Source organism: Homo sapiens, chromosome 3 (assembly GCF_000001405.40).
Source record: "Homo sapiens chromosome 3, GRCh38.p14 Primary Assembly".
Taxonomy (NCBI): Eukaryota; Metazoa; Chordata; class Mammalia; order Primates; family Hominidae; genus Homo; species Homo sapiens.
This window is the reverse complement of record NC_000003.12, coordinates 116877881-117454596: the sequence shown is the minus strand read 5'-3', so window position 1 is coordinate 117454596 and position 576716 is coordinate 116877881. Positions and strand designations below refer to the sequence as shown.

Sequence of the window (576716 nt, the reverse complement as noted above, 5' to 3'; positions counted from 1 at the left end):
TTAAAACCAAACTTACAGATTGGCACCATGCCCAGTGTTTTTGGCAGTGGCTTGATCCAACCCCAGTTGGGGCGTGAGAGATAGATGTTACCCAGAGCATAGAAAGCAGAGAAGGTGCATAGGATCACATCAGGAAGCACTGCCCACATCCTGAAACCACCATAAGGCACCAGAAGGAGAAAGCCACCTGGTGTTTAATGGTGCATAGTGACACTTCACATAGGCCTGTAACTGGGATTTGGGCAGCTTCACTTTTCAACCTTCTATGCCTGTTTGTCAAATATCATTTGAAGAAAACTTCAGTTATATGCACTCTCTTTATTTCTAAGCAAGAGACTGCTTTGAATCCCTGCTTCGTTTTTAACTCTCACAGACTTTAATATATACCTGTATGGAAAAGGAAGGAATTTCCTTTCTGGACAGCCAACGTCTAGTTTTCTTTCTGGGATCTATCTGGGCTCTTCAATACTAAGGGGTCCAAAGGGATCTCTAAGCAAAAGCAATTCTAGGAAGAGAAACCTCTAAAGTCTCAGGAAATTCCAAACTTCCAAGTTTTAAGGTCTTCCTCATGCAACACATATACAATATAGTTGTAGGCCCTAAAAGTTTTGAAAGCTTCTGCATTTCTTACCAAGCTTCATCACTTTTCTTATAAAAAGTTAGATCCCCAAAAAGGTGAGATGAAATATTGTTGTACTTCTCAGACCTTTTCAGTCTATATTATTCAATTTAAAAATATATGGCAACCTCCACTTTATGTGAGAAAATCACATCTGACTAGCTTAGTTAAACAGAGTGTGAAACTTATAATTTTGGGATCAATATTTTAATTCCATTGTGTATTAATTCCTATTGTTGTTTTCCCCTTCGTTTTATCTTGGCCAAATGCCTCAAAATACACTTGAATTGATCACAGATTACCAAGAGACATAATGTTCTTGAATTAATGCGTTTGTAATACATAGCACACCCAGACGAAAATAACCCTTCTTATAACAGCATTTGGAGAGGATGTTCCTTGCCTGATTTTTCTTAGTTTGAATACCAGAATTTTGACTCTAATAGAAAAGGATTAAGTTATGCTAGTTATTTTTATATGGAAAATGCTAAGACAGATTCTCATCTTGGGACTACCTGGAAATGTCTAAATAATTTGCGAAGAATGACTGTTAGAAGAATTTGAAACCCATTTTACTCAGAATTGTATATACCACATCAGAGAAAGAAAAGCCTGACACTGTCTCATTTTCTCTCTCTCAAAAACAAATTAATAATTGGCCACTCTTTGAGACATGAGAGTTTTCTCATGCTTCATCTGGAGACTCATCTTTGTGTTAGCATTCAAAGTGAAGATTCCAGGCCTTCCATTTCTGTACTGTGATGCTGTGTTTTCTCTCAAGGCTCCATAACAAAGTTTAAACCTTTTATTGTTCACTTTTTCAAAATGTATTCTTTAGTACTGAACTATATACGCTCATTCATTTAGAAAAGCTATATAAAGCTTCAGCTCAGTCCTCTAATCTGTGGAGGCTGAGGCTTTTATTTTTGTTTTCAGTGATAAGAGCATTCTGTATTCAGGTTCTGATATTAGGAAAAACAATTTTTCAAGCCTTTAGGTGGAAAGACTCTTCCTGCTTAGGTCTGAACTGAAAACAAATCCCCCATTTTTTTTTCAGTGCCTTGTCTCTTCCTAGTTAACACCATTAAACATTGTACTGGTGACAGTAGCTCAGGATGCTCCCATTGAATCATTTTATATTGCATATAGAATAAATTAAACACATCTATACTATACTAAAGACAACCTACAGCATTGGATCACCTTTCACTAGTAGCATTCTCCAGAAGAAGAAAAAAGAATTATTACTAGGGCAAAATGCTCCAATTAAAACCACCTACAATCCTACCACCTAATGATAACTACTGTTAATAATATTTGGCTGCATCTTCCAGTCTTTTTAAATAAACAAATATATATATATATATATACACACACACACACACACACACATAGACACACACGCACACATATATATGTTGTCTTAGAAAAATTGAATCCTTTCTGCATATATTTTTGCTGCCTGCTGTTGAAAGGAAAAAATATATCAAGAACGATTTCTTAGCTCATCAAATACTCTTCTACACCTTTCATCTCTTTTTAACTTTCGTGTGCTTTGACCTCTCTTCAACAAATAAATAAAAATTAAAATTGAGGGACAAAACTGAAGTCTACATACCTTGAAAACTTTCTACATTGATTAAATAATCAGATTACCAGTGGCAGGACATTTCTTCCCTCAGTCCCAGAAGACCATTCCAAACTGAATCTCTAATTAGGTCAACTAACTTTTGAATAAAAAGGGACACCACTGCACCAAAGGGCAAGATGCTGGAAACAGTAGAGGAAGGGTTAAATAGAATAGATTAATAGTTTTAATTAGCCTTTATTATATTTGTCCAATTTTTGTTGCAGAGAATGAAATCTACTCTAGATCATTTAAGCGAGAAAGGCTCTATCAAAGAAAAATACAGGCTTATGAATCACATGGGTAGGTTGAAAAAATAGATTTTAGACTGAATTTTCAGTTTAATAGTATGTGTTTTGGACATACCATTAAACTATCACACCAAGGGAGGCAGTCCCTCTTCTATGATGAGTAGGCCACCGGCTCTAGAAGCTCTAATATTCAGAAAATTTCCATTGCTGCTGACTGGTTCAAAACCGTGTTACATCTGAACAAGATGGTCCCAAATAGAAGAAGCTTCAGAGGAATGATTCCTCACCCTGCTTCTCAATACCCGTGAAGCTAGTGATTGGACACTGGACCCTCTGCTGACAGTGCTGTCAAACAACCAAATGCCTCCACATCTCTCCTCATTTCCACTTTCCAAATCTAACCAAAGTGCTCTGACTAGCAAACTCTAAATTACGTCTGAAAATCTAGCAACAAGGAGGTCTTGCAAATATAGTTTTTAGTGTTGTAACTTTGGCATTATATGAAGGTGTGTGCTAGAAAGAACATTGAATGAATGTAGAATATCAATCCATGCTATCCACAACAAAAATCTAAAATACTTTGGGAAGATTTATCCACTTATCTCCCTTAAAATGCTTTCCAACTTGCTGGATGGTAAGATAAAATTTTAGACAGTTTTGTAAAAGACAAATGTTTTTGTTCAACTGGAGATTAATCTAAACCCAATCTCTGGTTAAGACCTGAGGAATCAGGTACTCACAATTAGGCAATTTTGGAAAACAGTGACTTTTAAAATGTAAGGTATTAGTATTGCCTCAAAAAATGCTTGTAGAGTTAGAAGGAACAAGATCTCAACCTTACCAGGCATTTGGCAGATGACAAATACTTTATGAGTAAACCAATTCCTCTGGTAATTGGTTTTCCTAGTAAAAGTACTTATATTAAAATACTTTTAAGCCAAGCGTGATGGCTCACACTTGTAATCCCAGCACTTTGGAAGGCCGAGGTGGGCATATCACCTGAGGTCAGGAGTTCGAGACCAGCCTGGCCAATGTGGCAAAACCCCGTCTCTACTAAAAATACAAAAATTAGCCTGGTGTGGTGGTGAGCACATGTAATCCCAGCTACTTGGGAGGCTGAGGCAGGAGAACTGCCTGTACCCAGGAGGCGGAGGTTGCAGTGAGCTGAGATTGTGCCATTGCCCTCCAGTCTAGATGACAGAGCGAGACAAGATGCCTCTTGTCTTATTTTTATTTTTAATGATTCTGGTATTTTTTCTTCTGTAAGAAAACAAAAATGATCTTATTTCTCTACTAACTATATAAAGTTTAAATATTCCCAAAAAAAAAACACAGCAGTTTTAAAGACATTTGCCCAAGACTTCTAGGCCTCATAAAGCCTATAGCTATTTAGTACATTATTTTTACAAGAAAATGATTCCAGCGACCTGTTATTGATAACCCACATATTGTTTGAGTTGTTTTTCTGCTATCAAGTAATACTATATTGCAATGCCCTATCTACACACTCTTATGCAGTCTCCTTGAAAAGTTACAGGAATGCAAGCTAAGAGTATATATATATACGTATATATATATATATATATACGTATATATATGTGTGTGTGTATATATATATATACACACACATATATATACATATATATATATACGTATATATATATATATACGTATATATATATACATATATATATACGTGTATATATATATATATATATATATATATATATACGTATATATATATATATATATATATATATATATACCTTTTGGCAATAAGACAAAATAAAGCTGACTCCCTGTGCAGCCTGATGAGGAAACCCCTTGGATTGGTCAATCACATACTAACCAGATTTCATTCACTTCAGGTAGAAGTGAAACTAACATGTCCTGCTTTGCAAGCGGTCTAAAAATTGTGTAATAATCAAGATTAGGAAAATTTTTCTAAATCTTCCCTGAAGTGAATGAAGAACCCCTACGTTTACATTTTAGAGTTTGTTCAACCAGTAATCAAACCATTTCACCCTTTCTCATCACTAAGAGAAAACTGAGATAAAGATCTTGGTTCTTAGCTATCTGGTCACCTGAGAACCACTATTGTGAACATTTGTTTGAGAATACCCTAGTTAGATGCCACTGAAGAAATTAATGTGATTGATAATGACCATAGGGGACTACTAATTTTAAAGGTGTGGCTGAAGGTGGTTCAAGATAAAAGAAGAAAAGGGGAAATAAAAGGATGTATTTCTACTTCTTAGTCTATTGGCATCTGGTAGAAAAGAGCTTCTTGAATTCTTTCCTGCTTCCCACTAACCACTTCCCCACTCCTTTCACATACACAAACACACACTTCATCTTTCACGTCTCCTTCCATGCTCATAGGTATCTTTGTCTTTCCACATGACATTAGATGAAATATCAGCCACGTCATTTTGTAAAGTGAAGTGTAATAAATAGCTAATGTATTTTTTCACTTGAGCAGTACTTCAGAAATAAGGGGAGGTTTTTAAAATGGTAAATAGATAATCATTTAAAGATATGGGATAATGAAAAAAAGTTCATTGTTTGGTTGAAATTTCCTTATACATTTTAAATTGGAAGTTTAATTGAAATTTAACAGATGATTAGTTCATAATATAGGTTAATTATTAGTAGTAATGAGATTTGCCCATAACAAACTGAATATTGTATCTTTATAAGATTTATTTCCTATACTCTCTATTTAAAAATTAATTCAAAATTAGAATATTTCTAGTTTGTTTCTTTCTTGAAAATTAACTCTTCCAGACTAACCTAGAAATAAATTACTTCCAAAAATGGCCTAGAATTATACATGCCTCTGAAATAAAAATTGAGTATTCTATTTTGTCCTCAGGGCTATAAGCAAGGCCAGATTATTTTTCATTGTTTTTCTTTGATCAACTAGAAGTTTCAGGTACTAATTTACCTCTTTGCAAAGCATACTGGATAAAGAAACTGTTTGTTTAAGAAGGCCAATAAAAAATTCTTCCTTTTTGATTTCATTAAATGGTGAGCTGAAGAATTATAGTATATGGGAACTCTTCAGTGATATGTTGTCGACTTTGAATATTTATTTGATAATTATCTTTTCTCCTAGACTCATGATGTTACATTATTTTTTTTTCTTATAGTCTGTCTCTCTTTCTCTCTCTCTTTTAAATTATCTTTCTAATTGCTACTTCTTCGGTACATTTTAACTTCCTGTCTCCAAGATCTATTTCTGGGATACCTGATCTCTTTTGTTAGTTATAACTTTTAGCAATATCAGAGAAGGCTTCACTTGTTATATTGCATGTGGTCCTTATAATTCTGACATTCTGTGGTCTTCTCCCTTCAAGTCACTGTGGTTTTTTGTTGTTGTTGTTGTTTTGTTTGTTTTGTTTTGAGACGGAGTCTCGCTCTGTCAACAGGCTGGAGTGCAAGGGCATGATCTTGGCTCACTGCAACCTCAGACTCCCTGGTTCCAGTGATTCTCCTGCCTCAGCCTCCCACGTAGCTGGGATTACAGGCACGCAACACCACGCCCAGCTAATTTTTGTCTTTTTAGTAGAGACGGGGTTTCATCATGTTGGCCAGGGTGGTCTCGATCTCCTGACTTTGTGATCTGTCCACCTCAGCCCCCAAAGTGCTGGGATTACAGGTGTAAGCCACTGCGCCCAGCCAAGTCAATGTTTTTAATCCTAAACTCTAACTGAAGTTCAATCAGTATTTCTTTATTCATTTATTCAACAAATATTTACTTGGAAAGTATTGTCAGGCACTGTGGGAGGCATTTAGAATATGACTGAAAACTAAACATGTACACTTTCTGTTTTTGTATAATTCAGCTGGAATAAAGAAAGAGCCCTCTGTCTGCTCCTCCAAATAGTTTTGTGTGTAGCTCTGCTAGCTAGTTGTCTTTCTGAGGGAAAAAATAGTTCTACACAGAAAAGAACTTAGGGAGACCTGCTGAGGGAAGAAAAAGAGTGGTACTGGAAGAGGAAATACGAGTAAAGAAAGAAGACATTAAAGAATGAGAAAGACAAATGGGCAGGGACTAAAGTTTGAACAGATTTGAGCAAATGCTGTGATGTGTGGAGCTTTGAGGAGAGAGATGTGGGAATGGAATAATTTCAGGAAATCTCTGCTGTATGTATTTCGAAGTTTAATCCCTTCTTTGATACTCCCTCAATAAAATTTTCAGTAGAGAACTACAGCACTAGTCAAGGGTCTGGAAATAGATATGTGGATTGGTGTTTAAATTGGATGTGTCCTAAGTAATGTGGTTTTTGGGACTGGGGGGTTCACTAAGCCCTATTTTGTGAAGGTTATTTCTGTAATAAAATTATATCTCGTGCTACACATGTGTATCTCTCGTACCCGGGTTAAACTCATGTTTATTTTATGTAGTTGACCCTTGGGAGTCATAAACTAAGACTTGACCCCTTAGTCAGAGAAGAGAGGCAGGTTAAATATCACTGCAGGGAATGTATATTTCCCAGGTCAATCATCTGCAGATGAAAACAAACCTTAAGCCAGAGAAGTTGCTTGCTGCATCGCTTAAGTCTCTCTTTTTTTTCCCCCTGGGTCTGGAATTTGAGTAGGCTCTCAGAGGCTGTGCAAAATTGTATGTATATATGGGGAGATTCATCAGATTCTCAGTGCTACCCAAAAGAGGTTAAAGTCATTGATCTAATTACACATTATATACTTTGTGCTAATTTCCCTTTTGTTGCTCTGAGTCTTTAGCCTTTCGGAAACAGCCTGGCGTCAACTCCGAATGGAAAATTAAAGGAAGGCATGTGCATTCAGGTTCATGGTAAAGTGTTAAAGTGGGGATGCCCCTGGCAAGGGTTCTACCCTCAAGCCAGTGCAATAGTGACAATATTCATTTATGACAAGTGTTCAAGGAAAAGATGACCAACAGGGGCAGTGTCAAGGCTGAGAGATTGACCACTTCCCCCTCCTTTCAACATGCCTTGGAGACTGACCAGACTCACTGACACACTGGCACATTGCTTACCTTGAAGAATTTAGTTTTTGTCTGATCAGGAAACCTGCAGTTTTCCTTATATTGCTTGCTAGATATTTTCCTACTTAAATCCCTCACCACAAACTCAACATGTTCAGAAGTAAGTTAACAGGCAACCCATCATCTTCCCAAATAAAATAGCATTACCTCCCCCAGAGTTTTCTTTGTCTATAAAATGTCCAAGCCATTTGGGATTATAACAGCTTTTACTTGTTCTTTTCACCTCAATATTTCCTACATCCTTGGTTATTTATTTAAATGGTTACCTTCTTCTGGTCTTCAACACTGTCACCCTTAAGCACCCAAAAAAAGGATTCCTCATGTAAATAGCAGCTCAGATTTATCTAGTACACAGAAATAACTTGAAAATCTTTTTCTTCTTTTACTTCCAAAATGTTTATTTTTAATATGGAACAATTATATTTGTTTGACACTATTTTAATTTTCCCAAATAAACATATTTAAAAACAAAATGCAACTAGAATATTTATCAAAAGACTGCTGAAAAGTTTAGGAATTAGCACTTGTTCTAGGACAGGAGTTTGGAAACTGAACCACTGGCCTATGCCGTTTAATATACATGAAGGTTAAGTATTTTAACCCTGGAGTCAGACTACTATGGGTGTCACCAACTAACTCTGCAACCTTAGTGAAGTTGCTTCACTTTGCTAACCCTAATCTGTCTTAATCTGCAATAGCATAATTTCATACTATATATGAATAGCATTTGCCTTGGAGATTCAAAGTATAGGTAAATGAGTTAATAAACATAAATAGCTCAGCATAGGATTTAGCATACAGTGAGCTACCAATAAATGAAAGATATAATAAGTACAGTTACTATTTTTGAATTTATATTATGCTTTTTGTTTCAACTTTTCACTAATGGTAAGTTCCTTTCTTAAATATATGTGCTGATTCATTAAACTAAGCCAATCATTCGGATATCTAGTTTATCTTATGGGAAATCATTAATACGCTAATTTTTATATTGAAACTGGTTGCTACTTTTTAAATATTTATGGTGAGAAAAACTCTTTCAGAAAAGTTATGGCTTCACAGGATTTTATTACTCTTAATGTGAGAATTTTGACTATGTGACTAGTTTCAGAAAAATGGACTTCAATTTAGCCTCTCTGTGACTAAAAATGAATGGAGATACTACTGTCTGATCCAGGTCTAAAAAAGTCACTTAAAAGAATCCCCTTTGGGCAATACTGCAGATGGGCTTTCTGCACCACTGAATTCCACATTTCCTCATAATTAAAAGGGTAGGTAAAGCCCTCCTCACTTACATCTTAAACCCAAGGATGTTTACCTATGTACATCCAAAAAATGCTGGCCTTTTTCCAACAGAGAGAAATAGTGATTTATTAATATTATTCCTTAGTGTGATAAAAGATTATGAAAACAAAGACTTTATAGCTGAAAACCCTTGGTTTTCAGGGCAGATGTTGGAACAGAGTTAGTGAATAGTAATGTTTAACTCTTTTAGTGAAGCTAACACAGCTGAGTGAAGAGTGTTAAAACCAAATGTGTATGAAATTATACACTTACTCATTACAACTTGTTGAATATAATAGACTTATTTGGTTAAGAATTATCCTTGCTACATCTTGCATGAATCTTTATTTGATAGGGAGGATAAAGGAAATAGTGCTCCCTGATGCATAACTAATTCTCAGAGAGATAAAGAAAATGTAGAAGAGATCATGATGCTCACGTTACCTCATATCACACATCTAGGCACAAAGGAGCTCAAGTATGAATGAAAAGTGTCATGGGGTAGTGAATAGAGATTGTCATATGAAGATTCACACCTGGTTCTAGCTCTTCCTAGCTGTGCAGCCTTGTATTCAACTAACTCTTACATGTTTGAGCTTTAATTTCTTCATCTGTAAAAATAGATTAAGGATGGTTCTTTTAAAGTTTCTAGCATAAGGTGTTTCATTAAAGTAGAGCTAAAATGTGTAGAACATATCCTAAGTATGATGAAATGAGAACTAAATTTTTCCTACATACAGAGAGGAAATAAAGAGATAAGTGATTTATCAGTAATTATTTATCATTTACTATTGATATGGACAGGAGGCAGGGAAATACTAGGTAGAAATGGGCGGGGTCCCTGACAAGGGTTCCACCCTCAAGCCTGGACCTGAAGCCCTAAATGAGAAGTTCACATCCCTGTTTTCACACCTGAATGTCACCTTTTGGTCTGCCATGCCTCCTATCCTGTGCCCATAAAAACCCCAGGCTTCACTGGCAAAGGAGCAGAGCGATGCAGCAGAGGAGAGAGGAGAAGAAGCAACTGAACATCAAGAGAAGAGGCAGCTGGACATAGGAGATTATGGTCAGAGAGGTGTTCAGCCAGGGACAGACAAACTCACGCAGAAGACTATGTTTCCACTCTATTCCCTTTCCAGCTTCCCATCCCACTGAGAGCTACTTCCACCACTCAGTGCAACCTTTGCATTCACCATCCTTCCAGTCTGTATGGCCTCATTCCTCTTGAGCACCAGACAAGGATCTGGGTGTAGGTGCAAGAGGCTGTCACACTGACTGTCCACTGAGCTGTTTAACACTTAGCCTTCCAAGGATGGCAAATGCTGAAAGAGCACTTATTGTAACACATGCCCTCTGGGGCTCCAGTGGTCACATGCAACCGCTAGTTGCTGCCACGGGCCAGTTTCTTCCTGTTGGTGCCCAAAGGCACTTGCCCCACCTGCTGCACCTGCTCACCTGCGTGCTCCCCCTCCCACATGGGCTTTGAGCACAGCTGCCATGTAAACAAGCCATCCCTGTCACAAGTCCTGGGAGGGGGTCAAGGGAACTTTTCCATCTCACTATGTGCCAGGCTGTTTGCTAGGCGTTAGTGGTAAGCATGGACACTGAACTCATGGGACTTTCAACTGCTGATGCAACTAGATCACTAGATGTGGTTTTCTTAATATGCTTTATTAAGTTGATCAATGTGTATATGAATCTATGTAATTGTTTTTTAGGGCACTTGTTAAGTTAATGATTTAATTTGCAATTTCCTAACATAACCTTTTCTCCTTTTCCAAAAGTTTAAGTCAGAAATGCAATTTTCACACAGACCTGGGACAAAGCATGAGTCTAGTGAAACCACGTATAAAGAAAGCCTAGTGAAACTAAAAACACATTAGCTCGTGTCGTGTTTTGTATGCATAATAGTCATATCATGTATATGTTTTATATATAATTTCTACTTATTTGTTTTTTCCTGGAAATAAGGCAATATTTAAACCATTTCATGAACATGATTATCTTTTTGCAAATAAATATTTTCATTTAGAGTGTTAAAACATCTCGAACCATACTATATTCTATAATGGTTCCTCATGGGCACCAACTTAAGTACCTGATGCTATTCTTCCTTCAGTTGAAATAGGTGATATTTTGGATGTGGAAATAGTGGCATCATAAATTAGAATGTGCTAGATCATGGGCATTGTTAATGGTAATAGCTAGCATTTATTAAACACATATCATGTGTTAAGAACTGTGATAAGTGATTTAGGTGGAGTGATTTATTTATCTCTCTCTGTAACTCTATAAGGCAGGCAACATTATAAACCTTTTATATAAATAAACTGAGGCTTAAAGAAGTGTAGCGACTTGGTACAATCCCACAGCTCATAATTGGTATATATGAAATTACACCAATTTAGAGCCTGCCCTCTTAACCATCACTCTAAAATGCTTCCCATGAAACTGAGGTATCTGTTGGAAACCAAGTTATCTTTCATACCAGGTGTTCTTTAAACTTCACTGTGTTTACTTCTACTTTTCTCATAACCTCTGTAATCATCCACTTATTGAGTTGCAGCTCACGGTATGTGTGTGGGAGGTTGCAGATAACATACCAGCGGTTTGTGCTCTTACTCACGCTTGCCAGCTGTTCTGGCACAATATTTATTTGCCCCGTAAATCCTAGACTGTTCCTTTTTATATATATGAAAAATCTGTCAATTGACAGTTCGCCTTATTTTTCTACTGAAAACACTGGAACATGAGATATCCTTGACTTCAGGTTCACAGTCTCCAAATAAATGGAATCCTGGGCAGAAAGCCTGATAGCATAGAAGTATGACACAACAGTATTTGCGTCTACTCACAAAAATTCCACCGAATCTAAGTCAAGGAGCCACCCTTCCCCCAGAATTTTGTCAATTACGCTCTACTTTCATAAACACAGGAAGGGGTTAATGAAGGTTAAATTATTCTAATTTAGTTGCAAATATGCCAGCATCACATTTGAGCTATGTGACAGGTGTCAGGCATACATGCTTCCTTCCAAAAAGCCCACATGATGGTCTCCCAGTCACTGGCATTATCTTTGCATTATCTAATACCATATGGCAGAAATGCCATTCACTTAATAAAAGGAACTGGTCCTTCTTGTCTTTCTTTTCCTGTTGCTTCTCCTCTACTCGGATAAACAATGTTATATAATTGTTTTGAGATTATTGGTAGTAATGCACTAATCAACCATTACATCATTCCCTCACCCCAAATTTCAATCTTTAAAACACATTGCTTTGAGTTTCTAGCAAAAATATTTCGATACATCCACTTCCCCCTTGGAAATCGTTCCATCTTTTCCTTGATTTGTGGAATATTTATTGTTCCCTTGTTAGTTCATTAACTTTTCTTTTCCATTAAGCGGTCTGTCTGTTTTGACAGTACCTTCTGGCAGCTAAAATGCTAAATGCAAAGTAATTTAGGGTTAAGGGGAGGACATTCTGTAGTCATTAAAAAAATAGATCTCTCTCTTTAGGATGGAATTTGAAAGATATTATCATATTGTTACTTAATTTCTAAGAAAGTGTTCAGCTATACCAGAGCTAATTCTCTAGAGAGATTATTCTTAAAGTAGAGAGGGAAAAAATAAGTGCCATGGAGTGATAAGGCATTGGTCACTCCTTTTCCGGTAACGGACATAACTAATGTTTCTGATATTTACTCTGCCCCTAGGCTAGCTCTCAAATTCCCTCGCATGTGCAAAACATTTTTGTAGTCCTGCCTCAGCCTCCAGGTATTTTTGATATGTTCATATAATAGGAAAACTGTAGAGAGTCAATATGACAGACTGCAGTATACCTGTATCCTGTTTCCATGTCGGCTAGGTCTTGCATTCTACATTTTAAGGAGTCATGGTGTTTAGGGGAAAAGGCTTTTAATTATGTCCTGTTTTCAATAGCTATTGGGCAAGCATGAAAACCTTTGAAGTTAGCTATTGCCTTACAATACATACATCAGCAAATAGAAGCCAAAAATATACACTATTTTCTTCTATTTTTATAACTGTTCATGTACTGATGCCCAGGGGCTTCATCATTTCTGGCCATTTTCTCCTAAGTTGCAAATTGCAGACTCAATTGAGTGGCATATTTAAGTTTAATGGATATTTACAGTAATCTCTATCCTTAGTGTGCTATGGAAACTTGTTCCCTCCTGGAGATACAATTATTATACCCAGGTGTTTGGTTTTTGCATTTTAGGATTTCTAAGTATTTGAGGGAAAAAAATGCCTAATATATTTATATTTTTATAATTATGTGAATAGATACAAGTAAAGCTGCTTGAATCTGGATGTGTATTATACATCTATACATATATATTATATATATATATATATATATCAGTAAAATCAAATGTAATACTAAGAACATTTCTTAACAACTTTTAAAAATAATGTTTTCCAAAATACTCAGCTGATAGAAAATCCATCAGTAAGTCTCAGTTCCCCTGTGTCACATATGAAAGGTATCATGGTACCCTCAAGAGCTTACCACATACTCATTCCATACCAGGGCTTAAAGATCATTTTGTTTTATTCTTTCTTAATGGGGAGGACCCTAAAATATGGTAGTGAAAGCAAGAGGGCTAAGAGTCCTAAAGCACACTGCAGTGCTGGATAACATCTGAGTTAGTGACTTTAGCTATATCTCATTTTAATAGAAACAATTGCCCAGTAGAAAGGGTTCAAAGCAGAACAAACATGAGAGAATGCACTCAGAACAGTGGCATATAGGGAGTATCTGAAGGCATCAAGAAAGGTTTAACTAAAAAGAGAAGGTTTAAAAAAGGAGCATGGACATACAACGGCTGCCTGCATCTAATTAAAGGGCTGCCCTGTAAGACATCTTATTTGGTTCCGAACCAGAGTACAGAAGTGGGACAGTAAGGTGGCAGTCATAAGGAGGAACATCCCGCCTCAGTACACAGAAGTTTCTGATAAAATGATCTTCTTTTAATGCTAACAGTTGCGTTGTATAAGAGAGGTGTTCCTCTTCCCGTTCCTCTGGAAAAAAAAAAATTATGATATTCTGTAGAGAAGAAACTTACATTGAGTTACACTAGATAATAGCTGTATTAATTTGGTAGGACTGCCATAACAAAATACCACTCAGACTAGGTGGCTTAAGCCATTGAATTTTTTTTTTCTCACAGTTCTGGATACTGAAAGTCCAAAATAAAGGTGTTGGCAGGTTTGGTTTCCTCTGAAGCCTCTCCAGCTTGCAGATGGCCATTGGTTCCTCACATGGTTCTCCCACTGTGCATGCATTACTCATATCCTCATATCTCTCTCTGTATTCTCTTATTATAAGGACACCAGTCAGATTGAATTAGGACCCACCCTAACAGCCTCATTTTAATTTAATCACCTCTTTGACAGCCCTATATCTAAAGACAGTCACATTCTGAGGAACTAGGGGTTTAGGCTTCAACATATGAATTTGAGTGGGTGAGTGAGGGGGAGCACATTTCAGCTCTAAACAATATCTAAGTTCATTTCTGACTTCCAAGAGTTCTTCTTAAGGAGAGAAGGGAAAATTCAGACCATACTGAAGACTGCTCTCTGGAAAAGGAAAAAAATCTCAACCGAAACAAATGATTGGGCAATTCTGTCAGCATACTTCCCCAAATTAATTCCTACCACCAGAGGGGTCCCTTGTCATCTGTCTGCAAATGCAGGTTTAGCCATAAACTGTGCTCTTTGGCTCCTGGATGAATGTGGAGAGGATTAAATTCATTATAATATTAAATAGATCAGGTGGAATTAGCTCTCAGCAGAGAGCAGCTGCTGGCTCCAGCAGTGTTGTGACAAGCTCCGCCAATTATGCAATGCAAATATAATCATCTGACTTCCACCATTTCCAGGCCTTGACAAGCCCTGCAAATCTGTTGGGCAATTTCTTCCGATCTGGTTCCATACATGTTAGCTTGACAGTGGCTATCTCAGAGGCCGGTGCACATCTTTGACAATCATTCAAGACTAAAGCTAAAATAAGATAAATCTGGACCTAAAGTCATCAAGGGAGAAAAATCCAGGCACACTTATTCATTTTACCCTTATTAATGCAGCTGATATTGAGTTAACTACTAGTGCTGCTGCCTGATTTTCGCTCACAGCAGTGGATTGAAGGTGGTGTACAGGTACTATAGCACCCACTCTATTATTAAGGAAGTTTAACTTTGCTGAGTTTGTGCATGTATGATTCATAACAATATATTGGCTTGAAAGACTATGATGTATTTTTACATGGCAGAAAGTACTAAGAAGTTGCCTTTGGTTTTGTTGGATTAGACAGATCAAGGTTGTGTTGAAATTATTTAATAGCTAGAATGAAGTCAGTTGAGCAGATCAAAGTGTACCCTCACACAGAGTTTTAAAACAAATTTAGGCAATATCCATACAGATGTTAATGAGCAGCTGATGGGAAGTCCTTAATTTGGAGGAATAAGTGTAGCTGCTCAACCTGCTTACAAATTTGATCATTGAAGGATATTAAGTACAAGACAGAAAGAAGACTGTTCACTGAGATTACTCACAAATGCAGTGAAAAGTGCTTGTTATCCCAATTATTTGTCAATGGAGACTTAGGCCTAAGAGGTTATGTACTCTGGTAGCAATACAGAAGGCATCAGTTTCCACTAATCATAAAATCAGACCAAAGTAATGCCACCTGCAACTGCTATTCTTATGTAAAAATGAATTTGGTTATTTTTTTTCTGTGCCTGTATGTGCTTTTTCTGGAGTTAGATTGCTTCCAGGAAGGTTATATGCTACTTCGATGTTGATATCTCAGGAGAAAATTAGAAGAATAAAAATAAAGACAGTTTGTGAAAAGTTTGTGAAAAGAAGAACACCACCTCCCTTTACAACTGTCTTCTCTGATTCAAAGTTTGTAAGCAGTGTCAAAAGTGGAGGGCTGCATTTTCTACATACCCTCATATTGGAAGGAATCCTTGACACTGCAACCACCTGACAAGCATTCTGATGAACATTAACATGCTACCCTGTACTAATATCTTAACAAGAGGAGTGTATTAGTTCATATTCACATCCTCCCAAGTAAAATATGACCATCTTGTCCATGGGCTTTTGAGGACACTGTTTTATCTTTCCCTGTACCTCACTATACACACATATACTCACAACATGGTTGTCTTAAGCAGGGAACAATGGTAACAGGCAATTCCAGGAGTGAATAACTCACAAGCTAGTTATCTGGGCATAGGATCCTTAGGGCTACCCTGTGGAGGTGAATATTTATTTCTGTTTATTTCTGCTCTCATGCCCTCTATACTGATACATGTTTGGTCATGAACAGTGCAGGTTGCATTCTAAAGCTTCTTTCATAAGCATATTTTTTTCTGAAATTTGAAAAAATTATTTTACACAAAAACTGTTCTCTTTCTGGCCAGATAAGAGCTGTTTTTAACCTTAATAATGCAAAATTCAAAGTTTATCCCTGTCTTTTTTTTCTGGACCAGTTATTTAGCCCCACTTTGTTTTGGCCCCACTATCTCCAAAATTTGTAATTGCATCACAATTTTATATTAGTACTTACAAGAAAATTCCTTCTTATTCATTCTTTCATTTATGCTAGGAAATATGTATTGAGCATCTCTTATACGCCAGGTACTGAAGGAGAAACTAGAGATAGAGATGAACGTGACTTGATTCAGTTTCGAGGGGAGATCCATGCAAACCAAAGCTTAGGGTAGTGTGTGACACATATTTTGATATAGTGATTTTCATGTTCTGGGAATCCACAGGAGGACACGTATCTCAGCATGGGGAGGAGTGTGGGTCTTTTTGTACACCAGTGTGTCTTATTGCTTAGAGAAAGGTCTGCAGGCATATTCTCTTTTCTTGGAGTAATATCCAAAAAGTTAACGTGTTTTCATTTCCTTTGTAGTGGTCACCACCTGCGACTACTAGTTGAGGATTTTGTACTCACTCCTACTAACTATTCCTATTCACTACACCTGGCTTCAGACTGGGACACCTCTCCTCGCCATTCATTCTTTCTGGCCCTTGGAAGGATTTTACTATTAAATCTATCAGGAAACAGACACAATCCTGAAAGTGATAATTGAACTGTCTCACAAAACGAGTGAAAGTTGTGAAAGGTGAATGGAGGTAAAGGGGGTCCAGGAAGCTGATTTTCTTAAGTCGAGAAAGAGAAGATGGACATAGAGGTGCAGATGCAAGATAGCATAGAATTTCCTCTGAACTGTGTGACCGTAACGTGCAGAGAGTGCACCCCTTCCGCGAGAAGGTTGCCTTTGTGAGATTTTCAGTTGACTGACACATTCTTAAATATATGTGTCTTGTCCTTGACGATGATCTGTTCATCCGCTGGAAGTAAATTTCGAACTTGTCGCTTTCTCCTCTCAGCTATTGATTACAGTAAATCAAGCAAGCAAAAAAATACTTCCTTCTATATGATCCCTCCCCTTCCCCTGCTGCTTTTTCTTTCAATCTTAGTATTAGCTTTAAACTCTCAATCTCTCTTAAAACATTCAGGGGAAGATAATCAGGAACCAGAAGCCAGTGGCATAGTTTTACTAGTGTATGCAAAAGACAAATTTGACCTGCATTTCAATGAAAGACCTAAGCTTTATGTGTTATTGGGGACTTCATCAAGGGAATTTGAATAAGGAAGGGACAAAGAAATGAATGAAGAGATGGATATGTCAAAAAAACCAAGAGGCTAGAATTAGCTTGTCCACATGATAGAATCCAGATTGGTGTTTATGGCCCTGTCCCTTTCTTATCTTTTACCCTGGCCTTGTTATTACAATGCCCATAAAGGACTGGTCTTAGAGTGAAGCTCAAAGCAGGAATGATGTGATAGCAAAGGGGCAGGAATCTTATTCCATTATTCAACTAGTATTTGTTTGGGGCCTACTCTGGGGAAGCAGAGGTAGAAAAAAAGTTATCCACCTTTAAATGACTTTATTATATTTTCATCTTTAGTGAAATAAAAGCCATTGCAAACTAAGTCTCCAAGGCAACAGTATATCCAAGGAACAGAAAAGTAGAGGCATTGGAGTAAATCAGATGCATATTTAAACCTTATTTATATCTTTGGAAGATTACTTCACATCTGAGTTTCAGACTTTGACGATTCAATGGTGATAGTAATACCTGCTTCATAAGTTCAGTGTGAGGATTAGCTACTTCCTGATAGAAACAAGCATTAAGAAATGGTACAAATTATATTAGGTGACATAATAATGTGACATCATAGGGCACTATGACATGACAGGACAGAGCCTCTTGTGGTGTGATGCCAATATGTATGTACACACATATGTATAGCTTCTGCCCTTGGCAGAATCTCAGTTTCACTCTACAGTTTCCTCCCCCTGAATATACTGTTTTGCAATCCAGGTAGCATCTTCATTCTTACTTCACAGACATAAGACCATTCAGGGGCAGTGCTGGGTTAAATGAATAAATATGAACACACTGTGATTATATATGTGTAGGCATGTCACAACATCAAACCTCAAGAGACTTTGTCCCATTATGATAGAAAGAAACCGCTATGGATGCTTTGTCATGAGAATGTACAGTTTCATGACTGTTTCACCGAAGTATTTCCTCTTTAATTGGGTTTATCATGAGGAACCCCTAGATACTACATGGTTGGTCAGATTGGGCACATTTTACTATTTTCTTAATGGCGAATCCCTATCGGAATTGAATAAATCAGTAATATAAAACAAAAAAAAATGCACCTTGCAAAAATCATAAAATGGCCTCTTGAGGCAGAGAAAAGAAACAAAATTCAGAGCTATGAATTTCCAGGGAGAATATGACAGTGAAAACCAGAGCTGCAATTTTATTGGTTTTTTTTTTCCCCCTTTTCCTTGACCCTGGAGAATACACAAATAAAATCAATTAATGGGCCTTGAAGAAGAATCACTTTAAACTGTTCAATTAAACCCCGCAATGCAGAGAACAGAAGGGAGAAAAAAAAAACAAAACAATAAATACGTCTTAAAAAATGGACTTGTCAGAGGCGCCAGGGTCCCGACATGCACCATTACTGACGGATCGAATAGCACTTCCATTAACACCATAATCTTATAGACTCCACAGCCTGTAAAAAAGGGATTTACTTTAATCAGGTTTGGTTAGGACTGAATTTGAAAAGCTCTACAAGTGGAATAAAACATGACCTCTCCCTCTTTGATTTTTCTCCAGCATTGGTTCCCAAGTATGTAATTTGCTGTCCACTGATGGGTCATTTTTAATGACTGTGATCTGCTGGTACATTTCTCTCCTTTGGTGATAGTAATCATTAATACAAACCTTCAGTATTTCTTCCTATTTTTCTTCATCTAATCATTTCATTTAACAGTCATCATTACCTTCAAGATAGTTGTCCCAGATCTTCTTTTAGGCAAGTACTTAATCTAGGCTTTTCCAAAGTTTCCAAAGAATTTTCATAAGTTTTACTTAAGTAAGAATGCAAGGCTGTAGTGCACACACTATGATTGCATCTGTGAATAGCCACTGCATTGCAGCCTGGGCAACATAGCCAGATCCCCATTTCTTAAAAAAAAAAAAAGTAAAACAGCATGTCCCATGCTTTGGGTACATGCTGGGTTAAACAAAGCCAGACAGCTTTCTTTTGTCAGTGCTTTTACTATGCTAATATACTTCCCATTACTCTGCAGAGGGGTTAGGGTATGTAGTGTTGACAACACTTATGTGTCTGTGGGACATTTTTAGAGCTTCTTATGAGACTTATGTTCCAGAGAAAGCACTGAGAATCACTGACTTAGGCAGCTTTTATTTATCTCACTCAGTAAATTCCCTGCAATAATTTGATTGCTGCCTTGTTGGTAATAAGCACTCACCCAGAGGGTGGCTGGAGTGACTATGGCAGGCCAGATGAGATGAATGGCCATTAAGTAGGCTGGGAAGTCTATAAATCTAAAAGGTGTCAGAATAATCTCTTCTCACTGCTTTTTGCTTCATACTTTGGCCTCCCAATTTATCAAAAGACACCAGCTCAATATCAAGTTGAATTTCTCCTGCCTTCCTTCACAGATCAGGGGGTCTAAGAAGACATGTAATGTAGTGTCAAGAAACAGTTGCTGTTGTCCTGTTATTTACACTGAGTGTGTATGTTTTTCAATATTAAGATGAACTGTGTTTTGTTCAGTATAGATTTTTAATTTGTAAGAATAATAAAGGCCATTGAGCCATAACTGTTTTATTGGGCCACATAATGCTATATGACTTAAATGATCATAGCTGAGTACTGGTTACATGAGAGTCAGGCTGATATTGAATCTCTCTTTCTTAATGTAAACCCTAACCCTTTGTATAATCTGTGCTTTATATGTTCACACCTTACCATTTATTTTTTTCAGGATTTGACTAAGATTTTTTTCAGACTAAACTAAATTAACTTTCTTTGCTATTTTGATGTTTTTCTCTTATCAACTAGGAACAGTCACAAGAACAAGAGAAGGGGAGGCTTATGAAACAGAGGCAGTTGTGGTTCAACTGTGTCTAAGAAAATTCTGCTATAGGAGGAGGAAAGTAGAAAATTCTGGATTATCTGCATGGTAGCCTAATTAGGATTATCTGCATCCAAGGTGCAAAAGAACAAAGGGTATCTTAGAGGAGAAGTAACTAAAACTAGATTTGATGAAGGAAAAAAAGAAAAAAAAGAAAAGAAAGACCAAGCAAGAAATATACTGGCAGAAACATGGATAGGGAGGAACGAGGAATAAAGAAATTACAAAGAGCATGAGAAAAGGGGTTGATTGGTTATGGAATACCAGGGAAAGCAGCACAGAGAAGATGAGCAAATATGATAATACTAGCATAATAAAGACCCCCAAATTAAAGGATCTCATGGAGGATTTGGTCCTAGAATTGCAAGATTAATTCTAGAAGCATTTTTAAAAGCCCCAAAAAGCATAAAATTCACTTCAAAAGAGTTCCAATTTTAAAAGCTCCCTAGAGGCATTGTAATAGAAAAGGGCTTTTAAATGCTATTTCTATTTTTTTTCCCCTGTTTTCCTTAGGGGCTGTCTCAGAGGGATGATTTATTGTCTATTATATTTAAAGTGACAGGGCCAATTTTTGAAGGCCTGCTGCGGTGGTGCTAGCACAAAGTACATGGGATTGCAGAATGTGCCCTGTACACAGCCAGTCAGTACCTGGCTTCTGTTTGGCTTTCAGCAGCATGACTAACAGCAATGAAGTGAGGGGCATGTGAGCCTCTACTATTATGAGTAGAATAATCCTGTTTTTCACCTGTAAGTGAGACTAATTATTAGATTACATTTTTTTTTCATCAAGGAAAATGAACACAGCTTCTTCCAAAAGAAGATCCAAAGGCATATTTCCTTCAAGCCAGTATGAAAAGTCCCACTTTTATTTATTCAATGAATACTTATATGCCTGTGCAATGTGTCCCAAGCACTAGTCTAACTGCTTTGCATAGAAGTAAGTAATAGTAGGGGAGAGAGAGACAGAGAAAGAGAGTATTAAAACAAACAAACAAACAAAAAACCCGTCTCTAGACCTATAAAATTCCAAGGAATTTAGATCTAAAGACTTGAATTAGAGTCCAGATTGTGTATATGGAAGCTCTGAGTGACCTTGAGTGAGTCATTCAACCCCTTTGAATAAGGAAAGCATTAATATATGATCTGCTTACCTTGCAGAGTGCTGCAATAATCAATTCAACAGAAGACACGGTGTGCCAACACTTTGAAAGTTTTATAATTAATATGGTTAACCATGATTGTCAAGTTCGCTCCCAATTATTACTTCCATAATTTTTAGTGCTTTGTGGAATTGAGGACATTTTGGACAATATACATTATATCAGAGCTCAGAATCATACTTCATGGTATAATAAAGTGAAATAGTACATTCCTTTAGAATAGACATGTTTTCTAATAAAACTACCTTATTAGAATAATATAAAAAGTCTTATATTTTCCCTTTTCATATTAGATTCTTTCACAAATTATTTTTGTTTTTACTTTTTCTGATTAATGTGATATTCATTGTAGAAAACAAGAAAACACATGAAAATCAAAAGAAAATACAAAGACCATTGGTGATCCTATTACCAATATTTAAGCAATATAACACTTTGTTGTATTTTCTTCTAGTCTTGGAAATAATATCTGAACAGTAATAATTTTTCAACATAATTTTGAGAAGAATCTACTCTTTGTTGGCCTTTTTTCCTACCTAATATCATTCTTTTGAGTAAAATAATTCACTTAAATATACAACAAGTTGAAATTACATGTATTTCATTAGTTCATGATTTCCTTAGCTTGGGATTTTTTCATAAAATATTTTTACAAGTGTAGTACTGTAATGAATACATTCATACATACATTTTTATCCTTATTCATGATTATTTTCTTAGAAATCATAGATTTCTAGAAGCAAATTTTTTTGAATTATGTTGACATTTTTATGGCTATTTGTAAAGATTTACCAAGCCTTTCATGGACATTTTCACTATCATTAGGAACTATTCCAAGATGCTTTCTCTCCACACCTGCATCAGCAGTGAGAAATATCCTTTGGTTATGGTTTTTGAATGTATTATCTAATGTAATTTTAATGCAGATTTAATATAAAAATATAAAACATGTTTTAATTATTTTTTGATGCAGGCTAAATTGTAGTCACATTATACTTTATAAAAGTAATCAGTTCTCTGGGTTCCATTATGAAATATTTGAGTCTGCTTATTAACATGTTTATACAATATAATATTTATAATGGAAAAAATGATTTTACAAAAAAGGATGAAATAAATATGAATGAGAAATTTACTCTGAGTTTCCTGGCATCTAAAATAGAAGTTTATTTATATTTTCATTAATGAGTAGAAGAACACATACTAATTATTTAAGAAAGATAGTGTTCGTGATAGTACATGCTGAAATGAATTTACTTTATGGAATTTTAAAGAGCGGGTACTTTTAAAGATGATGCCTTTAACAGCGTTATAGCAAATAAAAAAATGCTTTATTTAAGAGCTTCTTATATTTGCCCTCAGTAAACTCTCAGAGAAGATCATTAAAATATAGACTGGTAGATTTGAGAAGGATTAAGTTATGTTTGTCTAAAACTAATAATGTTCCAATGACTGACTTATTTTGATATAAAGAAGGAACTTAGAATACCTGTATGTATGCTAAAGACTTTATGTCCTTGTTTTACAGATAACGATAGTGAGGTTTAGAGAGGTTAATCCATTTTCTCAAGGTCATGCAGCTAGACAACATTGGAACTAGAACTTGAATCTAAGGCCACATTCTCAGCTATAGGCACTTCTACTTCCAAATTCCTAGAAGTAGAATTGCTGAATAAAATGGTATCATTAGCATTTCATTAAAAGCAGTAAAGAAAACAAAAGGAAGAGAAATCTGCCAAAGACATTTTTTTTTTCTAAATCAGGCTGCTGACATTTAGGATTTTTCTGAAGGTCAAAGAAAAAAAAAAGAGTTTAGATGTATTATCTAAAGATGTGAGAATTTTTTCCCATGGAATTTATTCAAATATGTCATCTTTTCTCATATCTCCCATTTGCCGTTGATTGTGCTTCAGTCTGGACAGACCAAGGAGACAAAAAAGGGTAGACATCTTGGTTCTGAATCAAGAAAACATTTCTGTTAGAATTCCCACGTTATGAACGATGTGTAAAATACTCTGCCATTTTTGCCACATTAACTAGGAAGTTAATAAATTGATGCTAAATGTTCAAAATATTTGTTGTTATTGACATTGTTTGTTTAAATATTTTGACTTTCATAGTTTATTTTCATCTCATCAGATCACCTAGGTTGAATGTTGTTATTTTTAAAATACACTTATCCATTTTTAGATAACCTGTAATTTATACATACAATCAACTTTCATTTATTCAGGAGCTATTTACACAATTCAATAATTAGATGGGCTGCCTTATTACTTTTCATCTTTTGGCCATTCATTGATACCACTTCCTTAGGGTACAAGAAAGGAAAAAGGCATGGGAGATGCTTACCCCAGGTTGTTATATTTCAGCTTTTGCAAAAGTTATGTAATAGATAAAAATCAGTGGTTTAAAATTTTCTGTGCTATATATTCCGTCATCAGTAATGGCAAGACAACAGGATGAAAATCAATTTTTCACATATAGCTATTCCAGAAGGCTAATACCAAGTAAATAAATAAAATAATGAAATTTAAAAAGCTGACCTCTATTGTCTATTAACTAATTTACCTATTTTTATTAAGAGGGATGTTGAAAGCACATCCACCTTCACTTGAATATCTCTAGTCCTGTTTTTCTGAAAATTTTTAAAGAGCTGGTAAAATAACGAGTACTCGTATAGTGTTTACTGTGTTTTAAGAACTATTACAAAATCTTTATATATATTAAACTCATTTAAATTGTAAAAACTTTATATGATAGATATATTGTTATGTTCATGTCTCAGATGCAGAAACTGTGGCATGTCCAAGGTTATACATCTAGCAAGTGGCAGAGCCAGGATTTGAATGAAAACAGCTAACCTAGAGCTTGTGCTCTTAAACATCACTCCCTACAATTCTGTCACGTGCGGTCTTTTCATAGTAGTCAATATGTATGCCTTCTTTCATAGATTATTCATTCTCTAAAAACTCTACCATTTGTTAGTGTTAGATTTTATTCCTTCTACTGTATGCTTAAGAATTTACAGAATTTACATTTGTCTTAGTCTGTTTGGGGTGCTGTAACAAAATACCTTAGATTGATTTAAAAAAAAAGAATTTTATTTTATCATAGTTGTGGAGGCTAGGAAGGCCAAGGTCAAGGTTCTGGCAGATGTGTGTGTGGTAAGGGCGTGTTTCTCATGGACAGCACCTTCTGTGAGTCCTCACAGGTAGCAGGGGTCAACAAGGAACATATTTGCTCTCTAGAGCTCTTTCTAAGGGCACTAGTTCCACCCTGAGGCCTAATCACCTCCCAAAGGTCCCACCTCTCAATACCATCACTTCACTAAGTTCCAACATAGGAATTTTGGAGGGACACGTATATTCAGATATTTAAGTCTATTAATGTTCTATTTTCCCATCATGACAGTTAACTAAGAAATACATATTTCTCAAGACTTAACATGCTTTTTCTATATGTAAAATAAATAGCTGTAGAATTCTTCTATGGTAATAGAATCAAGGAGTTTTAGAACTACAAGTATCTCAGAAGTCATGCAGTCTAGATGCTTACTTGACATGTGAATCTCTTTTACCGGGAGAGTCTTTCCCTGGTTTCTTTTGAGCCCCATCTCCCATCAGAGAACTCACTATTTATTAGGAAAGTCATTTTACTTATTTAAAAAAATCTCTTCATTTGTGTCAAAATCTATCTCTCTAAAGTATTTTGCTTGTGGATCCACTCAGAATAAATCTAAATCTTTTCCCCATTAAAAAGCCTTTAAAATAGACTGATTATTTTGCCATTGTTTCCCTCAAACATGCTCTCTCTTGATCCATTTCCTTCAATTTTTCTTTGACTGACAGTGCCCAAGTCTTCTTCACCATCACACGTCCTCTTCACTTGACCTAAAATTTGTTATATCTTTAATGTTGTGGCATTGATCTGTATTTGATCTTTACAATGACAACTGTGGAATAGAGCAGATCTAGTTCATTTTGTACCCTGCTTTTATTATGCCTTAGCTTTTCTCCTTAAATTTGGGGAAGTAAGTTGATAATCTCTCTATTTAAGTATATTTTACCCATGTCAGTCATCAATAAATATGTTGAATGAGATAAAGCATTGAATGGAGGCTTTGCTAGGCTATTAGTTTTTCCTTCAGAGTGATATAAATCCACATGTTTACATGCTTAGATGGTTATTCTATTAAGATCATACTTAACTAGTTTGCAATCCAGCCAAAGTTTTTCCATTTATTTTTAACAACTGCCACATTTGTTCTATTTTCATTAAATTTGAACAACAAAACTGTGACTACATCCAAGAAATCATAGGTGCTTTTTTGACATAATGTTACTTTTAAAGGAGCCTGTTGCCTTCTATGATGATTGTTGAGCATTGATATGGATCTTTATAAAAAAATAGCGTACAATCGTTTTTATTAGCTATTCTTTTAAACAGTCACATGAAGTACTTTAGCATTTAACTCATAAAAGACTTTAGGCTGCCATTGCTCCAGTCAAAACATTCTCTTCAGCTGTTAGATCAAGTTTCAGTTTTATTTAGGAGCGTACAAGTGCCCCCACTTCCTCCATCAGCCTCCTTAAAAATGGGGAAGTAGGCTGGGCATGGTGGCTCAGGCCTGTCATCCCAGCACTTTGGGAGGCTGAGCCTTAGTGGATCATGAGGTCAAGAGATCAAGACCATCCTGGCCAACATGGTGAAACCTTGTCTTTACTAAAAATGAGAAAATTAGCTGGGCATGGTGGTGTGAGCCTGTAGTGCCAGCTACTCAGGAGGCTGAGGCAGGAGAATCACTTGCACTCAGAAGGCAGAGGTTGCAGTGAGCCGAGATTGCACCACTGCACTCCAGCCTAGCAACAGAGTGAGATTCTTTCTCAAAGAAAAAAAAAAAATGGGGAAGTGACAATGAAGAAAAGAAGCATCTTGCTGCAAAGTAACCAACAAGCCATTAACTGAGGTAGGACTAGAACTCATAGTTCCTCAATGTTTTTATTACTGCATAGTAATGTGTGAGCACTACTGCTTCTGCATTGTTTTTGTCTAACTTAAGTGTTCTGCTATCCCATTTCTTGATTTCAGAGGATTCCTTCAAATGTATAAATTGAACTCTCCAAGTTAGACATGACTTTATTTTCTGTTCTCAAGTTTATGATACTTTGTTGAAAGTAGTTCATTAGTTGGACAGTCTAGAAGAATAAGATTTGAATGGGTTGACGGGGGCTTAACTTTGCATGAGCCTTAGATCCCTCCAAAACTCTCCAGAGCTTACTCGCTGCTCACAGGAAACTGACTTTGATGTCCTCCTTACTTGATTAGTGCTCTGAGTGCTGAGGTTCGACTCTTCCCTGACCCTCCTGGCAGTACCAGACACCACCCTTGCTCTGCTTGGCTCTGTTTAAGCCAGGCTCAGTGGGCTGCTTTGCATGTTCTAAATGCCTTGTGATGCTTCTTCCTCTAATCAGGCTGAGTGTCACTGCTTCCCCCAATCACCCTCGACACTTAATTGACCAATGGAGCTAGACATATGGAAGATCGAATCACAAACCCAAATCAGCAGTTGTCAGAAGAGATTAATTCAAACAGGAGGCAGCAAAACACTTGTTTTTTTCCCTTTCTCACTTTGCTCTCATTTTCAGCAGTCTGATGAGAAAAATGATTATTAATGTCCCCAGCTGTGCCCTCAGGCAAATGCCAGGAACTTCAGTGAACTGCTATCTACTTCCCCGGCTTCCTTAAGTCTTTCTTCCACAGATACCTTCTGGCCCTTTGATTAACCAGGTGGCACTGGGGTGAGTCTGGCACATTATGACTATGAGTCAAGTCCAATCTGTAGAATCCTGTTGGGAAAGTCTCCCCTGTGAGCCATGCTGAGAGCACTTTCCTTCCCTGGCTCCTACTTAGAGCCAGAAGTGGAAATGATGAGTGGGTACAGTCTGACTGTCTAATCTCTCCTGGGTATAGTTCTCAACATGTCTGTTGATCTGCAGACATGTATTCAATGTATTTATTTTTTATGTTTCAGCCCTTTTTAGGCTCTGTGCAAAATAGAGAAGCGTAATCATTGCTCCTGAACATTGTGGAAGAATAAAAACTAATATTTATTGAATATCTAATATGTGCAAGATATTGGCTTAAGCATTACAAACTTGGAGCTTTATGTCAATTACTTAGTTGTTCACTCCTTAAGGACTTAACTGTTTTCAAGTGACAGCACAACTCAACCTGGCTTAAAGAAAAGGAATCTATTGGCTCACATTTCAGAGAAAGCAGTAAATTCCAGATCATCAGAGCTCAGGACCACGCCATCTCTGGCTCACCACTTACAGTGCCATCATGGTTGCAAAATTCCACAGTTACTATCTAGCCTTTTAGAAACCCCAGTGGTAAAGGAAGGAAGGGCTTCTCTTTCTCAGTCATTTCCTAAAGAGTCCCAGGCCTAACTCTTATTTGCCTAAAACTGTGGCCATGGTGTCTAGAAAATGCAGATGAATTGTCTTAAGGCATAGTCCTCCTTAGGAATTAGAAATGGATCACTGGAGTTCAAAACCAGCTCACACCTTTAATTTGTAATCTTGGGCAAGTGACTCAGTTTCTCTGGATCTCTGTTTTATCACCTGTAAAGGGAGGGAGGGAGCTAGTAATACCTCTACTGAGGGTTAAGTGGGTTAAGTCAAGAAAACTTCTAGCAAGAATATCTGAAACTTAATCAATTGTTACTGTTTATATTTCAGGAAGAGTGACATCCAATTAGGAGGTATTTTGCATTAAAAATTGGACTAAATGACCTCAGTATAGCAGCTAACTTCAACAATTGTGTGATTTCTTTGCAGGTTTTTGTGATAGGAAGTTTTAGATTTGGGGGAATGACCTAAATTGTCAACTTAAGCCTGAAAGTATGCTACCATTTATTTCCAAAAGGCAATTTACTGCATCAGGAATTCCTGTTTCATCACTGATAACTGTAGTAGTGCTCTCACTGTAAGAGCACACCACCCTCAATGTAAGAGGTGCTTGCCCTGGTGGCTTGGTCAGCAAAATGAAGATTAAACCTGACTGCAAAAAAAAATTCCCAGCTACTGCCATAGTTTCGTCATATAGGAGGGTGACAACTTTGAAAGGCAATTGTGGGAGGGATGTCCTTCTGGGATTGGGCAGTCACCATCCAATCAGCACAACTTTATCAGTTTTGCATCTAGTGTAAGCTGGACGAAAAAAAAAAGGCATCAAAAGATACAATAACATAACGGCAAAGCAAACTGTGAGGAAAGAGTACTTGTTGAGGCAAACACATCAAGTTGGTAGGAAGGAAATAAAAGGGCATTGGTAATAGAAGAATCTCAAAAAAAGGTGTGATGTTAATGGCGGATGAGGTTGGTTTGATGAATGAGTTGTTTCCCTCAGAGTCTCTCCTTCTTTATATTTGAAAGGTTTTTTGTGTGTCAGCCAAGAAAGAGCCTCTTATGCTGGACATGGCAGGAGAGGCTCTGTGTCTCTGCAGCAACCATGAATGATTGTGATTTTGTTGCCCAGTGCCTGGAATGTAATTGCTATGTGGACAGTGGCTAAGGTATATCATGAAAGAAGTGGGACATGGAGGCTATATGGAATATTTCTCTTTCTCCAGATTTGATCTATACCACTTATACCTCTCACCACCAGCCGATTTGCAGTAGTAATGGAAGTGACAGTGTTAAATGAGAAGAATGTTATTAGTTACCACTGAAAATAATTATGTCATCACTTTTATTCACCACAGCCTTGTAAACCTTGCCTTCAAATCTTAAAATTTACTGGTGAGAGGTCCTCGCAGTGCAGACTTTTTTTTTCCAGAGAGATAAGGTCTCACTATATTGCCCACGTTCGTCTCAAACTCCTGTGCTCAAGCAATCCTCCTGCCTCAGCCTCCCAAAGTGCTGAGATTACAGGTGTGAGCCACCGTACCTGGCCCAGTGCAGACTTTACTCCTCCATCCCCACTGGCACTAGAATATGGGAAAAAGTAACAGACTTATATTTACTACTTATTAGGGAGAAGATCCTGAAAGCAGGTTAATGGGCATCTTCTACCATCTTGATTCTCCCTCTCTTTTTCTGCCTTCATATTAGTCTAGATGCTGTCCATAAACATCCCCCCAATCATATCTGTGTTTCATAACATCATGTTTCAACTAAAGAAACCTTAGTCTATAGCAGTGTTTCTCAAAATGTGGTCCAGTGACCATCTGCATTTGAAATATCCAGTTTCTTATTGAAAATGCAAATTCCTTGGCCATTGGAGTCAGAATCACTGAAAGACCAGGGGTTTAAATTTTTTTCAAGCTCCTTGTGTGACATTTATAAACAAAATATTACTGCATATATAAGAACCATTGAGAATCATTAGTCCCGAGCAGCACTGCCCAAAAGAAATATGATAGGAGAAAGACAGTTAATTTTAAATCTTCTAGTAGACAAATTAAAACAAACAAGAAATAGATAAAATTTATTTCCATAATATAGTTTATTTAACCCAATATTATCATTTCAACATGTAATTCATATAAAATTGTTAATAAGTTGTTTTAAATTCTTTTTTACATGCTAAATCTTAGAAATCTAGTGTGTACTTTATACTTACAGCACATATCAATTTGGAGCAGATACATTTCAAATGTTCAATAGACACATTCGGTTAGTGGCTACCATATTCGGTTAGTGGCTACCATATTCGGTTAGTGGCTACCATATTGGACAGTGCAGTCTAGTGATATGGGGGACTATTTCTTTTTAACATAAACTACTAATATTGTCATAGTTTTGCCATGCCACGTGGCCTTTATCATAGAACATATAATGCTTCTGATATGTAAACAGTCCGAAATGAATGACTGAAGAATTTCTACATTCTGTTAGTCATATATCTACAAAATTCAAGCTCATACCTTTTGATTTACATAACAAATGAGATCATTATTTTTAGGTTTTTCTCTCTAGGGGATATTTCACCTTTTTTGTCATTAAAAGAATGATTTATTCTGTAAAATATGGAACAAGAACACATTTTTTAGTGGTTACAGTAAAGCCATAAGAAATGGGCTTGATGTGGCAATAATAATAATGATAATAATAATAATGTTTATCAAGCACTTGGTTGTGCTAGTTATTATGTAAAACACTTTATATAACATATATAATTTATTTATTGTGGTTTTACCAAATCTAAGTAATTATCCTAATTTAACAAACTAAAAAAATGGAAACTCAGAGGTGTTAAATAACTTGCCAAAGGTCATACAGTTTTTGAGATTCTTTCTATCATGCACTATACTAACATTGTGCACTTTCCATGTAATTAGAATTCTCAGAATTTTAAAAGTATTTTTAGTAAGTTGTTTTGTCTTGCATTTTGTTTTGTGTTTTTTGTTTTGTTAGGTCTTCCACTAGGCAGCTTTCTCAACCAGAAAATGCTTTGACCAAAGCAATTTCATAGATACCTACAGAGGTAAACTGTGAAGTGTTTCCATGGCTTTGTGAATTTCTAATTTGTGTCTGAGAGTTGTTGGCAAAGAAAAAGTAGCAGCACTTCTCATCTTCTTCCTTCTTGTCCCCTTATCTCTTAGACCATTGATTCTTCTGATTGACTTTCTCAGTCTCCAGCACTCACCCTCTTGCATAGCAAACTGTGAAGCTTGAGCAGTGTGAAAGATATTATGCTTTTTATCTCTACTGCCTATAAGTGCCATGTAAATGGAGATAAATGAAATCCTCACAAAAGCACAGACCCCGGTATGAGAGTCAGCTGTATCCTATGGGGAAGATGGGGCAGTGAGCACACGTGATGGGAAGGACTGAGAAAGGAGGTGGCGGAGTGGGAAACAGCTGTCTCGTAGAACCGCACAGGTGTATGGGGTACTCATTAAGTTCCCATAGGCTCTGTCATTAAGGCTGTGGCAGATGTTCTTGAATGTGACTGGCATAGTCACAGGGGAGGCTGTAAACTCAACTTATTGTTCAGACCACTGGTGTGGCACCGCTGGGCAGAAGGTTGGCAAGTTGCATCTCCTTGCCAGAATAACAGCTGCTCTTGTCTCCTTAGTTTGTGGAGTCTTTGTCGATTTCCTCTTTGGCAGCCTGGTCATATCTCACAGGCTCAGTTCTGCTCCTTTATAATTGGGTTTGAGTTATTCAAAAAAAGAAAATCCCATGTAAATAGAGGCAACATAAACAAAACCTTTCCTACTTAGGGGCTACAATATAATCCTGGGCCGATAGTCCTGTGAGAGCTTCTCCAACATAAACCCAACCCCAGGATGTGTTTAAAATTTTTCAGCTGAGGGATATTTGCATGGTTAGTAGCATAAGGCCCAGAACAGTCTTGGAAATTGCATTTGAGACTCTGGAATTTTCACAAATATACTACATAGTGGAGGGTATATCAAAAGCCATTAGTTTTTCCAGAAAGTGGCAAAACAGCTATCTGCTGCCAGACCTGCAATGGAAGTATATATATGATATTTTTCTTTCTTTAAAAAAATTCTGTATCACAAATTCCTAGGCCCATACTCTAAAAATATAGATTGTTGCATTTCTGTTCATAAATAGAGATAGTGGAGAGATAGTGGTTACTGGGATAGGTGAGTATGCTTTAGCACACTGATAAGTTGACTTGAATCACGAGCTAGGTATCACTGGACTAAAAATCACTGATTCCTTTGTGTACTGTTTTGTGTGTATCAATTCAGGACTTAGTCTTCAGGTAGTGGCAAAACCCTCAAGTATTAGACAAGACAGGGCAAATCTTAATGATTGATATGTTTTGTTTAAGTGTAACCCTTCTGTAACTCTAAATATCTCTAAGATAATCTATTCCTTTTTATTTTGGGGGGAATTTGAAACTACTTGGCATTTGGTAAAATCTTGGTAGTGAATTACTGATATTTGAAAGAAGATAGATCAAGGTCTACAGCAGATGGCTTTTTAGCTATTTGCCAACAGATTTTACCTTTAGCATACTGTTAGTGAATTTACCAGTTCTGGGTCTAGCTCTCAGCCTCAATGGTCCAAATGTCACTTATCAGTGTCTAGAGTTATTGGATTTAGGAGGCTGACTAATGATAATAAAACTCACAAAAGACTGAACTATGAGCCAAAATGCCAAGATGCAAATTTAGAGTGATATAAGTATCCCAATGCTGATATCTGCCTAACTGGTGCATCCCTCCTTATAGGCCAATCTTCAGGGGTCGAAGAATTACTTAGCATCCTTGAACCTAAAATAGAGATAATTAGTTGTATGAGTTGCATATATATTAACATGTCTAATGTATCTATCTCTGGGGTGATAATAATAAACATTTATTGAGAGTGCTATTTCAAATGGTTAGTACATATTAACTCAATTATTTATACAATAAACCTAATGATGGATGCTATTATAATCACTTACAGAAGATGAAATTGAGTCACAGAGATGAAAATAAGTTCTCCAAGGTTAAGGAATTAGTAATCTGGCAGTAGATCCTAGCTTTTAAACACTTTGCTATAATGTATACATAGCTATCACAGAAATTGGGCAAGTTCCTGGTACAGAGACTATCTTCTCTCAGCCAGTGTTCAATACTCTACCAAATTCTGGCCCTTTGGTTTCCCTTTTCTACAGTCCAAGCTAATCTTTTTCACTTTGTTCAGTTTTTCACTAGACAGGATACACAATAATTGCCTGGAGTCCAGTTCATTACATTTCAATCAAACTGCTGCATTGCTTTCCTTAGTTCATCTTGATGAAAGTTATATAGAATTCTCAAACCTTTTTGTTCTCACCTTTATAAATATCATAACCTGGCTTTTTTCTAGAGGTGGCTGTTGGACACACATTATCTCTGCATCCACCTACTTTGATTCTCAGAGGTCAACATCATTTCCTAGTCCTCAGTGAATTCTACACAATTATCCTTAGGTGCCTCCCGCGCCTGTAAAATCCATAATTCTTGGAATTCCCTCAAATTCTTCTCCTGAACCTATTAAATAACAGCCTGTCCCATGAATACTCAAACCCCAGAGTTGACTGCAACTCAGGCAAAATTTCCCACCTCACAGGGAATTTACAGGGGTGTCTCTAGCCTGGAGTTCCAGGATGTAAAAGACATCAAATTTGCCGTTTAGTGATTTGTTTGCATGCAAGAAAGAGGTACTGAAATACTGATTGGAGTTTTCCATGACGTTCTGTTGCTCACTGGGAATATCATGGAAAGACCCCATTCCTTAGTTCAATTTGATTATCTATACTTTAGTGTAGCTGTTCCCTTAAATGCCCTGGATTTAATTGCTAAAGCATACAGTTTATCCTTGTGCATTCACCTCTATTCTGTGCATATCACAAATTGCTTATTATATCCGGAGTGGGTTTTTCTCGTAAGTCAATAAAACTGCCATATAATCAAGAGTTTCTTGGAATATGGAGAAAATTGGATGCAACCAAATTATTATTAAAAGGTCAGTTGTTTTGCTGTGTTTGACAAATTTTAGATCATTATTCTTTTTAGTTTTGTTGCATTTTTTTTCTTTTATCTTATCTTTTTTTTTTTTTTTTTTTTGAGACTGGTCCTCACTCTGTCACCCTTGTTGTAGTGCAGTGGCAGGATGACAACTCACTGCAGCCTGAAACTCCTGGGCTCAGGCAATCCTCCCACCTCAGCCTTCCAAGTTAGCTGGGACTTACAGGCACATGCCACCATGCCCAGCTTATTTTTTTTTTCTTTTTTTGTAGAGATTGGGCTTTGCCATGTTGCCTACACTGGTCTCAAACTCCTTAGCTCAAGCAATCTGACCACCTCAGCCTCCCAAAATGCTGGGACTACAGGCATGAGCCATCATGCCCAGCCTATTGCATATTATTTTTAAGATTAAATGAACTTATTAGAAGAGTCCCATCATACAAATACTACATGACCAACTTCACAAAAACATTCCCTGTCTTAATTTCTTGTGTCAATCCAAATGGATAAACAGCCCCATTTTCAAGGAACTAGCAGAATTTTCTTTTCAATGTCTAAAATTGTATATACAAGCAGTGGCTGAAATTTGGAGCAGGACTTCTTGAAGGCCACTAATAAGAGTCAGTGCAGTCAGCAGTCTCTCTGGAGAATCAGAAGAAACCTATTTGTCATTGAGAGATGTAAAAACTAAAACCCAAAGCTGGCAATACGTTTGTCTCTAGTCTCAAAATAGTTCTATTTTAAATATATGAATCCTGTAATTTCTGCTTTTCATGGATCCCAGATCACTTTTTAGTATGTGGGATGCATTATAAATTATGATAATATGAGGTATCAAAAATTGTCACATTTACTTAGCAAATAGCCAATACATTGATTCCTCTAGATCTGTATAGTACACTGTGGTAAGGACTAATCACATATGGCTATTTAAGTTTACATTTACATACAATTAAAACCTGAAAATTTAGTTCCTCAGGTTACACTAGCCACATTTCAAGTGCTCAATAGCCACATGTGACTAATTGCTACAGAACTGGAATCAGTGCAGGTTTAGATATTTCTTCTACTCCATGACCCAGTGCTGGAACCTTCTCCATTAAAGCTCTTGCAAATCCTTTTTCAGGCACTGCTTTGACACAGGCAGATAAGAAACACTAGGCCATAAGACAGCACATTCCTCAGTTCAATGCCTTTAAATAAAAAAGAAAAAGTTTTTCCTTCAAATTAAAAAGTATATATATTTAACTGTCTTTAAGTTGCACCCATTAGTTCCAACTAAACAGAAAAGAATCCAATACAGTGTACTGAATCAAATTATTGAGCTGTTATTGAAACACCATATTAATATTTCTTTTACCCATGTGTATACCTGTTTTTCAGTTATTGCAGAGGCAAAGGAGAAAATCAAGCACAATATTAGTCCTTTTGACCTTGCATACAACTATTACAAAATGCAACAAATACTCTTTATTGAAGTCATGGTTCATGCTGGATTTTGTAATCTGCAAAGTGCCATTTTACCACTGACAACTCTCACTCAGTCTTTGAAGGATGCATTTCATGAACACCTAGGCCTGATTTTCTCATCTCTCCAAATAAGCAAATGGACTATGAAATAGTTATATGCCTACACAGTGCTGGATCCACAACACGGTGTTTCCCAAACAAGGTTATTATCTAGAGTCTGGATTTGAACCCAGTCTAGGTTGGACACATTCTTGACCACTATGTTAATACAGCCCTGTCGACCTTGAAAGATGAAAGCTATTTTGACAGGTGATGAGTGAGAGCCAGGGCAACCCTGATGATGTAGAATTCATCAACAGTTTGTCAACCACATACTTTTTAAGTAAACTAAAATATAACATTTTGTTTGAATGTTATGTAGGATAGGATAGAAAATATCAGAGTGCATTGCAAATAGTAAAATATTTTTGTTTTATTTATGTATATAAGTAATAAGCCATGTTTCCATCTCATTACCTATAAATCAGTGTTTATTGCTGAGGGTTGCAGTCAAGAAAGTTTGGAAACTCTTGTAGAATCATCCCTCTTTGGGGTATTGCTCAGAAGATATGACTTATTCTAGGCACATTTGGTGAAGACTTTGCTAAAAATCTCTTAGAAATCCAATCTGAATTCATGTGCTTATCTCCCAGGTTATTCTTGGCTCTGAATAGATTAGACATATTGTAAAAGTTAAAGCATTAGGTGATTTTTTTTTTTTCCTAGATAACAGACGGTCACATTCTATTACATTGTAATTTGGTCAGTATTTGGAAAGATGTTCAAATGAGTAGTAGTAATAAAACTTCAGTCTCATCTTGTTCATATTTATTTAGCACTTACAAGATATACTGTTTTGTGTCAGGCCTGTGTGTGTGAAAGAACCATGCAGTTCAGGATAGGTAAAGATGCCATTAGTCTGACAGCACTTCAGATTGGTCTTATACTGCGGTTAACATTTTGACAGACCCAAACTCTGTCTATGGATAGAGGCTGAAAACAGGAATATATCTTTTGTTTCACTTTTAAAAATTGTCTATGGCATAATACCTATGTTTGCATGAGTTTTGAAAATACTTTAAATCATTTAGTCTATATCTTAAAGATGGCATCACTAGTCTTTATTACAGAAGAGAAAATGGAAACTCTGAGATGTTGAGTGACCTGTTCAAGATCACATTTAGTAAGCTGACCCAGGATATAAACCTTTTATTTTCAGATCCAGTCCATGCCCACACCCCAAGGCCTTCCCCATAAACATGAGTGGTGTAGCCTTTTCCAAAATATTCATGGTTGTGTAGAAGCAGGATTCAGACATTTAGTCACTTCCAGTATGTTTTTAGAGAAAGGAGAACAAATAAGTTAATAGCTATTCTTGAAAGTGACTTGCTTATATCAACTATCTTATAAGTCCACTACAATTTTTACCAGTGATTTCACTGACTTAAAAATTTGCCAAGAATCATAGCATTTTATTCTTGTTACATTGACATTTTTTCTATATTACGTAAAAGCATTACTACAAAGAGAGGCACAGCCTACTGAATTTCTCTTAGACCTGCCATCTGATATGTTGTAGGCCTTGGGCATATGAGCTCCTAGTAATTTGCATGGTAATTAAACTCATTTAGACAATACATTGCTTAATAGGGGATGGGACAGCTTCTCACCTGACACTTCATTAAACTACCTGTGCTAAGGCCTTTCTAGATGACAGGGCCAAGTCCACATCACAATATTAAATATGTTGTACATTTGTTAAATAAAAAATTTAAAAAGTTAGCCAACTAGATAATACTGATGTTGGATTCAGAAATAAATGTTCACTTCCAAATATGCCCTGTTCCCCTCTGTATTAAATGGTGCTTCACTGATTTTTTTTGCTTGTACCTCAATCTTCATTTTCCAAATCAACACACAGATTGTGGAAGCCAGTTATTGCCACATACTTTCAATATGAGCAAAAAGGTAAACTTGACAGTCTTCTCCTTGGTGCGCTCACAATTTATAGCAGTGAAGAGAGGGCACAGACTTGTGAAAAGCTGCAGCCAGTAGAAAAAACAATGTTGTCAGTGAATAACAGAAGTTGAATTGATTTGCTAGGGGATTGCCAAAGAAGAACAATTTGGTCCGTGCAAAAGTAATTGCGTTTTTTTATTCCATTAAAAGTAATGACAAAAACTGCAATGACTTTTGCACCAACCTAATAACTCTAATAAATTTATGAGAGAAAGGTTTTTGGAAGTATATTTTCTTTTGTTTTATTTTATTTGTGTTAAATGTTATTCAACCTGAGCTAGGTACCAACATTATTCCAAGGTTATTATCTAGAGTCTGTATTTGAACCCAGTCTAGGTTGGACACGTTCTTGACCGCTATGTTAATACGGCTCTGTCGACCTTGAAAGATGAAAGTTATTTTGACAGGTGATGAGTGAGAACCAGGGCAACTCTGATGATGTAGAAACATGAGTAAAGTCACAGAAATATGTGTGTGTGTGCTGGTTTGAGCTGCCCTATTCCTGGCCACTGGTGTGTAGGGCTTGTGATAGAATGCCAAGAGAATGAGGTACTAAATGAAGACTTGGAAGGAGACAAATGTTCCTCAGTGAGGATGCAAATGAGGAGGGACCCAGGACAAAGCCCTGGGGACTGCTGACATTTACCAGGCAGGTGGCATTTGGTGAAGGTTACAGATATACAAATGTCTCTTCTTTATCTTTCATAGAAAGGTAATGGAAAATAATTAAAATAAAGACAATGAAACAAATATTAATACTAACTGTGAAGGAAGATCATTCCCGTCAGATATTTATTGGAGCACTCCCCTTGCCATAGTGTTCTGCTATTACTCTGTATAAGGCATTTACAATGGGTTGGTACAGGAAGAAGGTTAAAAATCCTGTGGTGGATTCCAATAGCACATATTCTATTCATCCTCCGCCAACTTGCACTTCCAAGATTTTAATGCATATTCTGCCCTGCATATACATGCACAGAGTCACCAGCACAGTGATATGTAGAAATGGCAATAAATGAATTAAACAAGTAAATAGTACTCCTAAGAGTAATACTATATGCATTCGTTTCAAAAGGGAAGAAAAATCAAAATTAAACATAGGAAATTTTTTGGCCAAGCATGTTGGCTCACGTCTGTAATCCCAGCACTTTTGGGAGGCCAAGGCGGGTGGATCACAAGGTCAGGAGATTGAGACCATCCTGGCCAACAGGGTGAAACCCTGTCTCTACTAAAAATACAGAAATTAGCTGGGTGTGGTGGCGCATACCTGTATTTCCAGCTACTTGGGAGGCTGAGGCAGGAGAATCACTTGAACCAGGGAGTTGGAGCTTGCAGTGAGCCGAGATCGTGCCATTGCATTCCAGCCTGGCAACAGGGTGAGACTGTCAAAAAGAAAGAGAAAGGGAAGGGAAGGGAAGAAGAAGGGGGAGGAAGGGAGGAAGGGAAGAAGGAAGGAAGGAAGGAAACAGTTTTCTGGTTGTGTGTGTATGTGAGTGTGTGTGTGTTTTATTTTGTTTTAAGTGCACAACTTCAGAGTCTTTAATATACTGATGGTTACTGTGACCCACAAGAGAGAGGGTTGCTTAGGTGGCACTTCCCAAATTTAGTGGCCATGGAATCTTTTTCGATGAAATACATTGTAGGATTTCTGTGGAGCACACTCTGGAAAATGCTGCTTTCCCAAGTTGTTCACTAATGCTTGTGTCCTGTGCTTTGGGTCTATATTTGTCTTATGATAGCAAAAGAGACAGGCACCCATAATGAAATTAAGTACTTGAAAGTAGCATTTCCTAAATTGTTTCTCAGTTGTATGTTATATTCTTTCTTTCTTCAAAATTTCTGCAGCACTTTGTACCAGTCATCCAACTTTCATCTGATATTTTCTCCTGTCCTAATAAATCTCCTCGATCATAAATATTGCATCTTCAGCTTTTGAGCAAAATTATTTTTAAATGAATGAGTGAATGAGAGTGTAAGAACATACTAGATATATAAAGGCACTAAAATTGCCTTATGTACAAAGAAACAAAATAACTGTGAGAACCCTACTTTATTGCTAATTGTATGTAAATATGCAGCAGGAGGGGCCCATACATCGAGAGTCAAAGACGGGAAGCCCAGGATTGCTGTCTGTAAATTCACTTCATTTGTTCATCCATTACGATGACATAATAAGAGTTGAATTAGAGATCTGTGACATTTGTCTGAGCATGGATGGATGAGATATGGGGCACCCTCACCAAGGGGTGAGGTCAGGGTGCAGTTCAGGCAGGAGAAACTTCAATTTACTGATAGAATTTGAGAGACACTGAAAGCTGCCTCTAGAGATTGATTGAATGATGAAGAAAACCCAGTGCCTCTTTCTCGGATAAGATACTAACTTAGTAAGAACAATTGATTTGGTAGTAGTGTCAGCAGTGGCAGGTACAAATTTAAGCATAGGTCCTACTCAAGAGCAAACAACTCCTGGGGGGGGTGAGGCAAATAGAAACTTATCATTAAAGGAGAAAGTGGCAGTCTATCAGAGGCATACGTATTAAGAAGTCTAGGCTGGGCGCGGTGGCTCACGCCTATAATCCCAGCACTTTGGGAGGCCGAGGCAGGCGGATCACGAGGTCAGGAGATCGAGACCATCCTGGCTAACAAGGTGAAACCCCGTCTCTACTAAAAATACAAAAATTAGCGGGGCGTGGTGGCAGGCACCTGTAGTCCCAGCTACTAGGGAGGCTGAGGCAGGAGAATGGCGTGAACCCGGGAGGCAGAGCTTGCAGTGAGCCGAGATTGCACCACTGTACTCCAGTCTCGGCAACAGAGCGAGACTCCATCTCAAAAAAAAAAAAAAAAAAAAGAAAGAAGTCTAACATTTTTTTAATGCTTTAAATTGATGTTCTACTTTTTAGAAGCATTTCAAAATATATGCTCAGTTATATGCATGCTGCTTTATTTATCAAGTTTATATGATTTAGGGGGAAGATTTGTGCTATGGAGTCTCTGAAGCTACAAAGAGGAAGTTTAGCTGTTACGTTGTGATATTTAATTAGTCAACGGTGGCTTGTGGAATCTTGACCTCAAGACCCTGTTGCCTTAATCAGGCTCTCAGAATTGGTTTGGCAGGGAACAGGAACAGGTCAGAGGCATCTCTACTAGAAATCTAATGAAATAACAACCATATAGATGCCACCTAAGTGTTGTGTGTGTTACCTTCTGTACAAATTCAGAATGAACAAAAGTGACAGAAACCTCCCACTAGAATAATGTTTTTCGCCCCTTCTATGTATTTGAGACAAAATGGGACAAATAAGTCATCAAATAGAAGGTTTCTAGGCTAGTACAAACTGGAGATGTGGGTGAATAACAGCAAAATCCTACCGATCAGTCAATCTGAACGTCAGTCAGGGTAAATCAGCTCATACAGGCATTCCAGTTTGTGCCATCCGGGCAAACTTCTACCATACTTCTTCTGAATACTGAGGAATCTAGTTCTATGCAGAAATTGCCTCTGAAAGTCATCTAACCTGGACTAAGTTGTACTTCCCTAGATCCGTTCTCATAGAAATTCCTCAGTGCAAGATAATCAACCAAGAGAGAGCTATGTATCTCCCCTTCTTCTATCATTTCTAATTCCCTTCAATCACCAAGACTCTTTCTTTCTCATTTTCTCTCCAAACCTATTTTGGGATATTTTGTTTGCAATCTCATCTCCCTTTTCTGCCCAGAGTCATTATCCAAGAGTTGTTTTTCTTCTTCTGTGTCACTGTATTCCTAATGTAGGAGGTAATACATTTAGTTGATTTTCATTAAATGATTTAGATAACTTTCCTTAATAAAAGCACCAGGTAAAGAATTAATATATCTTCATTTTACAACTTCATTAGGCCAGCCTCAATCCAGCAGTGAGGACTCTAATTTGTAAAGAAGGTAACACACGCAACACTTAACGTAGTGTCTTTACATGGATTGCAATTCCTTAGATTTTTGGTAGAGATGCTCCTAACTTGTTCTTGTCCCCTGGGTTGGTGATTTGCTAATGAGAATATACAAACTGTAACTCTAACTTTTATATTTCTTTAATTAGCCTTTGGGAAATGAATGTGTTTTCTAAGTAAAGCAAGAAGTATGAGACAAGCGATTGTTGTAGAGAATGTTGCCTAGCAGAGTTTGGGAAGATGACAGTAGGCCCTAAGTATAGAATAATCTGATAATTTTCTTTTATCCAAATAAAATTACCCCCTATATTGAAGAAGAATATGAAGGAGCATGAGGAGGAGGAGAGGAGAAGGGAGAGAAGAGGGAAAGAGAGAAGGAAGAGGAAAAGAGGATGAAGAAGGAGAAGAAGGAGAAGGAGAAGAGGAAGAAGGAGAAGGGAAAGGAGAAAAAGGGGAGGGGGAAGAAAATATAAAGAAAAAGAAGAGGAAAACAAGCTGAGAGAGAAAGAGAGAGAGAGAGAGAGGATTGGAAGTTAATATTTACTGGTGCTTCCCTGAACCTTGCATATTATACGAAATTTCCAAGGATTCTTTGTCTAGGCTCTTCTAGGATTCTTAGCCTATGGCCATCCCAAGCTCCATCCAGCATCAGCATCCTCACTGTTACTCTCTTTTCATTACATAGAAGTCCCAGGGCAATTTCTGTCTCCCAACATTCAAGGACATCAGACAGAAAAGAACATATAAAAAGGAAAATTAGAGCAACCTAGCAAATGCTGATACAGGAATTGGTGTGCTGGGGGAGGGGAGGGTTGCAGCGAGACAGATCTTTGTCCTGGGCCTCACAGCACTCACCCCACTCCTTAGTAGAACCTCCCTCAGTCCACGAGGAATCAGTCTCCCCCCGCCCACATGGCAGTGGCAATGTTCTGCTCTAATTTTGATACCTTAAACAAGACTGCAAGGGAAAAAGGGAAGGAAGCTAAAACTGTTTTGAGCACCTACTACATAACAGATGTTTCCTAACACATTACCATTTAATTCTCACTGCCCTGTGCCATAAGCGTTATTATCTTCTTATCACATTTGTAGAAAATAAGCCTCAGAGAATTTCTGTTACTTTTTCAAGTTTTCATATAAGCAAGGCACAGAGGCTAGACCCAGGACATTATGTCTCTAAAGTGCCTGCTCTTTATAAGATGTCAAATCTGTGACCTGGTTATGCTTCAACTGTAGGGTTTTATTCATTCTAATTAGAGCTGCTAGAAGTTAGACTTTGCTTCTGTTTTTTTTTCCTCTGCAGAAGCACATAAAGACTTATGCTTCTATAAGGCCAGCAGGGGAAAAAAAAATTTCACTGTTGTGGATTTTCTTTCCAGACTAAATCCTAAAGAATTTTACTTTCAATATTTTAAAAAAAATAAGTAATATATACATGTTAAAGAAATATTAGGAAATGCATTTGAATAAAAAGAGAACTCCCCTTCCCAAAAATAATGGCTCTGATTCCACGAGCCATAGACAGCTAGTGTGAAAATTATGGTGTGTATTTTTTCATGTTTAGTACATATTCATAAACTAAATTGCCATATACAGAATTTTGCAAATGGGTTTTTTCATTTAATATTATGTAATTAACATAACAATTGTATGTGAATAGATATACATCTACAGCACTGTCTTTTAATAGCTCCAGAGTATGCTGTTGTAAAGATGTCTGTAAAATGTATTTAATCATCCCAGACTTTACAGGGACCTGAAAAAAATGTATTTAACCAGGCATGCACCTGTAATGCCAGCTACTGGGGAGACTCAGGTGGGAGGATCACTTGAGCTCAAGAGTTCAAGGCTGCAGTGAGCTATGATCATGCTATTGCACTTCAGTGAGACTCCATCTCTTAGAACAAAACAAAACTTATTTACTCAAATTCTATTGTTTGACATTTAGGTTCACTTTCTGCCCCCACTACATTATAAACAACAGTACAAAGAACATTCTCACAACTAATTCTTTGTGAACATTCTTAATTGCTTCTTTATTATAATTTTTTAGAAATAGAAATTACTTCACCCAAATGTTACACCTATTTTTGAAACTTTTGATAAGTATTACCACATCTGCCTCAGGAAACTTGTACCAATTTACAGTTCTGGCAAAACCTTTATCAACATAAGGAAAATCATTTGCTTTTATCATTAAGATTTAATGAGAAAAATAGTCAACTTATTCCAATTTGTATATTTTACTTTTAATTTGCTTTAGCAGTACATATTTTTCTTATAAAGTCTGTTCATATGACTGCTTTTCCCAATTTGTTATTTATATTTTACTATTATGAAAGCTTACATATTTATGTTTTAAATGTTTTATTCTTTTCCATTTTTCCTAATCTTGTTTTCTAATCTTATTTTTCGACCTTGGTGTCATTCTGAGGAAAGTCTTTCTCATCTCAGAATTATGCAAATGTATAACTGTGTATTCTAACTAATGATCCCTGAAAAGACATCCTGGCCCAGCCAGGTTGTAGACCTGAGGATCCAAATTTTTGTCTCTATTTCTTCTCCTATGCTCCTCAGGACTATTTTGGAAAGGCTGATGAGCTGGAAGGACATTGGTGATGCCATCTAATCATTTATGAATACACAGAGCACGGAGTAGGATACAAACTTGTATCCCTCTGTGGACATTTAGCTTAACAGCTTCATGGGAACAGTGGAAAAGAGAAGGAACTATTGTTTTTACCTAAGGTAACTGCACAAAGAATGAACTCCCTTTCAGCTCCTAGAGCTTCAATCCCTGGGCTTTGTTTCTCATAGACCCTGGAGAGCAGCTTGTATATACCACAGAAGAATGCCTCCCAAAGCCCTGCTGAGGCTTGCCTTCAGTGGTATCCTTCCAGTCCCACAGCAGGACCTTTGCAATTACAAACAGCCTTGAGAATTTCCTCTGAGGGTGGCTGCTCCACCATAACCCAGAGGAGGGCTTGAACTCTTTGTAGATGTATGTCAGACTAATTCAGTGAAAGGGCAAGTTTGCGTTCATCCTTGATTCCAGATGACAATGAATCACTCTCATGGGTGCACTATGTTGAAAGAAAATTTCCTTAAAAATATCCCAGTGTTCCATTTTCACATTTTTGAGACCCATTCAAACTGTATATTTTTCTTCCACAGGAACTTTTTGTTGCTTTGGATTACTGCATTCATCAGCAAATATTGAACTCCTTAATGTTGACATGGTGTTCTTCCTTTAGAAGAAAACCCTGGTCACCTATTTAAGGAGAGTTTCCTAATTAGGCTAGCTTACCATGTTTGAACTGTCAGTATCTCATGATACCAGAGAGTATGCACTACATTGGGCAACTCTTTTGTATTTTCCAGGGATTTATAGAATACGTTAAATATCTGGGTTATTTTTCAAGATAATGGGGTGATTTCCAAGTCACCAAAACTGCAAGAAGAAGATAAATTTTGTAATCAAATAGAGATTAATCTCAACAAATTTCCAGGATAAACTTCAATTTCCCCATTTGTAAAATGGATCTATCATATGGTCATTATGAGGATTAAATGATGTAAGCATCTGGGATCACAGAGCCTCAAATGTACTAGAAGGTGTACAATGAATCTAATTGTTCATTTTTGTTCATTCCTAGCAGTTGTCCTTTCTATGAACAAAGTGTCCATGGAAAGTGGGAGACCACATTTTTCCCCAAGGCAGCTCCAGTGCACCCTTTACCCACATCCCCAGGATTTAACCCTTTCTTTACCACCCAAACCTCCTAAGCTCCCAATGCCCCCGAAGAAAGAAGAAGAAGAGGAAGAGGAAGAGGAAGAGGAAGAAGAGGAAGAGGAGGAAGAAGAAGAAGAAGAAGAAGAAGAAGAAGAAGAAGAAGAAGAAGAAGAAGAAGAAGAAGAAGAAGAAAGAAGGAAGAAGGAAGAAGGAAGAAGGGTCCAACTTCTTCCAGCCCTCCAGCCATTTTTCTTGCCAATTCAACACAAAAACAGAGCATGACAAAGGGTGGGGTGGCAAAGAGAGAGAGCAAGTTGCAATATCTCAAAAATATGCAACATACATTTTTCCCCAATGAGTAGATTGAGACTATTCCTGCTATTTAAATGCAAATGGGGTCAACACTTCCTTTCTCATAGTCTTTTTCTTCTTAAACTCTTATTCTTGAATTTGACCTTGGAACCTCTGAAACCCATTTCAAGAATTCAAAGTTTTATAAAGTGTGATTTCCTTGAAAGCAAGGGAATTGTCTTGTTATCTTATATTCCTAGTTACCAGCACAAGGCCAAGCATATGGGTCCTGAGTGTGGAATATAAATGTGAGTTGTTCCACTTATTTAAACAGAATGAACTCTTTATATGTGAACTAGAACATAACAGCGTGGTAGTTTTCATAGAAACAACAACAAACATTTAAAAGCAGCTTTTTCATCTTCATAGGGCCCATGTGTATTAAGTCCTAACATTTTTTTCTGTAAAGTAAACATGGTATGTGAGTACAAGGAATGAGTTTTAGAGTCATACCAAATAATAAGCCGTAGACAGGAGCATATGTGAACCAATGAAGAAGGAGCCCAATGTGTAGGCAAACCCTAGGCTCCAGAACCCTAAATTTTTTCTCTGGACCTTAACACCTGTCACTACTGTATAAACAGAGTCTGATAGCCTAACTAAAGATAAGTATATAATTTATTATAACTGAATAACTCTCAATCATTGGTGCAAGGGATATAATAGAGTTAAAAATTAAAAAGAAGTATAAGACATAACTCCTAACCTCTTTACTTTAAAAAGGCATAAATGAGAGATTTTTGTGCTTAATTTATAAAAGCCATCTGGCCCTTTAGTTAAAGATCATGCTTCTGACCTGGTGGAACAGCTGATGATTCCCTCCTTATTCATCTTTCAGCGGCCTATGTTTAGCAATTGGCAGAAAGCCTTACGTAGAATCAGGTGAAAGCTACACAAAGAAACCTGGTCTAGTTCATTAACAAGACAGCCCCATTGAGAAAGGTAGATCCTCAGACATTTAGGTTATAGGATTAAATTGCATCTTTCCTTCCTCTTTATTCCAGAAACTTTATGACTATTGGGAGCCATGAAAGAGCATTTTCTGATGTTTATTACGTAGTCATAACCATATGTTTCTCATTAGGAAATCAGCATTTTATTTCCATTCATTGTATACCATTTGTTCTGTGATTTATCAGCCCTTTCCTTCCCTCGTCTTAGTCCTTGTATCTGTGGTCTGTGGATGAAAGTGGGCTTAAGGAGAGGAGGATAAAGGAAGGAGGATTTGTATGGGTACAACCCTGCTAGTCGGCTTGGTCTCACTGGGAATGTCTGTCAATAACTTTGTCTTGAAAGAACGAATGTGTCTCAATATCTTCACCTTAAAAATGAAAATTATCCTAGAAAATCTTGAACAAAGTGTTTGATTTTACCTCTAAATGAAAGCCAGGGAGAGCTCAGGGCCAGATTTTGCAAAAGTTGTTTGACCAGGCAGAAAGATAAAGGGAACAATGGCTTTCTTGAGCTAGGGTTCTCATCAACACATTTAACCAGTGTGTGCCCAGCACTGCCATCTATACCTCAAGTTTGGTACTGTAAAGTCTAGGCAGGTAAATATAATCATTATATCCTTATTGTGTATGCAAATCACTGTGCAAAGAATCAGTTATTATGTAGTGATTCAATATATAGAATTCAATCATAGACATGTTTATTATGTGTACATTATATATAAGATACTGTTCTTGGTTTTCAGATTGAATAATTGAAAAAGGTATAATCTCTGCTCTGAAGAATCTAAAAATGAAAGGGTCAGATGGACATTCATAGAGATATCTATAAGAAGCCAAGTATGTTAATTGAGAATAAAAATATACATGAAATGAAATAGTTATATAAAAGGGAATGGACAAATTCAGATCTCACCAATGCCTTTGTCAAGCTTACATTCCAAAGGGGGAGAAAGACAGACACATAAAAATACAGATAACATAAATATTATGACATTTTTAAAAAAACTTAAATTGACCTTGATAAGCCCAAACGTTTGTATGGATGAGTGCAATATGCGTGTTGGTGTGTTTGTGTGCGTGCATGTGTGTGTTAGGTTAAGAATATCTCAACATTAATCTGCATGGGCGGAAAAGTAAAGGCAAAATACGAAAAGCTGATACTTATACCCAAGGTAGCTGAATGTAAAGATAAGACTATTGTGTTCCCCTTGAAACAGGAAGAAGAAACTGTTTCTCATTTTATTTTCCTTCTCCAACTAAGAGATTATCATGACATATGAATAGCTGTAAGCCAATGTGATTTTAGGATACCAAACCTGGTTGTCTACTCTGTTCCTTCACAAGTACTGCATGACTGTCTAACAGTTTCTAGAGGAAAGGGGTGTCTTCTGGGAACACTATTCTCCCCAGTATTTACTAGATCATAGGGTTAGCATAGTGCTAATAAGAGAAAATATTTTGAGTACCTTAAAATTTTGTATAGATAACAGGAAACATCATCATAAAAATAATTATTAACAAACTTCTCATGGTAACTGTTGAACAGATATATAATCATCCAAGTTTAATAGATAAGAAAACTGAGAATAATGTGAGTTTGCATGTGTTGCCTTGGGTTACATAAAAGGTTAATATATAGGCCAGGAGCAGTGGCTCACGCCTGTAATCCCAGCACTTTGGGAGGCTGAAGTGGGCAGATCACCTGAGGTCAGGAGTTCGAGATCAGCTTGGCCAACATGGTGAAACCCCGTCCCTCCTAAAAATACAAAAATTAGCCAGACATGGTGGTAGGTGCCTGTAATCCCAGTTACTTGGGAGGCTGAGGCAGGAGAATCATTTGAACACAGGAGGTGGAGGTGCAGTGAGCCAAGATCGTGCCACTGCACTCCAGCCTAGGCAACAAGAATGAGACTCTCTCTCAAAAAACAAAACAAAAAGTTTCTTTCCCCTGATCCTGTGCCATATCCCCATCATTCTTGAATTAACTCCAAAATTCCTTCCTCTTACCTGAATACTTACTATTCTTTTCACTGATTCTCCCTATGTAATCCTGTTGACAATATTTGACCCTTTTCTTGTCTATGGCAGTAGACATTATTATCAGTAAAAGTTCTAGGGAAAGTTAATGGTTGTGTACTAAAATACATTTATTTTTCATAAATGAACTAAAAGTAATTACACTGAAACATTCTCTAACAGTATTAAGTTTACTAGTAAAGTGTGTTCAGTAAAACTGCCAGAGCCTTAGCACTCCGTGAATTTGAGAAACAAACAAGCAATACTGCTTGAGTGCCATTAACAATATTTGTGTTAGGAATAAGATCTTGGTCACTTTTGGACAAGGAGAATTTATCAGTATTCAGGCAGCATTTTACCTCATTGCTGGGAACCTTCTGAGATGGGACCTTGAGATGTGAATACCTGAAACTCTTGCTCTTCTTACACTAAGAAATGAAGCCCTGGGCCACAGGATCTCATTGTCCTTCAGATGCAGATGTATTTTAATTCATCATATCTCCATAACCTGACGTTGGCTCCAGCTCTGAAATGCAAATCTCATTCCCCATGCCCCTGCTGCCTCCTCAGAGGTGACTTAAAAGAATACATAGACAATACCTCTGACAATCCTTCCTTTCAGGAGATCTGAAAGGTGAAGGACTTTGTAATATATGCTTTCAATTCTGTTGCCATAGTCCACTCTGACTTTCACAAAACACATATAGGTCAGAGTACATTAAATTTGATTAAAACTGTGGATTTTGTTTATACTAGGAGAGCATTTTGAGCTCACTTAATGGATGCCTTCACAATCCTGATACCAATCAGTGAAAAGTGCAGAGTGTGCTGCAAAAATCAATATACCATTCGCTTTGGACATTTCAAAAGAAAGACAGAGTTTCTGAAGTTAGAAATATGTTTGTCCCCAAATAATTCATTTTAGCTCTACTTCCAGAGCTCTCTTCCTTTTTTTTGTGGTGTACCTGTGTGCCTGTGTGTGTGAGACTGTGTTGATTAATGCAGACATTAGCAAAATGAAATCCCCAGATAGGGCACCCAGTTTAGATCAGAGCAGGTGCTAAAAATGTCAAGTGAATGAGCACACACTATTTATCTTCTCCTATGACACTGGTCATGCCATTTAGCAGCAAAGGAAAACACTAGTTGCCAGCATTATTTTCAACAGTTATTGCATTATTTCTTGCCAGGAAAGTATGCGTTTTCAGTAACTGCCTCTTCGAGTCCATATGCATAAAAATATTTCAGTTGTAAATGGCCTGATCACTGAAGTGTGGAAGGAGATCTGATTCAGTATTGAGTACATAAATAAACAAAACTTTTAGGTAAGAAACAGTAAGCTCAAAACAATTAAGTAATATAAGAAATAACCCTTTCAGTGCAGGATAACTACATTTTTATATTTGGTAGCTCACTGCCATCCTGTTTATAAGCTTAAGTTTTAGTTAGTTTGTTAACTTATACTATTGAAAAACTATGAAACACGATCACTTCTCCCTTTGAAAAGATTTTATCTTTCAGTTTATTGCAACATCTCCTCTTAAAAATTAAGTTTTAAATTTTTTTTTGGCAAATGCAGGCCAGAAATCAAGTAAATATTAATAACTTCATTATTTAAAAGTTACTTCACAGGAAAATATTAAGCCATTGTTTTGAACTGTCCAGATCACTGTATGAATCATAATTATTTCACAATTAACCTTATGTATTATATCACCCTGTTCCTTAGATAAGTAATAGTATCATTTGGGTAAGAATGCAGTACCATTCTGTAATATTTAAGAATGTACACACATACATATTTGTATTGAGAATATTTTAGTGTATTTTTTTCTTAAAATGTCTTTTTTGTGGTAAGAATGTTTGCAGAGACACTTTCAGAATGGGAGCAATTATTGCAATGACTGTATCAGCAGTTAATTTGAACAGTAGGACAGTTATATGTCTTCAAACTGTTTCTTCTAGTCATTTAATGTGTACTATTCAGAGCAAAAATCGGTAATTTGGGCAAAAATTAGACTATTGTGCAAAAGAGAATTTTCAGGCCCCATTATTCTGTTGGACTATTTGGTTAGATTTCACCATATAGCATTTGTCAAATCTTCTTTTATTTTGCTTGTGTTAATAAACCCAAGCAAAGTAAAAGAAGATTTGACAAATGCTCTATGGTGCCTCCTAGTAGAAATAGGTGTAGATTTAAAAAACATTCAGACCCTGATCTTTTGGTTGATTAGACAGGATAAATATTTTCTGTCTTAAAATAGGCTTGCAGTGGAAATCCTGCTATGACATGAATCCCTCCTTACAGAAATTCCATTCAGCAAACATTTCCTCTGCCTGATTGTGTACAGAGCCTTATTGCGTGCTGTGCATGAGACATACTACAAAGAAATCCAGGACATGAGGACTCTTGTTAAATTTCTGAGAGCTTGATGGTCAGCAAATATTTCAATTTCTATATTCTAGGTGAGGAAATATACTTTAACTTGTCAAAAATTTTATGTATTTGGCAGATGAAATTGTGAGGGAGTGTGCCATGAGATCCAATGGAGTTATTAACGATACTGTTTAGAGCTACAGGGCCCTTGAGAAGAATTCCCAGTGAAAACCTAATGCCCCCCAAAAATGTTATCTTGTTTTCCTTAGGGTCCGTGAATGGGTTCACATTTAATTAATTTTACTTAATTTTAAAATAAATAAATAATAAATATAGTTTCCAGGATGATTTTTCTTATTTTTGGAGCTTTTACTATTCCCGGATAAAAACTTACCTAAACATTTTTGGGAACAGAGGAGGGCGTCAGCTAACTGCACCTCTTTATATACATACTCTGTGGTGGTGTTCAACCTTGCCGTTAGCAGCAAGATAAATTAGGGAATTTGGCTTTTTTCCTCACCTAAAGGTTAACATGTACCATGTCATATGCTGCTTTGGAGGTCTCACTCAAAGAACCATTTATTGATGAGCATTCACATAGCAGATTACTATACTAGGTTCTATAAGAATTAAATACATATGTTAATAGATTAATAAAAATGTGGGGAGGAATGGGAAGATAAAAAATGAGAAGGAATAAGCCCTTTTTTTCTGATAATACTTTATATCTAGTAGTAAATATGTATGATACATATAATTAGATAGTTACAACACTAAATTTTTAATTTACCATAGATAGCAATGGGTAAGACAGTGAGCTTTGGCACCAGATAGGCTTGAGTTTAAATTACAGTCTGTCCTTGATTAATAGCCTATATGGGCAAATTCATTAACCTCGCCAACTCTCTGTGTCTTTACCTGTAAAGTGGGATAATAAAAGTACCCGTTATAGGTTTGTTGCGAATATTAAATAGAGGAATGCTCATAAAGCAAGTTGCCTGGAAAACACCAACCACTCAGCAGTCATAGGTATTATCAGCAGTAGTACCAAAGGAAAAGAAATATTTCAAGTGTTTATGAAAGTTAAGAGTTTTCTCTTTTCTCTGATAAAAACCTAGTAACCTCTAATTACTTATGGGATTCAGAGCAGGTAATAGTGAATGAAGAGGTGTACATCACATTGATAACCCAGGCATCATTCATTGGTGCATTCACTTAAGTAGATGTTAGTTGTACATCTACTATGTGGCATGTCAGGTCATTGCTAGCACTAGGATGAAAAAGTGAACGTGAGAAACATGATCTCCTCAACTTAGGTAATTTACAGTGTAGTCATGAGATCGACTCATTTTAAATCAGCAAATAAATAAAACAACTAGAAACAGTGGCAAGTACTATAAAGGACAGGCTGAGTGCTGAGGTAGAGAATAATGTCATTTAGGCAGGAGAGTCAAAGAAGGCTTCCCTGAAGAGGTGACTTCAAGGTGAGATCCAGAGCATGAGAGGAGCCAGCCACACACAGAGGAGAGGCCCCAGAGCATGTGCAGAGGCCTTGAGGGGAAATGCATGTAGTTTATTTCATCATTGTTATCAGTGGACATTATCATCAAAAACTATCCTGCTGCAAATAAGGAGTTGTAATTTCGATAAGTTCATGCTTGTCTCGTTTAACTTTTATCACCAAACTAACTGGTATTTCAAGAAGTTATAAACCCAGTGGTTTCAATATTTTTGAAAGCAGATGTCATTTGTATACTTTAAAAAATCAAACTATAACAGCAACAAAACTTTTTGGCTTCTCATTTTGAGAGTTAATGAGAAAGGCAAAAGATTTATATGATCTAAAGAGAAATCAGAATATTGAGAGTTAAAGTAATAAAGCCAAATATGTTGGCCACACATAGTCATTACTCCTTGTAAAGGGAGAAGCCGGACCTAAAAATAATAATACTATAAGTAGATACTAGGTTAGGAAACTTGAAATCGACATTATCAGACCCACAGTAATATATTCTATTTTATATCATACTGTATCTGGGTCATCATACAATACCCAGAATAAATTTTTTGTCTTTGGAGAGCCACATTTAGGTCGGCCACTTTCCACTGGGATGCTAGATTGCTCCTGGGAACAAGCACACCACAGCAGGATGAAGACCAGAGTGGGTTTGGAAATAAAAGGAGAGAAAGGAATTGGATTCAGAGATAATACCCTCATCCTAACTTAAAATATGAAATGTCCAATAACTCCACAAAAATCTCCTAAAACCTAATAGCACTTCTAATAGCTCTTCTGAAATACCCATCCTCCCCTCAGGACCTAGCAATCTTGCTAGAGTTATGTGAAATATGTTTTCAAAAAGCATTGTCTAGACCAGCTCTTTTTCTACCTTTTCATTTCTGCACCACACCTTGTAAAATTGTTTCAGCTTTATAGCCCTGTCCTTGTAAATACATTCAACTCTCAATTACCCTCACCAATGAAGGGGAGCATTAGTGCAGATAATTGAAACTGGTAAATAATCTGCTCTATTGGGCTAGAGCCAGCTCCTCCTACCCAGGCTGAGTATTTTTTTGTGTGTAGGAAGAGGAGGAAAGGCCTCTGTTCTGAGAAAGAGCCTCAGCTGAAAAAGAGTTTTGTCTTCCACCTTTCTAGCTAGATTGAAGTCAGGTCTATACTGCCTAAAGACTTCTAAAGCATACTCAGAATCACTGCATGTCATACTACCCCAAAGACCTTTATGTAGATTGGAACGTTGGCGTATCAGAGTCAAGAATGAGCTGTATAAGAGCCAATGATGATTTTGCAAGTAAATATCAACTGGACATGCCAACTGCTATATAATTCTTAACAAAGCTGCGACTTAGTTCAGCAAGGAAATAGAAGCACAGTCTAGCATGCCTCCTAATTTTTACTTTGTTTTATTACTTTTCTATCACAGGATATCACAGGCAGCTATTGGTATTTAGGGCATTTTTCTCCTTGTGGAATGTCAACAGGGGCTATCTAAGTTTTAATATACTCTTTAAAAAATAATTAATATCACCAAAGTTCTCAAGACACAACAGCTTCTTTGTGAGAGGTTCTGAGTGGTGATGAGTCATAGAAGCAAAGATTGCTGATATGAAGTGATCAATTGGAGAATCATGAGTCAATCAAGTGGTTCTTCCAGGATCATAAACCCCGAGAGCAAAGCTCAGTCCATTGTAAAGATTATCACAGCCCTGAAACTGAGCTCATCCAGACATCACGATCGATCAGAATCTGTTACGTTCTCCCCAGCTGCTCTTTATCTGCTGCTGGACGATCCTTCTCTTTTTCCCATCGTCAACCAACTTCATTTCAGTTTTACACACCTTTCCCGTTTATTCTTTCTTGCTCCTCTTTTGGATGTTATCTTTTTGTTACCTTCCCTGATTCTCATTTGCTATTCTCCTCTTTCTTTTGTAAAATTCATTTCCTTACTAATTTACTCCCCAAATCTTAGGTTTAATACTTTCCTTAGCTTTCTACCCCAATATCTTCACTTTCTTTACTCCCCTCTGCCCTGACCTCCTGCATTCTGATTAGATGCCATATGTATAACAAGGTAGACAGATGCTTTGCTGTTAAGCTAAAGGGCTTTTTAATTTACCAGAACAGAAACCACGAGCTTTCTTTTTGTTTGGGGACATCAGCAGTTCATGGCAAAGGGCTTAGGAATACAAATGAGGGTTTTTCTCTTCAAGCAGCATGGAGTCTCAGCATGCCTCTCGTCCTCTCTCCTTATTTTACTTGATCTGCAAAGTAAAAATCTGCACATTTGATGGATTCGTAAATACCACTAATGACACTTAGATCTCCGGACACACAGTGCTTTAAGCAGTAGGGGCAGCCAGCCACGCAGCCTATGTCTGTGACTGTCAATGCATTTTACCTATTATCTCTCTACATATTCTTTTTTAAATCTGTGACCATCAACAGTGTTTATTTTGATGGGTTTCTCAACTTTGCCTAAACTGAAAGTGTTTTGTTTTTCTCTGGCACTCTGTGTGTAATCAGAGATGGCTTGGGTACACAGAGAAGGCCCACAGACAGCCTATCAGACCACAGAGCCAGAACATGCCTGTGGTCTGACAATCACCCTGTAGGGTTCTCCCAGTGCTAACTCTGATCCAAGAGAAAGGAAGATGAGGAGAACAGCCAGCAATTTTAGGACAAGGCCACACAGACAAAAACTGCTGTGACTCCAGAGTGTGTCTGGAGAGGAGGCTTGCAATGAAAGGCAGCTTTTCTCTCTCTTTGGGGTAGAGTGCTTCACCTGCCACAGTGATGGTGCCCCACTGCTGACTGTCCAGCAGGTAATAGCATGGGGTTCAGAAGAAGGCTGCTATGGAAGCAGAGGTATCTGTCTATGCCACACCTAGAGCCCTTCACAAGGAGTGTGTATCCCCCAGTCACCAGGAGCTACAGCAAAACAAGTGCTCAACAAATAATCCACAGCCATGAATTTTAAAATATCTTATGACATTGTTCTTGACTGTAGTTTTGCTCCTGTAGACATTTGTAACATGACTTTGTGACTTTGCACTTAGCATTGGTAATGTGTTGTCTTTTTTTTTTTTTTTTTTTTTTTTGTTACTGTATGGATTTCCCAAAAAGCCCTCGAAGGGAAATAGAGCAAGTAGTAGTTTCCATATTTTACAGATGTGGAAACTGAGGAATAGGTGAGGCAGCATCCTTTCCACACAGAGGCACTCAAAGAAATGATTACAATTGAACAGCCAGTCACATTCCTTTTTTTTTTTCCTTACAGGGGGAAAAAAGAGTTGATCTTTTCCACATGAATGAGATTGGACACTCTCTCAAGCCAAGTGCTGTGGGACTCAGACAGAAAGGGCCACCTGTTATGGAGGTGACTTAGGTCAGGAGATAATTCTCAGCTGTTCAAACAAATAAACTTCAACACCACAGGTCACTTCCTTTACCTGCTCTTTGTGTCCGCAGCACCCTGCCGTGCCGCCAAGCCATTTACCCCTTTTAATTGAGCAGACGTGGCTTTTTTTCTGCCTGTGCTTTTTTCTGGCTTGTTACTGCCATGGCTAACAATTAACACTATGATAAAAATGAATGCTTGCTACATATGCCAAATGATATTACCAACAAGGGGGCTTGTGTGAGAACTCGCAGGTGCTGTGTAAATCCAATTTGTGGGACTCAGACTGCCCAGAATTACACAAAGATAGCAGGGACCGCTGCCCTCATGGAACTTGGCAAAGCACACTGCACAAAGGAATAGATAGCTATTGTGTCTCTCACAAAGAACGCTCTCTGGTCAGTCAGAAGGCCCAGAAAATCAGTCCTTCAGTTTTCTAAGACAAGCAGAATATATGATGTGGAAATCTCCAGCTGTGTGGCCAGGGAAGTCCAGAAACTGGACCTGCCTAGGGGGCAGAGTAAGATGCATTCTCCCCGGGAGCCGGCAGTGTCCCTATGGAGCAGAACCACCGAGTCACAAAATTCTCAATTCTCAGCTCGCTAAGCTATTCTGGTCGCTTTGAGTTAGCTATCTCCTTACTGTTCCTCTCCAAGAAAGCTTCTTCCACCCCCACACACTTCAGAACTTCTGTTCACTTTCAAGTTTCTTTCTTTTTTTTTTTTTTTTGTTCTTTTGTTAAGATCATTTCTCTTCAAGTCTTTCAAAGCTTCTTTGAGGGTTCTCAGAAACACAAAGCACTCCTTTTGGATTGTATTCCTGGTTATTTCAAGGAAGTGGCTGAGAATAAGATACGTGTGTGCCTGTGTGCACACAGCCCCCTGCATCCAGAGCATGCGGACCCTGGCCTGTGAGTGTGCAGGGGCATCCCTGATTGATCCAGGGCAGATAACCTGTGGAGTCTAAGGCAAGATAGGTTTTCATTCTTGCACTGCACTTGTTTGTCTCTGTAATTGTGTAAAAGTTGTACCGCCAATCTTCCTCCCTGTGAGGTCAAGATAATATATTGCTCTCCTCACTTCATTTTTTTTTTTCACAGGTGAAAGGACTATGGACTATAAATTCTGGCAACTATATTGCCTGATCTTTAAATATCCTATGCATAAGCACATAGCGCTTAAACACACTTCCTTGGATCCTCAACACACCCATTCTACGCTTCAATTCTACACTTAAGTGGGTGTGTCGGGGATCCAAGGAAGTGTGTTTAAGCACTCTGTGCTTATGCATGGAATATTTCTGGAACTCCAGCCCCACCACTTACAAGCCATGTACCCTGTTTCCTCCTATAAAATGGATAATGTGATACTATCCACTGCATAGGATTATCAGGAGAGTTAATGAGCAGATCTAGAAATAGCTCTCAGAACAGTGTCTGGCATCTTAGTATAGCCCCATACATGTGAACAATGATGTTATTCCTCTTCGGACAACTTAGATCCAGCCTCACAAGTCTTTTTCATTCTTTCAATACAGCAAGGTTTTCTCTATCTCAGGACACCAAGGTCTTTTCACTTGCTGTGCCCTCTATTCCGACGGTTCTTTGATTGCTCACTGCCCCCATCCCAACACCATCTCATGTTCAGTTTTATCTCATCCTTCAAATCTTACCCAGAGGAGGGCCTTTCCTGACCATTGAGTCTAAGCTACATCGGCTTTCCTGCTATCCTCTGCCTCAGTATCTTGTTCATTGTTTATAGTACCTGCCAAAGTTTAAAATGATTGTTTATTTCTTTAAATGCGTATGGTCTTTCCCAGTTGATTGTGATAGCTTTGTGGGCAGTGACCATGTCTGTCTTATTAACTATTGGATTTCCTTCACCAGTTCATTAACCCAGAGTATATTAATTTAGGGTTTACTTAATGCCAGACACTTTCCTAGGCACCATTAGATATAAGAATGAAACAAACAAACAAACAATCCCTGCCTTCATGGAGGTTACAGTTTAGTTGGAAACATAAAAAATAAACAAATAAGAAAAATATATAGTATGGTACATATTGGTAAGTGCTAAGGGGAACAAGAAAGCAAGAAAAGGGGACAGGGAACATAGGGGGAGGGGCTGCAATTTTAGATAGGGACTCCAGGAGAGGTCTTACTGTGCCTAGGGGAAGGAGGGGAGAAACCGGTGGAGAGAAGGGCAGCCACAGAGGCTCTGAGGTGGGAGCTTACCTGGTGGCTTTGAAAAATAAGGAGGAAATCTTTGAGGTATAGTAGAGCAAGTGAGAGGAGACTAAATGAGGATGGGTTCAAGAGATGCTGGAGGATCATGTGTGGCAATGTATGAGGACCTATGCTTTTACTCTGCATGAACTGAGGAGCCTTGGAGAAGAGGATTGAATGAATGACTTAGTTTGTAACAGGATCATTCTGACTGCTGAGTTGAGAATAGACTGAAGAAGGGCTAGAACAGAAGCTGAGAGACTAATTAGGAGACTGTTTCAATAATCTAGAGGTAAGATAATAGAAACTCAATAAGTACTTGCAAGTAAATAAATACTCTTAGAAGACTACGAGTCTCTATGGGTTAGTTTGGGTATTGGCACACTGAGGTTCTGAAACCAGGGCTTCTTATACACCCTTGTGTTTCTTTGTATTCCACTAATAATATATGACCTATCCCCATCACCCTCAAAGCTGCAAAAGAGAAAATGTTGGCGATGATGGATAAAGCCAGAGAGAGTTATGATGTAAGACATTCAGCCAGTGTTGCTCTAAAGCAGTGCCTGCTTTTGATCTGTGAAACAGGCATTTCTTTCTCCTTCATCACTTAGAAGCAAAATGAGCATCATTTTCAATACAGAGAAAAAATAGGGAGACAAAAAGAACTGGAAAAAAAGGAACAAGAAACTTCCGTCAGCATGTAGAGTGTCAGCAAGAGCCATTGGACATCAGGGTTCTGATTCAGGTGAACTGGTCTTTTTACTTTCTTATTCTTTAACCCAAGGGGAAATCTCTTACAGTTTTTACTGCTTATGCATGGCTTTTCTAGCTTCATAAGAATTTGCTAAATATTTAACTACTAGCATTTGACTCTAGTCAATAACAACAAATTCAAGAATAACTAGGTCTTTGAGACTTCTAGACCATAAATTCATTTTAAAATAATTATTGGCAAGTGGAGAAGATCCAAAACTCCATTTAGATAAGAATATTTATTTTATCTGATGCGATTTTTAAAAAGTTCTTTAGGGTTTTATAAAATTAAGTGGTAAATACACAAAGTCATCTTAAAAGGAAAAAAATAATGCAAAGATAACTATGTACTATTTTTTAATTTATGCAACATCTCTGTGACTACATTAATAAAACCTACCATATTCATTGAATACAGACTTTCTCACCTCCAGTTTTTCTCTAGAGTTAAGAGAAGAAAAGCATCCATAGGAAGTGTGTTGGCAGGTATGGAAAAAGGAGGGAGTGCAAAATAGCTCCCTGAATTGATTGCCAAAGATGAGTTGAATCTAATCTTTGCTCCTGTGTTCTGTAGCACAGAAATTTTATTTTGGATTAGAGTAAAGCTTTCTGGGCTGAAAATCATATTTTAAGGTAAAGAATGAGATCTAAAAATGTTGTTCCTGCCAGTATTGGGAGAAAAAAATTTTAAAGGCAAATTTGAGCCTTTAAGCCCTGAATATCAGAAAAATTTCTTCTATTAAATATACCTTTATATTTACAGGTAGTGCATTGGAAAGGTCATGGTTCAATGGTATATTAGAACACAAGAATAGACAACCTTACTCCAATAATCTCACAGTTTTTATTAATTCAGTCTTCCTCAAAAGACTTGGGAACATTTCCTAAATCTTTCTTGTTCCCATTTATTTTCCATCAGCATTGGTACCCATTTACTAGAAGACGGTGATAGGTTGTAAGACTGTTCTCTGTGGAAATGACTGAGCACTACTCCAATGTTGATGATGTTTCTGCCAAGCCCCCATATGTCTTAAGTTTCCCGAATGGACATATAAAACATAATATATAGTTCTGTTGTTTCTTTCAAAAGCCTGAACTTGCAAAATATTTCTGGTGGTAAGCATCTCACAGGTCAGTACTCAGTCCCATTCTGACTACTGTAGGATATTTAAAGATCTGAAATAGCAGATAAGTGTAGGGAAAGCAATGCTTAAGAGGAGAAAGCTTAGTATAAAAGCAGACGATGAAATAGACATGAGGACATCTAGAATGAGCAGCAAGTAAGAAAGAAGATAGGAAAGTAATAGAGATTTTTAAAAATTTGCTTTTCCATCACTCAACATTTTCTGAAAGTGTTAGCTTACTGGGTCAGTTGCTGAGCTCCTTTGCCAAAAACCAAACAGAAAAAATACAAATAAACTATAAAAGAAAGATGAAAAATGTATTTCAAAGAAAAGAAAGTCAGGGATAAAACGAAGTAGCAGTTTGTAAGGTAACAAAACTGCAAGACACAGGCAATCTGAGGGAGAGAGAGAGAGATGCATATAGCGAGAAAAACTGAAAATCAAGGAAAGAGGAAGAGGGACCTCTAAAAAGAAGCAACAGATAGAAAAATACAAGAAGGACAGAGACACTTAAGACAGCTGGGAAGAGCTTGAGAAAAGTCACACATGCCCTGTGGGCTTCCAGCTACACAAGAGCTGCAGTGGACTGTCAGGGCAGATAAACAGTGGAGAGTGGAATGGAATACAATTTACAACTTGCTTGTCATCTGGGAAGGGAGCTGAGATGAATCGCACACCCCTCTTAGGTTGTCAGGATTTACAGGGGGACACACCTTGGCCTCATTAGCAAGCAGCAAATGGAGAAGGGTATCACCATTTTCAGGCTTCCCTAGGAGGTCTGAGCTTCTGTGCTGCATTGGCTACATTCAGCCATTAGAGCCTTTATTTTCTTCCCAGTGGATGTGTGAGCTAGGTTCTGGTTAACCATGGCAAAGAAGCAATGGTCTTTGGAAAGTGGGGAATTTCCAAGCCAAAATAGTTGGTTTTTAGTTACAAGGAAAGCATAAACACGTTATCTGACTGTACGTGGACTTTCAAACAAGAGGTAACTCTATGTACAGCAAATTTTAATCCCTCATCTATTAAAAAAAAGAATGCAGTGAGGGCTCATGACATTATCTGCCACATCTCCAGGAGAAACTAGCACATTTAAATGAGTTTTGGATAAGGAAAAGATGCACAGATGTGTGGAATCAACAACAGAGGGTGACATTCAACAGAACTAAATTGTTTCCATTTTACCTCAGATGTTCAGTGCCTTTCTAGTTTCCACACATTGTGAACAAAACCATAATTCTCATGTTGGGAGAGAACCATGAATTTCCCAGATAGGAGGACTGAGTGTATGAGTAGGTATGCCTCACTCGGCCTAGACTATGCTTAAGAGGAATGTGATTTAGCATCAATCATTTTAAACTTGGTCACATTTTTGGCAGTGTGCCTGGTGCCAGAGCTGTAGCTCAGACCACTGATATTTGATGGGATATTCATATCCTGTTTAAAAGCCTGTGAAATACAGCCCTTTGTCCTGAAAAGGAATAATGGACTGGAAATAGATGTTAATTGTTCCTCAAAGGTAATGCTTTTGATTTTCTCAAAATCAGAGTAACAGAATGGCCATCCAACTATGAGAAAATGTGATAACACAGTTCTTTTCCAGTGTTGGTCGGTTCTGTGCTTTGTGTGGAGAAGAAGTAGAGTGGGAAGGGCAGCTGGTTGGCTTGCGACAGAGATTGGGGGAACCTAGAGGTTTGTGTCTTATTCAATATTTTATTTACGTAATTACCTGTAGATTTAAAAATCCACGTGTTCCATAAATTACAGCAAAATGCAAGAAACTATGTCCAATGAGGCTTCCCTCTGCTTCTCCAGGAAACATCCCAAATGCCTGCTACTATTGGTTTATCAGTTACGAGATCCTTCCCACGGAGCAATGGGAGTGATGGGACAGCAAGCATTGGCATTATTATGGAATGCTGCCATTCCACTGGCTGTTTATCATGTTCTATATTATCTCAGTGCTATCTCCACTCATTGATAGCACCATGTATTGGAATCAGAAAAATCAAATTAGTCCTTCTTTCCTTCTAAAGGCGATGATACTTCACTAGAGCTTTTCTGCTTAACAAAATGTGCAACTGCACATGCACACAGACACACACATATGCACACTAAAGATATATGCCAGTGTGTAAAGGGGATTTGGGTAGAATGTATAAATGTTCTCTTTAGGCATTGCTGCTATAAGATGAGAGAGAGAGAGAGAGAGAGCAACAGAGAGAGAAAGAAGGAGAGACAGACAGAGACAGAGAGAAATGAGATCCTTATTTGGTTATGTTCAGACTGGAAACTATGGGTTTCCCACAAGATAGTGTCTGTATCTACACGGCATCAGATATCTTCCAAAACTAGAAAAAAATCTGAAAATGGTTCAGTCATATAACGCATAGTATAGACAACTCTAGATACATACTCATTTGGATATCTGATGGGTTTTCAACTCTCATCAATAGGTGTGTCATTCTTGGGATGCGTGTGTGTGTGTGTGTGCGTGTGTGTGTGTGTGTGCACGCACCCATGTGTGTAGCACAACTAAATTATCCCTTTTTGGGGCTGTTAAGATTTTTTTTTTTTTTTACATCAAATGGATATCCTGGGATCATCTCATTTTCAGGCCTATGTAAATAAGCTGGATAGAATTGGAATGATAACACCAGAATGACTGTCCCCTTCCTTTGAATCTTGCTTATCTTGTGGTGTGAGACAACTTTGCCACTGCACTTCTTTTCATTAAAAGTGGAAACTGTCTCATTTCCTTTATCAGTGGTGTAATATCAACATCCAAGCTCTCTAATTTAAATGACACACAAGCCAGCACAGCTTCCCTTATATCTTCTCACTTTTTGCACAAATTCCATGAACTCTACTGCAGAAATGGGACACAATCTCTTCTGAGGCAAGCTTGAGTTTTCTCTTTTCCTTTGACTTTGAAACTTTCAAGCTTTATATTTTTTTTGCTTTCCTAAGAATTTACAAGTTCATGAAGATACAGGAATGGGAAGGATAAATGTGGAAAGCAAAAAAATGAAAACAAAACACATATAGACAGGAAATAAAGAAGAGATTTTTTTATTGTGACAACAGGAAGAGACAACTGGAAAAAGCTGCAGCTGCAGCCAGAAGAACAAGTCAACATAACTATTATAAAAATAGAGAGCTTTGGGAGGCTGAGGCGGATGGATCGCCTGAGGTCAGGAGTTTGAGACCAGCCTGGCCAACAAAATGGAACCCTGTCTCTATTAAAAATACAAAAATTAGCTGGGTGCGACGGTATGTGCCTGTAGTCCTAGCTACTTAGGGGGCTGAGGCAGGAGAATCACTTGAACTCAGGAGGCAGAGGTTGCAGTAAGCTGAGATCGTGCCACTTCACTCAGCCTGGGTGACAGAGCAACACTCTTATCTTAAAAAAAAAAAAAAGAAAGAAAGAGAGAGGAATGGATTACAGAAGAGGACAAAGAAGATAGGGAGACAACAACAACAAAAATACAAAGCAAATGGAGGTAGTAAATGAGCCTGGGAGGGAAACTTATTTAGGGTACAATATGTTAGTGGAAGAAATAAAAGATGCTCAAAGCCTTGTCCCTAAATATGGTTATGTGAAATTTTCAAAGATGGATTAAATAAAACAGTTTATTGTCAGGGAACAATTAAAAGTCAATAGTAAGAAACAATAGGAAATAAACTAGAGTAATCTGGAGGAAGCTGAAAAGATATAAAAATAGCTACAAAAAGAGAGCAACCATATAACATAAATCAACCTTCCTCTGTTCACACCCCAACTCCATTCCACCTCTTGATCTCTTTCTGTGCATGGAATACATATTTTGACTTCTCATTTTGTATATTTACATATACCTTTTTGTAGAAAAGAAAGAACTATCAATGTTTAGAAACATCCATTTACCTTAGGGAAACACCAATTTCAGCTCCTATTTAAAATATCACAAGTATGAGCTTTCCTGACAGTTATTTAACCTATGATGACAGGTTACAAACTTCAAATAAGAAACAATGACTACAGGTTTATTTATTCTACAAACCATATACTCTTCATATATAAATAAGTATTTATGGAAACTCATTCCTTTGCTATTGTTTACCTGTCACTCAAACATGTCTTTTTGTAATCAACTTTAATGTCAACAAGCCACAGCTTCATTAATTTGATGCCTTTTGATTTGGTGGAGGAAAAGCTGGAAATGGAAGAAGTTGTTCTGTATTATATCAAATCTGGAAACCCTATCCTTGTTATCCTGAGAGGTATTTGGCTCTATCAGCACCACCCCCTGGCTTTCCTGGGTCTTTGTAGCACACATCCTGGCTTCTGGTCAGCATCAGAGGGGCCCTCAGAGATACCTAGTGATATAGTTTGTATATTTGTCCCTGCTCAAATCTCATGTTGAATTGTAATCCCTAGTGCTGGAGGTGGGGCCTGGTGGGAGGTGTTTGGGTCATGAGGGTATATCCTCATAGCTCAGTGCTATCTTCATGATAGGGAATTCTCACGAGACCTGGTCATTTAAAAGTGTGTAGCATCCTGCTACTTTCTCTCTCTGTCTCTCTCTCTCTCTCTGTCTCCCTCTCTTTCTCTCTACTGCTTTTTCCATGTGAGGTGCCTGATCCCACTTAGCCTTCCACCATGATTGTAAGCCTCCTGAGGCTGCCCCCAGAAGCAGATACCAGTGCTGTGCTTCCTGCAGAACCATGAGCCAGTTGAACCTCATTTCTTATAAATTACCTAGGCTCCGGAATTTCTTTATAGCAATGCAATAATAGCCTAGCACAACTAGCATCCTTGCTGGTCTGAGGACTTTAGTTTCAGTTCACTACCCAGACAGAGGGGTTGATCACAGAGAGAAAATGCATGCCCAGCCCTGGGGTTATGAACTGTTCTGTTTTTGTTTTTTCTGAGATACAGTCTCCACCTGTCACCCAGACTGGAGTGCAGTGGTGTGTTCTCGACTCACTGTAACCTCTGCCACCGAGGTTCAAGTGATTCTCATGCCTCAGCCTCCTGAGTAGCTGGGATTACAGGCATGTACCATCATGCCTGGCTGATTTTTGTAGTTTTAGTAGAGATGGGGTTTCACCATGCTGGCCAGGCTGGTGAACTGTTTTAAAAAATGGTGCCTTCCATTGGTCCTTCAAGCCATATTAGTAATTGGGCTCTCTGGAGCTACCCCAATCTTTCTCTTTTTCTTTGAGTTATGACATAAATAAAAAGCTAGTGTCTTACAGCTAAGCTGGGAAGAAGTGGACATTCCACCTGTGGATCATTTGCATTTAAACCACTATTGAATTATAATACACTACTACAACTGTTGTATTCTCCATGAGGCATGTTTTTGTGCCTGAAATAACTCACTAAAAATACACCGTAATTTGTTTCTACTCAATAATATATAAAGAGTTATGTGTAGTATTTTATCTACTCATGTATTAGCCACATCCATGTCACCAAAATTTTGCTTTCCCTTAGAAAACTGTGTATGAGTGTGTGTTTGTATGTAAGTGATAAAGGTTTGCTTATACACATAATCCTGGAAGAAATTGTGGAAAATTCTGGCTCCTTCAGATAACCGTAAATTTTTCTAAAAGAAGCTGAGGTTCTTTATCTGGAAATGGCACAGATAATATTTCTCTTGGTATTATATCTCAGAAGAGGGCCTGGCACTATTCATGAAATGGCAGTTCTTGACATTATGATACCTGCACTTGCCCTGTAGAAGAGCCTTTTTTCCCTGAACAGAGCAAGTATTCCCAGATTCATGGACAGACCTAGTGCTTTGACCTTTTTCAGACAGCCCATGTTGGCCCTCACTCCACTCCCCATGCCTGCTTAAGCAGTGCCCTCCCATCCCAAATTGTCACCTTGTCTATGATGGTAAAATATGAGCACAGGAGCCCAGCAATAAGGTACTTGGACTCCCACCTCTCAACACATTGAAAGCTGGCATACATCAAAGAAACACAACCACCTAGGTCAAGCAAGTCAGTTGCTTCAAAAGAAAAGAAAGAAGAAGACAATGAGCAGTATTTAAAAAATTCCTATGCTTTTTCTGAGGGATATTGAAATGAGGGTCTATTACCAAACTAAACTTTTGAAGGATATTATGAAATGGAGGAATGAGAACTAACAACCAGTAGTGAGAGGTAAAAGCTTTTGATCAGCCAAGGAAAAAGTGAAAAAGAAGCTTCCAAGGATAGTCAAGAAAGGAGAATCTAAATGACAGATGGCCACAAGGCTGCAGCAGGCTTGGTTCAGGATACACACTGACTTTAATGGAAATACACATGCAGTTCTTAATAGAAATGCATCCAAAATTTTTCTATAACTATTTGCAAATATATATTTCTGTTCAGAAACTATACAAATAACGAAGTTGGTTTGGGGGGAATGTGAGTATGCTGTGTTTTGTAATAACTCAACCCTGTCACACACACCTCCCAAAGTCACCCAGTGCTTAACTTCAGGGTTGTCTTAAATGGCTCATATGAGACTTGAGTACTAGTCTTTAGTCACTATACTTATTGTGTGACCTTGTAGGAACCTCAGTTTGTCTCAGCTTTATTATTGATAAAAATGTGGTTGGTGGCAATGCTGCTCATCAAACAGAGATAACTTGAGAACTAAATGCATAATAAAGTGGGTTTAATTCTAAGATGTGAGGTAGTAAGGCAAAATATATAAAGCCTTTAAAGATAGGTACCATATAAACTTCACATAGGATTGGAAGCTTGTCTATTCTCCTGCCTCTTGTAATATATTCTTTATACTCTCCTATGTTATAGAAGTCTATAAAATGTTTGGAGGATATACAATTTGTATGAAAAGGGCGGCAGAAAAGAAAGATGATTCATTCTAAACATATATAACCCACAAGCCTCCCTCTCATCCCATTAAGTTGCAAGGGAGAAAATCATCCTTACCTGATATACAGCATTGGACTTAAAAGTCAATGGGAATGGTTCACAGGGATCAGCAGCCAACGTATGCTTCATAATTTGTGTATTAATTTGAAAAATATTTTCAAATGGTTCATGGTGAGCAGTCTCAAGTTGATTGCAGTATCATTGGGAAAAATAAAAGACTGAATTGTGTCTCTTGTGAAGGTTAAATTGAAGAGATGCTTGCCTTGGATCTGCCTTTCATAAAACGTTAAGGGGTGAGCCTTAAAAAGCAGATAAAGTAAAAGAAGCAGTGAGCGATCTTACCTCCTTCCCAAGGTCACATTTCACCAAAATGACTCTCCTTTTCAGGTTTCAATATAGAGTGCTTCTGGTGCATAATGGCCTCAGTGTGGTCTGAACTTGGAACTTTTTCTAATTAAATTTTGAAGTGTTTAGTGTGTTTTCATTTTGATTTTCTAATTTGATAGGTCTCATTTGTGTCATTACTATGGATTTCTTAAACTCTTGCTTCGGTTATTAATTTTTCAGTTGTCCAAGGCCAAGTCGTTATGCTTTGATGTACACATAACAGGGAAGAGAAGTGGAGAAATTATCCAGAGAATTTAAGTCCAAAAAGCATGATCATCTGAAAAAGCACTTGAAATAAAGTGGGTGGTTTTCCTAAATTACACGGGTGATGCATTGACTCTCCACTTCTCTGGAGACAGTCACACCCTTCTACATTGGGGAATTGCCTCTCATTGTAATGATTTAGAGAAAATCTAGGCAGGGCATTTACAATATTAAGAATGCAATTCATTATTTCATTCTGAAAAAGCCCTCTCATGTCATGAAATCAGTCATCTCTATTGAGCTTTTCCATGTAAAATACAAACGAAAACATCATTAGCCCAGTTTTTCCATTCAGCACCTTAGAATACTATAGCAGGAGATGGTAGGCAAGTTTGCCTGCTGACATAAACTCTCAGAGGGCTTCCTTCGTAATTCATGACAAATAGATTCCTAGCTCTATAGGCCAGAAAACTGGGCTGACTATTGCTTATGAAAATCTATCTGATATGGTAAGTGGGCTTTGTTTAGTTTAGTTTTTTTTCTTACAGTAGACATTTTAAAAAATGTTAATTGACACAATAATGGTACATATTTATGGGATACAGTAGGATATTTTGATACATGAATGCAATGTGTATTGATCAAACTGAGATAATCAGCATATCCTTCACCTCGAATATTTAGCATGTCTTTGTTTTGTGGACATTCAGAATCTCCTCTTCTAGCTATTTGAAAATATACAATAAATTATTGTTAACTACAGTCACCTTACTGTGGTATAGAACACTAGAAATTATTGCTCCAATTGAATTGTAATTTTGTATCTGTTAACCAGCCTCTCCCTATTCTCCTCTTTCCTCTACCCATCTCAGCCTCTAGTAACCACTATTGTACTCTCCACTTCTAGGAGATCAACTTTTTTAGCTTCAATATATGAGTGAGAACATGTGGTATTTATCTTTCCATGCCTGGCCTATTTCAGGTAACATAATGTCCTCCAGTTACAACAATGTTGTTTTGTAACAAATGACAGGATTTCACCCCCCCCCTTTTTTTTTTTTTGAGATGGAGTCTCGCTCTGTCGCCAGGCTGGAGTGCAGTGGCGTGGTCTTAGCTCACTGCAACCCCTGCCTCCTGGGTTCAAGCGATTCTCCTGCCTCAGCCCCCCAAGTAGCTGGGACTACAGGCGTGTGCCACCATGCCCAGCTAATTTTTTGTATTTTTAGTAGAGACTGGGTTCCACCAGGATGGCCAGGATGGTCTTGATCTCTCGACCTCGTGATCTGCCCACCTCAGCCTCCCAAAGTGCTGGGATTGCAGGCGTGAGCCACCGTGCCACGCCAATTTCACTCTTTTTATTGGCAGAATAGTATTCCATTGTGTAAATGTGCATTTTCTTTATCCATTCATCTGCTGGTGGATACTTGGCTTGATTCCATATCTTGGCTATTGTGAATAATGTTGCAGTAAACATGGGAATGTAGATATCTCTTTGACATATTTATTTTATTTTCTTTAAATATTTACCCCATAGTGGAATTGTGAGATCATATGATAATTCTATTTTCAGTTTTTTGAGGGATCTCCAGACTGTTTTCCACAATGGCTGTATTAATTTACATTTTCACAAACAGTTTATGAGTTACCTTTTCTCTGCATCCTCACCGGCATTTCTTATTTTTGTCTTTTTGACAATAGACATTCTAACTGGAGTAAGATCACATCTCATTGTGGTTTTGATATCTCCCTGGTGATTAGTGATACTGAGCATTTTACACATACTTATTGGCCATTTGTGTGTCTTCCTTAGAGAACTATCTATCTAGATCATTTGTCTATTTTAAAAATCAAATTATTTATTTATTTTGCTGTTGAATTCCTTGTATATTCTAGATATTAAGCTTTGTTAAATAAATAATTTATATTTTTGCCCATTCTGTAGGTTGTCTCTTCATTCCATTGATTTTTTTTTTCCTTTGCTGTGCAGAATCTTTTTAGTTTGACTTAATCCCTTTTGTCTAGTTTTGTTTTATTTGCCTGTGCTTTTAAAATCTTATTCATAATATTTTCCCATACCAATATCCCTAAGTGCTTCCCCTAAGTTTTCTTCTAGTGCTTTCATAGATTTGGGTTTTACATGTAAGTCTTTAATCCATTTTGAGTTGGTTTTTGTATAACGTGAAAGATGGGTATTTAACCTTCTGCACGCAGATATTCAGTGTGTCCAGTGCCATTTATTGAAGAGACCTTTCCCCTATGTATGTTCTTAGGATTTTTGTCAAAAATCAGTTGGCTGTAAATATGTGGATTTACTTCTGGGTTCCCTATTCTGTTCCATTGTTGTATCTGCCTGTTTTTATGGCAATACCATGCTTTTTTGGTTACCATATCTTTGCAATATATTTTGAAGTCAGATAGATTGATGCCTTCAGCTTTGTTCTTTTTGTTCAGGATTATGTTGGCTATCTGGGGTCTTTTGTGGTTGCATATGAATGCTAAGATTGTTTTTTCTATTTCTGTGTTGAATGCCATTGGTATTTTTATAGAGATTGCACTAAATCTGTAGATCACTTTGGGTGGTATGGCCATTGTAACAATATTTATTCTTCCAATCCATGAGCATGGGTTATCTTCCTGTGTGTGTGTTCTCTTCAGTTTCTTTCATCAGTGTTTTATAGCTTTCAATGTAGAAATCTTTCAACTCCATGGTTACATTTATTTTTAGGGTTTTTTAAAATTTATAACTATTATAAATAAGATTGTTTTCTTGATTTCTTTCTTAGTTCATTCATTAGAATTTTGACATACTGATTTCCTTTCCTGGTACAAAGATGTGCTACTGTTGTTGTATGTTGATTTTGTATCTCACAACTTTACTGAATTTATCAGTTCTAAGAATTTTTTGGTGGAGTGTCTATGTTTTTCTATAAATAAGTTTATGTAATCTGCAAACAGAGACAAACTGACTTTCTCTTTTCCAATTTAGATGCCCTTTATTTCTTTCTCTGGCCTAATTGTTCTTCCTAGGACTTCCAGTACTATGTTGAGTAAGAGTAGTGAGAATGAGTATCCATGTTTTCTTCCAGTTCTTAGAGGAAAAGCTTTTAATTTTTCCTCATTCATTATGAGATTAGCCATGGATTTGTCAAATATAGCCTGTATTTTGTTGAGGTGTATTTCTTCTTTATCTGATTTTTTGGGAGTTTTTACAATGAAAAGATGTTGAATTTTATCACATGCTATTTTCTGCATCTACTGAGATGATCATATGGTTTTGTTCTTCATTCTGTTGATATAGTAGCATACATTTATTGATTTACATATGTTGAAACTTACTTGCATCCCTAGGATAAATTCTGCTTAATCATAGTATATAATCTTTTTGATGTGCTGTTGGTTTTGGTTTGTTAGTGAAATGGGAAAATTTCCCTTGTCCCCCTCACAGGGGATGTGGTGAGGGTGTGGCTCACTTCTTCAGTGCCCCACTGCTCTATCCTCTAGGGAAGCATACAGGCAGGCAGGCTGTGGGACTCCAACTCCATGGCAGTGTCTGGGGGTGAATGTTTACAGCTGAAGCCCCAGTGGGTGTGTGTTACAGGGTGCTCTTTTAGTTTAGCTGTCCATAGGTGACTTGTGGTCAGCTCAATTAGACAAGGACAGAGGGCTTTCTGTATCCTGGGATTCTTGCCTTGGTGTACCAGAAGAATTGGATCATACATGGGCTTGGAGAAGGAGTGCAAAGTTGTATTGACCGGAAGTAGCTCTCAGCAGATGAGGGAGCCAGAAGGGAGATGGTTCTCCCAGGAATTGGGCCTCTTGGTGGCCCGACTCTTCTCTGACTGCCCTGGCCAAACACTCAGTTGTTCTGCCAGTTGGTGACCTGCTGGAGTGCCAGTGCCTGTTGGTGTGTTCCTCTCGAAATCCAGCGGCCCATGTGTCCTCTGCTGATGTTCTCCTCTCGATGTCCAGCCACCTGTGTGTCGGCCTGCTAGGGTCTTGGGGTTTTTATAGGCACAGGATGGGGTTGTGGCAGGCCAGGGTTGTCTTGGGAAATGCAACATTTAGGCAGGAAAACATGAATGCCTGTCCTCACCTGGTACATGGGCACAGGCCCAGGAGTGGAGCCCCAGCCAGGGACCATGCCCTCCTCTATCCAGCACTTCCCTTCTCCTCTTCCATATCATTAGTACATTGCTGAGGATTTTTGCATCTGTGTTTATCAGTGATATTGGCTAGTAGTTTTCTTTATTTATTGTTGTGTCCTTTTCTGGTTTGTTGTCAGAGTAATGCAGACCTTGTAGAATGAGTTTGGAAAATTCCATCCCCTTTAATTTTTTTAGAATTGTTGGAAAAGAATTCATGTTTGTTCTTCTTTAAAAGTTTGGTGGAATTTAGCATGATATGGTAAGCCTTAAAAACATTTGGTTTAATTTTCCTTGCCAGCTCAAAAAGGATGACTGAATGAATACCTTAGTGGCATAGTTGTAAAAATCTGAAGAATAAAACTTTTACCTCATGTGTCTCTGGGTCAGTATATTCTTGGTTCCAGTTGGGGACCCTAGGATCACTGCTGTCTATAGATTTCTTGATGAGAACAAAATGTCTCATTTTTTTCTCAACTCACATATTGATTTTGGAGAGAGGGCCACCCCATTCTGCCCTGCCCTCATAAGACCTGTGTTGTGGAATACATGTTCTTTAAGTTGTTGGGAGGAGGGATGATAATGAGTTGTTAGGGGTCTCAGATAGTGAGGCTTCTACAAGAGTAGCTTTTCCGAGTGAGCTGTGCCCCTCAAGGTGACATGAGTAGCCAGAGAAGAGGACTTTTTGGAAATAGCATCTCAAAGTAGCCAGAGCCTAGGAGTTAGAACTGAGGACTGACAGCTGATGTAGGATTGTGTTATTTGGCAGCACTTGGTAATCACTGAAGGACCTCAGTGTACATAGTGAAACTCTAATTTTATGATTACTGTGATTTTATATATTGATTTAATATTGTTCAGGCTATGGAAGGATGAAAATGTTATTTAGGTATTATAAATAAGGATCCTGTAATATGAAACTTTAAACATATTATTCAGGTTTGTCCAGAAAGTTAGAATAACATTCCATATAAAAACATTTTGTGGTACTGATTTAAATAGCAAAGTCCTACTGCCCATACTATATGAACTTGTGCTACTTTTTTCTGAAAGAGGTCAAATTTCCTTATATAATATACATAGTACATAATGTTAATATTTAAAAGTTCTACATTACTACTAATCCCCCTACCCTCCATGCAGCTAGCATAGGTCAAAAGACAATTAAGATTAGTCGATGGTAAGTTGGCAGAACCTGTAAGGCTCTCTCCTGAGTACTGGAAAGTTAATTGGATAACACCACTGCATTTATCAGAGGCTTACAGCACAAAATACACAGCACATTTGCAAACAGGGAGCTTTTCTATTTCTTTCTTTCTTTTTTTTTTGTATTCTCGCTTTAGAAACAAATTTGATCGAAAAAGGTTGGATGTGTTTGGGCGTTATTAAGTCCCTATAATTGCCCTCAGGCAATACCCTGGACACCGGATACAAAGATGATGAAGACACAAGCTCTACCTCTTATCAACAGAAACAAAATAAAAAACATTACATTCTTGAATGGTAAGACTGAATCGAGAAGCATTCAAGGTACAGTAGGAGTCCATGGTGAGGGTAACATCCAAATCTAAAACGAGATGTGGGAGAAGTAGAGTGGGGGGTAAGGGAAGACTTCACAACAGATGAGAATCTTCTCAAGAATGTTTACCTACTATGAAGGATGGAGTCACACATGGGAGGTCAGGAAGTGGAGAAGGGAATGTAGGGTATTCATTCAAGTAGCTTCTCCACGAAAGAGAGGGAGAGAGAAAACAGGAAGGTGGAAGTGAGGGTGGATTCTTTTTCAAGAGAAGAGATTCTCAAGTATATTTATATTCCGAGAGGATGAAGCCAATAGAGAGGGTAAGTTTGAAGCTAGAGGAGAGGGAGAAAAGAGGTGGTGCAAACAGATCTGAGAAGTGCTGGAGTGGGGAGGATTCTGAATGAGGCTTAGCTTTTGACATGCCTGACAATCTCACCTCCCAAGGCCAAATTAGTTGCAGCCCTGTTCACATATACCTGCCATCCCTCTGTAATTTTTCACCACTGTTGTAAATGTATCCCAGAAATTTGAGTCTGCAAAAAGGTGCCTTGTTTGTCACTTGCTCTACAACTGTGTCTAAATAATGCCACCATCTCTGCCAGAATAAAGAAAGTAATTACTGTTGGCTGTGGACTTAGATTTATTGATCTTCTCCGATAATATTCATGGATGCACCATGGGCTGCAGCTTCCATATTGGGTGCTTAGAGAGAGGCTAAGGGAAGAAAAATGGACTCCCTCATGAGACCCATTCCAGAAATCACAGGCAATTATTACAGATACAGATAGAACAAAAAGGAAGTTTAACATGAGAAAACAGACATACACGTTTTAAGGAAGGATAATGTCACAGTGTTCAGAATGTTATGCCCTGGCTGTGAAATGTATTCAAAGAAAAATATCTGAATTTATTTAAACTCAGAGTGCATAGCTTATCTTATGAAATGCCAGTTTGCTGGATGAGGAGAGTAGATATAATTTCCTTTAAAACAGCATGCACCATATGAGAGCTAGATTACAAACTGTGAGTCTAAAGCTGTCATTTTTTTGGTTTGTAAGGTTAACCTTATATGGATAAGGCACTGCATTAACCCCTGAAGGTACAGGAACATACAAGTGTCAAGTTTTCAGTCAGGTGTTGGTTTCTCAAATTGAATTACAGAGAATTATGAAACATTGCTTTCCTATAAAATGCTGATAGGCATTTGATCAGAAAAGGTATTTTATGGCCCAGCACAGCATACCCTATGGAATTTATTTGACTAAATGATGTAATTTGCTGCAGAATTTTTCAAAGCCTTTACTATGACATTGGTCATGGTGAATCATAAATAGGAGGATTTCCTTCTTAATATACCTATACATTGATTAAACGTGGACTTTTCTTTTGCACAGAACTCCAAGCAACATCTTTATAATACTTTCCTGGACTATAGACAGTCATGCCAGTGTAATCCTTACCACCATATTGGCTGCTTCACCATGCATGGGGCATGGTTTCCATGGGAATACATCTCTGTGTTTATCACAGACATTCAAAGCACACAAAATTTTATATTAGGTCAAGCCATATAAAATTGCTCACAGTTGGCTATTTTTGTCTCACAAATATAACAACGTATGGTTGAACTAACAACTCACAAAATGGCCATTGTTCTTGCAACTAAAGATAATTAGTATAATAAAATGAAGTAGACCACTGTCTAGTAAATTTTCTAAAATAAAGCTCTAATTTAAATAGTTCAAAGCGTTGTTAAGAAACATTTTCTCCATGACCGACTTTTAAGCTGCATAGTCACAAATTTTTACTTGGCACATGAGGACATGGTATTTTTTGTAGCCTTTTTGATCAAGGGCCACAGGAAGTTTGCAGATGAATGAAGCCTATTGAGGTTGAAAGCAAATATAGCCATACAGAATAACAAACGAGTGGGAATCTCAGGTTATAAGACAGTTGGTCTGTCAATATCTGTTCATCCCTTCCTTGCACTGAAGCCCTGAAGAGGTTGTGACCCTGTAGAGAGTCTTGTTCTAATTCAACTCCTCCCACTCCCACAATAAACTCACTTAAAAATAGGGAAATCTGGCTTGCAAGTAGAGTAAAGTAAACTATTTTAAAAAGCAAATATTCATGACCTGAAAAATGTTATTATTTTCATATTACTGAACTTCAAGCTTTCACGTTTAACAAGAAATTAAATTTTAAAAGGAATTGGTAAATTCTACCTACCATATCAGCTAAGTGCCACTCAAAATATTAAAGTTTGTCTCTGGTAGTTTTTTCTTTTTTCTTCCAAACTGTATATATCCATTAAAACTCAGGAACTGTCCTACCAGAACAAACCAATGGCCCACTCAGTCTAGAATCCTTCCTCTAACAGCAGTTAATAGTGAATGCTTCAAAGGAAGATGGAAACATTTGATAATGTTCTCTATGCAGTGGAAAAATCTCTTCCTCCTGCAGAATGAATACTTAGAGATAGCAATGAAATGTGGAATGAATCTGATTTTAAGCAGGTAGTCCCATCTTTAGTCAATACTGTACATTATTTTGAAATGTATTTTTATTCAAGTCAATACACGATCAATGGTGCAAACCTGATCCTAATAGGAGCCAAGCTATTAAACAAAAGCGAAACGATATGAACTTACTAATTCTTTTTGGAAGATTTTCATTCTACGTCAGGACTTTTGGTGGTGGATACTCTGTCTTACTCACCTTTGCAACTTCATCCACTATCACAGTTTTATGGAGCCAAGATGTACTTGCAGAATTGCATCAAATATGATTTACTCTTAAATGCAGAGATATATTAACTGATTCAGCTCTTCGTGTCATATATGTATGTGTAGATATATGTAGCTATGTATAAAGTCCATATATGTATATAAAATTTGGACTTTATATATACATATAAATATATGTGCACATTCCATTCACACCCATAATGTTTTAGTGGTTTCAATATCAGCCTCCAGTTTAAACATAAAGCTATTTATGCTTTCTATAACTTTATTATGAGTGGTGGGTTTTATGAGTGGAGGAAAGAAAGACAAGAAAAAGAGAAAAAATTGTTTCTACTCATATGCATAAAGTTTGGGGCATGATAGAGCTCTTTGGTTTCCATCATGAAATGTGTTCACGTTATTATATATCCCTGGGACCAAACAATTCAATTAATCCAAAACTTATGCGTTGAATCTGACATACCCAATGGTCCTCTTTGAGAAATAAATGTTGAAAATGTCAATTCCATAATGTGGTAAAACCTGATTTCTCTCTATTTGAGGCATCACAAACCATTTATTGATTTTTTAAAAGAAACAGAAATAAGAAGAAACATGTACCAATTGAATAGGAAGTCAGACAATCCAATTACAGTTATGAAACTGAAGCATTGACTCTGACAGGCCTACTGATGGCAAACGACTGCTGGAAAATGCAAGAGAATAGCTGCCCACCCAGAGATGCACATACCTGAGGACATGCCTCATGGGGTAATGAAGTAGCTGAAACTAGTAGTCACGGGAGGTCAAAGGCCAACATTTTATTACCTGTTTAGTACAGTCGTATTGAACTGTATTATATATTTGAACATTTACCAGTGGTCAGTGGCCTCTGAGGGAATTTGCTTTCAATTATGCTCTACTGTACAATGATCTGACCATCAGAAATCTGCACATAAAATAAAATTATTATTTATTGTGCTTGATAAAAACTGAACTCTTTTAGCTCAACAACACAGTCTTTACTCTGTGGCTTAAACTTTATCCATCATCATCCAATATGTATTGATTGTCCATTTGATTCATAACATTATATAACAGTGCTTCGACAAAAGCTTCTTGAAATGAATCACAGAAAGATTTGATCCTTAGACTCTGAGAAGGGTAGGAGCTTTGTTAAGCAGATAACCTAAAAGTGATGATATTGAGAGAAAAGAAACATTTCTGAAATATATAGGTGATAAATTTAATAGTCTTCCCTTTTGTTTACCACCTGCAAGGTAAGAGGGAGAGTTGAGTACTAGCGATGGACCCTGAAAGTGATGGTAGAGAGATGAGGACTCTCTGAATGATGCCCTTTCTGGATGGTGGGAGAACACTTATGAATTACTGGCATCATCTGAAGACACCCTTAGACAAAGTGATATTTGCATTCTTAATGCAGCATATCCCCTCCTGATATGTGCTAGTAGCTAGTGTAGGACCAAAAGAGGAACCTCTCTTAGGTGGCTTACCCTTTAGGTTGGTTGGGCTCCATTTGCACAGTAAGAAGTCAAGCTTGCCTTCTATCTGTCGTCTGTCCAGAGTGGTAGAAAGCTTGTAAAGATATTTGATAACAATAAACAGAAGTTCAGTTTATAACACATCTGAGTTCAGGTCTCTGTTTTCCCATTAATACAGAGAGGCTGCTGCCACCATGAGATACAGATAGGGAAGAAGACCAGTTGAGAGTTCAGCAAGGTCCTTAAAATCCAGAGGCTCAATGTCGCTACATAAAATTAACTGGAATCCCCTGCTGTTCTTGGGATGTGACAACAATTGACTGTTTTCTCACTGTCTATCTGTAGTGTCCAAGGAGCTGTGAAGCATCAACTTTTTGACTCCAGTTCCCAATGTTGCCTTGTAGACATCTTAGATACTGCAGGAAACTAGAAACTAAAAACCATTCTTTTTAAATCTTATAACCTAGGTTTAGAAATACTTTAATTATTCTACTATAACTTTTTTTTTTTTTTTTTTTTTTTTGAGACAGAGTCTAGTTCTGTCACCCAGGCCAGAGTGCAGTGGCACGATCTCGGCTCACTGCAACCTCTGCCTCCCGGGTTCATGTGATTCTCCTGCCTCGGCCTCCCAAGTAGCTGGGATTACAGGCGTGCACTACCATGCCCAGCTAAGTTTTGTATTTTTTAGTAGAGACAAGGTTTCACCATGTTGGCCAGGCTGGTCTCAAACTCCTGACCTCAAGTGATCTGCCTGCCTCAGCCTCTCAGTGTGCTGGGATTACAGGTGTTAGCCATCATGCCTGGCCTATAACTTTTTTCTTGACCCTTTGGTGGCCCACATTAGCTACCTAGAAGGATACTGCCTTTTGTTATACACCAATCATTAACTGTTAGCTCCATCCATGAAAGTTCAATGACAGAAGTTTAGGACAGATTTGTCCCTAGAATATGAAGACTAAGGCTGTGATCATCACCAGCAATCATGTCCACTGTAAATAATTCAATAAAAAGAAGACTCAGGAAATAAAACAATACAGCTCCAATTTAGCTTTTACTCAAAATACAAGAGAATTGTAGAGATTTTTAAAAATACCATGGAGGATTTTAAAGGACTCTTGTAACTGCCTAAGTGTTTGTGTCTTCTTTAGCCTAAAAATTGGGAAACAGGAAGAAGGTACTAAGGAGAGAGCTCATTTAACTCCTCATTCTGGAAGAATCAGTTTTCATAACAACTGCCCTTATTTGTTTATTCATGTTCTTATGTTATATTTTCTTGTCACACTTACAACCTCTTTTGCCACAATAATAAGTAACACAGAAAAGGCAGCCAGATCTTGTTGGTAAGTCACAGCATCTTTTGCTTTGCAAGCAAATGCACTATTCTTTTAAAAGGTTTTTAAAAAATATACAAATAACAATTGGCCTGGTAATATTTTACTATCAATGGAGATACTGATTCCTTCAATTACGTAAAATACATACTTTAATTGCTTACTCAAAAATGGTAAAAGTAAATAATACTCCCTAAAGTTAAAGATGCATCAGGAAGAACAGCTCAGTTTATGATTTTTATGACTCAGTGACATATGGGAGCATTTATTATTTTAGTGGGTGTTGACCCCACACGGTTTTATCAGTCTGTCTTTCTCATATTAGCAAAGGTGAGAGAAAAGAAACTAGCATGGTGTTGGAAGATTTGCAAAGTCTGAATTCTCTCTCAAAATATGTCATATTATCACCATTTTACATGAGAAAATTAACTTGCAGAAAGAGTAAGCTACAGCGAAGCCTCATTAAAGGGAACAATCAGATTTTGAGTCTAGTTTTTGGTTCCAAAGCCTGATTCTTCTAGTCCACCTTGCTGAAAACCATATAATTTCCCTGCTATTGTAACTAACACCCTCCTAGATATATTGTGTTTTACCACTGGCTTAATTAAGTCATTAAAGTTTGTGGTATTTTTACTTGTGAGTATTTGGAAACTATAATTTCTAAGGTGAAAGTTGGTATACAAATATCTTTGTCATTAGCTTGTTTTTCCTGCCTCCAAGTTAGAGAAGCTGTGAATCAACAAACAGATATCAAAGTTACTCATGTAAAATGACCTCATTTAATAGTGTTGCAGCATAGGTGAAAAAGCTAAGATGGAAGCCGTAAGCACAAAGTGAAAAAATATTCAGACATAAAGTAGATTTCTGTTCAGATCGTAACTGTTTTGAAGACCATCTTAACTTTATTTTTTATTTCATCGCAAACTTCTAAAGGAAATGCAATGTCCAAGTTGAATCCTGAAGCACATGACACAATTGAGCACACAAACATGCATACTTTCTTTCTTTCTTTCTTTCTTTTTTTTTTGAGACAGAGTCTCACTCTGTTGCCCAGGCTGGAGTGCAGTGGCACGATCTCAGCTCACTGCAACCTCCGCCTCCCAGATTCAAGTGATTCTCCTGCTTCAGCCTCCCAAGTAGCTGGGATTACAGGCATGTACCACCACGCCTGGCTAATTATTCCATTTTTAGTAGAGATGGGGTTTCACCATGTTGGCCAGGCAGGTCTCAAACTCCTGGTCTCAAGTGATCTGCCTGCCTCGGCCCCCCAAAGTGCTGTGATTATAGGCGTGAGCCACCATGCCCGGCCAACATGCATACTTCTTAATCCATCTTGCTTGACATATCACAAAGGAGGACACAGAGCACAAAGAGGTGGAAAACTCCACCCAAAATCATAGGCTACACATGCATTCATGATGCATTTGTTTATTTTTAAGCCATTCATTTAATTGGCAGTCAGTCATCTAGTATATCAGTCATCTAGTATGTTAGTTGGGACTGGAGAAACAGAATGAAATAATTTGTTTTTGGTCCTAAAAGAGAATACACCCTAATGGGGAGGCAGGCATACAAACGGAGTATGACTTCAAGTGTACAAACTGCAATGAGTGCAAATCATGCATGTGTTCCATCATGGTATAACCCCTGTACATAGAAGATGCTCAGTATCTATGCATTGACTAATATGTATACAAATACGTGGTTTTATCTGTACAATATCCCTTTCTTCTTTTCACTGATTTGTATATGTCTGCAGAAGTATCTAAAAACCTGAAAACTATTGTTGAGTACAGTGGCATGGTGACAATCAGGCCCTGGGTCACAATGGCCAGAGTTCTAGAAACAAGCCTCATTTCATATTGTTTGTTTTTAACCCAGACTCTGGACCCATCGATTCTTTATGGAAAATTTCAAAACTGGAGAATTTAGTATTACAACACCTCTCTCTCTTCCTTATCTGGCTGATGATACTTTGTAACTCTCAGCTGAATATCGTGCAATGTTCTGACACCTTTCTCTGCTCAATGCTTAATTTTGCTGCATTTGTTATGAAATTTTCACTTCCTGCCAAAAATGCAAAAAGTTACTTGCATTTATGGAGAAAAGAAAATGTAAATTTTCTTGGAATGATAATTTTCTTTTTCATATATTGATTACTGAAAGATTTATTTTTAGGATACAGGTAATAATCCTTATCATTTTGTGAAAACAATCCTTACAAATAAGATAAAATAATAACTGATGCCTACATGACTAAATCAGTACTGATATGGATTGGCTAACTGATGGAAGCTTTCAGAGAGAAGTCAGAAACTAACTAAACTGACATAACAACAACAGCAACCGCAACTTCTCACCTCTAGGACTATTATCATTTATATCCACCGAAGTATATAATGGAATGTAAAGCATTCAGATGAAGCTATACTATTCAGTAACATGTATCTAAATTTCATCTCCAGTATTATTAAAAACAAAAGGATGTATAAAAAAATAGAATGCATACTGAAGAGCATGATTTAAAATAGGAGTAAACAGCCATGAAAAAGAATGAAATGATGCATTTCCTAGCAACATGGATGGAATTAGAGGTTTTTAGCGTAAGAGAAATAACTCAGAAACAGTCAAATACCACATGTTCTCACTTATAAATGGGAGCTAAATACTATGTACACATAGATACAGAGAGTGGGATAATAGACATTGGATACTCAGAAGGTAGAGGGTGGTGAGGAATGAGAGATTACTTAATGGGTACTATATATTATTTGCGCAATGAATACACTAAAAGCTCAGATTTCACCGCTATACAATATCTCCACGTAAAAAAACTGCGCTTGTATCCCCAACTCTATAAAAATAAAAAATAAAATAAAAACCAAACAAAATAGGAGTAGAGAAAAGAGATCATAAAGAATAGTAAAAACTAGAATAGTGTCCCTGAGGAAAAGAAGACTAGAAAATGCCTCCTCCACTTTATAAAAGGATTGCTATGAAAAATGTGCAGATCAATTGTCCTGTGTATCTTCTAGAAACAAAAGGCTTTTAAGCCTGTAGCCTCATTGACATAAAAAGTAATTATAATGACAACCAGGCTACCAAGAGAGATATTTGCATCGTCAACTTAAAAATGTCAACATACGATGCAAGCTGCATTCAGCTCAAGACTCCATATTAAAGGAAAAGATACTTTTCTTTATCCTAAATACTTGAGGTTTCCAGTTCTGGAGAAATTTTTTTTTCTCTCTGTAGTGAAGCTCTTAGAGAAGTAGGCAAGAACTACCACCTTGGAGTTGTGACCACAACTCAGAAACACCAGCAATCTACCAGGATTTGGGAAAACTGTGGCAACCAGTTTAAACATCACTAGTGTGACTCACCTACTACTTTCAGTTGTCATTATCAGTATCTACCTAAACATCTTGATATTCCTTTCAGTTCTAAATATCTGAAATGTCATGATGAAGTCTATTCATCCTTATTCAAAATCAAAAACTATTATGCTTTTTAAAGATATTATTTTCATTTATGGTATTTAAAGAAATAAAAGCATGAGAGACAATAGGGATATATGTTGATAAATAAAAAAATTACAACATAAATATTTGAAATAGGACTCAGAAAATAAAATTTTAAAGTTCAGAATTGCCTACAAAAAATCAACTTTTGGCTGGGAGCAGTGGCTCACACCTGTAATCCCAGCACTTTGGGAGACTAAGGCTGGAGGATCACTTGATGCCAGAAGTTCGAGACCAGCCTGGCCAACATGGAGGAACCCACATCTCTACTGAAAATACAAAAAAATTTGCCAGGCATGGTGGTGCATGCCTGTAATCCCAGCTACCAGGGAGGCTGAGGCATGAGAATTCCTCGAGCCCGGGAGGCAGAGATTGCAGTGAGCCGAAATCACGCCACTGCACTCTAGCCTGGGTGACAGAACGAGACTCTGTCTCAAAAAAAAAAGAAAAAAAGAAAAAAAGAAAAGAAAAGAAAAAGAGAATCAACTCTTTAGAAGATATATTCTGAAAGATCTACCATGAAAATACTTGGTGCTTTCTATATAGATGACATCAGAAAAATGGTAACAGGTATACAATAGCTGTGTTGAGAACTAATAATTGCACAGGTAGATTAAATTTTGTTACAAAAATAACAACTGTTCCTTCAACATTCCTAAACTCTGAGAACTAGTCCAGGAATAGGTTGGTCTGTAGGAGGAGACCAGACTGGAAAGGGTTTAAGAAATCAAAGAGCTAAAAAATTGATACTTCATAGTCTCTTGGGAGTCAATGAAGCCTATTATTTGAATCTCATCAACAAGCTAAATCTAAATGTGCATTTTCTAGGGAAGCTGTAAGTAAGATTACTCAGGGATCGTGGAATGACATATTCTTACCTCCAGAGTTTGAGAATGGAAATTATTCTCTCTAGTTGGAGTGCAGTTTTCATGGTTAGAACCTGCAGAGTGAAAAGGAGAGATTGATTAAATATGTTGCTTCCCATCCCAGCCATCCACAAGTTATCATTTTTAGCCACTGTGATTATTTTGCATTCAGCACAAAGATGGCAATCTGGCAGGTTTGTGAGCCTTGAGACTCCAACAGATTGGGGCCGAATTCTTGCTTGTGTGTCAAGGCAACAGAGCATGCTCCTGCCAGTCAATATGCCTTTTCTTGCCTTGTGGAAACTATTTCTACTCCATGCCAGTGTCAATTGCATTTCCCAGATATGGCTGCAAAATACTGTAACAAAGGTTGCTATTTAATTTGAAGTTGTTTTGGCAGGTGAGCTCTGCTATTGCAAATTGTGATTTGGAATCTGTGATTTACAGAGTAAAAACCCCTTATTGAAATATAAATGCTATTTAACTGTTAAGAAAAATAAAAAGCTATGCAGTCAGTCATTTAATCAATCTGATGGCAATATTTCTTGAAAACCTTGTATACACTGAAACCATAACTTGTGCTTTGAGGAAGTACAGAAGAAAAATGTTGATGCATCCCCCAAGGAATTTTTCCATGTGGGAAGGTGTAATTTATCCAACTAATTAAGGAGATCTTCAGCATTAACCAAGTTTTATGAGAAGAAAAACAGTGAATATAAAATACCTGAATAGGCCAGGCACAGTGACTCATGCCTGTAATCTCAGCACTTTGGGAGGCTGAGGTGGGCGATCCCTTGAGGCCAGGAGTTCAAGACCAGCCTGGCCAACATGGCGAAACACCGTCTCTACTAAAAATACAAAAATTAGCTGGACTTGGTTGCGCATCCTAGCTACTCGGGAGGCTGAGACATGAGAATCGCTTTAACCCGAAAGGGAGAGATTGCAGTGAGCTGACATCATGCCACTGCCCTCCAGCCTGGGCAACAGAACAAGACTCTGTCTCAAAATAATAATAATACCAGAAGATGGTTTATCCTTGAATAAAAATATAAACTGGTGGGTTAAAGCCAAGGACATTGTGTAGTGACAAGAGTTTTACTACTAGGTTTCTATATCATGTGCCATACTTACGGGTTTCGCAAATATTATGAAAGAATGAATATAAATAGATACATCTTTATCTTACAATTGAATAAAGCTGTATGTATTCTGAGCAGTTATTTTCTGTAAGCGCCTAAAATTTTCTTTGGTGCGGTAAACATGTGACTACCAGATGCCTGGCTGAATATACCATTTGGCATAACAAGGCAGAAGAGAGGTGTGAAGATATACAGCATGATCCCCTTACCTTATTGAAGCAAAAGTGAAGATGTGGCAGCTTCCCACTAAGCTCCATATCCCTCCAGATAGTTGACTGCCACAGTGTTGAGGAGAACACAGGCATCAGTAGATAACAGAGCACAGCATATAGGTTGCTTCTGTGTGCATCATTTTCTTATGACAAAAGTTAGAGTGCTGGCTCTAGAAAGCAATCCATACTTGGCATGAATATCTCTGTTATACAGTTTTTGTGCTGGGGAGGCATGAAGACAAGGGAAAAGAAGAAGGAAAGAGAAAATGGCTGTGTTTTGTCTCCCCTAAGAGGTTTCACTAATAATCTTGACTTCTTGGAGTGAATCTAATCAGTGTGGTAGATGTTTCTCATCCTTGTTCACCATTCTTATTTATTTCCCAAAAGCACTTCTCTAACTTTTGTCCACTTATATTTTTGCTTCCCTGCTTTCCAATACAATTCTTTCTTCTTCATTCTTATTCAATTATTTCTCTTGTTGAAAACTTGAGTGATGAATCTTCTGAGTCTGTTTTCTGAAGTCAGGATTTAAAATGCATGTTTACTGGGGGCAAGTTATCTCAAATGTCAACTGATACCAACAGATGGGGATTCTTGGCTGAGAGGAAGTAAATATCTGGGTTCCTCAGGCATATCAATCTTTTTTGGCCCTGTTTGAAAATGTCAGGGCTTTAGAGAATGTTCAACATGTAATGTGATTAGCAAATACGATGAAAAGTGGACCTGATTTAGGAATTCTTCCCTGAAGTTGAGACCATGAGGGGACCATATGTGCTTGAGTGGTGTCAAGATTCTAGCACGTCCGCAATGTTTCCTCTGCAATGCTTATGTGATAAGTGAGGTATTTAATAATAATGTCTTACATTATTTACATTTCCTTACAAATGCTTTACATTTCCCTTTAGAAAGTGCCATCAGATCCATGGTCTGCTGCTGATTTTGATTCTTATCACATCCTGTATAATAAGTAAGATAACTATTATCCTTGTATTGTAAATAAGGGGAATCAGTCTCAGAGAATTAAAGTGACTTAATGGGTTATATTCAGAATCATATTCAATTGTTGTTCCCCGAGCATCTTTGAAGTACTGGGCAATTGCTATATGCTAGTCTGTTTATTATCTTCCAGTTATTGTTCATAACAACCCAGTGGAATTGGTGGTATTACCTGTATTGAACAGATAAGTTTGAAGGCATGTAAGCCACTGTTGAGAATCATGTAGTTCTTAAGGAATAAAGCTGAGATGTAAGCCTGGGTTTTGTGAATCCAAGTCCAGTACACTTTACCTATGATGTTAAACATAACACTTTAAGCTGCTACTGTGGTATAATATTTGGACCACATAAGCAATTACTCAAATTCTGTTCTATTCATACTGATTACCTTTTAGATCCATGTTCTAAAATTCTGTTTTCATCATGCCAGCCAAGCAGTGGGAGGCACAAACATAGGTATAATAATTGTGTTAACAGCAATAATAAAAAAGCTACCATTTATTGCACATCTACCAAGTACACTGTGCTAAATTCTTTGTATAGGTTAGTAAAGAGTCTGAGTTCATTTTTATGTTCAACTGCTGACAACTTTCAAGCCCCACCACTTCCCTTTACCCTTCTGCCCCATATCTGGGCAAGCTAATAAGAAATTCCAGGGGCTCCCTCCTTTGGTACCTGCAGGGGGTTCAAACGATGCAAGCCCTGGTCTATGCTGGACAATCTGTTCCTCAGCCTCACTCCCTAACCAACATAACACCCCAAGCCAGGGGCCCTCCCCTGATCTCTAGCCATTTTTTTGGACCTACTTGGTAGCCTATGCTACTCCTTCCAAGGGCCTCCTTATGTGAATAATAAACCTTTTCGTACTCCATTGGGGTATGTGTAGCATCATCAGTCTCAACATTTGGACCAAATTTTGGGTATGAGGTCCATCCTACTTCTGTGGAGCCCTCAACACATACATTACCTCTCAGCACTCATCCTGAAATCATGCAGTTATTGTTATCTACATTTTACACATGAGGAGCCTGGAACATAAAGAACTAACTCTGCAGTGTGTGTGTGTGTGTGTGTGTGTGTGTGCACGTGTGTGTGTGTGTGTGCGTGTGTGTACAGGGTGATAGAAGCTGACTAGATGTCTACAAGAAGAAACTGAGAAGAATTATGTTTTTATAAGCTTAAGAAAATACTTAGCTTTCCCTGAGAAACAGTGACTTGAAATACCAGGTGACTCATGGTTGAGTTAGATAATGTTTCGTAAAATTTTGTAAGGTCCTTGGTAGGTGCTCCCAAAATATGTATACTAAAAATTGATATTTCACAAGTTTCTGCCTGTTCATAATGAAATTGTGTCCTTCAGTTACATAATAGCCCACCCTCAAAACAGTTTTTAGGTATGTTCCCTGAAGAAATAAATTGGAAAATAAAATACTAGCTGAATTTTCACTCCCTGCTGATTTGGAGGAAGCTTAATTAAAATGTGTTACTTCTAGAATCTCTCATCAGAGTTTCAGTGAAAGTCTTTCCTCTTCTCATCTTTCCTGCCCTTTCCCCAACCTGAGGATCTAATCAGAGCACCGTACTAAGCTGCTGCTTTCATTAGTATCTCTGCTGCCATTGCCTGGCAGAAGCATGCATCAATGCTGAGTGTTCCAGGCCTAAAATGTGAGGATTTCCAATCATTTTCAAGATTAGGGAACCCTCAAAGTGTTTTGACCCTACCAGGTGAGAGGCATTTGCCATATAGACCATAGAGGTCATAATTAGTAAGAGATATTTCCAAAAACTCAAGACAGAGTTCATGAAATGCTGCCTTCTTTTAAATTTTTTCCATAGAAAATGATTCCACTGGTGTCTTTTTAAAAGATTGCATATCAGGAAACATTTTTCTAATGTATAACTCATTCTATTTTATACTATTTGCCATTTGTTACTGTTAAAACCTAGCTTTATTTCCTAGACAACAGTTTCATTTCAAAGTATTAAATTCCTTTAGTGATGCACATTTCTTTATAATTGTTTTCTTACACAAATATCATTTGCTACAGTCATAGATTTTTTTTCTTTCCTTTAACTATGATGACTATCTCTAGTTTTTATCTCTGTATGCACACTTTTATTCTACAAACAGTCTTTCACCCCATCTTCTCTTTCTGGGTACTCTTAACATGTCTAGTGCATGTCTCTCTTGGTCATCTGCCCTTGCACATGAAAGATGCTCTTTACAAGAGATTGTAATGACTTGAATAAGATCAATAAACAAGCCAGAGTTGTATATAGTGGATGTTTGATTATAGCTGATAAGGAGAGATGGAAGACAGACAGGAAAAGCTTACTTCCTTGAGTTTGGTTTGAGAAATCTGACAAAAATACATTTAGTTTCACAGAAAGTGAAAATAGAGATGTCCATTAAAAACCACACTATTACATTGAGTAGTGACAAAGTAAATCATTGTACTATACATGTAGTTTTCCACCTGTGGTATAGACTGCATTACTCAAGATCTCCATGCACTCACTGTAGGAGAACAAGCATCAAAACCTGACCATACATGTAGTAAAGTAGAGGATGTTATGTAAGAAAGTACTGCAGAAGAGGCAAAAGACAGCATAGCCTTTCAACAATCAGGAAAGCATGTAAGAACCTAGTCTTGGGAATGCCTGGAGACCTTAGAAAATAAGTATTGATTCCCTGCTAGTGACTTGAGAAAGTTCTTTTAGAAGACCATGGAACATTGGGTTTGGGAATAGTGTTAGGCCTTTCTATCAAAGTATTTTATGTTCTTTTTAATCAAATGAAGGTCAAGTAACTTCCATTAATCTACTTCCAGCCATTTCTGTGGGGTGGGGGGCGGTTTAGGTAGTAGACATTTAAAGTTGAAATTGGGATATTTAGATTTATATTGTATCTCTTTATTTAGTCTTTGTATAAACCATAGGCAAGTCACTTAATTCCTCTGAACCACAATTTTTTTTCATCTTTAAAATGGGCATAGTGTACGTTACCTATTTCATAGGATCAATATAAGAATTGAGATAATGTTTGAGACTTGCTGTGAGCCTTTGAGATGGTGAAATCTATTAAAAAGTTAATTGTTATTATTGTTCCTTAATATAGACTATTAGAGATTGAATCAACTGCCTATTATTTGGAGAGTCAATTTTGATTGGATACAAATTTTTGTCTCTTTATTTGACTTGGTGGTAGTGAGGATATTGCTGGAAGTGATGGTGTTTTAAAGTATTATTTTTAGGCTGGGCGCGGTGGCTCACACCTGTAATCCCAGCACTTTGGGAGGCCGAGGTAGGCAGATCACCTGAGGTCAGAAGTTTGAGACCAGCCTGACCAACATGGAGAAACTCTGTCTCTACTAAAAACGATACAAAATTAGCAGGGCATGGTGGCACATGCCTGTAATCCCAGCTACTCGGGAGGCTGAGGCAGGAGAATTGCTTGAACCCGGGAGGCGGAGGCTGCGGTGAGCCAAAATCGCGCCATTGCACTCCACCCTGGGCAACAAGAGTGAAACTCTGTTTCAAAAAAACAAACTAACTAACTAACTAAATAAAGTATTATTTTGATAAAATGTAACTAAGCAACTAAACTTTTCCTTTCTCCCTTCATTTTTCTAGCTATGTTAAAATGGGGCCTGAAATGGATAATAGGTACAAATGCCATGGCCTAAGGAAAGGGCGTATAAATCCTAGGCAGCATGCTTTAACCTGAAGCAGAGTGCACCTTCTTTATAAAGCCGTGGCAGGATTAATTAAAGCAAAATTTAATGAGCTAAAAAAGACTTTGTACCCTGTGGACATAAATACTAAACATCTAGCCCCAAACTATTAGTATTTAAAATGCCCTGAAGATCTTAAAATTATTAGCAAATATTGGTGAGGTTCTAAACTTACTATAGCAGCACCTCACTTAAAAAATGAAGATTGGTGGGACTGAGGTGGAGGAAAGAGATACTTATATTGGCTCTCATCTCACAGTCAAAATGAAAACACTCAAACGAATATTATTTTTGACACTTAAGAGTCAAAGTACAATGGGTTCAAATCAGCTTTTCTTTGAGAGGACCAAGCATTCAAACCAAAAAAATAAATTAATAATGCAATTCATTAATTAAACTTACAGAAGTGGTTTGATATATATAATTCATGGGGTGTAGCGTAGGGAAGAACCAAAATCATATTTCATTAGTGTCAGATAAATGTGTACTTTTTCCAGGAAAAGTTTGAAACATGAAACTGCTAAACCTCAATCCTTTATCTACTTTAGCCTTACGATTTTAGGTGTTCAGGGTATTATTATCACCTTAAGGATGAAGCAGCAATGCCTAGACATGTGTCAAGGAGATACAGCTACCAAGTTTTTTTTTTCTTTATTTCTTCTAAAGAAAAACAAAACAAAACAAAACAGGAAACGTGCAGAATGCACAGGTTTGTTACATAGGTATACGTGTGCCATGGTGGTTTGCTGCACCTATTGACTCATCCTCTAAGTTCCCTCCCTTCACCCTCCAACCTCCATTAGGCCCTAGTATGTGTTGTTCCTGCTCTGTGTCCATGTGTTCTCAATGTCCAACTCTCACTTATGAGTGAGAACATGTGGTGTTTGGTTTTCTGTTCCTGTATTAGTTTGCTGAGGATGATGGCTTCCATCTTCATCCATGTCCCTGAAAAAGACACGATCTAATTCTTTTTTATGGCTGCATAGTATTCCTTCGTGTATATGTACCACATTTTCTTTATCCAGCCTATCATTGATGGGCATTTGGGTTGGTTCCATATCTTAGCTATTGTAAGTAGTGCTTCAATAAACATAAGTGTGCATGTGTCTTTATAGTAGAATGATTTATAACCCTTTGGGTATATACCCAGTAATGAGATTGCTGGGTTAAATGGTATTTCTGGTTCTAGATCCTTGAGGAATTGTCATACTGTCTTCCACAATGGTTGAACTAATTTACATTCCCACCAACAGTGTAAAAGTGTTCCTATTTCTCCACAGCCTTGCCAACATCTGTTGTTTCCTGACTTTTTAATAATCACCATTCTGACTGGTGTGAGAAGGTATCTCACTGTGGTTTTGATTTGCATTTCTCTGATGATCAGTGACATTGAGCTTTTCTTCATATGTTTGTTGGCTGCGTAAATGTCTTCTTTTGAAAAGTGTCTTCTTTTGAAAAGTGTCTGTTCTATCCTTTGTTCACTTTTTGATGTGGTTGTTTTTTTTTTTTCTTGTAAATATGTTTAAGTTTTTTTGTAAATTCTGGATAGTAGACCTTTGTCAGATGGGTAGATTGCAAAAATTTTCTCCCATTCTGTAAGTTGTCTGTTCACTCTGATGCTAGTTTCCTTTGCTGTGCAGAAGCTCTTTAGCTTAATTAGATCCCATTTGTCAATTTTGGCTTTTGTTGCAATTGCTTTTGGTGTTTTGGTCATAAAGTCTTTGCCTTTGCCTATGTCCTGAATGGTATTGCCTAGGTTTTCTTCTAGGGTTTTTATGGCTTTGGGTTTTACAATTAAGTCTTTAATCCATCTTGAGTTAATTTTTGTATAAGGTGTAAGGAAGTGTTCCAGTTTCAGTTTTCTGCATACGGCTAGCCAGTTTTCTTGGTACCATTTACTGAATAGGAGATCCTTTCCCCATTGCTTGTTTTTGTCAGGTTTGTTGAAGATCAGATGGATGTAAATGTGTGGTGTTATTTCTGAGGTCTCTGTTCTGCTCTATTGGTCTATATGTCTGTTTTGGTACCAGTACCATGCTGTTTTGGTTACTGTAGCCTTGTAGTATAGTTTGAGGTCAGGTAACATGATGCCTCCAGCTTTGTTCTTTTTGCTTAGGATTGTCTTGGCTACATGGGGTCTTCTTTGATTCCATATGCAATTTAAAGTAGTTTTTTTTTCTAATTCTGTGAAGAATGTCAATGGTAGTTTGATGGGAATAGCATTGAATCTATAAATTACTTTGGGCAGTATGGCCATTTTCATGATATTGATTCTTGCTATCCATGAGGATGGAATGTTTTTCCATTTGTTTGTGTCCTCTATTATTTCCTTGAGCAGTGTTTCATAGTCCTTCTTGAAGAGGTCCTTCACATTGCTCGCTAGCTGTATTCCTAGGTATTTTATTCTCTTTGTAGCAATTGTGAATGGGAGTTCAATCATGATTTGGCTCTCTGTTGTTGGTGTAAATGCATGCTCGTGATTTTTTGCATATTGATTTTGTATCCTGAGACTTTGCTGAAGCTGCTTATCAATTCAAGAAGTTTCTGGGATGAGATGATGGGGTTATCTAAATATAAAATCATATCATCTGCAAACAGAGACAACTTGACTTCCTCTCTTTCTATTTGAATACCCATTATTTCTTTCTCTTGTCTGATTGCCCTGGCCAGAACTTCCAATACTATGTTGAATAGGAATGATGAGAGAGGGCATCCTTGTCTCGTACTGGTTTTCAGAGGGAATGCTTCCAGCTTTTGACCATTCAAAATGATATTGGCTGTGGGTTTGTAATAAATAGCTCTTGTTATTTTGAGATATGTTCCATCAATACCTAGTTTATTGAGAGTTTTTAAATGTGAAGGGATGTTGAATTTATTCAAAGGCCTTTTCTGCATCTATTGATATAATGACGTGGTTTTTGTCTTTGACTCTGTTTATGTGATGGATTATGCTTATTGATTTGCATATGTTGAACCAAACTTGCATCCCAGGGATGAAGCTGACTTGATCGTGATGGGTAACTTTGTTGAGGTGCTGCTGGATTCGCTTTGCCAGTATTTTATTCAGGATTTTTGCATCGATGTTCATCAGGGATATTGGCCTAAAGTTTTCTCTCTCTTTTTTTTTTTTATTTGAGTTAGGGAGGAGTCCTTCCTTTTCAATTGTTTGGAATAGTTTCAGAAGGAATGGTACCAGCTCCTCATTGTATTTCTGGTAGAATTCAGCTGTGAATTTGTCTGGTCCTGGGCTTTTTTTGGTTGGTAGGCTATTAATTACTGCCTCAATTTCAGAGCTTATTATTGGTCTATTCAAGGATTCGACTTCTTCCTGGTTTAGTCTTGGTAGGGTGTATGCATCCAGGAATTTATCCATTTCTTCTAGATTTTACCGTTTATATGTGTAGAGCTGTTTATAGTATTCTCTAATGGTAGTTTGTATTTCTGTGGGGTCATTGGTGACATCCCCTTTATCATTTTTTATTGTGTCTATCTGATTCTTTTCATCATCTTCTTTATTCATCTAGCTAGCGATCTATTTTGTTATTTTTTTCAAAAAGCCAGCTTCTGGATTCATTGATTTTTTGGAGGGTTTTTCGTATCTCTATCTCCTTCATTTCTTCTCTGATCTTAGTTATTTCTTGTCTTCTGCTGTCTTTTGGATTAGTTTGTTCTTGCCTCTCTTGCTCTTTTAATTGTGATATTAGGATGTTGATTTGAGATCTTTCAAGCTTTCTGATGTGGGCATTTAGTGCTACAAATTTCCCTCTAAACACTGCTTTAGCTATGTCCCAGAAATTCTGGCACATTGTCTCTTTGTTCTCATTTGTTTCAAAGAACTTCTTGATTTCTGTTTTAACTTCATTATTTACCCAGGAGTCATTCAGGAATAGGTTGTTCAATTTCCATGAAATTGTGTGGTTTTGAGTGAGCTTCTTTATCCTGAGTTCTAATTTGATTGCAGTGTGGTCTGAGAGACTGTTTGTTATGATTTCAGTTCTTTTGCATTTGCTGGGGAGTGTTTTACTTCCAATTATGTGGTTGATTTTAGAATAAGTGCCATGTGGGACGGAGAATAATGTATATTCTGTTGATCTGGGGTAGAGAGTTCTGTAGATGTCTACTAAGTCCACTTGATCCAGAGCTGAGTTCAAGACCTGAATATTGTTGTTAATTTTCTGTCTCGTTGATATGTCTAATACTAACAACGAAGTGTTAAAGTCTCCCACTATTATTGTGTAGGAGACTAAGTCTCTTTGTAGGTCTCTGAGAACTTGTTTTATGAATCTCGGTGCTCCTGTATCAGGTGCATATATATTTAGAATAGTTAGCTCTTCTTGTTGAATTGTTCCCTTTACCATTATGTAATACCCTTCTTTGTCTTTTTTGATACTTGTTGGTTTAAAGTCTGTTTTGTCTGAGACTGGATTGCAGCCCCTGCCTTTTTGGCTTTCCATTCTCTTGGTAAATTTTCCTCCATTTCTTTATTTTGAGCCTGTGTGTGTCTTTGCACGTAAGATGGGTCTCCTGAATACAGCACACTGATAGGTCTTGACTCCTTATCCAATTTGCCAGTCTGTGTCTTTTAACAGGGGTGTTTGGTGCATTTACATTTAAGGTTAGTATTGTTATGTGTAAATCTGATCCTGTCATCATGATGCTATTTGGTTATTTTGCACAGTAGTTGATGCACTTTCTTCATAGTGTCATTGGTCTTTATATTTTGGTGTGTTTTTGCAGTGGCTAGTACTGGTTTTTCCTTTTTATATTTAGTTCTTCTTTGAGGAGCTCTTGCAGGGCAGGCCTAGTGGTAATAAAATCCCTCAGCATTTGCTTGTCTGGAAAGAATTTTATTTCTCCTTTACTTATGAAGCTTAGTTTGGCTGGATATGAAATTCTGGGTCAAAGATTCTTTTCTTTAAGAATGTTGAATATTGGCCCCCAGTCTCTTCTGGCTTATAGAGTTCCTGCTGAGAGGTCTGCTGTTAGTCTGATGGGCTTCCCTTTTCAGGTGACCTGGCCTTTCTCACTGGCTGCCCTTAATAGTTTTTCTTTCATTTTGACCTTGCAGAATCTGATTATTATGTGTTTAGGAGTTGATCTTCTTGTGGCGTATCTTAATAGTGTTCTCTGCATTTCTTGAATTTGCATGTTGGCCTGTCTTACTAGGTTGGGGAAGTTCTCCTGGATAATATCCTGAAGTGTGTTTTCCAGCTTGTTTCCATTCTCCCCATCTCCTTCTGGTACTCCAATTAATCATAGGTTCGGTCTTTTTATGAAGTCCCATATTTCATGGAGGCTTTGTTCATTCCTTTTCATTATTTTTTTTTTCTCTATGCTTTTCTGCATATCTTATTTCAGTAAGGTGGTCTTCAAACTCTAATATCCTTTCTTCTGCTTACTCGATTTGGCTGTTGATACTTGTGTATACTTCACAAAGTTCTTGTGCTGTATTTTTCAGCTCCATTAGGTCACGTGTGTTCCTCTCTGAATTGGTCATTCTAGTTAGTAATTCCTCTAAACTTTTATCAAGGTTCTTATCTTCTTTGCATTGGGTTAGAACATGCTCCTTTAGCTCAGCAGAGTTTTTTATTACCCATCTTCTGAAGCCTACTTCTGTCAATTCATCCATCTGATCCTCCATCCAGTTCTGCACCCTTGATGAAGAGATGTTGCTATCACTTGGAGAAGAAGAGGCACTCTGGCCTTTTGGGTTTTCAGCATTTTTTTGTTGTTGATTCTTTCTCATCTTTGTGAGTTTGTCTAGTTTCGGTCTTTGAGGCTGCTGACCCTTGGATGGGTTTTTTGTGGAGGCCTTTTTGTTCTTGTTGTTGTTGTTGTTGATGCTGTTACTGTCAATTTCTGCTTGTTCGTTTTTCTTTCAATAGTACGGTCCCTCTTCTGTGGGGCTGCTGCAGTTTGCTGTGGATTCGCTTCAGGCCCTATCCATCTGATTCGCGCCCTGGAGATGTCATTCAAGGAGGATGGAAAGCAGCAAAGTATGGGTGCCTGCTCCTTCTTCTGGGACCTCTGATCTTGTAGGGCAGCAGCCTGATGTCAGTAGGATTGCTTCTGCATGGGGTGTCTGACAACCTCTGTTGGACGGTCTCACCCAGTTGGGTGGCCCGGGGAGAAGGACCCATTTAATGAAGCACTTTGTCTCTTTGCTGGGGAGAACTTCACTCATCTGGGCTGCCCAGATTCCTCAGAACTACCAGGAGGACAGGCTAAGTCTGCTGGTCCACAAATTCTGTGGCCACCCCTCCCACTAGGGGCTCAGCCCTGGCAGATCCAAATTCTGTCCATGAGCCCCTGGCTGGAGTTATTGGAGATCCTACAGGGAAGCCCTGCCCACTGAAGAAGGATGGGTCGGGGTTGGGCCTGAAGAGGCACTCTGGCCACAGACTGCCGCAGCCAGTGTGTTGGGCTGTGGAGACAACTCTTGAGACCAAGCCATCCAGCCCCTCTGGCTCCAGCAGGGGAAAAGCGCAACCTGGAGCTATAGAAATGGGTGCCGCTCTTCCCCCACCCAGGGAGCTTAACGTGGGTGGTGTTAGGTAGTTGTGAGTCCCAGTGCTGGATGCTGCCCCTCCCCCAAGGAGCTCAAACAGCTTAGACACAGGGCAGTGTCAGGCAGCCCATGCTGGTCACCCCTCCCTGCGGGGAAGTTGGATAGGCTTAAGCAGACTCCAGCTGAGAGGCTGTAAGAATCTGCATTCAGGGTTCGGGATTCTAGGACCCGGTGGCGTGGGTTTGCAAGTGGGATCTTCCGATCCATGGGTTGCCCAGTTCCAAGGAAAAAGCACAGTTTCCCTGGTAGTGTGCTCACTCACCGCCTCCCTTGGCTGGGGGGAGGCAGCTCCCCTTGCCTGCTCTCAGGTGGGCTGCGGCACAACACCGCTCTTCCTTCTCTTCGTGGGTCACATCAACCTTCTAGACAATTTTGATGAGAGAACCTGGATACCTTGGTTGCCTGTGAGGATTCACAGGCTTTTTATGTTTTTTTCCCATTGGCGCCTCTGAATGCAGCTGCTTCTAGTCAGCCATCTTTGCCCCGCCCCCCACAGCTACCAAGTTTCATAATCAAGTGTTGGAATTCAAATTTTCTGATTCTGAGTAATGCCATCCATCTTTACATTGACAGATTTTTAAATAATAGGGAGATAAGTGGTTTTCTTAACTAATTTCAATAATAGCCTTCTCAGAATAATAGAGACGTATCTTCCTGGGAGGTTCAGTTTGCTTACCCTAGGGGACAATGAAACATTTGCTTGGTAACCTGCATCTGTGGCCTGACCAGAAATGAATGCAGCTCTCTTAGACTGTATGACATGCCCTCTGACTAGCAAGCTGGTAACTGCTGAATGCCAAGCTCTGCTTTCAAAATGCCCATGTCACAATTGCCAGTGGATGACCTGATATCATGACCAATGCTGTTTTGGTAAAGTAGAGACACTTTCCTAGATTTGTGATCTTTACACAATCTCTATCTCTGAAGATACCTTAGAGAAATCATTTTAGTACTATTATCTGTAGTTAAATCATGTTGTGCATGCAGTAAGTGTTTTAAATGAAAGTAATTTAAAACAACTCTGTGTGTTTAACTCTGGAATTACACTTTTTACTGTACCTCAATAGATTTCAGACAAATGTGTGTAATATGTTCACATTTATGTTGTTTTTTTCTTATTAAAATACATTGGATTTATGCTTCTAATATCATGTTTTGAGAAACTAAGTGGATCATACTGAAGTTGAACTTATTTCTCTATCAGTGCAAAAAAAGGAGCTATTACCAAACCTCTATTAAAAAGGTATGTGAAAATAAACAGTAAAAATAAAAATACATATAAAATGTTATTTTACAAAAATGAATGAATGCTTGACTTTAATTAATTAATCGTTCGGGCAAGAAGACTTTGCCCGGTTTAATACTTGAATTCAGTAATAGACTCCCAAGTTAAACTTTAGAAGTCCCAAGTTTTCATTTTCTCCAATGCTGTTTCATTCTTCAGAATAGTTTGTGATAAATGGTGAATAAGACCCAAAGCCCAATTTGGGGTGAAAATGAAGGCTTCGTATGTCTTCAAGTGGCTGTTAACACAGGGTAAAGGAAAAGACAGACAACTACTAATACTTTCAGCTTAAAAGTACCTGAGTCTTTCTCCCTCATAAGGGAAATACATTTTGTGGGGAAGTTTTTTCATAATTTAAACATTCTGAGCAAGTTTTCTTTTTATATGTCAAGAAGCATTACAGAACTTGAAGCCAATAGAAATAGATGCAGCACCTGATGGAGTAGTGTGATAGTATAGCAAAAGGACAAGATCGGAGGCTTGAATGAACTGAGATCAAATCCTGGCTGTACTGTTTTCTAACTGAATAATCATGAGCACATTACTTAACCTCTCAGAGGCTTAATTTCTTTATCTATACATGGGGTCAATAACGTTCTTGTGTTGAGTTATTGTTACAGCTAACTAGTACTTGACTTAAATATTCAGTACACAATATTATTATTTGTAAGTCTAAGATTAGGTCTTCCTTATAAAATTATAATCTTACAAATCACTCCAAAAATTAGCAAGAGAAGGAAACCTACATCCATCACTCCCTCTTTTGGAATACGAATGGCTTACTGAATAACTACATGCAAAACCTCTCTTAAGTAAGTACTGATGTTTAGAATAAATTGTCCAAATCAAAGTGATGAATGCTGTGGCATAACAGTTATTTTCTTCTTTCTTATGAAAATAGCAACACCTAGGTTTAATTATTTTTGAAACTGCTGTCCTAAAAGCTATTAATTCACCTGCCAGGGTGAGTCATAATCAAGAATTAGTTTAGCCTTACTGCAGGCATTTGTGGCACATTGAGACAAGTGAGCACAATGGGAGGTGTCAAACACAAAACCCTGAAACTTTGAGCCCTGTCTCCAAACTGTGTGAGGAAAACATAGTCCCATAATCTGCCTTATCCATTTGAAAAGGGCCTGAACAAACCCTTTCTAATAGAGATCAGACCTAAGCCTCCTGAAAAGGAGTAGAGGCCTCTTCCTATTGTCCCCTCCCTCTGTCCTTTCTCCCTTCCTCCGGAGCACAAGTACCTCAGTGAAACATCCTGCCACTTGGAATTCAGAGTAAAAGCGGCTTCACAAATAGGGCAATAAACATAAATGATACCTGTGGGTAATAGGTTTGAAATTGCTGTTTTCCTAGGTAACTGGATATAATTACAAGTACTCTGGATTCCAGGGGACTACGGTGTAATTATCACTCTAATTTCCAGAATAAAAAGAAAGGATTACAACAGTGTTGCCACAACTCAATAACGTGAGAAAAGGGATCTTGCTAGAAAGATAACAGTATTTGAGCATATTTTTCTTGTGCTCATTTCACATTGGGAGCATATGTTGGCCAAAAGCACACAAATCTATGTGATTAAATTGGTATAAGTTACAATACATCACCACTATAGTAAGGCTACTGCAGGGTTTCTTAGTAAGTTACAAAAAAAAAAAAAAAAAAGGGGAGCAGGGAGGGAGAAGTAACGAGTGATATCACCGCATTCTAACTGTGGGCAGGTTATCATATATTTTGGAAGTAATTAAAGACGATCGAGTGATACTTCCCAGCCTGATGAGTGATTCTGCCACAGCCTCACAGCAGGGAGGCCCCTGTGTGTTACTGCACATTTCCATAGTATTTACTGGGGTAATGAGTGTTATTGCTGTGGTGTAACAGCAGGGTGCACTGCTCCCTGTGTTTCTTGAGAGTGCTGCCATAATTAGAAGGCAAAATGTGATTGCTGTTTTTCTAGACACCAGTCATGATCTATTCCTATATTGTTCTGTAGTAATTACCAAATGACATAGTGCTATTTCCCAGGGTATTTACTTTGGACAAACAAGGAAGATTTTTTTATATTAAATTAATTAATTTTTTTGCCATTGAGGCTTAATGACATTGTTTCTAATTTGGTTATAGAATGTATAATTGCAAAATTGTTATTGACTTGTAATCACTGGCTCATCTACCATCTTTGCCGTTGTTTGTCTTGGGCCTCGGCAGCAGGGTTGCCGTTGCATTGGCAGTGTTTTTGAAGCTTCACAGTGCAGGCAAGAGGGAAGAGATGGCAAAAAGAATAACACAGGCCTGTCACATATGCTCAGCCTTTAAAATTTACTTGAACAGTTATATTTGAATACTCTGCATCTATGTGACCCTTTTTCATTTCTAAAATTAGTGCCATTATATCAATCAAGAGGACATGTAGTCAGTAGAATGAAGCCTCAGATCAGCCAATAGTTACATTTTACCTCACATGATATAAGTATGAAGATCTGTCTTGGTTTCAAACATTTTTATTTACTCTCTACATCAATGACCAAAATGTCCCATAGATTCTGCAATTTTTACTTTGGATTCCATCAGTGTCTGTCTTGTTGATTTTAATTTGGGAGAATGTAATCTATGTATGCACAGGAGAAGCACTTTGGATGGTAGAGGCAAAGGTGGTATCTGGAGCCTGTGGCTCTGTGTAGCTCTACCCTTATAAAGGGTTCACTTGATGTTGAGAGCACTGGTAAAGGATATGTGTGCTGGAGCCCTACTGCCTGAGTTCAAGTCCCAGATGTACCACTTATGAGCAAGTGATCCATGGGAAAATGTTTTAATTCCTCTAATACTTGATTTCCTCATTCATAAAAAGTGGAAAGTAATAGTACTGGCTCATAGATCTGTCATAGATTTCATGAGATAATGTATATTAAATGCCTATGAAAACGCTTGTACCAAGAAAGTTTGTATTAAATGTTAGATATGATTATTATTCATCCTGTTGAGCCTCAATAGGAATGTGCTATCATTTTCTCCTTGAAGGCTCTTGTAGTTCCCTAAATCTTCGATATTTTGTGTTTGAGGCTAGGTCAAAAAAAGCATAAAATACCTATGTGAATATGTATGTCTCATTCCATAATCCTGACCTGAAATATCTTGTTTCCTCAATTCTCTACTTATATACAAGGTAGGCAATAGATTTGAATTCTAGCTATGGTAGAAACAATAAAGGAAAGAACCTCGGATTAATTAAATAGGAAGAAAAATCTATGCACGAGTACACTGGGATTTTGAGCACTCCATGTGGAATTAAACTCAACAATGGCAGCCAGATGAGAGAAAGGCCTTATGAGGTAAAACCAGTGAGGTAGGTGAAACACTCTTCCTCTAAGAATTTGTATGAGGAGTGTTAAGAGTTCACTCACTTTTAGGACTTTTCTGAAGAAGGAGTTCTATATCTATCCATTTTTACCTGTATGCTCTTTAGTTCCCTGGTAGATTTCTTTACTTGAAACTGCTTTATACTATCAAAGATACTGGCTAAAAGAATTCTTCTCATTGCTACACATCACGGAGAGACCAAAAGTGAATCTCTCAAAACAGAGAGACTAGAACTCTAGTCAGTTCTTGGGAATAAACTGCAGTAGGTATTGTAGGACGTAAGAATAGGAGAGTGAGCCTTCTGTATTAATGGTTCTGTGCAAGGATAGACCTTAGGCCTTGCACAGATGGAAAGGTCCCACTTGTGTAGAACTGGGATGCTTGAAGAGTGACTGAATTCCCAGCAATTAGTGCTAAAACTCCTTAAATAGAGAAGCCAATGCTGACAGCAAACGGCACCAGAATGTTAAGAGAGCTGGCAACGGCATAAACTGGGTAGATCAGAAAGTTAGTAGAAACCAGATATTATTCTCTCAAGCCTCATATCTATGGTTTTCACCAACCCATAATGTATAGTATCTACAGTTCTGTGTATATAATAACAAGAATATTAATTGTTCAGTAAACTAGATATATTTGTAAGCCCAGGGAGTAGATTCTTAGAGTATGAGTTAACCCTTTTATTCCACTTATAAGACTCTGGGTAGAATGGTAAATCAAATAGACTAAGATGATAATTGTGGATAAGAATTCTTACATGCAGAGATGTCAGGCTTGGTGGGAGGTATTCTGCAGAATTGTTCCTCCACATGGCTTATTTCTTGTACAGGTAGGCCACACAGCACATGTGGTCCTGCAAATCTATTCCCTGGTAATGCTGTGTCCTCCATCATTTCACCATGGCATATCCGTCCATCTTTGTGAGCACAATTTTTTATTAATCAGCGAAACGTTTGGGCCTTTGAAATTGAAATGGATTTCAGTCTTCTTTATATATTAATTATTGATTAATGGAGCCCAGGAGACAAGGAAGAAGCCTGGCATGATTAAAGACAGATAGTTTTTAATTTTATGTCTCTTGCAGTGACAGAGAAATTTAGTTTAATAGGAGTAATTTTTCAAAGGAGATGCAATCATGAAGGAGGATGTATAGAAAATTGGCAAAGCATATTAAAAAAGAAAGAACTTGTGGACATAGGATATTTCCATAGATAACCTAAAAATTTCCTAGAAGGCATTACCAAGATGGACGGATAGAGGTTTCATGGAAATTTTATCTATACTTTTGCTGATATAAACTATAACCCTAGAACCAGACCCATATCACATTATTTAAAAAATGCTTACATATCCAGCTAAGACAATTTTGTATCTTTTACATTATTTCAGAGTCTCCCAAATTATAGAAAGTCTCAAACAGCCTTAATTATATAATGTCCCACACATCATATAAAAATATCATGACATATAATAATAAAAAAAAACTTACCAAAAGGATTGCTGAGTTCCAGCCTAGTTCTATCATTTACTAGCTTGCCTTAAGGGAGTTGCATAACCTTCCGTAGTCTCAGTTTCTCCATATGGAAAATAAAGATACTATTTCTTCTACAGGTAGATTTTGAGAATTAAATTTAACAAATAACCTGAAAGTTTCTGAGGCTCTTCTTAGTTCAAAAATTGTAAAATTTTCTGATAAAAATGAAATAAGTTTTTATAAAAACAGGTGAGGTCAGCATGGGCCCATCAGTTACCAATTATTCCATGCCAACATATTTCTTTTTGGTTTTCCAAATATATGATGAATCTAGTTGACTGTCACAAATATATTCTAGCCCTACCATGTTCCGAACTCTGTTCTGGAATCTGAAGATTAAAGAACAACAAGAAGATAGAGCCACCGTCTCTACCTCTAAGGATTCCACAGATCTTAATCCAAGGTAGAGAATCTGTATTTTATGGGCTGCCATGACACTTATGGAATGCCATTCCTTTCCTCAAGTTTAACACAAACAGTCCTTTATTGTTGTGTTTTGAAGTCAACCAGGAAGGGAAAAACATTAAGATGGAGAACACAGGAAGACTGAAGTAGAAAGAGGAGGAAGAGCATTGGCTTTGGCTTAAAAGTGTGAGAACAGCCCTGGGCTGAGGCTCCACTTTAAGTATGCAGACTTCAAATGTGGCTACCTGGTTGATAGAAAAAAAAAAAAGTCCCTATACAACCAACCCTCCCTTGACTAGAGTAGTGATTCTCTCTTAAGTGGCTTTCCATATTAATCTAACTAAAGGCATTTCATTATATCCTTATCTTGCTCAAAAGCCTTCGATGGCTCTCACTGGCACCACACTAAATTTACCTTTTTTCCTCCTCCCAATCTCTTTCCTTCTTCAATTCATTTATGTTTGGATGTGTCTCATATCTCCTCACTAATATTGCCAGCTTTCTTAGAGTATAAAGCCTGTGTTACATGAGGATTGCCCTGTCCCTTGCATAGAATAAGGAATCAATAAATATTTTTAGATAGATTGTGAGCCCGTAATTTAGCACTTGGTCTTACAGCTTTATATTTCCATCTAATTTTCTTGGGCATAACTATTTTCATACTAGACAACAATTTTTTTAAAATAATAATGTTGTCCTAAACTTTTTATCCACCTAAGGGTAATATCAGCTTTAGATTTTGAAGAGGTGTTTTCTAATCGATCAATAATAAGGTGTGTTTTCTTGGCAATAAAGCCAATTTTCTTAGTGAAGTTCACAGAAAATATTATATGACATTCTTTTCAACTTTACACCTTTCCTTTCTACTGGCAATTTAACATATATTTGTAGAAGCACATACACACCAACCCAGCCAGGAATTGTTAGGGCTTTATCTGTTGTGTAGAAGGCATTACAGCCCTGGTTTTGCTGCTCTGGGCACTAGAATCTTTACTGCTATTGACAAAGTTCCACCCAGCCTAAGTATCTGCCCATAACAGCACCTGAAAGTATACTTTTTTTTTTTTTTTTTTTTTTTGCTGAGACAGAGTTTTGTTCTTGTTGCCGAGGCTGGAGTGCAATGGCGCGATCTTGGCTCACTGCAACCTCTGCCTCCCGGGTTCAAGCAATTCTCCTGCCTCAGCCTTCCTGAGTAGGCATGCACCACGATGCTTGGCTAATTTCATATTTTTAGTAGAGACAGGGTTTCTCCATGTTGCTCAGGCTGGTCTCGAACTCCTGACCTCTGGTGATCCGCCTGCCTCAGCCTCCCAAAGTGCTAGGATTACAGGCATGAGCCACTGCACCCAACTGAAAATATACTTTATTGGAGGACTTCGTGACAACACCAAATATAGTAGTTGTGAAAGACTCAACCTATACATGTAATGAGAAGTGCACACAGTTTATCACATAGATAGCTTATATATACAGCTAGTTATACACAGTGCTTAAAACTCGTAAACAGAAATGAGCAAGAGATTAATTGCCCCTCTGGTCCATTCTTGGTTCCTTCTATTATTTAGGTTTTGCATATCCTTAGTATGGAACACCTTCTTCTTGACCCCTTCCATGTGTGCTAGAATTGGTCAGGTCTTTGTATTGAGTTCTTATTACTATTTTCAGAAAATTCTAATTCTTTATCACTGTTTTGCCAAGGAGGCTTTGCTTCCTTCCAGTGAGCTTTGCATAATGTTGGCTGCCAGCCTTATTAGGCTGTACTGTGCCCCGGTTCACCCTTTTTTCTAATCCGAGGATTCTGGATTCTAGCCAACAGCATCTAGGCTCTGCTTTCTTTTCTTTCTTTCTTTTTTTTTTTTCTTAAGTTAGGTTGGGGTTAGTTAGAGTATGAGCGGAAAATGAATTATACCACTAGACAGATAGATACAAATGGACTGCTTCTGTCATTCAACTAAACAACCTCTGCTGCAAATGTCTGTGTGTGTTGAGGATGGGGACAGAATATGGAGAGATACCATTTAATTGTGACTTCTGGTATTGGGCACAAATATATGTATTGAAAATTAGCTCTCTGTGAATTGCCAGCGTAAGTTAGTTTCTAAGGACTCTCAGACTTTGAAAGTAGACAAAGCGTTTCTCATTACACTGAATTCTATCCCTGAAGCTGAAGAAAGAAGCATAGGCCCAAGAGAAACTCAAACTTAGAACAAGGAATGTAGGACACTTGGCTCATTGTTAGTTACAGGTTCCACTTAAAAATACAGATGAAAGATAACCTAGGTCCAAATGGCACATTGTAAGCTGAGCCACAGTAAAAATTGTGAACGGTATCACTGACTTGCACATTAAACTATACATAATGCAATGTGTATATGGAGCCCAGTGAAAGATTAGATCTGACTCAGTAATTTCAAACAGTTGGCCTCTTTCATTCTTTAATTATCCTCACCAATTTCAAGAATTAACTTTAACTTTTAATTACGTAAGCTTCCTCTTTTTGGATTTGTGTTACATTTGTAGGCTTATCTAAATGTTAGATCATAGGGATTTGTTTTGTTTTGCTCTGTTTTGTTTTTCTCTTTTTGCTGAATAAGGATATTTGTTCCCAGTTATGATTGTCACAATGACCCTGCCCAAAAAATAATAATATTAGAGGCCATGAAGGTCTCCAACCAGGCTATTGTGGGACCCCTGATGCCAGAGCTAGATTGCCTGGCCAAAAATCATATCTCAACATAATTGGCTGTAGTGACTAAAAGAGAGTGAGAAAGAAAGAAAGAGTCAGCAGGTCTGATAGGAAGGCTTCAGGCATTCATATCTAAATGGTCTCCAAATGTGCCATTTTGCTCATAATGACACAGGATTAGAAGTGAAATATAATTGAGGATTTAGCAAATGTTCAAATAAAAGGTCTTGCCACCCTGTCCTCTCAGTACCTCTTTTCTACCACATATAGATATAAGTGAAATGGAGTTTAAAGGATTAAGAGTGCAAATTTAGCAGAAGTTTGGATGTCTTTTTTCATTTTTTTTTTACCCTTCTCTGCTCATAAGATAATAAACCTTTTGAATAGACTCCCTTGCAATGCTGGCTAAACCACTCTTCTTTTTTCCATTACTTAATGTTTTTAGTCACAGCTTGACCAAATATCTTGACAAAGAGACAGATTTCTGGGAATTACATGAATTTATTCAGAGTGCATCAGTGGTCTTTTGAGGACAGGCAATGCTATCTGAGTGTGACACATTTGACACATGGGGACATGTGATCATTTGCAAAGGAGCTTCAAGGCCTCTGACACGTAAGCACTTGCTTTCTTTTCTCCCTTCTCTTCACTAGCCAAACACTACCACCTGCCTCTTCTCCTAGCCAAATACTCCTTTTGCTCTTCCTACAATTTCCCTTATCTTTATTTCATTTACTTCTTCTTTTCTCTCCACCAGTCATTTCCTCTAGGATTACACTTCCAGGTCTTCCAACTCCAAGTGGTATCTTTCCCTCACTCATCCCTGTGCATTCCCTCTTATTTCTGTATACACAACTCTCATAACAACTCTATCAAATTTATATATTGATTTTTAATATGCTTCTGTCTTTGATTGGTTGTGTTCCTTGGCCTTTATTCACTGGCATTTGTCACCAATAATTAGCATAATGTATAGCATGTAGTAGGCCCTCACCAAATACTTGTTTAATCAGAAAACTCAGATAACTTCAAACTCTACTGGAGCTGTTGTCTTACTTACTTCTCATGCACCCACACTTCCATTAGTGATAGTTCTCCAACTGCCCTGAGCTTAGAGGATAGAACAGGTACCAGTTGGAGGTGCCTACCAGTGTGTATTGAAGACAAGGGTATATCATTTGAATTTTTCTAATACATTGATTATACCTGTATCTTGGTAAGTTGTAAGACACTCTCCTGTATATTTCCTTTTCTTTATGGGCATGCAATCTTGTTCTTTTCTTATAAATCATAGCTACTAAGTTTAATTCATTTGCGCATAAGTGAAAAAACACTGACAAATATTTTCTAAGGTGAACATTTTGATACATTATATTGGTGTCTGCTATTACTACCATAAGAGTTTCTGCACTGAGTGTGACAGTACGTGTGAGGCTGTTTGCATATATATTCAGGCTTGCCCAGGGTATCTTGGATCTTGCCACTTTGGAAACCTAGAACAATTCCAGGATTTGGGGAAGAAGCCCAAAATGGAATATTTGGTATAAACATGATTATCCCTTGCAAATCAATCAGCCATGTGACTTTAGGCAAGTTGTTTAACTTTCCTAAAACTTTCCTTTTTCTTCAAGGGAGGCTAATGGTACTGACTCTACAAAGTTCTAGAAATAATTATGAGGCAAGGCAATGACAAGTTATGAGCCCATTTATAAAGCCGTATGATCAGCCATAGGGTCAATATGAGGAATTCCATGCTGGTGTACAAAAATGGCCTCCTTGTGAAGCACTCTTATCTCATGTTCTGGGGAAGGGAGGAAAGACAGAAACTAAATATTTAGTGGATGCCTATTTTTTCTCTGAAACTAAGTGACAATGAGGCAAATCAATGAGTGTGTGAATGAGGCACTTTTTCTGGGACATTAGGAAATTTCTTGCTGAACTTTCAAGCAATTCTACATAAAGATAGTCTACTTATTAACATGCAGCCTGAAGTTCTAGGTTTTTGTTTTAATTCTTTACTGTGCTAAATATTAGTGCATCCCACCCTAGTACTAATAGTTGCTTAAGTGCTAAATGATGGTAGCTGTGCCCGAGCACTCTATTAAATTTTAAAACTGTTTCTTGATATAAATTTTTTGAAATGTGGCCAGGCACCGTGGCTCACATCTGTAATCCCAGCACTTTGGGAGGCCAAGGAGGGAGGATCACTTGAGCCTAGGAGTTCAAGAGCAGCCTGGGCAACATAATGAGACCCAGCCTCTACAAAAAAATGTTTTAAAGCAGCTGGCATGGTAACACACACCTGTAGTTCCAGCTACTCAAGGGGCTGAGGTGGGAGAATCACTTGAGCCCAGGAGGTTGAGGCTGCAGTGAGCTGTAATCACGCCACTGCACTCCAGCCTGGGTAACAAAGTGAGACCTTGTCAAAAAAAAAGAGGAACTTTTTGAATTTCTTTTTACTTTACGAATGTGTTGGGAAATGCACAGTCAGGTCCTTTAAATGAGAGTGTTGCAATGAGTGCCACTTAGTTACTGATTGGATAGAAGTGGAGCAAATCCAGATGTCGCTATATTCCAAAGTAAGATACTCTAGGCTTGGAACATGAGAGAAAGAAAATGAAATTGACCCCTCCTCTGACCCACTTTCCTTTTGTAACTACTGCTACTTCCTGTTCTCTCACAATAATAGCAAAAGTGTACATATTTTATTCCATGGTGTGGAGGACCTCATGTTTTTCATGTGGATGACTTTTAAAGCTTATTTTCCATTCTATGATACCACAGATTTGTATTCCTCTTCTTTGCATCTCCAACATTGATAACCCTAACTATCTCATTTTGGGTAGAGTTTAGTTTCATTTAGATTGCACCCACAATTACATAGATGGAATTAACAACCTGGAGTTATTTTAAAAAGTTGAAAGATGCAAGGGCATGTGGAGAGGAAACAAAATGAAGGACAATTATTTTTAATCTTATAAAGTTTTGTCACAAATATTTTCCCAAAGAGAACAACATGAACCAACCAAACAGTCCTTAAGTAGAACATAAATTTCCTGGCATTTGCTTCAGCATTTTCAGTTAATAAATGTTCCATGCCTGAAGGTAATATTTTGATAAAAATTTGTTCTTTTATTTCTGTGTATGTATATGTACACACACACACTTGTTATATGTAAGGTGGTATGCTAAACAGCTTGGAAATTAGAAAGATGAATGACATAATCCCTTTCCTCACAGTTACAATTTAGTAGCTTCTCACACCGTTTGCATAAAATGGTTGTTAGAGCCATAGAGTACATAATGTCCTAGTGAAAGAGTAATATGGAAAGAGCAGAAGGTGGAGGTCAGAGCCACAGGGGTCACTCCATGTTTAAAATACAAAATAGAGGGAAAGCCAGTGAGAGAGATAAATGCAAAATGGCTGAAATGATGGAAAGACGATCACTGTAGTGACTGAAATCTGATTAAGAAGAGAGGTTCCAGCAGGATATGGGCATAACAAAGTTTCTGAGGGGCCAAAGAGAATCAAGACTGAGCAAAGTCCATTGCATTCATCTAGTTGGAAGATGCTGTTGTCTTTGAGAAACATGGTTTTTAGAGATCATGAGAATGTAGCTGAGTTGCAGAGGTTGAAGACAGTGTTTGGTGGAGAAATAAATATGATAAGTAGATTATTTGAAAAAGTTTGGTTTTAAGGGGAAAAAATATAGAAGAAGCAGGAATCATCTGATAGAGTAAAGACAAATTCGTACTTTGCTGTGTACATTGGCATAGGTGGGCAGCATAGTTGTAGCACAGATGTAGTTTGGGAGCAGAGTGTTCTGTGTGTGTGAAAGGGAAAAAGAGGGAGGGAGAGAGAGAGGAAAGGAACAGGGAAACTCAAAAGGATGATGGAATGGTTGATGGAGCCAGAGCCTAGAAGTGAAGGGATACAGAGTGAAGATAGAGGTATTTACGTATATTTTAATATTAGCTTTGGAATTACGTAGGGATTCTTAAGAAAAGATCATGACAGGACAGCCACATTTGGTAAAATGTCAGGGCAGCCAGTGCATGGTCCTCCTGGGGCTCCTCAGTTGACGGGTTTAAATCATTTCCTGATCCCCCTGCCCTGGTTTGAGGAATGCATACAGTACGTGAAATGCCTGTGGTATGAGTTGCAATGGGCAATCAACCTGGGTAAATCCAAGATTAATGATTAGTTCTAAAGATCCAGTTGAAGTTCTAGAGTGGGAATTTTCCGTCAAGCAGCTCAGCACAGCTTTATGCCTGTTCCTCTAATAACGATAGGTAACAAATAGCTGTGTGTACACAGCTAGGAGGATAACCAAATCTAGAGTTCTTGAGTCTCATTTAATAAATAAGTATTATGAGTACCAACTGCATATTTCAGGCACTGCATTTGACTCTGTTAAATACTGATTCCTTATGACAGCCACATCAGATAACATTAATCTGTCTGATCAATAAACAGCTTGACTTAGAGAGGTAAAATAGCTTGCCACAGGTTACCCAATTAGTAGGTAACAGCGACAGAATAACAGTGCAGTTAAAATCTTAGACTGGAGACTAATTGCATAAGTTTGAATTTCAGTTCTGCTATGTAAATTTGGGTGAGTACCTTAATTTACCTGAGTCTCGGTCTTTATATCTGTAGAATGGAGCTAATGATATTACTTAATTTGCTTTATGTGAGATTAAATGTACTAATATATGTAAATCACTTACAACAGCATTTGACATATTTGACATACTTAATATATTTGCTACTAATACTATTAGCAACAGCATTCTGATTTTCCAAGTTGAAATTCAGTGTTTTCTTTTTTACTTTGCCATAATTTACAATGTTGTGCTCTGTAAACCATAAATTTCCTGAGGTGTTGTCAGGTTAAAAAAAAATCACTATGGCCCCCAAAAACTTGGAAAATAGAAATGAGACCAGCTTCATCTATATTCTTTACTGCAAATAACTTAGAATTGTAATAGGCTAATATGTACTGGGACTTCCAATTTGGGAATATGACAAAAATAATACTATTTAGCTAAAACATATACAGAACTTATTTTTCCTCTGAAAACACCTATTAATATTTTGATCATTATTTTTCCTGTAGAATACACTTGCAAAAACTGTTACTCTGCACTTTGGCTACACAGCAAACAATATTGAAAAGACCAATCCATGCTTGGCACAAGAATGTGTTCATAGGAAAGCAAAGCTGGAGAAGAACCGATGAGTTTCTGAGGATTGTCGGGGTTTGATAGAGTCTGGCTCAGAAGTAGGGCAGAGAGTGGATTCAAGAGATGGCAAAGAGTAAGAGAGGGAGATGAGAAGGTGAGAAAAGAGATAAAACTATAATATTAAGACCTTGGAGGTAGATCTATTCTTCATAACAAAACCCACTGTGTGTGGGATTGTGTCTTTCAGTTATTTTTAAAGGAAAAAAAAGTCACTGATGTTTAAAAGGCCAAGAAAGTATGAAATCAGAGTTCCAAATAGTTCATCATGTGGCTACTAATGCATTATGTACACCTCATATTTTATACTTTTGCAATAAATAGAATTAGAAGAGAGAAAGGAGAGAGAGAGAAAGAAGTGGGGAGGGTTGACTTACACAAACGTAAGAAGACACAAAAGCAAAACCACTATTTGAATCCTGCTAATTATTGTAATCAAGATATAATAAAACATATTTCTCATTTTTGCAGCACTTCCTTTTCTTTAAGCAGTTGTTTTCTTTGTTTTTGATTCTAGAGTAATTTTTAGATTGAGGAAATGTATTTGAAAGCACTTCACATCAAGAATCAAAAGAATTTGCTTTTTTTTGCATGGTACTGTATGATGTGAAATGAAGATGTTGGTAGTTATGTGAAGAGTTTGGGAATGTATATATTCAAAACAAATCTTCTCAATTCTCTGAGATAATTTTAGCAAATAAGGTAGTGCATAGCTCTGAAAGGTGTTAGTTTATTTTTACGGTCAATCTACTGTAAACAAAAACAATGTGAGGAGCCAGTGACAAATAGGACAACTTTATTTATGTCTTTATTTTCAACAACTACATCTACCCTAGAAATCTTTAGCAATGCCTGAGATATCCAGCCTTCCATTCTTTTGGCAGATGTGCCTATTTTCCTATTAAATAATTTGTTGTCAACATACTCAGTCAGAAAGCAAACAAGCATGGACCGAATCTCTAAAAGCTACAGAATTTAGAAATGACAGATATTTATTGAAGTGTACCAAAAATGAAAGACTTTCCTTCCGTCCTTCCAATAATCCCTTCCTTTTTCCTGATTATCCACTCATCTTATACCAGCTCTGGACCAAGAACTGTGCTGTATACCAAAGATCCAAAAATGAATAAGACTTAGCTCCTCCTCTTAGGAACTCAAAATCTAATAGGGATTATGTCTGATTTAATTCTCTCTACATTTACTGAATGCTGTCTATGCATCAGGCAATTTTCTAGGAGTCTGAGATGCTAGATACTAGTATTTATTATAAAATGCTATAAAGGTTAAAATTAAGGCATCAAAAGTTAAGGAAAAATAGAGAATAAATGCCTAAATTAACTTTGGAAAATCAATAAACTTTACTTTTGAGTTTCAAAAAGGGTATAAGCAAAACACATAGACATCAAAGCGCAAGGTATATTTTGGGAACTGCAAATAGTTCTGTGAACCTGGAAGAAAGGAAAGAATGTGGCAGGAAGTGACAGGAGATGAGGCTGAAGCCCTGGGAGTGGCCAGAGTGGGGCAGCTGATGTGGATTGGGATCTGGCTAGAGCAAAGTATCTTTAGAGAAGGATAAGAATGAAATTCACAATGAGTGAAAGGGATGTAGAAAGGCCGAATGGAGAAGGAAGACTATAGAGAACTACTTGAAAAAAACCTGCCGGGCGCAGTGGCTCACACCTGTAATCCCAGCACTTTGGGAGGCCAAGGTGGGTGGATCACCTGAGGTCAGGAGTTTGAGACCAGCCTGGCCAACATGGTGAAAACACGTCTCTACTAAAAACACAAAAAATAGCTGGGCGCGGTGATGGGCACCTATAATCCCAGCTACTTGGGAGGCTAAAGCGCAGGAGAATCGCTTGAACCTAGGAGGCAGAGGTTGTAGTGAGGTGAGATCGCGCTATTGCATTCCAGCCTAGGCAACAAGAGTGAAAACTCCATCACAAAAACAAAACAAAGGAAAAGAAAAAAATCCTGGCTGTGGAAAAGTGATGGTTACATAGTTGTGTAAATTAAGCTGTGTGGAATAGACGACCCAGATCAGACACAAGAGAGAAGGATGTATTTGAGAGTCATAGACCAAGACAGATCAGGCCTTGAAATCCACAGAGTAGAGATTTGACTTCATGAAGTGGATGACAAGGAACTGTTGGTGGTGTGAGAAGAGTATGGTGGCTCTGAAGTGGGGTACTCTGTGTGTTAGTTAGATTCTTCCCCTGCCCGACGTACACTGGATGAGAGAACAAAGTGTCAGTCAGCAGCCTAACTGGTGCCTGAGAAAGTTGGAGAGAAAACATAATTTGAGCTATCTGCCTAATTAATTCCCCAGGGCAAGCCCAAATAAACCCCTAGGACTGATACTAATCTTTAAATAACATTAACATTGGCTTGTGTCAATTAATTAGGGAATTAATGAGCAATTAAAGTGCCCACTCTTAAACAATTGGTGATTTGTGATGATTACTATGTTGCACGCTATGATGTACCAAAATCGTGAATTTTGAGCACTAAAATATAAAATATTCAAGATAGCAGTAGCCACTGAGAGAAATTTTCTGCCATAAAATTATCATCTGGAAAAAAGTATTTATCCACTTCTCCAATAATTATTACCAAATGTCTTAACACAAGCTTGAAAATAAACCTTCTCCTACTGGCTTAAAATGCATAACTATTTATTTACCCTGAAAGTATAGAAATAAATTTTGATATTATGTGTTTTTCAAAGTTAGGGAAGGACAGAATGATCCTTATCTCTCTCCCCACCAACAAATACATGTACCAATTACTGTATGTCGCTCAAGACTAAATAACATTCAAATAACCGTAGTTTTTAAGAATCAGGCATACACAGACATGTAAGTAAATAACTAATTTAACTGTATGAACTAAAAATGAAATCGCTACTCATGGCCCTGATGGCTCTGAGTTAGACTTTCACTTATGATCTAGGAATTTCACAGCAGGTGAAGCCCTTGCTAACCAACAGAAAAACTGCATGATGTTGTTACTAAAACAATGCGCTTTCAGTATTTTAGACTGAAAAGAAATGTCATGTGTTTACAGTCTCATAGAGAGATAATTACGTGAATAGATCTGCCGTACCGCACCTCCCAGTCACTAACCTGGAGTGATGTACCTGTAATTGCAAAAGGACTGTTTAATAAGACTGCAGAAATCTCTGTTGTCAGTTCCTATAAGATGGCAGGGGTACTTGGAGGTTTGCCCTACTGATTGACTATAACAAATGTCAGGTGACGACTTCGACGTTAAAAAAAAAAAGAATATTTGTTAAAATGTTATGTAGTGAATTTTAAAAATCATGCCAAAATACTTTTGAAAACATTCCTAAAAACGAATATAGAAAATACTCAGGATTAAAAGAAAAGCACTGTGTCGACGTGTACTCAGTTACTAGATTAGGCATCCAAAGTCCTAGGTATTCTCCTAGCCCTGCCCACATTCATTTACGCAATGCATTTTGCTATGTCCTGGGCTTTGATTATAAATTAGTAATACATATGTTTTCTGGGATTAAAAAATATGTTTGGGGATTTAGTCCTTATTTTAATACTCACTCAACTGTAGTTCAGAAAAAGAGGGTCTTTATGGGGGTAGGGGTTAGCCACTTGCACCAGTTACTATGTTAATATGAAGTGATGTGAAAGGTAAGCATATGTATATCCCCGGAACACCTAGAAATTTAGGTCAGTTTGAAGAAACAAGAAAAAAGTAGCCTGTAACTTTTCTGTATGCATTTCTGATTCTTCTCTTACTTCTTTGCCCAGTAGAAGAGGGAATTTAGGAAGAGATAAGTCCCTCTAGGTGGAGGGAATGAAAGAGAACATGGAAATTTAATATAAACATAAAATATAAAAATGTATGAGGTTGCCTCAGTCTCCCTGCAAAAGATAGGACAAAGCTGGTAACAACTGTCTAGGTGGCTAGGAAATTCCACATATGCTTCTAGCAGCAAAACTTCCATAAACTGACCTCACATCATATGATCTCTTTAGAGGTGAAACTCAATTCTTTGTTCCTTTTTCTCCCTTCATCCACTTTGGGGAAACAGGGAACCCTGTCAGCGGACTTAAAGGTTTATACTTGTCTAGCCTATTACAATGGTAAGAGAGTACAGAGACTTGATTAACAAACAAAACAAAAAGTCCTGGAATGACCACTCCAAGCTTGTAGGGAGATTATTTCTTTCCCTGTCATCTGCATATTGCCTGGGTTTTTAAAACAATTTGATGATCTTTATGGCTGATGCCCAGTACACCAATATTTTTAAAATGTATGTAATGTGAAGTCACTTTTCAATTTCTCAGGGACTAAGAGGTAACATTAAAATCATGTAATTTCCTTATGAATTGTGCTAATATGAAGGGCTCTGTTACACACCTTATATAACATAAACACTCGATTCCTGTGTATTTTATCCTTTCGTGCGATAAAGGTAATAACAACTTAAAGAAGTTTATTTTCCCCCTTTCTCCTTTACTGACTTACTCCTATGTAGGTGGTCTGTGCTCACTTTTTGTCATCTTAGAATCCATTTAAAAATGTCTTCACTATTATCCTTTCTTATTTATTGTTTTAATATCTTCTCCTTTTTTTCCTCTTTTTTCTTCTAGGTAAGTCTTGCTGCTTTCTAAATCTCATCAGAATGTCTTTTAACAAAATGGTAAAATGGTAAGTCAATTCATTCTGTAATATGGCTTTATTTTCCTAGTGCAAAGAAAGTCTTTTTTTTTTTTAAGCTGGATTTCATATCGGCCAATTTCTTGGCCTTTATCCATTATCACTAAAAAATATTGGTCATGAGCCATGAGTGAGGTGGAAATTTTGTTTGATACATTGATGGATTTTTTCCTACTTTGGGTTTTCAGAGTGTTGTTCTTAAGACACCCCAAAGAATTGAGAGTCTGCTGGTGGGTGTATTAGAGAGAAGCTGTTCAGCTTCTCATAGATGTTGAGCTTTGGCCGGTCACAGATTACAGATGGCATATGACTGGTTTGGGGAGTTAAAGGAGCTTTCATTTTTGAACATCACATTTTAGAACCTTGCAGGTAAATATGATTCCAGCGATGTTAGATACTAAAACCTTTTCTTAAGGTATTCCATGCCAAAGCTGCCAAAGGAAATGTGAAAAGTCATAGTGAAAATAAGCAGCAAAAGTTCACAAAACCTGCCTGTTTTGTTTAGTGCTTCAGAAGGAGGGATATTGGGATTGCAGTCTTCATCTGCTGGAATTAGCTGCATGGTCCATTAAAGGAAGGATAAATTTAGCTTTGTATATTGCAGTCCTTCATATTCAGAAATGACGCAAGTTGCAAAGAATTTTGATTCATCTTCCTTAAGATGAGAGTGTGTATAACAAGCTGAAATTATGACTTCTTAGTGTTGTCAGCTATTTTATTTTATGTCCTTGGTTCCACTGCTGTGTTGTACATAATTATACTCATACTAGAATCATATTCTGTGTTGTTTCAGGAGACCATTTCAAAAGATTTTCTCATGAGGTTGAACCTTCATTTGATGGCATCAAAACAAAATAACAAGCACATAAAGGATATTTGGTTGAGGCCATGAGAAACAGAATAAGAGAGATTTCAATGCACAAACTTTTAGCTAGAATTCTTTTTTAAAAAGAGTTTTTAAAATCTTAGCATTTAGATGCTAGGCCATGGTATCCATATTACATGTAATTATGTCATCAAGTCACATATATTTTGTTATAACAGCTTCCAGTAATGCAATTAAATAAAAATCACCAGATGATGTATATATTTCTCTACATGAAACTTTGAGTAGGAAAATCAAAAATTCACTGGAATGTTTGTTCTGTTTTTTAGCTCTCTTGAATTCTTATAAAATTGTCTGCTTACATCCATGATAAGATAATCTCTTCCTCAGATATATATATATTTTTTCAGTACTATTTAGGCCTCTTTCTGGTTCAAGTAACAGAAAATTCGATGCAAACTGGTTCAAGCAAAAGGGGGATGTGTGGGGTCATGTAACTAAAAAGTCTAGGGATAGGCCTGGCTTCAGGCACAACTTTAGGCAAATGCTCAAATAACTCATCAGGACCTGGTTACTTTGTCTCAACCTCTCAAATGTGTGGCTTCTGAGTTGGTCTCTTAGTTTCTATAAACTCATTCTCAAATGCCCTGGAAAAAGCAAAATGAGAATCACTCTGGTGGTAGTTCCAGCTAAAGATCCATTGCATCTCACTGGCTGTGTTTCTGTCACGTACTTGTCTCTAGGGAGAATGCAATGAACTAATAAACTTAGGTCTAAGATAGATGCTTTACTTCTAGTATCAGGGGGTAAGTGGAGCCCACCCAAATTCAGGGATAAAAATGAAAAGGGGTAGAATCCTCAAACGTCTGGTACTTGAACTAGGGTGATAGATGCTGATAAGCCAAGAAATAAATTGATAAAAATCTACCTCATCTTGTTAATTATAATATATATATATAATATATATAGTGTGTGTGTGTGTGTGTGTATACACACGTATTTATGTGTATGTTGAAAGTGATTCTCTTTCCCTTCCTTGGAATGGTTTAATGAACTTGGCTCATTCTGTCCCATAACTAACCACCATGGCCAAGAGTCTTTTATGTCAACCCTTCCAGGAGACGTTGAGATGGGGCTATGGCAGCTGCTACTATTTCTTCTGTTAGATCCAAATTACCTGAGCTAACAAACTTATTACTAGAAATGGTACATAAAAGTATCATATTATCATCATTTTTATGCCTCTCTTCTGCCCCTGTCTATATTTTGTATGTTCATTAAGTATAACTGAAGAACAGTACTGAGACTGTGTTTTATTTCTGATGTCATTTTTGTTTTAAAGATGAAATGATTAAATGTAAGAAAACCGTGCATGAAGATAGAGCATCTAAAGGTGGTTTATTTCACATGTGAAAGCCAATTTCAAAGAATAACTTTCTTGTGAAAACACAGCAATTATTAAACCATGAATTGTTCACTTTAACATGTTTAAATAATTATCACTTTCCTTTCCTTCCCTACTTCTATTAACAGTTTGTATCCAGGAAATTGAATGGAAATTGTTGTGTTGATGGAAATTGTTTTTTCAAGGTAAAAAAGAAATGTGTTATTTTAATTTTTTTTTAATTTATGGAGATTAGAAAATGTGCTTAGTGCCCCCTGGAGTGGTGTAGCAAAAAATCTCAAAGCCAATAAACAGGATCCCCAGGTTTTAATTCAAAAGCGTTCAAGGTTGCCACTGCGAAAAACAAAGTTTGTTGTTTCTTTTAAAATGTAAACCTCCACTGCTTAGAGAATTAAGCTGTTTTGTCTTTTGTTGCCATTGCTTTTGGTGTTTTAGACATGAAGTCCTTGCCCATGCCTATGTCCTGAGTGGTAATGCCTAGGTTTTCTTCTAGGGTTTTTATGGTTTTAGGTCTAACGTTTAAGTCTTTAATCCATTTTGAATTGGTTTTTGTGTAATGTGTAAGGAAGGGATCCAGTTTCAGCTTTCTACATATGGCTAGCCAGTTTTCCCAGCACCATTTATTAAATAGGGAATCCTTTCCCCATTGCTTGTTTTTCTCAGGTTTGTCAAAGATCAGATAGTTGTAGATATGCGGCGTTATTTCTGAGGGCTCTGTTCTGTTCCATTGATCTATATCTCTGTTTTGGTAGCAGTACCATGCTGTTTTGGTTACTGTAGCCTTGTAGTATAGTTTGAAGTCAGGTAGTATGATGCCTCCAGCTTTGTTCTTTTGGCTTAGGATTGACTTGGCGATGCGGGCTCTTTTTTGGTTCCATATGAACTTTAAAGTAGTTTTTTTCCAATTCTGTGAAGAAAGGCATTGGTAGCTTGATGGGGATGACATTGAATCTATAAATTACCTTGGGCAGTATGGCCATTTTCACGATATTGATTCTTCCTACCCATGAGCATGGAATGTTCTTCGATTTGTTTGTATCCTCTTTTATTTCCTTGAGCAGTGGTTTGTAGTTCTCCTTGAAGAGGTCCTTCACGTCCCTTGTAAGTTGGATTCCTAGGTATTTTATTCTCCTTGAAGCAATTGTGAATGGGAGTTCACTCATGATTTGGCTCTCTGTTTGTCTGTTGTTGGTGTATAAGAATGCTTGTGATTTTTGTACATTGATTTTGTATCCTGAGACTTTGCTGAAGTTGCTTACCAGCTTAAGGAGATTTTGGGCTGAGACAATGGGGTTTTCTAGATATACAATCATGTTGTCTGCAAACAGGGACAATTTGACTTCCTCTTTTCGAATTGAATAAAGCAATGGCAACAAAAGACAAAATTGACAAATGGGATCTAATTAAACTAAAGAGCTTCTGCACAGCAAAAGAAACTACCATCAGAGTGAACAGGCAACCTACAAAATGGGAGAAAATTTTTGCAACGTACTCATCTGGCAAAGGGCTAATATCCAGAATCTACAATGAACTCAAACAAATTTACAAGAAAAAAACAAACAACCCCATCAAAAAGTGGGCGAAGGACATGAACAGACACTTCTCAAAAGAAGATATTTATGCAGCCAAAAAACACATGAAAAATGCTCATCATCACCGGCCATCACAGAAATGCATATCAAAACCACAATGAGATATCATCTCACACCAGTTAGAATGGCAATCATTAAAAAGTCAGGAAACAACAGGTGCCGGAGAGGATGTGGAGAAATAGGAACACTTTTACACTGTTGGTGGGACTGTAAACTAGTTCAACCATTGTGGAAGTCAGTGTGGCGATTCCTCAGGGATCTGGAACTAGAAATACCATTTGACCCAGCCATCCCATTACTGGGTATATACCCAAAGGACTATAAATCATGCTGCTATAAAGACACATGCACACGTATGTTTATTGCGGCATTATTCACAATAGCAAAGACTTGGAACCAACCCAAATGTCCAACAATGATAGACTGGATTAAGAAAATGTGGCACATATACACCATGGAATACTATGCAGCCGTAAAAAATGATGAGTTCATGTCCTTTGTAGGGACATGGATGAAATTGGAAATCATCATTCTCAGTAAACTATCGCAAGAACAAAAAACCAGACACTGCATATTCTCACTCATAGGTGGGAATTGAACAATGAGAACACATGGACACAGGAAGGGGAACATCACACTCTGGGGACTGTTGTGGGGTGGGGGGAGGAGGGAGGGATAGCATTGGGAGATATACCTAATGCTAGATGACGAGTTAGTGGGTGCAGAGCACCAGCATGGCACATGTATACATATGTAACTAACCTGCACAATGTGCACATGTACCCTAAAACTTAAACTATAATAATAATAATAAAAAAAAGAAAATGAAAGAAAAAAAAAGAGAATTAAGCTGTAACAGATTCCTGAAGATGTTATGTAGGCCTTGTTAGATAGCAGTCATTTCTAGATTCTCACAGATGAGTTGGGTGAAATCAGATATTTTTATACCATATTTGAATGTCATTCTCTTCGAAAAAGCCAAGCTGCGCACACTTCACTGAAAGCCCTAAATAGTCAAGAACCATTTACTTCCTTAGATCTAGATAAGTTCATTTTTGTTTAATCTTTGTTAATATTTGTTAGTATTTTTTAATTATACCAAGAATAATAATGTAAACATTAGGCTAGCAACGTTAAAACTGATTTACTGCATTAATATTTTTCTCCTTTTAAGGTGATCTATAATGTATTTTTTAAAAGAAAAAACCTTATAAGACAAAAAATACATGTCTTATGTTTCTCATTAGGTATATAATTCTTAAAATATATCAGCAATAAAGATTTTGCTTGAAAACTATTCATCTTTTCATTCCCCAATGTACTTAAAGCTGTGCACATAATAGGTACTCTGGATTCTTGATTGGTAAATAAATAAAGAATGAATAAATGAATGGCTTTTTTGAAAGATGTATTTTCGTAAATCTAGTGATATAAGAAAATTTGAAAATATAAATAAAAACATGTTTTGTGTTATGTTTCTTCTAATCATCAAAAATGATAACACATTTAAATTACGAGAATCAGCAACAACTCTTTTTGAAAAAAGATAATAAAAAATATAGGGAGAATATAATAACATAAAACTGCTATAAAACAGCTGATAAAATTAAAAGCAGCTAGGAAAAATCAGAAGACTAAATCCTATTAGACGCATGTTTTCTCTCTTTAAAGCTTATATTGGTCACAAGCCCATACCCTTCTCTAGTTTCAAGGGATCATTTTTCCTGCATTCAGTTTCAAGATCCATTTATAGAAATTGGTAGGAGTGCAAAGTATTTCTAATATGCTCTAGAAAGTAACAAAACTTCCTGAGAGACAGACTTGAATTGGACATGTATCTCTTCAAGTATCCCTTTCAAAGCCACTGGCACATAAGCATGTAGTAAAATTAGATGTTTAAAAATCCTAGCTTAAATTCCAGTTATAGCTTCAACGTACAAGGAGCTTGGAAATGGTCACTTCCATTATTTTAACAACAAAACAAAGCTGGACAAAATGAAAATCAATGACTTTTCTTGGACGGATTAGAAAACTGAGTTTGCAGGATAAATTTCCACTCCAACAATTGGAAAGACAGGAGAATCCAGAGAGATATAATTGAGATCTGTTTACGTGGAGCAGAAGCCACTGCAGCCATTAACTGATAGGAACAATTAAATGGGAATTTTGACAAATTTCTAGAGGTTGAATGTGCATTACTACCACAGTGAGAAAGTCCTAGGGGCTGTAGTCTTAGGAAGACACTCTGTCTTTCACAGAATTTACCCCAGCAAACCGCCAGATTCTCACAATAAAGAGTTAAGAAAGACCCCCTTTGTGGCTCTGGTAGGGGGAGGAAAAGAGTAATCCTTGAGAAATGACCCCGAAGCCTTCTCCATAAAAATGGCTTCCTCTAGAGTAGGAAGACTACCAGAGTTTTATCCCAAAGGTGTGAGGGGAAATTATTCCTCTCACTACAGTCCTCTCCATATGTAAGGCGGAGTGGAGAAGAAGCTATACAGGAAGAAACACTTGTGTAAGTCATAGGGCAGAAATACGGCCTTCTAAAAGACTGAGACTATGGGATGTGCCCCATTCCCCACCTCACCACCACACCAAGAGGCTATGGCATTCTAATAATGAGTTATAGTAATTACGCCAGAAGAGCTATGAGACACAAACTTTCTGAGGAGGAATATTAATTTTAGTAAGCCCAAAATCAAAAGGGAAAACAAAAACAAGGTCATCAGAGGAATTTGAAACCTCTGGATCCTACAGCTATAGAAAACATTAAAAAAATCTCAACTCCTAGCCAGATTAACATCAATACTCACACTAGAGACCTGTTTACATCAATCTCTATTGTGCAATGTGTCTGGCTTTCAACAAACAAATTACAAGGTATGCAAAGATCAAGAAAAAAAACACAGCCTAACAAGACAAAGCAAGTTTCAGAACCAGAGTTATATATGACATATGTGTTGAAATAATTGTGCAGAGAGTTTTAAATAATTGTGATTAATATGTTAAGGTAGCTAATGGAGAAAGCAGGCAAAATCCAAGAACATATAGGTAATGTAATCAGAGAGACTGCAATTCTGAAAAAGAATCAAAAGGAAATACTAGAAATAAAAAACACTGGGAGAGAAATGAAGAATATTTTTGATGAACACATTAGTAGACTTGTGTGACTGAGGAAAGATTTAGAGAGCTTGAGGATTTCCAAAGAGAAATGTAAAGAAAAGGATGGGAAAATAAAATAAAACAAAACAACACAACAGAACATCCAAGACTATGGGACAGTATAAAAAATACATGCAATTGGACAACTGGAGGGATAAGAAAGCATGAATGAAGCAGAAGAAATATTTAAAGTAATAATGACTAAGAGCTTTCAAAAATTTATCATAGACACCAAACCACAGATCCAGAAGCCCAGAGAACCCCAGGCAGAATAAATTTCTAAAATCAACCCTGAGGCCTAGCATATTTAAACTTCATAAAATCAAAGAAAAGAGAAAATATTGAAATAATACAGAGAAAGATAAAACAACATATACAAATTATAAGGAACAAGCATAAGAATTACAGTACATTTCTAATCAGACACCATGCAAATAAGATCACAGAGGGAAATATCTAAAATATTGAAAGAAAAGAACATCAACCTAGAATTCTATATCCAGTGAAAATATTCATTAAAAGTGAAAGAAAGTACATACTTTTCCTTGTTTTTTTTTTTGGTTTTTTTGTTTTTTTTTTTTTCTTTTGAGACAGAGTCTCCTTCTTTTGCCCACACTGGAATGCAGTGGCACAGTCATGGCTCACTGAAGCCTTGACCTCCCAGATCTCAAGCAATCTTCACATGCCACCATGCCCAGCTAACCTTTTAAAAAAAATATTTTGTAGAGATGGGGTCTCCCTATGTTACCCAGGCTGGTCTTGAACTCCTGGCTCAAGCAATCCTCCAACCTTGGCTTCAGTTGCTGGAATTACAGGTATAAGCCACCATGCCTGGCCTATTTTTTCAAACAAACAAAAACAGAAAATTCATTGCCAGTTCTTTACAAGAAATGCTAAAAGATTTTCTTCAGGCAGAACAAAAAGGATGTAGGTTAGAAACTTGGATAGACATAAAGAAAAGAAGAACATTAGAGAAGGAATAAATGAAGACAAAATGAAATTATTTATTTTTTCTTATTTTAATTGATCTAAAAGGTAACTTTAAAGTAATAATACTAATAATATGTTGGGTGATTATAGCATATGGATTATAGCGTATGGATTATAGCATATGGATAACTGCTTAAAGTAATAATACTAATAATGTATTGGGTGATTATAGCATATGGATAAGTGAAATGTATGATAGCAGTGTCACAAAAGATGAGAAGGAGGAACTGGAGCTATAAGCAGAATAATGTTGTTTGAAGGTAAAATTAAAGTAGTTAGAAATGTATGTTGTAAACTCTAGGGAAACCACTAAAAATCTTTTTTTTTTTTAAGTATAACTGAAATTAAAACCAGAGGTATCACGAGGGAAAAATTATCTGGCAATAAATGAAAACAATTACAAGAATAGTTCATATTAATCCAAATGCATCAATAATTGGCTGGCCATGGTGCCTCATGCCTGTAATCTCAACGCTTTGGGAGGCCAAGGTGGGAGGATCGCTTATGCCCAGGATTTCAAGCACAGCCTGGGCAACAAAGTGGGACCCTGTCTCTACAAAATAATAATCATAATAATAATGAAATAATAATAAAAATGAAAAAAAAACAGCTGAGTGTGGTGGCACATGTCTCTTGTCCCAGCTACGTGGGAGGCTAAGGCAGAAGGATTGCTTGAGCCCAGGTCAAGATTACAGTGAGCCATGTTTGCACCATGGCACTCTAGGTTAGTAACAGAGCGAGACCCTGTCCCTCCCCACCAAAAACAACAACGACAGCAACAAAAACAAAACAAAACAGAAAACAAATATATCAATAATTACTTGAAATGTCAATGGTCTGTATAAACCAATTAAAAGACAGATATTTTCAGAGTAGACAAACAAATAAGACCCAACTGTATGTTGTCTACAAAATCCCACTTTAAAAATAAAGTTTCTAATAGGTTAAAAATAAAGGGATAGATAAAGCAACCATGCTAGCATTCATTGAAAGGAAACTGGAGTAGCCATATTAATTTCAGACAAACCAGACTTTGGAAGGAGACAAATTACTAGTAATAAAGGAGTATATCATTAATAATAATGGCAAACGGGTCAATTCTCCAAGAAGAAATATCAAGCCTAAATATGTATGCAGGCAGAAACAACACATAAAAATACACAAGACCAAAACTGATAGAACTGAAAGGAAAAACACACAAATCCACGAATAGAGTTGAAGATTTCAACATTCCCTGACAGTAATTAATAGATCAAGCAGGAAGAAAGTGAGAAAGAATATAGTTGACCTAAACAACACTAAAAATCAACTTGATCTCATTAATATTTGTTGACTAGTTCATTCAACAATAGAATAATCACACTCCTCTAGTTCACATGGAACATTCACCAACATAAATCACATTTTGGGTGATAAAATACACCTTAACAAATGCAAAATAATAGAAATCAAATAAAGTATGTTCTTGGATCATAATGGAATTGAACTAAAATTAATTGAAAATCCCCATACATTTGGAAATTAAACAACAAACTTTGAAATAACACATAATCTAAAGAGGTGATCTCAAGAGAAATTTTAAAAACAATTGAATTCAATTTATATGAAAATATAAATTATGAAAGTTTGTGATATTCACTAAGAAGGATATTTATAGAATTAAATGACTGTATTAAAAAACAAGAAAGATCTAAAATCAATACTTTAAGTTTCCACTTTAGAAAACTGGGGAAAAATTTGTAATTTAAACCTAAAGCAAGCAGAATAAAAGATATCAATATGTCTAGAACATCAATATGTATTAGAACAGAAATCAATAAAATCAGAAACAGGAAAACAGTAAGAAAATCAGTGAAATCTAAAGCTGTTTCTTTTAAAAGCTTAATAAATTTGATAAGCCTCTAACCATGCTAACCAAAAAGATATATATTTATGTGTATATATGTGTGTTTTTATGTGTATATTACATATATATTATATATATAACATATATAATATATATAACATATACATAACATATATGTTATGTACATATATGTACATATATGTATAACATATACATAATATATATAACATATTATACATATATAATATATGTATATATAACATATATACATATATAATATATACATATATATGTATATATTATATATATGTTATATATAACATATATATGTATATATTATATATAACACATATATGTATATATTATATATATATATGTTATATATATAATATATATATATAAAAATACAAATTACTGATACCAGGAATAAAAAAGAAGTCATCATTGCTGATCCTATGGGCATTAGAAAAGGCAATAAACAAATACTATGAGCAACTCTATGCCCCCAAATTTGGCAATTTAGATGAAATGGGCCAAGTCTTTGAAAGCTATGAACTACTAAAACTCACACAAGGAGAAAAAATGACTTGAAGTGTCCTTTATCTATTAAATGAATTGAATTAATAATTAATAACTTTCCAATAATGAAGTCATCATGACCAGATGGTTTCACTGGTGAATTTTCCCAAATATTTAAGGGAGAAATTATACCAATTCTCCACAATCTCTTTCTAGTAAATAGAAAAGGGGGAACACTTCCTAGCTCATTCTATGAGATCAGCATTATTCTAATACTAAAACCATATACGGACATTACAAGTAAGAAAAACTACAGGCCAATATATATCATGAATATAGATGCAAAATCCTCAACAAAATATTAGCAAATTGAATCCAACAATGTATAAAGGAATTATACACCAGAAATGTATTAGTTTCTTAAGACTGCCTTTAAAAATTATTAAATACTGAGTGGCTTAAAACAATAAAAATTTATTCTCCCACAGTTTCCGAGAATAGAAGCCATGATGTCACGAGGGACATGTTCCCTCTGAAACCTCTAGGAAAGAAATTTTCCTTGCCTTTCTTTAGATTTTGGTGTTTGTCAACAATCATTGGCATTCCTTGGCTTGCAGCTGCCTTACTCTAGAACAGAGCCAGAATGCTGCCTGTGCTGTGACATAGCCTTCTTCCTTTTGTGTGTGTTTTCAAATATTTCTCTCCTTAGAAGGAGAGTCACTGGATTTCAGGGTCACCCTAATTCAGTATGATCTTATCTTAACTTGATTACATTTGCAAAGTTCCTATTTCCAAATAAGTACACATTCTGAGATCCTAAGTGAACATGAATTTTGTGGGGACACTATTCAACCAAGTATAATTACCAAGTGAGGTTTATTTCAGATATGCCAATACTAGTTCAACATTGAAAAATCAATATAATTCACTGCAGATGAAAAAGGAACGTTCATATCATTATGTCAATAGACACAGAAAAAACACTTAAAAAATTCAATATTCTTTTATGACAAAAACTCTCAGTGAAGTAGGAATAAAGGGGAACTTTCTCAATTTGAAAAAGAACACTTACATAAAACCTACAACTAACATCATACTTAGTGGTGAAAAGCTGAACCTTTTTCTTCAAAATGCATCATAGATTTGAATGTAAAGTAATAAAAATATAAAACATTATTATAAACATAGGCTAAAATATATATCACCTTGTGTATTTAAATACATCAATAGAATGATCCATGAAAGAATTGTTATTTTTATATTAAATGGTTATATATTAAAATAAAACATGCTTTAAATAATACACTGTTAAAAAATTTAAAATGGAAGTCACAGACTGGGAGAAAGCATTTGTGAAACACATTCCTGTTGAAGGAATTGTATTCAAAATATACAAATAACACTCAATGATAAGAAAACAACTCAATTTAAAAATGAAAAAAATACACCATAAAACAGATGCCTCACCAAATGAAATATGCAGGGGGAAAATAATGTGAAACGATGCTCAACATAATTTGTCAAGAGAGAGTTGCAAATTAAAATGACAATGAGATACCAAATATTTAATTAAATATTTAATTTAATAGGTACATATTATACCTTTTAAAATGGCTAAAAGACAAAAATTTGTCAATATTAAATATTGTTGAGGACATGGAACAACAGGAACTCTCATTCACTGCTGATAGAAATTCGCAATGATACAACCACTTTGGAAGACAAGTTTCTTAAAAAACTAAACAGAGTCATACCACATGGGCCTGATCACTCTCCTAGGTACTACCCAACTGATTAAAAAATTTATGACCATATGAAACCTGCATGTGAGTATTTATAGTAGCTTTATTCATAGTTTCCAAAAACTGAAAGCAACCAGAATATTCTTTAAAGGAGAATGGATAAAAACTGTGGTATATCCAGACCTACAACATTATTCAGTGATTAAAATAAATGAGCTGTCAAGTCTCTCTCTCTCTCTCTCTCACACACACACACACACACACACACACACAGACAGAGAGAGAGAGAGAGAGAGAGAGACAGAGAAATGAATAAATCTTACATGAAAATTGTTAAGTGAAAGAAGCTATCTGAAAGGGCTATATACTATATGATTTCAACTATATGACATTCTGGAAATGGCAAAACTATAGGAAACAAATTAGTGGATACCAGAAGCTGGAGTAGTAGGGCAGAGGAGGGTTGAATAGATGAAGTGCAGGGAATTTTTTAGGGTAAAAACTATTCTATGCAATACTGTAATCATGGACAGAAGACATTAAGCATTTATCAAAACCTACAGTGTTTTACAACACAAAAAGTGAAGCTTCTTTTTTAAGGTTTTTTAAAAAATGTCCTTTAGAAGGTTGGAAAATTCCAGGATGGAATACAGAATGTGAAAAGATATTCTAAGTATATTATAAATGTATGAAACAAACTCATTGAAAGGGTGAGAAAATAAGGAGGAGGGGGTTATAATGACCTTTGTGGTAATGGATCAGAATTGAAGACAGCAGTATGAACTCACGTTTAGCTCAATATAGAAGAGGATGGACTACATAAAAGTGAGCATGTATATTTCAACTGGACATGTACATGGCAAAAAAAAAAACCTAAGAAAAAGAACCTGAACTATTCTGCACATAACCTATCATTATGCAAAACAAGTAAACAATCAATAAAAATAAGAACAAAATCTGGTGGATATCAGCACCATCTTTCATACAAATTCTCTTGAGCAAGAAATCCAACTGAAGGGAATTTGTAAATGAGCCAGATTAACATTCATACAAGAATAAGCTTTAAAATGATACTATCATTCTATAAAGATGAAGAAATGTTTAAACTTTATAAAATTTATTAATATTAATAAACTGCACATAGAAATGTTTATCAAATTTCAGAGGTAATTTTTTTCCACATAGTTGAGAAGGGAATATGTAGGTTCCCAAACCCATGGAATTAATTATTGAAAATTTTGATGGAGGCTAAAAATTCATGCTTGACAGATTCCTAACATTAAATGATGGATCTACTTTTAAAGTTCTATTGTGGAGAAAAACGGCACTCTTCTAGAAAATACGTCTTACCAAGGCTGGAAAGGCTGTGTCTTGTCTGGTCTGCAATTTCTGTTTTCTTAACGGTTTATTACGAGTGAGGCTACAGAAGATAAGAACAAAGAGGCTCATCAATTAGGCTTTCTATAAATATCTGCAATAATATAAATCCCAGAACACCATCCCATGATGTCTAGGATTGACTTCTCCAGATGGTTAAGGAAAGATAGAAATAGAAGAGGACTGAGTGGAATTGAGAAAGTGCTGCAGACATTTTCAAGGGAAGAGATTGTTTTGAGAGATATAAGGACTTGCTATGTAACAGTTTCTTGTACTTCCACAAAATGAAAGTAAGTAGAAATCATGGAATGTGAAGTTAGTATTAGCGATGCCCAATAAAGGCATATGCTTTTGTTTAGTTTCCCAGCAGTATGAAAGGATGTTTTCTTATTCATCAAGACTATCTTACGTAACCTTTAGGCATTAATTGGCCTAATTCACAAGGTCGCTAACCATCTAAACTCAATAATGGAGTAGCCCACATAGGGGCTTATAATGTATGATGTTTGCCTCATTAGTGTGACATTTTCTCACTTGCAACATGTGCAAAACTTTTCACCTCTTTATCATACTTTCAGCTAATGATCAGCACTTTAATGAATTCCTTAAAAGTGGAGGTAGAGTGGTGTCAGTATCTTTAAAGATGCACCTATGAAATTCCAAGTAAAAGTAGAAAACATTTTCATTTTATTAAATTCTCAAGCCAGTAATGAATATTAAAGATTGTTTTACAGTATAGTTTCTCACAAAATGGGGAATTAAATCTACACAACAAAACCTATTAAAATACAACTCAAAAAATTAAATTCATCTAGAAGAGCTTGGGTAAATATACAATTTATCTAGGCTCACTTAGTCATTGTGATTGAATAATGTCTTTACCCTGCGCTTCCTAGCAGCAGCACAATAAAAGCAAATGTGGCTGGGGGGCCCTGGTGGCTCACACCTGTAAGCCCAGCATTTTGAGAGGCTGAGGCGGGCAGATCACCTGAGGTGAGGAGTTCAAAACAGCCTGGCCAACATGGCGAAACCTCGTCTCCATTAAAAATAAAAAAATTAGCCAGGCATGGTGGTGGGTGCCTGTAAGCCCAGCTACTCGCGAGGCTGAGGCAGGAGAATCTCTTGAACCCAAGAGGCGGAGGTTGCAGTGAGACGAGACTGCACCACTGAACTCCAGCATGGGCAACAAAGTAAGACTCTGTCTCAAAAAGAAAGAAAAAAAAAAAAGAGAAAAAGCAAATGCAATGGATCAGGAAGTTTATATTATTTCAATTCTTCCGAAGAAGCAAAATTGTATGTACTCTACTTGGAAGGAAATTTTTATGTTGGTTATTTAAAAATATGGAAATTATTGCTTTTACCAATAATTTTGTAAGATGTGGGAGATTACCATCATATGCATTGACTCTAGATTAAGCCAGATCTATAGAAATAACTCACAGGTGTTATTCTGCATGGATGCAAGCTAATGAGGTATGGGCATATTGTTTTCTGATGCTCTAATTTGATGCAAATTTGTAGAAGATGGTGGATAATATGCCCCTTAGATTATCTTTATCACACCAGTTCTTAACAGTAGCAGTATGAAAAGATGTCATACAAGAAGAGCAGTCAGGTCAAGATTTATCTCTGTTTAAGAGTGTTGCTTTCCTGTAATGCTGATTGTTTTTGGTTGGTTAAGGAGTTGTTTAGAAAGGCAAAGATGTTTAGAGTCCTCTTTCCAAAATACAGTTTAAATTCCCTCATTGTATTCAGTGTGTTTTTTTTAAATCCTTGTAACATATTTATTTCAAACAGACAATGAATATATTTTTTTAAATGCCTGGTTTTTCTTTTGAAAAGGAAAAAATTGATGACAAAAAGATTTGTCAGTTCTTGCAAGGGTCATTTTCAGGGAAATGGGAGTTATGGTAAGGGTCATTTGACTGGCGGTTCATTAACTTTCAAATTTTTCCATGCTTCTGATGATTAGTATTAACACGGAACAGTAAGCAGCACCTCTGACCTCAATTATTTTTACCTATGGCTCTCTTCTTTTCTGTATTATTTTTCAGGAGCTGATTTCTGTATAAGTTTGAAGAAGATAATTTCCTAATCCAAATGTGGGGTATATGTTTTTCAGTACAAGGGGGTTGTCATGGGACTGTGATAGTGAAGAGCAGGAAGAGATTTTGGATGTGGTTCTTCTCCTGTCATATTCTACTCCCTCCCAGCCTCTCTCACTTTTTATAGCCACGGTGGCTCTTTGTTAAAATAATTATTTTTTCTCTGTGTGAGATTCTGTGATTAGATGAAAGGTCATGGTTATAATATGAATCCTGGATAATAAATACAGTGCAAAATGGATTGGAATGCATTGAGCAAAGAGACTTTCCAATTAGAAAACATTTTGCCAGGACTGCACCAAACAAACGACCATATAGACTCTGATTTCTCTTCACTTATAATTAGCTGCCAGTGAAAGTTAATTACTTTCAGGATCAAAGGAAACAAAACTAGAAATAAAATGAAAGAATTCCTTTTAGATTTAAAGTTTAAATAAATGTTTGCCTTAGGAACAGACCATATGCTGAATTCATCCCAGGGGGAAATGAACTTAAGGTTCTTCAATACATATAGACAAACATTAAAGTTCACCGCAGGTGGGCAAAGAAATAAGGCAGACTTTATTTCCTTTGGGAGTATAAACTGGGAGAGTTTGTAAGGGAGCAGCAAAGCCTCTTTACATATCCTTGTTTTTGTTTTATCAGTAGAACTGAGAAAGTGTGTGCCTTTTGGAAGATTTATTCTTGAAATGCTTTTTCCTAAGATACCAATACAAACTCTGATTTGATTTCTGATTTCTCTGAAAAACACGTCTGCCTTATTAAGAAGGCTAATTGATTATGAGGATATGAGTAGATCTATTCATGTACTTACCTTCTCATAACCAGTATTAATTGGATCACGATAAATATCTTTATTGTTTCACTCTCCTAACTTTAGTGCACTGGGTTATGTTTTTCCACAGAAATAAATTTTACAGATGATATATGGGAACAAAAATGGGATTTCTGTAAGCATCATTTTTCCGTTTGTTTCTAAAAATAGGTTATGAACTTTTGTAAATTGCATTTTGGAATAGAATGATCAGGTTCTGTGATGTTTATGAAAAAGTCAAGAGGGCATAGTCCCAAGATAATTCAGCACCATGGATAGTAACATGTAGATAGCTTTGGGCAGTACTCCTGGGCTCTGGATCTGATGTTAGCTTGAGGTGTTCATCCTAAGGTCTGGGCTCAACAATAATGTGAATGTAACAAGTCTTCAAATATTCACTTACTCATCATTTCCACCAACCCCAAAGCTGTCAGGAACTCACCAGTCTTCATCCCCAGTCCTTCATTTATACTCCATCTTCCTGGAATACTCATCACACCATTTAACTGCTGTTGATTGAGTGCTTGCCAAGTGCCTAGCACTGAGCTCAATGTTTCACACTTATCTAAAAAAATTATAATAGTAAAGGTAGGAACAGTTATTATCCCCATTTTGCCAAATAGGAAGCCTGGCTACGAGGTTAAGTGACTTGTGGGCCCTATGGCTAGTATGAGACTGTATCCAAACTTAAGCCATGTTTATCAGAATCCAAAACTTTTGCTCATAATCACTATGCTAACATTCTTCTCCTATAACATTTTTTATTATGTTGAAAAACTCATAAAATTACTATCTTAACCACTTTTCAGTGTAGAATACTGTAATATTAACTATATGCACATTGTTGTGCAACAGATCTCTAGAAACTTTTTACCTTGCAAACTGAAGCCCTGTAGACATTAAAAATAACTACTCATTGCTACCTTTCCCCTACCCACTAGTGCCCACATTCTATTTTCTGTCACTGTGAGTTTGACTACTTTAGATACCTGATATAAGGGTAATTATGTAGTTATTTTTGTGACTGGCTTAATTCACCTAATATAATGTCCCCAAGTTTCATCCATGTTGTAGCAGAAAACATGATTTCCTTCTTTCTTAGGGCAGAATAATATTACATTGTATGTATATATCACATTTTCTTTATCTGTTCATACATTGATGGACAATTAGGTTGCTTCCATCTCTTGGCTGTTATGAGTAATGCTGCAGTAAACATGAAGGTGCAAATATCTCTTCAAGATTCTACTTTCAGGTTTTTTTGATATATACCAAAAAGTGGAATTGCTAGGTCATATGGTATTTCTAGCTTTAATATCTTCAGGAACCTACATACTGTTTTCCATAACAGCTGCACCATTTTACATACTTACCAACAGTTACAGTTGTTCTTTATTTAATTTGGATATTAACCCCTTATGAGGTATATAGTTCACAAATAATTTCTCCCAATCTGTAGGTTGCCTTTTCTGTCTGTTGATTATATCCTCTGCTACATAGAAGTATTTTTTTAAAAATTCTCATTATGGATATTTAAGGTATATGGCATGATGTTATGGGATACATATGAATAGTAAAAAGGTTACCATAATGAAGCAAATTAACATATCCATCATCTCACATAGTTATCCATTTCTTTTTGTCTGTTTTTGTGGCGAGAATATCTAAAATCTACTAATTTAGTGTGAATCTCATATACAGTACAATTTTATTACCTATATTTTCATGTTGTACATTAGATCTTAGAATTATTCATCCTACATATCTGCTACCTTGTATTCTCTGGATTACCTCTCCTCATTTTGCACCTTCCCACCCTGTCCCTGGTAGCCAAAATTTTGTTATTTATCTTTGTATATTTATTTATTTTTTTAGATTCCACATGTAAGTGAGATCATGAAATATTTTTCTTTCTGTGCTGCACAGGAAGTTTTAAGTTTGATATTTTAAAATTTGTCTAGTTTTGCTTTTGTTGCCTGTGCTGTTGGTGTCATATCCAAAAAATCATTGCCTTATCCAACGTTATAAAACTTTCCTTTATGTTTTCTTTTAGAAGTTTTGTGGTTTCAGGTCTTATGTTTGGATTTTTCTTATGAATATCTAGTTTCCTTGTACCATTTATTGAAGACACTACCGTTTTCCTGTTGTGTCTTTCTGATGCCTTTATAGAATATCAATTGACTTTAAATGTGTGGATTTATTTATTGGTTCTCTATTCTGTATCAGTCTGTATGTCTGTCTTTATGCAAGTACCATACTGTTTTGATTACTGAAGCTTTGTAATATATTTTGATATCAGCAAGTGTGAGAACTCCATCTTTCTTCTTTCGTAGTCTTTTTTTTATATATCAGCAAGTGTGAGACTTCCAGCTTTATTCTTTCTTAGGATATTTTTATTTTTAGCTACTTGAATTCATTTGAGATTCCATATAAATTTTAGGGTGTATTCTTCTATTTTAGCAAAACAAAAATGCCATTGAGATTTTGATAGAAATTTCATTGAATCTGTAGATTACCTTGAGTAGTATGGACATTTTAGCAATATTAAGTCTTCCAATCCATGATCACAAAATGTCTTTTCATTCATTTGTGTATTATTTAATTGGTTTTAGAATTTTGTAGTTTTCAGGGTACAAATCTTTGGCCTCTGCTATAGATTGGATGTCCTCTCCAAACCTCATGTTGAAACTTAATCCCCCGTGTGGCAGTATCAAGACGTAGGCCTTTAAGAGGTGATAGAATCATGAGGACTCTGCCTTATGAATAGAACAATATATCCATGGAATGAATTAATGAGTTAATGAATTAATAGTTTATCATGTTTGGTAGAGTTATCCAGGGAAGCCATCTGGGCCTGAACATTTTCTCATTGGGAGATTTTGATTACTGATTCAACCTCCTTACTTAATATAGGTTGGTTCAGGTTTTCCACTTTGTTTCTAGGAATTTATCCATTATTTACAGGTTATCCACATTGTTGGCATATATTCACAGTACTCTTTTCTCTTTTTTACTTATTTGGCACCAGTTGTGATTTTTTTTGTAATTTCTGATTTTTGTTACATCTTCTCTCTATATTTTTAAAGTTAGTTTAAGCCAGGTGCAGTGGCTCATGCCTGTAATTCCAACATTTTGGGAGGCTGAGGCAGGTGGATCACTTGAGGTCAGGAGTTTGAGACCAGCCTGGCCAACATCGTAAAACCCTGTCTCTACTAAAAACACAAAAATTAGCTGGAAGTGGTGGCGTGCACCTGTAGTCCCAGCTACTTGAGAGGTTGAGGCAGGAGAATTGCCAGAACCCGGGAGGCAGAAGTTGCAGTGAGCCAAGATGGTGCTACTGCACTCCGGCTTGGGTGACAGAACAAGACTCTATCTCAAAAATAAAATAAAATTAGTTTCATTAAAAGTTTGTCAATTTTGTTGATTTAAGAACACTAACTTTTAATTTCATTGATGTTTTCTATTCTTCTGTTCTCTATTTTGTTGCTTTCTGCTCTCATATTTATTATTTCCTTCCTTTTGCTAACTTTTGGTTTAGTCTGTCCTTCTTTACCTACTTTCTAGAGGTGTAAATTTACATTGTTGATTTGAGATCCTTCTGCCTATTTAAGGTAGGTGTTTACTGCTCTAAATGTCTCTCTTAGTACTACTTTTGCTGCATCCCAGGAGTGTTAGTATGTTATGTTTTTGTTTTCATTAGTCTCAAGATATTTTCTAATTTTCTTCATGACTTTGTCTTTCATCCATTAACTGTTCAAGAGCATATTGTCTAGTTTCTACATATTTATGGATTTTCCAGTTTTGCTTTTGCTATTCATTTTTTAAAAAATTTTAATTTCTATTTTTTTGTGCATACATAGTAGATACATATATATCTACTATATGTGTGTATATATATACATATACATATGTATATATATACATATATATTTTATATATATATATATATATATGGAGGATGAGATATCCATCCCTGCAAGCCTGTATCCTTTCAGTTACAAACAGTTCAGTTACAGTTACACTCTAAGTTATTTAAAAATGTACAGTAAAGTTATTATTGATTACAGTCACCCTGTTGTGCTATCAAAGAGTAAGTCTTATTCATTCTTTCTACTTTTTGTACCCATTAACCATTCCCACTCCACCCACCACAGCTCCCCACTATGCTTCCCAGACTCTGATAACCATCCTTCTATTCTCTATGTCTATGAATTCAATTGTTTTGATTTTTAGATCCCACAAATAAATGAGAACATGTGATGTCTGTCTTTCTGTGCCTGGCTCATTTCATTTAATGTAATGATCTCCAATTCCATCCATGTTGTTGCAAATGACTGGATCTCATTCTTTTTATGGCTGAATGGTACTCTATTGTGTTTGTATTCCATTGTGATTATAAAATATAGTTGGAATGATTTTAATCTAACTTAATCCTACATTTCTTAAGACACGTTTTTGTCCTAATGTGATCTATCCTGATAGTGTTCTGTGTGCTCTTAAGGAAAATGTGTATTCTACTGTTGTTGGCTGGAGTGCTCTGTATGTGTTTGTTGGATCCAATTGGTCTACAGTGCTGCTCAATTCCTTTCCTTTCTTTTATGTTTCTTCTTACTGGTTGTTTTATCTATTATTGAAAGTGAAGTATTGAAATCTCTTACTATTACCATGTTACTCTCTATTTTTCCCTTCAATTTTGTGAATGTTTGGTCAATATATATGGGTGTCTGATGTTGATGTTGGTGTATATATATTTATGATTGTTATATCTTCTTGGTTAATTGGTCTTTTTGTCATTATGTAATGCCCTTCTCTGCATCTGTGACAGTTTCCGACTTAACATCTACTTTATCTCCTATCCAATGAGAGATGTTTGCCATTTTCTTTTTCAGGAGCTCATAATCTTTTGCTTCCTCTGGTGTCTGTCTGCGGTTCTTCAGGTTTCCCTAGATTAGCTGTACATGAACTCTTCATTTTAGAGTAAGGACATGAACAGTTACAGCAAAACTACTTCTCATCTACCCACTCCCTAATTTATTATCATTCTATGATTGTTTTTTGCCCATACATCCAGTTATCACTGATATACAGGAAGAGGTCACTCTTCCATATCAAAGGTTTTCAGCAGCACTCAGGCATCCAAAGTATGGCATTTCCATCAGCACCCTGAGTCAGAGAAGACAGAAATTACTCCCTCACTCAGCTCCCCATAAAACCAAAACACTGAATGCATGTTCTACTATTCTGTTTCCACCTGGAGGGGCTGAAAATTGGGTACTTTTTCTCAATCATGCCAAACTGTGCCAGTTTGGAGGAGGGGCAATCATAGGTAGAATAAAATGACTTTTTCTTATACATCTTAATGTAGCTGTTCTTGGCCTTGTGCTCATTTGGGTACTGAGACTTCTTAACTGGCTTCTAGAGTCTTCATGGAGGCATTTTGGTTTATATATTGCTGTTAAGTCCGTGGAAGAACGAAGGTTGGGGCTTCCTATTTCTGCCATCTTTCTGCTATCCTTCTTCCCTTCACTAACATTTTTTGATATCCCAGCAGGACAGTCTCATTTTAAAACACAAAATTAGTCTGACCTAAAAGTGGTCAGTCCTTTGAGCTCATGAATATAGTAAACAGGTTGCTGAGGGTTTGCTCTAAACATGGGCAATTATAGGCAAAGATAGATAGATGGGCTTGGGGTTTTTCAGTGATGAGGAGAAGACTTAGTTAATCATTAAAAGATCTTGATAAAAGTAAGCAACAAATGTGCTTAAGTCATTCAATTCTAGCAAGAAAAACCAAGGACAATTTAGTAAGGAATTAGTTGTCGACAAATATTTAGGCCTGTGAAAACACAATGCTTTTGAAGTCTTCTAGATACTTTCTACATGGCTTATAAGAGCTACATGTTTTTAACATATTTTTTATTAAATAGAGTCTATAAGGATGCATCCTACTTTGTCCTCAGTTATTTATGAATAGACAATTGTTGTGTATGTATTAGAAAAAGACCAAATATTTAGTTTATATGCAGCAGCAGTGGCAGAAGCCATGAGGGTTCCGGCCATTGCCACTGCTAAAATTAAGGAGATAAACTAAGAAGATATAGAAATAATAATAGGAAAATTGGGACCATAGGAAGAGCTCATAGTAGTTGTCGGTATTTAAATTCTACACTCTGCATGACATTCCAGCTGTCTTCCCTTTATGTCCCTTCAACTCCTTGGGTCTACCTTGACTCAGACAATATTTAGGTCCTGGCTTAAAAATAAACTTTGACTCCTCTTGCCCTTACTATTCTGTAATCCAAGGTTCTGCTAGGTTTGAGAAATTGTTTTCAATAGGCTTAACAGTTTTAACTGAGGATAGATTAATGCTCCTTTGGTTACCTAGTCACCTTTACATTCTGCTCACCCTTAAATGGCCTTTATTGTGTTTTAATCAGGAGTTATCAGGGGAATATTTTAAACCAAAGTTAGAATTTTATGTACAATTAAGAGAAAGGAGGAGGACATGAAGAATAGAGACTGATGAGAATAAATAACGAAAAAATAGTAAAAAACAGTAAAATTTAATTTAATGACATTGAAATTAAAGCACCTGGATGTTTATTATTCCAGTGGTTGTTTTACACCCAGTCATGTGATCCAAATACTAGGTTAATGATAGTCTTACTAATCAGACTACTAAAAAATACCATATGGAGCAATGACCTTTATAATTATGCTAATATCAAATCTTTCTTTATATCAGAAAATATCTGAGGACTGCAAGAAAGAGTCCCTTTTCCTAGATTGGCTGTACATTAACCCTTCATTTTAGATTAAGTATATGCACAGTAATAGATTGCTTCTCATCCACCCTAACCCCTAATTTATTATCATTCCATGATATTCCTTCTTGCCCATACATCCAGTTATCACTGACAAGCAGGAAGAGGCCACTCTTACCACCATTTCAAAGGTTAACAATTGATCAGGACACAGATACCAACATTCTTGAAGCAGGACCCCAGCGAACTGAATAAAAGATAAATGCTTAGAGTCCGGTACTCTGGGGATGTTTGGGTTCTAAACCCTGCTGTTCTACTTATCATTAGCTATGTGCCTTTAGATAAATTATCTAAGATTTTTCTGTCTTTAAAAATCTATAGTATAGATTTATCTTCAATGTCTTCATAATTAAATTTAGTTTAGTAAAATAACAAAAATAGATTTTTTAAAATGCCACTTTAAATTCATTTATTCAGAGACAAAACCTATTAATTACCAGCTTTTTTTTTTCTCTTAGGATCATATTGTGAGCATCTTTCTTTGGCTCCATATATATAACCACCATTATAATTGAATGTATTATATGTCAGTATTCCTCTTTATTTGCATAAAATATTTAAATAATTTTCATTTATTTCACATTTAGCCTATTTACTGCATTTTGTTATTACAAACACAGTTTCAGTGAATGCCTTCATAATGCTTCTTTGAAAATTTTTCTCCATAAAATAAACTCCCAGATTTCAAAGTGCTATGCCAAAAATAGTCAAATTTTTAGACATCTGCCACACAAGGCATATCATTAAAAGAAAAACTGGGTTAAAATGAAACACAACAGCATTTCACAAAAGAGGAAATGCTATGGAAAATAAATATATTAAATATTAATGATTGAAGAAATGCAATTGAAGACCATGATAATATATGCCACTTTAAACCTATTCAAATGGCAAACATTTGAGAGTTTGATAACATCACGTACTGGATATGATCTATTAGATCTTTTAGATATTGTCATTGGGCATTTGAACTAGTGTAACCACTTCAAAAAAGAAGTCAGCTTTATATTGTAAAATTGAACATTTACATACCTGATGACTCAATAACCCAACCTCCAAGTAACTAAGAGAATTCATGCATATGTACATACAGATATGTGTGTGTGTGTGTGTGTGTGTGTGTGTATATGAGTGTTCATCATAATTAAAAATCTAGAAACATCCAAGTTTCCTATTATATTGAGAGCTGAAGAATAAACTATAGTATATAGCTAGCAGTCAATATGAATGAACTATAGTCACATGCAACAATAGTTTGCACATTTTTCAAATGTTATCTGAATTAGAAAAACAGGCTATTAATGATGAACTGAGAGTTCATATGGGACAAGAGCTGCTGGTGGTTTGTGCACATTATTATCCCAAGAACTATAGGAAGTGAAGATATTCTTCTCATTTTACAGATAGTGAAATTCTGAGAGGTTAGCTAAATGGTCCAAGGTCTTATTGATGAAAAAAGCCAAACTCTAAAGAATGTGAAGAGATTTATTCTGAGCCAAATGTGAGGACTATGACCCATGACAGAACCTCAAGAGGCCCTGAGAACATGTGCTCAGGCGTATCAGGTGGTTGGGTTACAGCTTGGTTTTGTATGTTTTAGGAAGACATAGATATCAATCAATACATGTAAGGCATACATTGGTTTGGTCCAGAAAGGTGGGGCGAGTTGTAGCAAGGGGTTTACAAGTCATAGGGGGATTTAAAGATTTTCTGATTGGCAATTGATTGAAAGAGTTAAGTTATTATTTAAAGACCTGGAATCAGTGGAAAGGAGTGTCTGGATTAAGATAAGAGGTTGTAGAGACCAAAGTTCCTATTATGTAGATGAAGTCTCATAGGTAGCCACCCTTAGAGGCAATAGATGGGACAGAAAGGGTATCTGGTTTAAGATAAGGGGTTGTAGAGACCAAGGTTCCTATCATGTAGATGACATCTTGTAGGTGGCCACCCTTAGAGAAAACAGATGGCAAATGTTTCCTGTTCAGACCTTTAAACCATGCTAGACCCTAAGCTAATCTCTTCAGGATTAGAAAAAGACCTGGAAAGAGATGGGGATTGTCTACACAGTGTAAATTTTCCCCACAAGAGATGGCTTTGCAGGTCAAATAAATATTTTTTGCAGTAAAATCTTTTTATTTCTTTCAGGGCCTACTCTGTCATGTAATGTTATACTAGAGTCAGGTTAGAATTTGGTATCTTATTGCTACAAAGAGTCTGTTTTGTCAGTCTTATGATCTCAGTTTTAATGTTAATGGTAGTCAGTTGTGCCTAAATTCCAAAGGGAGGAAAGTATAATAAGGCATGTCCAACCTCCTCTTCCCATCATGGCCTGAACTAGTTTTTCAGGTTTCTTTGGAATCCCTTGACTGACAGTAGGGGCCTATCCAGTCAGTTGGGGGGCTTAGAATTTTGTTTTTGCTTTACAGTCTAATGGCTAATGTACTTGCACCAGGAGTTGGTCTGACTCCAGAATCTACTTGTTTTGTCACTGGCCCATTCTGCCTCAATATCTCCACAGTCACTTCCCACTTTTGTATGAGAATGATAGAAATTGCTGAATGTAAAATCTTTTTCAAAGGGTTGTCATATCTTAAAAGCCCTGAAAGCTAATGACAGAGTATTCCATAAATAAAGCAACTTAAGGTAGATAGGAAAGATGGTGAGTGGCAGAGAGCGGTTTGAGTTAGCACTATTATTTTCCAGTGGGTCATTGTGTATTTTTGAGAATTCGATAGAATGACATTACAGAGAAATAAGAAAGTATCTGAAAGCAAGCCTACAATAAGAATAAAGTGACTTCTATGACAAATGAGAGCATCTGAAAAATGATTTGCAGACACACAAGGTCTTTGGAAATAGCTGCCTGGTAAAATAGTTCAAAAGTGAGACCCTGTCTTGAAAAAAAAAAAAAAAAAACAGTTTAAAAGACACAATGACCCTCTGAGCCAAAGCCTTATGGTAATATTTTCCAAGGTGGGATTAGGACCCAAAAATGACTCATGGATCTGAAGAGTTAGTGGTGTCTGCAAAACAAAGTTGTGGGTTTTATTGTATGAGAGGAAGAACCATGTAGAATCAGGAAGGGTTGTGAGAATCTTGAGGGATAAGTGAGAAGTGCCAGAAAAAAATTATTCCTCTAGAACATAAATTAAATGCTTATTGGGAGAATATGCAGACTTGGACCAAAAGAGCAAAACCAAGCAACTTCAAAATAATATATTTTAAAGAATATCAAATTCAAGGTCACCTTTTAGACATGCTCAAAATGACACATACACACACAGGCACATAATACTTACATGCCAACCTGACACTAGTGAGTTAGAGTCACTCAGAGGGAAAAGTTGTAAAGCCTAATTTGCAACAAATTGTATTAAGAGCAAAGGATTATTGAATGATTTTAGAAAATGTGCATGGCTTCACTATTGTAGTTTTGTTCACTCTTCTGTATGTAGAATATTTTAGATGCAGAGAGAGTTAAGAACTCCTTACCTGCCACAGTAAAACATACTAAATGACTGTGAGGAAACAATATACAAAGTCCATAACATTAGCATCCACATAGCTCCTTTAGTGAGAAAGGAATTAGAGACATCCTATTTTTCTTATAGCTAAACTGTCCTGTAATTTTTTCCTAGACAACTATGTTAAAATGTCAGTCTATGATGCCTCTTTCAAGACTTGTTGATTGTACTCAAAAAGCCAAAACTCAATAGGCTGATACAGAGCAGGTAACCTAGTTTCACGAATTTAGGGCTTTGGGGTCTGTTGACCTCAAATCAAATTCTGCTTTGGGCTTTTAAATGATATGTAACCTTAAGCAAGTTTCATCTTTCAAACTCTCAGTTTCCACATCTTTAAAAAACAGTAATGGTCTCTATTTTCCTATCTTTTGTGGGGAGAAGAATTATCTAGGTAATATACATAAAGCAGTATGTCTGGCCTGCAATAAATATTCAAAAAGACAGTGGTTATTTTAGTGAAAGAACACTGGGCTGGGGAGCAGCAACACAGAGGCCAAAAAGAACTCTATCACTAACCATTCTTTTGACCTTGGGTAAATCACTGTCTTTCAGGGCCTTCATTTTTCCATCTATAAGGAGATTTATATTCAGTTTCCTTCTAGACCTCAAACTTTGTGGTCTACATGCTTACCACTGCCCCAACAGAAAATAACACTTTTTTTTACCACTAACAGTGGAAGTATCTGCTAGCTATCAGAAAATGTTATCACTCATTTTTGTTGTCACAATTTCAAATAAAAAATAAATATTATTTAAGTGCCTGTAGTGTTGTTCTGAAGCTTTGCAGACTTTTTACAAAATGAACATCTTTCACCAGCATGTCTGCAGGGTGGAGGAATAGTGGCAAGGATGGCCATTCACACTTGACTGAGGCCACACTGAAATCCAGAGTATCACAGCACCCTTCCATGCAATCCTTACATTCATCCTGAGGGCAATGAGGACATTTGCTGTTTACATTGTAGGGTATAGATTCTGGGACATATTGGGTACCTATTATGTGTTTTTTTTTTTTTTTAATAAGTGGGAGTAACTCACAGGGTAGAAAAGAGGGGATTTTCTCTTGATCACAGTAGAGACGAATCTTTATTTTTCTGCCCTTTGTCAAGGTAAATAGGACACAAACTCTGCCAGGATTTCACCTTCACATCACTGACTACACGAGAATATCCCTCCATGTATGGATGGGTGGCAGAGGGAGGCACTTCTTCCCTCAGTTCTAACCCATTCCAGTCTCCGATCCTGGATACATCCACCTGTTTTAATTCTCCCTGACCTTTCATCTCAGAAAGACCCTAAGGATACAGAAGATCATTGTAGTCAATACTGGATCTCAGGAGAGATTTTTTGTGTTAACTAGAAGTCTAATGGTAGCAGAGTAAAATAATGGAGGGAAAGTATATGACCTCTGTGATGCTGAGCCTGGGACAAACTCTATAGCTTCTGGGTTCATAAAAAAAAGTCTGCAATAGAGGGCTGACTGAATAATTGATCAACAAAATATCAATAGAAATTTCATTCTTAGGCAAATATAATAATAATAGAGATGACTGTAAGTTTCTAAAGAGTGGTATAAAAGCGGAAGTGTGGTGTTTCTATCTGTCTTCATTCAATTAGATATTGAGTAGCCATAGACTTGTAGAACACATGGATGATACAAAAAGAAGGGGATCTATAGGGTGTTTAATACACACACACACACAAAATAACTTAAGCACACACAAAATCCCATACAAATTTGTGTTTTACCAAAATGATGAAGAGTTGAGAAGATAAAAATGAAAAACAGCTGGAGTAGTAGATGAGTTAAGCAGGCTAAGACTTCCTTGTTGACCTGAACTTAAATTGTGTTCTGAGTGGAAGAGAGGCCTGATGTCACAGAAAGGAGAAAAATAAATCCCACAAAGGTTACAGATAAGCAGATGCAGAAACAGAGAGGTAGAAATAAACAAATCCTATTAAAAAATGAGTCAGAATTAATAATTTTAAATAGTCTAAAGAAATCATGTTGTAGTATAATGGAAGATGTGCTTGGTGAATATTATGCATGTTCTTGAAGAGAGTTTCAAAGTATATGTAGAGGATTCTCAAGTTAATATGCAACAGGAAATATCTGTTCTTATCTATCTGATGTCTTGTTAAACCCTCAACCGAGGAACTTTGTTCCACAAGTTACATGTAGGAGGGGACTATAAGATTGTCACTGTGATCTAAGCTGAGTCCCAGAGAAAAAGTAAAAACTCAAAAATGTCTGCAACAGGTGCTGATTTGGGAAGCTACTCATAGATGGTTATGTTGACTCCTTCCTGTCAGATCAATTGGGAATTTAAAGATTTATAATAATTTGAGTTTTTTATAGAAATTTTAGGCAACCTTTATTTTATTACCACACTAAGATCAATTTAGCTAAGAGGTGAACCCAATAACCCCAAAGCCATTATGTGTAGTAGGACAGGTTATGTCATCATCCAGAATAATGTTCATTAATCTGGCTCAGATCCAAACATCTCAGATAAGAATGTAGTCCAGGGCTTTACTGTGTCAGCTTTTTAAAGAATTCTTTTAAAATCTCCCTTTAGTCATGATATTCATAATACTCTTCCAATTCCCACCTTTATTTCTATAGTGGTCTCAATAAAATAAATAATATAAAATTACATTTCTCATGACTTATTATTGCATTTTATTATACCAAATTTTGTTTGTTCTATATTTGGTTCATAAGTATCAAAATTAAATTATCCTGGCCGGGCGCGGTGGCTCACGCCTGTAATCCCAGCACTTTGGGAGGCCGAGGCGGGTGGATCATGAGGTCAGGAGATCGAGACCATCCTGGCTAACAAGGTGAAACCCCGTCTCTACTAAAAATACAAAAAATTAGCCGGGCGCGGTGGCGGGCGCCTGTAGTCCCAGCTACTCGGGAGGCTGAGGCAGGAGAATGGCGTGAACCCGGGAAGCGGAGCTTGCAGTGAGCCGAGATTGCGCCACTGCAGTCCGCAGTCCGGCCTGGGCGACAGAGCGAGACTCCGTCTCAAAAAAAAAAAAAAAAAAAAAAAATTAAATTATCCTGAACTTGGTCTACTATGACTTTAATAAATTGATATCACTTACAATTCTCTCATCTGTTGGCTAGCAAAAAGATCATGAAATGTAAAGCCTAACCTTAAAATAAAGTTCTTCCCAGCCCAAATTTGATTAGTAAATCAAATTTATGAATTAATCATTGCACATTGCTTGGGGATTACTGTGTGCACATGGAACTGTGTGAACAGCTGTAATCCCAGCACTTTGGGAGGCCAAGACAGGCAGATCACTTGAGGTCAGGAGTTTGAGACCAGCCTAGCCAACATGATGAAACCCCATCTCTACTAAAAATACAAAAATTAGCTAGGCTTGGTGGTGAGCACCTGTAATCCCAGCTACTCGGGGGAGACTGACAATAGCTTGAACTTGGGTAGTGGAGTTTGCAGTGAGCGGAGATCATGCCACTGCACTCCAGCATGGGCTACAGAGCAAGACTGCATCTCAAAATAAATAAATAAATAAATAATAAAATAAAGGTCTTCTTATATCACCACAAAGATTTTTGTTTGTTGAATTTCTTCAATCATCTTTTTTTTTAATTGAACATATTTCACAAAGGGAAGGATTATCTCCAAGTATCCACAAAGAATCAAACTTCTTATAGCACTTTTTTGCTTGTTCCTTTTTGATGACTTCTACTCTTAAAAATTATTTTTTTGAGCTACAGTCACCGGGCTGCTTCTCTCAGAAAAAGAATGTCCATTTAACCCAATACATATCAGGGTGTACTTTGCCATTTCCAAAATAGAAATCGTTTTCTTTGTGTTGGGCCTTATACTATGTATTTTAACTTTTGACTTATTATCTTAGTCATGTCAGAATGAAAAATGGATCTCTCTAGGGACTTCCATTATGTCAGATTGAAAAATCATCTCTCTTGACTGCTTTGGGCAACTGCATGTTCGAAGCCCTTTTGCCTCATTTCTCATTGTGCTCTGTAAGGCTATGCTGCCTTCCTGCTTTCAGGCCCATTTCCACTGCTGATGACAAATCTCACACTCAGGGGTCAGACCAGTTCCATGTGCACACAGTAATCCCCAAGGAATTGGCAATGATTTATTCATAAATTTGATTTATTAAAAATATTCCCATTACCTAAAGCTATCTACTGCCTGAAATGTGGGTTTATATACATGTGTAGCTGTGAAGTAGAATTATTTTACAGACATACACACATCCAAACACACATACAACAGTGGATTGAGTCAAAGGTCATGTAGAGGAAGCAAGATTTTCTTTTAAATGTATTCGCAATTTGCTCTAAGAAAACTTTCTATTGCATAAGCTTTCTGATCTATGCAGTAGTTAATCTTGGGCTTAGGAGACTGTGGAATTGTTCTTTGGAGGACTATAGTGCTCTTCCTAGGAGATCTGGGACAAATTCAGTCTCTAGGGCCTAATTCAGACCCTCTTTAAACCATGGGAGAGAATATTTACGACTTCACTCTCTTATCCAAATGATCTCACTTCCTCTCTCTCTCCATCACCTTCTCAATATTCTTAATCTCTTAACATTTTTGACCACTTATGGTAGATACGAGAGGCAGAAAGACAGGAAGATGTGTGGGAAGCTTTCTCATCTGCCTTCCTCATCCCTCCCATTCATATCATCCAAGACAACATGAATACAGCTGTGCTTCAGCTGGCCTGGCCTATGGTTATACGTTTTTATATCTTTCCCCATTCTCTCAGACCTTCTCTTTGATACCTTCCCAATCACTCTGGGCAGAAGGGATTTCTACTTTCCTAGCTCTATGATAGTACTTCCTTTGCACCTCTCATGTGGCACTGGAACATTCTATTTCATAGTATAGTGATTTTTCTGCAGATCCTACTTATTTTTCTATACTGTCGACCCCATGAGAGGTTGTACAACTTCCAAGACTGAACAGCACCTAACTTAGAGCTTTGTATCCATCGCTGTTTGTTTTCACAATGGCCGCTACTGAATGAGTACATCAGGGGAGGCCAGGAAAGCAGTGATAAATTAATGAGACTGTTGAACAAGAAAATTTAACTACTACGTCTGATGTGATGGAATGCTCATCAAAGTGTAATGATTCATTCTTGAATTTGAAATAAAGGAAGCGTATATGTTTAAAGGGGATTTTAGCTGATAAAAAGTCACTGAGGCATTAAACATTGTTATAGTGACCCTTATTACTGAAAATTGGCATTTCTGTTTAAATGGCACTCTATAAAATTAGATTTTTTAATAACACATTAGGCGAATACACTATTCTGGAGGTTAAATTTAAAATTCTTTAGAATGAAGAATAAATAGTGCAATAAAGCAGAATATTCCAAACAAAAAATGTAAGTATTGATTTGACATTAACTTTAATAACAACAAACAAAAACTGAGAGTTGTGAGCAAGAAAATAATTTTAAAATTCTGTTTTCTTCCTGGGTTGCTTCCATAGAGTTAGATTTTGTTGTTGATTAATCCTTGAAGTTCATCTAATCTGGACACTTTAATTTATGTATGGAAACAATATCTGAGGCTTAGAAATGCTAAGTGGCTGAGATACCAAGACATGAGAGGCAGGAAGACAGGAAGATGTGTGGGAGGAAGGTGTCATATGGCTTAAATCTTTATTCAAGCCACATGACCAAAACCACAGATAATACAAACCACAACTATTTTTTTTACCTACACTTTTGACTAAATAAATTTATATTATATAAATGTATGACTATTACATGGGTAAGAACAAATAAGCAACAAGCAAAACAAAATAAAATCCCATTTTTAAGTACCCTTTTATTAGGACACATAATTTCTTAACTATTGAGATATGGATTGAGAGCTCATGTGCACCAGGATCACCTGTCCATGTACAGTAAAGCCACTTATAGGACACAGGGAGTGGGAGTAAAGGAACATTGGGTGAGGTGGTGATAATTTCACTGGTCCTATCATAGTTAATTAGTTTGCTAGGACACAGAAGTTGTTTGTCCCCGAAGCTCATGTTACTAGTAGGAGAATAATTTTTTAATGGTATCTTTATAGTTTGTATTCATTTATCTATTTAAAACAATTTTTGTGTGGCATTGGATAAAGAAGGCAAAATTCCTGCTCTTATTAACCTTACATTCATGGTAGAGAAGGTACAGGAAATAAGATGCATTAAACAAATCCTTATGTATGTCAGGATGGGTAAGTATAATATCATATAAAGAACAGCAGGTTAAGGGTGTGCCACATGAGAGAAGGTGATCAGGGAAGGCCTATCTGATAAGATAAAAGCCATAATACTGTTCACAGACATATCCTTCTTCATAGTACATGAGAGGAGACATTGTTTCTCTTTGGAAAGGAAGGTTCACCTAAAGTAGAAAATTGGGAAGTGAAAATCATTAGTGATTTGAGCCAATGACCTCACAGAGTAGACAGGGCTCCAGGGCTCATGAATTTACCCCATCACCTACCTGCCTCAGGGCATCATGCGGTTGGTGACAGTTTTGGAATGAGAGAGAAGCACATGAAAGTAAGAAGGCTTATTTCTAGAGTGATATCAAAGTAACCTGTCCAGTCACTCCCTAGCCAACATTATGCCCTCTCAGTCACAAAGAATCCTGTCTATCAAATGAAAGCAGATTCCAGAATAGTCCATTGTCCAGAATGTAAACCTTTAAAAATATGAACTTAGAGACACATTTGATATTAAACTTGAAACAAAAAAACCTGCATAATCAGTGGTCTCAATATGTTTGTGCCATCATCAGTGGAATGAAAACAAAAAGCCACACTTATTATTTCTTCTTCCTTTTCTCTTCAACCATATAATAATTTATCTATCATGGCACAGAAAATGTTCTTATATATATTTTTTAATTTAATAAAACCCAGTAACAGGCTTTTATACATATTCATAGAACTTGATTAATAATTGATGAGAAGGCCTGGGGCAGGTGGTTGAGAATAAAAAACATTTAGCACGGAGCAGAGTGGAAGAAGGAGCTCTCACTCTAGCCTCAGTCCTGATGGGAATAGAAGCAGAGAGGAAAAGGAGGAGAAGGTGGGGGCAGACACAGTGCTGAATGTCATCAGTGCAGTGTAATTTCCTTGATTTACATATTTAATTGCTTCATGTCTTTAGCAGTTGTGTTCTAAGATTCTGGCACACTTTCTGGGAAATTCATCTGAGAGTTGAAAAGGCTGTGTTGTGTCAGAGGGGAAAATGAAACATGGACCTATTTGTCCTCAGGAGCTGAAGAGGGGTTATTGCCACTAGTTCTTGAGTTAAGGGACTCTATCAACTGATTTCTTCCCAAGACCTAGTTTTCCCAGAAAAGATATTGTTGGGGTAGTAAAATATATACCTGTATCTGGGAAACAGGGAGTTTCATAATTAACTAAAAATACATTTACCCTAATGCCTTACTAAATAAAAATTCCTTGTATTTATATGGCCATTGATGGTTTACAAAACACTTTCACTTAATCCTCATAGCAAGTCTCTGATGTAGGCATTATCATCTCCCTTTTTCACATGAGGGAACTTAAATATAGAGAGGTTAAGTGACTTGTCCAAATCCCCTGTAAAATACAAACCATGCTTTAAATGCAGTCCGTCTGGATTCTAATCGAGGGTTGTTTCTACCAGGCAGGCATATGGCTCACAGTGTCAGGATGCAGTCCACACTGAACACCTTCACATACGTTTTGACACATCTACAGATCTTGGCTTAAATTCCCAGTGATATCACATCATAATATGATGATGCTCAAAGTATTGTACTATGTTATTGAGCCAGGTAAAATAAAAAACTTGAACATGCCATGTAAATATTTAGCATTAGCAACAGTAGGTAAATTACAATCCCAAATAAAAACCTATGAACTCCTATCAATTAAGCAAATAATATAGAAAAGGTGAAGACCTTAATTTCTTGACACCTCAAAAAAATTAAATAAAAAACAATCCTGAATTTCACAATGTTATTTAGTAATCCTCTTTCATTTTTAGTAACGTATTTGAGTAACTTAGCATGGTCATATTGAAAATAAAACAGAAAGTCAGGAGATACAAATTGGCCATCTTACAAATATCTGTGAATAGGCAGTGGCAAAAAAAAAAACTGGAGTGATCAGACCGTTTGTTTTCATTATTATGATCCTCTCAGTCCCAACCAACACACTGTACTCTGTGTTTTTCTAAGTACAGAAGCTGATATTTGAAGCTTAGTTCATGTGGAGTGTGCAAGTAGGCAAGGCCAATGTTAATTCATCATCATGATTTTTCCTATGCAGAAAATAATTGTTTATTTAAGATCTGGGTAGTGAAAATCAAAGTAATATTTAAAAAACAATGGCAATTCTGGCCACTCAGCCTCATTTTCTGTTGTGAAGACAATGATAAGTAATAAAGGAGCAGTTGATGCATATTTTAACAGAAATGAATCATTGCATAAATGTTAACTACTTACTTATTAAAACTTAACTACTGTCTATAGTTCTTAATGACAAGTACAGAAACAAATGATTATTTTTCTCCCCTTGACATGCTCAAAGAAGCAAAGAAATTTCTCCCAAATTTCTCAGTTGTTGCTACTCTTCATGATTATTTCAAGCAACATTTCATGAGGCTTTTATTTGGCTGTGTTCTATTGGGTAATTAATGGAGTATTTTTTATTTGAAGGGTATAAATCAATGTCAGAGTAGCAAAGTCCTGATTTTTCAAAATTTCTTCCCTGTACAGTAACTTCTTCAAACTTATAGTTTCAGATTATCTTGATACCCAGGTTTGAATGGCTCCTCTTAGTGACAGAATAACTTTGTCCCATTTGAAATGTCTCTTAAACATATTTGCTTCTGGGTACAACTACTTGTTGAGTAATCACATCGTTACTGACTTCCCATTTTTTTCCTAATGATTGTAGAAGGCTCATATTTGTTATTTTGTGTAGGATTAGCTCTTCAACTAATAATGGTTCTTCCTCTTGTTTAGGATCTTTGGAGTCTTGAGATTATTTTTTTTCATTTCTTACACATTATGGATTGCATAATGTAAATGAAGGCTTTGGGTAAAAAATTGAGAATTTTAGCAATGAGAACATTCTAACAGCAAACAAATATTCCCTTGTTGACAGCCTATTTCAACAAGATTTGACTGATCCCAGGGACCTGGTTTAGGATTATGTTTTGAAGTGACACTCTAAGGCTTTGCAAAGCATTTCCTCAATATTCTGCTGCTGAATGGCTTATATTTTGATAACAGCAGATCTTCCATGGCAGCCCTTCCTTCTCAATGATTGCTTACTCAGCTCTTCCAGTCATAGCACAATACGCCACAGTCAGTGACTAATATCTTCAGTTGGAATATAAGCCTTTATGAATGTCTCTTAACTTTATAGGACACTCTTAATGTAAGCCAGGAAATTGCATTTTAAGAAAAATTCCTTTGTGCCCAAATGTAATCTGAGAAAATCTTTTCTCTCATTTTGGCTTTACCTCCCCTTTCCTTGGAAACCAGTTCTTTGCAGGTAATCTGTAGCTTCTTAGAATTTTGTTCTTCCCCACTCTATCTGGGAAGCTTTATGCTCCCTGCTACAGATATTCCACAGGCAAATCAGAGAATCACAAAACTTCTTTAGAGTAGTGATTGCTAAACACAATTCTGCATTAGAATTACATCACATGCCCTTTAAAAGGGAGATTTCTTATTACTTCCCACTGAATTTCAGAATCAGTGTACCTAAGGATGGGATCCAAGAATCTGTAACTTTGTATAGCCTGTCAGGTGATTTTGATGTATAAATAAATTTCAGAACCACTACCTAAAATGGCTATTTTTGTACCTTTACACATAATAACTTAGGTTCTGTTGCATACTTGGTATTCTCTGATTTAATTTACAAACTATCTTCTGTTCTTTTCAGTGATTTATTTATCTGCAAATATTTAATTTTTTATATTTAAACAATGAATATACAGGATTTTTGGCTAACAAATGCAATCATTGGACCCACCTATGCCTTCAGACCTATTAAGAATATTTATAATCCCTGGAGAGGAATATAAATTTTTATAATTTAGTGAAGGAGTATAAAATACCAGAACCAATATTTATTCAGCAGTAAAATAAAATGGCTAGTGAAAAACTCTAAGGTTGGGAATCCTCAGTTCTTAGAGGAACTGACTGTCTCTGTTACAGTTGCGGGAAATGAGTTAGAAGAGACAATGAAAGGGTCGATAGATTGGTCTGAAAAACAAATGCAGTGCTCTTTCTGGGAGACTATCCAAAACGAACACAGGAAATTTCAGTTAAACATTGGAGGGTAGGGCACATATTTGCAGATGAACAACACACTTTTATTCTTCACTTACTCGGCAACCATGCCTTCATTCTCTGGTGCTGCGACACAAAGTGAGTTTCCATATGTACTATAGAGACTGCTAACGTACAAGATAAAAGGAATAGAGAATATGTGGCATCATAATTATCCTACATAAAGAGGTACAGCCTTCTACAACCGTCATGCTAATCAAAGTTTCTAAAGAGAGGGAAATTATATATCTCCAAACAGAGTTGAAACTAATGTAGGAAGTAGCCATATTGATTCTACACAGAGAGCAAAACAGGGGCACATATTTGAAGGTGAGACACATGAAGTGGGGCCAAATAATGTACAAACATAACTGAACTTGCCAGCTTGAGTATAGGAAAAGCTTCAAGCATGTATTCTAAATGATCAGTTAGCATTATAATCTATGTCCCTAGAAATAAACGCAGATATATGTAGTAATTAAGACTTATGCCTGATTTGTCTCTTGGTCTAACCAGTTGAACAAACAGTATCCGCATCCTGTCTGCCAGTTGAACAAAGGGTATCCACATCCTGTCTGTCATCTACGCAACAGTGCCCAAAATCCCATGTGGCATTCAAGGCGATAGGGTTCATAACAGGTACTTTCTTCAGATGGCTGTCTGGGGAACACTGAGATTGGGGTTAGTCAAGTACAGGAAGTAAAACTGGAATGCAGTTGAAGATCATCCAGGACTACGGAGTCGAGAGGTTACCTAGAATCAGTGGACTAATATGAATTGTCTTTTACTAGTAATACTTTGCCTTTGGCTTTGCTTTGGTTTACTCTAGGCTGTTGCTGTCCTCTTGCACCCATACTTTTGGTGCGGGTCTACGGTTTTCATCCAGTATTCTATGCCCCCACCATCATACCATTTCCAGATTTGCCTTCTTTAGGAAAAGTCCCTTTATATAGTGAAATCGTCTTTTTTCAGCATTTCCACCTATGTAAGATGATGGAATATGATGGTCCTTAGCGTATAAATGTAAACCAGATATGTCTCTTTCATACATTTATTTACTAATCTAGTAGAGGTGATATCTATTCTATACATACTTTCTTGTCGCATTTCTGTTTTTATTCATTTAACAAATATGTAATGATTGCCTTTTCTGGGCTATTGCACTTATGAGCAAGAGGGCATATGCGTTAACTAGTTCAGTACTATAACACACCTATTTTAGAAAGAAACACCTAAGGACAGGATTGCTAGTTTTAATGCAAACAAATGAGCTATCAATGGAAATATATCAAACATGGGTTCAAAAGATCTTCCTATGGGAGTAGTAGCAGGCAAAAGGTAGAATTGCTTAACTCCTCCCAAAAGGTGGATGCCTACTCTACTTTAGCAAAGTTCCCAACAGTGAGATAATGAGCCAAACACAATAGAACTTATATAACATTGACTTTTACATATTCTCATTAGTACACTGTTCTACATGCGCTAACTATACCAGTCCAAACTATGAAACCCAGAGTGCAGCATCCTTTGGAACCCCAATCATTGTAGTGATTAATAATATTGGCTCCAGAGCCCATCTCTCTAGGTCTGAATTTTGTCTTCAGTACTATCTATACATGTGACTGTCAGCGAATTATTGTCTCAACCTGCCTCAGTTTCCTCACAGGTAAAATTGGGATAAGAGCAGTACATACCAACATAATTAGGATTCTGTGAGGATTAAATCCATTAAAACAGGTAAAACATTTTGAAGACTGCATGTTGAATAGTGTTATCTTTCTTATGATTATTCACGGTCTGAACTAGGCTGTATGCTTTTTTGTGAACAAGCATGTTTTACTTCTTTATGTTCCTCACATGTGGCAGCTGCTCAGAAGATGTCTGTGAACTTAGCACGTCTCGCTTCATAGATTCATAAGACATTGGTTATGCCTCCTTCTTTGGATATCTGACATATTTTTGAAACTTTTAAATTCTAATACTATTTAGGGCCCCCTTTTTTCTGCTCTACGTTCTATGTAAGGAGACCTATCAGAAACTCCGGGAGAACAAAGTGATAGTTCACTTTGTGTGAACAAACATTGTGTGTTTCATGCACACCCATTCTCCCATTCTTCAGTAATTAAGACAATAAATTATACTTGTTTGAGACAGGCTTGAAAGAGTTCTCTGAATAATCATGTATTTCTTATATTGTGTCAAATTAAATGTAAGAAAATGTGCCCAAACCAAAGTGTGACATAAAAAGAGTTGTGACCTTTTATAAAATGGGATAATGAAGTGAGATTAACATTGGAGGAGGGTGCTATTTGGACTGCCCTAGAGGCTGCAGTTCTTTATCTGGAAAGTACCAATGGTATGGCAGCCTCAGCAGCTGCAGAAACTTTCCTAACAAATTGCCTCCTCTGCAGAGGCAAAACGTAAGAAATAAATGAGTTTCCTGAAAGTTGGAGATTCTACTTAGATAAACACCCATATATTTCAGGGTTATAAATATTTTTAATATGGATTAGATTTAGGAGTATTTGACTTGACAATACCATTTTATGTTTAAGAAGTTACTTGCTATTCTATTATCATCAGAGACATTATGTGTTGTGCATTAGATGTTCATGTTGTTAGAGTGGCATATTATGAATCATAGAGGATGTTTCTCTCCCCATTCTAGGAATGTAGAAAGAGAAACATTTACACTTATATTCATACTGGTGGGGAGGGGGTTGTGTGTTTGTGTTTATGTGTATGTTTTATCACAAAAGAGTAGTTTGTTGTATCTATCTGGGGTAATAAAATTCCTGTCTTTCTTCCTTAACAAGAAAGGTTCCTTGGAGGATGTGAAGTTGGATAGGCACTTTGATGAAAAAGAATAAAAGCATAATAGGTTTAATATGTAATGGGAAGTGGCTTCAAAGAAAAAAAAAGGACAGAGTAGATTATGAACTCTCTAGAAAAAAATAAAATGACATATATAAGGTTAAGATAGCAGGAAATTAGAGGGGGGAGATAAGTATTTTTTTAATAACTGTCAGTGCAGCAGTGTCAACTAAAATCTACCCTTAATGGATTTTCAAGTGTGACATACATGAGCTATGGTAACAATATAGAGCAGTATGTGGTAACTGAAATAAAAATAAAAATCTACAATGGGCATTATAGTTGTTGTAGATGAGAGGTATAATGTTGAATAAATTCAAGGCAACAGATTAAGAATAGAATTTAAAGCTGGTGATGATATCACAAATTAAATGTTTTAATCTCAGAGCAGGAGAGTCAAGGTCATGTACTGAAACTTCCTCCTATTTTTGAAATATTATTTGTTCTTATAACATGACCAGGCATGAGGAAGAGGATAAAGTGGCAAGAATGTCTTTCATGTTCCATGTATGCATTACATGACAGAAGAGGTCAAGGTGGGTGGAGCAGAGGAGTGTTAGGAATTTGAAGAGGATTTAGTTATCTGTGTTCTACAAGCCAAAGCTAAATATAGGGGCTACAGACATAAGGAGTAATGGATTTGAGAAACATATAAGGGAGACTTGCAGTCCAGACTATGGAACCTCTTCAGACAGGGGGCGGGGAAAAAGAGAAGAGGAAAACGTTCTGATACTGAAGATGAAGCAAATGTTCCCCAAATCAGGAGAAAACCAAAAGGAAGATACTCATAAACCTATGTTAACACCAGGATGATAGTAGGTTCTGAGACCTTCAGGGTTAGTTAGAACAACTGAATATTGACTTCTGCAGTTGTGCACTCTGACACATCTCCAGTCTCCTTGAACTCTATTTTGTTGCAATTTATCTTTTCATATGTGCTCAAAAACTTGTTTCCCTTAGCTTCCACGTAAGTTAGGAAGTGTGGAATCTTAAGGTATCTATCAAATATTTAGATCTGGAAAAGTCACTGTTAATTATTCTAAAATTTAAGACAGTGGCAGCCACTTACAAATATTCTTGTAAATTGGTAGCTTAAAAATGAAAAGATAAAAATGTTGATATTTAATAGGGCAATTAAGTCATTCTAACTATACATAAATAGCAGCATAATTTATGTCATTGATTGGAAGCCAACACACAGCAACACTAAAAAGATAAAACATGACTGTCAATATCTGTAGATGACTGCTCAGTGAGATAACACTCCAAAGAAAGGAAGGAAGAGAAATTGTTAGAAAGGAAATTATGGTGAAAGATTTGAAAGCAATATGTCAGATTTATGACATACCAAGTCTAATAGTCTGGTATCACTGCAATGTATAAATGTGGTTTATGATACATGACAGTTATCCTTTACCTAAAAATAGTAGATTTTTACCAACTTCCACAGCCTACTCTTCTAAGCAATGTATTTAAGATCTATCATCTATATATTAATTTGAGATATTTCTATACCTACTTTTGTTTTTATCTCTTGATGACGTTTTTAGGATAAAAAGAGGCAACGTGGATTGTTAGAAAAATCACTAGACCAAGAATTAGAAGTTTGGTTCCAGTTGCAGCATTTTTTTTGTCACCACCCATCACTCTTATCTGTAAATAAGATATTGAACTAGTAATATCTGAATGTTCTGTTACATCTAAAAGGCTACAATTGCACATATTTCACTCATTGAGAAAAAGAGAACTTTTAAAAAATGTTAGCCCAAAGTGGTAACTTTTATGATCTCTATGTCTAAGATTTAGTAACTATTTCTGCATTTTTCCTAGTTGTCTTCCTTTTTTATAAATTTCACTTGTGTCTCTTCCTAAGTACACAGAGACTTAGTTTTATAAATGGTCTCCCATATAGGTTCATAAGAGCCATGATATCAGGGCTGAATGCCTGCAATAGATCGCTTCTGGTGTTTGCCAGAGTTGATTCATCAGGGGGTGACTTCCTACCTAACTCTTCAATCCATTCTCTGTAAAGGCCTTTGCAGAGAGATGATAACTGGCGGTTGGCATGCAAGGCTCACTATCTTTCCAGGGTTTTGTACATTTATGTTATCTCATTTCCTATCTTTCATTTCCCTTGTCTGTTTTGTGTTTTGGTGATCAAAGTTATGTATAGCCCTATAGGTGTAACAACTACAATGGTTTGAACAGCAAAAAATACAAATAATTATTTTATTGGATCTTGTTACTTCAGTTAAAAACACATTGGGCTGATCACTGTAGAGAATAATCTACAACATTTATTATCCCTTTTCCTGAGTTATAACATGGCTTTAGTCTATCAGAAGGAGCTTGAATTACTTTTCTCTAAGTGTATTAATTACTGTACACCCACCTGAATTAAAACACTTTTGACACTTACTACAGTGTGAAATCTTCTATAGTTCCTCTCCACCTGCTTGTAATTTCCCTATCCAAAGTTCATGCTGCTATCACCTGTGAATAAAGTACGAAGGTAGGGGTGTGTGTGTGTATGTGTGTGTGTTTGGAGACCTGCAGAAATATTTTCAATGAAGTTACTGTTACAAAGTCAGATTGTAGATTGGAGAAAGAGAATTTATCTCTCTCTAGCAATTACTGAAGTTGTGTTGCTGTTTCAGTTTTCCATGGTCTTATTAATAATTAGCTGCTACCACTGCCAAGGTTTCTTTCTGTCAATTACCATTCTACAGAGAAATAGATTAAGCCCACCAACTACTTTTCTATTAAGTGACAGTAAACAGTAGACATTGTTGTCTGTGAAATGATCCTTATTAGAATATCAGCTTTCATTATTTTAATCCCTTGAGAAGAGTAATGATACTGTGGGTCCACCATCACTAGTTATAGCTATAACATTAGTGGCTATTTGTAAAATAATGTGTTCTACTTCAAAATTCTCTTTAGACATGACCTCCTTGACCATTGCATATGAAGGAATGCACTGGATAATAGGAACCACTCATCTGAATTTATAGCAATTAATTCATTTCCATTTTCATCATTGTTGCATTTTTATTGGTGACAGTTAATTTGGAAATTATGTAATTATATAGTCTTGAATTATATAATAAACTACTCTAATAATATAGTGCAGTCATTCAATCAGAACTCTCCAGAAAACCTGAAATTCATTTCTCATAGATTTCTTTCCAGCACAATTTTTGTTCTTAATCTTCCTGCTTTATTCTTATTACATCATAAGTCTTGAAGGACATGCTGAAAGTCTGTAGATGGGGGAAATCATCAGAGCATGGATTCACAGAAATTGTGTAAATTTTGGTTTGGTTTTCCATTGTTACATTTTTGTGCTGCCTGAATTTCTCTTTTAATTTGCAGTTTAAGCTACCAGAATATCTTATTGTTAGCACTCAACTTATATCTGTAAGTTTTATCTGGTTTTTATATTAAACAAAAGACAAACTAATTTTTTTTCTGAAATTGGCAGAAACTTATATTTTTCAAAAAGTTTTGTGACATTTGAAGTATTCTAAAAAAAATGTCAGAGTTTGCTAGGTTCTAGTTATATCAAGAAATTCTGGTCTATTTTAATACAGCCTGACCCCAGGTAGAGAATATTTTACAAATGAACTAAGGTAACACGTAGCATACCCAGACAGAAGTAAGCCTTGTTAAAATAGAATTCTGTTAAGGCAGCTTCTTCTCTGTTGTTCTCTATTCAAGACACTTAAATCTTGACTGTAACAGGACAGTATCTTCCCATCCTAGAAATCTGTGTGCTGTGCTCTCTGTGTGTGTGTGTCTGTGTGTGTGTGTGTGTGTGTGTGTGTGTGATGTGTAAGTATAACTGGAAGGATATAGTAACTTAAGGCTTTATAAAAGCAACAAAATATTTTGTTTAAAATGGCTGAATTCACACTCTCTTTAAAAAATGTTGCACATTTTATAATATATATTTATATACATTGAACTACTATTAAAGCTGTAACCTGCTACTTACTTTTAAATAAAGAACCAGCAAGAACACTTACTTGCAACTAAGAGTAGAGTTTTGGTCTGTGTTTTTCTGAGCTATTGAATCTTTCTCAGTTTTTAAAATATATTTCTCCAAATGCTTCCAGTTGGTCTGCGTATATTAGTCAGCGTGTGTAAGTGTTTATATACACACACTTGTTCTTTATTTATAATGAGCAAACGGTAATTTGCTCGTAGTTATTTTCTTAAGCAACAATTAAATTTAGCTACTTATTACATTTTATCATCCATGAAACTCACTGATGGACCCTTTTATCTGCCTCTCCACTCTGCCAGTTATTGTTCCTCAATAGGAAACAGATTCTCTCAACCTTGTTTTTTGAGTTTCCAACCCAAGTTTTTATAATGGTTTCCCTTTCTGTTTTTGAAAGTCATTATATATTGAAAGAAGAGCCAAAAATAAAATTAATAAAAAGACAAAATGACATCTGACCCAAAACCTTGGTAATTGACCCATTTCCTGGCCAAGTTGAACAAAACATAATTAGGATAGTCTTGCCACATCTGGTTCTTAATTCAGAGCCTCATCTGCGGGCTTATGAACCTATAGGGGAGGGTAGAGACCAACCGAGCTCTAATTGTGCTTTGTTAATGTAATCATTTAAATGATTCTTTTTCTAACGTATTATTTTCAATAGCCATTATATCTTTTTATGTTATGGTATAAATTGTTCTATTTTACCTCTCTGCCTTTGGAAGGGATGTTAAAATTTCAACAAGGGACATAAAAACTTACTGGTTTAAAAAAATCCTGAATATGTCCTGAATGGTATTGCCTAGGTTTTCTTCTAAGGTTTTTATGGTTTTAGGTCTAACGTTTAAGTCTTTAATCCATCTTGAATTAATTTTTGTGTAAGGTGTAAGGAAGGGATCCAGTTTCAGCTTTCTACATATGGCTAGCCAGTTTTCCCAGCACCATTTATTAAATAGGAAATCCTTTCCCCATTTCTTGTTTTTGTCAGGTTTGTCAAAGATCAGATAGTTGTAGATATGCGGCATTATTTCTGAGGGCTCTGTTCTGTTCCATTGGTCTATATCTCTTCAGGACATAGGCATGGGCAAGGACTTCATGTCTAAAACACCAAAAGCAATGGCAACAAAAGCCAAAATTGACAAATGGGATCTAATTAAACTAAAGAGCTTCTGCACAGCAAAAGATACTACCATCAGAGTGAACAGGCAACCTACAGAATGGGAGAAAATTTTTGCAATCTACTCATCTGACAAAGGGCTAATATCCAGAATCTACAATGAACTCAAACAAATTTGCAAGAAAAAACAAACAACCCCATCAACAAGTGGGCAAAGGATATGAACAGACACTTCTCAAAAGAAGACATATATGCAGACAAAAGACACATGAAAAAATGCTCATCATCACTGGCCAACAGAGAAATGCAAATCAAAACCACAATGAGATACCATCTCACACCAGTGAGAATGGCAATCATTAAAAAGTCAGGAAACAACAGGTGCTGGAGATGATGTGGAGAAATAGGAACACTTTTACACTGTTGGTGGGACTGTAAACTAGTTCAGCCACTGTGGAAGTCAGTGTGGTGATTCCTCAGGGATCTAGAACTAGAAATACCATTTGACCCAGCCATCCCATTACTGGATACATACCCAAAGGACTATAAAACATGTTGCTATAAAGACACATGCACACATATGTTTATTGCGGCACTATTCACAATAGCAGAGACTTGGAACCAACCCAAATGTCCAACAATGATAGACTGGATTAAGAAAATGTGGCACATATACACCATGGACTACTATGCAGCCATAAAAAATGATGAGTTCATGTCCTTTGTAGGGACATGGATGAAGCTGGAAACCATCATTCTCAGCAAACTATCACAAGGACAAAAAACCAAACACCGCATGTTCTCACTCATAGGTGGGAATTGAACAATGAGAACTCATGGACACAGGAAGGGGAACATCACACACTGGGGCCTGTTGTGGGGTGCGGGGAGTGGGGAGGAATAGCATTAGAGATATACCTAATGTTAAATGACGAGTTAATGGGTGCAGCACACCAACATGGCACATGTATACATTTGTAACAAACCTGCACATTGTGCACCTGTACCCTAAAACTTAAAGTATGATAAAAAAAAAATCCTGAATAATGTGTTACATTGTCTACCAAGCTTGAAGTTAGGCATTTGACAGAGCTAGCACATGTCTAGTGGATAGATATTCCGTTGAACCGGAAATCATGCTGAAGACCTTCAGGAAGTCACCTTAGTGACACTAAACACCAGTTCTTCCCTATAACTCTTTTAAAAAGTTGGGTGAAGGAGTAGAAAAGAGATCAATTTCGTCCACTGAGGTAGAGCCCCTTTACTGCTTGAGTTGGCTTTTCTTTTATTTATTTAGAATCAGAAGCATGCCCTAGAAAGTCAACTATGAATAAATAAAAGGGAAAAATTGCCTTATTTCTTCTTAATATCTTTTTTCACATTCTTTCTCCATCCTTTCCTCTTTTTTGTTTCTTCTCGTGCCTTTCTTGTACCTTTCTTCCTGTCCATTTTTCCCTTGCTGTGTCTTTTATTCCCTCCCTCATTTTTCTCCCTCCCTTCCTAAACTTTTAGTGAATTCTTCTTTTATACATTATAGAAAACTTGGAGATGTTACAAATAGTAGAAATACTTACAGACAGAAATTAACAAACTAATCAGATATTTCCTGCGACACTCTACTTTAAAACAACAATAAATGTATTCTGCCTTATCCCTGGATATTCATTATGGGATTTTCTCAGACCAGGCAACTGAAAGGATGATTTCTAAGGAAATATAGTACTCTTGCCTCACTTTAGTGGGCAGTAGCCCATGAGGCACCTGTTATGCTGTTATTATTGACATCATTGCTGCCTTTGTAACAGTATTAATTATAGGGTTTTGGGAAGGAAGATAGACATCTCTAAACAAGATGCTGAAAACTGAAAAGCAAATTTGGCTGGCAGTAGCTCTCCATTCTGTCTGCATACTGGAAACATTTAGGGAGCTTTTTAAAATACAGATGATTGAACCCCAACCCCGAACAATCAAAACAGAATAGATAGTAGGGTCTAGTATTGTATTTTTAGGCAATTCCCATCCAGGAAATTCCAATGTTCAGCCGTGGTTGCAAATCACTTGTATGGAGGAATTTGTAAGAAAGAAAAGGTAAACTCCATTAATTCCACAATTTTGAATTAATCCAAGATTAGAGCACCTTGTATCTCATTCAAGGTGGATTTTGTGTAGATGTAATGCAAGTGAAATAAAGGAGTGCATTGGTTCCCCCCTGTGGCCCCTAACATTCCTTCTAGAGACCCTTTGAATCTGTGTCTGAGGCTTTAGCTCAGAAACCATAGCTACCAGTGCAGCCAATGTTTAGGCACCTTCTTTCTCTCGTCGTTTTTGGGTGTTTCTTCCTTCCAGATGTTACTCTCCTCACACTGATGGGGCCTCAGACAGCGGCTTGTGGTAATGAACATAAATAGATTTAGGCTGGCCAAAGGGAGTCTGCAGAGATGATGGCTATAGCTCTTCAGAGTCTTGCAGAATAAATTGGGGCTTTAAAAGAAAAGAATAAGAGGAGAAACTAAAAAAAAAAATCTGTATCTGGAAGTCAGATTTAACTGGGGGTCTTGTATTCTTACTTGGTAAATCTGACAACCTTAGTCAAGGCACACACACACAAAAATAACAGGGTTTACAAATGTCCAGAATGTGAGGATAATAAAAAATAAGAACTCAAAGATTAAATATATGTGACCCCTATTAGACGAGTCTGGAAATTAGAGAACTTGACTTCCTTCTTTGAAAACCCAGCACCTATGTTTCCTTAAGAAAAAGAAGAGTGGAGCTTCTATTTTATGTTATTTCAGGCTTATGCTTAATGAGAGAAATTTGAGTTTCTATGCCTTTCCTGTGGCAATAGAAATTCACAAAAAAAGGGTTTCCCAGGAAGGCCACAGAGTTACCAGCTTATAGCCCAAGAGATCTCTGCAAAGACAGATGCTTTTGGTTCAAACAACAGTTGTAATCCCCAGACAGTGTTCTGTGCCAGGTCTGTGCTAACTTGTAAAGAAGCCTCCACACGTATAAAAACAGTCTTTTTCCACAACACAGCAGATTCCCTACCATAAGGTAACACAAATCTACTTCATTGCTGTAAGATCAGAGAAGTTTATAATAATTGAAAACCAGTATTGTATTTTATTTCATGGGGAAAATATGGGCTAGAATTGTGCTTCTTTAATCTACCTTCCCTGTGAGTAAGATTAGGCAATTCCCAAAGTCTTGTTTATAAATTAGTTAACTAACTGGTTTAATCTGTTTTCTAATAACCCCTAGTGGTTTCCAGTCAAATATGGCTCTTGGATGAAATCTATAATGTCAATTAACATATTTAAACAGAAGTCTATACCACTGCAGTTACTAAAAGAATTGTGGTAGGGCCAGGAATCGTTCTGAGCACATTCAAGGAAACAATTCCCTGTCCCCTTGGTAGGATTCTGCCATACTATTTTCCCCTTTAAATTAATCCTTTGGTCAAAAGCCAGAGATATACTCTGAGAATTTTATATTATTTTAGTATTCTATCCTGTAGAATGGCCATGGGACTGAAGACTAGGAAAATACAGTATATTAAAGGAATAGGCATTTGCATTCTCTCTCAGTGTCTCAATCAATAAATATTTGATACATATATTTGTTAAATGGTATTGATTGATTTCAGCAAGCATACAGGGCAGATGATTAGAAACATGCCCATTAGATACAGGCAGTCTTAGGTCAATAATTCTTGATTCCAAGATGTGGTTAGAGCCTTGGCTGGGTAATCCTAGGCAAGTCCTCATCTGTGAAATGGGGATGACATTTCAGCTTAATGATGGAGAATCGTTAGAAATGATGAATGATGATTCTATATGGAAGTTTGTGAATTGCTTGCTAAGTGTAATATACTGTTATCACCTCAGCGATTTAAAAAAAGTAAGGAAAACAAGGAAATAATGACACCCATACACACTAGCTCTTAGAAAGGTGAAGGGGAATGTGATGTTTCATGGTTTTAGTCCAGGTCTATAATCAAATTCTTGATACAGCCAAATTATATATTTGATCTTAAACTGCTAGCTATGATTTATCAAAATTTATTGGTTCTTATAGTTTAACACTTTAAAAAGCTAATATTTGATGCTCAATCTATAAATGTTAGCAAACACAGAAAAGTATGTAGAAATTAAAAATCTTAATTTGATCATCCTGACATAATATTAATACTTTCCTATGTTTTTATTTAGTCTTTTTATCCTGTGCACCTATGCAAGCATAAATATATATTTATATTTAGTTAATAATTCTATCATATCGTTTAATCTTTATGTGTTTTGTGTTTTTTATGGGTATGAGTTCATTTTTATAGAATTTTTATTTTTGGTTTTATTCCACATTATGAGGAAAATTTTATTTCTAAGATTAGACATTTAATAATATATTTTTCTATATTTTTTTATTGTTCAAATATTTTATTCTGATGAATCCCACAGCAATAGAGAGACCTGATAGCTTTTTTACAGCTGATAAAACTACTTTACAAACTTATTTCAAAATTTCTTCATGTTTGCATAGCGCAATGTACAAAATGTGGCAAGTATTTACCCAAATGTCCTTATTGATGGGAGGTACATTGATAAGGTATAACATAACTTTATGCTGACATATTGAGTGATACTTTCACCACCTCAGCTGTGACAGAGTTTGAAATAAACAGAATTTTCTAATATTCTAGAAGAGTGTGACAGATATGTCTTTAATCTCAGGGGAGTCAATATTGGAACTATATAAAATGGTATGAGCTTCTGCTATGTCTCTAGATTCCTAGGCCAGAAGAGATCACCAAAAGACAGGGGTATAGTTTCAGTTTGCTGTGTTCTATGGAATGATTCATTGAAATAACTCCCTCAAAGGAGTCACTTGAAATAGAGGGGGAAAAAAAAGATGATGTTGGAAGAAGACATGTCCTTGATTTGATGGCCAATGGAAAAAAAATCTCTATCTCTGCATTTATATTTATGTCATCTAATTTAAAACACTATGTGAATTTAAAGAAGTATCATTAGATAGAATAGTTTAATTCTTTTCAGCTTTTTACAATATAGACAGATAACATGAGATACATGAGAATATAGTGAATAATAGGGAAGGAGTTTGTAATTCAAAAGGAATGTACATTTTGAACTAAAAAAATGGGCCTGTCAAGCCATTCATATGGTGACTGCCAATCCTAAAATACAGAAACAAAATATAAACCCACACATATATCCCAAACTTTAAATGATGTATTTATTTTAAAACTACCTACCATATAAGCCAAAAGACAAATTTTTAAACTAATACCTGTGCTCTATTGTAACTGACATTTCGGCTATTCTATCTGACAACATTCTCTAAATTTTTGGTCATTGAAAATAAACCAATATAGAATCTGATCCCTGAGGCAGAAAGTAAAAAGAATGAGTAAATCAGGCTATAAAAAAACTAGATTTAAACTCAAGTTGATTTTAGCTTAACAGAAGACACACACACACACACACACACACACACACACACACACACGCATAGGTTCTTTATTTGAAAGTTTTATTAAAAGATTGACATTTGTAGTACCTAGAGTGAAAAATAAAATTTTACCAACCAGAGAGATAAAATTAAAAAGCAAAAGCAAAAGTAAGATTCATCATCCAACAATAACCAATATGCACTATGTACTAAGACAATGATAATGTACTTTAAGATAGACCATTTAAGGAAGTTCTTCTTGAGAAAGTAACTTTTACTGAGACTTAAAAGATGAGAAGGTAACTAAACTGAGACTTAAAGGATGAAAAGAATCAAAGTACTTCTCCCATTGCCTACAGTACCCTGTTTATTTTCTTTATAGCATTTAACTACAAATTGTGAGTATTATAATTGTTTGTCTGTAAAGTTTTTCTTTCTTCCTCATAAAATGTGAGGTCAGGGAGAGCAGGGGCCACCAACTTGAGTATGTGGGGATGATATTGGTGCGGGTGAGTCAGTGAATGTAAGATAGAAGAGTAAAAATCATGCAGGAGCTACTCCAGGTGTCTAGGTGAGATCATAGTTTTTCAGAATGTGTAGGCAGCATTCAGAATTAAAAGATGTAGACAGATTCAATATAATGTATTAGAGCTAAAACCAAAAGCAATTGCTGATAAATAGGATGTGGTAGGTGAGAAAAAGGGAAGTAAACAGGGTATCTCCAAGTTTTCTAGCTTAAGTAATTCAGTGTGTGGATGCCTTCTTCTCAGGCAGTAAGATTTGAGTAGGAGACAAGTTTGGGAATGAAATCAAGAGTTCCATTTTAGACATTTTAATTGAATATATCTATGAGTCAATCAAGTGACAGTAACAAACGTGGTTAAATATGTTTGTCTTGAGTACCACGTTTAGGGAGACTGGACCTGGCAGTTTATTTCCACAGTTATTTATTAAGCAAAAAACAAATATTCTCAAATAATGTCTCAGAAAACAATTATTCATTTACAACTCAAGAAGCTTTTAAAATTAGAGCAATAAATGAATATTAGAGAATTAACAAAAAATAGAAGATAAAATAGATAAAACTGGTATTTTATGATCCTGGGAACTGGTTTTAGAGGGGGTCTTTGCAGGTGAACGAAATAAATAGATATCTTGTGAACTCAGGGACCACGTTTACAGATGAAATGTTTAAAGCAAGAGAGTTCCTCCACTTCTAGGTATCCATGTAGGGTTGGAGAAAAAGAAACAGTACAAGAAGATATTTTACCATAGGGATCTGCAAGATGGAAGAGGCCTGTCCTTATCTAAATGTAAAACCTGTCATTTTTCCCACTCCTGACCTTCTCTCCTATTCCGATTCTTTAGCCAAATGAAACATATTCTTCTGGGTTACCTCACACATTATAGGGCAGGAGGTACTGAGGTCAAATAAATGGAGGGACACAGGGTAGGAGCAAATTGGTGACTGTTCTGCCCCTCCATTTATGACTCCCCAATCAGAAAGCCCTCTGTGTTTATGAATATGTGGAGTTAGTGGACGCGTGATGCTCTATGAGTTTGGGATATTGTTGTTAGGTAGCTGGTGACTCCTGACCTTATTCTGTTCCTTTGAACCAGAGGAAGAAAGTTAATCAAATGACTAGGTAACAAATTTTGACTGGACAAAGCTCGTGCTCTTTTATGTAGGGCATAATTAACCTATGAAAATCACTGTTGCTGGACAATATTAAGCAGGTAATTTAGGAAGACTCTAAAAGGGGATTGAACATTTATATGAATATAATTAACCAAGGCAGTTTTAGAACCTAGAATAACAGCCTATACATCCCTAAGTCTTGATTTAGGCAATAAGCTGCTTAACTCTCAGAGAAGAGCCAATCTGTACTGCCCACACCCACTATAGAAAATGAGCATCTTATACATTGAGCCTTATATCCTAAGCAGCCTTTGCTAAGAATGACTGGAGTTAGGAATCTCTGACTATAAGAATATTCTTCTTAACCAATAAACGGATATTACCATTTATTCATTAATTGCCCCTCTCAACATTTTGAAGTTGATATCTCATAAACACATCTATTAGCCTTTTCCAGGAAGATGATAAAAAGACTATCTGAATTTGGAGATTATAAAATTCTAGATAAATATTATTGTAATGTTTATCATGTTCCTAGTTCTGGCCACTAAGTAGAATCCACAGAATCCTAACTAAAACAATATTTTTTTCTGGAAAGGTAGGTTATAGGGGAGCTCTGAAAGAATCTAAAACTGTTACATAGGAATATAAAAAGCACAGACATTGATTTGAAAAAAAGATTTAAGGGCTATCAATTTATGAGAAACACATTTCTTAGAAGATATTTTGCTGTGTGGGGACAGGACACATAGTTGCACTTATTCTGCCTGACCATATTTAAGTTGAGCCATTAAAGATGCTATTGCCTCATCCAGCTGTTTTAGGACAATTAGCCATGTGACAGCCAGATGGGAGAATAAGATGGCAACAGCCATTTCAGCACAGGCATATGTCTCTTCTTTGTTGAAAAAAAAGGGGCAAAAACAAGGCCAAGTGAACAATGCTAGTAGAATACATTAAGTTATCTTCCTTCAGTGTTGTTCATTGGTTTGGCTGCAATCTAAATCATCTTCCATCAGAGACAAGAGAGTGACAAGTCTTGACTGTTTTAATATTGTTTAAAGATTGATTAATTGAGCATCCTAGGTAATTTGAATTTAAATTAGTAAAAGTAATGATCCTTAATTTTTAAAGTTCTTGATGAATCACAAACTCTCATTAGCTTTAAAAGATTAGGGCTGAAGGTGAAAGTCTTTTGAAAACTGCTAAATAAATATTATTTTGCAGTGTTACTTCACCAGAGCTGAAATAGAAGTTATTATTCAAACGTTTATTTTGCTTTAAAATATCATACAAGCAAACATGTATTTTTAATTTTGCTTTCATCGTTTAAAACAAAAGTTCAAATCCAGGACACCCTGAAGAACAAGGGTGCAGTGGGTTCCTTTCTCATTGCCATTTCCCTGACTGGCAAATTCCCAAATTGGCCCTACGTGATGACTCCTTGTCCTGTCCATTTTAGGATTTTCATCCAGCCTAATAAAGAAAAAGCCTTTTATAAGTCTCTGCTCTAGCCATATGAGTACTTTGTAATGGATGTGGAAAGGCAGCAGCCCATCTCAGTAGACATCGACAAGGCAGTAAATAAATTTTCCACTCTGGGCCTCTGCCAAAAGCAGTCATCATTCTGCAGTCCCTGCTCTCCTGGCCAAGGAAAGTCACACAGAGCATTTGTCTCAGTCTCTAGATTATTATACAGGGAGGGCAAAGAAAGTAGAATAAAGAGAGGAGGGCGTACGTAACCTTGAGCCTGGAAATTCACCCCTGAAGGGTGTGGAAGGAGGGTAGGGAAAGTTAGAAAAGATTCTCTAACTTCAATATCTGTTTGTCAGACTGCACTGCAGAATTTTCAAAATGGTATTCCACAATCCCTTTGGATTGGTTGTATTTTTCAGCCTTTTCAATACTATGCATTTTATGATTTGTCTCTCATCTATTTCAGTTTTTACTCTGTTTTTTCAATCTTAGTAATGCTTCCATTTCTTATAAACTATTTCTCAAGCTTTCTCTGAAGGTTTGATCTGCCCTACCAGCCCAGACCTTTAATTTTTTTCTTAATTAATTTTTCCCCTATGTTTTTCCCTGAGGATGTAAAGAATTCACTCTTGCTTTCTGAGAATAGGAAGAGTAGACTCGTAAAACATGTGGTCTCAGTGTGTGAAGTGAATGGCATTTTTATCCTCTAGTCAAATCAGCTTCAGTGATTTTGCAATGTATAATATGGCTGTAGCACTTCTAATGCATGGAGACATTAATATCACCGATGGACCCATCAGGCACAGAAAAGTCAAAATCCTCTGCCCTGGATGTTGCCTTGTATGCCTTGGGTGAAGGGCTTCTCTTGCCTCAGCTGAAACCAAGTTTTATAGAATATGGATATGGATCATCAAATGAGATTTTTACAGTACAGTAAAGTGTGAATCTAATTGCAGCCAGAGCCAAAAAAAAAACAAACAAACAACAACAACAAAAAAAACAAACTGTAGCACAGAGGTGGTTTCAGGCAAGAAATAAAAGAGCCAACCTGGGTATGTTCATAAAGTGCTAGCCAGCCACGAGACCATTAGGATCAGGGAGCCCCAGGGTATCATAGTTGTACAGAAATGCTCAGGTGATACCCAAGGGCATTTAATTACATTATTCTAATTTGTATTATTAATGACAATATTAAAGCACAGGCAGACAGTTTGGTGGAAAATTTAGAAGAATCAAAGATGGCATAAATATTCATTTTCCCTCATCTCATCATTTTGCAAAAATACATACAGCCAGCCATTCACTTAATCACAGGCCCATACCCCAGTCTTCATCAACCACAGATAGGGCAACATGCCCTTAGGAACAGGACTCAGCAGATATTTGCATCTTGGCAATGCCACTCTCTTCCCTGCGGAGTAGTTATTCTGCCAGGTTGAGAATATTGCCCCTGATGTTTGGTGTCTCTTAAAATCAAGCCTAAACATGTAGGCTGAGTGAAGGAGCCAGGGAGAGAGGTATACCTGTTTTTGGCACTTCTTCCTCCATGCTCAAGGAGAATCTCAATACATACTAGAATAAATAAATGAATGATAAATTAAGCAAATGTATAAATGAACTGTAAAGTCATTTGCTGGAGGAACTTTTCGGAAAAAACAATTTGCTTAACTCTCACATGAATAAATGCAGGCCAGGGCCAGGCTACCATTCAAAAAGCTGAGTTCAGGTTTTCTGCATTTCCTTTCCAGTCAGATAAATGAATTGGGCCGGTGGTCCTTGAGAGGTCCAGAGAGACACCAGGTTAAAATAATTTTATTTCTGTGGTGTAACCTGGCCAATATTTTTGAATGTGGTGAATAAGACATTTGACATTAAAACAAGTATTCTATATATTTCAGTAAAAAATGGTATTTCGATATAAAATTGCAGCTGGGAAGGGAAAAAGAGAGGAAGATAAGCCTGCAGCAGGAAGAGAGGAATCCTCGTCTCACTGTTAGTGTCAGGTTTTCGTAAGGAGACTGCTTCATAATGACACAACTGGAAAGCAACCAGATGCCAACCCTAAATCTCAGCTTTATTTCAGGGAAGAGAACTTATATTTTCTTTTTCTTTTCTTTTCTTTTTTTTTTTGAGACAGAATCACTCTGTCACCCAGGCTGCGGTGCAGTGGCACAATCTCAGCTCACTGCAACCTCTGCCTCCTGGGTTCAAGCAATTCTCCTGCCTCAGCCTCCCAAGTAGCTGGGACTACAGGCACCCGCCACCATGCCTGGCTAATTTTGTTGTATTTTTAGTAGAGACAAGGTTTCATTACGTTGGCCAGGCTGGTCTTGAACTCCTGACTTCATGATCCACTCGCCTCAGCCTCCCAAAGTGCTGGGATTACAGGTGTGAGCCACCACGCCTGGCCAAGTCCTTGTATTTTTCAAAAAACCTTAACACTACAGATATTAAGAAAATTACATTCACTGTGGTAAATTAGCTCATCCTTGGTTTGTGTCTGAAAAAAGTCTTTGAAGTGATAAAAAGAGGTAGAAAGGAAAACTATCAGAGAGTTAAGACAAGAGTGAGAAAGAAAGAGTAAAGTTGAAAAGGAAAATAGGGAAAGAAATAAGAGCAAATTAGAGAAACATCAAATTATTATTATCTAAAAGAGAAAGGCTGAAAAGTGTGGAAAGAATAATGTGAAGGAGATGGAGGCCATTTTTGTTATAGAAATTCAGAGAAGTGGAGATGAACGTGAAGATGAATGAGCAGAGAAATGTGTTTAGGCAGTTAAAAGGGAAAATAATAATAACAAAATAATAACTTAGTGCATACTCTGGGCCAGGTCTCAATGTAAGCACCTTATATATAGCTATTTATTTAATACTCAAAACAAGACCATTATAATAGTAATGGATCCTATTATCATCCAGATTTCAGAGGTAAGGAAACCAAAACAAACAAAAAAACAAACAAAACAAGTTAACCAATTTGCTAGGATCACAAGTTGGAGGAAAACTTGGGGTTAAAACCCAGAGGGTCTGTTTTCAGAACTGTGGAATATTGTAGTATTCCACCTCCCACGATATAAGCAAGAAGGGGAACAGAGACAAGTACAGAACAAGGGAACTACAAGGACTTTATGTTTGGTTTTGATAGAAAAAATATGTTCTTAGGCTTGAAATGAATGCCATCAGCCCTCAGCAGCCTTGCAGCAGAAAGCAGAGGCTTAGTCTGTTGGCAGCAGTGAGGGAAATGGATAAATAATTGATTAGGCACAGCGTGCTCTGTGTGTGCAGATCTATAGAGAGGAGAGGGGTCCAAGAGGCAGAGCCAGATGGCGAGCTGTAATGTGCCCATATTAATAGATGTCTTCATTAGATGACATATTTGCAGGAGTCCAGGACGAGTGCCTTTCAGCCTTTGCCAGACACAGACAAGGTCTAGAGATGAAGGTGACATTACGTGGAAGACAATGGAAGTGGCAGGTCAGGTGCAAAGGAAATAGAGACATAGAGGTTTCCTTGTTGCAGTAAGAGAAATAGCTTATATTACAAAGGCAGTCACTACTCTGTGAGTCCATCTCCAAATATATGAAATAACAAGGCTCTCCTATCCACCTCCACCTCCATTCTGTATTTCTGATACAAATCTCTACTACTCACTGTATTTCTGTTCTCAAGTGCATCACTGCTTTCCATTTTCTCTACCAATTACAGCTTCTCCCCTCTCTGTCCTCCCATGACTTTCCATTAAAGGCCCTTATCAAACTTCTTCCTGGACATTGACTGCCTGGCCACATCCTCCTTCACTTTCTTTGATAATATTATTGTACTTAGTAGCAATTGCTAGTAGACTGGTCTTATATTAATGGATAGCTGATGGTCAGCTCAAAATTGTTAAGCAAATGTTGAGTCTGAAACTTTTATAGTATATGTGAAATAATATTGGTGACATTAAGCTTAAATACCCTTGAAAGGTTTTCTGAACAGATGTTAAATATTTCAAGGACTTTGGCTCTCTGGACTCTTTATATATGCAGAGACACATACACATATTGCCCCCCCCCCAGAGATTAAAAACTTTGTCATAATTGGAATTCAACATAGGCCAAAACAGAGAAAAAGTTTGCAGAATAGTTTTTGATTTGTATGACTATTATCAGTGACAATAATGCATGTAATTACTGCTCCAGATTTCCCCCACACCCCAGGAAAAAATATGCCACCATGTGGAACACAGTATCAAACTTCTAGAATATTGATAATAGCACATAATTTATTGAGCACCCAAAAACTACAGAGTATAATGTTGGTACTGTAGGTCATGGAATTTAGAAAATTATGTCAAGTAGCTTAAGCTGCAGAAGAAAATGGGATGCGTCATTAAAACTAAATGAAAGACTCTTTAGATTGGCAGCCTAATTCTAAGTCTGTACTATTAAAGAGAGTTATTTGCATCATAGGGCTAGGATAAAAATACTTTCACTCTTGGCTAAACCTTGGTTAGTTTCCAGCACGCTTTCCAGCTTACACAGACTTCTTTATGTCCATATTGCCAGCATAATTGGAGCCAGACATTCAGAGTCAATGTGGAAGTGAGCAGGATCTGCACCTAGCTTCTGCCAAGGGAGCATCATCAAGATTGGGTTTGCCCTCTGCCCAGGATAGCACTTTCCTGGGCATTGTCCTAACGTCAGGTCTCAGTGTACCCGTGGATTAGAGGTTAGAGGCAATCAGCAACAGATGTGTACCTAATGTTATTCATCCAAAGTTTAAGATGGACATGAGATTTTTACCTGATGTCCTCTAATTATACAGATCATAGTTTTGTAAAAGCTTTCATCTTGTTGATAATAGGACTCAAAATTCCCTAGCAAGTTTGACCTAAATAGAAGCCACTGGAAGGAGATTGGTGTCTATATTTTGTACCTTTTTCAGCCTAAGTTTTCAGTGAACCTCAAGGTACTATTTTCATTTTATTTGCAGAGTGGTTTAGAAAATAGATGTAGATAACTTTTGTAGCCACCTACAATGGCTTAAATTAGGGATGACTTTTGACTCTACTTAACATTTTCATTTCTGAATAATTGCTTTAGAACATGTCATATATTTTTCCCCTGAATTGTAGCTGTTGATTCACCTAAACTGTTACACACAACTTGTGGCAGTTGCTATCAGGCTTGTAATTCCTCTCTGCCCCTTGAGACTGTTCATTTGTACATTTGGATTAAGATATATTCTGGCCTCAAAAATTAACAAGAAGAAAAAGAACTGTAAAAAGACCTGGAGAACTTGGTTGGCAAATACCAGGCTTCATTTTTGCCACAAATATTTTGTACCTATTACAAAACCTCTTGCCCAAATCCTGCCCTACATTTCCTCCATCTGCTAGATAGATTTTTGGTGGTCTTGAGAGAAAGAAAACAGAGCAGTGGGGAGTGCTGGTTTCCGAGTCAAGAGTGCTTGGACAAAAATTCCAGCTCTGCAACTTTCTAGCTCTGGGAATTAACAAATCCATGTGAACCCATTTCCTCATCTGTAAACTAGAGTTAATGATATCACCTCCTCTAAGAGTCATGGTAAGGATTAAATGAAATAATATATATGAAGCACTTAACTTGCCTGGTGCACAGAGTTAATTAAATGAATATTAGTTGTTATTAATATTGCCATTTTCCCCAGGTGTTTGCTTTCTGTTGTATGAACTCCTATCCTCCAATATTCAAACAAAAGATGTTTCTTAAATACCTGCATGTGACAAGACCATGACAAGCTCTGGACTTGATTCCTTGGCTGAATATATTCTTCATTCGCAATAGTTTAAAAAATAAATGCCAATATTTTTTATGTATTTTGATAAAATTTGCTGCAAAATTCCTTTCCTTTCATTCCTGAAAGATTTCAGAAAGACCTTAACAAATGCTTACACAACTTACTTAGAAGTTTATTTTGAGATCTTCTTCTCCAAGGTCATCATTTGGTATTTTACAAAAGAACAAGATGTTTAGATCATATGCTGTTTCTTCTCTCTTGTTTGTTAAAAAAGAGTCAAACAGCCAGCTAATCACTGAATGCTAATGCACCTTTAACTCACAGCAATGAACATATCTCTATAATTAAGTTAACTGAATAAGAAATGATTTCTACAAACATGTTAACTGGCTAAAATTTTCAGGTAAAAGCCAATTCTCCAAGAAATTGTTGAACTATGAAATTGTTCTCAGGTAAATATTTTGGTGGTGTATAAAAATTCATCTCTGGTAAATATTTTATTAATATGTTATAGTTTGTGGATGACAATTCTATATACAAATATTTACCTGTCAAAATGCCTGACAGGTAAATATTAATATGCCTGAATGGCTGTCAGTTAGCTTTGACTAAAACAAAAATAAAAACAAACAAAAGGTACCAGAGGCAATAGCTTCTTAAAATATCAAAATATAGAATATTCAAAACTTACGGGAAATGTGACAATAATGTAATCCAACTAAAATAAGCAATTTGTAGACTGCAGGGAAGTGCTTAAATTAAGACATCACAAGTTGGAAAAGGGAGTTATGATAATAAATCCAAGAGACCAGAGGATAGGAAACATAATACCAGTTATTAACATCTGGTGAATATTAACATTTGGTGAATAGGTGAAAGGGTGGACAAGGCCAAGTATAAATTTATTTTGGATGTGATAAGAACATGAATGACAAAAGACAACAATTTTATCAAACCGGTCTAAATATGCTGGATAATTTCTTTGGAAATTAGTTCTTGTAGACATAAATATAAGAAATATTATGCCTCTATTTTAGAATTAAGTAGGCTGTGTTGCAAGGTTTACAATTTTTAAATTAATTCATTTTCATTTAAATATTAGCATGGGATTAGAAGCTGATTGAGACAAAATGGACACAGTTTGAAAGAAGGAGGGCCAGGCAGTGCGACACGGGGTTAGTTGGCAGTATCGTTATGATGATTCATCTGTCAATGATTTACGTGGTGCAGGACAGGCAGTGTGTGACAGCACAGTCTCTGATTTAGAGGTTTTCAATCTAGGTTAGAGAAAACTACAGTATAACATTTATCAGCTGATGTCAACTCTGAAATGCAAACTTTATTGGCATTTATGCCTCTAGGTTTGGGGAGGAGATAGAAGTAAAAAAACTGGAAAAGAAGAGAAGCCTTGGGCAATGGGCCAAAGGAGCATAGTGGTAGAGGAAAGGAGGTCAGAGAGGGGGCAGGAAGCACTGGAAGTAGCTCAAACAAAGTGAGCTCCTCTGCCCAAAGCAGCACCTCTCTACCTGCTATTCACTGTTTTCCTGACTTTAGAGAGAAGATACTGGGAAATTCACACTTGGTAAACAAGGTCACTAATGCCCTGAAAACTATAATACGAAGTTTGCTTGCCATGGTGAATGATAGGTAAACATTAATAAACTTTTATTTGAAAGACAGTGAAAAGAGGTTTGCTTACCTTTCAGAGGTGCCACTCTCATGCTAGCAAATCAAGCTGAAACAATCACCAAAAAGAATAAACACAGCAAAATACTAACAGATGATATTTATGGAGCATTTGATGTGGGCCAGGGGCTCAGCAAAGCTCTCTATCACACCTTTAATCTTCACAACAAACTCCTACAGGAACACTATTATTATTGCCATTTTGCAAACAAAGAAACTGAGACATGGAGAGGTTGGGTGATTTTTTTTTTTTTTTTTTTTGAGCTGCATTTGCACCATGGTGGTTTCAAAGCAAAGACAAGCCTCGTTGAGAATAATGCTCTGATGGACAGGAATGCCAGGACCTGGGTAGAAACTCAAGTTTCCTCTCCTGTAATATTTTTATTTCTTTTCTATTAAGCTGTCTTTCCAAAGAAGAACTTTTAAAAAAATTCAATGAGGGTACAGTTTTAAATTTAAATGTAGAACAAACAAAGACGAAACAGAAAATGGACAAATTGAAACAGGAAAAATGGTCAAGATAGGAATTGCACACAAGTGTGGCTGGAGTTCCTGGAGGAAGGTTCTATTTCTCCAAAGTGTTCTGGAAGCAGAGCTGCTTACCTAAAACCAGTGCACAGGCCAAACTATGACTGTTCTCACACTTGGCAATGCTGACCCAGGCTGTAGGCTGTAATACCTCCTTGTTTGGGGGACTTAATTACTTGTTTCCAGGCACAGAGGCAAAGAAGCATTAACTGTGTCGTTCAAAGACAGTCATAAAGCCAGTGTGGGGACAATAAAGGTAAAAATGTATGGTGCTTTTTAGGTTATAAGCAAGCCAAAGAGGAACTATGCTGAGAATGCCCACAAAGCACTGAAGTGATACTCAAATTACATTTGCGTGATTGTTTCTCCTATGGAAATCACGTATTCATTGCTATGTCTCCAGCGTTTAATACAGTAAATGCCATTGTAGGAATCTGATAGATATTCATTGAACTAAACCAAAAAAGGTCAAAGAAAAATGTTGAACTCTTGGCAAAAATATTTAAGCAATGGAGATAGTAAGAAATAGGTGCATTTGTGGAAAAGCCTCTGGGGAATGCTCAGAGGTGCATGCACACAGGTGTTGAGAAAAATCACAAAGAGATGAAGGAATTATGTAAAAGAAAACAAGATTTACACAGGGTGCAGCGGCTCACACTGTAATCCCAGCACTTTCAGAGGCTGAGGCAGGAGGATTACTCGAGCAGAGGAGTTTAAGACCGGCCTGTGCAACACAGCAAGACCCTGTCTCCGCAAAATATTAAAAACAAAAATTAGCCCAGTGTGGTGGCAAACACCACACTGAGTAGTCCTAGCTACTCAGAAGGCTGAGGCAGGAGGATCATTTAAATACAGGAGTTCAAGGCTGTATTCGGCTATAATCATGCCACTGCACTTCAGGCTGGGTGACAGAGTGAGACCCTGTCAAGCAAGCAAGAAGGGAAGGGAAGAGAAGGGGAGGGGAGAGGACAGGAGAGGAGGGGAGGGGAGGAGAGGGGAATTAAAACTTAAGAGGACAACTTAGTAATGCTTATGAGGAACATTGAAAAATCATACTCTCTTAACAATCTTTGAACGGATGAGGACATATCCCAGAAATAATGGGGAGACATCTGGAGATATGAGACTAAAAACAGGAAAAGACTGCACATTTTTAGTGTGATGTGACACCCAAAAGACTAATGTTATTTTTGGATGCAGTCTATTTAGAGCATTTCATCATGGAATAGAGGGTGACAGTTCCACTCTCAATGACATTCATGAGACCTATTCTAGAATGCCCCATTCCGTTTGGTTTGTCTGACTACCAAAAATAAGTAGACAGATTGGAAGGAGTCCAAAGAAGAGTTTCACAATTGATTAGGGAAAAGAAGCTGACTTATGGGAAAAGTTTGAAAGAATTATGTCTATACAGGAAGGTATGGGTATACATGTTACAAAGCCATAAATGTCTGTTGGAGGAAGAAATAATTTACGGAGATTAAAAGGCTACAGGTTGAACTGTACAGTGAAATGGGTTTTGAAAAGAGAATTTGGATTACGTATTGGATGGAAATTAGTTGGTGGTTAACGACATCTAGGTGGCATTGATTTGGAAGTAGTGCGTGCCCTGATGTGAAATGCTGAAACGCGTCTTCCATGCACATTCAAGAGAGGAATGGAGGCAAAATAGGAGGTGAAGGGATTTGATGTCACTTTAGATACTTTCCATCTCAAATCTGTCACATTCCACATTGTATCTGTGTGTGCCATATGCATGTATTACATTTAATTCAAATGTAAACTGTTTTAATCCTGTATGTATTAAGATACTTTATCCCTTCCCCCTCTTTTGAATACCCTTTATGGGAAGCTAAGGTGATTGTAAAACAACGTTTACCACACTATCTGGAAATATTCACCATTCTTAAAATGGTTGTGAAAATAACCCAAATATCTAACAAATTCAAAATGATGTTAGCTAAGAAGTTATTAAGACATTATGATTGCATTTATGGTGAATGTGTGTACAGAGTGTTGCATAGATACTTTGCAAAGAGCCTTTGCATGTATTTCTTGGTGAACTTGAAGCACCTCATTCCTTTGGTTAGATTGTCCTCTCCAGTTGCTTATAATAGGCCTCCACCTCACAATATTGAGACTTTTAAGAAAAGTAATTTTACATTTAGCAAGGGAGGTAGATGGCCTAAAGGTTAAGTAAAGGAAAAAATAAAAGAGGAGCACAAATAGTAATAAGATAGGAGAGTCAGGGATTGGTTTAAGTAATGAAGTCCGCAATCAATTTTACAAGTTAAGGACAGTAATGCTTTTATTTGCCTTTACACACTCATCGTTGACACTTAAAGACCATAGAGACATAATAGTTTGTATTCTAGAAAAGTTCTTTTGTATTTTTCTTCAAACTATCCAATTAAAAAAACTCTTAATTTTATCAGAGAATTGACAGTTTAAATAAAAATTTTCCATTGCTTTGTTTCCTCTTCTGGGCATATAATCAAAATGCCATCTTTTTCTACCCTTCTCATTGCCCTTTGCTGAACTATTCTTTCTATGTATATTAAAATTATTAACCCCCACATAAAAACAGAAAAGCCAAAAAGGAATAGGGTTCCACCAGCAAAGCCACATAGTGCTCATACTGATTGAAAACGTGGCATGGGGACTGAGTTTTCCGTTTTGCTGTAGATCCCTATGGAAATTTCAGTGGTTTAGGAAAAAGCCCGAAAGGTGGCTCTGAGTTTACCAGCTGTAATCTTAACTTGAATTTCTGGTGAAGATACAATTATTTATGATATATTACAGTTTTAATAATCTTGAAGGAATTCTGGGCTAACATTTGTTTTGCCAATTTCTGTTCAGTTATCATCTATTCAATCAATTTATATGTTTCCTTTGTATACTAGCACTGAATCAAGTTTTGTGGGGATACCATGAGGTAGACTTGTTCTCTATCCTTCACTAATTGCAGTATGTTTGGGGAAAAGAACTAGAACGATTAAAGTAATTCGAGGGTAATATATTGTAGCAGAAATTGCTACTGACAGACACAGTATTAAGGAAAAATGGGCACATTCAAGTTTCTTGCAGAAAGTCCCCAAGGAAAAATAGTGGACTACCGTGATTTAAGGTGGAAAAGTAGCCATAGGAGTAAAAACTTGATGGTGACAACACATGAGGGAATGTGGAAGAAACCATGATGGCCAGCGAGAAGGGTCATCTTGGGGAGCAATAGCATAGGTTCTAAGTACATAGCAGAACCCCATTATTATGTATTATTTATTAAATGGTCCTTGTATTATGTATTATTTACTAAATGGTCCTTGTATTATGTATTATTTACTAAATGGTCCTTGTCTCTTTGTTGACAACAAATATTCTCATCCACTCCTGTTTCTTTTTTCCCACTTTGAAGCAGCTTGTTCCTGGGCGTATGTGAAACTGCCTCATAGCTTTAATACTATAATAGCATAACAAATATTTCATTGTTTTTCAGAAAGGGTTCTCGTTATAATAAAAACCAATCTATACCCCATAAAGCTCAAAATCTTCCAAAGAGTAGATGTTAAAAAGCACCCAGTGGATGAGAGAGTACTATAATCTTATTTTAACTCTTAGGCACACCCCTAAAGATAGAGCCTTCCTCTCATTGCCAATAGCACTAAACTCCTTTCAACATTGAGGAGGTACCTACTTGTCTTGGGTTGCCATTTAATTGATCTTTAAGTTTTTCTTCTCAATTGGATATAAAGTTTTGAAGACTGGAATAGGTTTTACACAAAGTTAAATACACAGCAGATATCATAAAACATATGTTTAATTAATAGATTTATGAGATTGTGTTTTGTTTCCTTTTTTGTGGATGAGGCAAGCATAATTGTCACCAAATACACAGCAGATATCATAAAACATATGTTTAATTAATAGATTTATGAGATTGTGTTTTGTTTCCTTTTTTTGTGGATGAGGCAAGCATAATTGTCACCTCTAGAGGCAATATGGATGGGCAGACTTCATCCCATTTCATACAAATGCACAGGAATCAACCATATATTGACCTACTTACTTCATTTAAGTATTTCCTATGATGACTTTGACTTTGTCCTGACAACCCTATTAAAGCTAGTCTGTGAAAGCTGGAAGCAAGGTGTCTAATTTCCTTTGTAGAGAGTAATAAATGGTGTTCGCTAGCACACTGCTTTGCATACAAGAAGTGTTCAACAAAGGGCAAGCATGATGATGATGATGATCTTTTCCTATCTCAGGGAAAAAATAAAAGAAAGTAAATCTTTTGATTGATTATGCTATCTTTAATGCTTTTACAGATTTTATTCCTTTCAATCCCTCTGTCATCTTCTGATGCATTGTTTAGGTACACTCTTTGAAGCAGCTTGTTCATGAGTATATGTGAAATTACCTTGTGACTTTGATATTGTTATGATAAATTTTTCACTTTTCTCTAGCTTTGAATTCCTTTTGGCATATAAAGATTTTTCCTTTTCCTGAGTCATAATATTGTTATAGAGTCAACAAACATTTGTACACACTCTTCTTCATTTCTTCACACATGTGTAATAAAACCCCGTTTTTATCTCAGCTACGAGAAGCCCGAGTGACACTGAATCAGCTTCATACAATATAAAGTTCATCAGGTTTAAAATGGAAGCTTTTCCTCTTTCCTGTACTACAAACGTTGCTTCTGTCACATCATCCAGAGATGGTTAAAAAGTTGTTGCACTTGCTCACTGCATGTAATACAAACTGTCACCTTTAACTACAGTACTTTTCTTTTGAATTAGGAAAGAATTTGTCAATGAATCATGGAAGATTTGGGTATTTATTGTGATCTGGGAGCAACTAGAAAAATATACAATTTTATACCTAGGAAAGTATGTATATAAGAAAATAATTTTAAAAAAAGGAATAAGATATTTATGTACTTGGAGCAAAGGAATATAATTTCAGTGACATTGTTGCTATTTCACTGTGCACCTCATACCTTGACTGACAGATGAAACAGTCTTGTGTCAATTTGAAGTGGCTCCTCATCTCTAAAATTTCCCTGTGCAGTGAAATCTCTGGCAGGTTTCTTCAGTTGCCTTGGTGGGAAGGCAGCAAGCAAGATTACAGAGAGACAGAAATACCTCCCGTTCCTTTAGCTCTTCACTGGAGTTATTTTTCTTGTATTTTCTGTTTTTCTCTCTGGTGGTATTGATACTGTATTTTTTTCTTACTACTAAGTGATATTCAGTTTCTGAAAAGCAGTTAAAATGAGCCCACTACACATTTATGCATTACACAAAGAGAAGAATGTTGTAAAGAGGGTTCGACACTGAAGAAATCTTTTTCTTTAGCATAAATAATGCCTTTGTGGTAAGTGAAATTTATTTCGGGTATTTGTCTTCATTTTTTTGACCATAAAATTCTCTATGATTTTATAACCATAAAATGTTTTCCTGGAGCAGGAGGTTCTGAACAGAATTTTAACTTGTCATTCCGAATGTTACTTAACCAAATGGTGTCTCACAAATTTCTACATAAGAGACATTTGTGAGTGGCAATCTCATTAGGAGAAGGGAGTGGAATGCTAAGGCACTGGCCTTGAAGCTGAAATGTGCATGGGGCACACACCCTTTTCACTTAGATTCTATGTTTCAGAGAAATAGTATGGATGTGGCCGTGATAGAGAAGCAAAATAAAGTCACTGGGAGGAGTTTAAAATTACCTTATTTCTTCCAGAAAATAAGGCTACATGTGTTTCAAAAGTTCCACAAGGACAGGGTAACACCAGCCTCTTAAAGTAAGGACTCTATGCTTAAGTAACATTTAGGGCAAGTTAGTTACTTTTCAATTAAGAATTTGGCTGAGATTATGGAATCAGTAGCAGGTAAGTAGTTTTATTATAAGGACCTAGTTGGAAATAAATGAGAAATAAAATTATAATTATCTTGAACTGATCCAAGAGGCTCCGTATACTGATTAATACATACCCAAAACAGATTTCTGTGGCCTAGCTACATTGCTCTTTGTGGATAGTTTTCTGACTGTAGCAGTGGCTTCAAAAGTATAGTCGTTAAAATGGCTCAAACACTTTTTCTAGCCGGGAAAATGCTACAAAAAAAGTGGGTCTTTTCTAGAATGTCATTAACAGATACTGACAAATAGTGGAATGCCAGTACAAACTGTACCTGGTGAGCTCAATTCGATACTGGGAGACTGCATGCACTTTTTAAATTCCTCTATCATCATTGCAATACACACAGCTCATATTTTTCTCCAGAGAACTGCTCGCCAGGCTCATTTACTTGTACTGCTATACTGCTCTTTTGATCTCTAACATAAGAATTACTTAATGTACATATAAAACTATAGGATTTTCCTGACTTTATCTCATTAATCTTCTTAACTAAACAAAACCAATTTGCCTTCTTGATTCACCTTTATCCCTCAATCAAGAGCTTGTTTTCTTACCTTCAGCTCTTTTCCCTTAGTTCAACCTTAGTAGACTCAACTGTCACTCCTCATTCCCCTATGCTGTCTTTGTGCCACTGCCGCCGGTCGCATAGTTGAGAACAGAGTTCTTACCTGTTTACTGACACATAAAGGGCCAGATCCTTTTGTTTTTAATTTAGCAGATGTTGAGAGATTATGCTCCTTTTTTTTTTTTTTTTTTTTTTTAAGATGGAGTCTGGCTCTGTCGCCCAGGTTGGAGTGCAGTGGCACGATCTGGGCTCACTGCAAGCTCCGCCTCCCGGGTTCACGCCATTCTCCTACCTCAGCCTCCCGAGTAGCTGGGACTACAGGCGCCCGCCACCACGCCCTGCTAATTTTTTGTATTTTTAGTAGAGACGGGGTTTCACCATGTTAGCCAGGGTGGTCTCGATCTCCTGACTTCATGATCCACCCGCCTCGGCCTCCCAAAGTGCTGGGATTGCCATGCTACATTATTATTACTATTAGTCTTTGTTTTAAAATACCAATATTGCTTAATTCTGGTCTCACAAGGGGAATGTTACCATATAGGACCCACCAGTTCTCCTTACGAGCTTTCCTTGCCTTCAGGTAATATCCAATCATGGAAACAAAAACATAAAATTATAAAAGAGCCAGAAGTCTTGGCGGCAGATTTCCCAGAGAAATCCTGAGAGTGAATAAAGGTGGTCAATCCTGACCCCGTTTCAATTCTTTACAACAGAAAAGCACAGCCCTATGATTTTTCATGATAATTGCTTGTGCTCCTTGCTCACATTTGTTTTCAGGGGGAAAAGTGGAAATCCAGCCCAGTTGCTGAAGCCCTCATTTTAGGTACTCCATATTTTCTTACCTGTACTTTTTCCTACCCAGCTGTGCTGTTTTAACCTAAAAGGATCACTAAAACAGGAATGAAGACATCCTTAGAGAAATCACAATCATTGTCTTCTCGATTCATTTTTCTTTTCCTTGTGATGGGCTACTTTGGTCATAGTTGGGGGGCTGGGAGTGGCATTTACTCTGGAAAATGGAGAAATGCAAAAACCATGTTGAAGAAGAAGAAATACCCCTTAAAGGTACAAGTGAAATTTTGTTGAGAGAGCATATAAACCCAAGGTCTGTGTGAAAAATAAAGAGAAGTGGGATGAAAACTTGTGCAGGTCTACTCAGCAAGAATATGTAAGGATTTTATCAGAGCTCATATGAACTCTTTCTGCAATTCAGTAATACTGTCCACTTCTATTCTGAGAACATCTGAACTCTTGGGTGCAATGAAAACAGGGGAATCATTCTTTCCCTTCACTGATAGAATTTTCATGTACTCTGAATCTGCCTACTAACCTGAATATTTCATTTATGACATTTATTCCTTTTTCTCTGTCTCTAAATTTTTTACTACATACACAAAGTAACTTGTTTAAGGATTTTATTTTTATTTGCTAATTAGGTGTAAATCACTCATTATCATAACTCAAAGTGAAACCTTTCTTCAGAGTCTCTTCCACCAGTTAGTAATATATCTGCCATATTTTGTCTCCTTAATCACAGTGAAAATAATTGGAATTTTTCTCATGAATTATTTATTCGTTTTCCTTAGTAGAATGTAAGCTTCATAAAGACATGACATTTGCTCACTGCTCTACTTATCACTTCCACTCTTTGCCAAAACAGTGCTGGCACCTAATAGGCACTTCATGATGGAATGAGAATGGATCCATCCATTAATCAATTAATTAGAATATTGTTAGATCTTCCTAGTCAAAGAAAAATCACAGTTTACATAATTTTCTGAAAAAGTTCTCAGTGTAGCAGTTCTGCAACTTCTAATTTATTTTGTTTTTATACCTTTAAGTTTTTTTTCCAATTAAGACCTAATTGAATTTGGGTATATCTAGTTTATTCACTTAATTTCAAATAAAGTCTTATCCCTATTTGTCCAATTCCTGTTATTCATCTTGACTTTTTCCTCTCCTATAATTGTGTACAAGTAATTTATTTACATTTTACCACTTTAAATGACAACATTGCTGATTATAACTCAGAACCCAGTGGCTTGAGTCCATTCTGTCTTGATGCTTGAGTAAGTTTCACTCAATCTCATAAAAGCTTTATCTCATTACATTATATTTCACTAGAAAACAGTATTTGAAGGATGCTACATAGAAATGAATTAAATTTAAACCTTTGATTGAAATGCTCCATGACTGTGTTCACATATTTCCCTATCTACAATACTATTAAGAGATTCATTTGACACAGCATTTCCTTTGCCTTCAATTTAAAAAAAATTCTTTAAACTTTGCATACATTAAAAAATTAAGGCTGTTTAAGATTCCAAATGTTATTTTGATGTGTGCTGGCTTTCAAACAGTAAATAATTACTTTTAAAATGAAGCCTAGTGGTCTACATATTATTTGACCAAACCAATTCACTTCAATATAGTAATGTCTTCGAGGTATGCAAACATCTAATTCCTGATTACACTATCCTGACCTTAACTAATCATGTTTTATATTTGTATCCACTATTGTAATGGCTATAGGCATCCACCTCCTTTCCTCAGCCCAGTAGGAAGGACTAATATAAAATGTGTCATTTGTCTTTAAATCAATTTTATTTTTATATTGCAAAATGAATGGAGATAATTTGGGTAAGTGTAAGTTACAGAAAGTAAAATATAAGCATCATATTGGCAATGGCTACTGTTCTTTTCAAGCAAATTTTTTATCAGAATAAAGAGATTTCATTTTGAGTTTTGTTTTCTTTTAGTGCTTCTGTCCAAATATATGAAGATTGAAATAAATAGTAAAATATATTTGATTGAAAAATTAGAGGAGTAAGCTAGAAAATCAAGTGGTTAACATAATACATTAAAACCAGCCACTTCATAATAGAAAGTTTCAAACCTTTAAATAAGATAATAATCATAAACATAAATCAATGAAAAGGCTATAAATTATATACAATGCAAAGTTTGGACCTTTATGGATGTTTTGAAACTATCTGTGAGGAAAGTACCATTTAAAGTAGACACACTGATAAGGTCAAACCACTGCCAAATAAGAAGTATTGCATTTAATCCGAGGATGCCACCTACTGAAAGATAACTTCCTAACCCCTCTATTTAAAAGTACTGTTGACCTCTACCACTGTCAACCCTATTATATGTGCAGCATAGGAAATACATGGCTGGAATAAAAGGGCCGTCCTCAACCTTCAAACAGTTCAAAAGAATTTGGAATAACTTGTTCTTAGGTGTTTAATAAATTGCTTTTCCTTTCTGCATATAACTCTCCTTAAATATAAAAAGAGGGTAGACCACATAACCTCTAAATTTCTTTTCTTTTCTTGATTTCTAAGTTAGAAGCAAAATGAGGTCATGTAGGAATAACTTGAATGCAGTATTGCCAGGAAGTTTGCTTGGGTAATCATTATCCCCCCATATTTCTAAAAATGGTTGTGAATCAAATAAGGCAAAACCAGGCTTACTTAGCATTCTATTAACTAGACATTTCTATTAACTAGCATAGAAGGCAAAAATCTCTTAGTTTCATGTTTTAACTCCATGTTTAAAAAACAAGAGTGGAATAAATATACTAATATTGGAAGATACTAAAAGCAACATCCAACCTTTGACAAAAAACAGATTCAACTTGATTTGTTATTCCTTCTATTGAGATAATATTGAGATACAACCAAGGGATAGAAGGCATTGTATGTCACATAAACTTAAAATATATTCAGTTTGCTTGTTGTAGTAAGCATATTAAATTCTGAGTTATTGAAAAACTTACAAGTAGAATATATGAAATATTATAGCTACTAATCTAACTCTTTGGATAATCAGCCCCTGCTAGGTAAAACTTTATTTTTATTTTGGGTTTTAAGATGCAGAACTAGAAGCAGTAGACAATGGGGTAGGACTCCAAAATCTGGAATTCTCCTCACAGGCACTGGACCACGTTTTCAGTCCTGACTCTTTTGTTTAAATAATTGTTCTAAATGTGATTTGTTGGCAAATATTATGGCTTTACTTCTAAGCAGCAGCCCACCCATCAATAAAAAGAGGGTAAATGTACTTGCTTTACAGGGAAGTCATGATGACTAAATGTAAAAATTGATGTAAAAAATTATGTAGATGAGTAAACTAGTTAAGTGTCATTGAAAATGCAAGGTGGCATTATTTCTAAATGGCTTATAATATTTGAGTCCTAATTATTGCAGTCATATGTTTGCAGTTCTTTTCTTTGAAAGTGTAATTAAGTTGCTTCTTCATCAAAACATATAAAATGAATTTATGTATCAAAGCTTCATCCTATATTTGCGGAGAGGAAGCTTTCTATTTAAAGCATTGTGAATTGTGAGTAAAGATAATTTTATTGAAAAACAAGTGCTTTTTTTTTTTACTCAAAAATGTGTTTCTAATAGATGGTAGGGTTTAGGTAGGAATATTCTCCTTTTTTGTGTGTGCCTAAAGCTCTGAACACAGTGCAGTTACTCAATAAGTGATGGTTGATATGGAATTTGTGGGGTGAATCAGAAGGAAAGGAAATTGACAACTCAGCCCAATCAGTACAATTCTGTGTTTTATTCTCTGACATAACTAGTGAACAAGTCAAATTATCTTCCTGTTATTTTACTTGAAAAGTCTATTCTTAATAGTCACATGTGTGTTTTCATGTATTTCCTCTTTTTAAGTCTCTTAACTATTCAGACTTGAATCCATTATTTGTTACACACTAGAATTTCTGTTCTACCTCCACATGTAGAGTTGATAAATTTGTTTTATTTAAAAATACTTAGGTCCAACTGACCAAGGATAAAGTAAAATCATACATTTCCAGTCATTATACTTCTTTGAAATGAAGATGCATTCAAGATTTAAAAGCCTTAAAAGTTTACTCAGATTAGCATGATCATTCTCAGACCAAAACAAAAAAAATCACTCACTATTTAGTAAATGCAACTCTTATTCTGTGTCAAGCCCTATGGAAAGCAATTGATGCATATAGTATTTTACCATAATTCCCAAAGTAAGTGGTATTGTGCCCAGAGAGAGGTTGAGCAATGTGCCAAATGTCACAAAGCTAGGAAGGCATGACTGCAGGATTTAAACTCAGATCAGGCCCCAGAGCCCGTGTTCTTAATCTCTGCACCCTTTACTGCAGTCATCCCCAAAAGATTGCTCATGTGGCATGAGCATGGACCCTGGAATAGGTTCCCACAGCCCTTAAAAGTCCATCATCTTTAGTGAAAGCCTGAATGTTCACCTTAGGAAGACTTTCATTTAACTTAAATTTTTTATCCCGTATTAAATATTGATGATCCCAACTCGGAGGAAATTTTACCTCCATGAAGATATGTGATCCTTATGTCTAATTACATTTAGTTTTCGTGAAATAAACTTACATATAAATTTACTCTTGCTAACTAATTATCTGGTCTTTTACCTACTATTCAATGAGAATATTACATGAAAAACATTGTAGATATACTGAGAAGAATAAGGTAAGAACCTTATTCCAAGAAACTTTAAATTAATTACATAGATTCACATACAATGACAAACAACAATACAATGAAGAATGGAAAAGTGCTGCAACCCAGATGTAAGTCATGGTGTTCTCAAGAAGCATGCAAAGAGCATTTAATTCCAGCTGTTGGCATGAGGAAGGCTTCAAAGATAGAAGAGGGATAGAGGGATGCTTTGGCTATTTGATGAAAAAAGAAGGGAATTCCAAAATGAAGGATTGACACAATCACGGCACAGAATTTTCAATGTGCATTTTGGAGAATGGTAAATGATCCAGTGTATTTAAAACATGGCACTCATGGAGAGTTGTTGGGAAAGGCATGCTAAAGGGAAACCAAGTCATTGGAGTCTTGACTGAATAGTGAGGTAATTAGCACTTGTTTCCATAAACAGAATGGAGGCATTGAGGTATTTGATGGTGGCAGTAACTATCGAACCTTCCTTTTAGGACAATAACAAAGGTAGCACTGTGGAAGAAGATTTGAGGACCGGAAAAGGGAGAAAATTTTGCCACAATTCAAAAAGGACATCATGGCCTGGCACAGTGGCTCACACCTATAATCCCAGCTCCTCAGGAGGCTGAGACGAGAAGACCACTTAAGCCTGGGAGGTCAAGGCTGCAGTGAGCTATGATCATGTCACTACACACTAGCCCAGGCAACAGATTGAGACACAGCCTGTTGTGTTTTGTTTTGTTTTAAAAAGGACAGAAAAAAATCTTGCAATGGCAGAGAGAATAAAATAGAAGAGACAGAAGGGAACTTGCAGAAATAAAACTGAATGAACGTAGTATGATCATTGTGCCTTCAGAAGCTTGTCCGTAGTCACAAGGTGAAGTGGATACATGTAGTGTTTGTATGTCTTTCCATTATTTGTCTCCCATCCCAGCGCTATCACTTTAACCTCCCCAAAATAGACATTAAGCAGTGGGGCTTTCAATTTACCAAAAGAAAGTTTCTCTTAACATCATAACATCATTTAATTGTAATTAGAATAAATGCCCCTACCAAGGAAAGTGTTTAGGAATTAAACTAAGAGTGATCTGGATAGGGTGGGACTATATTGATTTTTAGATTGTATTTTCCTCCCTGTTTCTCTTAGATCACACCATATGTGTACCCCTAGTTCAGCATGTTCTTTCATCAAGTCAAAGACAAAAGAGAAAAAAAGATGCAACAGTCTCTGGACTCCTCACCACCACATCCGTTTGCTCTCCTTGGCTCTTGATAAATAGAATGGTGAAGACCCCAAGGGAAATCCCCTTGTCTGTAGTTTCTGCATTGCACAACTGCGGGGACACAATTCACAGAACAATATGATAGGATACAATGTAAGAGCTTCTCCTGCACTCTCCCAGTCTTGTTCTTGAGTTTTCACCCTCCCAGGCTTACCCACTATTTCTGCTCTTCTCCCTCAAATTTTCATCTTACAGTCTTTACTGTTTCACAATGCAAACCCTAGTAAATCATAAAATCACTCACAGGCCAAATAAAAACAGTAGCTATTTTTGATTAAGCATTGGACAAAGTATGATCTGCTTTAGAAGTCCTGCTTCTGGCTGCCTCCCAATCTTTTGTTTGTATGTTTCAATCAAGACATCTGCTGTCTAGTGTTATTTCAGATAATAATCTTAATATTAAGAAATGATTCAGAATATCCAGCCATACCAAAGCAAAAAGGCAGCATACAATCTCTTAAGAGAAGACATAATTAAGTTAAGGAAAACAGAGAGTTGCCATTTTTTAAGAGTGAATATGCATGTCCAAATTACTTCAATTAGCATAACCACATCTTTCCAGAACAGTTGGCTAATATCATGGCCTTCCTCATTAGGATTCAACTTCACAATTGTGAATAACAACTACAAAGAAAACAAAAACAAAGAAAACTGAAAGATAATCCTATATTTTATTGTTAATCAAGTGTAACCTTCTTTACTTTTTTTCTTCTTTGTCCCTCCCTTCAATATTTCAAGACTAGGAAGATAAATAACAGCAGGTTTAATACTATTGACAGAAGACTTTCTGCTATGTAAACCTGATTTTTCTACAAATGCATTATGGCCATTGGGGACGGTGAGAGCAGGATTGAAGATTCATTAATATATCCCCATAAGCAAAGAGCAAATGAATCTCAGGCTGTTTCTCAGAATGTTTGGAATGACTCACTCAACAAGCTGTCTAGATCCCTTCTGGCTGGAAATATCAGAACTAGAATTGAATAATCTCATATTAAAAATGAAGGAAAAAGTACAAATTTACTCTGTGTTTATATTGTAAATTGGCATTATATTTAATTGCAAATGTACTGCAAATGCTTACTTTATTTTGATTATTATATGATTAAGTATCGGTTCCGTGTGGAAATACTTTATTTTGTTTTTGGACTGAATTTTGTGGTTATGAAAGTTATAGAAGATTTTGATATGAGGTGACATTTCTATTGGGTCTTTATTTCCAAATGCAATAGTGGTACAAAATGGCAGCCTTAGAAATTGACTTATGTATTCTTTCCCCAGCTACTTGCAATTAAACTAAACTCAGACACATTTTTGTGCTTCATCTCTATTTTGAAGAGGAAAATGTTACATATGACAGGACATAAGAGCTGCCATCTGGTCCCGGTAATTCTTCCACGTCTTGTTTATCTATTAGGTATAGAACATCTTGTACAATAACCACGATTTGATCTAATAGTTCTCATCTGTTTCTCTTGTCTGTTTACAAAGACATTTAGCAAATGAGAATCTCCTTAACATTTTCTTTAAAAATGGGCAAACAAAAATCATTTAATATCTCAGCCTGCTATCTTCCCCCGTAATGACCGAACAAGAATTTATGCTCTTCCATGCTCTCTTTTGACTCTGTAGCATACCTTCTGTCTCACGTTTGTCACCTGGGTCCACAGTCCTATCCGCGTGTTCCTTCCATTTTTTTTCTTGCCTCATGTTGCCAGTGAAGAACTAACAAATATTTTTGTGACTAAGAAATTGCATTTTATTAAATGCAAAAAAGCTAAATAGATGATTGAGGGATTAAATTGTAGATACTATTCTTTTACATTTTTTAAAATTTTTAAAATTATCATGTATGATTTTAACCTATGGTAAGTGTTGTGAAGGAGAAAATGTTATGGGAAGTGAGTGTAACAGTGTACTGAGAGGAGCAAGAACTGACTTAAAGCAAAGTGGTCTTTTTTTGGAGTGAATATGTATATTAAGAACTCTTATATTGCTATAAACAAATTTTTCTGCAACTATTAGTTAATATCATGAGTCTTTCCCATCATGAATCTTTCCCTTCAGGATTCAATTTCAAATTAGAAATAAGAGCTATAAAGGACAAATTTTAAAAGAATCCTGTTTAAGTTTGTTTGGTTTGGGCTTTTATTTTTTTAAATTTTGTTGCCAAACGATGTAAGGTATATAACAGGACAGCCACACTAATCTGGAAAATCTGGGAGGACTTATTTGAGAAAGTGACTTCTGGTCTTAGATCAGAAGGCTAAGTGGGAGAGAATGTTCCAACATAGGGAACAACAGTTTGAAAGCTTTGAGGCAGAAAGAATTGCATTTCTGAAAACTAAAAGGCCAGTTGAAACACAGTGAACGTGGTGCAAAGTGAGCCTGCAACAAGAGGCTGGAGCCAGGTCATGGTGGGCCTTGTAGGCCATAGTAAGTATCTTGGTGCTTATCTTAAGAGTGATGTGGTGCCACTGAAGAGTTTTAAGCTGCTAGCTGTAATGTGAACAAGGACACCAAACCTGCTGGAACAGCATTTTTAAGGTTAAAGTTTAACCCCAAGTTTAACTAATGGAGACAATATCAGGAGCAGGTGCATTTGTATTCTAGAACAGCCGACAGAGATTTATCTAGGCCAGATACCAGACTTCAGGAGAAGCCCCTACCCTTGATCTGCGGGGCTTTGAAGCTGCATGATTACAGAAGCACTGTGTAAGCAGGAGCAGGAAAACAATAGTAATATTATGAGGCAGAAACTGGGCCTCAGTCCTAGTCAGCATTTTATGGTTGTAGGTAGGACCAACCTCTCCTGTCATTTGGCACTGAGGTTCACAAATATATGATGTCACAAGGAAGCAGTAGAATTCTCCACTTTAAAATGTTCCTGTTTGGGGAAGCATAGGCCCCTCTTTTGGAATGAGAAGGGCCTGGAAATCAAGCCTTGTGAGTGTAGTTGGTCAGAATGGAGTACTTTAAGTTTAGGGCTTTAAACTCAAGGTCTTAGCCCACTTTCAGGAAGCTTTTCAGAAGACCCTGGGGAATCTTTTTTGGAAAAATTAACCCTTACCTCTCATCAACAGCATGCTTGATGTTGTGTATCAAAAAAATAAAAATAAAATAAAAAATAAAAAATTAGCCAGTCCTGGTGGTTCATGCCTGTAATCCCAGCGCTTTGGGAAGCTGAGGTGAGAGGACCGCTTGAGGCAAGTAGTTTGAAACCAGCCTGGGCAACATAGCAAGACCTGTCTCAAAAATAAATAAATAAATAAATAAATAAATAAAAGTAAAATTGGCCAGATTTAATAATAAGCTGGTTATGGGGTGTTGGGAAAAGAGAAGTTGTAAGGTCAATTCCCAGATTTCTAGCTTGAACTTTGTGGATGGAGCTTCCTTTCCCTGTAAGAAAGAATATTTGTGAAGATCCAAATTTGGGAAGCAAGATCATGAATTCAGCTTTGGATATGTGGAGGAGGCAGTCAATTCAATGGGATAAAGGTCAGACATGATATATCTTGCTTTTAGTGCAGGCAAAATGAAAAAAGCCACTTATCAGGAAAAAACAACCTTACCCCTTTACTAACCATAGTCAGGAAAAGATTGAGGCCTGAAAACAAAGGAATCCACTCTCTTATTCATAGCACCATTGTCACCAGAGTGTTGATAGCTTCTCTTCAGCCTCTTAGAATTCTCTCAAGTAATTTCCTTCGGGGTTGACATTTATCTTCTGAGTCTTAGCCTTGAAATGTGTCTGTAGAGAAAGCATCCTAGAGATTCGTTGTTAGTCTTGCATTATGCAAGCATAGATTTGAAGACCAGATATTACAACTTAGTAGCTTTACTGAAAATGTTGTCATTTTTATCCAAGCTCCAGGTCACTCTCCTCTGTTCACCAACAGGGTTCCATGAGTTTGAGGCTGCAAGAGCACTAAAACCTGCTGACTGCTCCCTTTATCCCTGGTCTCTCTTGACCTGCTGCACCCTCATCTCTTACTTGCGCCAAGTCTAGAAGTTCATCTGCCTACAGGGAATGAGTTATCATGTGCAATATGTTCCCAAACACCTCTTTAGGGTCTTTAGGGTGCTTTACTATAGTTTTAATATGTTCCCTGGATGAACTGTGGGGTATATGTGTGTGTGTGTGTGTGTGTGTGTCTGTACTAAACTATAGCGCATATGCATTGATATAATTTGTTATCTGAATGGAAAGATTACTCTTCTGTAATGCAGTTTTCAGATTTTTAATATATTGTTTCATTCTTTGATACTAATCCTATCTAAGTTTCTTAGCTTTAAGAGCACTTGAAGAGACAGTTTGAGATATTTATTTTCTCTGTGCAATGTTGAAAGACTTGGTTGATTGTGGTAAGACAGGTTTTGAAAAGGATATTTCAGTAACTCAGTGGTAGATGTCAAAGCACTTATGTATATGTATATTGTGCAAGTGTCTGCTGCGTTTAATAAAAATTAAAGTTTTTAGTGAATAAATATTCAAATTACATGAAAACATTATGTATAAACCTATTATTTAAAAATGTGACATATAATTGTTTAAACAGTAGTTGATTTAGGAATCTATTAAAAATAGTTATGAAAAAATGAGGTCATCAATTCAAAACTTTTACATATCTTAAAGATATTATATATTTCTACATGAAAAAAGGAGCTGAAAAGACTGGAGCAAGCAAAATAATTTAAATATTTTATCTTCTCTATTTTTAGTGTCTTTTCCTTGTGGAGCATAAAATAGTCCCAGAATAAGCTGCCAGTCAAACGTCATCTACTCACCTTAACTAATGCATAGAAAGACAGGTAGGATCAGGAAGACCATTTATTCTTATAAGATGTGTAGCCATTTGCTTGGTTCAAGTGAACAGGTCTTAATTAGCAGAAACTCTCCAAGTTCCTTCAATAACTATGCTCTTGCCCTTCCAAAATTCAACAGACAGTGTGTGAAGTTCAAAGTAAAGCCAGTTTTAACAACCTCAAGTCTTCAATTTTTAAAAGATGATTCAGTGGTAACTTTAGTTAACTGGCTAAACCTCAGTCTTTAGAAATACGGAGTAGGCAGGAAGAAAGTGTAAGTGTCTTTTGCATATAAGCATTTTTTTCTTTTCCATGATTGCTTCCAAAGAGAATTAATTTTATCCTTGAAACCCCGTCTCAACTAAAAATATGAAAAAATTAGGTGGGTGTGGTGGTGGGTTCCTGTAATCTCAGCTACTTCAGGAGGCGGAAGCAGGAGAATCACTTGATCCCAGGAGGCAGAGGTTGCAGTGAGCCAAGATCACGCCATTGCACTCCAGCCTGGGTGACAAGAGCAAAACTCTGTTAAAAAAAAAAAAAAAGAGTTGTATAAAGTTGTATAAGTATATCTTGATAATTGAGACAGCATATATAAAAACATGTTAACGATTTGATATGTGAAAGGACAGATGCCTATTGATCCTAAATACATTGAATTGAAGAGTTGACTTGCAGGTATATTTCTCTCTAATGGCTGACTATTCAAACCTTGTGTGAGAAGAAAAGGTATTCGGAAACGGGCCGATGTGCTTAACTCTACAAAATGATAGCAGAGCATCAGATTAGCATCATCTCTATTCTTAGAAAAGAAATAAACTAACAATTTTCTAATATCACTGTATTTGAAAGAACAATTTAGACTATGAATGGTGGATCTACTTGAAATTCACAAACTACTTTGCTGTATCAAGGTTTTAGTTTTCAGGCAGGTCACATTATATTCCACACATGCATCTTAATATATGGTGTGTTTTTGTCATTATAATGTGGATGACATTATTCTGACTAAATTAGCACTATAATGGGGACCTATGATATATATGATGAAATTGTAAATTCTTTTCATAGGTTTTGAAAGGGTAATATTTGGGTTAATTTATACCGATTGTGTGGTCAGGATCAGATTAAGACCTCTGAGAACCGTAAATGTTAAAGGCATTATGGTACCTCCTTTCCTACCCCAGTATGTGTTTTACTTTGCATCTTTTCTTGTCAATTAAATAGAAAACCTCTGCAAGTGCGGGAGAAAGCCAGCTCTACAGCTGCGACATCAAGCCTCCCCTAATCTTCTTCCTTCATTCCTGCCTTCATGATTGACTCAAAGTAAAGCCTTAATATTATCCTGGAGCACATTTCTTCCATAAGTGGGTTTTCATACTGATTTTCTTTTTATTTTATTTTGATTTTAACTTTCTGTTATATCAATAATAATAAGCTTAGTTGTTTTATAAGCAGTCAAAATTTAAAGCATAGCGTTAATCAGCAACTCACAACAGTTTGCAAAAATTATTTGACCCAAAATAAATAGTGATAGAAAAAACAAGTGCCACAGAAATTTGCCCCAATGCATGACCTGCAATTTTGTAAACACAAAATCATCCTAAGTGTTGTGTTTTTGGAATAAGAATTTGGGATGATCAATGCAGGAACAGAAAACCAAATAACACATGTTCTCACTTCTAAGTGAGAGCTAAATGATGAGAACACATGGACCCATAGAAGGGAACAATACACACTGGGGCCTATCAGAGGGTGGAAGGCAAGAGGAAGGAGAGAATAAGGGAATATAACTTATTGGCACTAGGCTTAATATCTCAGTGATGAAATAATCTGTACACCAAACCTCCACAACACAAGTTTACCTGTGTAACAAACCTGCACCTGTACCCTTGAACTTAAAATAAAAGTTAAAAAAATAAATTTGAGATGATCTCCGAAAGTTCTACTTCATTCCAAGGATGAATAGCAAAAAGATCCTGAAGAATCTTTGCTACTTGGAAATCTTAATTAGAATATTTTAAATATATTTTTAAAGACATTTTTGACATTTGATCACTTCTCTAACTCTAGTAGGTAGGGTATGGTGCAAACAGTAGGAGAGGGATCTACTCTAAGACTTGAAGAGCCTAAACAAGGATCAGAGTGGAAGGCTGGATTGCTGATCCACATGGCTCCAATTCTCTTCTTGTGATCCCATCCCACACTAAATTTCCTCTCTTTTCACTTCCCTTCCTTCTCTTTTCACTTAACTCCTTACCGTTCTCCTCCTCTTCCCCCTTCTCTTTCTTGTTTTCTTCTCTTTCTTCTCTCACTAATTGTTATTTTATTTTATTCTCTGCTTACTCCCTTTCAAGTAGAAAACCAAGTTAGTACCATTTTCAGAAGTTTCCACTTTTCTGACTCTTGCCTTTAAACACTCCCCTGCGCTTCTTTGTCATGCTTCTGTTTTGCTGAAGCTTTGAAAGTATCTCTTAGAAAGGCCCTCCATAACCTATCTCAGGTTCTATTGTTTTCTCTCCTTTTTTTTTTTTTGAGAATAGTAAAGATTGCTTGATATATTTCAAGTGAGATGTGTTCCCTAAACTCCTGGAGTTTTATTTTACCCTTACAGATCCAATTGTTTTAACATATCTTAATAGAACACAGTAACATTTGGCTAATGAATATTAGACATGCACAGTAATTGAGGGCTAGCTTGTTTCAATCCCATTAGTAGGATCATATACTGACCCAGCTTTTTACTGTTTGCGAATAAAAAGCAACTTATGAAGCTTCTTTCCTAGTTTATTGTTGCCATAAAAATAAAACCCCAGTCAGACTATGTGGACTATCTTTGTTGAATATTAAATAAGTTAAGTGGTGACCCAAACCATTTCTCTCTCAAAAAAGAATGGGGAATTTATTTAATGGTACAGAATGATAAACACTAATGTAGCAATTACATAGTAATGTTCTCAAATATCCCAGTCTATACAGTAATGTAACATGTATGAAGCCCTGAAAAACTGTCCCAGAGTTTTCTCCTATTCTCTGGAAAGTGACTAGGAAATGTGCTCTACTAGGATCTGGCAACTGGCAAGCCCTCATTTCAACAAAGAAAATCTAAATTTTCTTTATGTGTCTCAGTTTTTGTCAGTGTTTGAGGCATGAACCATGTCTGATTTATTGGTTCTAAGTGTAGCATTGAGCAACAATGCAAGGAAGGAACAGAGAATAGAAGTAAACTGAGGCAGATCTTGAGAGCAAATGAAATTTCTTATTGGTTGAGTCAATTTTCATTAAAGAAAAATTACAGGAGCAAAATTATTAAGGAAGTTTCCAGTAGGAAGCATCTCAGAATAGGCTCTTGCCATTAAAAAATAAATCTTTTTTTTTTATTTTTGGTACAAAGGCCTAAAATAAATTCTTTGGATATAAGAGGACTTCCAATAACAATAATAAATTCAAACAGCAAAACCATATGGAGAAAAAAGAAAAAAAAAGAAGCTTCTCCAGTTATAAGTTAATACACAATATTCATAAAGTCATTCAATATATATCTCACTTAGCTGATGTTCCATTGTAAATATATTAGTAGGAAATACAAAAGACCATAATAAATCTTAAATTGCCATAATTAGGAAATATTTCTTAAATTACCATAATAACATCCCTATAAGTATGCTATGACCATCTTTATTTTACAAATGGAAAAGCAAATTCTAAGAGGTACTTATCTGCCTATATAAAATAATCTGCTTACTAAATGGCAGAATCAAGATTTGAACTAAAATCTCAATTCTAAATTCCTGTATTTGTCCTCAGAATCACATTGTCTAAACAAACAGAGCTAGAGATCAAGTCAGTGCAAAAAAAATGTAGTGCAACAGAATATTTCTTTGTTTTCTCTGCACTCAAGAAAAACTAAAATATTTTTAGTGCGAAAATATTCTTTTGCACTGGTTTCTAGCTTCCTCACAATCATAATGTATAATTATCCTTCTGTTGTTATTGTTTCTGTTTTCAATATCTGCAACTTTGGAATCCAACTAGTGTAAAACTCTCTTCACCTACTTCCAGATACAGAATTAACTCTAAACCTTTATTGATTTTGGTTTTGTGTATTTACTTAGAACAATTCAATCAGTCTGTACAAAGTGTACAATCATGTGATATTTTATTCAGAGAAAAAACAGAGTAACCATGAAAAGCACCCATTTGAGTCTTTAGGTCTTATGGTTTAGATTCACCTTTTTGCTGAGTAAAATGAATACTGAGAGAAAATGGAAGCAGAAAATAAGGATTTAAGGAAGAAAAGTGGGAAGGAAGAGAAATGCTCAGGATCCAGACCCTTGGCTAGAGCTGAGTAAAAAATCTCACAAAAAAAGGAGATTTTGCTTCATTTTCTTCTTCTCTATGGTCTGCCCTCCGTGCTAATGAGAAACCCCCAGCTCCAGAACTAATATCCTCACTCTCCACTCATGAATCATAACGGACTCAGTGAGGCTCCCACTCTCATCCTGTATCCAGTATGGCATTGCTATCTGCCCTCTGGGAGACTTGAGTCAATTCCCACTTTCTGCCTTTGCTTCTGGTCAAAGAGAATGGGGAAGATACTAAGGATGAGAAAAGAGGTAATGATGAAAGATGAAAGATCTGTGAGAAGACCATTCATGGAGAAACCCATGCCCTGGAAAGAGAGAGAATGAGGGAGACATAGAGGTTGTTGGGGCATGAGGTTTGGTCAGGTGGTGAAGGCCTAGAGTTCTGTGGAAATATGATGGAAACTTCATTTTCATAGCATCTGTTAAGCATGTGTATTTTCCAGAGCGTGGTTCATGTGTCCTTGGCAGGGAAAGCTGATGTCAGCACAATCTCAGCATTACCACTGGGATATGAATAAAGCGTAAATCAGGGATTAAATGGGAGACTTGCTAATAAATTTGAGGGAGATACACACTCTGATTAGAATGGGCCATCCTCTAGATTTAAGCAAAGAAAGTCAATGAAAAACACTTCAGATAATTTCTCAAGCAAAATGGTGGCATTATTCACGGCAACAGGGGATTTGTTTATGGGAAATTGTGTGTGAGAGAGAATACCCAGATAGCCTGGTGAAGAGCGGCTGCCCAGCACACAGCACAAAGTGGCAAGAAGCATACCGTGTCAGGTCAGAGGACACCATCGAGACAACTCCAGGCCTGCCCTTGTTTAGGATTCAGCTGTTCTTCTCTCCACTCTCCTCCTCATCCATTTTCCCTGGTCCTTTCTCCAGAGTAATTTATTTCTTAACAGTCTTCTACCCCATATCTCTTCATTGCTTCCCCTGATTGCTGCCAACAATTCGCTGTCCATCCATAACTCCAAGCCAGTCCCACCTTTCTAGAAACTAAAGGATTTTTCACAACTGCTTTGGTCAATCAGTGTAGCTCCTTACAGTATATTTTCTAAGACTTTCCTCATGCCACTGAAAACCACCTAGCAGCATCCCGAGGAGCAGATGGTCCCGTCAAATTTGTAGGAAATGACCCGTTCTGTACCAATAAAGAGTGTGACAACAGGTTTGGCATGAAATGGTTAAGGATTGGAGTAACTTTAGCTCATCCATTTACGCCCTTTCACAGTTAGATAAAATAACAATTTCAGAACCTTGAGTTAAGATGGAATTAGGAGAGAGAGAGAGGAAAAAAGAAAAAAAAAAGAGAAGAATGGAAAAGAAAAGGAAGGAAAAGAAGGAACAAGACCAAAAGGGCAGACAGAACATCAGTGACAGACACAGGGGGAGCAGGAGAATGGAAAATGGAATTAACATGTTTGGAGGGATCTGAGTGGTCAATATGTCTTTTTTTCAGAAAAGCAAGAGCAATGCATCTTTTCTCTCTTCTCAACTATTGCAGAATTCAAAATAATACTATGAAGTAAATGTGACTCTTACAATAGAAAGACTGCCTTACTTAACTTCTCCAGCCAAAATCTCTTTCATGAGAATGCACTCTACATGAGGCAGGGGAACCCTGATATCTCTTCACCACTCCTTGTCATTGGCAGGGCACCGCAATCCAAATAGACTGGAAGAAGTCCATTGGAGATGTCTTATTCCAATGAATACTATTAACTTCTGTTTCAGGCAGCTTACAAGCCTGGGGTGTGAGGAGATTTGGAGAGGGCCAGCACAGCTGAGGCTTTTATTGGTTATGGCAGGCTTTTAGCCAGGCCCTGCTGCTTTAAAAGCGAACAGCATCTTTGTGCTTGCAGAGGTAATGGAGCTATTAGAGCACTACTCAAGAGTAAGAAAAAACCAGTACTCATCCCACCCCCACACAATGGGTTAACACAGTTACAAGGTAAGATAAGCCTCCTCCCTCCAGCCATGGCTCCTCCTTTCTGTTTTCCCTTGATGTGACAGTGAGCTCATGAAGTCAAGCTGCGTAAATCTCAGGAGAAGTAAATGAGGGAGAGACAGAGAAAGAGGGAAAGAAACGGGACTGCAATAAAATAGAACGAAGAATGGTCAAGAGTGAGTTTGAAAAAAACAAAGAAAAGAGAAGACACACTAAAATAAAGTAAAGGGGCCAAATAGCACTCAGATGACAGGGGAATGAAGACAGAAAGTGGGATTCAAAGGAAAGGAGAGGGGAAAACAAATTGGTCTGAATCCTCTCTCTTGAGAACTGATGGCCTCGGTTCAGCCTCACTATTTATGGCCTGAACTGCATAATTTTATCTTTGTTCTTTGTAACAAGGAGAGACTAGAGCCCTTTTTGTCACCAAATCTAACTGCCACACATAGGGATACTTCATAGTCCTGGGCTGGATGATTCCCTTTGAAAAGGGTTGAGGGGAGGAAGGATGTTTCCATCCAATGAATAATGGTTTTAAAGTGTTGGAAGGAAAATGGGATCTTTTCTTGGAGTTAAGGAGAAAAGGACTTAATGAGCTTCTTAGGAGTGTCTTTAATAACTCAGGATGCATTCCTTCACTCTTCACCAACCTCAAGGGGCTTCAGAGAAGGACAAGAAATTAGAATGGATAACTCAAGAGAGAGAGGTCTGGGTAGGATCAGTGGCCATGACCTGAGTTTGGGTTTTGAGTACTGCACAGCTGCTCTCCAGTCTCCCTCAGGACTTCAAACCCCATCCCTGTTGGCTGTTAGCAAGCCTAGCCTGTCCAGGTGACACCTAACTTGCAGTGTGCCTGGCCTGTTGAGCTGCTGTCCATGGTTAAGCTTTCTTTTGGGGCTACACACAGAGAAACTGAGAAAGGGAGGACAACAAGGATGTGGATAGGGAATAAAAAGGAAGAAGAACTAAAGGAAGACATCTTTCACTAAATGATTTTCTATAGGGACCCTCAACCCCAATGACTGTCATGTCTTTCTTCTTTCCTGGTACCTTTCCCAAGATTGCCTTTTTTTGTTTTATGTCTCACACTCTCCTTGGCCTACAATTTCTTGTATCTTTCATATTTTTTCTTTCTTTTTCTGTTGTTCCACTTTTGTGAAATGTCAATGTTTATTTAACCTCTGTGCAGCCTGCTATGAAGGATACAACAAAATGTCTGGTGGGGCTCTGACTTCTGGGAGCTTACAGTCATACGGATGAAACAAAACTAATAAACATGACTCATTTAGCAAACAATAGTCTGACGCTAAGATGTGTCAGAGAAATGCAAAGTGAAAAGTATAATTGTATTGTTGTTCACACTTCAGGCATGAATGCAACTACCCATGATCCCAAACTCCAGGCCTTGGTTTAAGTTCATTTCACTCAGCTTCTGAAGGACCACTCAGAGTTTAAAGTGTCAGCAAGAAAAGAGAGCTTGGCACATATTCTCCCAAACACATCATCAGGGCCAGGCAGAGCTTTGGAGCTCACTTTAGGTCAGGAAGCCCATAGATCTGACTAATGAATGATCCTATGTTATCAGACAAAAAGAAGTCTCTCCATTTTTCATTAACCCCCACCCCCACTCTTTTCTATAAATTAAGAGGAAGGAGGAAAGGGGAAAGGGAAAACAGAAGAGGAGGAAACCTGTTACCATGAGCAGATAAAGAGGAAACATCAATACATGTGCACACACACAAAATAAGATGCTTTTGTTTTTCACCTATGTGTTTAGCAGGTAGATTATCCAGGATATTTGTTCTGGTGCCCAACATCCCGGGCTATGTTGCCTTCGAGTTACTCACCAGAACAAATGCAGGAAATCCATATTTTCCATGAGAAGAAAGAAAGTCAGTTAGGCCAAAGGAGAGAAGAGCTCATGCGGACTCTCACCTTCTGTGACCGTGGTTCTAAAGTGTGAAGAGGAGAGCCAGAGATACATGTTAGGTATCTAATTTATGCCGTATCCTCACCCTATTTATTTTTGCCCCACTCCTTCTCCAAACGTACAGTGAACCTTGAGCAACAAAATGAAACCTGAATAGATGGCAAAGACAGGAATCACAGCAGATTTTGCTGGTTACTACAAGCTTGAAAGATGGGTCTGGGGCCGGGGGGTATTGTTTTCCAGCCTCATGCTAAATTTTCAAGGATCCCCTAATATTGCCTCCACTTTTAATAATGAAAATATTATTAGATTAGTGACTTTCAGCAAATAGACCCAAATCTTTAGCCTATAATGCAATATATAACTAAAAAGCAAATACCTCATAAGTATTCTGTCATCCCAACTCTGCAAGCATGGATGGTGTTATTTTTTGGTGTAACTTTATAATCATTTCACTTCAATGGATATTCATCAGCTGATGCCGTAACTCTGCCATGCTACATATTGTATCTCTAGACCTCAGAATTAGAAGTGGGTTGAAATGGTTCAAAGTTCAGTGTTCCTTAATCCCAAAACAGAACCCCAAATCATTTTTGAAAGTTTAGAACATTTGAGTGGCTATGAATTCCTGTTTTATTAACTACACATACAGCCTTATGTCATTTATAAATTTGACTATTTCAAGGATAAGGTCTCATAAACTCTCTTAAATAAGAACCGACGTCTTTCTCTTTCTCATATGTTTAAAACCTAGAATATCCCTAGAAAGTTTAGTTTCCTTAGGCCTACAGCAGTTTTCCAAAGCCAATGAAGAGCTTTGATAAAGAGATGGGATGTTTGTTCTCAATAGGTGTACTTATCCCTGCAATTTTCAGTTCACCTGTCAAGTCCAGCGCAACAGTCCCAGCCTAGGAAACTAAGCTCATCACCGCTGCTCCTCTGAGAAGAGGCCCTGCAATGTTCTGTAGAGGGTCTACAGGTCAAGCAACTAAAAAAGATCAGAATCATCAAAATTGGACCCCAAAAGATGTGAGAAAACAAATAATTTGCTTTCCCAAGAGTAAAACAAAAAAATAAATAATAAAGCGAAAATAGAGGTTAAGAAAACTGAACAAAAGCCAAAGTATGTTAGTAAAATTTACTCTTTCCTCCTTATCGAAAAATATCCACCTTTATCAAAGCCCATGAAATTTTGCCTCTGGATAATAGATTTACCTTCCAAGCTAATTTCCCTGCCTCTTATCCAATTGAAAGATTGATTTTAAGATTTTAGATCAAGACACATGAAACTGCCATTTTTAAAGATAGAAAAGATCAAATATTGGCAATTTCAGATGGTTCAATCAGAGACTTCACTTATTTCGTGACATTCCTTCCGTGTGCAAAACTCTATAATGTCTCACCAATAATTTCTTGATTAAAACAGAAACTATGAAATGTGCAACTCATGAGTTCCTCCTTACCTAACAGATGTTATGCCTTCCTACCTGTTACCCAGTAAAGACCATCTCCATAGCACCCTCTCTAGGTGCTGCAAACTCTGCCTCTAATTTTTTAAAAAATTAATTTCTATTCTTTTATAATTCTCCATCCCCTCTATCTACTATGTAACTTCTAAGCTTTATTTAAGTACTTTCACACAATCCATATTAAGCAAGAAGACTCCATGACAAAATTCATACTTCACTGAAACTTCCCTACCTAGAATATTTCCTCAAATATATGATTGGCTCAATAATATCATATTGGTTCATATATAAGCCAATGTAATTAGAATATGATAAACTCAATAATATCACAAGTAAAGATACCTATTTTTTAGTAAAACATCATTATTTCAATTGTGAATGCATTTCGTATACCTGACTAAACCTTAAGCACTTTAAAACATTTTACCTTTTCATTTATCTACATATTTATTAATTTTGTTTGATCTATCCCTAGTATAACCTGGCATAGTTTGGAGACAGCAAAACCAACCATACTAGGTAAATCAATCCTTCTCCAACAGTTCATTTCTGTGTAGTAACCACAAAATGCCAATCAAGACATTGTGAGCAGCCTTTAAATAGCAACTTTCCTTCCAACTCTCTGGGACTACAATTTGTGAATATATATTGCTCCAGTAAGTACTGGTTACGGGTCATAAAAGAAAGAAAAACAACACAACAGCAATCAGCCAGACTCTCCTTCCCAAACCTGCCTCCAGTGCTGATTGTTCCAAATCATTACTTATCCAATCAGTCTGTTAGTAAAGTGGCTGGCTAAAGACACCTACCAGGCACACAGGAAATTACTACTATGGGAGATGATGAAGCATCATTGTAACAATAAGAGCAAAAAGCCATTGCGTGCTTATTAAATGCCAGGTGCCATTTTAAGCTCTTCAGAAACCTTATCTCATTTAATCTTCACAAACTCCATGAGGGTTACATACTTTTTCAGTTGAGGAAATTGAGGCAGAGAGTGACTGAGCCACTTGCCAGTTCAATTACTACTAAGTAGTAGAGTGTAGATCATATACTAGAGCTGCTTTCTTCTAAAACATGGTCTTCTGTAAACTGGAGGATCCTTATAAATCACTGAGTCCTAATCCAAGCTGAATGACTTGCCTAAGGTCACAAAATGACTCACTGGCTGAGCTAAAACTGAAATACTGGCCTTCACTGTTAATTGACTTCTAACTCTGCACTGTTCCAACGTGGTACACAGACAAGTTGAGAAGAGTGAAGTTCAGGAAGAAGAAGAGTTCTATTTTCACCTCGTGGGTAAAGTGTTTATTATTTTTAAAATTCCACTCTTGAGCTCATGCCTTCTTTAGATGACAGGTGAAATCTTTCCCTAACACTAGGAAAAATTGGAAAAAAATGGGAAACATGAGGCTTTATTCTGTACCAGGCCCTGTCTTTCTTTTGGAGCCATTTCAGGTTATAAATATGCATTCTTCATATGTAATTTTTTTCCATTGGCTGTAGGGTTCCAGTGGCCTTTCAGAGAGCGGAGAAAACTGTCCACAATTGGTATTTCTCCAAGTGTAAGAGGAATTTGGCCTACAAATGATTCCAACGCAGTTCATGTTTTCAAAGAACTCGGACAAGTAGATGCGTTCTTAAAACAGATGCTGATGAACAGACACCAAAATTGAGTAGTCCTGTTTTATATCTTACTGAGATTTTTGTAATTAAAACATATACACAAATTCTTTACAACTAAGAACAGAAAGCCATCATAAGGCTGGCTTTGGCCGCTGTTGTTGTCTTTCTTGATGTCTTGCAGGCTACTTAAATTTGGTCTCATTTATTTAACTGTTCTTAGACCTCAGAGTTTAACAGACTGTGTGACTCTCCCTTTGTCTGGATCTTAAGAGGAGGGGTGTGGCTCCCATGCCAGCTCCCTCTCCCACACCCCATCACACTCTGCTCAATGCTTCCTGGCATTGAGCTATCAGAACATGCATCATTGGTCTGTTCCATTCTCTCACTTGCTCTGCCCTTTCTTCCTCATTTAAAGCTCTGTTCTTTTCTCTTCTAACCTCTCTGAATTCATGCCCCAGGCAAGAAAAAAAAAAAAACTACAGAAATACAAGCACAGAGTTACCAAATTATTTAGAGTATTAACATTGTTTTCTGAGCTTTATGTCCTATTCCTGATGTTTGCAATGGGTCCTATGGAAAATTAGTTGATGTACTTCATTTTATTCATATGCAAAGTGGGGATCACAAAGGTGCCCTTTGTCTTAAAAGATCACAGTGATATGTTACAACCCCATGTTCCCAAAGAGCTGTATTGCTTACACTTGATGCGTGATCTGAGCTGGTGCACACTGAACTAAGGAGCAGCACAGGGTAAGGAAGCCACGCCTGACTGTGGTGCCCAGTGCCCTAATGAGATTTCCCACAATGGACACACATCCTACATTTTGTTTTATTTAACTTTAATTGAAAGCTTAGGAAACGCTTCATGCTTCATAAATGTTCTGTTATTTTCAGATCAATCTACTCTACTGGAAAACTTAATAAACAAATAGATAATGGTCCTGCTGAGTTGTTCAACATTTCTTATTCACATCTCACCAGCTTCATGCCCTGCTCCCAGATCCTCATCTCTCATTCTGTTGTGGTTGTTCATTTTTTTAAACACGAATTTTCAGAAAAGATAAGCTCTGCAGCAAAAAGGGTGATAAAGACCAGAGCAAACCCTTTCTGAACCACTTTGCATTTGACTAGTTTTTGAGTTGTGTGTTAATATTCCATGTTAACACATTTTTTGCAAAATAAATAAATAATCAGAACAGAATTATTTTCTTCTTCATTCAGTTTTTTTTTTAAGAGAGCAGAAAAGTGTTCTTGGAAATATCTGCCTCCAGGCATGTATGTGATGTGTCATTCTGGCTTGTTATATTCATCTCCTAATGGCCCCATGTAGGTGGCATGTGAGCTGTGACTAATAAAAGGCAAACTTCCAGGTATCTCAGGATTTTGCCATGGTGCTGTCTTTGCCTTGATGCTTCTACATAGCTCACTTGGAAAAGTTTAAAACTTAATAAAATGAAATAGATTAAATACAGTCACATGTCACATAGTGATGCTTTGGTAAAGAATAGACCCCATATATGACGGTGGTCCCATAAGATTATAATACCATATTTTTACCATATATTTTCTATGTTTAAATATGTTTAGATTCACAAACATTTACCACTGTGTTAATTGCATAATGTATTGCCTAATACAATTGCCTGCTGTATTCAGTACAGTAACATGCTCTGCAGGTTTGTAGCCTAGGAGCAATAGGCTATACCATATAGCCTAGGTATAGGCTAGGTTTGCATAAGTACTGTCTAGGTTTGCATAAGTACACTCTGATGTTCACACAATGATGAAATCTTCTAAAGACATATTTCTCCATCCCCGTTGTTAAGTGACACATTACTGTGCATAAAATAGACCAACCAGTGATAAGAGTGACTGTAGAGTTGGAGAGCCCAAATAAATTCTGCTCTTTTTTCAACTAGAATAATGAGAAAACCCAGCTATTTTCTCAATCTCAAAGCCCCTGGATGGGAAAATTCATGGGCAGGATAGAGAGGGAAATAATTATTCCTTTGGCATGGGAATTTTATTTTATTTAGTATTTATTAAATATGAAGGACTCAAAACAGTGCCTGGCACCTAATAAACACTAAAAAGTAATGATAATAAAGTATATATTCCATGTGTTTAGGACAGAAGTGGCCCATCCCAGCCATTTGTTAAATAATACTTAATTTTCTAAGATGAATAAATGGATAGTTTTATTTTCTATGAGTCCCCAGAAAAGTGGTAGACAATTTTCAGTGTTGTACCTACCCCTGCACATCAATTCTCTTGAGCCCCATTCTTCAGAGATTCACTAATATAGTGCTAGCCAGTCAGAACCATATTCAAATCACTGAAAGATGCTAGGGATTCAGGATGAGGAGATCCATGCCTCAGTGGCCTACTGCAAATATAAGGGCTTCCAAGTCTTTTGTATAAACCAGAACCAGCATCATATTCCTCAGAGCTCCTTGTCTGAATTCCATACTTACCCTAAATGGCTATACTTTGACATTTTCAACAAGACATGAGTAAGAAACATTTCAAGGGCAGAAAAAGGAGAAATAAATGGGAAATGCAAAGACCAATAGAGAATACTTACTTCTTGTGTTGGTTAAGGACCAAAGTCATTTCTGTGCACCTGATGTTTGTCTGATGGTTGCTTATTTAATCCATACTGTATTCCTCATGCTGCTAATAAAGACATACCCAAGACTGGGTAATTTATAAAGGAAGGAGGTTTAAATGAGTCACAGTTTAGCTGGCTGCGAGGCCTCAGGAAACTTACAATCATGTCAGAAGAGGAAGCAAACACATCCTTTTTCACATGGTGGCAGGAAAACGTGCAGAATGAAGGTGGGGTAAGAGCCCCTTATAAAACCATCATATCTCACGAGAACTCACTCACTATCATGAGAACATCATGGAGGTAACTGCCCCCACGATTCAGTTGCCTCCCACCAGGTCCCCGCAACGACATGTAGGGATAATAACTACATTTCAAGATGAGATTTGGGTGGGGATACAGCCAAACCATATTACATACAATTTTAAGAACTGAGATCATAAATTATTTCAGAGAAACCAGAATACATAGCATGCTGTCTAAATTGATAGGTGGGAAAACTTAGGTCAGAGGATTCTAAATATCAAAGAAAAAGTAGATGAAATTTTTAAAAGCAAAATTAGAAGTGGTTAGACCACAAAACATGCTGACAACGCAGACTGCCTTAGTTGCCTTTGATAGTTATCAATGAATGTCATAACTTTCACTCCTCCACTTTATACAGAAAAATGTTAGTATGATAACTCAACTGGGGAGACCTTACATAACAATATTAAGTCTGTGGCCGCATATACCATTAGCACGTTCAGCACTATGACTCACCTTGTTAAATGGCCCTTTATGTAGGCTATCATGGAAAAATACTAAAAAAAATGAGATCATTTTTGTGTGTTCTAGGGTGATTAGGGCTCTTATGAAGAAGGGTACTTCTTATAAGAAGTATCAAGTGGGCTAGGACACAGACTCACAGTTAGACAATTCCATAGTTCTTGACTTACATCTATTATCTGTTTCTGTGAATAAATGTAACCCCGTGAAACCCCATGAAAATATATGGGGTTAGACACAGGAACAGAAAACCAACATCACATTCTCTCACTCGTAAGTGGGAGTTGAACGAGAACACATGGACACAGGGAGGGGGACATCACACACCAGGGCCTGTTCAGGGGTGGGGAGCAAGGGGAGGGAGAGCATTAGGACAAATACCTAACACATCCGGAATTTAAAACCTAGATGACGGGTTGATGGGTGCAGCAAACCAACATGCCACATGTATACCTAAGTAACAAACCTGCACGTTCTGCACATGTATCCCAGAACTTAAAGTATAATTTAAAAATATATATATATATATATATACATGGGGTTAGGTTACACTTGTCTCTGCTGTATAATGCTGTCTCTATTATCTTTTTATATAAAAATGAGTAAATAGAGGAAAAATAAACAAAAGAAATGAATGTGATTATGCTTTTATTTGTACGTGTACTTTATATGTGACTTTGGTTTTTTCCTCCATAATAAAACTCCATTAGCCCATCTGAGATGTTTTGGGCAACAGGGTGCTAGATACACTTATTTTTACCAAAGTTTAAAATAACTGCAGCACCCATGGAAAAATGAAAAAGGAATTTTTGCTAGAGCCATGGGTAAGCGTATCTGCCTTTCTGAGAAACATAGTTCAAGCAAGTCTGACCAAGGACAATGAGAAAGGATAGAGGAGCAAAAGATGGAAAAGGGCATGCTGGGGAACCTGTAAATGTGCTTGACCTTAAATTAATGCTTAAGGTATGCATGAGGAAGGAGGAAGGTCAAAGATTGACTAAGCCTTGAGCAGATATGTTTGTTAGACACATGGCTATGTGTAGATGCTGTATCAGTATGTGACATCACAGAAAAGGAATAGAGAGGAAATGAAGGAGGAAGTGAACACAGCTCTGCCTTTACTTGTATTTCTGCACCAATTAAGTACAAAAGTGCTCTCGACCATGTATCAGCAGTCATGGTATGGATCTCACCAGGGAAAGATTTGCAATTTCTCACAAAAGCCAAGTAAGAAAGGTAGGCTTTGAGAAACTTACAGTAAATCTCCTCATTAATGAAAATCTGCTTTTAAGGTGATTTGCTTTGGTTCACAGCTTATTTTCAAGATCAGGATTAATATTAATTGTAAATTTATGGGAAGTGGAAATACTTAAGAAACAGCAGGTTCTCTGTGCATAGCTTTGTCTGTCCTCTGGGGATACATGCCTTGGAAGATGTGGCTTGCACGACAGGTTACATAACTGGTATGATTATGAACTGTGCATGCATTATTGATGTCTGGAACAGCTGCATGCTTGTAAAGGTTTGCATCTTGAAGTTGAGATAGAGTCCCCTGGGCATTATGAAGATTTGCATAGGGACTTCAATATAGTTCACGTCTTCATGTTCTCTGTAATCATAATAACAACTATATTAATAGTAAATACTTAGACACTTAATATATACAAGGCACAGTTTTATTCATTTAATCATCACAATAGCCCTATGAATTATATAATATTATTAATAATAATAATTTAGAAATGAGGAATGTGATCCACTGAAATGTTAAGAAATTTTCCAAGGTCATACAGCTAGGAAGTGCTGGAGGCACATTTTGAACTCAAACAGAGTGGTTCCAGAGTCTATTGATCAACCATGGGGCTAACCTGCCTGTGCACACATTCTAGAAATGGAATTACATAAATATTGGATGAATAGTGAGTTGTGTGTGTAAGTTACATCCATTAAAATAATACTTATCCAATATAGCATGTATGAGAGCTACATAAGAGATACCATATTTCCTCAATTTTAAGACACACATTTTCTTCATGAATTAATATTTCTGAAATTAAATTGCATCTTATCATTGATGATAAGAAAGTATCATGTTGTAATTCATTTGCTTCTATGTTTTTCTTTCTAAGTGACTCAAAATTATGATGTGTCTTACAATCAGTGGCCTCTCGTTGTCAATATAATAGAGAAAGTAATTTTTAATGCCTAAATACAGTAAACTAAAAAGTGGTATATGGTTGCAGATACAAGAATGTTGCTCGATGTGTATATGTTTGTTTTCTGCCTGAAGTTTGATATAACTGCACTGACTCAAAAAACACAGGATGCACTTTTCCTCTGGGAAAGCGTCCACTGATAGGGTAACAAATGTGGAGTTATATCATTAAGAAAATCAGAGTACAAAATGAGAAAGAAAGGAAAAATTAATATAGAATATGTGAAGAATAGAGAATTACATATGAAGTACAGAGAAGTAAATGAGTAGCAAAGGGATGACTATTTCATAAAGTGAAACAATGACTAAGAAAGCTTTGGAGTTAGAGTCAAGCTCACCTTGGTTAGAATTCCATCTCCATCCGTACTAAATACAACTGTATAAGTTGCCATGCTATACATAGACCCTATCCCGGAGGGAACATGCATCCTATTTTCTAAATTCAGGGGAGATGCATCAAAGCTCTGGAAGAAAACAGACATATATACATCTAGCAGTACTCTTTTCATTCATATGCACATGTTTCCTGACCTTTAGAAGCTTCACTTTCCTAACCCGAGATAAAGGAAAAATACATCCACCTTGTACGCATTTTTCTAAGAACAAATGAGAAATATTTGCAAAGTTCTTGGCAGTGTAAGAACTCATTAAATTATGTTGGTTATTATTTTTTGACAAATGGGCTGAATCAGAAATGTTGTATTCTGTACCCTGTGCCTTTAGGTTCAATTATTGTTTAATGGTATCTAACGTTTCACTGTATCCTGTTACTGGCAGCATTCCTGCAGCATTAATTATATACCATCCTGCCAGCATTTCTATGAGCAAAAAAAGCTTTTGACAAGAGGGCACTGGCTCCCTTTCTGGGCATTTAATTTTAAATGTTTTTATGTATATATTATTTATATGAATCAGAATTCATGAAATCTTTCATAGTAATTAAAATATAGATACATTCTCTTTAAAAATTTCAGATTATCAATCATATGTCTAGTCAGTAAATTCGGTGCAAAATAGTATTCAGATATTATCCTTATTTAAGGTTCAGCATCCATGTAATACTACCTACCATTGTCTAGAAACAAATCTGAAATACAAACTTGTCTAAAAATTTCAAAACTTTGTATCCCCAGTGGGCTTCGTTGAGACTCTCTGCACACTGATACCAAACCATTCCTATTATTGGAGTGAGAGGAGTGGGCTGTGGAGCTTAAGCATGTTTCTAATGTTAAGGATGAATCTGTATTTTAATCAGAGCAGAGTATGCATGATTCATATTTTTTAACTGAAGAAATCAAAGCTTGGAGTGATTAAATGATTTACTCGGTGACTACCTCTTCTGTGAGTGTTTTCTGTCACTTGTTAGATGCAGTTGCCCGATTTGGATAAGAAGATGACATGGAGAAGGGACTAAGTCATAGACTCATGAGATTGACTTCTAGTTCCTCATGTCTACTCTGTCTCCCCAAAAGGAAGAATAGGTGGGTTCATCAAATTCAGACAATATCATGAACTAAAGAGCATACTATTTGCTTTTTCAGGACTTACACTAGAATAAAAAACTGATGCCTTAGTTTTATTTATTATTTCTATTAGTACTCAGATTTAAACAAGATCTTAGAGATATAATGTCCAGCTTTTATCTTCTGAGTTTTGATGGCAGATGCTTAGATCTGGGAATATTTAAGCCTGAATGACTACTGCCAGGAATATTATAGGCAGATCATATCCTTGCTACAGTTGAAAATCAAGTAACTAGCCCTTTGCCTGCCATACAAAAGGTATGTAAAATATATATATATTTAATGACATTAATTTTCTAATTGAGTCAAATATGTTCTATTACATATAAAGTTTATTCAAAATCTAGTGTTCTTTATTAGATCAAAATCTAATCTGTATATACATAGGTTCTATAACAATTTTAAAATTCTGTATCTTTATCAAATTATTTTCTCATCTTCTCCTAGGAAACTGAATGGTATTAGTGAAAGAGGTCGTGATTGGGGTTATCGTAGCTGAATTCAAATACCAACCACACTGCTTTTGTGTTGTGCAACTTTGGGGAGATTATTAAGTTGACTGAGCTTTGAATCTAAGTTTGTAAAATGGAAATGATAATACCTATTTCCCAGAGCTATTATGAAGATTAAACAAATTTATAATATGGCATATAATAGGAACTCAACATATGCTACTTCCTATAATCTTCTCTCTAATCAGAAAATTTTAGGTTATCAGCCTTCTGCTTAAGCATAAACTGGACAAAGCTAGTTAGCGAAGAAGAATTTAAAAATAAAGAAAAGCAAAATTCTGTGCAACCATTCAATTAACTCTGCTGTATTATACTCTGAAATTGGTTCTTAAATCTTGTGTTACAGTACAATTTATGAAAGGCATATTAGCAGTATAGTAATATGCAATATATTATGCTGTTCATCATTTTTAAATTTTTTTATTTTTTATTTTTGTGGGTATATAGTAGGTGTATATATCTATGGAGTTGAGATATTCTGATACAGGTATACAATGCATAATAATCACATCAGAGTAAGTGAGGTATCCATCACTTCAATACTTGATCCTGTCTTTGTGTTAAAACAATCCAATTAAGCTCTTTTAGTTATTTTTAAATGTACAATAAATTATTGCTGACTGTAGTCACCATGTTGTACTATCAAACACTAGATCTTATTCATTCTATCTAACTATGTTTTTGTACCCATTAGCTATCCCCACGCCCCTACCCTACCCCCTACTACCTTACCCAGCCTCTGGTAACCATCATTCTACTTTCTATCTCCCTAAGTTTAATTGTTTTAAATTTTAGCTCCCATAAATAAGTGAGAACATGCAAAGGTTTTCTTTCCCTGGCTTATTTAACTTAACATAATGACCTCTAGTGTCATTCATGTTGTTGCAAATGACTGTATATTTTTCAAATAACCTGTCTTCAAGCTCACTAATTCTTTCTTCTGCTTGATCAAATCTGCTGGGAAGAGACTGATGCATTCTCTATTATGTCAGTTCCATTTCACAGCTCCAGAATTTCTGCTTGATTCTTTTTAATTATTTTCATCTCTTTGTTAATTTTATCTGATAGGATTCTGGATTCCTTCTCTGTGTTATTTTGAATTTCATTGAGTTCCTCAAAATGGCTATTTTGAATTCTCTATCCGAAAGGTCATATAACTCTGTCTCTCTGAGATTGGTCACTGGTGCCTTATTTAGTTTGTTTGGTGAGGTCATGTTTTACTGGATGGTCTTGATGCTTGTGGATGTCCATTAGTGTCTGGATATTGAAGAGTTAGGTATTTATTGTAGTCTTTGCAGTCTGGAGTTGTTTATACCCATCCATCTTGAGAAAGCTTTCCAGGTTTAAAGGGTCTTGGGTGTTGTGATCTAAGTTTCTGGTCACTGCAGCCCTATCTGCATTAGTGGGCATCTTAAGCCCAGTATCAGCTGTGGCTTTTGCAGACTCATAGGGGTATCACCTTAGTGGTCGTGGATTAGATCTGGAAGAACTCTCTGGATTACCAGGCAGAGATTCTCCTTCTCTTCCCTTACTTTCTCCCTAATAAATGGAGTCTCTCTCTCCTGCGCTGAGCTTCCTGAAGCTGGGAGAGGGGTAACACAAGCACCCCTATGGCCACTACCACTGGGACTGCACTAGGTCGGACCTGAAGCCAGCACAGCACTGGGTTTCACCAAAGGCCTGCAATAACCACTCCCTGGCTACTACCTGTGTTTGCTGAAAGTCCCCAGCCTCTACAATCAGCAGGTGGCAAAGCCAGCCAGCCCTGTGTCCTTCTCTTCAGGTTGGCAAGTTTTCTTAGGCCCTAGGCAGGTCCAGGGATGCCACCCGGGAGCAAGGTCCTGGAGTCAGAAACCTCTGGAATCTACCTAACACTGTTCTACAGTGTCTGAGTGGGCACACAATGTCACAAGACGAAATCCCTCCCACTCTTCCCTTCCCATTCCACAATAGGAGGAGCCTCTCGCCATGGCTACTACCACCCCAGGCCTGCAGCAAATACTGCCTGGCTGCTGCTGATGTTTATTCAAGGGCCAAGGGCTCTTCAGTCAGCCTATGGTAAATGCTGCCAGGCCTGGGACTGTCCTTTCAGGGCAGTGAGCTCGCCTTGGCCCAGAGTGGGTCCAGAAATGCTGTCCAGGAGCCTAGTCCTGAAATCAGGGACCCCCAAGAGCCTGCTGGGTGTTCTACCTTACTGTGGCCAAGCAGGTATCTAGGCTGCAAGAAAAGTTCCCTTTACACTGCACTATCCTTTTCTCAAGCATAAGGAGTCCCTCTTTATAGCTACCATAGCTGGGAAGATGCTGGGTCACACCTGAAGCCAGCACATCTCTGAGTCTTACCCAGGGCCCACAGCAAGTACTGACTGGCTATCGCTGCTGACTATTCAGGGACCAAGGGTTCGTTATTCAGTAGATAATAAATCCTGCCAAGACTGGGTCCTTCTCTTCAAGAGAGTGGGTTCCCTTTTGGCCCAGGGTGTGTCTGGAAATATTGTCTGGGACTTAGAGCCTGGAATGTGTGCCCCAGGATTCTGCCTGGTGCCCTATTTGTTATCCAAGTTGCAAAACCAGTCCTCTTTACTCTTCTTTCTCCTTTCCTCGAGTGCAAGGAAGGAGTCTCTATCAAAGCTGGGAGCTGCACTGCCTGGGGCTGGGGGAGAAGTGGCACAAGAACTTACTTGGCTGGCCTGGCTCATGTTTCCCTGGGTCGCATGCCCCTCAAGCCCACTGGCTCTGAGCCCGGCACAGCACCAGGGCTTGCCTAGGAATTGCAGCCCTTATGGCCTAGACTGCCTTTCAAGTTTATTTAGAACCTCAGAGCACTTTAGCCCTCAGTAAGTGAGGCTTGCTGGAACTCAGGTTACAACTGCTGGGATTGATGATTCCCCTTTGGCTAGGGCTGGTCTAAATGCTCCTGCCAGCTGAGTTCTGACTTGTACTGCTGTAGCAGAGCATCCCTGAGTTCCAATGCAAAGTCCCACAATCACTGTGCTGTCCCTTCCCCAAGCACACAGATTCTTTCTCTGTGCCAAGCACCTGCTGATGGGGAATGTGGGAGGGGATCAGTAACTCAAGACTGTCTTTCTTACCCTCTTAAGTGCCTCTTTCAGTGACATGAAGTTAAAACCAGATATTGTGATTCCTCACCTGATTTTTGGTTCCTATGAAGGTGCTTTTTTGTGGATAGTTGTTCAATTTGCTGTTCCTGCAGGGAGGATGATCAGTAGAGGCTTCTAGTTGGCCATCTTGCTCTCAGTTTTCTCTAAGTTGTTCATCTTTACAGCACTTTGACAGAAATTAACTCTTTTTCTGAGTGCAAAAGGTCAGTCACACAACCAATCAACAGAGAGGTCAAGTGATACTCCCATGAAATAGCTGGTTAAGAAACAGGTCTTTTAAAAGCTGATCTTATAAAATAAATAAATAAATAAATAAGCAAACAATACCCCCCCCAAAAATAACACTCTTGCTTGGAATTACAGATGCTAGTAAAGGAATAATTTTTGTTAACTAGCAGAGGTATTTACTTAAATCATTTCATTGTTATTAAAATTCTTTCTATAAAGTAAGTGGTTAGAGAGCTGCATTGTAACTAAAATAAACATTCCTGACTGGGGAGAATATCAGGAGATAAAACCATATTTACTATCTTCAAATGGAATGAATTTGAACAAAGAAAATACTGAATAGGAAGGAAAAAAACCCAGTAAAAGTGTTTTCTTCTATTTGGGATTCCTGAGAGACTATGTGCTCTAGAGATCAAAAGAACACAGTTACTACCAAAGATAGTCGTTGGCATATTTAGAGCAATACATAGTTTTTAAGGAGTTGCTTGCTACCTCCATTTAACAAAAAATAAAAAGCAGACCTATCATAAAACAAGACCCTAGAGTTGCCTACAGTTGGCCCCAACCCAGGCCTTCTGATTCCAGGTCTACAGCACTTTGCTCTACAACCCAGACCCTAATGTAAAATAAAATAAATTTTTTTTAAAAAAAAGAAGCCAACACTCATTCATTCAGTAGATTTTTCAGCAAATATTTAGGCTGTTCCTATGATATACCCTGTTTAGGTTGAGCAACATATGAGAAACATTTTATAGGGGGTCCCAACATGAAGGCCAGATTTATTATCAATCCATAATGATTACTTGCTGGCAAGGTCATTGGCTCAAAAAGATATAGAGTAAATTAGAAACAAAAAATTCTGTGTAGTAATTAATAATAAGCAAAATTAAAATTTAGAAAAATTACCTTTTTGCCTCTTTTCTTTAAATCTTGATATCTGTTGAATCTTTGTATTTGTTTATATCTTATGTTAAGTAGTTCAACCATTCATGTATGTATGACTTACATTATATAACATATATTATATGCATACATTCTATATATCTGCATGTATAAATAAATCATACTGGGAAATTTTATTTGGAGTCAAAATTGAATTTAAAATTTCAAGATATCACTAAGCAGTCCATGGGATTCATGCAAATATAAGTCACCAAATGCTTGGGGAAGACAAATTTCTGGAATAATGGAAGAAATTAGATTCTAGTAGTGTATTCCAAAGCCTTGAGGCTCTCTGAAGGACCTCAGAGTTTGCTGATGGGTGTTGGGAGAGGGTGGAAGGCTGGAATTGATGTTCAACATGAGTTTTCTGAGTATCCCCATGGGATTCATGCAAATATAAGTCACCAAATGCTTGGGGAAAATAAACTCCTGGAATAATGGAAGAATTTTGATTCTAGTAGTGTATTCCAGAGCCTTGAGGCTCTCTGAAGGACCTTAGAGTTTGCTGATGGGTGTTGGGAGAGGGTAGAAGACTGGAATTGATTTTCAACATGAGTTTTCTGAGTATCATCTGCTGCAGAATAATATTTTATTTGACAAAAGGGTCACTACTTATTAGAAAACTTGAAGACAAAAAAAGTTTTAGGGGGTTTCCTAAGAAATAAAATCCAATTTGAGCGTCAAAAACATCACCATCCCAAACTAACAAGCATTTCCCTGATTTGTGTAATAAATAATCATCCTGAGTGTTTAAGGCCCAAGGCAAGTTTTATTTTAGGAGTCATTTGAATCTCTTCTCTTAGTTTCCTGCCTATTCTTTCAGACATAGAATATTTCACAAATGTGCCCTTAATTGTCACATGGGCCCCACAAAAAAAAAAAAGTTATTATCGTTCTGTAAGCTATTATAAGCCTGTTCTCCAGTCACAAAGATTTAAGCAATGAGATGCCTCCTAAATCCACACTGTCAGCATTCTCATGCCTCCCAGTGCAGTGATCCTCTGCTTCCACAAGGATTTGGGGAAAACAGTTGATTCCAGTCTCTGCTCACTTTTACCTTCCCTCTATTACTACTTCAGGCTTTCTGTTGGGTAGTATGTTACATTATTTTGTCTAAATAGCCTCAGGAAAACCATAATTAGATCTGTAAGTTATGTCTTCAACATTCTTCATCACCCCTTTGAAATTTCCTCATTTCTGCCTTCCAGTTGGGAAATTCCAATTGCCCATTATGCATACTTCAGATCTTGGGCCTTCTCTTCTAGAAAATTGCCTCTGGCTCCCCAAGCCCTATTAGGTTACTCCCCGCCTCAAAAATGTTCTGCTCTCTCTGGACTATGTCCTACACCATCCATCACCCCCTCTGTCTTCTAGGGATTGCAACTGTTACTTGCTTATTTATTTATGTTATAGATATTAACTATTTGTCTAAAGAGGGCCTAACTAGGGAAATAAACTAAAATAATAAGCAAAATGGACATGATCTCTGTCCTCGAGGAGATGTGAATACAGTGGGAGAAACTTCCAATTAAAATGACCGAGGCAATGTGATGGTTTTTGATAGGGTAAAACAAAGGTGCTGTAGGTTCATATAGCAGAGGCTCTTAAACCTGACTATGGGTATCAAAGAAGGCTTACCCAGGGAAAGAAAAAGAAATAGTAAAGAAAAGTAGAGAATTGCAGTGGGGAAGACAAAGAGTATTTCGGGAAGAAGGAAAAGTATTGTGAAAATCTGGGAGAGGATAAAACATTGTACTTGAAGGACTAGTAGATGTACATTGTGTTTAAAGCTTAAATAATGAAGAGGACAGTGATCAGATATGAGGTAGCAGTCACATCTAGTAGAAGTTTGTGAACTACTTTAAGAGTTTGAACATTGTCTGTACAACAAAAGAAGCTACTAAAATATTTTTTTTAAAGGGAGAGAAATAATGATTTGGAGTTTTTAAAAGATTATTATGGCTGCAGTGTGGAAAGAAAAAGACTGGGGGTGATTCTGAAATACATGCACACATCCATTCTTTTTAGCACCAAAATATATTGGCTTTGAGACACAAGTTCTTAAAGTCTCTTTAATCTGTAGTAATTTGCATGTCTTGTTAGAAATAGATCAAAAATAGAGAAAGGGACTTGGTTTGTTTAAGTAATGGAGCTTTTCTGCTCCTCCCCTTTCCTTCCACTCTTCTAAAACCCTTATTACTCAAAACGTAGTCCATGGACCAGAACAATCAGTATCTCCTGGGAGATGTTTAGACATGTGAATAGCTGTTCCCACTCCAGACCTATTAAATCCCACTCTGCATTTTAACAAGTTCCCCAGTTGATTTGTATGCACATTAGAATTTGAGAAGTCTGTTCTAGAAATCTACTATAGGTTGCCTCAACCCTTAATTCTACCTTTATGTCTTAGAGACTAATGTAGGATTCTTAGTGAGATTACACATAAGCACATGTGTACACATTAAAGTAGCTTTTAAGTTTATATCTGCAAATACAATTAGTAATGCCCCAAATCATATATCACAACAGTCCTGACTTCAAGGTAGATTGATTACAGATTTTGTGACTTACAGAGGCAAAGGCCTACACAAATGAAGAATTTTCCCCAGATTTTTCTCTAGCATATTGTGTACTTGTACCTTTCAGTATGTCAACTGGGTGTCAGGTCACCCTGTACTCTGAGAGCCTTGCAACAACAAGTGCAGCCTGTGAGCAGCTGCTTCCAATACATGAGATGACCTCCCTTTAATCATATTATAAAATGTTTTCTTAGACAACTAGTTTATTTTTAAAATTTTTATCAAAAAATACTCTTTCTGCACACCCACAAAGCCCAATCACTTTCTTTTGTGTATTTTGCTCACTGACAGTTTATGAGAAATGATAAATGAACAAGTGACTATCATTAATAGTTTAATTTAAAAAGGAAGTTTTGGGGTACTGTATTTTGTGAGAAGAGATTTAGCCCAATCTCCTATGTCTATAACTTCTACCCTTTAGCCTGGTCCAGGGAGAACTGATATCAGTAATGATAACCTCCAAGGTACTTACAATTCTTAATCACCAAAAAATATCTAAGAATGGTAAGAGTGACACAATTATGTGGGATAGTGGAAATAAATATTGACCTAAAGGTGATGAAATCTGGATTCTGATCTTGACTAAAACACTAATTAGCTGTGACTTCACACACATGGTTCCTTACTGGGCCTCAACGTCCTAATCTATGAGGGGAAGCCATAGACCAGACAATCTCTGAATATATTAAGATTCCACAGGCATTTCATTTATCCGAAAATTGGTGATCCACATGTGCTGCATAATGATGGAAACACTTGGGAAAGCATAATGTCCAATTACCCGGTGCACTGCCATTTCCCAGGCATCCTGAATTAGTGGCAATGTACACTCTTGCATGCAAGCCGCCTCTCTCAATCACCCTCCTCTAAGTGGCAACTTTTGCCAAGTCTAACCAGCTCTTCCTTTGACTTGTTGCTGTTTTATTTTTTTCCTCCAAGCTAACTAAAAGATTATACCTTTCCTGAAACTTATGCCAGATGCTTTCGTCCCTGTCTTAAAAATCAGGATGAAAATGTGTCTTGGAGTCAAAGTCATTGAGTCTAGCAGCAACATTTCCACAATACCATCCTTACACAAACGCTTGCTAATGTCTTTCTCGTTTGAAAATAGTGCTGAAAATGAAGCAAACTCAAAATGTTTCAGCTCACTTGTCCTCCTCTCAAGGATTCTGCAGAAGCTCTTACTTCTTTTTGAAGGTGTATTCTTCCTGCTTCCTCCCCAGGGACTGCACACATGAGGTGCCAAAGACCCCTTTAGACTTTCCTTCCCTGTCATTGCATTTCTTAAATATTTCTTTTTGTTTACAATAATCTCACTTTAAAAAGCACTATTAAGATATAGCTAAATATTTTGTTTACAATAATCTCACTTTAAATAGCAATATTAAGATATAGCTAAAGCCAAATTTGTTACAGATTTGAAGTCAAGTAATTTAACATAGCATTTAACCAGGAGGAACTCACTTTGACTGCTTTTTTACCCAATCTGGAAACAACTATGGATTTTCTCTTCAGGTCCAGTGATCTTCCCCTGGCCTCCTAACAATAGCAATAAGCACAATGACATTTATCATCAGTGAGAACTCACCTTATAGTAGGGACTTTACATAAATCATGGCATTTTATCTTAATAATTAGCAAGAGAGTATTTTTATCCCCATATTATGAGTAAGGAAACTGAGACTAGAAAAAGTGTACTGTTTGCCTAGGGTTGCTCAGCTGGTAAGTGGAAGAGCAGAGATTTGAATCTGGGTTATTCTTACTTCAAGTCTCTAGTTCTACACTGTCAAATGTTGCTGCTTCTCTCCTAACATAGGTTATGTTATTGGGGCTCCAAGTCTAATGATGATTTAGTTGGTCATCCATATAAAATAAGATTCACCACGAAGGAGACTTAGTGTTTATGGTTAATCCGATGCCTCATTTTCCTTTTGGAATTTCTCTCTTAATCTAATCCCAAGCCCTCTGCCTATCTGTGGGCTTTAGGAGTTGAGTATGTTTTATCACTCCACCCATCTTCTAGAGCAGTGTTTCCCAAACTTTGATGTACTTAAGAATCTTCTGGGAAAATTGAGATGGAGTAGCCTAAGCCTAAGGTAGGGCTCAGTAATCTGCATTTTAAAGCACCCCTTATGCACACCCCTATGGAGAAACATGAAAAACATAAGAATATTGTGTTAGGCTGTTCTTGCATTGCTATAAAGAAATAACGGAGATTGGTTAATGTATTTCGAGAAGAGGTTTAATTGACTCATGGTTCTGCAGGCTTTAAGGGAAGCATGGTGCTGGCATCTACTCAGCTTCCGGGAAAGCCTCAGGAAGTTTACAATCATGGTGGAAGGTGAAGAGGGAGCCAGCGTATGACATGGCAAGAGCTGAAGCACAGGGAGGGGAAGAGGTGCCACACACTTTTAAACAACCAAATCTCGCATGAATTCACTCATCACCAAGAGCATGGTGCTAAGCCATGCATGAGAGATATGCTTCAATGTTCAGTCACCTCCCTCCAGGCCCCCACATCCAACATTGGGGATTATAATTCAACATAAGATTTAGAGGGGACAACATCCAAACTACATCAAATAGTCTGTTTAGTGTCTCTATTGTAAGTAAAGGATAGAATAATCCCAGGCCTAGAAAATGGTGAAGGATGAGTCCTAACACCTATTTCTTACTAAAGTGTTCCACTAAGGAGAATATTTTATGATAAGGATATTAATTAATGTTACTGACGAGATCCGTGCTTTTTCATTCTGTCTTTCATTCTGGACTCTTTTAGTTATCTCCTGTGATCCTGCACCGTCTTTATTTTCCCCACAGACTTTCCTGAATGTAATGAAAATATTTTCTTTTTTGGTCTCAGAGAGTTTCTCCAGATTTCATTACATTATCCTGCCAGAAAAGTAAAAAAAAAAAAAAAAAAATTGTTTCCCCATTCTAAAGATTTCCTTAATAGCTCTAAATTCTGTCTTTACCACTTGTTAACTGTGTGACTTGGGCAAATTACTTATCCACTATTAGTCTTGGTTTCCTTATATGTACAGCGGGATGGTAGATAGTAGTGATTACGTCATAGAACTGATTAACTAGTCAATGACCCTATGTAGCACATTTCCATCATAGTACAACTAAAAGGCTCCATCTAAAGTTTTGCAGTGTATTACCTGTACAGATGTATGAAGAGGCCTTCAAATGAACAAATGTTATTAAAGAGGTTAGCACAATTCTTGGTACTGCCATCCCAAAATTGTACCTATTATCTAATATTTATCCTTACCTTTGACTAATTCTTCTGATTTTCTCTTATATTCTTGAAATACATTTACTAGGCACTTGCTGGCTAAACTTGCCTTCTTCACTATGGGTCAAAAATAACTGGACTCATTTGGAGAGTGGCCTTAATCCTACCTCAATTGTGGATTTGCTTACACCCATTCTCTTTCTCTCAACCCAGTCTGCTTGTAACCAATGCTGTGCCTTTGTAAGATGGCTGGCTGAGGTTAAGGGTGCAGTCCATAGCCAGAAAACCATTTTCTCCCTCTTTGAATACCAGTTGGCCTACCCAGAGAGTGAACCAACTACCTTGACCTCATAAGCACTACACTGCAAGCAGCTGAGCATTTTGTTTTAATTATTATTATTATTTATATTTATTTTACTTTATTTTATTTTATTTTTGAGACAGAGTCTCGTACTGTCGCCCAGGCTGAAATGCAGTGGCGCGATCTCAGCTCATTGCAAGCTCCACCTCCCGAGTTCACGCCATTCTCCTGCCTCAGCCTCCCGAGTAGCTGGGACTACAGGCGCCCGCCACCATGTCTGGCTAATTTTTCGTATTTTTAGTGGAGACGGGGTTTCACCATCTTAGCCAGGATGGTCTCCATCTCCTGACCTTGTGATCCGCCCGCCTCAGTCTCCCAAAGTGCTGGGATGATAGGCGTGAGACACCGCACCCAGCCTTGTTTTAATTATTTTAATAATGTGATGATGATTATAAATATACAGCCAGAGCAATACTGAATTTAGAAATTTCATTATTCCTATTAATGATGCATATCAGAGGAAGTATGTACATGAGAGGGTAAATTAGAGTACTCACATGGAAATCATAGGTCTGGCAAATAGGTTTAAGAAGGAATATGTGGTTTATGAGTGTGTGTGCATGAGATGGGGTAAGGAAAAGAGAAGTGGGGAGCGGTGGAGAGAAAAAGAAAGAGGATTAACTATATTTCCTTTAGGCAAAAAAGTAAGAGGTACTGAAACAGAAATAATTACAGGTGTGATAAGACAATGGGATAAACCATACATTTACTTCCTTACTATTTTGCATTTTTATATCCTTGAAATACTACTAAAGCAAACAACTTGGCAGAAAAGAAGGAATGTTATCTGGTATTGGACTGACTTTGTTTTTTATCCTTTTGTACAAAAAAAGTTTAACAGAAAATTCTGTGTGCGTGAGTGTGTGTGTGTATTCAGCTTCTCTTTTGAAACACAGATCATAGGACTGGGAAAATTAAACAAACTGGACAAGATTTCTGACTACATGAAGCTTACATTCTAATGGAAAGGTTTAGACAAAAGAAAAATAGCTATATCATTGAGTGAATGAATAATGAAAAATCATGTACCAAGAAAATTTTTGACACAAATTGAAAATGTAAATGTTTAGAAAGTGGTGGGAGTGAGGGAAGAGGTGGGTTATTATTATTTAAATAGAGACTAACTTTTCCCAGGATATCATAATTCAGGAAATTACCTCCAGCTTTGGGGCACCTCATAGGGCTGTCTCTGGACTGTGGGAAAAAGTTTCTGCTATCAGGTATTTAAAAGAGGTTTGGGCTGGGCACGGTGGCTCACGCCTGTAATCCCAGGACTCTGGGAGGCCGAGGAGGGTGGATCACCTGAAGTCAGGAGTTTGAGACCAGCCTGGCCAACATGGCGAAACCCTGTCTCTACTAAAAATAACTTAAAAAAAAAATTAGCTGGGCATGGTGGCAGGTGCCTGTAATCCCAGCTACTTGGGAGACTGAGGCAGGAGAATCACTTGAACCCGGGAGGTGGAGGTTGTAGTGGGCTGAGATCACGCCATTGCACTCCAGCCTGGGCCACAAGAGTGAAATTCTCTCACAAAAAAGAAAAAAAAAAAAGAGGTTTGAGGCTCAAAACACAGAGCAATACACTATAAAGCCACCTACTCATCGACAGCCTTCCAGTACACCAGACAATCTTTGATTATCCTTTCCACATCTTCTGTCTGGCTAGGAATCTTGTGATCTGTCTGGCCAGGGCAGGCTCAGATGGTCCTGTTAGTGCAGTTTACAAATGGCAGTGAACAAAGCACACCACTCCAGAGAGGGCTCACTTCCAGGGATAATTCTGTCCATCTTCAGCTCACTCCAACTCCCTCCTCATTAGAATGGGCTTTGTCTGTATGACTTTAAGACTTTACAGTTGCAAGTTCAAGATTCATCACAAACCTTGACCTTTTAGTGCCTCAGTCCCCTCAGCTCCAGTGACCTTCAGTCCTTCTCCATTTCAGTCGCCTAGCAACACAGCCACACTTAAAGACCTGCCTCAGACTCATCCCACTTCAGGGCTCACAATCACTTTAACTTCACTTTCTCACTCCTATTCAATCTGCTCTGATTTTTTCCCATAACCTCTACTCCCCTGACAATTTTCCCATTCTCACAGTCCATGAGCTTCCTTCTGTCCTCATTTGTTTGGCTACCCAATTGTGGACCCTACTGTCAGGCACTTCAGTTCTTCATATGTTTGTATTTCCATGTTTTCCAATGCTTCTATCTCTGGAATCTTATACTTTCCCATTTTCTGTTATGATTGAGAACTGCAGAGTGGTGTTCACTAAAGATTTTTTGTTTGTTTTGTCACTGGGTTTGCTAAAATTCATGTTACCTAACTTTGGGTAAAAATCTTTGTAATTCATTTTATATCATTCCAAGCTATTGAAAATATTTTACATATTTAGTAAATGTTTAATAAACACTTGGTGAAGTCCACAGCTATTTTAGGTGCTCAGGTTACTTGACCATTACTGAACAATCATGTTATCCCTGTCCACAGTGGTTGATCCAAAGGCTCTAAAACCCCAAAAATAAAGTGGAAGAGGGAAAAAAGAGAGAAAGGAGAGAGAGAGTGAGAGAGAGAGAGAGAGACAGAAAGACAGAGACAGAGATAGAGAGAAGTAATTATATCAAATGAGCCCCTGAATTGAGCTGTGCCTGAAGATATATTCACAGCCTTTTCAGTTACATGAACCAATAAATTTATTTTCTGTTTAAGTGACTTTGCGTTTCGATTCTGTCGTTTGCAACTGAAAGAGTCCTGAATAAAATAATATAGTTATTTGCATATATATATTATCCTCCCCTATGCAATCATAAGCGGCTTGAGAGAAAAGACTATATTATGCATTTTCTGTCTTCCAGAATGCTTTGCACGTTGTGAGTGTCCAATAAATATTTATTGAAGGAATAAATCGGTTTTTAAAAGACCTTAAATTTGGATTAATGCCGTCTTTAGACTTCTCTAGGGTGATCTGGATAATGAAGAGAGCTACACCTGGCAGAAGTCTTAAAAATTTCCTCCAAATGGGAATGCCGAGCCCTCATCCAACCTTCCACGTTTCCACCATCGTCACTTTATCTGCATCCCCTTTCAGCTCTTAGAGAGAGACTAAGTGTACCTGGATGGATGTGTTCTTATTGTCAGCAATCAAAATCCCAGGCTCTGAATGTAATGTAACTGAGAGGCAAGAAAAATGCTGGCACTTCTGGATTTTAGTCTTTCTTGATCTACTTACAAGCCTCTTTTTGTAGGGATGGCAATGCTACTCCCCATCTACAGGCATATCCTAATAAATGAGGACAAGAGCAAGACAATGGAGGATTATGATTTTCAGGTTTTGTTTCTCTATCTCTGTCTCTCTCTGTCTCTGACACACACACACACACACGCACACACACACACACACCTCAAAGATGAAGGACTAAGGATTAAACAGAAATCCAACCAATGCCCAGGGCACCCATCTGTAAGGAAAGCTCACTCTGACTCACAGTTTCAGCTCTCTGTTTCTATACCCATGAAGATAAGTACACACAGAGACAAATCTTTTCATTTATGAAAGGTCCCCTGTGCATGTCTGGTGTCAACGAAGTCAAAAGGACAAAGAACTCTTCCCTGAAGCAGACAGAATGTGGGTAGAGGTAAACAGAATGATATATTTAAACATTTGGCAGGAAGAAAATCTCAAGACAGTCAAAACAGCATCCTTATTAATTGCCAATTTTAGAGGCACTGTAGCATACAACCACTTTCTCCTGTCTTATTACTTGTTGAAAATACAAGAGGATTTGGGGCAGGGAAAACAAAAAATCTATTTTTCTCTGGGTGTGCATATGTGTTTTAATTATCCCTCTTGAGATGCATCTTTGCATGGTTGTGCCTTCAATCTGTTGCTTGCAGTTTTGTTTTTGACAGCAGAGCTTATATTATCAGTAGTTGCCAGTTTTCTTTCATGTTTTGTATTTTGAGGGGGTGGGGGCAATTAGGATGGCCACCAAACCGTACTGTTTACTATTTAGAAGAGGCTAACTGCTTATCATTTAAAGAAACCTAAAGTACACGGGCTCTTCCTACACCCTGCTTCCTGGGGTCAAGAGCTCATGCTGCTGAGGCAGGAATAGATTGCTGGGCTTCTATTTGAAGACTACTTGTTGGTTTGATATTCATAGATTCCTTCTTTGAAAAAATAACCAGGTTACTGCCAAGACAACTAAAACAATAACAGTAACTAAGTCAGTGAAGTAGTGGAGTGCACACTAACAAGCAGTCAACTTCTTACATTACAAATATAAATAGCAATCCTCTCTCTAATAGCAAATGCTAAATATTCAACATTCTGCCTGTGGAGATGGAGATCTTTTTAAGATAAGGATGCACAGAATTTCCCACAAACTCTTGCCGTGTTAAGAATGCAAATCATCCTTGATTCAAAACAGGGAATGTTCTTAGAAAAGCAGAGCTTTCGTTCTAACAGATTTCCTCAGTAAGATGGTAGAAGCAGAAAACAGAGTTTGTGAAATAATGTGTATTATTAAATGAAAATATGAAAATCTTACTCAAACATAGACTGCCTCACAGTTGATGACACAAATGCATTTGGTATGCAAGACACATGAGTTTACAATGTCAAAAAACTGCAAAGATGCAGGGAAGAAAGTAAACTCATGCAGCAGTAGAAGTTAGGATGTAGAGATACTAGCTCATAATATTAAAATTTTAAATATGCACATGTCATTTTGGTTTTGCCTGTTTCCTGATTATAAAATAATACAAGAAATACTCCAGAGCAAAGCAGCTAGAAAACAGCCTTTCAGCTGAACATCCTTAGCTTAACTCAGTTAATGTGCTAGAAGATTTCCTTTTAGTCTTTTTCTGTGCACTTTTATATTGGTAAATGCATCACTACTTTAGACATGGTGTAAACTTTGGATCTGTAGTGACATGACTCACATTATGACCACCTCCTTCTTAAAGTCTTAACTTTGAGTCCTGCTCAACAGGAGCCCAATACTAGGTCCTCTCATTATCTGTCCCATTCTTTATCTCTAAGTCAAAATTGAGGAAATAATATGTGAATAATAACAGAGCCCCACCATATCAAGGCAAGGGGGACAAACATTTTCAGGGTAATGAACACAGCACCTTCTGACTCCTGCCCAGTGATTCTAGTAGTCACTTGAGTCCAACCAGAGGTGGTTAAGGTGCCCATTCTTTCCTAGATGAAGGCAAAGAATAGCAGGGAATGTCTGCGCTGTCTTCAGTGTTTATGCTGTATGGTGCCACTTCTCATCAAGTGAAGTGTTCAAGCCTTCCCTTTCGTCTTCTTCCAGTCGTGGTATCGTTTAGAGACTTTCTCTTCAGCACCTTTATATACCTATATCAGTCCTCTCAGGCTGCCATAACATGGTAGTATAGACTGGGTGGCTTAAACAAAGGGAATTTGTTTTTTCACAGTTCTGGAGGCTTGACGTCCCCGATCGAGGTGCAGAATGACTTGGTTTCTGGTGAGGACTCCCTTCCTTGATTGTAAACATCTACTTTCTCACAATATTCCAACAAGGCCTTTTTTTAATTGTGTGTGTGTATGTGGAAGGAGGGGGAAGGCGAGCTCTCTGGTGTCTCTTTTTACATAGGTCAGAGCCCCACCCTTTTGTCCTAATTTAACCTTAATTACTTCCTTAGAGGTCCCGTCTCAAATAAAGTGGTTTAAGAAAATGGATTTTGGAGTTGGTGAACACTTTGGGTAAGAGGGCAGGGAAAATAAAGTAAGAGCACAAATGTGGAGTTAATTCCATATTTGACGAAGGATGACTTGCCAATGACCAAGGAGATAAGGGGCAATACATTGCCGAAAGTTTACTTGCGCACTGTATGCTGTGAACTGAGTATGAATGGGATGGATAATTGACACAGTAAGCAAAGACAGCGTTAAGGTTTTAAAAATCAGCTTTCAGTGATCTAGACCTATCCCAACTATGGTCTGTGGCTCAGGTGTAGGTTAGAGGATGCAAATATTACCTGGGATATGTTTAATGATTAGACAGTAGAGACCACCTATTGGAAAAATCACTCTGGATTTTCACAATGAAAATTTTGTCTTGATGAAGTTCAAGGCATTTGCTAGAGAGGTAATGGAAGGACCAATTAAACATAAAAGGTGATATGAACAAAGGACAAGTTTATGATGATTAAAACTGCGTTTTCTCAGAAAGACAGTGTGATATAAGGCTGAGTAATTTAAACTTGCTGGATGGAGACTGTCAGGTGGAATTATGGGTACAGACTTGGAAAAGATTAGGAGCACAGGGGCCATTCTCAACACCCCGTGGTCACATCTCACCTGCAATCTCCTCTTCCACTCAGACTTACAGCTGTTGCTGACTGGACCACTTGAAAATATCGACAAGCATGGGCCATGCATATATTGCTGGTTTGAAGAACTTTTTAGACAAAATAAAACATTCTCAGATAAAGAGAACAATAGATATTTCTCTGTTGGATGCATAAGTAAGTGTCTTTCTCATAGGCAAATCAGGATCTCAGTGTCACCAAACAGGTGTGATATTGAAAACTTTCCTACTTAAAATATGTAAGTACTCTCCCTTACCTAGGCTAGTAACTACACGTGTTCATCAGGAAGAAACTGAAAATTTTGAATTGAAGCAATGATTATAGACATAATTGGAGCTTAAGGTTGACATGAGAAAACAGATCAAAAGGGAGTTCTATAATACAGAAGAATCAATAGAAAGATATTCTTGTCTAGAAATACACTGAACATATTTGAAAGTTGCAAAAGTAAGAAAAAATAAATTATAGAAATGGGCAGATAGGAGGGATGCTGATTGCTGATTGCCTTCTCTGCAATACTAAGGGCCAATGGCCAATGACACAATGTCTGCAATATATCTAGCTGGGAATAACATTCTGAGATATGTTTATTAACTCTTTTTTCTCTTCCGAAGATTTTTAAAAACTTCTCAGCTATTCAATAGTGTAGAAATATAATATCTATATGTCATTTTTAAATTACTTTAAAATGTACAACAACTGATTAAGAGATGAAACAAAATTAAGAAATAGAGTAGTGCAGTACAAAATTGCTAAACTCCTAATTTTACAATAGGGTGTTTCAAGAACACTATTTAATTATTAACTTGATAATTAGAGGAATACAGATTCTTATAATGAAAGGCTGAAAACGTGCATGGGACAAATACGCATCAACTTCAGGATAGTGTTTCTCCCTGGGGAGCCTGGAGCTGGCCTTTGGCTCTATATGTAATGGTTTGTGTGTTTAAGAGAAGGATACAAAACAAGTAGAGCAAAATGTTAACATCTATTAAATCTGACTGCAATATTGGTGTCTGTTGTCAGTTATAGTACTTTCTGTAGTTTTCCATATGTTAGTAATATTTTACATTTTAAGTGATTAGTTTTGAAAGTTGTAAAGATAACCACTAAGTAGAATTAAAAACAAAATATGTACTGGTTCATCACAGAAAAAGAACATCAAGTCACATACTATGCAAGAAATTAGAGCATAGCAAAATATAGAAAATGTGAAAAAAATACTCAAAATAAGATGACAAAAATAAGACCATAGATTCATTATGTGAGTCACCGTGAATTGTTTAAACTCATATTAAATAAGTAGTGATAATGATAATAATATTAAATATTTAGTAGTTCTTAATATATGTCTGAAATTATGCTATATGCTAATGTACATAATGTAAAGGTTTTTTATCCCTTAATCTTCATGACAACTCTGAATCAAATAGTAGTATCATCTAAAATTCTCATGATTTGAGTTGATAAAAAAATCAAATAAGAGATACATCTTTTTAAGACTTTTAAGAGATACATCTTTTTAACTTCTTTTAAGAAGAGTTAAAAGATTCCTAACCCCCAAGGTGGTGATGTTAGGAGGTTAAGCCTTTGAGAGGTGATTAGATCATGAGGGGTTAGTGGCCTTTATGATGGCAGAGAGCTAACTTAGCCCATTCTACCGCATGAGGACACAGTGAAAAAGGCATCATTGATGAATCAGAAAACAAATCCTCATCAAACACTGAATCTATGGGCATCTTGATCTTGGACTTTCAGCTTCCAGCACTATGAGAAATAAATTTCTGTTGTTCATAAGCTGCCTTAGCAATGGTATTTTGTTAGCACAGCCCAAATGGAAGAAGACAAGATGAAAAAAAAATTATGCACACATTAAACGTTTTCAGATATTTCTAGATCAAGGAGACAAAAAGAAAATAGTGACAGAAAAATATTGTTTAAGCTAAAATGTATGGGTTGGTTTTTTGAGTATTGAGAAATCTTTGAGCTCTATACAAATTATTATTTGCATGTGTGTGTGACTGTGAACTTTTCTGGGAACATGGTACTTCCATCAGATCCTCAGAAAAGGTCTGTAACTCCCCCTAGAATGTATATAAAGTACACACACACACACACACACACACACACACACACACACACACGTTTATGCCCATTATTATTTTTTTAAATCCATGAAATACTTACCAAAAAGAATTGCATAAAAAGTGCCAAGAAAAAATACCTTGAGTCATTCTTGAGATGATTCTTTAATATTTGGCTGTCTGACTAGGTTTCAAATTCCCTGATAATGGAATTTGACCATTCAGCACTATACACGATATGTAGATGAGACTCAACAAGTATCAATTGAATAAATCAATTAACTAATCTATGGAGAAGCTAGTATTTTGTCAGAGAGTTATCTATCTAAATAACTCTAGATCCAGACAGTTTTACAGGTGAATTCTAGCAAATTTTAAACTTATCCATAGTGTAGAAAATCAACAACAACAAATGAAACTTCCTTACTTAAAAGGTATTAAATCTCATAAACTAAAGTTTGAGCAACATAACTATAAAAATATTACATGCTAAAATCACATATGTACCCACACATAATACACATACATATATAATAGACAAAAATCAGATGTTATTAAATAGCTTCAACAATGTATGAAAAATACACCATAACAATATAACAAGTAAGATTTAATTCAGAAAAAATGTTTTAAAAACAAATATGAGGACAAATGTTTAATTCGGTAATATCAACACATCAAATGAAAAAATACGACATCTTGATAGAAAACCATAAATGTAATTTGATTAAAATTTTACATGTAAAATGCTAAAAAATGTTTTAGTGTGTTAGCAAAAGAAAGATGTTCTTTTAACCTGATAAAAAGTAAGCGTCTGAAGCTGGGCGCGGTGGCTTATGCCTGTAATCCCAACACTTTTGGAGGCCGAGGCGGGCGGATCACAAGGTCAGGAGATCGAGACCGTCCTGGCTAACAGGGTGAAACCCCGTCTCTACTAAAAAATACAAAAAATTAGCTGGGCATGGTGCCGGGCACCTGTAGTCCCAGCTACTAGGGAAGCTGAGGCAGGAGAATGGCGTGAACCTGGGAGGCGGAGCTTGCAGTGAGCTGAGATCGTGCCACTGCACTCCAGCCTGGGCGACAGAGCAAGACTCCATCTCAAAAAATAATAATAATAATAATAGTAATACTAAGCATCTGAAAAGATCAGTCTATTTAGCTTCTTTCGTATTTAATAGAGAAACACTCGAAGTATAGCCATTAAGAGCAAGGCAAGTATTCTATTATTTGCATCTATTGAAAGTAAGAGCCATTTGATGTTGACATGTATATGTAACAGGAGAATTGAAACAAGACAAATATAATAGGATATAGTTAGAAATAAAAATATTTTTAAAAAGAAAACTATAGGACTCAGCAAAATTAAAATTTAATTTTGTATACTACTTCTGCAGTAAGCATATAACAATGTACCTTTAGGTACTAAATAGCAAAAGCCCCAAGAAGGAAAGTCAATAAGCACCAGGTATAAAAATGAATATACAAAAATTAATAGATTTCCTATAATCCTATTAAAGATTATAAGAGAGAAAGAAATTCAATTAAGAAAAATAAAAATATAAACTATCTATATTAAGAACTGTTTGAGACATGACAAAAAGGAAAATGAATAGAACTTTAGGATATAAATTTCTTCCCATATTATTTTATAGGCTTAGTATAATTTCAGTTAAATGAGTAATTACAGTTGAGTGTGATACTCTTTAAACTTCTAATTCTCTGTGAGAAATGTAGTGTAATAAAAAAATCAGAAGTTTAATAGAATATTTCAGAAAGGGTGATCTTCGATTAATTTTTTAAAAAGGTTGTAAACAACCAAATTGCTCACAGTATCAGTATAGTTGGATAAGCTGTGGCACAGACAGCAAAATATAATACAGAGTCATGCTTAGGAAGAGCAGGAAAAAAGCAAGAAAATGCTCAAGATATAATAGCGATGTAAATCAAAAGCAGTTATTAAACCTTACATATGGTAGTATTCTACAATTTTTAAAAACATATTGATTTTTACATATTTACATAACTATAGAAAAAATAAGCAGAGGGAGATTCCACACTAGATAGGAGATGTATATTTAAGAGACTAAAATAATAGATTAATTTTATTTTCTGTATATATCCACAGTTTCCTTTTTTTGTATACAGTACAAATACATTTTACCGTTGTAAAAAAAATGGATTTGTGTATTATAGTTATTTATTTGATAACTTTATGTTTGTACTAGGCTTAAAAATAAACCTATAATATATTTTTATAGATTTTAGGAACCAAAGCTGAAAATTCAAAATTTTGAGGAGTCACTTATAAGAGGGTGAACTTGACATGGTCTTTTTATAAACAAAGAATAAGAATCAGAAATAAAAATGAATACTAACTCCAACAAAGGAAAAGAACAGTGTCATTTAAAAAAAAACAGAAATTTAGAAGCATAATTATCTCTGTAAGACTTCAAAATGCTGATATTATACATTAAAGCATTTTAGAAATGTTTATACCAATATTTGCCAGGCTTATAAACCGATTTAGCATTGTCTCACACTCAGATTGCATAAAAAATAAGTTTTGTATCTTTGAAATATAAAAACTAGGATGAGTAATAGATTGAAAGTTTTATGCTTATGAGCATAAACTGTGATTGTTTACTGTGCCTTAACAATGATGAAATCACTGAAGGCTTCATAGCAAGACACAAAACCCTAGGGAAGCTATTAAGAATTCAGTTTTAACAGTTCATGGAGGAAAATGGATTCCACTTACTAAAATGATTTTAAAATGTTTTCTATAAAATGCAAATATCGCAGCACTGTGAAGTTGGACATTTTAGATAGGTTTTATTTGCATCTTTGTTCTTACACAGTGTGATGCATTATTTTCAGTGGAATCAGAAGATTACAATATGTAGTTAATAGTGGGAATGTAATAAACTTCATATAAGTACAGAAGAAAAGATATTCTTTAGGGTGAAAAGGTGTGGTTCCTGAAAACCACTTCCAGATATCCTAGACTTCTCTAATAGCATCCCAGCCCTAAAAGTATGCAATAGATGGTACTTCGATCCAAACTGGAACACCTCCAACACTTCACCCACACCCATATCTTCGATACCTCATTTTATCCAAACATTTCAATGCCTCTGGGTAAACAGTAGAAATTCCTATAATCCTGACTGAGCTCAACTTTTGCATAATGCTCCCGAATTCTCTATTTATACCTTCAGTAAAAAGTTAAAAAAACACACACACACACACATACACACACAAAATACACACACAAGAAGGGTCAAAACTAACAACTGACAAAAGGAAAAGCAAGCACATTCCTTTGGCAATAATTAATCCATGCTTAGAAAAGACCGGCAAATGTTGCTTTGCTTCATTTGATTTTTAGTCATTTCATAATGACAGTTAAAGGAGGAGAGTGCCAGGTCCTGAAATTGCTCTTGTTTCGCTTCTGAAGAGCATTAGTTTTTTGCAAAAAGCTTGTTAGAGCATAACTAAAATGGAGAGCTTGTGTTTCTGGAATGGGAGAAAAACTGCATTTGCGATAGACTAGTGATTTCTGTGCTGGTGTTTTTTAATATCTTTCCAATTGTATCAATTCCTCTTAAAGCTAAATAGATGTCTTTCTTAAAAATATCATCCTATTTTTGGTTTTGAATTTTGTTCATTATACAGAATTTCCTAGTTCTTACTTAGAGTAAACATAAATGTTGAATACACTGAAAAATCTCTATTGGACAGAGATTTACTGAGGGTTCAGAAAAAGGAAATAAACAAGAAATCAGGAATAGTTTTGTTTTCTCTCTGTTGATGCCTTTCTCAGTTTGTCTGTATGTCTGTCCCTGTCTCTTTGGGCATCTGATTATGTTATGTCTCTATCCATCTTGATTCCTGTCTCTTTTCAGCTTGGTCTCTTTTTGCCCTGCAGCCTACCCTTCCCATCATTTCTCCCACCTTCCGCCCACCATGAGAGTAGATTGGTGAATTTATACTGAATTCAAAATTCACTGCTAGAAGCACCACCATGAGCCCAGCTCAGACAGTGCATCTGCCCTGGAAGTCTCTCTCGTACTCAAGTGTGTTAGACCCACACAGACTTGCTGTAACCTGACATTCCAACTCCATAGATTCCCTCAGGTTCCTCATTTCTTGTTGCAGAGCTTAGTGTTCCAGACCATTACATTCCATAGAATGTGCCAAGGACAAGAGCATTGATTTTCAATGGTAACACACGCCAGTGCAGTCACCTCTCTGTGTCATCCTGTGTCCTGTTTTGTCTCAGGGCCAGAAGAGAAATAGAAAAAGTTTTTGACTTGACAGAGCGGAAAAAAATTAAAAAGAGACCTTTTCTTAACACCCGAGAAGGGAAAATAAATTATGTAGAATTATGTCACATCAAGAAAAACATGATTAAAATAACCTGATATAAATATTCATCCATGCTTGACAGAAGGGTGGTAGCAAGATGAGTGCTTGCAGCTTATTGTTATCAGAGATCTCTTTCGGTGAATTGCATTTTAAAAGAATTTATGATTAGGGCTGTTGGCCGAAACTGTAGGAGCTTCTTTTTCTTTTTTTTGTTTATCGTTGTCTTTAATCTTGGCATTTTGGATGCCCAGCTTCCTGCTGAAGTGAATTTCTCTCTAATCACAACAATCCCAGGTGGTTTGCCTCACTCACACCAGGACCTTTCAGGCTGACTCATTGCAGATGGGAAGAAGCACATTATCATGGCAACTTATTACCTTTTGTACAGTAGTCTCCTTGTCCACAGAATGAAAATGATACTTTACTTGTTAATAATTATTCCTCCATCTCCAGTGTTTAAACAACAACCATTCTGTCAGCCACGTTATTTTTCCCCATTCTGAGAGACATTTTCTTCCCTCATACCCTCTCCCATTCCTACCTCAACCAGCACTGTCCATTTGAACCCTGTCATGGGGAAAAATGTTCTATGTCTGCACTGTCCAATACAGTAGCCACCGTCCACATGAGGCTTCTGAGCACTTGAAACAACTGAGGAATGGAAATTTAATGTTATTACAATTTAATCAATTCAAAGTAAACAGCCACATAGGGCTAGGGGCTACGACTATATTGGACAGCACAGCTTGAGACTCTTGAAAATGTCAGCAGAGAATTCCAGTGCACAAACCTGTTCTAGAATCCAAAACTGTCAAGCAATGGGAATATGTAAGTCTATACACATACACATGCCTTTATTCTCTAAGAACACTTTCTTTTAACTTTTATAATCATTCCAAATAATTCATCATCATTTGTCATTAAATCTCAGCCTTGCTAGTCAGCTGTTACAGCTGCAGAGGACTCAAGACGATAAAATGTGACATTATTTTTAACTTCACTCTACTGTTCTTCAAATAGCTAACATACAGGTACTGGGAAGGACAATTACACTTCACATCAAAATGATGTGCATTGAACAGGAGCAATTATTTCTGATGTGAATTTTTCATGAGAATTTTCAATAAAATTTGGAGAACCACTCTTTCCATTCTTTAACCTAGTATTACCAATGTTTAAAATGAATTAATGTCAGTAAATTGCCATTGTTGTTTATATATAAATCAATCTATGCCTAATAAAGAGGATTTAGTTATTCTTAGGTTCTGTCTATATAATACTTAAAGAAGTAATTCAATTCGGTCTGATAAGTTGAATGAAATCGCTCACTTAAAGCTGATGAAGATAATAATAGCAATTATTATTATAAATTATTGAGTGTCTATTATGGCCAGGCACTATCTTAAATGCTTTACTTTATGTATATATTACTTAATTTGTTTCTCACAACAAGCCTACAATTTTCATACCCATTGTACATATAAATGAGACACAGAGAAGTTAAGTGACTTCCTCAAGGTCAGCCTAAATTGACATTCAAATGAAGGCAGTCTAACCACAGAGCCTGACCTCTTAATTACTATCTAATCCACCTCATGCATGAGGGAAGCTACAAATCAGATAACCAAAATGTTTTGTTTTCAACAGATAAACACCAGCCTCCGCGGAAAAATTCTACTTACGTTGTCAAATTAGTTGTTACTGCATTTCTGGCTTAAAACAATTATGGTTTACACTTTCACCTGGAATAGTACACTTAACCAGAGCAATGAGATGCTAAAAGTGATGATGAACAGGTTGCCAAATACATAACATCAGACAAACTAGCCTATTGATAGCAATTATACATAGTATTTGTCCAAGATTTTTAAAGTATATATTGAAATAAAATTACATTGTATTCCTACCTTTTGCTAACTTTCCTATTTTTACTACATCACATTCTTACATTTTTTGGAGCTGATATTCCATTGATTTGGGAAGTGTTTCTGAAAAGATAACATGTATCCTTCTCTGAATATTCTCTCTTTTTCTTTCTAATTGGCCCTTCTTTCCTATAACATTTCCTACAACTACATAACATTTTATATTTTCTGCTGAAAACAGCTCTCTCTTACTCCAAGGTCAGAGGTTGCCTTTTTTGAGCTTAGCTGATGAGTGCTTTTTGCACTCTAGTTCATCTCTTCTCTACCCACTCTCTATGCCACATATTCAGCGTTGGCCTTTGAAGGGAGGCTGCCTAGGAAGAACTTATTTTCAGAAAACTTAGATTTTATGTGATTACAGATAATGGAGCTAAGAGTAATTAAGAAAAGATCCCAATTCTTTGTTTTTCTAAATCGATAGGGTAATATCAAAGTTAGAAATGACCTCAAAGATCACCTGAATCTCTTATACCAGGATTTCTCAGCCCTGTTTGAATACCTTTAATGATATAGGAAACTCACTACTGTATCAGGCAGGTCACTTTGTTTTTTAACAGCTCTAATCATTACATATTTTCTTTCAAAAAAATTTTCCTTTCTCCAACTTTTCCAAGTTGAATTTAATTCTGCTCTTTAGGTCAAAAGTAAGATATCTTTTTTTTAAAATGATGGTCCATCAAGTATTTACGAGCATTTCTGATATGTTCCCTAACTCTACCCTGCTCCAGGCTAATTATGCTCTTCTTTTTTTTAATCAAGTGTTCCTCATTTTCAGAGGGTCCTTCATTTCACTTTCCTAAATGGTCCCCCCTAACTCAGTTGATCAATGTCTCATTTCCCGCCTAGAATCAAACTTATGATATAGCAACACTTGATCACCAAGGTAGACTGGGAAGATCTCTTTCTTTGTCCTGGATGCCATCTCAAATAATGAATCTTCAGATCAACTAAAGGAGCACTCGTGTGATTTAAAAACAAATCTAGTTGAGTCTCTTATCAGTTCCCTAATCATTGGAAACCTGGTGGCAGCTTGGATGTCAGAAAACTAAAAATCCCACTAATGGCAGTGTTTTGCTTGTTCTCACTAATGCTGCTAAAGCGTCTAAGCTTTTGATCATCTGTTTCTATTTAGGGGCTAAATATTTTGCTGACATGGGTTTTAGTTTTGTGCCTGGCTAAGAGTAGGGGTTCTAGAAACAGATTTGCCCAGTTCTATCACTTGCTAGCTATGTGAACAAGCATGTTACTTTAAGCTTAGTTTCTGTTTTTCCCTCTTCAAAATGGAATAATAATTGTACCTTCTTTATAAAGTTGTTAGAGTCAAATGAAATCATGTATAAAGTACTTAGTGTAGTGCTCAGCATGTAGCAAGTGTTCAATAAATGTTAGCAATTATTGTTAAGATATGAACTTACTTGACGCTCTCATAGAAGAAGCTCATGATTTAGTCATTTCTAATCATTGCACCTTTGATTACGGCCTCATCCTTTGCACAAAATGAAGTCCAAAGAATTCAGAAACTACAGCTGAGGAATTCTTCAAGGCCCCTGTTGTAGCTTATCATGGTGAGTGGCAGACTAAAAAAAAAAATAAAAATAAAAATAAAAAAACATCTTTCCCAAGACTAGTGTGGGGACTCAGACTACAATATCCTTGTCTTCAGGTCGATCTCATGGCCCATTAGCTGGTGCCTCATTTACTTACTTTCCTGGTTCTAGTATTCAGTGGGAGAAAATTGGTCATACAAGCCAAATGCCATCTACAATATTTGGGGCCCACACTTGGTGCAAGGATCTATGATTAGGGGTGACCCTAGGAAAGTAGCCCAGTATAGAATATGGCCATAACAAATAAGAGCTGTGCCAGAGGGGATTAGTGAGAAGAAGACTGATTTGTCTAGTATCATGGTTTCCTTTTCTACTTTTTGGAGCATAATTCTGAAGCTTATATTGCTTAGGTGACTTAGACAGTAATCAGTAATGTGCTAGTAAGTGTTTATCAACCAGCTCTCTGGGTTAGGCAGAGAACCCTGATTTCTAGTACAGGCATGTCTTAGAGATATTGCAGGTTCAGTTCCAGACAACTGTAACAAAGTGAATATCACAATAAAGCAAATCACAAAAAGGTTTTGGTTTCCTAGTGCATATAAAAGCTATGTTTATACTATACTATATTCTATTAAGTGTGCAACAATAGTATTATGTCTAAAAAAGTACATATCTGAATTAAAAAGTACTGATAAAATACTGCTAATGATCATTTGAGTCTTCAGTGAGTCATAATTGGCTGGTGGAGGATATTGCCTCAATTATGATGCCTGCTGATTGACCAGGGCAGTGGTTGCTGAAGGTTGCAGTGACTAGTAATTTCTTAAAATATGATAGCAATGAAGTTTGCACCATCAATTGACTCTTCCTTTCATAAAAGATTTCTCTATAGCAAGTGATCTCTTTACCAACAGTAGAATTTGTGTCAAAATTGGAGTCAGTCCTCTTAAAATCTACCACTCCTTTATCAACTAAATTTTTGTAATATTCTAAATTATTTGTTGACATTTCAATAATATTCACAGTATCTTCAGCAGGAATAGATTTCATCTCAAGAAACTACTTTCTTTGCTCATTGATAAAAAGCAACTCCTCATCCAACATAAGCTAGGTTTGTCAGAATCCAATGCTCATAATTACCTTGCTAATATTCTCCTCCTATAAGCTTTTTATTGTGTTAAAAACTCATAACATGAAATTTACCATCTTAACCATCCTTAAGTGTATGATACAATAGTGTTAACTGTATGCACGTTGTTGGGTAACAGATCATTGGAAATTTTTCACCTCGCAAAACTGGAACTCTATACACATTAAACAATTCCTCACATTCCCCTTCCCCACCATCTTCTGGTGACCACATTCTACTTTCTGTTACTCTGAGTTTGACCACTGTAGATACCTGATATAGGTGTAGTCATGCAGTATTTCTCTTTTTGTGATGAGCTTATTTCACTTAGCATAAAGTCTTCAAGTTTCATTCATGTCGTAGCATAGGATAGAAATTTCTCCTTTTATAAGGCTGAATAATATTCCTTTGTATGTGTATATATATCACATTTTCTTTATTCATTTATTGATGAACATTTAGGTTGCTTCCATCTCTTGGCTGTTTTGATTAATGCTACAATAAACAAAGGTGTGCAAATATATTTTCAATATTCTGCTTTCAGTTCTTCTGGATGTATACTAAAAAGCAACTATATGTCTGTATTTATGCAAGTACCATACTGTTTTGATTATTGCAGCTTTATAATATGTTTTGACAGCAACTGGGAGACCTCCACCTTTGTTATTCTTTCTTAGGATGTTTTTTGCTATTCAAGGAGTTATTCAGAACCTCACTTGAAATTCTGTGTGATTTTAGAATGTATTCTATTTCAGCAAAAAATACCAGAGATTTTCATATGGATTGTGCTGAATCTGTAGATCGCTTTGGGCAGTTTGAACATTTTAACAATATTAGGTCTTCTAGTCCATGAACACAGAATAATATTTTCATTTATTTCTATCTTCCTCAATTTATTTCAGCAATGTCTTATAGTTTTCAGGGAATCAGTCTTTGACCTACTTGGTTAAGTTTATTCCTAAATATTCCAGTTTTGATGCTATTGTTAATGGGATTATTTTCTTACTTTCTTTTATAGATTGTTCACCATTGGAATATAAAAACAATCATGTCTTCTGCAAACAGAAATAGTTTTATTACTTGCTTTGTAATTTCCTTTTATTTCTTTTTCTTGTGTAACTGGCCTGGCTAGGACTTTTAAGTACTATGTTGAAGAAATGGTGAGAGTGGTCATCCTTGCTTTGTTCCTGATCTTAGAGGAAAAGCTTTCAGTTTTTCACTGTGGAATACGATGTTATCTATAATATTTTCATATATTCCTTTCATCATGTTGAGTTACTTTTCTTGTATTCCTAGTTTTTTAATGTGTTTTATCGTAAAAGTATGTTGAATTTTTTTCAAATTCTTTTTTCTGTATCAACTGAGATGATCATGTAATTTTTATCCTCCATGTTCTTAATTTTATGTATTACATTGTTTGATTTTTGTATGTTAAGTTACACTACATCTCAGAGATATAGCCCACTTAGTCATGGTGTATAATCTTTTTAACATGCTGTTGAATTGTTTTGCTACTATTTTGTTGAAGTTTTTTTTATTAATATTCCTCAAGTATATTGGTCTATAGTTTTGTTTGAGTATCTTTGTCTAGTTTTGATATTGAAGTAATGCTGACCTCATAAAATAAGTTTGGAAGTGTTCCCTTCACTTCAATTTTTGGAAAAAATTGTGAAGAATTGATGTTAATCTATTCTGTGTTAAAAAAAAAAAAAGAAAAAAAGTTCGGTAGAATTCTCCAGTGAAGCCATCTGGTGCTGGGTTTTTCTTTGTTGGGAAATTTTTGATTACTGATTCAATCTTCTTACTCATTATAGATCTGTTCAGATTTTTTATTTCTTTACATTTCAGCCTTGGTAATTTGTATGTTTCTGGAAATTTCTCTATATCTTCTAGGTTATTCAATTTGTTGGCATATAATTATTCATAGGAGTCTCATAATCTTTTTATTTCTTTGGTACTAATTGTGATGTTTCCTCTGTCATTTTTTATTTTTGTTACTTGAATGTTCTCTCTTTTTTTAGTTAAAGGGTCTGTCAATTTTGTTGATCTCTCGAAAAACTAACTCTTAGTTTCATTAACTCTTCATAACTCTTTTTTTTAAATTTTATTATTATTAAAGTTTTAGGGTACATGTGCACAACGTGCAGGTTTGTTACATATGTATACATGTGCCATGTTGGTGTGCTGCACCCATCAACTCGTCTTTTAGCATTAGGTATATCTCATAATGCTATCCCTCCCCCCTCCCCCCACCCCACAACAGTCCCTGGTGTGTGATGTTCCCCTTCCTGTGTCCATGTGTTCTCCTTGTTCATTTCCCACCTATGAGTGAGAACATGCGGTGTTTGGTTTTTTTGTCCTTGCGATAGTTTGCTGAGAATGATGGTTTCCAGTTTCATCCATGTCCCTACAGAGGACATGAACTCATCATTTTTTATGGCTGCATAGTATTCTATGGTGTATATGTGCCACATTTTCTCAAGTCTATCATTGTTAGACATTTAGGTTGGTTCCAAGTCTTTGCTATTGTGAATAGTGCCGCTATAAACATACGTGTGCATGTGACTTTATAGCAGCATGATTTATAATCCTTTGGGTATATACCCAGTAATGGGATGGCTGGGTCAAATGGTATTTCTAGTTCTAGATCCCTGAGGAATCGCCACACTGATTTCCACAATGGTTGAACTAGTTTACAGTCCCACCAACAGTGTAAAAGTGTTCCTATTTCTCCACATCATCTCCAGCACCTGTTGTTTCCTGACTTTTTAATGATCACCATTCTAACTGGTGTGAGATGGTATCTCCTTGTGGTTTTGATTTGCATTTCTCTGATGGCCAGTGATGATGAGCATTTTTTCATGTGTCTTTTGGCTGCATAAATGTCTTCTTTTGAGAAGTGTCTGTTCATGTCCTTTGCCCACTTGTTGATGGGGTTGTTTGTTTGTTTCTTGTAAATTTGTTTGAGTTCATTGTAGATTCTGGATATTAGCCCTTTGTCAGATGAGTAGATTGCAAAAATTTTCTCCCATTTTGTAGGTTGCCTGTTCACTCTGATGGTAGTTTCTTTTGCTGTGCAGAAGCTCTTTAGTTTAATTAGATCCCATTTGTCAATTTTGGCTTTTGTTGCAATAGCTTTTTGTGTTTTAGACATGAAGTCCTTGCCCATGCCTATGTCCCCAGTGATATTGCCTAGGTTTTCTTCTAGGTCTTTTATGGTTTTAGGTCTAACATTTAAGTCTTTAATCCATCTTGAATTAATTTTTGTATAAGGTGTAAGGAAGGGATCCAGTTTCAGCTTTCTCCATATGGCTAGCCAGTTTTCCCAGCACCATTTATTAAATAGGGAATCCTTTCCCCATTGCTTGTTTTTCTCAGGTTTGTCAAAGATCATATAGTTGTAGATATGTGGCATTATTTCTGAGGGCTTTGTTCTGTTCCATTGGTCTATATCTCTGTTTTGGTACCAGTACCATGCTGTTTTGGTTACTGTAGCCTTGTAGAATAGTTTGAAGTCAGGTAGTGTGATGCCTCCAGCTTTGTTCTTTTGGCTTAGGATTGATTTGGTGATGTGGGCTCTTTTTTGGTTCCATATGAACTTTAAAGTAGTTTTCTCCAATTCTGTGAAGAAAGTCATTGGTAGCTTGATGGGGATAGCATTGAATCTATAAATTACCTTGGGCAGTATGACCATTTACACGATATTGATTCTTCCTACCCATGAGCATGGAATGTTCTTCCAATTATTTGTATCCTCTTTTATTTCCTTGAGCAGTGGTTTGTAGTTCTCCTTGAAGAGGTCCTTCACATCCCTTGTAAGGTGGATTCCTAGGTATTTTATTCTCTTTGAAGCAACTGTGAATGGGAGTTCACTCATGATTTGGCTCTCTGTTTGTCTGCTATTGGTGTATAAGAATGCTTGTGATTTTTGTACATTGATTTTGTATCCTGAGACTTTGCTGAAGTTGCTTATCAGCTCGAGGAGATTTTGGGCTGAGACAATGGGATTTTCTGGATATACAATCATGTCATCTGCAAACAGGGACAATTTGACTTCCTCTTTCCTAATTGAATACCCCTTATTTCCTTCTCCTGCCTGATTGCCCTGGCCAGAACTTCCAACACAATGTTGAATAGGAGTGGTGAGAGAGGGCATCCCTGTCTTGTGCCAGTTTTCAAAAGGAATGCTTCCAGTTTTTGCCTATTCAGTATGATATTGGCTGTGGGTTTGTCATAGATAGTTCTTATCATTTTGAGATACGTCCCATCAATACCTAATTTATTGAGAGATTTAGCATGAAACGTTGTTGAATTTTGTCAGAGGCCTTTTCTGCATCTATTGAGATAATCATGTGGTTTTTGTCTTTGGTTCTGTTTATATGCTGGATTACATTTATTGATTTGTGTATGTTGAACCAGCCTTGCATCCCAGGGATGAAGCCCATTTGATCATAGTGGATAAGGTTTTTGATGTGCTGCTGGATTCAGTTTGCCAGTATTTTATTGAGGATTTTTGTATCAATGTTCATCAAGGATATTGGTCTAAAAATTCTCTTTTTTGGTTGTGTCTCTGCCAGGCTTTGGTATCAGGATGATGCTGGCCTCATAAAATGAGTTAGGGAGGATTCCCTCTTTTTCTATTGATTGGAATAGTTTCAGAAGGAATGGTACCAGCTCCTCTTTGTACCTCTGGTAGAATTTGGCTGTGAATCCATCTGGTCCTGGACTTTTTTTGGCTGGTAAGTTATTGATTATTGCCTCAATTTCAGAGCCTGTTATTGGTCTATTCAGAGATTCAACTTCTTCCTGGTTTAGTCTTGGGAGGAGGTATATGTCGAGGAATTTATCCATTTCTTCTAGATTTTCTAGTTTATTTGCGTAGAGGTGTTTGTAGTATTCTCTGATGGTAGTTTGTATTTCTGTGGGATCAGTGGTGATATCCCCTTTATCATTTTTTATTGCGTCTATTTGATTCTTCTCTCTTTTCCTCTTTATTAGTCTTGCTAGCAGTCTATCAATTTTGTTGATCTTTTCAAAAAACCTGCTCCTGGATTCATTAATTTTTTGAAGGGTTTTTTTGGTCTCTATTTCCTTCAGTTCTGCTCTGATCTTAGTTATTTCTTGCCTTCTGCTAGCTTTTGAATGTGTTTGCTCTTGCTTTTCTAGTTCCTTTAATTGTGATGTTAGGGTGTCAATTTTAGATCTTTCCTGCTTTCTTTTGTGGGCATTTAGTGCTATAAATTTCCCTCTACACACTGCTTTGAATGTGTCCCAGAGATTCTGGTATGTTGTATCTGTGTTCTCTTCATAACTCTTAGTTCAACATAAAAACTTTTCTATTATTCTTCTATTCTTCATTTTATTTATTTCTGCTCTAATATTTATTACTTCCTTCTTCTACTAACTTTGGTTTATTTTGCTCATATTTTTCTCCTTTCTGGTGGTATAAAATTAAGTTGTCAATTTGTGATCTTTCTTCTTTTTTAAGGTCGTCTTTTACTGCTCTAAACTTCTCTCAGTACTGCTTTTGCTGCACCCTATAATTTTTGGCATGCTATATTTGTGTTTTCATTTGTCTTAAGATATTTTCTAATTTCCCTTCTGACTTTATCTTTCACCCATTAGTTGTTCAAGAGTATGTTGTTTAATTTCCACATACTTAGAGAATTTCTGGTTTTCCTTCTGCTAATGATTTATTATTTCATTCCATTGTGGCCAGAAAAGATACTTGGGATGATTTTAACTTTCTTAAATTTGTTAAGACTTGTTTTGTGGCCTAAATGATCTATCCTAGATAATGTTATTTATGCTTTTAAGAAGAATGTGTATTCTGCTGTTGTTGCTTGGAGTGTTCTGCATTTTTGTTGGGTCCAATTTGTCTACAGTGTTGCTGAATTTTTCTGTTTCTTTATGGATCAACTGTCTGATTGTTTTATCCATTATTGAAAGTGAAGTACTGAAATATCTTACAATTGCTGTGTTACTATCTACTTCTCCCTTCAATTTCATCAATTTTTGCTTCACATACATGGATATCTGAGGTTGATTTTGGTATATATATATATATATATATATATATATATATATATATAACTGTTAGATTTTCTTTGTGATTTATCTTTTTATCATTATATAATGTTCTTCTTTGTCTCTGCGATTATCTTCAACAGGAGTAGTTTCCATCTCAAGAAACCATTCTCTTTGCTCATCCATTAGAAGCAACACCTCATTTATTAAAGTTTCATCATGAGATTGCAGCAATTCAGTAACATCTTCAGGCTCAACTTCTAATTCTATTTATTTTGCTGTTTCCACAACATCTGTAGTTTATTCCTCCGCTGAAGTCTTGAACCCCTCCAAATCATCTATGAGGGTTGGAATCAACTTCATCCGAACTCTTATTAATGTTGATATTTGTTCTCTTCCCATGAATCACAAATGTTCTTAAAGATAACTAGAATATTGAATCATTTCTAGAAGATTTTTAGTTTTCTTTTCCCAGGTCTATTGGAGGAATCACTATCTATAGCGGTGATAGCCTTACAAAACATATTTCTTAAATAATATTATTGCAAGTCAAAATTACTTCTTTATTGATGGGCTGCAAAATGAGTGTCATGTTAGCAGGCATAAAAACAACTGTAACCTCCCTGTACATCTCCATCAGAGTTCTTACATTACTAGGTGCATTGTCAGTGAGCAATAATATTTTGAAATACTTTTTTTTCTGAGATGTAGGTTCCAACAGTAGGCTTAAGATATTCAGTAACCCATGCCGTACTGTATCAAAACATCTCATGTACCCCATAAGTATATATACCTACTATGTACCCAGAAAAAATTTAAAAACAAATAAACAAACAAACAAAAACAAAAGAACATACTTGTGGGCTAGACAAGTGGATATCTTCCTCTTCAAGGTTTAACCAAATATATAATTCTTTTTTCATTAAAAAAAAAACATGCTGTGAACGTACGTGATGTTATCTAGGTTTTGTTTTTCTATGTATAGAGCGCAGACAGGGTAGATTTAGCATAACTCTAAAGGGACTAGGATTTTTCAGAATGGTAAATGAACATTGACTTCAACTTAAGGTCACAGTTACATTGCCCCTAGTAAGAGACTCAGCCTATCCTTTGCATCTTTGAAGCAGGGATTGACTTTTCTTTAGCTATGAAAATCCTAAACGGTATCTTCTTCCAATCTAATGCTATTTCATCTACATTGAAATCCTGTCGTTTAGGGTAGCCACCTTCATCAATTATTTTAGTTGGATCATCTCTATAACTTGGTGTACTACTTACTGTTTCACCTTGCATTTTTTTTTTTTGTCATGGAGACAACTTCTTTCCTAAAACCTTGTGAGTCAACCTCTGCTAACTTCAAATATTTCTCCTGCAGCTTCCTCACCGCTCTCAGAGTTCATAGAATTAGAGAATTAGGGCCGTGTTCTGGGTTAGGCTTTAACTTAAGGGAATGTTTTAGCCGGTTTGATATTTTATCTAGACCTTAAAACTTTTTCCACATCAGCATTAAGGTTGTTTGACTTTCTTATCATTCACATGTTCACTGAATAGCACTTTTAACTACCTTCAAGAGCTTTTTCTTTGCATTCACATCTTGGTTAACTTGCTTGTTTGGAGCAAGAGGCCTAGCTTTCAGCCTACCTCAGCTGAGGAAGGCTCAAATGCCTTCCTCACTAAGTGTAATCATTTCTAGCTTTTGATTTAAAGTTAGAAACATTTGACTCCTCCTTTCCCTTGAGCACTTAGAGGCCAGTGTAGGGTTATTAATTATCTAATTTAAATATTTTTGTGTCTCCAGCAAAATAAACTTTCAGCAGAGTAAACAGACAACCTACAGAATGGGAGAAAATATTTGTAAACTAAACATCTGATAAAGATCCAATATTCAGGATCTATAAGGAACCTAAACAAATTTACAAAAAAACAAAAAACAAACAAACAAAAAACCATTAAAAGTGGGCAAAGGACATGAACAGACACTTTTCAAAAGAAGACATACATGCAGCCAAAAAGCATATGAAAAAATGCTCAAAATCACTAATCATTAGAGAAATGCAAATCAAAAACACAGTAAAATACCATCTTACACTAGTCAGAATAGCTATTTTATTAAAACATCAAAAATGACAGATGCTGGAGAGGTTGAAGAGAATAGGGAACACTTAAACGCTGCTGGTGGGATGGTAAATCAATTCAGCCATTGTGGAAAGCGGTTTAGTGACTTCTCAAAGAACTCCAAGCAAAAATTTGATTCAACCCAGTAACCCCATTATTGGGTATATAATCAAAGGAATAGAAATAATTCTACCATAAAGACACTTGCATGCATATATTCATTGCAGCATTATTCACAACAGCAAAGACATGGAATCAACTTAAATGCCCATTAACTGTAGACTGGATAAAGAAAATATGGTACATAATACACTGTGGAACACTACACAGACATAAAAAAATGAGATCACGTCCTTTGCAGCAACATCAATGGTGCTAACGGTCATTATTCTAAGTGAACTAACATAGGAACAAAAACCAAATACTGCTTGTTCTGACTTCTAATGAGGGCTAAACATTGAGTACTTATGGAGACAAAAAGGTGAACAACAGATATTGGGGCCTGCTTGGAGATGGACGGTGGGAGGAAGATGAGGCTCAAAAAACTACCTTTCAGGTATTATTTCACCACCCAGGTATGCTTATTTTATTTTATTTTTTTTTTTTTGGGCAGAGTCTCACTTTGATGCCCAGGCTGGAGTGCAATCCAGGTATGCTTATTGTCTGGGAGCTGAAATAATCTGGACACCAAGCTCCCATGACACACAATTTACCTCTATAACAAACATGCACATGTACCCCAAACTGAAAATAAAAGTTAAATAGATAAATAAATATTGTAGTATCTCAAGGAATAAAGAGGCTTGAGGAGAAGGAGAGGTGTGGGAACAGCTAGTCAGGGGAGCAGTGAGAACACACTCAACATTTATTGATGAAGTTCGCAGTCTAATAATGAGCATGGTAGTGGCACCCAAAAACAATTACAACAGTCACATCAAAGATCGCTGTCACTGATCACAGATCACCATAACACATATGACAATAATGAAAAAGTTTAAAATATTGTGAGAATTACCCAAATGTGACATAGAGACATGAAGTGAGCGCATGTTGTTGGAGAAATGGCGCTGATAGACTTGCTTGACTCAGGATTGCCACAAACCTTCAATTTGTAAAAAATGCAATCTTTGTGGAGTACAGTAAAAAGAAGTATGCTTATATTTGCTGATTTCTGTGGTATGAATATTCCCACCATGGCTACTTTCCATGTATTATCATGAAATCATTGAATGTGAAATCAGTGAAGATGAAGTTGTGAAAAGATGCACAGCGGCACATCATTATATGGTATTTGCAACATAAAATATAATGGGTTTAAATAACCTCCAGATCACAGACAGTAGTAAATATAGAAAAATAAAAGATAATGAGTTTTGACCATTTATTCTTTCGCTTTTAGCATAATTTGTCTAATTGTATGTCTATGTATTTTGATTTTTAATAATGGCTTTTAAAATTTCCTGAAAATTTTAAATTTGGCTCTCACAAGCTGTACAAGCCAGCTGCAGCACGCTATTGCTGGCAAGATGAGACCATTCAAGACTTGGCCTCTTCCCTTAAAAACTAATTGGGAAAATGATGTTTTAACATGTGAACTAATTAGTGGATAACGCAAGTCATCACATGCTTAAATATAAAATGGGTAGGTGTAAACAAGAAAGGTATTTCTTGGGAGGCCAAGGTGGGCGGATCACGAGGTCAGGAGATCAAGACCATCCTGGCTAACATGGTGAAATCCCGTCTCTACTAAAAATACAAAAAATTAGCCAGGCATGGTGGCAGGCACCTGTAGTCCCAGCTACTAGGGAGGCTGAGGCAGGAGAATGGTGTGAACCCGGGAGGTGGAGCTTGCAGTGAGCCGAGATTGTGCCACTGCACTCCAGCCTGGGCGACAGAGCAAGACTCTGTCTCAAAAAAAAAAAAAAAGAAAGGTATTTCTGAGAAGGGAGATCTCACACACACACACACACACACACACACACACACACACACATACAAAAAGCAAGAATGTCTTCTGTACTTTTGGTATCAATATGCTATCTATCTTGAACTTTTCAATACATACTCTAAGCACTCAAACACAAATCTAGACAAATCAGTTTCTCATGAAATAAAGTGAAATAATGTTCTTCATTAGTTATAGTGTCTTCTGATGATCTTTAATTGGGAGCTGCAACAAAAGATTAGAAGACTGTTTGGGGAGAGCTGAATTGGGAATTATGAGATCCCAGAGATCAGCTTAATAATTCATAAAGTCTGGGCTTACAGAGAATTATTTGCAGACTGGATTGATGAATTATTAGAAATAGTCGATGACTGCCCTTGGGAGACCTAGAGAAAAGTGATCGGGAAAAGTGGCACTTGGGTTTAATAAACTTCAGGCTGCTCAGATACATCTCTTAACTAATGGATTGTGACATACATAGTCTGGGCCTTGGCCAGCAGTGATACTCAGTGCTGTAATTGTCTTGCATGCAGAATGTCGGTTTCCAAAGAAAGTTGTTGCTGTATTGAGAGAGTAATTACAAAGCTGCCAGAAGGAAGAGCAGTCACCCTACCAAGCTCATCATGATTTATTGGGTGTATTTGTACTTTTAAATGGATCTGTCTTTTTTTTCCTAAAATATTTTCACACCTCAATATGAATCTCTCTTCCCTTGAGCTCACCTCATTTGTGTCTGAAATATTGATCTGCTTCACAAAGGACAGTACAGTGTGAGAGTGAGTGAGTGTGTGTGTGTGTGTGTGTGTGTGTGGAGAGAGAGGGAGAAAAGGAGGGCGGGAGGGAGGAGAGAAAAAGAAAGGGGGTAGAGAGAGAGCAAGCATGCATATGTACTTGCACAATACCCAATGACATGATTCTTTCTTTCATATAATTTTTATGAGTTAGGAGGATTTGGCACAGAAGTTGCCCTTTCTCCTTGAAAGTTCTGCTGATTGTTTCTGCCTTTGAGAAACAAATTCCACCGTGAAAGTGAAAAAACCCTTCAGTCTTTTCTATGGCATGTGTCCATGGAGTTTGCAATAAGCAATGATTTATGAAAGCACACCAATGCAAGAAAACCATAATGGTTGTGACAAATTCTTTTACATCCATTGCAATTCAGCAGTTTTAGGAATGTAGTCCCCATGGTATCCTAAATACCAAATATCTTCTATCAAACAAATGCATCTTGCTAAAATTGAGGAGAAGCTTAGAAGGCTTTAGTTACCCACCTTCCCTTTGGGGAAATAATCAGAAGTTGCTTTTCATTTTCCCTCTCTGAGTAAAGATCTTCACTTTTCCCAACCTAAAGTCATTCAGCAGCATAGAAGACATTGCAAACGAAACCCTTGCTAAAACTATCCATTCTGCATCTGCCTCCAAATTTTTTTCTTCTTTTCACAAAGGGGAAGTTTTGTGTTTCCCATTTTTCTTTAAAATTTCCAATTGCAGTCTTAGTAAATTAAGTACCTTTGGTGAAAAAAAAAATGCTTACACTCTATTTGCTAAAAAGGTCAACTGTATGACATTATCAAAAATTTTATTCCAAGCTCAAGGTTATAACTCAGACAATTATGGGTTCAGCATACCTCTTCTGTCAGAAAGAGCTTGTTGGTAAATTTTTCCTGTTGCTAACCAGTACAGAAAAGTAAAATGCATGAAATAAAACAAAATCATGACATATACTAGAGATTCCTTGTGTTCAAAAGATAAAAAGAGGTGACCACTATTTCAGAAAAGTTTAGGGGTGGTCTTGTCCCCAGGGCAAAAGAATAAATTAGTAAGCTCTCTTGGTCCCTTCTGCTCTCTGCAATAACAGATACTGTGTGATTTTGATTCATTTTTGAAATTATTTTCCTTTTTATAAGCAGCTTCTCAACCCTGTGTCATATCCGGCCCCACCCAAGCTGAACTGACCTTACTTCCTTCACAGGCTGTGGGTACAGTGGAAAAATAAAATTGATATCGAGCTGGAAATCAGGAGTCTTGGCTTTGCTTCTGCAAATATATTCTATAAGAAGGTGAATATAATATCTTTAAAGGAAAATTTGTATTAAATTAATCAACTAGTTTCCTTGAGGCAATTTATAAGTACAGAAATATTGGATATGCTGTAATTAAGGCTTCATTTGGACTTTGGAAAAGTGTATTATAATTTTTACAACAAGATTTACCACTTCCATCAATCAGAGGGTTGAGAAAAATAATGAAATTAGCTGAGAAGTAGAAAACTCCATTTACAGATAATTTTTTTTCTCATAAAATAGAGAAATGATACAGTGGTATTTCCAGGAAAAAAAGTGTTATGATTACTTTAACTTAATACATGAATAAATGATTCAGAAGAGGTGTTTTATAGGGAAATTGTTAGGTTTGCAGAGGGCTATGTCAAACAAATAAATTAACAAAGTATTTGTAAAGTTTATTCAATAAATTTTTTTGAACACCGATCCTGTGTAGGCATTGTGAGGTATATAAACAGTTCTTATTTTCAAGGGGCTTATATCCTGGTATATAATTAAAATATTACTTTTAAAACTAGAAGATTAATGAGAAGGTATTTCCTACTTCACCAGAAGAGTAGGTAAATTACTATTAAATTCCAGAATGTAAAGCATTTCTTTCTGGCTTGAGGGAAGAGGAGGAGAGTCAAATGTTCGTAAAGGTGAGGACATTTATCTCTGACCTTTAGACCTCTAGTCTGCATAATAAAGTACTGAGGATTTCTAGGCAGAAGGAGCAACGCAGGCAAAGGGAGAGTAGAAAAAGCCTATATAAGTGATGTATGTGAGCAACAAGGAATTTAGGATTTTGTGATTATTGCTGTTTTCTTGTCAGCACGTAGGGTATGTAAGGAGAAGTAGAGAACAAGATTGGGGCCGAATTGGGAAGAGCCATAAATGTTATAAATCTGTTATAATTTTTAATGCAAGTTATTGTCAAACATCACCATTTTAATGATCAATGATGACAAATTACTTTGACACATGTCAAAATAGATGACAACATCCTAGCATGTTGAGGTGACTGAATTAAGGTCTATAGGACATGGAAGCAGTCTATTTCCAGCAAGAAAAGTTTTTCAGGAATACTTTGTAGTTATTAGAGAGTAAATAAGATTGAATATGGGAGAAAAATAAAGAAAAACAATGAGAAGCTATTATAATACCAAATTGAGTAATAATGAAGACCTGAACTTGGAAAGCAGCAAGGGAAATGGAGAAGTACCCAGGAAGCTTTGAGTTATTACAAGACGGTAATTCTTGAAACCTAATTGGATTAGGTAAAAGAAGGTTGTTGTGGTGAGTGGCAGAAGTAAGGAGAACAGGGACAAATTAACAAAAGGGTCAAGTGGGTTTTTGAGTGGAAAGATGGTACCATTTAAAAAATGATGAATTCAGGAGGAGGAATGAATTTAGGAAGTAAGAAAGTAAGTTCAGTTGGGTATAGACTGAGTTTGTAGGGCTTAAGGGTTCCCCAGATATTCAAGAGGCAAGTTGAAATACTGTAGACCTAGCAATCCAGAGATAAATGAAGGCCAGATATTATGACTTTGGAGTTGGCCATGATGTGTGATAATTGAAGCTATCAGACTATGTGAGGTTACTCTCTTTTTGCCTCATATATTACCTCCCTTGATAATTTGTTTCTTGAGGTTCAATTCGGAGCTTCATTTAGACATTTAGAGTTCCGGAGGAGGAAATCAAATCACAGAAATTTCAGTTATAGAATTGGTAGGAAAAAAAACTGCAGCAAAGTAGAATGCCACAAAGGCCAAGAAACCAGAGAAATTCAAGCTAAGAATGATTCATCCTGTCAAATGCGCCATAAAATTTGGAGCAGAAGGGAATGGATAAAATATTGGGTTTGGAAAAAACAATCAGTTTGAAAAAGCCGTTAGCATAGAAGCCAGATAACAATGATTGTTAGTGGGCATGTAGATAGAAATATAGACTCTTATTTCAAGAAATTCAGTAATGATTGGAAGTGGAGAGAGAATGCTCCTGTGCATATATCAGGGTAGTGAGCCCATTTTATGATATAGGATTTGAGAAAATATGAAGTGAAAGTAATAGAAAGTCAATAATAGAGTAATGGCAGTGAAAAGAGTGTAAAAACATACATGAGTCTGGCATAAGAGCCATCAAACAGTGTGGTGTTTTGAAAGATGAGAAGCCATTTGGGTAGTTGTATTAGTTTAGATCCTCTGAGCATTTGTTTGGATGTGCAAATTTGTTTGGATGTGCAACAGATCCATTGGGGAAACATGTTTGAAGGATGAAAGGAGGGGAAGAGAATAAGCAGGAAAAGCCCTACATAATGTAGGTCTCACACCTATGAAAGGAGTTGAAGAAGGAAGAAGGGTTGAATAAGAAGACTCTCAAACTGTAACAGTTCTAAGAAAGTTTTGGCCAGACTTATTGGTACCCCTTACTCCAAAGTCACTCATCTGAAGAGTCCTGCATACCACAGGAATGGACTTGCATCAGTATTGTCACCATCCTCAATCTTTGACTGAGAGCTGGAAAATGTAGCCTTGGTGTAAATGTGGTAGTGGTTCCAGGGAATAGCAGCTAGGGCTCTCAGTCAATCTCACTTTCTGCAACAAGAGACCTAAGCAGCTCATTTCATTGACACCATATTAGTCAAATGAATGTTCCTAATTTTATAAGAAGAGCTGATATTGAGATTGGTCAGGTAATTGTGACAAAAAGCAAGAAATGGGTCATCTAGACCACCATGTCCTCCTAACCCTATGAGTTTGAAGGAAATGGAACAGATGCTACTAAAGAGGGTTTTATTAACTAGATGATCCTGGAGGAGCATCACAGTTCAGATTTTTCAAGACGCTAGTCTCAGAAACAACATGTCTTGAAGGTATGCTAGAACAGAGGACTGCCATTAGTCCCAAGCATCACAATTAAAGCCAACTGAGATAGCAAGTACATGTTTCATGGGATTTGCTAGACATTGATTATTTCTGCAATTCCAAACACTATTTTAGTTCACATTGAAGCTTGGCCATTTGTGATTGTGTTATGTTGGATGCATTGCTTAGTTTTTCTGTTTTCCATTTTCTTCATCTACAAAGTGAGAATACAATAGCTTAGGGAGTTATTGTAAGAATTAACTTGGAATTTTTAATGAACTTTACTTTTAGCTATAAAACTGCCATTTCCCTTCCATTAAAATTTTAGTCCTAGGCTTCGGGTTGTTTTCTTCCCTCCAAAATCGAACTACAGACATTTGATTCCCAACTCAGTCCTTTATCATTTCTTATTCTCCACCTTTACTATTCACATTATCCCAGGTCACTATTACAATGATCACTACCACCAAATTTGCCATTTTCTACTTCTGCTCTACCACTAACATCTGTTTTCTTTGGCTTCTCATCAGCTTACTGACCTTCCTTGGAAGAATTCCTATGACAGAACAACCTGATGCTAAATTTCGTTCATGCAAAACTTAATGAACATGTGGAAGAAATGTTTCAGGAAAAGGTGGAAGATAAATGTATTTGTTCACAGCAGATCAGGATTCCACAGTACACACTGGAAAGGAAAAAACAGGAACACATAAGCATGGTTTAGACTAAGCAGTGAAGAAATAGAGTCCAGGAAGAAAGAGAAGAATTCAGATTTGTCGATACGGTGGTTAATTTCAATAATAGGGATTGAAACAGAAAGCTAGAAGATACTTGGAAAATATAAATTCAATTTCCCACTGATAAAACCAGTTAACAAAGTAAGACATTCAGGAAAAACAATGCTCTCCTTAACTTCTATTAAATATGGAAGTTATACTTTAAGTTTCCCATATAGTTCATATCTCTACCCTTCAAAAAATATATGCCATAGCAAAGAAACCAAAGAGAATTGTTTGAGAAATCCAATAAAAATGATCAAGAAAAATAGAAAATATTCATCTGAGCATAAATGAAGAGTTTATGTTATATAACATGGCTATTACTCTTTTATTTAGAAATACAAAGATTGAGAGATAAGACAAATTAAAATCATGAAGCAAATTGTTTATGTATTTGTTTATAAAGTTTATTTTACATACTAACATTAGAAAGTGTCAGTAATATTCGAATGTATTTTTATTACATGCAAAAATTAGTTCTATTTTACTTAGGAAGAAGAAAGTTTATAGAAATAATTATCTCTATAATCTATATATCTCTCTATAGAGAGATATAATTTATATCTCTCTATAGAGAGATATAATTTATATCTCTCTATAGAGAGATATAATTTATATCTTTATATCTCTATATCTCTATGGAGATATAGAAATAACCGTATCTCCTCAGAAGGCATGGAGAGGAGAAAGGAAGCTGATATTTATTATATATCTACCAAGTTTCGGGCCCCGTGACTGAAAAATCTACTTGTGTTCTCTCATTAAATTCTACCAGTAAACGGATGATAGCAGTGTTAATAAAAATATTTTATACATGCAAAATTTATGGTCTAGCCCAAGGTCATTTTGCTATTAGCACATGGTAGACTTAGAATTGAAACCCAATTCTGACTGATTTCAAAGTCAATTTCTCATACACCACACTACCTACATTTTTTAAATTCCATCATTAAGAGATACAACGTTTTAGGATACATTAACTGTGTTCATAGTTTTGATCCATTTTGAAATGATGGGACTTAGGAGATCTGTTCACACATGGCTTTTGTGTTTTTCTTAGATAAGTTGCAGAACTGAATGGATCAAGGAACTAATAAAGTATAACATTTTCCCTGTTATTGAATTCACTATCTAGAAGGGGGCCTTTTGAGCAGACTAGTACAAGCATCATGCAATACATACAATACTCAGTAAATATTCATTATTGATGCTGAAGATGACACAGAAGAAACTAAAATATAAACTAGGCAGAACTACGCAGCATATCAGACCAATTAAGACATCCTCGGTGGGGGCCGAGTGTGGTGGCACATACGTATAATCCCAGCTACTTCAGAGGCTGAGGAAGGAGGATGCTGGAGCCTGGGAGTTTGAGACCAGCCTAGACAACATAGCGAGACCCCATTTCAGAAGAAAAAATACATCTTTGGAGGGCAATAGGAGCATTAGAATTAAAGTATTGATACATACTCACATATGTGTGCACATGTATGAGTGCTCACATGCACACCATTTACCTCCCTAAAGAGACAAGTGTCATTTGATTCCAAACACATCTATGAAGTTGTACTGACATTTCAAAAATGTTCTTAATAAACTTATCTATATTTCTTTATTTTTAAACGTTTTTCCTATCTACAACAAGCAAATATTCACTACAAATGGTTTTTAAGAGAAAAATTGAATGAAAAAAATAGCAAAAATATTTTTTTAAAAATATTTAATGAAGAATAAGCTCTGCCTTTTCAGTGAAAGCTTTCTCTGTCCTCTCCTTGATCAAGGCCAGTCTCAATAAGCTCTTTTTTAGCCCAGTTTATAAACTGTTGTTGACTCGAGTAATAGAATTTCATGAATAAAAAAAGATGACAGAAATTACCTTACTACGGCAAAATGAATCAATACGTTCTGAATTTTGACTTCCAAGAATGTTGTTCAGGGACATGTTATTTACTCTATGGAGGACTACAGGCATTCGGGATAAAACTGGTCTTCTTTAGTTTGAATCACTTCTGTTATTGAGCTTTTCTGGTGAAAAGAAAAAAAGCATTTAAAAAATTCATCATGAAGAAATGTTTTTCTTCTGCCACCAGTCAAAAATATGCTGCTACACATTAGTTTTTAGTAAATATGCCATATGAGTGAAGATTACTTAAATAAAATTTAAGGCTTATTGCATCATCATTTAAGACATTTAACATATTTTTCTGTATATGAAATTTCACTTCTCAACTATAATATGTTCTTTTGTGTAGTGTTTTCTTTCATTAAGAAAGACTGTATTTGAAGTCACTGATCAACTTTAATCAAACTATTTAGCTTTGTCATAGCACACATAGAGCTTCTTAGAATTGTCACACAAAATGTGCTAGGATCAGATATTGCTAGGGTTTTGCCAAAAGGCATTTTATTTTCATATCAAATAATGGCCTGAAATATAGTCAGAATTTTTGTGTTGTGGTATGTAATCTGATATTTCTGTCTCTGTTTTTAGAAATGCTCCTGTTTTATTTGCAGTAGCTGATAGTTTGAAGGCAGTTCTTGATAATAATTAAGAGAAATAGATTTGTTATCAAATTCTGTGTTTCTGATTTAGTCACTCTTGCTGCCTGGGCTTCCTCCAAAATTCCTCCCAGTATAGTCCAGACTAGACTTAGCTCAAGAAATTTAAAGACTTTTTTCAGTTTGGCATCTCCTTATGAGATTTCCTCCAGCCCCCAGTTGACTACTGGCTGAAGTCCTCTCTGCTGTACTCTAGAAACTTGTGCATGTTGCCTTTCATTATTCCTAATTGCTGAGTGCCAGGGATTTCTCAAGTGTCCTATAGGACTCATCATTCTCTCAGACAATTTTACGTTTTACACAAATCAATCCAAACCAGATTGTATCTGTCATGGTGTGACCTAGTTGGCCATGTGCTGTCCAAGCAAGGTATTAGGTTGATGCAAAACTAATCGCGGTTTTTGTCATTACTTTTTATATAATCTCAAAGTACCATGTAATCTCATGGGAATCTCATATGACTAGAAATAGTAGGATACCTTATGTCATCTTTTTTACTCAAAAATTTTATTCTGCCATTATGTTTATTCAAGTATGACATCATTATTTTGATGGCTTTTGTGGGTTCTAGTCATAAATCAACAAGATGTAAATTTAGGAATTCTGTTAAATAAATGTTTTCGTGTGTGCTTTTTTTTTTTTTTTTTTTTTTTTTTTTTTTGAGATGGAGTCTTGCTGTGTTAGCCAGTCTGGAGTGCAGTGGCAAGATCTCGGCTCACTGGAACCTCCGCCTCCTGGGCTCCCGGGCTCAAGCAATTCTCCTGCCTCAGCCTCCCGAGTAGCTGGGATTACAGGCATGTGCCACCAGGCCCAGCTAATTTTTGTATTTTTAGTAGAGACAACGTTTCACCATGTTAGCCAGGCTGGTCTCGAACTCCTTGCCTCAGGTAATCTGCCCACCTCGGCCTCTCAAAGTGCTGGGATTACAGACGTGAGCCACCACACCTGGCCCTTGTGTGTGGTTTTTAACGATCCTTGATGCCACTTAGTAAAAACAAAAGGAACATTTATTAATACATTTGCAATCTCTTTTTTTTTAATGAAAACCTAGATGCTTAAGCCTTATTAAGTAGTGAAAGAGCCACCCTTTTGCTGGTACAATAAGCTAAGTAAGAGTATTAGTTTTCTAGTGCTGCCATAACAAATTATCACTAACTTAGGAGTCTAAAGCAATACAAATTTCTTATTGTACATTTTGTCAGAAGTCTGATGCAGGTCACCACACTAGTCTAAAATCAAGATGTTGGCAAAGCTGCATTTCCTTCTGGAAGCTCTAGGGGTATCTGTTTCCTTGCTTTTTCTGGCTGATGTCCCTATTCCTCCATCTTTTTTTGTTTGTGTATTTTTAAAAATTGATATATCACAGTTGTATACGTTGTGGGGGTACATGTGATATTTTGATACATATATAAAATGTGTAATGATCAAATCAGGGTAATCGGGATACCCATTAATTTAAACATTTATCTTTGTGTTGGGAACATTATCATTTTTCTAGCTGTTTTGAAATATACAATAAATTATTGTTAAGTATAATTTCCCTTGATATGGTTTGGCTCTGTGTTCCCACCCAAATCTCACCTTGAATTATGACAATGCCCACGTGTCAATGGTGGGACCAGGTGGAGGTAATTGAATTGTCGGGGGGAGTTTTCTCAATGTTGCTTTCCTGATAATGAGTGAGTCTCGTGAGATCTGATGGTTTTATAAGTATCTGGCGTTTCCCCTACTTGAGCTCATTCTCTCTCCTGCTACCCTGTGAAGAGGTGCTTTTCGCCGTGGTTCTAAGTTTTCTGAGGCCTCTCCAGCCATGCAGAACGGTGAGTCAATTAAACCTGTTTTCTTTATAAATTACCCAGTCTCGGGTATTTTTTCATAGCAGTGTGAGAATGGACTAATACACCCTTACTGCACTATCAAATCCTAGAACTTATTCCTTCTATCCAACTGTATTTTTGTACTCATTAGCCAACTTCTCTTCTTTCATCATGAAAGCCAGCCATAGCAGGTAATAGACCTCTTCACATTGCATCACACTGACCTCTTGTTCTGTAGTCAAAAATCCCTGTTCTTCCCTTCTGCCTCCCTTTTCGAGCTTTAAGGAAATCATGATCACATGGGACTCAACCAAATAAACTGGGACAATCTCCCCATCTCAAGATCCTTAATTGCATGCAAAGTCCCTTTTGCCCTGTAAAGTGACATATTCATAGGTTCCAGTGATTAGGACATATGCAAGTTTGGGAGCCTATTATTCTTCCTACCACAGCAAGTAAAATCTCAAATAGACTTAACAAAAACCACAAAAAACACTTCCCTAAATAATCTCTTTCCAGTGTCAGCTTTTTTTTTTTTTTAATCAATAGTAAGATATTTTGTGGAGTATACACACTACCATTGTGCCTTTAAATACACAATTATATAACTGTTGCTATCTAATTTCAGAATGATTTTTTCTCCTCCATTTATGGAAGCAGCCCACTCATAGTGGTTGCTCAATAAGTTTTGTAACAAATTTAATTACAAATGAGGGCTGTCTCCTTAATCTCTTTTGTCCTCAAACTAAGAGAATATTGTTGAATCCAGAATAAAGATCTAGTATGGGATAGATAGACATATCAGAGGGCTTATAGAATGATTTGTAGATGGTTCATTCAAACATGGATTGTTGGTACATCTGTTGCATTTTGTGCCTTTCATGATGCAGAGTATGCTTTTCATGTATAAAATCTTGTGTTGTTGTTTTAAATTTGATATTAAAAACCCCTTGAAAGCAGAATCATTCAAGAACAGAACTCATATAACTTATGTTTGTATAATTAAAATTTCTATAATGGCCTTTTCTTATAGGTTCAAATTTTTAGATCACTGCAACCAATTGTCCCTACCACTCCTCTTTTTAGAGTTTTCCAAGATAACAACCCTGTGCTCATTGTCTTCATTAAGGGAAGTGTAAAATACTCAGGCCAGGTCACTCCCCAGTCCATTTCATGAATGTGGGGTGGTGTCTCACCTATTACCTGCTCAAGCTCAACTGTAGTTTTTCTTTGTTAAAAGGACAATACTTGCAAAATTTGCTCCTCTTGCTAGGAAAGAGTTGAGTGCAGGCAGTTCTGATGTGCCCTCCCTCTCAGCCCTGCTCTTCAAGGCCTTTGCTCCTAGGGGAACCTTGAAGATATGAATGGCAATGAAATGTGAAAATAAATAACATCAGACATCTCTGAGCATTGCTGGGAAAAATGCTGTGGAACTCTATTATGCCAGCCTAAGTGGTGATTGTTGACCCACCTTTCAGCATTTCAGAAAAAGAATGAAAATGAAAATATGTATTCTTATTCCTCTGCCTGGTGTCAGTTGAGGCACTTTAAATAGTACACCCAAAAGAAGACTGGCTGAGTGATTTAGAATATAGAAATAACCTGGGGGAATCTTGCTAAAATGCTGATTTTGACTCATTAAGTCTAGAATGGAATCTAAGAGTCTACATTTCTCAGAAGCCCAGGTGATGTGAATGCTGCTTTCTCTCAGATCACACCAATAAAGATTTAAAGCAATACTTAATCCAATAAGACCTCTACTATACAAGGAGAAAAAGTGAACACGGACCACTAAACTTTATTATCACCTTAATATTACAGGATAAGGAAGAATCTGGGTGTGACTATTTTGGGGGAGTATATTTGTGTTTTCCTCATGACTGACCAGAAGCAGTTTGTCTTAATGATTATAGCAAAGGATAAAGAACAAGTCTCAGCTGAGCTCCCAACGCAGTAGAGAAACCCTATGCAAGTCACTTCACCATCCTGTCTGATTTTTTTATTTCCAAAATAAGGATTTGGATACTTGTTCCAGGCTTCTCTCATGTCACATGTAATATGCATGTCACTGGGGTTTGATGTACAGGTTATTCCATCACCTGGGTAATGAGTATATTATCCAAAAGGTATCTTTTTCTGATCCTCTCCCTCCTCCAACCCTCTACCCTCAAATAGGCCCCAGTATCTGTTATTGCCCTCTTTGTGTCCATATGTTCCATATGTCCATATCAGAGATGCTGTAAGTATTAATAAGAGACCACTGTTAGGAAACAATAGATGCAAATAGAAGACTTTGTTAGTACTCTCTGCCATCTCTTTCCTACTTATCATCCAATTCACTTCTTACTACTTGTACCTGATTTATCTTTAGCACATGTTCTTTCCATTTTCTTGGTATTATTCTCATCTGACCATGTGATGTATTATTCAAATGCCCAACTCCTTTTATTGCTAATTATATATTAACCAGGTTCTGACTTCATTCTTCTTTGTGTGGAATCCTGGTCCAGGCATGACACTGACAAAAAGGATTCCTAGAGCTCAGAGGGAATTCTGGCAAATGACAGTTCTCTTTTAGGGCTGTTAGTCTTAATGGAATATTTGATAAGATGGTAATAACCCCTGAGATCCTTTTATAGCAAACCCAGGGGCAATATATATATATATATATATATATATATATATATATATATATATATATATATATATATTTAGCAGTTTCAATGGCTTTTATTTATTCATTTAAGTTTGCAGTGAGGTCAGTTCTTGAAGGCATTTCACAATGACAATTTCTTTGAACATGTGAAACATGTATGATCCAAACTTCTTCCTTCCAGTTATATGTATTGATGCATAGAGAAAATTTTTCTCCAAATTTATGATTTAGTTGCAGTTTAAAAATCATTTCCTCAGCTCTCATTTAGAAGTGTATAACTACTCACTGAACTCTAGAATATCCTCTCCACTAGAATCAGCAATTTGGTTAGTAAAAAATATATTCTCACACGTGTCATCTATGTACTCCATTTTAATCGCCCTTCTCAAAGAATCTTTGTGCCTCAATTCCAGTATCCAATGTTTAAAATATGAGTGTTTCCTTTTGGAAAAAAAAAATGTTTATTTGTCAATTTTACACAGCCTAATACAATTATTCCTCTGTTTCAAACATAAGGTCCAATTAACAATATTAAAGGGCATGCAATATAAATATTTTGAGGATAATAATGTGTTAGCATTCATTGAATACTGTCCCAGACATCATGCAAACTGCTTAACACAGGAGTTCTAATTTAATTCTTACAACAGTCATATAAAGAAGCAACAATTAATACCTTCATTTTGCAGATGTTGACACTAAGGTTTAGAGATGCTGTGTAAAACTGCTCAAGGTCATACAGCAATAAGTAGCAGAGCTTCTAATAAAAAACAAACCAGTCTAATTTCAAAGCCTGTGCTTTCTTAATTATTGTACTAAATTATTTTGGCAAAAGCTTATTAATTCTGGATCTGGACATTGCTACTGTCCAAACAGGAGATACATTTTCATCTCAGGTGCAATGCCCTTTAATGTTCAAAGCTTCACTCTGAGACCTTTACTGGAACTGAATTGTTTCACATTCCTCTTATGTAACATGTGTGAAGTTAACAGTAAACCTGTTTCATTACACCATCAACCTTAATTAATATGTTTATAATAATGGCATGGAATTTATTTAACCAAAATAATAACTTCATTTAACTTAACGACTTGATGCACAGGCAGCATTGTGACGTACAGCTTTCTTGCTGCTGTTTCCAGAACATTTACCATGTGGCTAATGGGAAATCACCTTCATGATCCTGCAACACCTGTTAATGTCTTGTTTCACCTCTGAAGCCTGATCTCTTTATGTGAAGTTAGGCAGCCAAAGTGAGTTAAATAGGGACCAAGTGAATTTTTAATTATTTTAATAGCATTGTTATGCTTGTTTTGTTATTATAAAATTTGCAATGCACATCCTTCATAACTTTTTAAAGTGGTTTGAGGAGCCAAAAGATCAGTGTTGAGTATGACATAGACTAGCAAAAATTTTGTTGTGTTTACATTAAGGGATATCATTTTTTTACTTCAAGCCTCCTCATTTTTGAAGCCATTATGAGTTGTAGGGAGGAAGCAGAAAAATTATTAATCTCCTAACTCTGTACCTTAACTTCATCTTTCATGCTTGGTCAGTACAATAAGTAGCATTCATATTCTTTAGAAGTCAGTAAGACAATTGAAAGATCTTTAAATGTCTCTCAGGAGACCACATTTGTAGGGAAAGTGTTGGAGATTACATCCAAGTATAAAACATTAAGAGTTAGAAAAAATTATCTTCCCCATAATTGAGGTGAACTAGCTTAACTTGGTCAACTTATTTGATAAAGTTGGCAAGTGTAGCAGAGATAGCTAGTTGTCCGCTAACTCATGCTCTCCTTCCTCCCTAGAGAAAGAAGTGTAGCCAGCGACATGACTACTCATTTGGAGGTCATTTCCCACCTTTTCTTTCAGTGACCAAGTACTTGCTAATGAAATATGAATGGAAGTGATAACTGGCATTTCTTGGTCTGGGCCTGGAGACATTGGTCTTCTGCTCTTCCACGTTCTCTTTATTTTCTTCTCACAAGCAGCAACATGGAAGTGCCCACAACCTAGTGTCACCTAGGCACACAAGGATAGGTAGCTAAAGGCAAAGGAACATGATGAAAGAAACTTGACTTCTTGAATGATTACATGGAGCAAAGCTGCCACCAACCTGAACCACTTATCTCAGGATTATTATATAAGCAGTTAACAAACATGTTTCATTTATAAGCTACTGTTTAGTCATCCCCTGGTCCTTTTTATTTTTATAACTATTTTTAATTGTAACTTTTATTTTTGGTTCAGGGATACATGTGCAAGTTTGTTATATAGGTAAATGCATGTCACTGGGGTTTGATGGACAGGTTATTCCATCACCTGGGTAACAAGTATAGTATCCAAAAGGTATTTTTTTCTGATCCTCTCCCTCCTCCAACCCTCTTCCCTCAAATAGACCCCAGTATCTGTTATTCCCATCTTTGTGTCCATATGTTCACATTGTTTAGCTCCCACTTATAAGTGAGAATGTGTAATATTTGGTTTTCTGTTCCTATGTTTGCTTAGAATAAGGATCTCTACTTCTATCCATGTAACTGCAAAGAATGTGATCTCCTTCTTTTGTGTGGCTGCACAATATTTCATGATGCATATGTACCACTGGATTTACTTTATCCACTCTACTGTTGATGAGTATTTAGGTTGATTCCATGTCATTGTTGTTTTGAATAGTGCTGCAGTGAACATAACGAATGCATGTGTCTGGTAAAATGATATCTATTCCTTTAGTTATATACCCAATAGTGGGATTGCTGGGTCAAACAGTAATTCTGTTTCAGATTCTTTGAGGAATCCTCACACTGTCTGAACTAATTTACATGCTCACCAGTAGTGTAAACATGTACTTTGTCTGAAACCTTGAAAGCATCTGTTATTTTGTGACTTTTTAATAATAGCTATACTGACTGGTGTGAAATGGTATCTCATTGTGGTTTTGATTTGCATTTATCTAATTATCAGTGATATTGAGCTTTTCTTCATATGGTTGTTGGCTGCAGGCATTTTTTGAAAAATGCCTGTTCATGTCCCTTGCCCACTTTTAAATGGAGTTGTTTTTTGCTTGTAAATTTGTTGGTTATTTATAGATTCTGGATATTAGACCTTTGCATGATACATAGTTTGCAAAAATTTTCTCCCATTCTGTAGGTTGTCTCTTTACTCTGTTGATAGTTTCCTTTGCTACGCAGAAGCTCTTTAGTTTAATTAGGTTCCATTTGTCAATTTTTGTTTTTGTTGCAATTGCTTTTGGAGTCTTCGTCATGAAATCTTTGCCAGGTTATATATCCAAATGGTTTTTTCTATGTTATCTTCTAGAATTTTTATAGTTTTTTAGGTTTTACATTTAAGTCCTTATCTCATCTTGAGTTGATTTTTGTATGTGGTGTAAGGAAAGGGTCCAGTTTTGATCTTCTGCGTATGACTAGCCAGTTATCCTAGCATCATTTATTGAATAGATAGTTCTTTCCCCATTGCTTATTTTTGTCAGCTTTTTCAAAGATTGGATACTAGCAGTTGTACAGCATTACTTCTGGACTCCTTATTCCATTCCATTGGTCTATGTGTCTGTTTTTGTACCAGTACTGTGCTGTTTTTGTTATTGCAACCTTGTAATATAGTTTGAAGTTGAGTAATGTGATGCCTCTAGCTTTGTTCTTTTTGCTTAGGATTGCCTTGCCATGCCCCACTTTCAACAGCAGCTTAGCCTTCACTTTAACTAATGTGATAAGTCTGCAAAAATGGCCCAAGCAATTTAGTAGAATGAATCAAATCTAATAAAAGGTCACAGCCAAACAGCCAGAGATCTTACGGGAGGCAAATATATACACTGAAAGAATTTAGTTTGGGCATAAAAACCTCCTGGAAATACCAAGAGAATGTTTGGGGGAATATAATTAGGATAAAAGAGGATGTTTATCTAATTTCAAATATTCCATTACCTGCTTTCAAAGAATGAGGCACTGTAGTATTTCTCAGAAAATACAGTTATCAATAATTAAATCTATTTTCTGTTATAGAGATGAACAAAATGAATTTTCTGTTCATGGACCATAACCTAACCTGGCTAAACAAGAACATATTTTAACATGACTGTCTCTGCTATTATGAAGCTCAATAGAGTTACTAAAATAACGTTTAATGAGCAATTATTATATGTGAAGTTATTCTTAGTATTGTTAGTGCTTTTAATTCCTGAAGTTACATTCAAGTAAATGAGTTTTCCAGGTTAGACACAGCCCAAATAACTGTGGTAAACCAAAACATCAGTGTGGGACTCAGATATCGAAGGCTCCAATTATTGTTGAATTTTTTTATGAAGTAGAATAAGAAGACCTTTTATCTACTACGACCATCCTTACTGCTAATAAGTGTTAGTAGAAAACATGTATGAGCGTGTTGGAATGGTTTGTTAAAGCAGAACAAAACTACATAGGGAGTATAAATACAAAAAAAAATTCTTTCCTCCTAGAGAAAAACGTTATTTAACATTTTATGTTCCCTTAAGTGCAAAAACACAATGCCTCTAGGCTCTAGGTTTCTTTTTCTTTCCTTCTTTTGCCAATTATTGATTGCCTGAATCAAAAATGCCAATACTCCTTTGGTATGTAGAAAAGAGAAAAATATTTCAAAAGTTTCTGCATATCGGGTTGGAAAGGGTAGAAATCTCAGGATGGGGTTATTTTCTAAGCCCTTTCCACAAATGCTATTCTAAGCTTAAACGGGCAAATCTAATACATGAAACTATATATGAGCATAACTCAGAGGAAAAAGTGAAGCAAAGAATTCAAGAAATATTAAATGAATTGAGCAGTGTGAGCAGCAATCAAAATTATTGAGACTCTGCATGGAATGTAATAAAGTCATTAACTCACTGGAGCCTGGTTTGTGGGTGCTCGATTCTCTATTATTAGGGAATTTTTTAAAAAGATGATCAGAAATGACTTTGGATACCTGAAAAATCTGTAATCTTGTTTAAATTCTCCGTCAGCCAATTTTAGATCAACTTTCATGAATAGTCACCACTCTGCATAAGATACTGTTTTCCCAATAGTGAATTTAAGCAAAGGTCCAGGCAGCTCCTCTGAATCAGCCTTAGATGTCTGAAATTCCAAAAATAGATATTATAACAATAATTATAATCTCAGTATGTATGACTCCATGTTGAGGCAATATCTAGAGTAAGAGTCCATCACAATTTTCTAAAAAAGCAAAGAGGTTACCAAAAAAGAGCCTAGATATCTCCATAAACACATTTGAGAAGATTGAATGCTCCTCCACCTTGGCAGATAGAGAAAAATGGACTGTGTTATTTGATAAGTATTTTTATTTGCATATGATAGAATCCAGTCTGCTCTTTTAAAGCATAAAAGAATTTATTAGAAGATAAAGATAGTTGAGAATCACTGAGAACCCTGAAGAAACAAATTCCAGACCAAACTCCGAAAAATAACTTCTAAAACCACACCAGAGAGCTAGGCCACTAGGTAAGCTGTTATCTTTGCCGTGGTCTAGAGTCTAGAAAGCTACTGAATCAGAAAGCCACTCACCCAATTAGAAAGCTGCTATCACAGCTGCCAACTCCAGAACTATCTCCATTCTACTTTGATCAAGTTGTAGCAATGTCAGGAAGCTGCCACTGAAATTACTCACTCCAAACTCTACTTTCTTTGCCAGACTCCTTACTAAAACTATAGATATGCTGTGACTACCCCACCGTTCCAGTTCCCAATTAAAGTCACACAAGTATTCGTGTGATTGTTGATGCAAGTAACAAGAGCACTAGCCAAAAAGAAGCCCAGGGAATGGAGCTTTTTTTTTTTTTTTCTTAGTGCTCAGTTTTATCTGCCAGGATCATGTAGGTGTAGACGTTTAGCAAGCTATTCATTGTATGTGCTGTAAAGCTTTAGGACAGGGGCTTTAACTTGTGTATCTCTATATATTTCTATTGTATTGTTCATGTTTCCCAGTGGGCTCTATCATAGAAATGGCAGAAGGATATGGAAGAAGGTTTGAGAGGAGCGTGTTCCCAGAACAGAATGCTCAGGAAAATTGTTCTTGAAGATACCTGCTCAGAATTTAATACTAGAGTACATGTTTGGTCCTTCTATTGTCTAGGCGATGTTAAAAACCGTTGCCCTACATTCGGCTTATTCAGCCTCAGCAAGACTGAAATATATCCACTTCACAGATTCCTATAAAGTGTACATTTTTAAAAAATGGTACAGAAAATGATATGAATTAGGACTATGTGTAGCCATGTATATTTTTCCCTCAATGAATTCAGTTAGCCGGTATTTCTAGAACTTCTATTAGTTGTCAGGCACTGTAGAAGCATTAGAGAAAAAGACATTGTGCCTTCTATAAAGGAAATCAAAACCTTAATTGGATAGATTCCAATTACATAAATTCATTATAAAATGGAAACAGGATAAAGAATACTCTCTTCTGAATCCTGGTAGAACTGCAAGTATCCTTTAACTACAAGCTGATGTAAATAACATCCCCTGCACCCCTAAACAGAATGAAGGATTTTCACTACCACTGGTCTCCACAGTGTGATTTAAGAGATGTGAACTCAGCCATGAACCCATCAGAAAGATGCAAATCCCTGATATTTTTGAAAATATGGTGCCACTATACAGCATCTCACACTTAGTAGAATGTCAGTCTCCTACAGCCATTCAGAGATTCCATTCTGGGTATCTAAGTGGGAAAACATGACATAATGGGTATGTCTGTATTATCTCTTCACTCTTCTGTAGTGTTTAAGGTAATACTGTTTGGTTCCAATTATTTGCAAAAAAGTTTATAAATTTTACTCAGTGAAACATGGTGAATTGTCATAATTTGTCAATTAATGCTTAAGGAATTTCATGTTCTTAAATCACACCTATCATAACAACTTTTTTCTAATTCATTTTTTTCCATGCATCGTGATCTTAACATGTTGTCATTAGTGTTTTGGTGTGTTGCTTGCACATAGTAGTTCAGTAAAAATATATTTCAGTAAAATTTTGAAAACAATTATTTCTTCCTACTGAGTGTCATACAGCAATTGGCTTGACCTTGGGGCAGTTGGCTGTAAGGGTCAGGAGGGACAGCTGCCCCATGGCCTTTAATGAAATCAGTATGAAGACTTTTCCTGGCAGTCAGCACCTATGTTTACCATCATACATAATCTTTCCTGGGACTATCCATGACTGCAATGCTCCATTTGTTTTTTCTTTGACCACAGGCATGGCTGTCTGAATATCCATTTGACTGCATTGTGATTATAATTATTATTTCTTTTTGGTTCAACTAATTGTGTTTGCAGCCTTTTCCTTTTTCTTGATCTGCAAAAAGTCCCTTAGATGGTGTTTAACAAGAATGCATGTAACAAGAAACAAATTCTTTCTGAGGAGTGCTATTTACCTTTTTTATTTTCTGCTTTGTTAGCGATGCAGAGGTTTCATTAGCAAAGAACAAGTGAATTACAAAGACAGCTAATCCTACACACACACGAAGACACACACATACAATAGAGAAGAAAACTAACCCATTTTCTCATGAGGTAGAATAAAGAAATGAGAGGTACTTTTGGGGTAATGAGCTTATTTTTGCATCATTATTTGAATAAATTATGTTCCAGGTAATGGGTGATCCAATCACATAATGGAGTTCTGTATTTTTACCTGTGAAGATATGGAGCCAAACTTGTGGTATGTCACAAATGTAATGAGATTGAGCCCAACAGCCTTTTTATTGGCTCAAAAAGCTCGTATATTCCCATCAGAAGAATATCTTATATTTGGAATAGTAGATAAGTACAAATAAAGCTTAGATTATGAGGATTGATCTGTGTAAAAGTTCCAAGACAAAGACAGAAAAATTCCAAAATACGAATGTGATGACTAGGGCTCTTTGAAAGAGACCATTCATTGTCTATTCCACACTGAAATGTATAACAGCCACTCAGTGCTAAACTAAATTCCCATAGAACGTTAAAGAAGAAATGCAGTATACCCCAAACATCTCAGCTGAAAGAGGAGGAAAAATATAGAACCATAGAACTGAAGAAGAACATACAAAATTTCATAGGTGGTCTGGAGAGGCCCTCCCTTACTAGGACCCATTCTAATCAGCGGGTATAAGATCCAGAGTTATCCCTGCAGTAATTGTCAAAAACCTTTCAAGGATTTATCCCAAGAAATACAGAAAGAAATAATTTAAAATCTACCAAATAAGTTCTTAGAGGTTCAGTAAGCCTGGTGCACAGAAGGGAAGAGATCGTCAAATCAAAACTATTGACTTCTAGCCATGGCAATTCCTAATGGAAGTTGCCATGAAGAAAATATTGGCTCATTATAAGGAAAAAATAGACTAAAAAATAAAACACTCTTCAATAGTGGGATGGGTTTTCTTATGAACTGGTGAGTTCCTCATCACTATAGGGATAAAGCAAAGATGAGATGAGTGTTAAATGTCAGTCCATCGATTTATTCAGTCATGCATTTATTTAACAAATATTTATTGGGCTCCTACTTATGTGTCAGGGGATGTTGATTGAGCTGGAAATATCAAAGACATATCAACTCAAAAATTTTATAAAAGTTCTGAGTTTAGGGCAAGAATTGTAAATGCAGGAATTAATCAATAATGGCTGAGGCAATTCTAAATGTATATCTTAAATACCTTAATATCTATACTTTTACAACCCAGAGGATTTTCATCCAATCTATGTATTGGGGTAAAATTACACAATGCTCCCAATCTCCTCACTTGTGGCTTTCTCTTCACCTTTATCTTATTGTTTAGTAGTTACATTTCTAGACAAATTGAGTCAGGAACATTGCTTTGATGTTCTTGTTTGCATGGAAAGTTGCCAGGCCTGATACGACCTGCCTCTCCATCAGGATTATAAAGGTGATGGATAGTCAATTTCAGGGATTCATGATCCATTTTACCACAGTGCTTCACCTAGCAGCTAAGTAATACAGCTGTGATAAAATCAGCTATAATCACTGCATCTTACTCAGCCCTGCTTTGGCCATAAATACTAGTTTCATAACAAAAAAGCAAGTGGAACAAGAGAGGAGATAGAAGAAAGATGAAGGCAAATGTGAAAGTTTATTTATAGTGACTAATGGGAGAATATGTTTATGGTTTTTTCCCTATTCATTTTTTCTATAGAGAGAATAGGAGCATATACCACACAATCAAGAAGTTTGCTTGCAGTTAATTTATCAAAATCAATTATAAACATTTAGTTAAATACTTACCTGCATTCAGAACTATTATTCACCTATACATTATGGGATAGACAGTTAAATCCCAGGCACGAAGACCTTATAATTTAATATACACATATGCATATGCACATGCACACATATCAGCCTTTTGCGGGGGGACAAGTACACAGGCAATAACATAAATATTAAATATAGGGAGAAGGGAACAGAACGATAAAGAAGTCTTAGAGCCAAAATGTATTATCTCACTCATTCAGTGTTGAGCCACACATTGTTATAGGTGGAAAAGGCAGTGATGGAAGCAAAGAAATAAATCAGGTATGGAGTAATTTTCAGATACCCCAGATGATATTTTACATGCCTTCCTGAAATGGTAACAGCTGAGTAAAAGACTTGAAATAAGTGAGAAAATCAGCCATCCAGATGTTTCAGAGGCAAAATAGCAAGTTCAGAAAAACTAAGGTAGGAGTATGCCTGGTGCCTGTGAAGATCTATGAGCAGGCTGGTATGGCCATTGCAGCTTGAACAATGGGAAGATGAGGCCATAGAGAAGGGCCCCTGGTGCCATTCATAAAGACTTCAGCTTTTCCTGTCAGTGAGATGGTTGATATGGTTTGGCTCTGTGTTCCCACCCAAATCTCATCTCGAATGGTATTCCCCACATGTCAAGGGAGGGACCTGGTGGGAGGAGATTAGATCACGGGGGCAGTTTTCTCCATGCTGTTCTCAGGATTGTGAGTGAGTTCTCACAAGATTTCAAGGTTTTATAATTAGCTCTTCCCCCTTTGCTTTCTATTCTCTCTCCTGCCACCATGTGAAGAAGGTCCTTGCTTCCCCTTTGCCTTCCACCATAATTGTAAGTTTCCTGAGGCCTCCCCAGCCATTAGGAACTGTGAGTCAATTAAACCTCTTTCCTTTATAAATTACCCAGTCTCAAATGCTTCTTTATAGCGGTGTGAAAACAGACTAATACAATGGCAAACCACTGGAGCCTTTGAGCAGAAAAATGGCAATATCTGACCTATATATTTGAATAATCACTCCAATTGATATAAACGTAATATAGAGTAAAAGGCAAGAGAGGAGTTAGCTTGGTTAAGAGACTATTGCAATATTCTGGAGCAGATGACCCAGACCAGGGTGGCAGGCAAGATGGTAGCAAGAAGTGATCAGATCATGGAGATCTTTCAAGATAGATCAAACAGGGTCTCATAGCAGAATGAATGTGGAGTAGGAGAGAGATAAGTCCATGAAGGTAGCAAGGTGTTTGACCTTAGCAACAAGGATATGTTTGCTGCCAACTTGGATGGGGAAGAATGAGAGACTAGAAAATTTGAAGAAGACCAGGAGCTCAATTTTAGAAATGTTAAGTTTGAGGTGCTTATTCAGAATCAAAGTAGAGATATCAAATAAGAAGTTGCATATAGGAGATTGGATTCCAGGGAAAGGGTCAAGACTGAAGATTCACATTTAGGAGTCATCAACACATTAAAGCCATGAAACTGGATGAGCTCACCAAGGTAGACAGAAAAGAGAAGTTTTCTTATGACTGAGCCCTGAGCCCTCTAACTCCTAGAGATTCTCTTCTGGAATTTATAATTTCTAGTTTTGTATCTCACCTCTGCAAGTCATTAGCCCATCTAGTTTTGAATTTGTTCTTTCCTTAGATGAGCTGTAAGCATATTAGTTAAAAAAAAAAGTTTGGGGTGACACAGGTATTTTAGATGCGGTAACATTAGTAATACTAGCAACATCAATAGAGGCAAGAATTAATTGTTAGTAAGTATTTACTAGGTGGCAGCCACTGTGTTAAGCATTCCATGTATATTTGCTTTCTTAAGAGTCTCAGTTCCATGGGTGTGGAATTATCCCCATAATTATTATGATCCCCATTCTGCAGCTGTGGAAACAGGTTTTGAAATTTTAAGACTCCTTCAGGATCACACGTTGAGCAAGGTTTTCCGATTCCAAAGCTGGACATTGTGGCCTATTGTAACTACACTGTGATGATGTGCCTTTTCATGAGAATCTAGCAATTGTCTTCTGTTTTTATTAAGAATAATTATTTCTGTACTTTGGTTCCCCTAACTGTATCCCTGTAGAACTATAAAAGAGCTTCACATTGAGATTGCATGATGTGGGTTGTTAAGTGGAGAGGGGGAAGAAATGTTAACTTGGCAAAACTGGATTTGAATCAACTTACTAGCTGTGTGATTGTGAAGATTCCCTGAGCTTCAAATTTTATGTCTGCAAAAGGGGAATAAAACACCTACCTAAATGATCTTTAACCACAAGATGATGTGAGGATTAAATAAGAGCATCTACATAAACTACCCTGTATAGTGTCTCAAACAGGCTGGATATACAAGAAATGTCACTATTGCTATTGTTATTATCCTCACCATCATTATTTGAGCAACATGCTATCTCTTGCCTCTTTAATATTCTCTCCAAAAACTGTGCTCCACTGGTTGCACTTTATCCTGCTGTCTAAAGTTGGGCTTTCCCTCTTCTTCTGCTCTCTAGGAATCTGCTCCTGTCCCCTTCACCTTAGGCAGTTTCCAGATTTCAGTCCTTATGCAACTCACACTTTTTTCCCATTATGCTCTATGTTATGACATCTTTCATCTTGCGAAGAATTCTAAGTGTGTTATAAATCCTGGTAACAAAACCATGAGGCAGATTGACTTGATTATGGAACACATTACAGGGAGAACCAAGGTCTTTATCATCATTTCCTCCAATATTGAATGTTTACTGAATTTATATTATGTATTGGCTGCTCAAAAAGCATAACGTACACAAGCAACATTATCATCGCCCCTTCTAGAAGCATCTGTTTTAAAAACATGAGTCTCCTAGTCTCTCATTGAACTAGAGTGTCCCTTCCTTCCCACTATACCTAAAATAGCTTCATAAAAAATCTGAATTGGATTAATAATTTTCAGGAAATTTATTTTACTTTATAACTATTTATTCAGTTCATGTTGAATTATTTTTATTAGACAAAATATATATAACATTCTTGAAACTGCTGCTGAGGCTGTGAAATTAGACTTCCCATGTTGTAATTGCCTTCCTTCTTTCAGCACACCCTAGATTGCTAGATTGCATTCCACTCTTCTATTCTTTGTTAAATTTGAAAGTTAACAATCAACTCCTTCAGGCTTGTCTCCATTCCATTGACTTCCACTATGACTTTTTAATACACTTTAGGCTATTTGTTTTGAAAAGTATCATTGCCCTCTGCCATCTTCCACTCCATTTCCCTCAGGCTTTCCTTTCATGTTCCAGTTTGTTTTATTTGGATTTTCTCTGTGAGTTTCTGCTTCTTTCCAGTGTAATTTTCCCACTTCTCTATGTAGTCTCCCATTCTCCTTCCCTGAAGTTCTTTCAGTACTCACTGTCAAAATCAGAGTGACATAATGTGCTTTAAGGATCTCGGCAAAGTGCTATAGGTAACCAAATGTTATTTTCTATTTTACTGTTTAATCTTAGAGAGAAGCAAGATGAGAGACAGGAAATAAGGGGTAAAGTTTAATAGGCACATCTTCGGGAGAAAAAAAAAAATAGCAGGCCGGGTGCGGTGGCTCACACCTGCAATCCCACAACTTTGGGCAGCCGAGATAGGCGGATCACGAGGTCAGGAGATCAAGACCATCCTGGCTAACACGGTGAAACCCCGTCTCTACTAAAAAATACAAAAAATTAGCCGGGCATGGTGGCGGGGGCCTGTAGTCCCAGCTACTCGGGAGGTTGAGGCAGGAGAATGGCGTGAACCCGGGAGGTGGAGCTTGCAGTCAGCCGAGATGGCGCCACTGCACTCCAGCCTGGGCGACAGAGACTCCGTCTCAAAAAAATAGCAGGATTGCTGCTGGATTCAGTAACTTGATAGGAGCAAATCGAAAAATCTCCAAATGAGTTGTTATGAAAAGTGAATCAAATTTTCCAGTTGACTGATATGTTTCAGAAAGATTACAAACATTTTGTAAATGAACTAAAAGGTAGCTGCTGAACACCATTGTTGTCTACTGAAGATAACTGATATAAAAAAAGGAATCCAAAACATTTGCTAAAATAATGAGTTATAAACCCTCACTATTGATGTAAGAGGAACTTGGTACTAATTGTAAGTCTATAATTTAAACCCAGTATATTTCTATAGCTAAAAAAGACAGCTGATGGGCATAATTGGAAAGGTTATAACAAACCAAACTGAAATGTCTCTATACAGATCTTGCCAAAACACAAAATACATGATTGAGCCCATGAGCTTTGGTGCTCCTAACAGAAGGGTTATGTGTTGAAACATCACACTGTACTCCATAAACGTGTATAAGTATTATCTGTTAATTATAATTAAGTAGATAATAATAATTTTTAAAAAAGAAACAGCCAAGTAATAAAATATACCATTATTTTTTTCAGTTTGGAAAGGCAAATCCTGAGATGGATTGTAATATAAGCATATGAAATCAATAAGTGCATATTTTTCACAAAGTGTATACCATGGAGTACTACTTCCACTAGTGGCTAATAACTAATTTGTGAATTTAAGAATTGAGAACCATTTGGGTACTACAGAACTTCTTAGAGATTTCAATATTCTCATATGTATTTTAAATCTACAAGAAACGTGTGGTATGCTTAGTTTCTCAGCCTTATTTGATCACAAAGTTCTTTTTTTGTGTGTGAAACAGCTTACGAATTTTTCTCCTATGTTAGGGATACCACTTAATATAGGAAGAGTAAATGTCTAGACTCACTGACACTTCAAAGTGATAAAAACTGACAATAAAAATAAGTTTAAGTAAGCTTTTATTAAATATTTGTATGATCTATCCATGAAGAAATCTACACTGCTGAGGTACATTTTAACCTTTTTTGGAAACTTCAAGAAGATCAACTGACCTTTCAAATAATACTCTTGGCAATTCAGGAAAACTAGGAAAGTGAGTTTATTCTGGCTCAGTGTGTAAATATTTATTTTCTTTTTTTTAATTAAATAAAGTATCTGAAGCTGGACTTCTCAAAATGGAGATTTGGATAATTCAAGAGTAAACGTTGCAAAATTGTTTTCTCTGATAATACATAATTTAATAATGTTATTCTTGGTATAAGAGCAAGGTCATATGTATCCTGGAAAGTCCAAGATTTAAAATAATTTTAAAGATAAATACTAGATGTTAGAGAACAGGTAAAGTTTTGGTGAGCTGTATATCCAAATTCCTGGGGAAACAGTATATTTCTTTTATGTGATCAGTAATTTTTTGTGCTAAAATTTGAGCTGCATTGGCCTAGATTAGAAAAATAACACCTGATAGTGCTAAAAACAATTTTAATGTATTTGAATAAAATGTATAGAGAAAACTCATGCTTTGAGTAATGTCCCAAGACATATCTCTGCCTTACTGGTAAGCTCCATATGTCAAGATTGATGGGGCTATACAATCCATGGCCTTTAGTAGAAAACTGCTTTTGCAGTGAACTTGAACTGAACTGCATTGATTCGTGAGATCACGAGATCTGTTTTATATATTAGAAAAAAGAATGAGATGCTTTGCTTGATATTATCATGTCTCCGATGTGAACTTAATTCAGATTTAATGCAATTACTCTGTGTTGATTAAATCTCAAAGTGTTATTTAAAAACTGAATTATTGAGGTTTACCATTTATATAACAAGTTTGGCCTTCTACATTGCACCATAAACCTTAATCATTATGTTGGCAATAATCGCTTTGTGGTTATTTAACATAAATAATTACTCCAGCTACTAAAATGAGATGATGCAGCATTATAGTGTCCCCACAACTTGTGGGATAGCATTGCTATTTCTACTTGTGTTACTTAACTCTTAGCATGCAGTTATTTTCTCAGTGTCAATCTAGTGAATACTAAACAGAATAAGGTTCTGGTCTTTGTCATTGAGTCTTTCTGTGCCACATCTTAATGTTATGAGGCAGTGCGTTTAAAGACTGTCATCCACCTCTTAAGGCTCTTTCTTTTTCTCTCTCTTTTTTTTTTTTTTTTTTTTTTTTGAGATGGAGTCTCGCTCTGTCGCCCAGGCTGGAGTACAATGACGTGATCTCTGCTCACCGCAACCTCCACCTCCTAGGTTCAAGCTATTCTCCTGCCTCAGCCTCCCGAGTATCTGGGATTACAGGCACGTGCCACCACACCCGGCTAATTTTTATATTTTTAGTAGAGACGGGGTTTCACCATGTTGGCCAGGCTCGTGTCAACCTCCCAACCTCAGGTGATCCGCCTGCCTCAGCCTCCTAAAGTGCTGGAATTACAGGCGTGAGTCACCGCGCCCAGCCAAGGCTCTTTCTTTACCATGGGATTGGAATAATCAATATAAATGGACCCTTTAATAATAAAGAATCAAGAATTGGAAACTAGTTCTTTACTTTGTAATGTTGGTACAAATTATCTGTCTATTCCCCATGTTTTCACAACAAATTAAAATAAAAACATCCATCAGTACATTTTTTCTGTTTTCTTTTCTTTCTTTTTTCTTTTTTTCTTTTTCTTTTCTTTTGTTTTTTTGAGACAGAGTCTCGCTCTGTCGCCCAGGCTGGAGTTCAGTGGCGTGATCTTGGCTCACTGCAAGCTCCGCCTCCCGAGTTCACGCCATTCTCCTGCCTCAGCCTCCCGAGTAGCTGGGACTGCAGGTGCCCGCAACCACGCCCGGCTAATTTCTTGTAATTTTAGTAGAGACAGGGTTTCACCGTGTTAGCCAGGATGGTCTTGATCTCCTGACCTCATGATCCACCTACCTAGACCTCCCAAAGTGCTGGGATTGCAGGCGTGAGCCACTGCGCCCGGCCTCTGTTTTCTTTTTGTTTGTTTGCTTGTTTGTTCATTTTTTAATACACACTTAGATAACAAACATTCATGTAGGGATTTTTAAGGTATAGTGCTTGGTGTTACATGTGGCAAGGAGAGGATAAAAATGAGACTATGGCCCCTTGGCCTTATGAAATTTACCATCTAGCAAGGAAGGTCATAGGAACCAATATTCTTATCTTCTGAAATCATAGTATAAAACTAGAAGGTGACAGGCGCGGGCTGAAGCAGGCGAATCGCTTGAATGCAGAGGTGGTGAGCCGAGATCGGCCACTGCACTCCAGCCTGGGCAACAGAGCGAGACTCTGTCTCAGAAAAAACAAACAAACAAACAAACAAAACTAGAAGGAAACAATCCCTAGTTTTACTCATTTTATCCTAGGTCATAGTCGTAATTCTAACTCTTGATAATGGTTTAACTTAAGGTTAATATAAAGTTTTATATCTAGCCCTCGACTGTTTTGAATCTGAGATTATATTTTGCACATGAACTCAAGTCCCTTCACTTGGCTCCCCTTGTCACTTACAAAATAGAGACTCTCCTTTAAGGATGCAGTGAAGTCCATGATGCTTAGGATTTCTGTTGTTGCTGTTGTATACGGTGGTGAAAATAAGGCAGAATGTAAATTGTGCTTCTGCTACTCATTTATTTACATAGCTTTAAAAAGCCTGCTCAAATCCATTGTGCCCTATTTTCTTATCTGTAAAATGTTTATAGCAGTGCCTACTTTGTGCAGTTTTACTGAAAGATTTGAACTAATGCATGTAAGCCACCAAGCACAGTGGCTGGCACATTGTTCTTGCTCAGTAAACGACAGCTGCATTATCCATTATTGATGATGGATTTACTAAACAGGCAATCTATAGGTAAAAAATGATTTTTGGACACAAACAACATGTCAGGATATCCATTTGTTGTCCATTTGTCTTAGAATATTGCATGAGAAATTATCAAAGAATGGCACATGCCCTACCACCTCACCATCGTGTACCCACTGAAGGCATTTTCAATCAATCACAGTGAGCCCAGACATAGCCTTATAATCTTTCTCAAAACAGTGTTCCAGGAAGCTACTACTAATAAATTGCTATTGACATGAAAGATAAATCCTATTTGTCACCTAATAACTGAACAGAGAAGTGAGGCAGATAGAAAGCTGTGTTTAAAAATTAGGAACATCAGATTATAGCGGCATGCAAAATCAATTAAATTTTTAAAATTAAAAAGGAACAAGTAGAAGGAAGTTGGGTCAGAAGTACAGGAAACTGATGCAGGGATCCCCTCGGGAAATAGTGAAATAGTAAGTAGAACAGCCTGGAGCCCAGCACAATAGAACATGACTGTAAGTGGACAAAGGTTTGACAAGTTTACCAGTATGCAATGATTTCCCACTATGGATATTGTGCAAATGCCAGCCACAGCTAGCTCACTTAAAAGGACATGGATATACATAGCAATTTGCCTGTAATGATTTAGCTCTGTTTGGCAACCCATCTCAAAGCAAAATTCAAAAAACCCAAATTAAAAAAAGAGAAATTGTTGAATTTTTTTTTCAGAGATAGTGTTCAGATGGACCTGACATTGATTTAGAGTATGAGTCTGGACTGATTTATCATCTCTAATTCCCAGATTCTAGCATATCCAAGCCCTGGGTTGTGCCCCTGGCATGCCTCTCTCTCGGAGTTGGACAGAGTTAACATGAGATAATCCTCCCACATGGAGCCAGGGGAGATTTATAGCACCTTTTTAGGTTTGATAAAGTCACACTCTTTTCTCCAAAGAGAAGTCTTCTTGTCTTAACTATGAACTCATACACAATGAATTGTAAGCCCAAATATATAACCATTTGAAAGATGCTACAAGAGATCAAAGGAACAATGTTTTCCAAACAATGAAAAGCCCTTGCTGCCGTCGTGGTCTGTAAGCCTCTCAGACCCAATCAAATATCCATTTTCTTATAGCTGGTCAGAGATCAAGAGTTAAAGGTTCATGAACATGCCAAGTGGAATAGCAAAACACAATACTGCATAGGCTGCTCCAAAGCTCAGTTAGCTTTTCCTGTGGTATTTGGCAGAGTGGACTGTGCACTATCCCTTTTGATCTTGTAATAGGATCAACTGGTAACACAGCATCACCCTATACCTGCCTGAGGACTCCAAACTTTGGGGAACAAAATACACTGAGCTGTCTTGGCCTTATCTGGCATATCAGATTCAAAGTCTTTGTGGCATGAGTGGCTATAAAGAGTCAGACCTAGGTTTTGACCTCTGTAAAATAATAATCTTGACAGTTCCACCTAGGGCTGGGTTGAGTTGTTTGACTTTGGATGAAATGATACATTTACAATGCATCCATTCTTTGGGTTGTATGTAGAAAGGGGGTGATATGTATAATTCTGATTGAACTTAAAATATTATGACTTGCATAGATGCCTAGAATTTTAAAACAAAAAGATTTCATTTTCTCTTGATGTTGTTAATTTCCGGTTTAGGCCAAGATGGGAGATAATGAGTTCCACAAGTATTCTAGTTTTTATTGTAATTTGTCTTACAAATAAGTACTATATACTTTATAACTTAGACCACATCTGGAACTTTAAGTTCAATTCTGAACACCATAATAAAGTTGAGGTAGTGATAATGGGGCTGGTTCAAAACAATGTCAGAAATGTGCAGGATCTCACTTATGACAAATATTGAAGAGAATGCAAATATTTAGAGAAGACTGAGGAAGGACAGGTCTTCTAAAATTTTTGAAGTTATATTAAAAAGGAAAGAGATCAGCCTTCCTTTACACAGTGGAACTAGTGTCCCTGGTGACAGTTATTAGGAAACACATTTCATCTAAAAGGAGAGACTATTTGCATAAATCAAACTAAGAATAGAATGATGCATTGCTATCATATACAGGGTAGTGGAGTTATTTTCAACTGAAGTGGTGAAGTAAAGACTGTCTAATCACCTATCTGAGATATTCCAAAATGTCACTGTTTTCCAGTGACACATGTCTTAGGATGTATAATTGCAATAAGTACTCAATAAATGTAAGTAAATTGTCATTCTGTCTTTGACTCAAAAACAAGGTAATGTATGTGTAGGAGGCTTAAATTTAATACTGAATAGGTTGGAGTACATAAAAGTACTTTCTACTGGTGAATTGAAACTAGAGAATTAAAGTTGGGCTAAAGGTACAAGCAGAAATAAAGAGTTAAGAAAAAGCCTCTTGGTTGTTTTCCAAATTTGGTGGCTAGTGATGCAGCATTGCTTCCAGTCAGCAGATTTGCTGCTGGCTGCTATAGAAAAGTGATTGGGTGCGGAATGGTCCAAGGGGAAAAATAATCTCAAAGTTTATTTTTGTGTTCTGGAGGTGTGCATGTGTGTGTGTGTGTGTGTGTGTGTGTGTGTGTCTGGAAAGAGAGTGAAAGCAATTTCTTTTTATTTATATATTTATTTATTTTTGAGACAGAGTTTCACTCTGTCACCCAGGCTGGAGTGCAGTGGTGTGATCTTGGCTTACTGCAACCTCCACCTCCCAGGTTCAAGCAATTCTCCTGCCTCAGCCTCCAGAGTAGCTGGGATTACAGGCGCATACCATCACACCTGGCTACTTTTTGTATTTTTAGTAGAGACAGAGTTTTGCCATTTTGGCCAGACTGGTCTCAAACTCCTGACCTCAAGTGATCCACTTGCCTCGGCCTCCCAAAGTGCTGGGATTATAGGCATTGAGCCACCATGCTCAGCCAAAATCAATTTCTAATAGGCAAAGATAATAGCCAATGAAGATAATTCAAAACTCAGGAGGAGAATCAAGAGTGAAAATGGGGCAAAAAGATTAGAAAATGAATCTAAAAGAATGAGTAGTATATATATGGAAGGAAAAGTGATGAGGAAGTCAAATCTAGTCTGGCTCAAATGGCAGAAGGAAAAATTCAATCTATGAATGGATTCAGCTGCCTCTTCCAGCCAATGGACTTATTTGTGAACAGGCTGTGCTGGGACTCAGCTGCAGATGTTTACTCAGCAAGTTCTCCCTAGGTTTCCTTAACAATGTTGATCTAGGCAGAATTAGGATGTAAGATACTTGACTTTCCCCCTCCCCTTTCTCTTGTGGATAGATGATTCACAGCTCAGAAACAGGCTCCACCAGTAGCCCCTCATCCAGGATCTGTGGTTTCTAGTACTACATCTCCACTAGGAATCCCACAATCCTGATCCCCGCTTTCATCCAGGTGGTGCACTCTCCTATGTGACTGTTCTTGACCTGTGTTCCACAAATGAATATTACCAGAGAAATATCTCATAAGCATATAGTTTATATTTCATATGCTACTATAATAAATTATCCATATTCTGTGCTAATGAGATCAGGTTAGATGAGTCCTTAGGGTGTTTCTTTCCCAACTATGCAATATACAATTGGATAGGGATTTTTCATATAAATATACCCCATCTTTTGTTTTCCAAGCCAGAGTAACTGCTCTAACCATGGACATCATGCCCAGTCAGAACGAAGTCTGGGCTTGGCACTGTGGCTCACGTCTATAATCCCAGCACTTTGGGAGGCCAAGGTCGGAAGATCACTTGAGCCCAGGAGTTCAAGACTAGACTGGGCAACATAGTGAGACTCCATCACTACAAAAATTTAAAAATCAGCTGAGTGTCGTGGCATATACCTGTAGTTCCATCTACTCAGGAGGCTAAAGTGGGAGGATCCCTTGAGCCCAGGAGGTCGAGGCTGCAGAGAGCTGTAATTGCACCACTGCACTCTAGCCTTTGAGACCCTGTCTTGAAGAAAAAAAAAAAAAGAAAGAAAAACCCAAAAAGTTTGGTAGGGTTTGGAAGAGATAGGTAAGAATCTTTGTCACAATTGGATCTAATAAATTGCCATGTTTCTTACTAAATCTACTTTATCTACTTCGAATAATACAATCTACCTAAGCACTGGATTATGAATCTTTCTTTGCAGCAACAGAAAATTATGAAAAGGCCATTAAATATCTAACACTGAATTTTAAGATCTTGTGTGTCTTGTATATCTGCGAGCATGACTTAATTTTAAAATGAAAGAAAAATAAAAATTATTGCCAGCATTATTATGTTGGATAAGGTTTATAATAGCAATAATCCCCCATGAAAACAGTTGTTATCATAGTTAATGCCCATTTTGTCAGTGTGTTAACCTTCCCTGGCTGTGCCTCGGGCCATTAAACGGCCAACCATTTGTTAAGCACCCCAGAGCATGCAATTTTAAGAGGAATATTGCTGAGCTCATTTGCTAAGTAAAGCACTTGTGATGACAGTGATAAACTCTACACAGGTTCATGTACACATGTATATCCCTGTACATACTTTTCCCAAGTTTTTCCTTCGGGAAGATCCTGCCCTATAATTACTTCTGGGACAGTCAGAACAGTTCCACAGTGCCTCAGTAACTGTTCTTACTCATCCAGGCTTCCGCAAATTTGGGCTCTTAGAAACCTGTCCTAGCTGTCTCCTGCGATTCTTTTCCATGTCATAACTAACTGACATCAGTGTTTAAGGTGTTTGTTAATTTCAACTCTGACCCTCAAGTATAGATCATATCTTTAAAATGCTCAAAGCACATAATTAAAGAACAAAAAAAGGATGTAACTTGCAAGTAAGGACAAGACAGACAGGAAAATAAAAGGAGCATATCTTTTAACATCCAGGAAGAGACACATCCCTTAAATAGATACAACATTGCAATGAATCACTTATATTGTTAATTTATTCAGTGTTAGATGCAGTAAATGTTTTACATATGTAATCTCTTTCATCTCTACAAGGTTGATATGGTTAGTAGCCCCAACTGATGGATGAAGAAACAATTTAAACTCAGGCTCTCTGACTCCACATCTAAGCTCTTCACTACTCATAATACAGTATATTGACCTACATTTCAAGACAAAACAGAAAAGATTCTTTAAAAGTGATTAGCTCCTATCTCACTTGCTTTACATGTCAATTCTGTACCAGTCCAGACTGGACAATGGTTATTACTTTTATGATGGTCACTGATCATTGTTAAGCTCACCTATTTGTTATTGTCCAGGGAGGCTCTGTTGAATAAATATTGCTCAAGTGTGAGCTGCTTTTAAAAGTCTTAACAAAGCAGAGTTCCACAAGGTAAATACTGATCAAGGATATTATAATGAATTTTTAAAAACTTGCTTATTATTTAAATTATTAGAGATAATTTTATACTGTGTTACTATAAACCCTTGTCTGGTCTAGAATTATAAATATCTACTTTTAGGCAGGGTTGACCTTACTAGTTAAATGTAGCTGCAACTATGTTCAACTACTTTCCTTCAGGGAAGAGCTATGTTAATCTAATCTCATTTCAGGGAAAAAGTATACTGGTATATTACATAGGTTTTGACATAATTAGTCATTTCATTAGTGAAATAATTGGACCTTCTTAATAAATGGTGGAACTTTTTCCTTAAAGCTTAGTTTGAAGAATCAAATGGGCATAACAGTAGGAGGCACAAAAATTGGTTCAGAAGAGACAGGAAAAATTTTAATGAGAAAGAGATCTTTTCTCATTAAGCTTCTAATTTGATAAGTCTATATTCTATTTTTAATTTTTACTTCCGATCATCATTTTACCATAGTTAACAATGTCAACTGCTAATATTAGATGAATACCATACATAATACATGCAAGATGATACCAAAGGGCAGGCAAGAGAACCACGGATTGTTTGCCATGATTATGGTTAGTCTTTGATTTCTTGTGCAGACAGAGAGAAGCGTGAGAGCAAATTGTATAAGTTCAGAGATAATCTTAGATGCTCCATTAGCTATTGCCTTCAACTCTCTCAGCATCCCAATATTTTCAGACTAGGAGAGTCCAATTAGGATTTAAAAACCATGAAAGTACTGTTCTTGATTTTCCCCCAAACACCTAAAATAGCCACATGAACTAATTTGAAGTTATGAGCAGATCTCAAACTCACTCCTTCCTAAGCACTTGAAATCCATTAATACTCTGGCAGAAGAAATGAAAACTGATTCACTAGCATATGCTTATCAACTCTCTCTATAAATGGCTCTTTTTATCATCACTTTGTTGTCCTGGGTCTTTCTCACTTTGTGTTCTGGCTGGCAGAAAAAGTAGACTTTCCCTCTTCTGTATTCCCTGGTATTCCATAGAATCAATATGTTAAAAAAAAAATCATAAACAATTGTCCAGTGTAAGGATAAACTGGGGCATGGACTTCCTACAAACTTAGTAACATAAACATACAGAATAGCCTTCTAGACAAGTATGACACTATAAATTGTTCATTCACGCTAAACTCTAGTGAATGTTGTCAACATCAGTTGTAAGGTGTCTGCAAATAATGTGATGTAATATTAAGGTATAAAAGCTTGCAAATACTTTTTTCATAAATTTGAACAGATTCAAGGTAATTCCTGTAATAATGCCATTCTCACTCCTTTATGTTCTGATCCATTTTCTTGAGTGGGAAAATGATAAAAAGGCAAGTAGACAAAAAATGCGTAGAATTACTGGTATATTCTTCAAAATGTGTTCTGTTTGTTGATGCCGTGCCATCTGTACAGCCACACTGAAAAATGTTAACAACATTCGCTTTAAGGAGGACCCACAGAGATAGGAGTTGTGATAGAGTGTGAGGACCAAATGGAACCCTTAACACAATGGGCAGACATAGCTGGGGTTAGGACTTTGAGAGGGAGGAGGTGAGGAGTAAGATTCTCCTCTTTGTCCCTCTCTTGCTTCTCTGGAATAGCTTCTCTGGGATGCTAATGTTGGATGAAATTTTCTTGTTGGGGTAATGCAAATATGAGGTGTGTATTAGTCCGTTTTCATGCTGCTGATAAAGACACACCCAAGACTGTGTAGTTTATAAAGAAAAAGAGGTTTAATGGACTCACAGTTCCACGTGGCTGGGGAAGCCTCACAATCATGGCAGAAGGTGAAAGGCACATCTTAAATGGTGGCAGGCAAGAGAAAAATGAGAGCCAAGTGAAAGGGGAAACCCCTTATAAAACAATCAGATCTTGTGAGACTTATTCACTGCCATGAGAACAGTATGGGGGAAACTGCCCCCACGATTCAATTATCTGCCACTGGATTCTTCCACAACATGTGGGAATTATGGGAGCTGCAATTCAAGATGAGATTTGGGTGGGTACATAGCCAAACCATATCAATGTGCAAAGTCTGATTTGAAGCTAAGCCTTATGCTATGCCCTCAAAAGAGATGCTACCTAAGTTAATCACACTCTGAAAGGAAGAAGGCAAACCGCCCCAGGGAGAGATTATTAGCATTCCTGGGAAACTCAGTGGCCTATTGCCTGTGAGAAAGACAGTCTGACGCGAGTACAGATCTCTGATGTGGTAGGGGACCAGCCCAAATGGAGGCTGGCCTAGAGTCATCAAAAAATGTGTTTGTGTGACTGGAGTCTACATTTCTACAGGTCAAGAGTCAAAGAGGGGCTGTGACACTTCATCTCTGTGCCAAGAGTCAGCAGAGTGTTTTTTGATCTGAGCACATAGGCACAGTTCTTTTGTTGCCTCTTCCCTTTTGTACCTCTCCCAGCTGCCTGGAGCTTTTCCACACAGCCTCCACACCGCCTCCCATTCAAAGCCCTCAGTCTCCGTGTGGCTGCCTGTTGTGTCATGCATTCCATTTGGACCTCACACTCTATGAGAACTCTTGATAAAAGAACCCATAAATGACATGGGTTCTTAAAAGTACAATTTAATAAAAGCCTGGAACAACAACAGCCATTGCTCATCCCTTTTCTCCTTCTCCATCTGATCAAATTTTCAGTTATTTAGGTTAAAATGAGGTAACATTGGTGTGGAAAAATAGAGACCTTATGCTATACGAATGAGGTCCAACCTCAGTTTAGCCTCACATGGTAGTAGTGCTGTATGGAAATAATTTATGCTACATAAGCTTGTCGCAAGCTTTCTGCAAGCTGATTTATTGCTCAGCACATGCCTTGCATCCAATTCCCCAGATTTCTCTCCTCTTAGGAAAAAAGAAAAAAACAAATCTTCTGGAAGACAAAAGTCACAGATAAATTAGAAAAGGGCAATGGATCAAAGCCACAATTGTTCATTCATTCATTACACAAAGTTTAATTGAACAGCTACTATGTGTGCATATATGTATGTATTAATAAATTATTTGCTGAACATCAACCATGAACCAGGATAATTGCTGAAAATATAGTTAGGAGAAGACTCAGTTTGTTGTCTCTGATAAAGACAATAGGACAAATTCCTCAGCTCAAGAAGGGATGCGTTAGGTTCTGATTGAGAAAGCCTGGCTGTACAAAGCCATCAGAACAGGGACCATGCAGCTTTAACAGTTGAAGGCCGAAAACATCTATTGAACAGCTGCAGTACAGATTGCCACAGCACTTAGAAAAATGCATGGAACATTATAAGGACTCCATGAACATTGAAATGGATGAATGAGTTAATACATGGATAAAGAATAAATGAATGTTAGTGTTATAGGGAAAAAGGAATAAATAATTATGATACTCTACTTGTTAAAGCTCTCCCTGAGCCTCAGTTATATAATTCATAAAATGGAGATCACATCACCAGTTTCACTGGATTATAAAGACGATTAAATGATTTAACATAGCATATAGCACAATGCTTGGCATTTAGAATTTACTTGATACTTACTAGCTGAATCTGACTCTGGAGTGATTTCAGAGATGCATTTGAGGTGTGGCTATGGCCTCAGGAGGCTAGCCAAGTATGGTAGTAGATGCATCTCAGAGGAGGTGAGAATTCAGCTATGATGTCCAGAATAATTCCTGATCTAGTATTTGGGGAAATTTGGCGCAATAAATGGTTGCCAGTTGCTTTTCGGTAAAAATTTCATGATAAGGGCTAATGGGAAAGTCATTGGGAAAATAGATTATGGCCAAACTGTACAAGTTTTTGAAGCTGTAAACTCTATCTTGTCAACACTAGGGAGCTTCTGAATATTTGGAATAGAGAAATGACAGGATGAATATAGTTTTGAAATTGGTTTAATGGGAATTTATCAATTTGTTTTAAGGGCAACAAGAATTCAGTCAAGAGGACAGTAGCTGTTATTAGAATAACACAAGTATAATATAGTTAATATTTGGGCTGAAGTAGTGGCAATGAAAACTGAGACGCAAAAGCCATTTCAAAGGAAGAATCAATAAAAGGACTGAGTAATTGATAACATTCTAGGAATAAAATAAAATTTAAATAAAAAAATTTAAATATCCATTATTTCAGGCTTTGAACTAGTTGCTTTTATAAATGCGTTCTATTTTTAAAGTAATAATCTTGCTAGTGATCACCTTGCTAGTGATAAACACATATATCACTAGCAAGATATATATATATGTATATATATATATATAGAGAGAGATGTATATATATATGTGTATATATGTGATTACATGTATACACATGCACATACATATATATATTTATATAGTTGAGCCTTGCACAATATTGGGGTTAGAGATGCTATGAAGTAAATTCAGAGATGCATTTGAGGTGTGGCTATGGCTTAAGAGGCTAGCCAGGTATGGTGCAGTTGAAATTCTGCATATAACTTTTTACTCTCCAAAAACTGTACTGATAATCTATTGTTGACAAGAAGCCTTACGAATAACATAAAAGTCAACATATACTTTGTATGTCATATGTATTATATACTGTATTCTTACCATAATGTAAGCTAGAGCAAACAAAATGTTCTGGAGAAATTCATTAGAAATATAAAATATATTTACTATTCATTACATGGAAATGGATCATCATTAAATGTCTTTGTCCTCATAATCTTCATATTGAGAAGGAGAAGAAAGAGTAGGGGTTGATCTTATTGTCTCAGAGGTGGCAGAGGCAGAAGAAAATCAATGTGTAGGTAGATCTGTACAGTTCAAACTCATATTGTTCTAGGGTTTTATATATATAATTATATATATAATTAGCAAAATTATATATACGCAAATTTCCATGTATATACAGTACACATATGTATGATACGTATGAGTATAAACCTATATATATGTGTGAGTGTGTGTGTGTATCTGGTTTATATGATATATTTATACGTTGATAGACTTATATTTTCATTTTTATTGGTGCCTCAAATCAAAATAAGGAAGCTGGGATCTGAACCCAGGTCTCTCTGATTCCAAAGATTGCTCTCTTTCCTTCAGCACAAAACTTTCTCAGCAAAAAAAAAAAAAAAAGAGGTCCTCAATATTAGATCTCAATGGTTGGGAAAGATATAGTACTCTGAACAATAAATAAAATAAATACATACATAAGAGAAGCCACCTGTGCGTGAATAAGCAGGAGTTTGTTTGGGGGTAGCAAAACCCTGGAGGCTTGTCTGCTCTGTATTACTTTCCTAGGGTCAATTACATGCTGAGAAACAGGGACTGGTCTATCTACCTGATAGGACATTTACTGTTTAGTCAGAAACATCTATACCCTTGTTAAAAGATTATTATTCCTTTTTCAATATGTATCTGATCTTTTTAGATCGTGAATTTAGAAAAAGGGAAATATGTATTTCTCTTTTCCAGATCTACTAAAAAAAAGCTTTCCACCATAGAGGCCATCAGATATATACTCGGTATTAGAAACGAATCAGGCACCTACACCTTAGCTGTTGTTAAGTCTGAGTTCCAAAACTGACCAGAGTTTGTAAACTAACCTCCCTACTAAAAAATCTTGTTTTTTTTTTGTTTTTTGTTTTTTTTTTTTGAGTTGGAGTGTCACCCTCATCACCTAGGCTGGAGTGCAGTGGTGCGATCTCGGCTCACTGCAACCTCCGCCTCCTGGGTTCAAGTGATTCTCCTGCCTCAGCCTTCCAAGTAGCTTGGATTACAGGTGCCCGCTGTGACACTCGGCTAATGTTTGTATTTTTTTGTAGCAATGGGGTTTCACCATGTTGGCCAGGCTGGTCTTGAACTCCTGACCTCAGGTGATGTGCCAGCCTTGGCCTCCCAATGTGTTGGGATTACAGGCGTGAGCCACCAAGCCCGGCCTAAAAAATCTATTTAAAAATCACCAATGGCTGATGAAAGCTTGACAGGTTAAAATAAAAAAAAGCTCTATTCATACATTTTGTTTTTAAAATCAGAAGCTTTATAAAGCATTACAGTCAAGGCTGCTTCAACATTTTAAAGAGCTTTCCAAAGGATCTCTTTATGAAGGTACATTAGCATGTGCAAATTAAGATTCTTCATGTACTATGCAGCAGTTAAGGGAAAAGGAAAAAAAATTAAGATGAACATTTAGAGACAGCCCAAAGGCTAATTAATTCAATATCTTTGAGCTTCAGTAGACAGCAATGCATGTGTCAATGTTCCCTTACTCTCTCTCCATGAAGGGTTCTTGTTTTTCATTTTGATACTACCAAATCTTGGGAAAGGCAACTATCACTCGAAACAGATCATTAGCACTGTCGGTTTTCCTCCATATATGAATAGTCAGTGTAATTCTAATTAATGTATTTGTGAGATATTTTTCCTCATCTTGGATTCTTTATCAAGTCAGTAACATGGTGTTTTAATGACTCAACAACCCAAACAAAGTAGAGTGAAAGTCTACCTTAATACACACAGATCATTATGCTTTACGTGTGGGGAACTGAGGAACTGTGGGAGAATTTAGGAAGCCTTGTCCTTTACCACACAATACAGATGATGCTGGGCATAGGCTCCTGGCCCCATACTCAATACGCTCTTCCACAAAAGATATGATTATTTGCACAGGTGACTAAAGGCCTTTTCATTCAGAACCTTTGTATTCACATGAGTCGCATCAATATCCTCCTCACCCCACTCCCCACAGAAAAAAAGCTGAAGCAAAATAAATGTAAAACAATTCAATACAAACTTTCTCCACTAATATGCTAATTAAGAGGAAGTCATTTGAGAGTGAAAATTGATACACTAAGATAATAGACATGTAGTCACAGACACTTCTCAGAAGGCAGAGTTTGATATATTGTAATTATTGTGTCTTTTTCTCTCCAGGAGGTCATCCCCTCCCTATTTTATAACCGTTTTCATTAATATAGGCATGGAAACAAATGCACTGCTCTTTTCTCCCAGATTGGTGTAGACTTAATAAAACGTGTTCCCAACACTGCTAATGCTCATTTCTTATATTTTCAGATTAAACATAAATGCACTGATATTATTTATGATATAAACCCAAGACAGGATGCTTTGCATTAAGAACACTTACTATATTTTTAAAACTGCATAAGAACAAAAACAAAAAACAAAGAATATATAGATTATCAACATGGAACTGCCCTTAACAAATGACCTGCTGAGTGAGTTTGCTTCTAATTCCCTTTCACAATTGAAGAGTTAGAGAATTTAGGGTGTGTCTTGGCCAAGGTTACACAAAGAATACAAGTAAAATAAAGAACAATGGCCAGGCACGGTGGCTCATGCCTGTAATCCCAGCACTTTGGGAGGCTGAAAGGGGCAGATCACCTGAGGTCAGGAGTTCAAGACCAGCCTGGCCAACATGATGAAACCCCATCTCTACTGAAAAATACAAAAAACAAACAACAACAACAAAAAGCCGGGTGTGGTGGTGGGCACCTGTAGTGCCAGCTACTTGGGAGGCTGAGGCGGAGAATCGCTTGAACCCGGGAGGTGGAGGTTGCAGTGAGCCGAGTTCATGCCACTGCACTCCAGCCTGGGCAATAGAGTGAGACTGTCTCAAAAAACAAAAAAACAAAACAACAACAACAACAAAAAACAAACAAAAAAAAACTACTGGATGAAAGAATTCTTTAAGAATCTTTGCTCTTTCTTCAAGACTCAGTTCGGCCATTTCTTGCAGAAACGGTTACTGACCTCCATAAGGTGAACAAGCTGCTCCTTTGTTCTCTCATACTATCTTTCTGTCTTTGCACTCAGCATGTGATCTTGACATTTTTTTTTCATGCATCTCTGTCTTATATAAACAAAGATTTTTGATGACAGGAACCAAATTATATTCATCTGTAAATTCATACAAGCTAGTTCAATGCCTGCAGCAGAATCAACTATTAGTAAAAGTTTTCGAATTCCATGAAATCATTTTAGTCAACTTTCATAGTGTATTTTACACGGTTTGATATTTCCAGAAATATTTACTCATAATTTTCAGGTTCATATTACATAAAGTGAAGCATAGCATTAATATCTTTCTATTAGAGGTTGAAACTTGGCAAGTTTATGTGCAAGACATTCATTTTGTGCAAAATGAGCACTTCTATTGCTATGGCATTATTTTCAATAGTTTTATAGGGAATAATACTGTAAGCATCAGAATTATAGTATCCCTAAAATCAGGAAGATTATACGTAATAACTTATCCATACCAGGACATCCTGAGGGTGCCAAGAATTATAAAAAATATATATTTACCTTCAGGGTTTTGTTTGTTTGTTTGAGATGGAGTCTCACTCTGTTGCCCAGGCTGGAGTGCAGTAGTGCGATCTCGGCTCACTGCCAGCTCCACCCCCTGGGTTCAAGCCATTCTCCTGCCTCAGCCTCCCGAGTAGATGGGATTACAGGTGCCCGCCACCAAACCCGGCTAATTTTTTGTATATTTAGTAGAGACGGGGTTTCGCCGTGTTAGCCAGGATGGTCTCGATCTCCTGACCTTGTGATCCACCCGCCTCGGCCTCCCAAAGTGCTGGGATTACAGGCGTGAGCCACTGCACCCAGCCGGTTTTTTTTTTTGTTTTTTTTTTTAAGAATATCTACCATATTATGCCAATAATAGCATGTTATCAGTATCAGTTGAGTAGGTAGATAAGGGCACATCTACTAATATGATGTCCACAAATGACTCAGAAAATGATCTCAGATCTTAGATTTCATCCTACATGGCCATCACTGGTCCCAAACTCCCCTCTTCAGGACAGCAGCTTTTTCTGCCTAAGAGGACTAGCATATTTCAAAGAATATGGGACTTCATCTCTACTCCTCTTTATGTCCTTTATCTTCTATGAAAATCCATTCCGATTCATCTGACAAAATCGCCCTGCATCCTGACATGAATTGCTTCCCCTCCAGTAGGTGCCACATGTACAGTTGGGACAGTCTGCTACCTTTTCAGCATCAATATATATAAATATGTCTAGACTTGTGTCAGGAAGGGCAGCTCACATCAATTATCTTTTTGTGTCTTTTAATATTTATATAAAATAAGCACTGGCAGATCACTTGAGGTCAGGAGTTCAAGACCAGCCTGGCTTACATGGTGAAACTGCATGTCTATTAAAAGTACAAAAAAAAGTAGCTGGGCATGGTGGCACATGTCTGTAATCCCAGCTACTCGGGAAGCTGAAGCAGGAAAATCACCTGACCCCGGTGACGAAGCTGCAGTGAGCTGAGATCACGCCATTGCACTCCAGACTGGGCAAAAGAGGGAAACTTGGATTAAAAAAAAAAAAAGAGTACATATTTTATATTGACCATAGCCGAAACCGCATGAATCACATCCCAGCTCAAGTGAAAATATCTGAGGATTCTGAGATAAGGTGAAAATAGATCTTTTACATTTCATTGGCCAAAGACAAGAACGTCCCTTAAGATAGAATCACAAGCAGCTTGAGAGCAGGAGCCATTTCATTATTTGTCTCTACCTTCCATAGCTTCTTGCATGATATTTTGGAAATAAGTACTTGTTCATTGATTAAATATTAGATTGGTTATTAAAGGCAGAAAGCAATAACATGAAGTTTTATCACTACAGTTCTCATTTATTAATTTATCTTAACTTCCAGAATTGCTTTTGGGACATATGCATGAGCATGCTCCCTTGTGTGGGAGCCTTAGATGGCCTTAGATCTAAGGTGGCCTTAGATGGCCTCTCAAGCTGCCAATCACACAGTCCACATGAAATCACACAGCTTCTTAATGTGGCAGCTTCAGGGGCTGAGAAGAAGCCAAGGAGAAGGCATGGATTTGCCAGTCAGATACCTTTAAAATCTTTGCTTTCTCTACAAATTGTGGTTTCTTTGATGAGGCATGCTCTAGAATTCTTCTCTTGGGTATTTCAGAAACAGTAGAATCTACAGGAAACATTGGACTGAGAATTGAAAGCTCGGGGTTTTATTTTTGCTTTTCCTTTAGCGTTATCGTTATAACTCAATGAAAGGCCTTGAATAAGACCTTGAACATTCCGCTTTTGTGATCTGTAGAATAAATGAATAAAAGAATAAAAGTCCTTAGTTCTGCATAAATAATAAAGCTAGAACCATGTGATAATATGGCTTATAATTATGTAGATCCAGAGCACTCTGCAGCTCAACCAATAAAACCACGTATGTAGAGAATCTGAAAGAATAGTGTTAGTCCTCTAGCACTGAAAACACAACACCCCATTTTTCAAAGATTTCAGATATTCTAATAAAAACTTGAAAATTACTCATGACTTAGTATATTTCTTAGACCCCCAGTTAATACCTAAAATAATTAGACAATGTCTGTCATTAATGCCTCTTCTTTTTATGACATATTATTAGGCATCAAAATAGAGTATTCTTTTACCTTGATTGTTTTCTTTGCAATCACAAAACAAATTTTTTCCTTCTACTTAGTGACTTCGCAAAGTGCCTGGCAGAACACATCTGTTAATAGCTTCAGGTATTGGATTATTAATTGACAGTTGAATAGAACCTTTATGGGAATTCACCATCCTTATACACAAGACAACTCTGGCCTCAGAAATACAGGCTGGTGGGAGATACTTTTAGATTTAGAAAGATGTGGAGCCCCTTAATTTATTACCCAATAAACAAATAGTCACTGGTCAACCATTAAAATCATGTCCTCTTCTTCCCGACCCTGGGACCCCAACAATTCTGACTCTCACTCTATTGGAAGAAAACTAAATGAATCAAGGAATGAAAATATTTTGGGAGCAATAATATCATTAAAAAGTATTTGCTGATTTGATTTAAACTGACATGTTACTTGAAGAAAACAAATACAGTATTTGTACTTTCACATGTGACTAACTGCTGTTTGCTGCACTTGGCTATGAGTCTTAGTCTAAATCTAGTGTAAATCACTTCATGATAGAAATATTTTCTTTCCTTTCTCCATCTATTTACACCTGGTTGTGAAATATTTCCTAGTTGCATTTCCATTCATCTTCACCCCTGCAGGGTGCCTGTGCTTTACTGCTACTTCAATGTTTGTTCCACTTAGCCAAGTCTTCAGGACAAAACATGCTATGTTCATGGCAGCTTGTAGGTGAGAAGGGACTATATATGAAAGGAAGTAAATTTTAGCAGCAGTTATTAAGGGGTGGCCAATGAAACCCAGTCTCTCAAGAAATAAGGAAAACAAGACCATTTTGCGATGAAACCTGCAACATCTAAGAGGCACTGCCCATCCCCAAGGTCTTACCCATCCCTCCCTTGTTCTGCCTCCTTGTTGCTTACTTTCAGGGCCCATTGTTCTCTTGGTTTGCTCAACACTCCCTTACTCTTTCATTTTTCCAGACCAGCTCTACTATTCCTGGGTTCTTCTTTATCCTTCATTTCCCAAGGACTTGCTTGATCTCCATATATATGCACGCCTCTGGGGCTGTCATGTGGGGAGGGTTGGAGACATTTTCCTTGCTACAGTAAGGTCAGAAACTGTTAGCAAAAGAATGTCCTAGGTATCAGTTACTTGCCTTTAAGGCCCGGCTCAAAAGAGTTTTCCTCAGGCTAAATGGCCTCTCTCCTCTGTACATCCATAGCTCTGATCAATCTGCCTGGTGTTAGATGTACTGTTGTAACAGAAATGTTAATTCTTCTGTGTTTAGAGTCCTGTCTTCTTCAAAGCAGGGCCTTCATCTTTGAATATATAATGCTTAGCACTGCCAAATATGCGGTAGATACTCAAGAAGTATTTCTCAAGTTGCACTGGCTTTCATATGTCACATCTTTAAATAGTGATTATCTAGGCTTACAGTTTTGTCTCTTCCATAACCACAAGCTAAGAGCATTAAAGGATGAGGGCAAGTGCCATTCCGCTGGAGTGACTGGGACCAGGTCAGACTTTATCTCTGTAGGTTTGGAATACATAACATTAGAGGGCCTGAAATACTTTCTAAAAACAGGTGGGCTGAGTCAGATAAAATATAAAGTACCACATACTAGAAAATTCCCTCTCCTCTTATCCAGATTGTAAGTGAGAAGTGGGAAAAACAAGACCTATCAACTACTTGCATCTGCAAGACAGAGAAAATGTGCACTGAAAGATGAATTATATTCCTTATTTCATTACCACGTCTTGCCAATTATGTGGTGGGAGAAAGAATGATGTTTCATAGAATTTTATAGATTTCTGAGCTAGAAGGCACCTCTGAAATCATCCAACACAATTTCCTTATTTTATAAATGAAGAAACTGAGGTTAGGAGAGGTTAAGTGGCATGCACAGGAGAGAAGTAAATGGTGAAGCAGGGCTAGAATCCAATTTTCCTAATTGCCAGTGCAGCCCTCCCTCCCGTCACCTCTGTGCAGTACAGAGAAGCTCATAGTTCAGCATTGCCCCTCTCTCCCTCCACATTGTTTTCCTTTGATCCCCTAGGTCTCCACTCACTGTTAAGGGACTTAGGGCCCCATGATTCTCTATTCTCTTTTCATCTTTCAAAACTCATTTTTAGGAAAAAATGACTGGCACTACATATATATATATATATATATATATATATATATATATATATATATATAGTCTGTTAAGCCCTCAATATTAGGGCATTTTAAAACAAGCCTTATAAAGATATTGAAACACAAAAATAAATGAAGTTCTTTAAAATATCAGAGCCCAGTTAACCTCAGTTGACATGATATCCTTTTAAAAATAAAAGCAATATCTGCACAAAGTTAGAAATTTTTAAAAACATACAAAGGTAAACTATAAAATGTAAGTTTCTCCTTACATCCCCAGAGGCTGTTGCCATTAATAGATTTTTGTCTACACTCTCAGCAAATATAAAAATGTTTATACACAAACCAGCATAGGTAGCTAGATGGATGAATGAATGGATAGATAGGTAAATAAATAGATTGGTGGATGGATAGATAGATAGTAGACAGATAGATTTTAAAAAATTAACAGAAGAGTTTAGCCTATACAAATGCTTTTCATTTAATAATCTAGACATTTTTCAAAATTATGATTTATATGTCTTCTTCATTTTTCCAATAACTGCATAGTATTCAAGTCTGTGGATATACAATAATTTATTTAAGTAGTCCCTGAGTGTTTTTCAGGTTTTGCTATTACAGTTTAGCATAATCATGCTTGTATGTACATGTCTGTGTACATGTACACACACCCACGAATGCACACACACACTTTTTCAAGCATAACTATAATGGTAGAATTGTTGGGTTAAAAGGCATGAACGCTGAAAATCTGATAAATAGTTTGACATAGGGACTTTGAATGTTTAAAGAAGGAGGAACCTGGCTGGGCACGGTGGCTAACGCCTGTAATCCCAGCACTTTGGGAGTCTGAGGCGGGCAGATCACCTGAGGTCAGGAGTTCGAGACTAGCCTGGCCAACATGGTGAAACCCCATCTCTACTAAAAATACAAAAACTAGCTGGACGTGGTAGTGGGCGCCTGTAATCCCAGCTACTTGGAAGGCTGAGGCAGGAGAATCACTTGAACTCAGTAGGCAGAGGTTGCAATGAGCTGAGATCGCGCCACTGCACCCCAGGCTGGGTGACAGAATGAGACTCCATCTCAAAAAAAATTAAATAAAAAAGGAGGAACCTTAAGTAAGATAAGAAGTATTTTCCTGTATCCTTTTCAGTCATCTTTCTGAGAGCTCAAAAAAGGTGTCGAAGAATGAGCAGCAGGAGAGAATTGCCAGCAGAGCAGCCTCCAGTATCCGGAGAAGGATATAGGTTCAGAGTCTGCAGACCTGAGCTTCAGTAATGGCTCTGCTATGATTTTTTTTTTTTTTTTTTTGAGAAGGAGTCTCGCTGTGTAGCCCAGGCTGGAGTGCAGTGGCGCTATCTCAGCTCACTGCAAGCTCTGCCTCCTGGGTTCATGCCATTCTCCTGCCTCAGCCTCCAGAGTAGCTGGGACTACAGGAGCCCACCGCCACGTCTGGCTAATTTTTCTATTTTTAGTAGAGATGGGGTTTCACCGTGTTAGCCAGGATGGTCTCTATCTCCTGACCTCGTGATCTGCCCACCTCGGCCTCCCAAAGCACAGAGATTACAGGCGTGAGCCACTGCGCCCAGCCTCTGCTATGATCTTTAGATGGGAGGTTAACCTGATTCATTTCAGCAAAGAGAGGTAGACAACTTACATAGTGTCCAGTGCATGAGTTTTCTCAACCTAAGTATCCTCAGGTGGAATGATATAGCTACATCGTAGGTTGGTGGCAAATATTAAATAGGATTATAGAAAATCTAGTACAAAATTGATACTTTGATCTTTATGTGGAACATTTAGAAAAAAAAACCCAGCTACTTATACACTATGAAACAAAGAATGGTCTTCCCTATATGACAGTATCATTTTCTTCATCCAAGCAGCCCTTCACTACCTGGCATATGGACCACCCAGCCTGTGCACACTGAAGCTGTCTGACCAAATGAGCAAAGGGATTCTAGCAGGAAAGCAGGTAGCATTTATTAAAAGTTCCCAGGTGCAGGCTATGGAGTTGTCATCCACTTGCTTTTTAAAAGGAGGTCGGTCGGCTCTCTTCATCGTCTTCTCTTACTAGCTTATTAGTTACTAGTACAGCACCAGCAAGCTAACAGCAGCAGCCAAAATCTGATCAATAATGTATCTGTCTGTATCTGAATCAAAGGCACCATGGTAAGGAAAGGAAAGCATAGAGTACCTTAAATCACAATGCCCAACAGCAGGAGCCAGACAGCTGAGAGGGAACTGAGGTAGAACACAGAGAAGAGAAAATCTGGGCAGGGGGTAGGAAGCTGGAGAGAGAGACCCAGTTGTTAAAAACAATACAGTTTTTATTTTGAAAGGTTGAAGCTTCAAAGACACAGAAGGCTCAGAGCTTTGGGGAATCAGAATGTGTGTGTGTGTGTGTGTGTGTGTGTGTGTGTGTAACCTACTTCACCTATTTCAGAAGTAGAGGGGTCAAATGAAGCAAATGGGACATAATTGAAGTGCACGTCTTCCTGGGCCGTTTTTTGGATAATTCAAACAATCCCTGCATCATCTGGAATTTTCCAATGTTCCTTTAGCCTTTTTCTGGATGGTATGTCAGGCCTGTAACAGAGAGCTCACATACTGAGTTCCATCTTTGGAACCTATAAACCATGCAGAATGTCTCCCAAGCACTGCATTTAAGCCACACTTCTACGAGTTTTTTGTCTCCCTCCCCTGAAAAAAAAAAGTTGGAAGCTGGAAATGTGAGAACTGGGAGGAATCCTACAGGTCAATTAGCCAAACTTCCAATTTAGTAGATGAGGAAACTAAGGCCCCAGAAGTAGCTACCTTAACTAACATCAAGTAATTAGGAGCAGATATTAGACCTCTTTAATTACCGCTTCAGCATCTTTCTGTTGCTCTACCACTAGGCTATGTATTCAGCATTTCTATTCATGCCTATGGGAGAAAATTAAAAAGCCAACCAATGTTTCATTATTGCTCAGAAAAAGATGCAGCCACAGTTTTTTATAAGAGGGTTGTCATACAGTAAAGAGAATGGTGAACTGAAATTTCTAAGATGATGTGATTTCTTTTATTCCACATGCTTTGGAGTCTATCACTGTTTCAAAAAATAGACTTTACTTGGTAAAAGAGGTAGGTATATGTGCTGAAAAGGGGAAGGGAGGCAGGATAAAAAGAAAAAGAGATACTTTATTCTAAAGTAAATTAGGTGGCATGTGCCTGTAATCTTAGCTACCTGAGAGACTGATGCAAGAGTATTGCTTGAGCCCAGAAGTTAGAGTCCAGCCTTGGCAACATCACAAGACCCCAGCTCAAAAAAAATAAACAAGATAAAAAATGAAGTTGTCAATTATTTTCATATCACCAGTTTTAATCTTTTGTATAAATCTAAAACAATTATGTGGTCCTCTTCCATGACTAGGCTGTAATATTTTCATATATAAACCAAATGTCTCTATTTATGTGGTTTGCTTATTTATTGTCTGTCTCCTGTTAGATTGTAAGACCAAGAGAGCACAGAGCAAGTTCACTGCTCATGCGTGTATTAGTTAAGGTAGCACTGGCAGCTGTAACATAGAAGTTTATTTCTAGCTCACCTCAAGTCAAACACCAGTGTTCTTATTGCTCTCCTCTAATTGGTGATTCTGCCTTTTTCTATGGAGTGGTTCCACCATCTTCAATGTGGCTTCCAAGGTCACCATGGTGGGGGAAAGATCCTAAAGAATCACAAACAGCAGAAGCAGGGGTAACACTTTCTCCCATATTCCACTGGCTAGTACTCAGTCATATAGCCACACCCTGCCACAAAGAAGGTTAGGAAACGTAGTCTAGTTGTGTTTCCAAGAAGAGGACATGGGCCCAGAGATCAGCTAGCAGCCTTTGCCACACTACTGATGGAGTTCAGGGCATGCCACCCCAAAGTGTGGCACCTTAGCATATTAAATATTTTAAACCAAAGGAATTTGAGAAAAAGCAGATGCAGGAAGATCTCTCTGACCTTCCCCTACCCTTCTTCCCTGAAGTAAGTCATAAAACCTGAGAAGGATTTTCTGATTGATATGGTTTGAATGTTCATCACCTCCAAATCTCATGTTGAAATGTGATTCTCCATGTTGGAGGTACAGCCTGGTGGGAGGGGGTTGAATCCTGAGGGCAAATCCCTCATGAATGGTTTAACACCTTCCCCCTGGTGATGAGTGAGTTCTTCCTCACTTATTTCACATAAGATCTGGCTAAAAGGCTGGGACCTCTCCCCTCCCCTTGATTGTAAGCTTCCTGAGGCCCTCACCAGAAGCAAATGCCAGCACCACACTTCCTGTACAGCCTGCAAAACCATGAGCCAATTAAACTTCTTTCCTTTATAAACTACCCAGCCTCAGGTATTTCTCTACAGTAATGCAAACAATGGCCTAATACACCGACCTTCCCCTGAAGCAGGTCATAAGACAGACCCTTCTTATGAGAGAAGCCTTATGAGCCTGATTACTCTTCATCTCATTTGGTTCTTCTTTCTCCTCAGCAATGATCCTTAACTGAAAATAACTTCTTGTGAGAGGTTCCTTCCCCACACCAAGAGGAAAGGAACATTCCTATCTCTGAAAACAAGTCACAGAGAAGAATCTGAACAAACAGTCCTTGCTAAGTTTCTCCCAGTTTATTACCATTTAATCATACAATTTCCCCCATCATATTTCTCCATGACTGTTTACTCTTCACCGAACCTGGCATAAAAATACACAGGAAGCTGTGGCAGGAGGATCACTTGAGCCCAGGAGTTGGAGATTGCAATGAGTTATGATTGCACCATTGCATTCCAGCCGGGGTGACAGAGCAAGACCTTGTCTCTTAAAAAAAAATGTTTTAAATAAAAATACACAGGTTTAACCATTTCTTTGGGTCTTTATTTTCTTATGAAGGCTCTCGTGTCATGTAAAACTTATATTAAACCAATTTGTATGGTTTTCTCTTGTATCTTTTACTATAGGAGTCTCAGCCATGTACCTAAGATGGGTAGAGGAAAAGATATTTTTTCTCATTTACACTACTATGTAACCAGAGCCTAGGGTTTGGCACATAGTAAATGCTGGGAAAAAAAAAGTTGTTGAAGGAATTTTTGAATGAATGCATATAGTATACTTTTTAACTCTCTCATAATCCTATAAGTTAAGTAATTAAGGGTAAAATACTTATCTAAATAGAAACAAGAATTCATTATGATTCCATTTTTAGACAGCCTGATTACTCTTCTTCTCATTTGGTTCTTCTTTCTCCTCAGCAATAATCCTTAACTGAAAATAACTTGATTTTCTTTATTAGCCAGTTTTCATGAAAGAAAGCTTATTAGAGCTGCCTGATGCCCCTTTTCTTTTCCTCCAAGTTGTCATAGAGTTGACTTTACAGAAATAATGTGATGAAAAATCTTACCACCACCATGATATAAGCAGATCATTTTTTCAGTTATACTCACAAAATGCAGATTATCTGCATTTCACTTGTGCCATTTAAACTATGACCATTATTTTGCATTTAAAAATACAGTTCAGGAGACATCCTGAGATTGTACAAGTCAGGTAAGAATCTATTCTAGTATTTGAATATCCAGAGCAGGCCATTGGGCAAACTTCTGGGATTCTTAACCAACCTCATTTTCAAGAGTTTCTTCAGTTTCTTTCACCTATGCTCTCTGACTACATGTCAAACTCAGTCCTTTGCTTTTTGTCTTCCATGGTATCAAGAGAACAGCAGGTAAATGTCCCTAGAATAACAACTGTGTAGTACAACAGCTGCCTGCGGCCTGGCTTCCTGCCTTTATTAACACCTTAAAGGCTTAAGGGTTGTAGCTACACAGTCTTTGAAACACAGTTCTTTTCAAGCTTTCTATCCTCTTTGCACCTTGCCGTTTCCAAGTCCCCTCTGTGTCTGCCTAACATCTGCAACATAGACTCAGGGCAGCTGGTAGATTACACATTTTTTTTTTTAAACTATGGACAATGAGAATAAAATAAGTACAAACTATTCATTTTTTCTGGTTACAGATTCATAGGGAAGTAGAAAGTAGAAATTTGGGCAAGTAAATGAATTTCTCTGAGCTTCAGCTTTCTCATTTGTGCAATGCGGAGAATTACCACTGAATTAGTGTTAGACAATGAATGTAAAGTCCCTGCTCTACAAGTGCTTGTTTTACTGCCCCCTTCATTCCACTGCACACTATGCTTCTATGGCCTCTAACCTCACTACCAGCTGATGGAGTTTTCACACTTCTACAATCATCAGTATGTAAGTTCTTACACCTAAAGCACCTCATTCTGAAATTAGTTCATTTTTATGCAGGCTTTTTTGGACCACCTTCTCTGTTCAAGTTTTCTTCTTAAACTACCAGGGCTGTACTTTCCAATACTGTAATCTCCAGCCACACGTTGCTGATGAGCACTTGAAATGTAGCTATTTTGAATAAAGATGTGCGCTAAGTATAAAACATACATCAGATTTTTTTTTAAGATTTCATATACAAAAATGTAAAATACCTCACTGAATTTTTTTGTATTGATTATATGTTGAAATATATAATCCTTTAGATGCACTGGATTACATATTATTTAAAATAACTTCACCTGTTTATTCTTTTTAACATGAATACTAAGAGATTTTAAATTACACATGTGCTTACATCTCTGGCCTGCATCGTATTTCTATTGAACAGCCCTGTAATAGAGATATCTCTGACTCCAAATTATATGTTTCAAACTTCTCCTGCAACAGAATCTTCTCTCTCAACTCATGCTCCTTCTTTCAACTTGGCCAACTGTCAGGCAGCTCTGTTTCTTTTTCTGGCCCTCATTAGTAGCAAGATCTCTTTTAAAGCAAAAGGAAATGCTATTACAATATTCCTGAATAACTTAGATTTGTGTTTTGTGTGAAAAAAAAAAAAAAGTGTGGTTAAGCAACCTGATTGTAACCACTTAGCTGGGAGAAAGAGCCGGACTTAAGAGTTCCTTCTGACCTTTAAAAATATTGTAAATAGAAATTTGGCACAAAAGGAAAAAAAATTGGTTTTGAATTTAGATATACATAGGTTCAAATCCTTATTCTGCACTAAGTTGAATCTGTAACCCTAGGCAAGTCTCTTGAGCCCTCTGAGTCTGTTTTCTCAGTAATAAATATGTGTTTGTGAAAATTAGACTTAAATTATGTAAAGCGCCTTACATAAAATGAGTCTTTAATGAGTGCTCCAAATATTATTTCACATGGCAAATCATACTGCTAATTAATATACTGGGACTTCTAGGACTAGGACCAGGGGGTGGAGGCAGATGCTGAGGACCTCTAAATCCCATCAACCCTTTATAAAACATCCTCTACACCTATTGTGCTTCAACTCCATCATTCCTATATCTGTTAGCCTTTTATTGTTACTGTTAGTTTCAACAGATGCTTATTAGAAATATCCATAAAAAATTGACCCTGATACTAAGTTATAAAAAGCATTAATGATATAATTCTGAAGGTTAAAAGATCCTTTTTAGCACATATTTTATTTCAAAGATTATACTTAATCACAGAAGGCAACTGGTCCCATTGTCTTAGCAACAACAACAACAAAAGACAAAAACTTCTAACCAACATAGAGATTCTTCATAGTCTTCATATGCAGAGATAGGAAGAGGTTGAGCTTCACCTAACTTAATACGCCTGTAGATCGAGAAACACAGAGTAATGTCTACAAAGTCAGGGAAAAGAAATTCTCCATACATTTTCTGGAAAGATGAGAAAGGTTTTATTCTTTAAAGTGCCTTAGCAGGCTATAGAATCTTTGGTTTTTAATAGAATATTCTACTTTTTAAGATTCCCTTATGTACTATTCCAGAATAGCTGACCTTGGGATGAGGAAAAAAGACATGATAGAAAATAAGGCAGGACTTTAAAAAAAATTTTTTTTTGAGATGAAGTCTCGCTCTGTCACCCAGGCTGGAGTGCAGTAGCACGATGTCGGCTCACTGCAACCTCTGCCTCCCAGGTTCAAGCCATTCTGCTGCCTCAGCCTCCTAAGTAGCTGGGACTACAGGCGCTCGCCACCATGCCTGGCTAATTTTTTGTATTTTTAGTAGAGACAGGGTTTCACCGGGTTAGCCAGGATGGTCTCGATCTCCTGACTTCGTGATCCGCCTGCTTCGACCTCCCAAAGTGCTGGGATTACAGGTATGAGCCATCGCGCCCGGCCGGCAGGACTCTTAAATGCTCAGATGACTCAAAGAAACCTTAGACCCGCCTCTGAGATTCTGGATTCATGGGCGCTAATTGGGTTTTTGGGCCATGGTCTCCATGGAAGACTATAGTGGAGTGATGACTTTTGAGCACAAGAAGTCTAGGCTCCCTTTAGTCCTTTCTCTTTACTATCTAGGTTTTAACATTTAAATGCTTCTCTGCCATAATTAACTGAGGCAAAGTATGTCATTGTGAAAAATAATGAGAGTAGAAGGTTAAAAATGTCAAATTTCTTAACCCAGATTTAAATATGATCCTGCTGGGATAAAGTAGACTTGTTACCCAGAGAAGCCAAATTCGACTGGGTCTCAACCATGAGAGTCCCTAAATCTGGAACTGGTTTGAATTTTTTTTAACTACTGCAAAAGCCCTTTCTTGGGCCATTAACATTGTCTCAGTCAAGTAGTAACTTGGGGACCATCTATAAGTAGGTTGTAAGACAAACAGTGCCTGCCTGAATATTTAATGAACTCTGAGAACAGCAGCTGTATAGAACTTTCTTTACGTTTGAAATTGTTTCCTTCACTTTACAGGGCAAGTTCCTAGAATTCCTCAAGGCCCAGGTGAAATTTGACCTATTCATGAAGCTTGTCACTTGCTCTCCTGTCACACATTTAGTTGTCAGCTCCTCTCACCAGCTACCACAGCACTTTGCACACATATCTTACAGGAGTTGTAATTGCATATGTGTTTGTCTCTCCAGGTACACCATGGGGGCTTCTAGATTAGGGTTTTCTCATTTGTCCTTGCATTCTGTGTACTACTCAAAATGCCTGGGGTAGAAAAGATATGTACCCAGTTTTCTAATGGACGTGCTTTTTCTGAAAGCCAAGGCTGGTAGGACTGCATTTGAAGGCAGTTTCCCTTTCAAACAGAGTTTACCTTAGCACCGAGTGGGCTTCCTCTTCATTCTTCCTTCTACCTCAAGCCTATAAGCCCTTGCTTGTTGCAGAAAGAAAGAAAGAAAGAGAGAAAGAGAGAGAGAAAGAAAAGGAAGGAAAGAAAAGAAAAAAGGAAAGAAAACTGGCAATAATGTCTCAAAGTTAGAACAGTACTGATTTTCATCTCGCTCTGAGGGTGGAGAGGGGGGTGCATCGTTAAAATACAGGGGCTAAAGGGGCTCTTTTAAAAGTTGGTTGGATCAATTAACTGATAAACTGACCAAATTCCTCCCAGAGAATGGTCTTTTTAAATACATTCACTGAAAAATGCAGACAACCTTAAGAAATTTCCAGTTATCTTTAGTTGGCTTTGCAGAAAGGTACTTGGTAAGTAAGGAGCACATTGTCCAATTCATAAGTTATTTTCTTTCAGTCCTCCTTTGGTCAGTGTTAACTAAGGCAGCCACTTTTATTTCATTTTAACTAAACTGAAGAAGATGAACCATCTTTCAGTGGTTCCTATTAGGTTCATTTGAGAAAACAGATACCCTTTTCAGTTGCAGAATGCAGGGTAAAACATTTTAAATGATTCATCAATTCAGCTGCTTCCACATATGGTTATTATTATTATTTTGCACTATTGCTGCTTTTGTTAGCTTTTAAATGTTTAATTCCAATGTTTCTTTGAGTATTTATTTTTCATAAATCTTTATCATTTTATCATCTTAAATGCCTGCAGTACAAGGCTCGGCTCCTGCCATCCACGTGATGTATTTTTAGAGATAGCGGGAAGGACTCTGTAATCCTCCTTTTATTTTCCCAAGTAGCTCATTGATGCCTGAAATTGTAAAACTAGAGATTTATTCTTTTGGCTTAAGACTTGGGCCCTTATTAAAAGAGAGTATTTCAAAATAAATATCACATTTTCCTTCCCTAAACCTGTCTGATTGCTACGTGCCACGCTTACAGCATGTTTCATATTGATTTTCTATTAAACTTGTTTGTTTGTCTTATCTCCCTATTTGATAGTTAGCTTCTTGAAGGAAAGGGGATCCCTCTTCATCTCTCTACATCCCACTTTCGTTAGCTACATCTTTTCAGATGGGTTAAAGTTTGATTACAAGAGACGACATATATAACTCTACTGTAAGGTTAGATTAAGTTTTCAATTATTAGGCCAAAAATCACAGAGCCTGGCAAGTCAGAACCTGTTGCAGCATATCTGCACACTAACAGATGACACAAAGCTGCTGGTGATACTGGCTTCACAAGGTTTTGATGGATCTGAGCTCCTCGATGTCTTGCTGCATCAAATTTCTTTTTTATTCCTTTTTGAGGCTTCCTTGATAGTCACGTGGAACTGACACAAGCAATCTTTTTTACTGTGCTTCTGTTGCTCAGAGTGCTTTCAAAATTGCACACACTCATCTCTTGTGCCAGACGGTGGGAGGGAAGTTATATTCTCACGTGGGAGGAAACTTGAATCAATGCCTAGGCAAGCTGAGGTGCATATACGTCTCTCTCTCCAGCTGTACAACCTTTAAAAGAGCTAATCTCCCTACATTAGCACAATTTCTTGCAGATTATTGTCATTCCATAAATATTTGTTCACACATATGCACACACACACACACACACACACACCCATGCATGAAAAAGAAAGAAAACAGATGAATCTCTGTGAGTTTGTATAATATGCCTATCATCACACAGCGGGTAAGTAAAGGAACCAGGTTCTTCAAACCCAGTGTGGTCTAGATGCCATGCTTGGGAATTATTGAACACACTATACTTCTTCCCAATCATGTGTTTAGTCATGGAAATAATCTAGTGCTTTTTGCATTAAAGAGAGTTGTCCACATACTTTTTACTTTTTATTTATACTTAGCCCAGTTTCCTTCCTACTCTTTGGTTGATTTTTATTTTCTATTCCTGGCCTTTTGTTTTCTTTTATTCCTTCCTCCTCCTGCTCACTCATCTCTTCCTACTTCCTCGTTCTTTATCTCTTTTCCACTCCCTCTTTTCCAATTCCATTAATGAAAGTAGATAATAACTTGTGAATTCAAGTGGAACTTCATTTCTGAAACTGCACACTCATGCTGGAACCCATTAAGCTCGATAGCGAGAAATGAGAGAAATCATAATTATCAGGCCACTAAAATACATGAAACATAAAATTTGTCAGGGAAAGTAATTGAAATTATTGGAGCAGTTGGGGCCTGGTGCTGAGCAGACCCCCAGTGATAATGGAAAGGTTACGGGCGATGTTTAGCAACGCTGATGAGGTCCAAGGTGACTCCGCGCCACCGCAGTCAGCGAATTTATGCTCGGCTTGTATTAATTTGCTAATCCGTCTTTGGAAATTGGGAGAGCAGCGGTGTTCAGGGAACCCCTTCAACTGTCCATCCAAACAGGTACGATGACTTGTTTTTTTCACATCTTTGGGGGTTTTTTCTTCTTTTCTCATTCTTGTGTCTTTTCTTTCCCTGAGTTTCCCTGTCTCCTCATTTTCTTTTTCCCATGCTTCTTTTTTATTCAGGTTTTCCCTCTATCCTTTCAAATTTATCCTGAGTGCTACTTTGCTCTTTAATCTAAAATCATTTAACAATTTGCCTAATTGGTGTGTAAAACGTGCTTTTTACCAAAATCGGCTCTATAACTCAGGATTGGAATTTTTCTTCCCTTGACTAAGGCTGCCTGCCGCTGAGATGAGCCCACAGTCTAAAACTGCACATACAAATGTTCTTGCTGTTGTCATTATCAAAACAAATGCTATTGCTGCGCATGCTTGTCTGATGTTGTACTGAGCAGATATGAAGGAGTAGGAAGGAGAAAGAATGATTCTCGCACTGTCTTAAAATTCCTAATGTGTCTCTGACCTCAGCACCTTAATTTTAAATAATCAGAGTTGCATATGTACTGTGCTTTTGGTTTAAGGGCTGAAACATACACACACACAAATCATCTAGAAGAAGATAAGTTTATATGAGATATGGTAATACATTCAGGCCATGAGAGTGGGACATTTTTCACAAACATGTCTGAATTCTCCTAGAAAACTTTTAAGGGTGTCCCATAGTTGGTAATAGTTATAGGTAGCATATGTGTATAGATAGCTGACATGATTTGATGATTTTTCTCAAAACTTTACATATCTTTTATATCTTCATAATGACACATTTTACCATTTTCAGAATCTTCTTTGATATTAAAAGTAGAGAAGCTATTATTACCCCATCCTATAGCTGAAGAAACTGAGGTTGAGAAAGATTAAATGATATAGCCAAGGTCACTTGACTAGTGAGTGGCAAATATGTCTCCAATCTTTTTATTCTATGTGCTTTTCACAGTGTCTTATGTTCAAGTCTTCTATTAGAAAATTCTTGATTTGGGACAGGAGGTTGCAGTGAGCTGAGATGGCGCTACTGCACTCTAGCCTGGGTGACAGAGTGAGACCCTGTCTCAAAGAAAAGACAAAATGCTAATAAAAGTATTGCTTGTGTAGATTTCTACAACACTAGACTTGAAAATTCTTGATTTGGGCCTGAATGATGATTTGGTTCTCGGAAAGAGTTCAGTGACATCATTTGGACAAGTTCTATACTACAGTTGCTATATCTCAGTATATGCCTGGCCAGAGCATAACCAAACTGCTGACAGCTGTAGTAGTTGTCTAGGTAGGCTCTGTGTGCTAATAGTTAGAAGTATGGGCTCTGGAGTCAGACTGCCTGGCTTGAAAGCCGCCACCTCTATCTGCCCAAGGTTCTGCAGGTCCCCTAACTTACTTGAGCCTTGGATTTTCACATGCAAAATGAGGATCGGAATAGTAAGGAATAGCACCACCCTTATTGGGTTTTCGCCAGGATTACATGACATGATTCATATGAAGAACTTGAAACATGGCAGGAACATATTAAACAATAATAGCTAATAAAGATGTCTCAGAGATAATTATAATTCAGAGAGATAGACACTATGGTTCTCATATATACAAGATGGGAACACAGAGCAAGACACACATGTCCTGGTGGTGGGTTGTAGGGTAAGACTTAGACTTTCTAGAGGGGAAGCCCTGAGTTAAGACTTGTAGACAGTTAAATCTCAGAAATTGCTGGAAGAGGAGAAGGAGAGGAGAATTAAATTTCACACAGTAAATGTGCACACAGACATGGCACAAAGGCAGGAGACATTTGATGAGGGCTGTAAGTGGTGTCGTATGGATGGAGTGTAAGATGGAGTGTAAGATGCCTGTCAGAAAGGGGACTGCAGGGGGACTGAGCAAGTCAGCATTTTATAGACTCTGTTTAAAAAAAAAAATCTGGCTTTTACCTTGATCTTTTTCTTGGCAGCCTCATTACATGGGACAAATTAAATTTCAAAGTGTTCTTTTACATGTGCTGCTATTAAAGAGGGTTTGTTTGAACAGTAAACAAAAAGCAGGGCTTCCCCAGGCCCCTGCATATAGGCTCAATCAGTAACCATGCCAAGAAGAAGCCAGGCTGCAGCAGGAGGATACAGATCACCTGTGGGGAAAATTTGGGCATTGTTTCAAATTCCTTTGTACAGCAGATTCTTACATGTAAAGTTCTGGAAAATAATTATGCAAAATGTAAAGATCTAAACATTTCTGAAAGAAGGAAGGTAGGAAGGGAAGGAAGGGAAGGGAGGGGGAGGGAAAGGGAGGGAAGGGGAGGGAAGAGGAGGGAGGGAGGAAGGAAAGAAAGGAAGAAAGAAAGGAAAGGTAGAAAGTAAGAGGGAAGGTAAGGAGGAAGAATTGACTGATTCTGAAAAGCCCAGCAACTCATACTTTAGAAGTTTTTAGGAAGAAATGATTATTCGTGAGGGTTCACTAAAATTATTTTATTACCTTCTGTATTCTGGATGGCTGTTATGAAACTACTAAGATGAATATTTTCTGGGTGTCACTTAAGGACAATCTATGATCACTTTTCTAGCATTTTCCATAATTCCACATGTCATTATACTCAGAAAAATGTTTTTACAGTTTCATTGAAAAAAGAAATTATATCCATAACACTAACAGCCAATGATTAAATAATATGGCATGGAAAATAAAGAAGTTTTATTTTATTTTGTTTTATTTTATTTTTGAGACGGAGTCTCACTCTGTCGCCTAAGCTGGAGTGCAGTGGCACTATCTCTGCTCACTGCAAACTCCATCTCCCGGGTTCAAGTGATTCTCCTGCCTCAGCTTCCTGAGTAGCTGGGATTAAAGGCGTGCGCCACCATGCCCAGCTAATTTTTGTATTTTTAGTGGAGACAAGGTTTTACCACGTTGGCCAGGCTGGTCTTTGTGTTTTATTTTTAATGGGTCATGGGAATATAAAGGGACTAGGCTGCGTACATTGTTTAGATTCTGTGTAGTACATACACATACAAGCACCCAGTCTAAACAAAACATTTTCATGCTAAGCTCCATGCACTGAATTGTCATGTCATCAGTGTTCCCAAATTGCCAAGATGATGGTGTTATTTCAAACCTGAATTGTCTAATTAAATTATCTTATGAGCTGTTGTTCTTTAATAGAGTTTCTCATGTTTATTTTACTATTCCTATAGTAAACTCCATTTTGCCAGGGCAGAACAAACACTTGTCCTAAATACCTTAACTATAGCAAATGGGCAGAATTAGGCACTATATTTGATATTGCCAGAATATTTGTAACAACACATTTATATTTGTAAATACATAATCTACAGCTTTGTAAAGTTGTATAACTAAAAGAAAACTAAAAGTAAGGACAATATAGTTTTTTCTCCCTCTCGTGTTTTATACCATGAGGAAGGTACTAATCCTTAGTGGAGAGCTGAACAGAATTTTTGGCACATTTATAATAACTTCTATTCAACAGATGAGGAATCTGTGTCCCAAAGAGGAAACTAATTTGCCCAAGGCCTCACAGTTAATTAATGGCAAAGCTAAGACTCAAATTCAGTGGTTCATCCCCTCAAACCTATTGCTTTTTCTACTTCCATTGGCTTTCTGGACTTTGGTATTTCTTCCTAAACTGCTTTTCTTTAATAGATTTTGTGGGAGTTAACATTTCTCCTCAAATGTACTTTGGCCTATTCTGTATATCAGACTATGAACAATAATAAAATATATCTTTTCACATTAATTTAAATTACTTTATTAAAATGATTCATTTTCTTTAAAAACACATCACAAATTATAGGAATACAGATATGTTCTGAGTTTACTAGTGCAACACATTACTCTCGTTACTTCTTCCTCATGGAGAACACCATATAAATGTGAAAAACAGACACTTTCGACAGAATTTCTAAAATCTGATGATGCTCAGTAACTATGTCAATTAACAAGAAAACATATCTCTGAGTCAATCCTTTGAACACCAGAAACTCTTTTATGTTTGGATGCTACTGGAAAAACTGTCCTTGGAAAAAGCAGCTCTAACGCATTTGAGCAACAATGAAATTTCACATGAGGAAAGGTTAGAGCCGGGTGCACACCAGAAAACTAATTGCTGAGAGCTGCCTTTATATACACACTGCAGTAATTCATAGAGATACCATTTAGAAAGAGAAAATCAACAATTCTGTTCTGTAGACACTGTGTCCTCTAGAATAGGGGAGAAAAAGAGAGGTTCTTATGGCTCTGAGGATTTTCTGAAAGGCACAATTGTATATCTATCACTGGAAATTGTGTGGGAAGTCTGTCATGGGGAAGAGGAGGACAATTCAAGTTTATAATGAAAAAAAAAAGTAGTATTCTTTTCCCCAGTGGGTTTCCCAGGTTTGGCAAAAGAAGCTTAGTCCTTTTAAACTTTTCTTTTTTTTAAGACAGTTTTGTTGAATTATAATTGTCATATAACAAACTGCCCATATTTAAAGTGTACACATTGATCAGTTACAACATGTGTACACACCTGTGAAACCATAGCACAAGCAAGTTAATAAATATTTCTGTCATCCCCAAATGTTTTCTTATGCCTCTTTGTAATGTCTCTGATATGGATTGGCTATGTCCCCACCCAAATCTCATCTTGAATTCTCACATGTTATGGGAGGTACCCAGTGAAAGGTAATGGAATCATGGGGGCAGGTCTTTCCTGTGCTGTTCTCATGAGAGTGAATAAGTTTCATGAGATCTGATAGTTCTATAAAGGGGAGTTTCCCTGCATGAGCTCTCCCTTTGCCTGCTGCCATCCACGTAAGATGTGACTTGCTCCTCCTTGCCTTCTGCCATGATTGTGAGGCTCCCCCAGCCATGTGGAACTGTAAGTTCATTAAAACTCTTTCCTTTGTAAGTTTCCCAGTCTTGGGTGTGTCTTTATCAGCAGCATAAAAATGGACTAATACAGTCTCCCTCCTGCCGTTCTTGGCCCCCTCCTGCCTATAGATAACCATTGATCTGTTTTCTGTCACTATAGATTAATCTGAACTTTCTAGAATTTTATATATATGAAATTATACAGTTTGTAGTGGTTTTTGTCTGGCTTCATTCACTTAGTGTAATGACTTTGACAATTCATCCATGTTGTTACATGTATCAAGCATCTATTCCTTTCTACTTCTGAGTACTCTTCCACTGTATGGATATACCACATATTATTGATCTATTCATTTATGATGGACATGTGGATTCTTTCCTGTTTGAGGCTATTAGAAATAAAATTGATAAGCGCATTCATGTACAATTATTTATGTGGACATAGTCTCATTTTTTTCTCTTGGGTAATAGCTAGGAGAAGAGTAATTGGATCATAGGGGAGGTTTATGTTAAACTTTAGACTTCTTTACTATGGAGAGAAGAAGGGTGGTGATGCTGGTTCAGTTGAAATAGAAGCTCTCGGCAAGCTTTATGATGACTGGATTCAGCGTTGGGATACTCATAGCCTTTTTTCTCAGCTTTGGGTTCTTAGGCAAATCATTTAAGCTTTCTAGGCCTCAGTTTCCTTTTCAATAAGGCAAAAATTTTGGATGAGATCAGCCTCCTCAAAGTTTATTCTTAGAAACATCATCTTTCAAGATTTTTAATTAAAGTAATTATGTATGGCCGAGCACAGTGGCTCACACCTGTAATCCCAGCACTTTGGGAGGCTGAGGTGGGCAGATCACTTGAGGTCAGGAGTTCGAGACCAGCCTGGTCAAGATGGCAAAACCCCATCTCTAGTAAAAATATAAAAATTAGCCAAACAAGGTGGTGGTGCGTGCCTGTAATCCCGGTTACTGGGGTGGCTGAGGCATGAGAATCACTTGAACCCCAGAGGTAGAGGCTGCAGTGAGCCAAGATTATGCCACTGCCCTCCAGCCTGGGTGACAGAGCGAGACTTTGTCTCAAAAAAAAAAAAAAAAAAAAAAAATAGAAAAGAAAAAAAATGTATGTAGTCAAACATGATTGGGAAAAATGGCATATTTAACTCCCTTCTGGAGAGTCACAACATAATTACCTTATGAAGGGCCCTGAGAATTCCCATAGGAAAGAGGCCTGTTTAACTTTGGGTCACCTAGCATTTCCCAAAATTATTTGCCCCAGAACCCTTTTCAGATTAATATTCTGGAACTGACACTTCATGTAATTCTTATTCAAAAAAAAAAGAAAGAAAGAAATGATCTTTCCCATTAGCTCCAAAGATATTGCTTTGCTTTGAAAGATATTACTCCTCCACACTGACAAAGAAAAGCAGGAAGAATGGAAATGAGAAGCTGAGTTTTCTAACTTCTGTTTATTGCTTTTTTCATACTATTACAACACTCATCAACTCTTTCCCTGTGCCTTTTAAGATGGCAAGTCTAAAGCTGCTAGCCTAGGCTAAGGGGCAAGAGTTTCATGACAGCCAGGTCCCTGGGCCTAATTCTTACTAAGAAAGAATTTACTAGCATTTATCGGCTCTTCTAGTTACATTTCCTCCCTAAGCAGTGCTTACAGGACTGAAGATTCTGTGGAAAGTGCTAAATTATCTAGTTAACATCATCAGAGGAGTGTACTTTACACTTTCTGGTAAGGTGTGTTTAAACTGAAAACTTTATTTTGAAATAGCAAGATTTTTTCACTCAGGCAAAATAAAACATGAGAGAACATTGAATCATTAGCCAATTTCTTTTTTGGTCTTTGTTTCAGGCCAAGACTGTCCTGGTCCCTAACTCAGCAGGTGGAGACAATTTCTGTAAAGTCTGTCTCAGACTCTCTCATTTAGAAATTTCCATGGCACCAGAAAACAGTATCTAGAGAATCCTGAAGAACAAATGAGAGGAAACAATCTCCTCATTTCTTACCCACTTTGTGTCACTAAGACAGCGGGGTCCTTGTCTCACAAGGAGGTAGTTGCACAACTCTATTTTAGAAGAAAAGCATAACTCAGTAATTTTCTCACTAGTGCTTCTAGTTTTATCTTTAATTTATCCAGGACAATAAAAATAATGACATTCTGAACAATAAAGTATGAGCTTTTTTCTAAATATCTATATTACATGACTAAACAATAACATCCCTTCAGCCTCAAGATTTCAAAATATGTTCTGGCAAGAACACTAAATATATTTAAGTGTGTAGATATGTTAGAAATACAACTGGTCTTTATGGTGTATTATTTTATACTAATTTTGAATGAAAGCATGATGGGAGATAAAAACATATGAAATGTTTAAATATGTAACTAGAATTGGTTTAAAAACAAGTTTAAAGGAATTTAAATTCAGCCACTAAGATGTTCAAGCTTGATGCCTACTAACATCTGAAATGTGCTCTCAAAGACAGTTCCACTGGCAAATTTAAATCCCTTTCTCCAGTCTCAAACAAGGCTACTGAGATTCACATGTGGACTGACATTTGATCTATATATGATTGAAAATTGGATTTTTAGGAACTCAGCTGAGAGTCATAAGCTCTTATTATCAATATCTCCTTGTTAAATATGTAGGGCATATGTGCATTTATTTTCCAAATGAACTCTACAAGACTTTTAATAGTAAATGGCTTGAAATAATTGATATTGTTTGGTAGTCCTCATGAAAGAAAGCTAAATTCTTCCACTGAAGGATTATGATTTTGCTCACAATAATGAAAAGCAGGTAAAGTGTGAGGGTGGGGTTGAGGGAGGCTATTCCATTATCTCTTCTTAATATTCTAGGCTTTTTTCAACGATTACACTTGCATGCATTTCATTTAATGCAAAATAAATAATACCTCTCCTTCCTCATGGACTTTTTTTTTCCATCTTAGAAAGCTCTTGTTTCTGGTTGCCATAGTAATGGTGCCACTCTGATATTTGTTTAAGTGGAACACTTTCATCTGACTGACTTAAAGACAGATACTAGAAGGGCCAGAAATAATAATTGACAACATTGCCTGCTAGCTGGAATAAAAGCCCCTGTTCTGTGGCCAAAGGAAAGTAGCTTTGATAAGAGAAATTGTCCTAATAAGAATAATGAAGAGGAACACTATCTCACTGTGAAACTTATTTTATTTTCTCTTCCAATTGTGTCTTACTTCATTATATATATATTTTTAAGAGTAAGAAATTGTGCTGAGAGTAAATAGGCAATGTCATAAGCTGAAGTCATTTGTAGCAAAATTTGCCATTGGAATTAAGGGGACCTTTGAAGATGAGGAGGGTCGGAACTTTACGAGAAAGCTCCCTTTCTCTCATAAGACAAGTGAAGCACAGGAAAGGCAGCATTTATAATGAGGTACTGCCTGCACTGTACCTTGGTTTGTAACTATAGCCAACCCACTGAAATTGGTTTTGAGTTTGTGGCTGCAGTAAATACCATGAAATCTTTATTCAGAAAAAGCCAACATATTTCCAAAGGCTATACAACTTGAGGATTGCCTGATGTGCACAACTCTGGCTGGTGGTGTCATAACTAGAATCACTTTTGATAAACCTTAATAAATGAAAGTAATATCTCTCATTGTCCAGCAACATCTTACTCTAGAACATTATGGGAAGTAAGTGTTAGCAGCTAGATTATGTTCATATCTGTACTTTAGTCCTCAGATCTGCTGCTACTAATTTCACATTGGCAGAACACAGAGGTTAAAGAATGCCCTTTGGAATCAAATACACCAGAGTCTCAAACTCCACCTCTTATGTTTTGTGTGACCTTGGGCAAATGAATTAACATCACTGACCAATGTGACTAATCTAATGGTCTTAACATTGGACTTGGCTGGACATAAAGTGAATGTCCCTTTTGTAAAATGTCCTTTCAGTTTTAATAACTATGGGGAACATGATCTTGGGTTTTGGTTCATTCAAAACATGTACTTTCTTTTTAAAATTATCAGAGTTAAATTGTTTATCTAAACAAATCTGGGGTGCTTAATGGTTTATAGAACTGGCCCAGTAGTGAGTCGAGTTCATTTTACCATTGATACTTGGATACATTTGAACAAGTCTTTTCATTTTCTTAAGCCACAATGTCTATATTGACCAAATAAAAAAGTTAGACAATGTCTCAGGCCTTTTACCTCTCTAAATTCTGTGACTCTTCTTGTACTATTCTTGGTGGCAGAATAACATAGGGGTCATAGGGTCTCCCTTGTCAGTTGAAGAATAATAATCAGCTCATCCTTTGAGAGCTGGAGAGAATTGAGTTGAGGGGTTGTTGGAGGATCTGCCCATCTGGTGGTATGCATACTGCCATAGCTCTCTGGAGTTTACCTATTTTCTGGTTCATGGAGTTTTGTTTTAACCACTGAAAAAGAAATTTGTCACTCAAACAAACATTTAAAAATGGGGTTGGGTGTTGGGATGGGGGGAACATTCTTCTAGCCATTCTTGGTCTGGTGCCAGAAACAGCTGTAATTTTCTATAAATCACATTTGAGTGTGATGGAAATGACTGATTTACAACCATCTCCTCTCCTCAGACCTTTAATTATGTCTGCATTCCTTTTCATCTCTAATCTTCAAAAAAGATCATTTCTATTCATTGTTTTTAATTGTATATTTTGCATGCTTGTGTTTCCTTTAAATATAAGAAAACAAAGCATTAAAAACTTTACACTCTGGATGGCTGGAAGCTACTTTTTTTTTCGGATTTTAAAATTATCAGTCTAAAGACATTCTTTACTCTTTTTCCATTCCTTCTTTGCTAATTTACTTTTCAGACACATAAAGGATTTACACAGCAATTCTTCCCTTCATCTCTTTTGCCCCTACCTTCCTCAAAGTAGGTAAGAGTATCTCGAGCACACATCTGCAGTAATTATATTCTCCAGAGATACTAGTCAAATATTTTAAGATTTTAATGTAGTAAAAGAGTAGCAGAACAATATGCAAAGAAGAAAAGCACCGTAGAGAGCTAGGAATTGACTGATCTGCGGTGTTAACTGAAGGTGGCGAGAGAATACATGCACCTTCTTTTATACAGTACCTGGTGTTCTGAAAATTTGCATATAAATCATATCTTTAAAAATTGATTTAGACTTTCAGTTCACCGGAATAGCATTAGAAATCTGATTGCACACTTTCTGTGCAACCCAGAGCTAAAGCGGTTATTGTGAGCCTGTTTTCCTCCTCCCGTTTCTGAAAATACACTTGATTTTACAAGTTGAGAATGAAAATCACTGAACAATTCCTAAGAAAAATAACATCCCAACTTCATATCTTCTCATTAGAAGTAAATACAGTCTAGGTCAATGGCTTTGAAGTGATTTTGATCATGATCTACCAAAAAAAAAAAAATAGATTCTACTTATTATCGAGATACACACATACATCTATTCATACTCAGATATAGGTTATATCTATATTTAAAAGTTTCCCAAGGCGATGTTTACCTTTCTATGCATGATCTATTCTATTTTCTCCTTCTTTTCTATTGATTTTTTAAATTATTGAAACTCACTAAATTGATTTCACAACCTGCTAATATGTCACAATACATGGTTTGAAAAACACAACAATAGAGAGTAGATCAAGAAAAAGCAAGGAATAATTACAGAAATTACTGACAGAGGATGAGATTTGGAATATTAAAGCTTCAAACTAGGCAAGTCATTCAAGTAAATATAGAAAATCAAGGAGATTTTCTGATCAGAAATGAAAGAAAAGAGGATATAAGTTTCTATGAGAAATCTCTTTACATGCATCCAGTCAGTGGTCCATAGTCTGCATGCGAGCATTTGTTGAAAGATTGCATCTGCTGGTTGTGCATGTTCTGGCCTCTCCCCTGAAGCCTGGGGGACTCTGTAATGTCTTAAGGCAGTGTGTAGTAACCACATGAATTTTCTCAGTGCCAAGTCTTCCAAAGTGTAGCTAGAAAAGACAGAAAAAGAGCAGGCCCAGCTGTTGATAAAAACCAAGAGAGTGGAACTGATATGAAAGTTCTAATTAGCCTGAATCCTTGAAATTATGATAAGAAGTCAATCAGGACCTACAATGTAAGCCAGGTGAAGAAGTAGAGCCTTCAGTTTTAACATTCTTATGAACAAGTTAACCAGATCCTCATGATATAATGGGAAAGGTCTGGAGACGAAAACAAGGGAGCTTAGCTCCAGCTCTGGCACTGACACTAAGTTGCTGAGTTACCCTAGGGTAGGTCACTGCACTTCTCTAGTCCTTACATTCCTCATCTGTTTGACTCTTAAGCTCTTATCCAGTGTAACCATTGTATGATCTTACAATCTGAGACGCCAGTTCAAGTATAGAGCAAAAAGAGACTAGGCCATTCTCAGGAAAATCAAAGATCAGAAACACAGGACAGGCTTGGAGACCTAAATACTCTAGGCCAAGGGAGGCGGGGGGACCATAAGGGTCCAAGTAAAAGGGGGTCAAAATACAGGCAGAAATTCTAGAGCAAGAAAAACTAGGTTCAAACTGACACTGTTCCTGAACTACCCCTTCTGAGAATGGCACTTTTTAGTAATACTTTCTCAGGACCAGAGTCCCTGTTTGGGAGAGAACGAGACCAACCCAATAGAGACAGATCTGCAAATGGGGTATGTGTGTAGGGTGAAAGAACAGCAGGAATAAAACTCCTGTTGTTACCGTCTGACCTGGCCCAAAGAGGGTAAGATATTATCTCTTAATGACATGGCCAATTTTCCTCAAAAACTTTGAACTACCAAGTCCAAAATTTGGGCTACCAAGAAGTTTCGTATTTCAACAACCTATGACCAGATTCTTTTAAAAAGCATTCTTTTGTGGAACACTGCATCTGCTTAAATTACAAATGTAGATTTTTGTAAGTTTATAGGCCTGCTTAAAGCATATGTAATTTGAACTATCTATAATGGAAACTAATTAAACCAACAATATGATAGAGGAGTTTATTCATTTATTTGTTTATTCAAGAAATATTAATTGAGTATCTGTGATTTTCTGGGGCACTATATTAGACCTGAGGTTAGAAAGATGAATCATATTGAGCCTCTGTCTTCAAGGATTTCATGGTCTAGTAGGGAAGATAGACGTATAAATAGATAAATTGCAATACAATGTGATAAGTGCTTTAATAGAGACAAGAAATGATTAATATAAATGAAAAGCAAATTAAGCACATTAAGCTCTTCTCAAAAGAGGGGAAATTTGTTCATGTAAAATATTATTATAAAACTGTATTATTCTTCAATTCCCTAAATGATATTTGAAGATAATGTCTTCTCTTTTCTCTTCTAGGCCCCATTAGGTTTCATTTTTACTCCATGGGGGTGGGTGTGCACATGTAGGCACATGCACAGGTAGACTTTGTTCTGTCATTTTGCCTCTAATTCCCATAGAAGTGTCAACAATTTTTATGATTAATATAGGAACTATCATTAAAAGAAGCAAATTGTAAGACAGCAAAGTTTTCTTCCCCCCTCCCCACCCCCCACAAACCCTAGCCCTCTTTTGAGCAATTAGAACATGTTAATGGAAATAAAAAGTAGAGCAGGGAATAGAGATGTAGAAGTGAGATAGGAGAGTTCCCTGGCCCCGTTCATGGAACTTGCGACAGGGGTGTGGCCGAGTGGCTGTTTACTCGGCCATGTGCTCAAAACCCTTGTGGGAGCAGGAGCACACAGGCAAGTGGCTGCCAGGGCCGGGGCGAGCGCTTTTGAGCTTCAGCCCCACAGTAGCATCTAAGGGTGTGTTACAGTTAATGCTCTTTCAGCAGTTGCTGCCCGTGGACAGCTAAATGTGAAACAGCTCAGTGGAGAGTCAGGGTGACAGCCTTTTACACCCTGCCCTCTTGGTACCCGGGTCCTTGTCTGGTGTCCAGGAAGAATCAGGTCACATGGACTGCAAGGATGATGAATGCAGAGGTTTTATTGTGTGATGGAGGCGGCTCTCAGTGGGATGCGGAGCTGGAAGGGGATGGAGTGTGAAAATAATCTTCCCCTGGAGTTCGGCTGTCCCTGGCCAAACTTCTTTCCCACCGTCCAGCTTCCTCTTCGACATTCAGACACTTCTTTTCTCTGCTTCTCTGCTGCACTGCTCTGCTCCCCTGCCAGTGGATTTGGGGAGATTATGGGTGAAGGATGGGGGCATGGCGGGTCAGCGTGGTTTTGGAAAAAGCAACATCCGGGCAGGAAAACAAGGATGTGAAGTTCTCATTTAGGGCTGTAGGCCCAGGCTGGTGGGTGGGGTCTTTACCGGCGAACCGCCCTCTTCTACTCGGTATTTCCCTGCCTCCTTTCCGTATCAGAAGGAATGAAAGAAAGAATATTAATACAATGGTAGCTAATATTTATTGAGTTTTTACTGTGTGCTAGATACTGCTCTAAGTCCTTTACCTGTTTTCATTCCTTAAGTCCTAATGACAACTCATGAGGTAAATCTATTATTTCCTCCTATTGATTAGAAAGCTGAGGCACACACACAGGTTAATTAACCTGCCCAAGGTCACAACACCGGGAAATGCAGAGCCACAAATTGAACCCAAGCTGCCAGACTCTGGAGTCCATAATTTGACAACTGCACTGGGCTATGTTAAAAAAATGTTCCTTCTCACATTTTTTTCTTAGAAAATTCTGAAGTGATGTTCCTATTAAATATGTATTAATAGAGTGGGATACAGCTAGCAGGAGAAGGAAATGAAAGAAAAGGCACACTGTAACATCTGGCTTCCTCCTCTGTAGTTTCTGTTTTGATAAATCATGACTAAAGAATTTTTAAGAACATTAAATTTCTGCTTGATATCTACGCTTTGTTGTTGTTTAGTTTTGGGGTTTTTTTGTAGAAATCTTTCTACCTACCATCCCCACACCAAGCATAAGAGGTAAAAGATTTATACTTTTATATTCTATGAGAAAAATACAATTAATTGAGACCCTCTAGTCACCTTAAGAAAGATTACCATGTGCTTAATTGTATTTTATTCTGTTCAAGTTCATTTCCTCCATAATCACAAATATTAATTAAACCATTGCATTGTTCCCTCTTTATGTATGAGGAAAACTAAGGCACCGGGCAGTTAGCCTCCCATCATACGGAGATTGTTGTCAGTTTGAAGTGAAAGGAGAATGAAATAGATGGATCCTGACTAATACCTGATTGCTCTAGTTCAAGAAATAGTTCTTCCCTTTAGCTTGCAGTTAAGGAGTTAGGACGTGGGAATTAAGAAAACTGAACATATGCACGCATCTGAGATCCTTCTGCATGCACCCCTGTCATGTTACTGGATTTTTCTGATAAATACGCAGCTCTCTCTGCCTGGGTTCTTCTGCTCTTGGCCTCTTATCCAGATGTTAGAATACTTATGCCCTGACTCCCAGGCACGATGTTTTCTTGGTCATTAGTTTCTAGCAGCTGCCTGAAAACCATGATGCCACTGTGTGCTGTGGTTTGACCCTGACAGGTATTGTTTTTTAATACTGAAAAATGCCTTAGAAATCATCCAGTCACTTCTGCCTCTATTTGATCAAGGGAAAAGCTGAAGTCAGAGAATCTGCCTCCTCGAGTGGATCTCTTTACCTAGTTCTCCCCAAGTGCTAATAGTAATTACAGGAAAACTACAGGCAGACCATCGGGAGGTGTCTGGGCTACCCCCTTTCCCCTTGCATCTTCTTCTAATACCAAATGTCATGAGGGTGTTTCCTACCTTGAAACTCCTGCTAATGATAACATCCTACTAGGTAATGGCAATTCCAAGAATTTTAGAACACCTGGAACCAAGAAAACAAGAGCAGGGCAGGCAAATGTGTGTGTGTATACATACACACACATAAATATAACATGTATTTTATACAGAGCACACAAATATAGTTTATACATAAATATGAAAAGATATTATACAAATATTATGTGTACCCTGTTAGTTAAGCATCGAGTGTGTGGGTATACATACAGAACAGGGCTAAATAAGCAGGATTGGTCTTCCTAGACTAAATAATTGCTAAAGCTAACAGACAGCTGTTGGTAACTACTCTCCCAGCTGTAACAGCCATAAAACACACAAGGCATCATTGCATTAACCTTTGCACTTCAAGCAAATGAATTATAGCTTAGACTTCTAAGACATTCCATTAGGCCTACATGCTAATGAGTTAGACTCATTCTGCTTCAACTCCTAGATCTGTGGATCCAGCTCTAATGTCCAGTCAACAAAGAGGCTCATCCTAGCTCCTATCTCCTTTAAGGTGGTGGCTTCAAAACAATAGTAATGCTTATCAAGGTATATTTCAATTATAGTTGCAAGTCACTTCCTAGAAACTATCTTTTCACCAGTTTAAGCCTAGCATATATTTGACAATGTTGCTAGCAGCCTACACTGTAGTTATGTCTTTATGCATGGTATCCTTCAATAAGACTAATTTTAATATCATAAATTAGCTGAGAATAATTGTTCCATTCCTTTACTACCCTTATTATCGGCATAGGTTTTGTCTATTTTAGAGCTGAATTTCAACCAAAGGAATGAAAAAGCCTAATAGTAAATATTAGATATTTCTATAAATAAGTCACTTACCGATTTACTTGGGTTTAATGTGATTCTTGTTTGCTATGTTTTACACAAATTTAGCAGATGTTAATGCTTTAGATTCCATTTCCCAGCCACCCACATGAGTTGCAGTTAAACAAATGAAGTTTATTTCGACAGTCTGAATTGTTTATATCCAGAGATTCATCCTGACTAATTCAACAGTTTAATTTACAAGACAATAGATTATTCTCTCCAAATAAGGGATTGCTATATGCTGAGTTGGCACAACACTCACAACATCCTAACCATGTCACCTGGAGTATAGATCCATTCCGAATGTGCTTGTTGCTACCACAGTCAACTATCATGTTACCTAGGCAACTTGGGATGCTCTGCTTTCAAAGAAAACCAGAACACTTTAAAAGGAAAATGAGACAGTTTTTTAAAATTTAGTTTGGAGACTCTTTTTATCTGAATAGCCATATCTTTGAGAGATCTCCCTGAAAAGCAGCCTGTTGTTAGCTGATGTGACCACGTTATTGAGTACTAAATCTATATTTCTAGAGGGGTGTGTGTGTGTCTATATTTGGATTTCTAAAAGTAATCATTCAGACACTATGATTTATCTGTTTGTGTATAATTTTAATCTTCTTCCCTGGTTGTTTAAAACTCAATTTTTTTTAACTTAGTGAAAACCAAATTTAGTTATGTAAAATATGTTTTTCTTCAATTCTGAGACTTACATACTGCAAACTTTTCAAGAAAAAGTTAATTTAGTTTTGGAAGGAATGCTTTCTCTAATGAGGGCTGTGTTCATTACACGGGAAGATTCTAGGAAAAAGAAAAAAAAAGATTTGAAAGCAAAAGAAAATATTTTATATTTGTTTTGTTTTGTTTAGACATTTAAAAAATATCTGTTTAATAGAAAACATTTTTTGGGGATGAGTTTTTATTACAAAACATTGCACACCCCTTTTGTAGAAATAAAAAAGGTGACAAAGGTACATTTCAGCTGTGAGAGATTTTCCCTTTGTTGGAATCTGTAAAACACATTATAATCATGTTGCTGCATCTAGCTACTTTCTATGGAGAACTGGTGTCAAAAAGGGTCAAAAAGTGCAGCAAGGGCTTCCCTTTCTTCCATCCTTTAGGGGCAGTATTTCTATTAAAAATTTTGAAATTGTTAGAATTTTTTAAAAATCTCAGGCAAAATACATTATTGGCGTTTTTTGAGGCTATGTTCAACTTTGACCACTAGGACTTTTCTGTGTAAGCTTCCCTCATCTCAGCTCTCTTTTTCTGGTTATTTATTAACACTATTTGGTGTGAGACTAACTTCTTTAGTGATACAGTCCCAATCGTCTTTCCCTCTACCCCAGGCAGAGACAGACACTTCCTCTCCTCGGCTCCCAGGGCACCTTTTCTCTCCCCTGCTATATCACTTCGCCATTTGTGTTGTTTCTGATTTAATGCTCATCTGTCTCTCCAGACTCTGTGCATATTGAGGAATGGCTTTTTTGCCTTTGTATCCACATGCTTATAGTGGTACATAACAGGCTGTCAAATTGAGAGTTCCAATATGTGTTTGACGAATAAATGAAAAAAGTTAATGATTTCATATGTTAGGACCACTTTGAATTCTAATTCTGTCATCCATTCAGTTTGGTGTTACCTACAGATTTCAAAAGCATTCTTTCTTTGTTTACATTCAGCCCATTGATACGTAGAGACGTAGACATGGACATTGATGTATATATACATGTACATATGTATGTATCGATATAGACATAGATGTTCTATGGCACATCTTGGAAAACATACCTTCAGTGTGTATTTCACCATTAAGCAATGTAATTTTTTAGGGGGAGAAAGGTGTTAAATGTTTCAATTAATTTGACATCTATGAGTCATGAGTGACAGTGAACTAGTATCCAGACTATAATCTCTTTGTATTTCCTGTATACTTTATCACGTGATTGAGTGAAAAAAAAGATAAAAAATATCTAAAGACTTCAGATTTGCTGCTTTATGGAAAACAAAAATAAGTTTAGTTGCATCACTAGAAATAAATTCTTAATAAACTCACATAACCAATCTATCTTCCAGTTCATTTTAGAATTTGGCTAGAAATCATCATTAAGTTCGCTGATCCTTAATTTTTCCCATTTCTTAAAATTGAGATTTTTGTCCCACTTTAATCTCTATGATTTAGTGCCCGTTCTTCTCCATTCTTGCAATAAAGTCTTTCTGGACCTGGAAATTTGAAGACATTTAAATTGCCCAGATAATAATTTACTACCAACTCATCTGCCAGAACTTTAATTTGTTTTTACAATGTTTATTCTACCCTTTCTACTGGGAAGATTTAGTTTCTTACTAGCGAAAATGGATGAAACCCTGGAGTTAAAAATCTTGGCTTCCCTTTTTCTTTTGTTGCTGGGTCACTATCTTCGCTAAGCTACAAGATTTTCTGAATAAACCTTAAAAATATAAGCCCTATTTCTTATTGATTTCAGGACATTTTACCAACCTGAAGCTTCTTGCCTTAAGCTTTCTTGACACTATGTTTACATGTTCAAAGCACATATGATATCTGTCTTCATGTCTTTCTTTTCATCTTTTATTGCATGACTTTAAAAATATGATCAAGAGAGTTTCATGTGAATTGCATTAATCATACTCTTTTCTGGAAATAATGATTCAAAGTTAATTTCTACAATTTCTCATCTTCGTTGGCTCCAATTATTTAAAACAATTATGATTTTTGGGTGAATGGAATACTCTATGCTAAATATCCTATACAAGATTAACTTTCTTGGGAACTTAGTTGGTGTGTGAGTACAGCTTTACCTCTGATAGAAACATGGGGGCAGTTATTCAGGATGCTCCCTTTTCAGGTTCCTCAATTTTTAATGAATGTTAATGTGTCCCTCAACTGTCCTACTTGTTACACCCTATACAACCTCATACATATGTAGGAACAGAAAAAACTTCCCCTCCTTTAATGGAATGTAAGTTCAAACTCATTGTCCCTGGATAGCTTTAGAGGTTCAACAGAGAGAAGTAATCATTTCACAATGGATCAAACTACAGAATATTTCTGTAACTGATTTTTATTTTGATATAATATCAGGTCCTATAAGGGACATCACAAGACAGGAAACATTCTTATAAAATTGATCGTTTCACTTATTCTTTGTACATATATTGTTGAGATTGTTGTCATAGTTGTATGTCCCCACTATAAATGACTTTTGTATTATGTATCTGGATGAGCTACGATTTTCCTGAAAGTCTTGTAACTAATCCTACTTTCCCCTTAAAGAAAATGAAAATAAAAATTTGTGACTTCATCTGTAAAGTATGTTATATAGGAATTCATGCCACGCATTTTGGTATTAACTTCACTTTGGGCTTATAGTCACCCTTACTTGCTATGTCTGTATCTTTGCAAATCACCACAAATTCTTTTTGTAATGAGGAAAGTTATAAAATAAATTTTAAAAAATGAAACAAAGTGAAATAAAATTTCTTTGCATTCTTTTCTTCTTCAATTACAAAATCACAATGGCACTTTCTCCTAAAATTTCCATTTTTTTCCAGCTGAATTCAGTTTCTTGTTGGTCACAATAAAACCATCATATACAGCTTTTGTGAATTCAGTGAGCAGATGGAATATTCTCATGTCTGTTCTAAGAACTACCTTATTTATTTATTTACTTACTTATATATGTATTTATTTACTTACTTATATATGTATTTATTTATTTATTTTTAGATTGAGTCTCACTCTGTCGCCCAGGCTGGGGTGCAGTGGTGTGATCTCGGCTCACCGCAAACTCCACCTCCTGGGTTCAAATGATTCTCCTGCCTCAGCCTCCCAAGTAGCTGGGATTACAGGCATGCACCACCATGTCTGGCTAGTTTTTGTATTTTTAGTAGAGATGGGGTCTCATCTCAAACTCCTGACCTCAGGTGATCCGTCCCCATCAGCCTCCCAAAGTGCTGGAATTACAGATGTGAGCCACTGCACCCAGCCTAAGCCGCTGCACCTGGCCTAAGAACTACCTTATTAACCCATAAAGATGCCTAATGGGCATTAAGATCAAATGCATTAGAGCACTTTCTACACTTGTCCTTCCTCTATCTTCATCAGCTCTTGTAAAGAATTTATTTGATATTCCACTTTTGGTACAATGAGATTTTCCACAGAAGTACATACAGGTAATTGCAATTTTGTATCGTTCTATTTTGCCTTTGTCCTATAATCTCTGTTAGAAAAACATCTATTATATTCTCATATCTGTAGTACCCCCATAACAATATTGCTTCTGTTTGTTTTGCTTTCATATATTTCCTTCAACTAATTATGTCATGTGGGTTAATTATAAAACTAGAAAAATAAAACAATGTATTTATATGAAATACACATTTTTGTTAGATTTTCTTAATGTTGACTTTGGAGACAAGGCTAAAAATTATACACACAGAGTATATTCTATGAGGCATGTTAAATAAGCACAACATTTAAATGAGCTTTTTCAATAGTCCAATGGCTTGTCAGTTTTATAATAGTCAGATATTAGATTTAGCTGATCTAATTTATCTCAGTAAAATTAGGCAATTACTTTTTTTCTGTAAGGTCCAAACTCTTTATTTTCTCTTTTGGAGGAATTTACTAGCAATATTTGATCTTGGTGACTTGTACTAGATACAATTTCTATTCTCGTTTACTTTCTGCTTCAAGACAGTCCCCAGTTCAGCACTTCTTTAAGGATCCTCTGAATTCCTTCAGTTTGAGCAGGAAGCAAAGAAAAGAGCTAGGGAGAAGAACAGAGAAAAGGGAGAAAATCAAAGAAGCATGTCCTCTGACACACGAATAATCTTGATGTCCTTGCCTGTTCATAAAGCAACTTGGAAGACAGTTCCCAAAAGGAAGCCCTGAAATGCTTTGTGCTCTGTGGAAACATTGTGGGGCCACCCAAAGAGACTGAGAAACAGCCATCATTTGGGAGAAAGTGACTTCATAAACATACAATTTAATGTACATGAGTATAAAATGCATCTGTGTCATTATTTTTTTAGTCATCTCACAGTCAAACTTTTGCAACTTGGCTGGAAAAGGATAAAGCCAGGTTCTACTAATTGCTACTTCTATTGTTGTAAAGCAACAGGCAAAATGTGTGGCTGAAATGGGGAAGGCCTTTGATTTTGGGGTTTCAGGATCAAACTTAGCACCGGTGCCTTTGAGTTTGGACATTCAACCTAAACCTTTCAGGTTTTTTGACATTGTGAAGTAATAATCTTATGAGAAATCAAAGGATAAAAAATTCAGTACAAGTGAAGGTTGGCTCTCATGCATTTTAAAGGCAAGTTTGACTTGAATATATTAGGGTGCAAGGTGAAGCTGCTAGTGTGGTAAGATGGCTACTCAAGAAATAAAAAAGAGACATTCTGTTTCCAAATCCAGGAGGATAACAACCACTTGACCTCTGATATTTAAACCTACTGCAGGGAAATTTATAGTGAAAAAAGAGGACAACAACAAAATATGAATCTGAATTATTTTATCTAAATGACACAAGTGGTCCAAATTCTCCTAAAAATTAATTGTCGCAATATCTTCAGAAATGTTTTCCTCAATGTTATTAATTTAATGGAGATGGTTTCTTTATCTCTTAATTTGTTGACATAAAAATAATGCAGACATTTTAAGAACGATTAGAAGTTAATGCCTATGTATCTCCCATATCATTTTAACTATATTTGTTTATGGTTTATTAAAGTGCTGACCTGTACAATTTAATTTGAACAACAACTTTATGGACCCTTTGTTGAACTTTGCCTTTGCCTACACTAAAATAGACATTTGGTGTAGCATGTGCATTACAAAGAAAGCCTGCTAGATCAGTCCTGGAATTTTTCCTATCAGATCTTACTAATTTGTCTTGCCTATGAAAGATTTTAACTTTGTTGTTGAGATACAGTTTCTAGGATGCCTACCACTGCTGTTTAAAGAAATTATGTTCTATCTAGTGCAGTCCCTGTAGTTAATAAAGCATGATTGGATCCGTAGTGATGAAGAGCATATAAATAATGCAATATACTATTAAATTCTACATCTCATGTTGATACAAGGTCAAAGTTGAGAAATTAAGCACTCAGAAGCCCAAAAAACTCTAGTATTATAAGCTCCGAGAAAAAATGCACTATGCATTTTAAAAATAAATGCTATATATTATGATAAGCCTTTACCAGGAAAGGAAAGGAAAGGAGTATGCAAAATATGAGTTTATATGTGTAAGAGTCTAGAAAATAGGGAATCACCATATTAATAGCTTTGAAAAAAGTGTTTTGGCATGCTAAATGCTCAGTTTTAATGCTGCTTGAATCTACTATTCACTATTTTTATTATTCCTCTTAGATTAAGTCAGTGTGCAATTGCAAAGGAAATATAAAAAGGATAGCATTACAAGGTCACATAACAGAAAACACATTTTATTATACCCTCCCCAGAATTAATTCAGGACATATTTCTCACCAGCCATCATGATTTGGGGACAGTCTTCAATTAATGGGAATCATCACACTATATAACAGATATTATATATATATATATACATATTACAGATGTTCTTGCTTTATTCCTTAAATATGTTAAACTCTCTGAGAGAAGAGCCTATCTATCTCTGTATCCCAACACCTCATCTTAACCCCTAATCAGTTCTTGGCACAAACGAGCAGTTAGCACGTGGTTTTTGGATTCAGGAACAAATACATCAATGTGTGGATAAAGGGTGAAAGTCTGGACTTTACAAGATGTGATGCTCTGGGCAGTACTCTAAGTTTAAAACACTTGTAGATGATGTGGAATTTTCAGATGCTAAAAATATCCACCTCAAGTTATTATTTAAATATAATGTAAGAAAAAGAGTACATTTTCACCATCTCTTTGTGTAGCTGCCTTCCCATGAAACGGACAATTCGTAATCTCCTGATTTTTAGGGGAAACCTTCCTTCCTGACCATGATAATTAGTCTGGATCTTGTCCAGCTTCATTCCGTATGCTGGAGAGGGATGAGCAAATGCATGATGCACTCAGGTGCTGTTGTACCATGTTTTGTTTTGTTTTGTTTCCAGTGCAAGTATGGTCAATGCTTTTTGTTCTGTTTATACAAAACTCCATGAGGAAGCACAGCATTTCATAGGTCTCTTGGCTCTGGCAGCATTTTCAGCCATTACCTTCAGTGCATAATGCACTCATAGTTTCCGGATTGTTAATGATAGCTTGGAGCCCATAATCTTGTAGTGTGGATTATTTCCCCCAAAACATATTACCTTACATTTGCTCTCACTGAATGGAGTTCATATGCTGATATGCCACTTTCATGCCCACTTACCTGGACTCATAGGAGTCTTCCTGAATGCTAACCCTGTTGCCTCAGCATTTTCTCACCCAACAGGGCTTATCATCATGTGAGAAGGTGGAGGTTTCACTGCCAATAAGCCCTTTAACTTTTTTTTTTAATGCTGTAAGTAATACTGGTTTCAGCATGGATACCTTGAATGGTGGGGACAGGGGTGATAGAAAGGATGGGTGGCACAATTTTGAGTCTTCTAGATTCGGAGGATGTAATTTTTTTGTCTTTGTCCTCCCCATCTCTCAGAACCAACAGGCATTCACTTCTTCAGGTGCTTCTGCCTGCCTTTTTAAGTCTGTGGGCTCTAGGCGCTTACACTCACATTAGCCCACTTCTGTCAGAGGACAGATACGTGCCTCTGATTGCAGAGACCTGTAACTGGTTCATCTTTTTGATTGGATTTTGAACTCTGCTTAAAGTGTGATATGAAGAAAAGAGACTTGACTACAGCATCAAATAGTTATGTAGATCCTGACTGTCACTATCTGCACACAAGTGAGTAATTTGAGTTTCTTTCGCCATCTGCAAAGTGGAGATTCTAGTATCTATGACATAAGGCTGTAAGAAGAGACAATGAAAAAGAAAATCACGGATGATATGTGTATTATTTTGTATCCTGGTCCTCAGGATATTTTATTTCCTTTTTTGATAGCTGCCCATCCTTTCACCAGGACGTCATTATTTTCCCCCTTCTGCCTTAATAGAGGTCTGCTCTTCTTTATTCTGCCTGTCTGATCTCTTAGTCTCTGCTTTCCTAATTCTGTTGCCTGCCAGATAATTCCTATCTAGTGTTGCTAATCTCTGACTAAACAATTCCTTTATTCAGTCACTTTTTTAAAGAAAGCACCCTCACAAACCAGTTTTAGAAATTCTCTGATTCTCGATAAATTACATGCTTGCCCATTTTTTCCCACAGCTTACATATCAATTACTGGAGCATAATTTCCCCTTACATTATGAATAGCAAATGTTGAGCAGAACAGCCCTGCCCAGTTGCAGAAGCCTGGGGAATGCAACACAGCAAAGACCTTTGAAATGTTTCCTATGCAGAGATTTAAGAAAGTTCTGGTTTGGGCTGGAGTGTTCCCTGTAATGACCAGAGTTGGAAATAATTTGAAGAGAAAATTGATGTTTTAGCAGAGGAGAGGAGTTATAAACCAAAGATCTGTGCCAAAAAAACAAACTATATTTAGAATAGTGTCTAGTGAGCAGTGCAGAGATAGGGATGCCAGGTACGAGTTGGAACACAAAGTGAGATAAAGTGATAGGGTTAAATCTAGGATATTAGGGGGACCACTTTTAGTGGTTGCATCCAATTTTATGGTACAAAGGAAGTCATTGCTGTCAAAGGAGCAGCATAAACTGAGGCACAGCACTCAACATCTAGACCTAGAATGTATATAGTATACTTGAGGAGGTTGGAAACCAGAAAAAATACAGAATGGTATCTTATTGAAGATCTGTGGATTCTTTGTACATTGGCTAAAATTCTCAAACAAAATTATCTCAAGATAATAAATAAGTCTTAGTTTGAGTTCCTCCCAAATCAGTGAGAAAAGCATTCAGATGCAAGCCAATAAAGGGTGCATTAATAAAATCCTGAGCACTGTGAGCAATGGTGGCCCAATCTTGCTGGGTACTCTCTGAAAGACTATGTAGACTATACCTCAGAATTTTCCTGCCACGAGACAAGAAAGTGAAGTATTTATCCACAAACTCATATCTTTCCTTGGTTGAAGGTTACTCCTGGAAGCATTAGCTTCCCTGCACTGTCATTCTGCTCCATGTACAAGAAGAGCATTCCTATGGCCAGGAAAGAGAGGCAGAGAACACAGGTGCTTGATGTCAGGAAACTGGTCATGGAAGCCACTAATGTCTTGCAAGGTAGGCTAAGGAGCTATGTATGAGTGGGGTGACTACAGTGTCTGCTACAAAAGGAAAGTATAATGATTTTCATATAACCAGGCAAATACACCAAGGGGTTGTGTTCAAGGCCACATCAAAATATGGTTTTGTCCTACTTTGGTCAGTCAGATCCAGGTCCTGTGGAGGAATTATGTTAGTCTGTTTCTGTCTTCTCCACTGAAATAAACATGCTGCCAGGACAGGAAAGAGTGGGGTGTTTTTGTTTTGCCTCATCTACCACCTAGCATAGTGCTTTGCTGAAACGAAATGATCTGAATTAAATTCTAGTGAAATTAGAAAGCAACTGCTTCATAAGATCCCCTTTTTCCTCAAAAATCAGAGCATTGGCTCATGGCAACTTGCTTCCCTATGTGTATTTTCTTAATGCCTCCAATCCTAGTGGAGCTAAATACACTGAATTAGCAATTACCGTAGAGCACATTTAGCAGACTTAGAAGCCTCTTTGCCCACCATTGGAATGCAGCCACCAGGATACAGCACAACAGCTGTTCAGCAGCTACAGTAACACAACATAAAAATTTATGATGAATAACCCAACTGGCATGTATCTCCCATATAACAGGTTGCATATTTGCAATCTCAGAGTCTCTTCTAGACCACTTTGGAACTTCTAGTAAAGAGAAAGCATGATAATATTCTTAAAGTAATTATTTTCTAGGAAAATAAAAGCAATTCATAATGTCCTTCAATCTTGCCCATTAGAACCAGAGGTGAAAGTGACAGGCCACAAAAGGCCTACATCTTTATTATGAAACTTAATGCCCAATGAAGCAAAAGCCTGTGTCTTTGGAAGAATGTACTCTGTGTTTTATGTGGTGATAGTGGTGGTATCCCAGACACGTAGGTAGCTATTCAGAGTTTACAAAGCTCTTGGATAATGCCACTTAAACCTAAAAACATATCCATTTAACTGGTTAGAAAATAAAGATCTAAAGAAGAAAAACAATAGGCCCGGAAACACAAAATAGCAAGGAGAGTGTACCCTCCAACCATGTTAGTTGCTTTTGCATCCTATGCCTTTTCCGCCACACCACCAGATGTAGCAAGACGAGGGGTTGTGGAGGGTGTGTTAGTTGTCCAAATGAAGTATAACCCTACCACTTTCTTTTAAAGGGCTCTATACATTGTAAATTGAGAGTCCCATGGACTCAAAAGAACACGCCAACAGGCATCAGGAGACCATTACTCCAGCCTTGGCACTTCTGCTTACTGCTGTATGATCTTGGATTAGTTATTTTACATATGAGTCTCAGGTTCCTCTCTTTAAAATTGTAAATTTTAATTGCTTGCTGATAATTTCCTATACTATTATAACAAAAATCCCACAGATTTATGCTGTATAAATTCTAAAGTGCCATACAAAAGGAAGGTGACCAGCATTTATTGAAGACTCGACAACACTCAGAGTTCTTTGCACATTTTGTTTCTATTTCTTTCTCACATTGTCAGGTGTATATCATCAATCTCATTTTTTATTGCTGGGGGAGGGTGTTGCAGCTCAGTGAGTTTCAGTTTCTTACCAGAGATCACACACCTAAGTGGGAACAGAATCTAAACTCAGTTCTGTGTGACTTTGAGCCCTGTCTTGTTTCCAATGCATCTGAAGCAACTGAATCTATACTAACACAGAGCATTATTGAGGGTAGAATGCCTAAAAATGTTCAGAAAATCAAGGGCCCCACCTCTGACACAGGTTGGCCAGCTTAAGCTATGGGAAACACTAACAGATCTGCTACTTCCACCAGTTCTTGGTCTTCCCTTCTTCTTCCTCATTCTCTTGTCCCAGTAGCAATATGCTTTATCTCACTATGACTGCTGATGGAGTCCCTGTATTAGGCATTGGGAAAAAAACTGTTCCTGCCCACAAGGAGGAGGAGCAACAAGCAAACAGACAAATACAATACAGTGTGCTCATGCACTTCCAGGGAGGTGAGCTCCGGAAAGTGCTGAGGGAGAGAGCCCAGAGACTTGCAGAACTACTCTTTTCCCTGCCAATGAAAAGAATCTGCTAACCTTAATTTATAAATAGATGCAAATGTATGAATGATAAGGTCTGAAATGGTAACTTTCATTAGGAGTACTTCCAGAGTTTATATTGAGAACATTTAGCAACAAAAGTGAATTGAGTACCAACCAATCAAAACAGAGATAGTTACAGCCCAGAGTCCTGGAGGCCCCCCCTCTGCTGTGTCTAAGGTTAGTTTAGCTGCTGGAGCACAGTGAGGTCCAGGAGGCCCCAGGGGAGGAGCTGTGGTAGTCAAAGAAGACAAATGAGGATGGGGCATAGGCCCTAGGGGGCTCAAGGCAGCAGTTATTGGTCAGTTGATGCAGAAATATTTCAGTATTTCCACAATGAATAGATCCCTGTAGTACCTGTTGAATACCAGTTGTTATTTGCTTTTAGAGGCCACTTGTATATTTGCCTTAAGCCTTCCTGAGATTTGTCTTAAGCTCTCCTGTAATATCTCGGACAACTTCAGGCCACAGAAAGAGGTGCCCAGTAATCACTCTGTGAGCACAGCTACCTGCTTTATGAGTGGATAATATCACATACCCATAGACTTTGAGAGATAACTTAGAAGATTGTTCTATGTTAAGAATTAATCCAGGGAGAAGACTTGCAGTTTGCAGAATCTCTTTGTTTTACTTTAGAGAAATAACCGCAACAGGGTTAAAACTCTTTTATGCTCTAGATTTGACAAAATACTTCCATATATACAATGCCATTTGCTTTTCACTACAGTATTATGAACTGAGCAAGGCTGCTATTATTATTTCCATTTTACAGATGAGGAAACAGAGGCACAGGAAGGATAACTAACAGAGACATACAGTAAGCAAATGACAAAACTCAGTGACTACTGAAGATGTGAAATATGAGCATCGGTGTCTGACTACCTGGAGTCGAGATATGGCTTCGACTCTTCGTTGGCTGGATGACCTCAAATGAATTATATTTTAATCATGGTAGTGTTGGTTTCCTCTTTTGTAAAATAAGGACAATATCAGTATCTAATTCTTAGGCTTGTCTTGAGGATTAAATGAGGCAATGTTTTAAATGACATGGTGCTTAGCACATAGTAAGCACTCATTAAATAATGACCACTTTTACTAGAAAACCAGTCTTCTTACCCCTAATTGAATGTCCTCTGTGTTATTACAACTTATTATTACCATCATTTTCATATCTACTAACACAGTCAAAAACTAAACCCCACTTTATGGAATCAAAACAGAACCTGAATAATTTGAAATACCAACTGTTGCTGGTATAGTCTTTTGGTACTAAGTGTTGTGTGACAATATTTACATATTTTAGTGCCAATGGAAAAATACTAAGGAAAACAAACACATATGAGCAAATAAAAAGATTTCATGTTGATATGCTGTAATACACGAATCTCTTCATTCTACAGTATATTAAAACTCACCAGAGAATTTGAAGCTCCTTATCACAGTAGGATATTGGTTAATTCTACAGCCAAAATATTAGGGCTAGTAAAGTTAGAAAGAATGGCAGTGCACTTATCACATGGAGATAGATTTATTTTCTCAAATCTTCTTTGTGCAATAAGCCATTCTATCCAATTTTTGCATCAAGTTTTTCAAGCTGTCAACCTGTGGACTTTAACTCTTCACCACTTGTTTTAGAAGTAGGGGGTACATAGGACAAAAAGATTGGTTTTAATAGTCTTCTGAACCTAATAAGATTTTTATATATCTTTAGAAGGCTCACATTTCATGGTCTGGGGTCGGGGGAGGGAATATTTCACTCGAAAGCCTTCTATGAGATGAGTGAACAAATTGCCAAAACAATTCAAGAATGGTTTGGATGACAGAGCATGGGTTAAAATAAGAATGCAATTCTCATATTTGATTTTATTTGAGGCATTCTCTTCTTTGCCCCTTGAATCAGTAAGCATTTTGTTTTGCTCTGAATTTTAAAATGCATACATTTCTTTGGACACTGTGAATTCTTCCTGAATTTATAAGACACAAAGCTGTTGGTCGCTGCTACTGAAAATTCACTAGCGTTCTGAGTTCCGGCACTGTTCATTGGATGAGAACTGTTTTCAAAGATGTAACTTCTCCACCTCTGTTCTCAGGAACTTTGCAAATCTGGATTTCCTGGCCTACCACAACCACACCTGTGACTCATTAGCTAAGTTTATCAATATCATAAGCCCAGATATACAACCTAATTGTCCCCTGGTGTGCAAAAATGCCAGGCTGCTACAAATCTCAGTAGGTGGCATTATATGAAATTACTCCCTACAGCAGAAAATTTCTCTCTTAAGCATTTCTGGATTTCCAAAAATGTGGAATCCCCTCCGCCTCTTTTTCAGGGGGAGGATGCGTGAGCCAAGTGAAATTTTGCAGAAGTATTGCTTCTTTACCATTGTTAGATCTGGTCCTCACTCCTAAGAAAAGTGTTGATCTTTGCAGTTAGCTCCTTTCAAACTGCCAATAGTCCTGAGAGAAAATCCCTGAGGCTCTCACCCTCATTTTTTGCCTCTGAGCCTTGGCTGGGTTATTCCCTTATTGGAGTGTGCTTTGTTCCCCCTCTTTAATTATTATTTAAATCCTTGGCATTCTTTTAAGCCCAGATCAAGCCTTATGTTGATTATTGAGCCTTCCCTCCCTGATAAATTCCAGCTTCCCCATTTTCTTCTTTGAACAATTAATGCATTCACCCATCCATTTCGCAAACAAAAAGATTTAAGTGAATAGCTACTTTCTTAGTCAGTTCAGACTGCTATAACAGAATAGTATAGACTGGGTGGCTTAAACAACAAACATGTATTCTCACAGTTCTGTAGACTGGAAGTCTGTGATCAGGTTGCCAGCATGGATGGGTCCTGGTGAGGGCCCTCATCCTGGTTTACAGATGATTGACTTCTCATTGTATTTTTACAGGGTGGAGACAGAGAGTGCTGATCTCTTCATATCTTCATAAGAAGGGCTCATGACCTAATTTCTTCCCAAAAGCCTCACCTCCAAAAACCATCACATTGGAGATTTAGCCTTCAACTTAAGGTTAACATTTAGTCCATAGTGTAAACAAAGGGTAGAATTCAAGATGGTAGAATTAATGATGGTAGTATTTATACTGCTTGGAAAGTTAATGTAAGGAAAATTTTCATTCAGACCAGGCAAAAGGGAGAATCAGATTTGCTTATGAAGTAGTAATGTTCCTTTCACTGGAGGTAATTGACCGTTGTCTGAACAGTGGATCAGGAGTCCCATTCTAGAGAGGACTCAAGTATTACATAGGTCATTTAAAGAACACTAAGATCTTTGAGATTATACCACACTCTATACTACAGAGTATAGACTCATTAAGAATGGAAACCTTACCTTATACTGTTTCTGTATCTTAAAAAGCAAAGCATGTTTTGGGGAGTGGTTACTTCATTCCAAATTGATTGAATTTACTAGATGTCACATGAAACTTACAGAGCATGTCAATTATACTAAATTTATAACACTTCATGTGATATCTTTCATTACTTTATATCAATAGAGAAATATGGTTTAGGCCTTCTGATTAAAATGATGCCAGGTCTGGTCATAGGCAAAAATAAAAGTCTGAAAAATACATTCCTGGGTTGATAACTACTCAGAAGAAATAATTGTTTTTTATTTTGAAGTTGGTAATTCTGCCTTTGCTGTTTCTTACTTTTTTAAGAATTAAGTGAGCAAAATAATAAGACTCTGCCTTGCTATATATTTTGTTGTTTTTGTTGTTGTGCCAAAGAACTTGCACCCTTTATCATTTAACCCTTACAACTGTCCTGTAAAGTAGCTATTGGTAAAAGTAATAGTTTGTTAGTTTTCCAGAGGAAACTTAGGCTCAGAGGTTGAGTGACTTGTTCAAGATCATGCAGCCATTAGTAAAACATAATCCCAATCTCTTTACTCTTAAAACCTTAATGGCACTAGCAGCATAATGCAATTAGCATATTTATACACTGCAACTTTCAAGAGTTGATAAGTGAATGTAATCTAGGCAAAATAAATTTAAAATGCAAATATTTGAGTTTGTGATATAAAAATCAGCTTCTGTAGTTAGTTAAATGCTACTTGAATGTGGGCTGTACTTGTTTCTGCATCTGAATGAAAGGGTTATTGCATATATTATCTTCAAGAACTAAGCTGAAAATGAAAAAAGATGTGCTAGTGTTTCAGAAATCAGAGATAGAGATATGTTATGTTTTGGGCAGAAGAAATTGTAAAGAAAGATGCAGGGAGGGAAGCACTTGTGTCAAAAATGTCAGCATGTTGAAACTGAGTCACTTAAAAAATTGAGTAGAGGGCATAAAGGACCATTTAAAGAACAAAGCAAGTTTATGTATTAGATTGAATGAATAGTGAATAAAAACATAGGGGAGTTTTAGCTGCAGGCTCCAAAACAGAAGCATGGAAGTCACTATCTCCCATTTTTGTATCTGGGGATATGATGTACTCGACAGAGTACCAAGGTGGGGAAGCGCCTGCTGCTTAGTGCTTGACCACTCTTTACCCTCTGCCACCCACACTATAATAAGAAACAGACAGCAGTGCTCCCAAGAGCAGGCCTATAACCTCATTGATGCTTCTTAAGTGGCCATAAAGAAGTTGACTAAGCATGAAATTTCATCATTAAAGTTTATGCCTTTAGTTGGGGGGAGGGGAGGAGAAACAAAAATCATGACTAAATTAAAAAGAGGAGGAGGAACAAATGATAACAGCTCGTATGAAAAGATGATGTGGTTCCTAGGAGATAGTTAAGTCTTAGCAGGGAACCAAAGATACTTTCAGTTCTAAATCCAATGTGTGCTGCTGACTCTTACCCTTCCTGTTATTCAGAAGAGAGAAGGAGGGAGAGTGCAAAGAAGTTCCGCTGTTGATACCCGAGCATGACATAGCAGCTAGTGTTTTGCTGAATTGTGATGAAGGAATGTTGACAACCTTTTCAAAACTTACAAGGAAAGGGACTCTGTTGGAGGAACTCAAAGAAAAAAGTATCCATTGAAAGGATAAGTTAGTATTTATATTTTAGTGCAATTGTGTGGAATTGGTTTGGAAATTTACACACTGTCACTGAGGTGACAAAAAGAAATGTCTTAATTTTCTGTAATTGTTTTATTTCTCACAGTCTTCTACTTGCTCAGTAGACCGAAGTTAGGTTGGAATGGAGAGGACGTTGTTTAACCATTAACAATGTCTTTGTCTCCTTCAGTCTATATAGTGTATTTTCCATATTTAGATATCCTTTAAATAAATGCTAATTTTCACATTTATCCCACCTTCTCCTGATGCTGCTTAACATGGTGTCTGGCTCCAAGATAAGAGGCTAGACGAGCTCATACAACTGAAGTAGATGAAAATCTTGGAATGAGGCCTGAAAGTCAGTAATGGGGCTCATTTCATAGTGGGAACCTCCATCTGTTCTGGGCTTCAGGCTGATGACCACAGAAGTATTACGGTCCTATGAAGCCTTTGGGGGTGATATGCTGACAGTGACTGCTGGACTCTCATTCTAGCCAGCTTCCTCTTTATTTCCACCTTGGACCTCTGATATTTTATCCACCCTCTCCGCACCCCCATGCCAATTTAACAGAACCCATAGAAACATCTGGATCCCTTGCATACCACATGAAAGAGTGGGGCACCAAGAACTCAGCCTCAGAATTATCTCTTTAGCTCCTCTCCTTCACCAGAGATAAACCGCCCACCCTGACCTGGATCAGGGTGTCCCAGGACAGCTCTCTCTTTCCAGGCAAATAAGTGAGAGAAAGGGACCAAAGCTTTACTGAGTCTAGTCTTCTCTGCAACCTTTCCATCACATGAAAGTCAGAAGCCACTTCCATAGTCTGCCAACTTGCCCATCTTCCTTAGTCTAATGGCTCAAAGGGGCCATCTCTCCATTTTCTTTGTTTCTCTGGAAGAAACTTCCCCCAATTTTATCTTCTAATTTCCCAGGGCCACTAAACCTCATGGCTTAGCTGTAATGGTAGACGGGGAGCAAGAAGAGAAATCTGCTTACCAGCGAGAGAGCACGTAGTGAGAGATATTTACAAATGACTGCATTCATACAAATCATTACATTTACACTCTATCATAGACTGTAATGATATAAAATTCAGGGCTTCCTTGACACTATTGAAATGCTTAGGTGGAATGGCCTATTTAGCAAAACATATATTCATTTTGTAACGAAAACTTTTGAAATATCAAGCTGGTAAAATTCAGATCGTTTTTTGTGAGACAAAATATTATTTTGCTAAATAGAAGTTATCATAAGAATCAAATACCAAAAAGAGGTTTGTTTGTTTTTTTAAAAAAAGTGACGGCAGTAAATATTTAGTGTATGAATAGGATTGTCATATGTCATCCCAGAGGGGACATTTTCAGCGCACATCATTCCTGCTGCCTTTCAGGCATTTCTCCACACAAACGCAGAGAAACATTGCTCTAAATAACCACCCTCTGCGACTTTAAAGCTTTACTTTTCTTAGGGTGGCCTCATTTTATTCAGCTCAGGCGAGGCTGCAAGATCTACCTAAGTTCTGTTTTGGGGAATCATTAAGAAGTAGATAGCTCCTTTGACTGTTTAAACATTTTCCTGATATAACTGACTAACATAATACCAAGAAGTTGATCTTAATGATTCAACTGCTGGATATCCCTTAAATTTGATAAAGACTTCATAAGAATAGAAAAAAAAAAAAAAAAGACTTGTTTTCTGCTGAGGCTCATATCAAAAAGGGACTGCTCATCTTCAATTTCTATTTCAATTTTATTTTAGCAGGTTGTTTGATTCCATGATTCCTTCTTTGCATTCTACCCTTTAAAAATTAAACTAAAATGAACACACACAAATAATTTAAATGAACAGTTCTTCTTCTTTACCCTCAATGTCTAACCATTGTGTGTTGTATTTTCATAAATGAGTCACCTGTACATATTCACTATTTAGATGTGGTCTCTCAATTATTGTGTTTTCGCTTACTTGTTCATTTGTAGTATATATTATTAAGAATTTATGGTAATAGGCATAGCTATGATTCTTTGGTGTATTCACTAAGTGATGTTTAACAAAAAGAGAGAAAAAAGGATGATGTTTCAGGAGCTCATTTTTAACCATAATCTGAGTAAATATGTCCTTAAAATACTTTCCCTTCAAACTTGCTCTGTTTTCATTTGGGCAATACCCCCCTAAGACTGTACATGTCAGTATCATTAAAACAGTGCTTTTGTATATATTGTTCCAAACCCAAAGTGAGAACAAATAAACATATCCAACAAAGTACACACTGTGTGTCCATACTGGCATACTGGTCAGGAGAGAATCATAAATGCTTTCTCTCTGCCTTAGGTTTTTAATTGCAAAAATCCCTTAAAGGGCTTATATTGTTTATCCATGATTCTGTAAATTCCTGTATTCATTTTACATTCTACTGCTCTCCTCCTCGTGCATTTCAAAATCAGGACAAAGAGCCAGTCAAGGAAAGAAAATCTTTACAAAGTACTCTTCTAATACAGCTGCCTCCTACTCTTCTTCAATCTAATATTTATTAGCTTCTTGGTTTTGTAATTAATTGATAAAGAGTTTATAGAGATTAAAAATTCTCACAAGAGTCATCATCTGCCAAAGCAAATTCTACTGGCTTTGTAGGTGAAATGTGGTAATAAATGGAAGACAGATGAAAGGAGTGAAACAATGATACCTATATGATCTAAAAGCAAAAAGAAAAAAAAAGTGGTATTTAATTCCTTCAATGTCTTGAGAATCCATCACTCAGACCTTTAGCAGAAATCTAATTCTCCAGTTGCTGGACAAAGTTAATTAATTTGCCAATATATTTCATCTTCCAAGTGACAGCCTTGTCTACTCTAGGCAATGAGGAAAGAGGAGGCTGAAACTGGAGCATGAAACGCTGGCGGGCTCACATGGCACGACTAACCTTGGAGAATCGAGGTGACACCAGCTCATTACGTCTTCTCTAAATGAGCTTCTCGTGAAAGGGAAATATTTTGATTAAGGTAGTGAGGGGGGCACTTGGCAATGCTCTCCATGTGCTTCTTCTAATTGCTCTACTCTACACTTGTTTCTTCAAAGGAAGGGTGCCTGCAGGGAAAGGGGCCCTCCTGGCTTTTGTTGTCAGCCCCAAGGTGGGGTGGAGAGATGTTTGCTTTTGTTTCCTGATTGCTGCAGGCACTGTTTTTCTTGCCTTAATCTCCAGTGCTTTCATTGGATCCACTCAAACTGAGTGAGAGACAAATTTCTTTTTTTGTTTGTTTGTTTATAAATTATTTATTTATTTTATTTTACTTTAAGTTCTGGGATACATATGCTGAATATGCAGGTTTGTTACATAGGCGTACATGTGTCATGGTGGTTTGCTGCACCTATCAACCCATCATCTAGGTTTTAAACCCGGCATGCATCAGGTATTTGTCCTAATGCTCTCCCTCCCATTTTCCCCCACCCCCCAACAGGCCCCAGTGTGTGATGTTCCCCTCCTTGTGTCCATATGTTCTCATTGTTCAGCTCCCACTTATGAGTGAGAATATGCAGTGTTTGGTTTTCTGTTCCTGTGTTAGCTTGCTGAGGAGGATTGTTTCCAGCTTCATCCATGTCCCTGCAAAGGACATGAACTCATTCTTTTTTATGGCTGCATAGTATTTCACAGTGTATATGTGCCATGTTTTCTTTATCCAGTCTATCATTGATAGGCATTTGGGTTGGTTCCAAGTCTTTGCTATTGTAAACAGTGCTGCACTAAACATACGTGTGCATGTGTCTTTATAAATCAAATGTCTTCAGTTAGTGACACACACTGCCAAGATTCTAGCATGAGATTCAGTAGAGACTACAGAGTTCTAGATTGGGCCATTTATTTTCTGTGTACAGATTTCCAACTACAAGGATCCTTTCCCTGTATTCAAATCACTTCACAGGCTTATATACTTCCATAGTATTAGCAGAATAATTACAAAGACAAAACAGGAGTGATGGTGAGAGAGGGAATAAAAGTGAATTCATGGTGGAGTTCTGGCTTAGGTTCTGCCTTGTTCCCAATCTATAGTTCTGTGTTTCTCTGTGAGGCTGGATTCCTTGGCCCCATCTGCTGGCATAGCAACATCCCAGTTTGCTGAACACAAAGGAATAGAGAATAGTCATCAGTATAGTGAACAAGAGGGAAGAGGTTAAGGACAACGTTAGAGATTTATAAAGCAAAAAGGTCATGCATGGCTTTGTTGCCCATATGATGGAGTTTGGCTTGTGTTCCGTGTGCAACAGGGAAGCTACTGAATGTATTTAAATGGGGGAATTAAATGACTTGAACTATGTTTTAAAAATAATATTCTAGCTATTATGCAGAGGATGGATGCGTGAGGAGAAACAGTAAAATTAAGGCTGCTGTTGTAAGAGTCTTAGTCAATGAAGATGGTGATTTGTAAAGGCTGACTGAAGATTTTTACTGAAGACAGAGCAAACAGGTTTGGCAAAGGGTTGGATATGAAAAATGAGGAAAAATGGGGAAATTAGTATGTTTTATAGGTTCTTGGTTTTGACCTACTGAGTGGACAGAACATAAGCACCAGAGAACTCAGTCATTTTGGAACTTGAGCCTTGATATGATCTTAATAGTTCCTATCCAAAGAGTGGTGGACACTGCCCCCAGATCTCAGTTTGGTGGCCAGATCCTGTAAGCCAACTTTTCTGGTACTTTCTACTTTATTCTCCTGAAATCTTGTTGCCCTTTTCAGCAATTTCTCATTTGCTGGGCCTTTCCCTGCTAAGTCTCGAAATAGAAAAGATAAATACAGTGATAACAAAATCCATGGAAAATTTTTACAAGAATTTCCTCTCCCTTTGAGTCCAGTATCCCCAGAAATGGCTACTCTGAGAATTACCCCTTCTCTTTGGCTGTCCTCATGCACCACAAAGTTTATACAAATTTTAATTATTTGTCCAAAGCACTCAGCCCATTATTTCTCCAGAATGTACAAAAACAATGACAAAAGGCAACCTTGTAGAAATAATTATACAATCATGAGGAACTAGGGGAGTTCATGCCAAAAAAAAAAAAAAAAAAAAAAAAAAAAAAAAGGACGGAAAATTTTACTGAAAATAGAGAGAAAAAAATTCAAATGAAAGAGAATCGTGTGTTCCTTTCTGAAGATCAAAGCTATTCTGTCTTGCTAGTGAGCATCCATTTGGAAATTTCAAGATACATATCTCATTTTCTATCTTGCAAAGTAGAAAAGCAAAAGTACTGTTTCTCTTCATTTAGTAATCAGAGATTTATTTCTGAGATAGTTTTACAATATACCAATCAAATGAATTGTAGCTAAGTATTCATTTTATTCAGGTGCTAAAGGTCCAGTGAACTAATGAACAAGAGGACCATTTGCTTCATTCAAGAGTGTAGAATTCCTATACCAAAAAAAAAGGTGAAAAGAAAAGAAAAAAACAAAAACACTGATTCACAAACGGTGTTAAGGAAATCTGTAAACCAGTTTTAAAAAAAGATCAATCACCTCCTGCAATCTAAAAATTGGGGTATAAAGCAATTTTTATAATTCCAGATAGCGCTAAAGAGCTTGAAATTGCTTCATTCTTTTAAAAGAAAACATTATTCTAACTAAACTTTCCACCCAGTTGTCATGACAACCTTGCCATTTTCTACCATGTAGAGACAATTAGATATTAACCTGGGCATTTAGAGAAAGACACTCCTAACTTAGACAAAGTCTTGTTGATTTGTGTTTGGCTGAGTAGGCCAAAAAATTGCTATTAGAATTCTTCCCAGTGCTAATATTCTTTAAGCCTTGTAGGCCATTGTCTTAGAAAGGAGTAGCACTGATTCTTACAGATAACCCAAACACATTCAACAAAAAGGGAGTATAAACTAAGTTGTATTAACTAGTACTCTACCAGCTGCAAAACTAGAGGATAAGAATTATATTTTTGGTTTCTCTGACATAAATCTTTAATATAATAACTGTCATCACTGTAGGTTCATATTAAAATGGAAGAGCAATTTCCCTGAGATTTAATTGGGGGAAAAATTCATAGGGAATTGTATATCCATGTTTTCACAAACAGCTGTTATTAAATCTGTAGCTGTAACTCTTTCATTTACTTACATATCTTGTGAGAGGCAGCAAGGGAAGCAATGAGTTGGAAACCACCTGAGAATGCAGGAATTAATCCTTCCTTTATTAAGGTTTTTGTCTAACTGGCACCCTTTCTTTTCTCATCAATTCAGATAATAAAATTCTTTTTGGGTTTTTTCATTATCTTCCTTGCTATTAACGTTTTTCCTACTTACTTAATAATGCTCAGGGTGGAAGAGGGGTGGAGGCATATGTTTAGGAAGGCGGAACTGTTTTAGATTAAGCAGAACTCATGAAATGTATCTGAGTCATTGTTATCGCAGAGCATCTGTTTAACTCCACAAGCATTTCTCTGGTTAATGTAGACGTTTACATAGACTGGAGCTATCCCAAAAATATGTGCCATACAGATGAGAAACAAGATGAAATGCATTCAAAATGTGACTATAAAAGAGCAACGATTTTTGTTAGAAAAAAATTGGATTTTTCTCTTCAATGTACTAAACAAAGGAAGTGATATATTTTCTAATTATGTTGTCATTGTTCAAAATATTTAGGGAGCTTTTTTCTTCAAAATTGCTTCTAGAATCTCTTGCATGTTATTTTGATTGTCCTAAGTGAAGCAAATCTGTATTCTTTAAGAGTAAGCCACGTCTATTAAAAAGATGGATGTTCAAGTTCAGCAAAATCATTTTTACTTTAATATTTTTAAACTTTTAAAAGGAGCCACTAAGGTTGTATATGTGTGCATCCCAGTAGGGGGACAGCTGGCTATATTCATATGCTAGAGCCGCTATAAAAACCACAGACTGGCTGGGCACAGTGGCTCACACCTGTAATCCCAGCACTTTGGGAGGGAAATTAAGTCTGAAATTAAGGTGTCAGTAGAGCCTTCTGAGGGCTGTGAAGGAAGGATGTGTTCCAGGCATCTCTCCTTGGCTTATAGATGGCCATACGGCCATCTTTTCCCTTTACGTTCACATTGTCTTCCCTCCCTCCGCACATGTCAGTGTTCAAATTCTTCTAACTTATAAGAACACCAGTCACATCGCATTAGGGCTCACCCCAAGGACTTCATTTTAACTTAATTACTGCATTGAGGACCCTCCCAATACAGTCTCATGCTGAAGTACTGGGGCTGGAACTTCAACATGTGAATTACAAAGGCAAGGGAGGGAATTCAGGCTATGCAGTGGGTGTGACTTCTCAATAGAATGTGAAGGCCATTCCCACAGGAAAGCTTCTGTGAAGGAATACATTCCTCCTCAGAGGTTGTATCAGTTATCTTTTGCTGCATGACAAACCATCCTAGGATTAAGTCGCTTATTCTCATAGTTCTGAGATGATCAGATGGTTTTTTGGGGGGATTTTTTTCTTTTGCTGGATTTACCCAGGCTCACTTACATGGTTTTTTTAAGGGGAAAGTCCTCTGGACTAGAAGATAGACGATTAGACTCATTCACACATCTAGCAGTTGGTCCTGAAGGAAGGATGCTCTGTTCTTTTCAATAGGAACTCTCATTCTCCAATAGCTTAGACTAGCTTCCTTGCATGCTGTTCTCAGGGCAGTGTTGTAAGAGGGCGAGGAAGAATCTGTAAGGTCTCTTGAGGCTTAAACTATGGAACTCATATGCTTTCACTTTGGCATATTCTTTTGTTCAAAGCAAAGCACAGGCCAACCCAAAGTCAAAAGAAGAAGAAGTGGGTTTCTCCCACCTCTTGATGGGAGAAACTACAAATAAATTGTGGCCATATCTAATCTGTCACAGATATATAAGCAAATTCTGGTAAGTCTGTCAAAACATTAATCTTCCATTTTATGCCATAATGTTTAGGTACAATAATTTTTGCGGGGGAGGATAGGAAATAGTGGCACACATAAACCCAAACAATTTTTTTAACTCCCACTATTTGTTTTTTTTTAATGTTTTATTCCTGCTTTATTAAATCTTATTAATTTTGATGAAATATTACATACTTTTTTTGTAAACTTTGTTTGCATTAAGCACACACTGGCCAGATGATGAAGGAGGTAATCTAAGAAGGTGCTGAAGAGTAGAAAACAGAAGCTTATAGATAGAGTATGTTAGTTTCTTTCATGTTCCAAGGAACAGAGAAGTATAGCTACTGGGGTGATAAAGCCATCTTGGAAAGATACACGAACAAGTAAAGGAAAATTGAGAGGCAGCCAAACTGCATAGAGAACTCGCACATAGTAGTAGGCATCTGTTGCATGGCAGGGCAACTATGTTAGTTCCCCGAGGCTGTTGTAACAAATTACCACAAATTTGGCAGCTTAAAACACAGAAATTTATTCTCTCACAGTTCTGGAGGCCAGAAGTCCACATTCCTGCAGAGCTGTACTGCCTCCATGGGGTCTAAGGCAGAATTTCTCCTTACCTGCTCCAGCTTCTGGTGGTGACTCCAGCATTCCTGGGCTTGTGTTCACATCCCTTCAACCTCTGCCTCCATCTTCACTTTACCTTCTCCTCCATTTTCTGTGTCGTTTCCCTTCGCCTCTCTCTTATAAAGATGCTTGTGATGGCATTAGGGCCCATCAAGATAATCCAGGGTAGTCTCATCTCAGAAATCTTAATCACATCTTCAAAGACCCTTTCTTTCAAATAAAATAGTTCACAAATTCCAGGATTAGAACCTGATATCTTTGGGTGTCCATTATGCAACTTACTACAGCAACCTTCAGTATCAGGCTTTCTTCAGCCTCCAGTGCTGAGCCGCTGCAGAGGACAAATAAGACATGAGAAGGCAAGGATCGTGTGGATATCCAGCTGTGCCGGCCTGCCTTGTTCTCCCTCATTACCAGCCCCAGCGCATGGCACTCCACTCAACTGTGTTCTGGAGAAGTGTGTGCAGTTCACTATTATTCCAGATTCAGAGGCTTTTCTCAGTTGTAGTGAGTATAAGATAAGAAGATATGTCTCTAGTATTTTTCTGCGAATAAATCCTCTTGTGTTAAAACACTTGCATTAATTCTCCTGAATCCTAGTTAGGAGAGGCAGCTAAGCTTAGTAGTGAGAAGAGCTCAACCTTTAGCTGAATTAGAGCAGAGAACGCAGAAATGCTCACTGATGCCTTCCTAGATGAAAGCCAGGCCAGAGAACTCTGAGCTTCTATATCCCAAATACATTACAGAGGGGCAGAAATGACTCCATGCATTTCGAGGAGCAATTGATTCCATTTTTAATCTATCTTTGGACAATTAGTAGCCCTTGTAAGAAGTGCATAGACATAATATTTTACATGTAATTTTAGAAGGGGTAATAATTTCAAGTGCAACACAAGATAGAATATATGATTCAGAAAGACAGGCATTTTGGAATTTTTGCATTTCAACTGCCCAGAATAGAACCAGGAATAACTAGAGCCTTGTTAAAACCTTGCTTTAAGAGGCCCTACCAAGCACACGAGATTTAGTGATAGTTTTTCCATGGAGCACAATTCCCTGACATGCACTTAATGAATTATAGGTTTTTGGCTACCAGTTACCATCATGTAAGCATAGTTACTAAGGCATGAGGTCATTCTAGTACTTGCCTTAAAACAAATTAGTTAACTCTATGTAACGGTGTCACTGCATATAACTCAGAGGATGCTTGACAACACAATCTCCAAAGGCTATGGAATTTCCATATGCCTAAGAATCATTTGGTTGGTTTGTTAAAAATAACTACTTCCTGCTGGGCATAGTGGCTCACATCTGTAATTCCAGCACTTCGGGAGGCTCGGGTGGGAGTATTGCTTGAGACCAGGAGTTTGAGACCAGCCTGGGCAACATAGCGAGCCTCTGTCTCTTTAAAAAAAAAAAAAAAAAAAATTAGCTGGGCATGGTGGCATGCACCTGTAATCCTGGCTACTGCAGAGACTGAAGTTGGAGGATTGCTTGCACCCAGGAGTTCAAGGTTGCAGTCAGCTATGATCGCACCACTGCACTCTAGCCTGGGAGGCAGAGTGAGACTCACTCTCTCTCATTGTGTGTGTGTGTGTGTGTGTGTGTGATGTAGTATACATACATATATGTGTATATATATTAGTTTGATGCCAAAGTAATTGCGGGTTTTGCCATTGAAGGACATGGCAGAAACTACAATTACATTGGCACCAACCATGTGCTGTATATATACACTGAGCCAATTGCTCCATAAATTCTGATTCAGCAGAAATGTGGTACCCAGATGCCTCAGATATAGGTGGTTGAGAACTGCATGTTGAGAAACACTGCCCTCAGCAGCATTCCAGAACTTCCAGTTTATGATATTCCATGTTCTAGCAGAGCCAACACACAAGTCTTACTCAATAGGTAGCAGAGGTGAGATGTGGAAAGACAGCTGTGCTGAAAACAGTGTTTCTAGTTTGTTTCCATCATGTTTTGAAGGCATGAGTAATCAAAGTTGTAGGCATTCCTTCTGGTCATAACAGTATTAATAAATAGTATTAATAATGGTATTACAACAAAGTACCTAGAATTGAGCCTTCATTACAGGAGAAAATGTCTTTTTTTTTTTTTAACAGTAAAAAGAAATGGTGCTTTATCCTTCTTGATGTTTGGTTCACTCCTAGACATCTGTCATTTCTGAATCCATGTCATATATCTCAGCTCCACTTTGCAATCTTGTATCAAAGAGAGAGCATGCTGTCAGTTTCTGAAAATATTTGAGACACACATACACACAAAAAGGCCCAGAGAGAAAGTTGAACTCTCTCATTGGTGGAAATGAGCTACCTGTATAATCACCAGGTTTCCATCCATACATCTAGAGAGTGTTTTTCTGTTATGATACTTTAACGAAGCTCTGTGTGAAAACTCACTTATATGACCTATTTTTATCCATGTTAACTGTATTCTAGCACATAAAAATTAAAAAATAAAATATTAGAGGGAAAGTTTTAAGTTTATGTTTAATGACTTTTTACTTCATGGGGATTTCAGAGCAAGGTCATGCTTTAGAAGTTTAGAGTAATAGATTATTTGATGGAATCATAATGATTAGATTGTCCCCAGGAAAACTGGGACAGAATGGGCCATGCTTAGTAAGCCCTGCATCTAGCAGAAAGCATCAAGGTCTTTAGGAGAAGTGGCTGTCCTGGTTCTTTCTTCTTTGCACTGAGAGACATTGATTACCAACTTGTAGATTTTTCCTGACATGACTCTTTCTGGGTTTGTCCTTGACAAAACATCCAGGAACCTGAGCAACATGCTAATTCAAGATGTACCACTAAGATCTTTGAGACATGCTTATACACTACAGGTCTTTAGACAGCTCATAATTCAGAAGACACATAATTTGAAAGCATATTTAAGTTTTTTTAATTTAGCACTAACTGCTATGGCCTTTTTACTTTTAAATTTCCTCTCCCCAGTTGTGGTTTTAATTCAGTTTTGTAGAATTGACTTTCAATAAATCATTAAGTTGCTGATAAGGCCCTAGATAATTTGAATAATATGGCTAATACATTTGATCTCTTAAGTATATATCAAACTTTAGTCCCTGAAAACAGAGAAAAGAATTTATCTTTAAACAATTATAGAATGTTTACAAAAATAGAGCATATATTACCTTCCAAGATAAACCTCAATAAATTTGAACAAAAGAAAAAATACTCATAAGTGGGAGTTGAACAATGAGAACACATGGACCCAGGGAGGGGAACATCACACACTGGGGCCTGTTGGGGGGTGGGGAGGTAAGGGGAGGGATAGCATTAGGAGAAATACCTAATGTAGATGATGGGTTGATAGGTGCAGCAAACCACCATGACACGTGTATACCTATGTAACAAACCTGCACGTTCTGCACATGTATCCCAGAACTTAAAGTATAATTAAGAAAAAAATACATATTGACTTGTTACTGAGACCTTGGTAAATTCACTTTTGACGTCTGGTAGCTTCTTTGTAGTTTCCTATGAATCGTGTGTATGTGAATAAAGCCACTTTAACTTCTGTTTAAAAAAAGAAAAAATACAGGATTTTTTTTTTTTTTTTTTTTTTTTTTTTTTTTTTTTTTTTACAAACTGTAATTACGGTATAAACCATTGACAAAAAGAAAAAGTAATGTGGCCACGCACGGTGGCTCACACCTGTAATCGCAGCACTTCGGGAAGCCAGAGGGGGCCAGGGGTGGATATCTCTTGAGGTCAGGAGTTGGAAACTAGCCTGGCCAACATGGTGAAACCCTGTCTCCATTAAAAATACAAAACAAAATCATTAGCCAGGAGTGGTGACACCTGCTACTAGTTCCAGCTACTTGGGAGGCTGAGGCAGCACAATCGCTTGAACCTAGGAAGCAGAGATTGCAGTAAGCCCTGATTGTGTTGCTGTACTACAGCTTAGGTGACAGTGAGACCCTGTCTCAAAAAAAAAGAAAGAGTAATGTACCTAATAACGTAAAACTTCAACAAAATAAGTTAAATCTATATTTTTAACAATACTTATGTCTAAAACAAAAGTACAAAATACCTAGAAAATAGTGACTATATTAACACTTTTTGTGATGTACATTAAAAATGTGTTTGGAGGGGCTGGGCGCGGTGGCTCATGCCTGTAATCCCATCACTTTGGGAGGCCGAGGTGGGCAGATCACCTGATGTCGGGAGTTCGAGACCAGCCTGACCAACATGGAGAAACCCCGTCTCTACTAAAAATACAAAAATTAGCCGGGCGCGGTGGCACATGTCTGTAATCCCAGCTACTAGGGAGGCTGAGGCAGGAGAATCGCTTGAACGCGGGAGGTGGAGGTTGCAGTGCACCGAGATTGCGCCATTGCACTCCAGCCTGGGCAACAAGAGCGAATCTCTGTCTCCAAAAAAAAAAAAAATGTGTTTGGAGGAAAATACATAGCCTGAAATGATTACATGACTAAACAATATACTTGAGAAGTATTCAACTGAGAAGACAGAAAAACAAAAACAAATGTATCCCAAAAATTGAAATTTTGAAATTTTAATTAAAAAAGAATGATAAATTCAAGTGCTGATTCTAAAAAAAAGAGGAAGAAAAAGAATCAGCATAGTGAAGAAAGGAGAAGGCAAAATGACCTAAATTAGAAATAATAACAGATCAAATCACCCCTGAGAATAAAAGAAATTTTAAATATAATAAATGAATACTCTTAAACTTTTCTCAACATACTTTGAAAACATGAGTGAAATGAATATTTTTAAGGAAACTAAAAATTATCTAAATTATCTAAATTGAAATAATTACATATGTAATATATAATCAAGAGAGACACTGAGAAAATTATCAAATAGCCAACTATCAAGATAGAGGCAGGATCAGAAATGCTTTTAGGTGCTTTCTTTGAAATATTCATGGAAAATGCCTCTAATACAATAAAAAAGAACAATAAATTCTCTTTTAAGAAAATTGAAAACAATTATGCAAGAAAGAAATAAAAGGCATCTCATCATGTGAATATTGATACAACTAGCATAAAGAAAATGTCACCAAAATGAATTCAAGCAGAAATGAGTATAATGTTACACTATGACCAAGTGAGGCCTATTTCAGAAATGCAAGGATGGCTCAATAATAAAAAACTATTAAAGTATTTCAGCTCATGAATAAGTTAACAAGGGAAAATATATTCATCTTGATTGAAGTTCAAAGCACTTGGAAAATAAACTTAACCTTCATTTCAAACTTAAATGCAATTTAAAACACCTTTGCCCAAGTTGAAAGGGTGCAAACTTACCTGACGTGAATACATTTTTTAAACTCAAAACCAGGGCTATGGTGAAACACTAAAGTCATTCCATTACTGTTCTGAAAAGGAAGCAGTACCATTATTACCCTTATTAAGCATTATTTTGGATGTTGTAGATAATGAAGTTTTATAAAAAATAAAACATATAACAATTGATTCAAGCTTATTCCTATAAGAAAGTGAAATAATAAAAATAATTGAAAAAGAAATACTGTTATATTTGTACATTATACATGTCTAGTCACATATAAGTCAGCTAAAAACTAGTAGAAATAATAAATCTTAAAAGGTGACTGGTTATGGTATTAAGATACACAGTAATTAGAAACAAATGGAAAGTTAGTGGAAGAAAAATTCAATTCACTAAAACGGTCAGAAAGATACGATATCTTAGAGCAAGCTTCATAAGCAATGTGTAGATCCAATAAAAAGAAAATGTTACACCTCTACTGAGGAATAAAAATGTCATGGATGAACGAAAATGCATACCCTATTTGAGAATAGGAAGATTCAATTTTATAAAAATAACAGTATGCCCCAAAAATGTATAATTGCAATCTCAAAAGATGAATAAGGCTTTGGGAAAACTTTAAAAAATAGTATGAACTAAAGTCTTTCTAGAAACAGTGACATTAAAATACCCTGAAAATTTCCAAAATAATTTGGGAGGGTGGGGAATCTTTCAGATAGTAAGAAATATTTTTAAATCCAAGTATTAAATATATAGTTTGATATTGACATACCAATAGGCAGGCAGAATAATGGGAGAGAATAGAGAGGTTATAAATAGACTAACCATTATATGAGAATTTATATCTCAAAGGGGAGGAGCAAACCAGATTCAGTAAATGTTGTGGCAAGCAATTGGAAAAAATATATTGGACTCATACCTCACTCCTTATGTCATAATTAATTCCAGATGAGTCAAAGGTTTTACTGTTAAATGAACCCTTAAACAGCAAGAAGAATTTAAAAACATAACTTTTTTTTTTCAAATTTTGAGCTGATGAAGTACTATCTAAGGAGAGAAAGAATATGAAAGTCATGATAAATGAAAAAATAATATGTTTGGTACATAAAATATTAAATATCTGTATAGCCAAAAATGTCAAAAGATAAAAAATGATAAGCTAGGAAATGGTATTTAGAGAAAATAAGGCTAATTTCTATACCATACAAGGGGCTCTTACAACTTAAAAAAATTTATAAGGACAACAAATAGCTAAAAGGCATGAACAGAGATCAGACAGGAAAAGAAGTGTAAATGAATACTTGGTCACCCTAACATAATCAAAGAAATGCAAATTAAAACAACAATTAGATAGTACTACGATTGGCAAGAATAAAATGTTTCATCGCCTTTAGAATTGATGAGGGCATAAGGGAGTGCATACTAACAGATTTCTGTAATGGGAATATAAATTGGTGCATAATTTTGAAGACAAAAATGGCAATATCTAGCAAATTATTATCTACATACTTTTTGAGCCATCAGTTCCCTTCTAAGATTTTTCTCCCATAGAGTCCTTGTGCATATGTACAAATATATGCAGCAAGTTGCCTTTTATTTATTTATTTATTTATTTATTTTTGAGACAAGGTCTCACTCTTGTCGCCAAGGCTGGTATGCAGTGGCTGGATCTTGGCTCACTGCAACCTCTGCCTCCCGGTCTCAAGTGATACTCCAACCTAAGTCCCCTGAGTAGATGAGACCACAGGTGTGCACCCCCACATCTGGCTAATTTTTTGGTATTTTTAGCAGAGATGGGGTTTCACTGCAAAACTTTTTAATAGAAAGAATACTGAAACAACCTAGACGTTTCAGGTCTATATAACCAGTTCCTATATAATAGGAACTGGTTAAATTTGTTACGTTTTTGCAATTAAGTGAAGAATTTCTATATATGCAAGTATTAAAAGCTTTTCAAAATACATTAGGATGTAAATTACATAACCATGCTTTTATCTGTATAAAATATACTGTAAGAAAATACACACACACACACACACACACACATACACACAACTTGATAGCAGGGATTTCATTTTGGAAATGGAAAGGGGAGTCAGAGTGTGAAGGAGGAAGATCTTTATCTTCCTTCTTTTAGAACTAATGGCATCTTGTTTGAGCAACATGTATTAATTTAGTGGTAGTTATAATAATATTAACATTTTAGTGAATAAAGGAGAGAGACATGAGCCAGCAGGAAGAATGACATATCTTATCCTTCTTCCACTTCACAATGGCATCAGGAAATGTCTCACAAATACTAGTAGAAAAAGCAGTAGTTTCAGTTACTATTAGTCCATAATACCCTAAATACCTAGTCTCAACCACTGGATGACTGACTATGTAGCAAATGAGGAAGTATATTCCCTATTTTTTCACAGAGACAAGCAGAGAAAGAAAACTGATTTGGGATTTTGGAGCATAATATAATGGAAACAACAGAAATATTAAAGCCAAGGAATCTAAGCCAAAATCTTGGTTTGTATAGTCACTGTGTGACCTTGAACAGTCACTTAACCCCTCTGAGCTTCAGTTTTCCTATCTATAAATGAGGATAATAACCTTTCACAAATCCAATAGTTATAAAAAGAGACTGTATATAAACACTATGATGAAAAATAAATAGAACTTTTATTTGTTTTGTTTTGGAGGAAATACATCATGCTTTACTTTGAGAGCCCTCTTTACCTATGTCAAAACACGTAGTGTCAATCAGCGTGGCATCTAAGTCAGAATGACTGAAAAATGATGCCAGCTCTAGAATTTGCACTACTCTAAATCTGAAGTCGATTTGTGTATACTGAACTCAGAAAGGAGACATCTGAATAGTCAGATTCTCAGTTCACTAGTTTCTTATGCCAAAAGTTAACCATACACATCTCTTCCTTGACCTATTTTTTTCTGATGTCTGCCTCTTTCTATCTTTCACTATTTTACTCAGCTAAAGTATTTTCCTTAACTGTCTATTAGAATTACTGAACATCAGTTGAAGGTATGATCCATTCAATCATTCCCTGAGCAATGACGTATCAAATTCATTAAAACCAGAGACCAGCTTAGAAAATGAGAGACGTACATACAAATCAACCCTGGAAAATCACTGTTTAATTCTTGCTAGCTGTAATGCTTTTGCTTAAAGTGGAAAGGTGATTAGCCTTTATGTCATTGATTATTTAACTGTTGTGCTGCCAGAAAATATCCAATTTACTTTGCCTATAAGAATGGAAACTTCTCTATATCAAAGAAAACTCTTATAATCTGGCAGCATTATTTCTGCCAAGTTTGATCTTTCATCATTTCCCATAATGATCTTTCCTCATTTCCAATAATGATCTTTCCTCTGTAGCTAGTCATGTAATATGTCCAGTTAACTTGGCTTGTTAATTTTCCTCCCAGGGTCTTTGTTCACTACAGGCTTTCTACCTGTTGTTTATGGTCTCTCTCCTGCAACACTTTCCCACCAGAACCCAGTTCTTATCTCTTTCTCCTCTATGCTCTACAGGACCCAATGATTGTGTCACTCATTGTGACTCCTATTTACTTTCAACTTAATGACATTTCATGTCATTTAATTACTCTAGGCCAGGCATGGGAGCTCACACCTGTAATCCCAACACTTTGAGAGGCCAAGAAAGGAGGAACTCAGGAATTCGAGGTGTCAGTGAGCTATGATTGCACTACTGCACTCCAGCCTGGGTGACAAAGTGAGAATCAATCTCTTAAAAAAAAAAAAGAAAATAAATTTAAAATTAAAAATTAAATTACTCTGACCATGAACAACTTAATCTCTCAGGACTTCACCTTCCTCATCTATAAAATCAAGCAGTTGATGAAATTTAATTATGAGTTCAACAAATCTTTTACTAATGACTGGTTTATGCAAGGTAGTTTTCTATGTGCTGTGGACTTAGCAGCTTAAAAAAAAAAAAAGAATTAAGATTCTCTTGAAGTTACATTCCTGTGTGGAGAGACATGATATTAGCATAGTGAAGATGTATATTATATACTGAGATAAACAATGATAAATGCTATGGAGAAAACAGGTGAGGAGCAGAAGAATTGAAGCACCAGGGATAGGGTAGCAGTTGAGTAACAACTTTAAATGAAGAGAAACTTCTTACTCATAATGTTCTGAGTTTATATGTTTTGTATATTTCCTTTAGGAAGATTATAAGTTCCAGGACAATAGGACATCCATCATCAGTGTCTGTTGTTTCACTCTATGAGGAATATGGCATGATGAATAAAAGAATAAAGTTTCAGAATATGGATTTGGAAGATAATTCCAGGTCTGCAGTTCACTTGCTCTGTAACCAAACAAGCTGCTTAATTACTATTAGCCCTTGTTTCTTCCTCTATAAAATAATATCTACCTTTTAAGATTGTTGTGAGATGCAAATTAGAGAGTTCACATTACTATAAGTGTCTAACCCATTGAAAGCACTCAACAAATGGGAGTTATTATTACTTTTTCTATATAAAAAGTCTACACACAATACCTATTTATTGAATTAAAAGGTACTGACTATGTTATCTACTAAAACAAAATGTATTCTCGTAAGCAAACTCTCTGGTACTTTTCACTTTCTCATAAGTAGTTTATTCTTTTATGCAATGTACAATAAAATCCTAGGTTTTTGAAAGGTAGCTACTGAACAATTGGCAAAATGTAAATAAGGTCTATAAATTAGATAATGTTATTGTAGTAATGTTGCTTTCCTGATTTTGATAATTATACTGTGATTATGTAGAAGAATATTCTTGTTTTTAGGAAATTCATGCCGAAGTATTTATGGGTAAAACACATGCCTGCAACTTACTTTTAAATGGTTTAGAATATACATACGCACGTTTGTGTGCGTGTACACCTATATATGGGTATACATAATACATATACATACTCATATAAATACAAGTGTGTACACACATGCACACACATGCATGCACACACAAATGGGAATCTGAGTGGTAGTAGTATGAGAAATTTTGCAACTCATTTATAACTCTGATATTGTGTCACAATAAAAAGTTACAATTAAAAGTATATATTGTTGAATGAATTAGTGGCTGGATAAAGGAGTGAGAAAACATGAATTAAGCATTATCAGAAGAAAGAATAAAATCAATTAGACATTTGGTATACTTAATCTTCTATAAAACTCTTAGAATTCTTAAAGGACACTAAGACATAAAATATTTGTAAGTAAAGAATACAGAAAAAACATTGAGTTTTTAGTGTCTCATATCTAGGCATTGTTATAGTCTGAATGTGTCGCCCAAAATTCATGAGTTGGAAACTTAATCCCCAATGCAACAGTATTGGAAGATGTGGCCTTTTGGGAGTTGTTTTAGATCATGAGGGTCCACTCTCATAAATGGATTCATGCCTTTAGAAAAGGGGCTTGTGAACATGAGTTTGTCCTCTTCTGCTCTTCTGCCATGTGAGGACACAGAGTTTGTCCTCACTTTGGCCCTTCTGCCTTCCACCATGTGAGGACCAGCAAGGAGACCTTCAACAGACAGTGGATGCTGGGGCGTTGATGTGGGACTTCCCAGCCTCCAGAACTGTGAGAAATAAATTTCTGTTTTTTGTAAATTACCCAGTCATAGGTATTTTGTTACAGCTGCACAAATGAACTAAGACAGGAACCGTATCTTTGAGGTGGAAATCTTGTGCGTATGATAAGTACTTTGGCAGGTTTTAAAGAAAGCAATTTTGATTATGAATGTTGCAAGCTATGATTATAAAAAATTGCATTCGCAATGAGATTATATAGAAAAAAACAGAAATCATGCTACAAGTGATCAATCAATGTCCCTCTTTTATATGGTTTTAACAAGGTACAGGTGCATGTGTAAGCCCTGGGGATGTTTTCCTTTGTTTAGTTGTATGTAGTATAATATGGCTTGCTGGAAATTCACAAATCCAACTATCAAACAAATCGGGGGGGATCATTATCAGATTTTCTTAAGTTTCTTTTAAAAAAATAAAGACTTTCAACTTTCTAGCCTCTTTCTTTGGGCATTACCAATTCATTAAAATTTTATACTCCTTTCTAATTAAATATGGAACTTGTCTATGCAGCAGATATTCTAAGAAACCACAGAGATGGAGTAATTAAATGAAAAACAAACACAAGGAAATATCTATGCCTTTTTATGTTTTCTTAAGATTCTCTGTGCAATTTGTATACTCAGTCTACAATTGTGTCTATTTTCTTATCTCAAGAGCTCTTGTTTTTCCCTTTTTCTGTGTTACTGTTTTAAAACAGCCAAACATCTATGCAATCAGATTATACACACAGAGACATATATATTTTCTTTCTATCTAGAAAGACCCCTTTTGAAAGAAAAAAAGAAAAAAAATGCCTAAATAAAAGCCCCTTTAATCAGTTACAAGAGTGCTATACCAATTGCTTCCCTACAGGGTGACCTTTTCATCTTTTAATGGCATTTTGGAATAAAATCACCCTAACACGTTGGGAGTGTTATGTGTGTCACATTTCCAATTCTATTTTTTCTCTTGTTGGTGCTGAATAGGGCCTAATGTATTCATGACCTAATTAGAGTAATTTTTGAATAATAATGACCTCCTGGGGGAGACTTTTTTCTTGGAACTATTCAGACACATTAACTAGAACAAGTGTTTCTTAATTTTTAAGTGTTTCTCTGGTTATTGGAAGTATTTTTGCTTCATTTAAAATGGAAATTATATAACAGGAATCCCTAGAGGAAATGAGAAGCACTGTGTTTTAGTTTTTGTGATGCTTTCTTCTCTTGAAAATGAAGTATTCCTATTATGTTGTTGTTAACATGTTCATCATTTCTTTCATTCTCATGGATGTGACTATCCAAGAAAGATGTATCACCATCTTTGGAAAAAAGCTTAAGCAATTTTGACAGCCCCTCTTGCAGCTGTATCTCTAGGTTTCCAAATTAGATGCACAAACACTTTCATTCCAGCCATCTCCTTTTTTACTACCTTATTTTTTCTATGATGAAAATAAATGATGAGACAAAAAAAGCAAATAAATACATTAACACATTTTAGCATTTTATGGATTCTCCACAGCTTATAAAAGACTAAATAGTGGCTGGGCGCGGTGGCTCACGCCTGTAATCCCAGCACTTTGGGAGGCCTAGGCAGAAGGATCATGAGGTCAGGAGGTCGAGACCATCCTGGCTAACACGGTGAAATCCCGTCTCTACTAAAAATACAAAAAATTAGCTGGGCGTGGTGGTGGGCACCTGTAGTCCCAGCTACTCAGGAGGCTGAGGCAGGAGAATGGCATGAACCCGGGAGGTGGAGCTTGCAGTGAGCTGAGATCGTGCCACTGCACTCCAGCCTGGGTAACAGAGTGAGACTCCGTCTCAAAAAAAAAAAAAAAAAGCTAAATAGTTTTATTTTGTTTTAGTTTAAATAAAACAGTTCCATTGTGTGTGTTTGTGTGTCCATATATTTAACACCTACCTTTTCCCAAGAAACCAACAGAATGGACAATACCATGCCACCTATCCTCATCACCACTAAAAGTTCTCACTGTCTACTCATGCATCTCCTCGTATGAATTGATCTGCCCATCTGCTTAGCTGACTCAACTTCTCATTCACTCACACACGGTCATGCTATTTCTCCTGATCTCTTCCTCTGTCATCATTAAAATGTCTGCTATTTCTGAACTCCCCTTCCACCTTCCCACTTTAATGAAAACCTGACCGTCACTTGAGGATCCAGATACTGTCATATCTCTCCTAACTGGTGACTGCTTTTTTCTCCCGGCTCCCATAGAACAGGTCCTTGAAGTTGAGTTGAGGCACTTGCTCCTCATGGCTTCTTTTAGACAATTTTTCTTCCCTCCTGTTTTCAAAATTTTTAGCTGCTCTGCAGCTCCTCATCAGACTATATCTACTACCACTCTTTATTTCAATCATATAGCAACCAGCCATTCTCCAGATTCTAGAACCATTCAGGGCCAGGTGGCATGAGTCTGGCATTAATTGATTGGTTAATAGAAGAGAGGAATATTCTAAGTAAATCTTAGCCTATTTAAGCAAATGTCTCAAAAGACAATTGGTTCTCCAATGCTTATTGTGTCTATCGGGGATGGAATGATGTCTACCTAGAAGAATTTCATTTTGAATGGCCTTTCTTACATGGTTAAAAGTAGGAAAAGTTAATTAATTTTACAATTAAATATGGTAGGCTTTGAATATTTGTGTCCCTCCAAAATTCATTTTGAAACTAAATCTCCGATGCCTTTAGGGGGTGATTAGGTCATGAGGACAATACCTTCATGAATGGGATTAGTGAGTGGCCTTATGAAAGGACTTGAAAGAACCTGTTTGACCCCTTTTGTTCCTTCTATGTGAGGACACAGCAACAAGGCACCATCTTGGAAGCAGAGAGCAGCCCTCACCAGACATTGAATCTTCTGGCACCTTAATCTTGGACTTCCCAGCCTCTAGAACTGTGAGAAATAAATTTCTGTTATTTATAAATTACCAAGTGTAAGGTATGTTGTGATAGCAGCCCTACCTAACTAGGACAAATATTTTAGCAATGAGGAAAAAATTATTTTCAATAAAGTGATCCTGGAACAAAAGGATATCTGTATGTGAAAAAAAAAAAAAACCACCCCTAGTTTACTACACATAAAAAATAATTCAAGAAAAATCACAGACCTAAACATAAAAGCCAAAAGTATAAAGCTTCTTAGAAGAAAACATAAGAGAATATTGTAAGACCTTGGGATAAGCAGTGATGTTTTATATAGGACAGAGAAACACTAACTATAAAAAAATTGGATAATTTGGGCTTGCGCAGTGGCTCACACCTGTAATCCCAGCACTTTGGGAAGCCGAGGTCCAAAGATGTGTGAATGGAAAGTTTACTAGAGTCCCTGTAGAAATAAACAGACATTTAACCAGACTCTTGAAAGTCTTATAAGTTCCTTGCCAATCTAGCCAATTGAATTCTGCATCCATATATATATATATATATAAATTTATATATATATATATAAATTTATATATGTATAAATTTATATATATATAAATTTATATATATATAAATTTGTTATGGCTGATGGCTTAAAGCATGGAGAGGATGGCAAGATAGAACCTGGAACCAAGAAAGTGAGAAGATTGAGAGGTGTAGAGAAGGAAAAAGTTGGTCCTCTAAAAGTGCAGTAGAATGTCCTTGGGTGTCCCAATACACCTTTATTGTTCAGATCAAAAATTTAATGACATTATAGGATATTACAAAGGCATTTCAATATTTGTGATATTGTAATCAGATAGAATTATGAAAGTCATTAGTTAGAGAACAGACTGTCCTGAATGTCATGTCTGTTTTACAAAGGAAGATAATACAACAACAAATAGTCATAAGAAAAGAAAAAATCAAACCTTGAATGATGAAACAGAGGCAGGGACCACACTGTATCTACACAGTTTTAAACTGAAGAATTGTGTTACCGTTAGAGGTACGAGTGATGGAACGCTGCAGGTTCAGGAATGGTTAGGGAGCGGTGCAGAGCCTATGCTAACCTGAAAAGCAGCTTTTTGAAAATTAGCAAAGATATCATCTCTGGGTGAACCTTAAAGTATTTCCTCTCCATAAATTCTAGAGTGCCTCCTGTGTATGGACAAAGGGGATCCTTTCGCATTGCAGTTGCAACTTTCTTCCCTCATGTGTCCCCAAGATGATATAATCATAAAAAGGTCTTTATCATTAATAAGCCAGAGCACACAGGGAATTTCAGCTCCCATTGATCCTCCTTGTGCAGGGTACCATTCAGGGCCAGAACCATATATATATTTGCATATATATGTCTAACAAAAAACTAGTATCAGAAATATTTAATGAATTCTGGCAATGGTATAGTATATATATAAACAACCAAATAAAACTAGTGAGCAAAAGATTTGAATAGTCCTACATAAAGAAAGGCAAATGAATGGCTAATATTCATAAAGAAGCAATTGTCATCATTTGTGATCAGAAAAATTAATGTTAAATCCGTGACATATCATTTTACACTTACTAGACTGAAAAAAAACGTTAAAAATTGAGAATGTGGAGCATCCAGAACTCTCAGTTATTGCAGGTAAAGAGTGCACAATGGCACTATTAATTTTAGAAAATTTGGAGGTAACTTTTCTTATAAAGTTAAACATTTGTATGCCCTATATCCAAGCAATTTCATTCCCCCCAAAAAGAAAATATATTAATCTTGATCAAGAATGTTTATAGCAGCTTTATTTATAATTGCCCTAAACAGAAAACACCCAAATGTTTATAAGCCAGAGAATGAGTAAACATTTTAGTATATTCCTACAATGGAAAACTACTCAGGAGTAAGAAGGAACAAACAACAACATAAGAAAATGTCAAAAACATTATTTTGAGCAAAAGAAGCCAGGCACCAAAGAGCATATACCATTGGATTTTACCTGTATAAGGTTCTAGAACAGGAAAACTAACCCACAGTGGTGGAAAAGCAGAACAGTGGTTGTCGCTGGGCTAGAAGTAGAATTGACTAAGTATTGGCATGAGGAAACCTTTTGTGGAATGGAAATGTTCCACATTTTGAGAAGCCATGCATTAAATGAGTATCTGCATTTGTAAAAAAAAAAAAAAAAAAAAAACTCATCAGATCGTCCACTTAATATCAGTATGTTATACATAAATTACACCTTCATAAAAATACATATAAATTAAAATAACTGCATCAAGTACACCCTGTTCTAGATGCTTACAATTCCTTTTTTCTCATGTCATAGAGTTCTAATCTCTGTACCTGGATACTCATCCACCTTAAAATAAATTGATCCATTTGACTAACATGGTTTCATACCTACTATCTTATTGGCAAATTATCTAAAATACCTAAATTTGAGCTCTTGGCAAATTGCAACCCCAAGAACTTCTGGCAGATTCCCAATTTTTGAGCCTTTGAGAAACTGTTTATTTTATATTCTAAAATCTCCCAACACAAATTTCTGGCTAAAATAATCCTGAAGAAGAAATTAATGTCTGCGTGTTGTAGTTTTAAGCCTGGAAGTGCCTAAATATCCACATATCAATGACAGGCAGACCTTTGACAGTTCAGACTAACACCACTCTTTGTGGTCCATACTTCTGAGTTTCTTGTATCTTTCTGCTGCAAAGATACAAGTTCTCTTCTAAGCCGATATTCATGCCAGCTTGCTTCTTCCTTAAATGTGAGTTTTCCTACCTCATGGTGCAGAAAAAAATCAAAATAAACCTTTATAAATCAATTCATTGTTAGTAAGTATTTGACTATCTGGTCTCTGAAAGACACTGTAGTAAGCCCTATAAAAATATCATAGCTTCTAGTTTCGAGGCATTTTCTATTCACCTTGACCTCTTTTATAAGTACCAAGACTGTGATGGAAAAATCTTAGGAATAAATAGAGGAACCCTATGACCATTTGAGATAGTTTAATTGCTATCGAACTATAATACTCAGTGCTCTTTTCTGTTGTGAAATTCAAGTGTTATTAAACTGACCCAATCAATTTCAGTTCACTTTCAGAGGGACTCTAATACAGTCCTGGGGGATGAGAACAATATGCTCCACTGTATCCTTCACAGTGATCTCTGATGACTGAATGATCAGGGCTGTCTGTGTGTAATCATCATAACAAACTTGCCAAGTGTCTTGAAACACTGGTTATGAATGCATAGAACGATTTAATTATCAGGGTCAGCAATACCCTAAATGACTTTGCTACTCTCTGTAGAACTTTGCGTTTAGTACTTACTATGCATTCTATAAAAAATAAATAGTTCTTACTACCTTACTCCCCAAATTCAAGATCATTTTAAAAAGTGACAAAAACCACAGTTTTAAAATGCAACTATCTTTCACTAAATAAATCTATCAGTTCCTGAATTTAAATAATGAGAATTAAAATAGCAAGCTCAGGGATACAAATGTATATGACTTTATTCTGTTTCTTTGTTTTAGATAGGAAGTTCAGAGAGCAAGGAATATTTTTAAATATATCAAAACTCTTCCACACTGCTGACTTGGGATAGTGGAGTTTTACTACGAAGAAAGGGTTTGTGACTTTATGCTATTATTTTAGATTTATTTTAAGGTGTTTCAAAATACAAATCAGTCCCAATTCCTCACCAGGTGTATCGCTCTAAGAGCCTGAGTATTTATGATACAGTCTGAAATTGCAATCTTCTCTTTAGCTCATAGTTTAATTGCACTGGAAAATTCACTATCTTAATACAGTTATAAGAAGTGCACATGGATTATGAATTTATGTATATGGATTATGGTTTCATGCATTTAAGAAAGAAAAAGGTACAGATGGTTGGGCTTCATAAACTACTTCACTGATGTATCAGATAAGCACAGGTACAATTCAGGCAGGTGGAAGTGAAAGAAAAAGGGAGAAGAAAAGTTGTGCAAATAAATTCATTGGATTATGATACTGCCATAGAAAATTTGCTTTAAAATCCTTTTCTTGTTATGTAGTAGGAATGAAAGTGTATTTTTCCTTGTTTCAATTTTTCATAGATGAATTACACTCATACTAAGGGTCAGTGGCTAAGAACCCCAATGAAAGTATTCTAGCACACATTGAGAACACAGATCTTCCTGATGTTCACTGAAAATGAGTACACCATTTCAAGTGCATGAGACCCTCATGTTGTGCTAAGAATTTCCTCTTGGCCTAAACATATGTCATGCTGACCCATGAACTAGGGTAAAAGCCACCTAATAAAAAGAGAGTTAGAAATAAGTTTCCACTTTTATAGTCAGGAAGACTGGGGCAAAAGAAGCTCAGAATTAGGTAAGAGAACTTACAAACTGGGAGAGTCAAACTGTGAGTGAACTTTTCTATGCCCTTGCTTAAAAAGAGAAGTCTGAGGATTGATTAAATCCGGTGTCCAAAAATTGCCTGGGGTTGCAAGAAATTTATAGAAAGAGGCTGTACAGAGAAGTAGAGATTTCTACTCTTAAAACACCACTCAAAGTAAAAGGTTCATTAATACTGAATTACTAAAAATGTAGTTTGTTGGTTGACTGACCTCCCTTGTGGCGATCTGCATGCTTTGTAATTTGTGAATTAAGAGATTGAGTGCTTTGTAGGTAAAGAGAATTGTCAGAGGAGCAGCAGTGGACTAGTAAGCCCAGGATGACTTCCCCTGAGGAACTCACAGCTCAACTTCCGGCCAAATATCTCACGGGAGTTCTGGGCTTTCTTTGTGGAGGCGTTTAGTCCCTGCTGAATTTAATTGGCTTACAACTCCATTAGGGAAGATATTATACAAAGAAACAACTCATTTTCATAGGAGCAGCTTTCTGCCTTCACACATGCATTCATACCATGTTTAAGTGAAAACACATGGCAGAGTCCAGGATTCATTTATTTCATCTCCATGCTTTTTGCCTATTTATATCTATCAGACTCTAGACCCTGGAGATATAATAGTAAAAGATGTCCCTCATGGAAATGACATCATCACTGGAGAAAGAGAAAATTAACAAGTAAATAAATACAGATAAAATATAATTTTAAGTAATAATCATTGCCAGGAAGAAAAAGCAGGAGAAAGGATTTTGACAGATGATAGGCTTATCAGACAAGGCCTCTTAATGAGCTAACACAGAAACAGGAGGAAATAAGGGGATAAGCCATGTAAAGGTCTGGGGAAAGAATATGTTGACAAGAAAAATACTACAAAAATACCTTGAGGTGAGAGTAACCCTGGCATGTTTGAGGAAAATAGGGGCCATTTTAGCAAGAGTGAGTGTATTAGTCTGTTCTCACACTGCTAATAAAGACATACATGAGACTGGGTAATTTATAAAGGAAGGAAGTTTAATTGACTCATGATTCAGCATGGCTGTGGAGGCCTCAGGAACCTATAATCATGGCCGAAGGGGAAGCAAACACATCCTTCTTTACATGGTAGCAGCAAGGAGAAGTGCTGAGCAAAAAGGGGGAAACGGCCCTTAAAAACTCATCAGATCTCATGAGAACTCACTTGCTATCATAAGAACAGCATGAGGGTAACCGCCCCCATGATTAAATTACCTCCCACTGGGTTCTTCCCACAACAGGTGGGGATTATAGGAACTAGAATTCAAGATGAGATTTGGGTGGGGACATAGTCAAACCATATCAGTGGGTGAGCAAGAGGAATATTTATAGCAATTGAGTCTGGACAGGTAAGCAGAAGACTAACCACACAGAGTCTTGTCCATAGCACAGACTCTGCCTGTTTTCAGAAATGGGGAAGAGCACATTAAAGGGGTGATCAAGGGAATGGCATAAAGTGAGTTAAAAATCACCACACTACCATATGAACATTACTCTTTGAAGCAAGAATGGGCAAAACAAGATGAGGTAGGGGGTTTCTAAGGTAGTTTAGGTGAAAAGTGATGGCAGCTTGAGTGAGGGTGATAGCTCTGGAAATGGTGAGCAGTGATCAAATCCCATCTACCTTAATAGGTAAACAAACCAGGTTTGTTGATAGATAGGTTGTAGTTTATCAGAATAAAGGGGAACCCATAATGGCTTGTAAGCTGGAGCCCAAGCCAACAGGGTATGAGAATGCCATTGTTAAGAGGAGAGACATAGGGAGGGATAGATTTAAAGACAAAGGGACATCAAAAGTTCTATTTTGGACATGCTAATTCTTATGACTCAGAAATCCAAGGGGAGATGCTTAATAGAAAATCAAATATGTGTATTTAGGACTTGAAGGCATTGGGGCTAGACAAGAAAATTTAGGATATTTAAAAAATATGTCTATGGGAAATCTCAAAATATATGAGACAGAATAATGTAAAGAACCTAAATTTCCCATTACTTAGTTTTAACAGTTATCAGCTGATTACTGATCTTGTTTCAACCACATCCCCACCAGCACCTGCCACCACTTTCTTCTCTTTCACAGTATTTTGGTGCAAAACTCACACATTGTATCATTTTATAAGTAAATACATATGAATTTCAGTATGTATATGGCTGGTTTTTAAAACCATGGATCTGTTCAAAATTATCTAGGAAGAGAGCAATTAGACATGAGAAGATGGAAGAGGTTTGAGTTTTGGACCATCCCAAAATTTAGGGGTCAGGAAGAGACTCCAGCAAAGACCAAAAACAGCTGCCACCAAAATAGAAAATTAAACTAGAGGAATCTGTTATCTTGGAAGCCAAGTGAAAATAGTATTTCTTTTGTGTCAAATGTTTCTGAGAAGTAGAATAAGAAAGGCACAAAGAATTTACCATTGAATTAAACAAGGTAGAAATCATTGTTTATCTGACAAGAGTGGTTTCCCTAAAATGATACAGACGAAGTACTGAAATGAATGGGTTAAGGACAGAATGGCAAACAATGAAGTTTAGGCAGCAAATATACGTAACTCTTGAGAAGTGATTCGTTCAAAATAGGAGCAGAGAAATGGGGCAGGAGTGAGAGAGTCACTTGAACATCAGGCCGAGGAACAATTTAAATTTTACATCATAGAAGATATTGCCACATGTTAATATTCTGATAAAAATCTGCTATAGAGGAGAAAGTTGATGATGTGCAGGAGAGAGAGTGGACAAGTGCAAAGCGAAATCCATAAGTAGGTGAAAGGCAAAGGCCTTTAGTGCACATGTGCAGGGGTTGTCTTTAGATAGAGCAGTGGCAGTTCATCAATTTTAGCAGGAGAAAAGGCAGCATATATTGATCCAAGTGCAGGCAGGTTGGTAGATTTGAGGGAAGAGAAGTGAGGGTTATTCCATTCAGAATTCTTCTATTTTTTCGACTACATAAATATTGAAGTGATCATTTAATAATAAAGTGAGTTAGATCTTACTGAATATTTGAGAAGAGAGGAAATGGTGTGAAAGAGTCCTCTTAAAAAATGAAAGCATGAATTTAGGAAATGTGGTAGACTTGCTGTCATTGTTGAGGTTCCACTTTAAATGTATGGTCAAAATTTTGAGTAGGTTCAGTTATTAAGTTTGGTGGGTTTTTTTTCCACCTACTTAGGCTGCTCACATATAGTAGTGGAATAAGAAAACAGCCGAGTTTTACCAAGTAGGGTTTTAACATGTTGGAGAAAAACCAAGTTTGAGTTGATGATGTTTGCAAGGGATTGCTTATAGTGATGAATCGTGGCATCTAAGTTAGGTTAAAAAAGGAAATAAAAACAGGAGAAGAAGGAAGAGAGAAAATAAAGAAGTGGTGATTAATGAATTGGCAGTTTCACTGGGGCCAAAGCATTAGAGCAGCTCTGAAGCTACAGTGAATGACTTTAAAGAATAGAAAGTGAGAACAGAGACAGGATTAATTAAAATCAAGATGTTCGAGTTGATGATAACAATCCATGTAGTGAACATCATGGCAATAGTTGGGTAAGACTGGGAAAAAGATCACTGGAAATAAAAATAACAACCAATTGATTGTCCAAAGTATTGAATTGTCTACCTATGGCGAACAATTCAGAACAATAACTGAAGTGCATTCAAAGACAGGGAACAGGTTCTTGTTTTGTTTTGTGACAAGGTCTTGCTCTGTCACCAAAGTTGGAGTACAGTGGCATGATCATGGCTCACTGCAGCCTCAACCTTCCTGGCTCAAGCAATCCTCCCATCTCAGCCTCCTGAGGAGCTGGGACCATAGGAATGTGCCACCACACTTGCTATTTTTGGTAGTTTTTGTAGAGATCAGGTTTTCCCCTCTGTTCTCAAACTCCTAGGCTCAAGCAATCCACCCATCTCAGCCTCCCAAAGTGTTGGGATTACAGGCATGAACCACTGTGCCCAGCCAGTGAGCAGATTCTAAATATTTTTTAAGGAAAGAAATGATGACCAGAAGGCTAGTCACGTAATCCAAACAAGAAGCAATTGCAAATTGTGTGATATGGTGGCCAGCTTCAAAGACCCTTGAGTTATTGAGGGTGGAGGAAGGAGAAATGGTCTGGTGTGGTAGCGAAGAACATGACAAAGCCCTCTTTTCCTTGAGGTCCTATTTTCAGGAGAAGAATAGGATATTGGAGAAAAAAGTACCCTCCATTTAAATGACTACAGGGGTATTTTTGATCTCAAAAGATATTTAGGTTTCAGTTAGGCAAGTATGAGAAGAACATGATGAAGGCTGTTGTGAGAGAGCTAAACAGATGCAAGAGTTTAGGTCAGATTTGGGTTGTGTAAAGCTTGGTAAGACTGAGTCCACCTACTGACAGATAACTACTTCTGTCGATGACTGCAGTAAGCAGGAATGAGAGCTTGATAGGTGAAGTCTTATTGAATGTTGTAGTCACCCTGTTGTTAAGGATAGTTAGCTAATCACTGCCTCCTTCCTCCCCAGGATCAGTCTCCTAGGTAGTTTGTAGTGCTAAAGCACTGGTTTCCTAGCGAGGGGAATGTGGTTTTACCATAATCACCAGGGGTTCACAAAATTTCAAGAGCAAACATCTGTAAACTTGTTTTATAGACTACAGCAGACAGTGTCATGCCAAGGGGAGGAGGAGGTCTTAGCAGGAGTAGATGGTCAATAAATGCTCTCTTTCTTTCTTTTTTTCCTTCTTCCCTATTACAAAGAAATAGTCTCAGGAAATGGAGGTATGATATAAAGTTCACAGAGTCTGAATTAATTAAGTCTTGTTAGAACAACATAATTTAAGGAAACCTTTCTCAAATTTTACACTGTGAAAGAATCATCTTGGAAACCTAATAGAAATGCAAATTTCTGGGACTCAATCACAAAAGAGCTATAGATCTGAGATGGGTAAGGGGCACCCTATGTTCTCTTTTGCCTAGCACAGTATAGTTTATGCTCATTAGCCTGGCATGATTATTTATAGCAATCTCTTTCACTCTCAAAAATGTCCTGGTTTGAACAATAAAGTATATGGTAACCTTAGAAATAAGATTTGAGAATCTGCATTTAAATAAGCACCCCAGGTGATTTCAATGCAAATGGCCTAAGTTCCATGCTCTGAGAAACTCCACTTGAAGGGATGATACTGTTTGTTTTTCCAGTTGTGGTCATTATACCTCTTCTGATCTTGTCAAGTATAGTGCACCCAGCTCAGGTCCCCATGTTTAAAAATAACTGCAGAAGTCCAACGGGCTTTGTGAAAAAGGCACATTGATTTATTCAGAAATGACTGGATCCTACTGTGAAATGACAACTATATGTAATTTTTTATACCAGCTTGTGCATACACAGAAACACATACATAGACACAGACACACAGAAGCTAAGCCTGTGGAATAGTGCGTACTCTGTCCTAGGCATTCTTCTAAGCACTTTACATCCATCAGCTCTTGTAAACCCCAAAACCGCACTTTGAATTTCCAGTAATATTATTTCCAATTTAAAGTGTGGCACAGAGAAGTGAAACAATTTGTTCAGTATCACACAGCTAATACGTGGCAGAGCCTGGATTCCAACCCAGGCAAGCCAGCTCTCAGCCTACACTCTATGTTTTTTTTCTTTCCTTTCCTTTTCTTTTCTTTTCTTTTCTTTTCTTTTCTTTTCTTTTTTCTTTCCTTTTCCTTTTCCTTTTCCTTTCCTTTCCTTTTTGAGGCAGAGTTTCGCTCTTGTTGCCCAGGCTGGAGTGCAATGGCATGATCTTGGCTCACTGCAACCTCTGCCTGCTGGGGCCAAGCGATTCTCCTGCCTCAGCTTCCTGAGTAGCTGGGATTGCAGGCGCTTGCCACCATGCCTGGCTAATTTTGTATTTTTAGTAGAGATGGGGTTTCACCATGTTGGTCAGGCTGGTTTCGAGCTCCTGACCTCAGGTGATCTGCCCGCCTCAGCCTCCAAAGTGCTGGAGTTACAGGCATGAGCCACCTCACCTGGCCTTCAGCCTACACTCTTAACCACTATGCTATCGTGACCCACAACTTTTACTCTGGGGATATATGAATCTTCATTTCCTTCTCACTAAAATCCTGGTGATAATCCTTAACAGATTACCCACTTGTCATCACTTTGTATTATCTTATTTCTACTAACCTTCAATGTTTCCCACTGACTTCTTGTCCATGTTTTATTATGAGTGACATTCAGCCTCTTTATTATTTGTAGATGGCCTTGTCTTTTCAATCACAAAATTCTACCAAAATTATAGGCTTTCTTCACTCCCAAATGTGACAAGAGAACTTATTCATTGAGCACTTACTATCAGCTATTTTGTTGCATTATGCATAATTTTCTTGTTCAATCTTCCTAACAGTTCTGAGAGGTGAATATTTTTATCTTGTTTTTTAAAATAAAGAAAATAGAGTTTAAAGAGCATGAGTCACTTTGCCAAGGAATCAGGAATTAGTGGGACCAATGTGTGACTGGGTTGCTACCTGGAGAGCTAGAGTGTACACTCTGCTTTAACACCAGCAATAATTTTATTTTTCTGTTTGCTTGCCTCTAAAGCTCTCTCCTTAACCTGTGTTGATAATAGCATAAGGAAGGTTCCTATTCCATTCTCTTTGGTGAAGAGAGCCATTCCTTTGATAAAGTCTAAGATGAAAGCAATAACATAAAAGATATACTTTCAGCAATATGTGAGGTGTTGCTATTTAACCGTTTTACACTCAATTGTAGGTCCTCCTCCCGAATCTAAAAATGACTTATTTGGCCAGGTGCAGTAGCTCATGCCTATAATCCCAGCAGTTTGGGAGGCCAAGGTTAGAGGATCACTTAAGCCCAGGAGTTCAAGAACAGCCTGGGCAAGAAAGCAAGACCCTGTCTCTACAAAAAATTTAAATATTAGCTGGGCATGGTGCCATGCACCTGTAGTTCCAGTTACTTGGGAGGCTGTGGTGGGAGGATGGCATGAGCCCAGGAGTTCAAGGCTCCAGTGAGCTATGATCACACCACTGCACTGAAGCCAGGGCAGCACAGAGAGCCACACTCTGTTTCTAAAATGAATAAACTAATTTAAGTGAAAAATAAATAAAAATGACTTATTTTATAACATTTACTCATCTATATGTGGGTCTACCCATCAGTAAAAGAACATTATTACAATGGCCAGATGGCTGATAATTAATTTTAAAAATCATGAAAATACCCTCCTCCGCCTTGGTGGATATGTGTTAGAGGGACTAGAGCCATCGATTGTACTAAACATCATCCTTTACATACAGCTGCTGCTCATCCATCTGGTCATAAAATATATATTTGAAAAAGGATCGGCCGGGCGTGGTGGCTCACGCCTGTAATCCCAGCACTTTGGGAAGCCGAGGCGGGCGGATCACGAGGTCAGGAGATCGAGACCATCCTGGCTAACACGGTGAAACCCCGTCTCTACTAAAAATACAAAAAATTAGCCGGGCGTGGTAGCGGGCGCCTGTAGTCCCAGCTACTCGGGAGGCTGAGGCAGGAGAATGGCCTGAACCCGGGAGGCGGAGCTTGCAGTGAGCCGAGATCGCGCCACTGCACTCCAGCCTGGGCGACAGAGCGAGACTCCGTCTCAAAAAAAAAAAAAAAAAGAAAGAAAGAAAGAAAAAGGATCAATTCATCAGCACTTTCAAATAAGAAACCTCAATACTAAGTTGTTATAAGAAACTTTGCCACAATCAAGGCATATAGGATACTAAGGGGTGAAAAATGAAGAAAAAAGCTGAACAAGCTGAACAAATATGACTACCACAGCCAAGGACACAAAACAAGTCCCCTGGAAGTGATTGCCTCTGACATGGCCTGAGTCTCTTTCAGATTTTTAACAAGGCTGAGTAACGGGTATAACTCCTCAAAGCAATGTGACAACCTGAACTATCCTGTGTCTATAAAATCTCTATCTTTTTTCATTCCCTAAGTCCATACGGAGTCATATTTTCGTCATTGGGAAGCTCAGGTTCAAGACAGCCGTAGTTTCTACTCTCAAAAGGAAGTCAGAGATTAAATAGATATAATATTCTTGCTGTTTATCAAAAAATGGAAAGGACACTGAGTTTTACTGTTGGAAGAGACCCCAAAGTCCCTGCAGAGAATATATAGCTCGGCTACATTTCCTCAGACATTTCTCCCAACATTGCTAATGCTTTCCTACTCAAAGGGGAAGCCTTTGGAACTTCTTGAGAGTTTGAGGTTCAAATAATGTTTCCTAATTATAAGACGTGAAGGGCTGCGTCAATGCATCTAGTTTACAGTCACTTTATTGCTGTAGAAAATCCATTTGGTAGGTGGACAGATGATAGAAATATACATCTCTCTGTGTGTGTATGTTTTAATGTACATAGAGCTGCAATAACTATCAGTATGCGTTGAGTAAAATTAGATAGCCATAACAAACAAAATTTAGTTAAAATTTGTACTCTGTGTATGTTTATGTGCAGGAAAATGACTAGTGATTATAGGGCCCAAATTACATCTTCCTCTTGGACAACCTGGGATTAGTTTCCTCAGGTTTAGTACATGAAAAAAAAAATGCATTTACTGACCCTCACATTTCTTAACCAACATCTAGTCATTTTTGCATCTTAAAAGTGGATAGATATATATTCTAGATAGTTACAAGAGGATATATACTTTTAAACTGTCTCAGTTCAAGCATGTTAAAATTCTTCCTTACCTATTTTTATTTTCATGGACACAAACTGTCTGTCTTGTTCCCTGCACATATACAAGGATTTTAAGATAAGCTGACTACAGGTCTCCATTTAACATTCAGTGCACATTTGATGTCTCAATAAAGTTTTGTTGATTGAAGCAAGAGTAGGGGTTAATGGAGTTTAGTGCCATCATATTATATGCCCAATGATGATTTCAAAACCCTACGGAGATTTTTCTCAGGTTTTGACTGCACTTCCCACTTATTTAAATCTGGCACAAGGGAGAAAATAATCACTTCATGACAATTCATGTCACAGTTCTATTTTAAGCACCAGGATGCAATCTAAAGTGATCATCCTTTTATTGTTGTTTTCAGGATAAGACTGGGGCTGCTTCCCATTAATCTGCCTATAAAACTTGCAACAATAAATATGCTCAGAGTTAGAGTCCCAGCTTTAACATTTACTAACTGTGTGACCTTGAACATGTTCTAAACCATTATGCCTTGGGTCTCCTATTTTAAAAGGAGGGGTGGCAATAATACGTAATGTATAGGGATGAAATAAGGATTAAGGGATATGAAGCCTTTGAAAAAGTTTAGCACAGTCTCTGGCACCCCTGCTCTTTACTAAACTTCCCATAACAGACGCAGAACAGAATTTTAAGGCCTAAGGATTCCACTCATCAATTTAATCCAACTCACTCCTCTCATAGATCGGGAAATGAAGGCCTAAACGGATGAAGTGGCTTATCCAGATGGTTAGATGTTGAGCCATGAGAGAAGCTCTGGACAGGAGCTCTGGTTTCCCTCTTCTCAATGTTTGCCAAGCATTAAATCAAGGTGGTAATATCAAATATATTGTTCTTCCTGAATTCCATGAACCAGGTGAACAAAGTTGTTGAATTAGAAGTGCCTTGGCAGCTATGTGGTTTCAGGGAAAAAAACATGAGGATGGGCACGATGGCTTGCGCCTGTAATCCCAGCACACTGGGAGGCTGAAGTGGGCGGATCACTTGAGATCAGGAATTTGAGACCAGCCTGGCCAACCTGGTGAAACCCCGTCTCTACTAATAATACAAAAATTGGCCAGGTGTGGAGGCAGACACTTGTAATCCCAGCTGTTTGGGAGACTGAGGCAAGAGAATCGTTTGAACCTGGGAGGTGGAGGTTGCAGTGAGCCGAGATCTTGCCACTTCACTCTAGCTTGGGGACAGAGTGAAACTGTGTCTCAAAAAAACAAACAACAAACAAACAAACAAACATGGGTTCTGAGTTATCACTAAGTAGTTAGACAGCCTTCAGCTCTTCCTCTTGAGATCCCATCAGGACAGCTGGCTCCATTCTAGGCCCAGAAACATCAATCCCTGCCATTTTTTTGCTCCTCTACTTTATAAGCTTCAGATAGCATTACTTCATTCCTCAAGCAATTGTTGAACACCTCCTGAACAACACTAGTTTGAGCCACCCACAAGTTTCTAAAAAATCAAGTTCCTTCTTTTCCCCCTTCTGGTTCCCAGTTACATCTTCTTAGCCCTATAGGTCTCTGAAAACCAACATATTACTCTCTCAGAGTGTTGCCAGATAAATTATTTTAAAACCCTCTTCTTTGGTCTGGGAACATACCCTCCTCCTTGTGACTGTGACTGATCAGCATATTTTGGAGGAAAACTAGTTCCCAATTATCTTATCCAGTAAGAATGCTAAATGGGCTCTTGGCAGCTGGAGATAGAGTAAGGTAAAAAGAGGGAGAAATTACTACTAAATAATAATTCAGTGTCTTGCTCCAGTTTGCATAAGACCCCGGCTGTTTTCTGTCCTGCTTCCCAGAAATCACTGAGGCAGAGCATCTAAGGACTGTGCTGCTGACTAATTGGAATGAGCCTGAGTAGAGACCATGACCCAGGGAGAAAGTTGATGTCACTTTTAGTCAGAGGGCAGGAAAGTACGTTCTAGAGACATGCTATTATGTACTGCTGAGATTAAAAGAAACTTAGGTTCTAAAAATTCATGAAGAAAGAAGATTTTTAAATGAGGGTTTTTGTTTATTTGCGTTAGTGATTGCTTACTGACCCAATTAATGAGAAGTCAGAACTTCAGTTGCAGAATAAAATAAGGAGAAAAGTAAAAGCATAACTGTATAAAGTGTTATTAAAAATCACTTGAAGAGAAAATGTTTTTTAATCATAGAATCAAAATTATATTATTTGTGTGTATTATTTTAAATTATATGTGCCAGTGTGGGTATCATAGTTTATAGAAGTTGTGATCTTACAAAGATGGAGCCAAAAAAAGGATAGAAGTGGTCTCTAGAGTATACAGCAGAATGAACTGTCTTTAGTATGAATTATTCCAGCCATACAAAGCTTCTTATAACTAAAATTTAAACACTCCAAAATGTCTTATAACTTGTGAATGAATACCTGCATGCATGTGCTTATTTTAGTCATCTACTTATTACTCATGCCTGGAGGAAGAATCGATGTTTTGGAAAGCAAGGATCATAGGACATCTGTCCCTGTTCTATCTTTATTGAGCTCTGTGAATCTCCAGGTACTTCTCTGGCCTCAGTATTTTTCATCTCTGGAATAAACCCATTATCTTGTAAACCTATTAGTGTTCACTGTATTTTAATTCTGTAAGCCTATAAATGTGGATATATTTTAGTACAGGTCTATCTATTCATCTGCCCATAGGTATCTGTAAATTGAATAATATGAATATATTTGCAACATCCACTCCTCTCCATCTGCCAACTTTCTACAGTGGAAAGAAACTTCCTTGCTGAGGTATCAACCTACAGTGTGTGAATTTTGTTTTGTTGCCTATTTGAGGAAATGGGCTGAGCCTCAGAATTAAAAAGAGGTCAGAAAGGCTAGATGGGTTTTAAAATTAGAGCTTGAAGTGCTCTAGAAGAGGGACAGGAGTATCAGGATGAGAGAAATGAATCAGTAAACCTGATCAGTCAGGAGTGGAGTTTGGGGTATAGTGGAAGGTGTATGACCAGAGATAATTAAAAATCATCTTTTTTCATGAATTTCTAGGACCTGAGTTTCCTTCTTGAACATTTTGAGAAACTACTTGGAGGACTTTGGGAAGCTAGATAGGACCTCCTATTCCGAAAAGAATTTTGTGGAGGACTTTTGGGTTCTCCTGGCACCACCTGAACTATTTTAATGATTATTAAAATGTCTCTTCAATGGCTTTTAGGTACCGTTTGAGTCCATCCTCATGTTGAAGGGGACATGTGGCAGCTGGGGTTTATTAGGGTATGTAAGGATATGGTGCATAGTGCTTAAGTTTTTATTCCCATAGAAATCATGTTCTGTTCCCTAATGACCAGATAATGTGTTACATGACTTTACGTTTTATCTATTAGCATCCTACCACAATTTCAGTGACAAATCTGCTCCTAAGTCTCCCTATTTCTCACTTCAGTTTCTTCCATGTCTTTACCATATGAGTGATTGTGTTGATCTCACAATACTCTAACGATGGAAGATGACAGCTACAGAGTAGAGCATACCATAGTGCTGTTTTATAACAATAGAATCTGGAGCAGGGCATGGTGGCCCATGCCTATAATCCCAGAAATTTGGGAGGCCAAGATGAAAAGATCACTTGAGCTGAGAAGTTCCAGACCAGCCTGGGCAACATAGTGAGAGCCCCATCTCTACAAAAAAATACAAAAATTAGCTGAACATAGTACAGCTTGCCTGTAGTCTCAGCTCTTCGGGAGGCTGAGGCAGGAGGATCACTTGAGCCCAGGAGTTCTAGATTTCAGCAAGCTATGATTGCACCACTGCACTCCAGCCTGAATAACAGAAGGAGACCCCATCTCTAAACACACACACACACACACACACACACACAGACACACACACACACACGTCTGGTAACTCTGCTGAGGAAGCTATGAAAGTATCTCACAGAAACAATTAAAATCATCTTTCACAGGCATACACATGTCCAGCAGGTCACTGGGCCTGGCATAAGTATTATTCTATTCAGTCTTTCTATAAATAAAAGAGTCTCAGATGTTCCCATGGAGTAGGTAATTTAACAGAGATAGACATGGGGCCAAATAGTCTACAGACTGGGCGCTCCATATGTCTATTTCTATAGCATTTCATATTTTCCTACATGTTCTCATATATTATTTTATTTGATCATCTTTGCCACCCTGTGAAGCAGACAAGGCAAAAGCCAAGACCCCAGATGAGGAGTCAAGCTTAGAAAACCGAAGTTAGTTACCCAAGCCACATAGCTACTGTGTCAGAGTCCAAGGTAAACCTCTGGGCTTTGGATTTGAGTCCATCTCTCTATTAACTGTAAGACGTGCTCTTGAGTAAATCTGATCAAGGTCAGAACCACTCCTCAGTGTTTCCCCAGACTTTGTAGTCAGTGATCCTGTAGGGTCATTTGGTGTTTTTGCTAGGGTTGGCTATTCTTTCACTGCATTTTTCAGTAGGATCAGTTCTAGAAAATTCAGAGATAAGAAAAAAACACAAACTTCTTTAAGAACTTCTTTACCTGGAGTAGATCCTATTTAATTGTAGTGTGTGGGAGGAGTTTGTTTATTTAGATTGCCACTAATTAAAGAATAAGAATAACTCACTCTCGTTTAGAAATGGGGAAAGTGAGGCATGGAACAGTGCCAGAATCCTCTTTAGTCATTTTATTCCTTCCCTAATCACCTCCGTCATGTTCTTGTTATGTGACTATGGGAAAAAGAATACACTGATTCAACTTTGGAAGGTTTGGGCGGGCGGATCACCAGGTCAGGAAATCGAGACCATCCTGGCTAACACGGTGAAACCCCGTCTCTACTAACAATACAAAAAAAATTAGCCAGGTGTGGTGGCAGGTGCCTGTGGTCCCAGCTACTCGGGAGTCTGAGGCAGAAGAATGGCATGAACCCAGGAGGTGGAGATTGCAGTGAGCCAAGATCACACCACTGCACTCCAGCCTGGGTGACAGAGCAAGACTCCGTCTCAAAAAACAAACAAAAAACAGAAACAAAAGAATACACTATTCAGGTGGAAAATATGGTGCAGCTTATTAAGATCAATCGTTTGGTGATGACATTCATTCTGGTCAACTGTTGGCCTTGGGACTATTGTTTTTTTGGAAAATTTGAGGATGTATTGATTTCTTATTTCGAAAAGACACTAAATAAGCTATTACTTCAGAGCCTTCTTTCAAAATTATGTGCTTGGGAGTAGAACATCAGTTTGGGAAAAATCAGTATTGGAATTCCCTCATCTCTTGATTGAACTTCTTGATAACTACAAATAAATTCAGTAGACATTTGGTTCAGGGCAAATCCCCTGTAAATTTGTCAGAAAGTTTTACCTAGCCATAGCTGATTATTTTTTGCTTTTTTCTGTCCTGTTTTTGTCTAATTCTTTTTAATCTGTTAGAAAACTTATGCTCACTGAAGTTCGTCTGACTCTCTACCCAGAAGCCAGCGAGAACAGCCAAGTTTGAGAGTGGCATGTCATAGGCTAAGAAACAAGAGAATAGTGGTGCCTGCCTTTGAATCCTAAGCAAACACTGAGTTGCTGAGGTATATCTAGTCGCTAATTTCACAATGCATCAATGCCCTCCCTCTAAAATAAGAATGAAATCCTTCTGTAGAAACAGTTGTGAAGGTAGACAAGTCAGCTTGCTCTGGGACTATAAATTCATGGAAAGCAAATGATTGAGAAAGACATTTTAAAAATTTAAAACAAATAAATGTCATAAAAATTCTTCTTTACAGCCAATCGTGGTGGTACACAGCTGTAGTCCCAGCTACTCAAAAGGCTGAGGCAGGAGGATCTTTTGAGCCCAGAAGGCCGAGATTACAGTCTGCCATGATCTTGCCACTGCACTCCAGCCCAGGCAACAGAGCAAGGCTCTATCTTTAAAATAAGCTAGTTAATTAAAGTTTGGAAATTCCTCCTTATAGAACATATTTCTCAAAGTCATGGAAATATATTTATTTTTTTCTTTATTAGAATATGATGTGTACCAAATCACAGAAGTAATTACAGGAAGATGTTTCCACCAGGTGTCACCCTGAGTGTTGGAACCATTAAATATGACAGGGCTGTGGCCTCTATTGTAGTATTCATGAATGGTAGGTATTATCCTCTTCTGAGTGGCCCATGGGCACTGCTCCCTTTGCCTGGCACCGCATGCAGAGAAACCCACCTCAGATTACCCTGCTGAGGTAATCTGAGGTAAAAAGGTTAAAGGGTGGCTTTGGTGGTTGTGAAAGGATGTGAGGCAGGGTAGAAATCCCAGTAGACTCAGAATACTGGGTTACAATTTCAACTACACTCCCTGCTTTGTGACATTAGGCCAACCATTGAACTCTCAGAGTTCAATGTCTTTACCTGTAATATGAGATTAACACCACCAATCTGTTGTGATGATTCGGCAAGATAATATTTGGAAGTTTTTTACATAGGAGGTACCCAATAAGGATGTTTGAAATTCGCTGGAATATTAGTTGATGTGATGAGTTCTGGCTAAGGGCTACTAAAGAATTTTCAAAATCATAAATGTGCTTTGCCCAAACTCTAGTCTGTGGAATATGACCATGTCTTTAGTTGACAATAGGTTTTACATAAAAAGGATCCATTTCATAGTCAAATAAGCTTGATGAGATTCTACTGGATAGTCATGAAATGAACATTAGTATACTAAAGTTACCAAAAATTGTATCATTTAAAAAATTATCCAAGTGTTTAGTGGACTTTATTTTTTATCATAGAATACATTCTCACAGAATGTTTATTAAGTTCTTTCACAACATATTTTGGAAATTGCGATCATAGAATCTGGGACAGGTAAGAAATCTTAGAAATGATCTAGTTTAGCCAAGTGCAGTGGCTCACAACTGTAATCTCAGCACTTTGGGAGGCTGAGAAGGGCAGATCATTTGAGGCCAGGAGTTCGAGACGAGCCTGGCCAACATGGCAAAATGCCATCTCTACTAAAAATACAAAAAATAGCTGGGTGTGGTGGCACATGCCTGTAATCCTAGATACTCAGGAGGCTGAGGCATGAGAATCGCTTGAGCCCACAAGGCAGAGGTTACAGTGAGCCGATATTGTGCCAGTGCACTCCAGCCTGGGCAACAGATCGATTGAAACACCGTCAAAAAAAAAAAAAGGAACAGAAGAAAGAAGAAAATAAAACAAAAGAAATTATCTAGTTCAATCTCTGCTTCATTTTACTTTATATATAAGGATGTTGGGTTCACAGGGATTAAGGAGTTTATCCAAGATCACACCACTAATTAATGGCAAACCCAAGACCATAACACAGGTTGATGCTCTTTCCATTTACTACTTGCTGTGGTCTAGATTAGTGCTCTCTTGCACATAATAAATTACTTATCAGGAGTCTTTGGAATGGCCTTCCATATCCTTCTTCCTGTACACAAACCTTCTACCTTTCCGTGGTAAGATCCTCGACATTTAAACCCAACGATTCATTTTTCTTTTTTACTACATCAGTGAGCATGTGCAGCATCAACAGGATGCACATGCTGAGTTCAGTAATAGCTAGTTCTAAACACCAGATCATTCAACTATATTCCACTTATTTCAACTCCCCTGGACAAGTGTACTGAGTCCCTATTCTGTAGTAGCACAGTAAAAGTTCCAAAACTGAGAAGGACCCAGTCGTTCAGGGCTTTTAACTAAAGAGCCACGTTCAGAGGCTTTGGTAGTTTTGTGAGCTCTTTCATGATCTATAGCAATCCTGTTAAGTTTAGAAATGCACATTTCTTGTATATACATGGACAAAGATTAGTATTTATGGCAAGGCTAGAGTATATACCCTGCACCAAAACACACTAAAACATCACAATTTTTAGACTATATGTCTTCTCTTGCAATAATTATTACGTCTGCCTCCTTCTTCTGATCTTTCTATGTTTTATCCTCTCAAATATAATTTAAAAACTTTTTGTGATTAGGAGCTTTGTGCTTATACATTTTCACATAAAGTGGTTTAAGATATACTTGCTTATTTATATGGAGTTCAAGTGCAATATCAATCAAAATCATATTTGAGTAGGTAAAAGAGAAAAGGAAGGCTCAGAACTAAAACTTGGCACCACAAAAAATGGATGAATTAAACCCAACATAGGCATCTCCTCTTGAAAACACACCTCATTACCTATTTCAATGACAGTTCAGCACATTAGTTGATTCAACTGACAATATGAACCCTAAATCTAAAGAAATATCTCACTGTTATCAAACGATTTGTTTTATGACTGTTATATTCTATATTCTTTGTGTAAAAATAATCTTTGCAATAGCACACCCTTCTGAAATAGCAGTAAAAGCTGCTACCTTACATATGACATGTGTTTATTTTTGCTAAACAGTGGAACTCCGCCTCTTAATGACACATTTGGCTGTCTTAAAGTGACTCTTGAACTATAAATTGCCACATGCTGGAACAATGCTTTATTGTTTGCTGAAATCAAGTATTCTAGCACTCAGATTATTAGACAAGTACTGAGTAATATACCTAGAACAGAGTATGCAATCAGCATTGTACTAAACACATAAGCAAACAATTTCATGGGCAATAATGTCATTATTGCCTATTGCAGAAGACTCTCATGGTTCCCAATATTCATCTTTCCAATTCTTTAAGTCAACTTTCCTCATCCTATTAGTAGAATCCAAGAAGAAGCATTTGTTAAAAATGCTTTTTGGGAAGTATTTTTAATTGTTATTTTTAAACTTAAAATTTATGTGTTAAACATTGAAAATTAAGTATGTATTTATATTTTAAAAATTTGTGGGACCCTCAAAAATATCTACTTATTGGGTCACCCTGAGAAATTCATTCTGACAAGAAGTAGGGAATTAACAAGTGAGTCTGTAGGTATTTGTACTCTTTCTTTAGCTTTTGCTATAAACTCATCTTCCCTGACTTTAAAAATTATAGCTAAGTAATTTGGCATATGAACAGTATTTGTTTTGTAAAAAAAAATTTATCCCATTCTACTTTATACCATTTAAATTCAACATTAGTCTTCAAAAACAAACAAAATTAGTCTTCATTCTTCATTTTGTATTTATGGCAACATTTACTCTATGGCTTGGTACCTTGAAGGCACTTAAAAGGTTTCATCTTATTCTTCATCTTAACTGTTGAACTAAAAACTAAGCAAACGTTTGACTGAAAATTTTTCTTAAATGTTGCTACGCTTGTATTAAAGAACTAGGCATGTCACTTAGTGGCTAGGCTGAATAAAACAATCTACATTCTCTTCTCACTCAGCTAGAGTGTTCCCTGAAACACCATAACTTTGTGTTTTTTCTACACTGTTCTATAGCATTTTTAAATTCCCAGGATATCCAATACACAGGTTGTTTGTACCACTAAATCATGTCTATTTAAAATAATCATGAAGAATAGTCAAAAAATTCTTCATTGGAGTCAAAAAATCATATGCCCAACATATCTAGAGTGATTATGCATTGTCAAGCTTATGAGTTTTCAAGAGGTGCCCTTATGAGATAAGTTTAATTAAGCAAGGCATTATATTAATCATTTCTAATTACTCATGCAAATCACAGACGCTGTGGCCTGTGGTTTAATAGCCTGATTTGATCTCAAATGCAGCTGATGACTGTGGCCCAATGGGTATTTCAATGAACATGTCTTCACCGATCCTGTTACTGTATCTAGATATGATAATTGTTAGAAAGCTATAGCTTGATTTGTTATGTGTTACAAGTGTTTTAATTGCTGCGTTAAAGAGGCAAAGGTAAAAGAAAGCAAGAAAATGTTGTGTTGCTCCATGTAGCAATAAAGCACAACAGGCACACATACATCTATTTGCCTGTCTGTGCACTATTCAGGGTGCTAAGCCAGAGATACATTCCTTTTTGTGCCTCAACACAATTTCTAACTATTCACTCCAAAACTGATGTCAATGAAAAGATGTTATCTTGAGTTCAGCACCATAATTTACATATATAAATAAAGCACATAGAAGAATACCCAACTTATTCAACCTGATTCCAAATTTCTTCCCTGGGCTATTGGTTTAAAATTCAAAAATGAAGTTAGAAAAATAGAGACTCTTTACTCATTCCTGCTCTAAATTAATTGAGAACATTTATAATGGCAAAACTACCATGCTTTTGGAATGAATAAATAGTAAGCCCCTCTAATATGTGTATTACAGTTTTTCAAAATTTGGAGATTCTAAGTTATAAATTTATTTTTATTATATAATTTATAAATTAACTTTATAATATAATTTAAGGATGTTTATAATTTAGAACCTATAAATTTTGAAAAACAATAATATACATATGAGTGGGATTATTATTGATTTACTCTAAAAGCAGTGCTTGGGGAACATATAAATTCAAGGATTACCTTGTGGCCAAGCACAGTGACTCATGCCTGTAATCCCAGCACTTTGCGGGGCTAAGGCAGGAGGATCACTTGAGACCAGGAGCTGGAGTTCAGCGTCGGCAACATAGCAACACCCTGTCTCTGCAAAAAATAAAAACAATTAGTCGGTCATGGTGGTGCACACCTGTAGTCCTACCTATTCAGGAGGCTGAGGTGGGAGGATCACTTGAGCCTAGGAGTCAGAGGTTACAGTGAGCTATGATTGTAACACTGTACTCCAGCCTGGACGACAGTGTGAGACCTTGTCTCTAAAAAAAATGTATTAACTTGTAATAATTCCACAATTCCTCTAAAGGTTATATTCCATAGGTTGGAACCTCTGTACTTTTTCTGTTCTATAGCAAATTTAGGTCTATTTTGATCTTCCTACTCGAATGAAAATATTGAAACCCCCAGTACACCAAAAAAACAAAAGAAGTGTCTGTACCTACACTCCTTCCCCAAACAAACACACACACAGAAATGTCCCCTAAACATACATAGCCAATTTAGGCAAGCCTAAGTAGTCAGTCACAACCTCAATATCCTTTCCCCCTACCCTTTTTCCTCCGCTAAGAATCCTACTTTATTTTATAATCTGAGTCGTTTTAGTGTCCCCTTGGACATTCCCATGATCAAAATCTGCTGTCACGAAATGTCTTGATAAATCAGTTTGTACTAACGTATAAAGGACAGATAAAGTTTAATTTGCATTTGAATAGAGATCACTCTGTTTCACTAAAGGAGTTAGGCTCTGACCTGAAATTTTAGGCATCAGCAAATAGATGATAGGAGGGCCTATTCAAGGAAATTGAGCCTTCCTAGTACCCATGAAATCACACTAAATGTTCGTTCACTTATTCACCCACCTTGGAAACAGAGAAACAGAGCAATCTAGTAGTTATAGGCATAGGTTCTGGAACCAGACTGCCTGAGTTTAAATTTAGTCTCAGACATCTTCTTTATATACGTGACTTTGGGCATGAATTTTTGTAGCTTCCTTGTGCCTCAGTTACCCCAGCTGTGGGGTATAAAGAAAAGGGGATAAAGATATAGCATCTGGCCAGGTGCAGTGGCTCACATCTGTAATCCCAGCACTTTGGGAGGCCGAGGCAGGTGGATCACGAGACCAGGAGATCCAGACCATCCTGGCTAACATGGTGAAACCCCATCTCTACTAAAAAAAAAAAAAAAAAAAAAAATACAAAAAATTAGCTGGGCGTGGTGGCGGGTGCCTGTAGTCCCAGCTACTGGGGAGGCTGAGGCAGGAGAATGGTGTGAACCTGGGAGGCGGAGCTTGCAGTGAGCCGAGATCGCGCCACTGCACTCCAACCTCGGCAACAGAGCGAGACTCCGTCTCAAAAAAAAAAAAAAAAAAAAAGCATCTACATCATAGAGTTGTAGATTATAAAATCCCATGATTTGATGCATGTGGAAAGCTTAGAAAATACCACCTACATGGTTAGTGCTCTGGATGTGTTTAATATATAAAATAAATACTAGTGTGGCTGACTCTGAATCTTTGTGGTCTTTCTGTCAAAAACAAGCCTGAAATCTCTGAAGATGTCTTAGTTATTCTCGAGGACTAGACTGTGCAGTTGGATCCCTGATTAGGGTGGATTAGACAGAGAGGTTACAATGACATTCTTTAAAGTATAACGAATTTAAGGGGGCACTTGATAGGGAAAGTCAATGGGACGGGAGGGAGTTTTCCTTAAATAAGAATTAAACCATTTTCTTAAATCACAGTTTTTCATGACCATCAGTAAGTATTGTATAATAGTTTAATGGATGTGAATATTTTACTCTCTAAATACACAGTTTCTACCTTTCTGCCTTCTCATCTTCCTATGTTCCCCCTTTGTTTTCCTCTTTTATTTATTTGACAAATATTACTGGACAACAGGAGGAAGAGAACGTTGGCTGGAAATGGGTGCAGATAAAGAGCTCAGTTAGGGACACTGGGTTTTGAGTTGCTCAGGTGACTATGTCTAGCTGGTGGTTGAATTCAGTGGTCTGCGCTCAAGAGGGGATCGGTGCTCAAGATAGAAAAGACATTCCCCTGCATGTAAATGGAAGTTAAAGATAGGCTGCCCACTAGAAATCATGCAGATTAAAGGGAAGTTCAAAGAAAAACCCTAGATAAATGCTCACTGCCAGTTTTAAAGTGGAGATAGAAGAGGAACCAGTGAAGAAAAGTGAGGCAAGATAAAGGGTGGGACAAGAACCCAGTGTGTTTGCTTCATGGAAAGCAAAGGAACATCGTATTTCTAAAAGGAGTTTGAGTGATGAAAGCAATTTCTGGTAAGACAAGGAGTAAACTGTCCAGGGGATATGCAATGAGGTCATCTTAATGATCTTTGCCAAAGTAGTTTCAGGGAAGTGATGGGAATGAAAGTCAGATTTCAGTGAGCTGAGGAGTGAATTAGAGGTGAGGAAGTAGAGAGTATGAGCTGTGCTGAGAAAGAGAAAAGCAAATAACTTGATAGGCTGAGTAACATGGCTAATATGACCTAATATACCATTTGTTGCCTAAGCCATTGTGTTTACTCTCAAAAGCCTACCTCTTTTCAGTCCTAGGACTGCAATGCTAGCAGATCCACTACCCTCCCAAATCTTGGTTCATAATCAGCTTCCCCTGAATGATTTAAAGAAAGACAAGTAATATAGAATAAGCACCTGATACATAGAAGCCAAACTTACTTTTGAATAGGGATGTCCAGGCAAAGATAGCCAGCAAAGATTCAAGTTGCAGTGTTAGGAGTGAGATCAGGGTAGCAGGTATGTACCTAGATTTAATCAAAAGAGAAATGATAGTTGAAGTGATAAGAAAAAGCAGGTAACTGAGGAAATACACTGTAAAGGGAAAATATACAGCTCATCGTTTAAGCCTCCAAGTTCAGTGGAGAGAAGAAGGAAGAAGAGTCAATGACTGAGATGAGGTGGAAAGAATCAGAGTTAGTAGGAGGAGATCTAGAAGAGTCAGCAAAACAGAAGCCCAGAGAGGAGGGATTCAAACATGGGAGGGATGAAGGACAAGCCGAAAACAGCAGCCAGGTCAAGGAGAAATGGATAAGAAAATTCATTTGTTTGAAGATCCGTTTGATCTCTCTCATATATATGCTTATATAATATAATATATAAAAATACAAAATTATTAATATATACACACATACATATACATAAACACATGTACTTATGTGTATATATATTTATGTATATGTATGTATATGATTTATTGAGATATAATTCACATACCATGTAATTCACAATTGGTACACAGTTCGGTGGTTTTGAGTATATTGACAGAGTTATCTAACCATCACCAATCTATTTGCCTGTGTGATAAGATAATTGATGAGATGATTGCTGTAAACCTTGGGAAAAGCAGTTTCTGGGTAATAACTAGGAGTGGGGCAGTTATCGAGAAATTAAGAAAGAGTGAGTAATGAGTGATGAGTACCTGGAGTCACTAAATATTTGGTTCTTTTCTGAAATTCTGAAAAGAGTGAGACAAGGATAGTAGTCAAGGGATATCTGAGTCAAAAATGGATTTGCTTTTGTTACTTTGGGTTTTTCTGTGTGACCAGCTCTTGTTTGTTTAAGAAAGGGAGCAAGCACAGAAAGAAGACAAGTGTACTTCCCTTTCGCATTGTAGAAAGTGAATGTGGAGTTGTACAAGACAGTGTTTGATGGAATGAAGCAATGAAAGAAGCAGGGTAGAGGGAAAGTAGTTAGAGCTTTAGGTCTTAAAAGGAACAAAGCCCTTAACTATTTAGAAGTTGTGAAGAGGGCCACCTTAAGTTTTTGCAAATTGAACTCTTTATGCTGTATTAAAGAATATGTTTTCATAACAACTTTTTTTAGGTCTCATCAGATGATGCGTGAGAGAAGACAGGGTGAGAAAAGACAGGGCTCTTGGCAAACCATGAAGTGTAAAGTAGCAACCAATTACTGAGAACCTACAATAAGCTAGGATGGTGCTAGGTGCATTACAGACATTTAAAAACAAACAAAGGGGTTGTTTCCAAGCTGAGTTCCCTGGAATCTTTTTGAAGCCCAGCGTTTAATCTTTAAAGTGAAACCTAACTTATCACTAATCAAATATCTACCAATCTAAAAGTCATATAATATGTTAGATATTGCTGTATATGCCAGCTCATATAGTTTAAGGCTCAAAAATTCCCATTTTACCTTTAAAGTAAACTTTCTGAGATTAATTGTCAAGGCCACGCAATTAATAAGCACTCAGTCCGAATCATACTCATTCGCCCTCTTCTTTTCACAAGGCTACACCATGAAGGTCAACAATTATTTTACATGATTGCTTTGAGCACTAAATGAGTTTGAGGGATGTCTTTCCTAGAATCCATCCTTATTCTCTCCTCATTCTTTCCCTATCACTGAAGCATTAACACTTCTCTTTTGTTTTCTTTTTATCTTTGTGCCTACCTTTCTAGATGTGTGGCATTTCAATTCTCTCTAACTCACTGACTGTTGTTGACTTTCTGGTTCACTCATGTCTTTCTTTCATTTCTCTCTTTTTTTTTTTTCTGTCTTCTCTCCTGAATACTGAAATTCTTCTCTAATATAGGAATATTATGACTTTGTGTTTGGCCCCAACTCTAATTGTTCTAGAATTTTAGGAATTTTAGTAGTGGTATATCAGAGAGGTGCTTGCTCTATTTATTCTAAATATTTTTTAGCAAAACCAAACACAGGCTGGGGGCAGAAGAGAAACTTGAATCAAACAAAAGCCTCAGCAAACATTTTTTCAGAGTTAATTTGAATTATTTAAAATGGATTCCTGGGGAAGTGGCATTTTGTCAACATGCTTAAAAATGTATATTCAAGGATGTTGTAGTGTATTGGGACTAATATATTCTCCGTATCATGAAGCGTTGCAGCATTTAGTTGAACATTTCCATAATGTTGCCAGCACTTCTTTATTTCACTTGAGAAGTAGGGAAAAATAATGTTTTAAAAATATTTATTGTTAGATTTAATTATACTCCAGACACATCTTAGTTGTTTGGATGGGATTGTGACATTGTGTATTGCAAAACCAATCACTTTATAAATTATCCTCATTTACATTGTATAGTTTTATGAATTTGATTATTAGTACAGAGAGTTCATTCCTTTAAAAGTAACAGTTCTTTCGGTTTACACTCAAACAAAGAAGTGAGATTTTTGTAATTACCCTTTTTTCTTAAAAAAAGATATTTTACAGCCTCTGAGCTGTGAAATATGGGGATCTCATTAGTTGCACTGAGATTTCCCTGTTACCACTCCAGCTGTTGACTATTTACTACGGGAGCTGGTGCTAGTGGTAGGCAGAGAAAAATGCTCATTTAGTTAGAGCTTTCCAGGTGAAGCGTTCTTTGAGGTTGATTTGAACATTTGCCTATAATGAGCAAAAGCTATGCATTATTCAAATCATGAAAAACTACAAGAATCTTCCCAAATTGTTCAGTGTTTTGTCAAATAAAATAAGTGCTAGTATTTAGAGGAAAATTCCATTACACTAATTAACTTAAAAAATTCATTAGCTAACACATGTTTTATTTAAATGATAAATACTAGGAAATCCCATATCTCACTGTTTATAGACACATTTTAGCACATTTGTGATTATTTCACTCATGGACAAACTAAGCTGTTGTTTACAGTTGTAATTATTATATAATCTAGCTTTCAAAGTCTCAACTGCATCTTAAATTATCATAAAAACAGTTGTCTATATCCCATTGACCTCTGGGGACATATTTTGTGAATGGTATTATTTTCTTAATGTGAAGTGATGTGCTGTGGTGGCTAAAGCCCCAGCTCTAAGAAAGACAAATCTGGGTTCGAATCCTTGATTAAGCACTTAAGAGATAAGCAAATTCAGCAAGTTGTCTGACCTCTCTTAGTCTATTTTGTCACTTGTTATGCAGGCCCAGTGATCCTAGTAAATGGATTGATTGATTCATGTTAATTACCTGGGTCATTAATTAATAACTTTACTCAGAAGTGGCATATCTATGTAAACTGTGTGGTAGAATAAAGGGTGACCTTTTTATTCCATTTTTCTTTGTATTTTCTAATTTTTCTCATATTAAATATAATTTTTTAATCAGCAAAAATAAAGATTATACAAAAGTACATAAGAGGTAATAGATACTAAGGAATTATTTTGAAAGGCAGGATAAAATAATTAAAGAATTTATCAAGGGAAAGGGTGATCTAGTCTGTGTCTATCCACTGCCTTCCCCTTCACCTCCCAACTGAAACCTCTGGAAACAGGTTCTGCCATCCGCTGGCACACTCCTAGGATTTCTGTTTGCATAGCCAAGAAGTGCAAGAGCCATGTTGCGAGATTTTCAATTTGATCGTCTCACATGAGGGTACCAGTGTTTTCAGACTGGAAACAGCATGTTAGTACACTTTGGCAATAATGCATTAAATACAGATGGGTTTGTTTTTAGCCAAATATGTATCATACAGCCAACAGCTGTTTAGATATTGCCAACGGTCTGTTTAGTACACAGAGAGACTGTGGGTTTCTTTTCTACTCAAGAAAATCTAGTGAACCTATGTAAAATCTCCACAACCGTGTCCAGTTGGCTACAAAACAGGAGACAGATCATCAGCACACTGACAAAAGCCTGCAACGATTTCTTTTTACTCCCAAATTTTATTATAATGAGGACAATTAGCATATCTTAAATCTATCTAAGTAATAACACAATCCCAGCTCTTTCAATAGATAAAGAATCCCTTATGATCTCAGCAATAATCCAATTAATGATAATGTTTGGTATTTTTTAATGTTTTCTTTAAAAGTATGAAGCACTGAGGAATATGCAGAGCCCTAGAAACATAGGACATCGCTGCTCCTGCCCACATCTCCCTCAAGTGTGAGAAGCGATGAGCATATGAAACATAGTATTTCTCATTGCCTAAGATTTTATTTTAATTACTATTAAAGACATCCAGATACAGAATTAAAAGACCATATGTATTATCTGAAAAGTGAAAAAACAAAACGGTATTTTATTCCATCAAATTCATGGCTGATTTAATAAAGGACTGTCACAATATAAACAAGCCAAACAAAATACAATTTTATATGTTCAAGAGCTCCCCTCCCCCACTCCCTTTTGTAAACATTGTTTTTGCACTTGAAGCAAGGGAAAACATTTATTTACACTCAGGATTTTAGGGATACTGCCACCATGTGGTAGTAAAGAAACATCTCATCAACTCCAATAATTTTTTTACTCCATGACCATATATTTCTATTTCTTAACAAATATAATTCTTTCACTTAAATGGATAAAGCTACAATACTTTAAGCAACCACCAAAAGTAATGCATTTGTCAACCTATAGGAAGAAACTAAGGCAAAATTAATATAAGTAGAGAGTTTATTTGGGCCCAGGTTTAGAACTGCAGCTCAGGAGTCACCAATTCAAATTGCCCTGAATATATGCACCAATTAGCAGCAGTTACAAGTGGGTTTTTAAAGAGAAAAAAAGAAGTTAGGGGATAGTTTCTAAGCTGTTTACCAGAAGTTTATGTTGGTTCATTAAAATAACATCAGCTATTGATTGGCTATATATTGTTTCTTATATTATAAATTTCAGGAACTTGAAGATAGTGGTTGAGGGTCACATTGTGTAACTTGTAGTAACATTTGAAGAAATTTATCAGCTAGTCTGGAAACTACAGGAAAGAAAGTAAAAACAAAATACCTTTCAGCAATTACCCCTGGGCATGGTTGCAAAGGATGTGACTGAATCCTCAAGCTCCTGTTTCTCTGGGCCTGATAAATTTTGCAGACCTCACATTCTTCAGACTGCTCCAAGTCACTTTTCTTTCTCACATCTTAAATCAGTTTAAAATCATAGAGGAGAATTAACTCTTATAACGCTTGCAGAGATGATCCAGATTTTGTGGGTCCTAAGATTTGGAAAATTGGGGGGATGTCTTCTTTTGAGAAATGTCTATACAAATCTTTTGCCTTTTTTGATTGGGTTATTAGATTTTTTCCTACTCAGCCGTAAAAAAGAATGAGATCCAGTCATTTGCAACAACATGGAAAGACCTGAAGATCATTATGTTAAGTGAAATAAGCCAGGCACAGAAAGACAAACATCACATGTTCTCACTTATTTGTGGAATCTAAAAATCAAATCAATTGAACTTATGGACATAGAGAATAGAAGGATGGTTACGAGAGGCTGGGAAGTGTAGTGGTGGGGGCGCTGGGGGAAGATGAGAATGATTAATGTGTGCAAAAAATTTAGAAAGAATGAATAAGACCTATTTGATACCACAATAGGGTGACTATAGTCAATAATAATAATAATATATTTTAAAATAACTTAAAGAATGTAATTGGATTGTTTGTAACCCAAAAGATAAATGCTTGAGGGGCTGGATACTCCGTTCTCCATGATGTGCTTATTTCACATTGCATACCTGTATCCAAACATCTCATGTACACTATGCATACATGTACCATGTACCCACAAAAAAATATATTTAAAATAATTTTTAAAAAAATTTTTAAAGAAGAAAACAGGCTGGGCATGGTGGCTCATGCCTGTATTCCCAGCACTTTGGGAGGCTGAGGCAGGTGGATCACCTGAAGTTGGGAGTTCCAGACCAGCCTGATCAACATGGAGAAACCCCGTCTCTACTAAAAATACAAAATTAGTCGGGCATAGTGGCACATGCAGCTACTCAGGAGGCTGAGGCAGGAGAATTGCTTGAACCTGGGAGATGGAGGTTGCAGTGAGCTGAGATTGTACCATTGCACTTCAACCTAGGCAACAAGAATGAAATTCCATCTCAAAAAAAAAAAAAAAAAAGAAAAAGAAAAAGAAAAAAACAAAACTTGAGCTCTTAAGAATACAAAATTAAATACAAAATTATTTATAAAAGGGAATAATATTTATTTTGAATTAGAAATCAAATAACCACCAATCACTTCAGGCTTGGAGATTCTTATCTCCTATTTCTGAAATTTCTAGACATTTTCCCCAAAAAACTCATTGAGAAATACTTCCTCTTTGCAACTTGGGCTCCCTGCTCCTCTTCACTTACTTGATAATACCATACAACACCCAGCATTCATTGGGGTCTGTATTAGTCTGTTCCCATGCTGCTAGTAAAGGCATACCCAAGACTAGGTAATGTATAAAGGAAAGAGGTTTAATTAACTCACAGTTCCACATGGCTGGGGAGGCCTCACAATCACGGTGAAAGGCAAAAGAGGAGCAAAGTCACGTCTTACATGACGATAGGCAAGAGGGCATGTGTGGGGGAACTTCCCTTTATAAAACCATCAGATCTCTTGAGACTTATTCACTATAATGAGAATAGCATGGAAAAAAATCACCCACGTGATTCAGTTACCTCCCACCAGGTCCCTCCCGTGACACATGGGGATTATTACAATTCAAGGTGAGATTTAGGTGGGGACACAGAGCCAAATCATATCAGGGTCTGTGCAAAGGGAGAGCTTGGAAGCTTAAGTCTTATTAGCTTTATGACAATCTCATCAAAAGGTAATTTTTGGCATTTCTTAGGATTTGCTTGCAGCTGTGAGGCTGTCCTATAAAATGAAGACAAGCAACTGTCTATATTCCTTCTCAACTCCAAAATACTTTTATAACTTTCTAGCTAACCCAAAAGCATTGTTATTAAATATTTACAGTAATCTCATGTTTTAAAGATGTTAAACATCCCTGGTAATTATTCCTTTGTTTCTAGTCTCTGGGCATTTCAGTATCTCTTAATGTGGCTGCCTCCTCACATAATTCTCCCCTTTGCTGTCTAGCCAGGAAGGACTGCTTCTCTTTTCAAACCAATAGAGCATCACTAAACTGCCTAGCTCTTACCTGCAGGGCTAAGGAAATCTGTAAGGACACTGATTGGAGAGGAAAAGCCATTGAAAAGGTAGGAGCAAGAGGGAGAAAGCAAAGCTCAGAACTTTCTGGAAAACATAAGTTTGCATCTATCTGATTACTGGTATTTTTCTTTAGATGTTGAAAATCTTAAATAAAGACAAAATATTTTGTTGGTTAAACGATTTCTTAGGTAAACATAGCAAATATTCTCAGTCCTGGTGTAGGTTATATTTTTCTACACAATAGAGTAGACACTTGAAATTTCTCTGTGGAAGAAAACCTGGAAACAAATTAGCTTTTAATCATGGGCTTTTTGAAATCATCAATTTTGTTATTAGACCTTTTCTCCCTCCTACTCTTCCTTTATCTTTTTTCTGCCCCATCACATCCCTGCTTTAAATGCTGTCTTAGGATCATATAATGGGACCCCTCCTAAGATATGTGTAAGCCAAACACATGAATTTGGAATAGGAGTTTATTCTTTCAGTGTCCCATTGTAAACAGAAAGGAGATGGGGGGAGAAAAAAAAAAAGCAAACCAAAAAAGGTATTGCTCTTCTTCTGACTTCAGTGAACACACAGATTTCTGGAAGGCAAAGGGAAGGGCAAAAGTAGCCACACAAAGGCCTAACAAACTGTTTTCTATTTACAACTGATATTAAATATTTGATTTTGTAAAAAGCAGGAATCAATGAAGAAGTTAATAAATTTCCAAACTTTTTTTTTTAATGTAAAGGCAAGGTTAGCAAAGGCAATTTGCATTTAAGTCAACACTTACTTGTCACATGTACTTTTCCCAACTCGAATAACCTGTGACATGAGAAAGATGAAAGCCATAGGATGTGTATAATCATCTTTAAAAGGTAATTGGCCGACACTTGCAATAAATATTTATTAAGGAAAGAAATGTCCTTTTCTGTTTTTCTGCCACTATGATTCCTGCTTCATCTCTGTCGCGTTCCCACTTCCTCATTAACTATGACTTCTCTTTTTATGATAGGGTTCAGACCACATCCTGATGGCAGAGAGAGGATGAAGGAGCCTTGAAAAGAAGTCTTGCTTCGTGTGTGTGTGTGTGTGTGTGTGTGTGTGTGTGTGGTGTGTGCGCATGTGTGTGTGTTTTAACCCAATACGCTGCTTTTCGAAGCTGTAGGAAAAGAGTCTGGGACAGAGCTAGATGCCTGGATGTTTGGAAAGGAAAAAAGAGAAAAGAGCATCAATTAGAAGATGGGCTAACATCAGATTGGCTTTGCTGCTCCTCACTTCCCACCTCTATCTATCTATCTATCTATCTATCTATCTATCTATCTATCTATCTATCTATCTATCTAGAGACAGGGTCTGGCTCTGTCACCCACGCTGGAGTACAGTGGTGGGATCTTGGCTCACTGCAACTTCTGCTTTCTGGGTTCAAACGATTTTCATGCCTCAGCCTCCAAGTACCTGAGATTACAGGCAAGCACCACCATACCTGGCTAATTTTTTTGTGTTTTTGATAGAGATGAAGGTTTTACCATGTTGGCCAGGCCAGTCTGGAACTCCTGGCCTCAAGTGATCCGCTGTCCTCGGCCTCACAAAGTGGGGGGACTACAGTGTGAGGCACCATGTGCAGCTCCTATCACCTTTTAAATCATTCCCACGTTATATGTTCTGCTTTAGCTCTTTACACTGTAACAGTCCGTCTTTGAAAATTGTGAAAAATCATTACATCAAGAGGGAAATCAGGCATTTGTCCAGTGGCCTTTCAGAACACTTAATGTGAAACAGAAAGCAAAGTTTAAGATCACCCTTTTTCCATTTGGCTTGTTGTGTTGTCCAGCCATTAACATTTCAATGACCCACTGAAATACAAGCCCCACCCAAATCCTATAAGCCCTTGCAAAGTTGCCTTGAAAAACATTGTTTTGTCCCTAGCCATTAATTACCTTTTTATATCCTTTTCCTCTCTCATTCCATTAGCTGCTTTTTGTCATGACATCCCTTGTCATGACTAATCTTTGCCATGGTTTTAAAAAATGCTGTTATATTTAATAATTACTTTATTTTAAGTAGATCTATTCTAAAATCTCTCCTCACCTCATTCATAAAGTATCTTTCAACCATTAAAATGGGAAGAGAAGTTTCTTCCTATAAACCAGCACTTTATCTTGTGGCATATAAATGCCACATCTCTCTCTCCATTCTCAATCCACATAAAATGGAATTTGGGTTCAATATGATTTCTAAGTGTAACTGATAACCCTGCCTTCCCCCCACCCTCAGTATCTATGCAATAAAGAGCAAAATTTTAGAAGATGCCTTATTATATAGTTTCATTTATTTCAAACTTCATATTATGCTTTAAAAGCCATAGGGTACATTTTAGGTGAATTGAAAAGTATTGTGACTGAGACTATTCAGGCATCTCTGGAGATTATTGGAAATGCACTGAAATATCACAGAAGCAAGGCTGTAAATATCTGATGTAAATAATGTAGAAGAACTGCTCAAAAATGATTAGGGTACACCTTCTATTTAACACCTGATATTTAAGTGCCAATTATGTAAAACATCTTGACTGTATTAATTTGATCTAATACAAGTCTGCAATGCTACAAAACAATGACTTTAATGTTTCTTGGAACTGGTCATCTTCCATTTAAGTAATTAAATTATATTGTTCATATCAGAGTTGCCCATATCAGGCCTATATAAATCCCAAAGGGCCTGGGTTGATCTCCTTTGGAAAAGTACCACCTACTGAGTCTCAGTGTGCTTTAATGAGGTATTTACAAGGAACCCTTTCCCCTCTCCCAGGCTTAAAGTACACACTTCTTACAAATAGAGTCCATTTCAATTGCTATCTGAATGTTTACCTTTAATATCTCTATAAGGATTAAAACAAACATTTCTGATTAAATGTTAACTTACTTTAGGCATTTACTGTAGGCATATCAGACATCCCCATTATGGTTTGTATGTGAACAGTACTTAATGTGAAAATTACTTTTTAAAAAATTGACAAGGAGATGGAATAACTCATTTCAACATTTCTGCAGGTCTCACCTTTTGGAAAGCTCATTACTGAATCAGGGAATGTTAAATTATATGTTCAAAACTCTAAGCTGCCAAGAATACAGTGTTGCACTTTAGAATACTAAAAGATTTCACTTACTTTATAAAATATTGCATAATTTATAAAATGTAAATTAAAGTCCTATTGGAAGTGGCGTTGTGAAAGGATGCTATCAAGTAATTCTTAATAGATTTTCCACCATTCCACTGTATCACTGGACACTTGAACAGTCATAAGTGTCACCAGCAGCTGAATCTTTCCATTTTCAGTTAACTTTAATTTGTTTTTTGTATGTCTTTTAAACCTATGGCTTATAGTACTTTGGCTTTATTTAGTTTGGCTATAGGTTCCTTAACTCAGGTGATGCGAAAGAGAGCAAGTTAACAAACCTTGTTATTCCCAAAGTCAGTCCTTTCAGCTGAGTCTTTTGATTTTGTCCACTTTGATTTTTCCACCTCCCTCTGTCCCACTGCCACTACCTATTTCAGGCCACCATCATCTATCACCTGGGTTACTGTAATTGTATCCCATCTGGATTCTCTATGCCTAGTCTTTTCTTTCTCCATCTATTCTCCACACTTAAGACAAAGACATCTAAAAGCAAATTTAATCATCTTGTTATTTATCTCTCAAAGCCCTCAAAGTAGCTCCTCTTTAAGGTCCCACCTCCCCAATATTACTGGAGTTGATTGCAAAAATAATATAATAAAGAAAGAAAAAGAAAACGACCATTTCTTTTATCTTGTACGCATGTGTCTTAGCCATGTGGCTGCTACTCCACCCATCAAAATGTAGATTCTATTTCTCTCCCTCTTGAATCTTAGCAGAACATGTGAGAAGCTTTGACCCAGAGATCGTAGGGAAGTAATTAGTAAAAGTTCTTAGCTTAGTCATCAGGAAGGCTTCCACTTTTGTTTTGGTTGTCTTGGAATGCTGCCCCGGGACTGCCATAGGAAGAAGCCTAGTCTGGCCAACTGAAAGATGGGAGGCCTCGAGGGACAGAGACAACCTTTCTCAGCTGAAGCTCCATAGACCCAACAGCCAGCACCAACTACTGTGCTAAGCACAGTGTGCATAGTGCACATCTTACCATAGTTTTAAAGGCAAGGAAACCAAGGGAGGTTGCAAACAGCCACCCTAAGATTAGGCATGAAATGTTGGAGCGAGATTCTAAATCCAGACACTTAACACCCACGACACCAACTCTTAACCACCATGCTACATAAACATTAACTTTAAATACATCCCATGTTGCAGACTGTTTTCCCCCACTTAATTATGTCTAACTGTGTGACCTTTTTATTGATCCTTAACCCAACCATATCAAAGTTTCCTCATGGCTTAAGACACATAATAGATCATATACCTATAGCACTTACCACAGTTCCCAGAATATGTTAAGTGCTGAATAATGATGGCTGCTATTTTTAGGCAGGTAGCAAATCTCTACACTTTGGGTATGAATTTTATTTTTCCAAACAGTCAAAAGCAATTTTGGTACTAAGAAAAGTGAGTAGAATGGGTAATTCCAACTTTAATTTCATTTTGCTTCAATAACAAAATATACTGATAAAGGAGAAAACAACCTATCTTGTCTGTGTTAGAACCTGGGTTTGACAGCCATTCCCTGAAGGTTTTGACAATAGATAGTATCACCAGTAAAGTGCAAGATAATACCCATAAAGTGACCCACTCACATGGAGGTATAAGTTCTGGAATGCTTATGAAAATATCAGTCTTTCTTATGGACAAACCTTACATAAGTTTATATGAACTTTATTTTAATAATAAACAAAAATATGGATAATACCTGGTTTTGAATATTCAGTATATTGATAAGTGCATAAGATGTGCTTGAGTTGGCTGAGTTCAGCTGTGCTACTGACAGTAGCCACGGAGTCATTCGAAGATGAAGCAACTTGAAGGTCAAAAGATTTTTACCATCTTCAAACTGTTTACTCGAGAACCTTTTTTTTTTTTTCTTCTTCTTCTTTTTCTTTTCTTTTTTTTTTTTTTTTTTTATTGATCATTCTTGGGTGTTTCTCGCAGAGGGGGATTTGGCAGGGTCACAGGACAATAGTGGAGGGAAGGTCAGCAGATAAACAAGTGAACAGAGGTCTCTGGTTTTCCTAGGCAGAGGACCCTGCGGCCTTCTGCAGTGTTTGTGTCCCTGGGTACTTGAGATTAGGGAGTGGTGATGACTCTTAACGAGCATGCTGCCTTCAAGCATCTGTTTAACAAAGCACATCTTGCACCACCCTTAATCCATTCAACCCTGAGTGGACACAGCACATGTTTCAGAGAGCACAGGGTTGGGGGCAAGGTCACAGATCAACAGGATCCCAAGGAAGAAGAATTTTTCTTAGTACAGAACAAAATGAAAAGTCTCCCATGTCTACCTCTTTCTACACAGACACGGCAACCATCCGATTTCTCAATCTTTTCCCCACCTTTCCCCCCTTTCTATTCCACAAAACCGCCATTGTCATCATGGCCCGTTCTCAATGAGCTGTTGGGTACACCTCCCAGACGGGGTGGAGGCCGGGCAGAGGGGCTCCTCACTTCCCAGTAGGGGCGGCTGGGCAGAGGCGCCCCTCACCTCCCAGACGGGGCGGCTGGCCGGGCGGGGGGCTGACCCCCCCACCTCCCTCCCGGACGGGGCGGCTGGCCGGGCGGGGGGCTGACCCCCCCACCTCCCTCCCGGACGGGGCGGCTGGCCGGGCGGGGGGCTGACCCCCACCTCCCTCCCGGACGGGGTGGCTGCCGGGCGGAGACGCTCCTCACTTCCCAGACGGGGTGGCTGCCGGGCGGAGGGACTCCTCACTTCTCAGATGGTGCGGCTGCCGGGCGGAGGGGCTCCTCACCTCTCAGACGGGGCGGCCGGGCAGAGACGCTCCTCACATCCCAGACGGGGCGGCAGGGCAGAGGCGCTCCCCACATCTCAGATGATGGGCGGCCGGGCAGAGACGCTCCTCACTTCCTAGATGGGATGGCGGCCAGGCAGAGACGCTCCTCACTTCCCAGACGGGGTGGCGGCCGGGTAGAGGCTGCAATCTCTGCACTTTGGGAGGCCAAGGCAGGCGGCTGGGAGGTGGAGGTTGTAGCGAGCTGAGATCACGCCACTGCACTCCAGCCTGGGCACCATTGAGCACTGAGTGAACGAGACTCGGTCTGCAATCCTGGCACCTCGGGAGGCCGAGGCTGGCGGATCACTCGTGGTTAGGAGCTGGAGACCAGCCCGGCCAACACAGCGAAACCCCGTCTCCACCAAAAAAATACGAAAACCAGTCAGGCGTGGCGGCGCGCGCCTGCAATCGCAGGCACTCGGCAGGCTGAGGCAGGAGAATCAGGCAGTGAGGTTGCAGTGAGCCGAGATGGCAGCAGTACAGTCCAGCTTTGGCTCTGCATCAGAGGGAGACCATGGAAAGAGAGGGAGAGGGAGACCGTGGGGAGAGGGAGACGAGGGAGAGGAGGGAGAGGGAGAGGGAGTTTTTTTTTTTTTTTTTTTTTTTTTTTAGTTTTCCATAGGTTATTGGGGTACAGGTGGTGTTTGGTTACATGAGTAAGTTCTTCAGTGGTGATTTGTGAGATTGTGTTGCACTCATCACCCAAGCAGTATACACTGCATGCTATTTGTAGTCTTTTATCCCTCGCCCCCCTCCTACCCTTCCCCCCAAGTCCCCAAAGTCCATTGTATCATTCTTATGCCTTTGCGTCCTCATAGCTTAGCTCCCACATATCAGTAAGAATTTCCAAGAAGGATGGATCTAACTTAGGTGTGACGTGGTGGCCAGCTAAGTGTCTTTTCTCTTATTTTACATATTAAGGGAGAAATTATTCTGTCCCTAAGAGACCTTTTGTTTCTTTAGAGAATAAAACCCAAAGTCCTCAACATGGCATCCCAGCTCTTGGTGACTGATTTTCTTTCTGCTTTATGGATGCCTTCTCAGTGCATCTTGCCTTTCCTGACTTCTGTGCTTTATTCATGTTTAGCTCTACTGGGATGTGCATTTCACTTTCCCATTCTTCCCCACTGTATTTAATCTTTCCTTATTTAAAAATTTCAACATCTGTCAAATTATATGACATTTTCCCCAGGAAGTCTTCTCTATGCCCTTAGTAAAAACAATCTTTTCTCTTAAATTTTTCAATAAAATTCTGTTGTGAGAGAATCTCTGCTCAAAATATAACAGAGATTATTTTAATAGCATTTGGAATTAATAATAGTAACTACATGATACGCTTGTTGGGGGATGCTGTGGTTCAGTATATGTGCCTTTGCAAATTCATATGTTAAACTTATTTTTCATAAGTTTAGTTTACATACATTGAAATGTATTATACGTAAGCTTACTTATGAATAAGTATATCTATAAACTTATTATTTATAAGTTTATGAGTAATATGTTTCAACACTGCATTATTATTCATAAGTTTCAACATATGAATTTGCAGGAGATAGATAAATTTCTTTTTTCTTTCTTTTTTTTTTTTTTTAGACAGGGTCTCACTTTGTCACCCAGGCTGGTGTTCAGTGGTACAATCAGCTCACTGCAGCCTCCACCTCCCAGGCTCAAGCAATCCTCCCACCTCAGCCCCCCAAATAGCTAGGAACACAGATGTGTGCCCCCACACTAAGCTAATTTTTTGCATTTTTTGTAGAGATGGGGTTTTGCCATGTTTCCCAGACTGATCTCGAACTTCTGGGCTTAAGTGATCTGCCCACCTCAGCCTCCCAAAATGCTAGGATTACAGGCGTGAGCCACTGCACTCAGCCTAGATTCATAAGTTTCAAGTATGTTAAAACTTATGAATAACAATGCAATAATATTAAGAAGCAGGGCCTATGGGAGTTGATTAGATCATGAGAGTGGAGCCCTGATGAATGGGATTAATCACCTTATTAAAAAAAACCTGAGGGAACTTGTTCCTCACTTCCACCATATGAGGACACATAGAAGGCACCATCTCTGAAGCAGAGAGCAAAACCTCATCAGACACTGACTCTGCTGGCAACTTGACCTTGTTCATTTCTGCTTCCAGAACTGTGACTAATATATTTCTGTCCTTTATAAATTACTCAGTGTAAGGTATTTTGCTATAGTAGCCTAAACAGACTAAGACAGGAGATTAAATGAGTTATTCCATGTTAAGGATTTAGAATAGTGCCAGGTATATAATAAACACTATATAAATGTTGGCTATTATTATTTTCAAGTGTTAAAAAATAATGTATAATTTAATTGTAGGGATAGTTGCACAATTTTGTAAGTTAAGCATGACAATGATATTGGATTATCAGTAAATCTACATAGGTAAGTAGTGAAAGTGAAAAGAGAATGGTATACAGAGTAGTCACACACTGGATTTGCATATGTATTGAGTGGTCTGAAAAAGCAAGATCTAAGAAGACAACAAAATCATGAAGTGTATATAATCAAGATTAAAATGGAGCTGCCAGAACTCAGATGACCTTATAGAGTTGTCACTCAGGAATTTAAAAAATATATATTACATTGCAAGATGGGGAAAATTATCTCACTTCCTAGGACTTTGTCTTGTCAATTAATTGGATAAATTACTTAATTGATTAAAACCCCTCTTCTCAAAATCAAACTCAATGCCAAAGTTAAGGTTGTTAAAACAAAAACTGATGACCAAAAAAGAAGGAGAAAAGATATGGGGCAATCAGAGAGGCTAGAGTTGCTGAGAAACAGACCTACTGACATATGGAATTCTTTGGGGATTTTTATCCATACCAACACAAAGAGGAAGCAGCAGTCCTCTTCATAGCCATCAGAGGTAAACCCTATGAATATTTAACTATGAATTCTCTGCAGACACATATGTATTATGTGTGTATGGATATGTAAATATATGATTAATTCATCTACAGAATATTGGATTTTCCTGAGCAATAGTACTTTGTAATAAGCCTAAAATCTCAAAATTTAAGAAAGAAATTTCCCTGTCCTATGATCTGTAATAAATTACATATTCTATAGGTAGGAGCTATGTTTTATTATCAGTTGCAATCCCACAAGCATCAGCATACCTTATCCATAGTAGGCTTTCCACAATTATATGACAGGCACAATGGGACAATTTTATTTCTTGATCTAGTAAACTTTATGCTCTCCTACACAGTCTTTGAATTTCTTATAGAGATTGTCACAATGCCAAGCATATAATAGACAACCCATTTGGTAGACTTAGTGAATTATTATATCAGTGTATTCCAAGAAGATAATAGTGTTTTTTTTTTAATGATAATACAGCACTATTATTTCCTTTTGTCATGTAGTCAACAAAATCAGCCATTTTTTTTCAAAGAAAATATATTAAATCAAGTTTTTCCCCATTCTATAAGTTAAATCTAAAAACTTAATGCAAGATTTTACATTAATCCATACTTAATCACGTCATACTAATTTGAACCCATTTGCCAGGCTGTCAAAAATTTTTTGAATCCTCTATGATGGTTTTTGCCTCCTACTTTATCATCTGTAAATGTCATCTGTCCTTTTTCTGTACACTGGCCTAAAATGTTAATCAAACATACAATAGTATAAACAATATATGAATCCAGAGTGCACATCTCTGCAGCCCTTGCTCTAGGCTGACATAAGGAAGGCAGTAAAAAGAATGTATGGTTTATTCTCTTTGGAAAATAGTGCCAAGGCATGCTCTGCTAATTGTATCAGAAACTTGTTTTTCCTGTTCAAAGCCCAGTACATCACGTTGCTATCTTATCAATTTTGTACACAGCCTGAAGTTTGTAAATAAATAGCTTTACTTTAAATTTAAATTGTCCTTAGCAAACAAGTTTTCTAGAACATACATTTATCATGAAAACATAAGAAAAGGGGGTCTGGTGTGAAAATAGATAATATAATTTAATTGGACATAATTAAATGATACTAGCATATTAAATTTGTATGGCACTTGTAAATACAAATCATTTCTTAGAACATATCTGGAAGGTTCATGGGTACTTTATTCAGATTTATGAATTCTAGAGTCACCCTTTCTTTATAAGTAGTGGGACATTTGTGTATTCATTGTTCTAAATCTTTCTTTGTTTTGCTATGCTTTTAAATGTTGATAAATCTGTCTCATGTAGAGCCAATTTGTTGATCTTTTCAAGTTTTACTTTCATCTGTTCAGGATGACAAAAGTAATAAGAACAGATTCCATTTGTTTTGGATTTATTACATATCACGTGCTTTACAGCCCTTTTTTTCATTTTATCTTCCAACAAGCCTATGATGTAGGTACTAAGAATAAGAGAAGTAAGCAACTTTTCCCAGAGTAAGCACCTTGCAAATGACAAAGCTGGTCTTAAACTCAGGCTTAGTTCAACCCAGGCTGCTTAGCTCTAGCAGGTCCTTACTAGAAATTTCCAATATGCATGCATTTATTTTCACATACGATTTTTCCAGAGTTTTGGAAAATAATAATAAAGAAAGAAGTCACCCTGATTATCACTTGACCCATAACTTGCTGAACCATGTTTTCTTTTTCAAGTATTACTATTCCGGACTCACTAGTAACTCACAGTATTTTTCTTCTAACAAGTGTTACTCCAATTATGTCTGCACCTTTGGTCAGCTACTGTGTGAAATAAATATTCGGTACAAGCTACATTTACTCATTTGTATTCTTAGTGCCACTACCCTTACCTTATCTCTTTCATGTTCTACCTGCCCCAGGCCTTGGATCATTCAAATTCATAGCAGGCCAAGCGATTATCAAAACTGAAAATCTGACCTGACTCTCCTCCTGAAAACCCCTCCATGTAGGTCCTCATTGACCTTAACATTTTAGGCTATGGTTTTAACCACTTAGTAAATAATACAGAGAGGGCTCTTTGGGATTTGAGCCTTGTTTACCTTTTACTATGACACCCATCCTGCATGGCAAGCTGCAGTCAGGGTTAGTCTGCCATCCTCTACCTCAAACCATTCCTACCCTCAACTCACCTTGCCTGCCTGACTAACATCAGAAATAGGTGTCCTGGAATTTGTTCAGAGACTCAACAATGCTACCAGAACTCAGGTTGTACTGTGCTGCTACTGAGATCCCTCCCTTCAAGGAAGTACTTACAAACCAACTGTGAGGCATGCATTGGGTAGAAAGCCTGCAGCTGTGAGCTGCTGCAGTGTCAGCCTCGGCTGCAGGGAGCCACCCTGCCCCCAGGCATACTCTTAGGGAAGCTGCCCTCTGGTGACTGAGCAAGGCTGACCCTAGTGTTTAAAGGTGTGGCCCACAACAGGACACTATAATTGGAAATTCTTTGCTCAAGAGCTCACTGTATTTTAGTTGAGGATTTATTGGGTCTGAATTAGTTTGTCTTCTTCCTCTGCCCAATCCTGCTCCCTCCACTTGTCTATCACATATGTTCATCCCCAAACTCTGTCTTAGTTCTGCTTCTACAGAATATAATCTCAAACTTTTTCTGGCATCCTTAGACAATGGTTCTCTCTTTTCACTGGATGGCTGCAGCAGTTTCTAGCATCGTGTCCTCATATGATATTACACAAAGGCCACGAAGGAGACAGGGGTGTAGGAGTCAGTGAGGGCATCAAGACAGCACTTTATTATTATTATTATTTTATTATTTTATTTGGGGGACAGAGTCTTGCTCTGTTGCCCAGGCTGGAGTGCAGTGGCACGATTTCGGCTTACTGAAACCTCCGCCTTCCGGGTTCAAGCAATTCTCTGCCTCAGCCTCCCAAGTAGCTGGGACTGCAGGCACATGCCACCACACCTGGCTAATTTTTGTATTTTTAGTAGAGACGGGGTTTCACCATCTTGGCCAGGCTGGTCTCGAACTCCTGACCTCGTGATCCACTCGCCTCGGCCTCCCAAAGTGTATTTTGTTTTGTTATAGAAGAAAATATTTCCCAGAATGCCCCAGCAAAATTAGCTCTTCATTTTACAGATAAAAGCTGAGTGGATTTTTTTTTTTTTTTAATCTCTATCTTGAGATGTTGACTCAGTCGGCAAGAAGGGTCATGTATCTAGAAAGAAGTTATCTAGGGCAAGTCTTCGAAGTTTTATGCTCATGAACCCCTAAAAAGAATTTTTAAAATTATATAGTTCCTTGCACATTAATTTCACATCAAAACCTGTTTTGTTATAAATTTAAATAGTTGTTAAAGTATGATTTCTAACATTTGTAAATATTTTAAAATAAAAATGTTTCATTATTCTTTAAGTGTATCCAGTGGAATCTGATTACAAGAGAAGTGATTTTTGTTTGTTTTGTTTTTGTTTTTTTTTGAGATGGAGTCTCACCCTATTGACCAGGCTGGAGTGCAATGGCGAGATCTCGCCTCACTGCAACCTCCACCTCCTGGGTTCAAACAATTCTCCTGCCTCAGCCTCCCAAGTAGCTGGGATTACAGGCGTCTGCCACCATGCCCTGCTAATCTTTGTATTTTTAGTAGAGACAGGGTTTCACCATGTTGGCCAGGCTGGTCTCGAACTGCTGACCTTGTGATCCACCTGCCTCGGCCTCCCAAAGTGCTGGGATTACAGGCGTGAGCCACCATACCTGGCCGAGAAGTTTTTATTTTATTTTAATTTTTTTTTAGAGACTGGGTCTCACTTTGTAACCCAGGCTGGAGTGCACTGACGTGATCACGATCACGGCTCACTGCAGCCTTGACAGCCTGGGCTCAAGCGATCCTCTCACTTCAGTTTCCCAAGTCGCTGGGACTACAGGTGCACCAACATGCCTAGCTATTTTTTTTTTTTTTTTAGCTTTTTGGAGATGAGGATCTCACTATGTTCCCAGGCTGGTCTTGAACTCCTGAACTCAAGCAGTCCTCCCACCTTGGCCTCTCAAGGTTCTGGGATTAGAGGTGTGAGGCACTGCGCCCAGCCAAGATTTTTTTTTAAATATGTTTTTAAAAACCCTCTTTATTATGAATTTTTAAGAATGTACAAAAGTAGAATAGTATAACAAACGTCCATTTACCAATTACCTAACTTAAAGTCACCATTCTGCCATTCTTAGGCATTTTCCCCCTATTTGTTACAGTATTTCAAAGTAAATTGCATACATCATACTACTTCATTCACAAATATTTTTAAATGTATATCTGACTGCAAAAACCACAAAACTGTTATGTCACAATCAGCATAATTTATAATATTCCCTTAATAGTGTCTAATATTCAATATATGCTCAATTTTTTCTGCTTCTTTTTTTTCTGCTGGCTTATGTGAATTAGGATCCAAAAAAGGTCCATGTGTTATATTTGATTGATTCCTTTTGAGTCTCTTTTACTCTGTAACATTTCTTTTTTTAAGTTTTCCATGGCACTTATTTGTGGGAGAAGTTGCATCTTTTGTCTTAGATATGATTGTGTTGTCACAACTGTGTCTTCATGGTGTTGTTTAACATGTTTTTCTTTCCCCTACATATCCCATAAACTGAAAGTTAGATCTAGTGAATTGATAGAATTAAGGATTATTTTGTTTTGTTTGCAAGAATACTTCATGGGTGATGCTTAGTATTTTCTGTCATATCATATCATGAGGCACTTTGCCGTATTATTAGTGATGTTAAGATTGATCAGTGGTTCAGGTGCTGTCAGCCTGATCCATCCATTTAAAATTCATCATCAGTCAGTTAAATAGTTTCAGCAGCTGCCTGTGATCAGATCCAATATTCCATTAAGGTTGCAAAATAGTGACTTTCTATCATTCTGCATTTATTATTCCTGCTTTCCTATAAAAATTTTTTCCTTATCAACTATTTGGTTACTTTGAAAAACAGGTCAGTAGAAAAGACAAGACAAGTACTTGATGTGTTCCCTTAATCAGTTTTCAGAATAATGAGTTGTTGCCCTGGCAACCTTCCATGGTTATAAATGAATTTTTTTTTGGTCACTGTGAACTTCTAGACTTTATATGTGTTTCAATCGATTGTGGTCATTATTCTTTTTGGTGCTCAGATTTTTCCATTTTTGACCATAGAAATTTCTTTCTGTTAGCTTTTGTCTTCTTTTGATGTGACCCTAGTGGTCTTTAATATCACCTTTCTTTCAGGCATGGCAAGCCTCACCTTATAAATGCTCTGCTGCAGACCCAGAATCAGCCATTTTTCCAACAGACAAGTTTTTTGTTTTGTTTTGTTCTGTTAGTCAAAACATAAATGGCATTTAGAACAAACAATCTAAGCACACCATACGATTTGCATCTTCACTGAATAAAAGCTTTTTAAACTGTCACCAATCTTACATTGTTCTTTTTTCTCTTGCACTTTTGTTCCCATTTCATTTTCCTCATGATTTTTATTCTAATGAAATATGTTTGAAATTATGTTATTGATCATCTTATCAGAACTCACTATGACAAAATTTATACATTTAACTTTTTCGTTATTTCATGTAATCATGTCTCCAAGTCTTAAATGGGTTCATAGCCTACATAAACTTCATAAAAGTTAATGAACTTCATACAAGTTAACCTCATAGAAATGACTTCATAAAAGTTATTTTTCTCCTAAGGATCTAAATAAATGTTCAAAAAATAAAAACACGTTTCATAAAAGTTGTGTTTTCTTTTGTTTTACTTAACAATGTAGTGTTCATCTGTGAGAAGTAAAGATGGAACTTTTTTCCTTCTTTTTTCTTGAAATCATGCAAAATATGCAACAGAGATAGAGAAGGGTGATTGAAAGTACAGGTACTCCCCTAGCCCTTTCTCACAACGGAACGGTGACAAGGGAGTCTTTCATAACAGATTAAGATTATCCTGCGTGCTTCTTACAAGTTTCAAACAATATAATTCTAAAACAGGTAGAAAAGGCACAGAGTCTTTCTTTTTGAGTCCTGTATTTACCTCGATGAAGTAAGGTACCCTCATCTTTCTTAGCAACGCTTTACTAGTTTTGCTTCCTCAAAACCTATGCGTTCTTTGTCAGTAGTCAAGGGTGGAAGAAATGAAGACGTAGAAAGAGCTATAACTTCACTCCTTTTGCTACACTGTTTGACACATTTGAATTCAGAATGCTCTAACATTGACCAAACTTTCCTGCTTCTGATGTCACATATCACCCTGCAGACTTCACATTGTCTCTTTGTTTGAATCAGGGATTCAGGCGTTTGAATCCTGGAACAATGTAAGATTTTGGACAGGTAAATGGTAGGCCTTTCTTCTTAAAGTGAAGGAAGAGAAATAATGAAAGAAAGAGTGGGAAACAAGAAAGCCAACCAATTAATTTAAGAATGTAAGAAATCTGAGGATTGGAAAATTGATTCAGTAGAAACTATTTGTGCTTGCATACCTCCTTGAATAGATTTTGTGTACAAGTACCTCATTTGGAAGACTGCTGTGCTAACGTATATATCCAGTAGTGGCACTGAAATTTCCTAGATTAGACACATGAATAATTGTACTAAGTCCTGGGAGATTGTCCTTTAGTTTTGTAGATCTATATTACACATTTCTACCAGTAAACATCCCATTTCCTTAGACTCTTATCAATACTTATTATTCAACTTTTTATTTTTTGCCAGTCAAGTAGGTACAAATTCGTATCTCGAGGTAGTTTTATTTTCTGATTGTATTTTCCTGATTAATTGTATTCCTGTCATACTTCAAGGTTTCTCATTCTGTGAACCTTATTTGTGAATTCTCTGTCCATTTTTTATTTTCTTTCCTTTGGGTAGTTGATTTTCTGGAATTTCTTGAATGTTCTTTATATTAATCTTTTCAAGATTTTAAATGTCAGAACTATCTTCTCAAAGCATATCACCTTTCAATTTTACAAATAGTAACATATGGTGAACATAAATACTTAATTTACATATAGTCAAAGCCAACAATTATTTTATGATTTTCTTTGTAGTTTGTGCTTTCGGAGTCTTGTTTAACCATTATGTACTCACTCCAAGGTAACCAGTGTATTTCCTTAGTTTATTGTATTAGCATTACTCCTTTAGTTTCCACATGTTTGAAATTCACCTTTGTGTATAGTATATGGTAGGGGGTTCAACCTTGTCGTTCTCCATAAATGAATCTATCTCTCCCAAATATTTTTTACATAATTATTCCTTTATAGATTTCATTACTGTTTTGTTATGTCTATAGCTCCTCTATGGATTATAGAACTCTTTATAAATATTCTATCTCCTTTGGTCTATTTGTTTATTTCTGTGGCAGTTTCATGTTGTTTTTATTATTATAGTTTTATAATGTGTCTTAATACTGTCAGGTTTTCTTTGGTCTACTTTTTGAAAATGAACTTAGTAATCTACGATTTTAATTTTTGTATACATTCTTGAATAAATTTGTTGAATTTCTTTAAAATACTTCTGCTGATCCTCCTGGTATTTTTCTTGAGAATTATGTTTAACTTTGAAATTAGTTTATCGATAGTACACACCTTTACAATATTAAGGTATCTAATTCATGAACAAGGTATCAACTGGTATTTCAGTTTATGTTTATGACATATAATAGAGTTTAAAATTTCTCTTTGTGAATACTTTGTGCCCTTTTGATCAAGATAATTTTTAGGTACTTTCTTTTATGGTTATTATGAGGGGTTCTTAATTTCTATTATATTTCTAAATTGGCTATTAGTGGTTTAGATGAATGCTATTAGGATGTGCAAGTTGATCTTACTCATCAGTATTTCAGAAGTTTATTTTGAGTTCTGGTTTATGTAAAAAATCTGTTGATTGTCCTATGTAAATGAGCATACATTTGCAAATACTTACAGGTTTGTGCTATTTTTTTCTCACTTTTCTCACTTTTTTTTTTTTCATGTGCTTTTGTATTTGCTAGCAGTTCTAGTACTATATCAAACATGGACAGGGTTAATGGGCATATTTATCTTTTTTCCAGATCTCTGAGAAAATGCATACAATGAATTTTCTTTTAGCAGAATATTTACTATAGATTTGGCATATACTCTTTATAAAGTTCTAGAAGTGCCTTAGTAGTCCAAATATTTGAGAGATTTTTGGTTTGTTTAGTTTTGCTTATAAGTGTGTATTAAACTAAATCAAAAGTCATTTTTCTACATTTATTGAAAAAATATATATGACTCTTTGTTTCCTCCTTTAGGCCACTAATAGGATGCCTTATGTTGATGGATGTTCTGAGGTTAAACAATCGTTTCTGTCTCAGGATCAATATTGCTTGATGAATTTATTTTCTTAGCAGTCTCTCCAATTTTGTCAGATAACTATTATTTAGGATTTGCTCATCTATGCTCTTAAGTGAAATTGTTAATATTTTGTACTGCCTTTACTTTTTTTTTTTTTTTTCTGAGATAGAGTCTTACTGTGTCGCCCAGGATGGAGTGCAGTGTCACAGTGGCATGACCTTGGCTGACTGCAACCTCTGCCTCCCGGGTTCAAGTGATTCTCCTGCCTCAGCCTCCTGAGTAGCTGGGATTACAGGCATGAGCCACTATGCCCAGCTAATTTTTGTATTTTTAGTAGAGACCAGGTTTTGCCATGTTGGCCAGGCAGGTCTCGAACTCCTGACCTCAAGTGATCTGCTCACCTCGGCCTCCCAAAGTGCTGGGATTAGGCGTGAGCAACCACACCTTACCCTAGTTTTAAAATCTTTAGAGCTAGAATTTTGTTTTGTTTTCTATATCTTTGAACAATTGTGTAGGACAAGAATAAGGTTTTGTTCCAAGTTTTTATTTTCTTGTAAAATTCTCTGGCTCTGGGATTTGCTTGGAGGTAGCAAGTTGCTTTCAATTGTCACTTGAAGTTTTTGAATGGTTATTGATCAACTCTATTTTCTAATTTTGTGCCAGGTTTGGCAATTGTTCCAATTACTATAGCCGTGTAACCAATTACCCCCAAACAGGGGTGAAAAATAATTATTTTTCCCTCAAAGATTCCGTGGGTAAAGAGTTCAGACAGGATTATGGTGGGATGGCTTGTCCCTGAATGATGATGCTCCTTAGCTGGAAGAATTGAAGACTAGGGGCTGAAATTAGCCAAAGGCTCGTTTATTCACATATTTGACTATAGATGCCAGCTTTCAGCTAAGGCCTCTGTTCTTTTCCCTGCGGGCCTCTCCATCTGGTTTTTCCATGTATTCTTCCTAAATCAGCTAGTTTGACTTCCAACATGATGGTGGTTTTCTCAGAGCAAGAGAAAGACCCAGCATGGGAATTCCCATAGCTATCTATAGCCACATTCTACTCTTCAGATCAGGCACATACCTGCCCAGGTTCAAAGGAGTGGAAATAGACTTTGCTTCCATGGAGGAGTGGCAAGCTTCTGGAAGCAGTTGTGAATGTTTATAGAAAGAATAATCAGCCACGGTAATTTATATATTTTTTCAGATAGATAGCTCATCTGTGTTTTCACACGTATTAGTGAATAGTTGGTTGTAGTATTTTTTTTTCTTTTCTTAATTGCTGTGCTATTTCTGGCTATGTCTAAATTTTCATTTTGTATTTCATATAATTGAAAATATTGTCAGGGGCCAGGCGCAGTGGCTTATGCCTGTTATCACAGGACTTTGGGAGGCTGAAGTGGGTGGATCACTTGAGGTCAGGAGTTCGAGACCAGCCTGGTCAATATGGTGAAACCCCCCCATCTCTACCAAAAAATACAAAAATTAACCAGATGTTGTGGTGCATACTTGTAATCCCAGCTACTCTGGAGGCTGAAACACAAGAATCGCTCGAACCCAGGAGGCGGAGGTTGCAGTGAGCTGAGATCATGCCATTGCACTTCAGCCTGGGCAACAAAGTGATACCTTGTCTCAAAAAAAAAAAAAAAAAAAGAAAAGAAAGAAAATATTGTCTTTTTTCTTTCCTCACTCTTATTGGATATTTGTTTAGTCCTAAACAAAGTAGCTTTAGCTTTTAATCATACTCATTACTGTATTTTTGTTCAATGTTTCTTGATTTCTGCCTACTTTATTAATAATTATCTCTTTATTTCAGTTTGGTCTGTTCTTCTCTTTCAATGAATCTAATAGAATTCATGGCTCATTTTATTTCAATGTCTTTATACTTTCTGGTCAGTGTATTTAAAGTTATACATTTTCCTCTGATTTCTGCTTTAGTTGTGCCCTGCATGATTTTATATGCAGAGATATTGTTGTCATTCAATTCTAAGTATCTTATAATTTCTCTTATGATTTCTGCTTAAGCCCAAGGGTAATTTAATAGCAGGCTTTTTAGTTTCAGGACTAGGTAACATTTTTGGCTCTTTTTAAAATTATTGTTTTTCTAACTTTATTTCAGTAGAGTTAGGGAACATATTCTGATGTTGATTCATTGGAATTGTTTGAGCCTTTCTCTCTGTAATTGTTACAAATTTAATTTTTGTGAATATTCCATGTGAGCTAAAAAAAATCTGTTTTTGTTCTCTGGTCTCCACCCTAATGAGACTTTAGAAATTCTCAGCTGTAATCCATGATCCCTGGTCTAATAAAAAGAAGGGTGTAAACATGGACCTGACCTTCAGATGGGGAGGGGGAGGCAAAAGAACACAACTGAAAATGCTCCCCCAGCTACATTGAGGAGGGGTAAATGGTAGGAGGGAGCTAGGGAGAGAACATTTAAAGGGTGTTGACAGAGTTTAAATAGGTGGTGATAGGGACTTGAAGTGATAGCAAAAACAAAAAACAAAAAACAAAAAAAAAAAACCTCACAAAAGAAAAATAAAGACTTGGAGACTGACTGGGTCAGAAGGGCAAGAAGGAGAAGTTAGAAGAGTCAAGGATGATTATACAATTTAATTAAGTGTGTAGGGCAAGGATGAGGGAAGTCAGGAATCCAAGTTCAGATATGAGTCAGAGATGTAATTATAAAAGCACAGGCAAATGTTCCGAAGGAGCCCAGAAAAGCAGAAGTAAAAACTCCCAGTGTCCTTTCAACTGGGGAAGTTGCACTCTGCCTTCTGCTACTCTGCTAGAGCATCACAAGTTTCCCTGAGGGCCCCTGACCTCTAACCCTCATTTCCAAATCTAATGGTCTCCTCAGACAAGTATTTTTATGAAAATAAAGCCAAATAACATTGCGCTGACTTTGTCAGTCTGTTTTTTTTATTACACACTGGATTTCCGGGGAGGGGATTGCCCTCTTCATGTTTCAAGAGCCAATGCAATCTGGTTTTCTTTATATTCCCACTACTGCACCATCAAGTTGCAATCTAATCAACTGGAGATAGTGGCTGATTAATTCCCCGTAGAGTGAAATTTAATTCTTTCATCCTGAGTGTTAGTAGATGGCTAAATCAAGGTTCTACCAGGTTTCTTCCTGCATTTTATAACCTTTTGGGTCTCCTGAATGCTAAATCTAATCTCCCCTCTCCTGAACTTTCAAAAATTTTTTTAGGTCTTTCCATGTAGAAAGTATACACATCAAAACAGATGTGCTGTGTATTCTCTGCTTGGCATGTGGGGAGCCTAAACTATTTCAGCCTCAGGATTCTTATGCTTTTAAAATCCTGGGGAGTGGAGTAGAGGGCAGAGTCCCTCTCCTGCTCTGCCTCTCTGCTCCTCCCCTGGGCTTGTCCCTCTGCTCTCCCTAGAACCTGTCTCCAGCAGGCCACTTCCTCTGTGACAGCTTCAGGCATCCCAGCTGCATCTGTCCTTGGCTGTCATTCTCTGCCTGCAGCCTGCAAGATGCTTCAGCAACTCCAGTGAAAGTGCTTACATTCCTGCTCTGGCAGTGGGTGGGGAAGTCTTTTTTTTCTTCCTCTCTTTCTTTCTTATTTTGTTTTGTTTGTGTTTTTGTTTTGTTCAATTTACACATTCCTGAGCTGTCATCCTGGACCTCCCCCTCCCTGCAACAACTGTCAGACCCCCCTCTACAAGAAGACAGAGTAAACCAGAAACAAACAATGTACGAAGAGAAATTTCAAAGACATTCAGAGAAATGTGTTACTTCAAAGGCAGTAGCAAGGTCCCCCTGGAGCTCATTATTATAGCTGGTGAGATAAGGCAGGGAGGGAGCTGCTCAGTGGGCTCCCAGGGGATGGGAAAAATGGAAAAAAAAGCTCACGAGTAGTTCAGTTTAGCCATTTTTAAAAACTATCAAATCTATATATCCATCATAGATAAAGAAATAAACCTTGCCCCTTTTGTGGTCTCCAAAAGCTGTTCACTTTACTTGATATCCCACTGACACACCCCAAAACCATGAGTTCTTGAGAGGAGAATGTCTTATCCACTGTGGAATCAGTACAGCTATAGGGAAAAGAGACAGAATGGCAGGGTTAGAGGCCACACCTTGCTGAATAACAGTGGTTCGGATAATGAAGTGGAAGAGGAGAGGGGCTACAGCACCCCTAGCCTCACGCTGTACCTTAGGATGGAGAGCCATTGAGGCAGCCATGGGAACCCCAGCTGCTTTTACTTTTGGGGAGCTGGTTTTGTTTTAGCAGCAAAAGTTAACCACTATAAGAATGTATGTTAGGTAAAATTGACCCGGAAGGGAACACCTATTCCAGTAATAATTGATCTTTCACGTACTTTAGATTGTGCATACCTTTATGTTGAGATTGTGCTACCTCTTCTAGAGGTAGCTTTTTATATTTTTATCTCAACATAAAGCTTTTTATATTTTTCCCTTCAAGTTTATCTTGTTCATTAGATTGTGAAATTTAAGGTCGAGGAAAAAGATTTTTGTATTTTACTTTTGTTTTGTTTGCTTTTTCATCTCCAAACTTCTCAAGGAGTCCAAGAAGTATGAAATATCAACTAAAATTGTTTTTGAACTTAGAATATTTTATTGCTACCTTATTCAGATTTATTTTTTAATATGGATGCAATAAATTGTGTGTTTTTGGTATCAAGTTCCGTGTGTTTTGATAAATACGGAGTAGTATAACACCACTACAATCAAAATACAGAATATTTCTGTCAACCCATATGCACACACATACACAACACACACACACACACACACACCACACACACAGGTGCTAGCCTTTTTCAGTTAAGCCTTTACCCCCTGACAATTACTAATTTGTCTCTGTCCCTATAGTTTTCCTTTGTCAGAATGTTATATAAACGGAGTAACACAATATTAGAGCTTCATGTCTGGCTTATTCAATTAGTGTAATGCATTTGAGATCCATCCATGTTGTAGCATGTATCAGTACTTTGTTCATTTTTATTACCAAGTAATATCCCATTGTACAGATATAGTACAATGTATTTACCCATCCCCCAGTAGAGTACATTCAGAAGTACATTTGTTACAGGAAGGGAATCCCAACCCTGACCCCGGAAGAGGGTTCTTGGATCTCGTGCAAGAAAGAATTCAGGGCAAGTCCACAGTGCAAAGTGAAAGCAAGTTTGTTAAAAAAGTAAAGGAATAAAAGAATGGCTATTCCATAGAGCAGCCCTGAGGGCTGCTGGTTGCCCATTTTTATGGTTACTTCTTGATGATATGCTAAACAAGGGGTGGATTCTTCATGCCTCACCTTTTTAGACTATATAGGCTAACTTCTTGATGTTGCCATGGCATTTGTAAACTGTCATGGTGCTGGTGGGAGTGTAGCAGGGAGGACTACCAGAGGTCACTCTCATAGCCATTTTGGTTTTGGAGGGTTTTGGCCATCTCCTTCACTGCAACCTGTATTATCAGCAAGGTCTTTATGACCTGTATTTTGTGGTGACCTCTTATCTCATCCTGTGACTTAGAATGCCTTAACCATCTGGGAATGCAGTCCAGTGGGTTTCAGCCTCATTTTACCCAGCTCCTATTTAAGATGGAGTTGTGGCTGGGTGCTGTGGCTCACGCCTGTAATCCCATCACTTTGGGAGGCTGAGGCAGGCGGATCACCTGAGGTCAGGAGTTCTAGACCAGCCTGGTCAATGTGGTGAAACCACATCTCTACTAAAAATACAAACAAAAAATTAGCCTGGTGTGGTAGCGAACATCTGTGATCCTAGCTACTCGGGAGGCTGAAGTGGTAAAATCACTTGAACCCGGGAGGTAGAGGTTGCAGTGAGCCAAGATTGTGCCACTGCACTCTAGCCTGGGTGACAGAGCAAGACTCTGTCTCAAAAAACAAACAAACAAACAAAAACAAATAACAAGATGGAGTTGCTCTGGTTCACATGTCTCTGACATTTACCTCCTCCCTTTTATAAGGGAACCCTTAATTCTAAGGGTTGCAGAGGGATGAAAATCCATCTTCCATAACTTCTTCGGGTTGAATGGGGTGATGATATTTCTGCCTAACTATCAGGGTCTCTTGTGTTCAGGGTAGAGAGGAGCTCAGTCAGAAAATATCAGTGTGGAGAGGGCCATTTGTGACTCTCAAGTTTTGACAAGAGGTGATATCTGGAAGATTAATAAGTGTTTAGTTTAAGAAAACATTCAGTAAGCTTGTTCTATATTCCTGCACAAAGACTATAACAGCAATATATTCACAAGAGTAAAGCAAAATAAGTAAAGTTATTCCAAGTAAACTGAGTTAGAAGGCTTTTCATGAACTGGGCAACTGTTGGAACTAAGCTGATATGGGGTTATTAGCTATTGTAATGTGCCCAGAATTAGAATACTGATCCAGATTTTTACATTACCCATCCCTCTTGTTTCTTCTGAGCAACAGTCAGAGATCATTATGTGGTTCACAGGAATAAGCAGGGTTAGCCTAAATTGCAGAAACAAATGTAAAAACAACTAATGAGACTAGAATTTAATAAGTGTACCATGGTTCTTGAAATATAATATTTCTCTCTCCACTTTCCCATTTTTACTAAAGACAAATCATAGTAAGACCAATTTGCTTTATTATACTTGGCCTGATAATTTGTATAAAGTGCAGCAAGAATAATTATTTTCCACATAAGCTATTTTTAAATTGGCTTTGATGGAACTCTGTTCCATAGAAGGAATTTCAGATAAGACTTTTTTAAAGCCGAGCCCAGCCATGGGTGTTTAACCCTCAAATATCTATGAGTTGGGTAAATTTTTTCCTCTTGAGGTCCCAAGATAACTTGGGGATTCTGGACCTGTCAGAAAGTGACATACATTCTTTACTCACCACAGATCAGAAACCCTGTACAGGGACTGTGTAGGCAAGGTATGAGGCCAGTTCCCCAAGGGGCTTTTATTGGCTTTATAAGTCAAGTTTAATTCCTTAAAGGAAAACACACCATTCCAGTCAGAGCCTTGTCAAAATAACCAATTTCTCTAATTGTGTCCATTACAAAATAAAACAGATTCTTATTGAACTTATGCAAATAACTATATTGCCATAAGTTAAGAAAACTCACAACTAGTTTCCAAATTCTGGAGAAATCAGGTAGAGAGAAACAAATATGCTCCAAATTTTGTTCACAGGAGTATACTTAATTGCTACAAGCTGTAAATAGCTCAAAAGAAAAGTTTCCTTGCCTCTGAAAAACAAAACAAAGGATCAGCAGCATTTTAAGCAAAGCTAAAAAGATTACTTCCGTTTTCTATTGGTTCAGTTAATTCAGTTAATTCCTATCTATTTGATATTCATGAACATTCCAGCTCTTCATGAGAGTTCTGAAAGTTGTTTCTTCTGTTCTAATGTTACAATTTCCAAAGTTATTAGAAACCTGCATTTAAGAACACCTGTTAGAGTTCTATAGTTGATTATGAACCACCTTTTGAAGAGGATTAAAACAAGACAACAATTGTCTGTGGATGGCAAAACATCTTAGGACAGCCACAGTCAAAAACATGATTGACAAAGAAATGTGGTTAACTTTGTGGCATAGAATGATTTTATGAAACAATTATAATTATTAAAAACCTACACTAAGTCATTAGAATTATAGGACTTTCTTATTATTTTAGAACACTTACTAATAACATATTTATACAAATACAGCCTAAAGAAAACCAAATAACATTTCATATTTGATAATGCTTCCTGTATGATTTTCATACCAAATAAGCCAAATGTCACTGTTGCATTAGTGCATTATTGATGTCAAACCCAATTTTTAATAAAACATTATAGACATATTTACCCATTTCAATGTTTAACCTTAAGGTAAGATTCTTATAAACCTTTTATAACCCTTTACATTTTTTTTTTGTGAAAGAGCAGATCAGTGCTCTAAGAAAAACCTGCTGTGCTATTATTCCAAAGTTTAATTTATAGAAAAACTGAATAATACCCCTCTAACTTTAGCCATTATGTTCACACACAGAATCTCTTACAATTAATTTTTATAAACCTTCCACAACAGTTCAAACTTTCAACTTTATTCCATCTAATTTAAAATAACTCTTCAACCCTTTAGGGAAAAAAATCCACATTCCCATGTCTTCTTATAATCTTTTACAAAAAATACATTTTACTTTTCTTACACACCTTACATGTAAAATTGTTTCTTCAGTAGTCTCAATTACATATTACATGTTAACTTTTAGTGACTTTTACTTATGGTGAAAACCCTGGTTAGTAAGTAATTTTAATTGTGTACTAGTTGTGGAGCCTCGCCTAGGACACACCAGGCAGCAGTGCAGATTAGAGCTGACTCTACAGCATAGCTAAGGGGCATGGCTAACTCCACATGTCCCCTGGCCTTGCCTTACTTAAGCAGGCAAGTTGCACAGCAAGAGTTATAGTGGCATTTTATAAAGCATTTGGGAGGCCTAACGACTTTTGAATTGTACAACATTTCTTGCATAAATTCCCTTTCACAAATCCTTTTATGACTTACACAGACCATCTGAGATATTCTTGGACTTCCTGACTTGCCTTAAACATCCCTCCTTTTAAACAACCAGTCATTTTACTTTAGGACAAGAATTTACCATGCAAGATCCTTTCTTATATAAAATCTCTTTCTTTATATTTTTCTTTGTATAGGTAGGGGACATGGCTAATTTCACATATCCCCATGCCTTATCTAGAATCTAATGGCTTAAAGGTAGGTAAACTGAACAATTTTTTATAGTCAGAGAAAACAGTTTGACCTTAAAGCATTCCACAAATCTGATATCTGACCTTAATTTAGACCTAATGTCTACATTTTCAAGACTTTTTATTTTACCAACAATCTTTAAAACTGTCTTTATTTCCAAAAGATTACTAAAGTCACGTGAACAAAAAGGCATTACATTTTCTATTTTTCTGGCAAAATATTTGATTTAAGCACTTATTTTTCTAAGACAATTAGAGCTCTTTTATATATAAACATACAACAACATATAAATACACAGACAGACAGAAAATTCAGCACTTGTACAATTTTTTACTTGCCAGTTTCTTAATTGCATTACTGGCTTCAGGGTGGAGCCCTTGCAAGAACAGGGCCAGAAAAGCATGTGTTTCTAGGGCAAAATAAGCAGCAAATAAGCAGCTGAAGGCAAAGATCCCCAAAATTAAGAGCGCCATTTTTTTTTACTGGCTCCTGGATCCCCAAAAGGAGGGAAACACTACGGGAGAAGACAGTGCAGCGCTTTTACTTTGCATTTCAGTGCAAGGCAAGCCAAAGCCAATCAGCCGGTTTAGTAGTCAGCCCATCCCTCATGGGAGTCTTACCTTTCAGTGGGGGCTGGGGATGGTTCCTTATCTTCCAGGTGGCCAAGAACATGCTTCTCTGATCCAAGAGTGCAAAGAGTCAAAGAGTCAAGTATCCCTCCATAACTACTATTAGCTATCACTTAAAGTATATTTCCTACCTAGGTATTACAAACCAAAGCACTCTCATAATGTGAAGTAATTTCTGATACCCCCCAAACTCAGATAACGCGATGCAAAGGATGCAAAAAGCAGAACAGAGCCTTTGATTTTGAGAGGGATCTATTTGCTTTTAATTCCTGGGATTTCATGAGGGGAAAAAAAGGTTTTTTGTTGTTGTTGTTTTGTTTTTTCCCTAAAACTGGGTCTGTGGTGCCTCTTCTGTTTTTCCCAAGGAGTCCCAGGCTACCAGAAGTTATCTTAGGGACTCTCATGTGTGTATTAAGAGTGGCAAGACAAAAAAAAATGGAGAAAAATCATTCAGTCAACTGAGAAGAAAAAACCTTTTTTCCAGAAAAACAAGTTCCAAGAAGAGAAAAGCATAAAGGCCTTTTAGATATATCTATAGCTTGTTTATCCACTTTTAATTAAGCTGACTTTTAACCATAGTGCTCTTTAAAAAAGAAATCCTTTTAGATCTCTTATTACCCAACTTTAGCCATGCCAAGTGGCCAATATTTCTAGCTTCTGAACATTACCAAAGGTGACCTCCTAGGTGCTTACAGAAAGGAAAATTTAAGGCAGTCCATGGAGAAAAGAATAGACAAGGTCACACAGATATTAAACCAGAAACGACTTACTTCCTAGGTGGGGAATTGAACCCAGACAGCTACTGTGAAAGTGCAAAAATCTTAGCTACTGAGCTACAGGATGGGGCAGTCCCCATTTTCTTTCCCAGAAGAACTCTAGAGTAGTTAATTTTGAGCTTGCAAAGCCTTTTAACTATTTAATATGATTTTTAGAGCTAACTATGACATGAAGACTAAAATTCCTGTTACCTGGATGGCAGAGACTAAGAGAAAGTACTGCCACGTGGTTAAAAGGTCAAGCTCCCAAGGACATAAACAACATGGAGACTTTATCCAGTTTTTTGTTTGTTTCAGGGACCTGCAGCCAAGTTTGTTACTAATCGGCTTGCTGGGTCATCTTGAAAAGTGGGCTTACAAGTGTTCTAAGTCCATGTTTTATTCTACAGAAGAACAAATTCATAGCACAAAATACAGCAGCTTAAGGCTAGCCTTAGAATTCTTTTTCCCATTAAACAAAACTTTACAGAGGAGATAAACAGATATCTATATATATATAGATAGATATTTATTTATTTTTTCCATCCATTCAACCATTTGCACACAGAGAGAAAACAGAAATCTAACTGGTAAGAAATTCTTACCCTTTTGCCTGCATGCCAGGATTCTGGGTTGCCTTTCCCTGACTGGCCCTAGTGATCCAGCTTGCGGCACCATGACCCTGGGGGTCAAGCCGTATCATAAAGGAAAAGTATTTTTTTTTTTGTTCTGGCTAGAGCAAAATACATGTGATAAAACATACACATTAGTCACTCTGCTTAGCACCCAATGTCAAACTGGCAAGGCTTAAATTTACCCTCACATGGGCCCTGTCATCTTTAATCTCCGACTAGGAGTTTCAACATGTGGTCTCTAGGCAAGATGGTCACCCTGAGTAACAGAGAAGATAAGAAAAGGGAAAGGAGAGAAGGAAAGTATTGCCTGTGGCAGGGTGGGGAAGGTGAATGGTATAGGGAAGCCAGAGAAAAGACCCACTCATTGCAGCAACACTGAAAAGTTCAGGTGGCTGCTTCTCGGTAGCAAAGGGATCTTTTTCAGCAGTCTCGTTAGCTCTCATTTTCCGTTTTATGAAGGAAAAAGTTCCCCATGTCCCACGATCCTGTACATGCCTAACCCTGTCACCCGCAGCCATCAGCAAAGAGTGCAAGGCAGATTAATTAGCAGTAACCTGTTCTTAGTCAAGAGAGACTTTACCCAGAGAGGCCTCTAACCCCCTAAATCTTTACAAGGGACTCTAACCTTCCTAAGTCGGGCCTCTAACCCGAGGTGGGTCAAGTGTTCTTGCCTTTTATTAAGAGGTGCCTCTAACCTACTTTGTCTTAGGAGAGACGCTAGCTCCCCTAAGTTAGGCCTTTAACCTAATCTCATTCTTTACCCTGGTACCCCACCACTTACCCAAAGTTGTTCAATCAGCGCTGAAGTCTATTTCTTTTGGGTTGGGGGGTGGGTCTCCTCCGTATTGTCCCTTTTGTGCTTCATGAGAAAGATGTTTTGTTTTTTTTTGTTTGTTTGTTTTTAGAACAACTCAGCAAAACAAAATTCCTGTTTATTGTTGGACAACATTGTTTCACACATGCATCAAACAGGCCAAAATAAATAAATAAATAAATAACAGCAACTTCATAGACAAAAAAGGAAAAAAAAGAAACCTTTTATCTTTGGCCTTTTTAACCATCTCATACAAACCAACTACTTGTAGTACAGCTAAGTACATACACAAAAAAGTTACTGGAATGCTCAGAATAAGATTGTTTTTCTGTTGTCGTTTTTGCTTTTTTAACAAGGTTTATTTCTCCTTTGAGATTATAGTGAACATGGTCTCACCACAAGTAAAGTCAGAAGTAGGACAGAGAACACTCTGAAGGCTGGTTTGGTCATCCGAGATCATTAAAAATGGCTGACCCTAACTATATGTACAAAAATATAAAATGTAAATAAAAAATACAAACAAATTTCCTTTTTAAAGTACTTTTAAGAAAAAAAGCAGGGCCTTGGAAGTTTTGATTCTTTTTTCCTCCCCTGTTGCAAATTCTCATGGTTTGGGTCGAGTGGTGGACAGCGCGTGTCACCTGCGCGTGGAGCCTCTCTACTCGATGACCACGTTTAGATTCTGAGACGGGAAGTGGAGGGTGAATAGGTCATGGTGGCCTTTTTTATTAATTTACCTTTTCCTTTTTTGCTGTCTAGTCATCCTCGTCGGTCTTCTGCTTCCTGGTATTGACATCGTCATCTTCATCATCTTCAGCTGCCTGCTTGCCCGTAGCTGACTCAGCTTCCTCATCTTCCTCATCTTCATCTCCATCCTCTTCCTCACCATCACTTTCTTCTTCCTCCTCCTCTTCCTCCCCACCTTCTTCCACTTTTTCATCTACCTCATTGTCAGCCTCCTGCTCCCCATTTTCCTCATTAGCATTCCCGTTAGCAGGGGCGTCTTTTCCATTTTCTGCCTATTCCACAACTTCCTTCTTCTCCTTTAAGTCCTTGGTGGCGATTTCGGAGCTCCTGTCTACAGCTGCGTCTGACATGGTGGGGCATGCCGGTGATTCGATGCAGGGGATTAAAAAGACAGCGAGAGTTCAGGGACTCTGGCGATAAAGCTGCCGGAGTCCGCGGCGGCTGAGGAGGCGCGCGGCGGAGGCTGCTGCTGCGAACAAGGAGGCGAACGAGGAACAAGGCAAAGATGGCTTTTCAGAGCAGCCGTGGGGCGAGAAAGATGTTACCGGACCCCACCACTTACCCAAAGTTAGCCTTTGGTTTGGGGGTTTCTGCAGTACAGTTACTTCTGTGGTCACCAGAAAGATGTTACAGGACCCCAACACTTACCCAAAGGTAGCTGTTGGGTCAGGGTTTCTGGACTAGAATCCCTTCGTGGTAGCCAGAAATATGTTACAGGAAAGGGGTCCTGATCCAGACCCTGAGAGAGGGTTCTTGGATCTCATGCAAGAAAGAATACAGGGCAAGTCCGCAGTGCAAAGTGAAAGCAAGTTTATCAAGAAAGTAAAGAAATAAAAGAATGGCCACTCCATAGACAGGGCAGCTGAGAGGGCTGCTGGTTGTCTTTTTTTTTTTTTTTTTTTTTGAGACTGAGTTTTGCTCTTGTTGCCCAGGCTGGAGTGCGGTGGTGCAATCTTGGTTCACTGCAACCTCTGCCTCCGGGTTCAGGCGTTTCTCCTGTCTCAGCTTCCCAAGTAGCTGACATTGCAGGTGCATGCCACCACACCTGGCTAACTTTTTGTATTTTTAGTAGAGATGGGGTTTCATCATGTTGGCCAGAATGGTCTCAAACTCCTGGTCTCAGGTGATCCACATGCCTCGGCCTCCCAAAGTGCTGTGATTACAGGCATTGAGCCACTGCACCTGGCCTGGTTGTCCATTTTTATGGTTATTTCTTGATGATGTGCTAAACAAGGGGTAGATTATTCATGCCTCTCATTTTTAGACCATAAAGGTAACTTCCTGACTTTGCCATGGCATTTGTAAACTGTCATGGTGCTGGTGGGAGTGTAGCAGTAAGGACGATCAGAGGTCACTCTCGTGGCCATTTGGTTTTGGTCGCCTTCTTCACTGCAACCTGTTTTATCAGCAAGGTCTTTATGACCTGTATGTTGTGCTGACCTCCTGTCTCATCTTGTGACTTAGAATGCCTTAACCGTCTGGGAATGCAACCCAGTAGGTTTCAGCCTCATTTTACCCAGCTCCTATTTAAGATGGAGTTGCTCTGGCTCACATGCCTCGGACATATTCAGTTTGGGGCAGTTATGAATAAAGCTGTTCTATACATCAGAGTAAAGGTTTTGGTGTGAACATAGGTTTTCAGTTCATTTGAATACATATCTTGGAGTGGGCCACATAAATTTTTGTTTAGTGAATTAATGAATGAATTGACTAGTATGCAGTGTTTTTTATTTTCCTCTATAAGCTGTTCTCAGTTTCTTTTCTCAATATGCCACTAATGTAACAAGGCTGTTCCAATGCCTATTTCACACTGAAATCTAGTTTCTGGGATCATTAACCTTGTATTTCCATGAAAATTTCACTTCAGATGTAAAAATGATGTGACGAGGGGTTCAATTTTTATTTACAGAATTCAAGGGCACAGAGCTCTTAATTCCCAGTTCTGCTTTTTTGGGCTGAGTGGGTCTGATCTCCCTATGATAAAAGGACAAGGAGCTTGGCTCAAGTGCATCTCAGCCTCCAGGAGACAATTTGACTCCTGAGTTTCTTCCTAGGTTGAGGCTGGCTAATTCTCTAAGATTGTAAGCACTGGTTGCTTCTTATGCCCCCCCTCTAAATCGACAAGGCAAGAATAGATGATGAATGTTCTGCCTCTTTTGTAAATGTAGAAAGAGGGATAATTTGGGTACATTACCCCCAAGGGTATCACTACTACTATGTAAAGTCTCATCAGCTCTAAATAATAAACCAATGTCCATAAATCCATTCCCTTATTAATCACGTATATGGGGCTGTAGCAAGCAAAGCTGGCTAAAATAATTGCTAATTTTTGTTCCTTTGAAGCACATTTTTTTCACCAAGCAGTCCCATAAAGATGTGCTTTAATGCTTTGTGAATGCATCAAAAGACTTTCATTGAATAGGATTTACACCATGTTAATTTGAAGTAAGGTATACATTGTAAATTAAATCTTACACCAGTCCCTTTTTCTGAGTAATCCAAATTCTTTTTATATCATGTTGAGACAGGCCAAACTTTAAAAATGTACCATCAAGATATACTCAGTGATAATAGTCTTCATTTGTGTTCATCACAATTGTGATAATCAGGAAATCAGATAATATATGAGAAAAAGCCCTAATGTTAAGCCTATACAAAGAACAAACTTTATAAATTTTATCACCATTATATTCAAACAGCTCAGAGGCTCTTAACTATTTTTAGATTATAGACCCCTTTGCAAATCTGATGTAAACTATGGATCTATTTCCAGAAAACAAAAAAGTATCTACACACCCAGGAACAAAATTTTGCTTACAGTTTTAGGGAGATGATAAAATAAATGAAGTACATCTTTAAATTCCTTAATGATCCATGTCCAAGTTAAGGACAAAACTTTTATTGCATACACATTCTTGTTTGACATGTAGGAAAAACTATTATTTAAAAGAGTAGATGGATGATCCTTTTCAAAGACAATGAGGAAAGAGAAACCGAATCTAGCATTTGATTGGAAGGATTCATTTTAAAATCATGTGTAAAAGAATAATAAAGAAGAACACAGGAGAAAAAAAGGCCCATGGGAACCACAGTTAAACAGAACCTCTTCACCAGTGCCTACCACAGTGCATATAGAAGAGGCTCAATATATATTTGAGAAGGGAAGGAAGGAAGTAAAGGAAGAAATAAGGAGAAAGAAAGAAATGAAGCAAAGAAGGAAGGGAGGAAGCAGGAAAGGAAGGAAGCAAGGAAAGAGGGAGGGGGGAAGGAAGGGAGAGAAGGGAGGGAAGTGGGGAAGGCCGGCCGGCAGGCAGGCAGGAAGGAAGGAAGGAATGAAGGAAGGAAGGAAGGGCGGGCGATGTCTTGCCGGTAGGATATGTGTTAATAAAAAGGCAGGAGGTGACTGCAATAGCATCCTCTATAAGTGACCCAGGCATGGATTGTATTTCCTTATGAATATGTTGGAAGAACACACTGAAGAACAGAAAAAAGTTTTCCTGAACACAGCAAGCCAATGTATACAAATCTAGCCCTGAGCTCAGTGTCACTAGATTGACAAGTGGTATGCCTGCTGCAGCTTTAGAGGATGAGGGATGGAACTCATTCCGTCCACCATGATTCCAGTTGCAGATCAGATTTGGTCTACTCCAAAGCAAACTTCTGATAAAGACTTCTCCTTCCACAGAGTAGCTTTCATCCTTTCCTCAATAATCATGTTCATCAGCCTAATGAGGTCTTTTGTTAGGCTGCCATTATCCTTGTACTTGTCTGAGCTTGCATCCCAGAAAAACAATTAAGGTGAAGAAAGGAGTTGCTGCCAAGTAACATTTCCTTGGTTGTCTTCTTCACAGCTTCCTGCCAAACTTCAAACCTCATGCCCCCGAAATGCTTTCTTTCAGTTTTTGGAAAGGAATATATAGTCACTGAAGTCGTCCAGGTTTGAATTTCAACCCTGGCTCTATCACCGGCTATGTCACCTTGAACAAAGCTCTTAACTTCTTTGAGTCTCTTAGGATTATTAGGATTCTTGGAGCAGCTACATATGAGTCAAATGGGTATATTACCAGAGAAGTAATATACTTACCTTCCCATGTGAATATATCGGCTATACATGTTTATACTTTACAATGGTAGTAGGAAGAGCTAGAGCCAAAGGGATGGGAGATGTCAAAGGGAAGAAGTAGAGAAAATAAAGAGATGGTAGCATATTAGAAGAAGGTAGTGGGTGCATGGCAGAGTCAGAGTCCAGCAACTCTATTAAAGGAAGGAAATGAAAAGCAAACACTGGTGTCTCCAGTCCATATCATCTCTGCTGCCTCCTCCAGTTTTGTTAACATGATCCTGAATGTCTCCAGGAAATGTATCTGTATAAGAATATGCTTCATATCAAGCAGTATTGGTAGCCTTTTCTTTCTACTCTATTTTTTTCTCTTTGTATTTAAAAGCCCTTGCTTGTTCTTTGGGTAGAAGGAGGAAATACTTAACATTTTTCTAACACATATAATTCATGTTCTTATTTACTACATAAGGCCCTATGCTATTTACTTTTAATACCTCTGTGTTCTAATCTTTGGAATCTAAGTTTAGGCACCTGTCTGCTACAAAGAAATTCCCCTGTGGCTTAATGTCTTTCGACTGTATGAATTTATACTCCTGCATCCATTCAGGTCCAGCAAAACATACATTCATAACATACTTTGCTGTTTACACAGTATTTTTATATAAATTTTAATGTCAGAGCCTCATGGAAATTAAGATTCAGAAATGGTTAGTTGTTTGGCCAGTGTCACACAACTAGTGAGCTGTTGAACTAAAACCTAGCGTGAGACCCTGTCCCCACCAAAATAAATTAATTAAATTAAATAAAATCTAGGTTAGCTAGTCCCATTTCAATGTATAAACTCATTTTACATCTCTGATAAGTCAAAGAAAAAATGAGTTAATTATATAGATAAAAAATATACATTTAATTATGTATTACTGAATATATAATCACACACATGTAGTCAGGTAAGCATTTTTTTTTTTCCCCCTGTCCTTGGCATTTCATTAGTTCTCTCAGCATTTTTGTGAGTTTGAATAGCAATTTTCATTTTGTAAATAGAAAAACTGAAACACGGTGAGGTGTTCAGTGAACTGAATATTTCTCTATCTTGGAAAAAAGTTCAGAATACTGAGGACACATTATTTAAGCATGTTATTCTGGAGCTAGTAACCGCCCTCAGAGAAATCACATATCTCAGTAATTTTGTCTCAGCTTTATAAAAGTCGCAACAATGAAAGTGTTTGTAAAATTTATTTGCTGCTGTTTTGTTTCAAGATAGCAACTTGAGCTACACACTATATAAACTATGAACATCCATTATCTCTGTTATACAGGTACTGTTCCAGGTGCCAGTGCGTACACTACCTTTAGGAAAACATCAAATTCCACAAACTCAAAATAAACCATACTCGACTGATCTACAAATGCACGTGAACTAGATTTAGAAAAGTTTTCCTTTGTGTTAAACAAATAATGTCCAATTTTATTCTATAATTTTAAGTACAGAAGTGCTGGTAGCATTTTTCTATACATTCTGTTAAATTATTAGACTTACAATTAAGATGCTGAGAAATGTAAACTCTTATTAAGTGGAAAATCTTCACTGAGCACGCATCCCTATTTAGGAGAGTCCTTTGTCTCTGCAATAGGGGTTCCAGCCACAGGGCCTTCCTGCCTTTTAACACAGGCTGACACTGGGAAACACCAAGGCTGGAAACAGGCTTCTTGCTGAAATCTAGTTCCTATTTCAGGAGAAAATCTATCTCTGGGAGAAGACAAAGGGAAAAATAGATTCCAGGGAAGCATTACACACAGGATTGAGGGAGAATATGATCCCCTAAAGTGAAACTAAACCTGTCCTTAGACACTTCTCTGAGTATAGCAACAACAGTGTAAAGAACCCTTCTAGCTTTGAAAACCAGACCAGAAATACTGGAACTGATCTTCAGGGACTAAGAGAGGTAGTGAGTTGGGTTGGTCTGGGAAGGACCTTTTAGTTGAAAAGATTTTACCCCAGTTTACTGGTTGAGCTGCCTGTGTCACTAATTTTTGTTGACAGTACCACCCTCCAAGTGGGATTCTGGCTTCCGTTGCTCTGCAATTGCTTGTGGTACAGGGGCTCTCCAGCTTTGTCCCTGACCTGGTGTCTTTTTCTCTTCTTCTGGCTGAATAGACGTCATCCTGCTTGTGAAATTGAACAGTTCCTAGTCCAGGCCACAGTTTCTTTCTCTGATCCTTTTTATTACCTTAGTTTGCGGCATTGACATATTTCAGCATATTCTTCCTTCCCTCACCCACGTCATCAGTCCTTTCCCAGAACTCCTGCCCTTTTTCTTATTTGATATATACTTTTCCCCCCTACAGCCTCCTAGACTCCATCATGCTGGTATTTCTTCCCTTTCAATGTTGCTATCCCTGTATCCCTAATCTGAGCCTCTTTCCTTCCTCTATAATTTGGGGGAATCAAAACTAGTATTTATATTTTTTATTCTACCCTGAGCCTTAACCATTGATATCCCCCTTCCCAACAATGGTGATACTTACCTCTCTCATTTCTACCCACAGTCCTCATCCTGCTGGGGCTTGGAGCTGTCTAAATAAAGTAGATCTCGGGATGTCCTCATTCCTATCAAGGAGTAAGAAAGAGAGAGGAATCACCCACCCAAGTTTCAAAATAACAGAGGATGAGAGAAGCAGTCAGGAAAATGTGATCCTGTATATATCCCATGGAGATATTATTGAATGTAAAATTCCTTACATTTATTCACTCATTTTTTTCAGCAAATGTTTTTTGAGTACTTATTTTACCCCAAGCACTATGTCAGACTCTGAATAAGGGTTAGGAATATCAGACATTTACGTGTGCCAAGCAATGTGCGAAGCACATTTAACCTTCAAAATAACACAAGGAAGTAGGTATGATAACCCCCATTTTAAAATAAGGATCCGTGGTCAGTCAAGTTAACAGGTTGCTTAAGTTCACACAGTTGATAAAGTGACTCTACTACAGTCTCGTGCTTCTCATGTTATGATCAAGCACATTGTGCATTAAGGAAACTTTTATTATTTGTTTGGGGAAACTGAACAAATTATTTATTATTTCTAACAGGGTGGATAGACTTTCGAACAACCAATATACAATCCGCCTGTTGGTAATTTAGGAAGCGTTTCTAGCCTGCTTGTTTTAGGGTTATTGTTATTCATTTACATGTTATAATCTCCTTCTTATCTAAATATTGTATTTGAAATCCAAATACACAGACACACACACACACTCTTTTTTAGTATAAGAGTAATTACAACCCCATATTGAAAAAAGGAAAAATGCTACAACAGAAGCCATTGAATTAAACTCAGAAGTGGGTTATGTAGAGAAAACAAGCCAGTTGCAACGTATCCCCATCTTAAGTTTTCTAATTTTTCTAGCCATGAAATGATCTTTCTAGATACTCTTGCCGTGGCTACGTACAACTGCAGGAAACAGGGTCTTATCTCAGAAACACAAATCATATAAACCTCTAGAATGTGTCTGGGGGATTCTACTGCATCTGTTTTTCCTTCCTTCAATCACAGATGCCTAGCCTCTACCCTGGGCCAATTAAAGGGGATACTTTCAAAAGACACTCTGAAAGCTGAGGGACAGAAAATTTAAATGCATTCGCTCAGCAGGGCACATTCAACTGTGTTTGGGCTCCCCCTAGCTGCATGGAACCAGATTCTCATTGCTTAAGCAGTTCAGCTGAATGCTTAACCTCAAAAGGCTGCGTGCAACAGAGCAAAGATTTTATCTCCTCTGTCTCCCTGGTTTACTCTTCTGAATACACTGTTGTTATTGCATTCAGTTGCGGAGACCGGAGAGCATATTAAGTAGTCCTGGTCAGAAGAGGGAACTCAAGTCAGAGAAAGAAAAGGCAAATGTTATTGTGGGGATTGTTTTAGCGATGCTTTATGAATGTCTACAAAGATAACATCAATTTCCCTTGTCAATACCTTTATTGGTTTTTTTCCCCCAAAGGGAGTGGGCTGAATGTGCTCACTTATTAAACCACCTCGGTCTCACATATAACTGCCACTGTTTTTACATGTAACGTCAATTCATCCTTGTGTAAGGAGTCAGACCGGGTGGAGGGAGTTTGACAGGAAGAGCCACATCATCCACGGCAAAAGCAGCTACCTGGCAGCTGTGGAGAAAGATGTCCCAAAGGCCTTCCCACACATCCAGAGCTACTGCCAAGCAAGAGGAGCTTTAGGAATGAGAAAATTAGAGATGTTTTAGCTTTTGTCTGCCTTACCAAAGCCTACTGTTACTGTTGCTACTGCAAGACAACAGAAGACATCCCCAAGCGGCTTCCAGCATCCCCAAAGCTCTGCCTTAGGGGCTCTGACATTTCAGTGGGTTTTTTTTTCTGTCTTATGTACTGTCGTTGCACTTGGGGAATTACAAAGAGCCAAACAGATGTAGCATAATATATTGGTTAAAGTCATCCATATTGTTATCTATGGAGCGCTGCTGCCTAGGTAGAATGGAGCCACCTATTGTCTCTTTCAATGGAATTAAATGAAGTCTTTGAGTCTACAAGTATTAATTCAGTACTTGGTAGGTTCAAGGAATAGTTCTGGGAACCAGAACACTGGAAATCATTCAGATGCCAGCTCTGCAGGCAAGGACCTCACCATCTATTGGAGGAGGGCGAGCTCCTACACAAGTGAGGGCACGGCCAGGCAGGGTAGGACTTGGCAGGTAATAGAAACAGGGTGTTATGAGGGTGTGGGTGAGGAACAAACCTGTTGCCTGTGATGGAGATTGGGTCAGGAGAGAGGTGCCAGGGGCAACTTCTCAGGATGAATAACATTTGAAGAGAAACAGGCAGAATAGACAGGGTTTTGAGAAGCCAGAAAAGGGATCATAGGGCATTCTGGGAAGAAGGAACATTGCAAAGAGAGAAGTGGAGGTAAGAATGTTAATGGAGCACTGCGGTGGTATTCCATGGCTCCAGTGAGAATGGCAGGGATGAAGAGATGCATAAAAGACTGGCAGGCAGGGTGGGGCCTGATTGTGAAAGGACTTAACCATGGCAGTGAGTTTCCATTTATTGTAAAGGCATTGGGAGCCACATAAGCCTTTTTGAGTGAGGAGCTGGCTTTATCAGATTGGTGTTGTAAGAGAAACTGCAAAGCCTGTTGGGATTGGATGAGAGAAGGCTGTACTAGATAAGTTAAGGAGGATGGATGATGCAGCAATCCATCCCGAGAGGGAGCGAGAGGGTCAGAACTGGAGCGTGGTGCTGGGAACCCAGTGAATAGCACGATTCAGCCTGGCTGTGCTCTGACAGTCTGGATTATCTTGGGGCTGTCTCAGAGGAGATCTGGGGCTGCCCCAGAAGTGGGTTTTACTCTCACTGTGCTGTGTTGTATTAATAGCTGACAGCTGTATTCTTCTCTGGTTTTGTACTTTTCTTTTTTTTAAGTAAAAGCACATCAAACCAGTTTTCTATTAGTTTCTACTCCTAATCCTCTATTAACATAAATGTTTTATGCTGAATGTGTGGTAACCCACAACAAAATCTCATTTTCTAGATTCAGAAATGTTAAAACAAAAATGATCAACACCGCCCCCCCGCCAAAAAAAAAATCCTCACCATGGAATATAGTTCCAGAAATGACTAACAGTATTAAGAAATAAACACAGGTGTTCTGAGACACAGCACTTAACCCTCAGCCACATTTGCCTCCTGCTACTTTCAGCCTACTAACCTCACCCATGAATTGACAATATGTAAAAACCCCTTCTGTCCTTTCACGTTGTATAAAGTACTTTAGTGCTATAGTGTTAAGCAACATTTAAGTAATTAATGCATTTCTGCTGTCACAATGCAGCAATTTTGCCAGAATGTATGTGGGAGAATGTAGATGGATTAAACACATTTATATCTCCAAGAAAATTGAGCAGCTATGTCAAAATAAAATATCACTGTGCATGGTTTACCATTTTATTTTTTTCTCTAATTATTAGACAAATTTCAAACTTGGCTGTCTGTCTGAGTATGAGACAGATTAGGGCTATTTATTTATACCTAATTCCAATTAGAATATATAGGATTGTCATTTCTAAAATAAGTATGGTTCAGTGTGAACATTATCATACTTTAGAAATTATACAAAATAATTTCTTTCAGACACTTTTAAACAATGCAGTAAGTGAAAACAAGTTTAAGGGTCCAAAGAGAATATTTGGATATTGGTATTTCCTTGCATCCCTTTCTCTCATAAGGAGGAAGGTCAGATCTACCCCCAGCAAGACTGGAAGAGCTGCTCCACTTGGCCAGCTCTCTCCTCTTTCATTTCAGAAAATGCAGAGAGTGAGGGCAGATCCCATACACTAAGACTTAATGCTTTCTAGAGCCTCTTTCTGCTCTGTGATTCTGCGGCTTCTGGCGGCTCCTAGAGGATCCCAGACTGAGCATTGATAGGCCTCTGAGGGCAGGTGAAAGATCTCTGTTGATAGCAAGAAAAGCAGGCACACAGGAAAGCCTAGGATCAGAGGTGGGGGTTGAGGAGTGTGAGAAATAAAAATGGTGGCATTATTACCTAGTTTTTCTGTTTGTTTGTTTGTTTTCATTGTTGTGTTAACCTTCAGCTGCTCTACAGATTCTTGCTGTATTAGGGTTAGTGAAGTGCTGAATTTTTGCCGATTTTGCAAAGCATAGTCACGACAGTTACTCTCAGATCACCTTGTGAACCCGACTCCCAGAAAAGCAGCCAGAGTTCTCATTCTTCTGTATTCTCGGCAGAGTTTGGAATATCAACTCTAACCCTGCCAATTACTTCTTAAGGTGAGAGAAATGCAGGCAGGACATGAATATAAGATCGTGGTCAGTTTCCAATCTGCAAAGAAAAAGCTCACTGAAGTGGACTGCAGGTGCAGAAGAGGGCCGAGAGGAAGGTTTGCCGTGTTTTCTTTTACAGTGATCCCCACTCTAATAACTACTTTTTGATTTCTACAGATTAGCGCCAGCAAATTAGCATAATGACATTACCCAGACGCCTTTGCTGTTGTTTTCTTTCAAAGGTCGTTGTGACTGAGGTTGGAGAATGTAATGGATTAAGAAAAAGAAAGGGAAAATTACCATATTTAATATTGTTTCTAGAGAAATTGACATAGTTTATGGAGCCGAGAAATATAATGCAATTTTCTCCTCCATCCCTGCTGGAACGAGAAGGGGTGGGGTACAGGGGAGCAAGAGATGCGAGTGGTGGAGCACATAGTTACCGAGATGATGTAGCTGCTAACAGGCGACTCCCACATTACCTTCGGCTCTCAGGGGTGGCCCCAGCGAAGCCAGGTTCGTTACCTGTAAAATCTGGGTGTGATCAGAATAGCATTTCAATGAAATTAAACTTGGGATGGTTCCTAGATAATAGATACATGAATGTGTGAGAAAAGACCTTGATCACAGGGCCTGCTCTGTGCCTTGTGCAAAATCAGAATTGCTGGCAAAGAACACCAGGGACAGGCACGCAAATTGCCTTTACTCTGTTACACACATACCAATTGCTATAATATTGAAGAAAATATTTATACATCCCTTTTCCTTCCTCTGCTTTATGCTTCATTGCCTTTTCTCCATTTGTGGTTTATAGATGGAATGACGAAAAAATGTAGAAGGCAGGTGGCAAGAGTGAAGATGTTTCCTAGATACAGAATTTCAGAGTGGCTAAGAGGCAGGTCTTTCTCATCAGGCGACTGAATTAATTCTGGGCTCAGTCTTTTACTAGCTGTATGAAAGTTTCTTAATTTCCTTTAACTTCATCTGTAGAACAGAAGTGTTGTAAATGATGACAGGAAAAGTATAGAAGCAAGATCAATTGCCACTAATGGGATAAATATCAAAGAAACTGACTAAATAGACTAAATAGTTTGATGTTCCTTTGTTGAGGAGAGGATGATACAATTTAAAGAAGAACCATGAAAATTAATTAAATATTGATGTAAATTATGTTAGTGAGGTATGATATGCAGGCAAAAAAATGACAAACGGTTTACTAAATACTATTGCTAATATAGTTTTAAAATCCCTGACACTAGCATTGTGCTTATTTTGTTTTGTTCCCAAGTACTGAAGAATCAAAAAATAGAAATATAATATATATAAGGCAGTAGTCAAAGATAAGGAGTTCATTTGACACTTTGAGGGACCTAATGAGTAAAAATAAACAAATACATACATAAATAAGCTTAGGGAATTGGAACAAATGAATAATACCATTAAGTCAATTAGAAGAACTTGAGAAAAAGGGTAAAAATGAAGATGATACAAACACAGAAGGTAAAATAAAGGGAAGGGGAAGATTCCTGAGCCCGTTTCTTTCCATAATTGGCCAAGAAAATGCTTCTTCCCCACAGTCTTGTTCTTCAATTTTGGAGAAAATGGTGAGAAGAGGGTTCCCGGTGTAGAAATGTAATTTAAGCCACACAAAATGTTCACCTCCGTGTGTAAATTCCACAGACGACTATTAGAGAAACTGTGGCTTAGTGGAAAGCGCATAGGTGGAAAAATCAAGTCCTTGCCGTGTCTATTCCCTTCTTTATCAATGGAGCTAATTTCCCATTTGTAGTTCATAGGTGGAATAAAGGGAAACTGCAGAAAACAGATGGCGAGGCATGAGAATGTTTCCTAGACACAATATCCCACAAAGTTGTCTTATGGATCAAATGAGATTAATTAAAATGTTTTAAAATTATAAAGTATCATTTAAATATAAGACTATTCGTATAGTCTCTTATAGCATTTAATGATTTTAGTAATAGTTATTTATTCTTACAGTTATCAGCTACACAGATCATTCCTAATTTGCCAATGTGGACACTGGCTGAGATTAGAGTTTCTATGCTATACTATGCCATATATATATATACACATACACACACACACACACTTTTTATATATACACACTATACTATATATACATGCTATATATTATTACTCAGGTTCATTCACGTAGATGATATAGGCCAGATTAAATCCTACCCTTTCACAGCATTTCCATAGGAGTAGGAAGCTTCCTTTGATACAGATGTACAACTGTCCTTCAACAGTCCCAGTAAATAAAATCTTCAGGGTTTTCCTCCCCATCCAGCCTGAGTTAAATCTACTTATAAGTGATAGACTCTTTTCATAAATAATTAATGGTTACTTAACAAGAGTTTAGCATTTTCCTGCCATTGTTTTGATTACATTAGGTTCACAAGGTGACTTTTTGAGGAAATGTGAATGGCATTTACCCTAGATAGCTGTGATTAATTTTTGTCTGTTTTTAGAAAAGCTTTTGTTTCATTATCATGAAGTAAAAAAATGGAGCCTGAAGAAAATCAAAACAAATCTGATCTCAGAATACCTGAAGCTTTGATTAAACTATCTTAGGGATGCTAGGTCTATTTTGTACTTACATAATATTATTTATTTATGATTTTGATTTATGTGGAACTTGCAATGGGAGCTCTTTTGTGAAAACCACCCTTTCAGGGATAGCATTTATGAATCAGCACTGAACTGTTTGCTTTTTAGACTGTGGTCTTGGGTTCTTATAGCTACATCTTTCAGTGAAGACTTAAAACTCAAGGCTTGATCATGGGCAATGGTTGAGGATCCCATGACACCTCTGAGAAACCATTAGGATTAGCTTCCATGCCTGGCCATTTCCCCATTTGGGTATATTCTTCTTCATATCCCCAAGGTTCCTTGGAGGAGACTTTTTGGTTTAAACTGTCTTGTTTTTTAGTTGCAACTGTTAAGCAGCTGCTTCATTATGCTCTCCACGTGGCAACATTTCTATTGAAAACTGAAAGAGAATTACAACATCAGAAGGGGGCAAAAAAGCAAAACAATGGCAACAATGAGAGAGGCAGTAGGGATGCAGTTAGAGTGTGTGGTAGTGAGTTTCTTATGGCTAATGTTCAATATACACTTGCAAGTCAATAACGACCTTGGTTATTTTTAGAAAATCTTATTTTCTTCTCTGTTGTGAATGTTAGTCAAGACACCATGACAATTATCCCTGAGTAAGAGGGATCCCTCTGTGAGTCTCATGCTTTAGGACATCTTCCCCACCAGTTATACCTACACTGAGGGGGTCAGAAATCCTTGGGGGTCAAAGAGATAAGCCCACCCTGGGCCCACCCCAGCCCTTCTAGACTATGATCCTACTTCAGATGAATTTAAAATTTACTTGCTCAAGTATCCCTGAGCTCACTTCCAGAATCTGTATGGATCTCTTTCCTAGGCTTGTTTTTCTAAGTGCTCACCATAACTTGTGTGCACATCTCTAGGCCAGAAGGAATGTCCAAGGGTAAGTTGGTAGCATGGAGAGTAGACAAAGCTTGGATGTGGAGCCTTGGAGTGTCCACATGGTTGCGTTTCCTCATTGTGTTGACTGAGCCAGGGGTGGGAAGAAACACGAGGAAGCCCATGGGTCAGGGGTCGGAGCTGGGGCCAGTTCCTCTTGTGGCACCATGTTCTGATCTAGAACTCCAAGTGGCCTAAGAATTATTAATGTTAAGCTGACCTTGCAAGTCAATGTAAAGATAAATTGTCAAGGTTGGAAGATAGAATGTATTTTATTATCCGTTTATTACCTTGATTTATAACATTCAAATATTTAGATATATGGCAATAGGCCTCCCTTTATATTCCTGCCCCAGGTACAAGAAACAAAGGCTCACCTGCCACGCCTTCCTATTGTCTCCTAACACATATTCTATTCCCATTGAAAATAATCTATACACTGCAACACTATTAAAACTTCATCATTTCATGCCAGTGACAACCTGAAAAAAAAAAAGTTGTTCATTTCATTTCCTGGCCGAAGTAGCAAAGTTTTACTCATGCTCCCCAGGGATATTAAGACTCAGAATGTTGTTCCTGCCCTGTGAGTTGAGAAATTCTACTTGGATCTACACGAGCGTCTACCCATAATTTCCTTTATGTTCTCATGATATCTCTTTCCCAAACTCTTCACAGGAACTAATTGAGAGCATATCCGCAAAACGTTCAGGAAACAGTAAAAGCCACACAATTGTAATGCATCAATGTTATTCTCGTCTCTCATCACCACCTCCCTCCCTCAGTGAGTTCCCTGAGTTATTATTGCCTAAGAGAAGTTCAATCAGCCTATTCTGGGCTCAACCATAGAATACAGCTTCTGTAAGTGTAATACACTTTCACTTTGATCTCAAGCCTATCTTCCCTACGATGAAGCAAAGAAGATGCAACTGAGATTACCCAAGAAAAAATAAGAATAATAGCTAACATGTACTGTGCTTTTATCATGAATAGACATAGGCTAAGCACTTTTGTGATGTAGGTACAGGTATTATTATCATATTATAGATGGAGAAACTGAGGTCAATATAGTTTAAGTAATTTACCCAAGCTGATAAGATTCAGAGTGGGTTTCAAACCCAGGTATTCTAGCTGTGGAGCACTTAATCACTCCACAGTGTTGCCTGCAGAATATCAGGTTGTCTTTCCTCCTGATTCCACCAAAAATCATCTTCAGCAGACTCTGCCTATTAGCTTTTAAAAGCTATTGCTGGCTCCCAGAGAATTTGAAGCCTTGTAAATGTAAAAGTAATCATCATGCTTCATTATTATTATTTTCCTAGCCCCACCATGGTCCCTTTGAGACTAAATTGAAACATACTAGCCTTTAGCTCACCTCCCATCAGACGGTCAATAACTTGGCCAGGAAACACAATGGTGGTAGGTCAAGCATGGGTATCACAGAGTATGTCTGATTACTTAATCCAAAGATATTTGACTAAGAAAAGCCAGTATTTAAAGACCTGAGTAGCCACATAAGCATGAGGCACCACATTTTTCTTTCTCGCCAGTCTGAAAATTTTTAATACAGTATAATCTAGTTTGTCTTAATACCAATACATAGGGTTAATTATGCTTACCTATTTTACATAGCAATTTGTTGAAGGTCATCATTGTCTCTTGGTAACATGAGGGCAAGTGTAGGAGTGTGCGGAAAAGCACTTTATATTTCCATAGTCATTTAGAGCTCTCTTAAGATATACTTTCAATACCTTTCTGAAACTTGCATTTTTAAAACTCTTAACTCACTTGGAAATCACATAAGTGAAATAAACATCTCAAAATATTCATTGAAGAACACACATTTCTTCTACCCAAACCAACTAAACCCTATCTAAGAATGCCAGAAAGCTGTTCTTTGCTCTCTTAGCTGCCTTTCAAAATGCAATCATTCTAGCAGTCACTTCACTCACCAATTCCCATCTAATCGTTTTCATTTACTAGAGTGCATTGGCTCAGTCTCCACCAAAACAGCAGCTACATGCAGTGCTATAATGTGGTTTTGCTCATCTCACAACCCTCTGTGATAGCTTTAGTAACTTCTATTGTACATTGATAACAGCTTCATTTGTCACATGCCCACTGAAAAGAACTCAGTTCCTGTTCTCAGATTGGGTGGGATGAAAGCCAAGAGCTTCCAGTGCTCACTGTGGATGCTAAGATAGAATGTACACTGTTAACATCCAATGGCAGATAAGAAATGCCAGGGTATAAATCCCCAAGAGACCAATACAGCTTTCACCCAAAGCAGAAAGTAATTTTCTCTTTTGCTCTGGTGACTGGGACTACCCTGTTTGGATCATTTGGTTTGCAGCATAAAAGGCATGATGTCTGGGTGATAATGGGAGGTCAACAATGAAGAGAGATGGGACTTCTTGTGGGAAGGCGGGGGGAGTCAAAGTTCACTTGAGGCATTTTAAAGGTCTCACTGCACCACTGAAAGGTGCCACAGGGAAATGCCATCTACAGTGGTACTGATGCAGGAAGACTGCTAGGAGCTGGGTGTGGACATCTATTATCTCAGCAGTGAAGTCCCTGCAGATGATTTGGCAGCCTGCTCAAATGCAGTTTACCTCTGTGTCCCTGACTTTCCCTGTTCTGTCCTGGACCATGGCTAGGAGACATGTCTTTGCACTAATGTTGTGAACTGAGAATAAAACTGAAGGCAAGCGAAAAACTTTTCTGTGTTAGATTGTTGAGCCTGCCCTAGACCAAGGAGGAGTCCTGTTTGATAGATGTACAGATTACCTACAAGAATGATTATATGCAGTATTAGATCTTTAACATCAGAGAGAGTGTCTTGATTCCAGTTAAACCGCCAGGCCTAGCAAAGAGGCTGTTGCACATTAAGGGTCAATAGATATTTGGTGAATAAATAGAAGAATGAAAGACTGATTAAATGATTAAATCATGAAGAGACCAGTTTATTTTCACCTTCTGAATTACATTGAGACCTTGTCCTGGTAGAATGAGCACATATAGTATGGGAAAATCTGGTTTTTGCAAGATATGTAAATAATTTTATGAGGTAGGAGGACCAATGAACTATCAGATTTTCAAAAATAAGCTAAAGCTGTAATGTCAGGACAAGGGGAAAGCAAGATTTGATTTACAAAACTTCAATGCATATACGACATTGTAGAAACATGTCTATTATATAAAACAGGTATTTTTTCTTTAATTAAGTTTCCAAAAACAAATTTACCATGAAATGATGTTTAAATGTTTTGTTGTTGTTCTTTTTTTCAGGTAAGTGAAAAGATATCTTCTGAAGTGTTCTCCAGAAACTGTGCAGGTGGCGGTTCTCTTAGAAGAAAAAGAAAGGCAGGGATCCTTGAAATGGTAATATTTCAGTTGTTTCATATACATAGAAGTGTCTCACATGGCCAGCAAGGTGATCATTTTCTCTTATGTGCTTATACCTGTTTACTTCATTATAACTTGATATGGCTCAAACCTCAAGGTCTGTGGGAATTGTTTGTTTTTGTGTATCTGCATGAGAGCCACTCATACCCTAATCCAAAGTTTCTGCAGCCCACCCTCAGTGGGAAGCTCATTATTCATAAATTGTTTAAAATTGAAATGTCATTCTAAACAGATCCTACAAGAACAGACATATACAATTTAGACTGTATAGTGCAATATATATATACACACACATATATGTGTAAATATATATATGTTTGTAACCCTGTTTTCTTTCGTAACAGTTTCCTCTTGAATATGAAGTGCCTTACTTTTCCTGTTTATGGCAGTGTTATCTGTTTAAAATGTATTTGTAGCCTGTAGACTTTCAGTCTAAGTGACAAGCCAGCTGAAACATGCTACAGATTTTAGTAGTTATACAACCTAGTTTAACAAACTAGCTCCCTGAGAATCAATGACTGACAAAAAAATTTGATTTACAAACCTTCAATGTATATGGAATTCCAGTTTACAGTATAAAGTCTGCAAACACTTCACATGAGGACAGAAGCAAAGGAAGTAGATACACGTAAATATTAAATGAAAGGTTTGTGAGATTATATTATTGCAGCAGATTTTAAAAACATAATTTGCTAAATGCACTCAATTGGTTCAATGATGAAATTTACATCCCAAAACTAAGGCGTGTTTTCTATTTGCAAAAGTGAAATGAGTTTCAATGAGTTGTTAGTGTTTGGAAATTCCTACCAGAATTTTCTTTTTAAATAACCTTTTCTTTCTATCTAAAATAAATCACTCATTTGCTGAGAAAGTATATATAGTTGACTTAGAAAACACTAAAATATGTCATATAGCTTCCTGCAGAGTTAGCTATACAATGCTCAGTACTTTTTAATATTCACACACATGGTTAAGTTTTAAATGCTGGTCATGACATAAATATGTGCAATGAAGTATAAGTCACCTAATATCAAAAGTGTATATACCAAGTATTAATAAAAAGTAAAGATAATTCAAAGCTATTAATAATCAGAAATGGATCCTTCACTCAAGAGGTCAGCACTTTAGAAAGAGGTAAGACACAGCCTATACTGAATAGCAGCATTTAAATTGAAGAAATTAAAGGTATTTTTATGCTTTTAATATAAGAAATATGTGCAGAAAACTAAAGGCCTAAACTATCATTCAGATTTGAGAAAGTATGTAGTGGTTATTTTCTGTTTTCTGGTTATTTTCATTTATTTGCTTATTTTCTTTCTATTGAAAGTATTGTTACATCTTTCTCCATAAGAAAATGTTTTAAGTTTAGATTTAAAATATAAATATATAGGAAAAAAGTAAGCAGAAAAATGTCCCCACTTGTTAAATCAGTTGGTTATTCCCCTTTGAGGAAGAGAAAGAAGCTCAATTACAGAGTATTTAAATTTCTAAAATTATATTGGATTCTAAAGAATGTATAATTCAGCAGATTATTTTCTTAATATATGACACATCAGGTAACATGAATTACAGCGACAAAAGTAGCTCCTTCTGTGGTACGGAGTGAACACAGCAAAGCAGATTTTCTGTGTGAACAACACACTCTCCTCTTGTATACTTGACTCCCACTGTCTTAAGGAGTGTCTGGTAATTTATATACCATTTAACCCAGCAATCTCATTACTAGGTATATACCCAAAAGAATATGAATAATTCTATCATGAAGATACATGCACATGTATGTTCATAGCAGCACTAGACACAATAGCAAAGACATGGAATCAACCCAAGCATCCATCAATGATAGACTGAATAAAGAAAATATGGTACATACACACCATGGAATACTATGCAGCCATAAAAAAAACAAGATCATGTCCTTTGCAAGGACACGGATGGGGCTGGAAGCCATTATCCCCTGCAAACTAACACAGGAACAGAAAAGCAAACCCCACATGTTCTCACTTATAAGTGGGAGCTGAACAATGAGGATACATGGACACAGGGAGGGGAACAACACACACTGGGGCCTGTTGTGGGGGTGGAGGGAGGGAGGGCATCAGGATAAATAGCTAATGCATGGGGGACTTAATACCTAGGTGATGGGTTGATAGGTGCAGCAAACCACCATGGCACAAGTTTACCTATGTAACAAACCTGCACGTCCTGCACGTGTATCTTGGAACTTAAAATTAAATTACATTTTAAAAGAAAAAGAAAGTAGCAGACAGAAGCATCAGTGAATGAATCTTAAGGATCTAGCCAGTCTAGAAGACTTTGTGAATTAGAGGGAGGAAGAGAGAATCATGGATGCAGAAGAGAGTCAGAACATTCAATTCATCAAAAGTTCTCTCTCTCAATTAGAAATCTGTCCATTTCCCAAACCTTATTTATAGTCCACAGATTCTTCAAGATTTTTCTCTCATTTTCTTAGTCTATGAAAGCCACCTAGTGTGTCTATATTTCTATTACAAATAGACAAAGAAGTATTCTTTGATAACCTAGAATTCTGAAATCAGTTAATAGTACGAAAAGCATACTTAACTTCCTAATTTTATTTATTTAGGCATTCATTTCTACTCTGTCTCATTTTCCAAAGGATTCAAGGGGTTTAAAGGGTAGAGTAAACAACACTCCTGCATTTTCACATTATGATTGAAAGACTAAGCATACGAATATCATGGTTTTGGTTGATTTGAGGAACTTCTGCCCTGAACAGGGTGATCTGTTACATAATCCAATCAATTCACTCAATTCAAAAAAATATATCCAAGGATCTGTACAACCATGTGCTTGATGGTCAGAAAGATAAGTTTGTAAAATATAGCTACTGCCTTCAGGGACTTTGCAGCTTAGGCCTCCTTTCTGGCTTCTTTTGCTTGATCGTCTAGTGGTTTAACCTTTAGTCACTTAACTGATAACCACAGTTATCACTTATTCACATAACTGATAACCACATGTTATGCCTCTTTCACAGCACAAGAAAGAAAGGTTATTCCTCCAGCACAGGAGGCCTTCCTGTGAAAGTCAAGTGAAACTGGATTTGACTGAACTGGGTCAGATGAGATTTTGATATTATCAATGTAGTTGTATACAGTATTTTGGCTTCTTCACTAGCTTGGATAATCAGGACATGACAATTATAACACCTGTTTCATGAGGAATGATAATCATATCATGACATTTTTATGCTTCATTCACTGTTATGATTTGAACTGCTTCATGTCCAACACCGGTTTGTAGAGTTTTAGTGTTGCATTACAGCATTATAAAAACAAGCTAGAGTCACATGATTGTAGGCAAAGTTTGGACTGTTGCAGTAATATATTGATTATTTCCATGACATCCAAAATAAAGACTGCGTAACTATAACATAAAATGATTACAAAGCCAAGAAACTCATAGCATTGGTTGACAGCTAATAAATTAGTTTGAACTTTAAGTTTTCAAAGAATTTTCTAATGGAAAAAAATTTTAATGTTTATTTAACTGATTATGTATTCTAGAGAACTTTATGATCTTGCTTTTCTTTTGTGACCATGAATTCCTGATTTCCTGGTGTTTATGTTTATGATTTGGCTGATAATCTTGTTTCAAGTACTTCTTACATGGCAAGTGGAATTGCTGTTAGAACTCACCACATGTCGTCACAATTCTAAAATTAGTTAAGAATGCATTGTTTGAGCCCACATGGACTTCCTTTAAAGTTGGGGAATATCCTTCATGTATTTGAATTTGGCTACTTTACAACCAACATGTACTAATTTAGAAATTCACAGCACCAGTATGTGAACATTTTGTAGTCTTCAATTTATGCCTCTGAAAACAGTAGTCTCCCCAAAGAAAAAAAATAGCCTCTTCTAGAAAACGAAGTAAAGGCAAAACCAAGTTGATATATTTCAAAAGCTGTATGCAGCATCCAGTTCAGATATAATTTTCAAAGAATGAATTTTAATGCACACAGCCCTATTAGCACAGGATCAGATTCCTAACAAATCGATTGGACGTGCAGAAAGAGTCTGTGTCCTAGATTCAAAGTCATTACACAGTCTTAAACACAGCTGTGCGGCAAGCCTTTCATTCTAGATGGACATGAGCAAATTGAATGGTTCCGAAGGTGATTGGCTGGTGGATTTCCTACAATGCAATTTTCAATAATGACAAGTTTAATGAAATCACTATTGTATTATTTAGCAAGGGAATGTGTATCCTATTTTGTATAGCCATCAATGGCTGATTAAGTGTGCACAGGAGTATGAATGCACAAATATTTAAACAGATTCAGAGGCACCCATTATTCTTTGGTTTAGGGGAGGTACATACACCCAACCCTGCCACTATCCTTGCCCAACCAGGGATGAAGATAATCCTATACTTTTTATTGTAATTTTACTTCCTTTCTGTCATTCCTGAATTCTGGCTTCCTGCTGTCTCTAATCTTTTATTAGAATTGTCAATTTCCATTGAGTATATGATAAACTTTCTTCTTAATTGTAAATGTTTTCCATTCTATATCCAAAAATATGTGCTTACACAAGCATTACACATGCAAAAACATTATATATGTAAACTACTAACCTTGTATCATTGTTTCATGCATGGACTCTGCAGATGCCAATGAGGAAAATAATACTTTTATTCTTTTTTTTTTTTTTTTTTTGAGACAGGGTTTCACTCTGTTGCCCAGACTGGAGTCCAGTGGCATGATCTTGGCTCACTGCAACCTCCACTTCCCATGTTCAAGTGATCCTCCCACCTCAGCCTCTCTAGTAGCTGAGACTACAGGCGTGTGCCACCATGCCCAGCTAATTTTTGTATTTTTAGTAGAGACAGGGTTTCATCACGTTGGCCAGGCTGGTCTTGAACTCCTGACCTCAGGTGATCCATCCACCTCGGCAGCATGAGCCACTGCGCCTGGCCTATAATTTTATTCTTAATTTTATGTCATATGAGGATTGGGGCAGAAAGATCCATATATATTCTATAAAATTAAATTCTAATAAATAAATGAATATCCATGGAGGAGATTATTTTTCTTGTGAAATTCATTCCCAGTACCTACGTTTATTTACAGAAAAAGTGCATTATAACTGTTCAGTTTTGGTGAATAACTCTATACTTGTTGCTTATGATTTCTTATGTGTGGAGCATAAATAAAAAAATTGTGTTATTATAAATTGTCAAATTGCCAATCATCTTGCAAAAGTAGCCATTCAGTCTATGTAATCTTAGGAAAGCCTGCACATATTTCTGGAAAAGGAAGTTTAGGAGGTGGAAGTTTTTTCTACCATGGTTGAAAGTCTTCTTGATTGAACCAAAGTGTCAGGTAAACAAAGCAGAAAAACAGAAACACACTGAGCTGTTTTTACAGCTCAGTGTAGTTGTATCAAGAGAATATACATCCTTTTCCTTTTTTATTATGAGGAGCCCATTCTGAGCAATGAATATAATTAGTTAATAAATAACTCCTGTTGTATGCCTTAAGGAACTTAGCTTCAGGGCAGTTGTTAATAGCAGGCAGCTGGAAAAGACATGGGCATTCTATCAAAGAGACATACTGAAAGTTAGCCAACAGAAGCTGATTCTTTCAAGTTATGCTATAAATCTAAGTCAACAACAGATAGCTTGTTTACAAAAAGTGATAGGAAATCAAAAGCTTTGTGGAGTATATCTATAGAATGAATATACTGATAACTATGAAGATTAGCAGATTTTTTTTATGTCACTAGAAATTATAAAAGTGTTGCGAGTAATACATTTGGTCAAGAAAATTATAGACTAGATTTTGAACTGCTTTAAAAGTTATATAATATAGTTATATTAATACTTAAGATGTATTAATATAATTAAGAAGAAAACAATTTAGTCCACTTTAATAGACATTTATTGATAGACACTGTCCCTGGAAAAGTAAAGATGAGGATGGTCCTTGTCTTTGAGGAATTTATATTCTGGAAAGAGAAAACAACAGATAGGCAGATAATTTTAGTGTTAGATAAAATGCAGCAATAGAGTGCATAAGGATTCACGTTAGTACAGTGAAGAAGGTGTTCTTGGACCAACTTCCATGGCAGAGAAGGACTCTTGGGTGTTTGAAGGAATTGAGAAGTTCATCAGGCAGAGGAAGAAGGGGAGGATGCTCCAGACAGAAAAGAACATCATCTGCATGTGTTCAATTTTCCACTTATACTCTCTGTTACAAATATGTCTGTTGAATGAGTAGCATATTCTACCCAATATTTTTAAACCTCTTGCCTCTCCTATAATGTTTACTTTTAGTACTCCTTATGGGTTCCTCCAATGGGAAAGAAGTGAAAAATTAACACAGGTGGCTATATTCTTGGATAAATCCCCTGATAGTATTTAGTTTCCTTATCCTTTCACAAATAATAGAATGAAACAGAAGCTGTTGATTCACTCTCTGTGTCCATATAAATTAACCACCCCTACCGCCACACACTCACTCACAAGCTTTCAAAAGATGAATCCTTCTAAATCTCTTCCATCACTTTATTGCTTTCACTTGAAGCTTAGGAAAAGAACAATGTTTATGTCTTTTGCTATTCAATGTCATACATCCAAGTGCTCAACACAGTGCCATGCACTCTCCATGGGATGTCTTATTTAATCCTTACAATAGCCTGAGAGACAAATATTACTTGCTTTGTTTTATACATCCGAAAACAGAGGCACGAAGAGGATAAGTAATGTTTCCAAATTTATTCACCTAGTAAGTTGTGGAGTCAGTTTTTGAATTCAGGCAGTCTGACTCAGGGGCTGCACTCCTAAATCTTACTCAATACTGGCCCCTTGTCTGGTATACATTCCATAAATATTTAATATGTTTACAATGTACAAGACATTTGTGTGAATATTTTTTATGACTTACAGAATTTTATACAGTTTAGTCTGCTTCCAGTTCATTATTTCATTTCAATCCTTAAAACAATTCTATTAGGTAGTCCAGCCAGGTAGCTAAACTTTATAGATGAGAAAATTAAGAATCAAGGCATTTTAATTGATCAGTGTCTCACAATTAAGAAGCAACAAGGCTTAAATCTGGTTTTTTTTTTTTTTTTTTTTTGATCCTACAGCTTTTTTTCAGACCAGAAAAAAATGGGTAATACTAGAACTATCATTCTAACATATGAGGGGAAAATGATCACGTTAGTGAACTCATACAAAGCCACAGGCTGAATTATTGAAAGACTCAACACTAGGATCGGGTCTCTAAATGGTGATTACAGCCTTTCTCTCAACCACATCATTTCAAAAGCTTGAGCAGATCTTGTGGCAGTTAGCTTTTTTTTTCCACCGCTGATAATCTTGAATAGGTTGTAAACTGCCCCCAACATCTCACTTGGTTTAGGTAAAATAGAAGGTTGGCTACTATAAAACTTAGAACAATAGCAGAAGTTTGTGTGTCGTAGAGACCTTTAAAGTCACTGCCTGATTATAGCCAGTTACATAATTGTATGAACAAACATGAAGAATTATGGGTCTCCTACTTCCAAAGATAGAGGTACACATATACAGCTGATTATAGACAGTAATGAGAAATCTATTATTCACTACTAACATTAAGTACTCATTTCCCAGTCCCATGCAACTTCCCATTTTCTTCCATTAAACTTAATTCTTTTGGGGACATTAGAGAGGCACCATAACAAAGTAGCGGAAAGCTCATCCAGCTCCACTACTTAGAATTATGTCCCAAAAGGCGGATTAAACTCTCGTGGCCATAATTTCTTCTTTTTAATCTGAGAATAGTCATCCCTAACTAACAGGGTGTGTAAGAAATGTTGCTTACCGTATAATAGGTGCTCAATTAATACTGTGCCGTTATCAATATCACTGGCACATAATGTATTTGTTTGTATAAATCTATTCAGGAATTCAAGCCATTATTATTTTGCAGTAGGTGAAGTTTGTTATTAGAAGCCAGAGTTCACTTTTGTGTACCCCTTTTCCTTCTACAGAGCTAGTAGTAATATATTATGGTAAAAAACACACAGATGTGGAATATGGAATTTGGCCCTGCCACTGAATGTCTCTATAAATTGTCTATGAGTAAGATATTTAGTTTCTCTGAATCTCAGTTTTCTCATCTGAGATGAGAATAACAACAATGATGGTAATTTATGCCTGTTGCAAAAATTAGGTGAGATGAGACATAAAAAATACATAGGGCAATATATAACTGATGATAGATTTTCATATGGATTGGTGACTTTTCCTCTTTACCTTCCTGCATACCTATGTATGCCACACTCTATTTCTTTATCCTCCTAACCAAACCGTATCACAGGTCTTTTAATTGCAGCAATGTAAAATATTGAAGTTTAACACCTTAAGATAGAGCCATAGAGTCTAGGCTATGAGACTTTAGCAATAATTAAAGGCTGAAAGAGATGAAAGCAGGCTTTTGGTTATATTTTTACTTAGATTTTGTACCCTAGTCATACCAGAAAACTCACCATTAACCCCTCTTTCAAGTCACTAAAACTAGATAATGATGTTCCCTCTTCTCAAAATATATGCTTCTTTTTCTATTTTTAGTGAGTTGCTTCTTCTTTACTAAGATCAATTTTATATGGTGCCTACCTACTTGGAGGAGGCATTGCCAATTACACACACACTTGTGCTATCACAAATCAATCAATTTTACAGCTACTTCAACTTAACCATATATGGGGGCAGTTGTTTTGAAACGTGTGACTTAGCCAGAAAATTCCAAGCATCATTAACATCATTTTGCCCTTTCTTGGGATGCAGGACAATCATTATGGACCTGGTTTTTTTGGATAACGTGGTAAAAGGCTGTCAGCTATCACATCTGCTCGTACTTTACCTGCCTCAGACAGCTTCTGACCTTTTCTGATGTGCTTCTACTAATCTATCAGAGGCTGAGAAGCCAGATAACTAAGCTTTAAAAGAACTGCATATTTAAAAAGTCAATAAAGTTTGCCTGAACCTCTACGAGCCTTACTGCAGGGCTTTGGTGTAGATATTTCTGGCTTCTCTGAGGCCTTTATCAGAGACTTCTGACAAGCTGGACCTTCTGGGTAAGTGGGGAGTTACTGTATTTTAATCGCTTAGTGTCTACTTTATGGAAACACAGAATAAAAATGTAGACATAAACAGAATTTAAACTAGAAGGTAAGCACAAACTGACCCAGGCCATTTGAAATGTAATTTAATATAAAAATATTCAGTTTGCATTCAGCTTTTCTATTATGGAGTTGAGAAGTAAAGGGACCAGCAGATAAGAATAATGAACAAATTGTTAGATTATCCTCTACATACACTTCAAATAAACCAGCAAATCATTTATTTATTTGCCTAACAGTTGCTGCCGTGAGTATGGGCCATTAGTGACTATTAATATATGAAAATGTGTTTTTATTTCCCAAAGCAATTCTGAATTCCATAAATCTTGCTTTTCTCATTAAAGATATTCCATTTTATACATGCTTGATCAACAAATATGACCAAGGTCTACGGTGCAACTTTAAAAGTAACATGGAACCTTTAGAACAAAAATGACTAAAAGATAAATCGTGATTTTTTCTTACCGTTTTTCTCTGATGGAGATATTTGTTTTCAAGTGTATGCTAATGGCAGACATGAAAACTTTAAAAAATTAAGATATAGTAATTGTAACTTGTATCTACATATGTACGTTATGATACATTAAATGTTTTAATATTCTATTTGATGTAATTGGATATTATTCCCATTTTATAAGAGAATTAGAGAATTGAATAATTAAATAATTGTCCAGATAGAAATCTATTCAAGCCTTTACTCCTCTACTCGATGGTCATGTGGTCTAGGACATTGTAAGTGACATTCTGAGCCTAATTTTCATCTAGTATTGTAAACAGAGCTAATATCTTTTTATTGTTAGTTATCTTGACAGCTAAATACATTGTAGATAAAATGCTGGGTACACTGTAGATAATCAATGTGATTTCTTTTCTCCATTAGAATACATCTTCTAGTTTTATAAAGATTCAAACATTTGTAAAGGAAATCAAAATATTAAATAGTTTTATAAAGTTCAATTGCCCTGGTGAATATAGAAAATCAAAGTGTTTAAAACATGCTGAACTTAGGGTAAAACATACTCTAGTAATTACATACCTTATATTTGGAAAGACATTTTGCTTACACATTGTTTAAATCAATGTTAATTGACTTTGGCTTTTCCAAATATGAAAAAGGTGAAAAAACTATTTTCACAATTCCAATTCATATTTATTTACAGAAAGTTAGTATGTGAAATGAAAACAACACTGCAGTGGAAGTCAGAAGTTCTTGGTTCTAATCATGAGCCATGTCACTAACTGTGTGACTCTGAGCAAGTAATTTGACCTCTCAAGGTTTCATTTTGTTCATCTGTAACATGTAGAAGTTGAAATCAATAATTTCTAAGGCGTTTTCTAGTTGTAAGGAGACAAAACTCACAAATTGTTTTCTATAGAACAGAAGTTCAATAAAATATTAGATTTTCCTTTAAAAAGTTAATTCTTAAATAAGTCTGAGAAATGCTGAGTATTGTCTCCTCCTTTAGGAAATTTACAATGCATAGTGGCATATTAAAAGCCCCGAAACATCCTGTACTAAAGACACCCTGATCAACTGTAGCTTTAATTAAGGTTAGTGTTAATTAACTAGGGGAAGCATTTCCTAACCTTTTCAAACCATAGATTATCTTTTCTGGGGTGAGAGTGGGAGGTTAAGAACTACAAAAGATATCTTAATCTTTCAAAGAGTAGGCATTAGGTAGAACTCTGCTTTAACAAATATTGATTTCTATAATGTTTTCAATTTTTCTAAATCTAAACTACATTTTGAAAAATGGTGACAATGTGAAACTGTGTAAGTGAGAAAATTCATGCAAATGGAATTATCTATATATGCACAAAAGTAGATTTGGGCTTCCAACATTTTCATCTTTTCAGGTCCTCCAGTGCATAGAGTCAAGAGAATTTTGAAATAGGTTGGGAGCAATGAGTACTTCTTATATCCAGTGAAACCTCGTTTCAAAGAAGCTCTTCATATGCAGTTGTGGATAGCTTAGACAGTGGAGCAGCCCGGGAATGAGGGGATCCAGCTTTGAGTTTTCTGCCTGTCCTTCAATCCTCTGTAATCTTGGGTAGCTTACTTAACTTCTCTGAGTGTATAATCCCTCATTTATAGAATGGAGATATAATTACTTGTCTCACATCTTACTCATTGTATTAAATGAGGTAAAGAAATGTGAAAACAACTTGTAAAAGTATAACATTACGTATAAATGGAAACAGTTATTAATAGAGTCTGTGCTCAAGAAATATTTCTAAAATTATTAAATATTTTATATCTCCTAAAATAACAAGCCTGGGGAAACAAGAATTGCTATAGAATTGTAGGACTAGAAGTACTGCAAACAATTTATCCCCATGGCTTCATTTTTAAAAATAAAATGCCAAGGCACAGAGAAGCTAAGTGAGTTTTCTCATGCCATCCATTTGGCAGGAATAGAGCCAATTCTCTGAGCTAGTCCCTCTGACTCCGAGTTGATTTTTTCCCAGCACAACCACACTGGCTCAGTTAATGTACATTTGAGTATACTATACCCTTTATTATTTTCACAATTAATCAAATACTTGAACCATAAAAAAACCCCTATTCTAAGAAAGGCAGACAGAACATTGCCCTTGAAATATCACTGCTTTGTCTTCTGTATTTTAAAATTTAGTTTCTTTGTTTCTACCCTTATATAAAGATACTTTCGTTTTTCTCATGTCATTTCCTTTTTTATTTTTAATTTCTTGGCCAATCCTTTTCTTATTTTCTGTTCTTTTTTCCACTTTTTTTAGTGCTAAGCTGTGATTATATATTCTATACATTTTTATACATTAGATATTTTTCTCAACATGATAAAACCAGAATGCGATGGACTCTGAGAGTGGATTCTAGCTGGGTTATTTGTCAACTATGTACAATGCATTTTCTTAATCTAGTTAGCTCATTGGAATATAAAAAAGTATGGCTTGTAGTTGGTGGATAATTTGATTATAAATAAGTCACATCGAATTTTCATTTCTTAACTGTAGTTAAAGGAACATACTGGTAGATCTTAGGTTTATTTATCATTGCTGCTAAGAATAGAAAATGTTGCAATGAGCACAAACTGCAACTCAAGAGATGTTAGAATACTTATCTGATTATGAAGGTTGTATCTATTAAACTTTCTTACAATCAAAAATTCTTTCTTTTGAAATCTCAGTAAGAGATCTTCTTGATTCTTTGAAAGACCTTTGTTTTCCATAGAAATTTAGGACCAGATGGACTCTCTTATTTTTAAAGTAGTTTTATTATAAAGTTCTTGAAGACAAATCCTTCCATTTCTCTCTCCAACAAAAGTTATCCAAGTTACAACTCTCCTCTTCCCAGGTGGAAATATGAACATTATATAATCATATTCTGAGAAATGCACAGAATGTTTTAGCAAATAGCTCTTTAGAAGTAGATGGAATTTCTTTATTACAATAATTTATTTTACTTAGACTTTAATAGGTTTCAAAGACTTAGAAGAGTAGCATATTAATAGAATGAAACACAGTAGTAAATATCGCTAGATTTATTTTCTGATTTCTCCTTTAGTATTAACTATGAAGCTTATTGCAAGACAACTAATCTCTGAACTTCCCATTCATAATATATAAAAAGAGACAGTATTACTTGCTTGAAGCCCTCTGGTAGACTGTACGTATTTGTGGGGTCTTTTCTCAGACCCAATTCTGTGACTTTCTAGGTCATGACAGGGAGACATTAAGTAACTTCAATAGAATGTAAATACAATAATTTCTTTCTCCAAATTACTGCTGCTAACTCACCCTTGAGCAGAAAGAAAATTCTTAAGAAGTAATACCATCTTGCTGAATTTGCAGATGTGGAAAAATGACCATTGATATTAATTCATGTTGTCTTCTGGAGGTAATTACTTTGGAGCATTGGGGAAATCCTGGACCTTGCCATCGGTCTTAGATTGGACTACCTGGGAAACAATCAGACAGATTTTTTCTTGCAGGAGATTTATTGGGGATCACTCTCAGAACAATACCCATGTGGGGCAAAGGAAGTGAGGTTGGGCAAAGGGAGAAGCAGAACTGCCATGTAGCTGCATTCAAGATCTCAGACCATTCTAAAGGTAATTTGGGAGCATTTGAGGCTGGTCCTAGTTGAGGCAAAGAGTGGTAGGGGCCCATTGTACCAATTTCTACCAAGTGACTTGTTACTTTCTTTGAGAGATGGTGCCATATCAGAAACTCAGCATTGGTCTCTGTGGCTGATAGTTTAGACAGTTGGATCAGACTTGGTGAATGGGACCCCATGGTGTTGGGCTCATGCGTAGCTTCACTTCCTGTCACCATGGCTACTCAATTCAGGTACACACTGTGTCAGCGCTTGGGATGGCTGATGACAGAGAATGGCTAATGTCAAGTGACATTGAATGTCACTGGCTGAATTCCTCTAATTGGTTTTAGTAGCAGTCTCCTACTTGTTAGCTGCTCTTCAGTATGTGTTAATATGTAATTCAAGGTTCTTCACACTTCATGGAATTCCAGAATCCATCTATCTACTTCTTCTCTAGATATTCTGGAACCCTATCTTTCATTGTCCTGGCAGGCCCCCGGCCAATCAGGTAAGGTATTCAGTGCTTCCTTTGAATTCCAATATATTTTTTATCTCAGGACAGTTTTATTTTCTTAAAAAATGTCAAGTGTACCACTCAAATCTCTACCCAGTGAAAGAGTTTTGCCTAACTCTTCTCTTTTAGGTTCACCCCTGAATGGGACTTTGGATAATGCAGCAGCAGTCCATCTTCAGCATATGGAGATGTCCTATCCATGAGCCAAGCTCAGACCTTTTTCTCCTCTATCATCTAGTCATAAGAGACTCCTCTCTACCTCCACACACATATTTATCGATAGGTATAAACTAAGGAAGAGTTACTGATGCAGCACAGTGGGTGACATGGGTTCTGGGCCACCTGTTCATGTAGCTTATCTGTACTCTCTGGCCTCGTTTATGCTGATCCCAGATTCCTCATGTCCATCTCGTGATGAATTACTGCTGGACCCATCTACCTTACGAAATGGTGGTTCTGACAGAACCCAGCTCATAATGGGCAGCTCTGACCTCAAAGTCGCTTGATTCCTCACCACCAGGCACTCCATTTCTACTATAGATCAGAAGTTGTTTTTCAAATGGTGTGCAAATCTCTGCTTGCAGATAACATGGTCTTGTTCTAGAACTTCAGGTGTCTAGATTTTGCTTCTCCGATTTTGGGGCTTGCCCTAAACTTCATATGTGTCTTTTCCCATGACAGATACTTCTAATACCATAAAGTCTGATGGATCATATTGTTCAAGTGTCAGGGTTGTAAGCATTGCAGGCCAGAGCTGCTGCAGAGCCCTTTCTTACACTCGGCCCTCCTCCTCTGTGGCAGCTTTCCAGATCACTCAGTAAATGAGGCAGGGTAGGTTTTTTTTAAGTGTGAAATACTCTGCTGCCTGAAATCAAAGAGGCTTAGCAGACATTATGCTTCTGTCTTCATGAAAAGAGGTGCAAGATGCTATAATGTGTCTTTTCCTTCGGAGGAGATGTCCTGGCATACCCAAGATAACTGGATCCCTAAAAACATCATTAGTATGGTATGTCCATGAGTCTTCGTAGCTCATATGTTTTACCAAAGCTTCTGACAATTTTTACTTATTGAGTCCATTTTAAATAACAATCTCAAAATAGTGGACAGATGCCATCTGTGGAATGTTTCAATACTCCAAATCCCTTTGAAATATATTATGACAGAGGGTGGAAAATTTAACTAGGCCTCTGGCAAGACTATAAAACTCTTGTTTTTCCCACATGAATGTGAACTACTTCTGGCTCTCCTTCCTGATGGGGATAGAAAAGAACCAGTCTAGCTGATCAGTGGCCATATATCACATACCTGAGACCGTGTTACTGTGCTCTAACAAAGATAACACATCTGGCTCAGCAGCTGCAGTTGGGACTATCTCTTATTGTTTTGGTGGCTTACTGTCACACTTAAGAATCCTTCTGGTTTTTATGCAGGAGCCAAGCTGGTGAATAAATGGGGAGATATGATGAGAACCACCACCTTTGCATAATTGAATGGTATCCCTAATTCTGTCATTATTCCCAGGATCCAATATTGTTTCTGATTTTTAATTTTGGCTAGGGCAGGGGCACTTTAAGAGGCTTCTATATGGCCTTCCCTACTATGACAGCTCTTATCTTCAGATCAAGGAATCTATATAGAGGTTTTGTTAACTACTGAGTATGTTCATTTCAACTATGTACAGTGGGCTCAATGTGAGCTGACCTTGGCCAGGACTCCATCTGACATTTGGACCATGTGTACCACCTTTCTAGCATGAGGGCCATTATGAAGCTTAAGGTCAGTGGATAACAATGTCACCTCGATCTTTGTCCAAGAGTCCTTGAAGTATCTGGATATCCCCATTTCCCCAGCGTATGATTACTTGAGTAAATGGCTACAAGCCACAGATAAGAGCCATGTTTGCAAAATTTATTCTGATGGGGATCCAGCCTCTCCTTCTGTCAGGGGGAACCAGGTCTGGCAAGTGGCTCAGGTGTGAAAACTGGGTTTGGGATAGTGGACTTTTTATGTGAGCAGACTCCCTCTGCCTCCAAATCATCTATCTTTGATTCTTTTGTTGTTACTGTTGTATAGCTAGAGCAATATCTTTGCTGGATGCCCATCTATCTTGCTCTTGGAGGCATTATCTTTTATTAACCATTTTTTAATAATTGCACATACAGTCTTGTTCCTGGTGATTAAATGCTTCTACCTGACAATCACCTTTGCAACCACCTTTGTTGCTATCAGGGAGCCCAGTTATTTAGTATCATCTCTTACTATTAGCTCTGGCCTACAGAGAGTTTCCACCACTGTGATGATTAATTCTGGTGCTTTTCTTTAAACCAGCAAATTCCATATTTCTTTAGTGAAGGAACTATTTTCCAGGCCCTTCCATGAAATGGCATCATGTGATAGACTTTCTGGCCTTAAGTCATATATCCACTCTACTATACTATCCACTTCTTTGAGACTTTCTACCACCTACCATGAAAGATTTAGCATTTCTACTTCATTTGTATGGATCGTCACTTTATCCAAGCTTCCGGAGTTATCCTAGGAATATCATCTCCCAGTGTTCTTGCTAGAATGTTAAATTCTTTACCATGGGGGAATGCTTTCATATTAATAAAAATCTCCCTTAGCCAACCTTATATTCCATTCTTATTGGTCAGGACCTTCAGGATATACTTGCATATATACTATCTCATGGGATCCAAGCCCACATATACAAACCCAGCTCCTGCCAGCCTGTTAGTAGGCCCTGAAGCTCCTTCAGAGTATCATCCCTGTATTTCTTTTAACAGGCTCAGTACTCCCCTGTCTGGGTTATGCTGAAGCTTAATCCTAGTTATTTGTCTGATATCTAGAAGAAGTGGGTTCTCAGAGGGTTTGTTGTCTTGCAATATCATAGCCTCTGCATTATCTTCAAAGAAGAAATGAGCACAGGTTTTTAACAAGTAAGGATGAGATTCTTCTGGAGGCCTAGAGTGCTTAGGGGATCCTGGGGATTCAATATTTTTGAGTGGGTCAACCCAGATGTCCCCACACTTAGTCCCAGAGTCCCACTCCTAATTTTGGTAGCCATCTTGTGAGCACTGGAAATTCAACTTTCTCTGGAGTTCTGCTACTCTTACAATTAAGCCTTAGGTCCAATCCTCAGCTTTTTCTGTTCTCTGGCTATAGGAGAAGAGAGTTTACATGTTGCCATGAAGGCCTTCTGGCACTCAAACTGTGCCTTATATTGATGATTAATCACCTTTAGCCTTTTGTTGTCTTTCTCCAAGGCACTGATCGTCCTTAGCAATAGTTATCTGATTCCAAAATCTTTATAATTAGGATTTCTCCAAACTTCTTAAGCACCTGTGATATTGCCTGTAAAATTTCCTACACTGAAGGGAAATTTTCTACACTGATGGAAGTTTTAAGAATTTCACTGCAACCAGGTGCCAGGGGCTATCAGTGCCCCACCTACCACTGGAAATGAGAGACTCAGTGCCGGCAAGCCAGAGATGAATACAGCTCTTAGGTCAGGTTTTTTGAGAAAGAGAATCTGAGACAGAAAATTACTAATGAAAGCTTTTAGAAGAGCTCTTGGAAACAACACCTATGAGAGATAGGAATACAGGACTGGGCAAAGGGTGAAGCTGAACAGCAATGCAGTACAACAGAGGCTTCCACCAACACTATGGGGGATTTCCGGAGCCAGGATCACTCCCTCTCCCACCTGATACAAGGGGTCCATACCTTTGTATCCTCACAGTGACCAATTATTGGGTGCAGGTTGTCCTCAGGAAAGGAGTAGAGCCTTGGGTGAAGCACTTTCCTTTAATGCCAACTACAGGAGAGGGGATCCAGCTATGAGCAATCAGCAGCTAAGACTCCAGTCACATGGAGCAGGAAGTGCCTTAATCCTAAATAATTATCTGGGAAGTGCACTGCAATGTCCCCTGTATTATCTTCTCTGTGCTACTTTATGGTTTTTTGTGTGTATTTTGTATATTTTCTTTTTTTTTTTTTTTTGAGACGGAGTCTCACTCTGTCGCCCAGGCTGGAGTGCAGTGGCGCAATCTCGGCTCACTGCAAGCTCCGCCTCCCGGGTTCTGGCTATTCTCCTGCCTCAGCCTCTGGAGTAGCTGGGACTACAGGCGCCTGCCGCCACGCCCGGCTAATTTTCTGTATTTTCAGTAGAGATGGGGTTTCACTGTTTAGCCAGGATGGTCTTGATCTCCTGACCTCATGATCCCCCCGCCTTGGCCTCCCAAAGTGCTGGGATTACAGGCGTGAGCAACCGCTCCCGGCCTACTTTATGTATTTTTAAAATATGTTATTGCAGGTATTTTTATGTATTCCTTCATAGCACTTTATTATTGACCAAGCCACAGAATTACTGAAAATGAACACATTTCTAAATAAAACCGCCCATTCTGCCCATGCCCAACACATACATGCATACTTTTAAAAAACCGATTTCAGCTTTTCAGTCATTTCACTAGTGTGCTGACATTACCCAAATAGCAGGCTCCAAGAATTAAACAGCATGGCTCAAAGGGAATGGATGTGGTTGTACCCTGTAGGAATTTTGCTGGCTCACAGCTCCCTGATGCTTCAGAAGTACTTTAACGTACTACAGTGCTGCAAAATATTGACTCTAAAACACCTCTGTCCTGGAATAGATCCACTCAGGAAAAAGCTCTTGAACCTCTGTTTCTTCCTTAACAATTGAACAGCTGTTACATTGTTACGAGTTTTTGTGGTGGTGGCGATAGCAGTTGGTGTGAGTTCAAAGGGCAGAAATACAGGAGTAATATTTAAGGAGATAAGAAAATACTTTGATAATTCAAAGAATTTGATAGAAAAATCATTTCTCTAATGTTCAATTGGTAATACTATGAAGCTATTGTAAGAAATATTTGTTTGCAGGAATACTGCTTCATAGCATGACAGTATAGAGGAATGGCATTGATTAATCAGGGATTTCTAGCTTCTAGTCCAATTTTCTCTCTTCTTATACAGACTAGGTAACATAAACAAAACCCACATCCTCGAGTGTCAAAGATGCAGTCTGAAATGAACAGTAAAGTGTCTCTTTTGCCAAGTCTCTTCATTTTTGTGCACAATTTATTAGTGCAATTGATAGAAAATATGGGTCATGTTTTTTCCAATCAGAATCCCCTTGCTCTAATCTCCTTCATCGTTCAACAACTGATTGAACAAAACTGGGTCCAAGGCTTCAGCATTTATGCATTTGCTATAGATTTGTATTTAAATCCTCAGAGCTAAAATGTAAGGGAATAAAAGTCATGCTCAAAACCCAATGACTAGGGCCGGGCACCAGTGGCTCACTGAGGTCAGGAGTTTGAGACCAGCCTGGCCAACATGGCAAAACCTCATCTCTACTAAAAATACAAAAATTAGCCGGGCGTGGAGGTGGGCTACTTGTGAGTAGTCCAACTACTTGGGAGCCTGAGGCAGGAGAATCGTTTGAACCCAGGAGGCGGAGGTTGCAGTGAGCCGAGATTGTGCCATTACACTCTAGCCTGGGCGACAGAGCCAGGTTTCCTCTAGAGTTCTCCCTTTCATTATATTAGCTGACTTTTTCACATAAACAATATGCCGTGACTCTTGAACATATATAAATACCAACTGCTGTTATAATCAAGTACATTTTGTAACATACTTAATATGACCTAAATTCTTAAATATAGTGAATTGTTTTTCTGTAAGAACAAATAATAATTTTTTACACTTTTTATCTGTCATTCTGAAGTCAACATCCGTGTTGAAAATTACCTGATGCATGTGTTATTTATCATATACACATTAAATGACCGTGGTACTAAGTGATATTGTAGACTTAGGGCTTGCAGACCTTCCGTTGTCCTTTCCACACTATGCTGCTTGGCTGAAGTCCACTGTCTTCCGTGAAGTCCACTCACATCTAATCTTTTAAATCCTTTATTGTTATTCTGTTCCTTCAGCCACACTGACGTCTCTGAACCAATGTCCTTGAGCAGCAGTTTCTGTCCTGTTCTCCAGCATCAGGTCTCTGGGATGCTGGTGGCTGGAACTAATCCAAAGTTGAATTAAGCAGCAGTGAAGGAGAGCATGAGAGCTTACATTCCCTTGCTTCCCTCAGGGTAGGGGCAGGGTTAGGGTGCGGGTGTGATGGGGTGTGGCGAAGAGGGAGTGGGCAGGATGGAATTGACTCCCAAGTTAGATAAAACTGTAAGTTTGTGCCGTTACATTCCTGGTTATTCCTCAAACACAACAATTTTGGGCAGATATGAAATAAGAAAATTTGTAAGATAGAAGACTTATATAAGATATAAGATAAATTTTTTTGAGTGTAGCTATGTTATAACATAGTCCTGGAGATCTATTGTACAGCATGGTGACGATAGTTAGCAATATCAACTATTGTGTTCTTGAAATTTGCTAAGACAGTAGATCTTATGTGCCTCACCACACACTCAGATACACACAATGGTAACTATGTGAAGTAACGGATATGTTAATTAGCCTGATTGTGGTAATCATTTCATAAAAATGTATAACTATATCAAAACATCATGTCATACACCTTAAATGTATACTATTTTTATTTGCCAATATCTCAATAAAGCTGGGGTAAAAAATGAAATAAAAGTGCAAAAGTCCAGGAACACCTGATACAATTTTGAAAGAAAAAAATATGATGCAATTTTGTGGGAGGAGGCTTGCTCTTGTCAAGGTTTACAATAAAGTGATAGTTATTAAGATAGTGTGGCATTGAGTCAATGATAGACACATAGGGAACTGGATTAACATTTTAAGACACACTCAATTGTATATGGATTTAGTATATAAGGTTGTGGGATGTTTTTTGTTTGGTTGGTTGGGTGTATTTTTGGAGAAAGGGTCTCACTTCATCTTTCAGACAGAAGTGCAGTGGTGAGATCACAGCTCACTGCAGCCTTAGCCTCTTGGGCTCAAGTGATCCTCCCATTTCAGCCTCCCAAATAGTTGAGACTCCAGGCGCATGCCACAATACCTGGCTAGTTTTTAAAATTTCTCTAGAAGTGGGATCTCATCATTTTGCTCAAGCTGGTTTTGAACTCCTAGCTTCAAGCATTCCTCCTGCTTCAGCTTCCCAAAATGCTGGGATCACAGACATGGGCCACCACACCTGGCCTCAGGTGTAATATTTTTAATTAGAAAAGTAATGTAGGGGTTTTCAGCAAATGGTATGTGAACCATAAGCAACACAGAAAACGGTAAAATTCAATCTTTGCATTACATTATAGTAAAATAAATTCCATGTGCTTAAAGAATAAACTATTAAAGATCATATTTATGAAGAAATATGTATTTTCATGTTTTTTTTTTTTAATGAGACAAGGTTTTGCTCTGTTGCTCAAGCTGAAGTGTAGTGGGGCGATCACAGTTCACTGCAGCCTCAAACTCCTGGGATCAAGTGATCCTCCTGCTTCAGCCTTCCGAGTAGCTGAGACCATAGGCATGCACCATTATGCCCGGATAATATTTTAAATTTTTTGGAGAGACAGGTCTTACCATGTTGCCCAGGCTGGTCTCAAACTCCTGGGCTCAAGCAATCCTCCTGCCTCGGCCTCCCAAAGTGCTGGGGTTACAGGTGTGAGCCACCATTCCTGTCCTCCTGTATTTTTATCCTTATATAGGTATACCTCAGAGATATTTCAGGTTTGCTTTCAGATAACTACAATAAAGAGAATATTGCATAAAGCAAGTCACATGAATTTTTTGGATTCTCAGTGCATATAACAGTTATGTCTATACTATATTGTAGTCTATTAAATGTGCAATAGCATTATGTGTGAAAAGAAAATGTGCATTCCTTAATTAAAAATGCTGTATGGCTAAAAAATGCTAACGATACATCTGAGCCTTCTGGGAATGATAATCTTTTTGCTGGTTGAGGGTATTGATTTGATTTTGTTGGCTGCTGACTGATCTGGGTGGTGGTTTGTGAAGGCTGGGAGCAGCTATGGCAATTAAAGAAAATACGACAACAATGAAGTTTGGCATATCACTTGACTTTTCCTTTCACTGTGCTTTCTCTGAAGCATGTGATGATGTTTGATAGCATTTTACCCACAGTAGAACCTTTTTCAAAATTAGAGTCAATCCTCTCAAACCTTGCCCCTGCTTTATCAACTAAAGTCAAACTAAAGTTTATGTAATACTCTAAAAATATTCTGTTCTGTTCTATTCTATTCTAATTTTCTATTCTATTCACATCTTTAGGTTTCTTTTTTTTATTATTATACTTTAAGTTTTAGGGTACATGTGCACAACGTGCAGGTTAGTTACATATGTATACATGTGACATGCTGGTGCGCTGCACCCACTAACTCGTCATCTAGCATTAGGTATATCTCCCAATGCTATCCCTCCCCCCTCCCCCCACCCCACAACAGTCCCCAAAGTGTGATGTTCCCCTTCCTGTGTCCATGTGTTCTCATTGTTCAATTCCCACCTATGAGTGAGAATATGCAGTGTTTATTTTTTTGTTCTTGCGATAGTTTACTGAGAATGATGATTTCCAATTTCATCCATGTCCCTACAAAGGAGATGAACTCATCATTCTTTATGGCTGCATAGTATTCCATGGTGTATACATCCCACATTTTCTTAATCCAGTCTATCATTGTTGGACATTTGGGTTGGTTCCAAGTCTTTGCTGTTGTGAATAGTGCCGCAATAAACATATGTGTGCATGTGTCTTTATAGCAGCATGATTTATAGTCCTTTGGGTATATACCCAGTAATGGGATGGCTGGGTCAAATGGTATTTCTAGTTCTAGATCCCTGAGGAATCGCCACACTGACTTCCACAATGGTTGAACTAGTTTACAGTCCCACCAACAGTGTAAAAGTGTTCCTATTTCTCCACATCCTCTCTGGCACCTGTTGTTTCCTGACTTTTCAATGATTGCCATTCTAACTGGTGTGAGATGGTATCTCATTGTGGTTTTGATTTGCATTTCTCTGATGGCCAGTGATGGTGAGCATGTTTTCATGTGTTTTTTGGCTGCATAAATGTCTTCTTTTGAGAAGTGTCTGTTCATGTCCTTTGCCCACTTTTTGATGGGGTTGTTTGTTTTTTTCTTGTAAATTTGTTTGAGTTCATTGTAGATTCTGGATATTAGCCCTTTGTCAGATGAGTAGGTTGCGAAAATTTTCTCCCATTTTGTGGGTTGCCTGTTCACTCTGATGGTAGTTTCTTTTGCTGTGCAGAAGCTCTTTAGTTTAATTAGATCCCATTTGTCAATTTTGGCTTTTGTTGCCATTGCTTTTGGTGTTTTAGACATGAAGTCCTTGCCCGTGCCTATGTCCTGAATGGTAATGCTTAGGTTTTCTTCTAGGGTTTTTATGGTTTTAGGTCTAACGTTTAAGTCTTTAATCCATCTTGAATTGATTTTTGTATAAGGTGTAAGGAAGGGATCCAGTTTCAGCTTTCTACATATGGCTAGCCAGTTTTCCCAGCACCATTTATTTAATAGGGAATCCTTTGCCCATTGCTTGTTTTTCTCAGGTTTGTCAAAGATCAGATAGTTGTAGGTAAGCGGCATTATTTCTGAGGGCTCTGTTCTGTTCCATTGATCTATATCTCTGTTTTGGTACCAGTACCATGCTGTTTTGGTTACTGTAGCCTTATAGTATAGTTTGAAGTCAGGTAGCGTGATGCCTCCAGCTTTGTTCTTTTGGCTTAGGATTGACTTGGTGATGCGGGCTCTTTTTTGGTGCCATATAAACTTTAAAGTAGTTTTTTCCAATTCTGTGAACTCATGCTATTTCCACCACATCTGCAGTTACTTCTTCCAGTTGATGTCTTAACCCCCTCAAAGTCATTCATGAGGGTTGAAATCAACTTCTTCCAAACTTCTATTAGTGTTGCTATTTTGACCCCATTTCATGAGTCATGAATGCTCTTTATGTTATCTAAAATGATGAATTATTTCCAGAGGTTTTTAATTTACTTTGCCCAGATCCATCAGAGGAATCATTATCTATGGCAGCTGTAGCATTACAAACTGTATTTCTTTATTTTGTTTTATTTTAGATTCTGGGATACATACAGAATGTGCAGGTTTGTTACATAGGTATACATGTGCCGTGGTGGTTTGCTGCACCTATCAACCCATCATCTAGGTTTTAAGCCCTGCATGCATTAGGTATTTGTCCTAATGCCCTCCGTCCCCTTGTTTGCAAGTCAAAATTATTCCTTGATCCATGGACTGTCAAATGGATGTTTGCATTAGCAGGCATAAAAACATTAGTCTTCTTGTACGTCTCCATCAGAGCTTTTGGGTGACCAGCTGCCTTGTTGATGAGCAGTAATATTTTAAAAGAAATATTTTCTTCTGAGCAGTAGGTCTCAAATTGGGCAATTCAGTAAACCATACTGCAAACAGATGTGCTGTCACCCAGGCTTTGTTGTTCCATTTCTAGAGCACAGACAGAGTAGATTTACCGTAATTCTTAAGGGCCCTAGGATTTTCAGAATAGTAAATCAGCACTGGCTTCCACTGATTGTTACCTGCTGCCCTAGCCCCTAAGAGAGCCTGTCCTTTGAAGCTTTGAAGCCATGCATTGACTTCTCTGTAGCTATTAAAATCCTAGATGGCATCTTCTTCCAACACAAGGTTGTTTTGTTTACATTGGAAGTCTGTTGTTTAGTGTAGCCGTCTTTATCAATTATCTTAGCTGGATCTTCTGGATAACTTGCAGCAGCTTCTACATCAGAACTTGCTCCTTCCTTCCCCATGTATTTTTCTTAAACCTCATAAACCAATCACTGCCAGCTTCAAACTTTTCTTCTGTGGCTTCCTCACCTCTCTGAGCCTTCACAGAATTGAAGAGAGTTAGGGCCTTGCTTTGAATTAGTCTTTGGCTTAAGGGAATGTTGTGACTGGTTTGATCTCATATCCATATGGCTAAAACTTCCTCTGTATCAGCAAGAAGGCTGCTTTGCTTTCTTATCATTCATGTGTTCACTGAAGTAGCAGTTTTAATTTCCTGCAAGAACTTTCCCTTTTCATTCACAACTTGGCTAACTGTTTGGCAGAACAGGCCTAGTTTCAGCCTATCTTGGCTTTCAAGATGCCTTCCTCTCTTAAGCTTAATCATTTCTAGCTTTTGATTTAAAGCAAGAAATATGAAACTTTTTCACTTGAACACTTGGAGAATGTTGCTGGGTATGAACTGGCCTAACTTCAATACTGTTGTGTCTCAGAAAATAGGGAGGCTTAAGGAGAGGGAGCAAGACAGGGGAATGGGTAGTAGGTGGTGCAGTCAGAACTAATGTATGTATCAATTAAATTTGCCATTTTATATCAGCATGACTTGCGGCACCCCAAAGCACTTACAATAGGTAACATCGAAGATCACTGATTACAGATCACTGTAACAGGTATAATGGAAAAGTCTGAAATATTGTGAGAGTTGCCAAAACGTGACACAGAGACATGATGTGAGTAAATGCTGATGGAAAAAACAGTGCCAATAGAGTTTCTCAATGCAAGGTCACCACAAAGTTTCAATTTGTAAAAAGTGCAATCTCTACCAAGAGCAATAAATCATAGCACACTAAAGCAAGGTATGCTTATACTTCAGATTTGCTAAGACAGTGGATATTTGTGTTTTCATACACACACAAGTTAGCTAGGTGAGATGATAGATGTGCTAATTAAATAGATGGTGGTAACCATTTTGTAATCGTATGTGTATCAAATCATCACATTGTAGACTTTATATACTACTGTACTTGACAATTATATCTCTATAAAGCTGAAATATAAAAAATAATCAGCCTCATTAAATTTAGAATTGCATGCATTTTGGGATTTTTTTGAGGGCCTGGTACAAAATTGCATACAGTACCCTGTTGATGAGAGTCCCTGCATGCCTCTCAGGCCCCAGGTAAGGAATGAATGGGCCTTCCCTGTGCTTTTTTAAAAAATAGAAATTATAGTTCATTCAAAGCAAGGAAATAAAAATGTCTAGCCATCCTGAGAGAAAATAAGGCCTTGCAGTGAACATTTATTTACTGGCCTTACCGCTATCTTTATCTTAATATCTTTTTATATTTTTTATACTTATTTGCTGTTGCTCCAATTCCTTTCTTATTTTCATGATATCTCACTTAGGTCCTTCACTTTGTTTTATAGTTTTGAAGAGAAGGTGTAGGTTTAAAAGGATATATAGTGAAAGGTCTCTCTATTACTAAGTCATGAGAAGAAGTCTTTCTCTCACCTCTGTCCTGCAGTCATCCAGTGTCCTCTCTGGAATCAATCAACACAATCATTGCTTGTGTATCCTTCCAGAGATATACAGTATCTCAGGATATAGACAGGTAAGCTCATCTATAATGAAATTTATGTGTGATCTACTTATCTAACTAGTTAGCTATTCTCTTCTCCCCCTCCCTTTTTCTCCTCAAAAGTTATATGAGTCTACATTTACTTAATCTATGTTGAAGATTATTCCCTATTAGTATATGGCTTCTTGAATATTTTGTGGAATGATACTTCACTATGCTGTGTGTGTTTATCCAGTCTCCTGCTGTGGTATGTTGTTTTCAATATGTGTAATTACAAACAATGCCAATTGCAAATAATATCACAATAATTACACTTGTCCATACATCATTTAGTACATGTATAGGTATATTCCTAGGACAGATTCCTCAAAGCCGAATTTATGGCTGAGGGATGTGGACATTTGTGATTTGACAAATATTGTCAAGTTGTCCTACATTGTGTTTGACCATGTTATGCTCCCAATGGCAACTGTGATGGTATTACACATGTTTCTGTAAGCCATCTCAAATCCTTTCTTTAAAATGTTGAGGAATAGATATCTGATTGAGGTAAGTAATTAAAATGAAAATTCAGTTTGGTTTTAGGCACAGTAAGATTTAAAAATTAGTGAAGCTTCTCCATGATTGTGTTGATGGAGAAATATATAAGCTAAGTGAAGGATCCGGTAACTGCCAGCATACCACTGTAGTTTTAACTTTGAATGGATAACTGCAATGGATATATGGATGGATGGATGGGTGGAGGGATGGATGGATGGATGGATGGATAGATGGATAAATACAGATAGATAGATAGATACACTGATATATGATTCACAGGAGATCCGACAGCAATTTCCCAGTTGGTAGTGAAGGAGAGCAAATCAGCAAAATAAATGTAAAAAGAGGTGTTAATAAAGTATGACAAAGAATAGGGCAATACATGTATACCAGGTTAAGAAAAAGCATCAAGAAGGAGAAAAATCTAATGAAAGGCAAGTCTGTAGTGTTCAAGAATACAGAAGAAATCTCTGGGTGTAGCCAGAGTAACAATAATGTAGAAACAAATGCAGCTTCAGGGCAATGAGAAGGACTGAAAGCAGATAAACAGCAAGGTTTTCTGTGGATGCTGACTGCAAATGCTAAGTTGATGCTCCAGGAATGTGTTGCATGATTCAAAGTATTAAAAAGATTGTTAAAACTTTCTTTCTAAAGCAGAGAGAACTACAGAATCAAATTATATTTTCTACATAACCAGAATATAATTATCACACAACAAAGAAAGGGTATTATATGTAAAGGCAAAGACTTCAGTTGCTTTAGCCTCCAAAGATGTGCAATATAATTAATACAAACTTCCTTAGACATCTTGTACTAAGGTAACCAAATTGTTTATGGAACATGCTAGTTTCAAATATGAATATATTATTAAATACTGGGTATTATTTATAAATACCAACCTTTAGTTAGCACAGTTAGAAAGGCTATTCTTGGGAGGAGGAAATATCTTTCTAGTGGTCCACATCCAATATAAAATATTGACCAATCCACATGGGGATATTTACCAAAATAGAAAAAGACAAAAAGGAGTTAATAATTATAGTGCTTTCTTATTAATATTTAAAAATATTTTTGTGTAACCTTTAAGCCTTCAAGAAGACTTGAGAGGGGGAAAAATATGTGGAAGAAGAATAGGTCTAAAGGAGGAATAAGATTCATTGTAGAGAAATGAACATTAGATAAAGTAACAAGGAGAAAAGAGAATTGTTTGAAATGGGAATCAGAGGACATGTGATAAATCACTAGGTAATAAGAGATCGACAAGGCTGGCACTTGATGTCTAGAAAACTTGTGTCCTGAAACTGGTCTCAGCCTAGTAGTAGCTAATGAAGAACAGCCACCACTAGAGGCTTCCACTGCAGTGGACGGCGCAGATATGATAAATGGGAGCTGACACGCCTAATCAAAGCATCATAGAAAATGGAACATATGTTAGCAATTACTTTGTCCAAAGCTCTCATTTTATATATAGGAAAATCAAAATCCAGAGAGGGAAAATAATTTGCTATTGACATTTGATTATTTTGTGGAAAAACTGGAACTACGACCTAGGACTGTGGATTCCTAATCCAGAGCGGAAATCCAGTAGTGATCATTTTCCTTAACCCCATGCAATCTTCCCACTTTCTCATTAACCTCCCTGAAGCCTCTCCATATTGAATAGCAACTTCTCAATCACAAATTTAATAGTGCATAAGCCTACACTTAGCTGGATAGTGGTAAAGTTAACAAAATATTTTCCCCTAGATCATTATCCAATTGTCCTTATTTACTCCCCAAACTGGTACACACACACAAACAAACATTTTGATGTTTAATTATACACCACTTGGCATTTTTATTTAGTTGTTCCAGTTGAACAACTTTTGTCTTTCCAATTACCTTATAAACTTTCAGAAGGGAGAAATCATGTCTTTTTTTTTTTTTTTAATTTTCTTGTCCTAGCAATATCTCAGGTTTTCAGTCACAATGTAAGGCTGTTCCTAAAGATTTGTAGACAGGTGGCTGTTTATCTCAATCTTTGTTTGGGTATAATTCTGAAGGAAAATTAAATTGTGTTTCAAATCGCCCTCAAGATACTCACCTCTGGAGATGCTAATGCAATTTCTACATTTAGAAGGCTCATTGACCAATTAGATGCACACTTTGAAGAATGAAATTTGATCCGATGTTTTTATGTTAATTCATGATCTCCTTTTCCATCATTCTCTTTTCTTGCATTTTCTGTCATTTTAAGCTAGCCCAAGAGAAGTGACTTTCACTATTTGTCGTTTCTCTGTTGTTTAATCAAATGGTGGGCGGAATCAAGGTTGGCTGCTCTGAACTGCATCCAAGCAGGGATTCTTAGAGGGTGGAAATGTCAGCCTACCTATTGGGAGCTATTCAAGAACCAGCTGGAGCTGCCTCAAACACTCTTAATTACCATTTTGTATTTTAAATGTCTCAGTCAATGTGGTCTCTTAAAAAAGAAAGAAAGTAAGTAAAATAAATAAGTCCATGTAAATAAAAAAGAAAGGAAACCCAGTAGAATCCAGACTACACCTGGTGGATGAAGCATAGGCAAAACCTTTTTTAGCATGTCCTTTAAAAGATTGCAGTTAACTGCTCAAATGCACAAATCACCTTCTTCAATGATTTGTTCTTTTGGGGACTGACTGCTGCAAGTAATAGCTCAGCCCTCATTCTAACTCGAGTTTCCAAGAGACATTTATTTGGGTAGGGCACCAACTATTTGGAAATCACCCTGCAAATAAAATTGCATAATTCCAGGTGTTGCCAATGACTTTATCAAGGAAATAAGCTTATTTTAACAGAGTGACCACTGTTACGTCAGACTGCACACAATTTTCCCATTCTCCTCTAGCTTCTAACTTCTTTCTTTCATGTTCCTTGTCTTTGACCCCACCCTTTCAGCTCACATTTTTTGGGTCCAGCTCTGGTACCCTTATAGTCAATGGTGTTACAAACATAGTTGCCACTGGAATAGAAATGACTAGGGAACATTGTCCATGTGTATCATAACAATGTTCCTATTCCACCTACAATGCAAAAACACTCAAGAGGTACCAGGCGTACTTTTGATATTTCTTTGACTTTCACTTCGTGGCAGCCATCTTAAAAATATATATATAATCCTAATAACACACTATCACAGGAATTCACTATTACAGACTGTAAAAGTTATATGTACACTTGTATTTTTACTATAATTTTCTATTCTTTATTATATGGTTATATGATTACAATTTAAGGCCAAAGCTTATTTAGATTGCATTTCTAACATAAAATCCCTATAGTGACAACATCATGGAAAATCCACTGCTTCAGGAAGCTGCATTAGGATCAGCGGGAGGTTTGGAGATGTTAACTGTAATGTTATTAAATGTATATTGTGCTTTATTCAGTGAGAGATATTTATTATTCTCATCATACTCCTTAGAAAAACCTGTGGAAAATGAGTTTAAAATGGAATTTATATCAGACATGGCTTTAAAGAAATGTAATTTTCAGAGGAGATGGGGGTGAGAGATTGTTGTGTGTAGCTATGTGTGTGTGTGTGTGTGTGTGTGTGTGTGTGTGTGTGTGTTTCACAAATACACCAAATATACATTACTAAGAATATTTCCCTTCACAGTATGTACTTTGGGAGATCATAGCGTCTTTCATTGCTCATTTACGGAACTCTTTTTCTTTAGAATAAGTCCTTAAATTTATGGTGATAGAAGAAAAGCAGTTTTGTGAATGCTTTCTAAACTTTGTTTCAGATGAAAAATAAACTGCTTAATTTGTCAGTTAATTCTAAATGATTTTTAACTGTTCTCAAAAATACAATACTCTCTTCAAAGTCAGATTAACCACTTTTGATGATATTCTTCTGCATAACGGGCACTGGGCTTTGAAGGTAGGACCTTAATAGGCCCTTCAAACAATTGTTCCAGCTATGTCAGTATCTCAGAAATGTGTGTACAGCTTGCAAACTTGACTGCGTTAACAAAGGTAGTACTCATTAGAATATATAAAGTCTGTTTTGTTAAAAAAAAAAAAAAAAACCTCAGCCATTTGATCCTATATGCTATTTGTGAAGGTGAAAGAAAAAATATTATCATTCACTTTTTAATGTATTTTTTTTTTCAAACTCATGGCAACTTGATTGTCAGTGTGGGCAGGGTGGTGTGAGAGGTGTGAGAATGAAAGTATTCATTTCTTAATAAATATTTTTGATCATGAACTATGTGTCTGGCATCATGGTAAATATTGGATATATTACAATGACACAACAGACATGGAACCATTCTAATGGAACTCATAGAGAGCAAATGCAATAATTACAACAATGACTGTACAGATATGAACTATGATAAAATTTTGAAGCAAAAATACAGTGTGCTACAAAAGCAGAACATAGGAGGCCCTAACCCAGTTGTAGAGTCAGGGAAGGCTATAGAGACAAGACCTAAGCTCAGGTCCAGCCATGGTATTAACCACTTTCGGTACATTATCTTATTTTATTTTCACATCAGGTTTGAAAATTATATCTTATTTATCCCCACTTTATGGATGACAGAACTGAGACTTCAGAAGATTAAGTAATTTGTCCAAATCCACACTGCTTACATGAGGCATTATTAATATTTCAATCTCTGTCTATCAGATTCTTAAACTTGTGCTCCTTCTTCCACACCTGTTCCCAGCAATACCATGAAGAGTCTGGCAAATTATGCTGCACTGATTTGCTAAACCTGCAAGGATCCTAAGTATGTTAAGTGTGATTCAGTTGGCATTGTGTGATAAAGACTATTTGTGCCAAGGGAATTTTGAAAATAATCCAGTACAAATATACATTATCTTAGATGAGCACAAATTGATCAGTTGATTCCTATCTTTTTTCCCCCTTTCACAGAAATCAGTTTCCATGGAAAATATAGATCCCTTAAATGTAATAAGCAGCAATCTGGGACAGGGTAGATTGTGTCACTCAAACAGATTTTGAACAGATTTGGCCAACTTTACTTCTTCTCTTACACTCAGAGACTGCTGTCATTATTTGGCCCAGAAAAATCTGTCATTTTTTACTGGGTAAATGTTCCAACAATCCAGGGAGTTTCAGTAAAACATATACACACTTTGCGTGTTCTCTTCAATTTTACAACTATTTATTGGGTACTTTCTACATGCAAAGCATTTTCCTAGGCTGTGTCTTTTTTCTCCAGCAATGAACCTATTTAGTATCTAGTATAATGGTACTAAAACAATGTAATAATTGAATAAAATAACTTAATGTGGGGGGCGGGGTGTGATTTAACTCTCACTGAGACAAAGTGCCAGAAGAATTGAATGGAGGAAAGAAAGCACATCTGGCTTCTGAAAGAAATAACATTTGAAGTAAGACAGAAAATGTGGGTGGGGAAAAGAGAGAGACCCTGTAAAAGAATAATAGTATGTACTAACAATTGGCTGTAGAGAAGTTTTTGGCACACTTGTGTGAAGAGTGATTGCCCCTGAATGAAATAGATATGCATGTGAGAAAAAGAAGTTAAGGCTTACAAATTAAGATGGGGGAGGGGGCCAGTAATTTTGTGGAGTAATGATTTGAAGATAACTGAGAGCCTTAAGAATTTTGAAGAAGAGGTTAATATGCCTAGAGGCACACTTTAAGAAGAAAAATTGATAAATTTGTTTAGAATTATTTGGACTGGAGGGAGAAGAGGAGAAAAACTTAGAGATTCTTTTTAAAAATAGTGACAATGTGAATGAAAGGATCATGATGAAGTGTATTAATATAGAAAAAATGGTGGTGTTTTCATAAAGTGTTAGTGATCTGTAGCATCATTATGTGCTACTGCAAAAATTTTGCATTTACTTTTATTTATTAAGTAGAAAGAAAAGTGACTGAGTATGGTTCGTGCCAGTTGTTGGTGAGAAACTGGAATTCTTATACACTGATTGTGGTGGTGTAAATTGGCAAAACCATTCTGAAACATTGTTTAATATTACCTAATAAAGCTGATATACCACACTTTATGACCCAACAATGCAGCTCCTAAGAATGTTCTAAATAACTGTGTGCATAAAATGAAAACACACATATAAAAGTATGCATAGCATTTATAATAGCCCCAATGCTGCGTTGCTTCCATGCAACACAATTGGTCATAAATACAAGAATACATAAATAAGCTGCAGTATATTCCACAATGGAATACAATATAACAATGAAAATGAACGAATTGTCACTACATACAACTGTGTAGATGAATCTCCTAAAGACAGTATTGTGCAAAAGAAGTTGAACACAAAAGAGCACATTAAGTATTCCATTCATATAAAGTTTAAAACAGGTCAAACTATTGTATCAGAAGTCAGAATAGAAGGTGAATGAACAATGATTGGGAGGGGCAAGAAAGGGTTCTCAAAGTGCTGGCCAAGTACTTTTTCTTGGTTTAAGTGGTGGTTACATGCGTGTGCTCTGTTCATGAAAATTCACCAAGGTGTCTACTCATGATTTGTATACTTTCCCATATGCATGCTGTATTTCAGTAACGAGTTTGCTAAATTTAAACAGTAACTGAAAAGTGAGAACTCTTATGGAAAAGTAAAGACATTGCAAATGTGAAATGGAAGTGAAGGCATCAAGATGTGTAGTCATTTCAAAATGCTACATTTCATTCCAAATGGTGCAGTGCAGTCAAATATCTGGCACTTCAACTTTCTGAGAACCAGAAATCACTCTGGAGGATGAATAGGACAAATAATGTAGAATTCTATTCTACTCTCACACACATGAGTTTACTGTGGGGTAGTTTGTAACACAACATGTACATCATACATTGAAGTAGCTTTCTTGGCTCTTTTAGCAAATATTTATGTGTGTCGTTCTCTATTGTGGAATGGGAGAATCTAAAAAAAAAAAAAAAGCCGATGGGCTGGTGGTGATCATTCTAAACACTTGTTTTGTTAAACTATGTCCTATCATGTTCTGGCATCGTCATTTTCATCACACGTAAACATAATGGTTACTACAGTGTGTACACTCATTAAAACAACCTATATATGCCTTACTTGATGGTTGACGACTCAAAGCTCTAAGCCCTAAACTCCAGTCTGGCCTTGTTATGTATGCCAACTAAAAATGCATTCACAAGATAATGATCAATGACTACTTTACTACATAAGTAAAGGTAAAAGGAATGACACCTGAAATTTTAGTAAAACTTGACAGGTATAACAGCAGTTGGAATCGCAATTGAAATACAGAATCTTTGATATTTAAATTAAAACATATAAGCCATTGTTTTTCTTTTGTTCCGGCTCTGATATGTCATTTGCAGGCTACTTGGAATCAATGCTAACAAACTGTAACCTTTGAGCGTGGTTTTTGGTGGATAGGAGCTGAGAAATTAGTTTTAATAGCTTGCCCTTTAAGGACACCAGTATTCAGAATTTTCAGCAGAAACCAAAGATTTAAGGTCACAAAAAGGAATTAAGCACCCTGTCTTCACAATGGATAACTTCTTCAAAGGCAGGTCCCTGAGCATTGAGGGAATGAACTTGCAGTGAGTTTTCACTCCAGGGAGAAATGACACACCTTCATTGTGGATAGAAGATGCCTTTCTTCTGGGCTAGCTACTAACTCATTTTCCCTATATTGAATCCAGTTTCACTATTTAAATGCAAAAACCATTAATATAACAGGCTTGACATCCAGGGTATGATTAAAGTGCTATAGCACTAGTCTATTTTTTTTTCTGGAATGGGAAGGCAATTTATGCTGAATCAGAAGGGTCTCTCACTACATATAACCAGCTAGCTTATGACATTTTCAATTCAAGACAATGTTCATTCAGTGCACATATGCACGCTTATAGAGGGCAGCAATGTCATAGGAAAACCCAAATTCATACAATATATAGATATACTCAGAATTTTGAGGTATTTGATATTTTGCTAACTCATAACACACACATCCACACACACACACGCACAACGGGGTAAAATCTGACCTATAAAAGCTGAAATAAATAGGGTCTTTTCCCCAATCAAATTCTTGCCATTTTTTAAATCCCTGTGATATTTCCATTTGATACAGAAAACCTGCCTAAGTTGTGCCAGCCTTCTTCATTTTCACATTTCCAATACTGGGGGAATTAATTGATTGTTTTATTTTAAAAGACTTCCTGCAGGGCTGCAGACAAGCTGGGTAAATAAAAACAAGCAAAAGAGAGTAAATTGTTTCTGTACATGATATTATACCCTACTTAATTATGTTAATAGAGACTCTAAAATAATTATGAGCTGACTGTTCTTATTTATGCCATTCTATTGGCATAAAATTTACTTTTCTCTTTTAGGGCTGCATGGATCCATGTATTATAGGGTTCTACATTTTTCTCTGGGTTTTTCTTTTTTCCTATTTTATTTGTTTGGCAGTAGGCACCAGAGGATAAGTGAAGTAGGAGGTAAAGCCAAACCAGCAAAGTAAATATTTATTCAAACGTTAGGACTTTTTCTTTTAATGTCAGATATTTGTACTATTGCTGTTCCCATTATGAGTGACATTCAAAAGATGGGAATAACTTTTCCCTGGCCCTTTTGCTGAAGTTACAGAAAAGGGGAAATACTCAGAGGGAAGCTGGTGTTAAGCAGTTAAATCTGAATTATTCCATTTTTCTTTTCAGCCTGCAAATATGTTTTTCTACTACATCTTAAAAATCATGCTGAAATCCGTTTGACCTCTTTCTAAACTCCAGCCATTCACTTAAATGTGGCATCCTATGCACTTAAAGCTTTAAACTATAGCAAGAGGGAGCAATGCGGGGAAAAGAAAAAGCGTATTTGTTGAGTTGAAGTTGAGCTGTGCCCCAGACACTAAGTCAGACGTTCATTTACTTCTCAGAACAATTTTATAGGAAAAGAATACTTCTTGCAAAAGTCAGAAAAGTTAATCGTGTGCCCAATTTTATACTGTTAATAGATAGCAAAGTTGGAATTGTAAACTGGCTGTCTGATCCAAATCCCATGATTTTTATAATACATGTTTCTGAAAAGTACAGGTCTAAGAAAGTAATCTTATTATCTAATTTTTAATTTGTGCTGTTTCTTATACTGTCAGGAAAATAAATTTACCTTAAAATATAATTAATATTTCATTTTAAAAACTTGGAAAACGCAATTTTCTCAGCAGGATACTAATAGAAGCATGCAGCTTCATTTCTAATGTAAACTACACCCATGTAAGTGGTTTTGTCTCTAAGATGATCCTAAGTTTCTGGCTTACTTACATTTTGTGCTACAAAATATACTGGTGTTCTGCATAACAGAATACCAGAGACCAATAACTTATTTAAAAAAGAAATTTATTTCTCACAATTCTGGAGGCTGGGGAGTCCAAGATTATAATGTTGGCATCTGGTAAGGGCCTTCCTGTTGCATCACCGCGTGGCAGAAGGGGAGAGGGTGAGAAAGAAACAAAAGGAGCCAAACTCGTTATTTTATAGGGAACCCAATAACAGCATTAATCCATTCATGAGGGCACAGCTTTCATGCCCTAATCACCTCTCATTAGGCACCACCTCACAACATTGTTGCAACGGGGATAAAGTTACCAACACATGCTTCTTGGTTATCATATTCAAACCATAGTAGTTTCTAATGCAATGTATAGAAAACAAAAATTTACAGTGGTGATCATAGAAAGATCAGTGAAAGTGTCAGTCCTGGGACAAAAGATCAATTTTATGCTTTTGTGAGTTTTTCTTGCCCAGAGTCCCAGAGATTCAACTGCAATCTGATTTTACTTTCAATGCTTCCCTTCTCTGTGAGCTTAAATAGTCCCATCTGAAACTAGACTGTCTAAAGTTCATGTAGAACTAACTCTAGCACAGAGAGTTCAAATGTTCAGTTGAGCTAAGAACCTGAAGGGCCGATTATTTTTTTTTTCTTTTTAATCTAAATCACTTGTGACTTCTAAATTAGGATGGCAAGATTTCAGATATAGTATTTTCTGCTTCTAGTCAAGTCAGTTAATACTGTAATTTACTGTGTTAATGGTACCATTTGTCCCTTTTGGTCTCACCCCATATGTAAAGGCAGCAGTTTAAAAGCGGTTGCATAAACTTTGCTTCAACTAAGGGTAGAAAGGTTGTGATTATAAATAATGCACTTTACAGGATAAATAATGCACTTCAAAGAATAAATAATGCACTTTGCAAAATATAAATCAGCATCCTTAGATATTGACTCTGAAGACACTTTGGCAACCTTGATGGCATTACCATTAATATGAGACTCTAAAGAGCATGACTAAAGTACTTAATGCTATATTTCATATCACATTGTACATAATTGCAGAAGTGAGTTTTCACATTACTAAAGTAATAGATCAGAATATAATCTGGTCACTGATTATTAGGGATACCTGCACAAATAGAATTGCTAGGAAACTGCATTTATTTTTAATCAAAACAATTTCAACAAGGAAAGTTTTCAACCTTGAGTTGCCAAAATCTAAGATAACCCTAATCATCATCTGTCCTTTGATGTTTTCTTTTAAAAATCTGCCCTTGTTTGCCAGTCTAATCATAGAAATCACAAATTGCAATTTCAAGAAGACACAAAGATACAATATAAACTTTGATCTCAAGCATTTCTTGTAGGATTCCAAAAAGCAGTTTTGAGTTTTACAATTTCACTTTGCCAGCAATGATTAGAAACCCAGTGGCTGCCACAGTAATTGCTCCGTAATCATATCTGCAATACCCGACCTGGTTTATGCATACAATCTATATTCTAATAGCAGTCAACAGGTCACAAGTTAATAAAAATGCCATTAACATCCCCCTGTGACTAAGGAAGAGAGATATTCATCTTCCTAGGCTGTGGTTGGCCAATATAATTTCCTTGGCTGTTAGTGTAATTAACTGTGCTGGCCTGCGGAGTTCCCTGGAGGATAGTGCTGGCACAGGATGACCTTGAAGCCTGCTCTTGGTGATAGTGTGCCAGAGGGCACGGTTTGTCAAAGGTTTGGACTGGCCCTGAGTCAGGTTCCCAGGATGATACCTGCTCATGTAATCATGCTGGACACCAAAAGCATTTATACACAGTTTGTATTTTCCCAGGTTCAAGTTCATATAAATAGAGCAACTGGTAATAGTTGTGAAGTTGACCACTTTTCTTTGATATCTCCAGCCTCCCTTTTTGCCACGCTTTCAAATCTAAGACTTTCAACCTTGTTTTTCTATAAATACAATGTGCCTTCCTACTTTTCAAAGTTCTCCCATACCTAATCAAAACACAAAAACATTGATATCAACATTTAAACTTAGACCAATACACCATCACATAAAAATTTAAATCCTCTTAAGTATTTGCATTTGTAAACCTGCTTTTAAAAATGGATGAACATGTTTTTATTTCTCATAAAAAGTGAAAAATGGGGATTTAGGATCTGAGAAAAATTGAAGAGTGCTGCAACTAATTCCTGAGATAATATAATACTTCCTTTTAAACCTTGGAGTAAATTTGCTTTATTTATGTCTGGGGTTATACTTGGGGACTGAGGAAATGAATCTAGAAAGCCAGTGAGGAGTCTAAACATTTTCCTTTCTGTCCTCAATCACAGCTTTACTGTTTTAATATGAGGATCTCACTGGTCACTGTCAGTTTCCTAATGAAAAATATCTTAAAGATACCAAAATGCAGGGAAGGATATTACAAATGCATCTATAGTTTTTGTTTGGTTTTACTTATATTAATATTTTGTCACATTAGCTTCAGATCTTGTACTTTGAAGAAATAAAAGATTTCACGGACATTTCTGTCCCTCCACCCTGAGACATAATTGCCATCCTAAACTTTTACTACTGTTAAAGTGCTTTTACCGGTAAATAATCCGTACTTGAGTTCCTTGTTTTTTAAAATTTTATAAATGTGGCTGGGCGCAGTAGCTCAAGCCTGCAATGCCAATACTTTGGGAGGCCGAGGCGGGCGGATCACGAGGTCAGGAGATAGAGACCATCCTGGCTAACACGGTGAAACCCCGTCTCTACTAAAAATACAAAAAGTTGACTGGGTGTGGTGGCACGCACCTGTAATACCAGCTACTTCGGAGGCTGAGTTAGGAGAATCGCTTGAACCCAGGAGGCAGAGATTGCAGTGAGCTGAGATCATGCCACCGCACTTCAGCCTGGGCGACAGAGCAAGACTCCATCTCAAAAAAACCCAAAAAATAATTTATAAATGTTATCTGAATTGTGTCTCCTCACCGCCAGAATTGTATATGCTGTAGTGGTAATCTCTCATATCTCAGAATGTGACTGTACTTCCAGATAGGGTCTTTAAAAAGGTGGTTAAATTAAAACGAGGCTGTTAGGTTAGGCCCTAATCTAACCTGACTGGTGTCCTTATAAGCAAAGGAAATTTGAGTGCAGTGGCTCCCGCCTGTAATCTCATCACTTTGGAAGGCTGAGGCAAGAGAATTGCTTGAGACCACAAGTTCAAGACTAGCATGGGCAACACAGAGAGACCCCGTCTCTACAAAAAAATTAAAAAATTAGCCAGGGGTGGTGGCACGCACCTGTAGTCCCAGCTACTGAGGAGGCTGAGGCAAGAGGATTGCTTGAGCCTAGGAGTTCTAGGTTACAGTGAGCTATGATCCTGCCAGTGCACTCCAGCCTAGGTGACAGAGTGAGACTTTGCCTCTAAAAAATCAAAGGAAAGGAAAGGAAATTTGGACACAGAAAGAGACACCAAAGATGTACACATACAGTGGAAAGACCATGTGCGGATACATCAAGGAGGCAGGGCTGTCTGCCAGCCAAGGAGAAAGGCCTTGAAAAAAAACCAAACCTGCAACACATTGTATTAGTCAGTTTTCATGCTGCTGATAAAGACATACCCAACACTGAGCAATTTACAAAAGAAAGAGGTTTATGGACTTACAATTCCACATGGCTGGGAGGCCTCACAATCATGGCAGAAGGCAAGGAGAAGCAAGTCACATATTACCTGGATGACAGTGGGCCAAAAAAAAAGAGCTTGTGCAAGGAAACTCCCATTTATAAAACCCTAAGATCTTATGAGAACCATTCACTATCAGCACAGGAAAGACCCCTACATGATTCAATCATCTCCCACCAGCTCCCTCCCGCAACTCTGCTGATAAAGAGTTACCCAAGACTGGGCAATATACAAACGAAAGAGGTTTATTGGGCTTACAGTTCCTCATGGCTGGGGAGGCCTCACAATCATGGTGGAAGACAAGGAGGAACAAGTCACATGTTATGTGGATGGCAGCAGACAAAAAGAAAAAAAAAAAAAGCTTGTGCCCGGAAACTCCTGTTTTTAAAGCCATCAATCTCAAGAGACTAATTCACTATCATGAGAACAGCACGGGAAAGACCCGCCCCCATGATTCAATCATCTCTCACGGGGTCCCTCCTACAACATGTGGAAATCATGGGAGCTACAAGATGAGATTTGGGTGGAAACACAGAGTCAAACCCTATCACACATTGACTTTGTACTTCTAGCACACGGAACTATGAGAAAATAAATTTCTGTTGTTTAAACCATTCAATCCATTGTACTTTGTTATGGCAGTCCTTCAAAACTAATAAAACCCCCTTCAAATCATTCAGCAACTTGTTTTTATTTTTTTCTATGTTGATACATTTTGCAGTACTTCACTTAACCATTGCACAGGATTCCACTGTATGCATATGCCACAACTGATTTATCCACTCCCTCTCTGATGGACATTTAGATCAGTCAAAATTTTCTGCTAAAATAAGCAATGTCAAATGGAACATGATCTATATGTTTCTGTGTGCACACTTGAGAGTGTTACTCTACCTATACAGCTATATCTGGAAGCACATTTCTCCAATCTATAAGATGTAGATACATGCTAGTTTAACATCTTTTCAGATTGTCAAATTGTTATCACATGTGGTTAAAACAAAAACTCTGCAATATGTTGTATTTGCTTCTTTACATTGTCATCAACAGTTGATATTGTTAGACTTATAAATTATTTTCTAGTCTATGTGTAAATATCTCAATATTTTACTTTGTGTTTCTCCAATTACAATTACATTTGGGCATCTTTTTATGTTTAGTAAAACATTCTAGTCCTGGGGCGGTGGCTCACACCTGTAATCCCAGCATTTTGGGAGGCTGAGATGGGAGAATTGCTTGAGCTCATGAGTTCGAGACTAGCCTGGACAACATAGTGAGACCTTGTCTCTACCACCACCACCACCAATAACAACAACAAAAATTGAGTGTCCTCTTTCCAAAAGCCCCTAATCATAACATTTACTCATTTTTTAACTGGATTTCTTTACCTCTTTCTTAGTGATCTGTATGATTTATTTATGTAGTCTGGCAGTTGATCTTCTGTAGTTATGCATAATTGGAAAAATGTTCTCAAAGTCTATGGCTTATTTTTAACTGTATGATGTTTCTAATTTCAGGGCAGTACAATGCATTGAAAATTGTTTACAGCTTGGAAGTTTTATGTCTTGTTTTGAAAGTTTTTTCTTATACTGGCATACCTCATTTTATTGCATGTCACTTTATATTGCTCTGCAGATATTGCACTTCTATTACAAAATGGTTTGTGACAACCATTGCATTGAGCAACTTTATTCGCACCCTTTTTCCAATAGCATGCGCTTGCTTCATGTCTGTGTGTCACATTTTGGCAATTCTTACAATATTTCAAATTTTTTTATTATCATTATATTTGTTAGGGTGATCTGTGATCAGTGATCTTTGATCTTTGTGTTTTTTGATGTTACTATTAAATTGTTTTGGGTTGCCATGAACCCCAGCCATATACGATGGTGAACTTAATTGATAAATGTTGTGTGTGTTTTGACTGCTCCACCACGTGGCCTTTCCCCATCCTGCTCCTTCTCAGACCTCTCCATTTCCTGAGACACAGTAATATTGAAATTAGGTCACTTAACAACCCTACAATGGCCTCTGAGTGTTCAAGTGAAATGAAAACTCACATGTCTCAAATTTTCTTAAATCAAAATCAAGAAAGGACTAAGCTTAGTAAAGAAGGTATGTTGAAAGCCAAGGCAAATGAAAAGCTAGACCTCTTATACCAAATAGCCAAGTTGTAAATACAAAGGAAAAGTTCTTGAGGGAAATTAAAATTGCTACTCCACTGAACACACAAATTATAAGAAAGCAGAACAGCCTTCTGACAGATATGAGAATATCAGAGGTCCTCATAGAAACCCAGACCAGCCACAGCACTTCTTTAAGCCATAGCCTAATCCAGAGCAATTCCCTAACTCTCTTCAATTCTGTGAAGGCTGAGAGAGGCGAGGAAGTTACAGAAGGAAAGTTTGAAGCTAGCAAAGGTTAGTTTATGAGGTTTAAGAAAAATACAAGGGAAGGAACAAGTTCTGATGTAGAAGCTGCTGCAAGTTATCCAGAAGATCCAGCTAAGATAATTGATGAAGGTGGCTACACTAAATAACAGATTTTCAATGAAGAAGACATGGCCTTATATTGGAAGAAGATGCCATCTAAGACTTCTGTAGCTATAGAGGAGAAGTCAATGCCTGGTTTCAAAGCTTCAAAGAACAGGCTGACTCTCTTGTTAAGGGCTAATGCAGCTGGTGACATTCAGTGGAACCCGATACTTGTTTACCATTCTGAAAATCCTAGGCCCCTTAAGAATTATGCCAAATATACTCTGTCTGTGCTTTATAAATGGAACAACAAAGCCTGGATGACAGCACATCTATCTGCAGCATGGTTTACTGAATACCTTAAGCCCACTGTTTAGATCTACTGCTCAGACAAATATATTTCTTTTAAATATTATTGCTCATCAGGAATTCACCTAGTCATCCAAGAGCTCTGAGAGAGATGTACAAGGAGATTAATGTTGTTTTTATCCTTGCTAATGCAACATCTATTCTGCAGTCTGAGCATCAAGGAGTAATTTCGACTTGCAAGCCTTATTATTTAGGTAATAAAGTTGGTAAGGCTATAACTGTCATAGATAATGATTCCTTTGATGGATCTGAAAAGGATTCACCATCCTAGATATCATAGCATTCATGACTCATTGAAGGAGGTCAAAATATCAACATAAACAAGTTCGAAAGAAGTTGATTTTAATTTTCATGGATGACTTTGAGGGGCTCAAGACTTCAGTGGAGGAAGTCTCTGCAGATGTGGTGTAAAGAGCAAGAGAACTGGCATTAGAAGTGGAATCTGATGATGTGACTGAATTAATGATAATCACCTTATGATAAAACTTTAGCAAATGAGGAGTTGCTTCATGGGGGTCAGCAGAGAAAGTGGTTTTTACTTTCTGAGACGGAATTTACTCCTGGATGAAGATGCTGTGAACATTGTTGAAATGACTACAAAGGATTTAGGATATTACGTAAACTTAGTTGATAAAGCAGTGGCAGGCTTTGAGAGAATTGACTTCAATGTTGAAAGAAGTTCTACTGTGGACAAAATGCTCCCAAACAGCGTGAATGCTTCAGAGAAATATTTTGTGAAAGGAAAAGTCAATTGATATGGCAACCTTCATTGTTATTTACTTTAAGAAATTGCCACAGCCACCTCAATCTTCAGCTACCACCTCTCTGATCAGTCAGCAGCCATCAAACATTGAGGCAAGACCCTCCACCAGCAAAGATTGTGACTCACTGAAGGCTCAGATTATTATTAGCATTTTTAGCAACAAAGTATTTTTAATTAAGATATATACATACATTTTCATTTCACACATAATTATATTGCACACGTAATGAACTGCAATATAGTGTAAACATAACTTCTATATGCACTGCAAAACCAAAAAATTCATGTGACTTGCTTTAAATGATATACTCTTTATTGTGGTAATCTGAATACAAATCCGTGTATCTGTGAGATATACCAGTATACAACACAGTACAGTGGACTCCAGAGCAACTTAGGGGTTAGGGGAACTCACAAATCAAAATCTGTATATAACATTTGACTCCCCCACAACTTAACCACTAATAGGCTACTGTTGACCAGAAGATTTACAGATAATGTGAACAGTCAGTTCACACATATTTTTTTCTGATATGTATTCTTTTCTTATATGTATTGTTATATGTATTTTGGTTATTAGAATATTTTACCATATTCTTACATAAAGTAAGTAGAGAAAAGGAAATGTTATTAAGAAAAACCATAAGAAAGATAATATATATATATATATTTATTATTCACTAAGTGGAAGTTGATCATCATGAGGATCTTCATCCTCATTGTCTTCACATTGAGTAGGCTGAGGAGGAGGAAGAAGAGCAGGGGTTAGTCTTATTGTCTCAGGGGTCATGGTTACCCTGCAAGTTTCTTCAAACTGTTGTAAATCTCCAAAAAAAATTGGTATATTTATTTTAAAAAATCCATGCATAACTCTTGTTTCTCTTCAGATCATGTAAATCTTTCGCCTTTTATTAAAGATTTCCATGGGGAGGAACAGTTATGAGTCTTTATCCAATTTCTGAGGCCTCGTGTTTCACCAGGCTAAATTGTGAGTGTTAAAAATTAGACCAGCCTGTCCAACATGATGAAACCCCATCTCTACTAAAAATACAAAAAACTAGCCGGGCATGATGGCGGGCGCCTGTAGTCCCAGCTACTCAGGAGGATGAGGCAGGAGAATAGCTTGAGCCCAGGAGGTGGAGGTTGCAGTGAGCTGAGATCGCGCCACTGCACTCCAGCCTGGGCGACAGAGGGAGACTCCGTCGCAAAAAAAAAAAAAAAAAAAAAAAAAAAAAAAAAAAAAAAAAAAAAAAAAAAATTCCATGCATAAATAAACCCACACGGTTCAAATTTCTGTTGTTTGATGGTTAACTATAGTGTTAACTGTAGCCACCATATTAAACATTAGATCCTCAGAAACTGAAAGTTTGGACTCTTTGACTAACATCTCCTCATCTACCCCATGCACCATTGGTAACCATCATTTTACTCTGTTTCTGTGAGTTTGACTGTTTTTTTTTTTTAAGATTCCACATATAAGTGATGTCATAGTTTTTCTTTCTCTTTTTGAGTTATTTTACTTAGCGTAATTCTTTCCAGGTTCATCCATGTTGTTGCAAATGGCAGCATGGATGAACCTGTTTGAATAATATTTTACTGTGTAATTATACTACATTTAAAAATTCATTCACTGATGGACACTAAGATCGTTCCTATATCTCGTCTATTGTGAACAATACTGTAATGAACATGGGCATGTGCAGATACCTCTTCAAAATAGTAACTTAATTCCTTTAGACCTATACCCAGAAGTGAAACTCGTGGATCATCTGGTAGCTCTATGTTTAAGTTTTTTGAGGAACTTCATATTGTTTTCCATAATGGCTATACCAATTTACGTTGTCACCAAACTGTACAAGGGTTCCCTTTTCCCATATCTTCAACAACACTAGTTATTTCTTGTCATGAGACTGATTTTTATAATGCCCCTGAAAGTAGTAAAATAGCATAATACCTAAGTAAAATTTAAAAAAAAGTCTATGAGGGGCTAGACAACGAGATGCAGATTCACAACCCTCTAATAATCTTTCTTAACGCAAGGAGAGATTTAGAAGTATTTTTCAAACTGTGATTGACACCCATGGGTGAGTCATAAAGTCACTTTGGTGAGTCACAACCATTATTTTTGAAAAGAAAGAAATAAAAGAGCATAGATTAGAATAGAATACCAATTCTTAATGGCATTAAGTATATTTTCATGAAATGTGTATGTGCCTGCATGTGTATGTGTGTGCACATGTACTCTCACATGATCATGGTGTAAGTTTTTTCTTCTCGTGATTTACAAAATGTTTTTTTCTTTTTTTTTTTTGTTTGCACACCAGAGTAGCCACATATACAAAAACTTGTGAAAGACACTGAATTTAGAGAAGGAGGGAAGAATAGACAGTGTGTTTTTCTAGGCACTAATATATAGAAAGGAGAGGAGGATTTGAAGTTATAGTATATCAGTATTATCTGACATTTATCAATACATTTCATCTGAATCAGCCCTGTGTTCTGCATTTTACATGAAAGATCTAATTTAATTTTTACCACAGTACCATGGGATAGGGCTTATTAATGATAATAAATATTTTATGAGGAGAAAACTAAGAATTAGAGAAACCCAATAACTTGACAAAAATGTCAAAGTATGCATTGGGAAGAGACAAAACTCAAGCCTAGGAAAGCTTAGTTCTGAACCTGTGCCTTGAACCATTATGCTATAAGATTTTTAGAGCAAACATTCTGTATGGTGAGTTATGGACCAGTTTATAAGCTTTAACTGTTGCTTAGACTAGTGGTTCAATGCCCTTGCTGTTTTCGCCCTGCCATTTCTCAGATCATGCCTTTCCAGGTACAGTGCACAACATTCACTTCATGTTTGAACTACTAGAAGATTCTTTTCCCAAGCCTCTTGCTCTCCTCTGATCTAGCCCAAATGTAACAACAGGGCATCTTCCTCTAGAGTCTTTGGATTGTTGTCACTCTCTAGTAATAGCTTTTACATTTCTTCATTGTTTATTTTAATCAAACCAAAATGCCTTGGGAAGTTATTTAATTTCCCTGAATACGGTTTGCTATTCTGTAAATAAAAATAATATTATTTCAGTGTTGAAATGGTCAAAAGAGATAATATGTGCAAAACAATGTACACATTGCATGAGAAATGACATGGATCCAATAAATGAGAACTATTTTTATTAATATGATAGAATATAATGTGTATTTGATAATTAACAAATATTTAGAGTATTCTTAGTGATTTATTAGTCTAATTAAGCTTCCAGGCAGGCCCTCTACTAATTTCTCCTTCTTACCTCTTTTAGTTTTCATCCCCCATCTATTAGCTGTTCTCCAACTCTGAATTTATCATCCTTGACTTTGACCTTTCACATGTTAAATTCCTCTAGTCTGACATGTTCTCTTCATTGTGAACTATGGTCCTTTTCATTCAAAACTCTATCTAGAACACATAGCCTTCACAAAAACTTTCGGTTAATGATAGTTTCTTCAGTAATTGTTGCAATTACACTGCATATGTTGGTATCTGCTTGGGCTTAGCTCTAATTATAGCCACATATCCTGAAATCCAAGGAAAGACTCTATGTGGTATGTGGTGTCACTTGAGTTTGTCCAGCTCTCCTATAGACATGAAGCTCCCAGAGGAGGGTCACGTTTATGAGTTAGTTACACCTTTTATGGAGGGCTCTATCTGAACAGCGGAGCTATCCCTCGTAACTGTCAAGCCCTTTGGTGTTTTTGTAATGTTCCCTCTTGAGAAGGCTATATATGGTATCACAAAACCCCATTTCTCTTGCTGAGCCCCAAAGAAGATGCTGATTTCATTTTCGGATGACGTGTTCTTATATTCTCCCTTGAACCCCTTTACCATTTATACCATCCAAAAAATCATGCTAATGTCCCCTCCTCCAGCAAGGGAATGACCTATAAATTACATGGCATTTTTCTTGATTGTATTGATATATAGTCTAATTTTTATTATTAGGCATTTTGTGATTATTTTAAGAAGCTATGCCAAAAGGTTGTGTGGGCAGCCTGAGTCTCAAGAGGCTTTAATGATAATATCTTGGCTCAGAAAGGATATGATGTTTATTGACTATTTCTCTAAGCAATAGAAGTCTTTATTGAACAGTGAATGCTTTCAATGTTGCGTTTCATATTTGTAGGATTAAAAAGGTTATATGCAAAATAAATCAGGCAATATCAGCTTGGCTCAGTCCCATTCCATAAACCTCAGCTCATGTAAAGCTACAAGATTGATTTCTCAATATTCAATTTCTCAGTGGAGCAAATAGTCAAGACATGCATTAGACTCTGCTCTTAAAAAAAAGGCTTTAGCATTTGCTCTTTCACGCATATTGATATTGGCTAGATCTTCAATTTGCTTCGGATTTTTCCCATCTTTTCCATGTCCCGCATTACCTCCAAAGTCAATAATAGTTTAGTGCATGGAAGAGTCACAGCAGTTTGAAATAGAACGTGAATATATTTGATTTTAAAAAAACAGTCCAAGTGTTTGTAAACTATGAGGCTTAATTCTAGCACCTTCTCTCAGGCAACACTTGCATTGAGATCAGGGGAAAGTTGGCTCAACTAAAACCCCATCCAACCAACATGCAGAAATAACTTTACCTATAATCTCTGTGCTAACACTGAAATCTAGCTACTTCTGATTTTCATAAAGGCACATAACAACAATGCACAACAGACGAATGGAAGAAACTGAGTACTACTTTCAGGGTTTTCTCTGTATGCGTTGTACTTGGGGTTATAGAGTGCCCAGGGATGTATATTCCTTCCCAGCGTGACTTGAAATTGGAAATAAATATGCTGGAATGCAATTTGCTTGAGGCAAAATGTTATGTTAGAACACATTATTCTAGCAATATCGTTTATATGTAGTTTATATGTAATATCACTATTTTTGGTGCAGATTATTTGAATAACAAGTTCAAAAGCAATAGTTGTTTTGTGTTAAAACTAAGAAACTGTGCAGTATTCAGTTCATCAGTAGTGAAATTATCAGTGGATACTGCACAGTTTCTTAGTCTTTAACACAAAATATTATATGTACTATACCTAACATTAAATAGGTACTGTTGCCTTACAGTGAGAGAACACCTCAGGCAGAAAGAAACCAGTGATCACAGCTGTCTGTCTCTCCTCCAGGGGTTTCACCTCTTGTCTGTTTCAGCCTCAGCCTCATCAGCTGCTAGGGAAAAAGAAGGGGAGGGAGTGTTATCCAGCTGAGATGGCAGCTGCCACCACCCTGCCTGTGCCCTCCAGCTTTCTAATCACAAGGTGGAACATTTTCAAGGGGAAGTTTATTGGAAAAGTAAAAGGAAAACAAAACAAAGCCCCAAGTGAAAGGACAAACATAAAGAAACAGACACATTTTCAGATAACAGCTGTTTTAAGTTTTAAAGTTTACCCCAGACTAGCTGGCGGTGGCCTGGGCACAGGAAGCCAAGCTTGTATCTACACTGAAGCTTTTGTCTGACCAAACTACACCGACTTAAGCTTTAAGTTCTTTTGTCTTGTCTCAGTGTTAGAACCAGAATGATCGCCGGGACCCATGGGGATTTTGAATGTTCTTCATTAACTCAGAAAATTAATGCTATTCTTCCACTTGTTTCACTTTCTACGTTCACTTCTAGTGGCTCCTGTGGGTCCTGGCTTGGAAAGAGAAGGGAACAGCACTTTCTGGCCCATAGTGCTTTCTCTAGTCTTTGGAAAATGGAATTCACTGTGATACCAGCATTTATATTGTGAAGTAGTCTCAAAGTGTCTAAAATTCCTGCTTTGCTTTTGACCGGTTTAGGACTCTCTGTCTGGTTCTTCGGAAGCAAGTTCGTAATTCAATAGGTAGACTGGGTTTGAGTCATAGCTTGTTTACTTTTCTCACCTGGGCTTGTTAGCAGTCACCTGGTCTTGTTATTAAGAATCACACTCCCAGGCACTTTAAATAGTTAACATGTGCTTCTTATTTCAGACCTTGCACAGATGGTTGGACCATCCGTGAGGTCTTTACTCTTTCCTGAGAAATGCTTCTAGCTGTGATCACTTTTGGAGATTCTTTCATTCAACCCACTTAAACCTCCCTCCTGGATTTGACTCACTGTAGTTTAGAACATTAACAAAATAACAAAGAATTTCACTTTCAATTTTACTTTATCTTTAAAGATTAAATTGTAGTCTGGTGAACCATGAGATTTAGAAAATGGAAAACTAAGTGCAAGTGTGAGATGTAGCTTTCATAGGTAGTTAATTCAGATATAGACAAATATTAGCACTGAAGATGGAATCTCACCCCATGTGCATGTGCCCTTGATGTTTAAGATTGAACTCACAATTTTACTTCCCGAAAGACTTCCTTATTTTTGTCCGACACAGAAAGTTGAATAAAAACTAGACTTGAGTACCTGGGAATGAACTTGAGTCAATTCAATTCTTAATGTTTATCAAATCACTCACAAATCTCATAGATTATTCATCCCAAAGGATCTCTTCTCAATTCTTTTAACTTTAGTCTCCTTGCCACATTAGTCCTGGCTTTTTGTGATGCCTCCTAGACATCTTTCCAGGCTACACTCTAACCTGTATTTTGTTCCTTGTGCTTACATTCTCTAGTTTAATCTTTAAGAATGTTGCTTTTATATTGTTCCTTTAGTTATTTCCACACTCCAAGGATTATTTCCAAATTACTTCAACTGACATTCCCTATTTCTCCTTTGCCCTCATTATATTTCTTAATATTCATAATAATGTTGAATTATGGTATTTGTGACTCCTCACAACATGAAACAAAACACCTATGTAGTCTCATTTCTGCAGTTTCTTTTATCAGACCCCTTTTGCATTTTAATCCACAATCACCATTCATTGTCTGCTCTGTGAGCTTTACTGCCTTTGCTCCCATTATTCCTCTACCATAAACATCATCTCCATTTTCAACATATACAAATCCTATCCCAGCTAAAATTAAACTCTTCATCTCAGACAATAAGGATCCTATCTTACTCCTCTTTGTATTCTGGATTCTTAGAAGAGTATATGCGAGTAGTGGACTACCAAAACAAGAATAAAATAATGCATGAATAAACTAATATGAACACTCTGTTGACTCCTTGAATTTTCTGAAAATACCATTTTTGTCTCTCAGCCTTTTCTGAAGTTATTTTATTTCCTCAATGTTATCTTCTTCTGCCTCTGTTAACATTCAGGGCTAACTGAGCTTTGCAAAGCCTTCTCTCGCTAGGCTTCATCATATTCCTTCCCTGAGTTCTCATAATTAACTGAGCCATACCACACAATCTGGCCCTTCATCATGCAGTCTTTTGTTGTTCTTCAATTGTTTCAAAGTATGTAAATCTCATCTGCCCATGTTGACAGTGCTCTACCTTCTCAAGGACAAAGATTGTGTCTTCACTATGCTGCACAAATCTATCACAGTGCAACGTCAACAGAGGAAAACAGTCGTTGAGATGACCCTCCAGCTGAATGAAGTCAGCCTTCAAAACTTTTAAAAATAGAATGTTGACCTTGCCAACTGAGAGTGTGGTAGCCAAAGCATATGGATCGTTCTTTCCTCAACAACAGAAAATAGCAGCAGCACACCAGGCTCTTGTGACAATGTGTCCTTGAAGTGACTGCTATTTGGCTCCTTTCAGAACTCCAGTTGAGTGATATGTTCATAGAAGGAAGTCTAAGGCAACCATTCTCAACATTAGACTTTACACCAGCTATTTCAGAATACACAGAGAATCTGTTAAAATTCAGATTCCAAGCTTATACTGGTTTATGAGAAAGTTTCTCACCTTAACCTCTGTTTCTTCTAATCCAGACATTCTTAGGTTATGCAATAAATATACTGCCCACTTTTTTATTGCTGGGTGAGTAGCGTCAGCATTGTGTGGTGGCTAGGATAGCCTTGCCTCTGGAGGCTTCCTGTGGGCTTGCCTTCATCTTATTCACTTAAAAGGTGTGTACATTTGATCAAGTCACCTGTTAAGCCTCAGTTTCCTCATTTGTATAAGGGGATATTAAATGACTGGCTCTTATGGTTGCTGTGCAGGTAACACACACATTTAGGAAACACACTTAACACTGCCTAGCTTATGGTGAGAATTAATTAAATATTAGCTATTTTTACTACTTAAAATGGCCCATTTTGGGAAGTACAAATAGCTAATATTTATTTTATATGACTCGTGCTTCTGCATAATCTGTAGACTGTTGAAATTACTGCATATTTCAAAGATAAAGAAAAACTTTCTTAAAATTTTATAAAAGTTGTGTTTTTGTTTCCGTCTCTAGAAAATGTAGTAGGTTATGGAAATTTTAATTCATTATGAAAAATATGGTAGGCTGTGTTTTATCAGATCATAAGAATTATATAACTTGATATTTTTCCTTTTTTATGCTTATCTGAAAATTCAGAATTGAATTTAAAAATTACTCACTTAATCCATATTAATTAGGGAGGATGATATACTTCTCATTCACCAACATGAATTTATGTTTTCATTATTTTTAATACAATCTTATTCTCATTAGTCTGAACCTTTTTTGTTTTAAAGAATAGGCTACTTTTAAAAAGTAAATAGTTACTTAATCTCCTCAGCTTGTCAGAAGTTGTCAATTTAATTATTTTTAAAATTTTATTTTTGAAAAGGTAATGGATTCATGTGGTTTAAAGTGTGATACAATAAAATAACTGTTTCTCCATCCCTGCCACCATCTACTCAATCATGAATACTCATTTTTATTCATTTGTATGTATACTTTCAAATTTTCTTGATGCATATAAAAACAAACATGAATACATATCATTTCATACATTTTACATAAAAATTGAATGTTCTGCGTAATGATTTGCATCTCTTTTTTTAATCTGAAAGATTTTCTGGAGATCTTATATCAGTGGGTGAAATGCTGTTGCATTGATTTTTAAGCTACATATCATTTCATTATATGGATTTATAGTACATATATTATTCATTATATGGATTTATAATACATATAATGGATTATATACATTATATGTATTTAGCAAGTCTATTTAGCTTGTTTACAGTCTTGTGTTATTATAAATAAGTGCAGTGAGTAACCTTATACATAAGTCTTTTTGTGTATATATGTATATCTGTAGGATACATTCTCTAAGATTACTTCATCAAAGAATATTTATTTGTAATTTTGATAGATATTATCAAAGAGTCTTCAGTAAAAGAGCATATAAGAATGTATGAGAATGTCTATTCCTACAAATTCACTGATACTGTTATCACATTTTTGGATTTTGCCAATTTGATAGGCTTAAGGGAGGTAAGATTTGGCATCTTCACATATTGAAATGTGATTTGTGTTTTCCTTTTATTAATTGCCTGTGTATGTGGCCTTTGCCCATTTTTAAAAAATTGGGTTGTAAGCCTTTTAAAATCAATGTCTTAGAGTCCTTTATTTATTCAAAAGATTAACGTTTTATTTTCCCATCCTGACAGTTTGTCATTTTTCTTTTGTGAACTTTTTATTTTGAAAAGTTGCCAAAGTTTGTTGTTACTGAGTACCATTCGCGTAGGAATTGCTAAAATGAACTTAGCTAAAGGCAGTATTTTCTGGAGCAGCAAGTTTTTATCTAAGTTTCAGGAAGCCTCAGGCTTCCACAAGACATGTCTGTGGAGTTTCTTGAAATACAGTATGGTTACAAGTTAAATGTTAAAAATGCATGTTTTCTATCTCCACCATGCCATGCCAGAAAGCTGTACCCAAGGATGGCATGACAAGACATAGATATATGTAGAAACGTATACAAGTTAAAAAACTACCCATCTAGTAAATAAAGCTCTGAACTATGGGAAAAGATTTTACATTTCTTTCATTTCCAATTTTCTATTTTTGTGTCTCATTATTACTCTATGCCAGTAGATTCCTCCCACCCCTCCTTTTTTTTTTTTTTTTTTTTTTAAGTATTTGAGCTTTCTCTTTTTTTCTTCAGAGGGAACTTTATGAGGAGCACTGAAGTGGAGCTTCTGTGGTTGAAGGCAGGATGGAGGGAATGGTAGGCCCTAACGCCTCTGCATCTGTTCATCCCTACTTTTTTCTTTCTCCTTCTCATTCTGCCATACCTAGAGGCTCCAGATGCACTCAGAAAGACCCTAGGACTCCACTGATGTAGTTTAGAAATCTTGGCTGTGGTCTACCTCCTTAAGAATGATGTAATGCCAACTCTTTCTTCCAGGAACTTTGTGTATTTCCATATCTGTCTACCCTTGCTTAGTAGAAATGGCTTTCTTATGTATAATGTCAATCAAACATCTTGCATAATTATCTTCTTAATCTACTTTTTATTGAAATGGAAATAATGTCTCTATAGTAATCAGATTCATAAAATTTCTAGCAATTTGGTGGTAAGGGAGTGCCTTTAAGACTACTATATAAAGCTTGCACCAGTGGAGGAATTGCTTCAATATTTCTAGCCCAGCATCACATGGTCTAATCATACATGGTCTAATTTGTGGCTATCCCACAAACAGCTGCTTTCATTTTGCTCCAAGTCTTACTATTTGAAAGTTTCATTTTATTTTGAACCTTCTTGTGCCTTCCACCCACGGATCCAACCTTGGCTCTCTAGAGCATCACAGAATAAAATTCACTTTTCTTCAATAAGCACAATTATTTAAAGAAAGTTACCACATCCCCTTCTTTATTCTATTTTCCAATTTCAGTTCTCTCAGTTAACTTTTGTTGTTCCTTCCACTATATCTCAAATCAAAGAGATGGTAATAAAATCCTGACTGCTATCCTCTAGACTCATTCCAGTGTGTCAATGGCTGCTTTAAAAAGTGGCAGTGCCAAGGGAACACAGTACTGCATGTAGGGACTGGCAGGTACGTAGAACCTAAGACTGGGTAATCCATGTAATCTAAATAGTACTTCTTCTGTTCTTTTTCCTATTTTGCTTTTTGTGAGGCTTTAATTTGCCTTGAAATCTGAATCATCAAAATTTGTCATGGAACAGCGCATGAAGTTTTGTCTATACAGACTTAGGTGACCCCGGCCTTTGAAGCTAGAAGAGTATCTAGTGATCATTTAGTCTAACTGGTTCATTTACAGATGGAGGAAAATTTAAGAAGATATGCCGAGTGGGAGAGCTTTCTGAAAAGTTCACATCTTCCTTAAGGGATGTACACAATGGGACATTCAGAAGGCCTGTAGCCGTATGTCATTTAATACTCTCTATAATAACCCAATTTCCCCAGTGCCACATGTGGTAGGCAGAACAATGACCCTCCAAAGACGTGCATGTCCTATGTCCCAGAATCCATAAACATGTTACCTTAGATGGCAAAAGAGATTTTGCAGATGTGATTATGGTTCAAACCCCCCTGGGTTATACTGGTAGGCCTGATCTGATTACATGCATCTCTAAAAGTAGAAAATTTTTTCTGGATGCAGTCAGAGAAAAATGTGACAGAGGAAGAAGGACCAGAGATAGGCAACATCGCTGGTCTTGAAGGTGCAGCAAGGAGGCAAGAGCCAAGAAAGGAGGACAACATTCTCCCCCAGAGTTTCCAGAAGGAAATGTAGCTCAGTCAACACCTTGAGTTTAGCACAGTGATGCCCCATATTAGATTTCTTTCCTACAGAACTCTAAGATAATATGTATTGTTTTAAGCTACTAAGTTTCTGGTAACTAGTTAGCAGAATAGAAGTTGCAGCAATAGAAAACAAATACCAGACAAGCCCAAACACTAAGCCAAATGCATTCACAGCTTTTTGGGCCCCAAACGTTAAAAATATGCAATATGTGCAAAGTATTATGGAGCCAAATTTCCCTTGTTTGATAGCCATATCCTCATAATGAGCTAGGCCCTTTTAGAAATTGCATTAATAACTCAGGGTACCATTTAGCCATTATTGCTTCAGTGTGTTAGCTCTTATCCTGATGATGATGGCCTAAATCTCCTAAGTCGCTCCCAGGGAATTGCTCCTGTACCGGGAAAAGTATCAATTTAGATTAATCTTTCATATTATCACTTTTAGAAAGCATGTTTGTAGAGCATTTTGGAACCGTCTCTGCTTTACACCTGGGTTCACGTGGCACTCGTTTCCATAATAAAGGCCAATTTATACTAAGTATGTTTCTAAACCAAGTTAGAGTTTTATTAATTTACTAAGTGCTTGGAGACAGCACAATTTTCCCTAAGAAGTTGAAAGCAATGGAGACTGCTTTAAGGCCTTTTTCCAAATATGTAGTTTCACAAATTCACTGCCACCTGGGTATTCCTTCATGGGTTGGAGCAGAGATGTGTTTGTATTTCATGGCCTTAAACTGCCTTTCAAAGAACAAATAATCCTTACTAGTTATTATTTTGTGCTAAGTAATGGACATACATTACTGAACATAAATTTCTACATCTAATCATCAAAACTCTATGAGGACAGTATTCTGAAGCCCTATTTCAGATGAGGAAACAAATTTGGTGAGAATAAGTCACATATTCAAGTGCACATAATTTATAATTGCTGAAATGAGACTCCCACGATGACTGGTCTTACCCCAAAACCTGTGCTCTATCTATTTCTACATGTTGCCTATTCATTTCTTTATTCCACAGTCTCTGGAATGTGATGGGAACTCTGCAAAGGTTATTTTGTGGATAATGAGTGAATGAATGAATAAAGCCTAGAGAGAGGTAATGAAGAACTTGTGCTTATATCTTCACAACAGTATTAGGGATTTTTATAGGTATTTATAGGTATTTTTTATAAAGTCATTATGAAGATCTAATTAAGCTAAAAAATTTGAAGCAAAAAATAAACCTTTAAAAATAGATATAATGTTTTATATCTGCATTTCACTCTCTTTCTTTCAATGGTGTAAACACACACACACACTAATGTGGTTAGTGGATTTGTTTTCAAGTACAGTGCATGCCTCTGTAAGATGGACAGTTCCTTGCCCTCATCCAGAATATGTAAATACAAAGATTCCTGGGCAGAACAAGGAGACAAGATGAATGTTATACAGTGGTTAGGCTTTAATGTTAACTTCAGAGCAGGCTTTGACACAATGCTGAAATTTTAAGCTGTTGTAAATTTTGTGTGACAGGTAGGCTTTGAAAAAGTTAAAAAAAAGTCACGGAATTGAACTTTCTTTATGTGGTTTTCAAACTTTATTTTTTATTTTTTTAAGCAGCTGAACTCTTTTTTAAAAGAAAAAAAATGGAACCTAGTATATAAAACACTTATGAGGATGAGCTGCTTTGAATGATGTGGGGATAAGGGACCCAGAGCCTCACTTGCTCAACTCCAATTCCCAAGTCACCCCCTATTGAAATTCTAGTGCTCCAGAAAGCCCAGTGTAAAAATTACTGTATTAATGATTCTACCTTTTGCAGAGTTCTTCAAACTATAGTAAACAGAGAATGTTGTGTAAGATTTACTGTTACATGACCTTTATCATTTGACTCATATAAATGTCTATTTTATCACTGGAAATACTTGATATTTCCAAGGTCATTCATTTCATGAAAATACACATATTTTATTTCCTGGACATCCTAGGAATCAAAATGAAATGACTGCTTTTAGATAGCTTTAGTCTAGTGCACATGGAGATTTTTCTGGATGTGGATTCTGTTTCGTATGTGATATGTCAGACACTAAGCATGGAACACACAGGACAGGGATCCTATTGGTTTGTCTTGTAAACAGGAAGTTCTCAGTACAGCTTTGTTGGATAGACGGTTGAAGTGAATTCATTGTTCTATGGTGAAAATCATCAAGTATCAAGTTCAAAGATGAACAAATATCTTTTTAAGATAATTATCACTGACATGGTTTTCTGCCCCTTCATTATTTGTTCAATATTGAAGTAAAGTAATAGGGCTTAAGGCAGATTTTTAGCTATAGCTTTTAGGGATTTCAGCTAAATACTAGACATTTTCTAGCTAATTCCTGCTACTGTTTATCTCAGCAATTACTAAATGTCAAAGAACCATGAAATGTGTTAGGCATGATATTACTTGATCCTCACAACGTTGACAGGAATTACAATTATTTCCATTTATATAAGAGAAAACTGACACCAAGAGAGGTCTATTAACTTGTCTGGCGTCATCAAGTTTGTAAATGTTAAGGCTGGGACTTGAGGTCAAGTCTTCCTGGCTCTAGAACTCTAATACTCAACAGCCTGCCTGCTCGGAGTTACTGCATAATTTTTGAAGAACTTACAATGTTCTATTTTGACTTGAGGCATGCTTGGAATTACAATTATGCCAAACAACAGTGAAAGCACATCTAGTACTTTATCACAAGGAAAACTTATTCTACATTATCCTGACCATGGGGAAAGACTTGTATTTTGGTAAGCCAATTGTTGCTTACTTATTCTCTGACCTAACACACTCTCCTTCTAGCACCCCAAGCTGTTTCCACAGGGCTATAATGCAAATTCGGATACATTTCTTTATGGACCTTGAAATCAGACTGTTTGGCAGAGAACATAGTCCACATTATTTTGGAAAGCCAGCTGTATCACCGGAGTCTACTTTTATTTAATCTTTTACAGCCAAGAAATCTATGGCATGTTTTTGCCAGTCTCCCTGATATTTACATGGATGATGAAATGTCCCCAAATTTCACTGAACCACAGCAAACACTTTGACTACTATTGTGGCAGGACTGTAATAACATTGAGTGCCCCTTCAGGAGGTCGAGGGAAAGATGGCTGTGCATACTGAAGAGAAATGGCAGCAATACTAAAAAGGTCCCCAAAGTGGCAGCTGCCTGTTGTGCTCTTTGATGCCTTGCATGGGAAGGTGAGGGGAAATTATTTAAACAAGTGAACTCAGGAGACCAGTACATTACCATTGCCTTATTTCATTGTGGAAGACAAACATGCTCACTGGAGCCAAATAAGAACTAGATACTGCCCTTTAGATTCCATATTGATACTTACTCTAAAATCAGGGCAAATTTTATTGAACTAATCAAAATAATGTGAATTGCATATTTTATTATTTAAAAGCATCACACTCAAAAAAAATCAAATGAATAAAAAATAAACTATATAGCTATACAGATTAATCTCAGTAAGCATAATCCCAGTAAGCATAGCCTTATTGTTTTATTCTTGTCTTCATTTCTACAAAAGTCACCAAAGTTTCTCTTCTCTGCCTTCACATATGGAAGCGTATGTGGGTGGTGAGCAATCTGTTGTGGTGCTTGAAGACTATGAAGCTACATCAGATAGGACAGGGTAAGTGGTGGAAGGAGGCCAGATCTGACATGAGTAGGATCATCTCTCGGGGTGTTTGAAGTCTAAAGTTATTTTATTGTCCTTTGCAAAAAATATGAAAGGGTTTCATCTCTGAATGCGTATTGAACTGTCTTCACATAAAATCTAAATCCAAGTTGGAATTCAAACTTTTCGTGTCTCCCCTTTCACCTACTCGTCTTCCATTTTATTTCCCTAAGCTTTGTATGGTCTTTTGTCCACCTTCTTTTACAGACCTGCCCCCAACCAGGGACATTCCCTTGCTTCTTTGAGCCACACAAATATTTGCAGTGCTTCACTGAATTGGCCTCCTTGCCATACTTTGGTTAGCACAAACACTGCCTGCAGTGATTATAAGCTTCCTAGTCCCTGGATTCTTACTCACGAGAGGCTTAAAAGACAGGTTAGGAAGTGTTTGTTTTCTTAACTGAGAGACCTGTCCTGCAAAATATTTTGCAACTAAAATGTAATGACAGTCTCCATTCAGACGTGAAACAGGCTAATGAGCAGGCTGTTTACATCTTTCTTTTACATTTTATTTTTTTTCAAGCTTTGGAATTATTGTAACTTATGAAAATTTGTCTGTATACTGTCCCGCATAAATCATTTGGCCTCACAAACAAGTTGCTTAAGGCCTTGGAGTTATAGGAAATAAAACCATATTTGCAACATTTTTAAAAAGAAAATAAAACAGAAGACAAAGACAAAAAGCAACTCATGCTTTGGTTCTTTAGAAAAATCACTTTAGCAATGATTAGGACAGAAATTACCAGAATCAAGTGAATAGCAAGCAAGAGGTGCTTACCTATTTTTAGGAGTAATGAAAAAAACATTGTAGAACACTTGTTATGGCATATCCTTTTTTAGCAAAAAAAAAAAAAAAAAAAGCCTCATTTAAAATAAAGGTTTTTAAGTAACTATGGAAAATTCCTCACACAATCAGTTCTCTAATAAATATCTGGATGTAGCCATTAGCCAAAAGTCTCTGTAGAAAGCAACTATGTTTTTGAAGGAGACTTAAGACTTTCATCTTAAATCATGTCAAGAAGTGGCCAAGAAATAGAATCTTGTCTAGAACTAACAAAAGGCCACTTTCTCATCTTTAAAAGAGGCAACCAAATATTAAAATAAAACAACTGTAACATCCAAACAAGCAACAGACAAAAAATGCTAGGAAAAATAAGGAAGTTAATGACAGAATACTTTTTTCCTACTTTCTTTTAATTTTGTTTCCACCCTAAAATAACATCAGATCACTGGTGAAAGGCAGTAACTCTAATAAGACATGCTGATAACATTGGGTGTGGTTTTCTTTCTTTCACTGTGTAGACTCAGTGTTGAATTTCTAATGGATTGTCTTTTTAAATTATTTTTATTTAATAAGCATTTGTTTTCATTTTAATTAGTTAAAATTATTCTTATACTCTCTCCAAGTTCCTGCATCTCTCAAACACAAGTGTCTACTTCATTTTGAAGGAAGAAAAGAATAATATGAAAAGAATAATGACAAGGTAGTCTTTCTCTCTGCAGAGAATTGAGGATCTGGGTTCCCTACAACATATAACATTAATGGACAGATTTTTCACAAAAGCTTTAAGACCTTAGCACAGATGACGAGTGAGGGGGATTGTGAGACTTTTTCTCCGTGGGGTTATCTACCAATGGGAATCAGAGGCAAACTGCTGGACTATCTGGTGAAGTTAACTCCCTGCTGCCTAAAGCACACAATCTCATACATCTGTTAGTCAAACTTTGTTTTCAGGTAGAATTTGTCAAAGCCCTATCCCCATGTGTAACGATTGAAGATCTGATTGAAGATTCTCAGAGTTTGAGTCATTACAGCTCTGAAATATTTCTGGAAACTTACTATGCCCTTTTTAGTTACTTTTTTTTTCAAATAAGGAAGGAGAGTGAATTTGGGGGCCACCATTATTTACCTGGTAATGTTGCATTTCCTTGCTAAGGGAGGGCTGGGAGAGGCTGACTTTCTGAAGGGCTTTCAATCAGCAGTTGGATGGATGTACTCTGCTACTGTATACCCCCTCTAGCACTTGGCTTTTAATTTTTACATCTGAATTATGAAATGCCACCTCTACTAGCTACTGCCAGGAGCCCAGAACATTAATATTGATGTCCAGAAAGGTTGGGAGCACAGCTACAGAAGATTTAAAGATGAGAATTATCAGGAACGTCACTCAAGTAAATAAATCCACTATACAGTTTACTTACCTTTTCACACCAAATTTTAAAGGAAATTTATTTTTAAAGAAAGAGAAAAATCAGCATATGATCTGAGCCCACTAAGTATAGCATAGATGTTTCCCTCTTTTCTTCCAACCACACTCACCTGTCATAATCACGTATGATTGGTATGGGCTGAATGCAGCGAAGTATGTTGCAGCACCAAATAATATAAATAGAAAAAAAAATGAGGGGAACAAGAGACAGAGAGAAAGGGCAGGTTAGGACACAACATGTGTCCCCTTGAAATTTTATACTTAGTTATAACCACATCAGTGTACAGAAGGCAAACTGTTGCTTGTGATTTTTGAGAACCATCTGCTGAGCCTAAGGCAAATTTCACATTAAAACCCAATTTCAGTTGTGACCTAAAAATGAGGAGAAATGCTGTGGTTCTGAGCAAATTCCACTTTGAATGTCTTTTCCCTACCCTTGGCGTTGCGAAGTGAAGCTTATAGGGTAGGAACCTAAATGAAACAAAAGCCACAGGAGGCAAACAGAAAGTGCTTAGTCCTTCCTTCTCTACCCCAAGATTTGCACAGCTGTGGTAGCGTTCACAAACCTGACTGAAGTCCTGAGATGAGGACTGATTGCAAATCTGCTGGACCAGCTCCCACTCACAGTGGAGCAGGATTTGCTTATTTTTCATTTTCAAATATGACTCCAGCTCCCACAGTTTGATTTTCCATCAGGAACAAAGGTTTGGAATCCTCATGTAATTAGGGGAAATCCAAGCATAGTTTTTCTTCAGGAAAAAATTAAAAACACAAAATAAGAAATGAAGGCCAAAGTAGACTTTATTCTAAATTCCCTCTAATAGTTATTTTTCTCCAGCCCTCCCCTCTCCCTTTTAAACAATGGTAGATTACAAAGCCCGATTTCAAAGGATCTAATCAAGTTGAGGAGATAAATACAAGGCAATTTATATAAGCAAAATGCAGCACTACGACTTAAATCAATTAGTACTTTGATGCACATATGTGAAGTCTTTAGAATGGGACAGAAATATCTTCCTAGAGAAGGTAGGAATCTTAAAGAATGCAATGGGTGTGTTTTAATGATGCAAATCAAGGACTTATGCACTATAAGTGAACCCACCATAACTGAATACCCAAAGTTTGCTTGGGCACTGCATTGTCACAGTGCGTGAAAGAAGGTTGTGGGACCCTGGTTCAGTCTCACATGAAACTGATTTGCTGACCATTAGTGAAATCAACACATGGCTGAAATGACTGTAGATGTTCCTCTTGGCAGCTCATTACTCTGTGCTTTAGCACCTGCAGGAAAAGCCTTTGTCAGATCCTTCTACAGACCAGTGTTTCCCAAGCTTGACTGTCCACATGAATTACTGGGGGCTCATGTTAAAATGCGGATTCTGATTCAGTAGTTTGGGGGCAAGGCCTGAGAATCTGCGTTTCTCACAATCTCCCAGATGATGTGAATACTGCTGGTCTATGGAACACACGTTGAAGAGCAAAGGTACAGGACTAACAGTACATTTATTTATATAGTTTTGAAAATTTCCAGGTAGAAGTGCATGTGTGTGTTAAGCTAGTGATGGTGATAGGAATACTAAAATCGTGATCCAGATGTCTTTTGAAAGCATAAACTAGCTTGAGAGAATTGTACACATAGTCCTTGGAATTTGGTACCCCAGTGCCTCTTACTAAACAATGGCATTACATTTTGGTCAAAGCCTAGAAGTTTTGTACAGGTGGCATCTGTGACACTTTTATTATTCTTCTTTCCCCCTAAAGTCTCTGTAGAGCAAAAACTTGGAGTGCTTTATTAGATGAATTAAGACTAAAAATTCCATTTCCTTTTCTGTGGCAATAAAAATGTGTTCAAAACCTCTTCAGAATTCACTGCTGCATGTTTGGTGCAGTTTCTGCAAAGCTGCTTCAGGGTCTTTCACAAACCTATATAGGCCTAATCACAAGGGATTCTGTTGTAATAGCTCTTTCAAAGTCTGGTTGCTAAGCTTTTCTAGGAGTTTATTTCACAATATAACATTTTTGTTGCTTTTCTTCTGCTTCAGCATTCAGCGGTTCAACAAGGATCTTTTGGACACTTACTTTGTGAAAAAAAAACTCCTGGAAACTAGAAAAATGCTTAATACTTGGTCAGGCATCCCTGGGTTCAAATTGTAGTCCTACCTGTATACCCACATGACTTTGGGCAAGTTTATATAACCTAATCCTCAGTTGCCTAGTCTGTAAGATGGGAACAATAATCCCTGTTTATCTGTAAGATTACACAGGATAATGCATACGCAGTTCTTATAATAGCATGAAATATGTAAAAACTAAAAGTGGTGTAAATTATATTATTACAATATTCATTCTGAGATAAAAATTAATAATATGCTTTAAAGTATGTGTGCATGATTGTGTTTGTGTGTTTCCCATAGCTTGCACAAGTGGAGACATTGTCTTACAACCTTGGTTAATATTCAATGGAAGAATTTTTAAATTTTTTTTTAATTAGAGATGGGGTCTCGCCGTGTTGCACAGGTTCCTCCCAAACTCCTGGGCTCAAGCAGTCCTCCTTCCTCCACCTCCCAAAGTGCTGGGATTACAAGCGTGAGCCACCACACCCAGCCAAGGATTGTATTTGAAGAGAAAAAAAAAAATGATGTAGAAAGGAAAGGCTTAAATTTATGAATAACTGATGGTCCCAAAAGGAGCTCCTAGAAACAAGGAAAACCTAAATTACTGAAGTTTTACTTCATTATTTCTTCTTATAATTGGACAAAGGAATATATTGATATTGAAGCAGTAAGTGATTCTTTTGGTATGTTTTTAGGTTACACTAAAGTTATTTTTAATTTTTTTATTTCAATAGCTGTTGGGGTACAAGTGGTTTTTGGTTATATGGATGAATTATATAGTGGTGAAGTCTGAGATTTTAGTGCACCTGTCACCCAGGTAGTGTACATTGTACCCAATATTTTGATTTTTATCCCTCATGAAACTCCCTTTATGAGTCTCCATACCACTCTGTATGTCTTTGTGTACCCCTAGTTTAGCTCTCACTTATAAGTATGAACATACAGTATTTAGTTTTCTTCACTTAGAATAATGGCCATCAGCTCTATTCATGTTGCTGCAAAAGACATTATTTCTTTTGTTGAGACGGAGTCTCACTCTGTCGCCCAGGCTGGAGTGCAGTGACACGATCCTGGCTCACTGCAAGCTCCGCCTCCTCGGTTCACGCCATTCTCCTGCCTCAGCCTCCCGAGTAGCTGGGACTACAGGCACCCGCCACCACGCCCGGCTAATTTTTTTGTGTGTTTTTAGTAGAGATGGGGTTCCACCATGTTAGCTAGGATGGTCTCATCTCCTGACTTCATGATCCATCCGCCTCGACCTCCCAAAGTTCTGGGATTACAGGCATGAGCCACCACGCCCAGCCTATTTCATATATTTTTATGGCTGGGTAGTATTCCATTGTTTATATATACCACATTTTCTTTATTTACTCATTGCTTGATGGGCATTTAGGTTGGTTCCATGTCTATGCAATTGTAAATTGTTCTGCAATAAACATACATATGGAGGTGTCTTTTTAATATAGTGACTTCTTTTCCTTTGGGTAGGTACTCAATAGTGGGATTGCTGAATTGAGTGATAGATCTACTTTTAGTTTTTTAAGAAATCTCCATACTGTTTTCCATAGAGGTCGTACTAATTTACATTCCCACCAGCAATCTATAAGTGTTCCCTTTTCACCACATCCATGCCAACATCTATTGTTTTTTAACTTTTTAATAATGGCCATTCTTGCAGGAGTAAGATGGTACCTCATTGTGATTTTAATTTGCATTTCCCTGATGATGAGTGATATTCAGCATTCTTTCGTATAGATTTTGGCTATTTGTACATTTTCTTTCTAGAAATGTCTATTCATGTCATTTGCCTATGTTTTGATGGGGTTATTTGTTTCTTTCTTGTGATTTTTTTGAGTTCCTTGTAGATTCTGGATGTTAGTCCATTGTCAAATGCAAAGTTTGCAAATATTTTCTTGCATTCTGTGGGTTTTCTGTTTACTCTGATGATTATTTCTTTTGCGGTACAGAAGCTTTTTAGTTTAATTAGGTCCCATTTGTTTATTTTTGTTTTAGTTGCTTTTGTTTTTGGGGTCTTAGTCACAAATTCTTTGCCTAGGCCAACTTCCAGAAGAGTTTTTCCGAGGTTATCTTCTAGGATTTTTATGGTTTCGGGTTTTAGATTTAAGTCTTAAATCTATGTTGAGTTGATTTTTGTGTAAGGTAAGATATAGGGATCCAGTTTCATTCTTCTACATGTGGCTATCCAGTTTTCCCAGTACCATTTATTAAATAGGGTCTTTTTTCCCAATTTTTGTTTTTGTATACTTTGTTGAAGATCAGTTGTTGGTAAATATTTGGCTTTATTTCTAGGTTCTCTAATCTGTTTCATTTTATTGAATATTTGTTCTGTGTCTATTGAGATGATCATATGGTTTTGGTTTTTGTTCCATTGGCCTATGTGTCTATTTTTATACCAGTACCATGCTGTTCTAGTAACTGTAGCCTTGTAGTATAATTTGAAGTCCAGTTAATGTGATGCCTCCAAATTTCTTCTTTTTGCTTTCATTGATTTGGCTACTTGGGGCTCTTTTTTGGTTCCATATAAATTTTAGGATTGCCTATTTTTCCATTTCTGTGTAAAATGATGATGGTATTTTGATAGGAGTTGCATTGAATTTGTAAATTGCTTTTGTTGGTAAAGTTATTTTCATGATATTCTTTCAATTCCTGAACATGGGATATGTTTCATTTGTTTGTCTCTTGTACAATTTCTTTTAGTAGTGTTTTCTTTTTTCTGTTGCTGCCGCACAAATTAAGTTTTAGTAGTGCTTTGTAGTTCTCTTTGTAGAGCTCTTTCATCTCCTTGATTAAGTATATTCCTAGTTATTTTGTTTATTTTTTTGTATCTGTTGTAAAAGGGATTGAGTTCTTGATTTGATTCTCAGCTTGGTTATTGTTGGTGACTAGCAGTGCTAGTGATACATTGATTTTGTAACCCAAGACTTTACTGAATTTGTTTATCAAATCTAGGGGTATTTTGGAGCATTCTTTAGGATTTTCCAGGTATACAATCATATCATTGGTGGGTAGTGATAGTTTGAGTTTCTCTTTTCCGGTTTGGTTGCTCTTTATTTCCTTCTTTTGCCTAATTGCTCTGGCTAGGACTTCCAGCACTATGTTGAATAGAAATGATAAAAGTGGGCATCCTTGTGTTGTTCCAGTTCTCAGGGGGAATGCTTTAAACTTTTCCATTCAGTATGATTTTGTCTGTGGGTTTGTCATATATGGCTTTTATTATTTTAAGTCCCTTCTGTTCCTAGTTTATTGAGAAGTTTTATTATAAAAAGATTCTGGGTTTTACTGAATGCTTTTTTTGTGTCTATTGGGATGATCATATGGTTTTGTTTTTAATTCTGTTTATTTCATGTATCATAGACACATTTATTGACTTGCATATGTTAAACCATCCCTGCATCTCTGAAATGCAATGCACTTAATCATACTCTATTATCTTTTTGAGATGCTGTTTGATTGGATTAGCTAGTATTTTGTTGAAGATTTTTGCCTCTATATTTATTAGGGATATTGGCCTACAGCTTTCTTTTTCTATTAAGCCCTTTCCTGATTTTGGCATCAGAGTAATACTGGCTTCATAGAATGAATTAGAGAGGATTCTGTCCTTCTCAATCTTCTGGAATAGTTTCAGCAATATTGGTACCAATTCTTCTTTGAATGTCAGGTAGAATTCAGCTGTGAATTCATCTGGCCCTTGGCTTTTTTGGTTGGCAGTTTTTGTTTTTTTTTAATTACTGATTGGATCTTACTGCTTGTTATTGGTATGTTCAGGGTTTCTATTTCTTCCTGATTTAATCTAGGAGGGTTATATGTTTCCGGGAATTTCCATTTCTTCTAAGTTTTCTAGTTTGTGTGCATAGATGTGTTCATAATAGTCTTGAATAATCTTTTTATTTTTGTGGTATTGGTTGTAAGCTTCATTTCTAATTAAGTTTATTTGAATCTTCTCTCTCCTTTTTTCTTTGTTAATCTAGCTAATGGTCAATCCATTTTGTTTATCTTTTCAAATAATCGACTTTTTGTTTCACTGATTTTTGTATTTTTTTCAATTTCAGATAGCTGTCTTCTCATCTTTGTTATTTCTTTTCTTCTGCTAGCTTTGGTTTAGTTTGTTCCTCTAGTTTCATGAGGTGTAACATTAGGTTGCCAATTTTTTATCTTTCAGACTTTTTAATATAGGCCTTTAGTGCTATACACTTTCCTCTTAATGTTGCTCTTGCTGTATCCCAGAGGTTTTGATAAGTTGTATCACTATTGTCAATTTTTTAAATTTTCATCTCAATGTCATTGTTAAACCTCAAATCATCCAGAAGCAGATTATTTGCTTTCCATGTATTTGTATAGTTTCAAAAGTTCCTTTTGGAGTTGATTTCTAGTTTTATTTCACTGTGGTCTAAGCAGATACTTGACATGATTTTGATTTTTTTTTAACATTTATTAAAACTTGTTTTGTGGCCTATCCTTGGTCTATCTTGAAGAATGTTCTATGTGCTGATGAGAATAATGTATATTCTTCAGTTCTTTGGTAGAATGTTTTGTAAATATCTGTTAGGTCTATTTGTTCTAGAGTGTAGTGTAAGTCCATTATTTCTTTGTTGACTTTCTCTCAATGATCTGTCTAATGCTTTTAGTGGAGTATTGAAGTCCCCCACTATTATTGTGTTGCTATCTCATTTCTTAGGTCTAGTAGTAATTACTTTATAAATCTGGGAGCTCCAGTGTTAGGTGCATGTAAATTTTGGATTGTAACATACTCTTGTTGGATTGATCATTTTCTCATTATATAATAACATTCCTTGTATTATTATTATTATTTTTACTGTTGTTGCTTTAAACTCTGTTTTATCTAAGAATAGGTACTCCTGATCGTTTTGGTTTCCAAGATATTCTATGCTTTTACCTTGAGTTTATATGAATCCTTACATGTTAAATGAATCTCTTGAAAACAGCAGATAATTGGTTTATAATTTTTCATCCACTCTGCCAATCTGTAGCTTTTAAGTGGAGCATTTAGGCCATTTGTGTTTAATGTTAATATTGAGGTGTGAGGCACTGTTCCAAGCATTGTGTTAATTTTTACCTAGATACTTTGTTTTCTTTATTGTGTTATTATTTCATTGGCTCTGTAAGTTTTATGCTTTCAAGAGGCTCTATTCTGATGCATATCAACCTTTTGTTTCAAGATTTAGAATTCCTTTTAGCATTTCTTGTAGGGCTCATCTGGCAGTGACAAATTCCCTCATCACTTGTTTGTCTGAAAATGACTTCATTTCTCCATCATGTATGAAACTTTGTTTTGCTGGATACAAAATTTTTGACTGGCAGTTATTCTGTTTAAGGAGGCTAAAGATAGAACCCCAGTTCCTTCTGGCTTATAAAGTTTCTGTTAAGAAGTCTACTGTTAGTCTGATAGGTTTTCCTATTTAGGTTATCTGATGCTTTTGTCTCATTGCTCTTATAATTCTTTCCTTCATGTTGACTTTAGGTAGCTTGATGACTATATGGCTTAATGACATCCTTATCGCAATGTATGTCATAGGAGTTATTTGAGCTTCTTGTATTTGGATATCTAAACCTCCAGCAAGGCCAGGGAAGTTTTCCTCAATTACATCCTCAAATATGTTTTTTGAACTTTTTTCTTTTTCTTCTTCCTCAGGAACACCAACTAGTCTTAGGTTTGGTCATTTTACATAATCGTATATTGCTTGGAGACTATTCATTTCTGTTTATTCTTTTTTTATTTTTGTTGGACTGTGTTAATTTGAAAACCTTGTCTTCAAGCTCTGAAATTCTTTCTTCCACTTGTTTTAGTCCATTAAAACTCTCCACTGCATTTTGTAAATCCCAAAATGTGTCTTTATTTCCAGAAGTTCAGATTGATTTTTCTTTAAAATGGCCATCTCTTTAGAAAATTTTTCATGCATATCCTGAATTGTATTTTTTTTAAATTCTTTATGTTGGTTTTCACCTTTCTCTGGTATCTCCTGGAATAGCTTAGTAATCATCATGAGCTCTCATGGGAGAAGTCCCAGCTATGTCTGCAGTGGTGGATGAGGGGGAAAAGAAATCCCCTTCTCCAAGGCCCTTTACAAGGACCAGGGCTGCCTGACTGCTGGGGTAGAGCTGCAGAATTTCCTTGCTGAGCCCAGCACTGGAACTTGCCTCTGCTGAAAGAAACTTCCCACCAGAAAAAAGATCTGGGACTCAAGCCTGCCTTCTGGATTCTTTTGTCCCACAGAGTAGTCTCTTGATGTGGTACACTCCCTCTTCCCCTATGATTAGGAGTCCCTTAGTGCCAGATTACTGTGAATACTGCTGCTCCTCTGAGTCTAGCTGCCCAGTGGGGCTGCCACACTCCAAGCTGGTGCTGGGGAATGTCTGCAAGGAATCTTGAAGTGACCTGTCCTCAAGTATCCCAGCAGTGTGTACCAATACCAGCTCTGATGGGGGTGCCAGGGGAGTGACATATACTCTGTGAGGTTCCTTGGTTATAAGTAGCCTTAGCATGTTGACTTTCACAAATTCTGGTTGTAGTAGTAATGATCTACTCACATGGAGAGACTCAGGACCTTCTGGTTAACCAGGCTGGTGCAAGCAATGGTGATAGGTGAGGTTATACACAAGTTTTCTCCTTCCTGGGTGTCATGTTATTCTACCTGGAAATGTTGTAATGGATTGTGTCAGTTGGCCTCCAGCCAGGAGGTGGTGCTTGCAAAGGAGTCCTAGCTCTGACAGTAGTGGTGAGATTTGTGCTTGCCTTATGTTACCCAGGAAGTTACTCTGGGTTCTTAGGTGATAAGTGGGGCTACAGAGCCTCCTAAAAGTTTTTATCTTTTGTATTAAGCTACTATGGCAGATAGAGGGGCAAAGCCAAGTGAGGGCTGGGTCAGGTAGGTCTGTGCTCTGGTTCTCCATGGGCATAGAAAGCAGTGGCTCCTTGGGAGTTACGGGGGGTCAGGTCTCTGGCCACTGGGGTAATGTTCCAGGGAGAAGTGTAGCTGCCTTTGCTGCCCAAAAGAGTTTATGCAGGCACTGGGAAACAGCAGGCAGCAGTAAACCCCACCCAGCTCCCACATACTTGGCAAGGCAGGTCTCACACCCTCAGTGCCTTAGTTCCGGGCAGTCTATGCTCAGAACTGAAAACTGCCCCAGGCTATAAGCCTTCCCCATGGGAGACAGCAACCATAGCTTTCAGGCCACGCCTCTCCCTATCTGCCCACATGGCTGGGGATCCCAGCTCCTGTGCTTGTGGTTGCAGCACGTTTCCCACTCATTTCCCAGTTTCAGTTGGGAGCTCCTCTCAACCTGCTACTGCTGCCTGAATTAGCTAGCAGAATTCCATGAGGTTTCCTGTGAGATAGAATCAGGGATGGCTTCCCTGAGTCCATGCTGGAGACTGGGAATGCCCACAAGGGTCTTCGCACTCCTGCTCCCTAAATCAACTCCACTGCTGAATAGAGTTAAGGCTTTCCCCCATGGCCTGGATGGTCAGGTTCCCCAGTGGGGGTGGATATCCTGGAGGCAGTTCCTCCCCATCTCTGGGGATTTACAATTTTTCACCTGGCTCATGGTATAGGCTGCAGCCTGATGCTTCTTTCACAGTTTCTGTGTTTTCTTTCCATTTTCCTGTTATGTTTCTGCATTGCTTCAAGGAAAAAAGCTCACAGTGTAAATCTCTACACTTTATTTTGTCTTTCTAAGTGGGAGAGGCATGCTAATGCTGCCTCCAATCTCCCATCTTGGAACAAAATTACCTTTTGGCAATATTAACTTAAACTTCAAAAGAAAAGAGAATTCTCAAGGTAATATGTGAAACTTGAACTTTAAAATTAAAGTTCTGATAGCCTAAAATGGCAGTTCATGCTGTTTGTCCCACCTTCTTCTGCCCAACGTCTAGCATATGGTGCCAGAACCAAAACTAACACTCAAATATTTATTGAGATGAGCTGAACTAGATTTTTCACTCATAGTTAAAATGTTTCATAGGACAAAAAACCCTTCATTTTGAATGATAATTTTTGAAATAATTTAAAACTGGAGTAAATCCCAAGGCTCAGCTTGTGCTTTACAAGCTGCCAGTATTTTGGCCAATAGAGAGATAGCTAAAAATGGGGAAAGTGAGTAGATGGGGGTCTTCAGAACCTGCTTTTTGTGATTAGAGGGTGGAGGGATATTTGTGAAAAGAAGAATTAGCACTTTCAGAAACTGCTTATGAAACAAAAGCAACAATATAACCTGCTAGAAAAGTTCTTCCACTAGATGTGTGAACTTTGAAAAATTTATTTTACCTTTTTGAACTCCAATTTTCCCATCTGTAACATTGGAGGATTGTATTAAAATACATATAAATTTTATTCCATCTATGCAATCAGATTATTCTTATTTTTTAATGGACAACACAGTTTGCCATTTAATATTCCTGTCCTCAAACTATTTTTTCAGCCCAACAACTGTCTGGGACCCATATAGCTAGATGTCCATTCATAAATCACAGATGAAAATATGGTAACTAGCATTAGTGACCAAAGACATTTGTAGATTCTATTATTCGTAATGACATTTGTAGATTCTATTATTATTTTCCCATTTTACAGATAAGGAAATACAGATAGAGAAGGTGGCTTGTCAATGATCATACTCCTATCTATGAAGAGTTGAAGGCAGAATTAGAATATGAACCTGTGTGCTTTCAGATACTACACTTTGAACCTATATGCTGTACTGACACCTAAGTTTTTTTATCATGGTGGGTGAACAAGAAATGAAAACATGCCTTAGCAAAATTTGTTCCAGAGATGCCAAGTATATAAACTTGGATTCAGCAGAGTAGAGATGTTAGAAAATAATAAAAAATCATAGACGAATGCCAAAGACAGTGGGTGATACTGAAGAGAGAGGCTGGTGAAAAGAAAAGAAGTTTACAGCTAGGCAGAACTGAACTCTAAGTACTAGTTTTATCACTTCTCAAACACAGAATATTGCATTGGTCATTTAACTGAAGGTCATAATTTCCTTCAACTGTAAAATGGGCTTGATATTATAAACTTCTGAGGGTTGTTGTGAGATTAAATGAGATAATACAAGCTGAGTATTCCTTATATGAAATTCTTTGGACCAGAGGTGTTTCAGATTTCAGATTTGTTTTTAATTTTTGGATATTTGCATATAAATCATAAATTATCTTAGGGATGGGAACTAAGTCTAAACACAAAACTCATTTATGTTTCATGTGCATCTTATAGACATAGGCTGAAGGTAATTTTATACAATATTTTCAATAATATATATGAACTGTCCCATAAGGTCAGGTGTGGAATTTTCCACTGGTGGTGTCATTCAAATAGATTCAGTTGTTGAAACATTTCAGATTTTTTATTTTTTAATTGAGCATGTTTTGCCTGTGTACATGAAGTGTCTAATCCCTCTTTAGGGAGAGGAAGGAGTTCACAAAGCATCATGGGGCATTTGCAAGGGTATAAATTATATGTTGAAAATGGTTTCCTTTCAGTATCTTAGAGGATGTTTCTTGTTATTGTCCTTTGGATTCCTTGATCTACGAGAGTTTTCTCTCCTTATCTGGTTTATAACCCCCTTGAGGGCAAAGACAGGCTCTCCTATGGTCTGCACGCCCACAAGAGACAAGTGGTACCACACACACAGCCTCAACAATTTCCTATATGCTTCATGAGTGATATTTTGAGGGTATCCCTTTGTCTCTTTCTATTGGAATGGAATAGAGAGAGACTGAAAAAAGGGAGGTCAACCAGCAGGCTGTTGGGGAAGAAAAAAACATTTCCATTTTAAATCTACTAAGTCAGCAGTTCAGAGTCTGTATTGATTTGCTTTTTAAAAAGAATATTAATTTTCCTTAAAAAATGCGGGTGAAAGACTAAACAGATTGGACCTTGGATTTATTTACTAAGATGCAGTCCTTGATTATTCTTCTCTTTAAATCATCCCACTGCTATTCTGAAGGCCCTTTAAACATTACTATTAATGTTGCCTGTGTCTGGCAGAGGCAGGTGGATGTGACATTTTATAATTCAGATGTAAAAGCGAAAAGGTTCTCACAATTTCAACTCTAGTGCCTTTACTGTGCCATGTGAAGAGAAGGGAAATTGGAGTATACACAAAGGGGCTAGAAAAATTATCATTTTTTTTCCTAAGATAACTAATGCCATTAGAAAGTTCTTATGAGAAAGTTCCAGATTTCTATTTGGACAAAAGAATGCTTGATGTCCAGTTTCAGTTCTGATCACAGTTGTATTTGTGTGGACATAGCTTTATTTGTTTGTTTGTTTATTTATTTATTTATTTATTTATTTTTAAATAGTGAGGGGGGTTTTGCTATGTTGCCCAGGCTGGCCTCAAACTCCTGACCTCAAGCAATCCTTCCATTTAAGCCTCCCAAAGTGTTGAGATTATAGGTGTGAGCCACTGTGGCCTGACCTGGACATAGTTTTAATACTGGGTTTCTTTGTTTTGTTTTGTTTTGGTTGAATTCATCCTTTCCTTTATTCATTCAATAAATATTTCTTGAATACCTGGTGTTCACCCAGTTGGGAGAGGCAGGAACCAAACAAAGTCCCTGACCTCAGGCACAATACAGAAACTACTCCCCTTAGTATAGTAGAAACCAGCCACACAAAGTCAAAACTTTAATTGGTTCACCCAATTGATGATAATTGAGCACCATCATAAATCAGGTACAGTGCTGAGTAATGAATTACCTACCAGTGAATAACACTAGATTTCTCTGAGGGAGCTATCAGTCTTTTGGAGGAAGCAGACACACACAAAGAAAACAGAGTGATAAAGGGAATATAGGAGAGAAGTAGCGATTAGCCATGGGAATGTAGGCGAAGATGGGTGAGGAAAGGTATTTTAGCACAAAAAGCCTCTTATGAGAAAAATGGGAGTCAAAAGAGAATGTGGACAGTGCTAATAGAGAAACAAAAGTAAGTATGAGTGTATTGGTAAAAGAAAGAATGGAGTGGAGAAGCCAAGGGGAAGGGGGCAGGAGGTTGGAGGAAGAAGCATTTCTAGATTGCCTGACCCTGGTATGTCACGTTGAGGAATTTGGATTTGATCCCTAATATATAAGCTACTGGAGTTGAGGTGGGGGCTAAGGGTAACTCATCCTGCTTTATTTCTGTATCTATAGTGCCTATAAAGGCTGAATAAGTCTTCAGGGAGCAAATGGATAAGCTAGGAGACTGAAGGAATGGGATAGGATACAGGGGATGGTGATGACATAAGCTGGTTTTTCATTCATAAAAATGTTCTGGCTATATGAAGGATGTACTTATAGAGAGCCAGGAAGGGGTTCGGGAAACATGTTAGTAGATGACTGCATTGATCCTGGCAAGAAAAGATAGTCTAAACTGGGATGGTGGCAGTGAGAATAGAATTTTCTGCCATGGGGAATGGGAACACTTTTTGCCCATCTTCTATATAGTCGTCATATGGTTAGGTTTTCTTGGTTTTGATTTCTGTTTGTTGGTTGGTTGGTTGGTTATTCTTTTTCAGGGTTTTATAATATTTTTTCTTGTTTTCTATATTTTTTCTTATTTTCTTTTCCCCTGAAAGGAGTTCCCACCTCCAAAATTGCTTGCTCCCAATATCAATGTCAGGTACTCAGCAGACACTTTTTATTTATTTTTATTCAAACTAAATTTATTTTAAGTGTTGATTATATTTTATTTATTAAAATATATATTTAGGGAGTGCAACTGCAGATTTCTTACATGCATATATTACATAGTGGTGAAGTTTGGGCTTTTGTATATCCGTCATCGGAACATTGGAATAGTTAACATTGTACCCAATAAGTAATCTTTCAACCTTCACTTCCCTCCCACGTTTTGTAGTCTCCAGTGTCTATTATTCCACTCTGTATGTCCATTGTTTAGCTCCTACTTATAAGTGAGAACGTGTGGTATTGTGGCATTTGGCTTTCCAAGCAGATACTTTAAAGAAAAATTGTGTTTTAGTAACTAAGCATCCTGAAGTATGTGCTCTTTAGGCCAGGCATGGTGGCTCATGTCTATAATCCCAGCACTTTGGGAGACTGAGGTGGGCAGATCACTTGAGGTCAGGAGTTCAAGACCAGCCAAGCCAACGTGGTGAAACCCTCGTTTTTACTAAAAATACAAAAATTAGCTGGGTATGGTTCTGGGTGCCTGTAATCCCAGCTACTGGGGAGGCTGAGGCAGGAGAATTGCGTGAACCCAGGAGTTGCAGGTTGCAGTGAGCCAAGATTGTGCCACTGCTCTCCAGCCTGGGTGACAGAGCAAAAAACTCCATCTTAAAAAAATAAAAATAAAGTATGTACTCTTCAGTTTTGCAAACATTCCATTTTCACTGTATCTCATTTAGGTAATCGGTAGTAGCTTGGTATTGAGCTGTGGTTCAGAAGTACTTCTCACACTATGATCTTTAAGATCCAAATCTTTCTTAACAAAACTCTTCTTCAGGCCTTATATTTCTCCAATACTCTCCGCTTTACCAGTTGCAGAAATGATTGAATGGCATGACACCTCTCCGTGCTCCTAAAGTGAGCATTTTGTCCTGTATCTGTGGTCTCCTTGCTGGCTTATTTCCCACAGATAAAATCAGCACTCCTGTATTCCTTGGAAATTGGAAATAAATTTTAAATGCCTTGCAGTGGAAAGTAACTTTGTTTAAAGTTGAAGCTAAAAAAAATTTTCACATTTCACATTGCTATAAAGTTTTCTATGTAAACCCCTTTAAAAAAAGTGTCTTTGGAAATGGTCTTAATCACATGAAGCAAACTGTGAGTTCCATGAGGAGAAATAAAGTTCTGTGGGGGCTTATCGGAAAGCCTTAAAGTATCTTCCATCAGGTAAGTTTTAATGTCTCCAAAGAATTAGATATATATGTAGATGATATAAGTGATATAGCTTTTAATAGAGAGATATATCACATCCAATAGCATTTTCAAAAAGGAAATGGTTTTAGTGATTATCTTTAACAGATGGAATTTTTGATTACTGAACTCTGTAAGAAAATTTCTGACAGAAGAAAGTGCAAAGACAAGGCACAGACAGAAGGGAAGTATGTGGTCCAGTAAAATATGGAATATGGCCATAGCATAGGTCTGGAGTGGTAGTAGAAGATGCAACAGAAAACTATGTTTAGGTTATAGCTTGGAGGGTGTTTTGTGAAGGACTGAAGGGTCTGCTCTTACTTAGCTAAGCGACAAGTGAATGTGAGAAAACACTGCCTTAGGAGGGCACAGGAATAGAAAGCTTAATGCAAGAACTGGGGTCTTTGAAATGAGTCCTGATAATTCAGAATGTGAAGGACATTCCACCAAGATGGCAGAATAGTATGTCTAGACATGCAGAGGTGTGAACGTACCAAGTACATTTGGGAACTTTAATGTAAGTGGTTGCAAATACAATGCACGCCTCTGTATATGCCTGATTCTTTGTGGGCCTTTCATCCAGTGAAGCAGAAAGATGAAAGCTATGCAAGAAGCCAAAAACTAAGCATACCCCCAAACAAGTCAGAGGAGCTATGGGTAATGAGGTAGGGTTGGGGAAACTATACTTCAGTCATCAACTGTGACTGTGTTCTAGAGTTCCCTGATATGCCTAATGATATATCACAGTTCTTTTCCACTCATGTGTTTTCATCGTGTTTACTGACAATTCCCCTCCCTCTCCAGCACCCTGATACAATTTCCCCTGCTTTTGGGACTTTGACTTTTTTTTTAATCACCAAGTTACCCACTTTGGCCTTATATGACCCTAAATCTGTGTCTGTGATGGGGCCATGCTAATTCATGCTGTAAACTTACAGCTTTTCTTTAAGCAAAGGGAGAGGTCATGATACACGGCAAAGGGATGCCTCCTCCTGTAGCTGCTGCTCTAGAGGTCTGACCAATTTACTCCTTCATTGCCAATGTGCTATTCGTCATCTTCCTAGAGGAACACATAGCCCCAGATCTGTGTCTGGGTTCCAGGCAGGAGAAAGGGACAGGGTGGGTGGGAAGGGAGAATGGAAAAGGCTGAGGGTGGGAGGTGGGGCTGGTGGGCAGCTCAACTGGGCCCATTGAAATACCATCTGCCTTGTCACCAAATGGCAGAGGCCAACAATTTGCACAACATGATTAGTACTGGAAAGCAAATTAAACAATTATTACAGGGAGGCAATCAATTGGTACCTGGCAGTAGGCTGTGAGAAGATCTGTCAGTCTTCTTTATTAATTGAAGAAATGTCTTCAGGGGAGCACTTTCTAAGTATGCTTACTTAGTTACAGCAAAGGCTCAATCTCTTAGCAAGCAACCCATTATTATTATTAGCAGTAATATAATAATAATAACAATAATAGCAAATATTTTCTCTGGAATAGCAAATCTCAGAGGGTATTTTTATTGCTAATATTATTAGTGTTATGAGGGTATCTTTCTCATGCTGGGCTCTAATCGCCATTTTTATGAGTACTGTATATTCTTTCGTTTAGGCAAAAGGATTTATTTATGAAGGGACTTTTTTCCTTCCTGCACTACTGCTCTGAAGCTTAACTGTTTGTAAGAGGAGCATGCCATACTTAGAGGGTGATATATGTTATCAGTGGAATGCTGCCTTCTCAAATAAGGTAGCTGCAATGTCACTAAATGCTCAATAGCATATGAGCATGAATTTTGAGTTTTCTTTCGTCTATTTTTTCCAAGTGTAGCTTGGCAATGACTAGCTATATTATAGCAGGGATTCCAGTATCAGGTAAGAAACTGTACTTTTAAAAATGGTTCCTTCTAACCCGAGAATCAACAATTTTATGTGTGATGATGTAATATGAAGAATGCCAAATGATCAAGAGAGAGATCTGTGCTGCTTTTGGTAGAATAGCATGGCTGAAATCATGCTTCAAATAATAGTCAGAACATTTAGTGAGCTTTCTTACCCTGGGCCAGTGAGGGCAATGTCAGGAAGACTACCTCTGTCAGACCTAGTGCTTGGATAAAGGACAAAAATTCAGGTTATCTTCCTGCCGCTTATGACATTTTGGGAACATCTCAGGCGGGATATAGAAACTAAATATGCCTAGTAGTCAAATAAGAGTAAGTACTAGCAGCTGAGATCCAGAGTGTGCTGAAAAGTTTTAGGCAGGGCTGGTTGGCAGGTGAATCTTGTTACCTCATTTCATCTCTCTATCTCTCTCACACATACACACGCATATACACAGGCTCCCCTCTTTGCCCTCCACACTTTTTCTCTCTATCACCACAGGAGAGTATTTTTTACTCCAAGTTCTGAGACAACTCCTTTCTTTGCCCTTTGTCAGTGGGAGGAGACATCTTCTAGGCCTGTGCTTCTCAGTCTTTTGTTTGTATATGAGTCACTGGGGATCTTGTTAAAATGCAGGTTCTAATTCGGTGTGTCTGGAGTAGGGCTTGACGTTGCGCATGTCTAATAAAACTCTTAGGCGATGGAGATGCTGCTGGTGAGTAGACCAAATCTGGAGTAGGAAGGCTTTACATGCCTCACAGCTGTGCTGATTTGGGGTGGACAGAGGCAGAGAGTAATTCAGAATCTTATCAGTCCAGTAATCAAAACTGTGGGTGAAAGTGGATTAAAGCTCTAAAACAGCCTTGTCCTTCCTGTGGCCCGTGCTCTGCATGCAGTCCTGGACGGCTTTGAATGTGGCCCAATGCAAATTCGTAAACTTGCTTAAAACATTATGAGACTTTTTTGAGGTTTTGTTTTGTTTTGTTTGTTTGTTTTTTGCTTATCAGCTATTGTTAGTGTTAGTGTATTTTATGTGTGGCCCAAGACAATTGTTTTTCTTCTAATGTGGCCCCGGGAAGCCAAAAGACTGGACACCCATGAAAAACATGAGGTTCTCTAAACTCACACACCTGAGGGCCATATTGGTCAAACATCTCAGGGCTATGCTTTTCTTATAACATTAAAAAGCGATCCTCAACAGCTGAGAAAGGGGCCTCTGAGGAGACATTCTAGAATCCTCCCTCCCCCAAATCTGGGTTTACATCTTTAATGAAGGTTCAGGTGTTTTTCTTTATAACTAAAATAATCTTCTAGTATGAGACACAAAGAGATATGGGAAAACAGAAACATAGAGAAAGATAATAAAGAACACATGAAATATCACAAAGGTCATTTTGGTTATGCCTCAATAAAGCTGGAAAAAATATGAAAAGAAAACGGAAATAAAACTTTTAAAATACCATTTCAATAATCTCTCCAACCACCATGTTTTTCTGTTTGGTCTAATGAGTTATATACATAAAGGTATTTTTGAAAGAAAAGCCCGCACCATCCTGCCTGCCATCCTTTGCGCTTCCACAGTAGTCAAGCCCAGTACAGGTCATTAGCATAGTGCTCAGTTTGAGATGGCTTTGAGTGAAGTCCCCAAACAAATTTGATTGCTAAAGGGAACAGGGTTAATTGCCAGCCTCAATGCTTACACACAGAGAGGTAAGCATGCCTCACCAGCTCACAAATAACATGAAAATTAAATTACCCAGCTAACAGGCTGGATGTAGTTTGTTGTTTTTTTTTCTCTTCCTTTTTCTAATGTACATCAACAGATGGAAGGGTTAAAGATGTGACGGTTGGCTCAGACTGAACATGTCCTTTCTGATTCTGGAGTGTTTTTAGTTTCATCTTTGAAATTTGTTGTTTGTTTCATGTTCTTTCTTTGCAGGCTTGGGAAATTAGTCATTTCCTCAGAGAAAATCAGATAGTGGACATAAATCATTGAATCTCTAGGTCATTCATTTCAAACTACCTTAAAGTTCTTTTCACTTCCCAAAGTTCTTATCATATACTGACTGAGGAAAGAATGGATAGCTACATTTTTTTGTAGACAGACAGTTGCTCACATAATTTAAAACCCTACCAGACAAGTAATTATACATCATCTCCCCCTTAGTGCTTTCTACCAAGAAGGCGGAGACAGAGGATGTGTTTCAGATGAGGTGGAGAAAGGGGGTCAGTACCGTATCAGGAAAGCTATGTCCTGCTGTCTTTATTACAAAGGAAAAATGTGCTTTCATCAGAGATTTTACCTAGCAAGTGGGTACTATATATGAAAGAAAGAAAGGGATGAATAATATACTCATTTCTCCTTAATAGGACTGATCTAAAACAAAGTAGCAAAAAGCATAAAATGGTGATAATATACATCAATCAGTTGGAAAATTAGAATAATTTAGATTGTCATAGCATGTACAAAAGTCACATAACCTCTTCATGACAAATATTAGCTGTGCAAGACATTTAAAGTTTCTAAGCCTTACTAAAGTCCTTTTCATCTGTAGAGTGAGGAAAATAATAAATCTGTCCTCCAAGTTTTTTGTGGGGGTAAGAGGTGGAGTAAAATGATATTAGCTCAGTGCCTGGAACACAGCAAGCACTTATTAAACATTAATCATCATTATCATTTCCTTTTTGTAAAGTTTTGGACTAGATTAAGGATTCCTAACCTTTTTATTACCAGGTATCTATTTTGTTACTTTTTCAAGAACATATGTTTGAGAATATTTTCATACCCAACATACTACATTAACCAAGTAATAATTAAATTGTTCTCCCATTTTAGCTGTTCCGAGACATAGAGCAGTCGATTAGCGCTTCAGATGTTTGTAATAATAAGTATTACCACATTGAGTTGACATTCTAATATGAAGTAGAGAAGATCACATTTTAAAATGGCCGAACAGGAACAGCTCTGATCTGCAGCTTCCAGTGAGATCAACTCAGAAGACGGGTGATTTCTGCATTTCCAACTGAGGTACCTGGCTCATCTCACTGGGGCTGGTTAGACAGTGGGTGCAGCCCACGGCTGGTGAGCCAAAGCAGGGTGGTGTGTCACCTCACCCGGGAAGCACAAGGGGTCTGGAAACTTCCTCCCCTAGCCAAGGGAAGCCTTCAGGGACTGTGCCTTGAGGAACAGTGCACTTCGGCCCAGATACTACACTTTTCCCATGGACTTTGCAACCCACAGACCAGGAGATTCCCTCCAGTGCCTATGCCACCAAGGCTCTGGGTTTCAAGCACAAAACTGGGCAGCTGTTTGGGCAGACACTGAGCTAGCTGCAGGAGTTTTTTTTTTATACCCCAGTGGTGCCTGGAATGCCAGCAAGATAGAACTGTTCACTCCCCTGGAAAGGCGGCTAAAGCCAGGGAGCCAAGTGGTCTAGCTCAGCAGATTCCACCCCAACAGAGCCCAGAAAGCTAAGACCCATTGGCTTGAAATTCTGCCTGCCAGCACAGCAGGCTGAAGTCGACCTGGTATGCTCGAGCTTGGTGGGGGGAGGGGCATCCACCATTACTGAGGTGGTTTTCCCATCACAGGCTAAACAAAGCCACTAAGAAGTTCAGACTGGACAGAGCCCACCCCAGTTTGGCAGAGCTGCTGCTGCCAGACTGCCTCTCTAGAGTTTTCCTCGCTGAGCAGGGCATCTCTGAAAGGAAGGCAGCAGCCCCAGTCAGGGGCTTACAGATACAACTCTCATCTCCCTGGGACAGAGCACCTGGGGGAAGGGGCAGCTGTGGGCACAGCTTCAGCAGACTTAAACTTTCCTGCCTACCAGCTCTGAAGAGAGCAGCAGATCTCCCAGCACAGTGCTCGAGCTCTGCTAAGGGACAGACTGCCTCCTCAAGTGGGTCCCTGATGCCCATGCCTCCTGACAGGGAGACACCTCGCAGCAGGGTTTGATAGACAACTCTTACAAGAGAGCTCTGGCTGGCATCTGGCGCATGCCTCTCTGTGACAAAGCTTCCAGAGGAAGGAACAGGCAGCAATTTTTGCTGTTCTGCATCCTCCGCTGGTTATACCCAGGCAAACAAGATCTGGAGTAGACCTCGAGGAAACTCCAGCAGACCTGCAGCAGAGGGGCCTAACTGTTAGAAGGAAAACTAACAAACAGAAAGGAATAGCATCAACATCAACAAAAAGAATGTGCACACAGAAACCTCATCTGAAAGTCACCAACATCAAAGACCAAAGGTAGATAAGTCCACAAAGATGAGGAGAAAACAGCACAAAAAGGCTGAAAATTCCAAAAAGCAGAATGTTTCTTCTCCAAAGGATCACAACTCCTTGCCAGCAAGGGGCAAAAAACTGGATGGAGAAGGAGTTTGATGAATTGACAGAAGTAGGCTTCAGAAGGTGAGTAATAACAAACTCCATCGAGCTAAAGGAGTATGTTCTAACCCGTTGCAAGGAAGCTAAGAACCTTGAAAAAAGGTTAGAGGAATTGCTAACTAGAATAACCAGTTTAGAGAAGAACATAAATGACCTGATGGAGCTAAAAAACACAGCACAAGAACTTCATGAAGCATACACAAGTATCAATAGCTGAATCAATCAAGCAGAAGGATATCACTTAATGAAATAAAGCGTGATGATAAGATTAGAGAAAAAATAATAAAAAAGAATGAACAAAGCCTCCAAGAAATATGGGACTATATGAAAGGACCAAATTTACGTCTGATTGGTGTACCTGAAAGTGATGGGAAGAATTGAACCAAGTTGGAAAACACTCTTCAGGATATTACCCAGGAGAACTTCCCCAACCTAGCAAGATGAGCCAACATTCAAATTCAGAAAATAAAGAGAACACCTCAAGAAGAGCAACCCCAAGACACATAATTGTCAGATTCACCAAGGTTGAAATGAAGGAAAAAATGTTAAGGGCAGCCAGAGAGAAAGGTTGGGTTACCCACAAAGGAAAGCCCATTAGACTAACAGCATATCTCCTGGCAGAAACCCTACAAGCCAGGAGAGAGTGGGGGCCAATATTCAACATTCTTAAAGACAAGAATTTTCAAGCCAGAATTTCATATACAGCCAAACTAAGCTTCATACATGAAGGAGAAATAAAATCCTTTACAGACAAGCAAATGCTGAGAGATTTTCTCACTATGAGGCCTGCCTTAAAAGAGCTCCTGAAAGAAGCACTAAACATGGAAAGGAACAACCAGTACCAGCCACTGCAAAAAACATACCAAATTGTAAAGACCATCGACACTATGAAGAAACTGTATCAACTAACAGGCAAAATAGCCAGCTAGCATCATAATGGCAGAATCAAATTCACACGTAACAATATTAACCTTAAATGTAAATGGGCTAAATGCCTGAATTAAAAGACACCGATTAGCAAATTGAATAAAGTCAGGAACCATCGGTGTGCTGTATTCAGGAGACCCATCTCACATGCAAAGACACACATAGGCTCAAAATAAAGGGATGGAGGAATATTTACCAAGCAAATGGAAAGCAAAAAAAAGCAGGGGTTGCAATCCTAGTCTCTGATAAAACACACTTTAAACCAACAAAGATCAAAAAAACCAAAGAAGGGCATTACATAATGGTAAAGAGATCAATGCAACAAGAACAGCTAACTATCCTAAATATATATGCATCCAATACAGGAGCACCCAGATTCATAAAGCAAGTTCTTAGAGACATACAAAGAAACTTAGACTCCCACACAATAATAGTGGGAGACTTTAACACCCCACTGTCAATATTAGACAGATCAATGAGACAGAAAATTAACAAGGATATTCAGGACTTGAATTCAGCTCTGGACCAAGCAGACCTAATAGATAGATAACTACAGAATTCTCCATCCCAAATCAACAGAATATACATTCTTTTCAGCACCACATAGCACTTATTCTAAAATCGACCACATAATTGGAAGTAAAACACTCCTCAGCAAATGCAAAACAATGGAAATCACAACAGTCTCTCAGACCACAGTGCAATCAAATTAGAACTCAGAATTAAAAAACTCACTCAGAACTGCGCAACTACATGGAAACTGAACAACCTGCTCCTGAATGACTACTGGGTAAATAATGAAATTAAGGCAGAAATGAATAAGTTATTTGAAACCAATGAGAACAAAGACACAATGTATGAGAATCTCTGGGACACAGCTAAAGCAGTCTGTAGAGGGAAATTTATAGCACTAAATGCCCACAGAAGAGAGCAGGAAAGATCTAAAACTGACACCCTAACATCACAATTAAAAGAACTAGAGAGGCCAGGTGTGGTGGCTCATGCCTATAATACCAGCACTTTGGGAGGCTGAGGTGGATGGATTACCTGAAGTTGGGAGTTTGAGACTAGCCTGACCAACATGGAGAAACCTTCTCTCTACTAAAAATACAAAATTAATTGGATGTGGTGGAGCATGCCTGTAATCCTAGCTACTCAGGAGGCTGAGACAGGAGAATCGCTTGAACCCGAGAGGCGGAGGTTGCGGTGAGCTGAGATCATGCCATTGCACTCCAGCCTGGGCAACAAGAGCAAAACTCCATCCTCCCCACTCCCCCCACAAAAAAAAGAACTAAAGAAGCAAGAGCAAACAACTTCAAAAGCTAGTAGAAGACAAGAAATAACTAAGATCAGAGCAGAACTCAAGGAGATAGAGACATGAAAAACCCTTCAAAAAATTAATGAATCCAAGAGCTGGTTTTTTGAAAAGATCAACAAAATAGGTAGACCACTAGCCAGACTAATAAAGAAGAAAAGAGAGAAGAATCAAATAGACACAGTAAAAACGATAAAGGCGATATCACCACTGATCCCACAGAAATACAAACTACCATCAGTGAATACTATAAACACCTCTACACAAATAAATTAGAAAATCTAGAAGAAATGGATAAATTCCCGACACATACACCCTACCAAGACTAAACCAGGAAGAAGTCAAATCCCTAAATAGGGATTATCCCTTGGAACAAGTTATGAAATTGAGGCAGTAATTAATAGCCTAGCAACCAAAAAAAGCCCAGGACCAGACGGATTCACAGCTGAATTCTACCAGAGGTACAAAAAGGAGCTGGTACCATTCCTTCTGAAACTATTCCAAACAATAGAAAAAGAGGGACGCCTCCCTAACTCGTTTTATGAGGCCAGCATCATCCTGATACCAAAACCTGGCAGACACAACAAAAAAAGAAAATTTCAGGCCAGTATCCCTGATGAACATCAACGCAAAAATCCTCAATAAAATCTTGGCTGGTTCAACATATGCAAATCAATAAATGTAATCCATCACATAAACAGAACCAATGACAAAAACCCACATGATTATCTCAATAGATGCAGAAAAGGCCTTCGACGAAATTCAACACCACTTCATGCTAAAAATTCTCGATAAACTAGGTATTGATGGAACGTATCTCAAAATAGTAAGAGCTATTTATGACAAACCCACAGCCAATATCATACTGAATGGGCACAAGCTGGAAGTATTCCCTTTGAAAACTGGCACAAGACAAGAATGCCCTCTCTTACCACTCCTGTTCAACACAGTATTGGAAGTTCTGGCCAGGGCAATCACCCAAGAGAAAGAAATACAGGGTATTCAAATAGGAAGTGAGAAAGTCAAATTGTCTCTGTTTGCAGATGGCATGATTGTATATTTAGAAAACCCCATCGTCCCAGCCCAAAGTCTCCTTAAGCTGATAAGCAACTTCAGCAAAGTCTCAGGATACAAAATCAATGTGCAAAAATCACAAGCATTCCTATACACCAATAATAGACAAACAGAGGGCCAAATCATGAGTGAACTCCCAGTCACAATTGCTACAAAGAGAATAAAATACCTAGGAATCCAACTTACAAGGGATGTGTAGGACCTCTTCAAGGAGAACTACAGACCACTGCTCAAGGAAATAAGAAAGGACATAAACAAATGGAAAAAACATTTCATGCTCATGGTTATGAAAAATCAATATCGTGAAAATGGCCATAGTTCCCAAAGTAATTTAAAAATTCAATGCTGTCCCATCAAGCTACCATTGACTTTCTTCACAGAATTAGAAAAAACTACTTTAAATTTCATATGGAACCTAAAAAGAGCCTGTGTAGTCAAGACAATCCTAAGCAAAAAGAACAAAGCTGGAGACGTCACGCTACATGACTTTAAACTATACTACAAGTCTACAGTAACCAAAACAGCATGGTACTGGTACCAAAACAGATACAGACAAATGGAATAGAACAGAGGCCTCAGAAATAACACCATACATCTACAACCATCTGATCTTTGACAAAAAACCTGACAAAAACAAGCAATGGGGAAAGGATCTCCTATCCAATAAATGATGCTGGGGAAACTGGCTAGCCATATGCAGAAAACTGAAACTGGACCCCTTCTTTACAACTTATATAAAAATTAACTCAAGATGGATTAAAGACTTAAAGCTAAGACCTAAAACCATAAAAACCCTAGAAGTAAACCTAGGCAATACCATTCAGAACACAGGCATGTGGACAAAGCCTTCATGAGTAAAACACCAAAAGCAATGGCAACAAAAGCCAAAATAGACAAGTGGGATCTAATTAAACTAAAGAGCTTCTGCGTGGCAAAAGAAACTATCATCAGAGTGAACAGGCAGCCTACAGAATGGGAGAAAAATTTTGCGATCTATCCATCTGACAAAGGGCTAATATCCAGAATCTACAAGGAGCTTAAACAAATTTACAAGGAAAAAAAAACCCCATCAAAAAGTGGGCGAAGGATATGAACAGACACTTCTCAAAAGAAGACATCTATACAACCAACAAACATGAAAAAAAGCTCATCATCATTGGTCATTAGATAAATGCAAATCAAAACCACAATGAGATACCATCTCATGCCAGTTAGAATGGTGATCATTAGAAAGTCAGGAAACAACAGATGCTGGAGAGGATGTGGAGAACCAGGTATGCTTTTACACTGTTGGTGGGAGTGTAAATTAGTTCAACCATTGTGGAAGACAGTGTGGTGATTCCTCAAGGATCTAGAACCAGAAATACCATTTGACCCAGCAATCCCATTACTGGGTATATACTCAAAAAATTATAAATCATTCTATGAAGACACATGCACACGTATGTTTATTGCAGTGCTGTTCACAATAGCAAAGACTTGGAACCAACCCAAATGCCTATCAATGATAGACTGGATGAAGCAAATGTGGCACATATACACCATGGAATACTATGCAGCCATAGAAAGAATGAGTTTATGTCCTTTGCAGGGTCATGGATGAAGCTGGAAACCATCATTCTCAGCAAACTAACACAAGAACAGAAAACCAAACACTGCATGTTCTCACTTGTATGTGGGAGTTGAACAATGAGAACACATGGAGACAGGGAGGGGAACATCACACACCAGGGCCTGTTGTGGGATGGGGGGACTAGGGGAGGGATAGTATTAGGAAAATTACCTAAGGTAGATGATGGGTTGATGGGTGCAGCAAACCACCATGGCACGCGTATACCTATGTAACAAAGCTGCATGCTCTTCATATGTATCTAAGAACTTAAAAGTATAATAAAGAAGATCATATTTTAACTAAATCATGTTAAACTATTCAGTTTTATCTTGAATGAATATGAGCTGATTATTCAAAACATCTCAAGAACCTAGTTGTTCAGAGACCCTGGACAAGGACAGTCTGTAAAGTCGTTTCTATAACTAAAGCTCTATTATCCCGTGGTTGAAAATTCTTCAATGCCAGATAGAACCATTATGTGATTTCAGGGACACTGGAAGGTATCTCCACCCCTTCTGAAATCCCATCAACTGCATGACACCTGCAGTTTATCTTGCAACTGGATCACAATGAATGCAAGAATAATAGGACGGCTGGGATCTCATTCAAAGCTGCTCAGAATACTTACTATACTTACTATGCTTTCTTAACCAAGAAATCAAAATCCAGAAAGTGAACACCAGCATACTCAAACCAGTTAGTGCCATAGTCAGTATATCAGACAACCTTCCCAAGGTGAAGAGGGATGTGATCTTCCTCTGGCAAGAGGAATAAAACTATCAAATCTGAAATAAATAGAAATTATTTTACCTTTCACACATTTTCATAATTTCCCCTGCTGCTTCAGCTAATTAATTATCAATGCTATTTGTGTTTAGACAGAAGGGTTTGTCTCCTTCACAGCCCATCTGCTTCTTGGTAACCTTGCTGTGAAGTCATTGCACAGCAGAGTTGCTGATAAAGCTATCATCTCCATGACAACCTGCTGCTATGTCACAAATGCAGGAGTGTGACCTCACTGCAGCTAAAAGGAGAAATCAAACTGGTGTCTGATGTGCGAGGCAATAGGAATTTTTAATTAGACACATAGTTTATTCACTTTTCCCTAGAAATATGAGAAGGATCCTTATAGAGAAATATTACTACAATAACCTTACTGCTAATTATTAAATATTAAATGAACATTTTAATATTAGTGGTACAATATACATGTGCAAGTGGTTATACTTGGGTGAAATGTCCTATGTAAATATTGTATTCATATCCTGAAAACATTCTATAATTATTTTGTTATATATCTCCCAGCAAAGATGACTCATCTTCTGGTATGATATTTACCAAGCTTGAGAAAGTAAGCAGCTTCTTCCTCACTGATTACATCTATTTGTACAGCAACCCATATACTGAAGGGGAATTGTGACATGTAGCCACTGTATCTCTCTTAGAGAAGAAGCTAAACACACTGAGTGAGAAGGTGAATTCTGAAATCGACCCACAGGAACTGTTACCATAAGTTCTGATCAGCGTGTTGTTTTCTTCTTTGGATGGTTGGTTAACTAGTTACTCAGTTGTAAGATGTGGGCAGTAAATATTACAACCTGGAAGTGCTGCATCTCTCTAGCTGTCGGAGAGCTAAGGCGACATCATTCATTGGCCATTTGTTGTGTGTGCATGTACTAGATACTGTTTAGAGGAAAAAAACTAGAAGAGGTGCACAGCCTGTACCCTGTAGTTGTTTAGCATGTTATGGGAGATTGGCAGGATCAACAGGTACCTGAAAGCACAAGGGGATGTAGAATTGTCATATTTCAAGATTAATTTATATAGGTGCTAGGTATAGAAATAAAAGAAAAAGACATCAGACAAACTTCACATTAGATGGAAATTTTCAAATTGATGATTAGAAAGTAAGAATATGAAACAGCATCTTCTAAGTGTTTACTATGTGTGAGGCACCATGCTAAGCACTTTGCATTCTTCATATCGTTTAATCCTTTCAACAACCCTAGGACATAGGCTTTATGGTACATTTTATAGATGAGAGGATTATGGTATATTTTATAGTTTGGGGGTTAAGTAACTTGTCCAAATCAGTAGGCAGCAAATTGGCAAATTTCAGAACCTGTGTATTCCAGAACCTACAAATTTATGGCAAATTTATGCTGCCTGGGAAGATCAGATAGGAAAATTGCATAAACACAGTTCAGAGATGATAATAGGCAACATCCTATCGAGGACCAGTCAAATCCCCTTTGTTCCACTCTTCTCATTTGAAGTGACCTAAGGCATTGCCGGATGGACTGACTTCCCTACAGCTTTACCCATAATCCCTTCAAATTCAAAAATACCTTTTTCTTTCTTGTAACACTAAAGAAATATAGAAGCCAGCATATGTTACTTGAAAATACTTCCATTCTTGGAATCTTCCACCTTTGAACATTCTGGATTTTTAAGAATTAACTGAACTGTGTGGGAAGACTCAGCAGGATTAATATATTGATGGAAATGATGGATTCTACTTTTTCCTCACTTGCCTGCGTACTTAAAACTGCAGTTATTTATACACTGTGGTTTAGGCATCTTCTCCATTATATAACATCCATTGATCTATAACACTCATATGCTTTCCGATATAAATATTTCATCCATTGTACTTGTGTGTATTGTGCTCTCATTTGTCCCTGGAAACATTAAAGAGGAAAGATACTTGGATGAGTTAAGAGACAACAGGGTATTCTTAAAGCTGAATAAGTTAGATTTGTGTAAATGGGGATGGGAATTACTGGTTGGCCTTAAAGTTTAGGTTCTAAATTGGAGGCAACTGAATGGTACCAAACATTACTTATCAGGAATGTTGTAGGAGCTAGAAGAAATGTTGTTTAGCTTTTCCTTGCTTATATAAACTCATACAAAATTTACATTTTTAAGAGGAAAAAGCAGAAACGAGATCAAACTGTTCCCAGTTAGATAATTTGATTTTTTTTTACACAACAGTGTCACCAGGACATTAAGCACACATTATAAATAGGCATACTTCATTCATTTTAATCAGTGCGTAGTGACTTAATCTGTTTCTTTTTACAGATGAAGTTGTTTTCATGGTTTTTGTTTTTATTGTGTGGTTTGTTTTATTTTGTTTTGCTATTATGAAGAATGTTGCAATGAACCCCTTTATACATATATTTTGCAAAATTGGTGACTATCTCTGTAGGATAAGTTCTTAGAAATAGAATTGTTAGGTCAAAGGAAATACGGATTACATATTTTTATGGATATTGCCAAAGATTGTACAAAGTGCATCAATGTAAATGCCCACCAAAAGTGTATCTAGTATTTCAATGTATTTCCCTTCAGTGTTATGTAGCAGAAAAGTTTTAAATTTTTACAGTTTTGATGTTTTGTTCTTCTATAAATTGTCCATGTTATTGTTCTCATTTTTTCTATTGAATAGTTTAAAATTTCATCCATGGCCAGGTACGGTGGCCTATGCCTATAATCCCAGGATTTTGGAAGGCTGAGGCGGGTGGATCACCTGAGGTAGGGAGTTCGAGACCAACCTTGCTAACATGGTAAAACCCCATCTCTACAAAAAATACAAAAATTAACTGGGCATGGTCGCACGCGTCTGTAATCCTAGCTACTCGGGAGGCTGAGGCATGAGAATCCCTTGAGCCTGGGACGCAGAGGCTGCAGTGAGCTGAGACTGCACCACTGCACACCAGCCTGGATGACAGCGTAAGACTCTGTCACCCACCTCCACAAAAATAAATATATAAAATAAAATTTGATTTGTAAAATGATTTTAATATTGAACATATTAATCCTTAGACTATCATATTGGATAGAAATAGCTTTCACAACTATCATTTTTCTTTTGACTTAGTTTATGATAAATTGGAAAGTGGCAGGAGTTTTAAAATTTTATACAAATTTATCAAATGTTTTATGGCTTCTTGGTTGTAATTTTCCCCTTCAGGTATTTTAGGAAAAAAATTATATATTTCTATTTCATCCTTATTGGTCTTTTTTTCTGTTTATATATTTATTTATTATTTTTTCTACTTGGACATTATCTTCATGTATGATATAAGAAAGGGATCCAGTCATATTTTTTAAAATACTAGACCAGTGTTGCAACAACATGTTTTTAAAATCTACCTTTTACTCACCCTTATCAAATGTTAAATCCCCTGAAGTATTTATCTCTCCATATTATTTTCCTTGTTCATTGTCATTCTGAAAACCTGAGCCACTATAAACTGTATAAAGTATTGTAGCTCAGTGTTTTAATATTTAGTAGTCTCAGTTTCCCTTCTTTTATTTTATTTTATTTTATTTCATTTTTTGAGACAGGATCTCACTGCACTGTGGTTGCCCAGGCTGGAGTGCAGTGGCAGAATCTCGGCTCACTGAAGCCTTGACCTCCCAGGCTCAGGTAATTCTCTGACCTCAGCCTCCTGAGTAACTGGGACTTCAGGCGTGTGCCACCATGCCTGGCTATTTTTTTTTTTTTTTTTTTTATGGTAGAGACAGGGTTTCATCATGTTGTCTAGGCTGGTCTCAACCTCCTGGACTCAGGCAATCTGCCAGCCTCAGCCTCCCAAAGTATTGGGATTGCGGGTGAGCTATAGCATCCAACCCAGGCCACCACACCTGGCCGACTTTTCTTTTTTAAATTTTATTTTGTTTTTATCCTGACTTTTCTATGCGCTTTTTTTTCCATGTAAAACTTTGGTCATCTTCGTACTTCAGTTGAGATTGTGCTAATTTTTATAGAGAAGTGCTATCATTATAATATTGAATCTTGATCCTAGAATAACATGTTTTTCCATTTATTCATTTTTAGATCCACAGGGTAACTAAATATTAATATATTCCTTTCTTAGTTTTTATAATAACCTTTATAAATTCTGAGATAAAATAATATTGATCATCAAACATCTAAAATGTTTTTATTTTCATTACTGATTCCATTTTCCTGATGTCATTGCTTTGTGTCTTCTCATTTAACCTTGGAAATTTAAAAATTTCACAGCAGTGAATTAGTCCATCCAAATTTTGGAGACTAGCTTTTTAGCTGTGAAGGGTTAGTCAACAGTATTTGAATAATGGCGAATATTACAAACAGTGTAGAGCAACTGCCTCTTATTGCCTTTTACTTGGTGTACAGTCATTACTGGTGCAGAATTGAGTGATTTGGATGAAGTTTGCTTAAGGATCACTGTCATTATATATTTATGAATAACAGCAAACACTATTTAAGATAAGCCATTCCCTGAGAATTGACATGCCACATCAGGGACTGGATGATAGAATTCCCAGGCCTGTGTTTATGGCACTAACAATCTGTTTTATAAGCCAGCCTCTGCAAGATAATGATCATGGGCACTAACCATTCTATTCTCATTTTAATAAAAATTTCAAAGAGGGAAAAAAATCAGGGAAAAAAGATGATGGATGTAATGTTTAGGCTACCTACCAAACAGTAAAATTCATTTGACCATATTTGGAAGAATAACAGAAATAAACAGGCACACTTCTAGTAGTATCAGCAAGACATTGCCATTTGTACTCATATTCTCCCTTGTATTCTAATCCCATTTTTCTAGAAGAGTAATCAAATCCTCATATATTTTTTCTGTTTTTGCTTTTGTTGTTGATGTGTCTTAACAGCTAATAATCACTGCATCCTTCTGAAGCTATTCAAATAATTGCTTAATGTTCTTTTCCATTACCAGATTTTATTTAATTAGGGAAAAATTTCGTCTAAAGGGGGAGGTATCTGATCTTGTGGGGAACACAAGATGATTAACTTATCATTGACCAGGCTATACAGCTTTGTAGAATTCAGGAGTCAACACACTACCTGCTGCCTGCCCCATCTCACTCTTCTTCAATATTATTTCCTGTTATTATGCCTGTTATTCTACTATCAAGTTCAGCATTGCCAATCTTAACAAGTCAACAAATGGGCTTAGTCATAGAATAAGATGAATATTTTTTGGATATTCACTGGGTGTCTGATGTGTCTTAAGCCTATATATCATCCACTAGCCAGATCTAGAGCTCCTAGTCTTGTAACATATTATCAGACAGCGAATGATGTTGTAACATTATCTACTAAAAGTTGCTGTTGGTGTTGCCTCAGGAAACTGGGACTGAGGAGACTGAAAGGATAAGTATCAAGCTATGTCCCATTCAGCCCTTCCTTCTTAGACTCAACTGAAATCACCCCAGTGTCAGGATAAGAGGTAGGTGAGGGCCAGGGATACTGCGTAAGATTCCCTAACACTACACAGAACATGGGACATTCTAAGCTAGTAAGGATGTGGGCTTCCTGGTGTTCAATATTGTGGGAAATCATTTTTTGAATGGTGGCTACATGATGCTGAGGTGCTATTTAGCAGAAGTGGGAATCTCTTATGGAAATTACATTGTTTCTCAGGAATAAAGAAGACGTGTGCATTTAATTGAAAAAAAAATGGGAGAAAATATGGAACTATCACAAGGACCCAAGAAGGATGAGCAGAATAATTTGGGTGTCCTCTCTTCGGCATATTGTCTAGTAGCTGGCAGGCTCATGAAAGAATTGCTCCTGGAGAACATACAGTTGTGTTGCCACTCACCTGGCAAAGCTGCAATTCTACCCCTGGGAATTCTGTGGGACCTAAGACTACCCTTCGGAAGTCTAAATTCATTTCAATTACATAAATGATGGAGAATAACTTTCTATTGTCTCCCTGGTACTGTCTCAACTAGTACTCTAGAAATAAAGCATTCAAGAAAAGTTAGGTTATCAGTCCAGAGCAGAATCCAGAATAACAGTAAACCTATTACATCACTGTTTAATTCTCCACATAATCTAACTCTAGACAAATTTGCCTCACCTCTTTCCTTTCTCAGATGAAAGGTGATTGACAAGTAAACTTAATCATGTTAATATGATCTTATCCATGATTTTCCTTTGTTCTTAAAGATGAAACGTCAAAATTGATACAAAAGAATTTTGTGCAGTCAGGCCCCTACAAATATCTCCAATCTCATCTCCTATCAGGCTATTCTTTACTTCCTGGGATCCAGCCCTATCTGCCTTCTATAACTCCATATACTCATGTTCCTTGCTGCCATCACAGGGCAATTGCCTGGGATATGCTCTCTACCCAGACTCCTTTCCTTCTCCTTTTTGCTCTTTAAGACACCGTTTAGATCTTTGATGAGTATTATTTTTTTAGGAAAGCTTCTTTGACTTCCCTGAGCAGGTCAAATAATACTTATAGATTTTCAGAACATCATATACTTATCTTTGATGGCACTTATCACATTTGCATTTTCACATTTATCTATATGATTCGATCAATGTCTACTTCCGTCTCTAGACTCTAAGCAATTTGAGAAGGGAAATCTAGCCTGTGTTGTTCACTGTTGTATCTCTAGTGCCTACAGGGGTTCCCCGTATATAGCAGCTGTTTAAAAAAAATGTTGAATAATTGAAAGTTGACTTTAACTCCTTTCTGTATTGCCATCAAAAATCACTAGGATTTTGGACAAACAGAAAAAACTTCAGCAGAAATGTTTCACTGGCTTGGCTGCAGAAAGAATATAGGATATTTGGGTTATCTCCTGCCCTTAAAGAACATCATCAGCTGGGCTGAATAAAAAGATGCTGAATTCAACAGTGGTGACTCCGGATTAATAAAAGCAATGTAATCTAACAGTTGCCAAGATAATGCTTCAAAACCATCAAGAAAAGAGTGACTAAATAAATTTATCAAACAACCATGGAATGTTAAAGCTGGAAAGAATCTTCAACATTACATAGAAATAATCTTTCCCTTTTAAAAATAAGAAAGCAGAAGCCCTGCAGTGCAGAATTGGGACAATAATTCAAGGGTCTCTACATGTAATGCATGCTCTCTTTGCCACACCATTCTGCTTATAAAAAAAATAGCTGTCAGAGATACTTGGACTTTAAAAAGAAATTGTAAAAAATAAAATAATTCGAATTCATATACTCTAAAAAGATAATCAGTAGCCTTGTTTTTTTTCTTGCCACATAAATAAAAAAAGACTGAATATTATCTCTGGAACATATTACGTAGAAAATGGTATTATGGCAGTCACCCAAAAAAGCTTTTACTGTTTCTGGAGTATTGTTTGCATACATTAAAACAATTTTTTAATGTAAAAGGTAGTTCCTCTTCTTGTTCCATCCAATATGATATGATAAATGAGAGAGGTAGGAATTATAGATTAGAACCTCATTCCAGGAGTTGGCCAATCATCTGGTCAGAGATTTCCTGGGCTTTAGGGAAAGTTTCTTTTTTTTAGCAATCCAGTTTGAAGGAGTTAACTTCTGTCAAGATTTTCAGTATACACATGTTAATATATTTCTTCCATCTACAGCAATTTAATTTTCAAAATTCTAAAACTGTATTATTTCAATGTTAAAACCAATATGTTAACATGGAGCTTGATTATAGAATGCCACCAAAAATAAACTGACACACATGTAAATAATAAAAAGAGAAAGAGAAGAAAAGTCAACCTCCCAATCTTCTATAAGAATAAAGTGGCATCTGGTAGAATGACTACGTTGTGAATATAATTTGGATACTTTGGATTAAACACACACAAACACACTTATACACACACACTCAGACCTTTGAAAAAACTAGAAATATAATGGCATGATTCTAGTGGATATTTGCTGTATCGCTTTATTATTTAAATTCATTTTGAATTCAATGTACTGTATTTATAATTAAAATTACCTTTTTTTAGTGTCATTTAATATGTCAAAATAAATTAGAAAACTAGAACCTCCTTCTCATATTAAATTTTCCGTTGCATATCTACTAATTCAAGTTTGGCAGTGTTGTTTTTTTGCTAATTCCCAATTCAACCCAGAAAGTTATAGTAAGAGACTATGGGGATGGTGCCCAAAGAAAGCATTCAGAAAGCAAAACATATTCCTCATTGATAACTTTTGAAACAGAGGTGGATTTACTGTCAGGCTAATAAAGCATAAGCCCCTCATTTTCATGTGCGCCTTTCTAGACCTTGAGAAGGACTGTAGTAATGTTATATTTCTAATAATGAATTCTTTTCTTAAAGGGTCCTCTCCCCCAATGTCTAAGTTTTATGTCTCAAAAAATTTAGTCTGACTCTGCTCTAAGTCAAGTGGGGAAAAAAAGCATAGGAATCTCTAGCTGGTCATTTATTTTGCCTATTAATTTGAATATTGGTGAATGAATGTCTTCCATCTCACTCTTTTGATGCTTCCAGTCTTGAGTATACTGAACAAGTTCATTTCTGAGCATTCTCTTATTATCTGTTAACTACCACACATGTATGGTCCAGCCAGTGATAGATTGCTCTGTAATTAGCTGATTTAGCCCTAGAAATATTATTTTCTTGGACCTCCTCTCATTCCTCCAAAATATTTGAATTGGTATCCATTTTCCAGCCAAATGTATGTATTCTTGCATACATTTAGCTATAAAGGCATGTTCCACTTCTCTATTCATGGCTCCTAGTTTTATGCAATAATCTGCTCAACTTACCACTGCTGCCCTCAGTGATATAGTTCTGAGGCCAACATCTCACTATTAAAGGGAGTCATAATCTCTCTGCCCTCACATTTCATAATGGCTTTCTAGGAGACAAAAAAAAAAAAAAATCAATTCCTGATTCCTTAAAGGAGGTCCTCTTTTATCTTTATCATGTCTTCATTCTCTTTTTGTTTCTTTTGCCAAAACCCAAGGGGCCAGAAGGGTAGCAGCAGATGAAGAGAAGTTCTGCATCACGTTGACTCTCTGGCTCTATCTTAGGTCACTTCAAAAGTGCCATATCTCTAGGGGAACATGAAAATAATTTTCTGGGTTTTGTTTGTTTGTTTGTTTAATATGTTCTTCTTTTTGTTTTTTAAAAACACTTTACAAAGACAGCCTTTAGTGGAGGTGGCAAGTGGCCACAGGAGGCTCGCCAAAGATTGATTCTTAAAGTGAACTTGACATTGAAAGATGAAAATGGAGCTGGTGAGATACTTGCTGCCAGGGAGATGCCACTGGCTTGGCACAGTTTCTGATGATAGGCCACATTTAAAGGATTCATTTGTCTCTATAACTGGCAAGAAAAAATGATTCATATTAGCAACATGGCCAGTGAGAGCCATTCTCTCAATGGACCCAGATTTCTCTGTCCAAGGAGTTAGGAAGAAGGAGGACAAGTTTTTTGTTTTTTTTTTTAATATATTCTTCTTTCCGTTATTATTGGTTTCTAAGTTCATGGAGAAAGTACTTGACTTCTTTATTATTTTGCACTTCTGTACCTTTTGCTGAACATAGTAATTCTGCAATAATAGCTCAACATGAAAGAATCTAACAGCAAAGCTCTTCTCTCATACAGTAAGTACTAGGTATTAAGCACCTACTAAGTGTTTCTGGATCAGTTTCTTTTGAGATTATATCTAGTATAATCTCTCTATATTATCTTCTATATATAATATAGTAATATATATAATCTATCAATCTGTGTACCTTCATGATCTCATTTACTCTTCACACTAACCCTATGAGGTAATTATGGCCCTTTCTCATTTTCCAGTTGAAGAAACCAAGGCCAAGGAAATGTATATGACTTGTTTGAGCTCTATCTAATAAGTGGTGGACCTGGGATCTGACTGTGACTCCAAGCACATGTACTGCAAGGTTACATGCAATTTGTCCTATTTGCCACCAAGTGACACTTACTTTCAGGCAATAAGGCATGCCTGTTGATAGAGATAAGTGTTGGCCATATTATGTTCATATTATACTTTCAGAAACCAGTTAATAGAAGAGAGTAAGAATTGTCCAATACCTGTGAGACAATCACGCTGAAAGTTAGATACTCCAAGTGTTGGTGCCAGCGTTAACACACAAAGAGATTGAGTTTCATGATGAGAGAACTCATATAAGAAAATTACATCTACTTCTTATTGCAACCAAAACCTACCTTTGCTATTGAGAATTTCTGTTTGCTGTCATTGCTAATGCCAGTAATTTACACTGCTTCTGAAAGAAAAAGAGAGGAAAGGAGAGATAGGATGTTGTATCTGGATTCAAAATCAGATTGGATTGTCCCAGATATTGACCTGAAGGCATTGCAGCAGTTAGTAACAATAAATAAGAGTATCTGGGGACAAAGTTAAAGCTCATTAGGTTACATTGTACGTGCTGTGGTGAATGTAGGAGAGACAGGTGTGAGCAAATTATGGCTGGCTCAGTAGTTCCCTAGAAGATGGTAGATTCAGAAACCTTTCAGATTCTCAGTTGTGCCCTGAGCTATATCTAATGAACACTACATTCTGAATTCTTTGGGCTAAGCAGATGAAAAACTGTAGGTGTCAGAAGTGGCTTCAGTATGTGCTTTCATGCCTCATTGCCTAGTTCTTAGCCTGTTGCAGATTGTGTTTGAGGATGAAAGACAACAGTGTAGCAGTAGCTTCCTAACATATGGGAATATTTGTTTCTGTATGCATTGTCCCCCTCCAACTTTGTTTCTATGACAAATTCCCTAAAATGTAGTAAATAATTTGCGGTGTTAGTATCATAGCAACAACAGGTCTGTGTGGGTTGATTGTTGATTTATATCTAAAATGAATGGCATCTTTCAGAATGAAGGATGGTTGCAGCAGAATACATGACTGTATGTACTCGCTGTTGTCAGGCAGTAGCTTTGTACCTGCACATCTGTGCAAGCATACTTGACTATACCTGCAGCTAGCACAACACATGTTCATGTCTGGCATCCTCATGAAATGATTTAAAAAGAATGCGCATAGTATAACCTTATGCATGCTCCTATTCCCATCTCATAGAAATACAGGAAGGACTTATGACAGTACAGCATTTCCCCAATGTAGACCTTCTGTTTTATCCTCTCCAGATGATAAACTACCCATTGCTTTGTGGGGCAAAAGGCAGGATAGGGCTGGATAGGCATTTTCTAAACATAAGTGGGGAGGTAACTGGAAAGATGTCTACTTCTTAAACACTTTCAAAAAAAAAAAAAATCTCATTTTAGTTCTACTTTTACCTTACTTACAGTTGTCCCAGATGCTACAAATACCAAATCCTTGAAGAGGGAAGTTGTTTCTACAGAGTGAATTTGATGTCTCTTAGCTTTCTAGTTTCGAATTTGGTGTTCCCAGCTGTCTATGTCAATTACTACTAGCAGTTTTGTTTTACAGTTTCCAAAGTTTTATTATACTCATCCCTCCCCTTTCCTTTTTTTTTTTTTTTTTTTGCTTTTATCCCTTTAAAATATTTTTCCCCCTTTTGTCAGTTTAGTTAATATTGGGAAAGAAGCAGGGGTAAATTTGGGTGCAACCTGCCATCTTTAATTAGAAGTGTGTTTTATTCTTTAGTTGGTCTCTCTTAAATCTCAATCTTTCTTCGAAAACCATGGTATGATGCTACAGTATGAGTCTCCCTGAATTGTAGTGATGCCAAGGAAGAAATAATTTAGATGAGTTTTTGAAAAGACATTCAATTCAACTGACTAGTTCTGAAGCCTCTGAGAAGCCATGGATGAATTGGGAACTACTGAATACTTTACCCTTCAATAGACCAAAATTTCAAGGTTTAGGCCTGGGACTGGGAATTGTATTTATCCTGAAATATGCCTTAACCCCCTATTACTAGACTGGGATATAATAGATCATATTTAGAATTATTGCTGTCATCCAATTTGCTACTCATATCCTCAAATGAAAGAATAAGTGTTGACCCTGTTGCTTTGACCTTGAAGATAATTTGATTTCACCATATATTGGATTTTTTGACTGTTTTATAAGAAACACTTGTCAGTAAATTTGAGAAGTGTAACAACTGACCCAGGAAAAATTAGACTTGTAGAAATCATGTAAACTAAAAGTGCACATAGTAAAGTTTGTTATAGTTGAAAACTGACTGAGGAAAAATACCTCATGGGAACACTGAGAACTGCAAAAATTGACCCAAAGTAAATTAGAAATAGTAGAAACAAATGGAACAAAACATAATTGAGAACAGCTAAAACTCTATAAAATAACATGTTATTGACTGAAAAATTGATGAAAAAATAAAATATTCTTGACAAAATTTATGTCTGCAAAAATGGTCCAAAAATTGGATTTTGTAGAATTAATAAACACATATATAAGCACAAAAACTCTACATGTAAAATGCAGAAGCCGTAATTGATGAAATTCAATATGAACAAAAGACCTTGATCTTTCAATTATTCATTGTACAACATACACAGAAAAAAAATCATTGATCACAGTAAAGACAATTTTAGCAAAGCAAAAATGAAAATGGAAAAGATGGAAATGGGTCAAAAGGATCATATAGCATATTGATCCAAGAATGAAATTGGTAAATAGAGTTTTGTTCAGAAAATACTATCTTTACAAAAAGCCAACAATGTTGATACAATTTTGATTAAAATATTTGTATGTGTAACAAGGATTTAAAATATCCTTGCTGTCAAAATCTCACTGTCCTTAACATGTTCTCAAGATAATGTTTATGGCAAGATCACTTTTTATACATAAATAATGAGCTATGAAGGCACAGCTACAAAAGTACTAGAGTATGTGGATTAATTCAATACATGGCATTGAAGTTCACCATAAGCTAGAAGTTGTGTCAAATTGAGTCAAGATTGTGGCTTTCTCAGCTCTCTGATCCCATTTTGAGAGAGACATAGCTGGGATAGTATTTTGCTTATAATAGGAGTACAATACATATCTTTTGAATTTATGCTTAACCCTTGAGCACATTTTTTTTAATGGCCTGGATCACGTTTCTCTGTTTTTTGACATGTTTGTATGTTGCCCATTCCAATTACTTCCTACTTTCAGCCTATGCTGAAGTTCCTCCTCTGGCAATCTGACCCACATATATGTCCTAATTCCCAGTAGATCAAAAGGCCAGATGAAGTTCATATACTTTTTTTTTTTTTTTTTTTTTTTAAGACGGAGTCTTACTCTGTCACTAGGCTGGAGTGCAGTTGCATGATCTCGGCTCACTGCAACCTCTGCCACCCAGGTTCAAGCGATTGTCCTTCTCAGCCTCCCAGGTAGCAGGGACTACAGGCATGCACCACCACATCCAGCTAATTTTTGTATTTTTAGTAGAGATGGGGTTTCACCACGTTGGCCAGGATGGTCTTGATCTCTTGACCTTGTCATCTGCCTGCCTTGGCCTCCCAAAGTGCTGGGATTACAGGCATGAGCCACCACGCCTGGCCAAAGTTATATTCTTTTAACTTCTAATTTAACCTCTTGTTCTCCTCTAGCAAATCTACCTTGAAATTTTTTTACCTTTATTTCCTGTGAATCAGCTCTTAAAAAGTGTCCAACTTTGTGCTAGATATCAGATAGGTTAATAATCACACGCAAATTTATGATAATAGATAAATACTTCCTAAATCTACACATAAAAGTAATACCATAGTCCTAAGGGAAAATTGAGAGGTGGAATTTGTCAGAGCAAATCATGGTACGATATATGGCCTATTCTCAAGAGTGAAATGGCCTGCAAAAGTGAATGGTCTTTTCCATGTTGGGTGGGAAAAGCATCCTGTTTTCTGGGGCAGCTTTTAATGTGACGACGCTTTTTGTTTGAAATGCTATCCTAGAACACAAAGGACACCTGTATGCAAAAGCAAATATATAAACAAATCCTATGCCAAATATCCATTACTTGGACTATGTCACTTTGGATTATAATCATTGCTTCATCCTCCCATTCATGCTAATCTTTGAAGATTAGTTCTTTTTTGAAACCACTCTAATCTTGTAATAAACATGCACATATTAAGGATATCATATGGAAAGGAGAGAATATATCCTAAATATATTTATGACTGCTTTTTAAACAAGTGTGGTTATAAAAGGTTGTTTGATTGTGAGAATGTTTGTACTGCTTTGTTGGCAGAAGGAAATTTTTAAAAATGCAATATTTTTAAACAATCCACAGTTCAATAAAAAGGCAATATAAAAAATTAAAAGGCATTACTCTTTACCTGGTACAAATATTTATAAGAAAATACAGCTTAGAATTTAAAAGAGTAATCAGTGATCATAATGTAATTATCTTATGTTAGAATTAAAAAATTGAGACCCGAACAGATCCAATAACTTACCGAAGCCTGGGAAGCTAGTGAATAATTGTCTATTTTCTAGGACAAAAATCTTGCATGTGTAAAGTAGTTTTTGTTTAATATAGATGTTATTTGCTAACCCACCTTTATTATCTAAAGCAACACAAAGTGTATATTTGATGAATTGTCTCAGAAGCTGAATGAGTTTGGGAGATCGAGGAAGGCAGGTAATTAAATTGAGTGATCTAATATATGCAAGTCATTGAGCCAAGTTCTTTATTTTAGCTTTTAGAGAGTTGTGCAACAATGAAACAATTCATGTATTTAGCTTAGTGTTGTGGCAGTCTATGTAAGTTGCCAAAGGTGGTGAAATAAATATAGGAGTTGGGATTTGAACCTAGGTCTTTGTGCCTTGAAGTGCATGTTTTCTGTTAAGCCAGAGTGTTGGGAGATAATTCTCCACAATCCTGACATTATCATGTGTCTTCTCACCCACCAGAAGGGTTTTTGCATTACAAACAGTTTTGGAAGTTAGAGTTAGTGATTCTTTAAAGATAGTTTCAGATAGATATTTCAAGCTGGTAAAGTCTTCTGCCCTTGCTTTTTTTGTTTGTTTGTTTGTTTTGGAGTTTTGCTTAATTTCCAGGGTAAAAAAATCCTAATCTCAGCCACACATGGTGGCTCAGCCTGTAACCCCAGCACTTTGGGAAGCTGAGGTGAGAGGATCACTTGAGGCCAGGAGTTCGACAGCTGCCTGGGCAATATAGCAAGACCCTGCCTCCACAAAATAGTTTTTTTTAAATTAACCATGGGTGATTCCACATGCCTGTAGTCCCAGCTACTCAGGAGGCTGAGGTAGAAGGATCCCTTGAGCCTAGTAGTTCGAGGCTAAAGTGAGCTATGATTGCACCATTACACTCTAGCTTGAGCAACAGAGTAAGACTCTGTCTCAAAAAAACAAACAAAAAAAACAAACCAAACCTCTCTCTTCAGAGGGAATGATGGCCAGGTTTGCCAGCAGCTCCTTCTAAAAGTAGGCATTTACGAACTCCTAAACTCAGTGTCTAGCACCTGCCTGGGATGGCTTCACCTAACTACTCTGGACCCTGAGGGGCAAGGAAAACATACTTGAGCATACTGTGTTGTTATAAGTAAGAAATTATCTGAGTCCATGACACCTCATTGTCTCCTTAACAAACAAATCTATGAACAAGTGGTGAGAAAGCTTTAGGAGTGGCTTGACCACTTGACACTCACAACTTCTCCAAACCACAAATCTGCCTGCTAAATTTGAAGAAAGTGATTCATTCTCTGACAAAGGCGGTGCTCACCCAGCCAAATAATTTAATAATTTAATTCTGGCCATTCCTCTAGCATTTATTTTTTACAAACATTATTTTAAAAAATAATTAGTTTCGAAAAAATGTATGATTTTCCTTAGGCCAAAAAATGTATGATGTTTTTTGCTCATAGCTTAGATTCCATGGAACTCATTAGAAGTCATGGGAAACCAAATAACAGGCATTAATGCAACATAATAACAAAGAAAATGGCAGTTATTTCCTAATTTAATTTAGTTAATTTTCAGTGTAGTTAATTTCTGAAAGCTCTAATTTTCACTGTGGTGTCAGTGCTGTTTGTTAACATTTGGAAAATTATTCTATGCGCATTTCTTTGGGGCTCCCAGTCAAGAAGGTGGCTACCATTTCCAATCAAATGCGCATCTTTTGCCAACTTTGCTGTTTGAACCACCCTCATTATACTACTACTCCCAGCATTCTTGATAAAACATTCATCTACTCCTATTTTTGCTTTCAATTATTGCTGAAGTCGAATTATCTCTGATTCATGACCCAGCTGACACCTAGCTAAGATGCATACATTAAACATTCTTTAATCTTTCTCATTAACAAAATGCTTGATTCTCATAACTGTTGCAGTTGTTCTTTTGTGAGTTGCTTCACATTTAATAGAATCTTCCAAAATGGTAGCGTCTACATTTGAAAAAAAAAAAATGAATGCTAGAAGCATACTCTGTATGCTTCTAACCCATGAAATGATGCATCTATAAGCTGCTCAGAATAAGTCTTGAACCTATTGGCTACCAGTTCACATAGTTCTATTGAATGCCATCTTACCTCAGATATGATTATGCCCCTGCTATGTGCAAGCCTGCCATTACCCACAATTCTGCTACCACTGGATCTGGTGAGTGTGGGCTCCCCAGCCAATTTGCCTGGCCTGCCCTTCTCAGCTGTGCCCTCTGGAGCACAAAACCTCTGGGTTTTGAGAATACTGAAGAGAAAAAGGTTAAATTGAGACAGCCGAGTGGGATGTAATTCTCTAGTCTTTTCAGTAATAACCATGATAAAAAGAAAATGAATATGAGGACCCAGAAGAAGTGTTTGTGTGCGAACAAAAGTTTGTGATCAATTTCTTTTCACTGAAATAGTCTCTGGCATGAATCAGACCATGGCAGACAGAAGTACTCTAGTCCATGTCAGGAGAATTAGCTAGTTTTCCATAGTGGAATGATTTTCTTTTTTTTATGTTAGGCTTCAGAAACAAAATGGTCACAGTTATTCTTTGTCCTATGTTCATACTTTTGTGCCATAGGGGTGAGGCAAATTGAAGATTTTAGGTCACTAATTTCCATGGTATCCTTGTGAGGGAGGACAATGGAAACCAATTTTTCTTATTTCATAGATACTGAGAGAAGCAAATAGAACTCTCTGCAGCCTGTAATTCATTAGTAGTAGAACCCCAAACCTCAACTGAATTTTACAATAGTTCATGGGTATGAGTCAAGCTCTGCAGAAGCCCTAATCCAGGGAGAGAGGGTGTCACTATGCATACTTGGGTGCACTGGGGGTTTGTGATTCTCTCTCATATTCAGTATGATTTCCAAAGAGGGATGGCAGGGTCCAGGCAAGAGAAAATAAGTTAGGGAATTCATATTTGTTTAGAAACAAAGCCAAGGAGAACATTGAAGTAAGTGGCTTATTCAATAAAATAAAGTGCTGTCACCAGTGCCTGATATCATCAAGTTTTTTAGAACCATCTCAGAAAAGGCCTGGCCAAAACCGTCAGCTTCCAGTTTGTCAAAGCGGAAAAGTTACCTGGCAGTGCGTGTTATTATCTTCATGCCTGACATCATTTCACCAGGTTCGCTCCATCCTCCCCTGAAATAAACCTTGCTCAGTATATAGAAGTTCTCTGTCAGGGTTGAGAGAGAAAAAAGGAATAATGGGATTGTATAGACGAGTAAGAGTAATGGAATTGTATAGAAGAGTAAGAGTATAGAAGAGTAAGAGTATGCAATGGAATTGTATAGAAGAGTAATTGTAAATAAGAGTCAGAGTTACATTAGGTGATTTTAAAATCATGGAAGGGAATTTTACTTCATAAAGCCACGGAAAAAAAAGAGGTACATAGCATAGCTAGATAATTCGAGGAAATCCCAAAGAACATATAGATGGGTACAAACAGTTGATAAGAAGTATGTAAGAATAAACAAGTAAATAAATAGCAAATTAAACAAAAAAGTAGTAAAATAAAGCTTGTCTCTTCCAAGGGTGAAATAATCAGAAGTTTGGTATATATAATTAAAGTGAAAACAAAAATTCGAGCAAAAACAAAGAAATTTCAGCTCCAGTGTTGCTGTCTAGTGTGCTTTGGTGTAGTCTGGGCATTTATACCAGACCTGCTTCTGGGTTAAACACACACACACACACACACACACACACACACACACACACACACACGTTTTATTGCTTCTGTTTCTAGTAAGTATGTCTGTCCAGGCCATGATCACTCAAAAAGTACACTGAAAAACAGCAGTTATGAGCACATGAAATTTTCTCAGGGTGGAGCATTGGAGCATTCGTCAAGCCCTGCATCAAGACAAGCAGAGCAGGCAGGCTGTGAGACCTTGGTAATGAGAATTGGAGAGTGGGGAATCTTCAGTGCTGAGGGCTCAATAATTAATCAAAGCAAAAAGTTGTCTTTAAGAAAGGCAGCAGCCACAGCACAATACAAGGGGAGCATTTATGGAACTATGGCTAAATGCAAGAGAAAAAGAAGAGAGGAAAGAATCTCAAAATCATGTTCCCAGTGAATAAGAATGCCAGACACCTAAATATTTGACTTTTCAAGGTGCCTGAGAGCCTAGTAGAGCAGAAATTTAATGCTATGCATGAACCATGTTAACCTTTTATTTTTTTCAGTAAACACATATTCAGAACTTGGAAGCTTAATGTGGTGGGGATTGGATGCTCACAGCCCCCAGGGTCTGGACTCTTTAATGAGGGCTGGCTATTACGCGCCTGCAAAGAGCCAGCCTAATGTGGGTTTTTTATCATTTACTTATCTCCTGATGTCTAGTAGCTCATGGTTCCCTGTGTAATAATAAAAGCGAAGTACACACGCATTTATATTTTTATTCAGATATTCACTAACGTATTAATCAATAATTATTGAACAACTACTATGTGTTAAGCCAAGGCCTGCACGGTGCAGACAGGAGACAGGATAGTACATCAGAGTCACAACTCCAAAAGAAGCACATAAAATATTAGATGGAATGAAGTGCCATGAGAGAGTTGGAGACAAAGTGACAAGGAAATTTAGAGAAAGACAAGATCAATTCTTGTTTGGTAGAAATTAAGACTCAAGGGAGGGATGGTACTGCAGTTGAGTCTCAAAGAATGGTTAGAGTTCTCTAAGGAAGCGACAGTAGCCTCAACAAAACAGAAAAAGGAGAAGATAAACATGGTTATGTTGTCTTCTTTTATGTGAGGTTCTGCTTCTCTATTTTATCTATTCCATAGTCTGTCTGTCTCCCTCCCTCTCTCTCTCTCTCTATATATATATGATATATATATATCATATCTATATATCTATATATCATGTATATCTATATGATATATATCTATATATCATATATATCTATATATATATATGATATAGCCCAGTGCCTTGTAAAATAATTTGAAAACACTGAACAACTCACAATGCATAGATTGTATGATTTGACAGAGAAAGACCACAAGGCAAAGCAAATGGGAAAATTTAGAAGTACTTTTATTTATTTTGTTAAGAGTAAGTGCTTTTTGACAAACTTTCAGTTTGTTACCAAGGAAGGAAAGAAATAGAGGATCTCTTCTGATGGTTACATCATTACTCATATCGTTTACAAAACCACTTATTACTTTCCCTTTGGGTAGCAATCTTGAATTGAAGTTCTTCACAGATGACCTAAAATGGCAATCTGTCCTCTAAGAACTTGCATTTTGAGAGATGACAAATGTTCCCAGGTAACTTAACATCAAATAGGTTATCCACTGGTGCAGGCCACTTTACAATATGTAAAGGGTTTTTACAACACCTTGTTCAAGTCTCATGATAACTCTGTGAAATAAGTTGGGCCAATATTGTCATTATCCTTATTTTATGCAAGGACAAGGACAGTGAGTCTTTGTGATGACAGGGGCCTCTCTAGCATAAAGCAGATAGAAGTGTGAGCACTCCGGATATATTTATTTTGGCTTGCTTTTTTAGCAATTATCACTGAAAGCATCCATCTTTGAATTTCTTTCAACAAATATTTCCAAGTGTGTTACTTAGCCATCTTAAAGTCTCTTCGTTTTTGACTGGATCTTGGCATGGCTTGTACATGCAATGAAATCTGTTTTCTGATATGGGCAATGGTTGCTTTTCAAGTTTTTCTCTAAAGTCTTAAGAATACTCTACTCAGATATGTTCTTCAGAGGTGGGAAATTGAAAATTATTCAATGGTCTTAAGGCATAGATAGCCTAAAGGCTTCCTCCGACTCTTCTTTTTAGCAGTCAGGAATGTAGTGGATGCAATGCAAGATGTCTATAAGATGACTATAGACGATATTGCATACATACATTAAAGTGTTTGCTGTTTTCTGTGTATGTGTTCAAACCATATTTCGGTCTACTGGTGTATATTGTAATTACCTTTAGCACAGAGCTTGAAAAAGAAATCAAACCTAGAGTGTCCCCATTCCCAATTCTTTCTTTTTTTTTTTTTTTTTCTTTTTTGATAGAGTCTCGCTCTGGTCACCCAGGCTGGAGTGCAGTGGCACGATCTTGGCTCACTGCAACCTCCATCTCCCAGGTTCAAGCGATTCTCCTGCCTCAGCCTCCCAAGTAGGTGGGATTACAGGCACACACCACCATGCCAGGCTAATTTTTGTATTATTAGTAGAGACAGGGTTTCACCATGTTGGCCAGGCTGGTCTCAAACTCCTGTCCTCAGGTGATCCACCCACCTCGGCCTCTCAGAGTGCTGGGATTTACAGGTGTGAGCCACCACACCTGGCCCCCATTCCCAAGTCTATCTAGGTTCTCTTCAATTTCTTGGTGCCAATGCTGCATTCCTACTCTTGGATTCTCAAAATCCATAGAGAATGCATCACTGAATATACTTGCAGAGCATGTCAACTTGCAGTGCTAGATGTTCAGTAGCCACAAAGGAAGTCTTCAGCAGTCTCTTTTTTCTGTGTTGTGAAAACCTCCCTGTTGGGGTATATCTAAATTGCTATGGGCAGGTAACAGAGCATTCAGGTCTAGTTAAAAGATTTTTCTTAGTTGTAGAGAAGCAGCGAGATGAACTTTTTTTTTCCTTTTTTTTTTTTTTTTTTTTAGCTGCCCCCAGTTTTTCCCTGAACCCTGGGAAACTTCTAAAGGCCTCTGAAGCCTTGTAGAGACTCTGGGGTAAGCAGGTACTTTCAGTCAGAGCTTTTCCTTTCATGAACTAATCAGATAGCACAGGGCTGGCCTGAGTCCCTCTCCTGGCTGGTGCCATGGAGATTTATTTCTATAATAGGCCCACTCAGTGGGACAGTCCTGCCAGGTTGTTTCTCTTGGATAGGGCGGTTCTGGAGCTGAAAGGTTGTCATTGGAGTAACAATTTCTGAGGGGAGAAAATGTGCTTTTCCAAAATCTTGAGAAAGATTCTGAATTTCTGATCCCAGAAAACCCTTCTAGTCTCGATACTTTGGAATATTGATTCGCATATGCTGTGAAAATTTAGCAAAAGTGAAGGTCAGAGAAATTATTTGGGGGATTGTATAGTCCTACTCCTCTAACAACCTTAAAAAGGCAGAAGAGAGGGGCTTTGCTTTTGCTAAGACAGATAAAGCTACTCTTCAGTTCTGAAAATTACACACAGCTCCCCACCCTATCACAAAGAATTAGTGTCAGGCTGGAGAAAGATAAAGTCCTTTCTTTTTCCTTTCTCCCCATCAGCCTGGCTGTTCCACATATTTACTTAAAAAAAAAAAAGATTCATATTTCGAACCCCATGTATGGTTTGTGAGATAATGGCGCCTCCCTGCAGGGCATGATTGTGGACAGACCTCAGTGCCATGCTTTCATTTTCCTTTCCTGGTAATCTCTAGGCTCATGGATTACACATCAGAGATAATTTTTTGTAATGAAGCTTTCTCTAGGACAGTTTATCTTTTACCTCTGTTTCTTAAAAGTCTATAGTTGATTTTGTTTCTGATCAAAAATATTCAAGCTGACATTATTTCAAAAGATGAATTTAAGAGATTAAATTAAAGAGAGGAGGAAGGAAGATACAGTGTAATTGATAATTAGGTGAACTTCACTGTAGCCTCCTCGGGATAACTCTCTGGTCTTTGAGCTGGATTTTGGAGAGTAACGAGTTTTTATCCAAAACCCACTTTGTAGCCAGTTGGAGTCTCATTCTCTCCTCTCAGTGTGAGCTGTCTTTGGTAAAAGATTTATCAGTGGTAACGGGCCAGCCATTCACCCCTACTCCTCAGACTGCTGTGGACTAATGACCTGAGATGTTCACTGCCACTGAATAATGAGATAAGGATCAAATAGAATCTGGTCTCATCAGCCCACATCAGAATGGGCACATTTTCACAAATTATTCGGGGACAGCAACTGAATTGCTGTCAGCTAACTGGATATATTAGGGAAGGAGAAAGAATAAATTTTTTCCCCCAGATTATTCAGGTGAACTTCTCTGGTCTTGAATTATTTCATAGAGATACAGTGTAAAAATTCTATATAATGTCAATTAAATTTAAGATATACTTTGGCTTACTTTGAACATTGGACAAGGATTCTCTGCTGCACATGAAAGAAAATGATTCATGAAATAATCAGATCACATATTCCATAGCCAAATAATGTGTGAAAGGACAATCCTAAGGTCAGCTGGGCTCTATAAGAAATATCTGAAGTATATTTTCCTATTTTGTTAAATCACAAAAAAATCCATAACTAAATAGATTTAAACAGCAGCATGGACTGCAGTTTAGCTATTGATGAAAAAGCATAGTCTCTGAAGCCAGATCATTTGATTCAGAACTTGTCCCTACCATTTTTAGCTATATAATCACAAGTAAGTTACTTTACCTCTTGAAGCTTCAGTTTCCTCATTTGCAAAAGCACAATAACAGTACCTCCTTAGATTGGTTGCTGTGAAGGTGGAATGAGATACTTAGAACTGAAGTGACCAGATCTGGTTTACTGACTGGGCTTTTCTGTTGTTATGATCTCTAATTAAAGAGTCATGCATAGACTTCTGTTCTATTCCCATGTGCTTGATTGAAAATTTCGTAGCATAAACATTCAAATACTGAAAGTGGCATTCCTCAGCAAGGCGGAGTCATCTGTGAATGTGAGACCACTGCAGGTAATGTGTATCATGTGCTCTTGCCAATAGTATAATATAAACATCAGTCACATAATGTTCAAGATCCAGATGTGTCTCCAGGCATCCAGCGTGGGGAAACCTTTAGGTTGTAGGCCCTAGCAATGCAGAGCCTTGAGCATAGAAGACAGGGAGCACTGCTCACATCCATGCAATTAATGAGGAGATTTCCTGTACTGCACTGAGAGCACCTTCCAGGCTCTAACCCTCTTAGGAGTCATAGTTATAGCACTGAATCCCTTACTTCGAGCTGGTTTGAAATCAGATTCTCTCCGTAACTCTGATCATTCTAACCTCTTGATTCATTATTTATTCTTTTATTATGTCTCTCCCATTCTTCAGACTTTGGCATTGCTTCCCTAGATAGACACTTACTTTCATCCCTAGATTGCATATAGATCCTCCTTATAGGGTCATTGTCTTAAATATAGTTTATAAACTCCTTCTAGTCTAGCCTAACCTTTAGCACTCTATGCCTCAGTATTTCTGTATGTGAGCATTGTTCCCTTTGAATTTGCTGTGATCTTTTATCAGGATTTAGATGTTATAACATTGATATGGGTCTATCTAACTCTTTGTATAAATCTGTTAGTCCCACACCTGGGGAAGGTCAATTGACTGAGGTTCTTGCTTCCTGTGCACGTTCTGTAGTATCACTTACTGTTTGTAGGAACATGGCTTCTCTTTCAGCCGAGTTCCTCTAAGTCTCTCAACATTAAAAATTATAATCAATTATGAGAAATTAGGTTATGCTGCAGTAGCAAGTGATCCCTTACTTACATCATAATTTTTTATAGTAATAAGTACGATTTCAACTCATTCAACATGTGTAACGTGAGTTGGCTTCTGTTCTGTGTCTTCATCTCAGGATTCCAGCTCATGGAATGGCTTCTATCTGGATCATCGTCATTTGGGAAAACTAAATTATATGGCCATGACTCACTTCAACAAAATGGGAATGTATAATTCTCCCACAAGAAGGGGTCATTGTAAGAAAGATTACCAAATGCAAATGAACAATGTGGTCTGCAATTATAGTGAAGATAAGGCTTCACATTATACAGAAGATTCTATCTAGACTTAGAAATTCTTCAGGTCCCTAACACAGGAAGCTCAACTTCTGGCTCTCTGTATCTCCAAATTGCACACGAAGTGGTAAAGTCCAGTAATTCAGAAATTACGGTTTTTAAGTTAATAGTGAAGTAAGCTTACGTCCTTTTTTTTTAAAAAAAAAAAAAAACTCCTTATTTTAGAATTTATTTGAAGAAGGATAGTGGCTATTAGAGAGAAATTGCTTGCAATTGTTCCTTTTGTTACTACCCACTTTATCCAGCTACAAAAGATCAGAAAAAGCAAATCAAGGTCATTTTCTAAATTATGGATTTCTTTGATATTATATAAAAATATGATTTAAATATACCATCAAAAGCTGAGCTTGGTTATAAAGAGAAAAACACATATATAACCAATTTATTCAGATCAAATGGGTATGGTAAAAACTTCAAATAAATATCTGATAAGAAGGAAATACCTGGTAATAATGAAGCTAAAAAAAATAGCAAAATTCTATGTGAACCCATGGGAAATATAACATTACTGTAGTAGAACTGACAACAAAATTAATCTGATGAATGGGAAATGCATAGTATATCAATTCAATAACTCTGTAGTGAAAATACTATTTCACTTTCCCAATAAAGTGCCTTATTTATTTTTTTTAGGAATAGGAATAAAAATAGAGAATTTTAAAAAACCAGGGCTATCTCAAATTCCTTTGAAGGAATAAAATAAGAGCACTGTAACTGATTTTCTGGGGACCATAGAAAACTTGTTTATTTTAGGTTTTATACAAACAAAGGTAGGTGTTCTCAGATCAGATATTGGCTGAGTTTCAGTGAAACTGCAAGAACACTGAATAATTTGGGCCTTGGCTAGACAAGGCTGTATTCCATTGAGAAAAATAATAAATTTCTATCTCTAAAGCTTTTTGGCTATACCAAGGCTTTATTATTATGCCATATTCTCAGTTTAGTATGCATCAAAGATAGTACTTAGTGTATAATTTGCAATGAAATAAATAGTTGCAAGTGAAATAAATAGTTCACAGATGTGACAATTGCAAATGAATCACAATCCGGTTAGACAAAGGATGTAGGAAAGTAATGAGATTCAATGATGGAACATGTGACTTCACCTGTATTTGTGTTTTACCTTTGTCCAGCATGATGCAACACTTTCTTTAACTTATTACTCATCAAATATTCCTAGGAGGAAGTTGCTACCACCAGATGTTTCTAACACTATTTTGCAAATGGAGAAAATGAAGAAGTGAGTTATGAAGTAGAGATATAATGAAGTTGACTAACAAAGTCTAACACGTTCAACTGTTAAACTCTAGCATAATCCACTAAATGTCCAAATTGTTCTCCATTAAGCAGAACCCAAAGAGTGACTTGTAATGTCTACCTTACTTATTCACAGTTTCCAAACTCAGTCATCTTAATAATGCAATTGCTGATGGGGTATTAACAACCCTAAATCTCTTGAAGTTGGTGGGATGTCATGTGGCAAAAGGCTAATTAGAAGAGCCTTGATTGACTTCAGAGGGAAGTTTGGCCACATGCTCAATACCTCTGTGGCTAAGCCTGAGTTCCAAGAGCCTTAGAGATACTCTGAAATGTTTTGCCATTTGGGAAATTAAAATTTACAGTGACAAAATTGCATATCTTTAAAAAAAAGCAAAACAAAACCAAAAGAATGACTTCAATTAATGGGTTAGCTTTGGGAAATGGATTTTTTATTTGTTAACAACCAAGGGACTGGATAAAGATTCATCAATATACACTACCAGGTAATTCTAATTAACTACAGTAAGCAAGGTGTTTGTCTCACTTAGGCTGGGAACCACAGGGGAAAATAGCACTTCCTTCTTAATGCACAGGCATCATCTAACATTCTGCAAAAGAGAGAATTTTGTCTTCCATGGAAATCTTTGATTGCTCTCCAGCTAATATTTTTGTTAATCAGCATTTGATTAGGTATTTTCATTTTCAAAGTACTTTACAATTTTAAATTTTATGATAAAAATATTCTTCATCGCTACTTTGTTTTTAACAAAGTGTAAAAACTTAGAAAGAAACTGGAACTTGGGAGGATAAAGGGTTAAAGACTATGGAGTTTCACATTATGTAGGAATGTAAAGAAAAACTGTGTCACCTAATTGCCAATGTCATCCATCTAATCTATATCTTCTGCCAATTTGGGGTCTTTTATTACTTTTTATTAAAATGACAATTAATGGGTAAGTTATGAAAATTTAATAAATTGATTATTTTTTAAAATTTCCCTTTATATTTTATACAAATGCATAATTTATATACACAATGGGGTGAATATTAATATCTATTCTGTAATTTTTACCTAATAAATATTTTGCCATTTATCTAAATATTGATTAGTTTATTGTCTATGTAACATTTTGTTGTATTAACATGTTATAATTTATTAAACTATTCAGTAAAGCAAAATGCTTATATATTGTTTCCTATTGTTGGAGTTTTTTGCAATATTATTGATAATACTGCAATAATAATTTTTAGATTTCTGCTGAATTATTTCTTAAAATAAATACTAGGAGTGAACACACCGAGTCAAAAGATATGACTGTCCTCAGGCTTTTTTGCTACATATTTTTCTTTTGCTTTATGCATGAATTACCGATATATAATGCAGAGATTAATAAGTTAGTGTACATTTTCACCACAACATTGGCAACTGTGGAAGTTGTGACAGAAAAAAAGAATACTTCATTAAATGCTATATAGTGTTTCAGGATTACTTAAATTTCCATTTCTTTGACAACTAGCTGTTTTTAAGCTAATTAAAGCCTCTGGAATCATTAACGTTTGATTCTTCGAGATTTTCAGGTGAGCGTAAAATTTAGATTCAGGGACTTCATGAATGGAACTTGTTATACAGAGGCATATTACTAAATTAAATTATTTATAAGGTTGAACTCAGTTCCTTATAAAATATACCAAAAGAACCTTGTTAAAAGAATGATCTCATATTAAAGAGGCTTGAAATGAATTCATTATAACAAGACATGTACCCCAGGGCATGGCTGCAGTATTTCAGATTTTATTTGTCTTTGATTGAAAACTTGATTTATTAATGGCATTTCACTGATTCTTTTATCGATGTGCATGGTATAATTCATGTTCATCTTCCTTTCAGAAAGGCCACTGTAAGAAAATTTTGTTTGTTTGATCTTTTTCTGGTTTCAGAGTTTATTAATGAGCTCTATATAAGGAATAAAGGGAAAAATTGAAATACTTTTCAGGAGGTAGATCCTGTTACAGGCACTTTAGGCAGGGCTAGAAAGTGAGAATTGGGTCACTTATTTTATAATGCTAATATCTCCTGGTTTTGAGGGGTCAGTTGGAACCAAGGATCAAATTCCCTCTGCAGTGTTTTTGTTCAGTGGTCACAGAGCCTACACTGGAATATCTCTGTGGAGTGGGGTTCATCGTCCTCTAGTTTTGACTTATTAGTTATTTACATATTCAACTTCATTTCATCTGTGCAGTAGCCCTCATTTAAAAAAAAAAGTCAGTGATAGTCAGAGATGTTACATAATGTGTCCCTATTCACATAGCAGGTATCTGTTAATATCAGTATGTTTAAAAAAAAAAAATTCTGCCCTCAGATGCCTATGTCATGTTGTTTCTGGTCTTTGGCAGCAGACATTACAAATTAAAATGTACTTCCTTATGGCAGCCTCTCATATGTTTGAAGGTTTCACTGCTGTCTCTCATGAACCTCCTCACCTGTAAGGTTAGATGTCACCGTATCTGCCAGTGCTTCAATCTTGGACTTCCCAGCCTCTGGAACTTTAAGAAATTCTGTTGTGTATAAGACACATAGTTGATTGTGTTTTGTTACAGCAGCCCAAATGGACTAAGACAGAAACTTGGCACTAAAAAGTAGGGTTGCTACTGTAACAAATACCTAAAAATGTGGAGACGGCTTTGGCACTGGGTAATGTGTACAGTCTGATAGAGTTTTGAGGTGCATGGTAGAAAAAGCCTGCAATTGTCAAGAATGAACCATGAAGGGGATTCCACTGAGGGTGAAGAAAGAAAAGAGAGATGCTGTAGAGAAAGTATCAGTTTTCTTAGAGAAGATCTAAGTAATTCTGAACAAAATGTTGGTAGAAATATAAATGTGCAACCCAGGCAGAGAATCCCCAGGGACATAGGATCACCATAGAGTGCTCCCAATAGGACAGTGCCCAACGGAGCTGTAAGGGCAGTGTAGCCCCCGAGACTACAGACTGGTAGAACCACCAGCACATAATACCAGCCCATTAGAGCTGCAGGCACACAAGTTTAACCATGAATGCTGCAGTGTGGGCTATGCCCAGCAAAACCTTGGGGTCAGCACCGCCCAAAGCCATGGAAGCAGGGCCACCTAGAGCCTTGCAGGCAGAACACCTGCCCAGCAAAGCTGCAGCGGTGGGATCTCCACCTCCGTGTGTCCACAAGGTGGAACTTCCACCCAGTGGTTCTGGAAGGCAGTACTGCAGCCCCAGTGGATCCAGTGGGTCTAGAGGACAAAGCATTCAGTTAAAGAAGGTTATTTTCAAGCCTTAAGGTTTAATGTTGTTTGCCCTATTTGGGTATTGGACATGTTCAGGACCTGTCACTCCTTTCTTCTTTTCTATTTCTCCCTTTTGGAATGGGAATGTCTATCCAATGCCTGTCCCAACGTTGTATTTTGGAAGCAGATAACTCATTTGATTTTACAGACTCACAGCCGGAGGAGAATTGGCCTCAGGATGAATTATACCTTAAGTCTCATGCATATTTGATTTAGATGACATTTAGATGAGACTTTAGACTTTTGAGTTGATGCTAGAATAGTTAAGACTTTTGGGGCCTTTTGAAATGGAATGAAGCTATTTTGTATATGAGAATGACATGCATTTTAAGGGATAGGGTAAAACACAATGGACTGAATGTTTATGTCCCCTTAAAATTTATATATTAAAATTCTAATCTCTAAGGTGATGGTATTAAGATATGGAGTCTTTAGCTGGTGATTAGTTCATAAGTTCAGAGCTCTCGTGAAGGGAACTAGTGCCCTTATAAAGACAACTTCATAGAGATGCCTCGCTCCTTCTGCCATGTGAAATTACAGTAAAGAGATTTCCCTCTATGGGAAAGCAGGCCTCATCAGACACTGAATCTGCTGGCACCTTCATCTTGGACTTGCCAGCCTTCAGAATTATGAGAAATAAATTTCTGTTGTTTATAAGCTACCCAGTCTATGGTACTTTGTATAGTAGCCGAATGGACTAAGATACCATGTCTTTCAATCCTGCTTTATCTGACATTTTTTTCAAATATCTTTCCCACTCTAATTTCACATCAGTTTTCTGATTAGCCTCTTAAAAATCATGCATTATAATAACAGCACTTATTAATTGCAATCCATGTGTAATGCTAAGTGCTTTACTGTAATATACACATTTTATACCCATGTTACAGATACTGAAGAAACTGAGACATAGGGATTTTAAAACACATCACATCACAGAGCCAAGAATTGGCAGGGCTGAGATTCTGATACAGGATTGTGTTGTTCCAATTCTCATGCTTTTAACTACTTGGCATTATGCATAGTCATGGTGTTACCAGTTCAGAATAAAGTGGGGCTATTGATGGCCTTATTCTAGATACTACCATACTACTTCCATTGAGGCACCCACACTTTCCTTTAGAATTTTTTTGACAGTCAAATTAGTCTGTGGGCCCATGGTAGGCCAGCTTCTTGTCTGCCTACTTATCTAAGTGGGCCAACTTCCCTTTGTTTGGTTTTTAGTTTTAAATTTTTTTTCTATTAAACTAAGTCATCTACAATTGGTGTCTGAGTCCAAATGGAACACTGTTCCTTTATCTTACTTTATTTACGAAAGTATCTGGGGTAAATACCATTATTTACACCCACACCCTCTCTCTGAGGTTCCAGTCAGACACAAAATTTTCAGAACACCTCAGCAATGGAGAAGATAAATGACTTTAAACATATCCTCCAAAAAAATAAATTTTTTAACTAAAATAAAATTGAGAATAAATATGCATTTTCCCTTATCAATAATTGAAACTAATTAGGTTACTTGTTTCTTACTTACTACAGTGATGGATATTGAAAGATATAGTATTAAACAGATGGCTTTTGTAATTAAAATGTAAAAACCAAATTTTTGAGATGATGCTTTACTTACATTAAAGAAGAACTGTCATTTACAAATCCTAGTTATTATTACTGTTTAAATTCAGCGCTGTATATGCGGAACTTTTCTTCACCTTGCATTTTCCTAAATCTTCTGATAATAAAACGAATAAGAGGCTTTTCACATGCAATTCCTTCACAATTTAGGAGAGCATATATGAAAACAGGTTGTGCCATTGCATCAGCACTAGTGGTAGTAGTAGTTAACAGTAATAATAACAGAGACAGTGACAGTAGTAGGTATCTTGTGAGCCCATTGGTAATTCAAAACAGCTTAACTTATACTTCAGTGTTCCCAAAAGCAGAAGATCTGGTCATTGTATAGACTCTCTCTTCCTGTCTCCCTTACCTCTGGGCCAAATCATTTTCCTCAAAAACTAGACCTCAATTTTACATGTAAATGAGATGAGTGGAAGAAACTTTTGTCTAATGTTACCTCAATTTTATTTGTTTTTGTAGATTATTTGCTGGAACTGAAAAAAGTAGGAGTTGGATTTTCATAGATAAAGTCTATGAAAATTTGGAGAAAAACACCCTAGAAAATGTACTAAGATGTCAACCAGGGTTATATAGTATAATTAGGGATTGACAATGAAGATATTGCTTCTACTTCAAACCGAAACATATAGTGGCACATGTCTATACAGCTATGTAATTTTCTTTTGCAGGCCTTAGCAATCCTGGTGTGGAAATAGAGAATGTATTTGTAGAATTAGCGGAGTGCAGTGGCTCATGCCTGTAATCCCAGTACTATGGGAGGCCAAGGCGGGTGGATCATCTGAGGTCAGGAGTTCAAGACCAGCCTGGCCAACATGGTGAAATCCTGTCTCTACTAAAAATACAAAAAATTAGCCAGGCATGGTGGTGGGCACCTGTAATCCCAGCTACTAAGGAGGCTGAGACAGGAGAATCACTTGAACCCAGGAGGCGGAGGTTGCAGTGAGCCGAGATCTTGCCACTGCACTCCAGCCTGGGTGACAGAGTGAGAATTCGTCTTAAAAAAAGAAAAAGAAAGAAAAGAAAAGAAAAAGAAAATGTACTTGTAGAATTGGTACAAATATGGGAATTTATATGAAGATATAAGCTGAGAAGCAAGTAAAGTGGGGGCATGGAATATAAAGGGTGCAGAAACGGATCCAGGAAGGTGGTGAAAGGAATTGACATTGGGAGAAAGCTGATAGAAAGTTGCAATGTCAAGGGACTAGAGGTCTCAATGAGATCAAATGACAGATCTAATGAGGCTAAGGAAGAATAGAGGAGATAGATAAAAATAGGAGCATATTATTGAAGCAAGACAGTGAAATGTATGACTTTGAAGTAGAGTGTCGACGTTCAGTGAGAGTGGATGCAGATATTGAGAGAGCATAGGGTGAGACTATGGGAGTGATTTGCTCAGATTCAGATATCTGAGAGACAAGATTATTTGACAGGCAGAGATGAAAAATTGAATGTTACCTGAGTAGTAAATGACACAATCTCAGGTAAAATGACGGGGAAGTGCAAGGAATTAGGAACGGAAGGAAAAGAGAATAAAGATTTCAATTTAGTGAGAGCAGACAATTTTTACAAATAATTTTTGTACAATGCTCTCTTCTTCATCTTCTTCAGCTTTTTTTCTTTTTTCCTCCTCTTCCTCTTTCCCCGACCCACTTCTCTTCATTCTTCATTCTTCTCCTCTTTCTTCTGGATGTTTTGATGGTAAGCTGTGTGAGAAAATAGCAATTCTTACTTCAAGGCTAGATAGGCCTCATGAATTTGCAGCAGAGTATTCAACAAAAGAAAAAGCAAGTTAAACTACAGGATTGAGTATTGCCATTATTGTTCAAAAAGAGGTGCTGTGTGTCTGGTTGATCGGTTATGTACATTCCTCCAAGTCACTTGGTACAGAGGATGCTTAATGGAAAAATGATCTCCACCACTAAAAGAAGAACTAATTACCTTTCTTTCCATTTGGGCAATAAACTAGAACTCAATATTTTAGTAAATATGGTTTAGTATATTTTTAAAATATTATTATTGTAATTTTTAATATATTGATTTTTTGCCTCTTCCCATGATGCATCTAAATAAATATAAATATTCCAGGTAACAACTGATGTTTAGTCTCACTGTCAAGGAAAAGAAAATTCAGATAATTCACCAGATAGTACTTCAAATGTTTGTTTTACTCTCATATCTCTATCTCAATTTCTATGTCTCTCTATCTCTAGATCTATAACAAATAAAATATTATATGTAAATAAATATAATTATAGAATACAAATATTAAGTCTATATATTACATATAATACATAATATGTAACATACAAAATATATAATACCATCATCCTCTACACAGCAACATTTCAGTCAATGACAGAACAAATATATGACAATGGTCCATAAGATTATAATACCATCTTTTTACGGTACCTTTCTATGTTTAGCTATGTTTTGATACACAAATACTTAACATTGTGTTACAATGGCCTCCAATATCAGTACAGTAACATGCTGTCTAGGTTTACAGCCTAGGTGTGTAGTAGGCTATAGCATCTAGGTTTGTGACGTACACTCTGCGATGTTCACCTCGTGAAATTGCCTAATGAAACATTTCTTAGAACATATTTCTGTCCTTAAGTGATGCGTGACTGTATATATAATGTATATTATATTTTATATTATATGTGTATGTGTGAGAGAGAGAGAAAAGAGAGAGAGAGGTGGCATTTCAACTGGATTTAGTCTACTTAGCATTATTGTATCTTCCCAGAATCACAAAATCTGCCAGATGTAATATGTGAGATTTTTTATTTCTTAAAGTTTCATATTACTAATTTTGTTGTATCATAGTTTTTTTCAGGAGGAGTATAATTTGTTGTTTTTTTTTCCCTTAGGAACAGAATAAGCTATAGAACTGTTAAAATGTACTCTTCTCCCACCAACAGCAGTAACATATACACACGTACACACATACACGCATATGCATATATATATATCTAGGGTTTGGGGTTCCAGTCTTCTACCAGAGGCCCATAACTCTCTGAAATATGAGTTGGCCTTTCAATTTGGCCCAATCTCACCCCAAAGGTAACAATTCTGTGCTCACATTTCAAAAAGGTTTAAGATACTGCTGAAGACGGAGTCTGATAAGCAAATTTTTATATAGTTCTGCTTGCTCTCTCATTTTTCTTTTTCTCTTTTCGTTTTAAATAATGAAAGAAGTAAGGCTGAAAAGGGCAAACGCTTTAGGTTTTGTCCGGCAGTCTGGGATTTCTCTGGTGAAAAATATATCCCAATTCCCTGGAATGTCAAATCACAGCTGAGTTGGTCACTAGAACCAGGACACATACGAGCTTCTGGGAGAATTGGCCTACTTCTCTTCTTAGCATGCACATTTACAACTTGAAACTATATATTTTTTAACCTAAAATTTGTTTTAAAAGAAGAAATAAAATTATTATTTTTCACCTCCAAGAGAATTTAAGCCACATATTTGAAAACTGTTTCTCTAAAGAAAGATCAAGAAGGGAAGCAAATGAAGCAGAAATAGGATATCATATTTTTACACAATTATTTAATTCAGAAGTTGTAAGTAAATGTCCATTGTGTAGAAAATTGCATGTGACTGATCAATAGTGCCATTGCTAATATTAGCATCTAATGGTTGGCTTGAAAAGATACAGCTTGGATGCCTTAGGCTATTATCCTGAGTAGCTATAGGATGTTTTTGTGTAGAAAAACTTCACAAGCATTGGTGTTTTTTTCATCTGTAAATTTAGAGGTAGATAGAAGCAGAATATGACTTTAAAAATATCTTACAAAGGTAGGGTTCTTGTCTGACCTGCTCATAAGAGTGCTCAGCATTATGTTTGACACAAAATAAATTCTCAGCAAATATTTATTGAATTAATTAATGAGCAATTGAGTTTTGGTTAGGAGGCTTGAATGTTGTCATAGAAATGCTAAATGGTTTTGTTGAAATTATTTAATACCTTTGTTCAGCTTCTTCCTCTTAGAGCTCCTGTGTATATTATAACAATAAGGTGTTGATCCAAAGAGTGTTAATAATTCACATAGGAATATAGTATATTAGTATTATTAATATTATATGTATATTACCATTCTTGCTCAATTTTGGAATCCTGATTGTCTCTATCACACTGTCATCTCAAATTTCAGTCATGTATGTCAATACAGAATGTTTTGAAAAATAATCTGGTAATAGTATCATTTGTAGTGGTGTTGCTATTGAATTATAATATGAAGTCATAACATAATACATTTCTATCAACATAAAAAATTATTCAAGCCATAAATATCTATTGAATTCCTAATCTATATCAATTGTTATTTGAATCACTGTGGATATAACAATAAATTAGACAAGATCTCTGAATTTACTGCACTTGTATTCTAGTTGAGGATGGTGGTACATATAAATATAGATTAAAAGGAAGTGAAAATAAAAGTGCTTAGAAAATGACAAATAGGCTAACTGTGAAAGAAAGTGGTGGAGAGACGAGAGTTATTTTAGTTCGGGTGGTCAGAAAGGTCTCTCACAGGAGATGGTATTTGAGCTGAGCCTGAAGGTATGTGAAGAGACCAGTGCAAAAGTCCTAATGTGAGAATGAGTTTGGGAGGTTCAGGAAACAGCGATATATTTATTGTGTCTGAAGTACAGACAGCAAGTGGAGAATAATGTATTTGTACCAGGATTTGATGCACAAAATAAAAGTAGTGCATTTTACCTCTGTCATTTAAAAAGTTATTTCCTGTAGTACTGAAAGAGGAAGAGAAGCTCAAATATGATTTGAGTTTGAGAATTTATTCCAGCACATTGTTTCATTTGACTTCCTGGGTGTGCTGGGTCCTCATTAGGCCACTGACACTAAGCAGTGGTCAGCAGCCCATAGCAGGCAAACATGTGAACATACTCTGGCTTTGCAAACAAGAAGTATTCAGACAGAAGACTGAGTTTTGCATGTATTTCGTGCTTTTTCTTTCAGAGTAAATGAAATAATGAAGGCCAATGAAGAGGGTTTTAAGAATGAGAAAGTGGACTCTGAGGACATTAGTATGTCTCTGAAGACGTAAATATGTTCTAACACAGGCTTAGTCGTCATAAAATGTTGTAAGAGGTGAAAATAAATGCATTTCACAACATCAGAAAAGGAGATGGAGTTAAGATTCATAAATATAATTAAATGCTAACTTAAAAATTAGGACAACAAAGAAAAATCAAATGTGGAATTTTAGTAGTCAGTTAAGGCTTCAATTATGAAAATTTTAAAACATACATAATACTATTAAAAATGGTGTAATGAACTTTTACGTACCCATCACCAACTTTGACAATTGTCAAAGTTTTTCCTATGTTTTTTCACCTAACCCTCACTCCTCCAATTTCTTTGGAATATTGTAAAGCAAATCCCAGTTATCACATTATTTCACCCATAAATACTTTAGTATAGGTCATTAACAGATAGGGCATACTTTAAAAAATATTACTACAAAGTCATTTTAACATATTACAAAATTAGACATTTTTTCATATCATTTAATACCCACACTTCATTCAAATTCCCTAATTATTTTAGGTCTGACTTTTTGTAGTTGATTTGTTCAGATCAGGATCTGAAAAACCAACCAACATTGAATTTGGTTGTAATCTCTCTTTAGTCTCATTATATTATGGCCTTCCTCCTCTAACCTTTATATTTGTTGTGAAATTGGGCCATTTGTCTTGTGAAACATCCCATATTCTGGATTTGTCTGATTGTTTCTTTTTGCTGTTGTTTAAATTGTTCCTTTAGTCGACAGATTTCTCCTAGTTGGAGCTTGATTAGATTCAGAATCAATATTTTTTTCAAGAATATTTTATAGCCAATAGTTGTTACATCTACAACACATGTTCGAAGACAGGCACCAAATATCTGCTCATCCGACTTTTACTGATGCTAAGATTGATGGATGGATTCAGGCGCTGTCAGCCTGGCCTCATCTGTTACAAACTTTCCCATTAACATTCTACCTAGTAATCACTGAATGTTCTCACTCATAAGTGGGAGCTGAACATTGAGAACACATGGACACAGAGCGGGGAACAGCACATACCAGGGCCTGTTGCGGGGTCGGGGTGAGAGGAGGGAACTTAGAGGATGGGTCAATAGGTGCAGCAAACCACCATGGCACACGTCTACCTACATAACAAACTGGCACATTCTGCACGTGTATCCTATTTTTTATTTAGAAGAAAAAAATACTGCACAGCGGAGCACAGCACTGGGATCAGAGAGCAGGCTCATCCTCAATCTTGTGCAAAAAATAACATTTGATGATTCCCAAGGGGTGGGTGAAGCAAGTAGCTTTTGGGGTTCTGGAAGTCTCTAGAACTGTTTCCCAAATGTTTTGGGCTTGGCCTTGCAGTACACACTTTGTCCTGGTCTGTTTTTCCTTTAATTTGTAGGCCCAAGTGTATTTTAAGGTAAATGGATCCCACGTGCCTCCAATGCATTTACGTTGAACTCATCAGCCCATGTTTTGAAGGAGCAATCTGAGTTCCAAGAAGCCTTTGGAGGCTGCCTTTATGAGCCTCTCTGTGCTTCTTTTCTTAGAAGCAGGAAGCCGCATTTTGTCATGAAGAAATAAAACGCAAGCCCCACAGACTCGAAAAATATATATATTTTACCTAGTGATCTTAGTATCCACTGATAAAGTATTGCCTATAAATATTATTTCGTTAGGGGTTATAAAATAGTAATTTTAAATTACATTATTCCATTTTCCACCTAGAATTCTTTCATAAAAATAGTCCCAATCAACTATTTGGCTACCCTGAATTGCACTGAACTATTTTAAACTCTCATTTATGGAATTTAAAAAAGCCAGTTGAACTGTGCAGTATAGACAGAATAGTGGTCTATTTATCTCTTTGTCTTTCTGTCTGTCTATTTTAGATGCTGCCTCTGGCTGAGGACCCAAAAAGGCTCTACAGAGAAGCCTTTGTTTGGGTTGGCTTTCTTCTTTCCTTATATGTAATAAAGTTCACAGTTCTAAAGTGTGCAGCTTGACAAATGTTAAGAGTTACAGGTACACATGTAGCTTTCATCTGAAACATGATATAGAGCATTTACATCACCACAGAGAGTTTTCTGGTGCTTTTTAGTCAATTCCACTCTTCTCCAAGAGGTAATAACTTTCAGATTTATGATTTGTATCTTCATAGATTAGCTTTTCCTCTTTTTGGACTTTATATGAATTAAATCATACAGTATGGGTTTTATTTTTTATTTTTTAGCAGTGGGAGGTAGATATCTGGTTACTTTTGCTTAACACAACATATTGCAGAGTCATCCGTGTTGCCGTGTGTATCAGCAGCTCATTCTTTCCTATTGCTGAATATTATTCCATTTTATGAACATACCACAATTTGTTTATAAATTCTCCAGTTGATGGATATTTAGATTACTTCTGGCTCTTGACCGTAATGAGGAAGGTTGCTATGAACATTCTTTTACAAATGTATTACATGGACATATGTTTTAATTTTTCTTGGGTACATCCTTAAGAATGAAGCTTCTAGACCTACAGAGAATCGATCTTTCACCTTTATTAAGGTATAACTAAATTATACTAAAATTCACATACTTAAAGTATATAATTTGATCAGTTTGAAACCGTAACTACAATCAAGATAAACATATCCATTACTTCCCAAAAGAATTCTGTAACAATCTTAATCCAGTTATACCTCAACACCTCATCCCTAAGAACCACTGTTATGCTTCCTGACAGTATGAATTAGTTTGCAATTTCTAGAGTTTTATATAAATGGAATTACAAATTTGCCTTGCCTCTTTCACTTAGCATAATGAATTTGAGAATGGTCCATGTCGTTATGTGTTTTAGTAAGTCATTTCTTTTTATTTATGAGTAGTGTTCCATTGTATGGTGAACCACCATTTGCTTATCTATTTGCCTGTTGATAAATATATGTGGGTTATTTTTCCAGTTTTTGGCTATTATGAATAAAGCTGCAATGAATATTTATAAAAAAGCATTTGTATGGACATTCAATTTCTTATCTGTTCGGTAAATACCTAGTTGTAAAATGACTAGGGTTATAAGGTAGGCACATTTTGAAGTTTTTATGACACTAACAAACTTTTATCAAAAATTTCCAAATTTTTTTCCAAAATGGTTGCAGCAGTCTTATTAAAATCATATGAGAGTTGCTGTTGGTTCACACCTCTGCCAATACTTAGAATGACCAGGAGTTTGGATGGTGGTGGTTGTTTTTAATTGTAGTCATCCTAATAGGCATACAGTTGTATATTCTTGTTTTAAATTTTCATTTCCCCGATGGCTAATTTTATGTGCATATTGGTCATTTATATATTATTAAATATTTTATCCAACTTCTTATTGGGTTGTTTGCCTTCTTATAATTAAATTCTAAAAATTATATATTCTGCATACAAGTTCTTTGATATATGTATTGTGAATATATTCTAGCAGTCTGTGTTTGCCTTATTAACTTAATGGTGTCTTTGGAGAGCAGTAGCTTTTAATTTTGAAGAAGTCTAATTTATCAGTTTTTTTCTTACATGACTCATAATATTGTATTTTAAGGAAATTTGCTTACCACACAATCCTAGGAGTTTCTCCTAGGAGTTTTATAGTTCTCAATTTTACACTGAGAACTGTAATCCAATTTAAATGAATTTTTGTGTATGGTATAAGGTAAGGGTAGATGTTCACATTTTCCATATATTTAATCATCTGTTGAAAAGTCTTTCCTTTTCTTATTAAACTACTTTAACATCTTTGTCAGAAATCAATTTATAGATGTTTTGCCTATTTCTGGACTCTCTTCTATGTTCTTTTGATCTATCTCTGTCTTGTATGAAACACCCAAACTATTTTGATTACTGTGGTTTTCTAGTAAGTCTTGGAATCAAGAAGAGTAAATCTTTGTTCTTCCTTTTTAAAACTGCTTTGGTTATTCTTGATCCCTTGCATTTCCATATAGATTTCAAAATCAACTTGCCAATTTTTACTAAAAATTCCTGCTAGAATTGTGACTGCGATTATGTTGAATCAATGTACCAGTATGGGAAGAACCATCATATTAATATTGACTCCCATCAAGTAATTTTTGACAAAGCCATTGCATTTTTTTAAATGGGAGAAAGATTTGTTTTTATTGTTTTTAACAAAAGATTCTGGAACAGTTGTATATACACATAGGGAAAAATGATTTTCATTTCTATCTTATTTCATACTTTAAAATTAAAATGATCACACATTTAAACATGAAACCTAGAACTATAAGGCTCATGAAGAAAATACAAGAGAATAAATTTGTTATCTTGTGGAAGATGAAGATATCTTAGATTGAACTCTTAAAAGACTAACCACATTAGGAAATAAAAATCTAATAAACCTAATAAATTGGAGATTGTAGAAATTAAAAACATCTGCTTGTCAAAAGACATAAGAAAATAAATAGGCAAGCCATATTCAAAATGCATATCTGACAATTAAATTGTATCAAGAATATAGAAAGAACTTCTAAAAATCAATAATAAACAGATAAACAATCTAATTAAAAATGAGCAAAAGTATTGAACTGACAATTTACAAAGGAAGTTATATGACCAGCCAGTAAACATATGAAGGGGTGCTTAACATCATTAGTCATCCTGAAAATACAAGTTGAAAACCCAATGAAGAATCTAAATGGAAAAAGCTGTGAGACACCATTTCACACCTACTAGAACAATTATGATTAAGGAAAAAAAAAGACAACATAAAATGATGTTGAGGATGTGTAGTAACTTTAATCTTATATGTGCTGGGAGAGTGAAAAATGGCACAACCATTTTTGAGAACTGTTTGGCTGTTTCTTGTAAAGCGAAATATACTTCTATCCTAGCCTATAATTTTAATTCTTATCTCTTGTATTGTTATCTAGGCAACCCTGGGTCTTTTCAGGGCCACAGATAAACCTGGCTGTATCTTTATTACCAGAAGCTGATTAATATACCTCTCTTTTTGAACATTCCTGGGGCCTCTGTGAATCTTGTGGAGAAAGGGACGTTAGTACCTACCTAGAGAACCACGCTAAAATATGCTCAGCTTGTACCCACTCGAGGATCTGAGAACCGTAACAATTCTCACACTTGAGATAGAGTTACTCCCAGTTGATTTCTAGCTGTATTTCAAGGTGACTCTCATCCTTTATCACTTTTGCTACGAGAATCAGAGCCAATGAAGTGACCACCATAGGCAACATAAAGACCTAAAAATGTTGAAGAAAACAAAGGTAGAAGAAGGAGGACCTGGAGGGTAAGGAAGAAAAGAGGTGAAAGAAAAAGAGAACCAAGTTAGCCTGATAGGCAATGATTCCTGCATTCTAATAGTATATTTAAGGAATGAAATAAAATAAAAAGTAGAAAAAAGTAGGCCTAATTAGTATTTGCTCTTTTTATACTTATATTGTGATCTGCTGAATGGAGTACAGGGCATTTTTCTGTAGAATTCCCATATCTGCAGTTGTGCCACTTTTTTTTTTCTTTTTTTACTCAAAATGACTTCCATTGGTCCCTGGAAAGTTTCATTTTGTTGATTTCTGATTACCTTTCCAATTTAACAATGTCATTTGAATTCAAATACCATCCTCCAGAGTGCCGCCTTCCCTGAACCTTCTTGAGTTTCATTTGTAAGTTTGGGAATAAACTTTCTATTACAATTTCATGGGTGGAAATATTAAACATGCAGTTTGAAATGCATAATAAAATTCCCTAAACGATTTCAGGGCTTCACAAACATTAAGAATAATCAAACACACAGTGTCCTTATGATTTAAGTTTTAGAATTTTGATTTCACACTAAAACATCAGACCCTCATATTGTATGAATTACTGTCTATACACTGCTAGAAAAGAATTCTGATGACCAGACACAAAGCGAAAACTCAGTTCATTCCAGCCTAAAGCCAAGGGTAGGGATAGAGAATAAGAGTAGAGCTATACCTCTGAGCCAGATTTACTCAGAGATGTTTGTTAAATAACAAATCAAAAATGCAAAGCTAAGATTGTACTTTATTGCAACATGTAAACAGTTTATGAATTACATCATATTTGAAATATGTGAAACATTTTAATTTACATCTGATGTTTAAAATATTTTCTCAAAGAGAAACAGGTGTCCATTGCACTTAGACTAGCAGCTCTATTTGTTGAAGCTGACAACAGTTTTAAATTAAAAGGGAGATTGTGTCATTTACCTCAAATTTTGGAGTGATAGGCTAAGAATCTTTTCCCAGTTTTGCCTCATCTACTAGGAAAACACATAATGTTTCCCTACTCTTCCTCTTCAGTGCAATTTAGAGCCTTTTCAGGGGCTGTATTGCCATCACGGGGGTCTAGTGTCTCCTTGGGGAAGAAGGAAGTCATGAGATGCCTGGATTCCTGATTGTTATGGCTAAAAACTGACTGTATAGCTTGTTCAAGTTGAAATCTCTGAACACCTTTTCAAAAATAGTGGTTGTGTTAAGTATCTTCTAAATTCTCTTCTACTCATGAAATCATATTCCTTGACTCATTAATCATTGTTTTTCTTATCAAAAGTGCAATAAAATATTAATCCTCAATACACAAAACACTACCACAATATTACTCAATACCTGTAAATACAGGATCTGACACTCTTTCATATAACAATAATAGTAATGGTGTTGTGAGAAGTCAGGGACCCCAAACAGAGGGACCGGCTGAAGCCATGGTGGAAGAACATAAATTGTGAAGATTTCGTGGGCATTTATTAGTTCCCCAAATTAATACTTTTATAATTTCTTATGCCTGTCTTTACTGCAGTCTCTAAACATAAATTGTGAAGATTTCATGGACACTTATCACTTCCCCAGTCAATACCCTTGTGATTTCCTATGCCTGTCTTTACTTTAATCTCTTAATCCTGTCATCTCATAAGCTAAGGAGGATGTATGTTGCCTCAGGACCCTGTGATGATTGCGTTAACTGCACAAATTGTAGAGCATGTGTGTTTGAAAAATATGAAATCTGGGCACCTTGAAAAAAGAACAGGATAACAGCAATGTTCAGGGAACAAGAGAGAAAACCTTAAACTCTGACCGCCAGTGAGCCAGGCGGAACAGAGCCATATTTCTCTTCTTTCAAAAGCAAATGGGAGAAATATCGCTGAATTCTTTTTCTCAGCAAGGAACATCCCTGAGAAAGAGAATGCACCCCTGAGGGTAGGCCTCTAAAATGGCCCCCTTGGGTGTGGCTGTCTTCTATGGTCAAAACTGTAGGGATGAAATAGCCCCAGTCTCCCATAGTGCTCCCGGGCTTATTAGGACAAGGAAATTCCTGCCTAATAAATTTTGGTCAGACCAGTTGCTCTCAAACCCTGTCTCTTGATAAGATGTTATCAATGACAATGGTGTCTGAAACTTCATTAGCAATTTTAATTTTGCCCCAGTCCTGTGGTCCTGTGATCTCACCCTGCCTCCATTTGCCTTGTGATATTCTATTACCTTGTGAAGCACACGATCTCTGTGACCCACAGCCTGTTCGTACACTCCCTCCGCTTTGAAAATCACTAATAAAAACTTGCTGGTTTTGCAGCTTGTGGGTCATCACGGAACCTACCAACATGTGATGTCTCCCCAGGACGCCCGGCTTCAAAATTTCTCTCTTTTGTACTCTGTCCCTTTATTTCTCAACCCAGCTGACGCTTAGGGAAAATAGAAAAGAACCTACGTGACTACTGGGGGTAGGTTCCCTGATATAATGGTAAACACTTATTAAGTGTTATATGCCAGATACTGCTCTAAGTGACATATATATTCATTTAATCATCAAGTAAACCCAGTTTACAGAATATGAAACTGAGCAGAGAGAGGTTAAATGTCTTTCCTGGTAAATAGATGACAGAGTTGAGAGCCAAACCACACCATCTGAACCTGGGTTTCATGTACTTAACCACTTTCTACACCCTGGCTTTTGTTGTAGTGAACCATGAGTCCTAATCTGAAGAAGGCACTTTCTGATCTCAGAGTCGTGAGAACAAGAAGCCTAAGTTAAGCAAAGGTTTTTAACCAGTTTTTCTTTTTTGAGACAAGAGTTTTGTACCGCCACCCAGGCTGAAGTGCAATGGTGCAATCTCAGCTCACTGCAACTTCTGCCTCCCAGATTCAAGCGATTCTCCTGCCTCAGCCTCCCAACTAGCTGGGAGTACAGGTGCCCGCCACCATGCCCAGCTAATTTTTTGTATTTTTAGTAGAGACGGGGTTTTGGTTTTGCCATGTGGCCAGGCTGATCTTGACCTCCTAA

At 37.0% G+C, this 576716-nt stretch overlaps 4 long non-coding RNA genes and 2 pseudogenes across 4 annotated transcripts, besides 6 other annotated features; 2 read left to right on the top strand and 4 right to left on the bottom strand.

Moving 5' to 3' along the window:
- Positions 53983–54682: an enhancer, noted in NCBI's record as "OCT4-NANOG hESC enhancer chr3:117118762-117119461 (GRCh37/hg19 assembly coordinates)". NCBI's record gives its function as "activates a minimal SCP1, AML or CMV promoter by ChIP-STARR-seq in primed H9 embryonic stem cells {active_cell/tissue: H9 hESC(primed)}" and the evidence as "EXISTENCE:reporter gene assay evidence [ECO:0000049][PMID:30033119]".
- Positions 54683–55383: an enhancer, noted in NCBI's record as "OCT4-NANOG-H3K27ac hESC enhancer chr3:117118061-117118761 (GRCh37/hg19 assembly coordinates)". NCBI's record gives its function as "activates a minimal SCP1, AML or CMV promoter by ChIP-STARR-seq in primed H9 embryonic stem cells {active_cell/tissue: H9 hESC(primed)}" and the evidence as "EXISTENCE:reporter gene assay evidence [ECO:0000049][PMID:30033119]".
- On the bottom strand, positions 83022–96412 carry LOC124906271 (uncharacterized). Its single transcript, XR_007096023.1, has 3 exons — positions 96335–96412; positions 84358–84530; positions 83022–83083 (listed from the first exon to the last, which is right to left on the bottom strand). It is a non-coding gene; the product is annotated as an uncharacterized LOC124906271 (long non-coding RNA).
- Positions 95658–96159: an enhancer, noted in NCBI's record as "H3K4me1 hESC enhancer chr3:117077285-117077786 (GRCh37/hg19 assembly coordinates)". NCBI's record gives its function as "activates a minimal SCP1, AML or CMV promoter by ChIP-STARR-seq in primed H9 embryonic stem cells {active_cell/tissue: H9 hESC(primed)}" and the evidence as "EXISTENCE:reporter gene assay evidence [ECO:0000049][PMID:30033119]".
- A 79840-nt stretch (positions 96413–176252) lies between the features above and the next one.
- Positions 176253–450551, top strand: LOC124909415 (uncharacterized). The gene is made up of 2 exons (XR_007096015.1): positions 176253–205581; positions 445223–450551. It is a non-coding gene; the product is annotated as an uncharacterized LOC124909415 (long non-coding RNA).
- Positions 210769–215329, bottom strand: LOC105374054 (uncharacterized). The gene is made up of 3 exons (XR_924358.3): positions 215242–215329; positions 211838–211963; positions 210769–210893 (listed from the first exon to the last, which is right to left on the bottom strand). It is a non-coding gene; the product is annotated as an uncharacterized LOC105374054 (long non-coding RNA).
- Positions 409362–410229: an enhancer, noted in NCBI's record as "H3K27ac hESC enhancer chr3:116763215-116764082 (GRCh37/hg19 assembly coordinates)". NCBI's record gives its function as "activates a minimal SCP1, AML or CMV promoter by ChIP-STARR-seq in primed H9 embryonic stem cells {active_cell/tissue: H9 hESC(primed)}" and the evidence as "EXISTENCE:reporter gene assay evidence [ECO:0000049][PMID:30033119]".
- Positions 427358–428079, bottom strand: PTMAP8 (prothymosin alpha pseudogene 8; annotated as a pseudogene).
- Positions 438357–439556: an enhancer, noted in NCBI's record as "BRD4-independent group 4 enhancer chr3:116733888-116735087 (GRCh37/hg19 assembly coordinates)". NCBI's record gives its function as "activates an origin of replication core promoter dependent on BRD2, P300/CBP, MED14 and CDK7 cofactors, and independent of BRD4, by STARR-seq in HCT116 cells {active_cell/tissue: HCT116}" and the evidence as "EXISTENCE:reporter gene assay evidence [ECO:0000049][PMID:35650434]".
- On the top strand, positions 489370–489485 carry RNU5E-8P (RNA, U5E small nuclear 8, pseudogene; annotated as a pseudogene).
- On the bottom strand, positions 522359–533166 carry LINC00901 (long intergenic non-protein coding RNA 901). The gene is made up of 2 exons (NR_121607.1): positions 533037–533166; positions 522359–523680 (listed from the first exon to the last, which is right to left on the bottom strand). It is a non-coding gene; the product is annotated as a long intergenic non-protein coding RNA 901 (long non-coding RNA).
- Positions 568276–568345: a silencer, noted in NCBI's record as "silent region_14622". NCBI's record gives its function as "represses an Ori minimal core promoter by ATAC-STARR-seq in GM12878 lymphoblastoid cells {active_cell/tissue: GM12878}" and the evidence as "EXISTENCE:reporter gene assay evidence [ECO:0000049][PMID:35858748]".